Source organism: Durio zibethinus, chromosome 6 (genome assembly GCF_047325235.1).
Source record: "Durio zibethinus cultivar Kanyao isolate XHJ-2024 chromosome 6, ASM4732523v1, whole genome shotgun sequence".
Classification (NCBI taxonomy): Eukaryota; Viridiplantae; Streptophyta; class Magnoliopsida; order Malvales; family Malvaceae; genus Durio; species Durio zibethinus.
The window spans coordinates 1,551,588-2,105,740 of NC_143167.1; the positions used below are offsets into that span (position 1 = coordinate 1,551,588).

General features: G+C 33.0%; 77 protein-coding genes, 4 non-coding genes and 13 pseudogenes across 147 annotated transcripts in view; 45 read left to right on the top strand and 49 right to left on the bottom strand.

Moving 5' to 3' along the window:
- Positions 1–4,707: 4,707 nt before the first annotated feature.
- On the bottom strand, positions 4,708–7,191 carry LOC111285163 (L-type lectin-domain containing receptor kinase I.8-like). Its single transcript, XM_022874451.2, has one exon. The coding sequence runs from the start codon at positions 7,136–7,138 to the stop codon at positions 5,108–5,110; it is 2,031 nt and encodes a 676-aa protein (XP_022730186.1). The 5' UTR covers positions 7,139–7,191; the 3' UTR covers positions 4,708–5,107.
- A 1,035-nt stretch (positions 7,192–8,226) lies between these two features.
- On the bottom strand, positions 8,227–10,173 carry LOC111286633 (low-temperature-induced protein). Its single transcript, XM_022876703.2, has 4 exons — positions 10,039–10,173; positions 9,620–9,886; positions 8,829–9,440; positions 8,227–8,512 (listed from the first exon to the last, which is right to left on the bottom strand). Exons 1-4 carry the CDS (start codon positions 10,115–10,117, stop codon positions 8,469–8,471), a joined length of 1,002 nt encoding a protein of 333 aa, XP_022732438.1. The 5' UTR covers positions 10,118–10,173; the 3' UTR covers positions 8,227–8,468.
- Positions 10,174–11,710: 1,537 nt separating this feature from the next.
- Positions 11,711–18,648, top strand: LOC111286631 (protein TOC75-3, chloroplastic-like; annotated as a pseudogene). The gene is made up of 8 exons (XR_016342657.1): positions 11,711–12,373; positions 14,619–15,099; positions 15,712–15,933; positions 16,050–16,157; positions 16,279–16,470; positions 16,558–16,806; positions 17,228–17,482; positions 17,716–18,648. The product of XR_016342657.1 is annotated as a protein TOC75-3, chloroplastic-like (transcript).
- On the bottom strand, positions 18,450–21,356 carry LOC111286636 (Chaperone DnaJ-domain superfamily protein). 2 transcript variants are annotated; one of them, XM_022876709.2, is made up of 5 exons: positions 21,012–21,356; positions 20,035–20,203; positions 19,581–19,613; positions 19,332–19,426; positions 18,450–19,158 (listed from the first exon to the last, which is right to left on the bottom strand). In XM_022876709.2, the coding sequence occupies exons 1-5, from the start codon at positions 21,354–21,356 to the stop codon at positions 18,949–18,951; spliced, it is 852 nt and encodes a 283-aa protein (XP_022732444.1). In that variant the 3' UTR covers positions 18,450–18,948. The 2 variants fall into 2 exon arrangements, with proteins under 2 accessions (XP_022732444.1, XP_022732445.1); XM_022876710.2 differs by lacking the exon at positions 19,581–19,613.
- A 288-nt stretch (positions 21,357–21,644) lies between these two features.
- LOC111286632 (pentatricopeptide repeat-containing protein At2g03880, mitochondrial pseudogene) lies at positions 21,645–24,949 on the top strand (annotated as a pseudogene). The gene has a single exon (XR_016342656.1). The product of XR_016342656.1 is annotated as a pentatricopeptide repeat-containing protein At2g03880, mitochondrial pseudogene (transcript).
- Positions 22,825–27,838, bottom strand: LOC111286634 (transcription factor BOA-like). 4 transcript variants are annotated; one of them, XM_022876704.2, is made up of 2 exons: positions 26,765–27,838; positions 22,825–25,715 (listed from the first exon to the last, which is right to left on the bottom strand). In XM_022876704.2, exon 1 carries the CDS (start codon positions 27,836–27,838, stop codon positions 26,783–26,785), a length of 1,056 nt encoding a protein of 351 aa, XP_022732439.1. In that variant the 3' UTR covers positions 22,825–25,715; positions 26,765–26,782. The 4 variants fall into 4 exon arrangements, with proteins under 4 accessions (XP_022732439.1, XP_022732440.1, XP_022732441.1 ...); XM_022876705.2 differs by having other exon boundaries at positions 22,825–25,772; XM_022876706.2 differs by having other exon boundaries at positions 25,269–25,642.
- Positions 27,839–29,520: 1,682 nt separating this feature from the next.
- On the top strand, positions 29,521–31,240 carry LOC111286637 (uncharacterized). The gene is made up of 2 exons (XM_022876711.2): positions 29,521–30,099; positions 30,218–31,240. The coding sequence occupies exons 1-2, from the start codon at positions 29,743–29,745 to the stop codon at positions 30,380–30,382; spliced, it is 522 nt and encodes a 173-aa protein (XP_022732446.1). The 5' UTR covers positions 29,521–29,742; the 3' UTR covers positions 30,383–31,240.
- A 290-nt stretch (positions 31,241–31,530) lies between these two features.
- Positions 31,531–38,924, bottom strand: LOC111286630 (pumilio homolog 2-like). Its single transcript, XM_022876697.2, has 9 exons — positions 37,741–38,924; positions 35,024–36,570; positions 34,807–34,948; positions 34,609–34,716; positions 33,941–34,153; positions 33,730–33,840; positions 33,282–33,476; positions 32,632–32,806; positions 31,531–32,008 (listed from the first exon to the last, which is right to left on the bottom strand). Exons 1-9 carry the CDS (start codon positions 38,398–38,400, stop codon positions 31,971–31,973), a joined length of 3,189 nt encoding a protein of 1,062 aa, XP_022732432.1. The 5' UTR covers positions 38,401–38,924; the 3' UTR covers positions 31,531–31,970.
- Positions 38,925–46,168: 7,244 nt separating this feature from the next.
- LOC111286303 (E3 ubiquitin-protein ligase RDUF2 pseudogene) lies at positions 46,169–47,482 on the top strand (annotated as a pseudogene). The gene has a single exon (XR_016342658.1). The product of XR_016342658.1 is annotated as an E3 ubiquitin-protein ligase RDUF2 pseudogene (transcript).
- Positions 47,483–50,209: 2,727 nt separating this feature from the next.
- LOC111284744 (E3 ubiquitin-protein ligase SDIR1-like) lies at positions 50,210–54,436 on the top strand. 9 transcript variants are annotated; one of them, XM_022873630.2, is made up of 10 exons: positions 50,214–50,378; positions 50,495–50,561; positions 51,461–51,680; positions 51,794–51,848; positions 51,974–52,029; positions 52,122–52,350; positions 52,487–52,601; positions 52,747–52,795; positions 53,123–53,248; positions 54,082–54,436. In XM_022873630.2, the coding sequence occupies exons 3-10, from the start codon at positions 51,603–51,605 to the stop codon at positions 54,205–54,207; spliced, it is 834 nt and encodes a 277-aa protein (XP_022729365.1). In that variant the 5' UTR covers positions 50,214–50,378; positions 50,495–50,561; positions 51,461–51,602; the 3' UTR covers positions 54,208–54,436. The 9 variants fall into 9 exon arrangements, with proteins under 9 accessions (XP_089617863.1, XP_022729365.1, XP_022729373.1 ...); XM_022873634.2 differs by having other exon boundaries at positions 50,229–50,378; positions 51,520–51,680; XM_089761736.1 differs by having other exon boundaries at positions 50,237–50,378; positions 51,977–52,029.
- A 1,646-nt stretch (positions 54,437–56,082) lies between these two features.
- On the top strand, positions 56,083–58,658 carry LAC2 (laccase 2). The gene is made up of 6 exons (XM_022873628.2): positions 56,083–56,415; positions 56,514–56,665; positions 56,776–57,020; positions 57,105–57,233; positions 57,329–58,297; positions 58,389–58,658. The coding sequence occupies exons 1-6, from the start codon at positions 56,215–56,217 to the stop codon at positions 58,517–58,519; spliced, it is 1,827 nt and encodes a 608-aa protein (XP_022729363.2). The 5' UTR covers positions 56,083–56,214; the 3' UTR covers positions 58,520–58,658.
- A 2,769-nt stretch (positions 58,659–61,427) lies between these two features.
- LOC111286241 (small polypeptide DEVIL 9) lies at positions 61,428–62,430 on the bottom strand. The gene has a single exon (XM_022876115.2). The coding sequence runs from the start codon at positions 62,187–62,189 to the stop codon at positions 61,866–61,868; it is 324 nt and encodes a 107-aa protein (XP_022731850.2). The 5' UTR covers positions 62,190–62,430; the 3' UTR covers positions 61,428–61,865.
- A 2,873-nt stretch (positions 62,431–65,303) lies between these two features.
- LOC149518327 (uncharacterized) lies at positions 65,304–69,133 on the bottom strand. The gene is made up of 2 exons (XM_089763303.1): positions 68,113–69,133; positions 65,304–68,004 (listed from the first exon to the last, which is right to left on the bottom strand). The coding sequence occupies exons 1-2, from the start codon at positions 68,423–68,425 to the stop codon at positions 67,994–67,996; spliced, it is 324 nt and encodes a 107-aa protein (XP_089619429.1). The 5' UTR covers positions 68,426–69,133; the 3' UTR covers positions 65,304–67,993.
- Positions 69,134–87,151: 18,018 nt separating this feature from the next.
- LOC111285473 (abscisic acid 8'-hydroxylase 2) lies at positions 87,152–91,856 on the top strand. The gene is made up of 8 exons (XM_022874950.2): positions 87,152–87,546; positions 87,765–88,083; positions 88,197–88,346; positions 88,435–88,683; positions 88,821–88,910; positions 89,062–89,247; positions 89,774–89,892; positions 91,473–91,856. The coding sequence occupies exons 1-8, from the start codon at positions 87,272–87,274 to the stop codon at positions 91,576–91,578; spliced, it is 1,494 nt and encodes a 497-aa protein (XP_022730685.1). The 5' UTR covers positions 87,152–87,271; the 3' UTR covers positions 91,579–91,856.
- Positions 91,857–95,093: 3,237 nt separating this feature from the next.
- LOC111285326 (uncharacterized) lies at positions 95,094–96,518 on the bottom strand. The gene has a single exon (XM_022874719.2). It carries the CDS (start codon positions 96,432–96,434, stop codon positions 95,256–95,258), a length of 1,179 nt encoding a protein of 392 aa, XP_022730454.2. The 5' UTR covers positions 96,435–96,518; the 3' UTR covers positions 95,094–95,255.
- A 1,341-nt stretch (positions 96,519–97,859) lies between these two features.
- Positions 97,860–103,236, top strand: LOC111285969 (ATP-dependent zinc metalloprotease FTSH 3, mitochondrial-like). The gene is given in 9 exon segments (XM_022875700.2): positions 97,860–98,050; positions 98,139–98,376; positions 98,703–98,774; positions 99,284–99,414; positions 100,357–100,833; positions 101,011–101,778; positions 102,113–102,340; positions 102,570–102,974; positions 102,976–103,236. Coding segments are annotated over 9 exon segments (2,463 nt in total). The 5' UTR covers positions 97,860–97,999; the 3' UTR covers positions 103,069–103,236.
- A 2,319-nt stretch (positions 103,237–105,555) lies between these two features.
- LOC111286094 (uncharacterized protein C24B11.05-like) lies at positions 105,556–107,789 on the top strand. Of its 2 annotated transcripts, none has more exons than XM_022875891.2 (8): positions 105,556–105,706; positions 106,139–106,205; positions 106,300–106,365; positions 106,452–106,549; positions 106,645–106,770; positions 106,861–107,148; positions 107,321–107,386; positions 107,504–107,789. In XM_022875891.2, the coding sequence occupies exons 2-8, from the start codon at positions 106,145–106,147 to the stop codon at positions 107,660–107,662; spliced, it is 864 nt and encodes a 287-aa protein (XP_022731626.1). In that variant the 5' UTR covers positions 105,556–105,706; positions 106,139–106,144; the 3' UTR covers positions 107,663–107,789. The 2 variants fall into 2 exon arrangements, with proteins under 2 accessions (XP_022731626.1, XP_089617867.1); XM_089761741.1 differs by having other exon boundaries at positions 105,589–105,706; positions 106,328–106,365.
- A 542-nt stretch (positions 107,790–108,331) lies between these two features.
- LOC111286093 (uncharacterized protein C24B11.05-like) lies at positions 108,332–110,349 on the top strand. 2 transcript variants are annotated; one of them, XM_022875887.2, is made up of 8 exons: positions 108,332–108,707; positions 108,838–108,903; positions 109,001–109,095; positions 109,191–109,228; positions 109,314–109,401; positions 109,485–109,769; positions 109,870–109,938; positions 110,068–110,349. In XM_022875887.2, the coding sequence occupies exons 1-8, from the start codon at positions 108,647–108,649 to the stop codon at positions 110,221–110,223; spliced, it is 858 nt and encodes a 285-aa protein (XP_022731622.2). In that variant the 5' UTR covers positions 108,332–108,646; the 3' UTR covers positions 110,224–110,349. The 2 variants fall into 2 exon arrangements, with proteins under 2 accessions (XP_022731622.2, XP_022731625.2); XM_022875890.2 differs by having other exon boundaries at positions 108,335–108,707; positions 109,873–109,938.
- Positions 110,350–110,798: 449 nt separating this feature from the next.
- LOC111285360 (uncharacterized) lies at positions 110,799–112,957 on the top strand. The gene is made up of 5 exons (XM_022874776.2): positions 110,799–111,019; positions 111,341–111,429; positions 111,976–112,057; positions 112,160–112,224; positions 112,558–112,957. The coding sequence occupies exons 1-5, from the start codon at positions 110,978–110,980 to the stop codon at positions 112,802–112,804; spliced, it is 525 nt and encodes a 174-aa protein (XP_022730511.1). The 5' UTR covers positions 110,799–110,977; the 3' UTR covers positions 112,805–112,957.
- A 256-nt stretch (positions 112,958–113,213) lies between these two features.
- Positions 113,214–115,952, bottom strand: LOC111285359 (scarecrow-like protein 30 pseudogene; annotated as a pseudogene). Its single transcript, XR_016342659.1, has one exon. The product of XR_016342659.1 is annotated as a scarecrow-like protein 30 pseudogene (transcript).
- Positions 115,953–120,504: 4,552 nt separating this feature from the next.
- On the bottom strand, positions 120,505–123,472 carry LOC111286366 (scarecrow-like protein 14 pseudogene; annotated as a pseudogene). Its single transcript, XR_016342660.1, has one exon. The product of XR_016342660.1 is annotated as a scarecrow-like protein 14 pseudogene (transcript).
- Positions 123,473–127,298: 3,826 nt separating this feature from the next.
- LOC111285059 (scarecrow-like protein 30) lies at positions 127,299–130,142 on the bottom strand. Of its 3 annotated transcripts, XM_089763305.1 has the most exons (4): positions 129,953–130,142; positions 129,736–129,851; positions 127,983–129,544; positions 127,299–127,829 (listed from the first exon to the last, which is right to left on the bottom strand). In XM_089763305.1, exons 3-4 carry the CDS (start codon positions 129,513–129,515, stop codon positions 127,530–127,532), a joined length of 1,833 nt encoding a protein of 610 aa, XP_089619431.1. In that variant the 5' UTR covers positions 129,516–129,544; positions 129,736–129,851; positions 129,953–130,142; the 3' UTR covers positions 127,299–127,529. The 3 variants fall into 3 exon arrangements, with proteins under 3 accessions (XP_089619431.1, XP_089619430.1, XP_022730018.1); XM_089763304.1 differs by having other exon boundaries at positions 127,299–129,544; XM_022874283.2 differs by having other exon boundaries at positions 127,299–129,544; positions 129,736–130,142.
- A 2,608-nt stretch (positions 130,143–132,750) lies between these two features.
- LOC111285058 (scarecrow-like protein 14 pseudogene) lies at positions 132,751–137,011 on the bottom strand (annotated as a pseudogene). 7 transcript variants are annotated; one of them, XR_016342664.1, is made up of 4 exons: positions 136,845–137,011; positions 133,965–136,438; positions 133,363–133,718; positions 132,751–133,186 (listed from the first exon to the last, which is right to left on the bottom strand). The product of XR_016342664.1 is annotated as a scarecrow-like protein 14 pseudogene, transcript variant X4 (transcript). The 7 variants fall into 7 exon arrangements; XR_016342663.1 differs by having other exon boundaries at positions 132,751–133,205; XR_016342662.1 differs by having other exon boundaries at positions 132,751–133,210.
- A 2,942-nt stretch (positions 137,012–139,953) lies between these two features.
- LOC111285213 (scarecrow-like protein 33) lies at positions 139,954–143,043 on the bottom strand. The gene has a single exon (XM_022874532.2). It carries the CDS (start codon positions 142,732–142,734, stop codon positions 140,362–140,364), a length of 2,373 nt encoding a protein of 790 aa, XP_022730267.2. The 5' UTR covers positions 142,735–143,043; the 3' UTR covers positions 139,954–140,361.
- A 5,542-nt stretch (positions 143,044–148,585) lies between these two features.
- Positions 148,586–154,989, bottom strand: LOC111284831 (telomere repeat-binding protein 5-like). Of its 4 annotated transcripts, none has more exons than XM_022873834.2 (10): positions 154,808–154,989; positions 153,117–153,301; positions 152,144–153,005; positions 151,821–152,027; positions 151,661–151,723; positions 151,477–151,556; positions 150,879–151,120; positions 150,103–150,420; positions 149,719–149,782; positions 148,586–149,044 (listed from the first exon to the last, which is right to left on the bottom strand). In XM_022873834.2, exons 2-10 carry the CDS (start codon positions 153,195–153,197, stop codon positions 148,811–148,813), a joined length of 2,151 nt encoding a protein of 716 aa, XP_022729569.2. In that variant the 5' UTR covers positions 153,198–153,301; positions 154,808–154,989; the 3' UTR covers positions 148,586–148,810. The 4 variants fall into 4 exon arrangements, with proteins under 4 accessions (XP_022729569.2, XP_022729568.2, XP_022729573.2 ...); XM_022873833.2 differs by having other exon boundaries at positions 154,700–154,989; XM_022873838.2 differs by having other exon boundaries at positions 148,586–149,101; positions 154,700–154,989.
- Positions 154,990–162,144: 7,155 nt separating this feature from the next.
- ORP3C (OSBP(oxysterol binding protein)-related protein 3C) lies at positions 162,145–167,675 on the bottom strand. Its single transcript, XM_022876802.2, has 10 exons — positions 167,369–167,675; positions 165,923–166,016; positions 165,481–165,597; positions 165,335–165,407; positions 165,138–165,256; positions 164,783–164,904; positions 164,487–164,663; positions 163,898–164,042; positions 163,283–163,461; positions 162,145–162,599 (listed from the first exon to the last, which is right to left on the bottom strand). The coding sequence occupies exons 1-10, from the start codon at positions 167,464–167,466 to the stop codon at positions 162,353–162,355; spliced, it is 1,371 nt and encodes a 456-aa protein (XP_022732537.2). The 5' UTR covers positions 167,467–167,675; the 3' UTR covers positions 162,145–162,352.
- Positions 167,676–167,907: 232 nt separating this feature from the next.
- LOC111286683 (uncharacterized) lies at positions 167,908–170,016 on the top strand. The gene is made up of 4 exons (XM_022876806.2): positions 167,908–168,226; positions 168,487–168,590; positions 169,533–169,662; positions 169,773–170,016. Exons 1-4 carry the CDS (start codon positions 168,110–168,112, stop codon positions 169,809–169,811), a joined length of 390 nt encoding a protein of 129 aa, XP_022732541.1. The 5' UTR covers positions 167,908–168,109; the 3' UTR covers positions 169,812–170,016.
- A 453-nt stretch (positions 170,017–170,469) lies between these two features.
- On the bottom strand, positions 170,470–173,475 carry LOC111286682 (PGR5-like A protein). Of its 4 annotated transcripts, none has more exons than XR_016342668.1 (7): positions 172,897–173,475; positions 172,746–172,808; positions 172,562–172,648; positions 171,908–172,145; positions 171,577–171,650; positions 171,108–171,376; positions 170,470–170,853 (listed from the first exon to the last, which is right to left on the bottom strand). XR_016342668.1 is itself a non-coding variant. In XM_022876804.2 (7 exons), the coding sequence occupies exons 1-7, from the start codon at positions 173,113–173,115 to the stop codon at positions 170,794–170,796; spliced, it is 840 nt and encodes a 279-aa protein (XP_022732539.2). In that variant the 5' UTR covers positions 173,116–173,475; the 3' UTR covers positions 170,470–170,793. The 4 variants fall into 4 exon arrangements, 2 of the variants coding, with proteins under 2 accessions (XP_022732539.2, XP_022732540.2); XM_022876804.2 differs by having other exon boundaries at positions 171,278–171,376; XR_016342669.1 differs by having other exon boundaries at positions 170,714–170,853; positions 171,149–171,376.
- Positions 173,476–175,090: 1,615 nt separating this feature from the next.
- On the bottom strand, positions 175,091–177,582 carry LOC111285245 (putative xyloglucan galactosyltransferase GT12). Its single transcript, XM_022874575.2, has one exon. The coding sequence runs from the start codon at positions 177,359–177,361 to the stop codon at positions 175,322–175,324; it is 2,040 nt and encodes a 679-aa protein (XP_022730310.2). The 5' UTR covers positions 177,362–177,582; the 3' UTR covers positions 175,091–175,321.
- A 792-nt stretch (positions 177,583–178,374) lies between these two features.
- LOC111285246 (RHOMBOID-like protein 1) lies at positions 178,375–182,348 on the top strand. The gene is made up of 6 exons (XM_022874578.2): positions 178,375–179,113; positions 179,906–180,069; positions 180,548–180,711; positions 180,798–181,057; positions 181,411–181,537; positions 182,082–182,348. The coding sequence occupies exons 1-6, from the start codon at positions 178,710–178,712 to the stop codon at positions 182,202–182,204; spliced, it is 1,242 nt and encodes a 413-aa protein (XP_022730313.1). The 5' UTR covers positions 178,375–178,709; the 3' UTR covers positions 182,205–182,348.
- A 9,993-nt stretch (positions 182,349–192,341) lies between these two features.
- Positions 192,342–194,579, top strand: LOC111285860 (expansin-A4-like). The gene is made up of 3 exons (XM_022875494.2): positions 192,342–192,583; positions 192,865–193,183; positions 193,806–194,579. Exons 1-3 carry the CDS (start codon positions 192,436–192,438, stop codon positions 194,113–194,115), a joined length of 777 nt encoding a protein of 258 aa, XP_022731229.1. The 5' UTR covers positions 192,342–192,435; the 3' UTR covers positions 194,116–194,579.
- Positions 194,580–196,055: 1,476 nt separating this feature from the next.
- On the bottom strand, positions 196,056–201,311 carry LOC111285996 (factor of DNA methylation 4-like; annotated as a pseudogene). The gene is made up of 9 exons (XR_016342569.1): positions 201,229–201,311; positions 200,889–201,033; positions 200,015–200,066; positions 199,199–199,387; positions 198,930–199,111; positions 198,539–198,607; positions 198,146–198,436; positions 197,403–197,611; positions 196,056–197,064 (listed from the first exon to the last, which is right to left on the bottom strand). The product of XR_016342569.1 is annotated as a factor of DNA methylation 4-like (transcript).
- Positions 201,312–201,402: 91 nt separating this feature from the next.
- LOC111286690 (flowering-promoting factor 1 pseudogene) lies at positions 201,403–202,113 on the top strand (annotated as a pseudogene).
- Positions 202,114–206,341: 4,228 nt separating this feature from the next.
- Positions 206,342–209,042, top strand: LOC111286704 (serine/threonine-protein kinase PCRK1-like). Of its 2 annotated transcripts, none has more exons than XM_022876842.2 (4): positions 206,342–207,099; positions 207,377–207,643; positions 207,820–207,942; positions 208,149–209,042. In XM_022876842.2, the coding sequence occupies exons 1-4, from the start codon at positions 206,683–206,685 to the stop codon at positions 208,713–208,715; spliced, it is 1,374 nt and encodes a 457-aa protein (XP_022732577.2). In that variant the 5' UTR covers positions 206,342–206,682; the 3' UTR covers positions 208,716–209,042. The 2 variants fall into 2 exon arrangements, with proteins under 2 accessions (XP_022732577.2, XP_089617871.1); XM_089761745.1 differs by having other exon boundaries at positions 206,347–207,099; positions 207,370–207,643.
- A 932-nt stretch (positions 209,043–209,974) lies between these two features.
- LOC111286705 (putative serine/threonine-protein kinase PBL9) lies at positions 209,975–214,149 on the bottom strand. Its single transcript, XM_089761746.1, has 7 exons — positions 213,373–214,149; positions 213,011–213,089; positions 211,849–212,174; positions 211,404–211,539; positions 211,166–211,308; positions 210,926–211,049; positions 209,975–210,727 (listed from the first exon to the last, which is right to left on the bottom strand). Exons 2-7 carry the CDS (start codon positions 213,057–213,059, stop codon positions 210,291–210,293), a joined length of 1,215 nt encoding a protein of 404 aa, XP_089617872.1. The 5' UTR covers positions 213,060–213,089; positions 213,373–214,149; the 3' UTR covers positions 209,975–210,290.
- Positions 214,150–216,488: 2,339 nt separating this feature from the next.
- LOC111284214 (triosephosphate isomerase, cytosolic-like) lies at positions 216,489–218,793 on the bottom strand. Its single transcript, XM_089761749.1, has 9 exons — positions 218,681–218,793; positions 218,450–218,525; positions 218,249–218,367; positions 218,058–218,141; positions 217,825–217,957; positions 217,517–217,611; positions 217,162–217,240; positions 216,759–216,841; positions 216,489–216,637 (listed from the first exon to the last, which is right to left on the bottom strand). Exons 1-9 carry the CDS (start codon positions 218,717–218,719, stop codon positions 216,590–216,592), a joined length of 756 nt encoding a protein of 251 aa, XP_089617875.1. The 5' UTR covers positions 218,720–218,793; the 3' UTR covers positions 216,489–216,589.
- A 408-nt stretch (positions 218,794–219,201) lies between these two features.
- On the bottom strand, positions 219,202–221,705 carry MBD5 (methyl-CPG-binding domain protein 5). Of its 2 annotated transcripts, XM_089761747.1 has the most exons (4): positions 221,330–221,705; positions 220,391–220,516; positions 220,023–220,284; positions 219,202–219,608 (listed from the first exon to the last, which is right to left on the bottom strand). In XM_089761747.1, exons 1-3 carry the CDS (start codon positions 221,627–221,629, stop codon positions 220,051–220,053), a joined length of 660 nt encoding a protein of 219 aa, XP_089617873.1. In that variant the 5' UTR covers positions 221,630–221,705; the 3' UTR covers positions 219,202–219,608; positions 220,023–220,050. The 2 variants fall into 2 exon arrangements, with proteins under 2 accessions (XP_089617873.1, XP_022732210.2); XM_022876475.2 differs by lacking the exon at positions 219,202–219,608 and having other exon boundaries at positions 219,685–220,284; positions 221,330–221,703.
- A 2,759-nt stretch (positions 221,706–224,464) lies between these two features.
- LOC111286141 (Glycosyl hydrolase superfamily protein) lies at positions 224,465–227,147 on the top strand. The gene is made up of 3 exons (XM_022875960.2): positions 224,465–225,836; positions 226,351–226,642; positions 226,738–227,147. Exons 1-3 carry the CDS (start codon positions 224,781–224,783, stop codon positions 226,893–226,895), a joined length of 1,506 nt encoding a protein of 501 aa, XP_022731695.2. The 5' UTR covers positions 224,465–224,780; the 3' UTR covers positions 226,896–227,147.
- An 897-nt stretch (positions 227,148–228,044) lies between these two features.
- On the top strand, positions 228,045–230,581 carry CXIP4 (CAX interacting protein 4). 3 transcript variants are annotated; one of them, XM_022873226.2, is made up of 3 exons: positions 228,045–228,157; positions 228,274–229,335; positions 230,339–230,581. In XM_022873226.2, the coding sequence occupies exon 2, from the start codon at positions 228,360–228,362 to the stop codon at positions 229,314–229,316; it is 957 nt and encodes a 318-aa protein (XP_022728961.2). In that variant the 5' UTR covers positions 228,045–228,157; positions 228,274–228,359; the 3' UTR covers positions 229,317–229,335; positions 230,339–230,581. The 3 variants fall into 3 exon arrangements, with proteins under 3 accessions (XP_022728961.2, XP_022728960.2, XP_089617878.1); XM_022873225.2 differs by having other exon boundaries at positions 230,354–230,581; XM_089761752.1 differs by having other exon boundaries at positions 229,991–230,434.
- Positions 230,582–231,057: 476 nt separating this feature from the next.
- LOC111284544 (mitochondrial import inner membrane translocase subunit TIM9-like) lies at positions 231,058–232,694 on the bottom strand. 2 transcript variants are annotated; one of them, XM_022873229.2, is made up of 3 exons: positions 232,287–232,694; positions 231,991–232,107; positions 231,058–231,500 (listed from the first exon to the last, which is right to left on the bottom strand). In XM_022873229.2, exons 2-3 carry the CDS (start codon positions 232,059–232,061, stop codon positions 231,314–231,316), a joined length of 258 nt encoding a protein of 85 aa, XP_022728964.1. In that variant the 5' UTR covers positions 232,062–232,107; positions 232,287–232,694; the 3' UTR covers positions 231,058–231,313. The 2 variants fall into 2 exon arrangements, with proteins under 2 accessions (XP_022728964.1, XP_022728962.1); XM_022873227.2 differs by lacking the exon at positions 231,991–232,107 and having other exon boundaries at positions 232,287–232,497.
- Positions 232,695–232,913: 219 nt separating this feature from the next.
- LOC111284543 (outer envelope pore protein 16, chloroplastic-like) lies at positions 232,914–235,086 on the top strand (annotated as a pseudogene). Its single transcript, XR_016342670.1, has 6 exons — positions 232,914–233,707; positions 233,795–233,846; positions 234,077–234,108; positions 234,397–234,430; positions 234,560–234,627; positions 234,800–235,086. The product of XR_016342670.1 is annotated as an outer envelope pore protein 16, chloroplastic-like (transcript).
- Positions 235,087–235,342: 256 nt separating this feature from the next.
- On the bottom strand, positions 235,343–237,977 carry LOC111284540 (Tetratricopeptide repeat (TPR)-like superfamily protein). The gene is made up of 2 exons (XM_022873224.2): positions 237,216–237,977; positions 235,343–236,725 (listed from the first exon to the last, which is right to left on the bottom strand). The coding sequence occupies exons 1-2, from the start codon at positions 237,522–237,524 to the stop codon at positions 235,475–235,477; spliced, it is 1,560 nt and encodes a 519-aa protein (XP_022728959.2). The 5' UTR covers positions 237,525–237,977; the 3' UTR covers positions 235,343–235,474.
- Positions 237,978–238,216: 239 nt separating this feature from the next.
- ATOBGM (GTP-binding protein Obg/CgtA) lies at positions 238,217–243,230 on the bottom strand. 3 transcript variants are annotated; one of them, XM_022875490.2, is made up of 5 exons: positions 242,934–243,230; positions 242,144–242,385; positions 241,269–241,354; positions 239,402–241,109; positions 238,217–239,084 (listed from the first exon to the last, which is right to left on the bottom strand). In XM_022875490.2, the coding sequence occupies exons 2-5, from the start codon at positions 242,301–242,303 to the stop codon at positions 238,429–238,431; spliced, it is 2,610 nt and encodes an 869-aa protein (XP_022731225.1). In that variant the 5' UTR covers positions 242,304–242,385; positions 242,934–243,230; the 3' UTR covers positions 238,217–238,428. The 3 variants fall into 3 exon arrangements, with proteins under 3 accessions (XP_022731225.1, XP_089617876.1, XP_022731226.1); XM_089761750.1 differs by having other exon boundaries at positions 242,594–243,130; XM_022875491.2 differs by having other exon boundaries at positions 242,948–243,118.
- Positions 243,231–248,441: 5,211 nt separating this feature from the next.
- Positions 248,442–250,305, top strand: LOC111285893 (fasciclin-like arabinogalactan protein 4). Its single transcript, XM_022875544.2, has one exon. It carries the CDS (start codon positions 248,822–248,824, stop codon positions 250,112–250,114), a length of 1,293 nt encoding a protein of 430 aa, XP_022731279.2. The 5' UTR covers positions 248,442–248,821; the 3' UTR covers positions 250,115–250,305.
- Positions 250,306–259,247: 8,942 nt separating this feature from the next.
- Positions 259,248–263,044, top strand: LOC111286678 (putative protein phosphatase 2C 23). Its single transcript, XM_022876799.2, has 4 exons — positions 259,248–261,214; positions 261,315–261,428; positions 262,286–262,550; positions 262,678–263,044. Exons 1-4 carry the CDS (start codon positions 259,508–259,510, stop codon positions 262,791–262,793), a joined length of 2,202 nt encoding a protein of 733 aa, XP_022732534.1. The 5' UTR covers positions 259,248–259,507; the 3' UTR covers positions 262,794–263,044.
- Positions 263,045–266,584: 3,540 nt separating this feature from the next.
- Positions 266,585–268,311, top strand: LOC111286680 (uncharacterized). Its single transcript, XM_022876800.2, has 4 exons — positions 266,585–266,986; positions 267,145–267,267; positions 267,364–267,525; positions 267,602–268,311. The coding sequence occupies exons 1-4, from the start codon at positions 266,847–266,849 to the stop codon at positions 268,197–268,199; spliced, it is 1,023 nt and encodes a 340-aa protein (XP_022732535.2). The 5' UTR covers positions 266,585–266,846; the 3' UTR covers positions 268,200–268,311.
- Positions 268,312–268,426: 115 nt separating this feature from the next.
- On the bottom strand, positions 268,427–274,135 carry LOC111286677 (U-box domain-containing protein 33-like). Its single transcript, XM_022876798.2, has 7 exons — positions 273,763–274,135; positions 273,149–273,267; positions 272,752–272,861; positions 271,837–272,413; positions 270,855–271,406; positions 269,817–270,539; positions 268,427–269,112 (listed from the first exon to the last, which is right to left on the bottom strand). The coding sequence occupies exons 1-7, from the start codon at positions 274,049–274,051 to the stop codon at positions 268,930–268,932; spliced, it is 2,553 nt and encodes an 850-aa protein (XP_022732533.2). The 5' UTR covers positions 274,052–274,135; the 3' UTR covers positions 268,427–268,929.
- Positions 274,136–275,721: 1,586 nt separating this feature from the next.
- On the bottom strand, positions 275,722–278,473 carry LOC111285188 (actin-like). The gene is made up of 5 exons (XM_022874485.2): positions 278,298–278,473; positions 277,685–277,757; positions 277,176–277,569; positions 276,220–276,833; positions 275,722–275,902 (listed from the first exon to the last, which is right to left on the bottom strand). Exons 2-5 carry the CDS (start codon positions 277,742–277,744, stop codon positions 275,837–275,839), a joined length of 1,134 nt encoding a protein of 377 aa, XP_022730220.1. The 5' UTR covers positions 277,745–277,757; positions 278,298–278,473; the 3' UTR covers positions 275,722–275,836.
- A 5,779-nt stretch (positions 278,474–284,252) lies between these two features.
- On the top strand, positions 284,253–285,573 carry LOC111286084 (cyclin-dependent protein kinase inhibitor SMR10-like). Its single transcript, XM_022875872.2, has one exon. It carries the CDS (start codon positions 284,857–284,859, stop codon positions 285,397–285,399), a length of 543 nt encoding a protein of 180 aa, XP_022731607.1. The 5' UTR covers positions 284,253–284,856; the 3' UTR covers positions 285,400–285,573.
- Positions 285,574–288,695: 3,122 nt separating this feature from the next.
- On the top strand, positions 288,696–291,456 carry LOC111285655 (uncharacterized). The gene is made up of 3 exons (XM_022875208.2): positions 288,696–289,018; positions 289,298–289,447; positions 290,812–291,456. Exons 1-3 carry the CDS (start codon positions 289,007–289,009, stop codon positions 291,289–291,291), a joined length of 642 nt encoding a protein of 213 aa, XP_022730943.1. The 5' UTR covers positions 288,696–289,006; the 3' UTR covers positions 291,292–291,456.
- Positions 291,457–294,352: 2,896 nt separating this feature from the next.
- Positions 294,353–298,117, bottom strand: LOC111286192 (putative E3 ubiquitin-protein ligase XBAT31). Its single transcript, XM_022876030.2, has 8 exons — positions 297,786–298,117; positions 297,581–297,640; positions 297,421–297,492; positions 297,206–297,327; positions 296,935–297,075; positions 296,732–296,839; positions 296,141–296,408; positions 294,353–295,371 (listed from the first exon to the last, which is right to left on the bottom strand). Exons 1-8 carry the CDS (start codon positions 297,963–297,965, stop codon positions 294,976–294,978), a joined length of 1,347 nt encoding a protein of 448 aa, XP_022731765.1. The 5' UTR covers positions 297,966–298,117; the 3' UTR covers positions 294,353–294,975.
- Positions 298,118–307,492: 9,375 nt separating this feature from the next.
- Positions 307,493–308,280, top strand: LOC111285112 (18.1 kDa class I heat shock protein-like). Its single transcript, XM_022874366.2, has one exon. It carries the CDS (start codon positions 307,607–307,609, stop codon positions 308,084–308,086), a length of 480 nt encoding a protein of 159 aa, XP_022730101.2. The 5' UTR covers positions 307,493–307,606; the 3' UTR covers positions 308,087–308,280.
- A 765-nt stretch (positions 308,281–309,045) lies between these two features.
- On the bottom strand, positions 309,046–313,190 carry LOC111286060 (uncharacterized). 2 transcript variants are annotated; one of them, XM_089761754.1, is made up of 12 exons: positions 313,016–313,190; positions 312,734–312,907; positions 312,515–312,649; positions 312,085–312,151; positions 311,861–311,957; positions 311,439–311,535; positions 311,185–311,268; positions 310,895–310,935; positions 310,730–310,795; positions 310,557–310,616; positions 310,363–310,414; positions 309,046–310,275 (listed from the first exon to the last, which is right to left on the bottom strand). In XM_089761754.1, the coding sequence occupies exons 1-12, from the start codon at positions 313,020–313,022 to the stop codon at positions 310,190–310,192; spliced, it is 966 nt and encodes a 321-aa protein (XP_089617880.1). In that variant the 5' UTR covers positions 313,023–313,190; the 3' UTR covers positions 309,046–310,189. The 2 variants fall into 2 exon arrangements, with proteins under 2 accessions (XP_089617880.1, XP_089617881.1); XM_089761755.1 differs by having other exon boundaries at positions 310,275–310,414; positions 310,734–310,795.
- A 5,493-nt stretch (positions 313,191–318,683) lies between these two features.
- LOC111285438 (U-box domain-containing protein 13-like) lies at positions 318,684–324,002 on the top strand. Its single transcript, XM_022874899.2, has 4 exons — positions 318,684–319,089; positions 321,113–321,229; positions 321,640–322,095; positions 322,528–324,002. The coding sequence occupies exons 1-4, from the start codon at positions 318,820–318,822 to the stop codon at positions 323,686–323,688; spliced, it is 2,004 nt and encodes a 667-aa protein (XP_022730634.2). The 5' UTR covers positions 318,684–318,819; the 3' UTR covers positions 323,689–324,002.
- A 3,165-nt stretch (positions 324,003–327,167) lies between these two features.
- Positions 327,168–329,003, bottom strand: LOC111285415 (dof zinc finger protein DOF2.2-like). 2 transcript variants are annotated; one of them, XM_022874864.2, is made up of 2 exons: positions 328,679–329,003; positions 327,168–328,509 (listed from the first exon to the last, which is right to left on the bottom strand). In XM_022874864.2, the coding sequence occupies exons 1-2, from the start codon at positions 328,727–328,729 to the stop codon at positions 327,607–327,609; spliced, it is 954 nt and encodes a 317-aa protein (XP_022730599.1). In that variant the 5' UTR covers positions 328,730–329,003; the 3' UTR covers positions 327,168–327,606. The 2 variants fall into 2 exon arrangements, with proteins under 2 accessions (XP_022730599.1, XP_022730598.1); XM_022874863.2 differs by having other exon boundaries at positions 327,168–328,512; positions 328,679–329,002.
- An 8,469-nt stretch (positions 329,004–337,472) lies between these two features.
- Positions 337,473–339,361, bottom strand: LOC111286532 (uncharacterized). Its single transcript, XM_022876547.2, has 3 exons — positions 339,194–339,361; positions 338,024–338,209; positions 337,473–337,783 (listed from the first exon to the last, which is right to left on the bottom strand). Exons 2-3 carry the CDS (start codon positions 338,192–338,194, stop codon positions 337,712–337,714), a joined length of 243 nt encoding a protein of 80 aa, XP_022732282.1. The 5' UTR covers positions 338,195–338,209; positions 339,194–339,361; the 3' UTR covers positions 337,473–337,711.
- A 2,231-nt stretch (positions 339,362–341,592) lies between these two features.
- LOC111286464 (uncharacterized) lies at positions 341,593–343,873 on the bottom strand. The gene is made up of 2 exons (XM_022876444.2): positions 343,361–343,873; positions 341,593–343,044 (listed from the first exon to the last, which is right to left on the bottom strand). The coding sequence occupies exon 2, from the start codon at positions 342,965–342,967 to the stop codon at positions 342,047–342,049; it is 921 nt and encodes a 306-aa protein (XP_022732179.1). The 5' UTR covers positions 342,968–343,044; positions 343,361–343,873; the 3' UTR covers positions 341,593–342,046.
- A 3,099-nt stretch (positions 343,874–346,972) lies between these two features.
- On the top strand, positions 346,973–351,072 carry LOC111284215 (WUSCHEL-related homeobox 2-like). The gene is made up of 2 exons (XM_089761760.1): positions 346,973–349,058; positions 349,623–351,072. The coding sequence occupies exons 1-2, from the start codon at positions 348,740–348,742 to the stop codon at positions 350,072–350,074; spliced, it is 771 nt and encodes a 256-aa protein (XP_089617886.1). The 5' UTR covers positions 346,973–348,739; the 3' UTR covers positions 350,075–351,072.
- Positions 351,073–351,260: 188 nt separating this feature from the next.
- Positions 351,261–353,707, top strand: LOC111286594 (uncharacterized). 3 transcript variants are annotated; one of them, XM_089761758.1, is made up of 4 exons: positions 351,274–351,373; positions 351,578–351,667; positions 351,793–353,367; positions 353,485–353,707. In XM_089761758.1, the coding sequence occupies exon 3, from the start codon at positions 351,815–351,817 to the stop codon at positions 353,321–353,323; it is 1,509 nt and encodes a 502-aa protein (XP_089617884.1). In that variant the 5' UTR covers positions 351,274–351,373; positions 351,578–351,667; positions 351,793–351,814; the 3' UTR covers positions 353,324–353,367; positions 353,485–353,707. The 3 variants fall into 3 exon arrangements, with proteins under 3 accessions (XP_089617883.1, XP_089617884.1, XP_022732370.2); XM_089761757.1 differs by having other exon boundaries at positions 351,261–351,373; positions 351,460–353,367; XM_022876635.2 differs by lacking the exon at positions 351,578–351,667 and having other exon boundaries at positions 351,294–351,373.
- A 156-nt stretch (positions 353,708–353,863) lies between these two features.
- On the bottom strand, positions 353,864–356,353 carry LOC111286593 (heat shock cognate 70 kDa protein 2-like). Its single transcript, XM_022876631.2, has 2 exons — positions 356,051–356,353; positions 353,864–355,768 (listed from the first exon to the last, which is right to left on the bottom strand). The coding sequence occupies exons 1-2, from the start codon at positions 356,262–356,264 to the stop codon at positions 354,030–354,032; spliced, it is 1,953 nt and encodes a 650-aa protein (XP_022732366.1). The 5' UTR covers positions 356,265–356,353; the 3' UTR covers positions 353,864–354,029.
- A 1,916-nt stretch (positions 356,354–358,269) lies between these two features.
- On the top strand, positions 358,270–363,567 carry LOC111285601 (inner membrane protein PPF-1, chloroplastic-like; annotated as a pseudogene). The gene is made up of 11 exons (XR_016342671.1): positions 358,270–359,025; positions 359,126–359,236; positions 359,346–359,420; positions 359,511–359,571; positions 359,910–359,983; positions 360,089–360,193; positions 360,678–360,785; positions 360,879–360,982; positions 361,684–361,833; positions 361,919–362,042; positions 363,049–363,567. The product of XR_016342671.1 is annotated as an inner membrane protein PPF-1, chloroplastic-like (transcript).
- A 4,906-nt stretch (positions 363,568–368,473) lies between these two features.
- On the top strand, positions 368,474–369,683 carry LOC111285319 (osmotin-like protein). The gene has a single exon (XM_022874697.2). It carries the CDS (start codon positions 368,705–368,707, stop codon positions 369,464–369,466), a length of 762 nt encoding a protein of 253 aa, XP_022730432.2. The 5' UTR covers positions 368,474–368,704; the 3' UTR covers positions 369,467–369,683.
- A 3,894-nt stretch (positions 369,684–373,577) lies between these two features.
- Positions 373,578–377,224, top strand: LOC111285751 (ubiquitin-conjugating enzyme E2 13). The gene is made up of 6 exons (XM_022875343.2): positions 373,578–373,735; positions 373,842–373,944; positions 374,771–374,868; positions 374,946–375,046; positions 376,136–376,213; positions 376,749–377,224. Exons 1-6 carry the CDS (start codon positions 373,693–373,695, stop codon positions 376,824–376,826), a joined length of 501 nt encoding a protein of 166 aa, XP_022731078.1. The 5' UTR covers positions 373,578–373,692; the 3' UTR covers positions 376,827–377,224.
- A 39-nt stretch (positions 377,225–377,263) lies between these two features.
- On the bottom strand, positions 377,264–378,659 carry DSI-1VOC (dessication-induced 1VOC superfamily protein). Its single transcript, XM_022875937.2, has 3 exons — positions 378,369–378,659; positions 378,107–378,269; positions 377,264–377,870 (listed from the first exon to the last, which is right to left on the bottom strand). The coding sequence occupies exons 1-3, from the start codon at positions 378,491–378,493 to the stop codon at positions 377,730–377,732; spliced, it is 429 nt and encodes a 142-aa protein (XP_022731672.2). The 5' UTR covers positions 378,494–378,659; the 3' UTR covers positions 377,264–377,729.
- A 1,603-nt stretch (positions 378,660–380,262) lies between these two features.
- Positions 380,263–384,091, top strand: LOC111285550 (sec14 cytosolic factor-like). Of its 5 annotated transcripts, none has more exons than XM_022875051.2 (7): positions 380,265–380,442; positions 380,517–380,957; positions 381,081–381,235; positions 381,902–381,991; positions 382,444–382,700; positions 383,305–383,546; positions 383,648–384,091. In XM_022875051.2, the coding sequence occupies exons 2-7, from the start codon at positions 380,661–380,663 to the stop codon at positions 384,038–384,040; spliced, it is 1,434 nt and encodes a 477-aa protein (XP_022730786.1). In that variant the 5' UTR covers positions 380,265–380,442; positions 380,517–380,660; the 3' UTR covers positions 384,041–384,091. The 5 variants fall into 5 exon arrangements, with proteins under 5 accessions (XP_089617891.1, XP_022730786.1, XP_089617889.1 ...); XM_089761763.1 differs by having other exon boundaries at positions 380,269–380,442; positions 383,326–383,546; XM_089761761.1 differs by having other exon boundaries at positions 380,270–380,442; positions 383,666–384,091.
- A 5,407-nt stretch (positions 384,092–389,498) lies between these two features.
- LOC149518328 (uncharacterized) lies at positions 389,499–393,866 on the top strand (annotated as a pseudogene). Its single transcript, XR_016343303.1, has 3 exons — positions 389,499–390,335; positions 391,630–391,797; positions 391,931–393,866. The product of XR_016343303.1 is annotated as an uncharacterized LOC149518328 (transcript).
- An 852-nt stretch (positions 393,867–394,718) lies between these two features.
- Positions 394,719–394,790, bottom strand: TRNAH-GUG (transfer RNA histidin (anticodon GUG)). The gene has a single exon. It is a non-coding gene; the product is annotated as a tRNA-His (tRNA).
- A 1,482-nt stretch (positions 394,791–396,272) lies between these two features.
- Positions 396,273–401,170, top strand: LOC111284669 (UDP-glucuronic acid decarboxylase 6-like). 5 transcript variants are annotated; one of them, XM_022873500.2, is made up of 13 exons: positions 396,273–396,352; positions 396,859–396,995; positions 397,960–398,046; positions 398,183–398,270; positions 398,862–398,953; positions 399,031–399,095; positions 399,176–399,264; positions 399,576–399,653; positions 399,732–399,825; positions 400,073–400,139; positions 400,236–400,299; positions 400,421–400,461; positions 400,721–401,170. In XM_022873500.2, the coding sequence occupies exons 2-13, from the start codon at positions 396,906–396,908 to the stop codon at positions 400,904–400,906; spliced, it is 1,041 nt and encodes a 346-aa protein (XP_022729235.2). In that variant the 5' UTR covers positions 396,273–396,352; positions 396,859–396,905; the 3' UTR covers positions 400,907–401,170. The 5 variants fall into 5 exon arrangements, with proteins under 5 accessions (XP_022729235.2, XP_089617892.1, XP_022729237.2 ...); XM_089761766.1 differs by lacking the exon at positions 400,721–401,170 and adding an exon at positions 400,545–400,674; XM_022873502.2 differs by having other exon boundaries at positions 396,278–396,352; positions 396,876–396,995.
- A 2,195-nt stretch (positions 401,171–403,365) lies between these two features.
- Positions 403,366–403,755, bottom strand: LOC111284671 (ATP synthase small subunit 6-A, mitochondrial-like). Its single transcript, XM_022873504.2, has 2 exons — positions 403,514–403,755; positions 403,366–403,412 (listed from the first exon to the last, which is right to left on the bottom strand). Exons 1-2 carry the CDS (start codon positions 403,632–403,634, stop codon positions 403,366–403,368), a joined length of 168 nt encoding a protein of 55 aa, XP_022729239.1. The 5' UTR covers positions 403,635–403,755.
- Positions 403,756–407,150: 3,395 nt separating this feature from the next.
- On the top strand, positions 407,151–411,531 carry LOC111284835 (ACT domain-containing protein ACR9-like). 2 transcript variants are annotated; one of them, XM_089761768.1, is made up of 7 exons: positions 407,151–407,312; positions 407,694–408,249; positions 408,477–408,695; positions 408,789–408,894; positions 409,562–409,913; positions 410,495–410,779; positions 411,108–411,531. In XM_089761768.1, exons 2-7 carry the CDS (start codon positions 408,096–408,098, stop codon positions 411,252–411,254), a joined length of 1,263 nt encoding a protein of 420 aa, XP_089617894.1. In that variant the 5' UTR covers positions 407,151–407,312; positions 407,694–408,095; the 3' UTR covers positions 411,255–411,531. The 2 variants fall into 2 exon arrangements, with proteins under 2 accessions (XP_089617894.1, XP_022729579.1); XM_022873844.2 differs by lacking the exon at positions 407,151–407,312 and having other exon boundaries at positions 407,637–408,249.
- Positions 411,532–412,362: 831 nt separating this feature from the next.
- Positions 412,363–417,070, top strand: LOC111284836 (uncharacterized). 2 transcript variants are annotated; one of them, XM_022873845.2, is made up of 11 exons: positions 412,363–413,002; positions 413,371–413,455; positions 413,680–413,876; positions 414,669–414,751; positions 414,932–414,977; positions 415,072–415,128; positions 415,321–415,375; positions 415,461–415,561; positions 415,687–415,750; positions 415,825–415,958; positions 416,664–417,070. In XM_022873845.2, exons 1-11 carry the CDS (start codon positions 412,916–412,918, stop codon positions 416,835–416,837), a joined length of 1,083 nt encoding a protein of 360 aa, XP_022729580.1. In that variant the 5' UTR covers positions 412,363–412,915; the 3' UTR covers positions 416,838–417,070. The 2 variants fall into 2 exon arrangements, with proteins under 2 accessions (XP_022729580.1, XP_022729581.1); XM_022873846.2 differs by lacking the exon at positions 415,072–415,128 and having other exon boundaries at positions 412,384–413,002.
- Positions 417,071–419,510: 2,440 nt separating this feature from the next.
- On the bottom strand, positions 419,511–421,846 carry LOC111284837 (THO complex subunit 4A-like). Its single transcript, XM_022873847.2, has 5 exons — positions 421,515–421,846; positions 421,252–421,398; positions 420,873–420,941; positions 420,599–420,780; positions 419,511–419,890 (listed from the first exon to the last, which is right to left on the bottom strand). The coding sequence occupies exons 1-5, from the start codon at positions 421,674–421,676 to the stop codon at positions 419,725–419,727; spliced, it is 726 nt and encodes a 241-aa protein (XP_022729582.1). The 5' UTR covers positions 421,677–421,846; the 3' UTR covers positions 419,511–419,724.
- An 89-nt stretch (positions 421,847–421,935) lies between these two features.
- Positions 421,936–422,009, top strand: TRNAV-AAC (transfer RNA valine (anticodon AAC)). The gene has a single exon. It is a non-coding gene; the product is annotated as a tRNA-Val (tRNA).
- Positions 422,010–422,429: 420 nt separating this feature from the next.
- On the bottom strand, positions 422,430–422,501 carry TRNAC-GCA (transfer RNA cysteine (anticodon GCA)). The gene has a single exon. It is a non-coding gene; the product is annotated as a tRNA-Cys (tRNA).
- A 332-nt stretch (positions 422,502–422,833) lies between these two features.
- On the bottom strand, positions 422,834–423,448 carry LOC149518329 (uncharacterized). The gene has a single exon (XM_089761769.1). It carries the CDS (start codon positions 423,330–423,332, stop codon positions 422,973–422,975), a length of 360 nt encoding a protein of 119 aa, XP_089617895.1. The 5' UTR covers positions 423,333–423,448; the 3' UTR covers positions 422,834–422,972.
- Positions 423,449–423,900: 452 nt separating this feature from the next.
- LOC111285239 (cytochrome P450 714C2-like) lies at positions 423,901–427,153 on the bottom strand. Its single transcript, XM_089761771.1, has 3 exons — positions 426,668–427,153; positions 425,026–425,646; positions 423,901–424,901 (listed from the first exon to the last, which is right to left on the bottom strand). Exons 2-3 carry the CDS (start codon positions 425,265–425,267, stop codon positions 424,556–424,558), a joined length of 588 nt encoding a protein of 195 aa, XP_089617897.1. The 5' UTR covers positions 425,268–425,646; positions 426,668–427,153; the 3' UTR covers positions 423,901–424,555.
- Positions 427,154–427,295: 142 nt separating this feature from the next.
- On the bottom strand, positions 427,296–428,064 carry LOC111285233 (histone H2B-like). The gene has a single exon (XM_022874562.2). It carries the CDS (start codon positions 427,981–427,983, stop codon positions 427,528–427,530), a length of 456 nt encoding a protein of 151 aa, XP_022730297.1. The 5' UTR covers positions 427,984–428,064; the 3' UTR covers positions 427,296–427,527.
- On the top strand, positions 427,982–429,888 carry LOC149518330 (pentatricopeptide repeat-containing protein At3g09650, chloroplastic-like). The gene is made up of 4 exons (XM_089761536.1): positions 427,982–428,039; positions 429,244–429,309; positions 429,425–429,622; positions 429,692–429,888. The coding sequence occupies exons 1-4, from the start codon at positions 427,982–427,984 to the stop codon at positions 429,886–429,888; spliced, it is 519 nt and encodes a 172-aa protein (XP_089617662.1).
- A 1,151-nt stretch (positions 429,889–431,039) lies between these two features.
- On the bottom strand, positions 431,040–433,179 carry LOC111285236 (actin-depolymerizing factor 2). The gene is made up of 3 exons (XM_022874566.2): positions 432,987–433,179; positions 431,557–431,822; positions 431,040–431,454 (listed from the first exon to the last, which is right to left on the bottom strand). The coding sequence occupies exons 1-3, from the start codon at positions 432,987–432,989 to the stop codon at positions 431,304–431,306; spliced, it is 420 nt and encodes a 139-aa protein (XP_022730301.1). The 5' UTR covers positions 432,990–433,179; the 3' UTR covers positions 431,040–431,303.
- Positions 433,180–445,681: 12,502 nt separating this feature from the next.
- On the top strand, positions 445,682–446,496 carry LOC111285234 (histone H2A). The gene is made up of 2 exons (XM_022874564.2): positions 445,682–445,964; positions 446,049–446,496. Exons 1-2 carry the CDS (start codon positions 445,755–445,757, stop codon positions 446,289–446,291), a joined length of 453 nt encoding a protein of 150 aa, XP_022730299.1. The 5' UTR covers positions 445,682–445,754; the 3' UTR covers positions 446,292–446,496.
- Positions 446,497–448,921: 2,425 nt separating this feature from the next.
- Positions 448,922–449,314, bottom strand: LOC149518331 (putative RING-H2 finger protein ATL19). Its single transcript, XM_089761537.1, has 2 exons — positions 449,153–449,314; positions 448,922–449,110 (listed from the first exon to the last, which is right to left on the bottom strand). The coding sequence occupies exons 1-2, from the start codon at positions 449,312–449,314 to the stop codon at positions 448,922–448,924; spliced, it is 351 nt and encodes a 116-aa protein (XP_089617663.1).
- A 2,921-nt stretch (positions 449,315–452,235) lies between these two features.
- Positions 452,236–452,950, bottom strand: LOC111285235 (putative histone H2B.1). Its single transcript, XM_022874565.2, has one exon. The coding sequence runs from the start codon at positions 452,859–452,861 to the stop codon at positions 452,415–452,417; it is 447 nt and encodes a 148-aa protein (XP_022730300.1). The 5' UTR covers positions 452,862–452,950; the 3' UTR covers positions 452,236–452,414.
- A 352-nt stretch (positions 452,951–453,302) lies between these two features.
- Positions 453,303–455,049, top strand: LOC111285237 (small ribosomal subunit protein uS8z/uS8w). 2 transcript variants are annotated; one of them, XM_022874567.2, is made up of 4 exons: positions 453,303–453,450; positions 454,047–454,197; positions 454,299–454,459; positions 454,762–455,049. In XM_022874567.2, exons 2-4 carry the CDS (start codon positions 454,065–454,067, stop codon positions 454,858–454,860), a joined length of 393 nt encoding a protein of 130 aa, XP_022730302.1. In that variant the 5' UTR covers positions 453,303–453,450; positions 454,047–454,064; the 3' UTR covers positions 454,861–455,049. The 2 variants fall into 2 exon arrangements, with proteins under 2 accessions (XP_022730302.1, XP_022730303.1); XM_022874568.2 differs by having other exon boundaries at positions 453,316–453,450; positions 454,050–454,197.
- Positions 455,050–456,980: 1,931 nt separating this feature from the next.
- LOC111284207 (ras-related protein RABE1c-like) lies at positions 456,981–460,851 on the top strand (annotated as a pseudogene). Its single transcript, XR_016342672.1, has 11 exons — positions 456,981–457,179; positions 457,495–457,574; positions 458,176–458,248; positions 458,339–458,438; positions 458,519–458,575; positions 458,715–458,773; positions 459,440–459,505; positions 459,718–459,815; positions 460,164–460,226; positions 460,305–460,394; positions 460,517–460,851. The product of XR_016342672.1 is annotated as a ras-related protein RABE1c-like (transcript).
- A 356-nt stretch (positions 460,852–461,207) lies between these two features.
- On the bottom strand, positions 461,208–464,552 carry LOC111284206 (uncharacterized). Of its 2 annotated transcripts, none has more exons than XM_022872930.2 (6): positions 464,436–464,552; positions 464,171–464,301; positions 462,086–463,156; positions 461,938–462,003; positions 461,659–461,857; positions 461,208–461,546 (listed from the first exon to the last, which is right to left on the bottom strand). In XM_022872930.2, exons 2-6 carry the CDS (start codon positions 464,171–464,173, stop codon positions 461,482–461,484), a joined length of 1,404 nt encoding a protein of 467 aa, XP_022728665.1. In that variant the 5' UTR covers positions 464,174–464,301; positions 464,436–464,552; the 3' UTR covers positions 461,208–461,481. The 2 variants fall into 2 exon arrangements, with proteins under 2 accessions (XP_022728665.1, XP_022728669.1); XM_022872934.2 differs by having other exon boundaries at positions 462,086–463,184.
- A 6,065-nt stretch (positions 464,553–470,617) lies between these two features.
- Positions 470,618–471,477, bottom strand: LOC111285164 (zinc finger protein ZAT12-like). Its single transcript, XM_022874452.2, has one exon. The coding sequence runs from the start codon at positions 471,351–471,353 to the stop codon at positions 470,862–470,864; it is 492 nt and encodes a 163-aa protein (XP_022730187.2). The 5' UTR covers positions 471,354–471,477; the 3' UTR covers positions 470,618–470,861.
- A 25,709-nt stretch (positions 471,478–497,186) lies between these two features.
- Positions 497,187–500,445, top strand: LOC111284217 (methyl-CpG-binding domain-containing protein 7). Of its 2 annotated transcripts, XM_089761773.1 has the most exons (7): positions 497,187–497,697; positions 498,182–498,304; positions 498,412–498,525; positions 498,865–498,960; positions 499,054–499,152; positions 499,245–499,477; positions 499,785–500,445. In XM_089761773.1, the coding sequence occupies exons 1-6, from the start codon at positions 497,488–497,490 to the stop codon at positions 499,461–499,463; spliced, it is 861 nt and encodes a 286-aa protein (XP_089617899.1). In that variant the 5' UTR covers positions 497,187–497,487; the 3' UTR covers positions 499,464–499,477; positions 499,785–500,445. The 2 variants fall into 2 exon arrangements, with proteins under 2 accessions (XP_089617899.1, XP_022728675.2); XM_022872940.2 differs by lacking the exon at positions 499,054–499,152.
- TRNAY-GUA (transfer RNA tyrosine (anticodon GUA)) lies at positions 500,074–500,167 on the top strand. The gene is made up of 2 exons: positions 500,074–500,110; positions 500,132–500,167. It is a non-coding gene; the product is annotated as a tRNA-Tyr (tRNA).
- A 7,324-nt stretch (positions 500,446–507,769) lies between the features above and the next one.
- Positions 507,770–511,173, bottom strand: LOC111285310 (protein SOSEKI 5). Its single transcript, XM_022874684.2, has 5 exons — positions 511,158–511,173; positions 510,781–511,051; positions 510,259–510,328; positions 509,282–510,166; positions 507,770–508,341 (listed from the first exon to the last, which is right to left on the bottom strand). Exons 2-5 carry the CDS (start codon positions 511,028–511,030, stop codon positions 508,170–508,172), a joined length of 1,377 nt encoding a protein of 458 aa, XP_022730419.2. The 5' UTR covers positions 511,031–511,051; positions 511,158–511,173; the 3' UTR covers positions 507,770–508,169.
- A 10,179-nt stretch (positions 511,174–521,352) lies between these two features.
- Positions 521,353–522,867, top strand: LOC111285651 (transcription factor MYB59-like). 2 transcript variants are annotated; one of them, XM_089763306.1, is made up of 3 exons: positions 521,353–521,716; positions 521,815–521,944; positions 522,071–522,867. In XM_089763306.1, the coding sequence occupies exons 1-3, from the start codon at positions 521,521–521,523 to the stop codon at positions 522,582–522,584; spliced, it is 840 nt and encodes a 279-aa protein (XP_089619432.1). In that variant the 5' UTR covers positions 521,353–521,520; the 3' UTR covers positions 522,585–522,867. The 2 variants fall into 2 exon arrangements, with proteins under 2 accessions (XP_089619432.1, XP_089619433.1); XM_089763307.1 differs by having other exon boundaries at positions 521,627–521,747.
- Positions 522,868–529,180: 6,313 nt separating this feature from the next.
- On the bottom strand, positions 529,181–530,472 carry LOC111285064 (aquaporin TIP1-2-like). Its single transcript, XM_022874292.2, has 3 exons — positions 530,259–530,472; positions 529,825–530,075; positions 529,181–529,719 (listed from the first exon to the last, which is right to left on the bottom strand). The coding sequence occupies exons 1-3, from the start codon at positions 530,389–530,391 to the stop codon at positions 529,345–529,347; spliced, it is 759 nt and encodes a 252-aa protein (XP_022730027.1). The 5' UTR covers positions 530,392–530,472; the 3' UTR covers positions 529,181–529,344.
- Positions 530,473–543,617: 13,145 nt separating this feature from the next.
- LOC111285556 (uncharacterized) lies at positions 543,618–545,872 on the top strand (annotated as a pseudogene). The gene is made up of 2 exons (XR_016342673.1): positions 543,618–543,785; positions 544,783–545,872. The product of XR_016342673.1 is annotated as an uncharacterized LOC111285556 (transcript).
- A 3,219-nt stretch (positions 545,873–549,091) lies between these two features.
- Positions 549,092–551,197, bottom strand: LOC111284983 (large ribosomal subunit protein uL23-like). 2 transcript variants are annotated; one of them, XM_022874168.2, is made up of 4 exons: positions 551,088–551,197; positions 550,911–550,955; positions 549,768–550,125; positions 549,092–549,292 (listed from the first exon to the last, which is right to left on the bottom strand). In XM_022874168.2, exons 2-4 carry the CDS (start codon positions 550,921–550,923, stop codon positions 549,208–549,210), a joined length of 456 nt encoding a protein of 151 aa, XP_022729903.2. In that variant the 5' UTR covers positions 550,924–550,955; positions 551,088–551,197; the 3' UTR covers positions 549,092–549,207. The 2 variants fall into 2 exon arrangements, with proteins under 2 accessions (XP_022729903.2, XP_089617901.1); XM_089761775.1 differs by having other exon boundaries at positions 550,911–550,961; positions 551,088–551,188.
- Positions 551,198–551,508: 311 nt separating this feature from the next.
- Positions 551,509–554,153, bottom strand: part of LOC111285528 (monofunctional riboflavin biosynthesis protein RIBA 3, chloroplastic) — a 3,053-nt gene continuing 408 nt past the window's right edge. The window contains exons 2-7 of the mRNA XM_022875012.2: positions 553,991–554,153; positions 553,589–553,810; positions 553,159–553,484; positions 552,608–552,737; positions 552,209–552,505; positions 551,509–551,955 (exon numbers count right to left, since the gene is read on the bottom strand). The exon at positions 553,991–554,153 is cut by the window's right edge and continues 162 nt beyond it. Of these exons, the coding sequence (XP_022730747.2) occupies positions 551,689–551,955; positions 552,209–552,505; positions 552,608–552,737; positions 553,159–553,484; positions 553,589–553,810; positions 553,991–554,153 (1,405 nt within the window). The 3' untranslated portion in view covers positions 551,509–551,688. The remainder of the gene's footprint in view (positions 551,956–552,208; positions 552,506–552,607; positions 552,738–553,158; positions 553,485–553,588; positions 553,811–553,990) is intronic.

A 554,153-nucleotide genomic window follows, 5' to 3' on the forward strand; every position in this document is an offset into this window, starting at 1 on the left:
TAGAAAAGGAATTGGCAGAAACAAAATTTTCTTCATATGATCTAGGGAGTGACACAGCACAATCTGTAGATGTTGTGTGTTCAATTGTCATTATATTAGCACCATCCAGTTGTATCTCAGGAAAGGTAGAATTTTCATCCAAATATTGTACCATCTGCCTCGTGCTAGGCCTATTTGCTGCTATAGCTTTCCATAATTCAAGAACCCAATCAGCCAAAATTGACTCTTCTGGCTCTAGTTGTGGCTCTAGAGGCTTCCTTCCACATGCTATTTCAAGCATAAAGGTCCCAAAGCCAAACACATCAGTGCTGGTAGTGGCCTTCCCGGTTCCAACCAGCTCTGGTGCAATGTATCCCAGAGTCCCAGCCAAATCTTTATTTTAATTAATTATTTTTAATTAAAAAACTTTACAATTTTATTTAAAAAATTTCAGCCAAATCTTACTTAAGCAAATGTTGAATAAGCAATGACTTTAATTTCAAGAGTCAAGAAACAGAATTTGTGAAATAACGCTGAAACTGACGATAAATTGACCTATACTTTGGCTATTAGGTCGCATTAAAAAAAAAAAAGACAGGCATCATCTTGCCCCTTTCCTAGCATGCCTTCCCCAGATGGATATGCCCCTCGGGGGATGATTCTATCCTCGCAAAACCCATGGTCAAAATCATGCTTAGCCTCTGATCATTCCTTCGACACAGGGACATGCCCCTTGGGGAAGGGTTATATTCACCTAAAACCCAAGGTCAAACTGGTTTCATTCATGATTTGCCTGCCCTCTATATGGCTAAAAAGTTTATATTGATTAATTGTTCTGTTGGTCATGTGATTTCTAAATTACTTTTTTAAATTATTTTCTGAGAGTGATTGTGCAATGATATGCTTAATTACTTGGCTTTGAAGTTTCCTTTGTCAAGTTTTAGTCTGTCGCACTCCTGATGGTAAGATAAACAAACATAGAGCTTCACCCTTTTTTTGGTCCGTAAAAACAGAATTTAATGACCAATCAAACAGATGCCGTATTCCCAACGTTTGAAAAATTCCTAAGACCAAAACTCCAATAATCGGCAAGCAACACACATGCAATTTCTTCAAGCGTGACTATTGAGATAAAAACATATTGCCATTGTTAAAAAACTGGAATGCACTTGGTCTGCCATTGACTCTCGGAAGTCTCCTTATCCGCGGAACACGGATTTTATTTTCAATTTTCATTTTTTTTTTTTTGGGGGGGGGGGGGGGGTGGTGTGTTTAGAAAAAGAGAACTTCATAAATCATAAGTAGTTTTAAGTAATAGTCTGCAATTGCAAGCCAAAAGGCCCAAAACCTCTGTTACAGATAAGATAATTGAGGCCACTGCATATTATTGAGCCTTATCGGAAATTTGGACCTTGAAAAGGGCATTGGAGAGTGGCAGAACCAAATCTAACCACTTTTTATTTCTTTAATTTACAAGTGATAAAACCCATTTCCTTTATTTTCTAGTCTTTCAACTTACCTGACCCATATATGTTTCAAAAGTTTAAAATCATGGCAGCCAATAAATCCTCACCACATTTACATTATTATACAAAGCTGGAGTCGTCACATAATCTGTTTTTTTTTTTTTTCCAAAATACTATAATCTTTTAAATCATGAATGAAAAAGTTTATGAAAAACCAAAAAGATATAATCAGAGAGTGATGCCCTTAGCAATCGTTGTCTATACAGGGGCGGCTTGTCATGACTTCTTTGTTTTTCTGTTTTCTTTCTAAAGCTTTGGTATAATATGCATGATATTCTTGGAGCATTAGCCGGTGATTACGTGAAAATTTACATTCAATTTAAGAGATATTATTTGTTTTGATTTGAAAATCTTATAATTTTATCTTATAAAAAATATTTCATAAATTTGAAGTTAAATATATACTTATATAACATAATAAATCCTCATAATCTTTTAATATGGGATTGAAGTATCGTAAACTCTCTTATTAAAGTTTCATATTCCCATCAAACCCAACACAAAACACATAGATTAACCAAATCATATCAAATGTTGGCAAGCCCAATACAAAACACACAAAGATCACAGAATCACATTAGACATTAAAATTTTTAAGTTTGCTTTCACCACATAGCACTTAAATCTCACAGGATTCTTGTGGTGATTTTCATGATGTAATACTTAGTTCCCATTGAATTACACCAAACATTGAGTAAACTCAACACAAAACACATAAATCTATCGAATCATATCAAACAGTAAACACGTTGGAATTCTTGAAGTGACTTTCACTATATAACACTTAACTTTCATAAGATTTTAGAAATAATTCACACGGTGTAACACTTAGTTCTCACTGAATCACACGAAACGTCAAGTAAGCACAATACAAAGCATATACAAATCACATGATTACATCAAACGTTGGGATATAGACCACATGATCACATCAAGCGTTGAAATTCTTGAGATAACTCTCACTGTGTAGCACTTAGTTCTTGTAAAATTCTAAAAATGTCTCTCACGGTATAGTGTAATATTTAGTTTTCGTCCGACTGGTAACATATTTGATACTATTTGTGAAGATCCAACTCAACCTAAAAGGTATTATCCATTTTAACTTAAAAATCTCGTGTTTTTATCTCACAAAAAATATTTGCCTCATAAATTTAAGATTAAACCTCAATTTATATATCATAATAGTTCTAAAATATTTTAATATGAGATTCAAACATCACATATTAACCTATGCCAGCAAAATATGTGCCTCAACATAAAAAACTGCTTCACTCTGTCTTGAATCTACGTTGTTTTTCATATGGATTAGTAAATTATGGAAAGAATTAAAAAAAAAAAAAAAGAAGAGAAGTTTATTCTAGAAAAGGAGAATCTGGGAGATTTCATTGTTAGGAGCAAATGTTTTCTTGAATTGGAGTTAGAAGGACAAAATTGAGCGGCCGGCATTGGCCATTGTGTCAAGCATTTTTTTTTTCTTTGTTTTTTTCTAGCCATCTGGATGTTGACAAATTTAGCCATTGTTTAAACCTTTTCTTGTATGTCAACAAAGACTCTCAAATTGGTTGCAGTAGGCAGTCTGCAGCCTTGATTGGCACATGCAAGTTCGCATTTTTGTTGATTGGATTTGACATTCCAAATTTTGCGATGTCCGTTCCAAATTTCCAATGCTCATGCATAATTGGCATATGAAATTAATGAATCTAACAATTACTTTAACATGTTGAAACGGAAGACATCCCTAGGTACATCCTCACCATTTTTTTGAAGGAAAAACAAGAGTAAAGATTGACTATTGGGATTATTTTTGTTGGTTGAGTGGATAAGATTTGAATATTTTATTTATAAGGTTTAGGTTTGAATTTCAATGTCAGTAGTTAATTTTTATAAATTATTCATAAATTTAATATAAATCTTCTTTGAGACCTACAATCTGTTGATCCTAAAATGATAAAGCCTCTTTTCAACTTAAACTTTTTTACGCACCAAAAAAAATTGACTATTGATGTCTCTAGCAGGTAGATTATCCTATACTTAACACAGCCAAAACAAATAGATTTCTTTTTTTTTTTTACATAAATTGTCAGAATTTGAATTTTAATTACTGAAATTAAGAGTTCAATATTCATTTGTTTATATTAAACTTGTTTTCCCATGCAACAATAAACAGCTTATTTTGATTTGATATTAAGCACAAACTATATCAGAAATATCAATTTGTTCAGCAAGTGTTTTTTTCCTAGTTGCTTAGCCAAAGTGATTATAAAAAGTTTCCACCGACCAAAAAGCAGAGTATTATGGTTTAATGCAACATTTCACTTTTGCATTTTATTGACTTCAGCATTCATTCAGGTTATTAATAATTAAATTCCAACTCCAACAACAAAGTCAAATTATTAGAAGAAAAAAATATACATGCATTGTCCCCATGCCATACTTGCCATTTCCATTTATCCTTAGATCATGCGTCCATTGACTCAACAGAAAGCTAACGTTTATGCTTTCATTAATTATAGCATACAGGGCAAGAAGCAACCTCTTTTACTTGAAGTCACCTCCAATTTAACTGTGCAAAACTTCAACGAAGGATAATTGGGATCATCATGGAATTGACATCAAGCTTTATTGTAGGCCTTCAAGATGTGAACTTGGGAGGAAGAAATGCATTCTTCAAATTGAAAGCCAGTGACCTTTGAGAAATGACCAAAAGATGATTGTAAATCAATCCAGCCAGATGAAATGTTTTAGGCTGGGGAAAGAAGAAAGCATATGTAGGTAATATGGCACTGATAATAAAGTCGCAACTCTGACATATTAACCAAAATCATGACTCACATTGAAGACTTTTTGTGGTCGGAATGGAAAATGGGGAAAAGGGCAATGAGAAAAAAAATGAGGGAGGCTTCGTCAGCCATGACTAGGAACATTTTATCTCTACTTTATTTGGACGGAAAGAAACAGCAGTATGCAAATCAACCAGTCTAGTTTTGTTCTTGCTATTATTCTTTACTAGCATAAATTTTTTATTTAACAAGAAATCTTGCATAATTTATTTAATTGAAAGATCTTCAGCATATTTTTCACTTGTACCATGACATAATTGGTTTAAATTAAAACACTAGAATATGCTCATAAAATGTCCGATTGCAACATTTAAGCAATAAAAAAATTTAATGTTATGGCTGTCAGTATTAAATCTCTGCTGTTTCATAACCTTCTTGAAAAGGAAGAATTTTAATGATGGTGAATTATCACAGTAACCTCTATACTTTGTATTCTACTGGCTTGTTTCCACAGGCTAACATTTAATTACAATATGCAAGCTACTCAAAGCTCCATAATTAACTGGACTTGCAGCCAATTATTTCTTAAACGCAGCTTTGGCTAAGAATAAAAGATGTACTAAATGGATAGATTGACATTGACCTCCTATATTTTAACTAGAACTATATATATAGCATAATATTGGCTGAAAGAAGCTTATATAACCTGTAGCAAATTATACAAATCAATCTTCATGCTTCCATTGCTGGTGTTCACCTTGCTAACTTGCATTTAAGTGGTATTGTACTTGTTGAATTATGAAGACGAGAGATGCTTTTGATTCAACGACCAGTGCTGAGGATAGATATAGAGCTAGAAAAGGAATTGGCAGAACCAGAATTTTCTTCGTATGATGTAGGAAGTGACACAGCACAATCTGTATATGCTCTGTGTTCAATTGTCATTGTGTTAGCACATTCCAGTGGCATCTCAGGCAAGGTAAAATTTCCATCCAAATATTGTACCACCTGCCTCGTGGTGGGCCTATTTGCTGCTATCGGGTTTGTACAAAGAAGACCTAGTTTCAAAACCAACTCCATTTCCTCTGCCACAAAACTACCTTCCAATCTAGCATCGCTTGCATCAAGAATAGCTCCTGCTTTCCACAATTCAAGAACCCAATCAGCCAAAATTGTCTCTTCAGGCTCTAGTTGTGGCTCTAGAGGCTTCCTTCCACATGCTATTTCAAGCATAAAGGTCCCAAAGCCAAACACATCGGTGCAGGTAGTGGCCTTCCCGGTTCTAGCCAGCTCTGGTGCAATGTATCCCAGAGTCCCAACCACACGAGTGGTTTGAGGATTTGTTCCATGATCATATAATTTTGCAAGACCAAAGTCTGCTAACCTTCCATTAAAGTTAGCATCTAACAGAATATTGCTAGCTTTTACATCTCTGTGTAGAACAACTTGCTCCCACTCTTCATGAAGGTAAAGCAGTGCAGATGCTACTCCTTTAAGAATTCGAAATCGTTGAGCCCAATTAAGGTTTGGCTTTGAATTGCTAAATAGGAACTTGTCTAGACTTCCATTTGGCATATAGTCATAGACCAACAAAAGTTCTCCTTTTCGCCGGCAGTAGCCTAGGAGCTGCACCAAGTTCCTATGCCTTAGCCTTCCCATGCTGGCAATTTCGGCAACAAACTCCTTCATCCCTTGTTTCGAATCATGGGAAATTCTCTTGACCGCAACCTGTTCGTTAGAAGAAGGTAATACTCCTTTGTAAACACTTCCAAAACCCCCACTTCCAAGCATCTCTTTTTCTTTAAAACCTTTTGTTGCTTTATAGAGATCCTTGTAAGAGAACCTTTGGGGACCATATTCTTTTTCCCAGTCTTCACGTATTTCTTCATATTTCTTCCTCCGTATAACATATGCACCACCAGAGATTGTTACAAGCAAAGCAATCACTGTTATTGAAGGGACAATAATTCTTAAATCTGCTTTCGACTTTGAATTTCTCGGAGGAGGAAGTGAAGGAAGCTTTGAGTAGTCTAGGCTTTGTGCTTTCCCAGTTTTACTGAAGCTCCAGCCGAGTATATAGTGGTTACCAGCTAATTCACCAGTTGATGAAGAGAAACCAACATACATAGAATCCAAGAGATAAGTAGAAAGATCAATGCTCCTTGATAAAAGAGGCCGGCTAGGCTTGTTGCTTCTAATCGGAGCTAGTGTTACATTGAGCAGCTTCTCAACTTCCTCATAATCTATCCACAGCTGCATTGGATTTCCACTAAAGAAGTCCAAGCTTTTATTTTCCCCTTCATCTTCTGCAAAGTATGTTGCTGGAGCTGATTCCAAGGATGTCAAGCTATTTACATCAACGCCAACATGGCTGCCATTGATATCTGCAAATTCAGGGCTTTGAACTGTGTCTAGCTCTATAGCAAAGACATGGTTTGAAAAAAGGCCATTGCTTGAAGAATTAAAAAGTCCAAAATACTGGCTTGCTACAGCCCCTGGCAGCTCCATGTTGGGTGAGATAGTGAATGCAATACCATGGCCACTAGAATGGATCGTTTCTGGAACCATGGCAAATACAAAGTTGGTTGAAAATGATAGGGAATCAGAGCGGTCGGATGAAGATTTGTTGAACTTGAGAGGAAATGGGAAGAAAGCACGGCCAATTTGTCTCTTTGAAGTGTTGGTTAGCTCTAATAGACCATTGGGTTGGATCTTAGCAATCCCATTTAGATGCAGATTGGTTCCATTAAAGCCATTGAAGATGAACTGGTTTTCCTCTTGGGATAAGGCAAACTGTTTTAAAAACATGAAAAATGTTATCAGAATATGGAGTGATTTGAGAACTGTAGCCATTGAGAGAAGAAAGAAAAATAGAGAAGATGTTTATTGCTTCTTTACTTGTATCAAGAACCTTGATGTGAGTTCTTTCTCATCAATTGCATATATTTCAAAAGGATACAGCTTAATCTCTTCAAGCTTTCCCATATGTGGTCCAAAGTTTGACGTCAAAATAGAACTACACATTTACTTGCCAACTCATTGCTTGATACACATGGGAAAGGGCTGCGACTCAGCAGCCTACATAGACAGATAGGCCGCTTTGAAAATGCTAGAGGCATTCTACTCTAAGGAATTTAAAAGTAAAATCAAAACAGGACAAGGAAGACCAGGAAAAAAACCATCTATAGAAAGAACAATACCTTTTTTTTTTTTTTTTTTTCTTTTGTTGGAATAATTGAAACAACAATAATACCTTTTGGTCAATGCATAAATCTGATTTCTTTTTTTAGTCTTTTTTTTTTTTTTAATTTCTGAGCCATGTAGATTCAGATACTTGTATCAACTTATGAAATTTTGTCAAATTTAACCCAACATTATTCTACGAAATGTTGTGGGAAGGTTTTTGTTTTCCCTGCAAATTAAGGGCAGCAAATGACAATTTTTCGTTTCCATAGATGACCGCAAAACAAGATTTTTGATTGATGGAACATGGTGCCAGACTTTTCCCATTTCTTTTGCTTTTATTATGAACCAACTTTTAGAAAAAGAGGCCTCAGCATGAAATGGACTGACTGGCTTTGATATGGAATCTTATCAGATTCATGACACCAATGAAAGTCCAGAACAGTGCGACGGAATCACAGCTGAATATTGAGCTAGGCATACGTAGTTTTTGACATTCAATTCAATTGTAGTATTATTTTCTTAAGACAGGCGGCTCGAACAGATAAGTCATATGTCCTCATTTTTACCACAGACCAAAAATCAGACGTAGCAGTTCTGCAGGTGAGGATTCTTGGATACAAACTTTGAACATTTGTAGGGTCGTTTACAATTAATGGTGTTGATGCTTCATGTTGAATACAAAACATAAAATTAGATTCTTGAAACTATTTACTGGAAACACGGTCCAGAAATCCGTCAAGCCATCAGGGGGTTAATTTTATTTTTTTTGGATAAATGAAAGAATTTTTTATTTACCAAAAAAGAAAACAGGCGAACCTGCTACAAGGTTACACAATGAAACTGTTCCAAAATCTCAAAGTAATTTTAGAATTACATTTTGAAGATATTCTCACTGATTCTCGAAGCGGAGCAAACATTCTTATTGACTGAATCACAAGAGAATCTGGTGGCGTTTGTAAGCCGCATCCTGATAGGCTCTCCAATATGGTTAACCATTTCAGTTGGTTTGGAGTATTCTTCCACTATTGTCTTCCTTCAGAACTGCAAGACAAAAAAAATAGAGAGGAGTGATTGATATCCTGAGTAAGGATCGACTTAAGTTACCAGATGACAAAAATGAGGACTACTAGACCGCCATAACAGGACAGAACTGAAAACTTACCATAAAATTAATCATTTTTGAAAGAGCATCTAGGTTCTAGAAAGAAATTACGGCACTATATATTATGATCTAATTTGGATTTCATAATCCTGAGGCAGTAAGAATTCAGGATCCATTTATTAAATTTTGATTCCTCTAATACTAAAATCAAGTATGCAAGTATACCCATTGTGCGAATATGAAAAATAGGTGTACCAGTTTGAGCATTGGTAGAAACGGGAATTTGTGGAAATGAGTTTGTATCTGATTGCTTGATTGTAGATTGGGTCGGCTCCTCTCTCCAGAGCAAAGAATTTACAGCACCTTTCACTTTATCTAGCACACCCACATCACCAGGAGTTCTCCTTGGGCTTATTGCATTAGATATTACCTGAGAAAGTGCTTTCTCATCTTCCCCTGGCTCAAATTTGTTCATTATATACGCTTTCACTGAAACCCCTTTATCCCATTTGTTCTCTCTGGGGCTGAGTTTGCTATCAGTTTTTAGCAAATGCTTGTCAGTTTCTTGAGTAGCATACATGCCAGCTTCATGAGTAGCATGCTTCTCAGTTTCTGAACCTGTTGGGGCTGAGACAAAGAGTCCTTGAGTCATTGAAGTAATATTCCGGGTTGCATCTGTTCCCGTGGCATTAGCTGGTGCAGGTTTCTTGGCCTTGGTTTCAGCTAATGTAGGTTCCTTTTTTCCTTGTTCAGAAACAGGTTTAACACTGCTTGCCAAAACATGCTTCTCTGAGATTACAGGAACTGCCCTTGGATTCTGCCTTGCATTCTCCTTATATCCCTCAGGTGCCAGCTCCGATTCATACACTGAAAATAATATGTCAGTATGTCACAAGCCAGAGCATTTCACTAAATGTAAGAGGAAGGCAGCTGAAAAGGCATAAGCAAAATTGAGTCAAAACTTTGGAGGCTTAAAAGGTTATAATAGCACTGATGAGATTCATATAAATGCGTTTTAAGCATTGTAAAAAGATTTATAATATTACTTGGAGCACCGAGATATTCAGGATCTTCATCTTCGTAGTCCTCATCTTCCAATCTAACACCCCATGAAGGCGTGGAGTTATCTCCTTCACTATGCTTCTTTTTTATTAGACTATGTCTCCATCTTCGAGCCTTATCCTTGACTTTGGCAATGACAGTTAACTTTTTGGAATGGTACTGGACGTCTTCAGTATCATGGACCTCGTGGCTCCTTGCATATGTGGTTGATGAAGCGTGCGAACGTGGTGACCAGGTTTGAGCTTCCCCAACTGTAATAGAAAGTTATTTAAAACGAAAGTAAATATGATAGAAAATATAATCTTTATTTGCTTTGACTCCAACGAATTGCTAAAGAAATCACTTGTTGAACAGAAATAGTATTCTGAAGATCTTTGGCATGCACTTGAAATTTTTGGATTACCTCGAAGATGTTCAACAGTTGGATTGGTAGTACTTCTAGGATTATCGCCATATTGATGCATGGGATCAAGTTGAGCCATATTCTCCAATTGCAGACTGATCAGGATCTTGAATTTGGTATTGCTTCCGATCTTGAAAGTCTTTCAAAATTAGTGTTGCATTTTAGATTCAATCAAAGAGAGACATTTAAGAGGAAAGAACATTCTTCCGGCATTACTCTCCGGTGTTTTTGCCTGGTCAGTAAACAATTGCCACATAATTTGGTGAAGAACTGAGATGCTTGTGGGCACAAGTGTTACACATGGCAACAAAATAAGGGTAAAATGGCTTTGCTTCCTTTCCTAAAATAGCAATTTGACTAAGCAAGAATCAACTTTCTACCTCTTCTTTAGCCTCTTGTCTAATGGGACTGGAATTTGACAAGAACCATTGCATTCATGTCATGCTTCTACTAACTCCAAGGATGATGCAGTTCCATGCACACTCTCTATGTATTTGAGATTGGAGATGAAAAGAATGATATTTTGGGAAACACAACCTTTTAGATCAGACAGGCTAATATTTTCCAATGTGAATGTAATTTATGCAAATGAATTGTAAGTTATAATATGAGAAATTATTTTAAACCAGCACAAGTTGAAGATAAATTGATCATCAATCTTCATTTTCCCAGTTCTTAACAATTTTATAAACTGTTCAACCGCAAGTTCCGGGGAATTAACATGAACATAACCAGAAATTAAAGTATTCCAACCAATCACATTTCTATCAGGTATTCCATCAAACAGTTTTTGAGCACTAAACATTCCACTGTTTTCACCATACATATCAATAAGAGCGCCTTGAATATAAAGATTTGAAGCGAAACCCATTTTGATAACCGTTGACTGAAGCTGAATGCCGGTATTAAGAGAAGCTGATTTCCCACAAAAAGATATGATTTTGCTGAGAGTCAGAGGGCTTGAGAAAGACCCATGCTGGTGGAACTGACAGAAATGCTCCAAATCAAGTAAATTTAATTGGTTTTCTTTGTAATTGAAGATTTGGGTTTGGCAAGAGAGTGAATTGGGTTGTGGGTTACAAGCATTTTGTATCTTTAACAAGCCGAAAAGGTTGGCTGTGAGAATTTGAGAAATGAACAGAGCAGGCGAGAAAGAAGAGGAAGTTAAACTCGTTGTCACACTGTGATACCTCTTCTGCTTCAAAAGAATTGTTCGTGTTCCGTACATGCTTTTTGTTCGAGGTAAATTGTCGTAGTAAATAACGAAATCCCCATTTTGTGTTATATTTAATGGAAAAATCCCCATACTTTATTACTGTTACTATCAAATCAAGCTAAACAAATTTACCAATATAATTCACTAATTTTCACATAATACTTGCTCCATCCCAACAAATCTCCGAGTAAAAAGAGGGGAAAAAAAAGACCCGGGCGTGTTCCTGACAACTGGAAAGATTGTACATGTGCCAATCTCAAACTGTCAGAAGCGCTCAAGCATGGTTCATGATGGCTACACAACAAGTTCACAACTTGAAACTGAATAGTGAACACCCTCTCCTGTCTGGCCACTTAGGTTCACTCTGATAAACGCTCTTTACTTCAGTCACTCTCATAAAGCTCAATTTCTGAACGCAAATAAGTATCAGTGTCCCCTTATCCCCTGCCCAAACCCACCAGAAAAAATGCATTCTTTCGCTGCCCCATCCCGCATTCTTGCCTCTTCCAGCAATCTCTCCTCTCCCAGACGCCGGCAACTGCCACCTTCTTCGTCCTCTTCCTCACGATCTTCCTCGCGCTCCACCACCATCAAATGCCACCATCCTTCTCAAAACCCTAAACCCCAAAAGCCCACTTCGTTCCTCCATTCCCTCTCCAAGCCCCTTATGCTTGCCTCTGCTTCTGCCGCCACTCTTCTCATCCGCATCGCCCCCATTTCCACCCTTGTCCCTGGAGGCGGTGGAAACAACTTTGGTGGCGGCGGAGGTGGTTCCAGCGGCGGTGATGGAAGCAGTGGCAACTTCTGGGAAAAGCTCTTTTCGCCTTCGCCGGCAATTGTGGACGATAACAACCAAACCCAAGAATGGGATTCTCTTGGATTGCCAGCCAACATAGTGCTTCAACTCAACAAGCTGAGTGGGTTCAAAAAGTACAAGCTTTCAGATATTTTATTCTTCGACCGACAGGAACGGACCACAGTAGGAACTGAAGATTCATTCCTTGAAATGGTTTCGTTGAGACCAGGAGGATCTACACAAAAACCCAGTTACAAAAAGAGCTTGAAACTTTAGCCACCCGTGGAATGTTTGAGAAAGTTGAAATGGAAGGCAAAACTCTGATACCTCGGCCCAAATAATAATTAACCTAGACTAAGTCTATCAGTTTATTAAATTATTATTTAGTAAAACAAAAAATTTGAAGTATTAGATAAAAAAAAACTTCATAAAACAGAAAAGAAATAAAAATTTTTTTCTTTATTTTTTTTAGAATTAGAGAATATAAAAAATTAAGTTGAAGATTCACAATCAGAGATTATAATCAAGTTAATCCCTTAAAAGTGATTACATATCTTCTTTTTATTTAAAAAAATATGAAATTGATTGCTATTATTTGGAGTTGAAGTTTTGAGAGTAAAACAAAAAAAAATCATAAAATCTTTCATTAATCTTCATGATTTATTTGGATAAATTACTGTGCTTTATTTATTTCATGTTCTTAAGATTTATTGATGATTATTGAATGGAGTTTGAAGCCTGAAAGTAAAGATTTGAGTTTTTAAAGATTGAAGGAGAAATTCTATTTTTGGATAAAATGTTGTGATTTGTAATAATGAATTAAAATAAAATTTTGTATTAATAGATAAATTATTGCTGTGATTATTATATATCATTGGAAAGCATGTTGAATCTAGTTTCTAATGAAACAAACGAAAGTTAAATCCGAGTTTTTTATGAAGAGTTGTCTAATTTTAACTTAAAGATATACAGGTTGTAAGACAGCAACATCAGGGTTGAATTACGAAATTCTTCTTAATTTGTATAGAAGGATTTACAGATTAAGCCATATATGTTTGGAAAGCTTATTAAGTCTATTTTCCAATGAAACAAGCAGAATTGAATTTGGAGTTTCCTGTAAATAAATATATAATTTTTATTAGAAGGTATACAGGCTGTTTGGCAGTAGTATATGACGTGGATTTCAAAAATTGTTATAATTAATCTACAAGGAATTACGAGGTTTGCCATATATAGTTAGAAAGCTTATCAAGTCTAGTTTCTAATGCATTAAAGAGATCATAATTCCGATTTGGATATATTGAGATATGACTGTTTTAATGAAAAGAGGCCAAGCTGTCAGTATTAATTAGTTAAGTTAACCCTTTTATGTAACTAAGTTGATTTTTGTATAAATGGTCTCAAAAAGGGTTGATTAAATTCTGATCTGTTGAAATGATCTTGGATAGGCCATTAATTATTTTGAAGAAAAAACTAAGTGGTGGAATCGAATTGAGGTAAGTAGAATCTCACACACTTTACCTATTTTTGAATCTATGTATATATGTATGTTTCTAAATGAATAAATGTTTTATTTCTTTATTTTCGATATATAAAAATAGGATCAAGCATATAATTATTTTGTGTTTTCGTTATGTAAATGATGGATCATGCTTATGAATGAAATGAGAAAATGATTTATGTTTAAAGAATGATTTTGTGATAGTTACGTTTTTATATCTCTGGGAAGTGGGATCATCGACACCAGAACTAGTTCTATAACCCTGACTAGCGAGTAATAGTAGTTAGCAAAGACATGATCATACGACCCTGGCTAATGGGTAATAGTAGTTAGCATAAGGCATTGGCTAACGGGTTATAATAGTTAGCAATGATCATGAGGATGAAATTGTCGATACGATTAATGTCATAGGTTATAACAGTGATCGTAGCTAATGATAAACTAATGATAATGATGATTTATGATGATGATGATTTACGATGATTTTTAATGATGATCTATGATTTGGTTTAATTATGATATTTGAATGATAGCATATTTTGTAATGATTTATGAAGTGACATATTTTGACATTGATTTATGAATTTATGAAATATTTAACAAAACGATGATCTTGAAATGTTTTGATATTATGATTTGATGAATGTTTTGAATGATTTATATGATGTGTAAGAAAACGATGCTTGATCTGGTAAGATGTGTGAGCCTATACTTATTGAGCTGTGGTTTGCTCATTCCCTTTTTACTTTTTCTTTACAGATGACTAAGTGATAAGTTTGGTTAGTCTTGTGTGAAGCTAGAAGATGAAATGGGTAAGATTACTTAATCGTCGGAGAATATGTTAGCCAATGAGATTTTAAGAGGCAGTTTTGTATTTTATATAGTTTGTATTTAGATATATGAAGATGTATCATCAGTTGAATTAAATATATGAATTTTATTTTGTAAATTATTTTATTGAAGAATTTTAAAATATTTAAGAAAAAAGTCTTCGTATTACTTTAAAAATTTTTTTAAAATAATATAATCGTATTACGTATTGATCTCGAGATGTGACAAAAATTAACCGAGATGAAACTTTGGGATTTGATCATTTCTTTTACGGAAAGTACTTGGCAATTAGGTGTATAAATGTGGGCTGATGGCTCAATCCAAGCCTATTGAAAGGGACCTGATATGACAGATAAGGAGAAATTTGAGTACTATAGGAACCAAGAGATGGATTATAAGCGGAGGATTGATAGAGCTAGGCCTTGTTTGTTGCCAATGCAAGTACATAGTGAAGTGTTAAATATGTTGGAGAAACAAGGGACAGTGAGTGCTAGGTCGTTGCAGAAGATAAGGGATTGGGTTCAGAAATGGTACCATGATGAAGGGTATGCTTGTGCTCAGGTTGTCAACTTTGGGAACTTGAATACTAGTGAAGTGGTTTGTGAGGTTGTGGAAGGGGATATTACACAGCTTGTGATTCAGTTCCAAGATAAGCTTGGAAATATTGTAGAGGGGAATACCAAGCTTCCTGTTGTCAGGAGAGAGTTGCCTAGACAGGTAGAAGGTTGATGACTGCTTCTTGGTTTTTATTTTCTATTTTTCTATTTAGAATGTCTATGGTGATTTTTGAGCTACTGAGAGACTAACTAACAACCATATTGTGCATTCTGATATTTGATGTTATGGTGTTTGATCGTCAATGCTAGTTAGGGTAGGATTTGATCTTTGGTTCAATCATCAAATTCTTGAAGCATATATTTGATGATTCCTACAGTCAGAAATAGTTGTAAACAATCAGATAAGTTAACTTGATAGTTAGCAGAACATGAAATAGCAGATCTAGTGTAGAAGAGACAAAAAATAAACTATTGGGTGAATATCAAGTAAAGCACTGACTTTGCTGCTTTTGAATCTTACAAACCATAGATTTGCTGATAAGATATATGACTTCATCTCAACCAGTAATGATTGATCTTTGTTGATCGAAATGTTTGGTTTCATACTCCAATGGATGACTGATTGTTAGTTTATACCTTAGTTATAGAGTTGCTAACTATGCCTATTTATTCAGTTTCTCAAATATTGTATTTTTGGTTTTTGATTCAAGTATCTAGTTTCAGTCTTGATGGTGATTAATTGTAGATTTATATCTGTGCTTTTGATTTACAGCTTCGACAAGGCAATGTTTTTAATATTGAAGCTGGGAAACAAGCCTTGAAGAACATAAACTCACTAGCTTTGTTTCCAAATATCAAAGTGAACCCACAACCCGATGAGAAGAATGAGGGAGGCATCATTGTTGAGATAAGGCTTAAAGAGCTGGATCAAAAATCAGCTGAAGTCAGCATGGAGTGGAGTATTGTACCTGGACATGGGGGGCGTCCCACATTGGTATGTAAATCTAGTTATATATTTATACTCTGCGATTCTGCTTATAGATAATAAGAGATCATGGCTTAAACTTAAAACTTATATTGTTTGCATATTGTGCTATGTTTTCTGTTCAGGCTTCATTCCAACCTGGTGGAACTGTCTCTTTTGAGCACCGAAATCTCAAAGGGCTTAAAAGATCCATTCTTGGTTCATTGACCACCAGTAACTTTTTTAATCCTCAGGTAGTTTTCCTAAATAAGCATGTTAGTCCCCCTCTCTCTCATGGTTCATCCAATGAATATTTTCACTAGTGATTAGTGTAAAATTTTCATCCTAAGATATTCCTGTTATTCTTTTCTTCAGGATGACCTTGCTTTCAAGTTCGAATATGTGCATCCATATTTAGATGGTGTTTATAATCCACGCAACCGAACTCTTCACACAAGCTGCTTCAACAGCCGGAAACTGAGCCCAGTTTCCACTGGTGGGCCAGGAGTTGTTGAAGTTCCACCAATATGGGTTGACCGAGCTGGTGTTAAAGCTAACATTACTGAGGTAATCTGCTATATTTAGAAAGTTCCTGAAGTGATTTTTGGATTTTATGTACCGTGGAATCAATTGTGATCGATATGATTCTGGCAGAATTTCACCCGTCAAAGTAAATTCACTTATGGACTTGTGATGGAAGAGATAACAATGCCTGATGAAAGCAGTCATATCTCTCCAAATGGTCAAAGAGTGCTGCCAAGTGGAGGCATCAGTGCAGATGGACCTCCAACCACTCTCAGTGGTACTGGTGTTGATCGAACGGCATTTCTACAGGCAAATATCACACGTGATAATACCAAGTTTGTAAATGGAGCTATAGTTGGTGAGAGGAATGTGTTCCAGGTTAGCCCATATATTTACATTGTGAATCCTTTGACTGAACCAGGGTAGTCTGTCTTTGCTGGTACCGTTCAATATCATTAATGAGGTGAAAACATCGACAGTGTAATGAGCCTTAATATATCAGATTTATTCTAATTTAGATAACAAAGCCATTCTCATTATCTTTTTTAACCATTGTAAATGTGTCAGATCTAGAATAATATCCTCATTATGCTGGCTGTTGGATATTGAAATTCCTTGTTTTGTACATTGTTGAAATAATTCAAATGGATAAGTTTAAGCTTACTCACAAGTGGTCCTATTACTTACTGTAAACCACGTCCTACCTTTAGTTACAGAGTGGTTTATTCATAATCTACTTTTGAATTTGCTTAAAATATTGTTTCCTAGCTAATTGCTGGCATTTATTTACTCAATGCAGGTGGACCAAGGACTTGGCATTGGCAGCAAGTTTCCATTCTTTAACCAACACCAACTAACAATTACACGATTTCTCCAACTAAAGCAAGTGGAAGAAGGTGCTGGCAAACCCCCACCACCTGTTCTAGTCCTTCATGGCCATTATGGAGGTTGTGTGGGCGACCTTCCAAGTTATGATGCTTTTACTCTTGGGGGCCCCTATTCTGTGAGAGGTTATAACATGGGTGAGTTAGGTGCAGCCAGAAACATTCTTGAGGTAAGAATGATTTGAGATACCTGATTTCTTTCCTAATCTTTTGTTTATCTTTTAATGTCATCATTTATGTTGTATTTCATGTTAAAGTGGAAGCTAATAAAGAGGATTCTGATACTAAAAATGCTGTACGAGAATTAATTAACTATAAATTGAATATAATAAGTGCGTGCTTGTGTTTGCGTACATGAAATGACTAAATTTATCTGAAATCCCTTTTATGATGTTACCTGCAGCTTGGAGCCGAGGTTAGAATACCTGTGAGAAATACATATGTTTATGCATTTGCAGAGCATGGGAATGATCTAGGGAGTTCAAAGGATGTAAAGGGGAACCCGACAGAGGTCTACAGGCGAATGGGCCATGGTTCATCAGATGGTGTTGGTGTGAAGCTAGGTCTAGTGAGAGCCGAGTATGCTGTTGACCATAACACTGGAACTAGTGCAGTTTTCTTCCGATTTGGAGAAAGATACTGAAATGTGATTTAGTGTCAAATTTTTTGCTTAATACAGGGTGGCCATTTTGGTTTCTAGTTACTGTTAGAGTTCTTGATCTTACAGATCTTTTGAGATGCATGGAACTAGGTATACTTCTTAATCGGCTTTCTTGTTTCGAATAATTTTTTTACTCTTGTGCTCTATATTTCTATCCTGTTCTGTACAAAGTGACGGATTGCTAGGAAATTATTGGTTCTTGATTATACGTTCTGTACTTCTCAAAGCCCCCTTTTTGCCTGCTATATATCTTCCTAAAGCAAACTCATGAATATTTGTCCTGCCGTGGCATGTTTGCACAATCAAACTCTTATTTATTTATTGCAAGCAAGAATTTAAGCATCAATTTGGGTTGAAACTAAGATTAGCATCCCAGCATTCTTTATGGATGAACATACCAAAATATTTATCCGATGGGTTTTGCAGGAAGTAAACAATTAAGGTTACTCATTTGATAAGCAAAAGGAGAGAGAATATGGGAGGGAAATTAGGCGACTCCAAAGGCCTAATTTGCTTTCAGATTATTAATCAATAAAAAAAATGTATTTGCTTTCAGATTACAATAGGTACAAACCCAACATACAATAACGGTCAACCACTATGTTGCTATCAGCTACCACTTTACCAAGAAAAAGAAGAAAAAAAAAAGGGGGGGGGGGGGGGGCGGGGAGGAAACGATTTCAAGAAAAGAAGTGGTAACAGTCAGGGAAAAGGCCTGTTTTTTACAATTACTGCAATTAGCAAGTAGCAATCTTTCAATGCTGACTAAAGTAGAAGTACCTTTCCCTTTCTCTGAGCTTCTAAATTGGTAATGAAAACATCGACAGTGTAATGAAAACATCGACAGGGGGGAGGAAACGATTTGAAGAAAAGATGGATATTGCATGTGAACTTCGGATAATTCACTTCCCTGCATGGTAAGCTCACAGAATGGTTGGTCTGTGTCAGGGCAAAATATAAAGCTGCATTTCCATGTTATAAACCTAGTTCCTTTTTCAACTTAGCAAGAGTAGCTTCTATCTCATCAATGTTATCCTCAATGCTGCTACCCTTGTTAGCTTCATTTTGAAAACTGCTTCCTGTTTTCTCTGAAGTACTGAAGTCATCTCTATTTTTTGCTTCAACTTCTTCATCAGCTATATTGAGCTCTTTCTCCAGAAATTCCACAAACTCCTCTCCAATAGCCTGCGCCAAGGTTGAATTCAACTACTTAAGCAAGGCTGTTTATTCTTGATATTAATTAGAGGATCATAGAAGCATGAATTGGTAATCCACATGATTTATCATAAACCAAGCTTGAATTAGTATAATTATGCTCTCCATATATATTGAATCTGCCAAAGACAAAAACATCATACCGCTAATTCCTCCCACAAGCTTTTTGGTTTTTCTTGTGAAGACAAACTTGATTCCCAATTCCGAAATTCTTCTTGAAGGTCTCTAAAGAAGTCCTCTGCAACACAAATCAAAACATGAGCGATAAACAGAAGTTCAATATTACTTGCCATTTAGAGGAAAAAGATAACAGATGCCAGACAAGATTTAGAAATGATGCAAGTTTATCTTATCCTCATAATATCAAGTCTCAATAGAGAGTACAAATCTACCTAGCGTAATTTGAACATCCCTCAAAAAATTACCTGCAGCATAAAGTGTTAAGTATAAGAATAACAAAAACAAACCTAAATCCTAGAAAATTAGAAGAAAACATATAAATTTTTTAGTATCCTTTTGTAGGTAGTTAGATAGTTTTCCCAAAGAGAGATGGTCAGAAAGACAGTTTAAAAGAGTTGAAGGATGACATGGGCAATTATAATAATGTACACAATGCATGGCATGGACCACAAACCTCTGTCAAACGGTCGAGAACATACTGATACGATGATCTTTTAACTAAATAAAATAAAACAAAAAAGGAAAACTTATTCTAAAGGAAATACAAACACTTTAGTGGCTATAAGGGAAGCATCTAGATTAACATGTGTAAACATTGAACATATAATGAATATAACTCTTTATGACTCAGAATAATTAATTTGCATTTTTTAGGCTTATTGTTACCAAATCCATAGAATTCTTCATCTTGGACATTCGTGCTCTGACTTCGTTGAGTTCCAGAGTACGAAAAATCAGATGTGCGGTTGCCATAGTTGTATCTTCTCCGAGATTCAGAGTTCAGCAATATATTATATGCATGCTTAATCCTCATAAATTTCTCCTGTGCATTTGCCTGCATACCAGAATTACTTAATATAACAAAGCCACAAACATAAAACCAAAGCAATAAAGATTAGAAAGGCAAACAAGAAAGGGCGCAGACTTAAAGTATGGAAAATCAATTTAAACAATGTGCATGGATGCTCTCAATTTTCTTAACCACGAACACAGCTAGCTAAACACTTGCAACATTGCTTTCAAGCACTTAAATAGTCTTAACCATAAGACATGCTGTTTGGCAAAGCCAATATCTTCCCAAAGCTAAGGATTTTCTTGTTCCCTGGAGACAGCAATTGTTTTATGTGTTAAATCTGAAACCCTGCACTAAGGGATCTCTCACATTCGCGTGTTCCAAATTAGAATAAGAGATGAATAATAGGAAGACAAAGGACGTGTTAAGAAGATTGTTAAACAACTGTGATGAGAATATAGAAGCTTGAGAAACATAATACATGACATGCAGTCTTGCTATGACATCCTTTCTTCCATTAGGAAATCTTTTACCCCAAAGGAAGAAGGGAGGATAACAATCAAATGATAGTAGAAGATCTTATCAAACTCTAAGCGGAACCCAGCTACAGAAACAGATCTCCAATGATTTCTTCAATATTGCAAACATGTAAGCAAATAACTCAATAAACCTTCCCCAAAATTCACTTCATCCCTCCCTCTCCACCACCTAATACTAGGCAGGACAGAAACCACCATTTAGTGGGTGCGTGCAAGGGACAACAGGGTCAAGCCGTTCACCAAATTGTTGCAAAGTTAAAAACTCATTAATAAAAAAAGCGATAATGGATATTTTATAGTCACAGAATTACCTCTTTGTTGACATCAGGGTGATACTTCAGAGCAAGTTTCCTATAAGCCCTTTTAATTTCATCAGGTGTCGCAGAAGGAGAAACACCCAAAACTTCATAAGGAGACTCTCTCCAACTCGCTCTCAAAAGGGTAACACCATTTCTCTTCTTGTAATACCTGAATACAACTGGTGCAAATGGTCTTGAGGCAAAACCAAAGCCAAAACCACCTCTTTGGCAATATCTGAATCTGGGAATTGATAAATTTGTTTGCTTTTGAAGAATAAGGAACGATGTTGAAGAGAAATGAGGGATAAAGAGAAGGGTATCGGGTGTTAAAGAACGAACAAATCCATGCATATTCATGAATTACCCTCTTCTATAGTATCTCTGATGTTCATAAAAATTGGATTTTTGGATGTAAAAACTCTTGCTTTGGCTCTGAAATTGGGGTTGTAGGGGAAATTGTGGTGGAAGATGGATTATGTGAAGGTGGGCCACGGCTTGTGGTGATAATATCAACGGTTCAAAACCGTGGCCAGCTTAGAGAGTAACAAATAAAACCCTAAATACCAAAATACCCCATTTATCCATATTTTTTGTCCTAAAAATAAAGTCTGGTTCTTGTATTTACCAGACACAAATTTGCCGGCCATGGCTTCAATTTCGGATATTGGTTTGTACAAGTACAAGGCCTTCTTTTTGTCCTTTGCTTGGTCTGGGAAAGATCAGGCTTTTCTTCAAAGATGTAGCATTCCAGTAACGCGGGTGTCTAGTGAACAAATTTTGTTCAAGAATGAATGCTTGGTATTTGATCAAATGCCTAAAAGAATTGGTGCGTCAACATATAATCATGAAACTAGAATGGTAGAAAATGGTGATTTAGCAAGATATGTGTTGGAGATTAGTCATTTGATTAGTGTTTTAAAGTTTTGTGGTGGTGAAGGATGTTTAGAACTTGGAAGAAGTTACCATGCTTTGATAGCAAAGACTGGACTTGATGGGGATGAGTTTGTGGGTACTAGCCTTATTGATATGTATGCTAAATGTGGAGATTTGGATAGTGCTGTTTTGATATTTAATCAGATGCCTCGTTTAGACGTTGCTTCCTGTAATTGTTTGATTTCTGGTTATGCTAGCTGTGGATTATTTGATGAAACCTTTAGGTTCTTCATGAAGTATGATAGCTTTGGTAACATACCTAATCCTTATACATACTCAACTATGTTAGCAAGTTGTGGTACCCTTTCAGCTATCGAAGAAGGAAAACAGCTTCATGCGCAAGTTGTGAAGATGCAGTATTTACCGGAAACAGCTGTGAGTAATGCACTTTTGACAATGTATAGCAAGTGTGGGGTTATGGAGGATGCTGAAACAGTGTTTAAATGTCTTCCACGAAGGAACATCATTTCATGGACTGCTATTATTAATGGATTATACCGGCATGAGGACTTTGACAAAGCTATGAGGCTGTTCTCCTTGATGAGAGAGAGTGGGATTGAACCAAATGAATACACATTTACAATTGCTCTTGCATCTTGTGGAAGTATGAAGAATCTTGATAATAGTCATTTGCTTCATGCTTTAGTTATTAAGAAGGGGATGGCTTTGGGTGAATTTGTAGGGACGGCAATTATAGATATGTACTCTGAGCTTGGAGAAATGGATGATGCTGAAAAACAGCTCAAGGTGATGGGAATTTTGGCCTCTAAGGTATCATGGAATGCACTAACCAAAGGGTTTGTTCAGAATGAGAAAGCCAATGAGGCTTTGGATGCTTTTGGTGAAATGGTAAGAAAAGATGCTGCATGTGATGAGTTTACATTTTCCATCATTCTGAAAGCTTGTGCTTCCTTGCCATCATTCACAAGTTGCCAGCAGATACATGCTCGGATAGTGAAAGCTAACTTTGACTCAAACACGCATGTGGGTAGCTCATTGTTAGAAGCTTATACTAAATGTGGAAGTATAGAAGATGCCGAGCGAGTTTTCAGTCGGATTTCAGCACCAGATGTTGTATCATGGAACTCACTGATCAAAGCTTACTCGCAGAATGGCAATCCAGGAAGGGCTATATCACTGTTTAGGAGGATGATTGACAAAGGATTTAGACCAACTGTTTCTACTCTCCTTGCTGTTCTTTCTGCATGTAGCCACTCCGGCGAAATCCAAGAAGGCCAAGAAATATTTCAATCAATGGTAAGAGAATTTGGTATCTTACCAGAAGAAGCACATTATAGTTGCATGGTGGACTTACTGGGAAGATCTGGACAACTGGACAAAGCACTAGATTTCATAAACAACTTGCCCGTCAAACCTACGGCTTCAATATGGAAACCTCTACTTGCTGCTTGCCGGTGCCACAAAAATCTCCAAATGGCTGAATTTGTTGCAAAGCACATACTAGCTATGGACCCAAATGATGCAACAGTGTATGTTACGCTCTCAAATATGTATGCTGAAGCAGGACAACTGGTCAATGCAGAAAACCAGAGAAATCTGATGAAACTAAAGGAGGTTACAAAAGAACCAGGATGTAGTTGGATAGAAGTGAACAGTAAGATACACAAATTCTTTTCGCGTGATAGAACACACCCCGAATCCGCAAAAATATACAACAAGTTGAAGCAAGTAATGATGCAAATAACAGGCAAGGCATATACTACTAATGCAAATCAACTGCAGCAGAAGGAAGATTCTTGTTTATTCCACAGTGAAAAACTTGCAGTTTGCTTTGGCCTTATAAGCTTGCCAGCAGGAAAGCCAGTCAGAATTTTCAAGAACCTCAGAGTTTGCACTGATTGTCATATGTTTATGAAGTATGCATCTTTGATTACAGACAGAATTATAGTATTAAGTGACAATTATAGGTTTCATCACTTTAACAAAGGTTGTTGTTCATGTGGAGATTACTGGTAATGTAAACTTTCTGAGAGCATTGGCATTGCTTCATTGCCTGCTCAGTTGCTCCTACTTCAGTTCATCCAAGTCAAAGGGCTATTATCAAGATCAAACGGCTCATATCAATCAGAGTTTGCATACCTCGTGGTGGGTCGCACTTAACATCTAAGTAAGCATAATCAATGTCTAAGATTTGTCTGGTCATTCTAAGTTTAGTTTTGAGATAATACTACCCAAGTGGGGCACCTAATGAAACTAATGAAGATGAAGAAGAAAAGGAAGCTGAGAAAATTTCTAGGATGCAGTTGGATAGAAGGTTCCTGAATGATTCATAAGCATTGATTTAGTAGAAAGTCTTGTATTTGCGCTGACAGTGATTGGTATTCCTCATGCTCTGTATTATGGTTTTCTCAAGCTCAATTGGGCGGCTCCCTTAATACTTGTTTGGCTTTGGGAATTGGATTTACAGCCCAGTCTTGCCTTGCATTCTCATGAAAGGATGATTGGAAGCTACATTTTGGTTTGAAAAATCCAAAGTGCTATGATTTGAGTTGCTCTTCATTGGAATCTACCCTGTACATACTGCAACCAGCTGCTACATTTACTTGAAAAAGCTTGATATTGCCAAAAGCTAAGAACTTCTGGATGAAGTTCGAAGATTCTCAAAACTCCCCCACAGCCCCACCAAAAAAAAAGGAAACATAAAGTTATTCGGCTTAATGAATCCATCATCCAGACGATTGGAGGGGACCATACCACGTTATATGCCAGAAACTGTTAGGGCCACGGCATAGGAATGTTGATCGGAAGATGATGCAAAGACAATCCAGTGGAACTTTTCGGAGAGGCACTAGCTGAAAAGGTCAAAAGACCAACAAAAATTGAACAGATGGTAGCCTTGCTGCATATAGTTCTGATTTCGAGGCTCTCAAATTGAGAAATTTTTTAGCTCCTTTGTGTCAAAACTTACATTCCACATGTAATTGTAACTATATTACTTGGGCATACAATTTTGCTTGAGCATTAAAAGGAATCCAGATCCCTAACATTCACCTTCACATGTGAGGCCAGAAACAAAATATTCCATAATTCCTTGTTTTGTGGTTGACGAAGCTGACGTTCAATGACCTTACAAATATTTGGATAAGCGCTCAGATGCCCATACCGTGGAATAAAGTGCGAGAAATCTCAAACCAACAAAATTACACAAGACAATAGAATAAAGAACCCCAGATCGATTTGTTAATTTCTTCCCTGATAACCTCAAGCTTTCCAATGATTGGGAACTTGGCGAGCTACCATTGCCCTTATCTAAAGGTCAATTTTCTGACGTGGCAGTTCTGCTGATGAGTTATATCCAATAACAAGCAAGATTAATGATGCGTGATGGACCTTTGCTTAGCGTTTTTATTCACTTTTGTTCCGTGGCCAAAAAAGACAGTTTAATATATTCAATAATACACAAGTTAATGGCAATTACCAATTCAATAACAATAATGTAGTTTCTGGGACTTGCCTAATCTAAGGTAGAGGATGAGTGAACAGCTAGAGTACTTGCTGCACCAATCAGGTAATAAGCTAGCTAGAAGATGTAATATATACGTAGAAAACTTGTCCACTATTTCAGTAGATCAAGAAAGCAATCCACCGAGAGGTTTGTTCTTATCTCTTTGCCATGTTCATTCAAGTCTCATTCATATCTGGAATACTCCATCGAAATATGGTTAAATACTTCATACGCAACCATCTGTCTGTCAAAAACCATGAGAATCCAGCTATTTCAGAGAGTCAAGTGAACACCAAGTTGATCAAAAATTTATGAATCTACAAAAGAATAATAATCCATGATTGATATAGTAATGCAAAGATGTAATTGAAATTCTGAAAACAGAAGAAGGAAATCAAAATCAGCAAACATTAAAAAAATATTAAATCAAAGCTCTCTAAACAGTCTTAGAAACAGTCTTTCTAAGATACAAGGAAAGATTATGGTTTTACCACCAGCATAATCAATAGGAACCTGAAGCAAAACCACTTCAACTAAAGGTTACGAACCAGTCCGGCTACATTAACTAATACCGTGACTGCAAAGAATGGGGGAAAAAAGAGAAGGAAAGAGGGAAGCAAATGTATGTGAAAAGAAGAAAATAGATAAGATTGATTTTGCAATTCAAAAGGTAAATGAAGCAGACGGTTGTGTTCAAAGGTACATATATAAGGATAAATAAATATAGAAACAACATGTGAGAAATATATAATCACTCAAAGCTGCATAAAGTTAGAAGCCAATAGCTCAAACATAGTGCTGAGGCACGTACAAGCCCCAATAGACATAGGGGGTAAAACTACCACGATAACCATTTATTCATTTTCTGAAAATAAATTGCTTACCAAGTCATAGTCTAGACAATCAGTTAAGTAATTCTGTGTGCAAAGAAGGCATCAATCATAATCAAGTAAACATGCTACAGTAACCTAAAAACAATAATGATTCCTCTTCTTCTAGATGAGTACAAATACGAAATTATTGCCTCTTAATCCTGTTTAAATCATATTGTCACATCCATTTCTGCTAATAACAAAATAATCTAAGATCAATCGCTTTCCATTCCATTCTAAACCCCAAAAACACCCAAGCAAGTTCAGAACCAACAGTATTATATACCACTGTTTATCTCAAGATTACTGAACTTGGAAGAACCAATTTTTTCAAGCAAATTAGCATGCTACAATTCAATTTTCAACAAAAGGAAGTTCCTTTGATAACAAAAATTCAAACTTTTCAACAAAAACCAGATTATAACTAACAGTCAACCAATCAATAAAGCTGAAAATTCATATTATAAAAATGATAAAGAAAGTAAACAACTGACCTTTGTACAAAAATCCAGCTAATTTAACTTATCGTTGGGAGCCATATGGTGGGGATACGACACTACTGAAGTATATTTATTCCCACCAGACCAATCTGTCTGCTGCATCATCCCATACGAATTCGCTTCATACCCATTCTGGTGATGATGATGATGATACCCTACTTGATGCATCCCCACATGTCCATACATCGGCATCGGTACCGGCATCATCGGTGCCCCATAAGGCATCGGGATAGCCGTCCCCACATGCCCATTGCCATTCGCACTACCACCACCAACACCACTTCCTCCACCGCCGCTTCCACCCTCATGGAGACTCTGCGGTACTGGCGTTGATGCAAACAGCTGATCGGAAGCCGATGGGCCTTCGTTGCTTAAGCCTTGCATTCTTTTCAAGTAAAGCCGATATTTTTGCAAATGACTAGCGACGTTCTCACGGGTCAAGCCTTCGACGTTCATTAAGTGCATGATCGTTTTGGGAACCGCGTTTTTGATCCCTAAATGGGCCACCACATCGACGAATCTCTTATGCAGTTGCGGTGTCCACACTAAACGCGGTCGTTTCAATGTCCTCGCAGATGGATCGTCCGAATTCTCCGTTGTCCTAACTGCTGAATCCGCTTCCTCTGCAATATCCATCCTCTTCGTCTTCTTCGGTTCGGATCCGGAGCCCGACCCCGAACCGTCCCCTTCCGGTTCAACTACCATCGGGTCATTAAAAGAACAGAAATTGTTATTAGTGTTATTGCTGTTGTTATTGTTATTGGTGGTGGAGGAGTGGGCTCCGGTGGAGCGGAGGGAGGAGATGGTATTGTGAGAAGCGAGGTTAACATCAAAAGCGCTCCGACGAGGCTCCGGCGAGATGCTAAAAGCAGAGGCCAGTTCCGGTGGGATTAAGGATTGAGATAACGGAGTTAAATCATCGCAATTAGGTAATCCCATCTCCCATTCGAGAACTCTTTCGTCAACATCATCATCGTCGTCAATAACGGTGGCAGCAGCGGTTGCGGTGACTTCTTTATCGTCTCCGCCTTTAGTTTCAAATTCACTCACCTTCGCTTCTTCTCCCATATTTAATCTTTTCGGCCTTCAAATTAGGGATTTTTTTATTTTTTGAAAGATTTTTCGGAGATTGCTGTTTGGATCGGAAAGAAAGAGTAAGAATTGAAGAGATTTTCTGATATTTGCGTGAAAATCTGGGGGCCGTTTGGAGGAAAGGAAAACGAAATTCGCTTTCTTTTTTTTGAGAGAAAAGAAGGGAAAAAAGAAGAGAAAAAAGTGCAATATCTGATTCCAGATCGGTCTAGCAGTAGTGCCAACGTGGACGACTTAGCCAGATATTTTTGATCCGCCAAATATCTCTGGCTCCGAAATATCAAAATCAGGATTTCTCCAATTAGGTTTTGCCACGTACGTGATTTGTGGGTCGTACGGATGGAACCTGTCGTGTTGGATAGTCGGTGACGGTGGATTTTATTACCGAAATGGACATGGTTGTGTTGGAAGAGAGGGGGCCAAGTAAGCAAAGCACGTGCACTTTTGAGGGTGTTTTTGGAAACATGGGGATTGCAATTTTTAGGACGGTTTTGCCCATTGGTCCTTTTATTAAGCCGACCGACCAATAAGAAAAGAGAATGTTGGTGAACAGCAGGGAGGAGAGACGTGGACGAATAAGGGTTGGACATCGTGGAAGATCGTAGAACGTTGGATGGGAAAGTATGAACGATCAATGGTGGATGATCATATGAGTGGAGCCTTGGCTTACCCACTTCTGAGACCAATATTTAGTATTTAAGAACACATGAAAAAGACCAAAGTGGATGCTACTATACATATATTATCTTCCTTCCATTCATTCAAGGAAATGCTAAAAACTTTAAAATATATATATATTTTTTGCATGAAACATTAAATTTTTATTTTTTTTTAAATATTTACAATTTACACACACATTGACATAATGTCTTTTGATTTCAATTTATTATGGATTTTATTAATAGAGTGTTTTAAAAATATTTTTAAAATTAATTAATTATAATACTAGATTAATATGTTAATTATTAATGTTTTGAAAGAAAATATTATTCTATGTGATAATTTTAAAACGTGTATTTAAAACATTGGTTACAAAATTTATTAATTATTTAATAATGTTGTTGATGTAACTTTTGATCAAATAGAAAAGAAGTTTGTTAGAAGTTAAAAATGGTGAATGTTAGGTATGATATGTCTCAAAGAAAAAAAATCGAAGACATCTAAATAATATTTAAAAATATATTTTGATGTTTAAATTAGTAAAATATATTAAATAAAAAAATAAAAAAAAGAGCTGGAGAATAATAAAGACAAAAAAAATTTGTCATGATTTTTCTACTTTCTTAACTTGATTTTACTTTTTTATATTTTATAAATGATAATATAATTAATTGAATTGTAAATGTTAAACTTATTGAGATACACTGCTAAGGTAATTATTGAGTTATATAACAAACTATAATTTTTAAAAAGAACTTATATTTAATACCTTAATTGGATGCAATATGATATATTATTTAATCAAAGATTGGGTTTTTAGTCATGCTTAAATAAATTGTAAGGCTATCCACTTGCACTCAATTAAATATTTTTAAATTTGTCCCATCAAGACAATAAAATGGAAACATCTCAATTGAAGACTGTAGGTAAAAGAAAGTCAATTAGTCACATAAAACAGGAAGAAATCCAAGACTCCAACTGGGCTATTTAGAATCCAACTGCTCTGACCAACAGCCAATGCCATCGGATTTAGCCCAATTGGATAGCCAGAAAATCCCATGACCCAAGAGCCAACTTTCTTCACCATAAACTAAAATACTGCCATTTTATCTTTAACCCGGCGCCACTGGCAGCTTCGGCCACGGTTGAAGAGAGCGAGCTAGGAAGAAGAAAGTGTTGGTGGTGGTGGTGGCTGGCTGCAACCTAGTTGCTCATCAACTATGGCTACCAACATACCCATATCTCTACCGAGCCTACAGCCTTCCCCTTCCTTTTCCAAGTCAAGATCTCACTTTTCTCAAAACTCCCATAACTCATCTCTAGCCTTCGGCTCTCTCTCCTTATCAACATCAAGAAAAGCCATCCATTTCCGCCTTCCATTTGAGTTAAATCATCAGAATAAAAGCAACAAACTTTGGATAACGTTTGCTACTCCTGAAGAGGTTCTGCCATCAGATTCCACCCCACTTGACAATTCCGAGCAGATTGTGTCCACTACTGGTGACGAGGGTGTGGCAATAATTATACAAGTTCTACTCTTTGTTGCCTTTGTTGCTCTAATTATTCTCACCATTGGGGTAACATTACTTCTCAAAAAATTGCTACTTTTTTCTTCCTTTTTCCTAAATTGACTTAAATTTGTGATTTTGAACTATGGGTTGTCTCTGAATTGGAGTGCTTTGAATTGGGTTCCAGGTTATATACATAGGGGTGCAAGATTTCTTAGAGAAGAGGGAGAGAGAGAAGTTTGAAAAAGAAGAGGCTTCCAACGAGAAGAAAGGAAAGAAGAAGAAGAAGGTTAAAACCAGAGATGGGCCTAGGGGATTTGGTCAAAAGATTGATGAAGATGATGATGTTTGATGTTGGTTAGAGAGCAAAATCTTCCTTGCAAGCTCATTTTCATTGTGACTGCAAAATTTTGCTTTTATTTTATGGAGGACCTGGTGTAGGCAAATTCTTTTTTTTTGTCAGTAATCCACTAAAAATCTTGTCCACTGCTTCTGCTTTTCATGTAACAAATGTAGCATCTACAGCTTTCTAAATTAAATTCCATTGAAGGATTTATGTGGGGAAGAAGCATTTTGGAATGACTAAACTACTCCCAGATTCCCAAACGATCTTTTAGTCAGAAAAAGTCGAGAATTCCAAAATGACAGTAAAATGTTTAACGGAAACTAATGCTGATAATAAGAATATGTTCATCTCAATTTAAAGAGTAAAAAATTTTTCCCTCAAAGATTTCTGTCTCCACCTCTTTGTTCTTATCAAGTTCATAGTCTCCTTGATGCAATTCCCAGAACCGAATGAATAATTAGCTCCTCAATTGCACCATGATCAATATTTTTTCCTGAGCTTGAAATTTGTGTTCCACTACCTTTAAAAACGACCAGGTTTTGCAGCTGCTTCAAAGGCAAATGTTGCTTGCACTAATGGCACAGCTTCTAGACAGTACTCGCTCAATTTAGTTACTGCATTTTGATTTATGTCTGCCATTGTCGAAGCATCTTTAAGACATTTGTAGGAACTTTCATTGGCTTAAGCAAACTGGTATCGAATAATCGTCTTGGATACAGATCTGCACTTTTTATACAAAGGGCGGAAGGAAGAACAAGTTTTTCCTTGGGCACTTTTCATGTCCAAAAATTATAGTATCAAACCAGTTCAAAACCAGTAATGCTACTTTTTACTTCTTTGAAAGTTCTTGCCAAGCAAATACCTGTTACCAGAAGCTAAGGCTAAAAATTAACTTGCTTCAAAGTCATGGTTATACCAGAAAGATCAAGTTTAAACATTTTCTCAAAACTTGAATGTAAAGAGGTTTAAAAAATCCTTGTATCAAGTATAATTCAAGGCAAGCCAAAATTTAACCATTCTTTATCACATAATAAATGATATAACAGCCTTGACCATCTAATTGTTTATCATTTGGAAGGAAATCATCTGATGAAAGAAAATGAAACCATCAAATAAACCATTAAACCAACAAAGATAGATAGACATAAAGAGGCTGATAGCAAAAGAAAACTGGCATTTAGGGGGAAAAGGGAAAATGTCATTAAACATACATTGAGAAGAAAAAAATCCGGCCTCACCTAAAAATCAACAGCTCTCCACATGCCAACATTTGTACAGTCGCGTTATCATATAAACTACCTCACCATTTTAAATTTTTACACCCTTGGAAACTTGTATAATCATTTATCTCCTCTGCAGGGGCATGAGTTGTATTGAACAGCTGAACCTCAGCTTTTGCTCAATTCTATGTATAAACCTTAAGCTACACAATGTACAGTTTTCGATACAAGCAACAACTTTATTTCCATACAGCTCCTACCTGTCTAAAAAGATAGGTAGAACCATAGCTCTAGATACGGGGAAGAAAGGAAGAGGGGAACCTAAGCTCACATAGCTTCTGTTAGCTGTACAAACACATTCTTTCCTACACCAACTAAGCAGGGTGTGGAGACTGAGCAGCAATTCTCCTCTCTGAAAAGAATGCAAAATCAAATTCAACATATGGAAAACTTACTATGATAATAAGGATCGAATTCAAATAGATAACAAAGAACAGTAGCACTATCGTTTAACATCCACTAATAGGTGGAGCCATATGCCTGCTTTAGCTTAAACTCCTATGGTTTCATGATCATAATTATTAACTAACAGCACATTCTCAGATCATCAAATGTCCTTAAAAAGGTTTTCTTAAATAAAAAACTGAATTGCAGCTTGAGAAAAAACAAATAATAAGCAACTAAAATTTTGATTCTGTTTATAAATACTTGTCAGAGAGTGTCAGGATATTGCCTTTCATTTTTTTTTTTTTCAGTAGGCATCAATGCAACAACAGATATGCTGTTATGAGCCGGTTAGTTCACTTTCTAAAACACACAATCCAATGTAGACGCAAAGTTCAGGGGAAATTACAAAGACTTTGCCTAGATAAGCGAATCTATTGCTAATGCAGAAAGTTTAGGTTTGGCAGTGCCCAAGGAGCTTTAAAGGCAACTTCAGCGAAAGAGACTTGAAAACATTTAAAAGTGATGCTATACTCCTTAGGACTTATAAATATAAACTAATAAGCAACCATTAAAGACAAGAATCAGTACCCCCAGCAGCAACAAGTTTCTCTACACGAGCAACAATATGTTTTCCATAAGTGTACTTCTTCAATGCATTTAAATGGACCTTAATTCGAGAAAGGATCAACTCGCGTTGCTGGTCATCACAAGTCTCTAGTACTTTCTGTACAACATAGTTCGCAAACTGATCCTTCATCATTGCCTGGGATGGACTGTCAGATGTCAGTAAAAATGAAATGGATGACATGAAATTCTACAAAAACTATTTCTAGAGACAATTAACAAAAGCTAAATCCTCAATACCGTGCAGTCAATTTTAAGAAGACTATTCAGTTCACAGTCACACTCATAATAACCTGAGACACCAGTGTGGTCTGATATGCAAAAGTCTAGAGTTTTCATAAACTTAGCAGCATTCCCAACTGCATGAAAGTTTATCTCTCAAGCAACATACAAACCCAGATTACAATATGAATGTGTGCATAGTTCTCAACAAGGAAGATTACCATACTCAGCCAAACCAGGCACAAATAAAGATGGTCATGGATCATGGCTTTTCTTCAATGATTTACAAACCAGGTGAAGTTATTTTGGACATTTTTTTCCAAACACGATGACATTAAATCAGAAAGTATTTCAATTCAAAGTTAAAAATCAGCACAAAAAATTGGACAAACCTGAAGAGGCTCATTCTCATCGTTAGAACCAAGCATTTCATTCACCAATAATTGTCGTTCAGTGGCACCACCAAAAGTTAAGCACTTCTCAACAACATTAGAGGCAAACTTCTGCTGACTCATCTGGACAATCTTTCCAGCTAACTCCTTAATTATAACCGAGCGCTCATGAGGCTTTCCACGCTCCAATACGTGCTGTTAAGTGAATGAAATAGGTCAGTTCATGCGTCTGAGTGGTACAAGAAATACCATGGAGATGCCTAATGATAAAAAGAAACACATTTCAAAGCTACACTGTAAAAAGAAAACAAATACCACAAAAACTTAGAACAGTATATTAATAGACATAAAGGCAGAAGAGTGAAGACCCTCTAGCAGATTTGGTTAATTACTTTTGCCCCAACAGATCCTACATACAAACTATAAGTTCCAGAAAAGAATGACAAACCTGGACCACATAATTGCCATACTGATCTTGGGCCAACATGCTAACAGATCCTAAAATCTCGTCCATAACCTTACTCTGGGTTTTTGAGTCCTTGCAGTGCTCCAGTATTCTCTGCAGTGTTAAAATAAAAATCAATACAGAATGCATAGCTCATTCTTAACATAGAACAGCTCCAAAGCTCAAAATAAAAGCACAAAGACAAGTTCTGAACCTGTATCACTCGGCACCCATATGGATGAGTGGAAAGGGTCACAACTTGATCAAAAAAAGTTGTAACTATAAATTGAATGTTTTCCTCAGGAACACATTCAATACACTTCTGGATGACATGGTTGCCATTCTGATCACGTACACAACGCAAAACACTACCATCAAGCTCCTGAACCATTTTAATCTTCTGATCCAGATCAACAACCTCTATGACCTTGAATGTTAAACAAAGCATATACATAATTGTCAGAATGCTGGACAGTATTCTTCGGATAACATTCGAATAGCACGAGTGCTTTTGGGAAATCTATATAAAAGCCAAGACAAGGCAATGACAAGTTAAGCACTATTACCATGATTGAAGCATACATAGCACATATTTACAAAATAAACATATACAAAGACTTGTACAGTTTTATTTGAGATGGAAAATATAACTCGACCACATTAATGACACTTTTTCACTTAATCAATTACAAATTTGTGTTGATCTCATTAAAAAGAAACTCATATGTTGTAAAGGAACTGCAAAATAATTATGAGGAATAGTTTGATAAATGAAAAGAATAAGCAGAAGTTGTTCAACATGCAACTTAATGATTATGAGCAAACCAAACAGAAGAAAAACAACAAATAAAGTCTAGAAGAATAGCAACAATCTTCGAATACCTTCTGGATCACCCGACAACCATACATTTGAAGACTAAGTGTTAAAACATGACCAAAAAGCTTGCCAGCAAGTTCTCTTCTCTGTGCTGGAAGTCCATGCTCAAAAAACTGTAAGAATATACAGATTTTACTTGGTAAATACAATAAATCATAAATGATACAACTAAGCAGATGTGCAACAGATTAAGAAGCATATACCTTTTGAATGACATAATTACCAAACACATCAGTCATCAAAGCAAGAGCTTGAGGCATGATTTCCTCATAAACCATATTTTTCTCTTCAGTTGTAGCTGTTTCAAGTTTTTGCTGAATAAATCGGCTGCCATACTGATCCGCGCTGCTCATAAAAAACATAGAAATGTCAGGGTAACAGCATGACAACATAAAACTTGATTTTAAGATAAGAGCATGCCTGAACTCAACAACATGACCAGCAATTTCTGAAAGTTCAAAGCACTTTGTTTTATTGCTCTTAAACTCTTCAAGTAGGGAGGAGGCAAAGCTTTCATCCATGTTACATCCTGCATCCAAATGCCAGGGTCCCATGACACCCCCAGCTAGATTCCTCATCCCAGAAGGGAAATGCATATTCAAGTCAGTGTGTCTGATAGGACTACCGGATCCAACTGGAGAGTTTGGAATAACAGGACTTGCTAAGGGGCTTCCGGGATATGACATGACAGGTCCAAAGGTGGGATTTCCATAAAAACCATGTGAACTACCAGATTTAGCACCCAATGGAACACCAAACTGAGATTTCTGAGGTGATAGCATAGCTCCTAGATAAGCTTTTTGTAGTTCAAGTAAGTTCATATATGAATTACCTAGGAAGTTCCTATCCACAGAGGGATCATTAAGTGCTGCAAGCTGCACTGCAGCATAATCAGATGTCCTCAGATACTGAAGATACATAGGATCAACAAAAGGTGCCTGCAAAGCATTCCCAGCTATTTGGCTTCCGACTCTACTAAGATTATGTGACTCAGATGCAGCATTTGAAATGTTTTGTCCAGAACCCAAACCTCCCCCAAGCACTCTAGAGTCCATTCCAGGGACTGCTATAGATGATACAGCAGCAAAATTTTCAAACAATGGTGGCAGATTACTAGTTCCAATTTGGCTAGCCATCATAGAGGCCAAAGCAGGATTTAAGGAGTAACCACTTAACCCATAGTTTGAAAATGATGAATTTGCATCATCACCAAGCTGATAATAAGCAGGTAAGCTGCCTCCACCATTAAGAGTGGAAGTAGGTGATCCTTTCAAGTAAGAAATGTTTGAGGAGACAGTAGACTTCTGAAGCTCAGCTTGCCTATCAGAAAGCAAGGATGGGTTTTTCAGGTCTGATCTGCCCCCAATACTCTTAGCTGAAGACATATGTAAGCCGGATTCAGATTTCTTCAAGTACACCTGCTTTTTGATATGATTCTGACCATCTTGCAGACCAAACAAATAATTCTGGTGATTTTTAACATCTTGTTCAATCTGTGATGGTAACTGGTTATCTTCATCAATCACGCCATTTGATGACAGGTTCATGCCTGATAAAGCAGCTACCAGATCTGCAGACTCATTGACACCAGATGTGACACCAGCAAATGTGCCTGGACTATTTATGCTTCTCTTCTCTGAGTTACCAACTCTGCCTCCTCCAATTGGTGGCAGGCAAGGACTAGGAGCCCTAGCAACGAGTTGGGGATCAGGAGTTGTACTCCTAGACAAGGAAGCGCCTACAACAGCAGCATAAGTGTATGAAGAAGGTGGCCCAATATTATGGACTGCGGATGGTCCTTGAACACTTGCACTTGACCTTAAAGCATCTGCAGAAGTCAGTTCATGGCGCAAAGGAGCGAGCTCAGATTCAGCAGAACCTACATTATCAAAGTTCTCATCAAAAGTATTACGACTAGCAGGACGAGATGGTATCCTTGTGACCGGAGCAGAGTGTCCCAAATCATCCTGCAAAGATACTAAACATTAAAGCATTGCAATAACAACAACAACAACAACAAAAAAAGCAAAGTTCCATAAGTTTTTCATAAATGAACTAGACAAACTTAGAGTGATAGATAGTTACATAGAAAGTTAAGGGAATAGGAAAAACTAAAAAATTTAAATGTGAAAGATTTTTAAGTTGTACCTTGAAACCTATGGTATACTGTAAAAAGCTAGATATGGATGGGCCAGAACACAAATTGATCACAAATATGCCTACTAAGTTTAACACAATGCACTATCACTACCTTAAGAATCGCAAGAAAGGCAAATAATTATATTAGTATTTAGTCATGCATATGATCATTTTTTTAGTACAAGCAAAGTACAAATCTTGGGACAACTCAAAGATGGATGCTAACCATAAACTTCAAAAGAATTGACCCATGAAACTATAAGAGCAACCACATTGACTATTGAAAGCCAGATATGTTTAAAGAAGGTATGCTAATGAGAATATAACTGCCACTTTTGTGAGCTTTAGAGAGTACAGAAAATTAAAAAGGATGCTGTTATTATGGTTTCTGTGGCCCAATTTACATGCTCGTGGAATAGACTTGACTGACTGATTACTTTCCTTCTTCATTATTCTTGTTCAAGCAGTAGACAAACTATCACCAATTCAAGATGCCTTGAAGTCAATTACCACCAAGTCACATTTCCAATGAAATTAATCAAGCCCATACAATAGCATAAATGGGCAAACTGATTATCAGCAAAAGATAAACAAAGTAATTTTCAACAGCATTTAAAATTTGTGAAATGAAAGTAAAGCTACAAATTTGCCTGACTCAGAGACACACGGCAAAAGGCTAGATTTTTTATCAATAATGGAATTTCCTTATATATATGCCACTTATTACACGCCAAGGACAAGCCAGAAAACTGCACTTATAAGTCTCCAAAACATGCGTCACAAAGTAGATTTTCAATCGACAGCATGTACTCTAAGAATATGGAGCATGCTACATGTCAAAACATAAAAATTAAGGGAAAAAAGTCACTACAAATAATCTATAAGCGAGAATCCTTGGATAAACAAACTATTATCAGCAACAAAAGGCAAAGACTGTCACCAACCCATGACAGAACAAGTGGAATTTATGACTATGTTTAACTACAATTTGTTATCACCTGAAAAATTTCAGCGAAGCTTTTCTGTTTGCTTCTAAGTCCTATACCAGACAAACCAATCAGTCCATCACCGCCCCAGTCCGCTGAGCTATGCACTTTCTCTGCTTCCACGTCATTCTCTTGTTTCCTGGAATCAAACCCTGGTGGCATTGAAAACAACGACCTACTGCTACCATTATCAGCCCTATTCATTTTCCTCCTATCTCCAATCCCACCTACTGAACTCCCTCCCTTCAACCTCTGTGCAAACTTCCAATCCTCCTTGGAAAGCAAAGGAGGTGGGAGCCTCGGATTGAGATTCACATTTGAGTAGTAGTATGAATGATAAGCTGGATCAGACCTAAGCTCTTCCTCAGATGCAAACCCATTTCCATTTTTAGCTCCAAAAAAAGCTGAAATAGCGGTAGCCCCACTACCACCACCAGTAGCAGCAGCAGTAGCAGCTCCACCCCCAAACAACCCGCCAACTGCACTCAGTGAACCCTCCACGGTAGGAGGTGCAGAGCCACTTCTATACAAGTTTAGCTCGTGTTCCAGATCATCAGCGTCTTGCCTACTAGGCTGTTCACGGAGCAATAACCCTATCTCTTTCTCCAAATCATCCCCAAATGATCCTTCACTACTTCCTATCATTGGTCTCCTACCCAATTCAGATAACATTCTTAAAACCCTAATCGATCATTACCCTTTATCAAAACTCCCAAAAATGATCAGTGCCCAAAACCAATAATCAGATACTAAACCCGAAAAACCAAAACTTTTCTACACTAATACACCTAAAACCCACATTTACAAATTTCAAAGATGCTAACTTTAAGCTACCAAAAGGGTCAAAGACCAAAACTTTAATCACCCTAAACTCATAAACATCAAAAACCCATTTCCCCAAGATTATCAGAACTAAGAAAACAAAATTAAAAAGTACCCAAATTTAAATACTCTTCATGTTTTACTATAATAAAATTAACCAACAAAAACTAGATAAGAGCACCATGTTTTCCAAGTAAAACCAGGAACAACAAAAATAAAAATAGAGCTACATCTAAAGTAGAGTAGCTTGGAAAGGAGAAAGCTTTATTTTTTAAGCTGAGATCAAAGAAGAGAGTAAAAAGAAATTCAGTGATATAAACGGCTGAGATCAAATCCGGCGGCGATTGTTTCTTACAAGAACCCTTTTAGGGTTTTGATACATTTCAGGAGGTTGGGATTAAATACAGTTAGAGAGTGAAAAGAGAAAAGAGCAAAAAAAAAAAAAGACATTTTTTGGGGTTTGGTTATTTAATTTTACTTAGTTACTAATTCTTTTGGGAAATTAATGAGATTATTGATTTTATATTTCATAAAAATCAGGGGTAATTGACCAAGTGACAACAGACCGATGCAGGGAAAAGAATTTAACTAATGACGTTTGTTTACCTCGTGTTTCTGGAAACTGTAACTGACAGTGACAGGTTGTTTTCGGGCATTGCTTCAGTAAAACAAGGTAAGTGGAGTACAGGTAAATCTAGTTAAATATCTGAACTACCCCTTCTGTTACTCCTGTGTTCACATTTTTTTTTTTTCTTACCTTAACTCCTTTAGATTTTTACACTGGATCATCTCCCAATCTTTGCTTTGTTTTCTTGTGTTGTTTTTGGACATGGCAAATACAGTTAAACTCTTTAGTTATGGAAGTTTTTGCAGTTCAAAACACTTTCAGACTTCGATGCAATTGTTTTCTTTTGTTAGTTGCAACTCTTTTATGTACATTGCAATCGAATCATAATTTCCTTCAATTTTTTATCTGAAAACTTGTCTTCATTGATCTAATTTTTTATGTATAGATTGAAAGTGTCATCTATGCATGACTTGTTAAAAAAAATTAATAAGTATTGAAAATAATATTTTAAGACCTATTTCGATATCCAAATTAATAAGATATATTTGAAGAAAGGAAGAAACTAAATATACAAAAAAAAAAACATGAGAAAATAAAAAAATAAAAAATAAAGTAATGAGTATGTCACTAATTTAATTTGATTCTACTTTTTAAACCTAAAAAATGTTGATGTAAATAATTGAACTATCATATGTAAAATTCGTTAATTTAGCAGTCAAAGCCTGTTATTAATACGGCCACTAAGGAATACCAAATTGTAGTTACTAATATATGTTTATTTTTTTGAGTTGGTTAAAAATTAGGAACCCTACAACTACCAAATTGAGAGTTAAAACAAGCTGTTGGTTTATTCTTGAATGTTGAGAGAGTGACTTTGTTTGCATTGGAACCGTTTCTTTTTTTCCTCTATATGTAGTAAGGGGGGGACATGAAGCATGGCATTAAGCAGCAGGTAGATGGGATTTGTTTGCCTGGACAATTGATAGGTCATTTTCAAAAGAAGATGGCAATAAGTTGCAATATGCAATGGATGGAAAAGGTGATGTCGGGCTCCCAAAAGAGGCTCTTTACTATATAAAAAATGTACAACAATTGGATCATTTGTTTTTTAGCTTCTTTTGAGTGTTGCCCAGAACAAACAGAGCCTTCATCTGCCAAGTTTTCCATAAAAAATTTTCATGTTCTTCTTCATTCCTTACTGTTTATTTAAAAATAAAAATAATTCCTGGCAGTTTCACACTCTCACTGTCCACCTAAAGTTAGGACAGTCCAGCTCTTATCTTTGTTTTAGCCACAGAAATTAATAAAAAAATTTGTTTAAACTAATTGCATTCAGGGAGTTTCTGGCAACACTGCCAAATTTCCTGGCCCGTTAACATGGGGAGCCTACTGTTCATCCTAGAGCTAATTTTCTTGCCCTCCAGGATAAGGCAACTCAAGAACCTAAAGCCCTGCATAAAATTTCTATCTGATCCCAAATTGGTCACCATTCCTAAGTTCAATTTGCTTGATGAATTGACAACATGACCAAATGGAAAACAAAGCCTTCCAAAACCCGTCATTTATTATTCTTCTCGCAGGCAACAAGTATGGGGACAAGACTACAGAGGAACTCTATTTAAGGAAACTGGTGAACCATTAATCAAATTAAACTAATTTATAATATTTTATCATATATTAAAATTCAAAAAGTAAAATCATAAATGCATCAAATTAACGTGAAAAATGCATCAATTAAATTATCCAAAAAAGACTTAGGCAATCCATAAAAGTTTCTGAGCACAATTGGTTGTGAGTTAGCTTAAAAATTATGTCCCATTCAGAAAGCAAATCTAGTTTAGCTCATAAATGAAAAGTGTAGAGAGGAAAATATAGTAAAGAGATTTTTCATGTGCCCATTTATCAATTACCCCACCCACCACCCATCTGATTTTAATGGAAATTGCTAAGCACGTGAAGGGTACAGTTTAATTTAGATTATCTCTTACACTAATCTGACAAAACCTTAACAATCAACTTCCAACACGTGCACGGTCCTGATCTCAGCACGTAAATAACGTTTTTTTCAATTTCTAGGATTAAGGATAATTTTTTATACAAATGATATAATAGTTTGAAAATAAAAGCAATAGAGAAATATTGTGTTTTGAATTTTAAATTTATTGAATGTTAATTATATGAATTAATTGCATTATTTGATAAATCATTTGGTTGAATATGAATAATAATGATAAATGTATGGTTTTGGATTTGTAAAATTTATGGGTAAGGTTGATAATGGATGGTTAAACACGATTCGAATTCAATTTAATTTTTTTTAATATTATATAATACTATAAAATTTTAAAATTCAATTCGAATTTGAATCGAATTTTTATTCAATTCGAATTGAGTCGAACTGAATCAAATTTTATTAATTTAGTTCGATTCAATTTATCAATTTTATATTTTTAATTTATTTTAATTTTTATTTATTATTTTAATATATTAAGTTGATTTTGACATAAAATTATTATTTTTGTTTTATAAAATTTTAAAAAATATATAAGAATTAAAAATATATAATTTAATTCGATTTAATTTTTTATAATTTTTTACTTTTTATTTGAAATTCGATGTAAATTTAATATATACATTTAACATTTAAATATAATCTAAATTAAATAAAAAAAAATTCAAAACGAATCGAACATTACAATTTCGAATCAATTTTCAAAAGTTAAATTTCTTGATTTTATTTTCTATTTTTGGGTACATTGTATGTTTTTTATATGAAAACTTGTTTTCAATTTCATACTTATGACTAAGATGTATGTGGTCCTTTAATTAATCAACTCGTTAGCCAAAACTTTTGAGTCTTCACTTAAAGCTTGTTTTCAAACCATGAGCTCCACTTAAAATTCATTATACTTGACTAAATCTTTGAATTGATTTTTGATGATTTTCTATGCATAAAGTGCACCATTTTATACTGTTTGATAAGAAGGAAATTTTATTTATTTTATTTTTTCAAAATATTATTTTTTTTATAAAAATTAATTCGTTCAAGGATAATATGATTTATAAATTATATCTATATCAAGATAAAATAAAAATGTTTTAAATGATTGAAGCTTGCTCAAGTAATTAGTCAATTACTAATAAAATTTACTAGAATTTTCAATTTTTTAATATAAAGGAAACCTCATCCCAAATCACGTTATAATATTCTTTTTTTTTTTTTTGTCAAGTGATAGAATTTAGAATAATGAGCAAGGCCCCAGAGAGTTACATGTATTGGTTAGGCCCAACACAATTAATCAAGAAATCAAACTTTTGATTGGATTAATTGGGCCGACCATTGTGGTTGGTTGGCTAAGCATGCGCATAGCCAGTCCCCACTAGTATAGATTGCTTAAAGGAAAATATATAATTAAAAATTTTGGGTTTATGCACAAAATAAATAAATAAATAAATGATATGAAACAGCATTTTAATCATGTGTTAGCTATGATGATAATCAGCATAAATGACACCAAAAAAATACTGTTTCTTTTTACTCGATTAATTGGTTTAGTTGTTTTTTGTTATTTGTTTTGTTTTTAGTTAATTTTTTATTATATTAAAAGAATCAATCAAATTAGCTTTAATTATTGATTATTTAATTCTTGTTTGTTGTTCATTTCACAAGAATATACTCTTTTTTTTTTTTTTTGTTGCCAATGTCTTATGAAATGTTGAAAGCTACTACTTTTACTTGGAAAAAGTGAAAGGAGAAAGAAGCGGGGGATTTGAAAGATGCCACAAATTTATCTAGACAAGCAAGGAGAGGAGGTCAAAATTCTTTTTCTTTTTTTTGCATTAAAATTCTCGTAAATTTAGATTTAATAATTTATGTTTTTATATTATATAAAATATTAATAATTTATATATTTGTATAATATTTTAATAAAAATTATATCATAATTCATATCAACATAAAAATATAAAATATATATTTTTTGGATTTATCAAATTCATATATGATTTTTGTTAAAATTTTAAATCATGTTATTTTTTTATATTATTTTCGTGTTATATTATTATATCATATTTTAAATGATCAAATCATTTAAATTTATTAATTAAATATGACCATTAATTTTTACATAGTACATATATTTTTAAGATCACATGTATTTACTAATTTTCAAACTATAATTAAAATGGTAACTTGTAATTTCAAAAATTGAAGACATTAAAACTTAAAAGAGAGACTGTAGCAAGCTTCAATAATAATTATTATTTGACTGAGTAATTGATCAATTTTCAAAGTCAAGAAAATCTCCTATCAAAAGTTTAAGTAAGATGAGAAGTAATGAATTTTTTTAAATTTCAAAACATATTGTAAAATTGTGTCAAATTTTTTTTGAAGTGGGATTTGAGAAATATTCATGAAAATTATAAAAATATAAAAAATTTCCACTTTCAAGTTCATTGTAAAAATATAAAAAATATAAATTATATAAAGTTTATGCACGAAAATAATATTTTTATTTTAATTATGGTAAACAATATTTATTAACCTAACTTCCTTATATAAAAAGACAAAGGATTGTAAATGTATTTTAATAATAACAAAAATATTAACATACCTTGACTTAAACTACTGTTTATATCTATTAAAATGTAAAAAAAAAAAACCTAAAATATTGATTGATAAATATTATTCTACTTTAATTTCATTTGTGGTGAATTAGAATGTAATTGAGCACACTAAAGATCCCCCAAAAAGGAACCTCAAAGTGAAGTCTCGAATCATTAATATAGCAATTGCAAATAAAATGTTTGTTTGTACTTTTAAGGCGTGCACTATGACAAAGAAAAAGCCGAAGCCAAAGCCCAACATTTCTTTTTTCATCTTTTGATCTGTCACCCAAAATCTGAGTGTAAACAACAGTGACTATGCTACTCTATATACTTTTTGTTTCATAGGCCATGGCATCTTCCTCCTTTTGGTGGACACTTTTTTTTTTTTTTTTAATTTTGGTTTCAAACAGGTAGGGGTTCCTAGATTCTAAATTTCTGATGCTATTATACTTATAAATTAGAGTTAAATTTGGTAATGTGGGAAAGTTATGTATCATTTTAGCATAGTGCCATATAATTTGGTGTCAAAAGGATCCTTCAATATGAGAAGAAAAGATTTCTATTGCTCTACCAAATGGATTCTCATGTAAATTAATATGAGCAAGATTTTTTTTTTGTAACATATGACTATCTTTTTCTTGTTACTTTGAATTTGATTATCAAAAATATTGCATTTCGAAAATAAAATTATGAAACTTAAATATATTAAATTGATGTAAAAAATAAAATTTTAAATTTATTTGAAAAAATAATTAAAACATAAACAAAATCTATGAATACTTGTAACGGATGGATACAAAAAATATATCTATAAATAGTGATTAAAAGTTAATTGAAAAGCAAAGTAATCAGATGCAAGTTTTAAGTTTTGTTCAGGGCTAAATTTTATTTTATTTTTTGTCAATTAACATATGCAAGTGAATGTGTCACAGATCGAGATTTAAGCTCTAAATCCGCGCGGTTTCAAGATCCGGGCATTCACCCATCCGACTTCTCAGATCAGTCTTCCTGTCACGGTTCACATCCTTGTGAGGTATTATCCGCTCTGGTCCCTCTGACCTCACGATTTTATCCTACAAAAGGCGTCTTACAAGGTAGAGGTGGTGTGAACCCTTATATCATAGTGACCCTCCTATTATGTTCGATGTGAGATTCAGGACTCTTCTTTAAGTCCGTGACGTTCCGCACCTAACTTCGTGACGCCCTCGTCATGGAGGCTGGCCACCCTGCCTATCTCCCTCGAGGCGCTTGGCATAGATTGAACTATTTAAGGCTGGCTCTGATATCACTTGTCACGGGTCGAGACTTAAACTCCGAACCCGCGCGGCTCGGGACCCGGGCATTCACCCATTCGACGTTCCAGATCAGTCTTCCTGTCACGGTTCACACCTTTGTAAGGTATTGTCTACTCTGGCCCCCTTGACCTCACAATTTTGTTCTACAAAAAGTGTCTCATAAGGCAGAGGTGATGTGAACCCTTATATACCCAGTGACCCTCCTATTATGTTTGATATGAGATTCAAGACTTTTTCTTAAGTTTGTGACAAATACACATTGCTTGACCCTTCCAATTGGACTGTATTGAAAATGAGAGAGACTGAGTTTTTTTTTTTTTGGCCAACAACAATAGACCTAAATTAACAATTTTTAAAATCTCAAATATGTTAAAATGGACCTTGCAATGGTATTAAGAAGAAAGGAGTTTGGATAATCTTTTGAGTCATAATTTAGGCTAAGTTTGATTTATAAATTATAAATAATTTTATATTTATGATTTATTTTATTAATTAATAAATCATAAAATGTTGTTTTTTATCATATATTAAATTTAATAAAAAAATATAAATAAAGTGTTTATGAATGATTGATGAAACATTTTATTTGTTTATATTTTTTAATATGAATGAATATAAATAAATATTATTATATTTATAATTTAATAAATTTATTTAATAATATTTTTAAATTTAATTAAACCTATGCATTGAATAATTTCCAACAATATTTTATCTTACACCCTAACTATGCCAAAACTTAGAGTTGAAGTAAGATCACATAATAAGACGTTGTTGTGGGACTATTTTTTACTAGCATAGGACGAGTGTGGGTCCATTTCACTCGCCAACACGGAACAAGACACTCTTTGCCTCGTTTTAAAGAATCTTCCTAGTAGCTCCGTCCAGCTCCCATCCGCGCACGAACACGTCACACGCGCCTTTCATTTCTTGCCAACTGTTTGAATTTCAAACTCGGCGTCCCCGCATTTTAACAGTTTCGCTCTTTTCACCTCAATTTTTAACTTAACCTTACTCCCTACTTCACTGGTCAATCCCAAACGCCGTTAATTTTCTCTTTTTATCCACCTCCAAATCGCCACGTGTACTCGATAATCTTACGGCGTTTAAACTTTAAGGTGGGCTCGTTTCGATTTAAAAGCAAGTGAAGCTCCTTTCAGTCCCTAAAAGCTTTGATTTTTTCCTTTCTTTTGTCTTTGCCATTTTTCTGGATCTGGAATTCTCGCCGGTCAAGCATGTCTTCAACGTCGTCGTATTGGTGTTACAGTTGCACTCGTCTGGTTCGCGTCCTGGCTTTAGACAACGGTACCAACGACACTGTTGCATGCCCGTATTGTGACGGAGGTTTTATCGAGGAGATCGAATCATCGGATAATCACAACCGTCAATTTCCGGCTATGTACATGATCACCAGCAACGGTAATAACCGTCAAAATCGGAATCGGACACGAAACCTCCTTTTTCGTCGAAATCGTCGTTCCGTTGACCGACCAAACATCAATCCAATCATTGTCCTACGTGGCACCACCGACGACGAGAACAGCACTAATGGAAACCACAATAGCGGATTTGAATTCTTCTATGACAATAGATCCGGTTCGGGTTTAAGGGCCATGCCGGCTTCGATGTCCGAATCTCTAATGGGCTTGGGTTTTGATCGGTTATTAGAACAACTTTCTCAGATCGAGATAACCGGACTGGGGCAACCAGAGAACTCGCCGGCTTCGAAGTCAGCGATCGAATCAATGCCGACGATTCAAATAGCGACGACCCATGTTTGTTCGGAAACTTACTGTGCTGTTTGCAAAGAGCCTTTTGAGCTGGGGACCAAAGCGAGGGAGATGCCATGTAAGCATATTTACCATCAAGATTGTATCATCCCATGGCTTGCGCTTCGAAACTCGTGCCCCGTTTGCCGCCACGAAATGCCGTCGGATCTCAGCGAGTCAACCGACGACGCTTCGGAGACGGTGGGGTTGAGTATATGGAGGTTACCTGGTGGCGTTTTTGCGGTGGGTAGGTTTAGAGGAGAAAGGGAATTGCCCGTGGTTTATACGGAGATGGATGGTGGGTTTGGGGAATCAGACTCGGGTTCGGGTCATGGAGCTCCGAGGAGAGTTGCGTGGGTTGAGGTTAGGAGAAGAGAGAATGGGTTCAGGCGAGTTGTTAGAAATGTGATGTCGTTTTTGAGGAGTCTGAGGTCTCAGTCTCATCGTGGAAGGGAAGAATCTGGCGGTTTGACCAGAAATGGTTCAACATCTATGCTTGGTAGGTTTACTAGAAGTAGAAGCAGAAGCTCAAGGTCGGTTTTGGAATGAGATTTTTTGGGGGGTAATTATAAAAAAATAAGGAAATTTTTTTCACTTTTTTTTGGGTTTTCAATTTATGAAAAAAAAAATTTGTTCTTTGATTATTGTAAATAGCACTTAAATGGCAAGAATTCGAATTTTAGATATACCAATATTCAAGTTGCAATTTCATCTGTTATTTGATGATTATATAGGCAGAAGAAAGGAATGGAGCTAAAAGAATCTGAACAATTTTGGGCTTGTTTGATGAAATGCAGAAACCATTTTGGGTGTCAACCCGGTTTTGAGATTTAAGGGAATGGAGGATAATGGTTTTTTTTTTTTTAATTATAGGAAATTACCTAGTCACATGCTTCCTTAAAGATGTTGGAAGCTGAAAGTTCAAGTAGAAATTTCCATGGAGAAAGTATTTTGATTTCAATGCTTCATCTTAAATTCTAAGCTAAACAAAACATCAAAAGCTGTGGCTTAGTAGCAGTAGTAAAGTCTTGGAGAATGGTTTCGGTATTGGAATGGTTACTGATTTGAGTAATCAATTTCTTTATCAATATTATTTTTTGATGGATTTTTAGTTAAAGATCGTGGTATTACAACACTTTTTTTGGAAGGAGTGCATGTGATCTCGAGTCTTGACATTAGCAAGGTAAGCTCTGTGTTCTGCAAGCAAATTCATGTAGAAATACTTGTTAATTTAAGGGTTTTTTTTTTAATAGGAGGCTTTGGTTTTGAAATAAACAAAAATGTTACGGATATAAAAAATTTGAATTTTAAATTTATTAAATATTATTTTTTAAAGATGATTACATGAATAATTTAAATTTGATTTCAGGTCTTTTTGATTGAATTGTAGTAGGGATTTCACCATGCTGTAATTGCAATTTATAAGTAAACTTTTACACTATATGTATAAATATATATATATATATATATTTTTTTTTTGGTAAGAACTTTTACATTATATTTGAATTAAGAGGAAGGAAAGTAAAGAAAAATAAAATAAAAGAAAATAATGAAAATAGAAATATCTTTTTTTTTTTGTTTGAATAAATTTTTAATTTAAAGGAAATAAAAAAGATGTAAACTCAATAATTTTTTATTTTTCTTGTAATCTTCACTTTTTTAATACTTCAAATTGGGAAAAAAAGCTAAGAAAAAGAAAGTCAAAAAAATTTTATTTTTATAAAAAAACTATTTTATTTATATTTTTATTATGATACTAATTTGATCATATAACTGATATTTTTTATAAAAATATATTTTTTATGAGTATTTTATATAATATCATAGTTTATAAATATTTTATAATTTTTCAAGTTTTAATAACAAAATAAGTCAAATTATTATTAAAATAAATTAAAAAATTAAATTAAACATAAAATTAAGAGTAAATCAATAATTAGCTAATAAATATTACTATATTAAATATGTTAAATTTTGTTTAGAAATATTTATTTATACAAATTGGGTAGTATAAAGATATATTTGTACAAGTTAGGTAGTATAAAGATATATTTGTATATAATTTTTTATAAGAAAAAGGTTATAATTGAAAAAAAAATTATAATGAATTATTTTATTTTATTTTCATTATTTATCCAAATAATGATTGTTAAAATTATTATTTTTTATTAATTTTAATTATCCAAACAAAAAATACATATATTATTTTTTTCTTTAAAATTTTTGTTATTTATATGTAGCCAAATATAACAATAAGTCTAATCGTAAAATGACATATATGGCATTATGAGAATTCTCTTACCATGCATGAAAATGAAGCCTTAATTTCTAAGATAAAGTTACTAAATTTGAATTATAACGATATAGGTTTGCATTTATTGTTTAATTTGAAATTAATAAAATTTTATAGGTGTAAAAGAAAATTGTACAAGATTACTTAGGTTACAAAGCAATTTAAGAAAATATGAATACCTGGCCACTCCTACTGCATCTTTGGGATGAGGCTGATAAAATGTAGGGAAAAACACGTGACATTGTCAATGAATTTCCTGAAACGTAAAGCTGTATTTAACAACTTCCAGGCCATATCCCCAAATGGACAGCTCACAGCTGGGACTCGGCAAAGTTTTTAACTGCAGCATGTTCAAACCAAAGCTTAGGTTTGGAAATATAGGAAGTAAAGATAAGGAGAAAGAAGAGACTCCACCGACCAAAACATGGCAACAAAACTGATGTGCTCTTGTGTGTGGTTAACCATTAATGTTGTAAAACTACTGCCACTTCCAAACTACTCTAATTTATTGATGAACTGTTAACATCTCATTAATGGCTTAAATGTTGTCAAACAATCAACATCAATCATAAGTTTAAATATTTAAATAATACTTTAAAATAAAAAAAATACGAATTTAATTTCAGATATATTAAATATTATTTTTTAAAAATAATTATATAAATTAATTGAATTAAATTAAAAATTTGCTTTACATTTGAGTTTATGTTTTTCTCTAAGTATAATAGAGATTTAAAGAAAAAAATATAATTATATGTTATTTTTTAATTTGATTAAAATAATTTATTAGCTGTAAATTTTTTTAAAAAATAACATTTTAATTATTATTTTTAATGGAAGAGCATTTATTGAATAAAAAACAAGTTTTTGTTTTTAATATTGCAAGAAAAGAATGAGATGCTGACTTGGTAATGATGACTGCTCACACCACAAATCCGATGGGGCACAAATGCAAGATCCAACGACAGATATTAAGTCATCCACGCAGAAAATAACACGTGGCAGGGCTTAGATCAGACATATCCACGTGTCAATCTCTAGTGCTTGCTCTTCATCAGACTAAAAACACTAAAAACTAGAAAGAAAAAAAAAAAGAAAAAAAAATAGCTATCAACGGTTAAGTTTCGGACAAAGAAAGAGATAAAGAGAGCGCAATCGCAACAGCTAAGAGAGAGAGAGAGAGAGAGAGAACTTTCTTGAAATTTTCTTTTAATTTCCTTTTAATTTCTCTCAAATTGCTCATTTTATGCAAGCAAAGTGACGGGCGTTTGATCGATTGATCTTCATTTTTCTGGGTAAGTATTTTTAGAGAATTTTTTCTTTGTTTCTTTGCATTCAATTCTGTTTGTTTGCCGAGAAAACGGAGGAAAACTGAGACTTTCTTTTGTTTTTCCGTGCGATTTCTCATCAGCCAATCAAGACCTGGAAAGTCGACTTATTTCTTTTTTCTCGTGAGATTTTGATTCATACAGGGCAATGTAGGGTTTTATCATCTTTTAAATTCTAGTATTCGTTTTGCTTGATTGTACGCTTGATTCTGTCTTTGCATGTGATTTTTTTAAAAAATAGTGTTGAAATAATTAAACAAAGGAAGGAATTTAAATCATAAACATTTAATCTTTTGCTTCTGATTATGTGTAAAGTATAGCTTAATTAGAACAATATAGTATTAACTATACTTTTAGAGGGTGGGGCTTTAAAGACAATATTAAATTACTAAAATAATGATAAATTGAAAATGTAAATGGCATTGCAATTCACAAACAAGACATCGTGGTGTTAAGCTTTAAACCAATTGTCTATTGGATTTCGTTAGTGGGTCAAGTTTGTCAAGCTTTAATGACATTTGAATGTTTCATGCTTTGAATCAGTAAATTGGTTGGTTGGGTCTTGATTGTTTTCATCTGTAGTGGGATTACTGTGACTCTTTCCACTGAATTTTATGATTTTTTTTTCCATTTTCCCATGTTTGATTCCAGTTCCTTTTAAGGTGCTTTCTCTTTGGAGTTTGGAGTAGCTTTAACATTTTTGTAGTCATGGTTGGCATTAACAACATTGAGATATTTGGTTTTGTATTGACCACTTTAGCGCTTACAGCATATTGATAGATGGGTACATTCTGTAACCATATGTAGAAAAAAATTATTTCTAAGGCTCAGGCGAAAGCATTATCTTAAAAATCATCAACATGTCAGTGTAGAATAACATATTTTGATTGTGAATAACCATTAACCAGCCACAGATGGGACTGGTGGATAAAACATTGAATATGTGAGGGAAAGTGTTTTTAGCTTAATACTAGACTCAGCGATCCTTAAATTTTGAGTAAATTTCGAGTAAATTTCTATTTAATAAAGCATGGCTCCCTCGCTGTCAGTGCTTTGTTTGATTGAAATGACTTGTGATAGTGATTCACAGTCATTTGAGGTATCATAGGATTTGAAGGTTTCAAGAGAAGAAGTTGTTTGCATACCATCTGCCACCTTTTAGACAAGTGGAATTTCTGCATTTTTGCAACAATGAGCTTTGTTTTCCGAGGGACTAGAGGAGATATTGAGAGTGGGTTTTCAGGATTTATTCCTGAACGTCCTGCTGTGGTATGTTCGCTTATCCATGTCTATACATTTGACCTGTTGGATAGCCAGATTGTCTTATACTGTATACTGGGGGTTGATCTATCATCATGCCTTTTTTTTTTTTTTTTTTCCAGCGTATACATGCAGCTCGACCAGTTAATTCCAATTCACTCGCCTTTCTTGTTACAGGTAATGTTTCTAGTTCCACATTTTTTCTACTTTTCTTCTATTGCATTTGTTAATTTTTGTCAATAATCATTCCTTATTGTATCTTTAACTTGCTTTTCTATCTATTCTTACCTGTTTGTTTTCAGCAGTTCTTTTGCTGTTCATGATTTTAAACTCTCACCAAATGTCGCCAAACTTTCTGGTATGTACTCAATACACATTCGCTGGGACTATGCTGGTCTATCTGTTAATACATGACTATCATGGAGGTATCCTCTGTGTCTGTGCATGCAGCTTTGGCTAGTAGTGGGTGTCTTTTTAATGGCTACAAGCCTGAGGATGTATGCAACTTGTCAACAACTTCAAGCTCAGGCCCGAGCTCATGCTGCAGCAGCTAGTGGTTTACTTGGTCACACTGAGTTGCGTTTGCGCATGCCACCATCAATCGCTTTTGCTACAAGAGGACGCTTACAAGGACTAAGGCTCCAACTTGCCCTTCTTGACCGAGAATTTGATGACTTAGGTATGGTGCTTTTTCAAAATTCAGTCATAAGATTCCATGGTTTGGTTTAACATGCATTGACAGATATGCAATGAGAGTTTTACTTGTTTTTAGTTTGATTTTATGAAGATTAATACTTCTTTTCTTTCTGCTCCAGATTATGACACTCTGAGAGCATTGGATTCCGATAACACTCCCACAACTCATTCAATGAGTGAGGAAGAGATAAATGCCTTACCCGTGCACAATTACAAGGTCCCTGGCCCAGAGAGGTATGCATACATACTTCTGTTTAGGTAGTAGGGATTTTACCACTTATAACTTGCTTTGGTTGTGAACAAGCAAGCAGAGCTTTCTTTTTTTTTTTTTACCAAATTCGTAGTTGCATCAATTGATCTTCCTTGTTATTTCTAACAGTGCTGGATCATCACTGCAGCAGGCATCATCTTCATCAGCCCCAGTTGAGGTATCAGTTAGTAATTTTAATTTTAGTGTTTTATAATCAAATAGAAAATAATGGTGATTGCAGACCACTTTCAAGCAATTCCTTCTGCAGTTGATCATGCTATTTTCAAGTTGTAATAATTCTTTCATGAAGCTTTATATGTTTTAAAGAAGATATTGGTAACATAACAAGTCATTGAGTACATCTCATCTTCAAAGTTGACATAATCAGAGAGCGCATTAAAGTTTTGAAGACAAATTTTTCTGTCTCTGCATCTTTCTGAATCATTTCATATGACTGTTTCATGGATGGTTTTTGTAGTCTAAGTCACAAATATATATGTTGCAGCCAAAGCAAGATTCTAGGAAGGCTGATGGGAGTATGAAGGCTTCAGAAGATGAACTAACTTGTACTATTTGTTTGGATCAAGTTAACAGGGGGGAGCTTGTTCGGAGCTTACCATGTTTGCATCAGGTTCTATTTTTACAGTCTACTCATGTTTTCCTCTAATGATTTTATGGTGTTCTGTTAATTTATCATACTGTTTTCTGTTCCCCCTATTTCTTCTATCTTCATCTTCCATTTGAAATGAATTGCGGTAACCAACATCTCACATCAATAGTTTAGTATTGAGTGTTTTTAGTAAATTGGAGCCTATGACCTGACAACAATTTAAGCTAGCGCTTTTTTTGAAATAGGCGCAAGGCTTTACAAGCCTCTGAATTTGTAAATGAAGAGTGATTATATGTTGTTGAACATCAAATGCTAGAAATTTTGTATGATATGCAACTTTTCCATCTCTTAGTAGTGTAACGGTATAAGTGTTTCCTCCAACCTTTCCATTTGAACTGCTTTCCTTATTAGTTTCTCATGCTATCTTCATAAACATTTTAAACTGCAAAATTATTACTAATTTCGTTCAATTTTTTTCTAATGGGTGTGACTCAGAAAATATGCTTATTCTTAAAATTTTCACTTACAAGCAGCTGTGAATTCCTGATTTGTTGAAAGAATAGAACGTCTTATCTTCCTATCTCAAATGAATGACCTTTTACTATTATCATTCTAAAGTCTGTGGTTGACTTTTCTTTTTCATTATTTTGCCAAACATTTCTGAATTCTTGATGAATCTTGATTCTTGTTTGTGTACTGACATCCTCGTGCTCTTGTGCTTAATCCTTCGTTGCGATGCTAATAAAATCCTAAATCCAAACCTCTTGTATTATACCAAATTGTAAATGGTGGTGATCTTGATGCCATTTGTATTATATGATATCTGATATATTAAAAACATTCTCCTCTTGCAGTTTCATGCCAGCTGTATTGATCCGTGGCTGCGGCAACAGGGCACGTGTCCTGTATGTAAGTTCACGATGGGTTCAGGATGGCAGGAAAACAGGGAGAGTGAGTCAGATGATTCAGACATGGTTTAACTTGACTCCCCAAGTGATGCAATCTGTATATGCATTAAAGTTTATCCAACATGTTTTTAGTTACATACAAATAACGTTTTCTGGGTGTGTCTTTTAAATATCCTCTAGGATCGGTCTGTTACCTATTTTGGGCTTCATGAAAGAAAATGAGGGTCTATGTTGATCATGCTTAGCCCTGTAACTAAAAAATTCCACCATGATCTAATCTAATATACTTTGTGTGAGTTCATCAGTTCCTTTTGGATAGATTTGTAGCTTTATTTTCCTTTTTGATTCCATCCAACACAGATCTTTATTCTACTTCTATGTGAATTCCCTTCTCCTATCTTAGTGCAGGAATTCTGGTTATGTTGGTGGAAGATCTATCTAGCCCATTATCTCACCACATATGACATATTCTTATGGCAATTCCATTGACAAACATAAGGACAGAATTCTTCAATGTACAAAATCTAGGACGTTACCATTTTGGGACAGTTTATTAACATATTGGATAAAAGTGAGAGCCGCAATAATTGCAAAAACAGAATATTATTCTGAAGGATTGGTCATAAGTAACCTAACAATTCTACTTCAAGTTTCCTGCTACTTAAAATGTCTCAAAACTATGCATATTCCTATCACCTTTCAATCCCTAAAGTTTTCTATGTTTTTATCAATGCTGGAAAAACTAGACTAGAAAAGGGAACATGCACATGCTCTGGAGCAAGTAGAGCTACAACTACAAACGGTATCCTAGAAGAATTGCAGTTGGTGCAACCAAAGTATGATTAATAAAACTATTTTCACTAAACCCTTTTAGCCATAGACCGAATAGACTCTAACTAAATCTGGTTTTCCCTTGATGATTAAGCTTTGAGTGATTGGTTTGGTTTACAATAAGAACTAGCTAGGCAGACACCCCTAATCATTTCTATTGTTGCTTGGAAGGAAGGTGGGTCAAAAGTCCTTCTCTTCGCCTAGCTTTCAGACTCCTCCAGGGGTTTCTATTTGGTTGAGAAAGCTATCATCATCAACCAAATTTGCATGTTCCAATGAGTCTTTCATGAAAATGATCATCATCATGAACTTAAATTTCAATTCACTGGTTGATTGGCTAGCTATTGGAAGATGCTAACTCTTTTGATTTGTCTTGATTACCAAGATTTAACGGTTAGACTAGACCTCCAAATATAGCTAGCAGTAGCATGATAATGGATGGCATATATCATATATAAAGATGTATTTATTCTCATGGTCATATATATTTGGTCAAAGAGACAAGGGTCAAATGCACATTGGTTGGGATGTTTATTTCACTGTTTTCTTAAACAGTAATAAAACATATGAAGTAACATGATTATCCTTGAATATCTCTTTCAATGGCTCCGTTAATCTTAATAAATAATTTTCTTTTATTATCCCTAAAGCAATTTTTTTTTTTTATAGAAAAGAAATTGGATTGACATTTCAAATTTAGATATGTTGAATGTCTCTATTTAAAGATACTACATGGATCAACTCTATTAAACTTTGGATTCCTCTAAAGCAAATTTTGAAAGTTTGAAATCAGATTAGAAAAGGTGAAGGATGGCAGGACAAGACTGATCTTTGGGGACAAATTTTTGTTATGGAAATATTAATTTCTTGTAGTTTTACTTGTTTTCTTTATATGCATGTAATTTATGTTGGTTTTTGAGAAAGTGGTATGATGAAAGAATCTTCTTTTGTTCTCTCCCCATTGAAACAATTTCTTGAAATCTCTCTAGGAAAAAGGTACCACCAATTAGCCGTATTAAGGTTAGGAATGGTGAACATTTGTGTATCAAGATAAGTTTGAGGGGAATAACAAGGACAAAAGATTAATTAATTGACTTTAATGATACTCCACAGTGAAGAATTGGGCCAAGGTTTGGTAATTCTTTGCTTTCTCAAACCTGTAACATTTCATTACCTAATCAACCAAACATGGACACATGACAGTTCGCTCTGTCTCTATATAAACATACATATCCCTACAGGGCTTTTATGAATCACTCCAACTTCAAAGACTTAACCAATATTCTGTTTCCTACTTGTTTTAACTTGTCCAACAAAAACATGGGTACTTCAGCTCTTTTATCACCAGCAGTTCTGATGACCTTCCTTGCTGCTGTTGTCTGTCTCGTGGCCTATCCTGAGGTTGTCACTGCAAAGGAAGCAGGCATCACTAGGCACTACAAGTTCAACGTATGGATTGCATTGTTTACTTTAGATAACTTGTGAAGTGATGAAAGTAATACAGTCCTGATCAAGAACTCATCTACATTATTAATTTTCTTTTGCAGATAAAGCTGAAAAATATCACCCGATTGTGCCGTACTAAGAGCATTGTCACAGTTAATGGGGAGTTCCCTGGACCTCGTGTTATTGCCAGAGAGGGCGACCGCTTAGTCATTAAAGTAGTTAACCATGTTTCTAACAATATCAGCATTCACTGGTAAGAAGCCATTGGATTTCTTCGAGTAATAAGTGTTCTGTAAAATCGTATATGTTTTGATTTCCATGGTTATAACCCTTTTGAGAATGGCAAACTAATGTTGTCTACAGGCATGGAATTAGACAGCTTCGGAGTGGATGGGCAGATGGGCCTTCATATATAACACAATGCCCTATTCAAACTGGCCAATCTTATGTTTACAACTTCACCATTACTGGCCAAAGAGGAACTCTCTTCTGGCATGCTCACATTTCATGGCTTAGAGCAACTCTTTATGGACCACTTATCATCCTCCCTAAGAGCAATGAATCTTACCCCTTTGTCAAACCCTATAAAGAAGTCCCAATCTTGTTTGGTAATGTTATGCAAATCACCAAAATTTTCTCCATTATGCAAATTCTGATGTTCTTTGATACTGACTTTGCTTGTCAAACTACAGGAGAGTGGTTTAACGCTGATCCAGAGGCAGTCATCAATCAGTCTCTTCAGACAGGAGGTGGGCCAAATGTTTCTGATGCCTACACCCTTAATGGGCTTCCAGGCCCATTGTACAATTGTTCTGCCAAAGGTATGTCTCCCTTTTTGGTCATAAATTCTATGGCTCATTAAATTCACAGCAAAATCTAATTATACTGGATTTTGATTATGCATGTAATTTTACAGATACATATAAGCTGAAGGTAAAGCCTGGAAAGACATATCTTCTACGGCTGATCAATGCTGCACTCAATGATGAGCTTTTCTTCAGTATTGCAAATCACACTTTCACTGTTGTGGAAGCTGATGCAGCATATGTCAAGCCTTTTGTTACCAATATATTGGTGATAGCACCTGGACAAACCACCAATGTTCTCCTGAAAACCAAATCTCAAGCTCCTAATGCCACTTTTTTCATGTTAGCCAGACCATATTTCACTGGTATGGGTACCTTTGACAATACCACTGTAGCCGGTATTCTTGAATATCAAACACCTTCAAATTCTTCACCTTCCACCAGTTTGAAAAACCGTCCACTTCTTAAACCAGGCTTGCCTGCGATCAATGCTACCAATTTTGTTGCCAATTTTTCCAGCAAATTACGAAGTTTAGCCACCGCCAAGTTCCCTGCCAATGTCCCACAAAAAGTAGACAAAAAGTTTTTCTTCACAATTGGTCTTGGAAGCAATCCCTGCCCCAAAAATCAAACCTGTCAGGGACCTAATGGCACAAAATTTGCAGCTTCTATGAACAATTTCTCTTTTGCTCTCCCAAGAACTGCACTTCTGCAGTCCTACTTCTTTTCTCAATCTAGTGGGGTTTACACTGCTGATTTTCCAGCCTTCCCTCTTCATCCATTCAATTACACAGGTACTCCACCTAACAACACACGTGTAAGTAATGGCACTAAAGTTGTGGTGATACCATTCAATACAAGTGTGGAAGTAGTCCTCCAGGACACCAGTATCCTGGGTGCTGAGAGCCATCCTCTCCATCTCCATGGCTATAACTTCTATGTTGTTGGCCAGGGTTTTGGCAACTTTGATCCTAACAATGACCCTTCCAAGTTCAACCTGGTTGATCCTGTTGAAAGAAACACTGTTGGTGTGCCCTCTGGTGGTTGGGTTGCAATCCGTTTTCAAGCAGACAATCCTGGTGACAATTGAGATTATGCAATTTATTTTGAAAATATAGTATGAATATTCCTTTTACTGATATATATTTTTTTCATTAATTAATGATTCAGGAGTTTGGCTGATGCATTGTCACTTTGATATTCATCTGAGCTGGGGCTTAAGAATGGCATGGATAGTCTTGGATGGAAAGCTCCCTAACCAGAAGTTGCTTCCTCCACCGTCTGATCTTCCTCAGTGTTGACCTTTATCCCTTACTGGAACATGAAGCATGCCGCACATAACCTTAATTTCTCCATTTTTGTTCCCATTTTTGGGATGGTTTTCTTGTAACTTAAATAATGTCTGTGAGAAGCCTAAGCCAACATTGGCATCGATTGAACATGGTTCTTTGCTTGTTTACTCTGCTTGTCTCGGAGATCTTACTAGAGTCCTTCACCAAGAAAATGGTGGAGGAGGTTTTGTACTTGTACCACAGCCACAGTTCTTGTTGGAACAATAATAATTCAAATTTGATCTAATTAATCTCTCTTTAAATTGAAAATTTTATGAAAATACTAACTACTACTCCTATATCCTTTGTTTTATCATGAATTGTTCATTATCCTTGTCACTTAAGCAAATTTATAAGCACATTAATACAAATCTAATATATATATATAGTTTATTTTTTGTTTTTGAACATAAACATTGATCAAAATATCTATTGAAATTAATTACCCCGCTCAAAATAATTCAGGTCACAAAAGTAATGCACTTATTAATTATGATAACTTGAAACAAATTCAATATAACCTTTTAAGATTAATAAAAAAAATAAAATTTTAAAAAATAATGAAAAATTATAACTCTAAAATTTCTTTTTAAGATTTGGAAATGCAATAATAATAATAATATAAGCAAACCAAAAATTGCACCTTACCTTTGTATTCAAGGTAAGAATTTAGTGGTTGGTACCATAGCTTTAAAAAAATCATATTTAAATATTCCTCTAAAATATTCTATTTTTAAGGGGACTATTAATAGACATTAATTTATTTACTATCGGTTGAGATGAAGAAGTGAAACGGAACAAAAAAATTGGCAAAAAGGTTGCCATTGCAATGAAAATGGGACAGATTAGAGATTGATGGACTACTAGGTGGCGTAGGATGTAACTTGTTTGTTTGGTGCTTCTTGACCGACCACTGATCAAATAGGAAAGTGATCATCATCTTAATTTCATTACTAAGAATGATAGAACTTGGAAATTTTGGACTGTCATAATGGTTTATGTGACAGTAACTTATGATTCTGTATCTAATAAGACATGATTCTTTTGTTGATTTTGATGATGTTGATCATAATGTTTGAATCCAGACTTGAGGCAAAAGTTGATGTGTTGCCAACTGGCTATCCAAAAAAGAGCAGCGGTGGAATTATTAGTCCTTTATCCCTTCTTTTTTTGTGGACAAGAACATGCCAATTTTCACATCTTGTTCTTCTCCAAAATTTGAAGCTTTCTAACCTCATCTCAGGAATAATATATGGTGAAGTAGCTATTTTCTTATATTCCCATCACTTACATTCAGTCCTTGATTCCAATCGCCCTGCTTTGATGCTTGTTTTTCAGAATGCTGCCATAAGATTTGGTGTTCCTGCAAGTGGGAAAATTGAGCCTTACTACTGATTTCTTGTATTTCATCCTGCAGAAATACCTTACTAATTCCTTGAATTTTCTTAGACATAAGGATTCCAAGCAAATCCCATTGCCGGATTACTGTTGATCCTGCTGTACCCTACCTTACTTAGAAGGTATTTGGTCATAATGTATGCAACATGCAATTTCTTATTTTCTTACTAAATTAATGTATTTTGGTTTAGATAGAGAGGGTTTAATTCATTTCTTGACTTTAGATAATTTTGTTTTGGTTGGTAAAACTATGCCCATAATTGAAAGAATTTGGAATTTGTTAATTCTGTATTTGCATAGTTACATAGATCATAGTTAAAATCTTTGGTTTATTGAAAGGATTTGAGCCTTTTAAATTGGTTGAAATCTTGTTGATCATCACAGTCACTTATACTAGTCCTCTCCCTCGTAATCTTAACAGATAAAAGGCTCAGAAGTTCAAAGTACTGAAGTTAAATGACATATTACTGTCAGTTGCTTCCAACTCTGTCTATGGAGGTTCATTTACAGTAATAACTTTTGTTTTGAGCCCAGGTAGTTATAAAGACAGCCATATATACAAAATGCTGGCTCCAGTACTAATTGCTGAACCAGTGTATTTGTATTACTGAAAATGAAGTTGCTGCAACAGTGCAGGGAAGTCAAAAACAAGAGGAAAAATATTATACTATGTTATCAGACAAACATTGCCCTAGACGGACAAGGTGGAATGAGAAAATGGTTTGCCAATTTCCATGTGAAATTAAGCTTTGAGGAGCTTCATCCATTCATCTTGCTATTTCCATACTGTAATTAGAACTTGAACACAACTTACAAAATTTATCTGTCAATAATTGTACTGAGATCCCTTTGTTTTGAAAGTAATAACAGAGTTGTTAAAACGTAGACTGTCAAGATATTTGAGCTAAAATGCTACTATTTGGTGAAGGCTGGAACTGACTGATGCTAATTGACTATGGTACATGTACCTCAGACACAATTCTTGGTTTAAGTGTGTTTTGAGTTTAAAATGATTTTTCCTTGTATTTTGTTTCCTCGCACATGGAAAACTTTGCAGTCAGGATGTACTACTCCTTCCAATGAAGTGTTGAAGAAATGTTTTTCACTGATTCTCATGTTTGTCATTCATCATTTACTGCTATCCCAAGTAGAAGTTCTTAGCATTAGCTTGGGCTGAAAAGAAAGATCTTACTAGGTAAGTTTTAGCACATCAGAAAACAGTTTCAGGGCTGACTTGTTGAGTTGAAAGATGAAAAAATTAAGATAAGTGGGGGAGAAGTGAAAGGGAAAGAGGCAGACCTTATTTATGGAATAATAATCCAAGTTTTGCCTTCCACTGTTAACAGAAAATTCATTTCCTACCACTTTTTCTAAAATGGGAAAAGGGTGGCTTTCATTCCCAATGAAGATCCAAAAGCCAATGATGTCATATTATTATATTGGCAGCTGCAACAGCTGAAAGGAATCTCTCTGTCATCAATAAATACACAAAAAAGAAGAAAATAGGAACAAAATAACGAACCAAAAGCCACTCTAAAAGGAAAATCAAATTTAAGAGGACCTCCTATTTTGAGATCTGCTTTGATTAATATATCAAGGGGAAAACAAAAAGAAATCACAGGGTGGAAAGGGAGGAAGAAAAAGGGGTCTTTGACAGAAACCTATTTGTTAATATAGTCTTTTCTTACAACTATAAAACTTGTTGCTCTCTCATTTATAATTACAAACTGAACTGAACTAATTAAAAATGAAGGTAAGCAAGAAAAAGTCTGTGACATTTATATGTTCTTGATCCAATGGATATGAAATCCATGAGTTCAAGACAAACAAAATCCAAGAACCATCCTGCACAAACAAGTGGAGAAATGAACCTTAATTCCCTGATGATCTATATATGGTCATCTCCATCTTTTTTCCCTCAAGAATCTCCATGCTTATGCCAGCAAACAAGCATGGCAACACAGCGCCTCATAATGTAAAATCTTGCCTTCTGTTCCTTGGCCAAGCTACTACATTTACGCGAAATGGATGAGCTCTTTTGCGAAAAGCTTCGTGGTAACGGACATTTAGATGATGAAGAAGAAGAAGTAGAACATGGGTTCTTCTGTGAAGAACTCCTAAGAAGAGGAGACTTGGAAGAAATGCTCTTCGTTGAAAAACTCCTTGTAAGAGAAAACTTTGAAGAACTTGAACAATGGATACCTGAAGCTTCCTTCTTTGATATTTTCCACTTCTCATCCATGGAATAAGCTTGGAAGCTGCAACACTAGCAATAATAGATAGACAGTTCTCAGAGCTTGATCTCTTCACTTAACCTGATAACCTCTTTGTCTGCGCGTGCAAGAGATGAACATAGAAAATTAAAGAGAAGTTTAGAAGGAGATGTGACTGAGAAGGATTCTCAGGGTTGTAGACAATAGTGGGGCTATATGTTTCTTATATATAGAGAGAAGTAGGACCTCATGTTAATTTGATTTGATCAATAGTTATTTAGCCTTTAAAATGTCAATTTCTATACTCTCCTTAGGACTAATGGCAGATTTTTAAAATCTTTGGTACTTCTCTCTTAGACCTTAGGACTGATTTGTATGGTTATTATGTGAGTTTTGCATGTTATACTTACCGTTGTTGCTGTCGTGGCAAGATACCATTGGTCAGTTGTCTGAAGATTTTGGAGGTCCTCATTCTTTCTGATATATAAGATTTTGCCTGATTTTTGAATCTCCTCACTCTTGGAGATCCATCATTTATTTTTGTATACACCATTGCCGTACAGGGCTCCATAATAATGTCAGTATTTTAAGTTTATACCACAAAAAACACACACATGAGAGTGATAGAGAAAGGAAAAAGGGAAGGGAAGGGGGGGTCATGGTGTTGTTAGCTGGTTCTTGTGATATGGATTGTGTCCGTTGTTCTACAAAAAGACAGGGTTAGGTTTAAAAATTCAAATAATTTTTGCAGTTTGATGAATGGAACACACACTTATCACAGTGACATTCTGCTACTTGATGGAGTCCCACAAACCATAAATGGGGCCGTTTGGTCTTCTCTCCACAACTTCATGTTTGAGGTCACATTTCAAAACATATATCTTCCCTTCTGATAGTTGCAGCACATCCTTCCAAGCTACACCGATCACATTTTTATGCCATTGCCAAAAATTACTCTCTTCAACAAGTTTTCCTAGGAGACCCCATAATTATTATGTCCTTGCTGCTTTTATGGTTCACTGTCTAAATTATTTACTTGTGAAGGATGTAAAATGAATTCTAACTCTACAAATTCTCAATTGAATTGAAATCTGTAAGCAGAACAATTACTGTAGTGAAGCAGAGAATCTCTTGCAACCTAACTTTTCTGTTCTGATTTCATAGTATGATCTAATAGATATGGTCATTCTCCATCCAAAATGTTGGGTAAAGCAAAGAGGCTTTATCCCTTCATTTTTATTTCCCTAATGTGTAGGCATGATTACAAGAGGATGTCAATCCATGAACACAGTCTGTTAATTTTAGTGTAAAATATTGCTTCATTTTCATTTCATGGCTTCAAAGCAAAATATTGTTTTTCTTCTTTCCTCCAAAAAGCATATAAATTTGCACCCGAACATTTGACTCATTTGGTTGATGCATGATCTCTTGCTCAAAAAATAAGGTTCGAAATCCTTCTTTTCCAGAAAAAAAATCTAGTTCTCACACTTTTTTCCTTTCATAGGATTCTTCCATCGGTTTGGATCAATAGATATTTTAATGTAAAATGGTTCTGTATTACGTCTGATAAATATGTCATACTGATCCTCCATCAATGATAAAAACTTTATGTTTTTTCAACTTGAAATCTTGATCAGAAACACTAGTTATTTGTAGCTTTCACTGTACTATAGGATTATAATAGCTAAATTAAAAGCATAAAATTATCTATGGGAATTAGGATTCACATGCACATGCAACCCTTTGGATCAACAAACAGAAGCTTGAAATTTTCACATAAAAAATTATTATTCCTTCAATAGACAAACACAGCTTCATATTAAAATATTTCACCAGGGTGCCCTGCTGAACTCACCATGTGATGAAATTGATTTGTGCAATAATGCATCTTCTGTTATGGGGCAACCTACAAGGATTTTCAATTGATTTCTGCACTTTACTATTTATGATAATTATATTGTATAACGCTATATAGTTTGAGATAAAAGGGATTTAAATTTTGCTTGCTTAAGTCTCATTCTTTTCAGATTTAATTTAAACTTGACATTGTTTTCAGTGTAATAAATGGGGAATCTGAAGAACAACATATTTTGTTGATGAGACAAGTTGACTAGTCAATGTTTTTACAATGCAGATATATGTAATAAGGTCTTTGGTTTCACATGTTCTCAAACCTATGTTGGTTTATGATATCTTTCTCTTTTAAGATAAGAAAACTTCAGACATTTTAGTGGAAAATTAGATGTTTTAAGGGAAAGAATAAAGAGAATGCTTTCGTTTTGTTCTAAACCTTATTATAGCCTTAAGATCTAAGAACATTTGATTAACGGATAAATAACTTCAGAAATTGTTTTTATTTAAAAAATAGAGAAAATGTATCTAATTTCTTTGAATTATCTAAACACAAACTTACTTCAAGATTTTTGTAATTTATAAAGGAAAATGTAATTAGTGCTTATGATACTTGTTAAGATGATATTTTTTAAAAAAAATTGTTATTAATTTTTTTTTTTTGAATTTTGTGAAAAATGAAAAATCTAAAGTAATAATTTAATTCTATTACTACACTCTAAAGAGGCAAAGATCCTATAACTTGGGTTTTTCCTTCTCTTTGCTTTACCTTTCCTTTTTTCAATAAGGAACTTAATTATATTTATAGGAAAAACAGAAACTGTAGATTTGATTGGTCAAACATATTGGAAGGATGGGTCAAAATCAATCACATGGTGTGTTGTGGCTGCAATAGAAAGCATCTTCTATACCTTCTTTTTTAGGGTTTAGCGAAGTTTTTTCTTTTTTTTTTGTTTCTTTAATGTCTTAATGATCATGTGGGCTTGAGAATATCAGCAATTGGGAGTCCCACATGGAAACATGTTAGCTGCACAAGCATGGGCAGAAGAAAGTCTGGTATTACCCTTCAGAAAATTTTTATTTATCTTTTAAAGGAAAAAGAAAAACATAATGGGGCCCCTTCGTACCACAACTTGAATTAAAAACAGGTCAAACGTCAAAGAAATTTATGTCCATAGCCTCCATTGATATAAATCCATGAAAATTCAGAGAAAGAGACTTTTCACATTTTCACATTGTTTGTTCACTGTCTATTTTCATTACCTAAAAATATTAATTGAAACACCATGATCCTGCTGACTTTAGATTTTGTCCATTTGTTCTTATTACTATTCTTGTTGACTGCACTTTTGCAAGCATTAGACATATAAATTACAGGGAAATTCAGGTCTGAGAATGACAATTCATTTTTGTTTCCTTTTGAAATTTGTTGAAACTTACATGGTAGTATGAATTTACCTCAGAATCAATCCAGCTCTAGAGCAGAAGGTTGGGTTCCAGAAATAATTGTTTGGGAGTTTAAGTCCACAATGTTAATGGTTTTGGGCCAAAATTTCATCCAATATAAAAATGCCATTCCGGATAAACTGGTCAGAAACACTACTTAATATTTCATGCAGTGCCAATTCCACACATAAAGGAATTGATAGTATAAAACTTTTCTAACTTCACCAATGTCTTGCTGCTTGCCAACTGGATTTTGCTTTCCAATAATCTCCTGGATGACTCTTGACAGACCTGGAAATATATACGTGTGCTTATACTAGCTAGGTAGTGAAAACATAGAAAGGAATGTGGGTGAATCATATCAGAACCATGATTCTGATTGATTCATGGTATCTCTGCAAACTTCCTTATAATTTGCCATAAGCTAGAGAATGAATTAGATGTACTGTCTTATGTGAAAGCCTTCTAGCTAGTTCTAGCAGGCCAGTACAATGTACTATATATTATTCTTAGAACCTTAATTTTACTAAATAGCTGAAATCTGAACCAACAACATGACGATTATCACATTTCAAGTTGTTCCAATTGACTGAACTATGAGATTAGCATGCATGTTAAAAGCTCACAGTTATATTAGCACTTAGAAGTGCATTTGCATGAGTGTATATATATGCATGCATATCATGTCTCTTATTAAGTAAAGTGACTTATGAGTACTGTATTTTGATCTCCTCTTCAGCTTGTTTTAATATTTCTTTTTGATGATTAGATTTGGTCCTATGGGGAGAGAAGATATAGATGTTTCATGTGGTGTCAAAATTTATATATAATATCTTCTTAACTACTATTTACATGATAAGAAAAGGAAAATTCGTATTTGCAAATTGTTTGCTTTTTTTTTCTCATAATGTTTAATGTGGCATGTTTCTAGACGAGGTTAGGCTATCAGCAATATTATTTGACTTGACTGTCAGCATTGACTGTCAGCAACACCAAGATGCCTGTTGCCTGTTGGTTCAACCTACACATTCAGCTAATAGGGTCAGCTTTCTCTATCAAGAAGGCTTATGAATAAAAACAATTGCTATATTACATCTTCAACATGGGCCCCTTCTGCAAATTGCAAGCATATTTAGAAACTTTTATCAATGCTAGCTTATATCCACACACTTACCTGTCATACAATGAGGACTGGATATCCGCCATTTACCTGCTGCCGTCAAGCTAGAAACAACATTTAGAGATCACTGACTGCTCACAGGATAGAAACCTTAACTGAAAAACCAAACATGCAGAAAACTAAAAGCTAGAAAAACCAGTGAATCTAATGCTAAAACACATAGGATTGAATTAATTGAGCTTTCCATAACATGCATAAATAAAAAAGCATTTGTTCAAATTAATTATCCAAGTACTCTTTGTTGCCAAATAATATTGTTCATTCTCCCCTTATACTCACTGTAACTTTTCAAGATAGAATAGAGAATTCCTGTTTCCTGCTTTAATTTGTTGTTTAAAACAAAAGTCATCATCAACATTGCAGTAGGAAGCTGAAATATTTCCAGGTTCTAGCTACAAAAGTGGTTACACACACATATAATATATATATACACACAGCACACACATATATATGCTTAATTTGCAAAAACCAGCTAAGTAATATTTCAGCCTCTTGCTATGATTAGAAATCGTATTATATATCCTTATTGATGTTTATTTGCATGAAGATATATATAACTAGGCAGCAGCAATATATTGACATTTTCAGATGATACCAACCTTCCAAGAGAGCTTATGACAGACTAGCTATATCCACTTTGTGGAAGCAAGAATTTTATTTTATGATAAAATAGATTCAATACATAGTTATTATATATAGGATTCCAGACGAGAGAATTAGTTAAAGTTATATTATATATAGGATTCCAGATCAGAGAATCAGTCAAAATTATACTGCAGAGAATAAGAGCTGATACAGGTTTTCAACTTCAACATAAATTCTTGAATTTGTTAACTGAAAAGGTAGAATTTCTAAGTTTTCAGTTTCAAAGTAATCTACAAATGCATTCTTGTATATGAAGTAAAATTAAAAACTTCATACTGAAATATATATACCAACCTGAGGAAGGATATTCCTTAGAAAAAACCACAAGAGGACCCAAAAACTTTTTCATGCACTAGAATTTTAACATTCCTGAAGCGAAAAGTTGCAATAGATTGCAGCTGGCTAAAAGCAAAAATGGGTTTGTCAAGATCTTCAAGTTGGTGACATTCCTGGCTCTTCATATATTAAAAAACCCCTCCTGCACAGAGTCTTCATGTTGTGGAATGTCCTGAACGTTTCAGCTGTCTAAGGTCGGGGATATCCATCTTTTAACATTAAAATATATATATTTTCCCAATTTATTTTATAAAGTAAATAGTTAACTTCTTCTTAAAACTAAAATTAAAAAAAAAAAAAAAAACCCTGATTGGCATAAGAATTAAGAGGGTAGCTTCAGTCGACTAAGGGCTCTCCCTGTCAGCACCAGCCAGCTTAGAAGTCACCTGTTTTAGCAAAATCCAATAAGCAACCAATCCAATATTAAAGAGAATCAAGGGCATGATTAGAATCAGTCAAAAGATGATAAATGTTAAAGAGAAATTATATATTACCTTTAGCATTTTTTTTTCTTCCAAATGGCATCTGTAACAGGATTTTCACCTTGATCAAACTGGGAATAATCTCCAATCCCTTTATTTGATATAGAAAAGTGAGAGTAGCCAATATGTTTGTTGATGCAGCATCATCAAGATTCCCATTTGAAAGGAAACTTTCGAGGAAAGGAAGTGATTTGGGTACCACTAATCCACTATACCACCACCTGGCCTCCAAAGAAGCCCTTACTAGAGTTTGTGAATCTTGATGATGCCGCATCTGCAAACACTGACTGATACTGGTCTTGATGAGTTGATGAGATCTCCCCATGCAAAATGCAAATAAATGGAGATAAAACCCTAACCCTTTAAAGCAGAAAACAATCACCTAGTAAAAGCAGTGCCACTGATGAAAACCAAGCAAGGAAACAGGTAAGGCAAACTACAAAACCCACCCCAACAAATCATAATTATATGCAACTGCATAATCAAGAAAGGCACACCCAAAGGTAAAATTAAGAATAAAGAAAAAAAAAGGAAGAAAAAAGAGGAAAGAAGGAAAAGTATAACCTAGCCATCTAGGCTAGGTTGACTACATATCAAATCTAATCACAAAATCCTTAGACTTCCATTGAACAAAAGAAACTAGCTAGAAAAGAAATGATGCTGATCTAGCGTAATAATAACAATACCACCATCAAAGTATAGCAAGGAAATATATATACATAACAAAAACCCTGAGCCTGAAACGAGTTGTGAGAAAGTCATGGGAAGAAGAAGGTATATATAGAAAGAGGAAAGTGAGGGATTATTGGTTGAAGTAAGTGAGAGATAGGCAGGAATAGAGTTCTATGAAATCAGGTTGCTTTATCCACTGTAATCTTTTTGTACCAGAATAACAATCCTTGGATGAAGGGAGTTCACACCTATCCCACTTACAAATACAGGTGTCCAATGGAGAACTGTTTTTGTTAAGATCTAGTGATCTACGAAAAGATAATGATAATAAATTAAGCATTAATGAGAGAATAAAATAATGATTGATGATTCCATGTGCACAAATTAAAGCCCAACACTCTGCTCTTTATGCCCTCATATTAATCCTTTCATGTGGATTGTTATGAGGGGAATTACTTTGTCAGGGATCCCAAGTCCCATATTTCAAAGGGCTGCCTTCGCTGGGGCCGGGATTCTTGCGTACTTCAGCCAATACCTAGCTAGCTTTCTATATTGCATCCACCCACACGCTAAAATTAAGTGAGCGTTTGAATGAAAGATTTTAAGGAAAGATTTTATTTATAGAGAAATTTTTAAAATTTTAAACAGAATAATTTTATTTAGTAAAATAAAAAGAAAATTTTCTTTCAAATTCCACCACTTTAGGTAACTTTTGTTTTTAAATTTGAATGAAAAATTTTAAGTAACTTTTGTTTTCTTTCATTTAATTACAAAAACTCATTATAATTTTTTTTTAATTTTTCATGTTATTAATAATACCTATAAACTTTTTATAAATATAATGACATCTATATTTCATACTTTTTTTATTTCTATCTAATAATATCATTACTTATATATTATAATTATTTTTATCTCATCAAATTCTAATATTTAAAATTTCATAACAACACAATTACAAATTCTGTTATTTTGAATTGATGCATTTCAAAATGTTAACATTCTCAAATTTTTTAAAATTTCAAAAATTTTCATCTAAATGTATGCTAAAAGTTTAGGCACACCTAAAACTTTTTACCTTTTTTTTTTAATATTTGAGACTATTAGAATTTTGTTACTTAATAACTCAAGATTATGAATTTATATGAAATTAAAAGTTCATAACCAATTTGGACACTTTGTCTCCACAAGTTTAGAGAATTTTCAAATTGATCATAATTTGATGCAATTATAAAAATCAAAGTAAAGAGTACGGATTCAAATTATAAACTATTTTTTAAGCAAAATATATGTACTAGAAGTTGAGAATGGATTGGGAGGACCACTTGCCATATCTCACTTTAGTGGTATCATAATCGATGGATAAAATCATAATGATCGTTGCCCACTTTTTGGTTGCTAATTATGTGATTTGTTCATGGTTTTGGCTCTGCTGTCTATCATCTGATGGCAGCATAATATTATAACTAATTGTTTTTCTCAGCTTCAAAACTCCATTGTATGATACAAGAGAACATGGGCCAATGATTGGAAATTAAACATGGCAATTTAAGGTACACAAATAAAAAATAAATAAAAATGACATGACTTAAAATTTAAAAAAATATATTTAATATATTGACACGAATTATAATATGATCATTTTAAAAAATATGTCACGAATCGTTATTTTTGTTACAGATGATGACAGATAGTTTTTGAAACCATTAAAAAATAAATTATTCATATGTGAATGAAAATCATATGAAATAGAGTATTACTATACTCATGTCATGTTTAACTGTCTCATCCCAACCTTAATTTCAAGGCTGCTAACAAGAATATGACAGAAAGGGCATCAAGTCTGAAAAAGTTAAACTCTGATTAATGTTTGCATTCCTTAATCAGGGGGCAAGTGGCATACCATAAGTCATAACATTTGTTTAATTTAGTACTAATCTCTCTCTAATAATGATTGTAATTAGCAGTTAATTTGACAGCACAACGTGTGCTCTACGTGTAAAGGCGACGAGACAATGCAAAGTGACTTGCTTTTTATAATTTGAGTTATAAAGATTATTTTTAATATTTTTGTAGAATATTCTTCTTTAAACTAATCAGTTTAGACGGCGTAATGTGAGGGAATTAAAGTTAAACATGTTTTGATTGGCCAAAAAAAAAAGTTAGACATGTTTTTATAGACTTCGTTTTTTTAATGTCCTAAAATGATTTCTTAATTATTTTTAAATTTATATTAGATAATATTAAACATAAAAAATCGAAACTTTTTTTTAATATGACAAAATTTTATATAATTACCTTTAAAAAATGAAATTTAATAAATTTTTAAATTCAAATTATAATAATTCAATAATTTTTTTTATCTTTATATTACGAATTTATTTTTCGTAAAAATGAAAAAAAATAGAACCAAAGAGTACATGTGCTTTTGAGATTAGGTGACATATATATTTAGAAACAAATACTATATTATATTTAATAGTGGGATGACCGCTTCGATGAAAAAAAAAAAGAATTAGTGACGCACTTGATTCTGCTGTGGGACTTAAAAATAATGTTAAATTAGTTGCGCCGTTTAGGGGAATCATAAACCAATCTTAAATCTTCAAAATAATGATAAACAAGTTAATATCTCAACAGCATATGGTATAACCTGGTATTTTTTAAAGATGTCTTGAAATCGCACTACAAGATAGAACATATGCGACTGAATATTTTCGTCGGGAAAAGTGCATTAATACTGACAGAATTGATGAAAAAAGATTGTATCTCTGCCATGACATTCTAGATTAATTACTGATGGAATTTATTAATGGAAATGATTTTGACAGAAGAAAATAGACAACATAGTTCTTCTTATGCTTAATTTTTCAAAGAAAATTTCCCTCGAAAATCATCTGGTTGCAAAGTTTTTCGATGGAAATTTCGATGACTTCCTATGGTAATTTGGTCATGAAATTTTCAATGAAAAAAAGGGTTTTTGTTAATTTTAAATAAAAGTACAAACGGACTTGCCACGTCAAAAATTTCGTGAGTAATAATCTTTTTGAAGAAATTTTATCGGTAAAACTTTGTTGTGCAAAAAAAAAAAAATGAAAGTTCTATATTGCTGAATATTTTTATGGATTTTTATTAATGTTGACGGAATTTTGTCATTTCCGATCAAATATATTATAAAATTTGAACAAAATTTTACGGCCAAAATAATTTTTTGACGAAATTAATTCTGCTTCGATAATAATGTCTTCGACAATTTTCTAAAAAATTAATTAAATTTAATATATATAAAAATTGACTACCAAATAATTTTAAGTATTATGGATGAATATTTTCACCATAAAAGTACTCGCATTATCCTTTATTTTACGAAAATTTGTCACAAATTTCAGTTTTCGACATAAAAAAAAAAACAATTATTTTCAAAGAAAACTTTTGTCAAAAAGAGACTCTCCTGTTATGCCACGTAGTCCGAGATTCGAGGGTTCCACCATATATTGTCTTAATAGCGAGGGAAACATCTTTGAAACCATGATTTACATTCAAATTTCACTAAGTACAATATAAATTTGTTGTATTTATTAAAACTCTTTAATTAGCCTTAATTTATAATTATGCTTTACTATTAAATCTGATGAGTTATGTATTTATATAATATAAAATATTAAAATTTATATATTTATATTATATTTTATACAAAAATTATATATCATATAAATATAAAAATATAAAATATAATTTTTTAATTTTATTAAATATATAATAATTATTAAAATTTTAAATTATATTATTTTCATGTTTCATATCTATATTCTATCGTATCGAATCTTATATTTGTATCATATTTTTGTACTAATTTATATTTATTTTTCGTCAGGTGTCATTTGCAAAATCCAAGTTAATGGATCAAACAAGAACTATTTGGCCCTTTTGAAATGTATCAACAAATTGGGTTATAAACGGGCTTGTATGATCAAATCAATCCAAAAACAAAGCCCAATTATAAATAAGTTTTTGCTTAGGAAAGCAATTCGACAGTTTTGAATATAAAAATAAAAGCAAACTAAAATAGATTTGATAGATATAGATGTTAGATTACATCGAAGAAGTTAGAGAGGTTACGAAATGAATATTTTTGGTTTTGTTAATCAACAAAAACGAACAAAACAAAAGTACTCTCCCATTAACAAAAGCTAGTACTTAGCTTATTAAGCGCAGACTTGCCTTCTAGTTCCCATTGAGAAAAGCATCTCAAGATCAGGCGATTGAAAATACCCGTTCTTCGGCGGATCCCTTCTTTTCCCAAACGAAAACGGTTTCTTCTTCAGCGCGGGCGGCGGACACGCTTTCGCAGCCGGTATCCGACACTCCCGACGTGTCGGGGTCGACCAACCTTCTTGCTCTTCTTGCATCACTGTCACAAAGGACGCATTCACGTCCTCGTACGACACCGTTTTTCCCTGCTTTAAAAATGGTGGCTTTAAGAATTCGAAGCGAATTTAAAGGTAGCTTTGTACGTGGAATATGTTGGGTGGTTCTGGAAGTAGCCAGTGGGGTGATTTTGTGGACGTGATGGTTACAAATAAGAGGGTGGGGAATCTACGTGTCACGTAATGGTGGCACTTTGTCTACGTGGAAAGGCACGTGGCGCGTTCTCGAGAAGGGTCTAGTTGCTGTAGTTTAAAACATGGCGCCAAACCTTGGTCGGTTCAAGCGCGGGAGCTTCTACGTACCACTAGTTTGAAATCACTTGAACATTTTCTTTATTGAAATGTTAAATTTGAATATTGGCCACAAGTTATTTTCTAAAGTATATATTATTTTGTTCTTTTTTTGTTTTTAATTTGATTTTTTTTTTTAAGTCGGTAGAGATAAAGAATAGGACTGGTGTCAGGTTGGATCCCACGAGCTAATATTAGATGCTTTCCGAATGAATTTGGGTCCTGTAGTGCAATTTCTTTGGAATATCTAAAGATTTAATTCACAATAAAATGCAAACATCTAGCTTAAAAAGCTGTCAATTCGCTTTAAATCTTGCTTTTCTTCAAATTAAAAAAAAATTATTTTGAAATTAATTTTTAAATTTTAATCTAATCATAAGTTTTGACTATAATTTTTAATCTTAACATCAATAAAAAAAATTAAGCATTTTCTTGATTTAATGTATCAATGAATCGACTTGTATTTTTGGTAGGCACAGATTCAAGTTGTTAAGTAAGGCCTTAGGCTTCGGTGCTTTCAGGCCAAGGGTTCAAAATTATAGTCCAGCTTCCTTGTCCTACCGTCTTGAAAAGACGGTACGCTACGCTGCTGGATAGTAAAAGTAACATATATTGTCATATTTACTTTATAATAAGAATTATAGCTTTAATGATATTATCCATTTCTTACAGCACAATCGGATTTTTGCATCTATGTCTGGAATCAAAAGCATCCAATGTGTTTATTTTTATATGCATAAGAAAAAAAATTTTTTTTTCTAGAGATAAACATGGAGCTCTCATATGCTTAACATTTTTTATAAAGGCCCATGTTTCCTTTTAGACTCGACATGTTTACAATTTACAAAAAAATGGATATTTGCATACCCATTTATTTATATCCAATTTTTCACTCCATGCAAATATTTGTCTTTACAACAAAGTAACTAATAAAAAAGCAAACAAAATACCTACAACTTGAAGAACAAAACAAAGGTGTGAACCTGATCATCCACAAAAGTCATAAGTAAAACAAAATAAAAATCTTATTAACAAAGTGAAACCATTAACATAATAGAACAAAACTTAAAACATGTAGAAAAAAGAAAAAAAAAAAAGAATTCCACATATTTCCATAAAAAGAAAGAAGAATTTAATTGATTAATAATTATAAATAAGAAAAACATATTTATTGATGTGCAAAAAGCTCAATAACTCTAATTAACAATAACATCGAAAATTTTAAAAAATCAAGAAATAAATGAAAAATTAAAGCAATTTCATATCGCGAATTATAAGCTATTTGAAAGATCTAACTTTTAGGAACTTCACTAAAAACCAAAAACAAAAACAAAAATAAAAATATACCTAAATTACATATCGTTCATAAAATCAAAAAAAAAAAAAAAGAAATTATCTTATGATAAAGAAAAAAATAAAAATTTACCCTTAAAAGAATGCGTACAATATTACAAACAAAATTTCTAAGTTCTTGAAACCTGTAATAAAAAAAAAGACAAAAAATTTTTATTACAAACCACACATTACAATAAAAAATTATAAACAAATTGAAATAAACAAATTTCTAGAGGCTTGAGAAAATGGATAAAGGTTTTATAAAGGGAGAAAAATCAAATGGCATAATAGAAAAGAAAAAAGAGAAAAAAAAAAAGATGGAAGGGTTATCTACAACTAACAGCAGCTATGAGTTGAAAATAAAAGTTACGTCTAAGTTCTAAGTTTTATGAAAAAATAATAAGGTGAACAAAAGTTAGGTTTTTTCTCCTATTTTCTCTTTTCTTTTATTTCTATCTATTATTTTCTTGTTCTGTCGAAGCTTTTAAGCAAATATCTATTCTTTTCTTTCGTTGAAGTTTTTAAACAACATTCTAAGTAAAATTATTTGATTTGTTAACATTTACTTAAGTAAAAAAATAAAATACAAAAATCTATATTCATAATTCATAGCCCAACTATTAATACCTATAGACTAAATATTCAATTTTGGATTAAACATTTGCGGAATTGCTTAATTCAAGATTAAATATTTTAATTTGTACAAATAAAAATTAAATATTATCGAATATTTACAATTAAGAATAAAATTGAATGAAAATATGTGTGTGTAAAATACGCATCGTTAACTCTGATAAAAATAATAATTAAATGAAAAAAAGGTCATGTGTCACTTTTTTAGTGGTTAAGTATTACTTTAAATAAAAAAAATTAAAAATAGTCCTAAAATTGAGATTTATTTTTTAGAAAAAAAATAAAAAAATCATTTCATTCTTTTTAATTATTTTAAATACAATTTAAAAATAAAAAGTAAGAAAAAATTCAAAGTTTTGGTTTTTTTACACTAATTAAATTTGCAATTACTCAATATTAATCTGTACAAAAAAAAAATCACCAATCCATATTATAATACCCATGAAATTCAAAAACCCACGACTAAGCCAAGAATTTTTTGTTTGATTTCAAAAACCAAAATATTTTACCTACTGTTGAAACTAAGAAATTTTTGTTTGTTTGATTTCAAAAACCTAAATCCTTTCCTTACTGTTGGAACCAATAAATTTTTGTTTGTTTTCAAACATTCAAATCCTTTCCCTGTTGTTGGGTGTCATAACATATCAATCCGTAGGTCTACTATTAAACATAAACTTAAGGAAATCGTCATCAATATTTTTTATTTATGTGAGATTGATCACTTAATTGAATTTATCTCATTTTAAAGACGAGTTTCAAACTTAATTCAAGTATCTTTAAAAGGTAGATTTTGGTTTTCAAAACCAGATTTTAGGTTCGAAAGTGCAATTACGCATAAAAAAAATTATAGCAATCTTATTATGTCCATCCGAGTAATGGTACTAATTTGATTTCAAATTATCCAAGCTTTAATCATATTTATAATTTACCAAAATATTTAATATTGAAAATTGATCTTAAAATTACTCTAATAGTTTGGTAGTAATTTAAGATAATTCTCTCATCTCAGGAGTATTCATAGAAATTAGTTTTCGACTTTGAAAAGATTCTATCATCAGATTTATTAAATTATTTTATTTAAAAAAATATCAATAAAAGCCTCCAATAATTTGATAAAATTTACTTTGATATAGATCTTCCAATAGTTTATTGAGATTTTATTATAAAATTATTTTTAGAAAATGCATTAAATCTTTTGATAGTTTATTATTATTTAATTTCAGATACAAATCTTCTAATAGTTTAGTATGATCAAAACAAAATATTTTATAAATTTCTTTTGTTAAAAAATTTAATTTATAATATTCTCTAATAATTTGGTAGAGTTTATAAAAATTTTAATACACAAAAAATCCTCTAATAATTTGATAGGATTCATAAACTTAATTTAGAAATATTTTTGTCATGTTTTATAAACAAATAAATAAAATAAAAGCATTAAAAAATTATAATATAAATTATTTAATTTAAGGTAATGAGTAAAATAATAATAATAATAATAATAATAATAATAATAATAATAATAATAATAATAATAAAGATAAAAAAATCTAAAAAAATAACAATAAGTAAAATAAAATAAAAATGAAAACAAAAAATGAGGTGGAAAAAAAAAAAAATTACCTGTGAAATGGGTCGAATCCAAAGGCAAACAGACATGCAAGTTATGTGTGAGTTAATAGGTCAAAGGAATTTTCCAAAACGGTGCCGTTTTGGCTATGCTATAAGCAAAAAATCATTTGTTTTCTTTCAGACTTATCTTGGCCCTCTATCTCTCTAAAAAATGCTTCTGTCTCTTTTTAAAACAACCATCGGAAGCTTTAACCGACCAAAATGAACCTAGTTTTCTATGTCAAAAAATTTACCTGGTTCAAAAACTTCAAACCTTTCCAGAAATCTTTTAGAACCTAGATCTCGGCCATCTTAAAGCCTTCCAAATGCCATGTGCCCCGTCAGAAACTTCAAAACCTCATCGAAAAATTCATAAAAAATCCTAAAAAACCTAGTTTTTCCTCAAAAATTCAAATTAAAAAAAAATTCAAAGTTTTTCTAAATCTTTCTATATTCCTTAAAAAAAATCAAATGATATCAGAAACTTCCAAAAAGAAAAAAAAATTTGAATTTTCCAAAAAATTTCACCAAAAACTTCCACTAAAAACTTTAATCTACCATAAAATCTCAAAACCAAAACTGTTTCCCAAGAATTAAAACCTAGAAAAAAAATCACCAAATCCATCTTGAAATCCTAAAAGAACCTATTTAAACAACACCAATCCATAAAATCCATAACGAATCCGAAGCCTTTGAATTTTTTTTTTTTTCAAAAACCACATAATTGGAACCTAGCCTTTCACTTAGAAAATCTCCACCATCTAATTGACTTTCCCCGATGTGTGTTTTCTGTTTGTTTTTTTTTTTAGGGATTTAATCCCTTTGAATCTGAAAAATCAATCAAAAATTATGTTAAATGTGATTTGATTTAATTTAATTTTAATGTAAATTGATTATGAAATTAAATCTCAAAAATTTCTCAAAATCATTTTCATCGGATTTCATTGAAACTTTCTCTTTTTTTATCTTTTTTTTTTTTACCTTTTTTGAGAAAAAAAGTAAAAAAGTAAAATTAAACTAAAAACTGAGTTAAAAATAAATTTTTTTCAATTAGGCCTGAAGCTTCCCAATTGAGCCCAATTTATTACTGAAGCCTATGTTTGATTCCAAAAAAATTCTCAGATAAAATGAGGTGTCTATATCGATTATTCTGATTTCAAAAACCCATTTCCCATATTTTTGTTTTTGAACACCTTTAGATCACAAATTGATTTTCTCAACTGCAGGTTTCTCGCTTATGTGTTTCACCATATTTTGTTCCCTTTCAAACAAAAGGCTATACCAACATCTTTATTGTACTTTCCCTCAAAGTCTTCAAGGAGTTACCTGAGAAAAAAGGTTGATGGTGAAGCCAAGTTTTGACTTCTTTTTATAATGTACAGACAAGTGCTCTAAAAGCAACGAGGCCAAATCAGAACTAATTCTACCACCAACAAGATTAAATACGAAAAATCCTTACAATCTAGCGTGGTTTTCATCCAATTTTCTTAGCCCTCTGTATAACAATCCACCTGTTGTATCCCTATGCAAGAACACAACAATGGGAGGCTTTATAGACAAACAAAAGTTGAAGGGACTAAAGCTAGGATAAAGAAATCTGAAAAGAAAGAAGAAAACAAATTTGTTTTATTCTTGTGAAATTAATGTTTTTTATAATTTTATTATTTTTTTGAGTTTTGGTATAAATCAGTGTCAGTATAAAACTAAACCACGTGTACGAGACATGTACAAAATTTCATCCAAATTTATCTTTAGTTGTAAATGTTTAATAAAATTTAATCATTATTCATACAAATTAAAATATTAATCATGAATTGAGCAATCAGACAAATGTTTAATATTAAATTGAACATTTAGCCAAACTCATATAACATAAATGAAGATTTGAAAATCCAATTAAGCATCAAAACTTCTTAATCATTTAATTAATAAAATAATAATAATAATAATAATAATAATAATAATTATTATTATTATTATTATTATTATTATTATCATAATAAATAACTAACTAATTGCTTTCAAATGTAAAATAAATAATTAAGAGGTTCTATTCTATATATAGTATAGATTTGGAAAAAAAGTTCTGGGGGTCTGATTGAGGCTTGACAATAAAATTATTAGAAAAGTAAAAAGGGAAATGTAATGTTCATGATTTATCATTGAGATTTCTTGATGATAAGTTACTTTCATTTAACTTGTAAAATCTAAAATGATATGATCGATGCTTGCATGGCATGGCATGGCATGGCATGATTAATTAGATAGTTTGATTAGGTTTGTCCACAGTCAACTCCCTTTCATCCTAAAACGAACAAAGAGAAATATCATTCAACTTGGGATTTTTTTTTTTTTGTGTTGGCTACATCAAGAAATTGGGTTAAAAAGAGAACAACAATGATATAAATGTAAACTTTATTTAAATTATATTTTATTAACGGTTTTAATATTTGTTTATATATATATATATATTAGTGGAGAAGGATAAACTTATATCAATATAAAATTAAAAAATTTAATACTTTTTTTAATTATTGATTTCAATAGATTTAAGTGAAAAAAATTAAGCTCTTTTTTTACTTATCTCTCTTATCCCTTAAATTTATTGAAATTAATGATTAACAAAATATAAAAATTTTTATTTTTACATTGATGTAAATTGATCGCTCCTTTATATATATATATATATATATATTAATATCTCATATATATATATATATGTATATGAGGTATCAAAAATTGTTTTACATTTTTTAATACTTTACATTTACATTTTTATAACTTTATATATAATTAATATTTTACAAATAGATTGTTAGATTTAACAATTCATTCAATATTTTTATCATTTCGATCGAAAATAATATATTTTTAAATATATATTAACCATTGAAATGTTATTATTATCAAACAAATTGTTAAATATTTTTCAACTTCATTTAAAATTTGATACACATAATCTTCATTAATAAGTATAAAATTTAATGATTGAATTTATAAAATAAATATCATATGAAACAATATAAAAAAATATAAAATTGTGTAAGTAAATCATTTCTCATATATATATATATTTATATATATGGAAAGGAATAAACTTATATAAAAAAATTTTATACTTTTTTTATAACAATTGATTTAAATAGCTCTAAGAGATTATATTGATTCATTTTTTTTCTTTTTTATAATACTTTCTCATCCCTTTGATCTATTTAAATTAGTGGTTAGAAAAAATATATAAAACTTTTAAATTTTTATTGGTATAAATTGATCCTTTCATATATACATATATATATATATATACATACACACACATACATATATATATATATATATATATAAAATAGAATAATGGGAGGCTTAGTAGAGAAACAAGAATTGAAAGGAGAAAAATCTAAAGTTAAGACAAAAAAAATATGGAAAGAAAGAAGAAAAAAATTTTATTTTATTCTCATGAAACTAATGTTTTTTATTTTTTTGAGTTTTGGGTATAAATCAATATTAGTATAAAATTAAACCACGCGGAAAACGTGCGCACAAATTTCTGTCCAAATTTATCTTTAGTTGTAAATGTTTGATAATATTTAATTTTTATTTACACAAATTAAAATATTTAATTTTAAAATAAGCAATGAAACGAATATTTAATTTTAAATTGAACGTTTAGCCAAACTCATGTAATATAAATAAAGATTTAAAAATCTGATTAACCATCAAAACTTCTTATTCATTTCATTAATAATAATAATAATAATAATAATAATAATTATTATTATTATTATTATTAAAGATAACCAACTAATTGCTGTCAAATGTCAAATAAATAATTAAGGGGTTTTGGAAAAAGGGTTCTGGGGGTTTGATCGAGACTGGACAATAAAATTATTAGAAAAGAAAAAGGGGAAATGTAATGTTCATAATTTATCATTGAGATTTCATGATGATAAGTTACTTTCATTTAACTTGTAAAATCTAAAATGATATGATTGATGCTTGCATGGCATGGCATGGCATGATTAATTAGATAGTTCGATTAAGTTTGTCCACAGTCAACTCCCTTTCATCCTTAAAAGATCAAAGAGAAATATCGTTCAACTTGGGATTTTTTTTGTTCCTTTTATTTGTGTTGGCATTTTCTCCCGTTTCTTTGGAGAAATGTGGGTAAGCTGCCATAATTTGGATGAAAGACTTTGGTTTATGAAATGAGGAAGAAAATGTTTTATAGACGAACAAGAAAAAGTCTTTAAAATAATCAAATTATAAGTGCAAACTTCACAAGAGAAGAAATATATATCTACGCAAATTCATATTCCACAAACATATATATTTTATTTAAAGTAGTTAATTTGTCATTGGACAAAGAGTACAATTTGGCTAACGAGCCGAATTTGAAATTACGAACGATGCAATTAAAAACCATCGGTAGTTTTCAATGAAAATTGCTTCCGGACAATAAAAATGAAAGATCGGAATCTGTTCATGGAAGGGATAATCGTGCACTTGTTCATCCAGCGATGGTCAATGTTCAAGCAGCTGGTAGGTATAAAGTAACCATCCATCAAGTTATCCAATCAGTTGATCGATCGAAAATGAGACGAAAAACAGTGTCTTATTAATCCTTTTCAATCAAAAGTTCAATGCATTGGCCTGATTGGTTACTTTGGTCCAACCGTTAATTTCCACAACTTAATTTTATCGATCCTATGAAAGGTGATAAATAATAACAACAATCGATATCATCGAATTGTGACAGGTAATTTTCTTATGTTCTACGGAGGGGAGATTTTCACACATTTTTATCAATGAAACATGCTTGGTGGTAGGAAAAATGTACCATTCATCAAGAAAATTCAATTGGCTGTTAATCAGTTTCACCAAAGGGTCATCTCGAATGAGCCAAAAAGGATATCCAAATTAATTTTCGGGGACTTAATTGTACCAATATTAAAGACTTTCACTGAATTGTCAATTGGCGTTATGGGATTATTGAGATTGCCATAGCTAAGAAATAATGTGAAACTGGCAATGGTCCCATTGCATCTCTTGTCCATTTCTACACTTCTTTACTCAGATGTCTATAAAATATCTGCATTGTATTAAGAATTATTTGCCAAAATATCTTTGCCCCTAGCTCCGTTCACTTGTGTCTCTAATTTGTATTTTGGAAGCTTATACTTGCAATAAATTAAAACACAAAGATAGGATTGCATCTATAAAATATGCAAAATCTCCACGTGAAAATTGAATTGGAGTAACTTTTAATTAAGGATGTAAATTAATAGAATGCTTGATGAATAATTTATAAATAGGTTTAATTTTTATTTATTTATTAAGTTTAATAAATAATTATGAATAATATTTAAATATTTATTAATTAAATGAATAAATCACGAATATAACAAAATTTATTTATATTCAATTCATTTATTTAATGATTTATAAAAAATAAAGCATTTGACGAATAATTTGTGAATAATATTTATTCTTATTTTTTTTATTAAACTTGATAAACGAATACAAATAATATTTTAATATTTTTTTATTAAAAAGTTACAATTATAATATAATTAATTCACATCCCATTGATGTACACCCAAAACTTCTTCCAACGGTGCTTTAGCTTTTGGAGTCGTTTAGTTTGTAAATTTTTAGATTTTGAGAAATAAAATAATTTTTAAAAAAATAATATTGAAAGAGAATATATAATTCTTGAATTTTATTGATACGAGAAATGTAAAATTTTTAAATTTGATTTATAGTATCATAAGATTATCTAATAAAAATTTTTATTATATTTTTTGATGACACGTAAATAATACATGACATTCATGTAATGTTATATGAGAATAACATATTTTCGTTGAAATTAAAAAATTTTAAAAAATATTTTTGTTTTTATATTTTTAATAAACATAATTTTACAATCATAATTGCTATCCTTATTATCCTTATAGAGAGAATATGCATATCGACCTTTGTGATAAGATCGACGTGGGGTTAGAATGAGGTGGTAAACCCCTTTTCGGCAGTTTCAAGGGGCAGAACCCTAAGAATAAATTATATAAATAATAATATTAAATAATTATATTTTAGATTGAGCTAATACAAAGGATAACATAATTACTGCAAGTACCAAAATCCAGATTGAGCTAATACAGCAGTAACAGAATTAAAAATAGATTTTAGAATTTACTTTTTATTTGTTTATTTATTTTATATTAAATATATAATCTAAATATTATTGTATTATAATTTATATTTATATATATAATTGGATATATATTTTATTTAATTATATAATTTTATTAAAATTTATTATTTTTATATTAAATTATTGTATCCGTTTAAAATTATCAAATTTAATTAATAGACGAGAGCACTTAGCTTGAGGAAGCAGAGCAAGGGCAGGTGCACCCACGTGAAGTGGTTGGTCAGGCACCAGGAGCGTGTGGGGTACCCTTTGTCCCTGCCCCTTACTCTCACGTGCTTTTCATTTCTTAATGATATTATTTTCCTTTTCTCTCAATTTTTTTATACACGTTATAAAATCCCTGAAATGATAATTGGAATCTTTCATTGTTATCATATTATATGTGAATTTATCTTTTAATTTTACATATATTTCATGGCAACTTTTAGTGTATTGATGTAAATTACTACGTTTTTAAGGTACTTTATATTATTGCAAAAACATTGGTCATGATGAGTCATGGCCCTTTCAAAATTAATTTTCTTGCATTCGTAATTTGGACGTAAGTCAGTATTGTCCTTTTTCGTACCATTAATGTTTTGAATACGACAATGAATACACACATTGAGAATAATTTCAATATGAAATATCGTGAGATATATAAGTAATTGATAATGTCAACATTTATGATTATGACTATGTGATATGTTAATAAAATATTAAATTTATTTTTTTCATTTATCTTTAAAATTAGATGAATTTGAATATTAAAAAAATTCTTAAAAATAATAATTTTGGTGATCAACTTTTGTCGTATCAAGTTAAGAATGAAAAAAAAAATAAAAAAATAAAAAATTCAAAATCATAATATTTGATTTGAATTAAATTTTTTATTTGATTCGAATTAAAATTAGATATTAAATTTAAATTAAATTTTCAATCAATACTTCAAAAATTTTAAAAAAAAAAAACACTCAAAGAAAGCCACACTTTCATGTCTTGAAAACCTTGGAAGAATACTCCCATGCCAATTTCCCACCACTTGAAAAACGTGATAGCTTCTACAAACAAAGTTAAATTCAGACTGAAGTTTGTGAAGGAGTTTCAGTTTCAGGCACCACTTGAAAAACTTGGCAGCTGCTAAGACCAATATCCCCAAGCAGCAAGCAGAGGCAGCCACCCATTTCGTGCCACTGAAGCCTTTTCAAACACCACCAGCCATGCGTATGAGTCACACCTATATTCCAAAAGTTTATGGTACCAAAATTTAATACCTTAACATTTTTTCTGGGGGCAAAGTTTGGGAAAAAAAGAAAGCTTAAAATTAGGTGCGATAATTTTGTGTATATTTTTATATTTATTTTATATTAAATATATATAAAATATGAAAGTATATTATAATCTGTGTTAATATATTAAACAAAATACATTTTTCAATTTTTGTTAAAAAAATTTATATCACTTTTATATTTTTTTTTAAAAATTATTAAATATATTAACAATATAATTTTTAAATTTCACAAACGAAATTAAAAAGAATTCACATATCTCTTTGGATATTTAAAAAATAATAATAAAAAAATGAAACATGTGTTAAATGAAAAAATTTACTAATAATATATAAAATGCTAACTCATTTTTTATATTATTTTCATATTTTATTTAAAATAATTAAATTTGTATTAAATCTTTGGATTTTAGTGGAAACTAGCTTTTGATCAGTGCTATGCATGGGATTTGCATTCTTTCATAATAATTTTTTAATTAATTAAATTTTCATTATTATTTTGTATTTAAGAAAAAATATTTTGTTGTCAAATATAAATGATTATTGATATTTTAATCAATGACATGTTAAGTTTTAAAAGCTTAACTATAAGAAAAAACTTTAAAAAACTTTTTATACTCTAAAAAGAAAAATAATAACAATAATAGAAAATTTAAACTAATAAGAACAAACCAAAAATATTTTGGTATTGAGCATGAAACTTTCAAAAATATAATTTCATTACGAACATTTAAATTAAAATATAAACAAAGCCACATAGTAGGTAAAATTATCATATATTTTAAAAATAAATATAATTAATTCAATAAAATTTAATTAAATAAATTAATTTAAGAACATGTAAAAAAATTAGACTATATACGTTCTTTCTATATGTTTTCTAAACTTTGCCTAATTGCTTCAAATAACAAAATTGAAGAGAGATTCTGTCCAAGAAGTGGGGCCTTGAAACTTTCTTTAACTTGCCTGACAAACCACGGACTTGGAGAGTGGGACTCAGAGTGCATATAGCACAGGGTGATAATTCGAATTTAATGAAATTAATCGATCAAATTAGTTTAAATCAATGGTTAGTTATTGAATTAATTTTAATTGATTAATAAAATAATTTGAAAAAAAAATTAATTTTTGATTAATTCGATTTACAAATAAAAAATTAAATTAACTAAAATTTTAATAAAATATAACATAATTCAAATATAAAATAAAAAATATATGAAATAAATCACTTAATTTTATAATTTGTTAGAATTTTTAACATAATATTTAAATATTTAAATATTTTATTAAATAATGTTATTTAATTTATTTAAAATATAAAAATTTAAAATTTAACATATAATTTAATATAAATATATTTATTATTTAATTAATTTTTAAAATTCATAAATTCAATTGGATTAACAAAAATAAAATAAAATAATTTAATTCAAAATTAATCAAATTTATCGAATCAAATACTATTAACCTGCATTGAGCTAAGATGATTACACGTGTCAGGCCCAAGTCCCGTCGGCTCCGGCCTCTTCAACTGCTATTCTCTCATTTTGCCCAACCCTTAGCCTTAGGTTTGGGCCAAGCTGTGACGGTTTTTGGGTTCCTTTACGTGGTTTTCAATAACTACGCTTTTCACGTTGTTAAAGTTTCTTTTATTTCATTTACGTAGTGAATTTAATAATTTAAAATATGATATAAAAATAATATAAATAAAAATATTAAAATAATATAATTTAAAATTTTAATAAAATTTATATATATTTAATAAAATTAAAAAATATATTTTATATTTTCATATAAATATGAATTATAATATATAATTTTTATATAAAATATATTATAAATATATGAATTATTAATATTTTATATAATATAAATATAAATTATCAGATTTATTTGTGAGTAGTTAAAAAATAAAAATATTTTATTACATTTAATATTTTTTTAGGTGATTGTATTATTTTTTTAAAAATCTGATAAGAATTTTTATTTTTAATATATATATATGTGAATTGAATATAATCTTATTAAACTTAATTTAATTTTTTTTAAATTTTTTATTATATAAATTAAAATTAATAGGTGGGATTGAGATTTATTTTTTTAATTTGAGCCACATTTAAAAAAAAATTTAAAATTTAAAATTTTGAATCAAATCGAATTTAAATAAATATATAAATTATTAATATCAAATATGAGTTTAGTCAAAACTTAATACCTATAAACATTTTTACTTATAGCATGTAAGCAAAATTTTATGCGGATTAAATGATTTATTATTTCCAATATCTTTCTTTAGGTTTGCACGAATTTTTGAATCAACTGATACATTTGGAGTTTACTTAATAAAAATATTATTATTGAGATTTACATTCCTAAATCTGTTCAATTATAGGATTATCCGACTCCCCTGTAAAAGGGGTCACCCAAAGAATAAACTGAAGGGTCATGATCAGAAAAATACAGTATAAGGTAGGACAGCCCCGAGGAAGAAAACAAAAAGAAAACAAAAGATAAAATGAAAGAGCCAATGCAAGGGTGTTCCCAGAAATGTGGTGACGTCTGTCAAAGAAGCCCCCACCTAGGCAAGACCCTCCCACCCCTTCAACGATATATAAATCCCAGCAGCTCTCCCCCTACTCATCATCCCCCCTGCCCCTCCTCTATTCATAGTCAAGTTGGCCTCTGCCAGCTCTCTCTTTGATTCTCTTTCATACTTCTGCCACCATGCAACTACTTTTCTTCTCATTGCCAGCACCACCACCACCTCAGACTTTTCTTGCAACTGTCCATGATTGTCAGGTTCCCTTTCTGACTACACCAGTTCTGTTCTTTTCTTTTTTCTTGTTGTTGGTGGTGATGCTATTGTTGCCTATCCACCAATGGCGACACCCTGAGGACAAACGTCTGCCACCTGGTTCCATGGGTTGGCCTTATATTGGAGAGACTCTCAAGCTTTACACTGAGAATCCCAATTCTTTCTTTGCCAACCGGCAAAAAAGGTATACATAAAAAAAAATGTGAAATGAAACAGCTGGTCCTGAAAAGCTAGCTAGAGATTGAGACAAGCAAATGATAGAAATTTTAACTAATATTCTCATACTGTGTGTTGAAAACAAATACAGAAAGAAAGAATTTCAATTTCCTTTGCTTCATTTTGTCTAAATTTCTTTTATCAGTTTAGCCAATTTTGTTGTTCTTGATTCTTTATTTATTACAGGTATGGAGATATATTCAAAACTCACATATTGGGATGCCCCTGTGTAATGATTTCAAGCCCTGAGGCAGCAAGGATTGTTCTGGTGACACAAGCTCATCTTTTTAAGCCTACTTATCCACCAAGCAAAGAGAAGATGATAGGACCTGAGGCTATATTCTTTCATCAAGGTGCCTACCATTCCAGGCTTAAGAAGTTGGTCCAGGCCAATTTTTTACCCTCTGCAATTAGAGGGTCAGTTTCAGAGATTGAGCAGATTGTTTTGAAATTTCTACCAACTTGGGAGAATACAACTATTAACACTTTGCAAGAAATGAAGAGAGTATGTCGGTTGTTATAACAACTATTTTTATCTTTTACTGCATGATGACTAGTCTCTGCACATCAATCGAGAATCTTAAAGAAAGTTTTTGTTCTTATTTTTGGCATGTTTAGTATGCTTTTGATGTGGCAATGATTTCTGCCTTCGGCCACAAACAAGACTCGGAAATGAAAGGAATCAAGCAACTCTATCAATGCCTGGAGAAGGGTTACAATTCTATGCCTCTAGATCTTCCAGGAACTCCTTTCCATAAAGCAATGAAGGTATTTAATTTCATTCTTCTTCCCTGAGAGTCATTCAGGTTTGACACTTCTTCACAATAATGAGTTCATCTTGTCTGTTTTAAAAAAGGCCAGGAAGCTCCTGAATGAGACTCTGAGAAGATTGATACAAGATAGAAGACAAAATGAGAAACAAGGAGGAGGATTGCTGGGAGTTATGTTGGGGGACAAAAACCAGAAGGTTGAACAACTGACTGATTCTCAGATTGCTGATAATATAATTGGAGTGATCTTTGCTGCTCATGACACCACTGCAAGCGTCTTAACATGGGTTTTAAAGTACTTGCATGACAATGGAGATTTACTAGAAGCTGTCACAGTAAATTTTCCCTCTCCTTGATGATCTTGACTGAGGAGCTTTTGGTTTCGTTTCACTACCAAAAGATTTTAAAAAAGAAGACAATCAAATCCTGTTCTTTATCCTATATTTTATTGATTCTCAATCATATTTTTCAGAGAGAACAAGAAGGTATTCAACGCAAAATAATTGAAGCAAATCGCAGGCTTACGTGGGATGATACAAGGCACATGCCATTTACTACCAGGGTACCTTATCAATTTGACAAGTTTCATTCTCTTCTCTTTTACTGTTAATATGTTAACAATTACAGTACCAGACAATTTTTTTTTTTCAACAAAAAAACACATAGGAATATATATTTTAATGCAGAGATCTTAAATATAAAGTGGATTTCAGGTGATTCAGGAGACATTAAGAACAGCAAGTATACTCTCATTTACGTTCAGAGAAGCAGTGCAAGATGTTGAGTTTGAAGGCTATTATATCCCCAAAGGTTGGAAGGTTCTTCCTCTCTTCAGAACCATTCATCATTGTGCAGATTTCTTCCCTCAACCCGAAAAATTTGACCCTTCAAGATTCGAGGTGAGGCCTTGCACTACTTTATCACATATAGATATATTATTAATATATAAATGGATCGATTAACTTTTTGGATCTTGGCGAATCATATAAGATTGTTAATAGTATAGTACAAGTTCGCAAGTCTATATACATATATATGTATAGTAACGATATATTTGGAGTCACTGGTCAAGATTCTTGAAGTGCGTCATGGACCATCCAGTTTTGACAGAAATATAAGGTTATCAATGGTTTATCTGATGCTGGTCTCTTTTTCATTTGTTTACTGTGAATCTTCCCTCTACTCAAACCGATCTGTTGATGAAACTTTTCAAGTATCAGACCACGTGAGCTGATTTTGTAGGGTAGTAACAGTGCAGTTTGAGTCTGAACTTTCTTTGGAAGTATCAAAAGAGATTTTAGCAAAATTTTAGCTTAGTCCTTTTGGGTGTAGGATATTCAGTAAGGAGAAAAGGAAAAAAAAAAAGACAATAATGAAGAATTTATTACTTTTATCCTATATTAATGTTGTTTTTGTGTGTTGCAGGTTCCACCAAGACCCAACACGTTTATGCCATTTGGCAATGGAGTTCACTCTTGTCCAGGCAGTGAACTGGCTAAGCTTGAGATGTTGGTGCTCCTCCACCATCTCACCACCAGCTACAGGTAATTCCCTCTTCTCCTGTCTTGTTGTTCAAAATCAATTGTAGTGCATGTATGTAAAGACTTAACATGCATTAATTTTGGTATATTTCAATAATCATTCATTTTGTTTTGAAAACGCAAGATAAAAATAAAGCCACGTACATTGGTAAAAAAAAGATTTTGTTTAAAGTTTTTTTGTCTGCTCGTAGTTGACTAAATGGGTACTTACTGAAAGTGGTCCTCTAGGCGTTCCTTAGGCTGCGGAAGTGGTCCTAATTAGTACTGACACTGCCATTCATGGCAATTTGGCTTAGTCCTTTTGGGGCATCAAAAGCTTCAACTTTTTCAATTTTTCAGCTTGGGATGGAACATAATTAAGGATTCAGCTATAAAACGTGCCCTTTCATGCACTGAAAAGATTTTCAATTGAATTCTCAAATGGATTCTAAATCAGTGGTGGGTATTTTCAGAGGTTCTGGACAACGATAAATTTATCCTTCCATTGCATCTATCCTTACACGTGGCTTCCATGCTCAATATTCTCTGACCCTTCTCCATGAAAGACAATACCAAACCTTTGAAAAACTGTTTAGACATTGTGATTATCCAATTTCGGTTGTCTATGTGTCATACTTAGGCCATGTATGCAAACAATTTGGATTGGATAATTGTGATAGTCTGATAGACACATCTACTAGTTTTAGAATTCTAGAAAGTTTAATGCAGATACTGAGAACTAGAATGACAAAACAAATTTCCTTTGTCGACAATCTGGTGTACAAGAGTGGGACCCTGTATTAATCATGAACTATTACAAGCTAGAATGGGACTCGTCCATGTCTTTGAGACATAGATTTTAAAAATTGTCCTTCCAAAAACTACTATAGGCAGTCTACATCAGGGATTCAAAATCAGTGATTCCTGTTCGTCCTTCCTCGTATCTGTAATCTGATGAACAAATGAAAAACAGGCATATTGAAGTTAATGTTCTGATTCTGACCCTTCCATGCAACCAAATTACACCTCCACTTTCCTCCTAGCAAGCTGACGGATTTAGCCAGCTGTGAAGTCTCCATTAAATGGCTATAAGGCATCTAGGTCTTTATGCTATTAGGAACAGTACACAGAGGCAGAATGTGATGATGTGTCATTGATGAAGGGGCAGGCAGCGCTCTCATTTGAAACCACAGCTTTGCTCTGCAAGTTTTACGCCACATCATTGCTTAGTAATTTGTCATCTTTTAAGATTATTCACAGCATTTGACCTGGCCCACAGTGTCCAGGCTGGTGGCTCAGTTGTTCATAACTTTGCTCCGAATGCAAAATGTCAGAGTTGTGAGTGACTAATCAAAGTTGCATTCATGACATGTCCATTACATGTTTATTTTCAAATGATTATTATCTGCTAAACTTGAATTATAAATCAGTTTTCACTGAAATCTGCATGGGGATAAATGTCAATAGTTAGCAAGTTTGAAGTTCAAGAAATGTTCCCATCAATTTTGCTTTGAATATCTTTTCTTTTGACAAATAAAGAGACCTTCATGCCATTTTCATTGGAAATTTTGCTACTCTTAAAACCTTCCAATGTTTGGCTGCAGGTGGCAAGTTGTAGGAGATGAGGATGGAATCCAGTATGGTCCCTTTCCTGTGCCAAAACGGGGCTTACCTGTAAAGGTCACCCCGATAAAAATAAAGGCAGCATGAACAATAGGATTTCTGGATTTGGACTCAATGATGATTGAAACTTTGTTCACCGGGGCCAAAAGCAAGCTAAACCCATTAAGCTTTTCTTCTTTCTTTCTTTCTTGTTTTCCCTCCTTTTTGGTTGTTAAATTTGTCTTTGTGAATCTTTTCTAATAGCTTAAAAGCTTTCTTGAGGTAGGGTTTGTTCGGGGTAAAGCAAATGTATTGTGTATAAAAACAAAAACAATAAGCAAAATACAAGGAAAAAAAAAACTGTATTTGCATTTGTGCGTTTGAAAGCAAGTTTGTTTTTGAGGATCAAATCTGTGTGGTTTGGAATGCGGATAAAGTAGCTATCATATTCCCCAGATTTTTTTTCTCCATCATTCTCTTCTTTGCCTGGTGCATAAAGAGCCCAAAGAAGGTTTTGGCCCATAGAAAGTTACCATCAAGAATCAGGCTGCCTATCACGTGGCAGTAAAGCGTAGTGCACGCCAGGATCCCACGTCAGGCAGCGTTTCAGCACGAGTTTTGTATTATACGTGGGTCACTGAACCTGTCCATTCGGAGTTGTGTGCTGAGGAAAATTGCAAGGTGAAACTTGGAAACGAAATGAGATTTTGAAAGGTTATTCAACATGGTCCAGTTCTTCCTTATCAGGTTGCGTGATCTTTCATTACAAGGCACTAACCATGACTTTTAACAAATTTCTTCATCTACAGCATGTTTATAGTTAACAAGTTCCTCATTTGCAAAATTTGTCCCATCAAAACGTGAAATGAAAACAGAAGCTGATATTCTTAACTAATACCCTTGAGGTCGATATCATCTGTCTTGAGTTTTGACTATCCTATTGTCCACTAGTAACTAGTGGTTGATCCTTCAAGCAGTTTTCTCTGCCCTGCAAACATGGTGTTAGTCTCATCTCAATTGCTGGTTCAAGCATTCATATTTGTTATCATCTCTATAAAGGAAGAATGAACAAGGCTTGTAGCCAGTCCCAACTTAGGTTAGGATTCTTAAAGTACTTAAGAGGACCAGTATGGTTTATAGTTCCACCACCATCAGGGCAAATTGCAACAGATATGAGCAGATCTGACAGCCCTCCATCTGAGGGACAGGTCCCCCCATCAATAAAATACAAATGGAACATATTTTAATCTATCTGCGGATTTGGCTACTATATAATAGAGTATTAAACTCAAACAACATTTTGAACACCCCCTAAAAGGGTTGAAATAAAATACAGAGGCAGAGGGGTACCCTCGAAAATGCTCATCATTTGAGCCCTTCCGAAGTTTTAGCAAATCATAGTCATTATGTAGAACTCATATTCATGTAGCTAAGATACAGATAATAGAACAAAATCTTCTTCCCACAATAACCAGAATGGTGGTCAACATCTGCAGCATAAAATGACACCTACTAATAGGAACTTGTAAAAATCACATCAACATCTCAACCACCACTGACTTCTCTTTCACTTAAATCAGAATGTTACCGCAGAAACTCGATTTTCATTTGTAAAATGTGGTAAATGCATGCAAATGAAGTTTAAGAATCCATTCAAAGCAGAACTGCAACAAACCTATTTTACAAGGCAAAGCACATTCAGCACATTATGCCAGGCTGCAATTTACAAACTCTCAAAAGATATTAAGGACAAGAAAAGCAAGAAGAAAGAGAACCTAGGAATCCCTATCTGAAAATTTTGATAGAGATAAGAAGCCAAAAGAGGACCAATTACTATTATCTTCAAGAGCATGAAATGCAAAAAACATGAAAGGACACAAAAGAAAGTGGGTTGGCTTGATCATTTGCAGAAGAAAGAACCTCTTAAGTATCTATAAAGTAGAAATTATTGCAATGATCTTGTGTTTGCCTATGTATGTGGGAAAACATGTGGCGCAAAACAGGGATAAGCTGATGTATTTCACATCTTGATGAGTTGGCTAGCATGCTAGTATGAGGTGGCTTGCACATTTTCTGAGCTTTTTCTATGTCTGGATATTGAGTCCCAAAGTGTCAGTCTGCAGACCTCATCAATCATTGGAATGTTGGTCACTGGTTGCTAACATAGAGGGGGATCTAAGCAAAGTTAGTTCACAATGCAATTCTTTGCCTTTAATAGTTTCTGTTTAACAAAAGGCAACCACATCTCACTTTGATGCAAAAATGGCCTGGTTTGGTCATTTGAGGATTACAAAGGAATAGCTTTTTCACCATTTTTGTTTACCCTATATGCATTAATTTGCTTATTTCTATGGAAAGATAAAGATGGGTTAAGTTTAAAGCTCTTACTTGACTTCAAACATGATCTGAAAACAATGTTCTTGCAAGGCAAGAAGAGTAAACCAATGCCAATCTAGTCAACATTCATGGAAAGGCAGCATCATTGCCCATTGTCAAACATAGAAAGATCAAATTTATTTCGAATTTCACTGTGGTTAGAAACTTTTTTCCTTGTGTTCATAAACTGGAAAGGAAAAGACGGATCTAAATTGATGATATTTGGGGATGAGTGCATATTAGTTGAACTTGAACTTGTAGAATGTAGTTTTCCTTTACTGTTATCACAGCACTAATACCCAGCACTTATACACAGAGACATCCTAGACCCAGGCACTAAAAGTACACATCTAATCATTCCAGTACCCATAGTGTAACATTCAGGAGGCTACATTTGTATACAGTCTGATTTCATATCTCAATATAATTACTTTTATGGATCTTTACGGCCATAAGCAAGCAGAAAGAAAAGTAAGTAACTCATATGAATTAGCAGTGATACAAAGCAAACAACTTAATGTGAACCTATCCTACCTTAGTGGTACCTTTACCTCACAAGAATATCATCATTGTTATTTTGATCTTTCCGTGTGTTTCTAGTTGCCACTTATCAATGATAGCATCTTTATTCCAGTTGTGTTCATTGTTCAAAATTGTGGTAGGGTAGTGATAGCTTAGGCCTTATCTGTCAATACTTCAATGCTTCATAAATTAAAGCACCTTTCAGTAATTTTAAACTTGTCACTTTAATAATAGGAGAGTAGATCATGTTCCTGTAATTATAAAGTTGTAAAGTTTAGCTCCTCTAGTTCTATGCCTAAATGGACAGTGGGTTTAGATATCCTCCAATGATCATTCCCTACTCTTCCTAAAATATGAATAAGCCCAATCAAACATGTGCATTGCTCTAATTCCTACATCCACAGGACCCAGCCATAGCCCAAATCCTTGGTTAGGGATATACATGTGTGGTGTTGGCTTCCTTCTTAAGCACCAATCTAGAGATCACTTCAGTGTGCACAACTTAATTCCACATAATGAACTTACAAAGACTACCAAAATTCATTGAAAATTTTAGATAGAAATAAGATATTAAGGTCATGAGGCCCAATCAGATTTCTCCAGAATGAATATTGAATCAGAGAGCTGGCAACCTTGGCAAAAGTGAGGAAGCATTTTCCAGCAATGATCGTAATCAATATGAACAATCAATTTATTCAAGACTTAAGTTAAAAAAACGCATATGATTCAATGAACAAAGAGAGCTTCAAGCAATATGAAAATCAATGAAAAAATGACACAAGATTTCAGTAAAAAGCACCGTCTAGCACTTTCCTAATTCCAAAGCTCAAATAGTCTAAACAATTTCATTACACTGCATAATTAACAACTGCAAAACCTGTTTGCCGCTAGTACAGGAAAGGTATGAATTTGTACCTAACTTTACTCGCATACACTGAATAATCCTCTCCAAAAGTCTCTACCATTAAAACCTCCTCCAATTTTGCTTTCTGCTCATAATACATCAAACAAACTGCCAAAACAAACAGCGAGCTAAGAGGTGCTCTCAGTGCAATACAATAAGTTGCAAACAAAAGCATAGTTGATGCATATATTGGATGTCGAACCCATCTGTATGGGCCAAATTGTACAACAACAGTTGGCACTACTACCTTCTCTGAATACTTTGCTAGATACAACGTTGAATTATATTGCATCAACAAAGCTGCCACAATCAATATCCAAACTCCAACATTGCTCCAACCTCCTGGGATTTGATGCAGCGCCGGCGCTTCAAATGCAGCAAGCCAGTGCCCAACCATGACCCCAACAGAGAACAAAAGGCGATACCATTTGGGTGGGTTCACATCCCACTTTGGGTCATGTGGACGAGCATAATAATCTCCATACAGTCGTTTTCTTACACTAACATTGAAGAAAAAGAAATAATGGTATACAAAGAAGAGGATAAAGGGCCAACCTTCAAGATAGCCATTGAAATAAGCCGGCGGTACTAAAGTTAGCCAAGTGAACAATGAAGTAACAATAGCAAGTTGCTCTACAATGCTGGCTTCACCAATCGAATGCTTTCGAAAACAATATAAACCATAAAAAGCAAGGGCTATAGCCACAAACCATGGCCAGAACACCCAACTCCAGCTAGAATACATCCAAAAGAAAGGGTTGAAGACCAAATTTGCAGTCCATTTAGTAACTGCAATTGCAATGGAAACTATACCAGCCCATTTGACAATTTTTATAGGCGTTAACTCAGAAAGACTTGTTTTGAGTGAGTCAAAAGAGAGGTTTTTGAAGGGTTTAGGAAATGGGTTTTGAGAATCTGAGCTATGAGCGTTGGAAAATGAGCATGTGAGTGTAGACAAAAAGTGGGTTCTTGTTTTCTTAAGTGGTAATGGTGAAAGACTGAAACTGGACGGGTTTTGGACGGCTTTGAGGCTCTGTTGAGAATAAAAACCCTTGCTTTGGAAACGTTTGTTGAAATGCCCGCAAGAAACTATTTGGTTGCCTTTCAAACTGAAGCCGAAGAGGGTTGTTCTTGAGTGCAGTAGCACCGAGACACTTTCCATGGATTGTTTTGAACAAGAAAGCTGCAAAATTATTACGGAAATCTACGGTAAAACATTTGTTGTTTTCTTCAATGTTAAAATGGGGAAATCCATTTTCATTAAGCTTCTGAACCCATGGATAATTCGCAGATTGGTAGCCGGCAAGATGGATTCTCGGCCCAATTACTAACTTGGGAGAAAATAGGCCCATAACTCTTCATAATGGCCCAATTTGTTCTCCTTGGTATACCAAATAAATTTGAGCTATTATAAATATTTGATAATTTTATTTTATTTTTAAAATTTTAAGAAAATAGGCCCATAGCTCTTCACAATGGCCCAATTTGTTCTCCTTGGTATATCAAATAAATTTGAGCTACTATAAATATTTGATAATTTTATTTTATTTTTTTAATTTTAATCTATCCCTAAATTTTTCATCCTTAAATTTATTTAGATGAAAATGATATTATGCACATAAATTTTTTTCGAATTTACAATCTTCATATGTCAAATATTATGGTAACTGATTCAAAGATCAGTCAACATAAATATTAATAATTTATCCAAGAAAGATTTATTAGTAATATTTAGTATTGAATATTCCTTTTTTATTTTTTCACAATTTTAGCTTTTAAAGTGGTCAATTGATAATTATGTCAAATTTTCAATTGTATTTGAATTTTTTTTCTTTTTTAAAGTATAAAAAAGCTACAGTTAATTTCACATAAAGGGATACTAATCTAAATATAAAAATGTTTTTCTATATACATAAACTTTTTTTCATAAAAATTGAATTTTTAAATTAGTTTTTAAGGAGTTTAAATTTAATTTAATTAATTTATATAATCATTTTTAAAATGTAATATTTAATTTCAATATTTGTAATTTTTTTATTTTCTTAAATTATGATTTTCATGTAAAAAAACTTGATCTGAATCTTTAGTTTAATTTGTTTATTTAATCAGTATTAAAACATAGTATCAAACAAATTTATAGTTTAAAATTTCATCATTTGTTTTTTTTTTTTGCAGATTGTAGTTTTTTTTAAAAAATTAATTCTTATTTAGATTGAATTAGTACTTGTTTTGAACTAATCAAACAATTTGGCAAAAAAAAAATCAAATGAAAAAAAAAGGTCAATTAAAGCTTTGTTACTGTATAAGACTTTTCAACTAAATTAGACAAAAAAAAAAAAAAAAAAGGTAATAACATTAAAGTTGCCATATATAGACATAAATTTTATGTTTCAACTGTCAAAGTCTAAAACCTGAATCGCCACGGCCAGTTTTGCTGGCTATTTGTTAGTGTCTTGTCTCCCAAGAAAATCTAACCACACCAATCAAATTTCCTAATATATCTCAGCCCAAACATTCCCACTATATATCATCTCCCTTTCCCAACTCTCAAAAGGGACAAACCCTTTCTTCTGGTCCAGGTTAAAATCCCACCAAGACCCTAATAACGTTATTTAGTAGATTGTTTCATTGCTTAAATCTCTGTTTTTTTTAATAATTTTTTTAATAATAATCTGATTTATTTTACCATAAAAAATACTTTGATTTTTGTTCCTTAAACCATAAAAAATGATTTTTTTTAAGCTAGGCCGATCATATTCTCGTTCTTCTCATTCAAGAGTAAGTTTTTATTTTTCCTAATGGATTTTCTCATTTCAATTTCTTATTTTTCAAGCTTAACTTTTTTTTTTTTTACTTTTTTAAATAGAATTTGTTGTGTCGTGGCGGTGGGGGTGGCTGTGCCGGAGGGAGGTCGCCAAGCTTGCCACGTTCGACCGGAAACGTAGATGGACTAATTGGGGATTTAGGGTTTTTGAGAGGTTATTTAACGTCAATAGGATCTGGAAAGGGTTTTACTTCGAAGACCTATTTGTCAGATTTAAATGTCGTTCTTGCTAACCCTAGAATCCATCGCTTTTTCTCAAGTGAAGCTCCAAAGAAGAGGAGTAAGCCAAATATCTCTTTTTTTTATTTTCAATTTTCTGGGTAATTAATTGGTTAATAAGTGTTGATGGGTTTACACATTTGTTAGTTTTTATTAAAAAATTGATTTTTTTTTTTTTTTGGTTTAATAAAGTGAGGTGAGTGAATGGAATAAATTTTAGGTGGTAAGCAAATTTAGGGTTTTGCATTTTGGGGCTTTTTACATTGATTTAGCATGGTAAAGATTGATGAGTTAATGAAGAAATAGGGTTTAGCATTTTGGATATTTGCATTGCTTTGGACTTCTAGTTTTAACTGTTTGTTCTTGTCTTTTGATGGTTATTTGCAGATTATGAGAATTTTTACCCTAAGGAAAAGAAGGAAATTCCAAAGCAAAATGACCAAAAATCTGACTCCAAAGGTGAGAACATAACCCCCTCCCCCTCTATTTTCATTTTATAAATCTTATTTACCATTCAAATTTTCAATGTTAGACTGGAAAAATCAAGTTGTGAAGTTGTTGCAAAGATATACTGGTTTTAAATTCATTTTCAAAGAGAAAAATGTCATTGATATATATTCCGATTGCAACACTTAGGATTGTGGAAGGTGAACTGTGGTGCCATTTTCTTAAAAGCTATAGGTGATTGTAGAGTTGTCTTCAAAACTTTAGTTTTCTATGTGGTCTTTCCTTTTTACAATCGTGTGATGTCAGAAGCTGTAATATAGAATTTTGAAATGATCTCTTCTAAGATGATTCTCTTTGCCCTGCAGGTTTTACCTTGTTGAGGTTGCTTATTAAAGTATAGCTGTCGGATTACCTCTTTTTTGTTTTCTTGCTCTTTCTCTGTATATGAGTATTGTCTATGATTGCCTGCAAGATAGCTTATAATGAATTTTAACAGTTTTGTACTTTTCCCCCTATTTCAGAGGATTCCAACACAGATGATCAATGGAATTTTCAGGATACTTTCCTGAAGGCTTTTCAAAATTTGATTATCCCTTTGTTAGTACTTGCATTGCTTCTCTCTATGTCTCCCTGGACTGTCGAGCAGCAACAAGTAAGCTGTCCCCAAATTATTTCAGCTTGTTGATTCTCTGCATATTAAAGTAGGTTAATTTTTACTTTGATGCAATGCTGATCTTTCCAATGCTATAAGACTTCATATTTTGAGGTTAGAAGAAAAAAGACTGTAATAGAATATTGAGTCATATATCCAACTGTTACAAGCATCTGGTAAAAAGCTTCTTTGTTTTCTTTGTATTTGCTTTGGAACTTTTTGGCTGCATTTAAGCATTTTCCTCCTCTTTACAGATGATTAATGAATTCAGTTTATTGAACTCTTATTTTAAAGCATATCCATCTATATTTGATTTTGAATTCTGGATTCTGGAATTGGGTATCAAGTGAATAAAAGTTTGTACCTACTCAAGGCTAAGTTGAACGTCACCTGCATGAATTAACTCAATACTGGGATTGGGATGTGGAACCTTTTCAAGTTTAATGATTGAGCTTATCGGACTGAACTTATTCAACTTATGTAAGCTGCATCATATGGCTGATTTTTTTTTTTTATTGCATTTCTAGAGCAATCAAAAAGCTTTGTTAGGAAGATAACTCCTTTTCTAACCTATTTGTGTTAAAGCTACATTTTTGTGTATAGTCTCTACAACTACTTGAGTGGCTATAAATTCATCATGCCTGTATTGGAGCTGTGTTCAACTTTTATGAAAGTGGAGCTGAATGTTTGATTGGTTTGCACCCATTTTTGGTGGATCAATTGTAGACTTTTCATTCTTGCATGACATGTCCTTTGGATGATTGTTACCTTAAGAACCTTTTAAATGGACCATTCTGAGTTAATCATGTCATGTAGTATATATAATCACTGGCTGGTTTGGAAAATTTATGCATTCTTCCACGTTAATTTGGTATTTAAATATAAACAAAGTTCATTTATTTCTAAGCTTTTGCTCCTATGCTGTGGAACTCTTTCTTACAGATTACTTTCCAAGAGTTCAGAAACAAGCTTCTGGAACCAGGTTTAGTTGACCACATAGTTGTTTCTAACAAGTCAGTTGCAAAAGTGTATGTGAGGAGCACACCACAAAATCAAACAAGTGATGATGTTGTCCAAGGTCCTGCTAATGGTACTTCTGTCAGAGGACATGGAGGTGAATACAAATACTTCTTCACTATTGGAAGTGTTTCTTTTGAGGAAAAGTTGGAAGAAGCCCAAGCAGCATTAGGGATTGATCCGCATGATTATGTTCCTGTGACATATGCCTCTGATATGAATTGGTACCAGGAGTTGATGAGGTTTGCACCAACATTATTACTTCTTGGAACCCTCATATATATGGGCCGGAGAATGCAAAGTGGATTGGGTGTTGGCGGCGGTGGTGGTAAGGGTGTCCGTGGAATTTTCAACATAGGAAAAGCCCATGTAACCAAAGTGGATAAAAATTCGAAGAATAAGGTTAGTTGTCTGTATCTTATCCTGGTGCTTAAAAAGAAAAACCTGAATCTGAAAATTTCATGTTTTATTTATCTTTTATTACCTAAACTTATGGACCTGCTTTTGCTTGGTGTTTCTAGAATATGTGAAGGTACTCAGGTGTTATTTTCCTCTCTTTTCTGTTTCTGGTCAATCCAGGTCTATTTCAAAGATGTTGCTGGCTGTGATGAGGCAAAGCAAGAGATCATGGAGTTTGTCCACTTTCTTAAGAGCCCGAAGAAATATGAGGAACTAGGAGCTAAAATTCCAAAAGGTGCTCTTTTGGTGGGTCCTCCAGGTACAGGAAAGACCCTCCTAGCAAAAGCAACTGCTGGTGAGTCAGGTGTGCCTTTTCTATCAATATCAGGTTCTGATTTCATGGAGATGTTTGTTGGTGTCGGACCGTCCAGAGTGAGGAACTTATTCCAAGAAGCAAGGCAGTGTGCTCCTAGTATAATATTTATTGATGAGATTGATGCAATTGGTCGAGCAAGAGGCCGTGGAGGTTTCTCAGGTTCTAATGATGAGCGTGAAAGTACGCTTAATCAATTGCTAGTTGAAATGGATGGATTTGGAACCACTTCGGGAGTAGTTGTGCTGGCTGGTACTAATAGGCCTGATATTTTAGACAAAGCTCTATTGAGGCCAGGGCGATTTGATCGTCAGATTTCAATAGACAAACCTGATATTAAAGGTCGTGAACAGATATTTCAGATCTACTTGAGAAAGATAAAGCTCGATCATGAGCCATCGCATTACTCTCAAAGACTTGCAGCTCTCACTCCTGGCTTTGCTGGAGCAGACATTGCAAATGTTTGTAATGAAGCTGCTCTAATTGCTGCAAGGAGTGAAGGGGCACAGGTTACAATGGAACATTTTGAGGCTGCTATAGACAGGATCATTGGTGGTCTGGAGAAAAAGAACAAGGTAATTATCTCTTGTCTATGTGATTGTTTTAATGGTCGCTTTTCTGTGCTTGTGTAGTTCTTTTTCTATTGATGGCAGTAAGATATCTATTATCCTTGAGAAGATTGAAATAAAGTCTTCTTTATGTTCAGTTTTGTTCCTTAATAGTGGGAATACAACATGTGACTTCTTCCAGTTAAACATTTCCTTTATATCAGTCATTAATATGAGATGGTGATTATTGCATTGCATATTATGTCCAGAGAGATGATAAATAACTTTACATCATTATTTTATGTCTCTTTTTTCTTTTTCTATTCACCTTAATAACCAGATTCTTCTTGGTTTCAAGCAGGTAATAAGTAAACTCGAACGGAAGACTGTTGCTTATCATGAATCAGGTCATGCTGTAGCTGGCTGGTTCTTGGAACATGCTGAACCCCTCTTGAAAGTGACAATTGTACCTCGGGGTACAGCGGCACTTGGATTTGCCCAGTACGTTCCAAATGAAAACCTTCTTATGACAAAGGAGCAGCTTTTTGATATGACATGCATGACCCTTGGTGGTCGAGCAGCAGAACAGGTAAATTTCATATTTCATGTGACTATGGGTAGGTGCAATATCTCCAAGAATTCTTGGAAATAGTTACTTGAATGATCCCTTGTTGGTTTTTGTGTTGTTATTTACTCACCCAATATTCTATCATCGAGGCACAAACTGGAAATTGATTATAAAACATGGAAACTGAAAATTAAATCTATTTCTTCATATATGATGTGTATATATTGAAACTTTTTTTTTCATGATTCAGGTTTTGTTGGGAAATATATCAACAGGAGCGCAAAATGACTTGGAAAAGGTGACAAAAATTACCTATGCCCAGGTGGCAGTTTATGGTTTTAGTGACAAGGTAGGTCTCCTCTCTTTCCCTCAAAGGGATGATGGGTTTGAGATGTCCAAGCCCTATAGCAATAAAATGGGGGATATCATAGATGGTGAAGTGCGAGAATGGGTAGCCAATGCATATGAAAAAACTGTGCAACTTATAGAGGAACATAAAGAGCAAGTAGCTGAGATTGCTGAATTGTTGCTCGAGAAAGAAATTCTTCATCAAGATGATCTGGTTCGAGTTTTGGGCGAAAGACCATTTAAATCGAGTGAGCTTACAAACTATGACAGATTTAAGCAAGGTTTTGTAGAGGAAGATAGCAAGAGCATGCACACCTGAGGGTGGAACTGTGGAAGATGATGAATCTGCACCTCTGGATCCTCAGGTTGTCCCGACTTATCGGAATGTACATTTGACTTAATAAATTATTTTTTTTATTGTCCTTGCACAGCAGTGGCGGTGCCACATGAGATCCAGAGGGGGCCATGGCTCCCCCAAGAATTTTGAAAGTTATTTGCATATACAGGATGGTATGTGATTTTTTTTTTTTAATATTTTTAAAATAAATAAATGGTAACTTAAAATATAATCACTTTCTATTATTTTTATTTATAACTTTTTAACTCATTGAATCTTAAAAAAAAAAAAAAGAAGTATCACAATTTTTTTTAAGGTTTAACATTTAAAATTTGTCTTATTTAAAAATAAAAAATTTATGTGAATAATGAGAAGGATTAATTTATTTAGTGTAAAATTAAAAAAATTTTATACTTTTTGAACCATTGATTTTAGTAGATTTTAGAGATAAAAAGGATAAGTAAAAATAAAAAAGTTTAATCTTATTATTTAGATTTATTAAAATTAATATTAAAAAGTGTAAAATGTTTTTGTGTAAGTTGATTCACCACCCATGAATAATAGTTTTCAAATTTTATATTTTTGTAAGCTGTTAGGATTTTTTTATGTAAAATGATTTACTCTTTTTTTTTTATAGTATCAATAAATAGGCTAAACACTTGATTTAATTATGTTTGTCGAAGAATTATGTACTAATTATTAAGTTAAATACTTGAATATAAATAAATTAAATACTTTAATAATAAAAGATAAAATAACAAAATATATAAATTATTAAATAAAATTTGTGAAATTCACAACTAAAAACGAGTTATACGAAGATCATAAATGAAAATCAAAATTAATACTCATATTATAATTTAAGAGTTTTGATTAGACTATTTATCTGAAAATTTTAAAAACTTTAAGTTATAATATATTGATCTATATATTAAATTCTATTAATGTATCTATTTTAACCTTTAAATTTTTTTATATTATTTTTATTAGAAACTTCCAATATTTCATGAAAAGCTATATCTAATTAATTTATATTATAAAAAATACTTAACATTAATTGAAAAGTTGGTTTATCTAATTATTTTGAATTGATTAAAAAAAATAATAAAGACAAATAACATGAATTGATAAAAATAGACTTCTAATTAAATATTTACTTTCATAATAAATTTATTCTTAATTTTATAAATAAAACATATTTATAATATAATATGTATACTCAGATATGTACTTGACCCCCTCTTAATAAAAATCTTAACTTCCGCCGCTGATCATCATCAGCAACAATGTATCATTTGTACATTGTTAAAGGTGGCAAATGGAATACTCTTGTCATGGAAATACTGCTAAATAGGGTCTCTCTCAATGTCCGTGGCGTCAAGATAATTTGTTTTATTCTTCAGTACCTAATGGCATCAAAAGGTGATACGTGTAAATTTTCATGAAAAGAAAGAACATTAAAAAAAAGAAATAGTGTTATCTGATGCTATTTCAATTCATTAGTCAGAAATATGATTTAAGCAATGATTCCCCTTTTTTTTTTTTTAACTTTTTTTATTTATGAAATGATGCAAAGACTAAAGCGTCATAGCAGCCCTGGTCTTATTCATTTGTCCATGTTCACGGTAGAAACTAGATCAAGTGTCAAAGTCACATTTTCATTAATTTATTGACCACCAATCAATAGCTACCCGGAATTCTAAATGTAGCTTTAACTATTTTGGTCATAGCTCATGTATCCATAAATTAAATTAAGAAAATGATGGAAGGAATATTTTATTAATTACATAAGTCATAACCACTTCCTGCTATTTTTTTAAGTATGCCTCAATTATTAGGTGATACTTATTTTATGGGTGAGAAACGGATTTGTTATGAATGTAATAGTATTTTAAAAATAATAAAATAAGTTGTATATATTAAAATTTAAATCTCATATATGGGAGATGTTAACATCAATCAAGAACCTCTTTTTTAATATCATTATTAGGAATAAGCTTATTATGAATGAAAACATTTTTCAGTCAAAATTATTTAAAGAAAAGCACATTAAGGTTTTGATGTATTGATGGAATTGAAGTGTTGAATTGTTTTACTGCATAACATTCTGCTTTCGTTGTTAAGTTAGGTACTAACAATGGAAATGCCAATCGGTTTCCTTGCAAAATTCAGTGAGAATTACTCCAAGGTTTACAATTCTTGGCAAATTTTGTCTCAAAGGAAAATAGTTTCTCAGTTTATAAGAAAGAATCATGACATAATTATACCCAATACTTGAAAGAGGAACTCCTGTTTTCTGTCAAAAGTTGAGGGATTGTGGTAGCAGGGAAATTGTTGTATTTGTACCTAACGCTTAGAAAAACTAAAGAATCTTGAACGGCTTTTTCTAACCGTCCTCGTGCTCAAATTTGTCCTGGAAGGTCAAAAAGGTGTTGGCAGTCATTAGTCACACACTCGTTTTCATACTTTAGGACCCAATCAAACGCCAGGATTCATATGACTTTCCTATCTCTTTCCTCAACGATACTTCTATTTCCATGGCTTCCCTTTCCCTATATAATCTATCATCCCTACCCTTGTCATGTGTCTTTGTCTTATAGCTTGATCCTTCTTACTTTTTATTCTCCTTGCCAATTGTTCTAGGCTTATTTGCTTTTCATTACGTTCAGCTGTCATCAAGTTCAGGCTCTTTAGTTCTTAAGGTTGGTATATGGTTCTTTTTTGCTGGTAAAATCTCTGATGAGTTTGGTTGAGGTCATTCTGTTAGGATGTGAATATCTATTCCTAGGTTATGGGAGGGCTGGGGTTTTTGTTACCTGTAACTTTTAATCTTTAAGGTTTCCATGGAAATATTTTGCGGTGGAAGGTAGTGATTGCAGCCAGCTGCTGCAGCAAACTCTCTTGTGAAATATCTAGGCAGATACATTTAAATGAAGGGCAAATTGAATTTTGCCTTTGCAGCAGCCGAAGAATTTTCTTTTCCTCTTTCTACCTCCCATTTTCTCCCTGTTGAATAAAGCTATCTGAGAAAATGCTATTTCACAATACTATGCTTTTGATGCTGATAGAGTAGCCTATGTTGGTGAGATAACAAAAAAATCAGTTCTAACATTAACAATTTTCTCATTTTTCAGTTCAAAATGGAGTATGAAAACCAGTATCAGCATGTTCCAGCAGCAAAATACGAGTGGCTTCTCTTTGGTAAGTCTTTCTGCAGTATCAGATCCTTGGAATTTCTCAAAACTAGAAAGCACTGAAATATGTTATTAACATCTCTGAATATATCGACTTTCAGATGTGGATGATACCCTTTATCCTCTCAGTTCTGGTTTATCCAAGGCATGCACCAATAATATTGAAGGTACTGCAAATGGGATATCTTTTTATCTTTTCCCCTTCTCTCTTCAATAGACATATCATATATTCTTTCTGCATTCCATTATGCAGAATTTATGATTCAAAAGCTTGGAATAGAAGGAAACAAAGTCTCAGAGATTAATCGTGTCCTATACAAGAATTATGGGACATCAATGGCTGGTCTCAGGGTAAGGTCTTATTCTTCTTCAGTTGATTATAATTTATAAAGGTTCCAAAACTATGATGACTGTATATTAATTTTATTTTGTTTCTTCACATGCAGGCTGTCGGCTACAATTTTGACTATGATGAGTACCACAGTTTTGTTCATGGGAGATTACCTTATGAGAACCTGAAACCTGATCCTGTTTTGAGGAGTCTTCTGCTTAGCTTGCCAATTCGCAAAGTTGTAAGTTTTTTCTGTCCTGAAACAAGGCCAATACGCAATGTGATCACCATTCACGATTGAAAATTTTTTTTCCCTCTCCTTCTGAAACAGATATTCTCAAATGGGGATAAGGTCCATGTGGCTAAAGTTCTAAGGAAACTTGGCTTGGAGGATTGCTTTGAAAGAGTTATAAGCTTTGAGACCCTTAATCCCACTAACGGAAGCAACACTTCAGATGATGAACACAGCTTCCAGTTGAGAGGCTTAAGTACTGAAATTCTTGATGCCACCAATTTCCCTTGCCAATCAGCACTTCCAGAGACTCCAATTATCTGCAAACCATTTGAAAATGCATTTGGACAAGCCTTCAAGATAGCTAACATCAACCCTCAAAAAACAGTAAGATAATCAAATCTTTTCCAGTCACTTTACAATAATCAGCTGCTACATATTTAGCTTTCATCTATGGTCTTTAGGATTATGAAACAAGATTCTGATGATCATTTATATACCCAGTGCCTGTAATATTTTCTTTGTTCGAATTCTAACAACTCTTTCTTGCTTGTGGCAGCTCTTCTTTGACGATAGCATCCGCAACATACAAACAGGAAAACAAATAGGTCTCCACACTGTGTTGGTAAGTTGATATAATTCACATATTTTAAAACATGTATAGAGAAAATTGCAGGGAAGACTTGTATTTGTGATTCTTGCAGATCTGAGGATTTGATTTTTTTGTTCATATCCAATGTAGGTGGGCACTTCCCATAGAACAAATGGAGCAGATTATGCATTAGAGAGCATACACAACATTAGGGAAGCACTGCCAGAGCTGTGGGAATCAGATACTAAGAAATCAGAAGGCATCAGGTATTCTGGAAAGGTTGCAATCCGGACATCAGTGATGGCCTAGCTGATGATCACTCAAACCCAGCTGCTGCCTCGACAACAAAATGTCAAAACCGAAATTTCATTATGTAGAATTTGTATCTTTCACCATAATCATCATTAATAAAAAGAAATCTTTATTTCTTGATTCAGTGTCAGCAATTTGGACATACATATCTCACTCGATAATGTTTATGACAACAATATTATTATAAGGAGATTTCATTCATAATTTTAACTTTAATTTACATGTTAAATGCAATTCAACAAACATAATACGAAAATCCAATATAAATATTTGACTGAAACCTTCCATTATAACTCTGAAAATCTCCCCTCCGCTTGAGAAAAAAGCAATCCAAAGAAGAATGCTCATAGGTGATTTATGTGGCTAACCGTGTTCGGTAATTCCACACGTGTCGCCATCAACGCATCTTTAGTTCGACCTTATTAGGACGCGTCGAAGTCCTCAACTTGTCGTGTTTTTTCATTGGACCACGTCAGCTCCCTACTTTTGTCAGTTCCTTCTGGACCGTTACTTCTCTTCTCTCTTCTCAGTTTCTTTCTCCAAACGCTCCTTCAAACAATTTTACCTCTATTTGATGCCTTCTTAACCACCATTCTCTCTATCCTTTTCTTCTCTCTTTCTCTCTCTTTTTCTTACAGTGTTGGTTACTTCTGATCTGGTATTGTTGGATTCCTTACATGTTTTCTTCTTCATTTTGTACCTTTATTTTTGTTTTTGAGTTTTGGGTTTGTTTGATACTACATTTGTTATTTCATGTCGGTTAAGATTTCTTTTTTTTTTTTTTTTTCTCTTGGGTTAGTGTTTTCGTTTGATGTTTCAATGCGTTCTGTCTCTGGATATTTAAGACAACAATGAAATCTTTACCGGAATTTGAGTTCTGTTTCATTAATTGAAATTTCTTTTTATCTTTGTTTTTTTATTATACTTGAACTGATAGAAGATTCGATAGTTTTCTTAGCATAACTTTTTTGAAGATAGAAAATGGAATATGAAGGCCAGATCAACCAGGCCATTGACCCAAAATACGAATGTCTCTTATTTGGTAAATTTCCTATCTTTCTTTAATGAATATACATCTCTTAATATATAAAAAAATGTGAACTTTTTAAAGCTAACCATTGTAATTTTTTCTTTTTTCTTTTTGGTGCAAAACATTTTTAAAAAACTTATAGATCTAGATGACACTCTTTATCCTCTGACTTCTGGTTTGTCAGGGGAAGTTACCAAGAACATTCAAGGTATTGTTACTGTTTCCCTTGTAGGGTCCCCATTATTTTGACAAATTGTTAGTTTCCTCGTGAAATTCATTACCTTTTTTTTTTCTCGGATACCTAGAATATATGATTAAGAAGCTTGGAATAGAGGAAAAAGTTCCTGAATTATGTGTATCACTGTACAAGTATTATGGCACAACAATGGCTGGTTTAAAGGTGAAATCCATCATAACATTCTTTTGAGTATGATTCTCCTTTGAGAATGTTTAAACAATAGAAAGATGACAGGGATTTTCCTTTTTTATCTCCAGGCTATTGGCTACAACTTTGAATATGATGATTTTCATAGGTACTGATTTTTCTCCTATTCATGTTTTATCTGTTGATGATTTTATATATATGATATACGTTTCTAACTTATTCATGTATTTCAGTTTTGTTCATGGGAGATTGCCCTATACAATGCTAAAACCTGACCTTGTTTTAAGGAATCTCTTGCTTAGCCTGCCTGTTCGAAAAGTTGTAAGATCCTAGTTCTTCTTATGAATTGCCATTTGTGATCATTTAGAGCCACTCTTGTGACTATGTTCTGGGCTTGTTTACAGATTTTCACGAATGCAGATAAGAACCATACCGCCAGGGTGCTTAACAGGTTGGGCTTGGAGGACTGCTTTGAACGGATTATATGCTTTGAGACTCTGAATCCCACAAACAAAAACAACACTTCTGCTGATGGCTTCATCTCAAACATTGCAATTTTTGACATCAGTAACTACAGTGCTTGTCCTGATTCTGAGCTTGAACTTCCAAGTTCTCCCGTTGTCTGCAAACCATTTGAAAAAGCATTTGAACAAGCTTTTGAGATTGCCAACATCAACCCCCAGAAAACGGTAAATTAATCAATCCTTTTACTTTTCAGACTATGCATTGAGTCTCTGAACTTTCGGATGATTTTCATAACTCCTGTGGATGTTATAATGTCTTTTTTAGCAGTTGTTCTTCGATGACAGCATCCGCAATCTACAGAGTGGTAAAAATATGGGCCTTCACACCGTGTGGGTAAGCTACTAAATATCGAATTCAAAAAAAAAATAAATTGCTGCCTGGTGATTTTTTCCTTTTGGTTTTGCCATTCCTTCATTGGTTTGAGAATGTTTTACTCACTAGTTTCCCATGATACGCATATAGGTGGGAACTTCTCACGGAACTGACGACGTGGATTATGCATTAGAGAGCATTCACTATATCAGGGAAGCATTGCCAGAGCTCTGGGAGGCAGATGAGAAGGCTGAAGACATCAGTTATTCTGGGAAGGTTTCTGTCGAGACAACAGTTAGAGCATAGCTCGTTGACCTTAAATCTTTGTATTTGTTGGACATTCACCCACTCTTTTTGTAACATGTCACAAAGTTGATCTTAGAAATAACATTATAATATCTTATTTAATAAAATTGGTCTTTTCTATGGAAATTATACCATTTATTATTGTTAATATCTGATTAATCTGGTTTACTTTTAAAAGCATCAAGGAGCAAAACAAAGGCACTAACGTGATAGAACACATGTTAGGGCAAAAAGACATCTCTTGTACCCTTCACATTTTAACCCTTCAGGCTTCAAGTGCCCTATGGCCACACCAAAATTTGAATCAATCTGAACATAATTGGTTAAATATATACAAGCAAAACCCTAAAAAAGTTTTTGGACCCTTTTAGGCAAGGGCCTAAGCATCAGCCCACAAAAATGGGCTATTTGAAATATCAAAGAAATATGGACCACAGACAGTAATTTGCCCATTGCAAGGGTAGGGCTTAGTCGGCCTCACTTTGGACTTTATGTAAATTGGGCCCATTTGGGCTGTAACTTAAAGTTTGTATTAGTCAGCCCATAAAAGAGCAATTGGCGGCCCCAAATTACAAAACAGAACACAAACAAAATTGTGTTCCCCTAATCCATCGTTTTCCCTCTTTCAAAAGAGAAAAGACTGAATCTTTCTCTCTTTGCAACAATACAAGAGAGAAAATAACCACACAAGTGATTCAGTTATTTGTAATTCAAGGTTCTTTATTCGATATTGGAGGAAAGCTTGGGGGCTAAAATGTCGAAGCGAGAACTCTCCAATACTTTGAGGGGCTTGAAGGTAAACTTACTGAACAAAAGCTTATTCTCTCTTATTAGTTGTGTTTTATGCTTGAATTATTCTGTACCAACTTGAGATTTGCGTTGATTTTTGCTTTAATTTGTCTGGGTATTTATTATTTTGTTGATTTTCCATTGAATTTGTAATTTTTTGGTTATATAGATTCTTCAGTTCTTTGTATGACTATTGAGATTTGAACTAGGCTTTGTGTTAATTCATGTGGGTTTCTTTTGTTTTGTTGATTTACTTTTTCAAGTTGACAAAATATTGAATCTTTAACTTATATGAGTTTTTTTTCTATTTTATTTAATGCTATAATAGTTCATGCAAAGGGCAGCTCAGAGAGAGGAGAAAGTTGAGAAAGAAGAGGAGGTTAAACCTGAAGAGAGTAGTACTATTACTAGAAAATGGTACGAAAATTTCCACCTCTTTTCTGAATTATTTTAAATCTGTGAACTGTATTAAACATTCTTCTTTCTTCAGTGCTTGTTTAGATTTAGTTATGATATGGAGGTTATTCCGCATCCAATATGATTGTTTGATTTCACTCATGAGGACAAAGATGTGGCTAGGCTATACTTTATTTGATCCTTGAACTTATACTTAAAGGTGGTAGAGAAAGAACACCGGTATGCCTTTTGTTTCCTGGGAGTTGAAAATTCTTGCAATGCTGATCATTGAAATAGAGCAATGGGGCTTTGGGATATTGTTTAGCATTCAAAGAATAATGTAAGGGTTAGGAGATTATTTCCAATTGCTGCCTTCAGTGTCTAGTGATCAATCTTGATTCCCCTCAGTCTGCAGAAAGCAGAATTTTGTGTGTGTAGAATTAAAGGAGGGATCCTCAGTAAATAAATTTGCTAGGATGTAACTACCTGTGAGATCTGGTCATTTGCTTCTGAATCTTTCCCAATTTTGATTTGTTTAATCCTTATTGTCTGTTTGCATGCATTCAGTATGGTCATTATGGAAGGGGATCCCCATCCAGGAGCAATTGTTGGACGGATGTCATTTCAGAGTTTCAATCCTTCTATTGATGTGAGTATAAAGGTCAAGTGACCTAAGAAATTTTCCCAATGACTATTCACCTTCTGTGATTCTCGTGGCTTCAGCCCTCATATGAAAGCCTTGTATTGGTAGAAACTGAATGAAGAAGTATCAAATGTGTCGCGGCTGGATGCCTCTGGTGGAAGAATGTTGTCTGGGTGAGTTTTTTTTTTTTTTTTTTTTTAATTTTCACAGATCTTGTGTTAATTTTCTGGTAATTTCCTGAAAGTTTTTGAAAATAATTATGTTGTTTGTGTTGGAATTATAAAATAGTCTTAAGAAATGAAAGATTTAATCAAATTGGTTTACTCCTGAAAGGAAAATCCAACATTTAATATTAGTAGGGGGCCTGCACCGGAAGAAATATGGGAATGTTTAGATGGAAATGCTAGTCACATGTCGCTTTAGTTCAGTGGTAGGGTAAGTTGAATTGAGCACATGTATGCACAAGATACATTTTTTTAATCTTTTTTGTCCTTGAATTGCGACAGTGAAAATAGATCTGCATCTGAAGCAGCTGACCTCCCAAAAGTCGGTACAGATAAATATGAAGGTAATGGAGACCTTAAGAGGAAACAGTCTGACATAGTTTCTGAACCTGAGTATCCAAATAAATCACCCAAAAATGGTCATGGAGTTCAATCGTCACCGAGCAGCAGTAAAGCCTCCTCCAAAAAGCAGTCAAAGCGTGAGAAGCTGGACTGGAATGTTCTCAGGCCACCAAAGTCTAATAGGTGATGATAATTAGGAAATTGTGTTCACCACTGTGAGGCCATTAATATTTCTTTTCAGGTTCCTTAAATTGAATATGTAACTTTGTTGTCATATTATCGAAGCTCAGCTTTCTTAACTTTCAAATTTGTTCATTTAACGTAAGTTACTCTTTCTGTACTTGCATCTTGATTCCCCTTACTATTGTTGCACCCTTGACTTGGCCTCTGTCCCGAGTATATATCTGATTTATGGGTAATGATCACAAACAGTAATGCTAATGTCACGGAAGGTTACAGTGAGAAATGACATGGTTTCCTCAATATTGCAAAATTTTGTTCCAGGGACCTTTCGGAATGCTTTATTTGAAAGTTGAAACACTGCTTCTAGCCAATCCCCGGGAGGACACTTCTCCCCTGCGTCCAAACAAGGGAAATGAAAAAAGAAAGCAAAGCATTTGTTATCTACAAGCTTGTTGTGATTGCAATTGATATCATTTTAAAGCACGTTGGAGCTAATGACTAATGAGCTCTTTTAACATACATCACATGCAACCTTTACTTCTAGGACTAGGAATTTGATATTTTACAACTACACCAAATAATGTAAGTAATAGGCCAAAAGAAACTAATCTGCGATCATCACAGTTAATTCCTGACAGGTTTCCAACATGAAAGGGCATAAATAACTCTCCCCTTCCATCCCTGCAGCATCCAGCGGCCATCCACATCTACAGCAAAATCCCTATGATAACTAGATTGGACCATATTCATCACTTTCTTCAAGTGCTCCTGATCCAATGAGACCTGCTTGAACCCTGCCCTCAGTATCCTAGCCTGCCATTGTTTATACGCCTCTGGCCTTTCTACCCTCTCACTACCCTCGCATGCAACAACATTCATAATGTCCTTCCCAAGTACTTCCTTCTCAAACATCATCCTTTGTGGATCTTCCCGGGAAACATTAGCTTCAAATATATCGAACTGAGCAGAGAAATGAAAGAGTGCCTCCCGGAACCTTGTGACGAAAAAGGGAGCGTTGTATGTCCCGTTTGCGGTCACAAGGATGAATAATTCTGGGTTGATGCTTCTGATCAATTTCAGTACAGTGTCCCTTGCACTGGTTGGCGCCACTGTGTCATCTGGGAGGTTCTTTAGCCGATGCATGCAGTTAACAACCACCGCTTCATCTTCTTTAATCTTTAGTTCCTGAAGTTGGATGGTTTCCCATTTCTTTGCTATCACGTTGTACTCAAATGGGACATTGAATCTCTCACAATACCTTTTCAAGCGACGTCCCGTCTCCTCCACCCTTTCTGCAGGCCGGAAACCAGGTTGCGGAAACTCAATTCCGGTAATCCGAAGCTTGGGAGGTCCACCAGCCCTTGCTGAGAGACGCTGGATGAGGCAAGGCCATTGAAACCCATAGCAAATGCCAAAATCAACGATGTGGAGCGTGGTTGCCTTTTCTGCCACTTCCATTATCTTTTTATTTGCATAGAAATTTGACATTTTCTTAAAGGGGCAAGCTAAAACATAAACTCTGTAAGCTTTTAGGATTTCAGCAGCCGAGGTCCGATTGCTTAGCAGAGTTGAATACGATGGTGCCCCCATGCCAGCCAAACGTGTCTTAAGGGCATTAGCAAAGTAATGTGCCAATCTTTGGGTTCCATCTCCAGAAGCAGAAGAGTGCCGACTTATCTGTTTCAGCAGCACATTGGCAGTCCTTTGGTCATTGTTGGCCACAGCTTGTGCGCATTGAATAAGGAAACTCCACAAATCCACCACTTCACTTTTCTTGCCGTTTTTCTTCCTGCGTGTTGTTCGACCATTAACAGACCCTTTTAGAAGCCCATTCTGCTGCGAGTTCCCGTTAAGAGAACCTATCGTAGAGTCCTCATTTTCACCTTTGCAAAGCAGTACCTCGTCGAACATCTCTGACTGCTCTGAATCTTCAAGAGAAAGCGCAGATTGTTTGTTGCTTCTACCTTCTTCCAAATAATCACCATCCTCACGCTGATAACTTTTTCTTCCCCTTGACCTTGATGGTGATTGATACCTTACATCAGGAACAGAAAGCCTTGATAGCTGGTTGCTTTCTGGAGCCAGAAGCACCTTATCATCATTGAGAGGGGACGTACCAGCTTTCCCGACGTCTCTTCCGAAGTGTCTAAAAGGTTCTATCGTGGTCTCTATTTGTAAATCAGGAAATAAAGAAGTTCTTTCAAGAGAATCGATAAGAGAGGTTTGAATGTAAGAGGAGTTGAATTCATCTGGACTATATATCCTACTCGGTTCGGCCGAGTTGGTAGCTGTTGTATAGCTGTCACTGCTACCAATACTTCTGCTGTGGGTAAGATTATCATCTGGGTTATAATAATTTTTACCCGTACATGCAGAGATAGAATCGGCTGAAAGTGGATACTCGTGGCCAAGGACTTCATAAAACGACTTTTCAGCAGCTTGGAGAGCTAAGCAATCCTGCAACATGCAGGTCTTTTCCTCCAGGTCTTCTTCCATTAGCATCTCATTGATGTACTTGAGCATTTCATTGGCAAAAGGAACATTGTCAAGGGGATGTCCGTCTGAACTCATGCCTGATGATGAAGCTGAATCAACAGGAGACTCTGGACTTGTAGGAATGGAAGGTGGACTTGGAACAATTTGCTCAGGACTCTCTATAAACCCCTTAGCAAGGATGTGATTTGAATGCACTGGCACTGAGACATGATCAAATTTCAACCCATACATGGAACTAGGAAAATCTTTGAAAAGGGTATCCATCGCAAGTTAGAAACTTACCTGATATAAAAAGACCTGACTGAAATAGGATTGAAATAAACCTAAAAACTGACCTACCCTCTTATTGATTGCCAAGAATCTTGAGGAAAACTAGAAGAGAAAATGAATATTTCAAGATAGGAAAGAATCTAATTGGCTGAACAAGGATTGAAGAGATATAAATGAAAGAATTGAAAGAACTAAAACTGAAGAGAAAAGTGGTCAAAGAGTATAGCAGAGAACCTCGATAATTCCATAGTTTGTAGAAACAACACCGAGGACGCTCTTCACATATAAAGATTAAGCTATTAAGCTTTTTGAGTGAACCTTCTAGGAAAGTACAGTAATGACAGAGCAAGCCGCCAACTTGTACTCACCGTTTAAGACAGATTTAACAGACACTGGAGTCAAGGGCGAAACCTATCATTAATGGACTGTTTTGGGAGACAGGCCGAAAGGCCTTATCAACGAAATTACTTGACGCGCAAGAGATTTGACCCTGCTTTCAGTCAAGTGGGAACGCAAAGTTGTCTTAGCATCGTGAACGTGGGGATTGGTGGGATGCGTTGTCCCATGACAATGACCCAATTTATTGAAAATCAACGAAATTTCTTTATGTGACGAAGCTCAAGTCATTTTTTGAAAATCTTCCGTGATACTAAACCTAACTGTTGGCCTCTGATATTTTCTCTCAAAATTATTTATCTTCAGCTACCTAATACCTGAAGCCACCGTTTTCCTGTCTTTATTTGTTTTGGAATCTCGGGTAGGGCTCCATTACAATTCTATATTTGGCAGAGGATTTTCTCTTAACACTAGTACATTGTTGGGTGTCCTACCCATTGAATGTGTTCATCAAGATAATAAAACAACATAATATTGTCACGAACATGAACATATGTATATGCATTAATTCAGCTATAAATCACTTTATAAGTAAACTCAAGTTGTTGCAACTGCTTCTGTTCCATGCATTTAGCCAATTCAAGATTTAAATTGCCTCAACAATGTAGTAGTATAGCCTCTTGTCAACTTTACTGATCTTATCAAACTTTAACAACAAGGTTTTATGATAAGAATGGAGACACAGTGGCTGATTTACAACGAGGTTTGCTTAAAAGAGCAACCTATCGTGAATTAGAATAGATTCTTCTTGCTCAAGTACTCCAAAAAGGCTAGATTCATTCCTATCTCTAAGCTTTTTACCTTACCATGTAATTGCTAGTTGTTATCTAATTTTGCTTGATGCTTAACATTGATAAGATGAGTACATGGTTAATGACTAATAATAAAGTTAGAAATAATCATTGACCTCTTTTACGTTTTAACTATATTTGATGTTACATTCGATATGTAATTTAATCATATCACTTTCAAGTGAGATCTTAAAATATTATGAATTTTTTTTTTAATCATTATAAAAATTTTCAATTAATTGATGATAAATCTTCATATATCTAAATGTAAATTAATAAAAATACAAAATTATTTTAAAGATTTCATTTGTCAATAATTTCTCTAATAATTAAGTAATCTTTTTAATTTGATCTTTTAGCTTTTTACAATATTAGATAAACTCATCACTTACTCGTCTGTAAAGAGAAAATAAAAAGGAAATAAGTAAACCATAGCTTAGTCAGTATAAACTCATATACCTTATTAGATCAAGTATCTTTTTTATACATATATAAATCATTAAAAAATATCATTTAAATTATGCTTCTAAATCCTTTAAGTAAGCATTCAAATGATTGATATCATATCAAAATATATCATTTCATCAATTATAAATCATAAATTATGATCAAATTAATACTTTATACAAATCATGAATCAATTTTCAAAATCATAAATTCATCATCATAAATCATCTTTATCATTAGTTCATTATCAACTACGATTACTACTATAACCTGTGACAAGGATTGTATCAACAATTTCATCATCATAATTATTGTTAACTATTATAACCAGTTAGCTAATACCTTATTCTACTACTATAACTTATTAGCCATGGTCGTAAAACTAATTTTGGTGTTGATGATCCCACTTATAAAAATTTATTCGTAACTATTATAAAATTATTCTTTAAGCATAAATTAATTTCTCATTTCATTTATAAGTATGATCCCTCATTTATATAGCAAAACACAAAATAAACAAATGTTTGGTCTTATTTTCATATATCGAAAATAAAAAAATAAACTTTGAATCATTAAAAGTATACACATATACATAAGTTCAAAAACAAGAAAAATGTGAGAGATACTTAACTATTTTCTATTCCAACTTTTTTTTTTTCAAAATAATTAATAGTCTTTTCAAGGTCATTTTAACATATAAAAAATTATTTAATCTTTTTAGAGATTATTTATACTAAAACAACTAAATTATATAAGAGTTAACACAACTAATTAATGTTAGCAGCTTGAGCTCCTTTAACTAAAATGGTCATATCTTAAGATATACAACTCAAAATTAAGATATTTTTAATGAGTTATTAAAAAATAAACTCGATAAGATTTCTAACTATATATGGTCCACCTCTTAATTTTTTGTATATTAATTGTAATAATTTTTGCAATCCACATCATATACTGCTCCTAGATAATATGTATGTCTTCTAATAAAATTTAAATATTTATTTATAAGAGACTCAAAATTTAGTTATGCTTTTTTTGTGAAAAGTAGACTCTACAAGCTTTCTAAATGTATATGGCTCAATTTGTAATTCATTGCATAAAAATTAAGAGAATTTTCATAATTCCTTCATATTATATATCCTTAAATAAAAATTAAATAACTATTCATAAAAAAACTCAAAATCGATTTTCATTTGTTTCGTTGGAAAGTATATTTAACAAACTTTCCAACAATACATAATATTTATAGTAATATTTTATTTCTTAATATTTTATCTCTTAATACAAAATTTTATTTAATCCACTGTTATAGATAATAATATCTTATCTAAAAATAACATTTCTCTTCGAATTTTTAAAATCCAAATCCTCACTTTTAGCCTTTAAAATCTACTCAATAATTATAATTAAATCTTAATAACATAAAGAAAATTAGGTCAAATAGTTTATCCAAATAGATCATGAAAATTAATAAAAGATTTCATAATTTTTTTTGTTTTTCTTTCATAAGATTAAACTACAAATAATAACAAATAACATGATATTTTTTTTAAATTAAAAAAAAAGGTGCATAATCACATTTAGGAGATTAATTCGATTACTGCCAGTAATTTTGAATCCTTAACTTAATTTTTCAAGCTTTCTAACCCCAACAAAGATGAGAAAGATAAGAAAGATGAGCTCTCATTTTATTTTTTGTTTCACATTAAATAAAAATAACTAAATTTTCTTTTATAAAATATTTTAATCTTTTTTTATTAATTAATTTTTTAATTAAATTTATAAGCTTTGATAATAATCTAATTCAATTATTATTTGACATGGCTATTAAATTCAATGAAAGAGGCTTAGTAATTTGAACAAAAGTTACATGAAATATCTTAAGTGAAGTTTGTAAAATTTTTTTTAGAAATTATTTAATAAAAACTTTAATAAAAAATCAAAATCAATAAATTGATAGAATTTGATGTGAAAACAATAATATATAAAAAATTTATAAAAAATATTATTTATAATTTAAATTTGATTGATATTTATTCAATGATAAAAATTTTATCAATATTTTTATAAAAAATATTTATCTAAAAATATATATAAATTTATTAAATTTTTTTAAAATTTTAAATACTTAATTTATGTAACAAAATTTTTTAATTTATTAATTTTAATTTTAATTTAATTATTTCTAATAAAAAATATTCATCAATTTCATATAAACAATTTCCTTTAAATTTTTCCCTAGTAATTCCAGATTAATCTGCTTTGAATCAAAGTTGAAAATTTGAAAAAATGCAATTTCCAAGGCCAATTCAATGAATCTGATTCACTTTCTTTGCACCCAATTTATACACGTATATAAACCAAAACAACTCTGCATTGGACTGTAGTGTGATTAATGTTTGTTTATAGCCTCCAAGCAAGGAAACGGTAGCTCCATGGATATGATTTGACAGGTTGGTTTAGATCAAAGCTCAAAAAACCGAACAGACCAACAAGAATCTTAATCCAGTTTTTAAATTCAAATAATTTAATCTATCAAAATATAAAGCACCATGTAAGAGATTTGTTGAAATATTGGCCAGATTCATCCCATCCCACCTGAAAGGGGACTTTCTCTTGCATTACCATAATTTCTTATTATTATATAATAATATAAATGGAAACCCCACTACTTTATTCCTAATACTTAATGTAGAAATTTCTTTGAACTATGTACCATAGATTAAGTACGAATGAATATTAAAGGTGTGAAAAGGAGCTATTCTCATTTACCATGGGGAAATAAATAGTTTATTTTCCCTACTTTTCTTAGGAAGAAAACTGTTGCAGCTCTCGGGTTTGAGTGCTTATCTGATAAGTGGATTCTAGAATGGTGCAATTCATGGTTGTGGCTGAGACAAGGTGTGAATGGAGTTCAAAGTTCTAACTTTTCTAACTAAAATGATAAAAAAAAAAAGCCTTCAGTTTCTATATTTTGCTTGAAAATTAGCAAGATTCTAGAGTCTCTTTGTGAAGCATATTGTGAATTGAAATTTAGTGGCCCATTTGCCAGGCTGGATTTATCAGATTTTCTTGACTGGAGGCATTTTGGTCATAGCCTCGTTGGTCATCATTGGCATAAATTAGCTTGTATGTTAAAAAAACAGACTAGAAATGAAGTTGTAACCGACGTTTTCATTTGCTTGCTAGGAATAAGGGCCAGGAAAGCGCCATTTTTGCTCCTTCTTTGAATGTAGATTTTCTTAAGCGGTTTGGACCATTTTTCTGGGAACTGTTTTTACTGAAGAAATGAAGGCGATTGAAGTGAAAGAAAACTTTTCAAATTAAATTATATTGAAGTAATCTGAACTTCTTTTAATCAAACAGATTCGGCCTGGAGAAATATAGGCTCCATGGAGATTGCTATATTATCGCTCAAGCTATTTTCAGTTATGTGAATTATAAGGGGCTAGTTTCTGGGCTTGGTTTCCAGGATTTCTAGAGAAACCTGACATATCTCAAGATTGAGGCATTCCATGTTCTTTTGTTGCCAAGAAACAATTCTTTGGGTTTTTCCTTAATAGGCCATATTACTTTCATGGCATAGATTTCCTTGGTAATACAGAAATGTTCATCTACTATTAACATTAGAAGGAAAAGAATCAACATATTAAGAGCAGAGCAGAGAAATGCTTTGCTTTGACATATTTAGATTAGCAAAAAATATGATCAGCAAGAGCTTGGCCTAGCTCATTTGTCATGTTACTTATTAGAAATATGAGACCTCTGTCACTCCTGGACAGGCTTCCAGCAAGAAAGAGCATGAATTACTCTCCCCTTCCAACCCTGAAGCATCCACTGGCCATCAACTTCAATAGAAAAATCCTTATGGTAGTTTGATTTCACCACTGTCCTTGCCCCATTCAATATCTTTTGGTCTAAAGGAAGTTGCCTGAACCCAGCATTCTGGTTCCTGAACTGCCATTGCTTGTATGTTTCTGGTCTGTCAATTCTCTCCGGCCCCTCAAATGCAATAACATTCATAGCATGCCTTCCAAACATTTCTCTTTCAAGCAGCAATCTATCTGGATCTTCACGAGGCACGTTAGCCTCCAGGATGTCAAACATTGCTGAGTAATGGTACAATGCCTCTCGAAATCGCGAGATAAAGAATGGGACATTGTAACTACCGTTAACAACTCCATGGATGAAAAGATCTGGGTTAATTCTGTTGATCAACTTTAAAACAATGTTCCTTGGACTGTTTAATACCAATGAGTCGTCAGGCAGATTCTTTAGCCTGTACATACAGTTAGCAACAATAAACTCATCTCTTTCAATCTTTAGATCCTCAACTCGGACGGATTCCCATCTCTTTGCTATGGCATTGTACTCAAATGGGACATTAACATTCTCACAACACCTTCTTAAACGACGACCTGTTGCTTCAATTCCTTCTGCAGGTCGGAACCCTGGTTGGGGAAAATCAATTCCCGTAATGCGAATCTTAGGTGGCCCACCAGGCCTTGCTGAGAGACGATGAATAAGGCAGGGCCATTGAAAACCATAAGCAATGCCAAAATCGATAACGTGGACTGTTGTTGCCTGCTCTACTAGCTTCCTGATGTTTCGAGTTGAAAACAAATTTGATATTCTCTTGAAAGGGCATGCTGTAACATATAAAGTGTAGGCTTTTAGGACATCAGCAGCCAATGTGCCATTACTTGGAATTGGCGCATACAAAGGTGTCCTGGTGCCATTTAAGCGTAACTCTAGCCCGTTGGCAAAGTAATGAGCCAACCTCTCAGTTCCATCACCAAAAGGAGAAGAGTGTTGCCTAATCTTGCCTAGTAGCTCAGTTGCAGCTTTTTGGTCGTAGGTGGCCACAGCTTGGGCGCATTGAGTTAAGAGACTCCACAAATCTACCACTTCCTTTTCGTTTCCTTGTTTCTTTGCTCGGGTTTTTCTACTCTTATCTTGTTTCACCAGATGGTTATCTTGCAACTTCCAGTTAGTTCTATTTTGCGATGCTTCATAAAGAGGACATGAAAAGGGCACACCATTCCCAACCTTAACAAGGAAAAACTCATCGAATATGTGTTCATCAGACGAGTCTTCAACAGTAATTGCAAAATTCTTGTTGTTCCTCCTTCCTTCCGGGGAATCCTCAAATTCACGTGGATGATTTTTCCTTCCCATGTGCTTCCACGCTTCTTGCTCTGCTTCCCTCTCTGTCATCCCATTCTCTTGATCTGGTATCTTAAATATGTGACTCTCTACAGGCTCAGAAGGCTGTATCTCACCACATAAACGAGGTGAAAATGGGGTAAGTTCAGTAGAGTAAATACTAGAACTTTGCATCATCGAGGAATCAAAGCCATATTGGTAAAAATTCCAACTTGATTCCACCAAATTGTTAGCAGCAGCCTGGCTAACATTGTCATTAGCTGTACTACTATAGAGATTGGGATCATATGGGTACTCGCTATAAACATCAACATTCTGATTGAAATGATCAGGTGAAGGGGGATGTTTCTGAGCTAGAACATCATAGAAAGATTTCTCTGCAGCTTGGAGAGCTAAACAGTCCTGCAACATGCAGGGTCTGCCCTCTTCATCTTCTTCCATAAGCACATTATTTATGTAGTTCAACACAGCATAGGAAAAGTCAACGTTCTCACTACCGCATTGAGAATCTCCATCTAAGTTCGAACCTGAAGACAATGATGCTACATGGACAGGACGGTTTGATTTGTCTGGACCTTGACCCACAAATATTTTACTAGAATTGGATCCAATAACATGATTTTGAGAATTGGCCATGTTGAATTCAAATCGATTCAAGGAATGAGAAAAGTTTGGAGAAGGTTATCCATTGCATACGGGAAAACCTATATGAAAAAACCCAAATTGAAATTTGCAACTTCTAGCAAAGAAGCTTCAAAAGAGATAAGCGAAAAGTATGGAACCCTAGACATGAATCTTTTGTTAATAGAAGTTATACCCTTTCATGAAACGAAGTAAGAAATGGCAAAAGACTCATTCTTGAATACTGGCAATTACAGAGAAAGAAAGTTTGAGAGTAGATCAAAAGGACGAGAGTAAATAATTTAAGGTAAAAAATTAAAGCTACCTTACAGGAACTATAGGCCGTTGCTGAGAAAGCAAAAGCATGGAAAGACTTAAGACAGATGCCAGGGCCCTGATTTTCTACAGAAAAAATGTTGAAACCTTATTTGAAAGTCCAAGGTGAGACCAATTCAACGGCCGCCTGGCAGCGACAAGCTGGAGTTATTTTAGTAGAATCATTTTATAGCAAATCCAAAGCATAACAGGTTCGGGTTTTAAATGCTTTGATTCACCTAACAACTCTAAAAAATGGTATTTAACAATTATAAAGTGTTATTTAGATTAAAATATGATACTTATAATTTTTTATTTTATTTTTAAATTACAAAATCTTTATTTAAAAAATATCAGAAGATTGCATTAGATCATTACTCATTATATTAACCCATCATTAAGCTGCACAAATACAAGATTCGTTGAAGCAAAATTATATATACTTTGATAAAAACAATGCTAGTTTAATCGAACTTGAAAAAGCTAGCCGCCACCTTTTTGTCTCTTACATATTGTATGGTATACACTTTAAATATTCGGTCCTTTTTTTTTTATTATTATTTTGAATAAATATTCAACCCCTTTTACTTAGTTGAATAATGTATATATATATATATATATTCATTTAATTAGCACTGATCTTTCCTATGCACGTGTGAAGTTTATTGTTAAATAATATTGCATTAATTAAATATAATTTCCTTTTAAGATAATATAAAATAGATAAGTAAAAACTAATCAATAATTAATTTCTAAAAAATTTATCATTTAAGGAAATTTTACTTAGTAGGGACTTCAATATTAATAACAAACTAATAAAAGAGTTTATCAATATTTTAATTAAATAAAATATATAATCATTAAAGTAAAATAATTAGTTAAATAAGTTGTCAAGTGTTTATATGTTGTTTCCTATTTGTATTTTTAAAATTCGTTTTTTATTTATGGATAATATTCTTTTCGTGTCATTTTATTTGTTCATCCTTTTTTTTTTTTTTTGATATCTCAAATTTATGTTTTATTTCTTTTAATATCTAAAATTTTTAACTTTTTATATTTTAACTTTTTTTTTTTACATTAAAAAAATTATAGAATTTTAATTTTATAAAAAAATTAAATTTCAATATTAAATACATTAAAATAATTTTTTTTAAAATTCCCTTAAAAATTAATAATATTCATATAATTTAAGACAGAAAGAATATATAAATATAGATACAGATATATGATATAAGTTTTTTTTTTTAAGAAAATGTATAATATGAATTGTAAATCTCATTGATTTGACGTCACATGCATGGTTACCATTGATAATGTTCCATATATATAGAAATTAATTATATAGTATATAAAATTTGATTAAGTAATTTTACGTGTGATTAAATGATCCGGTTGTAATTAAGTTTAATAGGTTGATGGGAACATAATAATTAAACTAGCATCGCTTTCATTTCATTTTCAACTAGAAGCAGGAGTTACATTCAGTGAAAATTATTGAAGGACAAAAAACGTGTAATAAATTAACTTTGAAGAGTTACTAATTTCATTGTCTTGAATCATTTTGTAGTAAATTCAAAGCGTAAAAATTTGAAGTTTTAATTCTGTTGATTCACTTAATGACGTACAGTATAACGACTGTGTCGTTTGTTTAGCAGTGTCACATGTTAAGCAATGGTTTTTCTTGTTCTCATTTTTTTTCAAAAAAATAATAAATATTTTTTAAAATTATAAAAAATATATTTTATTTAGGGGCCACGTGTCAAGTAATGGTTGGCCTTTTTGCTTTTTGGTTTTTTTCTTTTTTTAAAAAAACTTTTTCCTTTAAAAAAAATAAATATTTTTTAAGTTATAAAAATATGAGTTTTGTTTTAATACAATACATAATATGAGTTTTAAATCTCATTGATTTGACCTCACATGCATGGTTACCACCGATAGTGTTCGTAATTAAATAATAATAATAATAATATAAAATTTGATTATATTACCTTAGATTAAATGATCCGTTTGTAATTAATTTTAATAAGTTCATGGAGACATAATAATTAAACTAGTATTGATTTCATTTATTTTCAACTATAAAACAGTAATTCAATGTTGCTGCTTGCTTGCACATGGGTTTTTTTTATTATTATTATTTTTGTGGTGGTAGAGAAATGGTTTAAAAGAATCTATTAAAAATGGTTTAAAAGAAGAAATGATGTGGATAGCATATCTTTTTTTTTATTAAACATGTTTGATATTAAATAGCCACCAAAAAAGAAAATTAGTGACAACAAGATTATTGTTTTTGACAAGGTGTGGGGTTGGGTTGGCTGCTCCACCGTTTCAAAAAGGGGAACCTCCATTTGAAACTATATATAAATATAATTCAATAAACTTTAATAATTAATACGTATTAACCAATAGGTTGAAAAAGAGTTTGTCATCTTTAATTGTGGACCACATTCACCAGTAGATCCATCGCACCTGAGACTAAACCTTTTGCATTATTGCATCATTTTTATTAACCTTAAATATTGGCTTTTGCACGTTGACGTTCCAATTTCAAGTCTTCAAGTGTACGTAATCACGAGGAAAAGACCTATCACTGTTAAAGATAAAAATGGTAAAATTTTTCTTCAAATTTCAATATTTTTTATTTATTTTTAGTTGACATTTTTTTGTAAAAATTTTCTACCACGCGTGCAAATCAATGTCAAAAAATAAAAATATAGCTAAACTAGCTAATTAAGCCTACGTTTGAATACAATTACACTTTCAATGAAGTACAATTAAATTTAAATATTAATTTTAATTAAATCCATTTAACATAAATTTTTTACTATAAATTTTTTTAATCATAATTATAATAATTTTTTAATTATAATTACAATAATTATTATTATTATTTTTAATTTTAGCGAAATTAATTTTATTATACTTTCAAATTACCCCTAAATGTAATAATGTGAACAAGCTCTGAGAATTCATGTTCTTGCTTGTACTTTTCATGCACTCACGAGGAAACGTAAGCTGTAGAAGTCCAAACTCTCCCAGTAAATAAGGTAGACGTTGGAAAAATTTAGAAGATTTTTTTTTGTTTTTCCAATTGGAGAATTCAAGTTTTTGATAGATATTTTCTTATTACTTCTTAAAGGATCAATATTTATGTTAAAATCATGATTTTTTTTTTTATCAAAACATCTGACTTTCAATTTTAATAATTAAAATTAAAAATTCAATACTATATCTTAAGACCAAATACTGTTAACCTGAAACCTTGATTTAACTAAACCATATTGACAATTTATCACATACAGCGGCTAGAAAATGACCAGAAAAAATGGCAGGGCTCTGGAATATTCAACTATTTAAATGCAGGCGGCCGCCATGGCACTAATTACAAAGAATTACGAAGAAGAATAACTCAATTAAGAAAAAGCATATATGCAGATATAAGATCGTATTATTCTATTCACACCATAATTTGCAAAAAGACTTTGTCAATTTCTTCTTTTAACCATGTCTCGTCACGGAGAAAATTGTGTATATCTTAACGTCTAAACATTGAAAGTTGCCAACATGATTTGGTATGATGACACGTACACTTGAAAAACATTTGAGGAGAACGGAGTACTTTGCGTATTGTTATTTAAAGTTATGGATTTATGCTTATATTTGTATTTTTTTTCTTATAATTATTAGTTGTTAATTTAAATTTTTATAATTTAATTTAATTTTATATTTATTTGAGATATTTGTTTGAATTTTTTATATGAAAATAATTTTAATACAAAATCATTATAATTATATATGTTTTTTTTATATGTACGAATTTGATAGTTTTTCTTTAAATCTTATCAATATTAATTATATCTATAATTGATATTTATTTATACTCAAATAATAATAATAATAATAATAATAATAATAATAATAATAGCTAATTCGCAGCAAAGTGCGAAACTCATTCATTTCCTTTAGAGAATATGTTCGGTAAGAAATATTAATTACTGATAATACAAATAAGAACATAAACATTGTATATATAATCGTTTATAACTTCACATTTACTAGGTTAATCGCAACTTATTCATAGAATTCTACTTGTACATCACCATTCCGAAAGCCGACAAATAAGACACCTGAAAGAGCAAGAATCAATTGCAATTGTGCAATTGATAGATTTGCTCAAGCTATAGCTAGAACTAATTATAACAGGGAAATAGATACACAAAGTGTTCCTTAAGGCTTCTTGGCAGGCCTCCAAAAGGAAAGAGCAAAGAGAATTCGGCCCTTCCATCCCTGTAGCATCCAATTCTTGTCCTCATCCACCAAAAAATCCTTGTGGTAACGCAATTTCACGTGAGCCTTTGCGTTCTTCAGCATGTCCTGGTTCAATGGAAGCTGCAACAACCCAGCTCTCAGGTGACGGACCTGCCACTGCTTGTATGTCTCTGGTCTCTCAACCCTTTCTGATCCTTCGCATGCAACCACATTCAAGATTTCCTTCCGATATATATTTTCCTCCAGTGCCACTCTCTCCTGATCATATTCAGAGGGTACAATCTCTTCAAGCATATCAAACATTGTAGAGAAGTAGTAGAGTGCCTCCCGGAAACGTGAAACAAAGAAGGGGGCATTGTAGGAACCATTAACAATGCCATGAATGAAAATATCAGGGTTAAGTTTCCTTACCAGGTTCAGAACAGTATCTCTGGGACTGCTCAAATCGGCTGTCTCATCTAATAGATGCCTTAGCCTGTATAAGCAGTTAACTACAATCACCTCATTTCTGCCAATCTTTAAGTCCTCCAATTGGATACTTTCCCATTTTTTTGTTACGGCGTTGTACTCGAAAGGGATATTGAAATGCTGACAGCAATTTGCTAAGAAATGTCCGGTTTCCTCAACTCTTGCTGCTGACTCCAATCCCACCTGAGGAAGGTCTATTCCTGTGACGCGAAGCATAGGGGGGTTACCAGGCCTTGTTGACAGACGCTGAATAAGTGATTTCCATTGTAAACCATAGGGAACGCCAAAATGAATGATGTGGATCCTAGTTGCTTTCTTGGCTAGTTTCATAATCATCTCGGTGGCCAAGAAATTTGATACCTTCATGAAAGGACAAGATGAAAGTAGCAATTTGCATGCTTCTATATTTGCAGTGGGAATTCTGCTTGATACAAGAGCTGCATATTCCTCACTTCCGCTGCCAGCCAAGCGTGCTTCAAGCGCTTTGGTAAAGTAATGGGCCTTTCTTTGTGATGCATTGCCAAAAGGTGAAGAATGATTCTTAATCTGCATCAGGAAATCATTTGCATTCCTGAAATCATTGCCTCCTACGGCTTCAGCACACTGAATCAGTAGAGTTCTCAAATCGACCAGTTTTCTTTTATTAACACTTCTACTCCTTTGTTTTGTTCCAGCTCCTTTTTCTTTTGGTTTTCCACAGATATTCATTATCTTCGCTGCAGGTTCATTTTGCCAGCCTATATCAGCAGTTAAAGTAGCAGAAACATCATTTATAAACATTTCAGGTTGCTCAAAGTGTTCAGGATAAACAAGTCTCCCATGCTCACGACCAATTTCTCCCTTACCACGACTTTGGTGATCAACCTCCCTTCTTTTGCAAAACGAGTAATCCATTTTATCACTGTTCTCCCTCTCAGTTGCCACTGACCGAGTTTCTTCCTCAGAACTCATATGATCACCATATGCAATCAATTTCTGACTTTCCTTTACCCCACCCTCTATAAATTGCAAATTAGGCAGACTCTTATCAAAAATGTCCGGAGCTAGAAAATCTGGAACTAAAGATTTATTCACCGGAAAAAGTACCCGTGCATCAGCCTCACTAAAGAAGCTCTCAGGGCTGAATGATTGTAAAGTAGGCTGCGGATAGTCCTGAGGGGCATTTTCAACTACTTGTGGATATAGCATGCAACTAAATTCGCCCCTGGCAAAATCACAGATAAAGTCGGACTGGACCAAGTTGTAAGCAGAAGCACTAGGACAGGGAAGAGTCGTTGAGAGTGGATATTTATCAGCAAGAATATCAATGAAAGAACTTTCAGCGGTCCGTAAAGTGGAATCTTCTAACAGGGAGGTTTTCTCCACTGCATCTTCTGTTAAAATCGGAGTGAAGAATACAGCATTGGGGAAGTAACTCTGTTCTGCTGGATCTCCCACAGTTGAGTATGATGATGGATTCATTACTGGAGTAGCCATCTATCTGGAATCAGCTGTTGAGAGGAATTCTGTGATCATATAGTCAAAAGAATTATCACAAAACTAGCTATACAATATATCTAAGTAGTGATCAATTCAAACTTTTATCTACAAGATTCATTCATATATTTTAGTTACTTAATCTACCATCGAGAAAAGTCCTGAAAAACAAGCAAATAAATGAAAATAGTCATCAGAATAATTGGATAACACAACGTACGTTTTATAGAAAAAAAAATTCAAGTGCTTAGATACAGGTTGAAGAATTGATTAGTCCAAAGTTATGGAGCAGTATAACTCTGAGCTTTTTCCTCTTCCTGCATCTTGTCACCAGCCCTGAAAAACCGAAGAAGACCAGATATATGTTAGCAATACTATGATGAGGAACACCGAAGCAAAAAATTGATAAATTTTCTGCTGAATATAGTTTTGTTTACATTGAATAAGTTTACTAAGAATGAAGAGAGCTGATCCTCAGGTTGGAGGAATTTGAGAAGTGATGGTGCTTAAACGGTGAGAATGCACCCTTCGCAAGCGACATTTAACTTCCTTGTTTTATATTGACTTGCCATCTTCTCAGGTGCATGCGCAAGTAATACTCTGTATTTTACCAAACTAGAAAACAATATTTACTCTCAAACATGAAATATTGACCTCTGTTTTTTTTTTTTCTTAAATTTATTAGTAATAATTTTATTGTGTAAAAGATTAAAATAAATAGATTGAAATTAGAAAATTTAGAAAAATTTCACCAACCAAAATTCAACTTTGTATTTGACTCCATATATCAACTATGTACTAATTAATTAGTAATCCAATTTAATCAAAATGCATACTCCCTCCATCTCAAAATATTTATAATGTATTAATTTTTATCAAATTTAAGAAAATAGTTTTAATTTTAATGTATTTAATATTATAGTTTAATTTTTTTAAAAAAAATTAAAGTTTTATGATTTTAATATCGAAAATTTTAAAAAAATTAAAATATAATTTTAGGACATCTCAAAAAAAAATGGACCAAAAAAAGGGAGTATTAAAGTGAGGTTTGATAGGAGGAGATATCTTTAAAATTGATAATAAATAGATTAACTGTTAAAATATGTTTATGTTTATCAAAATATGTCAAATTTTTAGTTTCTATAAGCAATTTTCTATTTTTAATTATTTTATACAAAATAATTTATATAACTGTTAAAATAATAAAAACACCGATTACTTTGAAATATACTCTTTAAAACTGGTTCTTATCTTGTAATTTAACCAATTAAGCCAATTTATCACGTCATTAATAATTATCTCTTTACATAATATTATAAATTATAAAAACTAACATATATGTGCGTGTGAAAACTCGATTTTTAATTAATAATAATTTCAGCCGTGCACAACAGTAGATGGCGGGCTAATCATTGTTGAAACCCCAATTTTAGGGTCGGAACGGCCGAAAAAAAAAAAACCAAATTTAGCTTATTTGCACGTGTCAACCCAACGTTGGTCATGCACCGTACAGCGATCCGTAATGGAGAGAGAAACTCATTGATTTAATTAATTAGTTTGTTTTGACCGACAAGTCAAATAGCCCATTATTAATGACTATGTCAAGCAACATTAACGTGATTCACCATGTGCCAAACCAATGTACCAAATTATTAAGATCAAGCCTTTTCCACATTTTTGTTTCATTGCCTTGGATTTCAATTTCAATGGTTTTTGTTTTTTTCATAGGAAACTACGAGAAGGGTTTTAGACTTTGAAATTTTAATTTATTGAATATTATTTTGTATGAATTATTACATAAAACTTTAAATTCAATTCCAATGATTTTTTTTAACAAAATTTTTAGGAATAACGTTCAATCGACCACAATTTTTTTTTTTTTTTTTGCAAAATTATGTTGAAGATGAGCCAAATCACATGGCAATAAGTTTTGGTTCACTTGTGTTTCTTTAGAAGGGAAAATTTCTCCTTTAAAATAATATATATACATTATTAATTATGATTATTTTTATTAAAATTAATATTTAAAAATTATATATTAAAAAAAATTTATGCGTGTTATATTTATTTGAACCAAATAAATAATAAAATAAAGATATCAAAATTAAAAAATATATATTTCGTTTATAAATTATTTTGAACTCATAATCTTCATATATTAACTTCAATAATATATTAAATTATTTAAGAGATAGATATATATCATTAGTTTATTCAACCAAATTCTAAAAATGGATATCGTGATTTGTGGTTAAAAAATCTGATGATGTTTTTTTCTGACTACCAATGGCAGATTAACCGACATGCCTACCAGCACTGACTAAGGGTTGAAACAAATTCAGTCAATGTGGAGAAAGAAGAGGGCAAAAACTCTCTAGTCAAGGCATTTATTTTCGTAACACTGTAAAGGTTTTCTCGTGTTAAATCATGACTGAGATTTTGATTTTTTTTTTTTTTCACTTGAAAAAAGAGAAGAAAATTAAGTTTGTGATAGGAAGGATCTATCTAATAATTTTTCGATAAAAATGAGTTTTTCTTGCATTAATTGATGGTTATTTGATTTCTTGAATTATGGGATGCTGCCATCATCCCTAATCATCATCAGCTTGAATTTGTTTAGGATGATCTGTAAAATGTTATGTTACCACCCACTTAATTACTAATTCCTATATCTCTCATCTGGAAGCAATAATAATAGTACTTTCGTGGTTTGTTTTATTTGAGATTTTTGTGTACTTAAAATTAACAATTAATAAAATTCAAAAAGTTTAATGTAATTAATTTATATTGTCATCTTTAAAAATTATAAATATATCTAAAATTCAAATTTTAGATTTTTTTTTAAAATTAAAAAAATATTTAAAATTAAATCTATTCGTCACCGATAGAATTACAAAATTTATGAAAATCATAGGAAGATACTATTGATTGTATAATTCAACCATCAAGTTAAAGAAAAGAAAAAGAAACAGTAAGAGAATGTACGCTGAATTGCATATGAAGAATTTCCTTCAAAAGTTATAGTTAGTTTTGGATTGAACCTTAAAGAGTGATAATAAGAACAAGAAAAAAAAACACTTCATTTTAAGAAATTGTATAAGTACATAATCAATGAGAATTTTGTGTTTTTCATGCTATTTCTTCAAAAGAGACTGCTATTTGGCAAAATGTGGAATTGAAAAGTTAAGGACTTAGTAGTGCCAGTTAAGGACTTAGACACTAGGTCTGAACAAAAGAAAAGAAAAATGAAAAATCTTGTTATACATTGATGCAGATATTTTCTGTTCATATTATCTTCTTCAAACAGGGCTTCAAATGAAAAGTGTGTTCAATCTTATTTTTCATATGATTTTTAACTCAATGGCATTGAAAATGTGATTTCACAAACTCAATGACATGAAACAAGTTCCTAAACAAATGTGTTTGAATTAGCAGGCTATCCCTTGCTTTTGTCCTTTGGCAATTGAATCTTCAATTCTTCTTTCATAATAAGGAAAAAAAGTTGGATCCTCACTTTCCCTCCATGGGCTCACAATCTTCCTCGGTCAGACTTAAAGGTGGAACTAGGAAGTTTGATGGTTGGCAGCACTCAACAAAACTGATTTTCTCTCTCCATGAATCATTAAGTAACAGAATCAGTAAGTACTGTTTTTACTGTCAAGCAGCTCCTCCTGAATCACAAAACAACGCCTTTGCTTCCGATCACCGCCATAAAAGGGGAAACAACAGAATTATAGAACAGTCAATTCACACGTAGATAAAGTAGTAAAAGAGGTTTCTACAAAATTTAAATTTCATAGGCTAATATTGAACAAATGCAGTACATCAAACTCATGGAAATATTTACAGGCAAAAAGCTGAGATGAAACCCCCCCAAGCCACCAACACTGAGAGGGAAAATAACCAGGAAAGGAAGAACATGATTTGATTATACAACTTCTGGATATGAAAGCCAGCAGACATTTAGTTAGTACAGTCTCTAAAAAACAAGATCGTAGATTTCTCCAAAGCTTTATTCAGTAGATAGTTTGCCCCGTAATTCCAACTCCAAAATGATACTACACAGCGTTATCACTAACTCTCAAATCACTAGATGAGCCAAGTTGAAGTTAATGTACATGATCTTGTAAACAGTGCATACAACTAGAATCCTCTAACTCCAAAAGATTCTTCAGAGAGAAGGCAAGCGTAGCCATATCTAATCTGCGTAAATAAAAGGAGCAAAAGTCAGCTCCTTAATTAAGTGCCGAGGCTGATTAACAAAAGAACTGACACCTAACATACTGCATTAACACCTCTAATATATAATCCTGCGGCAAGCATGTATATAAATGATATGTTTGTGAGCACATGCACAATTTACGAACTTGTGTGTGTGTACATGCGTGTTAAGAAAGAGTGAAAAAGAGAAAAGGAGAGAGACAAAACGAACTTGCGAGGAAGTGTTACCTTTGCCCATATTCTAAAGTTATCCTGCCTGTCTTTCCTGAAAGAATATCTTGGTCATGTTCTCAGTTCCACCAATATTCCAGTCAAGACTCCTATGCAGGTATCCAACAAGAGGAAGCATAAAGAATCCTGCCCTTCCATCCCTGCAACATCCAGTGGTTGTCTTCATCAATTACAAAATCTTTGTGGTACCAAGCCGTCAACTTATCCCTAAGTTTCTTCATCAGTTCCTGGTCCAATGGAAGTGGCTTAAACCCTGCCCTTATCATCCGAATCTGCCATTGCTTGTATGTCTCTGGCCTCTGACCCCTTGCCGAGCCCTCACATGCTACAACATTCACTGCTTCCTGCCCATAAAACTCCCTCTCAAACATCGACCTTGCTGGATCTTCACGAGATAATGTATTTTCAAACATATCAAATATTGCAGAAAGATGGAATAAAGCCTCCCTGAACCTTGTAAAAAAGAAGGGAGCATTGTAAGATCCATTAACTATGGAGTGAACAAAAATATCGGGGTTCATTTTCCTGATCAATTTTAACACAGCATTCCTAGGACAGTCCACTTCAGCTGTCTCATCAAGTAGATTCTCAAACCGGAAAAGAGAATTCACAGCAAGCATCTCATTGCTATTAATCTTGATATCATCTATTTGGATGGTTTCCCAGTTTTGAGCTGCTATAGGTTTGTACTCAAATGGAACATTAAAGCGCTCGCAATACTTTGCCAAGCGACGACCAGTCTCCTCGATTCTTTCTGCTGGACGGAAGCCTCGTTGGGGAATTTCTATTCCAGTAACACGAAGCTTAGGAGGCCCACCAGGTACCTTTGAGAGATGCTGGATAAGAATGGGCCATTGAAAACCATACAGGATACCAAAATCAACAATATGAAGGGCACTTGCTTTCTCAGACATGTGGTAAATCATTTTGTTTGCGAAGAAAATTGCTAGCTTCTTAAATGGGCAAGCACAAAGGTAACGTTTGTAGGCTTTCAAGATATCAGCAGCTGTTGTCTTTTTGGAAGCTAAAGAAGCATAAAAATTGTGAATTACAGCTCCACTGCCATCCAAGCGTGCCTCAAGGCCATTTCCAAAGAAATAGGCCAACCTCTGAGTTCCATCACCAAGAGGGGACGAGTGCTCTTTAATTTGCTTTAGCAGTTCACCAGCAGTCCTACGATCATCAGCAGAAACAGCCTGTGCACAGAGAATTAGAAGATTCCGCAAATCCACTGTTTCTTTCTTCTTCCCCTGTTTTTTAGAACGAGTTTTTGCAATGCTGGATCCATTTGATTGTTCTTTTTGCTGCAAGGTTTTGGTCTCTCCATGCTTTACAATTTCATCGATACAACACAAAGGTTTTGCTTCATTATAAAGTAACACCTTATCAAACATATCTGACAATTCACTCTCTTCTGTATAAGTTGCCGATTGCTTGTTACTCCTCCCTTCTTCCAATTCCCTATCATCCCGTTCATGATTCTTCCTACCCGCCAACCCATCAGGCGAATTCTCCCTCTCATCCTTCTCCACCTTGACTACAACTTTTGGAACCTTACCCTTTTGCCCCATGGGAAATGTGTTGCTCTCTAGGTCAATAATTAATTGATCACTAGTAGGGAGGAATTTACTGGCTTCCTCAAACCCTCTCTGGAACTGCAAGACAGATTCCTTATCACTGAAGATGTTCTGAGCTAGAAGCTCGCTCACAGAAGATTCCATCACCCCCTTACCTATGTTACTCAAGCTATTAGTTGAGTTGACAGGAAATTGTGAACTGGGCTGTTGCGAAGTGGGCTGGAAATAGTAGTCACCAGAAAGAGGAGCCTGTAACAAGGAAGGAGCAGGCTCTCCAACTTCACCAACCCCCTGATGATCAATATAATTACCAGTCCCATTACTGGTGGTAATACTAGTACTAGAATGGTCATTACTACCATAATCACTACTAGTACCACAAAGATTACTATCAGGACTCTCCGTATTCTGACTGAGAAAAGGTTGGGTTTGATTAGTTGGAGGATATTGTTCACCCAGGACTTCATATAATGATTTCTCTGCGTCTTCAAGAGCCAAATAATCGCTAAGCATAAAAGGCTTATCATCCATGTTCTCTTCCATAAGCATCTGACTTATGTACTTGAGAACTGGATCCGTAGAGTCACTGTCATCGGAAGGTGAGGAAGACTCCCCCTCTGGACTCCAGCCTGTGGATGCAGAAAACGAGCTCCCATGCGAACTTACAGTAATGGACGGAACAAAAATACCCGGGTCCGGATCAGGATGTATAACAGGAAGATTCATATTCATAAAGCTAAGATCTGGAGAGGGGGCATTAAACTCAAATCCATTTGTGATATTTGGGTACTGACCAGTATTGAGTTGAAATGTGTCATCTTCAACTCTATAACCGTTTATATAATCAGAGAATTCAGTGAATTTTGGATCCATGGCCATCTAAAAAACCCAATCCTACATCACAAAAAAGAAAGTCAAACCCTGAAAAAACCCATCTCCAATTTATAATAGCAAGACAAGAGGAAGCTCAATTTGCCTATCCCACTAAGAAAAACCATACTACAGACCAAAAGAACATGGAATTTGATAACATGACAGATAAGATATGCATCAAAGGAGCAAACTTTATGGTGATCTCTGGACTACACCCTTTGAAGATTCAAACTTTCTGATATCTAAACAAATAAGATCACAAAAAGACCACAGAAAAGGGAACACATAACAAAGAAGCATAAACAAATGAATCATACAAAAGGGATGCAAATACCAGAGAAAGACCCAATTCAACTAAAGTGAAAAACTTGAAGGGTAAATTAGTGAAATGAAGAAGAGAAGCAGTAAGAAACAAGACTTAACATACCTTTAAGAGTGAGAGAGAACCTAAGAGGAAGTAAGAGGAAAGAATAGATGCAGGGCTGGACCTGGTCTGTTACATAGAATAGAAGAAAAGGGTGAGCCTGAGCCCTGAGACTTGAACAGAAGAAAGAAAGGCACTTTCTAGCAAGGGGATGAAGCTCTGAATTGCACGAGAGGAATTAAGACAAATACTACCAATTATCAAACAATTCAGGAAAGACTTTCGGAGTGTTGGCCCCGTTATTTCAGCGGCTATTGCCATTGGTTAGTCAACATGGTATCCGTAGCATGCGTCTTTCCTTTTTCGTTTTGTTACACCGTACCTATACCTTTCTTAGTAAATCCAATCCAAGTAATTGCTGTAAAACATTTGTTAATTTTCTGACAGAACTACCAGAATATTATATCACTGTTTAATGTTCATGAATAATTTGAAAATTATCCAAATTTGAGACAGTTTCCATTTATGTATATTGAAAATTAAAGATATTAAATCTTGCTTTAAAACTATTGCAACAAATTTCAGTATTAAAAAAGGAATTATGCACTTTGAATTTCATTCTAATGAAAGCATGTTTATAATCTTAAAATATTATTAATTTCAAATTCACATAGAAAAATTTCCAAGTAAACCACCAACACCATAAATAATTGTTGTCTTTTTTCGTGCATAATTTGACTGGAAAGCGTGTAGTGGATTAGGTTATCGAATTCCATTTTGATGCCTATGTATAAATATGATTCTGGGGTCCCTCTCCTCCCTGTCTGACATTGAAGTTGAACTAACAACTGAACAAGAAGCAGCAGCATGTCAAGTTGCAATAGAGGCCAAAATCATACGCATTGAGCCTTCGAGTAGCTCACATGTACAGATTGGGTTTGTCCGGTTTTTTGTTTCTTTTTTTTTTTTGTTCTTTTTCTTCTTGTCACCTTGCCAATCAATATGTAAACTAGTTTTATCCAGATGAAAACATGGAAATGGCAAGTGATTTATCACTCAAAATTTGCTCTAATTTTTTAGCTTTGTATTGCACAAATTAAATACTCAAGTAACATTCCATCATATATCAAGTCAGAATAGTAAGAGTAAGATTTTTATTGCAAAGAAAATTCTAGTCAGAATAGTCTAACAGCCAAAAGCCACCGCTGACCCGAAATTCCAACTGCTCCGATTTCAGTACATAGCTTGGAAATCAAGGCTTCTTTTGTTTGTCTCTCTCTTTGGAACAATTTTCAGCAGTCAAAGCCTCTCTTTTTTTTTTTTTTTTGGTATGTCTAGTGAGAAACAAGAATCCCCAACATAGGATCTGAGATCAGACAAAAAATAATGTTAGAGATAATGTTAATTATATTAATTAAGTGTTAAATCTTTTACGGTTCATGTGAATCCTGACGCCTGATGGAATGGATGGTCTCAAAGCTTTACTTATATTATTATGTATTAATACTACTTTTCAAGTTTTCAACGTCTGTGAACTCATACATCTACCAAACCCATTCTGAAGAACATATAAATTAGCTTCACCATCAAATTGTCATTGGATTTTGTCAAACCTCTATTTATTCACTGTCTGTCATGCAACGTACTATAATTGTTTTCAGTTCATTTTATATTATAAAAATAAAAATAAAATATACTAATCAAATGAAACCTAAAAATTAAAAAAAAAAATATTTGCTACTAATTAAATTAAAATTATAATTTGCTGTATAGTTTAAGTGACCATAGTACCATAAACAACTGAAAATAAACAAGGACACCATTCATAATATTTAACTGTAAAATATTACTACAACTTATTGTTCAATATATAACCATGATTCTTTTTACTTTTTTTTTTATAATTCCTTTATATGATTTAGTATATTTAGATCACTTAAAAAACAAGATAGTATAAAAATAGAATATCCCATTATAACTGTGAGAGTTGGAGGGGTCACATCAATGCCTATGATTATACTATATACTATATAAGTATATTAATTAACTTAACCTAAAAGATTTCTTGTTCATAGCTCAAAAATGGAATCTAATACTACTTTTTGTCATCAAAGCTCATGATCATGTTTCCATGATTTTCTCTTCTCTTTTCTCTGTCTTTCTCTTGGATTTCAAATATTGCTTGAATTAAAGTTTCAGACCCCTGTTTTCTGTGTTTAAATGTTCTTAAGAACTCATGACAATTGACAATGGAGAGAATTTGGTTGGTCCTCATTGGCCATAGAATAATTTTTGTGTGGTCAATCTCCCAATCCAAATCCTGCTTAATGGGTAGAATAGCAAAGGAAAACCAATTTGCTTGGTCCTGATTCAACCTCCCAACCCAATTCTAATATTCTATGTTGTTTATAATTCATTGACAGAGGCAGAAAGCAGCCAAGCTTTTAAAAAAGAGTTAGACATATCCTTCTAGGTAACCTTTCCACTTCAAAATCTTAATTCCTCAAAACAAATTCATTTTGATGTACTAACCAAGTATTCTTATCTTCAAGTCTTTCTTTTTAACTTCTAATGACTTTCAAAGGATGCCTTCTTTGATGGATTAGTACATAAAATATTGCATTAAAATATGTGCCACTGGCCCCATTTTTCCTACTGATACATTGAACATTTCCATAGCCGATTAAATTATTCACCACCATGTCCATCAATTCTATGCTTTTATTGGCTTATGTCTCGCACCAGGAGAGTAAATGCTCCATCTATTCAACTTTTTGTTTGGTTGGACTTGGTTGCCTTTGCTTGAAGCCGACTCCGGCGGAAACTGTGAAATGAATTTCCATTAGTTGAGGACTTGTCATAAAAAAATTTGGAAAAAAAATAGTGGTAAGCTAAGTTGGTCAGAGTAAATGAGAAGATTACTCCTGGTAAATGCAGTTTGTCAAAGTTGTGTTGTTCTTTGGTTAACCTTTTTCTCATTTGGATTATCCAAATATCTCAACCTCAAATTTTGTAGACTAATGGGGCCACCGCCTGGTTTTTTTTATCTATGTTGTAGAAAAATTTCTCCAACATGTTGAAATGTAAATGGCATAGTCAGGGTAAGACGATCCCCAAAAGATGAAAAGAAAGTATGTTGGCAGCAGCAGCCAATGCCACAAATTCAATGTCGTAAGACTATGAACAAAGGCCATGGATTGTGGATAAAAATAGTACACTACATCATCTATGAAGTTACACTAACTACATTAGGGTAAAAGACTAGGTCCAAGGCGCCGAAGGGCCCATGTACAAAGCTATGTAGCATATGACACAATCAAATATATGCTCTTATATTAAGGAGCCATTCAAGGAATTGTCATTGTGCAGAATATTACTTCAACTCGGCTTGATCAAATACAAGCCACTGCCAGGTCATGATGAAACTCCAGCATGAATTACTCCCATGTCACAAATGGTAACTAATGCAAACCCCGGCTCCTTAACCTTCGTTCATTCTGAGGTAAAAACAAAACTTCTGCCGGGCCATTGCAGAACCACCATCCTAAAGATCGATGTCAATTCCTGGGTTTTACGATGATCACACTAAGCTTGGCCCTAAACTGGAAAGACTTCCATTAATTGATCTGTTTAAGTAGTTTGAGTCCGAAGCAGGTATCCACGCAGAAGATGCATAGATAATTCGACCCTTCCATCCCTGCAACATCCACTGGCCATCCACATCCACCATAAAATCGCTGTGGTAGCGCTCCTTTACCCTATCTCTCACTTTCTTCATGAGTTCAGGGTCTAATGGAAGCTGCGTAAACCCAGCCCTCATGTTACGAACCTGCCACTGCTTGTATGACTCAGGTCTCTCTACTCTTTCTGTGCCTTCGCAGGCCACAGTATTCATGATTTCCCGCCCATAATACTTTTGTTCAAGCATCGACCTCATATGATCTTCACGAGGGACAACCGTTTCACACATATCAAATAGGGCTGAGAAATGGAAGAGTGCCTCACGGAACCGTGTGACAAAAAAGGGGGCATTATGGGACCCATTAATAATGCTATGAACAAAAATATCTGGATTTATCTTCCGAATCAAGTTCAGAACAGTATCCCTTGGACTGTTCAACACTACCGTCTCATCTAATAGGTTCCTAAACCGAAACAGACAATTCACAGCAACAACCTCATTGGAATTAATCTTGAGGTCCACAGTTCCGATTGTCTCCCATTTCTGCGCAATAGCATTGTACTCAAATGGAACATTGTAACGCTCACAATACCTTGCCAAGCGATGCCCAGTCTCCTGGACTCCTTTAGCAGGCCGGAAGCCACGTTGGGGAAATTCTATTCCTGTAAGGCGTAATTTTGGAGGACCACCGGGTCTGTTTGCAAGGCGATGGATTAAAGCAGGCCACTGAAAACCGTAAAAAATACCAAAGTCTATAATATGAAGTGTTGCTGCTTTCTCTGCTACCTCCAAAATATTGTTGTTGGCAAAAAAAATTGCCATCTTCACGAATGGACAGGTTGAAATATAAACTTGGTAAGCTTTTAACATATCAGCAGCTGACGTTCTTTTAGCACCCAGAGAGGTATAAATCTGAGTTCCAGTGCCAGCCATGCGTGCTTCAAGGGCATCAACAAAGCTATGTGCTAATCTCTGAGACCCATCACCAACGGGCGAAGAATGCTGCCTAATTTGCTTTATCAGTTCCTTAGCAGTCACGATGTCATCAGACGAGATAGCTTGTGCACATAAAATCAGAAGAGTCCTTAAATCCACTACTTTCTTCCTACCCTGTTTCTTGCCACGAGCCTTCCCACTACTGGCTCCATTTGTTTGCTCATTCTGCTGCAATGTCTTGCTGTGTCCATTCTGCAAAGTCTTGTCAGCATTACAAGCGGAAGACTGCCCTTTTCTCCCAGAACAAATCAACACCTTATCAAACATGTCTGATAGCTCAATCTCATCCCCAAAAACTGCCGATTGTTTGTAATTCCTCTCCTCTTCTATATCTTCATCTTCTCGCACATGATTCTTCTTTCCTGTCAACCGAGGCGGTGAGTACTCCTTCCCATCACTCTCCACTTTGACTGCCATCTTCGGAGCCTTCTGCTTCAACTCTGAAGTCCATCCATTGCTCCCAAAATCAATAGTCAGCTGTTTACCTTTGGGTAGGAACTTACTAGCTTCTTCAACCCCCCTCTTGAACTGCAATGCCAATTCACTCTGACTAAAATAGTTTGGAATTGAAAGCTTACTCATAGAAGAGCCCACCAATCCATTCCCATTATTAGCACTAGCATTTTGAAAACGAGCTGAAGACTGAGAACCAGTATTCACAGTAGACTGAAAAACAAAGTTTTCAGGAATACTTGTTTGCAACAAAGACGGTTTATTGTTGTTTTCCCCAAAATCACCATTCCACCAAGAATCAATTGAATTGCTAGTACAGGAACTAGAACCAGTATAAGTGCTATGATCACTGGAAGCACCAAAAGAACAGTTATCAGGGCTGTCAACACTTCGATCACTACAAGGACGGGCTTGATTTCGTGGGGGATAGCTCTCACCAAGAACTTCATAAAGAGATTTCTCCGCCGCTTGAAGAGCCAACGAATCATGGAACATACAGGGCTTCTCTTCCATGTCCTCTTCCAAAAGCACCTGACTTATGTACTTGAGAACGGTGTCGGAGAAGTCACTGTCATCAGAAGGAGAGAAAGAATCTCCCTCTTTGTCTATGCTCAAAAATGACGGAGAAGTGCTAGAATTATCCAAACCTAGAGAAGGTAAAAACGGGACACCTATAGAGCTGAAATCTAAAAATTGGTCATTTGATCCCACCCCATTAGAAATTTTAAATTTTGAGTATCCATTTGAATTAGGCAAAATAAACCCATTATCAAACTTGAAACCATTAGTTGAATTAAGGAACCCATTGAACTGTGAACCCATAATTTTAATTTACTTTATTATTTTACAGGCCAAACTTACAACCTAATCACAGACCATAGAATTCAACACAAAAACAGGTTTTCTCTGTAATCTTTATTAAGAATTGACAGACATGGAACAACCCATATAGAAAAAGCTGTCAAATTTGGAGGCTGACAATTAAAAAGCCAAATCTTTTCCCAACCCAGCATAACTAAACCTACACAAAGATTCTAGAAACTAAGCAACAAGAAACCTTGGAGAAAAGAAAAAAATACAAAACCATCTAAATTTCAAACAGAAAACTAAAAATTAGTTCGTACCTGAGAGCACGAGAGGACATAGAGAACAACCTAGGATCTAGAGCTGGTGCAATCAAGCGGAAGAAAAAAAAAGGCGTTTATAAAATCGAAGAACTGAAGAAAAGAAAGTCCTTCTCAATACAGGTCATTGCATCTTGAAAGTTCACGGGAATAAAAAAACAAAAATGCTTTTTTTTTTGTTTTTGTTTTTTTTTGTTTTTAATAAATAAATCGGATTTGTGTGGAAATACTAGGCCGCAAGTGGAAATGTCACCGCACCGGCCACAAACTTGGTGTAGATGGTGGCTTTTTATTGGGGCTGATTGCGATTGATTTGAAATCGGGTGTTATCCGATGGAAGGTTTTCTCAGTGTCATACAGACAAATCTGCACTGTTCCCTCTCCTCCAAAGTCAACAACGTGGGACATAGTTTCACACGGAGCGGCTTTTACACGAGTTTAACACCAAGCAGCTTTTACATAGCTGGCTTGAACGTGAAAGCGATGCCTGTCCCGATGATATGAATCTGGGCAATTTGGGTCAAAGTCCACATGGGAAGTGAAACCAATCAAACATCAAAGTTAAACCATGTTACGGGAGCGTTAACGAGTCAAGTCTTATAAGTTATAACCTTATTAGAGTTCGACTTGAACAACACCCACAACTCAGTTCACTCATTGTTGAGTTAGCTCAACATTCTCAAGCATCTATCAATCGTTACAACGAAAGTTAACTCTATGGCTTAATATGCTGACATGAAAGTTTGGAGTAAGTTTGAGGTGATTGTAAAGTACTTTAGATATTATAATTTAAAATTCGGATTGAGGGGAGAGTTCTTTTTTTTTTTTTTTAATTAAAGTTGTTAGAGTTTTGATTTTTCATCATTGAAATTAAAGTTTAGTATTTTATCAAATCACATGGTTGTTGGAGAGTTTTTTTAGGTATAGAGATACGTAAATTAAGTTATTTATTTTGATAAACTTTAATTTAATAATGAATTTATTTATTTAATTTTGAATTTTAATTTGTGGGGTTTTTAGTTGAGTTATACATATTGAATTTATGAAGGGATTTGACAAATGTAATAAAATTTTCCTTTATGCCTATAATTTTTAGATATTGAAATTATTATTTTCAGGATGGTAAACAATTTATAGTGATACATATAATAAAAAAAAAAAATAATTATAATGTTAGTCTAAAAATTACATCTAAATTATATAAGTCATCAAGTGAAACGTAAGCTTTTTATGTTATTGTATTAAGTTCGAGTTTGAAATTATTATGTATTGTATTGATTTGAGTTGAATAGTTTATATTTTTTATTGGATTTTACTTTAAAAAAAAATCCTTGAATTTCTTCTCAAAATAAGTACATATCATTTTTAAATATAAATTTCATGTATAAAAAATATAATTAAATTTAAAATTTAATTTAATTGATTTATAAAATTATTCTCAAGAAATGATAACTATCAAATTTAGAATTAAAATTCAACACTTAGAATCTCTTTCTCTGTATCGATAAAACTTTTTTAATTTACATATTTTTTAACTATTGATTTTAATAAATTTAAGGGATGACATTAAACTTTTTTCTTTTTTTTTTACTTGTCCCTCTTATCTTTTGAATCTATTAAAATCAAATATTAAAAATATATATAAAACTTTTTAAATTTTACACTATATAAGATGATCCTTGTTAGTGTGTATATATATATATATATATATATATATATATATATATAAAAGAATACCACCACATTTGATTGTTTGGTATTTAAATTAAATTTTGAAATGTAGAAATTTATACCTTACCACAAAGTCTAAACATATAATTTGTATAATTTGGTCTCACGTGTGGTGTAGTAAAACAAAAACAAAAAAAAATTTGCCATTTCAACCGATGTAATCTTTAATTAGATTTAGTCAAGTTTACCTTGGAAAGTTTCAAATGTCATTCTTACTTGGGTGTATGTTAACTATTAACTAAGTCGTAGTTTTCACTTAATTCATGGGCTTTCTACTTACTCTTATTATGCTCCTATTTTTCTATTTAGACTTTCTTCAATCTTTAATATAATTTTTTTTTTCATTTCATTACTTGGACTTGTTTATATGCTGACTATGTTTATGTATATATGATATGCAATAGTTCACATATGATTTTTTTTTTTTACAACTTTTTATTATATAACAACCTGCAAAATAAATTATATGCTAAATCAAAATTCTAAGTCACATATTTTATTTTTGGTTAACCCTTCTAACATGAAATCATGGACTTTAGTTTATCCACATGATTTGGTTTGCTTCTTTCTTTCAATCAAATTGAAAATAGTAGGGTTGGTAGGTTCTTTTCATGGCTTTTTCAAATTCTTTTTAGATATAAAAAATACCAACAGTTTTCAAGAAGTCAACAGGTGAAAATCATTAACAAATACAATCCCCAGATAAAATTGCATCCAGAAAGACCACTTCAAAAAAAAAAAGATTAAATAAATAGAGAAACTAATCCAGAAGACCATTTTTGCTCGATGATTGGTGAGCTCATTACTTTCTATACGTGAGCACCGAGCTCATTATTTTCTTAGCATTCTCTGCTTTGAGCATTTGACCCAATTTGTTTAACTATGATCTTGCTTGTTTATAGCCCTTAACTTATTTGATTATTTCGTTGATCCTTTCTATCCTTATCAGGTCAGGATCGAAGCAAAGCAACAGCTTTATTTAAAAAAAAAAACACGCTGTTTTGTTAGCAATAGCAGAAGAAAAAGTTGGCAAGACGTGGTTTGTCAGAGAAAGGGTATTGAATTCGAGAACAACAAAGAAAGCTTTCAAGATACGTATAACGTTGAGAGATGTATTCACATAGTCTAGAATGCTACAAAATGTGCCTGGTTTGGTAGTGGTTCAACCTCCAACTACACCAACCTTCATCTTTTGTTGGTTTGACTGAGACTGAAACCAGCCCTAATTGAACCAAAGAGTAAGTTATAAGAACCTATATCCATTGCATGTGCCTCTCATCCAAGGGTGGTCCCTCAGTCAACCTTTTCTTTGTTTTCTTTGCCCCATACATTCCTCCTTTACCTTAGATTTTTCAACAAGCTGAGCTTGCATGCTGTTGAAACAAACAAAGGGAAGGCTAACCCGAAGGTAAAGTCACTGAAAGAAACAGAAGGAAAACACTTTTTTAGTGGGCATTTCATAATTGACGATGCATGCATAGGGTTAGACTTGACAATCCACGTCTCAAATTTATATGAATATATCAAATGCAAAATATATTTTTTAAATTAAATTGCATTCATTTCGTAGAATTTTTTATATCATTTTCGTATGATTATTATATCGTATTTAAAATTATAGTTTAATTCAAGTAACAAATATTTCCTTGTAAAGGGTGTCACGATCAGCCTGTTTTCCTAGGAATTACCTCACAACTTAAATTTCTTAATCCCATTTTCTTCCTCCAATTTATTGGTTTGAATTGAATTCTTCTGGTTCCCTTTTGTGTTCACATTTACCAGTGAAAGCTAAATTAATTATAGTTTAATAAAGAGAGTTTGAGTCTTTGCTCATGTTAATTACGTATGCTTCAATCCTTACAGCTGAAATTATTGAAAAAGAAGCTAAACCAGCAATCGTGTGACATGTTTTTAGGTTTTTTTCTTTTCTTCAATCATTTATGTTTCTTTGGTGCACGCTTGAAATTTTACACGTATTGTTTATGTTCATAGTTGAAGAATATTGTGTTCTCTTCTCGCAAGTCATTTCAAAGTTAGAATTTTTGGGTGACAGAAAAAAAAAAAAAAAGAAAGAGATTTGTTCGTTTAGAAATTTTTAGTTGACAATTTCGATTTCTTCTTTGGACTGTTTCCCTCGTTTCTCAGTCCACGCGTTGTGCGGTCCCTCCCTTCCCACATCGAAAGACACATCATGACATATGCACTCGAAGCAAAACATGCACCAATACCACGCGACACGCTCGCCTGTCGAATAGGACACATGGGAAATTGATCGATCCTGAAATGTTTGGGCTGAGTTATGGATTCTTGGGCATGGGAAACGATGTTGGATGTGTTATAGTTCTAATGGGCTAATTATTATGTCCTTGAGTTAATGAGTTTGCAAGCTTTTGGGCTTCTCTTGGTTTTCATAATGGACTTTTGATAACTAAACTAACACTTTGCTTGTTATTTTTAAACTTGAAAGATTTTGCTGAGCAGAAATCATAGACAGCTGAGCTTGGAAGTTGTCTTAAGCCCAAAATTCTAGAATTTTGTTAGCACAAAAATATAAGTAGACGTGATAATTTATGTATCTATATTATATTTTACATAAAAATTATATATTATAGTTTGTGTTTATATAAAAATAAAAAATATATTTTTTAATTTTATTAAATTTATTTATAAATTTTTATTTAAATTTTAAATCGTATTATTTTTATATTTATCGTATTATATTTAAAATTATCACGTTTAAGTAAAAGTTAGGCTCTCATCTAAGTTTTTAGTGTCACATCCAGTCAATGCAATGAATTACATTTTTTTTTTCTTTTATCAAATCTAATTCATGAATAACTCAACAATCAAAATCTTTGTTCATAAAAATTGCTTGAGTTTATATAGATTAAATATTTCATTTGTAAAATTTAAATTTTATTTTTAATATTAATTTCTTTTAATCAATTTTACATGCCTTTTTTTTTTATCTATAATGAATATGGAATTCGATATAATTTGTTTAATTAATAAAATTGCTAATGAATTTGATTAATGATAATTAATTCAACTAATTTCCCCATCCAACTACTCTTGCTTAATCATGTGTGGAAGGAAATTGATCCACAAATAAGCAATGGGACAATTTACTTTGAAAATCCCATCTCTCTCTCTCTTTCTTTCTTTCTTGTCAAAGCTAATACTGAAGTGAAAACTTGAAAACTTGTACTCCCTTTTTATTCAGTCCACAAATGTTTTTGCTCAAAACATATCCTTAAACATTTTCTAGGCTATCATTCTTCACTTTTTTATGATCAGACATTCAGATTGAGGAAACAAAAAATGTCAAGAAAAGAAAGACAACCCATTTTATTTCAGCCACAAGAGTAGAAACCCCTTCATTTATTTATCTGCCGCCATTTTTTTTTTTCAAACTCAGATAATGCATGTATAACTTTTTGTGAAAGAGACAGAGAGTGACATAGCAAGTGTTGGCACAAGCCATCAATAAGAGAAAGGATGCATGACAATGCCAGAAAGGAACATTAATGACCTAAACCAAACAAACGAGATAGTGTACCTCCACGTAATTTAGATACCAAAAGAACGAATAATTTTAATTCTATTTTCTTTTTTCAACTTGGGTTTTCTCTAATTTTTTTTTTAATAAAAAGAAAAGAAAAAAAAATTCCGGATGGGCTTTTCTTATTTGAAAATATTGAGTAAATAACCTCCCATTGATAAATTGTAGTAGTAATGCAAGACTCAAGTACAACAGATTTAGAAAATTCAAGAGTTGGAATTTCAGCAGTACATTACAAAAATTAAGGGAAAAAAAGTTCTATGTGAATTAAATTCAGTTAGCAAGCTCTTATTCCATCAACAACCATTTACATGGGGGCCAAGCCTCTCTTTTGCAAGAGAAGAATCACGGCTAGAGCAGATCACCTAATATAACATAGATTTCTTAGTACTAATATTTCTTCCTTGTCATAACTTTTTTACATAATCACAATAAAAATACATGAAAAAAATAATTAGACAATACTTCCCTAAACCCATCATCAACCTAAGTTTTTTTCATCAACATCACATGTGCTACTCTTTCTTATTGTGGAGTTATAAATGTGAAGGCAGCTCTCTGGCTGCTGCTGCGGCTTCAGTTGCTGCTTGGCTTGCTGCTGGGACCAGTAGGCATGCGCGGTTAGAACCCTGTCTAAGAGCTCCTGAGGCACCGGCTCTCCCCGCCTTTGCTGAGGGGATATTCTTGCCGTGTGCACTAGTGTTTTCCACTTATCCTGCGTGATCCCAAAATACAATACCATCACAACCACGTGATAATGCTTCTAATCTACCTATCAAGGAGACAACAAACAATAACTCATGCTGTTTGTTTCCCTATTCCCTATCATACAAAAGCAGCAGAAAGATCCAACTAGCCATATTATTATTATCATACAAATGTATTAAGCTAAAACCTAAAGGAAAAAAGTGGCATATGGTCACTTGGTAAAAGGGATAAACAAATATATTGGGGGGAGAAACCGTGCCAGGTTAGGATTCAAAAGATTCCATGTGGGATAGTCGCTGTTTTACAGATAAACCTACAAAGTTGACAAAAGCTTGTAAAGACCACCTAATTATTTACCTTTAGTACAAGCAACTATGTGCCTGAAACAGATTAAACTATGTGCCCTGGTGGGTCCCAGACATAAAGTGGACCTTTTGAATTTTAAAACAAGGGGTTTAAACTAAAAGGGTTAGGAAACAAACAAATAACCGTATAAAAGGAATGAAAAATATGATATACAAGAATTCAATTACAATGACAGAGAAGCAGATTTATCAACAGATCAAGTAGAACTTTTAGAGATTAATCCAAAATCTAAAATATGAGAGAGAGAGAGAGAGAAAAGAACATAAGAAACTGTTTTGCACTGGCTATATGAAAAGCAGGACAGTTTTTACTTACCTTCAAATCCACATAAGTGCGATGCTTTGCATTATCAAAAGCTCTTAATTTAACATCACGCCACCTGCAGATTAATAAATCCATTAAAACCCTGACCATCACAGCATAAGGGATGCCTGGTATAACCACACAATTAGGCCAGCCGTTTCTAAGTTACATCCAGCACACTCCCGCATGTAAAGGATAGGAGCGAGTGGCAAAGAAAACAGCATTCTAAGTATCTTCTGAGCACACACTTTCCCTAGTGCAGCTACTGGGGCTAGGATTCATGTAAAATTCTGATTGGTTATCATGCTGAATCAATTGAAAGCAAAGAAGCAAATTTCAAAGATTCTGCCATAGCTCAAGAGCTCCTCATGGTTTCTTCATTAGGTTCAAACATACCTTCCAGTTCCAAGTTTCTCAACAGCCTGAACCAGGGCTTCAACTTCAGCAACAGAGAATGGTCGACGAATTCTTCGCTGCACAACTTCAGATCGCTTGGATTTCCTATTAGCTGGAACCACAGCTAGTGCCTCCACACTCATTGCTGGTACAGGTACCAGGGCTTTAGAATCAGTTGTGCTTTTGTCAAATGACATGTCAGTAGGTGAGGGTGCAGAATCATGATCGCTTTCAACAAAGTTGCCCAAATTAGGCATGTGAGGCTCAGTTGAGGGATCACAAGTAACCCGATTAACTAAACCAGGATTTGCTGGATACCTGGCAACAAAAAGTATTAAATCATAAACTGAAACTGCATAATAACCAAACCACTCTTATTTGATCCGATGGCCAAGAGTGTTTGAGAGAGATATGCAAAAGAATCTTGAATAGTAAAAAGTAAAACCCAAGTATTGTTAAGAACATGAAGCATGGGATGCTATCACGCAACATTTCCCGACTAACAAGCTTCATGCATCTAATCCATGCAGCCTCATGAACAAGAATACTGTTACCAAAAAATAAGTTAGCCTCTTCTTCAAGGCTGCATTTAGGAGAACAAAGTAAATTCTAGAAGATCACAATTTCCCTTTTCCCGAAAAAGAGAAACCAACTAGTGAGAGATGACCATTCTTCTTTTTTCTGTGTTTAACTCTAGAAAACAACAAAATGAGACCATATTTTAAGCCATCACATACATGTAAATATCTACTAAACTTGAAAAGTATTTTTATTACCTAGCTAGAGGTAGAGGTGTGTCACAGGGATGCATTAAGGGAGAACCTCCAGGGCATGACAATGGGGAAGTTTGTGAAGGGTTAGGCTCCAGGCTAAAACCCAGAGCATCGATCTGGTTGTCACGAGAAATTCCAGTCTGCAGCAGAGTCTTGTTGTCATCCCTAACCTTCTTTCCTTGAAGAAGTACACCAACGCGCAATCCGCCTCCAAGTAGCGCTGTTACTGCCTCCATAACAGTCCTCTACAGATCAATTTCACATCATTAGAAGGAATGCTAAGACCAAGAAAGCCAGTAGATGAGACCAGTCACTGGAATTACAATTAAAAAGAGATACCATCCAAGTATCCATCATGGGCTGAAGTAAGATAGTGCTCCCAGAGAGACATAAACACACATGCTCAGAGTGAAACAAATAGAACAGACATAATTATTCAAAGTCCAAATGTAGCAAACACAGTAAGAGAAATCCAACATAGTTCCATTAGCCAGAATACAGAAAATTAAAAGCCAAAAATATCTGTAAGCATTCTGTTGTCAAGTAACTGAACAGCAGCCAAACATTTTACCACAATTATCAGAATCATAGATCATTATACCTTCAATGAACCAACAGTTGCAGATTCTGGAATTTCAATAAACAATTCTGGCACCCTGAAAGATTTGATCCTAAGCTTCACTGAGTAAAAGGAAAGACATCTTGATGTAAGAAGCTCATTGAATGTCAGACACCAATCAAGTGAAAAGAGTACATATGAATCACTACATCAAAAGTTCTCATACCGTGAGAATCCCTGGAGTGGAATGATTTGCATTGTTCTGCTAGTGAAGATGATTCTCCAGTGCCTGCATAAAGATTTAGAATCAGTAAGCCAAATACTGCTGTCAGCAATAAACACCAAGAAAGGAATATAATGTTAGAGATCAAAAATACACAAATCACCTCCATGCATCTTTGGATATGCACTGGAAGCATTTCCATTGATGTTTTTCTCAGGTGAATCAGACATGCCCTCACTGCTGGTTCCTCTGTCCAAATTTGATGCTGAGATATAGTGTAAAAACTTCCTTTTTTTGAAAGGGTAATTCCTTTCAGATCTTGAGCGTTTGTATGTGCTCCTATCGCAGTAACCAGACTTCAAATTCTCATCTGAAGGATCAACATATCCATTTAATTAAAAATTACACAGTTGCCAATATCCTATTTGATGATATCAGACAATTTACTCAAAGTTGCAATGATTTCAACTACAAGAAGCCACATACCAGAATTGTAATATGTCACATCCTTCAATCTCGGAGCTACTTTCCTGTATTTAGAAGCCAGTATCTTCCTTATTCTTCGGTCTCCAATGCGAGGTGTGGGCCTAAATGGTTTTCTTATAGGGCTAGGGTGAGTACACCCTGAAGATTTTTCGTCATCATCTCTACTAACTACATTTACATCATCCCGATTTGCGGGAAAATAACTAAGGGGATTTTGGTTCCCAAATGAACGTGCCTTACCGCTACTATCTGAACTGACTAGAGCAGGAGGTTTACCATCCAAGACCACTGGATCCTCTAAGAGGCATGTATCAGCTGCTTCTCCAATTGAAACCTTATCAGTTATATCCAGCTCCTCATCTTTCAACCCTTTATTTTCAGACTCTGGTTTAATACAACCACCAGATGTCTCACACACAAAGGGACCTGTCTCTACCTTACAAGGAAAACTTCCCATTTCATTCTTGATTTTGCCATTCATCAACTTCCAAGCATCAAATCTTTCTGAGCAATCAGAAGTTGTTATGACAGAGGAAAATCCAAAATGGGCATTATTTTGAAGGCTTGGTGATTCCCTAGAACTATAGTTTGGGTCATTAGTTTGTGAAACAAGTTCGGAAACAAAGAAGTCCCTATCAGTGCTGTCTTGATTGCAAGTTTCTAGCTTCAATAACTGATTTCCATCCCGCCTTTCCTCTTTAACATTATTTTTCTCAACTGCAGACTGATCTTCAGCATTTAATTTATTACTAGAAGCAGGAGTACTTTCTTTATCTAGTAATAACTTTCCAGCTACAGTGGCCAGTAAGTCAAATGCACTTATTTGGTTGTCTTCGACTCTCTTTCTAAATGGAACCCTTTTCTATAAAAAGAAGTAACAGTAGTCATTTAAAATAGATCAGTGTTTTTGCAAACAGAACAGGAAAGAGAGAGGTAAATATGAAATACAATACATCACACTAAAATATATTACCCTGGCTGATCTGGTTGCTCGCGGAGTGGCAGGCACCTGATAGCCATTGAATCCATAATCTAACCTCTTCTGCAACACCATATCTCAAAGATCCCACTACAAAGAACACATCATATGCAATTCACCAGCATTCTTGAATCAATTTCCAAGAAATTCGAATATTACGTTTCGACTAAGCTTAGAACCTGATAAGATATGAATAAGAGAGTTAATCTAAATGACATATTGAATGTATACTCAATAATAAAAATTACTACCATTTAAGTACAATTTAAGAATTAAATTGAATGACAAAAAATGAAATTCAAGGCATGACAAAAAAATCAAAGAACAGAAAACTTTCCTTCCATAAGAAAGTGATAGAACTTAATAGAAACTCATGGCAAAATAAAATTCGTATGCCACTGCAAAACAAAGGGCCTCTAACCAATAAAAAGTAATTACAGATTAAAACATTTATATACCAGAAGCCACTACATTTGGATCCACAGCCAGTCAGCCGCAACAATTAAAATCGCTAACTGTGCTTAGGATTTTAAGCTTTCAGGCCTCCAAACTCCATTCATTCACTAAAGAACAAATTAAAAAAAAAAAAAAAAAAAGAAAATAACCTACAGAGACATTCTCACAATTGACGGTAAACCCAGAAGCCAAGGGCACTGACTCAATCCTGTAATTATAACCTCAACAGATCAACATGATCTGATGAGAAATGGAAAGCCCATGCCACCATCAACCCTCCCTCTCCATTAAAACTAAGGGGCTTTATGTGAAACTTTTTAGATTTCAAAAATAAAAACCCAAACACATGCTTATGCATCAAACAACAGATGCATAAAACCATAAATTTGCCTACTGAAAGAAACCTTGAAAGGAAGAGAACTGATGGAAATATTAAAAAACCAAAAAAAAGTTTTTTTTTTTTTTCAATTCTCCGTTCAAAACATCAAAATTTTCCAAATTCCAAACACAGAAATTGAGAAGAAATTAAAGAAAAATTAGCAAATTAAACACAAAAGGAAAACCCTTAAACCACAACAAAACCCTGACAAAGAGGATTCAATCCCAAATAACCATTTCAGGCATCAATCCGAGAAATTCTGAGTAATTTAGACAATTTTGCTTTTAAGAAGATCTAAAACCCTGAACAAAAAGATCCCAAAAAATTATAAATAATTGATAAAAATAAAGAATCTTTAATCGTCTCTTCGGATTTTCCAATAAATTGTCTCCAAAATCCCAGATCGAATACGTTATACCCCAAATTATCGACAAACAGAAGAACTCAACGTTGGAAAATGACAAAATTTAAGAATTTTCAAATGAAAACTGAAAACAGAAAAAAACAAAGTACAGACATTTGATTGCTTAAAAGTTGTAAGCTTAAAAAGATTAAAACTTTGCGGTCATTTAACAACTTTTTCCTCGAATTACGACCCAAAATCGAAGTTGTTTCCACTTTCTCACCATTTCTCGGCAACCAAACACAAAAAACCCCACCTTAACCCAAAAAAACCCATGAAAAAGATCAAAACTTTCCGAGAATTCGCAAAGGAAAATCAACAAAAAATCGATCTTCTCACCTCTAAACAATGAAAATTTCCGTCAAAGCACGAAATTAGCAGCCAAACGTAAGATCGGAAAAAAGAACTACCAATTTGAAAATTCTCTACCCGGAAAAAAAAGAATACCTTCTTCCATGTTCTATCCCATATTTTCCCGAGAAAATAAAAAGGAAATCTTCGCTACGTTTTTCAAATAAAAGCCATTTGCGATTTTCTGTCAAAATTCTTAATTTCTTTTTCCTCTACAAAAAGAAAATATAATTTCTTTTCTTTTTTCTCTGATCGCCAAAACCCTCTGAAAACCACCCAACTTTGCTTAAACCCCAGTTCTTTTATCATTGACCCATGTTACCGGACCTATCGGTAGTTACCATAAACTTACCGGTTATGACCGGTATAAAGGAACGCAACCTAAAGACCGGTTCTTCCTTATCGGGTGACCCACCAGTAGTTTCAGTCCTCTCGGATCTTGACACGTGGAGGAAACTTCAATCCTGCGGCTACGTTACAGTTGAAGGATCGAGAAAAACGTTGGGTCACAAAGAGGGTGATTTATATTTTATTTCCTTTTGGATCGGGGTTTTAATAATTGTTGTTGGTAAGCCATTGACACATCCACTTAGATTTTGTTTCTTAATAAAGTTAAAATATTTTAATTATAAAAAAATTGAAATCTTTTGGTTCAAACTTACCACTCATCAAATTTTGTTATAATAATTTTAAATTCTAATACAAAAATATATATATGAATTTTTATATAAAAATTTTATCAAAAGAATTTGATATCGAAAGTGATGAAATCCAAAATTATTCATGAAAAAATCAATAATCCAATTTAAAATAACAAAAAAAAATATTTCTAGGAATATTCGTTTTTTCTTTATCAGATTCTTGTGGAGATAGTGTTTTTTGTTATTACAACAAATATTCTATAACAAAAAAGTTAGAAATTAAAACTAAAAAAATCAATTTTATTTATTTATTTTTCCCTTCATCGGACGGCAAGGATCCTTTAATCAGATCTAAAAGGACAAATTCGTCATTTGACAGAAACCATACGGTGGAAGCGTATTGGATTAGTGATCCCGATAAGAATGTTACGTACCATTTTTTCCTTTGTGGCTGTATTTTTTTAAAACAAAAATACTAGTGCCACGTGGGAAAAAGAACAATCATCCTACGTGGCAAAAGGAAGGCAGCCATTGGTCGCTTTTTGGTCCGTGTTATCGCCAACGTTGTGGCTGTCGCTTTTTCTGCAATATTTTGAAACTGAAATGGCCACCCTTGGGACTTTGACGGCGATATGGGAATCTCTGTTATACTTAACGTTGACGGCGTGGTAACGTGGTGAATCTGGAGCCAAGATGGGGAAACGGCCGTTAAATTCGAGGATAAGGGTGTGGGGTTTGTGGCGGGTCCTACAAGAGTGGTGGGCCCCAGATAAAAATTTTTGTCTGGAATAGTCAAAGTTTTCGGAGAGAAAGATTGGTTGGCACGTGGTGAGCGTGCGAGAAGACCGGTTAATTAGAGAATGTGATTAATTAGAGAATGTAATTTCTCTTATTACAGTATGGGGATTAATCAGTACACGTGGCGAGCTAAGAGTGGGTAAGCATACGGAACTTCTATTCATCCGGCGTCAGTTTAGAAAGAGGTAGTTACGTGCACTTGGCGAAGAATGGCAGACACAGAGTTGGTTAAGCATCAAATGCGGATATACCTACACACAATCTGGACCGTCCATCTCACATCCAATAAAATAAAGTCAATTTAATTTGTAAATTAGTACATGATGATCGAATTAAATGTATTGTTTGTATTATTCAAACCATTAAAATAAAATTTTGCTTTTTATTTATTGAGCTATGATCGGAGACAATCGAGTAGGTGTAACAAATTAAACTAAAATTATTTTTTATTAAATTTGAAATTTAATTTAATAAATTAATACAATTATTTTTAAAATATATTATTTAATTAATTTTAAAATTTAACACGTGCAATTATTTATTATATTTTTTATATTACAACTTTTTTTATACCAAAAAAATATTTTTCATATTTATTTAAATTAATTAATGTCTTTCGACAAATTATAAAATTTTGTTAATGAATGGTTTAAAAGTATCTTTTAAAATTAGTAAAAATATTACTCATAGTAATATCTTTATATTTAAATTTAATAGTTGATAATCAATCAAATAAATTCCAATACATTAGTATGAACATAATAATCTAAACTAGAGATTCTAAGATATTCGTTAACAAATTTTATAAACTAATTAAAAGCAATGTTTGAAATGGAATACTTATAAATTAATTAAATAGGAAATGTCACTTAATGCACATTCATGTTTTATCCACAAAATCCAACCCCAATATGTGAGAGACATAGTACCATGAAATCTTGATGTTGAAAAATATAAGATTTGTATCATCCACTTATCCCCAAAAAAAAAAAGAGATCGGTATGTTCTAAATTTTCCCAAATAACTCAAGAAATCTTTGTTTTGGACCAAACAATTTGTTAGATAAAATTCCATAACCATCAAATGAGAAAGAAAGCATCATCAACTTCCAAATGTGGCAAAGAATTTCATAGTATTTATTAAATAATTTATAGCCAGCCCTCAAAGAGGAATCCCAGGTGTAAATTTTACTTTGATTAAATCAAGAATTAAAAATTTGTTTACTTCTAATTAATTTATCAAATTATTGAAGAAGACTTTGATGTATCAACAACAAATGAACTACTATTAATCTTTGGTCTGTGATGGTTCAACTAAAACTCTAACACCCAAAGTTTTTGAGTATCTAGGTTGGTCTTTAATTTTTAAGAAAAATAAGTTTGAATTTTATCAAATTAGATAAAAAAAAAGAATTCGAGTTTTAATTTAATTAATTTATATAATTATTTTTAATAGATAATATTTAATAAATTTTAAATTCAAATTTTATATAGAAATGAAAAGGAACGAATTTGAAAATTTATTGTAATTTAATTTGTAGAGCCAATTATGTGAATAATGTGATGGTAAATTATATGGCTAAGATAGTCTACAGTTTACTGAAACAAGGAATGGTGGGGTCGTCATTACAAGACAAGAAATTGGTGTCAATTGCTGTTTTTGAAGTTGCGGCTAATTTGTTTGAAATTTGAATGGTAACGATTGTGAGGTGGTTTCTTGTAACAGCATTAATGCCAATGGGTAAGGACGACAAAAGTACAAAGCCAGCCAACAATAGTGGAACTGAATCTTCCATAATTGCATAAGCTTATGATGGGATGTTCGAATTTTCTACCCTTTCTAAATTAGAATAAGTGCAATTTTTGTTGTTTAGAAACAAATTATTATAAGTAGATAAATAATAGTATTATCAGTAAAAAAAAGTCGTAATTTTAAAATAAAAAAATTATAAATATTAAGATTTAAATTTTAAATTTGTTAAATGATAATTTAAAATAATTATATGAATTAAATTAGTTTATAAGATATTAAATTTATAATTTTATTATTTCAATAAGTAAAATTTAATTTTGATAAATTTAATATTAAAAAATTTATTATCAGTAAATAGGCAAGTATTTTTTTTAAGAAAAATTCGAAGGTAAATAAATTGTTTAATTTTTTAAGTTAAAGTAAGATGTACCGTACCTGATAATTTAAGATATGTAATTATAAGTCGTGCATTCGAGATGATCCTAAAAAAATGATTACCGACAAAACTTGAACTCAAGATCTCTTCGTTGATGAAAATAACTTTAACCGATTGAATCAAACATTTGTTAATAATATACAAGTAATTTATGATCGATAGTTTTACTTAAAAAGTAAAATTATATTAATTGTTTTGACTTAAATAATTTTAAGTTGGAATTAATATTTTCAATTCTATGTTTAAACATGTCATATAAAAATGAAGAAAATTATGGTAAGTCTAAACTGTGGTAGGGAATAGTTTTGTCAGTATATGTGAAGAATGCTTTATAAATTCCAACCATTTTTTATTAGAAAAAAAAAAAAAAAAGAGCAACAGTAAATTTGATCCCTGTAGTCATCGAACTCTTGGGAAGCTTTTTGGATAATGACATCTGTATTTAGTTGAATCACATGATTAAATCAAAACCATCCATTATTCATGTGACAAATGCCATGATCGGTTAAAAAAAAAAAACACAAGATTATGAGTTCCACTTGGACCAGCTCATTTTCTTGAGCACAAAAAGAACCAGACATGCATTTGGATGGTGTCCCATCTCACGTGTGCCCTGTTACTAAAGTTTCCTCACTCCATTTTTCTTGTATAATCTTTTTTTTTTCTATTGTATATATTTTTGAATGAATGACCTACCTATAAATTTTTTTAGATAATTTCATAATTATGTTGATTTTGATTCAACTGGTTGCCTAAACAAGGGATTTTGGAGTTAAAAATGGCTGAGAGTTAAAGTGAAAAATGGCAAATGCCAATGCTTGTTTTTGCATTGGAAGCCATAAGCCATAGCTGGACCATGGGATATGAGAGAGACAGGTCGAGAAATTAGGTTGGCTTAAGGCAAAATGTTACTACAAAGAAAAAAAAGCGGCTCCCAAAAAAGCTGGAAAAAGGCGGGATTCTTTGGTTGTTTTATTCAAGAAACCTCTCTCCGGCCTGATTAATGCGTGACCCTTTCAAGTTACTGGAAGTCTGGAATTTTCAAACACTTGATTTAAATGACAAAAAAAAAAAAAAATCCTTGGAAAATCCCATTTGCCAGTTGCCACCTCGTTTGCTCAGTCAAAACCAAAGCCAGGCAAGCAGAGACAGAAGGTAGGGTGGAGAATTTTGGATGTGAGGTCCATTCTGCACCACATTTTGTTTATTCTTCTTTTTGATATTGTGAATCACATGTTGTTAATCTTATGACATTAACAAGTAATGATGTTTTACTTATTTGATTTGCTGACTGTGAGATTCTGAATTTTAAATTCAAATATTTGCTGTTTCCTTTTTTATTTATAGATTACGACTACTCTTGTAAAAAAGACCATTTCAAAAGTTTTGTTACTGTCTTTAAATGGAGGCAGATTGAATGGCAAGTTATAGAAGAAAAGTTGCTTAAATGTAAATATATAAAAGATTTAAGAGAGCAAAAGGGCATCATTCTGTTACTAAAAAGGGGGGGGGGGGGGGGGGTTAGGGGAAAGGGAGGAGTTTGGAGTTGAAGGAACTGTTGAGATTTCTTGACGTAAAAGCAATGACCAAAGCTCATCCAGTAATGTCAACGAAAATGGTGTGAGGTTGGATGAGAAAATTGTTTTCTGTTCCGTTGCACCTTTCAACATAGACTTTCCAACTTAGACAGAAAAAAAAAATAAAAAGGAAAGAAAAACAACAAGGAAAACCATATATATATATATAATCAGATTTGTTGAAATTATATGATTAGTAAAGACTCTCATAAATTGAATAATAATAGTTAGGGTTAAAAAAAAAAAAAAAAGTGAATATTGGTCATCCTAGCTTAGCTAGGTGGATGTGAAAATCGTTATGAATTGATTGGATAATTATGGTTAGATTTTTTTATTTGAGATTTTTAGAATTTAAAAATTAATTATTGAAAATAAAATTTTAATATTTTATCAATAGATCATATAATTATTAATTGATCAAATTTATTTATTAATTTAAATAATATCTCTCTTAATAAATAAATAAATAAAAGGTGACTACTTTAGCTTTAAATTTGGGTTTTTGTACGACTTATTAATTTTTTTTTGGCTTATAAGCCAAACTCTTTCTTTTTGCTATTTGGTTGAAGAAAAGTTTCCTTCTCAATATTGGCAAGAAAGGAGAGCGAATCTCCAAAATTCTAAGCAAGTTGCGAATTTGTAACGGTAATGAACAGAACAAAAAGAACGGTGAGGTGATTAATTAAGGGTTGAACACTTACATAAATACAGAATGGTAATATCCCTTGAATCATCATTGCTCTTTGGAAGCTAATGATCATAAAATTTTCGTAATTAAGTTTAAGGGTTTTTTTTTTTTTAACAAAAAATAATTATATGTATTAAATTTTAAATTTTAAATTTATAGTATTATTTTTAAAAAAATATTTGTATAAATATGAATTAAACCTCAAGTTCATTGAGCTTTGATCTTAAAGATCTTACTACAGGACTTACTACTTTAAGAAGGAAATTACGCTCGAATCTGAACGATCCTCCAAGCGCCGAAGACAACATGCCGCAGAGCCAAATGCTCCCTAGCACCGAGAAAGCCAATTTTTAAGTGTGTGAGTTTGTGTACGTGTTTTCTTTCCACTTGATTTAAAAAAAAAAAGAAAAAGAAAGCTAACTTGTGACAAATTGAGAGCCTCTTCAGTTCAAATTCTGATCATGATTAACGAGTCATAACCTGATTGGATCTAATCTAAATCTAATCCTGTCGTTGAATCATTGCACGTTCATGCATCGGCGACATCATGTTAAAACATGGGGACATCGACTTTGTCTTTATCACTAATCCGGTGCAAAAACAATATAAAATCTTTTAAACTTCATTTTTCTTACGTAACAATTATAAAAGAAGCATAGCTGTAAAGCTGACTCTTGCAAGTGATTGGCTTTACATAATTTTTTTGTTGTGATTGATGAACTGTAAGTGAGCTGCTCCCAAACAAGACCTTCCTGCCCCATAGAAAATCTTTTCCTAGTACGATGCAACCTTCGCCCTGATTTATAGTGGCTATAGGCGATTTATGCTACCCAAGTTTTGGAGACATAAAGCCCCTTCTTTGCCATGAAAAAAGGGGCAAAATGTTGCCTCCAATTATAAGCAGCAGGCCGCTGGTCCTCAAGTATATTGCCATGGAACACTTCAAACTACATGAAACATTTTTATCCTTCATAGGTTGTAGAGACAATTAAGTGATTTCTCTAAGACACATTTCAATGGTAGCAGTTTTTGGGTGTGGTGTTGGGGTTGAAGGCAGCATATCTTGCATATTGATTCGACCTCAAGATGGTACAAAGTACCGACACTATATGAATTCACAGCAATATTCAAAGGTAATACTCGCATGCTCTTGTAATACAAGCACTTCACAGCTAACTTATGAGTTCAGAATCAAACCTTGGATAATGGCAAATTACCGCATGCAGTTGGTTTATACATGGTTTAGCTGCATTATCGAAAACAAGTATGAAGAGCAAAGTTGTAGCAACTGGTAATTACTAAAGAAATCACAATATCATAGACTAGGAATTGTAAATACTTCAAAATGGCATCTGGTAGCAATACCAACAGTTCTTTTTTTGTTCCACCACATATAAATACGTACAGAAATGTAAATCAGTGATATTGCCATGAAATATTGAAAGCAGTTTGCCGAACATGACCTAGGAAAGTAGAACCTAGCATATCCTTTCCGTCCATCTATTCTGATGCTAGTCATGTGCTGTCATCCGCTATGGTCATGAAAAAAAAGTTTCTTGTGAAATTTGGAAGAAAAGTGATGAAAAGAGTTCTGAAACAGTTACAAATTTCCCCAGGGATGATTACAATAAGATTATGGAATGGGATACAACGCACACATACCAACAACATATTGCTTCAACATATCAAACCAAAAGGTTATATCAACTAACTGCAAAATCCAAAAGGTATACATTAAAATACCAATACCTATTCGGTAGATAAATTACCATACTGCCATGGGTTGAATTCAATTGATGTAATGTCAACCTCATTGATGCTGTCTGAGCTGTCTACAGTAGCTCGATGCTCATTGTATTTACCGTTGTAGTGATAGATTTCTAAGTCACCCCAAGGTGTTGCTGTGACTTCATCTGTCAAATCAAACCATCTAGGGGTAAACTGATCGCCCTTGGCCTCTCGTGTCCTCTTTTCAGCTCTCTGTCTCTCTTCCAAACTGAAAAAATGAGCAAAAGCTTCAAATTAAATATCTTGCAATTGTAAGGAAGAATTAATATTCTGAAACCAAGAGGTAAGTAAACATTCCAAATATGTAACTCACTGATCTTTATCATTTGTTTTTAATTTAACTGCACAAGAAAATTAACAGATGGGGCTGAAGGGAAAATAAAAAATGATGCTTAAAATCTTCCATTGAATTCTCTGTTTTCTTTTCTTCCCGGTCAAGGTACAAAGAAAGCACGTTCCTATTGAAGAGCCCCCACTAATTTTCCTGTTCTATGAACAGTTGTGGAGTAATGGTAATCAAGATGGAGAGCTTATCTTACAAAATTTTCAAAACTACAATCCTCAAGGAAGTTTATGCATCTGTTGATCAATGTATTGACATCAAAAGCATACCTGCTAGAATTGATGCATCACCATAGTGGTTTGTATTTTAAATGGCATTGACCAGATGAGATCAGATAAGGATAATGCATGGTTAGATATTAAGAACTGGTTGCTGGCATTCTTTATATCATGCATGACAGAGACATGTATTGATTGCTAAAGATCCCTCAATTCATTTCAGTTGTTCACAGCTTCATTTTGACTTTTGGGATGCGTGCAAACAATTTTTAGCAAGTATCTTTGTTATGTGTGTGTGTGTGTGTGTATGTGTGTCTGAGAGAGAGAGACCTGCTCTTCTCAGCACCAGCCTTGGATAAATCACCCTTCTCAAGTGCAAATCTATCAGGTCGCAAACGGGAGTCTGATGCTAACAATTTCTTAGGAGCAGTGTCAAAGCTGTTTATTTTATGAGCAAAATATGTGTACTGAAACTTGTCGTTTTCTGGAGCATCAGCAACATGCCAAACCTGCGGACCAAAAAAAATACAGAAGTCATAAATAGGATTAAGTTCATTAGTCACAAGTCAAAAGCTTGTTCATGAGCTCAGATATAAACTAAAAATTATCAAATAGAAGCACAAACAGAAGGGTTGCATTTTATATTTCTAACATTTAGGTGAAAGCAAGAAAAGTAAAAGGCTTTGACAAAATAAAATGAAAGCCAACCAAGCATTAAACATGAAATGCATAAAGAAATATCTCAACCACATATGCAACTGATAAGAAGGCTAGCCACCACCTTACTCGTAGATATTTACGTTATGAGGAAAATTAAAACCTGATGCCATAACCAATAAGTGGCTAGGAGAAAAAAAAAAGCATCCATTCCACATTATAAAGAAGAAGTTAACTAAAGCAGTTGGTTACTATTGTATGATAAGGGAAAATGTTCAAAGAAAGAACCTCTTTCAATTCTGTGCCCTGAAGAGGTTCCCCTTCCATGTCACATGGCTGATAGCTCATTGACTCATTCCACTTCCCTGTCATCAATATTTTTGGTTCCTCAGCAGCATTATAAACATAACCATCCACTTCATAGCGACCAGCTCTGCAATCAAATAATGCCGTAAATCAGTCACCAGTTTGCCACCAAGCACTAGCCAGTTGCAACTGATGTAACAATAAGCATATTACAAACACAAAGAGAGACATGAAACAAATTTTAAGAAGAAAGGGACTGATTAAAGTACATAAAACATATGTATCTAATTGGCATGAATTGCTCCATTAAATTAGTTTAGATACAGTTCTGTGCACACAAAAGCCTCAGAGACAGAGAGAACAAGCCTGGATGACAAAATGGGAACACAATGTGATGCAAGTCAAACCTTCAAATCAAATACCATCTCAGAGCACTCATTTTAAAGAATTCCACATAGGAATGCTATTACCTTAAATTCCATATGAAGGTACACCACATAGAAATGACAGAAAAAGAAATGCTTAAATTATGCTTAAAAAATAAGATGTCAGAACAAGGTACGGAGAATACCCAAACCAGCCACATGGTTGAAAATACAGAACAACTTTGTCCCCAGTAGTCAAATTTGTCATGATCATCTCTCCTGGTGAATCAACCCAAGTTCGTCCAAAAATCAGATTGTTAACCTTGGTGGGAGGAGGCACCAAATCTAAAACCACACCATCTCTTTTAAGCATAACACGTGTTCTGCAAAGAATAACCCACATGAATATGACCTTCAAACAGAAATTAACCATATCTATAACCGAGAAACAAGAAGACAAAGGGGGAATAACATAGTTTACAGTACACAACAAGAGTATTACCTTCCAACAGGATAAACATCAAGAGAATTCCCCAAAAATTTAGTCTTTAACTTTGATGTGACGTCATAAGTAAAATGTTCATTTTCTGCATGCCCAGCACTCATTGGAGGATGATGACTGACCTGAAATGATAATATAATTCAAAACAAAAGAAAATAACAAATAAAGTTAAGAGAACATACATTTCATGAGTTAAAGTTGATAAAACTAAACATACATGATCCTAGAATTGTTTTCAGAACATGAAAGAGAGTGGAGAGGAAGGCATAGAAATTGATAGGCACCAAGTAGCACGCACATACATATAAGAATGAAAGAGAAAATGCTTAAAATAATCAAATAACTTGAAACTCACCTGCTCAGAAATGAATGAAATCCCTCCATGATTAACCATCTCATATGTTTCCCCAAGAATAGGATTAAAAGGTTTCCATGTACGTTGGTAGGCATAGTACACAGATATAGCCCATGATGCTGTACAGGATCATGAATTTCATTAATTACAAAATTAAAACTAGAACGTGCCTCATAAAATAAACAAAGCATACTCACCTGCATACACCAGCTGGAGATAGGGATCCTCACATTCATCTGCTTGGTCCAACAAGTAGGAGTATTCCATTAACTGCAAAAAGGCGTAGTGAATTCACATATTGAAAAAGAAAAATGCTAACAAACCTCGTCTAACTAAGGCAAACCTCTGCCATTTTCTGAAGCATAGTCATTGGTTCAAATATGAGGACAGGAAGTGTCACCATTGATGTAACATCCGAACCTATATATTTGTGCATCATCTTCCAGTGGCTTTCTCGTTCCTAACAATAAAAATAATAAAAAGAAGAGTAGTCAAAACATCAACCTATAAAACGAGTAAAAATAAAGTGATTAAAGAATGTGTCTTTATCTCCATAGCCCAAAAGAAGAGAAAAAGCTACAAGTACAAAGATCTATTTCTTTCCATCTTCAAATATTAATTTTCAAATACAACCTCAGTTTAATACTCAAAGAAACATTAAAAAAAAAGAGCAATTCAACCATTGTTAAAAATTCCCAGAGATAGAGAGAGCAACGCAAAAAGAGCATCTGTTCAACCGACCTATAAAACAAAGATCTAAATAACATGGTTATAAAGATGTATACCTCCTGCTTCCACCTTCCTCTCTGTGCTTCCTCCTCGGCATCTTCTTTTCCACCCTCTGGATTTATGACTTCTACTCCTTCATAACCAAGTAACCTGAAAGCCATAGGAAGAAGAAAAAAATACGATGCCTCCTTTATAACAGACGAATAAGAAAGCTTGATTAGGATGGAAACTAAAAAATAAATGGAGTCAAAGCATACCAATTATTTCCATAATTCACAATGAAAAGTGGCAAGCAAATGTAGCAAGCAAGATGTTTATAAAGTTAGACACCAAAATCAAACAAATAGTCTGATCACCTTTCTCAAGAAGTGCATAAAAGAACACTTTAGGATTAACCTATAATATGAAGTTTGCAAATATGAGAGGCTGTAAATTACTAACTTAAACTCTTACACTCACAGAAACTAACAAGATTTATTCAATCAACAATCTTTAAACAGACACCAAGAAGTTCTAGATTAGTGAGAACTAGAGCAATATTCTGGCAATTTGCCGAAACACCATCCAAGGTGTCTAAGCAGTTATGAGCCACCAATTCCACGAACAACCTTTAAGCATTCTGTTGGAAAGGCTACACTAAGAAAGGGGGAAAACGGTAAAAGCAAGACACAAACCAACTGAGTTTTGTCATATAGCACGATGCCTGGAAAGGAGAACAGAACTGCAATGCACACCTTTTACAGACAAAATTTCAGAAGAAGAAACCTATAAAATTAATAGATATTCACAGCATTAATCATGAAACATACCAATCTAGACACCCATTAAACAAACCTAGCCATCAAATCCTTCAAGTTGACAGTATATTATGTTTGATATGTAAGGAAAGCACTAGCGTTCTTGTTTAGAACGAAACGATAATATAACCAAATGACTTCAGTACATGGAAGTAGACTCAACTTATTTAATCAATTAAATTGACCTGAATTGCATTGTCTGGAACAAGAAAAAATGATTTCATTAACCATTGCATTGCATTGCATTGGATCTAAGTAAGAAAGGTGTCAAAGAAGAATCTTTATTTTATTTTTTTAAAAAATCATTTAAGTTCTGAAGCGTAAAATAAAAGATCATAATTTCAAATTGAATTTGGAACTTTAAGCATTCAATGAACTAATCTATAATCAAATTTAAACAACATCATCATTAACCACAAAACCCCCGGCAATCTTTTTCCTCTTTATCAACCTAAAATGAACAACTAACTATTTCAAGATGATGAAAATAACCAATAAAAAATGTCAAATCAGTTAAAGTAACAGATCATTAAAATAAAAGCAAGAAAATTTCAAAAATTTAAAGAAATAATCGTATAATTCGAACCGTAAACTAAACGATTTAGCTTCCCGAGGTAATGCTTAATTGAACAATCTAATCAAATTCAAGAAACAAATAATGCAAAGAAAAAAAAACGACGTCGTAAGCAGGAAAAGAAAACTCACCCGTTGACAGATCTGTGCATAGCATTGCCAAACATAGATAAACCTGAGCTCATCGCTGCGAAAAATCCTTTACTTTGATTCTTCTTCGGACTTGCCATTTTTTTAATTTCTTTTGTAATTTGTTCAAGAATTCAAGTTAAAAGCTCAATTGAATGTTTGTTTATTCAGAAAATGGAAGGAAAGTGGGGAAAAGAGGAAGGGGCATTTGGATTTTGAGAATGGAAAAATATTGAAGAGTTAAGAAGAAGAAGAAGAGGAGGGTGAATCTGTAATTTTAGTAAAACAGCGAGGATAAGAGGTGGAATTCGTTGGCGGAACCTTTTTTATTGGGTTATGTAGTAAAATCTCACGCTCTTCGTGAAGAACGTGGCGAATCCAACGACAAGATATATTTGAATTTTGGCGATTGCTCTTCACGTGTCGTGAATGGCAGGACCACAATCTAGAAAATTGGGCTGGACTTGGCCCATATAAACTTATAATATTTTTTAAATAATAATTATTTTAAAAATACATATTCTTCTTCAGACATCCGATCCAATTCCACTGGCTTTTAGATCTACATCAAAACATTTCGAAATTTTTTTAATATTTTCCCTCCCCCATTCAAAACCCTAATTCAACTTTAACCTCAAAATTAATAAAAATTCTCTCTTTTGCTTATTACTTTCAATTAAATCATAGAATTTATAACTTCTTTTTTTGTGAAAATAATTTTCAAAAATTCAATCAGAATTTACTATGAAAGAAGTGAAATCAGTTAAATTGAATGCGCAGCAACATCAGCAACACGAAAACGGTCACTTTTTTCCGTTCAAATTCGCCAAGATATTAGATCCAGAAGCTTCTTGGGACAAGGTAAATCTTTTTCTTTTTGTTTTTAATCGTTAATTTTGTTGGTTTTATTTGAAAATTTTACTATTAATTACAGTGAAATAGTAACTGTAACTTTAATTATGCTCTTAATTGAGCTTTTTCAGTTCTAGAAGCAGTTGAATTATATGGGTTCTTTTTTCCTGTTAAATGGGATTTAAATAGGATGATCATGAGTGGTACTGAATTGGGTACATTGAAAAAGAAGAATTTTGATGATGGGATTTGGTTGATTTTTGGAGCAGGATCAATTAGGAGATGTATTGCATTGGATTCGACAAGTTGTAGCTCTTTTCTGTGGTTTATTATGGGGTGCAATCCCTGTCGTTGGAGGCATTTGGATCTTCGTGTAAGTTATCAGATTCATGTTGCATGCATTTGTAAATTGCAGTGTTTTGGATTGGTATTGGATTGTTGAATCTGGCCCAAGTTTGGTGAGTTCACTAGTTTCTCAGATGACATATTGTGATGTTAGCTGTCAGGTATGTTTTTGTGATGGTTTCTCGGTAATTGTAAATAGGAGTAGGGCTTTTGGAATTTATACTGGTGTAATTGGATGGAACTATTGATGTTGACATACGGTGTTTTAGTTTGATAAAATCGTAGATTCATTGACGGTTAATCACCAATAGTTCTTAGCGATTGAGTTGTTTGTAAATAAGGATTCTAACATTATCTTAAGCTATCAGCCCGGCAGGGATAATTTGATTTTAAATTTAACTATACCGGAGTGTGTTTTAGTATATAATTGTTGGGTTCCTGCAACAGCATTTAATCTCTAAATGTGGTGGCACATTTTGCTACATGGATGGCACCTTTATCCAGTGGAGTTCCTTTATAAATCTCTGCTTTTTTAACTTAAAGCTGCACATGTCCATATACATTTGTGTACCCTGGTTCTTTTTGATGTACTTTACCTAGGTTGTATTGACAATTTAGAATTTACTAAGCATTACTGTTGTTTTGGAATTGATTAGTTAAATAGATAAGATTTCAACTTGCATTTATTTAGCATGAAATGTGCATGTCATCGTCCCATTTCTCTGAAAGGACTATTGATGTTGTCTTGATGGAGCCAACATGAAACATCACTGTCTTTTTTCAAGATTTCTGTATATCCATGTTGAGGGATTTATGCTGCCAACTTCCCCTACATTGTGTGTCTTGATTTCCACCTACTATTTGTGAAGAATTCATTCAATAAGCAAATAAGAGTAGTGTATCTGTTTTTGTTATTATTTTTCTTTGCTAAACTTTTAGTTAATGGTTTGGCATTGATTTTTGTTTGCAGTTTTCTGGTTGTATCCACTGGGATTATATATGGTTATTACGCAATGATCCTAAAGATTGATGAAGAAAATTTTGGTGGTCATGCAGCCCTTCTTCAAGAAGGGCTTTTTGCTTCAATAACTCTCTTTCTGGTACTTAAATAACATTTCATTATTTCTTTCATGTTCAAATGTCAGCATTGCCTACGGAAAGGGAGCTTTTCCCATGTTTACAGCTAACAAAACCCTCATTTTCTGTTCAGTTGGCATGGATTCTGGTATACAGCTTGGCCCACTTTTGATATGCGATGTATCATCAATTTGGCTGCCCTCTGTTTCTAAGTCCCATTTCAAGGATTTGACTCCGTTAGATGAGGAACCATTCAATATTGCCGAAAACAATGAGAAACTTTCTTACTTGAGAAATGCCAATAGCTATAGCTTTTTATGTTTCATTGTACAACATTCTGATTTTGCAAATCATGAAGCTAGTTTTTGATCAAGGTATATACATGCATGATTTCAATGTTAACTTCATAAATAACCCACAGAATGTAGCAGTTTGTCGTGCAAGTACCTGATGCTAAACAAAACACTGTTTTTCTTGCTTCAAATTTCTTCTTGCCAGTGATCTTTCTGGTTGATATCATATCAAGGCTAAGTTAGTGTGGTGTTTTTCAGCTGGATATTATCTGTTTTCTATTTTATTTTTCTCGAAGAGGGTGTATTTCAGATTTCTGGTTCTTAGTTCAAATAATCAGATTCAGTCCTTAACAACCTTAATTATTGAAAAAAAAAAAAACCTGGAAAATTTTGGAGGTTCTTTATATTTTACAATGCGGCTGATAGAAGGGCCTAAGCCTCCCCACTTGGGAGCCAAAAATATCACTACCCATATCAAGTCAATTGCACAAACGAGGACAATGATCTAAGCAGACTCATTTTTGCATGACGATAACATTCTCCAGCAACAGAAGATTACTATTACTTTTTGAAAGGAAGATGCTCGAGTCTTTAGTTATAACAAAAACTTTAACAATTATTCTCCAACAACAACAGAAATAACTTTACGAGTCTCATCAGTTAAATTCAACGGTATAACAAGTCCAGCACTCCACCATTTAGCTGTAACAAAAAACCTTCTGCTGAGATCCTTTTATTTTATCCCTCAAAACAGATCGAAAAATAAAGAGGAAAGAATGATTGCTTCTTTTAACAGTTACGGAGTGGTGTAGGCTACTATGCTTTGCAGATGGCTCACATCAACCTCCGACTTCTGCCTCTTCATGAGACGAGGTATACGCGGCCATATACCCATCTTCTCCCTAGTCTCGAAACAGATTGCTGCACAAAAACAATCATCAACCATGTCAATAAAAAACCTATGAATATGCCCTAGAAAATAACTGAGTAGTTTTCCCCTATTTCCTATTGCTTGTTATACAGAAATTATGGTACAAAAACTTATGAAGGCACAAAAAAAAAATTGTATGCTGATTCAAGTTATTTAAACAATAAAAAGACTAGGAAACATTGAATTTAACCCGGGGAAACTAAAAAAACTGATGATAGTAAAGCATATTCAATGAAGGCATTACTTGGCAAACCATCAGACACCTAGAATGAAATGGTAGCTCACACTTATTGTCTTCATTTCTTGCTAAAGCTTGACTACCTTCTTAGGACCTCATTTAAACGAGTTTGAAAAAAAAAGGAACATGATTAGAAAATATTATCCAGGTATAAAAATATAAGCAGACTACATTACCTCAACCTTGGCACGAAATTCTAGAGCGCATTCACAGACATGACACTCTGCTCTATAGGGGGAGTCATTGAATTTATCTGATTTGACAAATGCAAATACCTACAGGCAAATGCTAAAATCAGTTAAGACTGACTGGAAGCCTTCTGAGTTAAATTTCAGGCAATGCTAAATATATGGTTATGTTTGTAGGAGAAGATCTAATATCTAGTTCTAAAGATGAGTTGAAGAGATAAGAAGGATATAACCCTTCTGAGTTCTGAGACATAAAACAAGTGCAAGAAACAATTTCTAGGACTCACCTCCTCCCCACAATTTGGGCATGCCCCCTTCAGAGCTACCAAGTCATTTCTCCACAGTCTTTGAAGCACCCGAACTGGAGAAAGTGTGATTTAGTCAACAGAACAAAATTATTTTTAGAAAAAATGATAAAAACAAGCAAATGATGATCTATTTTTCAGCTTTTTTTTTTATGATTTAAAGATTTAGCCAACAACTCAAATTCATTTGAAATTACTCAACATTACAAGTCAATATGCTGGATCAAAGACATTTTTTAAAAGATTTTATAATACGGTTTGTTGTGCGAGTAGTCGAAAGCAAGATAAATAACTGCTTTATTAGAAGTCATACCAGCAGCCGATGCAAGTGAATATCCAACCACTGACCCAATACCGATGAAGAGAATGCCATTAACAGTAGCAAGAAACTCAAAATTGGATGCTTGGCTGCCATAGGAAATATCTGAGCTGAATGGATCTTGGTTCGATAGATTAGTGGTGTAAATGATAGGTACAAGACACAATGTACAGCCAAGTGCAAAAATCAAGATCCATATGCTTGCCAACACCAAAACTTGAGACAAATCTTCCTGCCCTACATCCAGAACAACTCAATATTCAATCAAAGAAAATACAAATAAAAAAGAAAACCTACCACCATTACCCAAAACAACATAACCATACAATGTATCAAAAATCAAACTATGGAAAATATCTAGCATACAGAGAAAGTATCATATAAGACCTTACAACCATATCAGCTATAAGCTGAAAAAATCAGGGTGTAAATCATTCAAATTGATGATGTGCATCTCAGCATAAATGGGTTTTACTTTTTACTTTGATTAGGTTGAAGAGTCATATATGCTAACATGATTACTACTAATTCTCAATAACAAGTCGAATCCGGATTTCTTAAACCTCCTAATGGATAAAGCATTGAACAGAACTTAAAAACCAAACAACAATGATACAAAAACAAATATATGATTCTAAACAGAATTACCTCTGCATCAGCATAAGTAGAATGTCGCCTAATACTGCAACGAGGGTACTTAACAACGGATTTCGAACCATACCAACGTAGTTTTAACTGTATAAAAAAGAACCCATTCGCTATATATCAGTAAAAATTACATTAAAAAAAGCATTAATTCAAAAAGATTAAAAATATAAATGAAGTTGGTTACCTCGACTCTATCAAACATGTCATCAACTATCAAAGGCTCCCCACTGTAATAAGCATCCCGTGCCTAATCATTTCCAAGGACAAAAATTTTAATTAATTGGACTAAAATTGCTTAGTTGTTAAAATTAGAGAAAGTAATAAAAGTTTCTTACTTGGCGATAGAGAGCTTCTAAGGTTTCTTGACTGGCGGTTTCGATAGGGCCAACGAATATGCAAGAAGGACCCTCCTCCTTGGCGGTGGGGAAGCCCTGTGTCTTGGCCGAGAAACCCGAGACCCGAACCGAAAACGGAGGTTTGGTCCGGGATAAGGGTAGCTTTACGACGGTGGACCCGATCACGTGAGGTCTAATGGAATGGCACGTGCCGGCCATGAAACCGCCCCCAAAAAAAAGGTTGCTGCTATTTACAAACGCCGTTGTGAACCGAGCATGTGTGGAAATTGCTGGAAATGATTTTGTGGCCACTAAAAGGTAAGAACAATTCAATGATTTTTTAATTTGAGGGTTTGTGTTTATATATGTTGACGGTGGATTTAAGGTTGTGATTCGTTTTTGGGCGCGTAAATATCTGATTGGTTTGTTCTGATCTTCTGGCTGATATTTCCTCTTTGGTGATTGTTTCTGGCCCACTGGTTTTAGGTTCGGCCGAAAGAAAAAGACACGGTATGTCAGCTGGAGTCGAACGCCGATCTATTGTCATTCAAGCAATAGCTGGTACAGCATAGCCACATTAAATTTTATTTATTTTTATCATATTTTATATAAAAATTATATATTATAATTTATATCGTTATAAAAATATAAAATATAACTTTTTAATTTTATTAAATTTATATATAATAATAATAATTATTTTAAATCATATTATTTTTTATTTTATTTTAATATTATATTATATTATATATTTTAAATTATTAAATTAAATAAATAAATACCTTAATCTTTGCACTACTATCGCTTATTTATTGTTACATGAAGATAATTCCTTACATATAAAATAAATTTATGGTGATATTTGGTATAGAATGATTACTCAAATAATCACGGTGATATTTAGTATGAGATGATTACTCAAATAATCATGGTAATACATATATGATAATTAAATTATCTTATTTAGTAATCATTTAATAATTTTACGTAACGATGATTTTGAATCATTGAGAGTGATTAAATTATTATTTTTGAGAGTGATTTAATTTTTATCCAAAAGGTGAGAAATTTTTTTTAATGAAATGATATATAAAATTAATAATAATCAATATTATTAATTTAATATGTTAATTAGAAACTTACTTCTATTTAAAATTAATTATTATTATTTTATATTATAATTTTTATATTTTTAAATTAATATTTATTAGAATAAATTTTAAAATATTTCGTGATTTTTTTATTTTTTAAAATTTATTTATAATATACTTTTTAAATTTTAATATATTAGTTTTATTTTTTAATTCAAATATTTTTTATATAATTTATACTATAAAAGTAGTTTACTATCAATAAATATATTTTTAATTTAACAATTTTATTTTATTTATTATGAAATAAATAAAATATTACTAATATTTATATATAATTTATTATTTTTAAATAACATTAAAATCATTAACTTGTATAAATATTATAATATGAATTTATATTTGATGAACTGTTAGTATATAGATTTTATATACGATTAGTGAATAAAATGATATCATCTTATTAGTGAAGTGAATTAGACGATACCACCTCATTAATGAGTAAGTTTTTTAAGAAATATTAATTTTTGTATATTTATTTTAAAGACTGCTATTTGTTCATTAATGAGATAATATTATCTGATTTACTGATAGTATATAAAATTTATACACTGATAATGTATCAATATAAACTCATTATACTAAATGCTACCTACAAGTTCCATTTTTTTTCATGTATAACTATTATAAGATACCTAATTATTTTGGTATTTTTAAATAAAATAATATTTAATTTTTAATAAACCAATCACAATGATCTCTAATTACTAAAAATTAATAATTCTTAATCAAAAAAAAAATCTAGATCACAATTGGTAAGATTATTTTGATAATTAAATTATCATGATGATCTTGAAAACAATACCACACGCTAACTACAAGTTCTTTTATTTTTTTTCATAAGAGAAGGATGATTCTTCCTCCTGTCGCTTTCTCCCCGAATTTACCTCCCCATTGAACAAGATTTATATTGATGAGATTACCCTTAACGTGTAAATTTAAAAATGTTGTTACTTGTTATACGAATACACGATCATACATCAATGAAAGAGAACCTATTGAAAAGGAGTCACTACTCATTGAACAACACCAACCAGACAAAATGAAAGGACTGGACCTCATATATAACAATGATCTTCAACAAGTACATTTTCTAAATTGGTATTACTATTTACAATAATTAAAAAAAAATTCCTGTTTGTTTCTTCCTATAGTTTCTTTTTGCGAGTACTGACATTCACGAGTTAGATTAGAAGGAAAAGTTGGATCACATTCATGGACCCCTCCACCTGTTTCCCCAATGTAAATACTTTCAAGATTCATCTTCAGCACATTCACGTGCCACGTTTTCCGAGTTTGCTTGAGAAGAAAGGATCCCATTCATGGATTCCTAGTTTCCCAAATGTAAAATACTTCCAAGACTCTTCTTCATCGAATTCAGAATTCACTTGTTTCCCATCTCTCATTTGGTTTCTCACTGTCTCAACTCTGTCAATAACTCCCTTTACTGTGAGATCAAATGCATCTTCAGTTGTCTCCAATCTTGATGAGGGATCTGAATATATCACCTTTGGAATCAGCTTTATGATCTCCTCCCTCATAGCTACTCTTTTTTCTCTTGGGATTCTTTGCAATATTCTTTCAATATTGGCATTCCCAGATTTCACCTCATTTGCCGGTATCAGCACAGAATATTTAGTGTAATCCTTGGGGAAATGCCATATATATTGAACATAAGCTGAACCCGGATGGAAGAAAACTGGAATGCAACCGGCCAAAATTGAATCAAATATTGACCTCCTAGTGTAGGAATCTCCTGGAGGTTGTAAACAGAACACAGAACTTTGAAACAACTTCATCAAATAAATCGGATTGTGGCACTTCTGGCTTTTATTACATTCAAGGAACCTACATTTCCTTCTTGAAGCTAGGCACTGATCGATAATTTCATCGCGGATAGACTCACGCAAGTTAGGCCTTCGTGCACCTGCAAAAGAGAACAAGTATCGCCTTTTCAGTCTTCTCATTCTGTTCTGCCATTGAAACACATCATCATCTCTTGAAGGATGAAAATATGTAGGATATGGTATCGCGAAGTCATTGTAGTTCCAGGGACTTGACTCAATTACTAACATGGTCATGTTCCTTGATTCAGCAAAATTCAGAAGCTCATTCCCCCAATCAGACTCATTTTTGGGGTCTCTCCTGAAATCCCAATTAATTCTTCCTGCAACCAAGAAATGGTCTCTACCCCACATCTTTTTCCATTCAGGTCTAGATGCAAGCCACTTGACAAGATTAACTGCGTCATAGTCTCTCATAAACCCATCAGGATCCCAAAGGTAGCGACCAACATCAAGGCCAGCATAATAAGGAACATAGATTGCTGAAGCTACCGATGGATCCTTGGTTAAGCACTTGTATTGCTTCATTCTGTTGTGGAAAATGACTTCCAATAAGAATTGGTTTGTAGCAAACCAGCCTGTTCTTGAAAAAAGCTTTTCATTACTTGGAAGAGGGGCACCTAGGCCAAGGTTTGATGCGCACTCACACATATCTGTCCAGAAACTAAGAGTCCCGCAGTTGTCCAGTAAGTCTTGGTTAAATTTCTTGGGGAGATTATGAATATATATGTACCGCCCTGAACAGGAAGTAGAACCAGATCGAGCTCTTAGCACATTTTGTCTTCTTGGTTCCACAACAACCTTCTCTATTCTTTTCTCCATGACAGGATCAGATGAATCAACAGATTTATTCCTGTTTCTTCTCCTGGGACGATTGGCCCTGTCCCTTCTGCTCTTGACAATGGGAAATGAGTCAACAGTTCGATCCTCAGCATTCTCTTCCCTTTGTAGTTGGGAAACATTTTCAGTTCCTTTTTGTTTGGCCACTGCTTCCTTTCTTTTTCCTTTCATGGAAGATAGATCAATAGGTTTATCCTCATCCCTGGTATTAACCTCCTCCTTACTTAATTCATCTTCATTTTCTGTGCCAGAAATTGTCTCAACAGATTGAGTTTCATTATCTTCAGACATTAACGAAGCAATTACCTGATCAATTTCATCCCCATCATTATTGGCCTCTTCCACATTATCTCCGACATTAATATCTTTAACATCAGAAGAAGAATCTCCTGTTTCTTCTCTAACAACATCATGGAAAGACTCAGATGAATCTAGAAAACCCGTATGATGGTTACCTAAGAAACTATCTCCTTTCTTGCTAAATGTTATAGATGAAGAATACAAGTAAAACAATGTGAACCACAAAAGAAAAGAGATCAAAACAATGTACCAGGATTGGGTTCGGCAGCGGCATTTTCCATTCATTGGTTTCTCCATTAACGCTTCACTGCTCATGGTTATATGATTCATGCAGAAACGTTTAGAATTAACCAAACGAAGAGATCGTGAACATGGACAAAAAATGAAGGGTGGTAGGGTAAAAGAAACTGGAAAGTCATGCAACGTTTGCTTGCAAAGCAATGAAGGAATTTTTTATAGGGAAAATGAGAGAGAATTGAATATGTTTGAACCATTCAAGATTTGTTGGTGCATTGAACTAAACGTTATTAAAGATAATTTTCTATAAAAAGAAAATTAGTTAGCTTTATTCTCAGTGTGACTTAATTAAAGGAGATCAACCTTCACAGTAAGAAAATTGAGGACCGATTTGCTACCGTTGGATCAAATTATTTCCAAACGAGATGATTTGTCTTATAAGATCATTGATCAATCCTATTATTGTTTACATAATTTTTTAATTTATTTTTTGAATAACATTATTATTCAATCGATTACATAATCATTTTTTTATTTTTATGGACTATATCTCGTCAAAATTGTCAATTTTTTATTAAACTAATTCACTAATCATTTATTTTGATTCCTCTCCAATTCTTAACTCCTAAAGCACATAGCCTTTTATTCTTTTTATTTTTTGTGACTCCTCTTTCCCTATCTCCCAAGATCACAAAATCAACACAAAGATCTTCTAATCCAAGATCAACTCCAGTTGATCAATTCAACTTCATCATCATTCCCCAAGGAAACAACACAAAACAAACAAAAAAGAATTAAACAAAAAAGAAAAGAAAAGGGGGGTTTCATTTGAGTGTTTCAGGGGAATTTAGAACTTGAGATTTGAAGGACAGGAAGGCTAGGATATGGGATGGGGGCACGTTGAGCAGTGGTGGCCTTTGGAGTAGCAAGGATTGATTTTTTTCCTGGTTTTTAGCAATGGGTTTCAATTATTAAAAATTTTAATAATTTAGTGAGCATTAAAAAAAGGATTTATATAGTTTGGTGACTGTTGGTGTATTTTACCACAAAAGAAAAGAAAAAATATCACATGAAAACTTAAAAAGCCTAGGCCTAACAAACTGTATAGTTCCCAAACCAGTAAAAGGGAGGATTTGTCTGAACTCTCAAACACGGAGAAGGAAGAGAAGAGAGAGTCGGTGTAATATCAGAATACCAAGCGAGCCTTGAAAAAAAAAAAGGAAACAGATTCATTCACTCTCCAAAATACTAAAACGATATTGATTTGTTTCCACATTTGGAAGCCCCCTATAAGTTTTTTTCTCGTCATTGGTTCATCCCTTAACTAAAAACCAAACACAAGTATCCCAAAAGCGTGAAAAAGAATCCCCATACGTATATTCTTTGGCTCTGATGGTTTTTTGAGTGCAAAAAAGGTTTTTTTTTGGGTTTTTAGATTGGGATGGATTCTGGGATTGAAATTAAGGTGACGAATCCAAGTAAAGGAGACAATGTGGGGAATCCGGTGGGACCAGGTCATGCCACGTCAGCATCATCATCATCACCACCACCACCACCACCACAGCCATCCACGTCATCGCCGCTGCCTGATGGACGGCGGAGGCGGCAGCAGGAGCGGAGGCAGAGGCAGAGGCAAGGACAAGGGTTGATTGATTTTATGCCGTTTAAAAAGTGGGTGCCCTGGATGGTTCCAGGCTTTGTTTTGGCTAATGTAGTCCTTTTTGCAATAACCATGTTCATTAATGATTGCCCCAAGAACTCGGTTTCTTGTGTGGCAGGGTTCTTGGGAAGGTTCTCTTTTCAGCCTATGAAAGAAAACCCTCTCCTTGGCCCTTCTTCTTCTACGTAAGTCTCCCTCTCTCTCTCTCTCTCTCTCTGTGCATAAATATATCTTCTTTTATGATGTCTTTTAGAAAAATATAAGCTTTATAGGAGATCTTTGGGATCTTCTTTTTATAGAAATTTTGGATTGGTAAAGATTGCTGCCATATTTACTTTCTGTTTTGTTTTTTCTTATTTTGGGGCGTAGGGTTGTGTAAAATTTTTCATCTTTTATGATGTTTCTGCATTGCTTATATGTTGGTATTAAGGTTGATAACTTAGAAGATGAAATCATTGTCATAAGGTGGAACATGTAAAGTTAACTCACGCAAAAGCAGCTGTAGGGAAATTTCTGACATTTATTGTGCTGGAATGATCATTTATTTAGTATCTAGAGATTGAATTTGGGAAATTTAAAGTAGTAAGTGAACAAATTTGAAATTTGGATTGCCTAATATGGCTGTCAATTCCACAAATAAGCATAGCTTGATTATATGGATTGATATCTGAAATATGTGGTCATTCATGATTTATTATAGTCCACTTTTAGAAAGAAATTTAAGGTCAGTTATTACGATTTCTGCTTTAGATGTCTTGTTAGAAGATTATATAATAACTAAAAATTCTTAGGATGATCTCTTTTTCTCTGTATCCTGAAGCTGGTGAGTATGCTTTTCTGAAAAATGGTTTTCATAATCATCTCTACATTTGGCTTATTTACTATTTTAGCTAGGAAAATATATTTGTATGGTATTGTTATGGTTGCTAAATACAAGTTCATGGCTGACCTTTCCTGATATGTTTTTGTTTCTTCAGATTAGAGAAAATGGGTGCTCTAGACGTGTCAAAAGTTGTCCATAGACATCAGGCATGGCGCCTGATTTCTTGTATATGGTTGCATGCAGGGGTTTTCCACATACTTGCCAATATGTTGAGTCTTGTATTCATCGGTATTCAGCTTGAGCAGGAATTTGGGTTTGGTATGCATCTTATTCCCAGCTTAAACTTTGTTACCTTTGATGACATCAACCTGTATGGGCATTTACTGCTTACCTTTGATATGCTCAGACAAGTGCTATGGATAGCACTTAGAGGTGCTTAATTTAAGCACAGTAGCACAAAGCCTGTCTGAGATGTAGTGCTTTCTTAAGGTCTTTTGATCTTCGTTGGAACATGTACACCATTAACTATAGCATAAATTATTATGCTGCTGTTTTGCATTCTGGGATAGTCTTGACCTGCAGAGCATTACTGCCACAATGACTTAGAAACTTTCTAAGTGCCCTTTCCTTTTCTTGAAATCAGCATTCTTCTAGGATAATAGGTAGAGAAGGATGGAAGTTGGGAAATAACATCCAAACTTGTTTTTGGAAATGCTTCCAATTTACCAACTGAAAATTTGTTTTACTAGTTTAAAGTAATTTAATCCTAAATTCCTCTTTGGGTATCTTTCTGCAGTGAGAATTGGGTTGCTTTATCTAATTGCTGGTTTTGGTGGGAGTTTGATGTCATCCCTTTTTGTTCAGACCGGTATATCGGTTGGTGCCTCTGGTGCACTTTTTGGTTTACTAGGAAGTATGCTTTCAGAACTCATCACAAATTGGACCCTATATGCAAATAAGGCACGTAAGATTGCACTGATATTTCATTCTTCAGAGTCTGTTACATCTGTGAGCAAATCCTTACAGTTTCAGTTTTCTATGTGCAGTTGGCAGCACTGTTGACTCTCATTTTGATTATTGTAATAAATCTAGCAATGGGAATCCTCCCACACGTGGATAACTTTGCTCATATGGGGGGATTTCTTTCTGGGTTTCTTCTTGGATTTGTGTTTCTGATCCGTCCCCAGTTTGGATATGTTAGTGAGAAACATGTTCCACGAGGATACATTGTAGCTTCTCGTAAACCTAAACACAAGCCATACCAGTATGTCCTCTGGATTATCTCTCTGATACTGTTGATTGTTGGGTAAGTACCTGGAGTCCTTTTCTTGAATTCATGAAACTTTGTGTATGATATATAAAAGCACGCATCTTGCTTGTCGAAATAGGCTATTGCCTTTGGAATGCATATGAATGACATTTAAACAGATTCTTCTCCCATGCTACTTGATTTCTGTGACCATTCATTTGTTCTGAACAATAATTACATGCATAACATAACCCATGTTTTTATGTATGAACAACTGGGAGTTTAATATACTGTTGCTGACGTACAATGATTGAGGGAAGACATCATTAATTGTCATGACTCATGAGTTAATGTGAATATGGTATAGTCTGACATGTTATCTTAACACAAATTTCATTATTTTTTTCTAGACTCACTGTTGGCCTAGTCCTTCTCCTTCGGGGCGTTAATTTGAATGATCACTGTTCTTGGTGTCATTATATGAGTTGCGTCCCTACCTCATTGTGGAGCTGCAAATCACAGCAAGTGTACTGTGAGGTGAGTGCTGATACTCCGTCTGTTTACTTATGCATTATCAGTTTAGTTTCTTAATCTTTGTTCATTCTCAACAAAAATTAAAGCATCCCATATCTCAATCTATTCTTATAAACGGTCTTTCTTGAGATTTTTTATCATAAAAATATTTTTTTCTGATGCATGCTGAATCTCCACATTCATGTTTAGCTGCCCTATTTAAAGTGAAAATACTTCCAAAAACATCACTTAACCGGTGCTCTCACGGCACTCATTAGTATTTGCTTTGTAATAAACATTTCTATGATGGCTTGTGAACAAAATGTATAACAAAAATTTTGGAGTATTACACAGCTCTCTTTCACCAATCTAACCTTTTCTTTTTATGAAGGTACTTGTCACCTATTACTTAGTTTAACTAATATTTTCTTGTTCACGATGACTCTGCATATTGCTGGAAAATGTGGACAACTAATATCTTCCATGGTTCCCTATATTCGTAGTTTATATAATTTGCTCACAAGTTGAAAAGTACACGTTATTCATTTATTCACTAATATTATTGCAGTCAATCCAATATGGGAATCAACTGAACTTAACTTGCATAAGCAATGGGAAAAGCAACATCTATACATTATCAGGTGAAAACTCTTCCCTCGTTCAGCGGCTATGTTCTAAGCTCTGCAGTTGACATACAAGCATGCATGGAGCAAGATTTATTTTTAGAAACATTTAAATTTCATTGCAGTTGTTAATTTTGAATTCGTTACATGTTCATTTTAAATATATCATATGAAAATATTTTTCCAATGATAAGTTTTCTTCTTAGAGTACTCATTAATTGTATCATTTATCAATGATCACTCATATTAGTCCCGTACATGAAACTTGCAGTGTGATTGAAACACAAAAACTAGCCTAAGAGATAAAATGGTTAAACTATTTGCCAAAACACACAATTCCTTAAGGAATTCCAAAGTTTAATTCTTTGGAGTTGGAATTTTTTACTATATTTTTGTTTTACCTTTCTTCTACCTTCTCACCTTTTTTTCTAAATCTTTTTTGCCCTTGCCTTATTTTTGTTTCGTGTGAATTCTATGGAGTCTAGAGTTTTGAACCACCTTGGTACAATACAAGTTTCAGGATGAAAATTTGGGCTGGATCCTGAAATTTTGATTGGGATTGTAATGACTTTTTAGCTGTCTTGTGGTTATTCATCAACAAGATCTGTTGAACTTGGACTGATTTGGTTTGGCCTATTGGAGTTTATGGTATATTTAGTCTTTGGGACCAAAAGCCCACAATCCTGGATCCCCCTCTCCTGGTATTCTATTTACAAAAATGGGTTTTCAATTTCATGCCCATTTTTTACATTAAAAAATGAAGAATTTGGAGAAAATATTTTTGGTTTTTTTTTTTAATAGGGAAAAGTTGTACTAATTGAATTTGCTAGGGAAGCTTTATTTGTACCTTTTTTTTTAATAATTTCTAAAATTGCATTCATTTACTCCCATTACCTATAGGGTGGCAATTGCATTTATGTATAGCATTAGTTAGGATCTGATGGTGAAGTGAAGCTTTTAATGAAGGATTTCGCAACAAGAAAATGGATGTGCCAAGGGCTTTGAATAGCCTCATCTTTCATAAATCAGTAGCAGTTGAGAAGAATAAATTGCTTTATATATCCAATCCACAATATTCTAATTCAAAACTATTTCAAATATTTTTTTATGGTTAAGAGCTTATTAACTTAGGGTTTAATCATAAAACGCAACTTCCAATACTCTCCCGAACGAAGCCTTAGTCTATAAAACATAAATAAATAGACTATGTTAATAAAGAAAATTATATGCATCATTACTTGGACAAGATAGATAAATAAGTTGTTACTCTGCCTATTCATTTGAAGTTATGGTTAATTCTAGAACTTGTTTATGGCTTTTTGTTCAATTTTCTAGCTTAAGTTGTTATTATCCTTTCATTAATCAATTTATCTTTTTTAATTATTTTAATCAAATTATAAGGATTTGGTCACAGAAATTTTATCAGCTTGTAGCTTATCACTTTATTTAAAAAAAAAAAAACAGCAATAGTATAAAAGCTCCTGTTTCTAATAGGGAGATTAAACTTGGTTTAACAGTTACTCTAGTAACATCAACATATTTAAAATTTAAATCTTAATATTTATAATTTTTTTTATTCTTAAATTTCGACTTTCTTTGTTAAAAAAAAAAAAACCCAAAGCTCCTCTTTGCGTTGGTTGTAACTTGATAAATTCTTAATAAAGAAAAAAAGTCATACAATAGTTATCTTTATATTTGTTAAAGTGATATTATTTTATATTTGTTAAGTATTATGTTTTCTATGATTTTATATTAAAGTTGAGTCTGTTCACTTATAATCAATTAATTTTAAGTTAACTGTTTAATATAATATTAAAATTAAAATTTTTTTAATTATTCTTTTCAAATTTATCACGTATTAAATTTCTTTCATTTTTAGTTATACATAATGAGAGTTTATTAAAATGATGTTATACCACATTTGTTAAATATATAATTTTTTCTATTTATATATACAAATTAGACTCCTCCGTTTACTATCAAGTTGAATGTTCCTTTTTAAAATTGTTACGTGGTAAATTTTTATCATCTTTATTTACACGTGATAAGGTTTATTAAAATAATATTATTTTACATATATTAAATATTTAATTTTTTATAATTTTATATTAAAATTTATTTTTTCACTTATCACTAATTAATTTTAAATTAAATACTTAACAATATTATCTTGAATGTCACAAATTTACTTCTATATTTGTTAATGCTAGAATCAGAATCCAATGCTTATAGTTCCATTATGTACTGAATATTCTCCTAAGTAGTAAATAAGAAGAGAATGTGTAGATGAACATGAACTAGTGGCCAAAAATGCACCAAGTTCCCGTGTGGCCTTCTCTCCTTTAACACACGTATCTTCAATGTAACCACATATATACCCACTACCCGTTGTTCCAAATCCGACAAGGACATGTAAAAGACAGTCCCCTTAAATTTTGCACATGAACAATTCAACACGGTTCAAGCTTCCAGACGACTCAGAAGTACGATATGGCATTAAGTTTCTACCAAAAAAAAAAAGAGTACAATTTTATGTTTCTACTTGGTAGCTAGTTTGGCATTTGGCAAAGAAAAGGAATATGTGGCCATGATTTACTCCTAACTTATCCAAATGAAAAGGGACTATCAGGTTCTGATGCCAATGAAATTAGATAGAAAATCATGGTGGCTTGGAACATTATTGTTTATCTCCCCCATTATTGTTACCTTCCTTTCCTATCTAGCTATCATCCTCTCTCTTTCATTCCCTTTCATTCCCTACATTATCATTTCCCTTTTTGCTTTAGATAGCGAGGAGATCTTTGGCTTTTTTGAATATTAGGAGAGGTAGTTAAGTTAGTTGTTAGGGTAGTTGGTCTTTAAAAATAAAAAAATATATATATATTTTTTACAATCATAAAAAAATAATTTTTTTATGAATTTGTTAAATTTCGTATGCAATAAAATAATATATTGAATAAAATTCATAAACCTCTTTGTCACTTAAAATAATAAAAATATTGCAAAGAATCACAAAATTTGTACTTGTAAAGAAAAAGGAAAGGAATTGTGTAAGTGATAATATATGCATGGGGAAGTTAAATAGGAACAAAGAAAAGATCATAGACATGATGCCATTTTTGCTTGCTTGAGAAACATTAAGAGCTTTATTATTTATTCCCAGAGAGATTGCGTAAAGCTGAAAACTATCCCCTCAAGACATGCAGAGTTTCATTAAAATAGAATGCATGATTTTGGGGCAAAAAAAAAAAAAAATGGTCCCTATATCCAACCAACGGTTTGACAAAGACCAGGCAGGACTCTTAATGAGCCTGATCCTTTACATGCCAGCTTTGGGAAACACTTATTGCGCATGATCATTTTTGGTTTTAAAATTACAACCATTGGCAGTTGCTTCTAGTTTTTCAAGCAATTGAGTTTTTTGAAAGAAAATTTATGACATAATTCCATTGTTTCGGAACACAAATCAGATTAAGAACATGATGTTTACGTTGTCCCTGACATAATCAATGTGTTTAGAGATTTAAAATCTAATTGGCAACACAAGAAAGTTGATTAATCATAGTGCTTAAGTTGGCTTTAATAAGAGAAATGATATTTGGAACATGTTCCATGTGAACATAGAGTAAAGGCAAGGTCTGAATTTCCAAAAAGAAGATGACACCTTGCAGCTATTGCATGTGTGGTTGCAGTGACTAGTCATCGAGACTGGAGCAACAGCCAAAAGTTTAACAGGGAGCTCAATTCTTGTCCCTTCAATCATGTTATGGTCCTCTCTGAATAGAAGGACACCATTTATTATTTCCCAATTTGACCCATTTCATTGTTTCCCTTGATCCCAAATCTTCCATGCAATTTTATTTCAGAAAAAAAAAAAAAAAAAGTCATTCGGATGTCCCATATTTGACAAATCTTTAACATGTTTGCTTAATATCAAAGACTTGCAATGAACGTATAATAAAGTGTTTTTTAAATTGACAGACGTGTGAATCTATCTTATTCTTTTATGAACACAAAAAAAAAGTTGAAAACGGGTCAAATTATATTTTCCATGATAGACTTACACAATCCATTTTTAAGCTATATCATACATCCATAGCTGATAAGGCTGTCAGTAAGGGTGAGTAATTGATCAAAAATTTTTAAATAATCAATTATAAGATCAAAATTGATTTAATTTGATCGATTTGATTAAACAATTAAATTTATATTTTTTTATTATAAATAATTATTTAATCACAAATTAAATTCAAATATCATTCAATTTAAATTATTGAAAAATTTAATAATTTTAATAATATTTTAAAAGAAAAAATAAATAAAAATACTCATTTTAATTTTTTTATCTTTACTTTTTAAAAAATTAATTAATCTGATTAATTCAGTTATTAATTTTAAAAATAAAAAATCAATTTAATTAATTAATTTAATCAATTTAAAAAATCGATTGTAACCAAAATCGAATAAATAAAATCAAATTAATCAAATTTACTCAAATTTCAATATATTTAATCACTTCAAACCGACTTTTGTTCGGATCCCCTGTTATGTAGTCAAACCGGCTTTAAAAAGCCGTGTGTCCCAGTCCATTTTTAATCCAAGAAGTGCAAAACTTTGCTCCATAAGAAAATCGGTCTCTGAGGCTGGCATTTGCTGCCCAAGTCCTCAACATTTGTATAATGCGGTCTTTTGCCTCATCAATGCACCCACTTACATATCTACGTACGCTTGTTAGCTGTACCCGGATTCACAGAATGTTCAACCCTCAAATTTTCTTACTGACTTCTAATGTTAACTCATCAAATTTACCATGGAAAGTTACCTTCCAATTCATCTCATTTAGCTAAAAAAAAAAATTAGTAAGTATGTCCTTGTTCTTTTTTGTTAACGATCGTCTCAAGAATACTTGTTAAAGTATGATTATGTTTATACTTACATTAAATGTAATAATTGATTGATAATTTATTAATTATATATATATTGAATGAAAATATCATTGTTGATACTAATTTTAAGGAATATTATCGTTATGGGCAGATTTAGGAGACATAAAAGGGCCATGGCTCTCCCAAAAAATTTCGATAATATTATAGTATAAAATTCGATCCCTTCTTATCTTGGTTCATTTTTTCAGTCTCTTCGACTGTTATGATATTCTTAATAGACTTATGGATACAACTTTGAGTCTTGAGACGTACCCTATTATTCTTAGTTTTTTTTTTTTTTTTGGGTGGAAAATTTCTATTGGGAATTAATGGGGGTTACATCGGGTGGGTCATGGTAGTCAAAATTAGACAAAAGAGATGATGCATCAAGGGTTTATTTTTACATGGGAAGATCACATGGAGTGAAAGGAGGATAGACAAGGATAGACAAGCTCAGCTGCTACAAGTAAGAATCCTAAATCCCCAATAACTTTACGCCCTTTCCCTTCTTCCTTATCTGATTTTTCTCATATATGTGTGACAAAGCATGTGAAATTACCCCCTTCAAATATCCTTTTCAAGCTATCTTCTAAGGAATTGATCAAATAGGTTCCATGTGATCATACATTATATAATATATTAATATTGGCTATGATAAACATGAATCTTCCTCTAATATATACGAATATCCATGTATTGTCCAAGTATAAAATTACAAAACTTCAATAAATTAAAGGATATCAATAGTTGAAATAGTGATTGATGTTCATATATGCATTATTTGTTGATAGAATATTGAACTTTTAATTTTAGTGGTCGTAAAATTGTTTGACAATTTCGATAAAAAAAATTATTTTTCAAAAGTTCTGAAAATGGAACGCTGAAAATTATGTATATATGCTTTTAAAGTGTTGTTGAATGTTGAATATAGAATTCCATTCTAAAGGGAATTTGAGCTGTTGACATCTATCTTTAATTAATACATGAATATGAGTAAGCAACAATAAACCAAAGGGGATGAAAAGGACATTTTGCAAGTAATGCAAATGAATTGCAATTGGCAACTGGCAATGTCACTAACCCAAGACCAAGGGCACCCCCAATTTCCAGCTGCCAAGGCTAAACTTCTGAGGCATCCACATGACCAAAAGAACATGCAATTTTACCTCATATCTAAGATAAAGCTAGCTGGTTGGTTGTGGAATGAGAAGAGATAACTCCATAATTAATAGAATTCAAAGTCATCAATGTGGAAATGGAAATCAAAGTCAGCTAAGTGGCATGTTTTCTAATATTATGAATTCCCACATAAACAATTCATGGTGTTAGTTAAAACAGTTTGGACCCATACATGACCTAAAACTTTAATATTTTCCCACTACTCAATACAAAGTGGCAACCCACCCCATAAGTCTTATCTTTTTCTTCTCATCACCTTTATTAATTAGTTTAATCTCTATGGTTGAGACATAAATTTCAAATACTTAGGTAGAAATACAATTGCTAAGATGTTTTACAATGTATATTACTATTTATGCCAAAAAATTAATTAATTAATTAGTAAATAAGGGGGCATGTAAGATGAAATTGTAACATGTAAGAAAAAAATTATATTAAACAGTTATTTTACATTAATATATATATATTTTTCATTCAAATCATGATACATAATTTCATTAATAGAAGAAATCAACCATTTATAAGATATGATTTCATAAGCTAATAATTGTGACATTTTTATTAATTTCTGTTGTTAATTAATTAGACTTTTGAAATTGTTTATTATAATTTATAAGCACAATAATACAAGTCAAGTCAAAATCCTTGATTTTCCAAATAATATTCAGATAAAAGAGCTTTAGGGCATCCAAAATGAAGATATTGGTGTGTTTTTAGCTCCATGGGGTTTGTTGTCCCTCAAATAATGAAACACTAATACACAAAATATATAATTACAAAAACTAACAACAAAAACAGAGTAATAGTTAATTAATTAACAAGTTAATCGTATCTTACATTGGAGATAAGAACAAGAGGAAATGGGTTTGGAAGCATATGATGTAAAATGCTTTACATTGGTAATTGACAAATAGAAAGATTATCAAAGAATAAAGAGGGTAATTAAATTAGTAAGCCGCACCAAATATTTTTTATAATCATTTGACTTAATTAAGACAAATGAATAAGTTCTTTAGCAAAAAAAAAAATTTACTTTTTTTTTTAAATTGTGTTTTAAATGAAAAAATATAAGGAAAAAAGAGATGGATAATTTTTTTAAAAGTAGAATGGTGAGTAATTACTTTGTGTTTAGTGAAAAACATAAATATTTTTTTATTTTGTTGAGTTTTTATGTATATTTTTAAAATTAATTGATATTACAAGTCAAAATTATGGTCCAAAATAACAAATTTTATAAAAAAAATCTATAATTTGAGTGCCCTAATAAACTTTTTTTACCCAAAAAGAAGTGGCAGTCAATAAAGAATCTCAAGTGCAATTGCTTTTTCTTTTTTCTTTTTTTTTGTTTTATCCTTTTTTTTTTTTTTTTGCATTTTGACTTTGGTGAAAGCAAATGAATCAAGAAAAAATGATTAGCAATCACATGGGAGGGGAACTGTGCGAGTGGGAAGCACGCTCTAGCGGACGCAATGATGAATCCCAATGTCCGGCGTGGTCCCCTGCAGCTGTTAGCATCAATTCCATCAATATTTTCCGTATATTACGTGGACAAATATGATTGATCCACGTAAATAACGTAGATCTTAAAAATGGGATGTTTTTGTGGCATGCACATGGTTAGAGAGAAAATAGTAAGATTCATGGGATGTTGTCATGTTTTACGATAAATGACAAATGGGCCGCCTCACCTCTTGAACGGTAAACTTCACGCGTCCCTCACTTTTCACCCAAATTCGCCTCCCATTGTTTTTGCATGCCACCAACCCTTTTTCTACTTTATTTTACTCTAAAATTTTCTTTATTGATTTTTTTTTTTAAGTTGAAAATGGAAGTTTATTTTTGCCTTTTTTTGTAATTTTTCAAAAGAAATTCACAATCCTTTTTCTCATCGGCAACTTGTGATTAGGTCAAAAAGAATATGCCTGGACTTTAATATTTTTAAATTCCCACTTTTTTTTGGATAAAAAAGATTTTTATTATTATTTGAATTTTAAATGATTTATCAATATTATTATTTTATTTATCATTATGGTTTAATTAATACTTTTTTCATCGTCTCATTTTGCTTATATTTATTTAACTTTCACAAAATTAAAAATTTTTTTGACTCCAATGTATAAAAAAAATGTGTAGCGAATTGAGTAGAGTCAAGCTTTTTAATTATATTTCGCATAATAAAACATACCAAAATAATTAACATTTGCCATTTAAACAAAATAGAGTTGAAATTTGATCATACTTTGACTATAATTACTTTGATGCATATGCATACCAACTTTGAAAGATGTAAGCCTCTTTATATTATTTTTAGCTTACAAATCTTAAATATTGATCAATTGAGTTTGTTCATTGATCTAAACTTGAATGTTCAAAAAGCATTACCTTAATCTTCTCAAAACATTCAAGTAAAGTTAAATCGTCAACCTATAGATTAGTAATAACATATTTTCTTCAATTATTCTTTAAATTAAACCATAGTCAAACTTTCACGTATAAATAATAAAATAAAATATTTCATTCAAATAGTTTGATCGATTCAATTTATGCTTAACTTAATTTTTTTTTATTGAAATCCAACTTTTAAACATTGTCAAAGATTCACTTAAAATTTTAATAAAAAGACAAATCTTTCATTCAATTTGCTTATATCAATTCAAATTATGCCCAACTTAATCTTTTTGACAAATACAACTTGTAAATATATTTTTGCAAAAAGTAATGATTAAAGGTATTTTCGTTTCATGCCTTTGTAACCTAATAAAGTAAATGAATTGACACAGCTCGTAGCTCAACGCGCATGTTGATTAAAATATAACAATAAAAATTAATTAAAAAAATTAAAGTTAATGAAAAAAAGACATGGCGTGGAGAGTAGAAATCAAGTGTGGGCGCGAGTGGCTTGAGATTGGGTGAAGGTGCCCCCACTTACAGTTAAAGGCTAGCGGTTTATATGGCCCGATGATTGCGGGATTCAGTGGGTCCCAGTCTCCCCACGTTGGATGCTTTTGCTTGGCTTTGGTAAGTAGTGTCTTCTGGTTGGCTTAGATTTTTGCTTCCCTCCATTAGGATCTGATTGGGTTTTAGCTTTGATCCTTGTCATACCCAAACAATCTTTTGTGGGTCCTATCTTGTCATCAAATCACAGCCGTTGATCTGGCTTCTTTTTATTTTTGCAATATAAGCACAGGCACATATATTTTCAAGCTTGTATAAATTTTTTTTTAAACTATATTTAAATGAAATTTTAATTTATACATTTAAGATTTTATTCTTAAAAGATTTATCAAATTTAATTCAAAAATTATATTTATCCTTAATTTGTACTCTACATGAAGCTTCTTGCTTTACAAAATTTTCTTATTTGCTAAAAATTAATGATGCAAATTAACCCTAAAAGCTCGTATAAAGAAGTGATGTTTGCTCCTTAAACGAGATAATCGTTTCATAATTTTCTTTTAGGTTTAATATAAATAAAGGAATTAAAAAAACAAGATTAAAAAAATTAATTTATTTTTCTTCCCAGAAATTGCCCTTGGACTTATCGGATTGCTTTTTTGATGTCACGTAACCTCAGCGTGAGACGCAGTGGCATTCCGGGGGTAGTAAAGTCAGCTCATGTTAAAAAAAAAGTGAGAGCGTTATTTACTTGGTTTTTATTTATTTATTTATTTCCTGTTTTTAGATTTTTTTTTTAAGTACGACAAATCACGTGATTCCACCTACCAACACGCAATTTACAGCCGGGCAAAAATAATATAATAATACAAAGAATTTAATAATAAAAGACAATTTTAAGTATATTTAAAATGGCAACAATATTTTTTTTTAATACTAATAAGTACATAAAATCTTTTATTTAGGAGTTGAGTTTGAATTTTTTTAAAACAAAATAACTTTCAACATGGTGATTATTAAAAGGAACGCTTACAATAAGTTTCAAAAAAATATATTGTATTTTTTTGGTAGAAAAAGAGTTTGGTTTCTCACAAAAGCAACATTAATGATGATTTGTTTGAATTTTCCGAATAGTGGGCCTCTATCCGTCCATAGACCTTCCTCTTTAAATGCCCCCTCCCTCCCTCCCTCCCTCCCTCCCTTGCCCTTAACTCTCACCCCCCACCTGCCCTTTCTCTTTCTCTTTCTCCTTTTTGGAAAAATAGAGTTGATTTAGTAGTTTGAGAAGGAAAAAAGAAAAATGGCTGTGGTGAGTGTGGTATGCGTTGTGCTGTTTATCTCCTCAATGTGGATGGCTGAAGCTAGAATTCCAGGAGTTTACTCTGGTGGAGCATGGCAAAGTGCCCATGCTACCTTCTATGGAGGTGCTGATGCTTCTGGCACCATGGGTATGTCTCAACTTCTTCTCTTTCACAGTTATTTCTGACTGTCCAACTACATTATTCCTTTGGACGACATTTTGGCTTTCATGTATCACAAATCCTCCCTAGTGCTACCAATAAAGGGCAACTTTTTACCCTGCATTAATGGAAAAGCTATGAAATTTCCCTCATTATCAAAAACCCAACTCTTCATTTCACATTTAACACTTAAAATTAACCACCAACTCAGCTACATTACCTTCACTTCCCCACTAATTATCTTCTTTTTTCTTTAATAATTGTTGCAGGAGGAGCTTGTGGGTATGGAAACTTATACAGCCAAGGGTATGGAGTTAACACGGCAGCGTTGAGCACAGCATTGTTCAACAATGGCTTGAGCTGCGGTGCTTGCTTTGAGATCAAGTGTGCAAGTGATCCAAAGTGGTGCCATTCAGGAAGCCCTTCCATCTTCATCACAGCAACCAACTTCTGCCCACCAAACTATGCTCTTCCAAACGACAATGGCGGTTGGTGCAACCCTCCTCGCCCTCACTTCGACCTTGCCATGCCCATGTTCCTCAAGATTGCAGAGTACCATGCCGGCATTGTTCCCGTTTCCTACCGCCGGTATGTGCTCTGTTTCCCTCTGTTCCCTTCTCTGCTTTATTAAAAATGTTGTTTTCATTACCTTTTAAGAGTCAAATCAACTAAAGCACGTATTTTATACGGTAGAAACAAGAAAATTACTTTTAATCAATAATTATGCTTTAAAATGTGGTGATAACTTCTTTCTTGTGTAGGCAGTTCATTTATTTTGTTTTATAAGGGGGTTTGGTGCTTTGATTTGAGCATTATATCCGTTAATTTCATTTTTAAATACGATTATATGAACTAATTTAATTAAATTTCGGATTATAATTCTATTGTTTATTTCATTTGTTAGTAAATTAATCTAGAAGCATAGTGTTAGATGTGGGTAATAATTCTGATGCAAATGGTTCGAATCTGTTGAGGTCTGTGTCAGAGGATTTACTATCTTTGGTCATTTCAGATTTACCAAAATACCCATCAAAACCCAAACTGACAGGACAGCACGGTCCCCAAAGTACTGTTTTTTTCCAGCCTTACTTCCTGTTTTGTTGACCAGATCTTTGTTCCACTTCAACACCAGCAATCACGCTCCGCGGTTTCATGCTAGCATTGTTCTTAAAGGAATAAATGACATTATGGTTGTGATATAATTACGCAGGGTGCCATGCCGGAAGAGGGGAGGGATCAGGTTCACAATCAACGGTTTCCGTTACTTCAACTTGGTTTTGATCTCCAACGTGGCGGGTGCAGGGGATATCGTGAAGGTTAGCGTGAAAGGACCAAGGACTGGTTGGATGAGCATGAGCCGAAACTGGGGTCAGAACTGGCAGTCAAACGCTGTTCTGGTTGGTCAGTCACTCTCATTCAGGGTCACAGGGAGTGACAGACGCACTTCCACCTCTTGGAACATCGTCCCCGCCCATTGGCAGTTCGGTCAAACATTCACTGGAAAGAATTTCAGAGTTTGATGATTCCACGTGAGAGGAAAAAAGAAAAGAAAAAGAAATTATTAACCCCATAAGTTAAAAAAAAAAAAGAAAAAGTAAGCGGTTAAAAACAATTGAAGTTTCCCGCCATAATCCATCTCCATTTTTACCCTTGATGGCGCCAACATTTATTTTTAGGGTGATGTTTCTTTTTGACCAATTGGGTTGATTTTTCTTTTTGGTTCTGACTTTTGGATTGGTGGGTTTGTTTTGTTGTGTGAAGTAGTAGTAATAATAGTAATAGTTCTCTTTTGTTTTAGGGTTAAGAGAGAAGGAGAAAGTGTTGGGGAAGGGCTGAGGCGGCTGAAAAAAAATATAGCCCGCAGCCTAAGTAATAAAATTTTGTGTTACTAGCTTATACATTTTGATTATATATATATATATGGGAAGTGTATTGTAGTAACTTTATAGTTGAATTAAAATATATATATTTGGTTTGTTTCTTATGTTTCCTAATACTATCTTTCTATCAAGAATAACCTTTCCATATGTATATCATAACTTCAAATTTTTAACGAGTTATTGGTAAAGCGATGAACTATTACCTTTTGATCAAGGAAAAAGAAATTTTTCATCATGCTTGATGTTAGCACGCTTTCTTTGAATGCCCTATATATCTATGCAATTGAGAATTCAATGTTAAGAGCCATCTATCTGAATTAAGGGTAACAATCCAGATGCTGGTCAGCCCTCATTTTCACCTAAAGGTATAATGTAAAGCTAATGGCTTGAAAGTACGAGTATCATGGCTTCAGTTTCTGCTGTTGTTGTTTTCTCTGATTTTACTGGTGAAAGTATAGATAAGAAACAAAATCAACTATTTGGGATATGGGAATGTTCCGAGGTTGCGAGATTTTCAGTGTTTATCCAAATGAAGCTTCCCTCTTTTTAACCTGTTGGGGCAGCAAACAGTGGGGTTTTACAAAATTTTATCCTCCTTAGAATGGAAGTAAAAGGTAATGTATTTTTGGATAGAATTATAAAGCATTGATATTGTTCTCTCTTACCAACTCCTGCCACTTAGTGGGGGGTGGGGCGGAAATTTCCTGTTCGTTTCCAAAAGCAATGGAATCTTACTTTTTGAAATTGTGATTTTTATTCGCACAATGTTGTTTCAATTAGTTTTCTTTTTCGTTACACGAAATTACTATCTAATTATTTTTTAATTAAAAGAAAAAATTAAAAAATTAAAATAAAAGTTTTCCTTCCAAATTGATATCTTGAATTTGAAGACTTCACAGAATCATCAGCATCAAAATTAAAACAAACCATGACCACGTCACTTCATTTCGCACCGACATCTATAAAAATATATTTGATAATTTAAAATATTATATAATAATATTATATAAAAATAATATTAAAAATTTAAAAGATAACAGAATTTAAAATTTTAATAAAAATCATAAATTTAATAAAGAAATAAAAATATATTTTTTAATTTTATATTTATATAAATTATGATACATAATTTTTATATAAAAAATAATATAAACATATAAATTATTAATATTTATCAATAAATGATTGATTTAATCGAATAAAATCGTTTTTTTCGACGAAAAAGCTTTTGGTTCAAATTTTGCTGATGATTATTTTTTGAGGTCATTTTAAATGTATAATTTACTTTAATATGAAAAATTAAACAGTTTATTTACTTTTACATTCTCTTAAAAAAAAATATATATATATATATATTAATATTTTATATGTTATAAAAACACGGATTATCACGCATATATAAAGCTCACTCCTATGAGTTTTGTCTGATATTTGAAACTTTACATACACGATCAGACAGCTTTGTTTGTACGCACCAGAGGATTTCAACGAAACAAAATCAATTTTTTTTTACCAGCAAACCTTGTTCAATGAAGATCCTAACTAATTAGGCCTGTTCGCAAACTTCTTTGTTAGGAAGGGGTCACTATCCTCTCGTTGTATGATCCAATATCATGTTCAGATCTCATTGGAATCTAAAACTATCCGTTAAAAAGAGTAAGATTTTTTTTGGACTTACTGAAGGAATGAAACCAAAAAAAAAAAAAACCTTTATTTCTTTCAAGCAGTATAAAGGAAAATTACAAGTAACAAAATGTTGGCCAATAATTCCGTAATCCGTATTCGGAGGTCACATCAGAAGAAGGTCCAATGCATTTACCAAATTTGCTTGAGCACATGGGCTGTGGGCCTTTTGGCCTATACACATGTGAGTTTGGTGGAACTTGTTCTTTCTCTCTTTTTTTGTTGGTTATGTGAGGGAGAAATATCTTTGGATTCCTATTCTATTTAACCTTAAAAAGGAAAAAGCAAGGGTAGGGGCCTTGGACTCCTTTGTTCTTATTTCCTTTCTTCTGGTTTGGCCCTGGCTAGCTGGCTGGCTGGTTGGTGGGCTCCCTTGCTATAAATTCGTTTCACATTAGAGGAAGAGTTTAATAATCCTTCCTTTAATGATTTCTGCTATGATATGGTAACATGGGTATTGAATAAAGATAAAGTAAAATCATGTCAAATGAAGAATAGGAATAGAGCAACTGGAAACTGACTAAGTATTGGGCCACACTCATTTTTAACCCATGGATTGGACTACCAAGATTCACCAGCATGCTAATTTCAATCAAGTCAGATCAGCCTAAGATTATGCTGAAATTGTGGAAGAATTACAGCGTGAACGCATTCTCTTTCACTGTGAATGAAATTATGTAGAAATATTTAGTGTCTCCTTCGCTTATGCAGTTTCCATTGCTTCAGCAAATGCTCAACTCCCTCTGTTATTTTTGCCTTCCTCCCTCCATTGAAATTCCATAGTTCTGGTACTATGTACCTACCACTTGGATTGTGCTCATTCATCTCTGCCAAGGCGGTGTATACTTCATCACCAAGCTCAGTCTTAATGGCAATCAATTTTTCATCTTCCTCATCAAGTATTTCCTGTAAAATCACATTTTGCATGAATACTTCACAGTCAATGGGGAAAGGGTGTAAAAAGGAAGCCACATAATTTTAGCATTAGAAGGATAAAAGTATACCACAGGAGCAAGGCAACTAGGCAAGTTAAATAGTAGGGAACTGGAGCAAGATAGAGAATGGACTAAACATTGGAAGGCAAGAGCAATGAACTGACCATTTCTATGTTGTTACACCTTGAACAGACATGAGAACAAGATAAGCAGATAAAGATAGTGAAGCAACATTGCTTAGAGGGGAAATATGAATTATTACAAAGCACGTGTATGCCAACAGAAGATTTGGCTAATAGACACATATACCTTAGCATTTCCTTCCTTGTCTGTGAGTATCTTAAAAGGATGCCAGCTAGGATCTCGAAGGTGCTCCTGCCACAGTGAACATAGCTCTGCTGCTTTCTCATCAGCTTCTACAGCTGAGTATTTGTTCTCGGTTGCAGTCTGGAAGGGTTTAATGTCCAACTCTCCCATTCTCTTGACACTAATAGAAGCACGGGTACGGGTGGAAGCATCTTTCAAACTCTGTGAAACAAGGAAATTAGTCTCTCCAAATCTTATCAACATTATACATAGACGTTATTCAGATTACAAGCATGAAAAAAAAAAAAACATGTTTTAATCATTACAAATGAAATTGGGGAAAATAATGGAAACTACATAAATCTCTTGCGAAATCACAGACAAGATATATATATATTGAGAAGCGACTTCTAAATGTCCTATCTTCTTCTAATTGGATGCATGGCAAGTTGATACATGTAAGTTCTCCATCTAATTGGATGTACATCCACCATTTATTGAGTAAGCAATGCATATGGACAGCCTTACTTTAAACTAATGCAGCCCCTGCAAGCACTCGTCGTTTTTTCTATAACAGAATTAGCAGATTTTTTTTTGTAGCTTGTTGGTGTCTTCTTATAATTGATCATGATGAACTAGCCCAACACACAACTGATCCAATATCTTACACATACTATACTGATCAGACATGAGAAACAAAAGAGTGTTATAGATCCAGAGAAAAGAAAAGGGGGAATATAAGAGACACTTAGTGATTAGCTCCTTTCGAGCACCCTGTAATTCATCATTGATTTTGCGTTCCTTGACAATAAGAGCTTGATTAAGCTCCTCCACGCCGTCCAGTTCTTCTTCCTTCTCTTTTAGTTCTTCTTGCATTGCCGCCATCTTTCTCTTCATTTCCATATCTTCATCCCCTTCTATGTGCTGCATTATTGTAAACCTCCTTTCAAACGCTGTATCTCCAGCTCCAGTGCTTGTTTAGCATCAAGTCGCTTTTTTAGCTCAATGATTTTTCTATGAAGTTTCTCTTTTTCCCTCTGACATTGGAGGTAAATAAGAAATAAATGAAAAGTTTCTAGAATTTGTAGATAGTTTACCACTATTTTAGATAGTACTAAATAGGAGGAAAGGAAATATACTTTCTGCTCTTCTGCCAGTTTTAACATACTTTCATCTGCCTTCTTTTGCTCCAAGGTTGCCTTCTCATTCTGCAAAGGACTAAAGGGGATGCTAGAATAATAATACATATTTTGATCACTAATATCCTAATGTAAACACTCTTAATATATCTGTTATACTAAATAAAGGGTGCGTAAGGTACTGGCTCTTGGTATTTTAAGTCAAAAGCACATTCAATAAAAATATATTCAGATATAAAGGAACATGATATGTTCGCTAAATTATTTGTTTTTTTTTATCCTACTCAAGCTGTGCATGTAAATCAGCTCACCATGAACAAATCATGGTTTAAGCTAAAATTGCAAATACGAAATTTTAAGGAACAAAAAAACGCAATGCAGCATTACTTACCATGATCTTCTCATGCCGAAGTTTTCTTGTCTCAGCCTCATTTTGAGCCTTGCGTTGGAAAAATTCCTTCTCACGCTGCTCTGATAATCTTTTCTGTTTATATAGATGCTGTGGGAAATTCTCGGGATCTAAAGAAATCTTCTTAAAATAATCATGAGCATTCTGCTGCATCTTTTTAGTCTCTACACTTTATATATCATAAGCCATTAGAAACTAGAATTTCATTAGTTTAATTTAAATCCATTTCAGAAATTAAGATTGTAGCAAACCTTCATTATAGGCTTTGATCATCTCATCCTTCTGCGCCATCAATATACTAATCGATTGACTCACCTCATTATATTTGTTCTGCATTTCCTTAAGGCATAGGCTCTTGGTCTCCAAGGAGTTGCTTAGGGTTGTCAACCAAGGATTCAAATAACGGTCTGATAGCGGTGTCGCAACCGCTATTTTGCGGTCTATTTTTGGAGTGTTTTTAACTTAAAAAAAAAGTAATTATAAATATTAAGATCGTATTTAATATAAGATTATAATAAAATAAAATAATATTATATTATAAATAAAATAAAATAAAATTATTTTATCTTATATTTGATATATATAAAATTTAAAATAAAATAATTTATTTATTAATCAAATTTATTTTTTAAAAATTTATATAATTTAAATTATTAATATAATTTTTAAGAGTATAATAAGATATATAAATTTAATCTAAAAAATTAAAAATAATTTTTTTACTTTAAAAAAATTAAATCATCTTATACTAAAACAATGATAATTTTTTTTATAATTATATTTTTTAAATATAAATCAAGTATAATATAAATGATTATTATTTTATTTTATACATCAAACATAATTTAAAAATTTTATACCTAACAGTAAAATACAATTGCATCCCAAAAATCAACCAAAAATTATTGAAATTTTATTTGGATGTCAAGAATAGGGCACAATTTGATTTTCCTTTTCGTTTGGTCATTGACCATTTTTTGTCCTAGAGCTTTAACCCTAATACTTTACTCTCTGAATTAACATGCCTTAAATACAAGTAAATTGTGCGCAACAAAAGGCCCATTCACCTTTGGGCTTAACTAGAGAAATCCAATACGACAATATATATTTTGAATGACCCTAAAAGAAAAAGGGCAAAAAAAAAAAAAAAAAGAGTGGTTACATACAAGTAAGCTTCTTTCTCATTACTTAACCCTCGACCACACTGCTTCATCGATCATAAAAGGGTGAGTTTGTGGCTTAAGTGAAGAATAAGATAGATTGCTGTTTTATTCATTAATTAAATATATACAAATTTCAAACCTGGATGGAACATTTTCAATTGTTTTTTAAATTAAAGATGATCCGAAAATAAGAAAATGAGTTGCAAGCATTTAAATTTGAATTTTAAATCTATTAAATATTATTTAAAATTATATGAACCATCTAAATTATATTTTAATTAATATTATCAATTGTGCTTCCTTTCGTCAAATTTCGTATGAAGACAGAATATATGCACGTTAATTTGGATAATTAGAAAAAGACAGCATATATACATTCTGATATACTACTATATATGAGCAGACATTATTTTCTTCCAACGATCAAGTTGCAAGAGTGTGGACAAAACATTTAAACAAACAAAGAAACAAGTGCAAAAACATATCGTTGGTAGTTGGTACATCGATCTCCAAGTGATTGATCTTCCATTTTTAGTCTAAGAAATTAGGAATTTGATCCAATCACCCTTCCTCAAGTACCCCGACATGGGCATACCTCTACTATATTACAGCATCAAACTTATCCAAGAACAAAAGCATGCATGCATGCATGCATTAGCAACAACATGTTCAATGTGCAGGACCAAGACCAAAAGAAAAACAAAACCCGATAGGGCGAGAGCGGCTACTTGGCACACTAGGGTGTTTCACCAAAATGGGAATAGTGGGTTACCATTACCTTGGTTCGCCATGAAAGTGACTCATCCTCTCGGGTCCTTTGACGATCAAATGCCGCAACCGTGATTTTGGGGTTGTGGGGGAGGAATAATCGCACACCTTCTTGGCCCAGTATAAAAATATTCGCCCACTGCCCTCGAAGCCATCTGCCCTTTTTTCAATTTTTATACGAGGAAAGAATCATGAGGACAGACAGCTATTTGTACAAACTTGCAAATTTGATCCAATTCATTGTTTCAATATTGTATAAATTTAAGAATACGAGTCCAAATATTAGGAATTTTTTTTTATTTTTTATCTTTAGTAACTATATATATTGAGTAAATTTTCTAAGATAGTACCTTTTTTGAATTGCTTTTTGTACGGTTAATAGTGTTGAATTGTTAATATTGAAAGTCAATATAGCACTACAATAAAGAACCATTGTTTACACTTGTTGTCCATTGTGTCCTATAAATGTGGCACCACCTTTCACGACCTAGTACTGCAACCATTAGCTACCCATCTCTCGCTAAGTTGTCTCTCCGAGTGTGCGAGGCGTACAATGTCCGGTGTGTGGATATTTGACAAGAATGGTGTGGCTCGCTTGATATCCAATCCAACCAGAGAATCCTTTGAGGAAAAGCATCCAACTTATCCAGGTACATCTACCGCACCAGGGGCTCGACCTCGGCTCCTAGTCTACCTCCCAACCAACCAAGTGATCCGCTCCTACTCCGAACTCGAGCAGCGTCTGGCTGAGATTGGTTGGACTCGCTACAACAACTCCAGCCAACCAGACCTTCTCCAATTCCACAAATCAGAAAACTCAGCTCACCTCATTTCCCTCCCAAAGAATTTCGCCAACCTCAGGTCCTTACATATGTACGACATTGTCGTCAAGAACCGCTCTTTCTTTGAAGTACGTGACCCCTCAGTGACATGACATTGTGATTGGTCCACGACATCAAAGTTCAAACGCAAAGTATACAGAAACATCGATGTTTGGTTATTCAACAGACCCCATAGCCTGGACAAAGTGATTTGTGCAGCGAAATAGTTAAAGAATAGCCGACTGCTAGAATCCATCTGTAAGAGATTCCTAGTTACGTTTAAGGATAAAAAGAAAAAGAAAAAGTAGAAAAAGAGGGATGTTGGTTCTTTCTTAACTGTTTTAGTATGCTGAATCTAGTGCCATGTGCCTCAAGGTATATATGATCTCTAGATAATAGGTCCGATTCCAATGAGATGAGAACTTTGAACAAATTAAAAAGTTGTTCATGTTAAGTGGTTTGAACGACTGATGCTTGGTTCTAGTTTTGCGTAATGTTGTTGTTTGTTCAAACTTTCTTTGATCTGATTCCTTCTGCTTTCTCATTTCGATTTGCCTTCTGTTTTTCTAATTTTCTTTTTGTGTAACAAAGCTCACTTTTCTCTGTGTGCATATATGGTTTTTGTTTGATATTGCATGCATGTGAATGTGATGGGTACTGCACTACTGCTGTGATTAATTAGTATCTTTAATTACTGATTCAGTCCCTGTAACTCTATACGACTGAGATCAATGGTCTAACAGTATAACTGGTCAACGCTCGACAGTACTCAAGAATGATCAATTATATATATATATAGCAGATGTAATTAGGTCTCCAAATTTTCCTTCTAAAGTAACTTTTTGTGCAAATTAATAGGATGACAATCGCAGTTTATGATTAATTTGTTCATGAACAACTAGACCTAAAATTAATGGGTTTCGATCCCTGTTGGATCCTCTTGTTAAAAAATTGCATAAGAATGAGAGAAATTAATCAAAATCTTTCTTGTTTGGAATCAGGGAAGGAAGCTTTTCCAATTGATTTATTGACAGCTAGCTAGTAGATAAAGAGAGTCTAAAAGCTGAGCTTTCATTGCAGATCCTGTAATATATAGTGATCTCCTTACTGCTCGAAACAGGTCACGTGCTTGTACTATGTACCACCCAGAGATCAGATAACTATTGCGGCTCTAGACGAATAGGTCAATGTAGATTTTCAGGGTGAGGGGGGCAGGGGGGGTCATATCTTCCTGGACTGCTATCCAACTTTGAATGTTCACGAGCCAGCTAAGGGTAAAACAATTATTCATCTTCAATTTAATGTTGTCATGATGCAAGAAGGCCTCAGGCATGGCAATTTGGTTAACTGGTAACAGGGTAAAACCAAAGGATAGTTCATTCTCTATTCATGATTAGAAGAAACTTCATTTGGAGGAAAATAATTACAAAAAAGAAAAACTTACGTGCATTTATACCTTTACCTTACCAAAAAAGGAAAAAAAAATGGAGGAAAAAATGGGTTTCGAGCATTATATTTTGTTGGATATTTAAACCTCTGCGGACCATTCTCCATCACAGGATTTGGCCAAAGGGGTGATGGAAACAATGAAACTGTTATCATTAATTCAAAACTTAATCATCTCCAACAACGTTCAATTCCAGATAATTAACTGTATATTGCTTTGGCCAAAGGTGTTATTAATTCGGAACCAAAACTTGAGAATTGGTCAGAGACTCAAAGGGCAGTCAAACAAAGCGCCAGTGTGGTAGACCTCAGGTAAAAAAAAAAAATGATTGCATCCAGAAGAGGGAATACGATCAAAAGAGGGTTGAAAAATGTGAACAGTACACAGCAACTTTTGATTTGACATAACAATCGGCTCATGAAGTTTTCAGAGTGCTGTGGCTGCTGCAACGTCGTACATATATGTGATAACTAATATATTTATAAATATTAGGCAATCCTCTTTCTTTCTATCTCTGTCTTTGTCAACCTTGACCTGTGAAGCTAGAGGCTATAATTTCAGAGCTGAACTGCTCATGCATGCTGCAAACAGGAGCTCCCAATCTTCTTCCTACTATGCCTCTACGTTCAGATTCTGTTTGTTACTCTTTGTCCTTTTTTTTTTGAACCTCCCCTCGCCGTGATGAGCACCCTTTGGGCCTTTATCATCATTGCAATTAACATGCAGTCTCACCGATCCGTGGCACACGCTTTCGCATGATGCATGTTGTTTCAAATTGCAATGAACAAGGTTGGTTCAAGCTAGCCTTCTAGGATGTAAAGGGCTTCCATTATACACAGCTCAAGAGCCAATTTCAGTGATTCCCTTTCCTTGGAGCAGTTGTCGGCTAATTTCAACTACCAAATGTTTATTGACTTAATTAATTAAAATTCATCATTTTTAATAAAAGAAGTTTGAATTTAAATTTTAATAATAATAATTTATTAAAATTATCTTGAACATATAATTTATAATAATTTATTTTAAATCATCGAATATCACATTTTTTATTTTGATATGAGAATTAAATAATTTATTCATTCTTAATTTTTTTTATAAAAATAAAAAAAATTCCAAATACATGGTCTGAGAACTGTTTAATTTATAAATCACATGGTTCATGGTCTTTGTTTTGTTAAGGTGAATTTCACTATCCATTAATATAAGCAGAAACCACATAATAAACATTGAAATGGATTGACATCTTTGAGGATTATGGTATTTTAAAACCCAAGTAGTCATAATAATAATTATGATAGTGTTATTATTATAATAATAATTAGAATTGATGAATTTGGATGGAACTTTTTTTGTGGAGCACAACACATTTTCATGGTAAATCTGAAGAAATGAGCTTTGCTTGTTTCCGAGGGAAGACCGAATAATTTTTGCTTTAAATGTGGGTCCCATTGCACACATTATTGTTGCTTACGGAGTTGTTTTCCATTCTAATCATTTTCACAAATCTCAATCAAGTGTGACTCACAGGCCCAAAAAAAATTTTTTTTTAATTTTTTTATTTGAGAAAGAAGAATTTCAAGCCTAATTTTTTAAACATATATATTTGTCGTTAAATCAATTGAATGAATATTTATAATTAAATTGATAAAAAAAATGAATAATAAAAATTTTTAATTCAAAAATAAGTTAGAAAATAACAAATATTGTGATTATAAAGAACTAGTCATTGAATTGAAAAAAAAAAATTTTTTTGTTCAAATAAGGACAAACGTCAATACAAAAAAAAAGGGAAGATGGTGAGATTAGAATCAACGCTCACATATTTTTTTTTAAATCTTTTAATTACTAAATTAAGAGGTAAAAAATAAAAAAAAAATTATATCATTTTTTCTTTTTGTGCTCCCTATAAAACAAAACTTAATGGAAACATATTTAATGAAATGATGTGGCATACTCTTTATATATATATATATATATATATATATTGAAGTGAGTCAATTTTGGATGTTACGGCAGCTTTTATTATCATTGGAGTAGGGACGAATAAGTCAAATTTTGGTGGAATATCGAGTCAAGATAATTTTTTTATTATTAAAAAGAGAAAATTAAATTAAAGGAACTTCTTTTAAAAAAATAAAAAAGTGTTAATGTATGATTTAGCTTTTAAAACTATATAATTTTTCATGATTTAATATGTATCAAAATATCACTATTAAATATCCAAATTTTATTTTTATTAAACATTTTATCTCACACGTTAATTCTATTAATGAAAAGTTAACATTATAAAAAATAATCAATAATATTTTGACACGTGAGCACATTTTTATTAATCAATATTATTTATTAATGTATTATTGTATTAATAATATATTATCTATTCATATAATATTATTTATTAAAATATTGTAATATAATATTATTTATTTATGAATATAATATTATTTATTAGTAAATTTATACTTAAAAGTATTGATAAATAATTTTACTTATAAATAATTTTTTTTTAAAATATCTTTTTTTATTTTATAAGATAATTTTTAGAAACATGATCTTATTTTTCATTGATTTGTAAATTATTTTTTGTTGATCAATTAAATTTTTATCAAATAAATACTTAAAAATATAAAAATAACTTTTTAAAAATAATTTTGCGTGAAACAAACAAGCTTTAGCATATCAAGATTTTAATGGATTATTTTTTTTCTTTTTTCAGAGGAAGGCGTAACCTTAATTAAAAGGAAAGAAAATATTTTGACTCAAAATTAAAATTTGTATATTTTCATAAGATCTCTTTAATCATTAAATCAAGAGATAAAAGGATAAATTTTGACGGATTTGACCTCTTATATTTTGATAATTATAATTAGTAAAAATTTATGAAATAAGTGAACACTATTTTAACTTTCAATCTCTAAATGCTAATAGGTTGTTTGTTTAATGACACTGAAATCAAATTTATAATTGAGAGTTTTGAATTTAAAATCGAATCATAAATCAAAAGATTTGAACAAAATCTTGATGTTTGAAAAAAAAAAAAAAACTAATAATTGTTTGTGCTATAATTTTTGTAATAACAAAAACACAAATACAAGTGTACAACAAAGGGAAAAAAGATTATTTAATAAAAAAAATATAATCCATTTCCAAGTCCGACAACAACACTATAAAATTCCAATCAAACCCCTTCAACTAACCAACCTCAATGGGACCTTTCCCTTTCGTCCTGTCCGATTCTTACAGTTCTCAGCATCTCTCCTCCCCACCCTCTCTGCCATCGCCCTCGTGATCTCTTCCCTTTTTTTTAAAAATTATTCTATGGCAAAACGACAACTTCCTTAACAAGGCTCCCAAACCAAGCCAAAAGTTTCAAACTTTAACATTAAAAAACAAGCTAAGAAAGAAAAAAATGATTTTTTATTAACAAATCTGAGTTAGTTATCTACTCGTCTCCTCCCGCTCCTCCCATTTGACCCCAAAGGCTTTATTTTTTTTTTCTTCTCTCTGCTTTTTGAAACTCTGCGTTTCGTATAGTTATGAAGTGTTTTCATTTTACTAACGGGGACAGGCGAAGTGGGGGAGACGATGGCGGCGCCGCCGTTTCGAGGGCGTCATCAAAGGTGACTTGGACGAGGTCGTTAAGCGTGGCATCAAGCATTTTCGACACGCATCGTTCCGAGTTCGACTCCGAGTCGACTAGGGACTTTGCCTCAGACTACTCGGCGGTGAGTTTCTGCGAGTTTCTGACTCAGCGTCGAGCTAACGATCTGCGGGTGTTCACATTCGCGGAGCTGAAATCTGCTACCCGCGGCTTCAGTAGAGCTCTTTTGATTGGTGAAGGAGGGTTCGGGTGCGTTTACCGAGGTGTTGTTAAGGTTCCCGATGAAACTAACGACGGTCGTGATTTAAAGTTGGATGTCGCCATCAAACAGCTCAATCGTCACGGTTTCCAGGCATAGTCCCTTTTCCCCTCTGATTTTCCTACTTTACGTCTTTTTACCTATCTGTTTGACAAGTTTAACGTTTTTGATGTATAGTAATTGTACTGATGAGAAGTTTAATCTTACTTTTGATCTGTATAATGTTGTAGTACTGATTCAGGAATGGCAAATCATTAAAATTTGTAATAACGTTAGAAAAAGTTGGATTATGAAATTATGAATCATAGTTGTATTTGTTTGTAATTAAGACCTTACGGGATTTGGATGCTTTTGGTTTGCTAGTATTCAGGGGCATAAGGAATGGATCAATGAAGTGAACTTTTTGGGTGTAGTTAAGCACCCGAATCTTGTAAGTTTGGTGGGATATTGTGCGGAGGATGATGAGAGAGGGATTCAGAGACTTCTGGTCTATGAGCTTATGCGTAACAAAAGCTTGGAGGATCACCTCTTGGCTCGGATGCCATTGCCGTTGCCATTGCCTTGGGTGACAAGATTCAAAATTGCTCAAGACGCCGCCCGGGGCTTGGCTTACCTGCATGAAGAAATGGATTTTCAGGTATACTGTTTTGAAGACAAAAATGAAACCATTTTCGTGCATATATCATCTGCATTAGTTTGATAATGCCTGTTTTTACTTGAAATTTTGCTTTTCTATTCTTTCTATTTTTACTGTTAACTATGCGAATTCAGTGCTTCTCTTCATGATTTTGATGTACTTTATAATTTGTGCAGCTAATATTTCGAGATTTTAAAACATCAAATATTCTACTAGATGAGGACTTTAATGCAAAGCTCTCAGACTTTGGATTGGCGAGGCAAGGACCTGCTGAAGGATTTGGCCATGTTTCAACAGCAGTAAGTTAATCACCTTTGTCTAAGCCATTCAAGCATAATGTTATTTTGGGGTGTCATGATATAGATTTAATAGCTTATACCTTGGAAATTTAGTTATTGCAATAGTAAACTATCAGGCTGAGATGTCTTTTAAGTGGGATACATGGAATCTAGCTGTTACTAACAAATCATTGTTTCCCTTTTGCTGTTTCAAAAATCTTTATAAGGTTGTGGGCACAGTAGGATATGCTGCCCCTGAGTATGTGCAAACTGGCAAGCTAACTGCTAAGAGTGATGTTTGGAGCTTTGGGGTGGTTCTATATGAGCTCATCACAGGAAGGCGAGCACTGGAAAGAAATCTACCTCGTAGTGAGCAGAAGCTCCTGGAATGGGTGAGACCTTATGTGTCAGATTCAAAGAAATTTCACCTTATTGTAGATCCCCGCCTTGAAGGGCAATATTGCATCAAATCAGCTCAGAAACTAGCTTCCCTAGCAAACAAATGTCTAATGAAAAACCCAAAGTCCCGCCCTAAAATGAGTGAAGTAGTTGAGATGCTAGGTAATATTATTAGTGAGACTTCATCTCAAGATGAAGGTGTGTCTGAATCTGTCAATGAAACTGAAGATGTAAAGGAAGAAAGTGCAGTAGAGACTGAGTTCGAGTCTACTAAGCAAGGGCACAATTACCTGAAGAAGGTTTTTGATTTCAGAGAGATAATTAGCTTAAGAAACAGATCGGTTGGGAAGTTGGATTGGAGAAACTGGACACCTGGGCTGGTGAAGACTTGGTAACGAGCTTTCAGCTTGTGACCAGGAAAGAAATAGATATGTCCCTCGCACTGGTCAATGAATGCATTTCCTTAATCAAATACATAGCATGAATATAGATACGTTTCAGTTCTTGAACATTTGGAGGAGAATTTCTTTCTCTCCAATTCATTTTTGTTCAAAAGTAGTTGTAAATATAGTTTGCAAGGAAAGCTGCATCTGTGGTTAATGCAAGCTATTCCTTCACGGTGTGAAGCATTAAGTACATGTTTTATATTTTCTTTACCCACGATATGTATTTTTTTCCAGTGGCCATTGATGGCCATCTATTTTAATTGGTTTCCAGCTCCATTTCTAGTTTCCTCCCAAGGGTTCCTGAGGTTGTTGATTGACTTGGATGGGGTATTTCTGGAGGACGGAAATGGGGAAAATGCCTTGCCTTCTGCATCATCGTTGTGAAGAAGGTGATATTGTACATGAATATCTCTCCTACATTTGCTTGAATTGATAAGACCATTAAGTCCAACAAAATACCTAAAACGACTAACAGTCTTAACTTACAAGCCAATTGAATGCCAATCTTGTCCGCTGAATTAAAATATCCAACCACTCCATTTTTGACTGGGTTTTCGGGCACAGCGGCAAGTAGGGCTGTGTCGGTTGCAAATGGAATTGTCCTTTCGGTAACAATCTAAGCCCTCCGTACCCAAGGAATTTTCTCTGAAGAAATAGATGATCAAGAGAGAATTTGATTATTCCGGGACTCTGATTTGAATATTACACAGTACAGATAGACAAAACACCTGGAGAATGAAGCAGATTCTTCGTGATTGTATCTCCTCCCATACTCCAGCATCTTCTGTTAGCCTTTCTCTGCTCTGATGCCGGGTCTAGAACGTGGATTCTTTGAAGTAAGCCGTCAACTTTAGTGCTGCTGACATTTTTTATAGACTTTATATCGGAAAGATGTGGAAGCCTGAAAACGCCCCTACTTTAATGGTGAAAAGATGAAAAGACTCTTTGGACTAAAACCCATTTCTAGTTTATCCATGTCCTAAGCTTCACCTTCCATTCCAGAAAAAGGGATCTTATATATATATACACACACACATCCTTTTTTGGACTACTTTTGAGCTTGCGGTCCCAATTGACATATCTACCATTCAAATAGGTTCCAGCCAAATCATGCAGCCTCTACCATTCAAATTCTCAGTTGTCATCCTCAAAAGACAATCAACACATCAAAAACCAGTGCATGTAAAGGAAAATTTGACAGATTCACCTGAAAAAAAATTAAAACAATATGATGATAAAACTCACTGTACTAGCTGGAAAAGCAAGACCTGACTGTGGTCATAGAAAAGCAATTACACCCTTTACTACAAACACTGTAATCTCAAAAGAAATACAGCATTGCGCACATTCCCCTTGTGGGTCTGAACTTGTCGCGAAGATTGGTTTTAAGTACATTAGCTAAAACAAGAACTATACAGTCGCAGAGCATAAAAAAGTGAATGCCTGAGTTCCAGAGATTGTTATGAAGCCACCTGAATATAGTTAGAAGGAAAGCAGCTTTTGTCGTGTGCCTTTGTTCCATTCTCAGGCATAAAGAAGGGAAGCGGATGGCCGAGGGTATGCAACAGTACTCCTTCCATCACTAGCTTCACCAGAACTTCGCCTACCTATCCGGGGTGTGCTGCTATTATTGTTCTGATTGCTTCCAGATTCACTGGAATCCTGGAGCTGCTCCAATGCTGTTACAACCTCATTCATGCTTGGTCTGAATTTGGCATCTGTGGACAGGCATCGCAAAGCAAGGGTAGCAGCCTTATAGGCTCCTTCCATTGAATACTGGCCTTCAAGGCGGTTATCTAGGATGCGGTACATTTTACGTTTGTTGGCCAGGCAAGGTTTGGCCCATTCCACCAGATTACGTTCTCCAGACGGTCGATTCTTGTCAACAGCTCTACGGCCAGTTAACATCTCTAGCAGCACAACTCCAAAACTATAGACATCACTCCTGGCAGTTAGATGACCTACAGTTGGAGAAAAAGTGGAATAATTACAAGTAGAAAATTACATCCACTACAACCTGTGTTGCCCAGATATATATGCAATGAGTAAACGAATAAATAACAGAAGCACCACAAAAGTCTTGACTCCAAAGGTCTAAAGTTGACGAAAGTGAGTCAAGCAAACTAAATGGAGCACTTCAAAATTATGTCAATAAGTACCTGTGGCTAGATACTCTGGAGCAGCATATCCATAGGTCCCAATGACCCTGGTAGAAACATGGCTCTTATCACCTGTTGGCCCATCTTTGGCCAACCCAAAATCAGAAAGCTTTGCATTGTAGTTCTTTAATGACATCACAAGAAAAAGATTCTCCGACAAGTCAGTGAAAGTTTCTCAGAAATTATCAAATTAAACAATGTAAAGAAGTGCAAAGAATGATGGCTTAACAAGTCACATACTGAATCAAGCAAGATGTTGGAAGTCTTGAAGTCTCGATATATCACTTTTGTTTCAGCACTGTGAAGAAAGGCAAGCCCCTTTGCAGCATCAAGAGCAACCTTCAAGCGAAGGCTCCAAGAAAGAGGCTGGAAATAAGAACCTCCTGGTACAGATAATTTAAATGTTACAGTTAACAAAAAATGGCATTTAAACAAAATTGTGTTCAATGAAACCAAGTGGCAGGCAGAAAGAACTTACTCCTGAATAAATGATTCTCCAAAGTCCCACGAGGCATGAATTCATACACCAACAGACGGTGTTCATCCTCCAAGCAATATCCAATCAATTTCACAAGGTGAGGATGATAAAGCTGTCCCAGATAATTCACCTCTGCCTATAAGATTGAACAAAGACCGTGAGTGAATCTCTACACTTTGATCTTGAAACATCATTTAAAAATTTTTAACCATAAGGAAGGCCAAAATGATAAAAATAAATCAGTCAGCTTCCCAAATAAACATCTTAAGCAACCAAGTTCAATCCCAGAATATATTGAGTAAACTTCAAAAAATTGGCTGTCAACACAACCATAATTTAAACTTTAAGCTTAATATTTCCTCCACCTAATAAATGTGATTATGAAATGCAAAACCATTTGTATGCTCCATACGTAAGAAGAATGATGAGGTCAACATGGACTCACCAACCACTCTTTGTGACCTTGGAATCCTTCCTGGTTAAGCCTTTTCACAGCAATAACTATGCCAGCTCCAGGCTTGGCAGCAGTAAATGAATTTTCATCAATCCACCCCTTAAACACCGAGCCAAAACCACCTTCTCCTAGCAAACTATCCGGACGAAAATTCCTTGTAGCCATTTTGAGATCAGCAAAACTGAAACTTTTCAGATTAGGGGACTGTAAGATCTCAACCTCACTCCGAGGTGTCATAGGGGCTGAAAATGATGAGCCTTTGCTGCTTGTACTGCTCGTATCTTTCCCATCGCTGCTAACATACTTTGAACTTAGCCCTGTATGCATGAAGATGTAATGCATGCATTAATTAATTGACATATTCCATTTTAGAATTACGATTCCTGGTGCCCCATCAAATTCAATCTTCTAATATTTCAATTCAAACAAAAATGTTACAAGAACCAAAATTATGTAACCAGGAAAGATTTTCACTATCGCCCTATGCTCACAAATAACAAATTTTAATTAACCGCATTTCAAACTAGAGAATATAGCTCCAAGGCGAATTAACTATATATTTAACAACAATCCACAATGGCGACATTCTCAGGATCCCAAAGCAAGCCAGACAAAGACAAAATAGCTGCTTGGTTGGGAAGAAGACTAACAGAGAAGCAAGGGTGAGATAGAAATAAGTGAAAGTTTGTAAGATTTTTATTCAGTTTCAATGATGACAAAATAAATCAAAGCCAACCTCTACCCAATGATTAGAAAAGACATAAAGTCACATAATATCAGTTTGGTTGTTTATTGAGGTAATAGTGCCAAACAGAGGGGTGGGGGATTCAGCCTTCATTCTCATCTTTTGCACACCAGAAAGAAATCCAAAGGCAATTATGGAAATTTTTACTGTATCCTAAAGTTTTCTAATTTGCAGCTTGAAAGTTCAACCAAACCAGAATACCCCCACTCCCAACACCTCGATAAACCTAGAAAGGAACCCAAATGGGAAACAAACAAAAAAGGAAACCCACCAAGAGAATGGAAAGGAAAACACCAAGTACTTATAAGACAATCTGAAGTCCAGAGCAACTAAAAGAAAATCAACTAAATATGAGTATGATGCACAAGAAAAGAGAAAAATAAAAGGCTGTTTAGAAAATCCAGGTACCTGTGTTACTGGGGCTCTCATTAATTCTGGTACTTAAGCAAATCCCCATCAAATCAAACCACCCTCTTCCCCTCTTCTTCTGTAGATCATAAAACACAAACAAAAATGAATCTTTTGCTTATAAAAAACCAGAATTCAACAATAAAAAGAGACAGATCTACGTTTTAAAACCAAACCTTGTCCTGTCTATCAAATAAACCATCCCAAACCGACCACTTTTCATTACAACATCAAGTTGTTGTATTTAAAAGTTGAAACCAAAAACTGAAGCACTCCAAAGAAAATGAAAAAGAAGATAAAGAAAACTAGAAAAGAACACTCAAAAAGCTTAACAACCAAAAAAGAAGAGAAAAACAGCCCACCTTTGTTCTCTGTAAACCAACCCAACCCAACACAGAATCAGAGTAACCTCAGCAGAAAGGACGTAAGGACCTAAAAGAAAAAGGTTTCGAGAGAGAGGAGTTGACCAGGTTGTACCAATAGCTTGAATGTTTCTTGATTAGTAATGGCAACCGGCCAACTAGTAAGTGAATAATGATGATGGTCGCAAAAGAAGAGAGACAGAAAGAGATAGACTTTTAGAGGAAGGTGGGAAGAATTGCATTAATGGCGGGCTGGTGTACCCACCTTTTAAGCCTAGCGTTTTATAGTTCTCTCTCTCTCTATCTCTTTAACTGTTAAGAGTCAAGTCATAGAAGATAAGCCTTGCACAGCATCTTCATATTTTATCAGCCGTTGGATTCTTTTATGATGGTGGCTTAGCTTCTCTCCAAAAGCTTTCTTTCATAGCTGGCTTTTTCTATCCGTGTAACTTTCAACGAATGACAGTGTCAAGTACATAATCTATTGAAAAATGACGGAAAAAATGCTTTTTTTTGCTTTAATGGATAATAATGGTCCTTTCAGGGGCAATTAGCCAAGGCCCTACATTTTCAAGTTGGAATTTTGGCTTTTGATTTTTAGACCGCCCATGGCCATGAATCTTGATGGAAGGAGCAAAGCAGTTTTCCATGGCTCCCATGGATCAGGAGGTAGGGGTACACTTTTGTATTCCATGGTATATAGGTTGATTCCTGGAAACTCCAGGGAAACCATTATATCTACTTCTTCTCTTTATTACTACAACTTAAATGATGAACACTTCAGATAGTGACTTAACAGCTTTACTTGCCTGGAAAGTTCAGAGCTTTGGATACTTTTAATTGTGACAAAATTGAAAGATTTTGTTTTGCCCTATTGTTTGAATATTCATAACTTGGGAAACAGACAACAGGTTGAGACAAAACCTTAAATTTCATTTGATGTTGTGATTCCTGCAAGTAATAGTACTAGAAAACTTCACATTTTCCCAACTTGAATGATTAAGGATAACTGTTTCTTTTATCCATTAAGGTTCATCTTTATAAAATATTATGCCAATCAAAATTTTAAAGTATTAAATTCATGTAAAAAAAGCGGCTTTAAAAATCGATCAATGAAGAAATTAAATATATGACAAAAGCCAAAAGAAAGACAAAATGAGGGGCTGATGGCTTCCTTTTTCGGGGACTTTGCAAATGTTGGAAACCAAACATGTCCGTGATACGCACCTAACCAAACAGCTTTCACAGTTCGATTTAAGCCCAATTTGCACCCCGAACGGAATGACGTATGATCTTTTGTATTGCTTGCATTAGCGCCCAAATCAAAGCAGATCAAAACCGTCCGATTTCATCACCATAATCATTGGATCCCTTTTTGTTACGGACCCAGGAATCTTAGCTATGACGTATTCAGAGTATTTTGACCTTTTGATCCTACGTGCGACCCTTTCAACGTCACAGTCCACATGTACTGGCCCCCATGCATGCTTAGCAAGTCTCGGTTTCCAAGGGGCTTTACTCTTTAGCTGCTGAGTCGCGAGCCAGTTCCATGGACAGCTTCCAGAAACTTGGTTTAGCGATTAGGAATTAGGAGTTAAAAATTAAAAGCTTTTTTTTTTTTTGACATTTTGGAAATTTTTTTATTTATATATCATTGTTTAAAAATTAAGGAGAATTTTTTAGTTCATTAATATATAATTTTTAAGTGGAGTTTATTAAAAAATTTTGGCCAATATAATTTAAGGATTGAAAACCCACTTTAAATAATTAACCTTTTTTAAAAAATTATTAACTTCTTATTACTTGATCAAAATTATAATTAACATATTAATAATGAGTAATCTAGTGCAAAAAAAAAGTGGGGGAGTTGAGGCAAATGTCAAATAGGTGACAATTTTGTCGGCTATCGAACAAACAAACGAGATTGGCGCCTTGACGGGGCACTTGGCAAAGGTGCTTAAAAGCCTAAAATGAACTACTACTCTATATTCCATGTGAATATGATTATTTTACTTGGTTTTGTTTTTAAACTCTGAAATTTATGATTAAAAAATAAATTAAAATCAAATCAACTAACCCATTTTAATGGAAAAGCATAAGAGTTGGAAGAATTGGCGACAATCTTTTGACATAATGAACAAAAAGAAATCAAACAACTTTAATCCTCGGCCCACTGGAGGTATTAAGTCTAAAAGGCTGATTTCATTGACAAAAGTAGTTCATTTAGTTTATATGTTTAAATCAAGACATCCCACCAACTACTTGCAGTAGGGCAGAGGATCAGCAATATATTTGGTGGTGGACGAAGAAGAGCGGTTAATTAATGGTATAATTACTTGATTTATTTTGCAGATAATGAAGACTTGACCACTTAATCAGTGATTGGGTAACTCTTTTTACGTACTAATAATATAATTATGTCAAAATCAGAGGAATTTTACAGCATCTGACCAGGCATATACTTACTATATTTGTAGATTTGAGACCATGATATGAAAGCACCCCGAGGAATTTTTCTTTGGACCATTACTATATTAGTAAACCTATTTAAGGATGGAATTATCAATCAAACCCCACCCCCAACATGCACCCAAGAAAATTTGAACAAAAAATTAAAATTTAAAAAAAACCTTGGTAAGCACGTTTAGATTTTGAATTGAATTTTGAAATAAAATTAAAATTCAAACTTAACTCGATACAAATAAAATTATAATTAAAATATTATAATTATATAAATAAATATATGTAAATTTTTATTTTTATATTTTTTAATTTTTTATTATATAAATTAACTTTAACAAGTAAACTTGAAGTTTATTTGTTAAAAATTTGAATTTGATTTGAAAAAATTTTGAAATTTAAAATATTGAACTAGATCAAATATGCTATTAATACCAAACATAAATCTAACTTAAACAAATATATATATATATATATATATATATATATATATATATATATATATAGCCCGGCTCAACCCAAGAACACCTCAAATTTCTGATTTATTCATATTTCTAAACTCGTTTATGATAAAAACATGAAGCAGTAATCGAAATGTGAAGATAAATCCATTGGAAGTCCAAATTGAGGATCTATGCCTCAAAACGACAAAAACAAATTTAAATTTGGCTTATTACACTCAGAAAAATCTGACACCAGGTTCTAAAGAAAGATCACAACTACAAAATTAAGTTTCCCAGAAGGCTGTTCCTGAACTTCAGTTCTTTTTCACGGTGGCAGACTTGATGATATCAACGGACTCAGGCTGATTGAGGAAAAGTAAAAACAAAAGGTGAAAGTTAAACTAAGCGGTACACAAGCTGAAGACGAGGCATCAAATGAATGAATCAACCGTGGCACATGGAAAAAGAAAGAAAATTGCTAACCTTCAGAGAAGCTCCACCGACCAAAAAGCCATCCACATCTGGTTGTGCAGCCAATTCCTTGCAGTTTGCTCCATTTACAGAACCTACATTTAATTGGCAACGGATGCCAGGCCTCATTTAGCAATACTCTACCTAGGATTGAAAGTTGAAACTGAAAGTTTTCAGATAGGTCAAGCAAAGTTATAGTTTAATTGTTTAGAATGGCATACTTGGATAGAAGAATCCAATATGAATAGTTAAATCTATTTAGTTCAGACGGGATGGATGCATCCGGATTCTAGACTTTCGGAGCAGCCGCTACCAACCACAGGTCAACCACATGTTTACATGCTAACAAAGATTATGTTAAATTTTCTTAAAAGCACTTGAATAGGATCAATAGTAAAGGAATAAAGAAAAATACCTCCATATATAATTCTAGTCGATGCAGCAACTTCAGCACCAACATTGTCATGAAGCCATTTCCTCAACTCACAATGAACCTGGAACATACAATCACGTATTTGTAAGTAAAATAAAAGAGGATATGATTTCTGTAGGGACAAGTTAAAAGCAACAGCTTAGACACAAACACAAGCTAAAAGCAACAGCTTAGACACAAACACAAGCTTGGATGCATGATTTTGAAATTCACAAGGACAAATTGCCCTAAAACAGTTATATCATAGCAGTCAACATTCATGGGAGGACAAAGCTATTAAAATACATGAAATGCAATATCAAATGACAAATGATATATGCATAAAACTCAAACTTACTTCCTGAGCCTGAGCGGGGGTTGCAACCTTCCCTGTACCAATGGCCCAAACAGGTTCATAAGCCAAAACAACATTATCCCAATCTGGTACTTTATCTGCAAAAAACCAATAACAGTTAAACAAGGCACACCAAAAAAGAAAAAAAAAGCAAAACTCCATTCCAATGTGGTTCAATAAATACCTATAGAGACCACAAGTAAACAATCATAAACTTTAAACACGGAAAACATTGAACCTATGGTAAGTTGGTAACATACATCTGAAAAACAAATAATTGCTTTGGTTTTTTATATTTTAAAAGAAAATACCAGCAATTGCTTTGGTTTGTGCAGCAACGACAGTCATGGTAGAGCCTGATTCTCGCTGTTCAAGAGTCTCTCCAATGCAAGCAATCACTTTCAGGCCCTGAGGAAGTGCGTACGCTACTTTGTCTCCAACAAACTGCAGAGACATGCATTCAGAATAGACAACAACAACAACAACAACAAAAACAGGACCTCAAATTCGTCAACAATAACAGGAGCCTAATCGTATTACTTACTTCATTGGACTCATTCAAGAGAGCCCTTCTTTCAGAGTGACCAATAATAACCCATGGAATGCCCAGATTAACAAGCATTCGGCACTGTTCAAAGAGAAGAACAGGAAGTTAACCGCCAATAAGCAGACGATATCAATCAGATCCAAATTGAGAGCTGTGAAAACAAAGCAGGTGATAAAACCATACCTAACTTCTCCAGTAAAAGCACCACCTTTGCGAACCCAACAGTTCTGAGCAGCAACATGGAAATCAAACCGCAACAGACTTTTCACAAGCGTAAGAAACACAAAAGGAGGGCTCACAACAACCTCTGCCACAACATAAACCTTAACTTGGTAAATCTTCAAAGTAAATTTAAATTTTGGACCCAAAAAAAAAAAAAAAAAACTAACCCACAACATCCTCAGAAGGAACTTCAGCTTCATTCAATGTGGTAACAATCTTCTTTACCTCCTCAGTTGTCCCATTCTGCAAGAATCTTAAACCTCAAAATCATTTGGGTTAATATAATTTATTTATAAATATATGTTACAATTACCGATCAGCTAAATATTTTTACAAAATAAAATGATTAAAAAACATATATCACTGCAAAAACATAGATCGGTTGATTTTGACCATACGCATTTCCAGTTGCCGCCGACGAAGAATTTGCGAGCCATGAAAAAAATATTTTTTTTTTGTGATGAAAAGGAGAATAAGGAGACAAACAAGAAATCCAAAGCTTAAAGAGCTCACTATAATAAGAGTTTGACGAAATAACTGCGGGCCGTCACCGTGGTTTCTATACTGCGGATATGTGAGTGGAGCGAAAGTTTTGATGTAATCATTAAAATGCCATTTTTATTATTTTAATAATTTTGTAATTACAATTCCTATTTTCTTCTCGTAAACTTTTTTTTTTCTATAAATGAGAAAGTTGTATGAAATCATAGAAATTTGGCAATTGAAAATTTTTCCAAATTACCCACAGACAGTGTGATAAACATCTAAAGCACAGCAATGAGCATTTTAATATTAATTAGGAACACTAATGAGTTGCTCATTACTTTAATGACATTAAAATCGACTTCAAGATAGAGGATTTAAAGTTTGAATTTTAATCATAATCCAGAAGACAAAAATTATCAATTAGCCACCAATATTTAATAACAATCGACAATAGCATTTTAAGGTAAGAATTTTACAAGTTTTTAGCAGTAAAAATATAAATAGAATCTATGGTACAGAAACAATTAATAGTAATACACAGGAAATTAGTTGCTGCTGTTTGCCAAGAGAACAATCCTGAAAAAAAAAAATAATAATAATAATAAGTGATTATGGGGCTAATTCTTCCAAAGGGCGAAGCAGGCTTCAGCTATCATCATACCACGAACTCGTGGTGGGCTACAATTTGCAATCCCACAGTAGGCCCAAAATGAATAGGCATGCCCTCTAAGAGAAGATCCTTTTTACTGTCTCTAATTTGTTGGATGAAAATCGAATAACTATCAAATCTTCGAAAACTGCACCCAACTTGGCTCAACGGCATTTGATTTCAGTGATCAACTTGTTTTCCGCAGTCAATGAAACAATAGGAGATGCACATTTTATTTGTAATGAGAAATGCATTGCTGAAACAAGATGAACTAATCCATGAGAAACCCAACAGCAGGCTCTGCATTTCATTTTCTAAAAATTGAAGCAAAACCTATCTCTTCTTGAGTTTTGAAACAACAAGGCTATTTTGAAAGGAACATCTAGTTTATAGGTTACATATGACCAGAGGAAAGAGAACAAAAAATGAATACATGGGTGTATAACAAACCCATAACTAGAAAGGTCCTAACTCTTGTTGGTCCTGGCTGTCGTGTGCAATTAATCCCATCAAAGATGAAAAGACATGAGTGATTAGAGGTTAAACAATTGGAGATGAAAAAAAGGCCTATTGCTGGTCAGAATGAAACATGCGTTTAAGGATACAGTGAATCTAATAAGATGTAGAATGTCTTCAAAACATTGCTTGACCACTTTTGCTGGCTGTTAGCGATGTAAATGCAGCAGCCCAATCTCGTGTGGTAGATTCAGGCACTTGCTCATCTCCAAGGAATGGAGTCCAGGAATCCGCAGAGGCATTCATCAACAACCAATCAACTTTTTCCGGCACATTAATAAAATCAAAGTTCAAAGGCTTCGGTTTTTTATCAGACTTCTTCTGTTTGTTGCCAGAAGTGATCCCTGTAGACTGCATAACACAATTCAAGCATTCACCAAAAGCAAGGTAGTAAGAAGTAGAGAATTGGATAAATATTCAGCATCTCCAATCAGCAAGGCTTTTATTTCTGACTTACAACTTCTTCACTGCTAGGAGTCTCTGTTCCTTTCTTCCTTTTAGAAGGGGGTATTCCAGTTTCAAGATAGTAAAGCACTTCTTTCTTCGATCTGAATTTCCTGCCCGAGGATGGATCAACATAATACTGCACAAGAAATGTTATCATGTATGCTTATACTTCATATTATCACTGCATTGCCAATTATCTCCTCGCATATTACCAAAAAAAATTATCACCTTATATAAAAATACAACAAGACTGTCTCAATTAAATTTTAATACATCCTACAAGCACAAGAAACGTATTAAAGATGCAACAAAATAAATTGATCTCAACTCAAATGCACCATAAATGAAATGAAAATTTCGACCATGTAACATTCTCCCAAGTCAAATCCATTTTTTAGGAACCAACTTAACTTATACTTTACATTCATTCCCCAGATTTTGTAATGCTTCTCGTTTCGGTGATGGGACAAAGACAAAAACTCTTATATGTGTGTTTATGCAAATAACAACTTTTAGGCTCTCAATCAGGAGGAACAACATTTCTGTCATTCAATTGAATTTCAATAAATTTCTTTCAAAATAAATGCTTCCACACCCCATGACTACCTTAAGAATTCAAAGGATCTATAACCCTAAGATCCAATTCTGATACAAGGAGTATGCATATAAGCTGAGAGGGGAGTGCGTTACAACTAATCTAACATTTAATTTTCCTAGGCTTGAGAATAGAAACAAGGAACAAGAAACTTGAACTTGTTGTTAATCAAACCAAAGAACCCAGCAAAATAAGGATATAATTTTTAATCTACCAAATGAAAAAGACAATCATACTCAACTTGATATCAGATCATCTTCGAAACCCAAAGAGAAAATTTAAAAAAATTTTAATCAATATACTAAGATTAAACTTGACAGAAGAAAAAAGGATTCTGTAAGAGCTGAGATTAACCCTATCAACCAATCCAGCTGTTGCACCGGAGCTCCGAACCCTATCTTCGATCAACCATCCAGCTGGCAACCAAGTCTCCGGAGCCACCACGCGCCGCTTCGCCCTGGGCTCTGCCGAGGACGAAGAGTTGTCCAGGCCTCGTCCCGGCGTCTCCGGTTGGGCACCATTAGGAATCGAACCATTGGGAGATTTTGACGGCTGATATGATTGGTTTTGGCCGTTGACGTCGATGAAGGCTCCGGGTTTGAGAAGCGGATCGGAAGGCAAATCGGCTGTGGAGGGCTGAACCGGGTTTGACATTCGAGTAGATGGAAGAGCTGGAGTACCTTTTGCTTTCGGAAAGAACGGGGAGAAAGGGTAAGTATAACAAATGAAACGCCACGCCAGTGGATTTCCATTTCTGATATAACGGCGTGACACTATTACAGTTAAACTTGATGCAATGTCAGTAGCTTAGCATAGTGTTACTAAAGTTCCCGTTAAACTTAACAAAACCTTCCATCTGAAATTTTTGGAGCAAACTGTAAACGGTGACCCAACTAGCATTTCAATTAGTGGTAAAAACTAAAATGAAGTGTAGCTTTAATCACGTGGAATGGATGAGTGATAATTTTATTTTTATATTATTAATTTATTAAAAAATATTAATACAGATTAAAAAGTATAAGATTTTTAATGTAATAAAAATATTTAATTTTAAATTTGAGAATGTGGAATATGATTTATGTATTATTTAATGAAAAAATATTTCATATATTGAGTAATAAGTGAAATAAATATGTATTTAATTTATCAATAAATTAATCATTATTTTTAAGTTTCATTCATGAGTTTTGTTAGTAAATTATCTAACAACATTTATTTAATATATATTTTAGTAAAAATTATCATTCAAAACTTTAATTAATTTAGTAATAGATTATCAAATATCTAATAAAATAATTCTTCTAAGTATTTTAATAAAAGTTTTTTTATAAAAATAAAAAATAATTTATTAGTTAGTGCATAAATTAGCATACTTATTCAGAAAGCAACAGTTTTTAAAATAAAAATATGTTTTTACATAGACATTGAAAAGTATTAGGAGCTTGTAAAAACAAAATTATAAAATTAATTAATATATAAATTATTGAAATAAGTTATAATCAAATAAGTGATTAGTTTAATTTGTTAAAACTCGTTTTTATTGAAGAAAATGTCATAGGTTTGAGTTTTATTGGTTGTCATTTGTTGAGGTTATTTTGAATGCATGACTTGTAACTATTTGTCTTATGTTATCAGATACGACATATCTTACATTGACCTGAGGGATTAAACAATTTATCTACTCTCGTATTTTTCTTACAAAAAAAAAGGAATAAGTTACAAAATAAACAAAAAAATTATGTAATTCATTTCATTTATAAGCTTAAAATTTTAGGATAATTTTTGTTGGATGACATGTATATATATAAAGTAACTCTTCAATTTAGGATTAAGATTGTTATTAAGCAAAATCTCGCTGAATATGTTGATTAAAACCGTCCTTAAATGAAGTTCAATTATTACTTAAAGTTTTATTTGGATGTCTAATAGCTTCTAATGAGGTGTGATTGATTAAGGCACTTTAACACGCTAGCCATGCATTTAGCACATCATTTAAATAATGATTGGATGTTTATAAATTCAATTGAAGTTTCATTTAGTTCATGATACTTCATATTTCATAAGAAATTGTGCTTTTTCACCATGCATTTTCCCCCCATGATGTCATTACCCTTTTTTTTTTTTTTCAGTTTTGTTTTTGGATTAAAATGAATTGCTTGATATATCCTGCCACTTTTATGGTTTTGATTTGGCCATTTTCATTATTTATTTAGTTTTCATATATTTTTATTTTATTTTTTTATTTAAAAATTTTCAAATTAATTTACTAAATTAATAATATAAAAGAAAATATAAATAATCAAATATATAATCAAATTATTTATAAAATAAAATAATTAAATAAATAGAAAAACAGGTACATAATTAATTAAATATAAAACAAAATATGAGACCTTAAATAATTAAATAAAAATTTTGTTGAATTTTATTTTATTATTAATTTGTAAGAAAATTATTATTTGATATAAAAATAATTTTATTAAATTTTAATTATTTGTTAATACTAAATATATTATAAAATTATTATATATAATATTTAAACTAATATATTTAATAACTATTTTTTATTTTTATTATATTTAATATTTTTATTATATTTAATCTCATTATTATTATATTTATATCAACACATATTTTATTATTAATTTTAATAATTTTATTATTACAATAATTAATGTTGTCATTATCATTGTTTTAAATTTTATCATAATCAATTTATTTGTCAATCCAAATAAAGACTTTCCATCGATCATTGTTTTAATTAATCTTGTCATTATCATTATTATCATGGTATTTATATCATTGCTGGCTTCACTAATATATTATGAATAGGAATCATTGAGATAATTTAAAAACTGTTCTTAGATCACTAATATTATATTCTCCTAAATAATGGCATAATTTTTGCCAAATTTTCTTAAAAAAAAAGAAAAAAGAAAAAGCTTTGCAATGTTTCACAGATGCAGGATATTCCGTACATGAGGATATAGAAACGAAGCAACTCACCATCTACATCGGGCAACCGGTTCTACATGTCATGTATTAAGTAGAGGAAGGTGCCTTGGTATTATACAAACCTTTGTATCAGCTGATGCAATCTTTACTTATGGATGAACGAAGCATTACTATTAAAAAAAAAAAAAAAAACAAAATTGGGAAGGTTAAAATAATAAAAAATTCATAAATTTTATTATATTTCTTAGATAAAGTTTTATATTTTATTATATTTAAATAAAATTTTTATTTTAATTTTACACTCTAACAAATTTTTAAGTTTGAATTTCTATTCAAAATAAAATTTTATTTTTAATTTATATTTAAATAATTCTTTAATATAAATTATTTTTTTATTCAAAGTAAAAATATATTTAAATACCATAAAAAATATTAATAAAATAATAAAATTCAAAAGCTCTTTTAACATTTTAATCATATGGACCACCGAATTTATACCCCTAACCTCAATAACAAATCTTGTTTATTAAGCAATAAACTTTATTTAATCCAATCTGGCAAGTTTGGTACATCAAAAATAATAGTATTAAAATTAACAATCAAACAGCAAGGAGACGTGTCACTGTTTTAGTAGTCTCATAGTCTCCATTTCAATAAAAAAATATATATAACACATGAAACGCGTTCAGAGCACTATCAACAAATCAAAGAGGGCACAATCGTCTGTTTAAGCATATATAAAATTGGCCCCACACACCCATGTACATCAATATCATGAATCACGCAACAATCGTATCTTGCTCTCCTCTACACTCAATCACTGTCTCTCTGTCGTCTCAGAGCAAAGAAAATGGCAATCCTCTCTGCAGCTAAGCTCTTCTTCTTCTTCTTCCTCTTTACTTGCCACGTCACCATTTTCTACTCCAGTGTAACCGCCGCCTACACCATCGGCGTCAACTATGGAACCGTCGCAGACAACCTCCCATCTCCACCGCAAGTAGCAAACTTCCTCAAAACCAAAACAAAAATCGACCGTGTCAAGATATTCGACGCGAATCCCGACATCCTCAAAGCCTTCGCCAACACGGGCATTTCTGTTACCGTTACGGTCGGAAACGGCGACATCCCTTCACTAGCTAAACTCCCCGGGGCCAAAGATTGGATCGCCAATAAAATATTGCCACATCACCCGCAAACGATCATTAGATACATCGCCGTTGGTAATGAAATCCTGGCCACGTCAGATAAGTCCCTCATTGCTCACCTTTTACCCGCCATGAAAGCTCTCCGATCGGCTCTCGATTTGGCTAACGCTTCAAGCATCAAAGTATCGACGCCGCATTCCCTCGGGATCTTGTCCGCGTCAGAGCCGCCGAGTACGGGTAAGTTCCGCAAAGGGTATGACAAGCTCATTTTCGCGCCGATTTTGGAGTTCCACCAGCAAACAAAATCGCCTTTCATGGTAAATCCATACCCGTACTTTGGCTTCAAGCCTCAAACGCTAAACTACGCTTTGTTTAAACCAAACGCTGGCGTTTTTGACGCGGCTACAGGGATGAACTACACCAACATGTTCGATGCGCAACTGGACGCGGTTTATTCTGCTATGAAACGGGTCGGGTATGGGGACGTGGATATTGTGGTGGCTGAAACCGGGTGGCCTTCTGCAGGTGATCCGGGTCAACCCGGTGTGAGCTTAGAAAGTGCGTTGTCGTTCAATGGGAACCTCGTGAAGCATGTGAACTCCGGTAAAGGGACTCCTTTGATGCCGAACCGGACTTTCGAGACATACATTTTCGCTTTGTTTAACGAGAACCTGAAGCAGTCCATTTCAGAACAGAATTTCGGGTTGTTTAAACCCGATTTGAGTCGGGTTTACAATGTGGGCATTCTCCGTAATGAACAGGTAATTTCCTTGATTTTTGCTTCATTGGTTTTGGATCCAGCTTCTAAACCATCCGCGTTAGATTATGGAAGGGCGCTTTCTTTTTTTTCCCGTAAAACTCTGCTTATTGTTTGATTTTGTGAGCTTGATGTTGCGTTAATCCTTGTTATTACCATGGGACAGGTAATTGGTTTGTTTGTTTGATCTCCATTAACGTTAGTGTCAGTACAGTGTTGGAATTTTATATTTGTGGGTTCAGACAACACGTGATTGCGTAGCCGACTTTGATCGAATACAACCGTACACGGCTTAGCTGTTCTTTTGACCGAGCTACCCTCACTTTAATGTCGTACTTTCCTCTTACTTAATCCTTTTAATCGTTTGCTTTCAAGGATATTTCTGTTACAAAATAAAAATCTCCCGCGCTTTCTTGTTTGTCTGAAAAAGGTATCGTAATTGTAGTAACAATAATTTTTTAATTCCGTACATTTTAATCAAGCTAGTAGGACCGTCTGATTTCCCTTTTGTGATGCAGGGGCTAGGTCCCACCTCTCCTCCACCAACTGCCACAGCGCCATCAGCTGGTTCAGGGAAGTGGTGCGTGCCTAAATCGGACGCCAGCGATGCGTCATTGCAAGCGAACATCGATTACGTGTGTAGCACTGGAGTGAACTGTCAGCCCATCCAAGCAGGTGGGGCCTGCTTTAACCCCAATGATGTGATGTCACATGCATCGTACGCAATGAATGCATACTATCAAGCCAATGGTCGGCATGACTTCAATTGTGATTTCAATCGTACGGGAGTCATCACCTCCACTGATCCAAGCAAGTTCCCTCCCTTCTTTTAACTCCATAAAAACTTGGAAATAAACCAAAATATCGTGGCAACTAATAAATTTTTGTATGGGTGGCACTGTCAGGTCACGAGGCTTGTAATTATTCCAATGGTCAAGCGTCAGGGTTAAAATTGGAAAATTCGAAGGCAGCAGATTCGATGAGATTTTTCACCGTTTGGCAGATGATATCTTTAGCTTATTGTACCATTTTTCTGCAACTGCCTAAAAGACTTTTGGAGTAAGTAGGGGACCAGCGGCTATCTGCTTTCTGTTCCACTGGTTCTTTAAATGGCTTTGATTGCGGACCAAATCCTAAAGAACGTGATCATCTGATCGGTGTAAAAAGAAGTTGATTCATGATTGTATTAACGTAGTGGTATGTTTTTGTATCATCTCGAGTTCGCAATTTAGACTTGGCAAAGGGATTAATTAGTTTAATCTTTGTTTATGTCCCTTTTTGGTAACAATTACATATATTTGAACAGATTTCAACATGGAATTTTCCTTTCGATTATTGGGTTGGGTTCAGTTAATTAGTTGGGTCGATGTCCAACGCAGTGGTTGGTTCCAAATTGTGGACAGAAACACGACAAAGCGGGCAATGCATGGCCTTGATCAGCCACTGATCTATGCAAAATTTAAGGAATAGATGTTGGAACTTGGAAAGAACCTTACACTGATCCCCATCTTTGAACTCTTCCAAGCACATAATAGCAGATGAGTCGGTGCAGTTTGATTTACCTTATTGATTCTTGTAGATAATAATGGTCCCAGCCAAGATTGGCATTGAAGCCTTCTGCTTCTCTGCTGGTGGCTGTCTTTGGCCTCAGGCACCGCCGCACTGGATTACTAGTAAAAAGAGTTTAAGATTATTAATTAAAACATAGTAAAAGGAGGAAAATGATTTCATCCGTTGTTTTTAAACTTTACGAATGGGATTATTAAGATGATAAATAATATATTTTAAAAATTAAAAAAATTAATTAAAAATAGACATGTGTCAATATATTAATTATACTTGTGAAATTAATAAATTACACAATCAATATATCAAATACTAATTTGCAAAAAAAAAAAAAGAAATATTTTCAAAGCAAACCACGCCTTGAGCATTTTTTTTGTGTTTGTTGGAGGTCCAATGGATCCAATGATTAATGTCTATAATCAAACTTACAAAATATTAAAGTCAGACTTGGGCTTGACCCAGATACGGGAATGTCCAACCAAGGCTCAAGGGAGAGAATTGATTGTTGAAAATCCGAAGAATCCGACGTCGTTATGTTATAAAGATGCTAACCACAATTCTTACGCGCTTTCCCTTTTCGATTCTTACCCCACCGACCTTTTTGGGCCGTTTTAACCATAAATATAAACTGATAGACATAAACTTCAGAAAATCAAAATTTCAAAATCCCCATTCCAAAATCCTATCTTTCCCCGGTCTCTCATCTCTCTCTCACCCGTTGTATTGGCTCTTCGATTTTCATTGTCAATTAAAAGTCAGGTAAATCCCCAATTACCTTTTCGGTTTTACTTTGCTAACAAACCCTAGATTCATGTCCAGTTTTCCAATTTTAATTTATAACCCTAACTTTTCTCGTTTTCTGCTGTTTTTCTCAGATTTTTGAAGCAAATCGAAGTTCAATTCCCCAATCCAACAATAAAAACCTTAAACCGCCAAACTTGGGATCATCAATTGCTACAAGATGCCGGCCACCGCAGGGAGGGTTCGAATGCCCGCGAACAACCGGGTGCACAGTAGCGCTGCCCTACAAACTCACGGAATTTGGCAAAGTGCTATTGGATACGACCCGTATGCGCCCAATAAAGATGAGTCAAAAAATTCATCGAATCAGATGACTGCTGCTGCTGAACCCGAAGGTGAAAATGCATACGCTAGTTTTCAAGGGCTTTTAGCGCTTGCCCGAATCACGGGTTCGAATGCTGATGAGGCTCGTGGAGCTTGTAAAAAATGTGGGCGTGTTGGGCACCTTACTTTTCAGTGTAAGAATTTCGTGAGTTTGAAGGAGAGTAAAGAGAAAGACCCTGAAGCGATTCAAGCCGCGGTTTTGACTGGATTGGATAAGTTAAAGGGAGGGAAATTGAACGGGAAGAAGGAGGTTGAGAGTGAGGAGAGTGAGGAAGAGGAGAGTGAGAGTTCGGATTCTGATGCGGATTCGGAGATTGAGAGGATTATTGCTGAAAGAAATGGGAAGAAGTCATCAAAGAAGAAGAAGAAGAGTTATGGGGATGATAGATCGGATTCAGATAACGGAGAAAGAAAGAAGAGAGGGAGGTCGAAGAAAAGGAGTGGTAGGAAGAGAGGAAGTAGTGATTCGGATGATGAGAAAGAAAGTAGGAGGAAGAGGAGGGAAGAGAAGAGGAGGAAGAGGGATGAATCTTCTGATGAGGATGATGATCATCGTCGTCATAGGAAAAGAAAGAGTAGGAAGGAGAAGAGGAGAAGGAGAAGTCATAGGTATTCTGATGATTCTGAATCATCGGATGTGTCTGATGATTCTGGTAAACGGCATAGGAAGAAAAGCCAGAGGTACAAATCCCCATCTGATTCTGATGTTAGTGGTTCGGATGATTCTCGGATTGGAAGGGGTGCAAAGCGATCTCAGAAGAGGAGCTGGAAACGCCATCATGAAGATGATTAGTAGAGGTTTGTGAGCAAAGGTAATGCTTATTCATCAATCTCTTTCTTTAAGGTAGTCTATGATCATATTTTGTTCTTTGTCTGAGCAAGCTTCAGATAGTTTTGTCTGCTATTTCGCTTTCACTAAATAAGATTCTATAGTTAATTTTTGTAACGTGCACTGTCAACTCACTTTTATTTAGATTGGCTGAGACTTTTAAAAAAAAAAAAAAAAAATCTTGAAAGTGATTTTATACATGGTAAAAGTCATATTAAAAATGGTCGATCTTATGAAGGACTACATAATGGTATTTCAGTGCTATGGTTTCATAGAAGATTATTAATTCAGTGGCGGGCCTTTTGCATGAATGATATAACTCTTGCACACCAATCTTGCTTTGGTTCTATTCCTTGGAACATTTAAGAAGTGTATGTTAACAAATTAGTAAATAAAAGAGATGAAGAAAACAGAGTGTTTGGTCGAGGCTTAGCTACATTAACTGATATAAAACGTGAATGTGGAATTTCATTTTTGAAGATCTACAAGTCAGCATGCATGAGCCTTAGAAGAAGTTGAAAGGGTTGGATTTACTTATTTTCTTCATATCTTCATCCAACAACCTCCTAACCTGTATTTGTCTGACACCTCGTCTTTCTCATCTCTAGATCCTTCAGAGCTTTCTTCCTCATCTCTAGATCCTTCAGAGCTTTCTCTCTCTATATGTTGCATCTAGTTTTCGTTAGTTTTCTGCTATCCTCTGCTTGGAAGCTTTTCTTGGATCACACAATCTATGGAAGCGCCACCACTACCTTACTCGGGAAATGAAATTTTTGCGGAAAAATTTATAGTTCAACATCTTGTTTCTTGTTTTGCATGTTAAATCCTATGAAGTGGTTTTCTTGCCAGATAAGATGAATGCTTGAAGAATGTTTAATCGCATCAGTTTTTTGGTACTTGATTTATTCTGCTATGAGTTACATTTAAAAAAAAAATCTGAGATAGGTGCCATTTTTGAAAGGCATCCCACAGCTTATATTCTGCAGTTGTCATTTTTGCAGGGATCTAAAAGGGTGGATATGATGTTTGTGCCAGGAGTTGTTAATGTCTTGGAGGAGGAGAATGTTTAAGTTATTTGTTATTGTGTGTAAGATTGCAAACATCTTTAGTTGCCCAGTGAATAAAGCTGACATGTTTTATCTCTTACTTAGGGCATCAGGTAATGTAAGATTGTTATGTGCAATTGCTTGTTCTTTAAAGAAGTTGCCATGAGAAGTGGCTAATGACTATTCTTGTGTCTTTTGCTTATGCCCGCCGCCCCCCCCCCCCCCCATTTTTTCTTTTCTGACCTTTTTGGTGAATGATTAGTCAAACACTCTTTCATCTTTGTGGAGCAGTTGCATAGAGTTTTAAGGCAGCTTGAAACATAAACTAGAATTCAATCATAACTTCCTGAAAAGAATGAACATTGCACAATGGATATAGTGTTTAAATAAATAAAGATAGTAGGTGACCGGTGATCTTGGGGCAACTGTTTATAAAGAAGATCTAAATCATTGGGACGAAACTTCTCAAGCAAATCCTTGGCTTTGTGTTTGTGAGTTTTGCAAAGAATCTATATTTGATGAACTGTCGGTAAAACTCTATACTTGATGAACTGTCAAACTCTATATTTTATTAATTCCACTCCAACAGCTCAAAGGAATCCAACAAGGATGAAATATTAATCCGCATAGAAATCATGTATTGAAAAAGACAGTTGTACTGGGAAATAAAGTCATTCACTTTTTGCTCATTAACTATCAAGGTGAATGAACCATCGTGCATGACATGTATCTATTCAACAGTATTTAATTCCTCAATCGGAAATCAACAACAAATTCTTTCAAGAGCAACAATCGTTAACCCCCTGCAATATCTTGCCTTTCATCTGTCGAGGGCAAACCGTATTTATCCAAAAAGAAAATTCTACATGTTAAGCAAAAACTTTTTAAGGCCCATTTATGGTTGTTTATTACGCTTTAATCTTGTGTTGCTGCCTGCGAGTTAAGTTCTGCAAACCTCAGGCCTACACGCATAGAATGCTTCAAGAACTTCTCTGCACACCGCATGACACAGGTCTCCTCTTGCTTCTGCAAAGTCTTGCGAGTAAAGTTGTCCACACAATCATTGAAGCATCTCTCCACAAGTGAATTGTACATTCTCAGACTGGACATCAAATTAAAGGATATAATTAGATCAATAGACACCTCCCTAGAAGCAAGGTAACAGGTAGAATCAAAAGCATCAATTAACCAGATAAGGGTTTCTTTTGGTTGGCTAAGGGGAACTGGTCTCGCACTTCAACCATAGGAAAAGAAGTTTACAAAGCCCTTCAAATCATGGTGAAGATTAGTACATGGTAATAAGTAGATTGTATAAACCTCCAACCTCTACCCCCCCCCCCCTCTTTTGATTTCTTCTCTGGTGCTGTAGAAAAGCAACTGAAATAAAATTGGAAAACTTCATCTTTACGCAAGGAAAAAGCTAAAGTAAGTTGACTCAAAAACAAGATGAAGGGCCAGTGGTAACGAGAAACAGGAAAGATCAATTAGGGGTAGCTATGTGTGTCAACCAACATACCCAGTCCTTCCTAGGAAACCAAATATAATGACAAGCTGGCAAAATGCAAGCTAAAGCATCATTAAAAGGGGCTTACAATATAGAAATGTAGTTCCCTAAACATCCAGAGGCGACATAAAAATGCTGCACTGGTTTTAAGGAGAACATCTCTTTAGCTTCTCATCAAACACAGAGCAATAAAACCCCGATGTACCTGCATTGTCTACAATCTGAGAAGCTAACCCATAAACAAAAGAAAAAAGGACCCAAGAATCATAAACCCCAAATAAGCTGAACCCATTTCCTAACAAATTCAGAAATCTCATTTGCACCAATTTTCGGATTCAGGAAACGGATAGGAAAGGCAATAAACGAATTTGAAGGGGGTAAAACCTGTCACGTAGCTGTAGGTGGTCGATCATGGCAGACATTCGGATCTTATCTTCTTCAGGGAGACCCTCGAGCCCTGCCAACATGTTCTTGTCCATACTGGATCTTGTCTTTCCCAATCGAATTTCTTTTTAGCGTTCTTTTTGTTCTTTTGAGTAGGGTTTATCGAGAGGGCTTAACTTTCCGTTCTTTAAAGTAAGAGAGAAACCCTCGGAATATGTGGACTAGAACGGCGTCGTTCCAGCGCTTAATGGGCCGTAATTTGAAACTTCACTTGTGCTCTGGGCCGCGTTGTTCATGGTGAATCAGGTCCGATACGGATATTCTCACGCCTTTTCATAGTAACTGTATAACTGTTGCCCCCTTGCCTGCCACTCTGTCTTGAATCTCTTGAAGAAAGAAATAGAAGTCATTGGATTCAGGAACCTGATGGTGAGTTTTCCGTGAAATTTCTTTTCTGTAACCATTATTTTAAATGGATGGTTTTCTTTTTCATTTTTGTTCTTTACTTGATTGATTTTTTCAAGAAAGAACTCTATTTCTTTTGTCTCAGAAAACCATGGCTGGAGAATTTGGAACTGGTGCTGTTCTTTCTGAAGTTGCTGGTGAAGAGTTGAGCTGAAGGTATTTTCTTTTTTTTCTTATTCGTTCATATTAAAGCATTCTTTACTAGATTGAAAAGAAAAGGCGTCAATAAATTTAGCCCTTAAGCACAACTTCCCAGCCATTCCTTGGCATAAACATTGGTGGAGGTAGCACAGGCCAAGCCCATCTACGTGACATGGTCCTGCCCAACTCTCACCATTCTAGCACCATGTTTCCTTAGCCTACCTCTCTCAATTTGCTGGTTTTGGAAAGAAACTGATGAATTCTACTACTACTACTGCTAGAAGTTCCTCAATTCAGGAATTTTCATGGAATTCACCATGAAGTCTGCATCACTATCGGTGATACGGTGATAGAATATTTTTATATTCATTCATATATAAATTACAATAGGGTTCAAAAACATTCTTATTAATGAATTCGTTGCATACATAATATGCATACATATGGATATGTATACAAGAAGCATATCCAATCCAGCTAGGGAGCTTGGAATCAGTCAAATGGAAATAAAAAAATCTCAGGCGGATGTTACGGGTTCGTAATTTTTTGTTAATGGCATTTTGGGATACGCATCCAAGCAACGATCTTTATTCGTTTTCTTAGTAGCCCATCAAGCAAAGTAATTAGAAGATAAAATGCATGCATTGTGAAGAAAAGAGTGAAAATAGAGTTTCTTAATTTGTTTTAAAGAAGAAGAGGACATGGCATCAAGCAGGTTTTCGGGTTCACTGTCAGCTCCAAATGTTGATGTTTCAATAGACACGGGCATTCCTTTTGTCAATCACACTTTAGATGGTTTCTTGAAGATTGGAACTGTAATTTATTTTTCATTTTTTAAAAACTTTTTCTAGGGTTTTTCCATCATATAAAATCATATTACACTGCCATGGCTTCTTTTTCAGGTTGCAGCTACAAGGGCAGTTGCAGAGGATACGTTCAAAGCCATCAACAGAGGTTATATTTACTTTTTCATTTTTTGTTCGCTGGACCCAAATTCAGTTTGAGTAATTAAGTGTTATGCTTGTTTTGGTATCAAGTTCTTGAGATTTGGCTACTACGTCCGGTCATTTGTTCCTGGCCAGCCCCAGGGCCCAGACTAAAAGATTGCTAGATTCTTGAAATTTCAACTTAGTCGTTATATTGATTAAGATCATATCTAAATATGGTCGCTGCCATGTTTGCAGGAAGGGTATCAAGCCACTCTTTGGTGAACTCAGTAAGTATTTCTTTTAGGTGCTTTCTATTCAAGAAAGTATGGTTCCTTTTCTGTTCTTAGCTAAAATTGTAAGGATGCATGCATAGGATCGCCATTTGTTGATTGCTTTCCCCTTTTAACTGAGAGCCTTCTAGTTGTCATTGTCTTATCAACTACGGCATAAGTAAGAAGATTATATCTCCAGGATATAGTGAGAAATGGTAATAGTTTTTGTTATACAAGTTGTAGCTGCACATGAATTTGACACAATATTCTTTTCCCTCTCTTGGGTAAATGTTGTTATTGCAGCTCAAGAGGATGTGTAGAGTGGGTGCTTATTGGGGTAAGTATGTAGCCAGTTCCTGTACAGACATAGTAGTTCTATGAGATTTTGAAGGTTGTTTGGATAATTATTGTTGCATTCTTTATTGCAAAATTAAAGAAGATCTGTAAATTTCTTTGTTGCATATAGGAACTGTAGCCAGAGTATATGTGGGAATGGAATATGGAGTAGGGAGAATCCGAGGCATAAGAGACTGGGTATGTTCACTAGACTTTGCACTAAATTATCTAAAACTTCACCGTAAATGGGAAAACATTGCTGCTATTAAAAAGATTCAAATTCCATTTTGATCATAACCTTGATATATTAGAGATTTAGCATGAAGTTCGCTTCCATTCTTTTTGGATATGCTGGCACATTGTGTCGCAGAAGAATGCCATGATTGGGGGTGCCATTACAGGGGCCATTGTCTCTGCGGCTGGCAACAATAACAAAGACAAGATGTGGCGGATACCCTCACTGGAGGTGCCATTGCAACTGCCTCAGTGTTCCTTTATTATCTCACGTTAACGGATCAAACTGGATTTCTTTATCTTGTTGCATATCAGAGTATTCGTATGTAGTGTGATCCCTTTTTTCATTTCCTTCGTGAATTTATCTGGTTGTAAGAGAAAAGGATGCAACCATTAAATAACAGGATATTATTTGTTTCTTCATCATTGTTTTCATTTCAGCTAAATACCTCATTGTCTGCATGCCACTGGGCTGCCAGTGAAACAAAAGATAACTTACCCGAGGAACATACAAATTTTTTCTCCTTAACGTATATTTTCTTATCTAGCTTACCTATGTCCAGATTTTGAGGCAGAGGAAGAGGTTGAATTGAGCACATTTAGTTTGCATGTTCATAATAATTTAAGTTTAATAAGATCAATGATCTTGCTAATAAGCAGAAGAAGTTTGTCAAGAATATACTTTTAACATCAATTTATTTTCCACAATCACATAATAATTTGACCAAATATACAAAACATTCCCTCTCTTGTGAAGAATCAATGGAAAAGAATAAATGCAATTAACAAATCACAACGATAAGGCTTACAGTCATCTTTGAAGCTGTTCACAAAGTTTCAGTAGGCTATAGGTTTCAGCATCGGGCCTAGACCCTCCAAGAATCATCCTTTTCAAAAGATTAGGATCGTAGATTTTGGCCTTCACATAAGCCTTTATCAAAGTATTGTACACGAAGGTATACCGGGTATACCTGGCTTTTCTAAGCTCTTCAAACAATTTCTCAGCATTCTTCACATCACCTTTTTCAGCAAAAATCTCAATCATCGAAAAGGTGGTCTCCAACCATGGTGTTGAGTACCTGACTTTGTTGCTTGTTGTCAAATTCATACCCATGTCTAGAGTTTTCAAGCATTCCTCCACAAGTCCTGCTTTTAAGCACCCCAGAGCAAGTTGTCGAAAGGTAATGGAATTTGGTTTGCATCCATTCGTCCTCATTTCTCTGAAAACCTCAGTTGCTTTGCTGAGAAGCCCATGTTTGCAATATACAGATATCATTGAATTGAACTGTTCAGTTGATTTTAACACTTTCATTGACTTCATTTGTAACCAAAGCTCTTCAGCTTGATTTAGCTGTCCTATCCTACCATATGCTTCAATTGCCAGAATATAACTTTTAGACCGAACATGGGGGAACTCTTGCACAGTGCCCCAAGTCCTCTCTAGTTGCTTCTGCTTCCCCAAATACCCATACAATATAATTAGGACATCCAGTGTCGACCAGTTATTCCCTTTCATAACTTCCTCCACAGCCTCAACATAAGCTTCAGCCGCAGTGTATAGCCTTGCCACCGCATGTGCAGTAGCTAGCATGCAGTAAGATACCTCATTTGGCTCAACTTCTACTTGCTTCATATCATTGAAAACCTTTACCAACCCTTCAATATTATGCTCATTTGCCTCCATTTTCATGAGAATATTGTAGGTGGAGACATGTTGCACCACCTTATCTGCCTTCATTTGATTTAGAATTTTTGGAATGGTCTTCCTGCGTGCTGGAGATGAATGGAGGATTATCAGACGATTGAAAACCAAGTGTGATATAGGGTGTCTCAATTCCCTCATTTTCTTCATGCACTCAAGTGAAAGCCTTATCAGGCCTTTATCCAAGCACGCAATCACAAGATTATTGTAGAGCAACTCTTTCTGATACTCTTGAGGGACACAACTAAATAGTTTTTCACCTTGTGATACGCCATGGAGTTTAGTTGTAAATTCCAACAGGTAAGAGTAGTCTAATTCTTTCGGCCTGTATGGTCTCTCTCTAATCACCCATTCCATCACCTATCAGAAGTAATAAAATATTCAGAGTAAGATCCACCTACCCTAACGCGGCCTTGTCATACCAAGATCACAAGTACAAATGCAAATTCAAAAGGTTCACAAATTCCCATCTTGGCTCCAAAGCTAACAGATTTCTATACATATACATTTATGGGTATGTTGATCAATTGCTCAACTAATGAAATCTATTCTTTTTCCTGCCATAGATAATGTTTCAGCGTTCTAGCATAGTAGGACTCAAACATAGACAAAATAACAACTCAAAATTGTATATTTAAGTTCTTCAGCATTTGGGATTTCTTAATGCAAACAAAAATAAAAATATATCCAAGCAACTGAGCTTATTATAACCCTTTGGCATATTTCAGATTGAGCTTCTTCTTTATTTTGAAAAAAAAAAAATCTTTCTTTTGTCAGTTATTCTTAGCAATCAGACAAGAAACTATAAAAACCCCAAAGTTTTAGACTAATTTCTGAGAAAGAAATTTACCTCGAGAGCTCTTTTATTCAATTTAAGTTTCCTCAAACGATTAATGGCGTGAAAAATATCACCTCTATGAACAGGAAACCCATCAGCCATCCAGCTTTGTAATGCTGACCCAACTGTTTCTCCTTTAGGGAGCCTCTCAATTCTCCAAGATAAGCACTTGGGTTCTTCTTGTTTGGACTCTGAAGTTTGTCCTTGAAGGTTATCAGCTGTTTGGGAAGAAAGAAACTTGAGAGATAAGGCAGTAATATCAAGTGTTCGATGTATTGCTTGAAAGAGCCGACGGCGCTGTAGGAGAACCAGTGTTTGCATGCTTCTCTGCTCCAAGTTTCCCAATAAAAAATGGGGTTTTGTGGCATGGTAATCATTGGGCTCCAAGATAGGCCCATTTTCCGAGACTGAAACACCAGACCTCAGCTAGTTTTTTTATATGGCATATTTCAGTGGAATTGGGTGTGTTTCGGGCTCGTTACTTAGATCACTAGGCTTTGACTTAATTTTGTTTTATCTATTTTATTGACATAGAGTAACAATTTAGTTTAGATCAAAATTAAGTTTTAATCATTTTGGATTTAGGGTCATTACAATTTTGAATTAAGACAAATTTCGAGTTATATCAAGTTAAATTCATTATATCTTTTATATAGATTTAGGTTGAGTTTAAAGTAGACTAGATCATATGTTTGTCTTAGATTACTTTTTCCATGCCGTAGGCCTTAGCATTTAACACATTTATACATTCAAATAAGGATAGAATAAACCATTTCATACACTGTAAGATGCATTCCTTAGTGAACTCAAAGAAAGTTGGTTGACAAAGAAGAATAATTATGAGAAAAATCATTTGAATTTCTTCGCTAGGATTACCATTCAATTTTTTTTTTTTTTGACAAAAAGGTTGCAATTTTAAATAAAAAAATAAAAATATTGAAATTTAAATTTCAGATAATTGTTATAAGCTATGAAACAGTGACAATCATGCTGATAGTGGCTTCTACAAAAAATATGAAACATTAATTATATAAAAATTAAAAAAAAAAAAACAAAGTTTTATGTACAAGGCTGGCCAATTCAAGGGTATATATCCGACAATTATGAAATCTTGTTCATTCATGAACATGGGTTTCATCAAGAACCCACAGTTAATGAATGGCGAAATTCATGTATTTTTGAACCCGGATTTGAGGAAGCAATTTATTTGGCCTGAACTAGTGTCTCACAAACAAAGAACTTCATCTAAAAGCTCATCAAAAATTAAATCTTCTAGCTCAAGTGCCACAAATTCTGATTCGGCTTGAAGGTTCAACCAAGCATCTTTGGCCAAATCTCGAGCTACAATATCATCCAATGACTGGTCAGATTCTGGTTGGGAGGCAAGGTTCCTGCTGACTTTTGTCCACACCTCTTGAAGAACATTGTCGCCCTTGAGCACTGGACTAATACGACAGTTAAAGGAGAAGGGCTTTGGAAAATATATAGGTGATTTTTCACTGATCTCAAGAAGTGCCTCATTAACTAGATCAAAAACAAGCTGGTGATCACAGTTGCTTCCAACTTCCTCAACGGAGTATTCCGGTTCATCATGCAAGAAAGTCTCCAATTCCTTGAACAAAGAAGGGTTCAATGGTTGGTCTGGTGAGTACCATGTCTGGAGGCAGTCATTTTGTATGAAGCCTGAGAGCTCAAGAACATCTCTAACATAATTGTAGCAAGGGTCATCCTCTTTATCTGATTCAAAGAACAGGAAGCGACTGCTGATTTCAACGGTTTCATATTCAACACTTTGGCGGCTTATTGTGCGCCTGTGATCTTTTAAGAAGGTAAAAGACTCTGCTTCATTTTGAGGAAGGTTTGGACGATTCAATCCTAGACCTGATAAAAGTTGAGCCAAAAGTATTAGCAGCCACTCCAACAATATATAAAAAAAAAAAAAAATTATTATATATGGAAAGGAAATAACTTGCATACATCAGGACAAGTAATTTGCATAGATCATCAAGTTTAAGCATGCTTTTCAAGACTACATTCCTAAAGCAAATTACATTTGCTCCAAAGAAATAAAAATGTTTTAATTATGTATCGGAGAAAATAGTTGAATCTAACGATTTTGAGAAGTACCCATATTTTCTATTAAGCAAGAAATGCAATCTCCATTGTGCAAGTTCATATTGTAAGGTAGACATATTTACCTTCTGAGATTGAACATTCTGCCCCGCTGGTTATGTCTTTTAAATCAGAAGTTGGTTGTGCAAGTTCTCTGCTTGGATTGACTGCAAAGACAGTCTCCTGCTCTTGGTGAGGACTGCTTTTCTCCATTGCCAGCTCAATTATATCTTCATCGAAGCCACATGGTTTAGCAATTTCTTCACTATTTCTATCCACTAATAAACCAGTTGGACTGTGGTTATTTCCTTCTGTCATTTTTTTCTGCAATTCAGCCTCTATAACAGCTTCTACTAGTTCAAATTTATCTATATCTTCAGGAAAACTAATTGATTTTGGATCATTATGTGCATCACTTTCCTTGTTTGCATCATAATTTAGGATACTCCTAATAGGCATCTCTGAAGAAAGAGCATCACGAGACACCTCATGTAGAAGGGAGCAAAAGGACTCAAGATCGGATAGAGAGGAAATCCTTCTGAAAAATTTCGGAGCACGTCCTCTTGATGAAACTTTGTCTTCTGTGGGCAATTTTAAGCTCTTAGAGTGATGCAAATCAGCTTCTTTGCTTACACTATGCTGCAACAATTGAGTATATCTATCTAGTGACTCATCTATAGACTTTGTTCTTCTTATCCTCTTGCGTCTACCATTGCTGGTATCAGGATCAGAAGCATCGGTGTGATGAGCATGATTGAAATTGTTTGTTCTATCCTGCTCCATAGTTGTCTTTTCCAAGCTTCCGGACATCTCTCCCTCATTTGTGGTTATTGTATCTCTTGAAGAAACCTGGAGGGTGTGTCCATCCACCATTGTGTGGTTAATACTCTTTCTTCTTTCCTTGAGGGCCTGCTTTATTCTCTTCTTAATATCTTTGAGACGATTCATAACTAAATGATTCCACCTTTGGGAATCATATCCCTGGGATGAAGAGCTAGCTTCTTCTGTTATGATTCTCCTAAAACCATCATCAGTTCTCAAAGCCCTTGACTTGGATAATTGAGAAGCAGCGAGTGCTTTTTCTCCTTTTCTGAAAGACCAAACTTCCTTCTGCTTGTGCTCAAGTGTACCAGACCTAAGATATCCAGTGCGAGGTGAATCAGGTAATGGAAATGACCCTGATTTGGTTAATTTTGCTGTCTTCGGAGTTTGCTTCCCAGGAAAATGCTGTGAAATACCAACCTCAGGATCCTGAAGAATATCTAGGAATAAATGTTGGTTTATCTTAAATATCTCCAAAACATCCATGCCCTCCTTTACCTGATTGTATGAAACTTCTTCGTTGTTCTTCTTAGACATTGGCTTCTGATTTGTTAAGGTTCTGGTTCCCTTTCCTTTATCAAACTTATTCTGGATACTAGCATGCTTTCCAGAATTCTCTTTATGTTCTAACTCCAAGTGGCTGTCTGTATTCACTCTTTCAGAGATATCAGGCTTCTTACTCCTTGTAACTTGTTTCCTCAGGGTCTCTGGCGGAGAGGAAGTCGAGCTCGCATCAGAGTTGTCAGCTTTCTTGCGGATGAGAATAATTGGATTCATCCAACCTAGACCAAAACCTGAAGGTTCCAGATGATGGGTTGAACCATCTTGCTGCGACTGTGGTCTTGCAGAAAAGCCCGAAATCCAATGTTTATGGTTCTCTTCCTTAGGCTTTTCTTTACCAGTTAACCCCTTCGTGGAGGCTTTACCAGAGCTTTTGTTGGTTGAGCCTGTTTTTCTTGTTTGCTGTTGAACCTGTTAAATTAGGCAAGTCAATTAATATTCTGTTGCATGCAAAAGAAACATTTCCGTTGCATGATTAAACAACTAGAACTTAATATTTGGCTGTTGAGTGTTGATCATCATATATAATACTACTATATATGAAACACTAAGAATTTTATGTCAACTTACTTGGATGTGACCCGCCTCACCATCTAATAATCCTTGGGTTCCAACAGGTTCACGTTCCATAGAAATAGTTTGTGGATTTGCACAGCCTGCAATTAAGAAAAAAATATGCTGCTGAGCATTAAGAAATTGCAATGAGTCGCTTAGACGGACTGTCCAACAATATATGGGTACTAAGATCTGCTTAGATCAAGTTGGCAAGGGAAAATCAGATTTCTTAAGACAAGATCCGAATGTAAATGCATATTATATTATTACTGCAATCAAGCCCAGATCGAACCATACAAATCAAGCATTTTGCAGCTTTATAGAAAAAATTTTGCTGCTTGGGGTGTTAGAGGATACAAACTTTTGCAGCCTTCTAACTTTGATGCTATGGACTATATATTGGATAAACTAGCACCAAGGCTATAACTTTTAACAGGGGATGCATCAGAATACTTTTTAATTGCAGTTTAGTAACAAAAGCATCCAACACTGTTATATCTTTCACCTAACTGCATCAAAACAATACATTCTGTAATATTGGAAACAATTTTATGTTAATCAATCCTACACTGGTTTTAAAGTTGCAGGGGCTGAGAAAAATTATTTGACACTTTTAGCAATAAAACCTTAAAAATGAAAAAAAAAAAAAAATTGATTTATGCCATGTGAAAGCATGGTGTAGGGAGTAGGGTGTTATTACAACAATATATAGGGTGTCAATATCAGCAGCAAAGACATAAGATTAAATTAGTAGCTCTAACATTATTTTCTGAACCATACATAGGAAAAATGGTCATGCCCCCAAAAAAATTATTTTTTTATTTAAAGTTTTTTTACACATCTCAATATAGAATTAAGAGAGAGAGAGAGAGAGGCTGAGATTTGCTTACATCTGGTGTGTCTTCCTCTGTTGTACTTTCTGTGTGGGAGCATCTTTTTGACATTATACCAATGATGGTTGTCAAGAACGTTAAATATGCCACCCATGCAACCTGGATGATATCTCTCTAATTCAACATCATCAAAATGTTCATGAAACTCCCTTCCCATGTTGAACACGAAAACAAATTTGATTCCTTAAAGCCTGAATCCTCTGGAGTAATACTTGATTTCAACTAGTAGGCCAACTCTCCTGTAAAACATGATATAACAGAAGAATACAAGAACTTAGTATTTCCTATAGTTGCAGATTGTTTCTTCTGCCTGAACTATTGATCAGCAGAGAGGACTCATTCATGTTTGAAAAGTTTGTGAAAAATTGAAAATTTTTAACTAGTTTTTTGTCCTGGGGGAAACATCATCAATTATTTTTTGTGAACTTCAAGAAACCAGGTAGATACCTTTTGATCATTTCAAAGTGAATGAGTCCTGAAATAAATTTCTAGAAGAGAAGATCAACAAGAAAGGGTCAACTTCGTTAAAGAAGTTCAAGGTGATCAGCTTCAAAACAGAAAAAGGAGAAAAGCTTGCAGATTTGGTAGCTTTGGAATCTGTTTTTTTTTTTCCATATTGATACCTTTTAATCAAATTTGAAACATCCGAAAAATTTATTAAGCAATGAAAAACAGCTCTTTTCGACAAAATTGGTTATGCATCACAACAGCAATAACATAAATAACAGAGTAAAAAGGCAGAGAGAGAAACAGAGGAAGCAAGTAACTGAGAAAAACGCATTAAAACCTTGAAAAGCATACTTGAAACACACAAGGGCTTTGAAGCAACGAAGAAAGTGAAAGAGACGAGAGAAAAACCAACTAAATATTAAAAAATCTATGGGAAAACTAGTTTTCTAAATAAAGATATGAACCCAGAAGACACGCTTTCTTCGTAGACAATGCTGAAGGTCGTTAGTCCTTGCTCAAATTCTAAGAAGACCAAAAATGGAAGAAAAACTAGTAGACGCCAAAGTTGGTTACATAAAGGCTCACTTTGCCTTCCAAGACTGGTCCATGGTTTTGGTTTTTGGCAGAGACGACTAGTCCAAATCCAAATGGCAAAAAGAGTCACATTTATGAAGTAAGCGATGGGCTAAAATTTGCTGACCAACCATATTAATTAATAATATTAAAATCAGAACTGTAGATATAATGTTAAATTCCCACTTTCTGCAGATTACCTACTCTTTTTTTCCTATCCAAAGCTACTATATTCCCATTCACCAGCTATTAGTAGGAAGAAAAAAAAAAGGGGCCGGGCATGGAGACTGGAGGTTAGGCTGTTGTGGGAAATGAAGTTGATGTCAGGCTTCTGGTTTCAATGCCCACATTCTCCTGAACAAAAACAACTGATGACCAAAATCTGACATGCACTCTTTGTCTTGTCTCTCCCTTTCAGTTTAATCTGAGAAATCCTTTCCAAAGACCAACAACAGATTGAGCTTTTAGGTAAAGAATCCAATTCAGGAGACATGTATCATTTCTTTTCTCCACAAACCTTTTTCTGCCCTCAAATGTTTTACTTAATTTTTGGTAGAAAACATGCATATGCATGATGTTTTAGTGGTTGAGAATTCAACAGGGAGGGAATCAACTGAGAGTATAAGATCCTTAAGAATGAATAAGATACTAATTAATGTCAACTTATTAGAGGCTAGAATCAGTAGCGAGAATATGTCATTGGAAGATATTTTATGAAATATATAGTAATTTGAACAAGTTACATATGTAGATTCTTACTTAATTTCAATTGAGTCTCCTTCAGCAGCTGGTTGTACTGAAGTTAGGAATTGGGTGGTAGGGAGCTTTCTAGGTGAGAAAAGGACTATGTTTCATAACCTTTCATTTGCAATGATTCAAACCTTTTTCTTTGATTCTAGAAAAGAGGATTTAATAAAATAATGAAAGTATCAACTCAATTAGCCTCTTAATTTTTAGAGGATAAACTCCTTAATATTTTAACATACAAGTACAGGGTTCTGTTTATTTTAGTAAAAGATAAATTTTGGGTTCCTTTACGGTTTTTTCAAGTTTTTAGATAAAAAAAAATATTAAATGGCATTTAAATTTAATCGCTTAATAACTATACATAAAACTTATTAAAATATATATACTATAGGTACAATCGATCCCTAAATTAAGATATTAATAGTATTATTATGGTGACGTAATGAATTTTAATTTTAATAATTATGATTTAATTTTCAATAGTTTTAAATATAAAAATATAAAAAAAATAATACTATTGGAATATTTGAAAGTTTAAGGCTTCTAGAGATTATGGAGAGAAATTAATTATTAGTAACATATTTTAAAGAAATTGACATTAATATTATATTTTTCATTAATTTACTTCGACCAGACATTCATTTGATCTGTCAATTTTAATTAGTATCGTCTACTAGGCTACTTGTTTCACCACAAATCCATAAACATAATTACATTTTTGGTCATAAAATATCAGAGGCATGGGTCCAAGCTGACCACAAATATATGGCCTGCAAAGAAATGATGCAAGCATATTGTCCTGATGCTTGCAATAATTTTCTTACAGCCGCCAATGTTATACCTTTTAGCTATAAACTTGGTCAGGTAGAATTACAAAATCTAGTCGAGGATTAATGCATAAAATAGCTGGTTTTTCATCTTTTCTTATGGCAGTATCACGTTATCTTAAGACATTGACAAAACTTTTAAACTGTTTTTGTCAATATTTCATGAATTTACCTTTGAAGACAGTGAGGATAAGTACAAACTGTTCTTATTATTACATGACTTGTTCAAAGCTTTTGATTTTGATCAGATTAGATATATGTATTTAAAATGAAGGTTAATGTAAACGCGTGTTATTTGTACGTTGGTCAGTCAGTCAAGCAAGAATAATTCAATTATTTAAAAAAATAATAAAAAAATATTTTTTTATTTATATATAAGATTTTTAAATATTTAAAAATTATTTTAAATTTTGATTAATTCAAAATTAAATCGAATCAAATTTTATAAAGAGATAAATTCTCTCAAATATAAATTTTAAAATCAAAATTTTATTTAAAAAAATTAAATTTTTATCACTTGAATTAATAAATATTAATAAAAAAAATATTTATTATAAAGTAGAAATATGTAGCTTGTTTTATTGAGATCACGTCAACTAAATGTCATACTTATAGTCTAGCTTTGCTTAAAGATAAAAGGTTAGATCAAAGTTTTATAAAAGTTATTTAATTAAAAGCCTTTAAAAATGGAAAGTTGTAATGTTAATTAATTAATTAATTCGAATTTTAAATCAATTAATTTATATAATTATTTTAAAAAATTATATTTAACAAATTTAAAATTTAAAAATCAATATTTATAATTTTTTATTTTAAATTACGTTTTCCATTGCATAAAAAATCGACTAATTGTCAAAGAAGTGCAGCGGAATTATCAACTTTAGAACCTCAAAATTTGACCTAAGAAAATGACTGAAAATCAAGGGTTTCAAATTAAAATAATCCCTTTTCCAAACTGAAATTTCTGGGAATGTTGATGTCCACCAACTTAACTTAAGCTTTGATTGAAACGTTGGCATGGTTTGTTTACTCCAAGTTTTCAGAGCATTTCAAAGTGTGGACTGAATCAATCAAGGGCTTCAATTCAGGAGAGTGTGTTTCATGGGCACTCCAGCCATCCATGCCCGTTGTAGAAGCATTCCGATTACGTGGAAACTGCAGACAAAGCCGAATTTTCCAAGGTCAATTAGAACCTGGGACTTGACTTCAGGAAATGTGTTTTGTGGTTGGAAAATTGAAGAGCTACAGATGTCAGAGACATCATCGTAGAAAATGTGGTGTAATAATATTTTCATATTATAAATTCAATACTAAAATTTTTAATATTTAATTTTTTTAACATTGAATTTTTAATTTATCAAATAACACCTTACTCCATTTTTTATTAGAAAAAAATTGAAGAACTTTGTCGTTATCTATTTTTTATTATTATTCTATTACAAATCATTTTCATGTAACTTAAATTTTAATACTATAAAATATACTTATTTTTTTAGGATTTAAACCCTGAACTGTTAGCAAAAATTATACTTATTTTAACAATTTTAAAATTTTTTAAGTTAAATATTAAATGGGAGTTTGGTTTATGAAATTTTAGATTTTAAAAAAAAAATGTAATCTCTAAAAAAATGTGATATCCATTTTTTTTTTCAAGATATTTCATATTTAAATTCATTTATTTGGTTAGGAAGAATCCACTTATATTAATTATTATATAATTATTATACTTTCTTTGATATATATGATGGTAATTTTTTATTTTATTTTATTATTAATAAATATTCAAATGATAAATAGTGAATTTAGCAATAAAAAAAGATAAATATTTTATTTGATTACTATTTTTATTTATAAAATATTATTAATTGAGGTATTTGACACTTTTTTGAAAAACAAAAATTGATAGAAAAAATTATTAAAAAAAATCAACTAATGCGTTTGTCACTTTTTTAATATCATGAAAAAATTTTAAAATATTTCTTTAATTTATTTATAAAATGATCATTTAAAATGTTTTTGTATAAAAACGCTAAAAAATGTATTAAATAATCATTTTATTTTTTTATATTATGAATCATTTAATAATTATTATTTAATTTTAATATTTATTTATAAAAATATTAATCGTAAATTTTAAAATATAAAAAAATTATTTAATACATTTTTTGTACAAAAACACCTTAAATGATCTTTTTATCTTTTTATAAAATAGTTATTTAAAGCATTTTCTATATATAAACACCTTAATTATAATATAAAAAAATATTTTTTTGTACAAAAATCTATAACTAAGTTTCAGTTATTTTCAAACATATTTTTTTAAAAGATAACGACTATTTCATCATTTTTTATTTATGTCAATTTTAAAAATAAGATAATTTTCTCTTGAAATCTTAAAATACCATAAGGTGAGGTGAGAATCTGATTCTGGTACTTTAGATACTATTGAAATATGATATTTTCTTTCGTAATTGAATTACTTTAAATCAAATGTAAAAATCAAATATCCACCATAAAAAATTTAGGAAAAAATTTGTAAATTCTCTTGAACCAATTGCACTTTAAAGGGATAAGTTCCAAATTTATAAGGATACTAATGTATGTGGTTCAATTTTACCGTTAATCTTTTTATTGGTACAATTTTATCAATATAATTTTGAAATAAGTTTACCATCAAACTTCAAATTTTAAAACAATTAAACATTAAAAGCTATTTTACAGTTTCAAAAGTAATTGTAAAAGTAATATGACAGGAAAAAAAAAAAAAGCAAACCATAAACTTAAATTTAAAATTATTATTTTTATTTCCTTCTTTTATAATGATTTTTTATTATTACAATGTCATAATCTAAATTTTTTATTTTATTTGTTCTTATTTCCTCATGGCATTTTTATTTCATATAATTTTTTAAAATTATAGAACAATTTCTAACATAATTTTATAATTAATATTCGTTAATTTTTATAAAAATTGTATAATAATAAATTTGCTTCAAGCTTAAAATGTATAGCGATAAAACTACACCATTTGAAATATTGGTGATATATGTGACCAATTCATACAAGTGATACAGTATACATAATTGGGCAGCCATTGGCATAGCCCAAATGATACAGCAATAACTGGATCATACAGCAAAAATGGCTCAACTTTAAAGGTCTGCAGGCCCATATAAATCTCCAAGCATCAACAAATTGCTTTTAATAAGCCCACTGTATGTAACTATATCGGATAGAAGTTCAGGTGTGTTCAGGACTGATGTTTTGTGCTATAAATTTATTACTCACATTTACTTGAGGAAATCATACCCTCATTTTTTATTTGAGACAGAGAAAATGGAGGGGAGATATTTGAAGCCGTTGAGGGAATTTCAATTTCCCCATTTGAGATTTGAAGGAAATGATTTTCTCATTTATTTATTTTTTAATGTCAATAAAGTTACTTTTATTTAAATATTTAATTATCATTCCCTTCTAATTAAACATTATTTAAACAAAAAAAAAGGATTTATACTTGCATTGATAATGGGTAATTGCTGAAAACTATAGACTAAAAAAAAGACTAGACTAGGGTCAAGATTCTCAAGGGCCAATAGGGTAAAAAATTTATTTTATATATATTTGGAAATTAAAGTGATAATAATTACAGTTAAAGTAATATTAACATAATCAAAGAGTCTATCTCAAGTTATTACAAAGATCAACCTTTGATTAGGACATTAAACTTGAACTCTTGTTTTAATTTGCATTTATGTTAAAATGACTTTAACAAAACCCGTCTTCCACAGCACTAACAGCACGTGTATGCACTCACATCAGAGCTGCGAGTGAGGAAAAGCTTTAAAAAAAAAAATGTGTAGATTTGTATAGAAATCCAAATCACCGTCATCATAATCATTATGATCTCTACGTCCATTATCCCCACATAATTAAATCATACTCTCTTTCTCACTCACTCGCTCACCCCCCTACTCTCCATTCTCCAACTGCACTGTTCAAACAATCAAAGCCTCTCTCACTCCATTCTTTTTCCTTCACTCTTAAAAACTCTGCAAGGGACAGAGAAGAGACCAAAGACATGGCAATTTCATTCTCTATTTCTCATATTACCCTTCTAACATTCTTTTATTTACTCATCCTATCCTCCTCCTCCTCTTCCTCCACCACCACTGCTCTTAACATAACCTCCATCCTCTCCTCCTTCCAAAACCTAACCTCCTTTTCCTCCCTCCTCTGCTCCACGTCAGTTGCCTCTGACCTCACGCGACGTGACCCGATTACTTTGCTCGCCGTCCCAAACTCATACCTGTCCATTTCTCCTTCCTCAGACCTCACGCGCCGCCTCCCACCGTCCTCACTCGGTGACATTCTCCGCTACCACATCCTCCTACAATACTTCTCTTGGACCGACCTCCTCAAGATCCCTCCTTCAGGCGTCCTCGTAACCACACTTCTCCAAACAACAGGCAGAGCCCATTCCAACTTCGGCGCCGTTAACATCACTCGTAACCCTTTAACTAACTCCATCACAATCCAATCGCCCGCCCCTTACTCCCCGTCAAACGCTACCGTTTTATCCTTGATCAAAACCCTTCCTTACAACATCACTATCCTGGCTGTTAATATTCTCCTTGTTCCCTATGACTTCAATCTAATGGCTTCTGATACGCGTCCTCCCCTCGGCCTCAACATTACCAAAACCCTAATCGATGGCCACAATTTCAACGTCGCTGCTTCAATGTTATTCGCTTCCGGCGTTGTTGATGAATTCGAAGCCGATGAAGGCGGTGCGGGGATCACTCTCTTTGTCCCCACCGACGTTGCTTTCGGCGATCTGCCGGGCAACGTACAACTGCAGTCGCTTCCAGCTGATAAGAAATCTGTGGTTCTAAAATTCCACGTGCTTCATTCTTATTACCCTCTGGGTTCACTGGAGTCGATCGTGAACCCAGTTCAACCCACATTAGCGACCGAAGATAACGGTGCTGGTAGCTTCACTCTCAACATTTCCAGAGTTAATGGATCTCTTGCTATTGATACGGGAATCGTTCAAGCATCGGTTACCCAAACGGTTTTCGATCAAAATCCCGTTGCCATTTTCGGGGTTTCCAAGGTTTTGTTGCCTAGAGAGATTTTTGGGAAAGTTTCGGCCGGGATAACGACGAAGCCAGGGAATGGGGTGGCGGTGGCAACGGTTCAGCCACCGGAAACATCTCCATCACCGGTGAATGCACCTGGGTCAAGTGATCCAGCTTCAAATCTTTCATCACCGTCGGGGTTTCATGAAGAAATAAAATCGGACTCTGAGAGATATCAACTGCAGAGCTGCATTGTTGCTCTTTGTTGTATAGGATTCTATGTAGTGCTATGAGCTTGATCCTTGAAACTTGTTTTTTTACTCTAAATTACAGATTTTTTTTTTTTTTGGGTTTTTTCTTTTACACAGTGTATTGAATAAATGGCTACAAAAGAAGCCACTTTTTTTCCTTACTGAAAATTAAGAGAGAGAGTTGTATGTCTTAATAATAATAATTTATATTAAAAAGGCATCATTTTTTCTTCCCTTTCCTTGGTATAATATGTAAAGCTTTTAATATTGGTAATATATATCCTGCTTTGAATAAATAAAGTGAATAATTAATAGAATTTTCAAGAACATTCGTGCTTGATCTCTGTCGATATTCTATGTACATATTTTTTGTTATCTCCCGCATAAAAAGTCCGGGTTTTTGAAATTCAATCAGAGTTAAAAAAGGAAAGTTTTGGGTTGAATCCTCCAAATTCAAGACCCATATTTTATTTCTTTTTTATGTTTAGCCTTTTTGTTTTTCCAAAAAAACCCGACTTCTCATCAGAGCTTTCTGGACCACAAGTTTTCCCCAACTTTTTTTGTCTAAAAGAATGGTTTTTTTTTGGATCCTTGGAAAGAGGTACTAGTAGAAGCTGAGTTGGGGGCATTTTAGTAAAAAGAGAAATGCATGCATTCTACAAGAAAACTGCAGAGAGACTGAGAAAGAGAATCCAACATATTTGGACTGTAATGGCGTTTTGCTAGATTTTTTTCTTTTGTTAAGTCATTGCATTGCTGTAAGGGCAATAGTAAAGAAAGCAAGGAAAGTGAATGACAGTAGGCAGGGTGGGGGACTCTGGTCTGGTCTCATCATTTTCTACGGTTGAGATACGAGATTGAGTTCAAGAGAAGGCGTGTTTTGCCTTCGGATGTTTGTTTAGATCAGTGTGAAGAAAACAAGACAGAGTACGATCGAGATCGAGGGTGACAGAGTACTTATTTGATTCCAAGTAAGATGCGGCGCGAGGGCACTTGTCTGATGGTTGTTGCACTTTGAGTGTCTATGTTAGGATTCAAAGGGTTGATGGGTCCGGTTGGAGAACTTTTGGACACTACCTTTGGCAAGGGAAACCCCACAAGAGTAGAAAATTTTCTGATTCGATGATCAAAGCACCCTTTTCTTCGTTTCTTTCTTTTCTTTTCCCTTTCATGGTCAAGATTTGTTATCCAAATTCTAAGCTTGAATCTAGTTCTAAATATAAACAGGTCATTGGAGCCATTTCTCATACTCAAACAGACATACCAAACACCCATTGGTATTTAACTAAAAAGGAGCCCAATCTTAGTTGATCCTTTTCTTTATGTAGGCCCAACAAACTAAGAGCCAAACCAAGTCATGCCTTCTTGGGTCTTCTTCTCGAGCCTACATGATTCCCAATTTACGATTACAACTCAATAGGCTACATTGGGGGGAGCCCATATAATCAATTTGGGTTTAACCAACATTTCACTCCCATCTATGAGGAAAGAGTGAAGCCCAGGGGCTGTCTTTGTGCCTACTTTGAACATCTCCTCAAGTCGACGTGTGTTCTTTTCTTGGAAACCTGTCACCGACACACCACCAAGAAACCATAAGAGATATGGTCAATTGAATATGAACTTGAGAGTTGTGCTGTAACTGAACTGTTGTTTGAATTGTGAGTGTATGAAATGGTCATAAGCAAGAAACTTTTGGGTCAATTAAAACGAAATTCAAGATGTTGGTATTTTACTAGTAATTTATTTATGGTATTATATACTTTCTAAAAGTTTGAGTAAACCGGAACCAAAATGTCAAAGCAATTGAGTTAGTTGGAAATTCAGCAATATTGACAGGATCAAAGCGCAGGGAACAATACAGTGATTGCAATCAGGAAAATCCTATTCCCTTTGAATATTGATCGGCAAACAGTAAGTCAAGACCTCCCCATCTGCCTGCCTTGTGCAAGCATACATAAGACAAGATGTTACCCCATGGGCGCGTCTGGTTGAGTTAGAGGTGTCCAAATGAGTGGCCAACATGAGGTTCGACATGGCTCACCATCGTATCAGCACGACACGATACATGCAGTGCATAGATTAATATAGAAATCACATAAATCCTTGTAATTGGATTTTTTTTCCCTTAGTTCTTTTGGAGTTTTGGCTTCATTTTCTTATCAAATCTTTATTTTATTTTTTTAACAAGTCGATCCTGCATCCCACTGCACACAAACCCCATCAATAGCCATGATGGTCGACACCCATCCCCGCACCATTCAAAATGATAATCGATCATTTGTTATCCGCTCTCCCAATGATGACCCATCGTGCCATACGACATACCCTGGCCCTTAAGTTCTATGGGTCGTGCCGTATTTTTTATCGTGATGGGCTAGCTTGTCACACTACAGTTTAGTAAGAGCCACCATAACGTGCCGGGTCAACCCAATCTGCTTATTTTGTCAGCTCTACATTGAGTTGAGAGGCTAAATATAGCCGGAGAAAGACAAGATGTCACTTGAATGGTGGCGTGCGTGTCTTTAAGATCTTTAATAAACAGCGAAATTGGGGCCCAAATTGACAATTAAAATTGGTACTTGAGATTTTGCCATCTTAAAAGTTAAAATTATACCTAACACATTTTTTAAGATTTTTGTTTATTAGTCCTGTTAAATAGGGCTTCGAAAAAGAAAAACAAAAAAAAAAGTCAAATTTGGGTAAAACAAAATAAAAACTAATAAAAAATATTGACTGAATAGGTCTATTATCATAATCGCAAGTAATTTTATTTTTTATTTGAGGGAAGAAGAAACCAAACTTATTTTTTTAATAAAAAAATCGTACATCAACACCTAAATCAGATGTTAAGATATATTTTCACATTATCTTATGGCATTTTTTATTGAGACTCTCACAATTAAAATGAAGAAGATAAGTTAATACTATAAGATTATATTTGGAGTATAGGATAAAAAATAAGATAAAATAATAATTATTTTATATCATGTTTAATTTGTAAATAAAAAAATATTATTGTAAGAATAATTAATTATATTTTTGGCATAAAATGGTTTAATTCTCTTAAAATAAAAAAAGATTATTTTTAATATATATAATTGAATTTATAAATCTTATTATATTTTTAAAAATTATATCAATAATTTAAATTATATAAATTTTAAAAAAATATAATTTTAACTAATAAATAAAATTACTCTATTTTAATTTTTACACACATCAAATATAAAATAAAATAATATTATTTAATTTAATCTAATTTATAATATTATTTCATCTTATCTTTATCTTATCCAATTTAAAATCTATTGTAGAAGGGCCGGAAGATGTGAGGAAGAGACTGAGCAATGGGAAATATATGAAATAAAAACCAATCTTGTTGTCGAAGATGGCAAATATAAGGAGAGGATGAGGATGTGGGATGGCATCAGAATGCAGACAATTTCAATAGTGATTTCCCCAATTTACTAGTGCAGATTGGTGGTGGTGATCCTGATAGCTCCTGACAATGACCATGGTGGTTCCAATTCCATTCCCAGTCAAACTCTCCGGATTGTGTTTGCTCAATGGCTAGCATTCTCCCTTTAAAATATATTTCTTTGAAGTCTTCACAAATTTCACATCCTTGCAATTGAAGTTTCCTTGACATTTACAACTTCAACATTCTCTCTGTTGTTTGAACCAAATTTCTGTATTATTCCGTGTTTGAATTCTCCTTTTGCTTGTCGAATATGAAAGCACAAGCAGTAATCAAACTTACAAAGTCCGAAAGAGAGGTTAACAATTTTTTCCCCCAAGTTTATTCTTCTGATGACTTAAGATAATTTCTTTCACATTTCATTATCAGCCATTGACAATAACACACCATTCAAAGCTACACTGAGGTTTGAATTAATGATATTTTACTGTATTCTACAACAGGAACTTGGGTTTTTTATGTTGTTGAGTGGAGTTGAAATTAAACCATTGATCACACAAAAACAGGATTGAGACAAGACAGATTAAGGATAAGAATATCAGATTAAACCCAAATGAATTAAACCTATGACTTTATGGGTGTTATTTCAAATGTTTGATTAGGTATCAAACAGGCTTTTAGGAAGAGCATATGTTCCTTTGTTCCAGGAAAGGTGATTTATAAGTAGATTTTGGAACTTAGGATTTAGGGCATTCAAAAATGGCTTAGCTAGGACAAGAAATTCAATTTTCCTCCATTCTTTTAAGACAAGTGATTCAGAATTTAGGGTTTAGGTAAACAGAAACAAGATGAATCTGCCATAACCCCAAAAAAATGTGAATGAAAGAAATTGAGTAGGCCAAAAAAGAAGAAGAAGAAGAAGAGGAAAAGAATGGTTTAGCTGAAGTGGACAGCAGTATGAGTCAACACACATGCAATGATGCCAGCAAAGCCAAAAGGTCCACCAGGGTAATAAAACAAGACCCACTAATCACTAAACTCCAGAGCTGAGCTTGATTTGAAAACACCCACCACATATGTAAGAATTTAAGACTAAACAATTAAGCTATATCAAATGTTGCTTCTTTCCTAATACTATACATTAATTATTATATCTATTTAAAGTCAAAATTTTAGGCACCCAAAACAACATTGATATGTATTATTTGTTTATTCTCCAGCTTGATGAGCCAATGTATCAGGCCACTATTTTTCTTCTAGAGCTGTTTAAAGTTGAGAAAATGTGTTCTAAAAGAATACGGTTGATGAATTAGTCATTATTCATGATTGAACCATTAGAAGTTTCTTGGAATTTAATAATATATATATTTAATGTAATTGATCAAGGAAGGTTTTAGTCCAAGATTTAGATTCCCTTTTTGCCTCCTAACCATTGCACTCGAATATTTGAATTAATTGATTTATCCTAAGCTTAAAGAATATAGTTTCATTCTTTCTTTTTCTAAATTAAAAATAAAAAATAATTTCATTTTTTCTATCAAATAATTTCTTTTACCACTTTCCCCATTGCATGTAATATTGTATTATATTAACTAATTTAAAACAATTAGTTACCCTCTTCCAATCTCTCTTTTTTTTTTTTTTTTTTTTTGAAACTCTTAGCACGAGAATATCTAATTTCAATTTAATCTGTTTTTTTTAGTTTAAAATAAGTCGTATTTATAAGTAAATAAAAGAGTTATAAGTATCTAGACTTGCTAAATGTTATCTTTTAAAAATAATATTTTAAGTTTCAAATAAAAAAAAAAACTTAATTTCACTAATTAAATTCGAATACAACATTTAGATACTAAACTATAATAATTTATACTGAAAATTATTTAAGGACCAATGAAGTTTATATATTTTTGGGTGTAAATTTGCATCATCTTCATCTTCTCGGGAGAGGGTAAAGAAAAGGGGTAAAGTTTGTGTTGATGATCGAATTAAATTTGTCTTCAACACAATGATTGAGTAAGGCACTAATGAAGAGCAATGTAACAGTAAGTTAAAGAGTGAAAGTTATACCAAAAGGTGATGGAATGATATCCAAAACTAAATGGATTTTATTTTTCCATCGATAAAGCAACCCACCTTGAAGATTCATTTGAAAACTAAATTAAAAGTACCAAGATATAGTTTTTATGAATATTTAGATATATATTTTAATAATTAAAAAAATAAAACATGCGAAAATCTCTTAATTTCACTTAAAAAATATTTACTGTTAGTATACAAAAAACGAATTCTATTTTTATTGGGTTACATCTTAGGATGAAAAGAAAAAAAAAAATGTTCATTTGATAGTTTATAATTAGATAAATAGAATTCAATTTTTTTTCTTGAAGAAAATAAAATTGAACTGAAGTATGGTTTCTTTCTCTTTTGACAACAAATTCTTGGAAGAAAAATGCAAATTGCATGAATTGAACCTATGGCCATCTATTTTATAGAAAAATATGAGAAACAGCTAGAAATAAGTTAAAGATACAAACTTGGTCAGACTGAAGAGCTGAGATTAATGGGTAATAATAAGATAATGAATTTAATTAATTCATAAGAAATCAAAAGTGGATCAAATTGTATATTTGATAATGCTTTGACTTATTTGATTACATGCAGTAGAAATATTCAATAAATTAGGTGCCAAAAACAAGGCTAAAAATATAATATAATATAATATAAGCTTTTTTTTTTTTATATGTAATTCTTTAATTTTGTTAAATGAAGTTAAAAGATTGTCACATATTTAATATTTTTTTAATATACTTTAAGAGATATATATATATATATTTTGTACTTTTTTTTATAAAACACCAGTTAATTTTAATACTAAAAAAAAACTCAAAATTTAAATGTAAATAAAAACCCTAAATACTGAAGTTCATTTTAAAGTACTAAACAGTATTTCTAAGTTAAAATTTGGATAAAAGGGTACTTAAAAAATATCTCACCATGAATTCAAATCAATTAAAATTTTGTTTTGCAAAACCATTACATGATTTATTGATAGAATGATAAGCTCTTAATTTTAATTATCAAAATTCAAAGACAGCCTCAAATATATAATAAATAAATAAATAAATAAAACTTTGCTAATTTGAATGCATTGACCATAATTAAATATACTAGCAATTAATTAACATTTTCAAGAAAGTTTAAGATTTCAACTACTTCAAGATTTGAATCTTTTGATATGTGTGAATCATATACAAATAATCTATTTAATTGATAAATGAAGTAGAGTAAAAATATTTTAACATTAGCTAAAACAAAATACACATATCTAAATAAAAGTTTTGGAACAAATAAAATAAGGTTAAATGAGGTGTTAAAAGAAGTTGTGGAGTGGGTCAAGCAATTGGGTTATGGAGATGGTGGCTTAGCATTTTGCAAGGTTTACTCCACTTGCAAATATTGAATGATGATAGCTTTGAATTTTTGGGTGTGGGATATTATAATGGAAGTGGAACTCATGCTTTTCCCATTGTTGGATTGATCAACAATAACCTAGGTTTCTTTTTAAACTTTTAATTTATTTATTTTTTATCTTACAAAGATGAAAAGAGAGATATAGATTTTAAAAAGTTAGGTAAGAGAAAATTATTTTATTTTACTATTATAATATATTGTAAGTCTCAGTAATAGTTTATACTAAATTATTTATTTATAAAAATTATTAATAATAAAATTTGAATTTAAATTATATAAACAAATTATTCAATCCTTATTAATTTAACTGAATTCATTGGCAAGGAAGATATAAATTGGGTTAGTCTCCATCCAACTTTCTTGTGATGGTGTTGGCCTCTATCAATTATTATTTACTTAAAAATCATTTAACCCCCATCTCATGGCACATAGATTTTTAGATGCTAAGTGTCTGGTAGCCCAATTATGATATGTATTTTTTTTTTAAATACAAAAGCTAGTTATGAAATAAGGATTTATTTTTCTTTTTTGATAGAAAAAAGTTTAGGTTAAGGACATTAATCAAAGAAAGCTCCTTCATTTATTTATTTTCCATGGTTAAATTGGGAATGAGAAATTGTATAAAGAACTTTTCTTAAACTAAAATTCTAACTTCCTTTACTAATTTCAACAAGTTTTTATAGATATTCTTTAATCGGATATTTAACAAATTCTATAATTTTTTTATTTTCTAAAGCAATTATAGAAAAATAAAATAGTTTATTGGCCAAAAAAAATTTATAAATGAAAAAATTATTTAATTTTTGCAAATTTCTTTTAAAAGGATTGCACAAACAACATATAATTGCAATGAGTGATAGTAAAAAAAATAAAGTGTAGTGAATTAAAACAAATAAAGGATTAATAATACGAGATTAATAAAATTTATTAATAATGAATATTAAAATGATACATATATTTTAAAATTATTAAAAAAATTAATAAAAATAAGATTGCAATAGTCATTTAACTTCATTTGATAGGAAAAATTTTTTTCATTTGTAAATTTAAGAAATTACATTATTAATATATAAAAAACAGAGGGAATAATTTCTGATTAAATAGATTATAAGAGAGCAAGTTGAGTTGAACGAATATATAAATAAATAAAACGCAGCACAAAAAGTCCAAAAAGTGAAGCTGAGACGCGGATTGTCCTCGGGGAGCCTGGCGTTGACAAAAGAAGCCACCGGCCGTCAATACTGAGCGGCCAGGTGTCAGTCAACTTGCTTAATCAATCCTCTCCGCTTGATCCAACGGTGATGGTGGCACGCTTTTTCAGGCATATTTAAGGAGTGTTTTTTCTTGTGGGTGGCTCTGACTTTTCGAACAGTACCAGAATTTATGACCTTTTTCATTTTTTCACCCCCCCTTCCGACCAAAACTCCTCCCCCAATCTCTCCTTTGGCGCGTGGGTAACACTTTAATCTCAAATTCTCATTTTATTAGAATTTGTTTCGAATTTTTTCATTTACCAAAAATCATGGATGTGCTTGAAAATGGAATTTAACTTTAAAATTTCACCTATAATTATATACCAATTGGATTTTTGGTCATAATCATAAAGATTTTAGTTTTTTAACGAAAAAGATCACAAAATAATCCTTGAAAAGAAAAATAATGCATTTTTTAAAAATTTAAATTAGTTAAATATTTTTTTAAAAAATAATTTCATAAATCAACTAAATTAAACCTAAATTTTTTTTGATTATGTTCAGTTTTGATAGATGCATTGTCTATATCTTTACAAATCTTATTTAATTGTTTAATTTTTTAGGAATTTAATTATGAATTAAGATATTATTTTGAAAATTTTAAATAAGAAATATTTTTTTAATTCAAAAATAAGAATTTCATACAAAAACTACAAAACAAAATCCATTAAGCTTTCTTCCAAAAAGCTTTACAAAATTTGTATGAAAGGGAAATGTTAAGGGAGCAAATCTTCTACTTTGTTGTTTTTTCTTGGAAAATGTTTGACTCATTAATACCAGTCTACTTTCTCCCCCCTTTTTCCTTGCCCTTTCAAAAGAGTTTTTAACAAATTCCCAAACTGGAAAATAACAAAAGCCATTTAATTTGGTCAAAAACTATCAGTCTCAAAGAAGGAAGGCATCAAAATTCAAAGCCTTCTAAAATTGTCCAAGAGCGTGCCATCCACGCTCTCAAAATGTAAACTCAATTGAAAATTGGAATAACCCCCAACTAAAACACCATTAATCTAAGCTTTCAAAACCCCCAAACCCCAGAATTGAGTTTACTTGAACGCCTTTCTTAGTCAACGCCCCACCACTCACTCGCCCAAAGTATTAAAATTTGAAAGAAAAAAAAAAGCATAAAACGTTAATAAAAATGGAACCCAAAAACGAGTTTTTTTTCTTCATTTTGAAAAGCCTCCCCTTCCCGTTCTCAAAAGTCAATGCCCCCGCCATCATACTCTTCTTCTTCTCTGTCTGAAAATTAAAAAGAGAAAAAGAAAGATAAGCTCTTTCCATTTTTTTTGGGTTATGGGTAACGGTATCGGCAAGTTAAGCGTGTGTTTCACCGGCGGCGGTGGATATGGCGGGGAAGAAGCGCGACGGAGAAAGGAAATCGCCATGTTACTATCGGATCCTCTCGACGAAGGGCTAGGTCACTCATTCTGCTACGTTAGACCCGACCCAAGCCGACTCTCTTCGTCCAAGGTTCATTCTGAAGAATCCACCACGACTTTCCGTACGATATCCGGAGCATCCGTTAGCGCCAACACGTATACGCGGCTTTCGACGGCGCTGGTGGACCCTTACGTCAGTTACAACAACAGCTGCTTCGATCGAGCTGCGGCTTTCGAGAGCACGACATCGTTTTCCTCAATCCCGCTGCAACCGATTCCGAAGAATTTAATTAACTCTTCGGGTCCGATGTCGGGGAGCCTTGTTCCTGGTTCGGGTCCTTTAGAAAGAGGGTTCATGTCGGGTCCGATTGAGAGAGGGTTCATGTCGGGACCCCTTGATAATATTAATAATAATTATAATCGCGGGTTGTTTTCGGGTCCACTCGATAAAGGCTTTTCCGATCAGTTTCAAAGAAGCTTTTCCCATGGAGCTTTTGCTTTTAAACCCAGATCGAAAAAAGGTTCTTTAATTCGGGTCCTCCAAAGAGCAATCTCAAAAACCGTTTCTCGCGGCCAAAATTCCATGGTGGCTCCAATTAAAGGTGTCATTTCGGTTAAAGAACCAGAATGGGTAATCGGGTCCAATAAGAACCCGATTCATAATCACAATGAGAATTTGACGGTCAGTAGTTTGAATCTGAGCAGTGAAGGTAGTTTAGACGATGATGAGTCAATGGAAAGTCAAAATCTTCAATGGGCACAGGGGAAAGCAGGAGAGGATCGTGTACACGTCGTCGTTTCCGAGGAACATGGATGGGTTTTTGTTGGGATTTATGATGGATTCAACGGCCCTGATGCTCCTGATTTTTTGTTATCAAATCTTTACTCCAATGTTCATAAAGAACTCAAGGGTTTGTTATGGGAAGATGGGTTTGAACAAGCCACTGCAACTTCCCCTGAAGAAGAAAAACAGAGCAGGGAACCGGAATCGGATAGGGGTTGCTCCGATGATGCTTGTTCCCGTTGTTTAGAGCAAGAGAATTATCCCTGTGAGAAAGAAGATGTTGATTTCGATTCGAATTCAAGTTCAAAAATGAAAAAGGGAAGGAATTTGAAGAGGAGGTATAGAAGCGCGGCAAAGAGGTGGGAGGAGAATCAAATGAGGTGGAAGTGTGAATGGGATAGGGAAAGATTAGAACTTGATAGGAAATTAAAGGAACAGTTGAATAGAAATAAGTCTGATGGATCAAGATCGACGATAAATCATGGTGATGTTTTGAAAGCTCTGTCTCAGGCTTTAAAGAGAACAGAGGAGTCTTATTTGGATATTGCTGATAAGATGTTGATGGAGAATCCGGAGTTGGCTCTGATGGGTTCTTGTGTGCTTGTTATGTTGATGAAAGGTGAAGATGTTTATGTGATGAATGTTGGGGATAGTAGGGCAGTTTTAGCGCAAAAGGCAGAGCCTGATTATCGGTTGGGGAAGGTTAGACAGGATTTGGAGAGGATTAATGAAGAAACATTGCATGATCTTGAAGGTTTTGATGGATATAGATCTAGTGCAATTCCTGATTTAACTGCTTTTCAGCTCAGTGTGGATCATAGCACCAGTGTTGAAGAGGTAAAATCTCATACACCAATCTTTTTGTACAAAAGGAAATGATTTCGATATCTTTTTTTCATCATTGATGGATTTAGATTGATGTCTTATTTCATTTCAGGAAGTTCAAAGAATAATAAATGAACATCCGGATGATGCTTATGCGGTGATGAATGACCGGGTTAAAGGTTCTTTGAAGGTCACTCGAGCTTTTGGGGCTGGTTTTCTCAAACAGGTAACTGTTTGTCTAAGTTTTTTGAACTACTTTAAAGGTGAATATGCTCAATTAGGTTGGTGTTTGAGAAATGAAATTTTTGGGAAAACTTTGAGAAAAAACTCTCTCCACTGTTTTTGCGGCATAAAGGTTTGCCGTTTAAAATGAATACTGTCCATAATTGGCCAAGTTAAAGTTGATTCTTGGAGCATTATTCTGAGAACAGCAATCACATGGGAAACATTAGTTACAGTCATAGTTGTGCAAATCCAAATCCATTGGCAACAAGTTTGCTTAATTCCTAGAGTTCATTCCGGTAAGCTTTTTAGGAATCAGTCTCCGGCAAAAAGAAACAGCAAAATGTGCAAATCAGTGGCGATGGCTGCTAAAATAAGACACATCGGACTGCTTGCAGTTCTATCTTTCTTGCACTCTCCTCTCAATACACACCAAATTGAAAATAAAAGGAGCAGATGAGATACTAGGAACTATTGTTACACTTAGGTAAAGTTAAAACTGCTAGTCCAAAGAACATGGCTTTTCAGAAGAGAATAGGCAAATGACACTGTAACAAGATGAATAGCTACATAGAAATAGATATTTTTCTTTCCTTTGCTGTGAAAAATCAATAAGTTTTGTGATCATTGCCTGATAAAGAGAGATCAATTAATCTGTTGAAATCCAACTATTTCAATTTTCAAGGGATGTGCTCCGGAAAGCACTGCCTTCTGCAAGGTGGTGGTTTGGTGGACCACAGAAACTTAGAGCAAATATTTGCTATGTGTTTGCATATGCCTTCAGAAATTTTGAGTGATTAGAGATGAAAGGTTTTGAATAAATTGTGTATCTGGCCCTCATTGTCTCTTTAACTTCTACAGCCTAAATGGAATAATGCACTACTAGAGATGTTCAGAATAGATTACAAAGGAACTTCTCCATACATCACTTGTGTACCATCTCTCCACCACCACAAATTAGGTCCCAAAGACAGATTTTTGGTATTATCTTCTGATGGTCTCTATCAATACTTGACAAACGAGGAGGCAGTGTCTGAGGTTGAACTTTTCATCACATTGCAACCTGAAGGAGATCCTGCCCAACATCTTGTTGAGGAAGTGCTGTTCCGAGCTGCAAAGAAAGCTGGTACTGTTCAAATATCAGGCTTACGAAATATTCCTTATTCTTTTCTTTTTCCTCTTCATCTTTGCTCCTCCTAATTCATTTTACTATGAATACTAAGTTTTAACATATTTGGTGTCGGTTATTTCAGGCATGGACTTTCACGAGTTACTTGAAATACCGCAGGGGGATAGACGGCGGTACCACGATGATGTTTCCGTCATAGTCATTTCTTTAGAGGGAAGGATATGGAGATCTTGTGGATAAGTAGTAAAAAACCAAAGACAGAAGATATAGAGAAATCTGCCAAAAAAAAGTTTGGGCATTTCCTTTTTGCTGTTTTTTTTCCTGGTCACCTTTGTAACATAGCAATTAAGCTCCTCAGTGGTCTGAGGAACTTAGCTGTGAAATGCACTGGGTGGTGAGGGGTGTAAAGGTGTAAAAGCTGGTTCATGTTGATTATAAACTGTCATAGAAATTGTAATTTTCTACTAATAAATGACATTCCTTTTTGTTCACCATTATCCCCACTATCACTTTCTGTTGTACTTTCTTTAAACGGTCCTATGGAGGTGGCAACACTAGTTCAGCATCTGCTGCACCTTTTGCTTCATTCTTTTACTAAACAATTCTATACTCGGATGGTGTAAAAAAATTGTGCTGGACAAAAATTCTTGCCTTTGAACTTGTTTTTGTAGCTTTTTCCCCCTTTTCAGGTCAACAAGGTTCCTTTTGTTGCTTAAAAGCTTGCAAGCTCATCATATAATATATAAATATGCTTTCATTTCTGCAGGCAATATTCCCCCCTGATTTAAAAACACATTTCTGTAGAATCTGGGAAAATACTGAGACTGATTTGTGCTACATCAAAGCCATCAATCTTCTGCTCAACCTCAAAAGCTCAAAACAGCTGATCAACTTTCTCTCTCTCTCTCTCTCTCTCTATATATATATATATATATATATATTATTTTGGTCTTCTTCAACCCAAATGGTTTAGCAACAAAAGGTGTTAAAACCTTTCCCATGCTGAGCTAAAATTGGTCACTTCAAATTAAAGGCTGGAGATCCTTATTTTTCAAAGTCAGCAGCAGAACCAGAAGGAAATTAATTAAACAGGTATTATTTCAAGCAGCAGCCAGTGTCAAGTGCTTTCCTTTTTTGCTCATTTATTGATTGAGCAGTTTCTCATCTAGGTGAAAGTCATCAATGAACCCACACCGACCCAAAGCACAACTACACACAACCCATTAAATGAAGTAAAATTTAAAGGGAGGCTATTGCTCTTGTCAACTGAAAAATTGATTAAAACCTTCTGAAGAACAAGAAGGAGAAATAAAAGAACCACCCCAGTAAGTGACTCTTTGGGATTTATGTCAATGGCTCACTCCTAGTAGCAAATCCATGGCCCAGGGATGAGGTGTATAGGACCCTACTTCACTAAAAATTTGCCCATTATTCTCATAACTGCTAACTACTTTGGAATTGAAAGTAAATGCAGTGTCGTTGGGGAGCTTGATGCATGCCTCTTCAGCCATAAAAGCCTGTCATTTTTTCATTAAATTTCTAACCAAAGATTTCAGTCCCTCTGCCGCTTATAAATTGTGGCCTATCCCAAGCGTTTCCTTCGCTGCTAGGCCAAGAATCTTGGGCTGTCGGCCGATTTAAACACTGTAGACTGATATGTGAATCTCATAATCCGAATCTATTCTTGGACAGTTTTTTTTGGATAAAGATGATTACTAAAGATCCAAAACAGAAATCCTGACAGCTTGTGGGTTGAGCCTGTATTTTTAAGTAGAATCAAATTCATGTTAGACTGCTCCATCAGACCTTGGGTTTTGTCTAAAAAACCTAGCCAGGCCAAGTTTGTAATTAGCTAGGCCCAATACGATGGATCGCTTTATATTATCTTTAGGCCTAGTTTAAGAGCAAAAAATTGCTATAAGTATAGAAATTTGTTAAGAAATAGTTGAAATTATCTAAAAATTATGACTAATGCAATTTGTTTTTTCTTCTTTTTTTTTTTTTTTTTTCAGATAATTGATTTGTTTTCTAACAAGAGGATAAACCTCTACATTGCATTAAAACCTATTAAAACCCTCTTTCCCTAAATAATTAAATAAGGCTGGTCAAACTCGATTTTACATCTATGTTTATTTCATTAATATTTTTTTTATAAAAAAAATCATAATTTAAGAATAAAAAAATGATAAATATTAAAATTTAAAATTTAAAATTATTAAATATCATTTATTAAAAATAATTATATAAATCAATTAAATTAAATTTTAAATTTAATATTTCATCAAGATTAGACTCCATTTACCTCAATAAATTTTGTTAAGGAATTCTAAATCACTTTACTTGTATGATATGAACAATTAGTCAAATGATACATAGAGACGACTCATTTGAGATTGTCTGTAATTCATTTTAATTTCCATCACAAGGTTCGACAAAAACACCATAGTCAACGATTTCAAGTTGAGATCTTGACTCAAGATTAATATATTGAGGTGATAGCGCTGACTGCTGCCAGTGCGGGCACACCTGATGGAAGGTATTGATCAAATAAAAGTAGCACTCGTGTCAGCCGATGTGGCGGTGGTGGTAGGGGATCTAGCAATCTTCAAAATGCCGACATTTTCAACATCTCCGACCCCCCCCCCCGCCCCTCCCCAAAAAAAAATCCTATGATTAAATGTCGTGGTTTGGGTGATTAGAATATAATTTCTCCCCGTCGGTATGCAGATGACATTTTCTTTAGCAATATCTTGGTACCTTCTTCAAATTTTAGATTAAGCTTTAAATTATTATTTTTAAAAATTTTTAATCTATTTTTAAATTTTTTAATATTAATTTAATAAAAAAATTTAACTCATAAAAAAATTTTAATTTATAATATTTAAATATCAATTTTAATTACGAAAAATAAGTCGGCATAAATTTATAATTATTAGATGATAATGAAACCTAATACACTAGCATAGAAAGCATCGGACAATGCCTTGAAAGTTGAAACACATCATCTGATGTTTGGGTTTGGTCCCAAAGTTGTAGCTAAGTCAAGTCCCAAACAACAAGTTGGAAATTAGGCAAATCTCATTTATTACAAGGAATATAAAAAGAAAAATGTCTAGGTCACACGTTATACTTGCATGGTAAAAATATGAAACTAATGTTGTTGGTCCGAGTGATTAAAAAATAATTTTTTAAAAATTAATCTTGATTTTAAGTTTAATAAATAAAAAAATAAATATTAAAAAAGTTTTTTTTTTTTAGATTTAATTCGATTTTGAATTAATTAAAATTTAAAATAATTATCAAGAGAGATTTCAAATAAAAAAATGAGAAAATTTCTTGAAAATTCTAAAAAAATTATAGTGTTTGCTAATAAATTTTACCTTAACATGTAGTTTGAATATGTGAAATATTGGTTTTGATATTGGACGTATTCATTGAAATTTTTTAAAAACATGGGATCTGGAACTCTTGTAAGTTCTAAGAACATGGGATTAGGAACTCTTGTAACTATTGATAATCCTTGAAATGAAAGGAAAATATTACTGTTATTCTATATGACTATATGCAACTAAGGAATTAAAATAAATATGCATATTTATTTTTTGTACATTGAGAATGACATTTTTTTAATTTTAAAAATAAAATAAAAAATATTATATGTTTTATTTTTTAATTATTTTATTTATTTATTATATTTTAAAAAGTATCTGTTACTTTTCTAAGCCTATTTGAAGAATTTAAAAGCTTTCCGGTCAGTGAATATGATAATTTTTCTCATATATATTATAGCCAAATTTACTACTTCCAGGTTACCTTCTTAGCTTCTCTCTCAACACCACCCTTGGCTTGTCTTGTCTCAAATAATAGGCTACTACAGTACTAATTTAGTCCCTGGAAATAGTAAAACCTACTTGTTCCTAGCAGCAATTACTTTTTCAAATTCAAAACCAAAGCACCCGCTACCCAACAGCAGGGAGATGTTGACTTTATCTGCATTGTTTTTTAATCCATTCTATGAAACTCCAAATCATACCGTGAACTTTACACAGCATTTTTTTTTTTGGGGCAACCAAGACATTTCAAATTCCACCTATTTCCATCACTGAAATCAGCTTTGAAATCTTCTCCTCATTTAAACCATCCATTGTAGAGGGGATAGATATTTGGTCTAGTTTCATCTACTTCATTGAATTTCATTATCCTGATGGTTAAATAAAGTCTACCCATATCTAAAATCTTGATCTAGATTACATTTCTTGATTCAACTTTTCCTAATCTTTATTACATTAGACCATGTCCACCTTAAGCAAGAATCCTAGCAGCAACATGGGTTCTCCTTTCTTCCATGAATTCAAGAAACAAGCTTCTTTCTTTCTCAAGGAGAAGATCAAAACAGCTCGGTTAGCTTTAACTGATGTCACTCCTGCTCAGCTGTAAGTTTGTTTTTCTTTCGCTTTCTTGTCTTTGATATGTCTATTAGGCCAGCCAACTGTAGACTGTAGTTTTCTTCTTCTTCCTTGTATCTTTAATCCAAGATTTAGTTTTGATCTGGTTGTGTTCTTCTTTTGGTTCCTTTCTTTGTTATCTGCAGATTGACTGAAGAAGCAACAAATGGGAATACATGGGCACCAGAGACACGGAACCTGGGTTCCATTTCAAGGGCTGCTTTTGAATTAGATGATTACTGGAGAATTGTAGAAATTTTACACACGAAGTTTGTATCTCTCTTGGTTTCTTTCTTTCTTTTTTTTCTTTTTTATGAGATTTTACTTGTGTGATATTCCATTTGATCTTTTTTTGTACAAATCAGATTAGCGAAATTCGAAAGAAAGAAATGGAGAATCTCTTACAATTCTCTGATAGTTCTTGAACATTTGTTGACTCATGGACCCGAGAGTACAGCAGAGGAGTTTCAGGATGATAAAGATGTTATTTTAAAAATGCAAAGCTTTCAATACGTAGACGAGAAAGGGTTTGTCTAAAACTTCATTTGTCATTTGTCATTTTGTGGATCTTTACTTAGGAGATTTAAAATTTTTTATGTGCAGATTCAATTGGGGGTTAGCAGTTAGAAAGAAATCAGACAGAATCCTGAAGCTGCTTGAGAAAGGACCTGTTTTGAAAGAAGAGAGAGACCGAGCTCGGAAGCTAACAAGAGGGATCCAAGGCTTTGGGAGTTTCAGCCAGAGGTCTTCTTCAACACAATGCATTTTACAGGAATCACCACATGTACCATATGGAAGAAGTAATTCTGACTATAACGATCATGAAAATCAGGAAAATCAACTCCCACCTACAAATGAAGGTGGTTCGGTACAAAAAGTTGATAAATCAGAGCGGACCAATGAGAATGCACCCTTTTCGGTTGGCAGGAAACAGGAGATTTTGGAGTCTTGGAGCAGTTTCAGTGAAGGACAAATGTTCCAGAAACCCGAGGTTCAAACAAGTTTGAAAGAAAACTTGGCTCCCATCAAGGAAGAATTTCATAACTGGAGTACCATTGGGGAGTCTAATCCTCTCATGGGCAGTGACAATGAACTGAAGGCAGCAATTCTGATAGATGATGATCACCCTTTCAACACCACTGAGAATCAAACTACTTCCTCAATGCTCCTTGCTAGAGATGGCATTCTCCAGGGATGTTGAGAGATTCTTTGGATTCTGAAGTTGTAAACTTATACTACAAGGTCTTACCTGTATTCCTACACCTGGTTGATTTTCAGTCAACTAAGTAGCTATGGTTTCTTGCTCTTCTTAAGCAGAAAATTGGTTTTCTTTTTTTTTTTTGGTTTTTGAGGAATAGAAATTTCAAATTTGTAAGTTTAATTCAACAATCAACTTCACAAAATGTCTGGAATAGCGTAGAGATAAAATGCACACAATCAGATACAAGGTTTCTGATTGTCCTTCAAAATACTAGTGACTTACAACATATGAACATATATGATTGATACATCTAAATCAGCATCCTTTCCTCCAATAATTTACAAAGCCATAAACAACCTCAAACTTTAATTTTTATAGTTATATTGATCATTGTACAAGGTAAAACAAATGAATTTTCTATCATTGATGACTGCACATTATAGTATACCAACACCCTGTGACTTCCAAGTGCTTGTCTGTCCATGCCAAACAAAGATTCTTAGAATCCGTTTCTTGCACACTATATGACACCCTCATTCTGATTTGGTCAATGCCTATGTTTTTGGTTGGGCTACTTGGGTACACAACCATGATGCATGAAGCCTAACTTGATGGCAAAGAAATCAGTGTGACCAATCCCCAATCGTTGCATAATCTACAATGGTGAAGCTAGGATGCTACTATATACACTTATAACATAGGCTACATGCATGCACGGAATAGAAAGAATTCAAGCTTTGCAAAGCCAGTCTTGAATTGCCTGACGTAATGCGTGGTTAGGAGTAAGATGCAAGTGACTCAATTTCAAATTGGTCATGGGTGAAGTTTCACGGCCATTTTCCAACCAGCCACGTATGGCTTCTCCTTCATATGTGAATCCATCTGCTGCCACTTGAGGGTCATGCATTATTTCCTGGAAAAAAGAACATATTACGTGTGAGATATATCGTATGGCAAAGTCATACCAATAAGATGTTAAGCAGCCTTGCACCTCAAATGTCAGAGTCCTGAACTAAAATTTGGCTCAAAGCAGCTTAGGCTGTAAAGAGTTTCAGTAGCACTTGTGATCCGGAAGTATCCCTAGAGCCTTTCCAGAGTTTCAAAAAGTTCAAGTTTCATAAACAATACTCTGCCTAATTACAACCTATCCACAAGCCCAAATCCTAGTTTGAAAGTAATGCTTCCAGATGTTTCATTTTTATGCAAGAGGTTATTTCTTTCTTTGTGCTGAAAGGTGTGTGAGTAATTATGTGTGCAGTACAGCACACACTTGGAGATGTCAAAAAACCACACAAGAAATTCCAATAAATTCTCTGGCCCAAAAAATTAAAATAAACTCTACGCTAGTTTAGGATAGGTAAAAGGTTAAAAAGAGTTGAGAGTGCTAAAAAACAAATTCATCACCTCTTAGAGGAATTATAAAAGGAATCCAACTAAATTGAAGATAGCTTAAGCTATTAACTAGGTTTCAAGCGAACTGTCAAAAGCAGCTCAAAACGACCTGATTAGGTCATTGGCAAATTAATTCATTTAAGTGACATTGTCATCAATGAGTATTGAAAGAGTCCTAAACTCCTATTATTTGATATTGTCATATATGAACTGGAAGACGCTCACCTGAAGGATCGGGCACAAAAAGAAAGATGGCACTGGCCGCTCCTCAGAGATATGCAACTGCCCCAGTTCCCTCACCAGAGATGGTCTTAGATCAGGCCGCTCCCTACCATACAACTCACAGCATTGCAGCCCTAGATCCACCAAACGCCTTGCCACAAACGTAGGCCATTCTCCAGCTGATGTATCCAGAATTGATGCTAATTTACCACATGACACAGCTTTCCGCACCTCACCTGCTAACCCAACTGGTGGCCTCCCAGTGAGTATCTGTAGAATGATCAACCCAAAGGCATAAATATCAGACTTGGGAGTCAGGACTCCAATCCTATGAAACTCTGGATCTGAATATGGAAAAGCACCCTTTGGCTCACTACTACGTCGGAAACTTGGGCAATATAGAGTATCCTCAGTTACCAGCCTTGAGATACCAAAATCACATATCTTGCAGCTTAATTCTGAATCAAGAAGAATGTTTTCAGGTTTCAAATCGCCATGGACAATTTTTTCAGGTTTGTTACAGTGCAAAAAGCAAAGAGCACTAGAGATTTCAGCTACTATCCGAGCTCGGGTCTCCCATGTCAGGGGAGAAACACTTGTTTTCTTGAAAAGCCGATCTTGGAGACTTCCTTTGGGTAAGTATTCGTATACTAGGGACCAGGCTTCAGGGCATACACCAAGCAAAGTCACCAGATGAGGATGTTGTAATTTGCTGAGAACTTGAGCCTGCTCCATAAATATACAAACATATTATTACACAGAAAATTACAACTGTAGACTAGTAGGGTATATATAATGAAAAATTAAAACTCAAAGACTAGTAGGCAGTCTTCTCACAGGCAGAAAATTTTGATAAATTTGGGTTACACCAAGGTGTAAACAACCCATGCGCATTTGTGGAAGAGAAGGAAATAAAGAATAATCAATTGCTGAAGCAGTGGCACAGAAGAAAATCAACACAAACTTGTTTCTATTGTGATAGGGAAAACAACTATACTGCTAGAGGAAGCTAGAGAGAGAGAGAGAGATAGAGATGGCAACCTCCTGCCGAAACTCTGATTGCCCTTGCATGTTATGTGGATACAGCTTTTTTATAGCAACAGTTCGACCCAGCATTTCCCCCTTGTAAACACAACCATGTCCTCCCATTCCAATTTTGAAGCTCTCAGAAAAATTGCATGTTGCAGCTTCGACATCTGCCAATGAAAATACAGCTAACTCAGGCAAATCTTCGACAAGCCCAATGAAACCATTACAAGTAGCAGCTCCAGCTTCCCCACGACTTCTCCAACGTTCTAACCAGCGAACAGCTTCCAGTTTTTGCTGTCTGATTCTCTGCTTTTCCTGTCGTAAAGTTGCAATGGATGCTTTGATAAGTTTCAATTCTCCATCAGCTTCATCATGCCTACAATTTGCTTCTTGAGCACGACTGTTTAGTAGAGCAACATTTCTCATGGTCTTCTGTAGCTCTCTTGTTACTTCTTCTTTTTCTTTTATGAGCTTTTCTTGTCCTTGCATGGTAGTTCTAAGGGCTTCCTCAGCTTGTTTTCTAAGTATAACTTCATGAACATGGGCAGATTCAAAATCTTTGAGCTGAAAAGAATCAGATCTCTAAACTTTTAGAAGAACACCCAACAAAATCCAAAAGTTTAACCTTACTTATATTACTTTCCTTATCATCATGTGTTCCAATTTAGAATCCCTAAAAACTCTGTAAGCAGATTTGCTAATATATTCAATCAAATTCATTTTATATCTTAACTAATACTTTTCATGAAAGCCAACAGAAAAAAGATTCAGAACATGCTAAGAAGCAGGGATGAAAAGGGTTGCATTTTCATTCCAAGTTCTCTTGCTTTCAGTATAAGTCTATTAATACCATAATATGAAACACCAACAATATGAAACAGCAATGAAATAAGAGAAATGCACTGCAAAAGATGCCATAAATCGCCCGCTTGATTGAAATAATGAACTGCAAGATACACAATCAAAGTCCCTTCAATGGAGTGTGGATACCTACCTTGTTGATAGCTTCAATAGCTTCTGATTCCAATTTTTGGCATTTCAGTGACTCTGCTAATGCTTCATTCCTTGATGCCTCAGCTTCCATACTTGCTTCTCTGAGCCGACTGCATAGACTTTCCTCCTCATACTTTGAATAAGAATCTAAAGACAATGTCATTTCAGAAGAAGCACTTTCGGAGCCAGAAGTACAACTTGGGCTAGAGAAAATCCGATAGTAGTGGGGGGAATATCTAGTGGCAAAACTAGATAATGTGGGTGTCAGGGACACATCCATATGATCTGGTTCACTCTCAGTCAATGGGGTAGTTCCGGCAAAGGTTATACTTTGAGCAGATTTAGAATGAAGATTTTCTGGGTGGACTAAAGAGTCAACCTTACTACGTGGCAGTGAGTTAGCCAGCATTTGTGCAGTAGTAGTGGCTTGAACAACTAATGGCAAAGAACCTGGGTCTTCAGAGGCTTCCCTTGTCCGCACAAGTTTCCCTTTGTTGATAAACCATATATCACAGAAGCAGGGAGCATTTCTAGCAACATAACTTGATTTGCTGGAGCTCTTTTTCATCATCCTGCAACTGAATTAAGCCAAGGGTGAAGATTATTCTTAAGCACACCACGGGAACAAAACCTAAGTGATCTATTATTTGCACCCAATGGGAGGAGAGATGAAATGATTGATAAACACTTGCGCTATCCCAAAAATAAATCTCCATACTAGACTTAGTGTACAATATGTTCTAAAGTCACTCATTCAAAAAAGGAAAAAAAAAAAAAAAAGAAGAAGAAGAAGAAGAAAGAAATGAAATGCAGAAGAAGTAAGAGTCTTGCACATTAAAAATAGAAAAGCAGACATAATTTGGAATATTTCAAAAATGGAAAGGTGAAAATTCAATTTTTGGACAGGAGTACTTACTTTTCTGGTGTGGCACCCATAACAAGGTTCCTAATACTGTGTCTCTTAACCAGTTCTAAAATTCCCTTATGAACCTGGTCAGCTTCAATGGTGATAATGCTTGTCTTCACCTGCAAAGTGAATTCTTTGAAAATGAGGCCACTAAATCATGGAACACAGCAAAGGTATCCGAATTTTCCTCATAAGATTAAACCTATAATCACTTAAAACTGACTGAAGAAAGAAGGTTCTGATAAAGCAAAAACATCCAAATTTCTTATGTCTAGAAAGTCTCGTCTCAATCATATTTGGCGGTTATGATATAATTCATACGCTACAGATTGTAGAATTCAATTTCCCTAATGAAGCCCAAAATTAAAAAACCTGCTGGCCTAGAAGAGAAACAGAGATACCATACCTTTAATTTTCTGCAAACACTCAAGTAATTTTCTAAACGCTTCTTCAATTCTTCCTTCTCCTCCCTTCTATAAGCAGAAACAACTTCATCATTGGCTTGACTTGCTGGTAGTTTCCCCACTGCCAAATTATGACAACCAACAATATATTATTAACAAAAACTTTACATGAAACAAGTAACTTATTAGACTGCTCGAGGAAAGAGATCTGAATACTGAATCCAACAAGTACCATGGATCACATTTAGTTTAACAACGAATACCCAGAAGTTAATAATAAATTTATTTAAGTTCAGCTCAAATTAGTCCATTTTACAAATACTTTAACAACTTCCTCATTGTCTTTGGGAACTCATTCCTTCTTCTTGGCATGATCTATTTTTATTTTTACTTTTCTTAATAATAATTAAAAAAAAAAAAAAACAGAAAGAAAACCCCAAAACATAATTGAAAAAACAAAACATTTCCCATTTGAAGATAACAATGATCTTCATCAAAGACACGCAAAAAAAAAAAAAACATAAAAAGCAGAGAAAACCCAACATTAACTAACTATTCCCAACAAAGTCATAGTATAAAACAAAATTGTATCCAGACAAATAGAGAGAGGTTTTACATAAAGTGGGGATCAGTGGAGAGGGCTGGTGAACGTGAAGCAAACAAATATCTTTACCACCAAACCGCCCCAATGTCCAACTTATCAAATTAACCGCTTTCTCGACCGACTTTCCCACTGCTACAAAAACTTTATCTTTTTCCCCAGCGCCAACTCCACCAGCTTCCTCTGCTATTTCCGACAACCGGGTACTCGCCGGACGGTCAACTTCACGACTGAAACTGAACCCTGAAATGGGTTCTCGCGTCGGGTCCTGGTGAGGCAGGTGGGCCGGGTTTAGGAGCTCCATTTAGTTTGGGAGAGAAGAGAAGTTCACTGGTTTTTTTTTTATCCTCAAAGGGGTCTTTTCATGACAATGTTTCGCAATTGAGATGAAAAGAAGTGAGATCTTTTTTCAATTTTATGGATGGAAATTGGAATTAAAAGATTCTTTTTTTCTGGGTTACAGTTTCTGCGAAAGGAGGCAGGAGGCTTGACTTTTCTGTTGACTCGATTAGAGAGAGAGAGAGAGAGAAGAGATTTGTCGGAGTAAGTAGAAAATTTATGTATTGAATTATTGAGATGAATGATCATCTGCAACTTTGAGAAAAAAATGGTTACTTTTTTTTTTTAATTTATAGATGTTTAAATTTGAATTTTAAATTTATAAAATTGAACTTTTAAATACCGTTGAGTGATTTAACTAAGCTAAATTATTGATTTTAAGCTAAGCCTCTTTGATTTGGTTACATAGGTTTTACCATGTGTTTTCTTCTTTTTTTTTTATTATTTTTGTTAAATAATATTAGGAAAAATTAAGAAAAATGTGTTTGTCTTAAACAATAGTAGGAGAAACTTTAAAAAATAAATTACCTTAAATAAATTTTAATTAACACAATCGATCTCAAATACTAACCAAAAAATAAACTTTAATTTTTACTCATATATCTTTTTTCTTTGTGTTTAAAACTTTATTTTTGAAATTTAGTTTAATTTGAACTTGAAGCTTATCATGAACAATATAAGACAGAAATCAAGATTACCTACCCTTACATAGATATAATTAAAAATTAATATGTTTTCACTAGTGAAGCAGGTTACTGGTGCAAAACTTTGTTAAAGAAAAATGAGCTGGCGTGAAAATGACAGCAGTTGCCAGAGAAAATAGGTTCAAAGCTTGGTTTTAGTCAAATAGGCACTGCCACTGACCAAATGTTTGTTTGGAAAATGTCGTTTTTGGTATTTTAGCACGCTTGTATCTTTCGTAGTCTTTTCTAATTTTTTCCTTTTTTTTTTTTTTTTTAAGTAAACACGTTTTAGATAAAAATGATGCCCTTATTGTTTAAGTGATTCATAACCCATTATTATTAAAGATATAAATAATATTTTAATACTTATAAATTATTTAAATTCAATTTAAATAAAATTTAAATTTGATTCGAATATTATATCAATCGAATTAAATTCGAATATTTTTATATTTGATTTAAATAGTTCATAAATTTAATTAATTTTTTATATTTTAATTATTTTAATTAATAAAATATTTTGAATTCGAATTTAAATTTTAACATAAATAATTAAATTTTTATTCAAATATAAAAATTAAAATTATTTTTACATGTTAATCGAATCTAAGAGTTTGAGTAATTCGATTTTTATTTTAAGTCAAGTTTGAATTAAAAAAAAAAAACTCGATCAAATTCGAATCAAGTTTCAAGCTTCGAATTTAAAATCAAATTCAAACTCGAGTTTGGTATTGATTTAAACTCGATTGATTATACCCTTAATTATTACTAGCAAGCCCTTTTAATTTATGAGAGATTTGAGGAAGCGTTTGGCAAATTAGCCGTGGGGGATTGCATTAAAAGCATACAACAATTGCGAATAAGAATGCAAATGAGTCTAAGTTATTCGTGAGTTAACGGTGCAAATAGTTCATTGCTTCGACAATATGAACATTTAAGAAAATATGAGAAATAGGGGGAAAAAATAAGAAAATTTAAGAGAAACAGCATAGATCAAAAACTTGCGAGCTGAAATTGGTTTGCCAAAAAACAAGACATTACTTTTACGCCTCCTGCATTCTGAAGAATTAGAAGCACTTCCTGTGCACAATAGATGGGCCAGATTCATCATACTCTGCCTTAGCAATCCACATCTGCATTCCAATTACAATGAATAAATGTCTTTAGTACAGTGTATGAAGCTTACTAGAGTGAAAATGAAAAGCAAGAAGGAAGATATATGAATACTGTTTAGTTCAGATGTTGAATTAAACAAACTATTTCTGGCAAAGTACCATTCATGAAGTAGAAGAAGCTAATGGAGAGAAAATACTAAAAATAGCAAAACATATGTCCCAAATGCCCTCCTCAACAATAAAAATAAAAAGCACTTTTATATGAATGGTAAAAGCATTTAGTCTGTTATATGAACAGCAACTACATGCATTCGGCATCACAAGTTAGATAATACCTGCTGGAAAGTACTAAGAGATGCCAAGATGGAGCCTCCAATCCAGACACTGTATTTCCTTTCAGGTGGAGCCACCACCTTAATTTTCATGCTGCTTGGGGCCAAGGCAGTGATTTCCTTGCTCATTCTGTCGGCAATTCCTGGGAACATGGTAGTTCCACCACTAAGAACAATGTTTCCATACAAATCCTTCCTGATATCTACGTCACACTTCATGATAGAATTGTATGTGGTTTCATGAATGCCAGAAGCTTCCATTCCAATCATCGAAGGCTGGAAAAGGACTTCTGGGCATCGGAAACGCTCAGCACCAATTGTGATCACCTGGCCATCAGGTAACTCATAGCTCTTCTCAATGGCAGAACTAGTTTTGGAAGTTTCGAGCTCTTGCTCGTAGTCAAGTGCAATATATGCCAGCTTCTCTTTCATGTCCCTCACAATTTCACGCTCAGCTGTAGTGGTGAATGAATAACCACGCTCAGTCAAGATTTTCATTAGGGCATCTGTAAGGTCACGACCTGCTAGGTCAAGACGGAGGATGGCATGCGGTAGGGCATAACCTTCATAAATGGGGACAGTATGGCTCACACCATCTCCAGAGTCCAGAACAATACCTACATAAAGTATCGTAGAGGACAGTTAATAGATGAAATATTGGCAGGGTACACATAAATTACAAAGATACTGATGTTAATTTCTAAGTATAAGTTATAGGTGTTGGATGACGAAGACTTTATAATCATTATGAAAATCACTATATGAACATAAAATCAATAGAAACAGGACAAGTGGAAGAAATAGGAACCAATTTGAGGTCACTTCACATTTTCCCCTAATTAATCTGCAAACAAAATCCTTCAGGATGCTAAGTATGTTTTGAACTAAAGAGCAAATTTGTGTTTGAGATTGTTCAACTCGAGTTTTATCCATGATATTGAGAGTAATCAATTGCTTACCAGTTGTGCGACCACTGGCATAAAGGGAGAGAACAGCCTGGATAGCAACATACATGGCAGGAGCATTGAAGGTCTCAAACATGATTTGGGTCATTTTCTCACGATTGGCTTTTGGGTTGAGAGGTGCCTCGGTGAGAAGAACTGGATGTTCTTCTGGAGCCACACGGAGTTCATTGTAGAAGGTGTGATGCCATATCTTTTCCATATCATCCCAGTTGCTAACAATACCATGTTCAATAGGGTATTTAAGAGTTAGAATACCTCGCTTGGACTGAGCCTCATCCCCAACATATGCATCTTTCTGACCCATGCCAACCATCACACCAGTGTGACGTGGACGACCCACAATGCTAGGGAACACGGCCCTTGGAGCATCATCTCCCGCAAATCCAGCCTAAATAGAGCAAAAGGCATCATTGAAAAATATCACACATAAATCTAAAACCAACAGCTTAGAACACCAGATCACTCATAAAAATATGAAAGACAAGAGTATCCTGATTCGATACCTTAACCATCCCAGTTCCATTATCACAAACAAGTGGTTGAATATCCTCACCATCTGCCATCTTGTATCACCAGCTGAAATAAAACATCAAAATTAGATCAACTTCACAACAATAAGGGAAGCAGTCCACAATGCAACAACCATGATTTGAGTCATTTATGAGCCAAGACATAACATCAAAGCATCCCCACATATGAAAAATAAAATTTGTGAGAAAATTCCTGGTCCACAAATAAATAATACAATGAATTAATTAGAGAACAGAATCCCTTTTGATTGATAAAAAAATTAGAAACACAAAAAGAAAAAAGCTAATTTATTGAACATGAGTGAAAATGAAACTATAAATCATCCAAGATCCAATCATTAGAAGGTAAAGAATCACAAATTATCCAGTGATTACAAACAAGAACCATTAAATCAATTGAAACAAGAACAGATACATACAATTCATACAAAATTATCAAAATGCCAAATCAAAATCAGATAAAAAAAACCAACAATATAAGTAATATTACATAATAAAACGGGAATCTTGAAATATCAATTTATTGTCTATTTTCTCTTTTTCCTCTATTTTCTCAGGAAACAAACAGAAGGGAAAGAGAAATCACCTGCGCAAAAGCAATTGCAAAAGGAAAACCAGAGAAAGATGATCCGGCTGCCCCGCCCTTTGGGTTCCAAGAGAGAATTTAAAAAAATAAATGGTAAGTGAATAATGATGAACTTTTTTAAATTCAAAACGCGAATGGAAAGCCTCTTGGTTGTTTTTAAAATTTTTACCGGGTCCTTCGGTTGTATGCTCGTTTCAAGGTTAAGGAGCGCTTCAACAGCGCCAAAAACCGGTAAAACCGGTTTCCCATCCATCTTAAATAATTTTCTTTGTATTCTATATATAATATGTCTTCGTTATTTCATTAATATTAACAAAAATAAGTCAGATTATAAACAAGATAGTAAAACTTTCCCTTTTTATTTTTTATAAGGATTTTCACTTTAAATTTTCAAGAAAAAAAGATTTAGAAACTTTATATATTAAATTTAAATTAAAACTTAATAAAAAAAATTACCAGTGATTTTGATTTTGAATTTTATTTGGATAAAAAGTTCGAGAAAAAACTTATTAAGTTTTTTTCTTTTGTTTTTTAAGTTATGGGTAGGTTTTGAATTTTTTTAATTTTTAAATAATTTCAATATCATTGAGATAACGACTCATTAATAATTTTTAATTATTTTGATTATTGTTGAAAAAAAAAGAAAATTTAAATTTTATAATTTTTTTTTTTTTTTTTACGCAAGGTTTTGAATGTGTAATATTGAGGCAATCAGGCAAATGCCTAACTAAATTAGTATAGTGTTTGAAAGTGGAGATAGTTGGTTGGTAAATCTATGCAAAGTAATTATGTAAATCTCAATAGTTCTCTACTGTATTGTGTTTTTCTTCTAGACAAAGTAATTATTTTAGGAGTAAGTCAATTAAAATTTATTTTACAATCATCCAATTTTAATCATGAATTATGTATGGTTCACATAATATTTTTGTGATTAAAAAACTAATGATAGCTAATCGAGTGAGTGTTTAGCATTGCTTATGAAAAAAAAAAAAATTATTGCAAAAGCATAAGACGCGTGTTTGACTTTTAAACTCGAAAATTTTTAACTTAGGGGAAAAGTTCATTTTAGCTTTTAAACAAATTTATAAATTTAAATTTCTCCAAAAAAAGTTCTAATGTTTAGAAACAAATATTTAATAAAATTTTTTTACGTTTTCATTTTACTTTTCAAAAATAAAAAACTTAAAAAAATTATAAATGAAATTAGGGATGGCAACGAATCAGATCCGGATGAATTTTCGCTCACCTCAAACTTGACCCGATTTTATACCCGTCAAATTCGAATCCGATCCGATCTAATTTTTTTATTTTTTTAATATTCGAACTCGAATTTGACCCGATATTTATATAAACAGTATCCGACCTAATATGATCTGATCTTAAATTAATAAAATATTATTTTTTAAATATAAATATTTAAATATATAATTATATAAATATATAAAATAAAAAATTAATTTAAAAATTATTTTTATATAATATCGGGTCAGGTTGAGTCTGGTTTGTCTAAAATCTAAACCTGACATTTTCTTAGCGTTACCCAATTCGACCCGAAATTCGATTTAAAAAAAAAAATCAATCCTATAAGATCGAATCGGATTGAAATTCGTTGGAGACGAATTGAGTTGTCCACCCTAAGTGGAATTGTATGATTTTACACTCATATTTTTATTTTGTCTAAATTTTTTATAGATTTTATTCATTTTTTAATTAACAAAAATAATTCTTTACTTAGTTTTTTTTTTTTACTTAAAAATGTTATGATTTAGTTTAATAAAATTATCTATTTCATTTTTTTATTTATTTAAAATATACAAAAATATTATCAAATAGTTTTTAATATTCCACATCACTTTTGCATTAAATTTGCCCAACATATTAATATCTCTTTAAAAACTTTTAAAACGAACAACTTAATGCTCCAACCGAGTCAACACCTACCTCTTTTTTGTCTTTTTTATTTGCATGGGCCCCGAGTTGTTTATTTGAAAAAAAAAAAAAAAAACTTTATATAAATCGAAGCACACTATTTGGTCTTATTAACAAAAAGCCCAGCCTACCAAGACTGAAAATTAGGTTTGGAGTTTACTTGCTCATTGGGTCCTAGCCCACTCAATGAGCAATGGACTTTAATCTACAATCAAAACCGCTTTGAAAATGAGTCCGAGTCTTCTTCCAAGCCACTAGACTCGCATCAACTGAAAATCACTGAGCCCTGTTTCTCTTGCCCCCACAAAATAGGGGAACACAGGGAAAAGAAAATTATAGCGCAAATTTTGCATGTTATAATCATCCCTTTGCTTCACCAAAAACGCTGCTTGACACTCGAAAACAAAACACCTTTAATATTAATATTTAACGATAATCGCGTAATTTATTGATATAATACTGATACAACATTATTTATATATTTAGATTCACTCGACATAATAATTTCTTTGAAAATATTTATATTTAATAAAATTTAATAAGTGCAATTCTTAATAAATTAAGTTATGGTCTAGAAAAGGAGGAAATAGGCTGCTATTCATATTATGAAATTTAGATAGTTGATATGATCATAATAACCCAATATGATCAGAATCATTAGTTAGGAAACCAATAAATTGATAAATTTTATGGACCATAAAAAAAAAAAAGAAAAAAAGGGAAAATGTAAGAATATTTTAAAGGTCCTACAAACATTATGTGAAATTTTGGCACATCTATTTCTTTTGTCTGAGCAGAAGAATGGATAGATCAATAAAAGCATCCCTTAAGGAGGTCTATGTGCGGGCCATAACTGTATGTTCATGGTTTAAAAATGACCCTAACTTAATTATTAGCTTATAAATGTCTAAATCTTTAATGTTCAAGTCTTATCTACAAAGAATGAGAAATCTCAATATCCAACTTAAAATAATAATAAACCTAAGATTTAACTTAGATGATTCACTCATCTCATTCTTACAAGGTTAGAGTTTCAATCCTCGGCACTTGCAAACTCTCATTCTTCAATTTCTCTAATTAAAACTATCATGAAGCAAATTAATGCTATAAAAAAATATAGTGATGCATGTAATATATATATATATATATATATTATTTGATATATTATAAATTTTTTAATTTTACAAACGAGATTAAAAGGGTGACAGATATTTATTTCTTTTTTAAATTAGCTTCTTTTTTAAATGTACACTAAATAACATATGTTATCATCTTAATTCAGGTTATAGAATTAAAAACTTAAATGTCAATATATTTAATAATTTCTCATATATATATATATATATGTAGTACCAAAAGAAGGACAAAAAAAATACTCAGAAGGAGTTAACTAGTTAATAAAGAGATGATCTATTCTTTTTTTATCAATCAAGGTACGGAGACGAAGGTTGAAGATACCTTTAATCGTATTATAAGAAAAAAAAAACTAATTAAAATATTTTAACCCAAAAAATTAAGATAATTATTTTTTTTGTCCACAAGATAGGAGATGGGATGGAGATGGTGAGATTCAAATTCTTACCTTATATGTCTTTTAAAACTTTTTAATTATTAGATCAAAAAGATGAAGAAAACTATTTTTAGTGTGTGAACAAATTTATTAATTTATAGTACTTTTTTTTTTAATGACTTGGTGATATTATCTCATGAAACAAAACCCTACCAACGCCGATCCAATGTTGAAAAAATACATGAATTAATGGCGGGAAAAAGGAAAAAAGAAAAAAAGAAGTAAAGAAATAAGAAGCAATGCATACGGAAAGCAGAAGAAAGGTAGAGGGGGGAAGTTCAAAAATGGTGGGGAGATGATTGTTAGAGATGGGGACATGATGATCGAAGATGGCAAGCAAAATCATTAAGCATGAACATGAGGTGCAATTATGTGCCATGAGAGTGTGTGTTTTTCACTTTTATATATATATATATATATATATATATATATTAATATATTATATTAATATTATATATATATAGCTAACATACCCCACTAATTATCATACCATTTTTATTTACTATTTCTTTTATATAATCAAACTACCATTTATAAACTACGTTATAAATTCTGTACCCATTTCCATGTTTTATATATATATATATATATAGTTTGGGTTTTTGCAGTTTGCTGTCCTGTAATTTGGTCTATTTTCATTTACCCCCTCATTTTTTTTACCGTTTATCAATGGACGTCAATTATATTGAAGTAACAGATGATAATTTGTTTGGAAAAATGAAGTGGTTTCTTCTAAATAAAGAGTAGAGGGGGTAAAATAAAAATTTGAGAAGGCACAACAAGTAATTATAGGTTAATTTCTAAAATATTTTTCCTGGTATATTGGAATTGTGTGTAAACCTTAAAGTCAAATGCAGGAGGGAAAACAAAAAAAAAAAAGGGATGCCCAAAATTTGGATTTCAAAGAAATATAGGGAATAATGAGAAAATCATGCCAAAAAAAAAAAAAAAAGGTGGGTGGGAGCCTTCCGCAGTTTGGAAGCCCTTTTCTATCTTTTTGTGATGGTGAAATCCATGCAATCCAATTGGGTCCCCCACTTCTCCCGTCGATTCATATCGTGATGTTATCATTTCAAGAATTTACACTACCGCTAATTAATTATTATACATTTTTTATTTTATCGCATTATATAGTACCCTGTCATTTGAAGAGATAATTTTTACTTTATTAATTGAGATGTTTTGATTTAAATTATAATTATTAAAATTAAAATTTTAATATTTTATTAACTAATCGTACTACTGTTAACATTTAAAAATATAATACTATAATATATTAATATAATTAACATTTAAAAATAGAATACTATAATATATTAATAATTAATTTTATTGCCAATATTGTTACAAAAGCAAATTAAATATTATGGTATGAAATGAATCTAATTAAGGCATATCCCTGTCCCGTCTCCCCGCAGTCTCCCCCATATCCAGCGCAGGAATCCTAAGCCGAAGCAAAAGCTTACCATGGGCATGAAAATGGCCTGCAGTGGGTCCCAAGTGGAAACATTCAGCATGACGGGCAGCTTTCTAATGCAAAATATATGGTGGAAATCTAGTGGAAACAAAAAGACTTGAATTAATTAATAGCATGATGGGATCTGGGGCATGGTTTTGGGGAATCAGTTCACATTGTTAGCCTTTTTGTCCAGCTTGTACCCATTTCTAATCTCTTAATTTAGCCAGATGTCAATAATATTTCTACATTGATATAGTTTTCTCAAACTTTATAATGCGTGACAAAATTATATAAGATTTTTCTTTTATTTTTAAGATTATAATTAAGATTCGAATTCAAAATTTTTAATTTTAGAGTCAATTTTATTATCATTGAGTTAATAGTTCATTGCTAATGTATAAGAAATTTTACATAAATAAAATTATCTAAAGAGAATTGTAATTTTGGCTTAATTTCTTCAATTTGTCAAACATGTATGTTGTAATTGGGATGAATCGTACATAATTAATCTCGTGCTCTTTGCTATATCTTATAATTATGGCTTCAATTATGATTAGTGATTAATATGTGAAGCCATTAAGAAAGCAAAGTAAAATCAAAGGCAATGATATTGTTAGAGAAATATTTCAGGTTTCGGTTGGCAATCATTTAGAACCCATTGATCCCTGGCAGCTTCCTTGGAAGAGATCCGAAAGCAGCAACAAATGTCAAGGAGTGGAGCTCATTAGCTCCAAACATGGCCTACACGGTTAAACCAGACACCCGACAATGTCTCCTTGCGGCCAATGTAAGCGACCCCATGAAGACATTTTCCTCATAAAAGCCACAAAACTTACAACAAAGACATGGGATTTCTTTTACTTTACTTAGAAAACAAACAAACAATAATGAGAAATAATGGAAAAATCTCGCGAGAAAATGATCCTGCTAGACCTATAATTATAAACCATAGTGATATCCCCTGTAGTAAACCACGTGCTTTGATGCATTAAAGTTCGCAGAGATCAGGAAAAAGCGATTGCTTAAACGAGATTTTATGTACTTAGTTAATATGGCTGAAGCTTTTTGCAAGAGTGAAAGAGACTTCACTCTCTCAAGAAAAAAGAAAGAGACCTAAGCTAGAAAGAGACTTTTTAGAAAGATAAGCCAAGAGTGAGTGAAAGAGAAATTTTTGTGTGGGTTTGTGTTTATATATGCTGTATTGGATCCTTCGCCAAAGTGGGTTTTCGAAGCCTCTCTCAGCTCCCTTTCTTTATCTCTCTCTTTCTATCCCTTTCTCATCAGAAACATCTTGCGAGCTAAATTCCAAAGAAAAGCTGAGAGAAAACAAATCAGTGAACAATCAAGAAAGATGGTGATGTGATTAATTAAACTCTTTGGCATTTTCTTTCCTTATATCATCAAGGTTCTTTCTTCTCTTCTAGGCTTTCATGTTCAGTTCTTGTCTTTTTCTTTGTTTGCTTGCATTAGCTGCTGATCGATTCGGATCTTTGTTCTTGTCCTTCACCACTTCTCGATCCTAGGTTAATTTCTCAGTGCTCAGTTTGAGACATTGGGTTCATTAATTCTTGAGTACTTTAGTATTTTATCTTAGTTTCTTCATGTACTCAAAATTAAAACCATTTTCATTCATGGGTGTGTCCAATTCTGAGATGTTTCTCTCTGAGAATAAAGATGTAAGCAGTACCATGGAATTCAGTTTCTTGGTTAGACCTCCTTTAGAATTCCAAGAAGATGATCAGTGTCAAATTGCAACTTTTCAAGATGTTGATGATGAGCCTCAACAGCAAAAAGAAGAGAGAGTACTACAAGAAGAAGACAAATGCACGTTGCTGATGGCTCCAGTGGAGTTAAAATTGCCATGTTCAGGAGAATTCAAGGTTCATGAAAATGGTGAAGAAGATGCAAAAAATGATGGGTTCAAGACTCCAACATCTTTGGATCACAAAATTCCTGTCATGCTCAAGTGTCCACCTGCACCAAAAAAACCAAAATCTCTCCCAATATCACCAAAACGAAAAGCGTTTCGCCCGAGAATCCTACTTGATTTTACAAAAGAGATTGAGTCTTTATTTCCTCCAGCTCTTCTTGCAGATCTAGGGAACAAGATTAAGAAAGTCAGACAAGGAAGTGACTTCAAATGATATGATATGTACAATGTATTTCTGTGAAGAATTAGAATCATGTTTGTCTTTTTATTATTATTATCTTCCTTTTTTGGTGTGGAAATTCCCACTTAAAAATTGCATTCTATCTAAATTAAGATAACAATACTGTTTCTCTCATCATCAATGCTATCTTCAGCTTTCGTTTTAACGTATTAGTATCTGTTTGTTCGTGTTCCTTTTTCCTGTTTTTGGTGTTTTGTCACATAACCCAGATCTAAAACCATAAAACGACTTTGCAAAAGATCAAAGCTGAAGTACAAATCATCATAGATTTGAGCATTGGATTCTTGATTTTGGCTGCACCCCACCAAGCAGCTAAAAGGTAGATAGACTTTGTCACTTTGGGTTCTCTATCTCAAAGTTTCTGAATCAAACGAAAATAGAGTCTTCTTTTTCTTTCCTTTCTGATGAGTATTGAGTGCTCAAAAAAATGGATTGCATTGACTTTGTTTGAGTTAAGAAAATGGGGTTGCCAATGCCATTGACTTTCCCAAGGAAAGCAAACATACTCCTTTGTTTTTACCAGTTGGTTGAGCAAACCCAAATAGGATATTCCTTCTGATGGCAGAAATTATCATGGCAGTAAATAGGAGAGGCCACAGGCCATATAAGCCAGATGCTATCTCTAAATTCAGGGTAGTTTTTGCTCCATCCACCACCACCTGCCTTTTGCAAAGTACGGGCCACTCTAGCTGTTTCCACTCACCCTTTTAAATTCAATGGATCTTTTTTTAATTGTTTTATCTTTAATTTATCTTTTCTTTTTTTTTACAGCATGAGATTTGAGATGGCATATCATATACAAGTCATAGCAGATGGTAAAGGAAATTTATCCAAATTTTAGTGTTCTTCAATGAAGGATTGGAATATTATTATTTGAAGGGTTAAGTGGTGGATTATTAAATAAAATAATACTATATATGGTGGTATGTTTTAAGTTTTTTCTTTATTTTTTTTAAAAAATTTACTCGCACATTAATTCTGCTTCAAACAACAAAAATTGTTCACGATTTAAGTTTGAATATACAGAAATAATTGTTAATGTATTCTATTGTGAAAAAAAAATTATCCCCTGTATTAACCATAACAAACCATAACAAAAGAAAAAGAGTAGTACTGTCTTGGATTTTAAACTATAATTATAAAATATAAATATATAAATAAAATTTTCATTAATAAGTGATTTTAACCATAGAATTTCACATCCTTAAATATTACAAAACCTTATTTTATATGAAATTAAGATATTTTATAATAAAAGCAAATCTTAATATGGCCCAAAGAACCAGTACCATAAAAAAAAGAATGAACCCATTCTGATAAATGTTAATCTTACAACATTCATACAAATGTTACAAATATATGTACATATATATTTTCCCCCCTAAAACATTAGATAGTGAATCCAGAGTGAAAATATATAACCAGCCAGGGTAGAATAATTTTCATCTTCCTCCAAGCGACCTGACAGTAGTTACACATGGATAGCATACAATAATGCTTGCTAGCTTTCTCATAGGGCTTTAATAACATGTGCTGCAGGATGCAATTCTTCTCAGATAATCTGTCAGAAAGTCTGTCCCCTTGTACAAATGTTTAGCTCTAATGAGAAAAAACTATAATTCGGCCCTGGAAATTGTCCAATGGCCCTAAAACTTAGCCCCCGTCATGCCTTTCAGAAAAGGGCATGAGCATCAGGCTGAGCTCATGTACAAGGGAATTACCCAAAGCTAGAGCAGTTTATTCTTTCAAATTCTAGCCCATGAGCTGAGCTCGTTCATGCTCCTAACAGTCAGCCAAGTTGTGGGTTTTGCCCAATGATAAAAGCCAGGGCTGATTTTGGGCCGGGTGGGTTGGACATTCCTCAACACTGTGTACCCAAAACAAAAAGCTTAACTCATCATAAAACCTGACAACTAAAATATAAATACTACAAAGCCCCTGCGCAACCAGCATCTACGTTGCATCATTCTGGTTAATCTGTCATTGCTCTAAATACACTTTCTTTCCTCCACAATCTTAATTTGCTTAACAGGTTTTAATTTGTTATCTTTCACGTTCCCCTCATTTTGGACTTGTTCAATTGCATCAGAAAGGAAATGTTTTTTTTTTTCCTCATTCAGTATAACTCTCTACATCTTGAAATAGGGATAGGCTCTTGTTGTTCTTAGTAGGAAGAATATATATTCTATCCATTCTGCAAGCTAATCTGGCAGAAGAATCGTACTCAAGTAACTTTTATGATGCAAAAAAGAGTTGTTCTATTCCAATTACTATGTCTTACATCTTTGCCAACTCAAATCACTTTCCAAGTGAAGAAAAAAAATAAACTAAAAGACACAGTAAAACTTTTGCTGTAAAGTTCCAGGTGGACCCTGGTATTGTCTGTTGCTACATCACAATTTCTGTTTTTAATTAGACCACCAGATTATGTGAATTGAATAATGAAGATATGGTTTCCTTTTGGGTCCTGACACAGAAGATACAGTGAAAATGGCAGTTGATTGGGTTCTTTGAGGCCCATATATTGTGGGCCCAACGTTAAAAGCTTGGGCTGACACCACTGTTTTGTGGACCATAGGAGAAGGTACATACTCGATTGAGATTTAGAAAATCAAGACTTCTTTCATATATGCTTGTTATTGCCATCCACCAGGGCAGAAGCTGTCGCCTTTCCTTCCATTTCCTTGGATCCTCCATGTCTCTCACCTCATCATGAAATTCTCAGATTACCATTTTACCCTAATATTTTTGTCTCAACTCTAATCACAATTTTTTGTTTTAAAATCGAGTTTTCCTTATTATTAATGGAAAATTTGTCAAGCAGATACATTTTGAAAAAAAAAAAATCATGAATTCAACAAATGAAGCTGATACTACCTTTAAGTTATTAAGATTAATTGTTACACTTTCATTCATGTGGAAGCATGCATGGCTACAAAATTGTAATTGATTGTTATTAAAGTGATGAATTGTTAAGTTTTAATGATTAGATTTAATCACTGACAATGTTAAATTAAAAAAATCAATGTTCTCTTGTTTCCTTTGCTTAAATTATAATTAACCTCGTCTATTAATAACTTTTCCCTGTTTTGTGATCACAAAGTTTCAAGTTTACAACATTTATCAATGGCAAACATTTTACAGTCTTTAAGAACATAGTTAAGTTCAAGTTGGGCATATAAGTAAATTTATGGGACAGCATCTGCACTTCTCGTGGACTATTTTTCTCAAAGCACATAATGATCTTGTTTTTCTTTTCTAGTCAACAAAACGAAGGAAAGCAAGCAAAGAAAAGAATGCTTCCGAATGATGAGACTCCTTGCTCATTTATTACCCTTTTTGACTATCTATCTTCATCTTGTTTTTACTCTGTCCTTTCACTTTCTCTTATGATATGTAACCCATATTGTTCTTCAAACTACTGTACATGTGAGCTTCTATAACTAGTTTTCTTTACCTGCTCAAGTTATTGGTAATCTGTAGTTTTTATATTTCATATCTAGTACTTGGAGGTGACTATCGTTTTTACTAAGATCAATCAAACGCAAACATCCAACTTCAAAAGTAATTTGACAGATACATGGCTCAACAGGTAATGCTTGTCTTCTCTCTTATTCCTTTCGGATATTCTCTCATGGGTTGTCTCTCAGAATTTTTTTAAATTTCTCTTATCTTATAATTGTGGGTCTTGTGTTTTCTTCTTATAATTTCTCTGATAAGGTGTCTAGTTCTTGTTTGTCACGTTGTTTTTGTTTCTCAGCACATTTATTATAAGTTCTTTTTTTTTTTTCCTTTCTTGTTCATTTTATCGACTGTGATGTTGATTGTTTGGAGGGTACTGAATCACATTTCTGATTTGATTTGATTTCAGGAAGAAGGCTGGCCCCTGGGATTGCAGCCCCTGAATGTGAGAATTGGGCTGGCTAGAAACCATGATCACTCGGGATCAATATCATTCAACACTATACTCACCGGTTCTCCAACTTCATCTACAGATTCCTCTTCAGATTTAGACACAGAGGTCAGTGACTGACTCAGAAGGAACTACAGAAATTTTGGTTAAAATTTTTTGCTTAGATTAGTACTTTTTTTTTCATTGGTCGTGTCTTGGCAGTTGTCTTAGGTTTTCTTCTAGGTTTTCATATCCACAGACCACTATCACTCATGATTGATTGTAGCCCTTTGGTTTTTTCTCAGTTGTTTTCTCCAAGCACAAATATGTTTGGTAGTTTTGAAATTTTACTGGAGAATTGTTTTTGTTGATTTTTCTTTTCTTCTTTAGAGTGTAGTGAATGTCTTGATGAACAGTCAATTTATACCCATTTTGCAAGAACATTGAGTACTGATATTAAATCATTTCTTCTTTTGAGGGGCAATAAGTATATATTAATGCAGCATTCAAACTCCCTTTTCTCCTACTCCATAGAATAAATATTCTGGTTTTTTTACCATGTTTGCTAGATAGTAGCTAGTAATTAAAAATAAAGACTCCTTTACAGCCCTGCTTTTGGGGTTAGCATCTTGAACCTGATTTGGTGCTTTCTAGCTGCCATAGTTCTATTAGTGGAGTGGTATTTGGTGCTTTCATTCAGAGTGAGGTCTCCAAGTGCTAGTAGCACTTAATAATTGCAACAACTGTAGCCAGCATGACCTCTGTATTGTGCTGATGCCGTAGATTACAAATAGTGATGTCATCACACTGAGCAATACTGATACTGGATCTTTCTACATCAGATGTCAGATGAAGGACATATTTGAGTAAAATGTGATAGTATATTTTTTTCAAACAAAATGAAAAATATGCTAGGGATTTCAACTTCCAGAATGTATTTAGCTTGTTGTTTTTAGTTCATGATATTATCATAATTTTCTGAAGAAAGGGCGCCATGTCTTATGGTATCGTCTTTGTCGACAGAATGGTACAAGTAGTTGCGTAAACCTTTGATCATAAGTTTTTATCCAATATAATTTTGCAGTAATAGTGTTAAAAATGTTACTTAAAGCAATAATTGGGGCCAAAATTTTCTCAGCATCTGTTAAGATTCAGTAAGATTCTTGAGCTCCATACTATTCCTGCTATTTTGTATGTGATACGATACTAAATTGTTTCAAAACATCATGAAGCAGCTAAATAAAGTTTCTAATTTTCACCATGTCTTTGATTTGGTTCTGGCCTAAAGGCACTTGGAGTGTGTGATAATTTTTCTCGCAATGACGATAGAAGAAATATTTTTGAGAAAGAATACTGTGAATAAAGCATCTTTACTTCTAGTGACTTCTGTAGTTGGATGTATTAGAAATTTGTACTTTTCATACTGATCTAAGCCTGTTCGCCCAAAATGCACCGATCTTTCGACTATTAACTCTTCCTTTGCTTGATTTCAGTCTACTGGGTCTTTTTTCCATGACAAGAGCATTACACTTGGGAGCCTAATTGGTGTTTCTAGCATATTGGAACTCTCAAAAAGATCTGTAAGAGGAAGGAAAGATGAAGAAACAAGAGAAAAAAGGAGCAAAAACAACAGGCCAAAAGTTTGGTTCTTTTCTTTATGCTCAAGGGATAATACTGATGCTGAGAATGTTAATGCAACCAATGCTCCATCACTTGGCCACTTCCTCGCGGTGGAAAGAAGAGCTGCCGTTGAATATAGAAGGAACCAGAATCCTGCTACTGTCTATGGCCCTGATGAGCTTGCCCTGGCTCAACCTAATTTAGAATCAAACTCCCTATTTGTTAATGGCTGCGTTGCCCCTCCTCGATCAAGTTCTTGTCATGGTCCAGATGCTGAGAATGGAAAGAATGATGGTAACAGTTATGGAGTTCCAGTGCTGCTTTCATGCGTGTGTGGACAACCCTCCATCTAAGCATGTCTTGCATCTAAATCTTTGGTCTCGTATTTTCTTATTAAATTTCGTATGCTTTAGAAGGAATAATCTTCTTTCCTTTGTGATTTCTTACTGATTTTTTTTCCTTTTCTTCAGTTTCAAATGAGAAATGGAATCACTCTTTCCCTGGTTGAGTTCCTTGAATCTTGGCATTGAAACATGTAGTAGCAGTTAATTACTTGGTAATGGTTATTTTAAGCAGGCAGGCCAACAGTATCCTTGGCTAGGGCCTAGCCCCAAGGCCCATATAATTCACTATAAATAAAAAAAATACAATAAAAAATAAAAATAATACGATTTAAAATTTTATAAAAATTAAAAAATATATTTCATATATAAAATATTAATAAAAATTATAATACGATAATTTTTATATTATATATATATTAAATTATACATACATAAAATTATTAGGTCTAAATACCAATCTTGATTAGTTTACTTAGAAAACCAAATATTTCAATCCTGACGTGCCCAAATAAAAAAAATTTTTTTCTTGAAAGCGTGTCGGTGAAAATTTTTTCCAGCCCCAAATACTGACTTCACCATAAAGCCAACCCATGATTAACGTAGGAAAATGAAATAGTCAAACAGTCAATTAGAAAAGAGATTAATTTGGCTTTTTCTAGATTTTTTTTAAATGATATTTTTACGCGTGATTTCATGTTTTCCAATCTCTAGAAAGCATGACAATCTCCCAAAATTCTTGTGAATTTCCAAACCCTCTTTTTTTTTATTAGGATTCAGATTACCAAAAAGTTTGACTTTTAATTTGATATCTAAATGTCCCACCGAAAATGACCCTTAGATATTTTCTCTAATGTTTGATATTTTAATAATATTAAGCGGTCAGTCCAAAAAACAACCTGATTTTGATAGAAAATTTCTGGTTCATCTTAGACTGCTTGTGGTTGTAATAGTAATTGCTTTATTAATAAAGTTGAGATGATTCATAATCCAACGAAAATTTTCATGGAAAAATAATTTAACAAAGGAAAAAAAAATGATAAAATTTTGCAAATTGCAAAGATACAGTGAATTATTTGAGCTATACTATGAGATTTTCACTGTTTCCTAATTGCAAACCATTAACAATAAATAAATATCAACATTTCTGAGTTTAATTACGAACTTTTGTTCTAAAATTTGTTTAATAAAGAAAGATTTCGAGATGAAAATATTTACTATTGACATGATATAATTATAAAATTGATTTAAAAATTTATGTGTGCAATGATATAATTATCAAATTAATAAAAAATTTATAATTTTTTATTATAATTTTATAATTATCTAATTATAATAAAAAATATAAATAAAAATTCATAATTTATAAATATAATTTTTATATAAAATTTGAATGGACTCAATATAAATTTAAATTATGATTAATTAATTCCATGACAACAATTGTAAATTGTATACATCCATAAAATAATAATTCAAAATTCAAAATCTTAAGATTAGGAGTAAATTGAAAGTGATTAAGTTACAAAGAAAATGAAAATGAATATACTATCAACAATAACGTGATGTATTAATAAACTATTAAATTTTAGTAATAATCTTAACTTTCATAAAACTTTTTGAAGGTGCTCGTTAATATCTTACTCATGGGTGTAAATAATATATTAGTACTCATAAATTATTCAGATTCGATTCGAATAAAATTTGAATTTGGTTCGATTATTATTAAGTTGAGTTCGAGTTCAAGTAATTCGACTCATTGATTGAGATGAGTTTAAATATTTTTATACTCAGTTCGAATAGCTCGCGAGTCTAATCAAATTTTTATATTTTAAATTTTTTATTATTTTAATTAATAAAATATCTCGAATTTAAGCACAAATAATCGAGCTATTGTCGAGTATAAGAATTGAGCTTATTTTTACATATTTTCAAACTTAATTAAGTGAATTCAAGTAGTTTGAATTCGATAACGAATCGAACTCAGACTAAAAAAATGAAATTCGAATCGAATATCGAACGGTAAATTAAGAGTCAAGCTCGAGCTTCTCACTGTATCAACTTGACTCGGTTCAATTATACTTCTAATCTTACCAACATAAATGCCACGCGTATGAAAAAGTACATTATGAATCATACGCGCAATAAAAATTAAATATAAAAATAAAGATTTTAAAAAAAGAAAGATAAATATCTATAATAAATTATTGAATAATGATTCAAATTGACTGTTCTTTGTTAAAAGAAACCAGGGATTAAACAATTACTAGCATTTTAAGATTTTCGGACTGTGAATTTTTTTACAATTTGAATCTTTATTAAGTCTATATTCTCCCGACAAATCACGTGATTAATGATTTTAAAAGTAAAATTTATTTTTAATAAAGAAAATAAGTTAAAAAAATATTAAATAACGGAACATTGAGATCAAAATACAAAAACGATAGTCACGAGTCAATGAAAATTAAGAAGCGAAAACAGGCAGTAGACAGAGTCAAAGCCGGACTGAAAGGGAAAACTCAGTCAAATAACGCGTGGACGTCAGGATTTAAAAAAAAAAAAGGGAATTCGCTGAGTGTAGCCATGGACATACCATTCCCATCACTATGCATCATCACTCACCATTCATAAGAAACCAGTTGGTACGTGGCACATGTCCTATATCTGTGCAACTTTACGTTACCAAAACAAATGAAAGAAACAACATATTTGTTACAACTTACATGTAAGAAGCCAAAAGACCAACCAAAATGGACCCTACTCTTGCTAAAAATAATAGGTGTCCCACCCAATTGATTTGTCTTTTCTTTCACTCATTGGCCGTACTAATCTATTTCTATCTACTTAAATTTTCACATGTCACCCTCGCTTTTCCTTATATTAAAATTCATTGATGGTATTTTATATTATGATTATTATATTTACTTGAAAAATAATAATTTTAATAAACAAAATATTATATAATTAATACTCCTACATCTTAATACGAAATAAATGTGATATAAAATTATAAATTCATACTTTAATTATGTATAAATTAATGCAATAAGTTAATTAGGAAATGGAGACATGATTACATGACAACCAACATCCAAATATGATTTCCTTATTTACACCTTATTAAGAAATTTGGTTCATACATTATACATAAATAGGAAAAAAAGAAAGAAAATATATATTGCATCTCAATCAACACTATTTTTTCAAAAGAGGATATGGGGCTTTGGTAGGGTCAAGACCCAACTCAAGACAATTATATCCTTTGACTCTTTCCAAGGGGGGTGCTTTAACAAATTTTTGGAGCAGCCATTGAGGAATCTTGAAATTTACCTCTTGCAAAAAGAAAAGAATTTCTTTTTTTTTTTTAATACTAATTCAGACATCTAACAGACCCCGAAGAAGACCAATGCTACTTCTCAATCTCAAGTAAACAAAGATTACAACAACATGACCCTACACAGCTATTATCAAACTTACCAACCCATACCTGCAACTCACTTCTTAGCTTATTTTCCGTCAAAATCTACATAGCAAATGGACCTCACCTCTACCTATGTATACCAAATGGGTCCAGCCCTAACCATGATTGCTTGATTTTTTTCTGCCCCTTGTTTTTTTCTTCCGTTGTGTGAAAGGAATGTCCTTGATCGACAGCTTGAAACTTTTACTGAGCAAGTGCAGCCGAAGTGCGCAGTTTCAAGGCTTATCAATCGATTCATTTTCTGCAGCAACCCTTCCCGAGCCACGGCCACCCATCTTGCTAAATGAACCAACTGCAGATAAGCTCTTGAAGCTGCTACTTCCCTCACTGAAATTCCTTGACTTTCTCAATTTTCTCAGCTTTGGGGAACTAACGTCGGTAATGTCATGATCAGCATCATCATAACTTTTGATCTTGGCAACCACCAATTGGACAATGGTGCTCCGGCAAAAGGGGCATACTGGGGGTGTTAGACTCGCAGTTGTGGGGTTTGGCTTGTTGTGGCAGCACAAGGCCAGTGTGCATTGTGCGCACATCTGGTGGCCACAGTCTTGAACTTCAATCGTGCATATCTGCTCAAAGCATATGCAGCATACTTCGGTATCGCTAGTCTGCATCAAACAATTCCCCAGGCAATATATCAGTTCCATTATTGCTAACTGTCAACCATTATAAATAGTTCATATACTAAAAGAAAATATGGCCCTTCACAATTTATTCACATATAGTAGCCAACTGCTAAACAGTATGGTCAATGCAAAAATGGATTATGGAGACTTAAATATAGGTTTTAGACCTTGCTAAAGTAAAAAAGTTTATGCTATAAATTTCTAGAGCATGAAACTCAAGACTTTGTTTCACATATCATATAGATCCTGCAACAGAACTAATATTGATTCCTGGACCACACTTGAAAACTAGGGTCAGGGGCGAGTCTATACATTTACTCACAAAGAAAGCCAGACTGCCATCAGAATTAAAACCATTGATGATGGTACTAGTTTAGTAGATAGGATATCAAGCAAAGACAAAATGGTTTAAGTTTATACACTAATTAGGTTTTAATAAACATTGAATAAAGACTCATGGTCCAAGTCTTGAGTAAAGATAAAGGAAAAAAGAACACTTTTAAGTTTGAATACTGTTGTTCAAATTAGATAATTCAGAGTTAAAGAAACTAACTTTGAACGGAAACCAAGTTAGTTAAGCTAAGGATAGAAATTGAACGTATGGCTCCGGGTCTGAAATATTCAACTACTGCCCCCAGGAATTTTCTCAACAATGGGATTTTAATTTTAGTGAACTGGATTTGGTTAATATTAAAAAAAGAAAAAAGAAAAAGCAAACAAAGTATTCTAAGGAAGGCATCTGGTATTGTACCTCGGAAATACTATCTAACCCAGAATCAGAACGTGAGGGTGAGGGTGAGGGTGATGGAAGTGAGAAAGCTGTTCCCTTCAGGATGTTCCTTTCCCTTTCCCTGTTTGCCTCCATTAAAGCCTGTTCTAATAGTGATTTTGCCTCCTCATTAAGCTCACTTATGAACTTTAAAGGTGCTGGCCAGACAAGAGGTTCTGCTGATGAAGGATTTAGCAGAGCTGCACAATCTCCATGTTTGTGCTTTAGAGCAACTACATATGGTATTCTCCTGTAACGGTTTGAACATAACAAAAGGAACCCTTAACAAAAGTAATTATAAGCCAAAAGAAAAATATATTTATAATGACAAATTTTACAGCCAAAATAACTAGACATTTTCACGCATGGTAAGAAAAAATGAGTGAATAAAGCATCAAGGCCTGGGAATAGACTCCTACCAGCTTACATAAGACCATATAGGACAAATAGATTGACTAGAATATTAACTCAAGAATCTCTTGAAAGGCTTTCATTTGAAACATCAAGAACAAAAGATCTTTGACAAGATAATAATTTAGACATCCATAGAAATATAATAAAATTAAACTATACCCAGATGCATCTCTTTGAAGACGATCTGCACCCCATGCCAACAATTTGCGGATGCAATCAAGAGATCCCCCTCTAGCAGCCAAATGAAGAGGAGTGCTTCCTGGACAACTGAAAAAAAAAACAAGTTTTCAATCATTTTATCCATCTGTAAAAGACTAAAACAAAAAATCAATTATGATCAATAACTTCAAAAGAAATATTACCCATATCCACCGGTTGAAGCACAAACAAGAGCACCATTGTCTAACAGGATATGTACGCATTCAGGCCGCCTTTGACGGGCTGCTAAGTGCAAGGGAGTGGCTCCCCTAGCGTCTCTTATATTCACAAACCGTGCATATCCCCTGATATCAAATCCCATCCAAAAATATAAGATTAACTAGAAACTGAGATCAATCACCAAAATTAATCCAAATAGATTATGAAAGAAAAAAAGAAATGTCAAACAAGCTTGAGAGAGAAAAGAAAACCCACCATGAAACAGCAACAGGGCTAGATTGAGCAGCAGAGAGGATGGCTTGAAGGCAGTCGGAGTGACCATAATAGGCTGCATAGTGCAAGCAAGTTCTTCCATGGAGGGAATCAAACTTTAAGATCTGAAAAGCATATATCAGGTCATTCAAATCAAATTATATTTCCAATACACATAATAAATAGATTAAATTGTAACTTTAACAAAAATGGCTCACATTTGCCCCAGCTTCAATGAGCTTCTTCACGCAGGAAATCTTCCCATGCATTGCAGCCAACATAAGTGGAGTCTAAAAACATTGAAAGGAAACAAAATCAAAACTAATTCAAGAAAATATATAACCAAAAAATTCAAAACTTTTAAAAATAAAAAATGACCTGCTTGTGACGATTCAGCGCATCCGGGTTCATGGATTTCTCCAAAAGCATACTCAAAATCTACCAAAAAAAAAAAACCATCTTGACATCAAGGGAATGAAACCAAATACGGATTCAACAACCCAAAACCAAGGTAAATGAAGTTAAAAAGAACAAAACTTAATCCAAAAAGTCATCTTCCAAAACCTCCACAGAGACAACCCACCTCGATCTTGCCATTAGCAGCAGCAATATGAAGAGCAGAGTGGCGGTCATAAACAGTTGTATGATGTAAAAGATGGGGTTCTGTTTTTAGAAAAACTTCCACAGTTTGAAAGTCTCCAACTTGAACTGCACTAAACAATCCATTCTCTTGACTCGCCCCACAACTCAGCCCCTGACCCATCTTTCAGGAGGACAAAAGGCTTTACACTTTCTTCAACCTTTCACCGCCGGTTGTCGGGGAGGGCCTCAGGTGTGGCGGTGGCCGTGGCCGGTGGTGTGGTTATGGGAGGCAAGCCTGCCCTCGTTCTCTCTCTCTCTCTCTCTCTCTCTCTCTCTCAACTTGCAAAAAGTTTACATTTAAGTAGTTGCCTTTCAAAAGCGAGTGACGAAAAAAATGAAAATTATTTTATTTTAATTTTTTAGTTTTTCCTTTTTAAGTGTGTCGGAGTTTGTAATGGGAGCTGCCCGTATCAATTTCCGGGCCGCGGTTCAGGTAGTTGTCAGATATTTGTTTTTCGGGGCAAATTAGATTCCTGTAAAAAATCCAAGGGGAAGATCTCAGCCGTTGATTAGTTCCATCAGTGGGCATTAGACGTACGATTGAAAAGGGTAAAATGGAGAGGATAAAGTAGTTAAACGAAAACAGGAAAATGTTCAGCCAATAAAATTGCAGCGTGCTAATTAGAGTTAAGGTAGTTTTACCTAAAATACCCTTTTTGTAATTTTTATTTTGACTTTTATTTGCTGTTACTTTGGTCCACCGGTCAAAACAGGCCTATCCTTTACCAAAGACATTGACATTGTCTTAAGACAAAAGATGCGGCGTCGCTTCACCCGCGGAAACATCTTTCTTTGTTTCACCTTTTCTATTATACCATCCCTTTCCCCTAATTGGCAAATTTACTTTATTAAAGAATCATATTGCTTTATTGGTCCTTTCTTTTTTTTTTCTTTTTTAGATAAGGAGGCAAACTTAAGTTTGTGCACGGAGATAACTCATACTTAATAATAAAAAATTATACTGTAGTTTATAAATAAAAATAACTTATTTTATCAAAATTTTAAAATAAATAATATCTTATATTTAACGTAATTCAATAATATTTCATCAATAATAATGATGTCAGTAAAAAATCAACTATTACTTATCGAACACATAATCCACATAATTGATTAGATGAGAAAAATAATTTCATTTAATAATCAATACTTTAATTATGATTTTATAAGTAAAAGCAACATTTTTCCTATTAATGCATTTTTTCTCAAAGCACAATATCTCACAACGGCTACAATTTAATAATTTTTTTCATCAAAGACTATTTGATCCATTGCATCGACGAAATTTACTATAAATGGCGAAAATTTTTCTCATCTTATAATCTTATTAATTTTTTAGTTTTATTTTTAAATTTTAAAATTCTTTATAGTTAGTGTATAATATCTCAAAAAAATTATTAGTTTTTGAAAAACTGAAGGAGAGTAAAATTTTAAAAAAAATTATATAGTACTTTCTATGAAAAAAAAAACTTCATTAGGTAATTTATATGTTTGTTATACATATAATATTTAACTATAATTCTATAAATGAAAAGGTTAACACTAAAATTTATGAAATTAATATGTTTGGTGAAATAGATATGTGACAAAAAAAATGTAAATTTGTTTATAGTAAATTAAAGTTTTAAACTCCATTAGCCACATGTGGTGAAAATGATGAGTTGCATCAACAGGCTTGAACAACTTGACTAGATTATAGATCATGATCTAAGTATTTTCTATATTTGAAATGGAATAACAATTCCTTTTTATTTTTAATGTTGTGTAAAGTCTAATTTCTTTAAAAGGAAAAAAACAATTATGTTCGTTCATGCATATTTGCATAATTTAAGCATTCTTTTCCACCTAAAAAGCAAAAGTGGTCTAAAGAAAACATTCCAAGGAATGGATTATTTTTTCCTTCCTTTTAATATTTCATATGAAAGAGTTGTAAAAGAACAAACAATGTCGTATCATATCAATGTCGGAAGTAACATAATTTAATTGTGTTTATAAGAGAGAAAATCCGATTCTAGTTATAATTAAAGCCATTTTCTTTAAACAAATATTTCTTGTAAGACTTCAACCTCTTTTAACCAACATTTGGATCCTTGGGGTGATGTCAAAGGTTAAGCAAAGTATTAATTATGGGTTGATCAAGCATTTGGGATTAATCTCAACCACACTTCTTAATTAATTAGCTCTTTAATATCTTAAAGACATCTTCTTTTCGTTATTGCTGAAGCAAAGTATTAATTATCGATTGATCAAGCATATATGATTGATCTCAACCACACTTCTTAATTAATTAACTCTTTTATATCACAAAGACATCTCTTTCTTTCCATTGTTTACGTTGGTTTATATTATCACCCAAAGGTGATATTTAATGAGAATCAAATTTTAACACTTATAATCTATAGACACAAATATTATGGATTGAGATATTATCATTCAGTAATTTATAAAATCTTGTCATAAATTGTGAATTTTATACAATATAAGGCTCTATTTGGTTTGAGAAAATGTTTTTTGTTTTTATTTTTATTTTATAAAAAATAATTTTAATTTTATATTTTTTGTTTTCTAAAAAATCTATTTGATAAACGAAAATAAAATTTATTTTCTAAAAATGAAAAAAATAAATAAAATAGTCAATGATATTATTATTAATGTCATCTAACTATAAAGATAATATATATTTATTAATTAATGACATTAAAAAGTGTTTAAATATGGTAACTTACAAAATATAAAGAAAAAAGTAACGTACATTCTTTGTGTTCATAATTGAAAACATTTTTTTTATTTTCATATTTCAACCCATTTTCATTCATATTTTTTATTTTTAAAAAAATGAAAATAAAAAATGATTTTGTTATCTGAAACCAAACACTACTTAAGATTTTGAGTTACAATATAGAAATAATAACATCGATCTGGTCTTGTTTTATATGCTATTCAAACATATTGACATTTATGCAAAACTTTAATCCATATATATTTAAGAAATTCTTTGATCTTGAAATGGATCTAAAATATAGTTTGACATTGTTTGTTTGTTCTCCGTGAAATGTAAAATAAAACCTAGAAACATAATTTTGTCCTATATCATTGGACAGGTACATAATTACAGCTTATTTTTTACCCATTATTTCAAATCTTAAACCAAAACGATATCCAATAATTTGTAATTCTTCAATGTCCTGATGCTGCACTGTGGAGCAGCCCTAGTTTTCCAAAAAGATTTTGTCTGGGCTTAGAGATATGGACGCAACTGCATGCATGGAACATGCTGAACTATCATCTGCACATGTTCTCACGACAAAACGATAACAAAAATGAGATAAACAGGAGTGCAAATTACAAGGTGAAGCAGGTAATGATATAATGAAGGAAAGAAAAGTTTAGTTCCCCGTGACCCTGTAAAAAATGTTCATTCAAAAACATCAAAGACATATAAATGGAAGTCGTCAAACCTTGTAACGTGCAATGTCTTGCCAATAAGGGTTAGTGTAAGTGATTAAGATTTAGAGTCTGAATGTAAAATATCCAATTTTAAATTTTTACGATTTTTTATTTGTATACTATATGTAAATTTAAAAAATGTTAAAGAATTCGTTAATTTTTTGTAAGTTAGCGGCTTGTCTTTACTTTGAAAATAGGACAATCTTCCCTTCTCTTAATTTTTTCGGATAAAAAAAAATTCTTCAATGCCTTTTCTTACAAGTAAGTTGTGGCTGGTTTACTTGAGATTTGAGAATCCTATAAATGCCAAGAACATAATAAATAAGTGCTCAACAACCTCTTAGCTTTTTTTTTTTTTTTTTTTTGGTTCCTTTAAATGTCAAGTGCCTTTTGAGAAGCCTCCAAAACGGTTTTGTCGGTTTTAAAATCACTTTGAAAATGTTGTATAATTTGTTGGCAACCTGTATTTTAATTAATGTTTAAGTTTTGACTTTTGTGGATGGAATTGATTGATGAATGAAGGGATGAGATCGAGAATCTAATAATTGCTTATTCAATTTTAAATTTATAAGTAATTCTTTGAACAAATTTAAAAAAAAGTAAAAGACATTTATATATAATTAAATTAATAAATAACATGGGTGATCAATTCTATATAACTAACTTGGCTTGATTTTGAAGGATACTAATCTGGCATGTAAGAATATTATATTTGAACAAACTTAAAAAAAGGAAAAGATATTTAATATATATATATATATATATATTATATAACAACATACATAAAAAAATTTATCATATAGACATTTCTATGGATAACTCTATTAAATGACATATAAAATAGTTTTTTAAAAAATAAGATAATTTTTTTTAATTATAAATTAGATAGTTTTAAATTTATTCAAATTATAATTGAAAATCAAATCAATTTAGAGATATATATTCTAAAATTAAAAATATGAAATATGGATTTTATTTTTTTAAGAAATAATTTTAGTTGTTTACCAAATAATTTTTATTTAAAAAATTATTGAATTATTAAAATCTTTCAAATATGTTTAAAAATTATAAAGATTAAGTTTATCCAAATATTTTAACAATCTTTTTTATCTTGATTTAAAAAATTATCTTTTTAAAAATTTTACGTAAGATATTAAAAATTCAAGTAATTTTATGTAAGATTTTAAGAATTAAAAAAAATTTCATCTTAAATCTTTAAATAATAAGATTATCAAAATGATTATATCTATTTGAACTCTAATTATCAAATTTATATTTCAAATAAATGCAAAAAATTTAATATTTTCTTTATCACTTATTATATCTATTTTAAATTTTAAAAAATATCTATTTAATCTTAATTGTCACTAAAAAATTATTTTATAAATTTAAGACTACAAATGTAATGGGTTATACATCAATTTTTTTACTTTTTCAATTTTTTTTTAAAGGTGCATTCTATTACTATTGCAATTTATTTATTTTTAATAAAATTTTCCTAAGATATATTTTATTGTTATTACAGTTTCATTCTTAAGAAAAATATTTTTTTTAATTTGTTTTTTTCACATATTTTCTAACATTTTTCATATTTTGTATAATAATTTAGTCAAGACTACTAAAGTGAAAGTGTGTTAATACTTCATTTATTATTTAATTTATCATTCAATAATATATATCTTTTTAAAAGAGATAATTTATTTTTATTTGATATAATTTTATAGGTGTATAAATATTATTGCAAACAAAAATATCAAAAGAAAATACATAAATTTTTTTACTATTTTCAGAAAATTTATTTTTTAATGACAAGTCAATATATATAAATTTTATATATGTTATGAGTTTTAAAGATTTGAATTTAATTTTGAAAATAAACTAATTTGTATATATATATATTTATATTAAATAAATAAAATTATTTGTATCGCATGAGTTATAATCTAGTTTATATATAATTAAATTAATAAATAATATGGGTGATCAATTCCATATAATTAACTTGGCTTGATTGTGAAGGATCCTAATCTGGCATCTAAGAATATTGGATGAGGAGGTGATATTATATTTGATAGGTAGGTTATGTATCACCAGAGAAAAAACAAGAGAATTTTTAATTTAATTTAATTATTTTATATAATTATTTTTAAAAATGATAATCAATCAATATTTGGTTCAAATTTTAACACCGATTTTTATTTTCATATTACGATATCGGTTACACAAAAAATAATAAAAAAATTATAAATGCATTTAAAATTAAGCAAATCTTTTTTTCACATTTTAATTAAAAGCATAAACCTTGATGAACTAAAAATCTTTTTTTTCCTTCATTTGTTATTCAATAATCACTGGAGACATTGTTATTTACTTGTTATTCAATCCTTCTAAGTGGAGAGTATTAATTTTAATTCATAGGATTAAATTTATATCTTTTATTTTACTCTTAAAAATTACATTAATGATTTAAATTGTATATATTTTGAGGAAAGATAATTTTGATCAATAAATAAATTATCATATTTTAATTTTTGCATATATCAAATACATGATAGTATGATATTATTTAATCTATTAATAATCATAATATTATTTTATCCCATCCTCTTATAATTTTATATACCAAACGCCCCTTAAATGTGAAAAACTTTTTTTAAAATAATATTTAAAGTAAGTATATGCATTAACTTAAATCAAGCTAAATGCTTAGTATAATTAAGGAAACAAAATGTCGGTGCCACCAATTTATAAAACATTTTATTACCATACCTAATGATGATAAATTAAATTGCATTATGAAGGATTTAGCCATTAGAGGGGACGACCAAAGACTAAGGCAAGCAAAGGCACATGCATGCTAGGTGAGGTGGGCAAAGGTCCATAAATTTGGAAAATTAAAAATATTAAACATCATTATGAAAGCATGCATCGATCATAAATTTGGGGGATGCCCCTTCAGTCTGCCGCTCACTACGCCAAAATTCACCAAAAACCCATGACAGAAATCATTAGGCAGATCATGGATCTTCCTCGGCTAGTGAAATGTCAATGGATTGATTGATCAATAGTTTTTTTTTTCTTGCATGATTTTATGGGAAAAAGACAGCCAATCACTTTCCTCTTATCATGGTGATTTTGATTCTAAAACTTTTTTTTTTTTACAAAAGAGAAAAAAGAATGTAAGGCTGAAGCTAATAGTCATGAAGCCTACTCCTTGATTATAGCTCAAGTGAACAAAAGTAGAAAAAAAGTAGTTAGGAATTATAGATCTAATGGAGCTTTTCTACCTATTTAACTGTTTTTACAATTTTTCCTTACAGTCTCTGAGAATGTTTGATGCATTCATGAAAAACAAATGCAACTGTCCATTTATTTCTTTTCAAGTTAAGATTGAAATAATTGTGCAAAAAAGCTTGAAGAGAAGAACCCAAAAGAAGTCATATTTTTTCACTGTTTTGGTGGGTTCCATAATTTGGAATCCCTATGATCATGCACTGATGATATATGTATATCCAAGATAGAAGTCTCAAAATGAGGACCCAAAGCTATCTTTTGGGACCTTGCAATTTCTCTCTTGACTCGACATCATCAACTGCAAATGTTTATGGCTATTCCCCAATAATATCAGTCAAAAGAATATGAATATGCTGTAGCTTATCTCTAAAGAACCAATGCTACCCCATCCCCCCATAACTAATGGTTCACAACTCACAGAGATTGCTTACTAGAACCATATACAGATCATTTGTATTCCATCTAGCTCGTTTATGCAGATCCATGATCATTTATGCTTCAAAAAATCACCAATGATTCCCTTTGCAAAAGTGCCTTTACCAAGTTCAACAGGATTTCTAGCTAGCTTAACCTACAATATTAGAAAATTTGACATTTTAGGATTTTAGAACCGCCAAAAGAATTCTTAGATTGTAACAACTTAGATTTCTTGAAATTATTCTTGTTTTTTATTTTGGGTGTGTGTGTACAAAGTTTGATGTTTGAAAGATGTGCTGGGCCTGAGAAGGATGATAGAGGGATGGTGACATTTTGCCTACCATCTGGGAAGATAAGACAAATACATTTAAATGATTTTTACATGTACAATCAAAGAAAATACCTAATACCAGTAGTAATTTACGGGTATATGTATTAGCCAAAGAGACCACTCAACTTAAACTTTGGGTAAAAAGTAATTTGATTAACGATTGAATATAGAAATTTCGGCCTACCGTATGGAACACATGTAACAGAGAAGGGAAACATGTCAAACTGCCAATGGCGGCTATCAAGCATGTCAAACTACCCATATGACTTTCCTGATAGAATCCTTTGGACGTAAATTTCTAAATAACTGCAGATTTTGCTTCAGGAACCTTTTTTTTTTGTTGATTTCAATGGATTCTTTCCACCTAAAAATCAATGATTCATCAGGGAGTCCATTGCCTGAGTGAATGGTTTCTTCCAGCAAGAGTTCCTTTTTCCCCATGTAGGAAAAAGACTAATGACAGAGATTGATTAATCTTTGATTATCAGCTTAGGAAAATCTAAGAGCATTATTAACAGATTTCAATAAATAAATACTGGGACATGATCCGCAACCTGTTGAAGATCCCATGTTGCTGCAACATATAAGCTTACAAGACAAGTTGCAAAGATTTTCGGGAATCTTTGGGCTAGATTCCATGTTCCTGTGGTTTAAGCTATTCAATTTCATTGGTTGAGAATATACTAAAGCCAAATTAACATGATCAAAGAGAAAGATGATTAGAGTGTCAAGTTGCAGCTTTTACAGGAAAACCATGAATTTGAAAACCAAGTCCAACAATTCAGAATATAAAAATTGAAGTAATTTTCTTGGTATCTATGACTTGTACGACACTGGATGGGCCAGCATAACCAACACCAGTGGGATCTTATACAGTTATAAGCATCAATCAAGAGGATTCCAAATTTGAAGAGCAAAGAATTTAGTTTTGTTGTTGTTTGGTCAGCTGAATCATGTTAAGAAGTTTGTTTCGTGAACGATTAAGCATCCTTTGGCTGAATTTTATTATTGATTTTCATTTGTTTCACAGTCACATTAGTGTTTTGGATTTGACTTTTAACATATTTTTCTTCTAACTTTTCCAAAATAGACGCTGTTGTTGGTGTTTTTTTTTTATTTTTAGAACGGCTTTACTTTGAAAAGACAGCAGCAACGAAAAGCATGGTTTTTGTTTTGTCTTAGGAAGCTGTGTAAACCTAATACTCTGATCGGAGAAAGGAGAAAAGAGACAGGTTGTTGGTTTACTGCTTTGGTGAAGAGCAATTTCCTTTTCTTTATTGAAAGGAAGGCAGGGAGGAGACCGATTGAAAGAAATTTCATTTTCTTCTTTGATGACTGAAGTATTGGGCTAATGGCTTTAAAGTGGAAAAAACTAGAATCAGTGAGTAGAGTTGAATGGGATTGAGGCCTAATATTCTAATCCAAAATTCTAACTTAAACTCTTTGAACCCAGCCTATTGGGTGCCTTTGGGCTGCTCTCTTCCCAATGTGTTTGGATTTTGAGCCACCCAACAACCCAGTAAGGTCCAAAAAGGAAAGAAAATTAAGAATTTAACTTGTAAGGAATTAGCATTTAATACATTATTATTTTAAAATTTTAATTACATAAGTAGAATTAAGATATTGACATGTATTTTATTTATTTTGTAATTAATTTTTTTATTTTTTTTCAATATAAGAGATATGTATGACTTTATTAATTTTTTTTGTGAAATCTAAAAACTTTATTTACGGTGGATAAAATAATTTATTAAAATGAATTATTTTTTATACACTATTAATGTAATCTTTTAATTTCATAAACATATCAAGAGATTAATATATATCTCATTTTTTAATTAATTTTTTTATATATTCTGTTAATTTTGTTTGTGAAATCTAAAAATTGCATTATCTCTACTTTTAATAGTACCCGATTTTCTACGTCAAAGTTTAACGAAGCTTGTAGAATATCATGGAAAAAGAATATAAATATATCCAATCATATCTATTAAAGAACATTTAATTCAAGGAATGAATAATACAATTGGAGAAAGGGCAACGAAGGTACCAGAACGCTCTTGCAACTACTAAACTACTATTATTTTCACTTGACATATCAAAACTAGAACCCTCTTTCACTTTGAATCACTTCTATATATAGCATTCTGATCACAACCAAATTCCATCGAGGAAATATACAATTGAAGCTTGAAAATCTTTCTTTGCTTACTCTGTAGACATTTCTTTACTTTTCTTTTTTGGTGTTAATCTTTGTTCATAGTTTTGCAGGCATGTCACTCATTCCTAGTCTTCTTGGTGGTCGCAGAACCAATGTCTTTGATCCATTTTCTCTTGATGTGTGGGATCCTTTTGATGGGTTCTTCAACTCTGCATTGTCGATCAGTGTGCCATCTTCAGCACATGAGACTTCAGCCTTTGCTAATGCAAGGATTGATTGGAAGGAAACACCAGGAGCTCACGTTTTCAAAGCTGACCTTCCGGGGCTGAAGAAAGAGGAGGTGAAAGTTGAGGTTGAAGAAGGGAGGATTCTTCAGATAAGTGGAGAGAGGAGCAAAGAGCAAGAAGAGAAGAATGACAAGTGGCATCGCATCGAGAGAAGCAGTGGGAAGTTCCTGAGGAGGTTTAGGTTGCCTGAGGATGCAAAGATGGATCAGATTAAGGCTAGCATGGAAAATGGTGTCTTAACCTTGACTGTCCCCAAGGAGGAGGAGAAGAAACCTGAGGTTAAGGCCATTGAGATTTCGGGCTAATCGACATGGTTTACACATTTTAAGTTTCAAGAGCCTCGATTATGGAACAATAAGCAAATGGTTTTAGTATTTGTTTGTGTGTGAAGTCTTCCAATGTCTTCCTTATGTTTTTTACTAAAAATTAAAAATAATGTAAAAGTGTGAGACAGTTTTTAACTTTTGAATAAATAAGTGCTTGTTGGAATCTGTTCAAACGAGTTTTCTTGTGATGTTATAGCTATCTACTTCTTAAATTTGTTTATACTTCCTACTTTTGCAGTGACACTAGTTTTACTCACCCTGCCCGCGGGGTGGTGACAGCAGAGAAATTAAGTACCGATCTTTCATCAGCTCTTTTTCTTGGCTTGTTGATCTATAGCCAGGGTGCTGGTACGAGCTTTTGCCAATGCAAGGGTTGATTGGAAAGAGACCCCGGAGGCACGTCTTTAGAGCTGACCTTCCAGGGCTGAAGAAAGAGAGATGAAAGTTACGGTCCAGGAAGGTAGGATACTTCAGATAAGCCGGGAGAGGAGCAAAGAGCAAGAAGAGAAGAATGACAAAGAGGCATCACGTTGAGAGGAGCAGTGGCAAGTTCATGAGGAGGTTCAGGTTGCCTGAAAATGCAAAGTTGGATCAGGTTAAGGCTAGCATGGAAAAGATTGATGCTTTGGTACTTTTGAAATACAGTACATATGAAGGAACAAATGTCTGGTTTTGTTTTTGTGTTGTTTTTGGGTTGGTAATGGCCTAATGGGTTAAATACAAACTGTGAAACCCTTGTCATTAAATCGAAATAATTGAGTATTTTATTGTCAATTTTACAGAATCATCTTTTTTTATATCATGGAAAAGAAAACACAGCCTATGAATGTTGCCAATTATACACCAGATTAGTTAAACTTAAGCTGGGCATATTCCACAGGATGTATAAAAATTATCAGTAATTTATGATTAAGTTCACTCGGAAAAAGAAGAAAAGGGAAAAGAAATACAAGAACATAGATTATGCTAAAACATCGAGACAAGGATTTGTTTGAATTAACTGTTCTGTGAACAAAACAAATACAATTACATAGATAATAGAAATGATACCTCAAGGAAAATGCTTCAGCTTCTGCATTGTTCATGTGATCAAAAGGGCAGCCTTGAACATTTAACTAAGCTAGGTCCTTCAGTTGGATAGACACCCAAGCATGTAGTCCATAGATTCATATCAAGCATCCATATCCTCTAATTGGGTGATGATTGTAACGTGTGAAATATGAAATGCAGGTAAATGCACGCCTCATGTAGAACCATTGGATATTGCAGCACCAATCTTAGCTGTTAAAGGGGAAAAGGTTGGGCGAGCTGACAATAATTTTGGGTTGATAGATAAACAGGATCAAGGTCATTTCCGGCTTAGTCATGGCCAGATTCAACCACAAAAATTTAAGCAAGGTATCACCAGATCTGACCACAACAAGCTATATCTGATAAGGCTATTGCCTGAACCGGCCACAAAAAGCCAGGCCATGGTCGGAGACTGCCTCTTCTGCCACAACAGGCCGAATATGACTATATGTCTTGGCCAACTTATCTTAAAAGGCCGTTTTGGCTGTTGATGATAACCGCCAATAGCCTAGCTATTGCAGGCAACTTCACCTTCACCTATTCACTCTCAAAAACTCAAAAAAGGAATGATAAAGGGTAAAATAGTAGTTCAAGTTTCCTCATTAATTACAAAAATCCTCATTTCCTCTGTTTTTTTGGCCAATATCCTCATTTCTTCTTTAATAACTATTCTCTCTCATGGTATAACTGTAATAATTTTCTCTCCATTCCCCCAATTTGTAAATATTCTTGTGATTGCTGGTTACCATTGCCGTTTCAGCTTTTTCCTATCAATGACCAAGATTAGAGTCACAATATCTAACAGCAATATAGGAGTCACACACCTAATTTTCCGCACACTATAATCATCACCCTCTAATTGATCTCTAAAGGTATGCGCTGCCAAACTAAATATCGAAACTTTGCACCCGCATACAAGGACCGTCCCCAAAGACAAAACTGCCGTGAAGCATGAGAGAGACAAAACAATTAAGGAATGCTCCAGGAGCAAGATGGACAGTAACACTTCTATTATTTCAACGTTAAGAACTCCTTGACATTTTGCAGGATTCCTTTATTATATGGATTTTTAAACCTCATCTCATGATAATTCTCTCCTGGATTTAACCAATTGAACTAAAATTAGAAGGAACAGTATAAAATATGGATATCTAAAGATAAGAATTGTTCTACAAATGTATCACCTGGTAAAGATGAAGCATTAAGTTGGAACTCTGGATACTTCTTCCAGTTCACCTATGGTAAATTAAAAATTAAATGAACAATAGAAATTTACTCTTATAATATATAGTGCAGATTAAACAAATGATTTTTAACAATGTGTACTTGGAAATATATCCAATTTTTTATTTTATCATTGGTCTAGCAGGGGACTTACCCACTCTTCGGTTCTGATATTGAAACATATGCAATAGACATGCCATATAAAAAACAGCCCCTGCGTGGACAGAAAAATCAGATGTGAATGTTTTAACAAAGAAATAAACATCCTTGGATACAACTATAGGATCAAAAAACAAGCACAATTTTCAAAGTCAAACCAATAAAAACCTGCCATAGCACTTGGAGAAGAGAAAATAGCAATGTGCTTCGTGCCATTATTGAAATGAAGTTAGTCTATACAAAGAACATCCAGAAAAAGGGGAAAAAAATCAATATATAAGCACTTATATATGATGGAAATAAATTGGATAAACCATTCAAGCAATGACTTACCTCCAATCTAATTTCTTCCAAAGCCGGAAATTTTGAGGCAACTGCAAATAAACATGCATTTAAGCAAATAAATAAGTAATAATTATAGTAAAGAAGGCAAAACAAATTCCAATATTTTACAAAGCATTGGAAGACCCAACAAGATTAGTCTCACACATTAAGGTAAAGCATCAGATCATCAAATAATTGCAACACAAGTTACAGATCCAAATGAATCACAGTGTTGTCTTGTAAATCATAATTTACAGCTAGTAGATTAACAATTCAAATACAATTAAGCTTATGCTTACACTGGGATGAGCAAACAACGTAAAAAGTTTCAGTAGTAATAAATCCAACAAGAAGAACCATAAAGAGGACATAATTCTTTTGACCTGCATGATAACATAAAAACATCATCAACCACTTACAAGCATAATATTAGTTCAGAAGAATCTCAGAACCAAAGTGTAATTTGCAAGGGAAGAAAAGATTAAGATGGTATCGACAAATCAAAGGACAAATATAAAAAAGACATTGGCAAACGCAAATTAATTTCTATTACCAATACAGTTTCCAAAAGCAGGGCAATGGTGGTCAAACCCCTGTACATGTGTCTTGCAGCTCTTACAGTATCTTACTCTCATTTGCAAAAGAGAACTCTGAGAGAGAAAGCATCAAAGCACAATTACACCAATAAAATTGCAAGGAAACAACACAAAGTGAAACCCATTAGAGACAATATTTTGAATAAGGTTGACGGGAAACTTTCATATTCTTAGAGTCACAGCTAGAATTCAATAGAGTGAAAATTGCACATTTGAAACAGACTTTACTTCAGGTTTTTACTTGGTGAATTCATCTTGAAACAGTTAAAAATTAGAGACACTTAACCAGTTACTTCAAGGTTTTTGCAGAAATGTGCATTTTACCAAGTTTATGCCAACTTGTAAACGTACATGAACAACAAAAATGTAACTAGACAACCTCATTGTGAGTTTGAACACCAAGAACAGAACTTTCATCAAGTTCATCTGAAGAAAAAGACTCATGTGCCACATAACCCGGATCCTTTAACATGATCCTGCCATTAAGTACAGCATAATTAGCATGTTTCATCAATAAACAACAAAACCTAACAGAACAGGCTTTCCATGTGACCAAGAACATTATAGATGTTGCAATATACAGAAAGAGCAAAGAAGAACAACCTACATAGACCAATGATGAGCATGATCATCTCTCCATTGAACATAATGTCCATAATACACGAAATTGCTGCAATTAAGGAAAAGAATGGGATTTTATAAAACAAGCTAATTGCAATAACTGCTCAAAACAAGTTAGTTTCTTGCATCACAAAACCTTTGTTTCATATAACAATATGATTTCCCCATTCCCATTTTGACATCAAATTATTGAAAATACATAGTAACCAATATTTTGTTAACTACTAATAGGACACAAATATCTTAGTGAGCTAAACTTCATTCAAATATTCAAATGATGAAAACAGATGCTAATCAATTAGGATTATACTTAACGCCAATAGAAATGTCATTTTTTCCCAAAAATGGGTAATGTACAAAAAGTTATCCTGCAATTATATTTAGCTTCAAAAATTAAAGGCAGCAAAGGTACCTTGTCGAACAATAGCAATATAAACACCCCATACAAAAAATATACAGCAGAAAACAAAAGCTGGTGCTGATGCATGGAATCCAAGAAGCCGCCTACACCACCCTCCAAATCCCACGACTACCAACAAAACTAAAGCTGCAAAGAAGAGAAACAGAGTTGTTAAACTACAGAAAATCAAGATTGGAATAGTTTCATATATGTTTTGAGGGAGAATAGGACCTGAGAGTATGAGTTGAATGAGTATCGGAGAGGCTGAGAAGAAGAGAGGAACTAAAAAGAGAGCAAATTGAGTGAGTAAAACGGAGATACATGAAATTGTGCCACGACCAATTAATTTTGACCAAGCTAACATCTTCCTTTGATCTTGATCATGTAGTTGCAGCAGCACCATCTCTTGAAACACGAGATTATTGTCTCAGTTTTCGGGAACCCAATTTCAGTTTTGATAAAAGAGAAAAAAAGGGGAAAACAATAGAAATTACTAGGAACAAGAGTCCAAACTTTTCATTTATGGGGTTTCTATGGCCGCAAGCCTGCAATGGAAACTAGCAGTCCATTTCCATATGCATTGATCCAACAACAGGGTCTCGGCCTAGGAGGCCGCAGCAACCCAAAAGATGAAGCCCTCTATCGTGACTGATGGTGGCTATTGAAAATTGTCCTGAAAGCAGCGTCCGCCGACTATAGTAGTTAAAATCCCATATATCTTAACAAACTGGCATAGTCAATAAGTTGTGAAATTTGAACCACAAACGTAATTTAGTCAAACCGAACCTGTTTTTTTTTAGCACATCAGCCCACCTTTATTTTCGTGCTTTTAAAACTAACATTCAACTCGTTGAAACTATCACTACATTTCATCCACAACATCATACAATGCATTTCCATGATACAAACAGGAAGTTCTTCATGTCCATTTATGATAATTACTTACATGAAGTTCTTCATTTCACACTAAAATTTATCTGAATCTTTTTTTAAGTATTGGTGCCTTGTTATTTTAAATTTTAAATTTAAATTTTTTTAATTTTTTATTAAAAAAATATTTTTATTATTCAATTTTATTTTATGATAATTTGAACAAACAAAAAGGATTGTCATTCTCTAATGATATAGGTTCCATTCACTATTTATACACAAATATCAGCTACTTGAAAATTTTTTAAAAATTATATTATTTTTTAAATCAATTAACGTATTATTAAAATTGATACTTCAAAAAATTTATATATATAATATCATCTTCAATAAGATATATAATTAGATAAAAAAAATTAAAAAGTAGATTAAAATTTAAAAAAATAAAAAATTCAAAAAAAAAAAACCTGAATAATTAATGTTTCATCCTTTTGATTTTTATTTTTTGTCTCCAATTGCTTTCATGCTTGATCTCTGCTGGTCATCCCTTAATTTAAAAAAACAATTGCCTTGCACGACTTATTCCTATAAAATACAAAGAAACATAAAACCTTCTTTTTTCTTTTCATGTTAGTATTATTCATGTCGTGTAAGAATTATGGAAAATTCAAGCAAACAATTGGACCAAATTTCAACTATGGCTGGCTGTTTGGGCTTTGATTAGTACGCCAAGAAATTCAATCCCCAAAAAATAAAAAAACCCCGACCTTAAATTAAAAAACCAAACAAAAAACAAAGGCAGACAAAATTGGATAGGCACAAGTTCACGTGTACGACAATTTTTTGCCCAATCAGCAAACAACAGGGTCACCACCTCAGCTGCTGTGCCGTAATGATTTCTCACCATGGGAAGGAAGTTTTCTGAGCTGTCCTTGCGGCGGGTCACGTGCACCTCCGTCACCTTCTCGGGCCCCACCATCCAGTGTGATGTGACCCACGCTGGAACCAACGGTGGATAATTCATAATTGAAAAAGATAAAAAATATTTGTTTCAGTAGAATTTTTCGTAGGATTCACTGGATCCTGGGATTCGAAATGAACGGCTTTGATTCGTTACCAACTCCAAAACCGGATCTTGCCACGTTGGATAAGACACAGCCACCATTGCCTCCACATAGACCATGTGCGGCAGTTTTTGTTTCCCAGTTGGGACCCACAACGAAAAGGACCCCACTTAAAGGGGCATGGACTTCTTTCTAAATTTTTATTGGCCATCAGCTACATGTGGATAAAGCGGCTCGGTTGTTAGAGCCGGACTGAGCTGAGCCGAATGAATGTCACTAGAATCAAATCACGAGTCACTGCCGCGTAAGTAAGAAGTAACGGTCTATCTTCATCCCACCACCACCCACTCCGCCACATGTGGACCGCATGCATGCCCTATTTAACAGGCCAGACTTGACTCTTGTCAAACGGCAAGGGAACCACCACGTGTAAGGACGTGATCGTCGAGGGTACCAGATCGTGCCATTGAATTAATTGACTAAATAATCATTTTAAAACTTATCGTTTATCAAAATAATTTTTTTGTAAGAAAAAAATTCAAAATAAATATATTATTCAATTATAAAGGTATATATTTGATAATTTAAGATAAATAATTATAAATTATATATTTAAAATAATTTAAATAAATAATTATTGATAATATTTAAATTTAAAATTTTTTTATTAAAAAAGATAAAATTTAATCGAATAAAATAGTATTGTTTATCAAAAGTATCATTCTATGATTCGGATTTTTTTTTTTTAATTATCCACTAAAAATTTTGACAAAAAATTCATGACTAAATTAATAGCACGAACGATTTTCATGTAATGTTTTCCATGTAAAAGAATTAAGGTCAAAATGTCAAATTTGCCACAATCAAATCTTATTTAGGTTCGTTAAACAGGGGACTCCGGTTCCACTTTTGGTCCTCTTACCTTCTGGTTCCGCTGCTCCATGCTTAAGTTTGATCAATCAGAATACAACACGTGGAGCATAGCATTGCTTAATGAAGAATATATGAGAAAGATATTTCAAGAACAGGACGATGAAGTACAAACTTTGGACACTTCAAACTTATTTTGATTTTCCTCTGTCTCTTAAACATTGTTTGCTGTAAAAATTTTTGGATAAGAAAAATATTTCTCTCTCACCAACGGTATGACAAAAATATCAATGTATCCTATAACTTTTTAAATTTAACCTATGTGGCATTCTGTAATTAATGGGAAAAAATAAGCCTAAAAATTTTACATTTACAGCTTTGAGGCCATTTCTTTTTACAATATGTTCTCTATTTTATACCCACTGAAAAACACAAAATTAGAGATAGTAATTTAATCTATTTTGGATGGGTTTCGTTTCGACTTAATTTTTTAAAGGTTATTTTTATTTTTAAAAATTAAATTTTAAGTCGAATAGAATAATAATAAAAAAAATTAAAATCAAAATTAATTTTTAGGTAAATCTACTTTAATCTAATCTGATATATATAAATAAATTATTTTTAATTAATTATTTAATTTTATATTTATATTTATATTTAAAAAATAATATTTTATTAATTTTATGTTAAATTTAATAATTACAATTTTATATAATATTATTTTAAATTAAATTAAATTAAATATTATGAATATAAAATCAAGTTAAATTTAAATCGAACAAAAATCTATTTCAATCATTGTCATTCGTGCACAAAACTTTAAAAAAGCAATAAACGTGAGTAAGTTGTTCCCTTCGAGATGTTCCTTTCTCTTTCCCTGTTTGTCTCCATTAAGGCCTGCTATAATAGTGATTTTGCCTCCTCATTAAGCTCACAAATGAACTTTAAAGGTGCCGGCCAGAACAAGAGGTCTGCTGATGAAGGGTTTAGCAGATTAGCTGCACATGGTCCGTGTTTGTGCTTTAGAGCAACTACATATGGTATTCTCCTATATGTGTTTGAACATGACAAAAGATTCATTTGAAACATCAAGAACAAAAGATCTTAATTTGATAAGATAATAACGATTTAGGCAAACAAGTTCTTCCATGAAGTGAATCAAACATTAAGATCTGAAAATCATATATCAGATCATTCAAATCAAATTATATTATATTTCCAATACTCATAATAAATGGGATAAATTGTAACTTTATTCCCGTCTTTCAAGAGAACAAAAGGCTTTAAACTTTCTTCAACCTTTCACCACCGGTTTGTGGCTGAGGCCTTCCGGTGGTGGTGGTGGTGGCGGGTGGTGGTCTGGCCTCTCTTAATTTAGCAAAAAGTTGACATTTAAGTAGTTAAATTTCAAAAGTGATTGAAGGGAAAAAGAAAGAAAGTTTTGAAACACAATGATTAATGGGAGCATAAGCCAACTTGACAAAATTGGAAAACAAACTTTTTAGACATACAAATATATCCATCACCATCAAATTCCCATTACTAGACAAAAGCAAAACTGTCCGTTGGAGACTTTATTTCTACGAGCAAGCGTCTGGCACTGTCCATCCTCAGAGATAATGCGGTAATGTGCCCATGTCCCCATCCTTCAATCCTTTTTTAAACACTTTCTTCCGCCATGATTGGATTTTTTTCAGCTTTTATTCCTTCTTGCATGCCCATCATTTGCAAAATTTTTCGATACTGGTTCTTCATCTTTATCTATGAGTGCTATTATATTTCATAATTAATAGATTTGATTGTTTGCATATTTATATCATATAAAATATTAAAATTTATTATTCAAATCGTATTTTATATGAAAATTATATATCATAATTTTTATTAATATAAAAATATTAAATATATTTTTTAAATTTTATTAAATACATATATAATTATTACTAAAATTTTAAATCGTATCATTTTTATATTTTATTTATATATTATATATCATGTCATTATCTCATATTTTAAATTATCAAATTTAGTAATTTATCTTTGCTTTATAAAAGATGAAATTGTAGTTAAATTTCTTGTTTTCATTTTTTTATATACTATATCCTCATATTGTATTTTAAATTATCAAATTTAATAATTAATCATTACTTTTTAAAAGTTAAAATTGTGGTTAAATTTTTTGTTTTCCTTCTTTTGTTAAAAGAATATCGAATTCGAAACAAAAATATTTATAGATCAAGTCGTACCAAATCCAATAAGTAAATTTATTCAAGATTTTTATCTAATATTTTCAATAAAATTCATTTAAATTAAATTAATTAGAAAGATGTTTGAGTTGTTTTAATGAATTGTTTTACATTGATTCGGTGAATACAAATTTTTAAATGTCCTCCTGATGTAAGATTTAAAAAGAAAATGTTGAACATGTCCAAATAGGATTTCTTACATAAGATTTTAGTTGTTAGTGATTTTTTTATCCTTTGCTTTTGAATTCTTAGCTGCATGTCTTTATTGTTTTATTGTTTTTTTTTTTTTTGTTTGGTTCAAAGTAAATCAACAACCTTTTTTGTCCACTTTCCCACAAGTTTGGACGCGACCAAACTTGTATGATAAGTATAATTACATTTATTTCTTTTAAAAGATTTTGATAAACCGATGTTTATAGGTATTAGTTAACATTTTTCATTTTTTCAATTTAATTTATTGAATCAACAATGTTAGACATTTAACTTATTTTTATTTAAGAATTTCAAGTGTATGATATACAGAAATTGCTTAAATTGTTTTTGGAAAATCAATTAGTAACAAACAAAATTAACACATTATAGTCTAATATCAAAACGTTCAATTTTTTTTATAAAAAAAATACAGTATAAAAATAAAAATTTACATATATATTATTTTTAATTTTTAATTTATTATATACATATTTTTAAAATTATAAAATTAACCTCAAAATCAATTTTAATTTGAAAAGATCATACACGTCCAAAATATAGGAGCGCATTGAATATTGTTGGGCACTAACAATATCAGATATGGGCCACGCAGTTCGGCCCTGAATTTTATTGGAAATAAATTAAAAAGATTTTCATAATCGAATTTATGCGCAAATTTAGACATGAAATTTTCAAATTTGTCTGGAAAAAAAAATGTTTAAACTCCATTTCACTGACTGCAAGACGAGTCATTAGCCGAGCCGAGCCAGACCTGGTACATAGAGTCTTGACAATAGATTTAAGCCGAGCCTAAACATCTAATTCTAATCGCTCTCCGCTCTCTCCACTTTGAATCCGGTCCGGTTCAGATAAGCCGAGTCAGTGAATTAAAAGGTCTAAGTTGTCTATAACTAAACTTTCTCATTCTCTTTCTCGTCTGTCAAAGTCGTCAGTCTTCTCTCTAATGGAGACGGGTTTTTCCTCACGTTAGCTTTCGAAGACTTAGCTCAATCTCTATTTGAATCAAAACCTTCAAGTTTTTAAACGCCTGCGTTTAACGAGATCTGGATTCAGAATGGAAGAAGATAAAGGAGCGCTGGTGCAGAGCTTGATCGATGCGGTGAACCAAATAGCTTCAATCGGCGACTACAGATGCCCGGTGAAGAAGGAGTATTGCAATCTTGCTAGGAGACTCAAGCTGTTGACGCCAATGTTTGAGGAGATTAGAGAAAGCAAAGAGCAAATCCCTGAAGAAACTGTTAAAGCTTTGGTCTCCTTGAAAGAATCTTTGGTTTCGGCTAAGGAGTTGCTCAGATTCGGCAGTGAAGGCAGTAAGATTTACCTGGTGTGTGAGTATTATTATTCGATTTTTTTTTGGATCTGTTTGGCTGCTGAGAAAATGGAGGAAAATTAGCTTGTGAAGTACTTGCAATAATCAGAATATTTCTTGCAATAACATTATCTAAAATCAATTGATAAAATATTATAAATGGAGCATTAAAATTCGAATACGATATTTAATGCTACATTTTCTTATTAATTCAAAAAGGAATTTGATGTAGTTCCTTTTTTTTTCTTTAATTAATACTATAGAAAAAAAAAAAGCACTCAGAACCTATTCAGTAAATATTTTAGCCACAATTTCATCCGGTTTTCTTTTTTATTTTTTTCAAATTCAAATAATTTTACGAGAAATTCTCATCATAAACATTTTCAAGCGTCATAGTCATCGATACATGCAAGGCTAAAGTAGGATCTCTAGTCCTTCATAGATTTTTCCTTAAAAGAAAAGGATATAACGTTGTTAATTGAATTTCAGGATTGTCCCTTTGTGTCTGGATTGTTGTCAAATCTGAATCCTTCATTTAATATAACTCTCTTGATCCACTTTTGTTTCCATTAGCTCCGACCATGATATATCAATTAGGGATTACCTTGTCTCTTGTTACGTTTTACGTGCTCAACTCTGCCTCTATTATTTTGATTATAATATAAGGTCTTGAAAATAACTGGTGTCATCATCATAATTGTATTGGAAGCCTGTGAAACTAAGGATAATGTTTTATAACCGGACAAGAACGAGTCTTTCATTCTGATTATGGAGATTTTGTTTCTGCATCAATAGTATGTAGAGTTCTGGTTGTTCTGTTTCTGGTATTTGATTTGGAGGTTCATTGCGGTGGTTAAAATTAGAGGGAGGGATGGAGAAATAGGAGGAGGAGGAGGACCAAAGAGATAGAAGCGGAGGGGAGAGGGGGGTGGTGGTTTGTAGTATCCCCAATGTATGGTTCCTAAGTTTCTGGCCTTGAAACTAATTTTCGGAGCATTCCTGCACAAGTAATTATACTTAATTGGGTTGTTATGTTCATTGGTTTCCTGTGGTTTTTCTTGGAATCATCGGTATATGGCTCAGTTTATGTTTCCCATTCTTACAAATGGAGGGAGAGAGAGATCTATTTCAATCGGGATCCCCAATATATGGCTTTTTATATTTGGTGCTTGTATTAATTCTTGTGTATTTCTATGTCAACAATCATATTGGTTTGTCACAGACATAGATTTAGTGTTTTATTGTTGAGGTTGACAAACAAGTGCACCATAACATTTCTCCTCATGCCCCTATTTTGAGATGGGCTTTTAAAAGGAGCATTCCAAGTGGCTGCAATCCGTGGATGGGGTCGATTTATGGTATGACTACTTTGCTGAGGCAAGGAATGGACATAGTTTCTTTTTCTTGGTTGTGAAGCCAAAGTTTCATGCTCTTTGTTATGCCAGACTCTGAAACAGATGCACCCGTTTTCTGTTGAAAACGACTGCCATAAATGGATATAAAGTTCTGAGGATCAAATTCATTCATTTATTTTGCTCAAGTTCGATACTAGAGCAATTTAATTTATCCCAAACTACTGCTTTCGTCTTCTTTTTCAAGCTTTATTGTGGCATATTGAATGCAATGATTTCACTCTTTGCTCATCCAATCTGTAATTTTATTACACTATGACTTTAGATTGTGGTTAAGTTTGACACTCATGTCTAGCAAGGAAATGATGGTATTAGAACTTCAATCTTTTAAAATGGCCAATGATATGTACTTTCTTTTTAATATTCTAATAATTGGTTACTCTCTAATTAGAGAGAGAAGCCATGAGTTTATAACCACCTGAGAAGGTGTTTATGTGATCTGTTTTTGAATCAACATCATGGTGTATTGTTAATTTTTGCTAGATTTATTTATTGCTAAAAGTAACTGTTTGAAAATCAAGTTCTACTTTAAGTGAAAATTTTTAACACAAATGAATAATATGTTGGTGAACTGGTTTGTCACCGCATTTGACTATCGACTGAAACTATTTTTTATCTGCATATAGGTTCTAGAGAGGGAGCAGATTATGCATAAATTTCGTGAAGTGACAGCTCAATTGGAACAAGCTTTGAGTGGAATTTCCTATGAGAATCTTGAAATATCAGATGAAGTAAAGGAACAGGTATAATCTATCAGTGGACATATGTTTGGAAGAATTACATAGTATATTATTTTCCTCTTGCTATTTCATATTTGGTCCTTTTCTGTGTATGACCTATAGATGATTACTTGAATCATAGTCATCTTAGACATGGAATAGAGTGCCCTCAAGACTCAAGTAATAATAGTAATCATGATTAATTGAGTTTTTCTGGAGTTGCTTATGATTTGAGAAACCAAAGATGGTATGGATAGAAATAAGCATGGAGAGACTCAAGGGGCGCAAATAGCAATCAAAACTAAATCTATTCAGCTCTTAACACAATTCAACTTTAGGTTTCTTTTAGGTTTTAGAGGCCAAAAGGAACTTTGGGTTACTTCATTGTATAATTTTTTTTAAAGGGATTACATGAATAATATTTCTATGTTTAGATGGAGCTTGTTCTAGCTCAGTTCAGGAGAGCTAAAGGAAGGGTTGATGCACCTGATGTTGAGCTGTACGAAGATCTATTATCGCTCTACAACAAGAGCAATGATGCAGCAGCAGATCCAGAAGTGCTAAGGAGATTGGCTGAGAAGTTACAATTGGTTGGGATAGCTGAACTTACACAAGAATCATTAGCTCTACATGAGATGGTTTCTGCCAGTGGTGGAGATCCTGGGGAAACATTTGAGAAGATGTCAAACTTATTAAAGAAAATCAAGGATTTTGTGCAGACAGAAAATCCTAACTTGCAGGCTCCTGCAAGGGAAAAGTATCTTCCTCCTAGTAGTAGTGGGCAAGCAACCACTGATGGAAATCGCAAGACTCCTGTTATACCAGATGATTTCCGCTGTCCAATATCCCTGGAGTTGATGAAGGATCCTGTCATTGTTTCAACAGGGCAGGTATATTTGTTGTAGATTTCCTGCTCATGATAACCAAGATTTTTTCTTTTGAATATTTTCAGTCTTGAAAACCACCTCTCTCCCCTTTAGTTATTTAAATGTCAAGAAATGTTCAATTTTGCATGATAAATTTGTTTGGTTATTGACCTAGCTTGTTGCATCATATTACATTGTCATGCCATTAATTTATTTGGCCAAAAGTTTGTTCTTGAAATGGTCCTAGTCATATACTAGTTCTCTATTTTTAATTGCTTGGAGTAACTAAACTTGAGGTTGTGACCCAAATCGGATGCTAACTAAAAGATTTGTATAAGAACCTTGTGTTTTGGAATACATGTTTTGGACAATTGCACATACATGCAGAGGCTGAAGTCTTGTTTACCATTATTTTCATGCTATAATTTTAACAGGTTTCATTACTCTCTTCTGTAGACTTATGAACGTTGTTGCATCGAGAAATGGCTGGAGCAAGGGCATGGAACATGTCCAAAAACACGACAGACCCTTAGTAGCCCTGCCCTTACGCCCAATTATGTATTGCGTAGTCTAATAGCTCAATGGTGTGAGGCAAATGGCATTGAACCACCCAAAAGACCCAGTAAAACCACATCTGCCTTCTCACCCACCGAACATACCAAGATTGAAATTCTCCTCCGTAAACTTGCATCTAGCAACCCTGAAGACCAAAGAACGGCTGCAGGCGAAATTCGTCTTCTTGCCAAACGCAATGCTGATAATCGTGTGGCCATTGCTGAAGCTGGGGCCATACCTCTCCTTATGAGCCTCCTTTCAACACCTGACTCACGCACCCAAGAACATGCTGTAACAGCACTTCTTAACCTTTCCATTTGTGAAGAAAACAAAGGAAGTATCATATCATCTGGAGCAGTTCCTGGTATAGTCCTGGTGCTTAAGAAGGGGAGCATGGAAGCTAGAGAGAATGCTGCAGCCACCCTTTTCAGCCTTTCAGTAGTGGATGAAAATAAGGTGACAATTGGTGCCTTAGGAGCAATCCCTCCACTGGTGACGCTGCTAAGTGAAGGCACACAAAGGGGCAAAAAGGATGCAGCAACAGCACTCTTCAATTTGTGCATTTACCAAGGGAACAAAGGAAAAGCAGTGAGAGCTGGAGTTGTGCCCACGTTAATGCGATTGTTGACAGAACCTGGAGGTGGAATGGTGGATGAGGCATTGGCCATACTTGCTATACTTGCTAGCCATCCTGAAGGGAAGTCTGCCATTGGAGCAGCAGATGCAGTGCCAGTTTTGGTAGATTTTATTGGAAATGGATCCCCAAGGAACAGAGAGAATGCAGCTGCAGTTTTGGTGCAACTTTGTGCTGGAGACCAACAACATTTAGCAGCGGCCCAGGAGCTAGGCGTGATGGGTCCTTTGGCGGACTTGGCACAAAATGGTACAGATAGGGGCAAGCGGAAGGCTACTCAATTGCTTGAGCGCATGAGTAGGTTTGTTGAGCAGCAAAAGCTGGCACAGGCGCAAGCTGAGGCCCAAGCACAGCAGTTCCAGCCTCAGCCTAAGCCTCAAACTCAGCTGCCGCGGCCACCCTCTGTGGCAGATCCTGTTGATAGCTGAGGTTCATTTTGCCAACTGTTTTTGTTCGTTTTGTCACCTTGTTTCTTTTAACGTATTAAAGGAGGCAGCTTTGCTACAAAAGAGGTGGAAGATCACCTGTCCAACCTATAAGTTATTCATTTGTTTGTATGCAAGAATATTTTATTTACAGACCCATCAAACTCCCCCTCCCACCCACCCAAAAAAAAAAAAAGGGAAAGGAAAAGGCTGATTTGTGCTTCACATGTATGCAAATTTGTACCATTATAACATATGTACGATTGTAATCATCCTCAGTTTTAATTCGAGAGAGATGTTTCTGTTTTCAAATCAAACTTGGTTTCCAAAGTCACTTGTGATCTCTGCTTGCTCAAGTACAACGTTGTGGACCTTGAACTTCAGTCTGTGTTTTATTTTTGCTACAAATGTAACTCATTTACTCTTAACAGCTATATTTTTTCAGACATTTTGATTTAGGTTCAGAATTATTTACATATATCAGAACGATTAATCAATCCTTTTATTATCTATAAAACTTGAAATTCTCAATAATCAAGCCAATTTTTTCTTGAATAAATAATTAAGCCACTTGATTAAGCTTTCAAATTGGTTAATAAACTGATGACTAATCACCATAGCTGCAATTTGTCAAGTGGCAATGTCGTACTAAGATTTTGGGATTTGGGACGGGTTTGGGCTGTTTTTGCGGAAAAGATTTGAGCCAGCTCATTTGGATGCTGGTTGATGTTGCCGTTGGAAACAACTTTTGCGTCGCTCTTCGAGAGGGCCTCCGCTTTGACACTTTTGCTAGCTATCTCCTTTGCAACTTGATTGGACCACCCTACCAAAAGCATATAAACCTATGGACCACCCTTCTTCGGCTGTTTGATGCCCCATAAGTCATAACTAAGCCTGTTTCGTAGATTTTCTAGTAATGAAATTCTTTTAATCATCTAGTGTAATTTCAAACAAATTCGAATTTAATTCAATTGATTAATAAAATTATTTTTAAAATATAATATTTAATAAATTTAAATTTTAAATTTTAATATTACAAATTTTCTATTATCTCAAGATTATGATTTCCCTTGTTAAAAAATTCATATTTAATCTATTGGTTATAATAATTTTTTATAACATAATTAAGGAACACGGATTTGAATTCTTATTTCTTCCTTATATATGCAGAAGGATAAATATAATATATAGGTATAAAATATCAAGATGGAAATAAAATCTTATGCATGCAAATAACGTATTGTGATTATTTTTGTAAAATTTGAAATTATAGGGTTTTTTTAATGATTTTTCTTTTAGTAGTTAATGGAAGAGATTTTAGTAATAAATAATTCTATACATTTTATTAAGTACTTACTTTATGGATTTGATTTAGGATCAACCTAACCACAATAAAAAATATTAATGTCAATAGTGAAGGCAAGATTAATTCATTTTTTGTTCGATTTTATTTGCTTTTTTGAAAAATTTAGTATTTGTAAATGATTAGTTTATATATATAAATTCAAAGTTAATGTGTCTAGCGGTTTATTTTGCTATTTGAATTTTATTTTAAGTTTTTTTTTTTACTTTTTATTAAAAAATAAAAAAATAATTAGCAAAAATATCAATCAAACGAAATTGGCATGAAACCTAAAAGAGTATCGAAATATATATAAAAAAAAAAAATCAGTCGTTTCTCATCAACCTAATTAGACATATTTTTTAAGTAATTTAAAGATTTCGACCAAACCCTATTGGTAGGGCAGGTTGCACATAGAAATTCTGCATTTGATTATTTTATATCTTATAAGTTTCAATTTCTTTTCTCTAATTATTTTTCTTCTACTGATCTGCTGCTTGATTTCCTTCCTCTCCCCCATCTACTTTCATTTCAAATCCCCATGCATTCTCTCCTGGCTGCTCTGCTCTATCTGGTACACAGCCAAGAAGTATAAACTAAAATGGAAATACATGCATGACCTACTGCAGGCTAGCCTTAAGTAATTAAACATCAAACTCACAGCTTAACAACGACAACTAGCTTTAGTACAAAAAAGTTGGGGCTGCTTCTATTTCCAAATTTCAAACTTGAATCTCTTTCCAATTTTTTCATTTCCCAATATTTCCACCCAAATGTGATCAGATGTTGGGTTCCCCACATTTTCGTCATCACAGAATTTCACTAACTGTTTTTTCACTTTCTAGGTTCTATCCCCAACTGACTATCATGAAGAGAGAGATTGTTTTATTATTGTTTTGGATTTGCTTTACTCATTGTTGCAAGGCAGTAGTCTTGATCCTTGCAAAAAGCAAATATCCCCCCTCTTTGATTCCTTTTCTTTTCTTTTGTTTGAGACAAAACCATCCCTACAGCTGAGTTTTTAATATTATATTATTTATTTTCTACTGTCTCATTATGAGTAGAAGATTTCGCACCTTTAATTTCTTTTCTTAAATCTGATCTTTCGTTTTCTGGGATCAAATTTGAAGCTTACCACACTGAAAAGATCTAAATAAGGAGAGAGACAGAAATGTTCAAAAGGTTTCACTTCTTTTGACCATCCCATATACTTGAGAAAACTTAAAGCATTTTACTACATCTTTCTTTCTATAAAAATTCTAGAATACTTCGCACACTTTGGTTTAAAATGGAATTGCATGGTTTTGAGTGGGATTTTTGGCGTTTTCTTGGATTCTTTGGCTTTAACTTTGAAAGTTCAACTCCAACACACCCAACGAAATTTGTAATATATATCACAACGATGCTTATAATTACAGAATCATTGAAGCTGTTGTTAAAAGATAAGGAAATTCTTACTCTGACTGGTGCATTATCTTAGATGCATGGCCTGCAGCTGTAGTTCAAGCTTTTCCACGTACATGTATATATAAAAGAATGGAAAAGCATCGGAGATGGAATCAAGATTGGATAATCAACAAGTGCAGATGCAATGAAACATCGATTTTTAAGTTTATAAACATGCTAGAGACACCATGGAGGAGATTATTATGGACTGTGCACAGTAAAATATTATAAGCTTCATAACTTCAAAATGATGGTGTAGGGAAATTCATGACTGAGAGAGAAAGAGATCGATTGTAGGCATTTACAATAAGTGCATGTTAATTTATTGTGTCTAGAGAGATTTCACTTGGTTCTCTTTGGCTGATGAGAAGACAAGATGCAGATGACTTCATCAACTTTTTATTCAGCTAGAATTCATAGAAGATTCTTTGAAAATCAGGAAAATACATATACACCAAAATTTAGCATTATTTTATGCAACTTACACAGCACAGTGTCAATCTCAGCCCTTTTTTTTTAGCCCATGAGACTACTCTCTAGTAGAATATTTTCTTGCTTATTCTTCTAATGAACTTTTTTTTTTTTTTTGGAAATGTGGGTGATATGATAATTTGCAGAAAGGACTCTTTCATTCTTCGTGGTGGTGATGCAACCTTGTACTAACAGTAGAAATGCAAGAATAGAAACAGACATGAGAAAGAAGTTACAATAAAGGATATTTCACAGAGAAAAATTAGCTGATTATGTCAGATAACAGATCCCATAACTTCACACACAACCGTAGAACAAATCTGTAAACAAGCCCATGCAAACAAAAAACCAAATCCATAGCTTAAGAAAACCCAAAAATATATAGTATGAAACAACATCAATTCTGCCAATCTTTGTTTAGTCTGCGATAGATGATGATGATGATGATTGATGAGACAAGTTCCTCACTGAACCTTGCAATTTCACCACCCATTATTTAGTTTTTGATGGAGCTTGTGAGGGAGTCAAGGTGATCAAAGGAACATTGCAACTTTATATATGTCTACTATCTGTCATTAAAGCTGTTGTGATAACTGGAATGAAGCAGCGGAAGCTTCAAGATCAGCTTTAAGCTGCTGTCTATCAAGAAAGATTAAAACTATCTATAAGAGATTATTAGTACTAGAAGAGTTGTGACCTGGTAAATCTGTCCAACTATTTCCTGATCCCCAGTACTGGTTATTCTCTGAAACACCCAACAGTGATCTTGATAGATTTAGCCCTTGGTTGTTTTCCATTTTCACTGGAGCTAGCTGAGAAACCCTAGAGCTTGAACTCAAGGAACGAAGAAGTTGGCTTTCTCCCACCATAGAAGATGATGCTTCAATACCCTCACTTTGAAATGGATATAAACCATTTATCGACTCAATGAGAGGGAACTGCTGATGAGGTCCTGATCCTGCAGATAAAATAGCACTGCTCATGCCTGAGTTAGTTCCTATCTGAAAACCCATATCAGCTTGCCCACTAGCGCCACTTGTTGCCCCTATCTGACCTTGAATTCCACCAAAGTTTAACCCAATATTTCCCAAACCATACTGAGAGAAATTTTGCAAAGAAGCCATGAAGGGTAAATAAGGTGTTTGATGTGGCAAATGAACAGTGATTTCAGAAGGAATAACAGCATTTGTTGAATTTGAACCAACTTGCTTCTCAGCAGAAGCAAGTGATTTTGAGCTGCTGCTTTTGTTTTTCTTGTTTCTTCGGCATCCTCCCCCTACTGGAACATTTCTAAGGGCACCTCCTCTGGTCCAATACCGCCGACACGTCTTGCAAAAGTGGCGAGGCTGTGAGAGGCTATAGTTATTGAAGTAGCAAAATTTGGTATTGGTGGAGTCACACCTTGGACATTTCAGGGCTGCCTCTGGTTGTGGAATCTTGGCTAGCCTGGTTCGATCAGCCATCGAACCAGGCCTAATGGAGCCAGTACCAGCTCCAACATGAGGAGGTGGAGGAAGAGGTGGAAGCTGAGGATTTTCACTACCAGTTCCTTGTTGATGATTATGCTGCTGCAAAATACATGTAATCCAACACAAAGTAAATATTTATAATTGTAAAGAAGAAAATATTTGGTATATTCAGGAAAATATCACAAAGGAATAGGAATATTTATCTTTTTAATTAGCTTTATTTTGGGTGTGGATAGAAATTGATGAAGAAAAAAGAAAACCATACCTGGTGCCAGTTGGGAGGATCTAAATAGACTGGAACAGATGAGAAAACCATGGTTAATCTTTTGTTATCTCTTTTTCTTTTATAAAGGTTGATGGGTTCTTTAGGAAAAATAAGGTGGAGAATCACACTAAGGGAATACCAGAGGCCAAGAAAGCAAAGAGAAAAGAGAATTAAAGAGTGGAGGGAGAAGGAAAGATGGGGGAAGGAGATGGCTTTTTTTTTCCCTTTCTTTTTTATTTTGCTCTTATTATTCTTTCATTCTTTCATGATCTGTCCATTTTGTTTTTATCATTTTTAGGGTTTTGAGTGGACGAAGTTTTTCTTCGCCTATAAGCTTTCTTTCTTCATGCTGTGGACTGTTTAATTTTAGTGCTCAAAAAGAGAGCTCATGCATGGCATAGAGAGAGAGAGAGAAAGAGTCTAGAATAGCACCATAGCAAGAAATTATCACCCCTTTACCATTATGGTGGGATCCCCTTAGGATTAATCAAAATATTCTTAATCAAAAGGAGCCTCTAGCCCGTAGCCCTCATTCATGACGTTTAATATATATATATATATATATATATATATATATATAAAGATGAGTATTTTTATGGCGTTCAATTATTCTATTTATTCTTTTTTTTATTTGATATTAACATAAATTAATTTTTATCATTAAAATTAAATTTTCATTATTTTAGCAAAAGATCATATTATCACTGTTAGCATAGCGTATTTATTTTAAACTATAAATATTACAAGTATGATCATGTTGTTATTCACAGTTGTATATTCTGTATTTCCCCTTGAACTTCTGCTTTTTCCTTGAAAACATGATAACTTTTTCATAAAGCCTTAAGTATATACTAATCTTTTCCTTTTGGACAGCGCTTATATATATATATATATATATATATATATATGTTTATTATTTAAGAATCAAACAATCACTCGTAACTACCAAGCCATTTGGTCTATTTTTCTCAGACCTCTTTATTATAAGCGGTAGGCGTGCACGCCTACGATCCTGAGATAAAATTGAGTCTTCAGGATCGAGATTACATTATTCTTCAGACTCCATTTAACAAAAGACAACTCTTAATTAAGAATAAACAGTAAATTAAGTGAGACTTCTTTAGTTCACTGTGGTATAATTGCCTCAGATAAACTTGAGAAAGTTGCATGTATACATGATTAGCTGTGTATGGTTTCATGATCATCCCTTAATCCAGTCTTCATTTTTCATGATCTTGTTTTGGGTTCTGTTGTTAATATGCAACAGCATGCATGCCTCATATATAAGCATATAAAAACTTAGATACCCTAAGTTTTCATAAAATGCAAACACATATAATTAATTTATTAGACTACGTTAGATAAACGCTTTTGCTTTTTGTTTTTTGTTATTTATCTTTAATTTTCTATTGAAATTTTATTTCTTTTTTTTTTCATTCATTTTTTGCAAAAAAAAAAAAAGAAAAATGAACAAAGAAAGTAAAAGTGTTTACCAAACCAAATGGAACCTTTTGGGAAAAAAAAAAAAAACAAAACAAAAGCAACCTTAAATAATTGGAAACATTGATAAATTATTTGGTTAAACTTTGCTAGTCTACATATTACTGTTTAATTCCTTTTCAGCTCTCTCTTGACTTTTATTATTATTATTTTTTTGGGGTTGGAGGTAGCTTGCCTTTTATTAATTAAACGTATCTGTTCATCACATCATTTTCTCAATTATATAGTGCTTTAAGATCTTTTCAAGTCAATTAAGCACATCTATGCCTTAACAAATTCAACCAAAAAAAAAAAAAATCATTTTCAATTTAAAAAAAAAAAGAAAAAAAAAAAGAAGACGTTGAGTTTATCCAATCTTCATCAACTTTTAAGCTGCATTAGAAAATCTTCTTGCTGTCTTTAAACTTTAATGCCTATAGACCATGAATGTTTTTCATGAGGCACAACAATTTGCATTTTGTCTTTCCTCTCTTTTCCCTTGTTATTCCTATACTCTTTTCTCTGTTGAATCCCCTTTTAATTGGATTGAGACAGCAAAGAGAGTACGTGGAAAGAAACCATGGAAATTACTTTGTTTGGTGAGAGGGCAGGAAAAAGATGAAACCATTACCCATGCATGTATGCCCTCTTCAATTAAGGAACCTGACTTCTATACTCAGAAAGGGTTATCCTTTAATATTCGATGAGGCCGATCTGTCACTATTAAATTTACCCTTCATTGATCCTACATGCATGATTGGTTTAACGTGTAATTAACACTGGCTCCTAACTCCTATGGTACTTTAATTTAATTTGTTGAACACTGCAAAGTATTTAATATTTTGGAGAAAAATTATTTTCATAATTTACATTTATTTTCCGGTTTAAAAGAGACGGGGATAGAAAATGAGTTGCAGATTTGCAAGTTTAGAAATTTGAATCTTAAACTTATTGATACTTAACATTTATTAGGGATATCTATACGAACAAATTCAATTAAGTTCTGAATTCATAATTAACATCTATTTGCTAATACATTTGTAAGAACTAGTAGGAGATATATGTCTATCAAATTTTGGAATAGTCAACTTTTTTTCTTGATAAAGTTCAAAATGGAAAGTCAAATTCAAAATAAAGAGATCTATTTTTTGGAAGAAATAAAGATCATATGATGATCAGTTGGACACTAATTATGTCTTAATTACAAATACCTTAAATGTTTTACAACACTTTTTATGAACATTCCTTCAAAATGATGTCTTACAGTAAATACAAATATAGCATATTGGCTTTGTTTTTTTTTGTTTTGAGATAGTAGCATATTGGCTTTATGAGCATGATAGGATGCTCCCTGATTATTAATAATTTAAATGAGAATGTCCAAGCCAAACCTTACTATAGCATATTATGTCATTAACTTTAACTTTAACTTTAGTGGCAATGTTTTGGATGCTTGATTTAGTTAAATATTCCAAAAACAAAGCTAATGGCATAAGAAGTCTCAACAATTAAGACTTATTTTACTGTCTAATTGAATTCCAAGATATTTAAATATTTTAAAATATATTTAATAATTTTAATTAAATAAAAATTATTTTTATTAATTTAATAATATTCCAAACTGAATTTAAATTTAAAAAATTATCTATGACCCGATCTAAATCAACCTAAATAAATAACTTGATCTGCGAACGAGTCTAATGAAAAGCTTGAAAATTTGAATTTAATTGTTAATATATACAAGGATGAAACTGGTGGAAAAGAAAAAAAAGAATAGTACTCACTACATAATCAGGGCTAATGGAGGAAAGTTGGTAAAGCATTTGACATCATTTCATGAGAAAAGTGATTAGGTAAAAAAAACGTTTAATTAATTAGGTTTGAGCCTTACTGTTATAAAAGGAAAGATAACAAAGAAAACTCTTCCTTTTCCTTTTCTTTTCCTCTTCCTTCGGGTGGGAAGAATGAGTAAAGACAGAAATAGTCTCAATCTCAATACAGTACGTAACTCTTTCCAACAAAAAGAAAAAGAGGCTGTGATAACTCCCTTTCTATTTCCCAAACCCACACTTCATCTGGATGAAGATTGAAGAGAAATCAACTCTATCATATTCTCCTTTATTCATTCTCTATTTTTTTTTTTTTTAGTTTTAAAATTTAAATTTTCATTTGACAACTTGATCACATGTAATTTCATAATTTACATTTTATGATTTGAATTCTTAAAAATTCAATCATCACCATGCGATAAATTTTTTTTTCATGATATCAAATGAATTCTTAATAAATTTCGAGTGAAAAAAAAAACAGCTAAAATTAAATTTTATTATATTTAAATAATGCTGTGACAAAGGGGAAAATCAAATCAATCTTTTTTTCTTCTTTATCTTGTGAGATGCTAATGGCCGGGATTCCGAAGCCACGTTAGCTAAAAAAGCGTAGGTCCCATTGAGTAATATACTTTTGTAATAAAAATCTACGGAATATATACGGTTGATTTGGACGGTGGAGTAAAACCCCTAATACCAACAACACCGCCACTATCTTCCCCTTAATACTCCTTCTGTATTGATTAATTAATTAATAGCCTTAAAGTATCTTTTAATAATTGTATTATAAAGTTTTGAATTATTGATCAATGTCAATATGTATTTCTTTTGAAGAGAAAGTAGACGTGGAAAGAATGTTTAGGGATGTTAATTTTATTCAAATTAAATGAGAAATTTGATTTTTTTATTCAAATTGAGATGAAAATGGATAGTAAATTTTAGAGATAGAGACAAGATGGATATAGTTTTAAATTTTTTATTGGATACGGACATGAGAATGGAGAGTATATCATTTGTTTTGTATTCGTATTTATATTTTATATATATTTTTATATATTTAGTATATAAATTTTTATTTCAAAACAATTAAAATTAATATATTTTATTTAAAAATACATTTAAAAAATTAAATAAATGTGTAAGATAAAAAAAAAAATTTTTTTTTTTAAAAGCTACTGTGTATGGAAATTATCCATACCTGTTAAAAATTTGTAAGAACTTTTAATTGAAATAAATTTAAAATACTCTTTAGATATGAGTATAGGACAGGAAATGAAAAATGCTTTATCCGTCTTATATTTCATTGACCTACCATTGATATTCTTAAAAATGTTAAATCGATGTTATCTTTTGAAATTTTAATTTATCTTTAATCCTTATATCTTCATTTGAAAACAAAATTAGGTGTATTCACTTCCGTCTTTTTAATACTGCAAAAGTAAAGATAAAATCATATTCTTATCACACATGCATGATTGAATATGAAGAAATTATGAATCATAAACTTGTAATAATTAATTTGAAAAAAAAATACATAAAGAAATTTACTTTTCCTAATTAAATGTCATACTCCATCAAGATTTAAATAATTAGGACTAAAATTGTGATATGAAAAAGGAACAAAAAAATTAAAATGAATAACTCTAAAGTGGATGATCTAAATTAGATTTTTTTTTTTTCTTGAAACTCATGGTTTAGTTAATTAATCATATGATTTAAAAGTGGAACAACTAACCAACAAGGACTGATCGATTAAAATATTAGTAATACACAAATATGAAAAAGGTAGTAATTAAGGCAAACATCTCAGATTCTCATTGCTCTATCCTCTGGTTCATGAGTGGGGTTATAGTTTATCTCCCACGTGCATGTAGTTTTGTATTTATTATTTTTATTGGTATTATTCAAAAAAAAATTTATACAAAAGAAATAATAATTTTAAAATAAAAGAAGAAGTTGTCGTCGTTAAAATTTGAATCTCAAATTCCATTCTTAAATTTGTTGAATATCACATTTTAAAAATGATTATATTAACTAATTAATTAGGGTAAATACCGGGTTCATTACTTCAATTTTTTTAGCTCTTTGCTTTGCATGCAAGATTGATATATGCATATATCTGCTTGCTTACCGGGCAGCAGATTTTTATCTCAAACGTGGAACTGGATGAGTTAGTTTCATTTATTTCAAACATTGAAAAGCTTACAAGAATTCGGGTTGGTGGCGCTGGAATCTAATTCCCTATCAAGTTTTGGACAGAGAACAACCTTTCGCTCATTTTCATGCCCAAAAGCTACCCCTCCTGTCTCCAGATTTCTAGTTGGAAAGGAACCAAATTTGCAGCCTTAACACATTCGTCTGTCCCCCTCCCCTAATTGCACAACATTTAAGCATAAAAGGAGAAGTGCAATTCCGCGTATACCCATATATATAAATATCTAATAAAACACATGAGATGATATCTGCATTATTCAAATCCACCCGTTTATAACAGTTGAAATATCTAAAACTTTCGACAGTTTTGGCCAACAGGGTTGGCTTAACGGTTAAGTTATATAGTTTGCCTCGTTTTGAGACCTAGACAAATGAAATTTTTTGAGACACACACTTTGTTGTTGTATGGGATTAGAGCAACGTATCTACTGCTTTACTGTATTAAAGAAATTTACTATAGGGTTTTTTTTTTTTGGTGCATTAAGTACTAGGGTTTTGCAGAAGGGAAAAGTATAGGTAACCTGCGGGCCAAGGGTGGTATGTCCCCACATGATGAAAGATAAACGATCCCATAATTTTTTTTTTTTTTCTTACAGGCTTGTATTTGTGTATGGATGTTACATTTGATGGAAAATGGTACAACACGAGGGGGTCAACTAGATGGGTCTTACATGGTATCCCACTCTGCAAAGACAGACAGAGTACCTTGTCTGCTGTTAAAGACCGAAATACATGTGGCTGCGCGTTAAATTTTGGATTTCGACCCTTCAAAAAAAAAAAAAGTTCACTGTAACCAAAACTTTGCCTCATAATTGCACATGCAACTCTGACAACAATAAGATGCCTGCATTCTTACTTTTAAGACGAGCAGGCATAATAACCAAGGGCAAGGCTTTGCAACCTTAGAGCTAGCAGAAGTCCCATAGGACCCAAACCAAAACCATCGAAAGAGAAGCTAAGCTACAGCTCTCATGTTCTGTCTGAATCTTATCATGATTCATCCACATCCTTGAGAAAGATCGTTTCTAGGCTTTTAGCTTTTGTTCTTTGAGGGGTTTTGGACACTATTATTAATGGATGATCAGTGATAAGGACTGGTCAAAGAAGAAGACTATAGATTATCCTTTGTCTTTTTTTGTTCTCTTTTAATAAGGTTAGGCGAGTGTCCAGTTTTGGCATAATCTAGTTGAGGTTTAAGCCTGTCATGTTAGGCAATAATTTCTCAGCAGAGTCAGCTCATAAGCATCAATAGCTGGTGACACATGCAGAAAAGACACTTCCAAACCTGTGTACTAATTTATTCCAGGATAATTCATGGCTAACATCAACCAGAAACGTGCTCATTTTTAAGTTCTTCCATCATTCCTTTGCCTTATCTTCGAGTCTAAATTTGAGTCCAAAATCTTAATGATCTCCCTTAGTGATTATATTGAGCTTTCTTCTAGCTAGTGCCCCGTCCTATCAACTATGTGATAGACATAGGATTGCCAATCAACCAGCCATGTTTGAGTAATTTAGCCCAAAACTAGCCCATAAAGCCCAATTTCTGCTGAAATTGAGTATACAATTTGAACTCCAATCTGATCAAGAAAAGAAAAGGGGGATGGGGGCGAAGGATGCTTTTTCCCCACATTAACATGAAAAGAAAAAGAAGTCCCAGCTTTTTGCTCTGTGCTTTTAATATTAATATTATCATCAATTACAATAATGTACTCGATGACGCAAGTACTTTTCCTGCTATTACTTTTTGGGGAGAATACGATCTTTTTCTTTTTCTTTTTTTTTAATTTTTGGCCTTTACCTCCACAACTGGCTCCTTTGAGAGATCAAACATTTTATTGAAACTTGTCAAAAATTAACCAATGAGGTTGATTGAATTGGTCATATTTTACTACTTCGTTCGTAAAATTTAGGTTCAAATTTCGTTACCAACACTCTTTTTTTATAGACAATTTACAATTTTAATATAAGTACTTTTTTCAAATTACAATCTATTTTGAACTTGACATGAAAAAATTTTTCATTATATTAAATTTTTGTGTCTCAAAAAAATTTAACAATTATAAAATTTTTCTTGATTTAAATCTAAATATTTTTTTAAAAAATTAAGTAGTTAACTATAAAAATTGGCCTGAGCCCTTTTTTAGAATTAATTCATTTTAATAATTTCTTTTATATTAATTGTGACAAATTTTTAAAACAACAGTCAATAATGCATTTAATTTTTTTCTTTGATTTTCGGAGGAGAAATTCTAACTTCAGTTTTTAATAATAAAAAAAAGCGCCAATTACTAAAACTTTTATATTATATTATAAACACTCATTTTAAAAGTACCATGGTTCAAGGGAAGAAGGACCCAACCTTGCCCAAAACTGTGATTTCTTCCGAAAAAGGTAAGAAACTGCTAACTAGGCTTTGTGTTACTATATACTTCATAAAATCCAATGTCTTAAGGAAGTCCAGCCCAAGATGTATATAAACAAACACAAGCTTTCTCTAATTTCACCGGTGGCAAAAATTCATGCCTCCCAAGAGCGAGGATACAAATCTGAAACACGCCAACAAAGCCCTAAATTCTAGAACCATGACAATGCATAATAGAAAGTTAGAAACGAAATATATAAATATATATATATTTAAATTTTTTAATCTCGACCCACAATTTCTATTTATTTAATTTATCTGAAAAAGAAAAATTCTCTAACAATTGGCATCAGAAACGAAATGTTAAACCAGCCTGAATACGAAAAACCACATCTCCACCGAAAACGGTCACGACATGAAAACATAAAAAGAACATTCTCGAAAATCCAAGCTCCATTAATTAACAGACTATGATTTCTCCTAATTCCTCATTCATCGTTATCTCAGAAACTCTATTTTTCCCGTCCTTTTTCCGTTTTCCTGTTTTTAACTTGAGTCTTCAGCGATTAGAGTTTTATAACGGCTGGCAGAGTGAGGGGCCGGCGATCAGGATCAATCTGGGGATACACTCTTTAATTGATGATTTCTTAATATGAAACTCTCTACTAACTCACACCAAGGATTTCTTTGTTTCCAATAACAGAGAGAAAACAGAGTAACACGGATTGTTCTACGCAAAGTACTGTACTGCTGCTCCTAACCCTGTTCTCCTTTCGTTTGTTCTACATGGCAGTTTGGTAAAATAAAAACAGAAAAGAAAGCTGATGGAACACAACATGATCATGTCAAACACTATTTGACATGAAAAGCAATATGCGAGATTGTTTTTCTATCTGTATCCATCATGTCTGTTAAGATTATTGATTGGTACTCCTCACAATGACAAGAATTAGTTTGAGCTACATAAAACTTATCAAGAATCTGTTTTCCAAAATTTCCACCAGCAACCTCAAAAAAATCCAATTAGCCAATGATACATCAATGTTCTCGAGCTAACAACCAATATACTTTTTCTTCTGCTAAACCACCGGAAGCGGTGAGAATGATGCATAAACTTGACACTCTTGTTTACAAAAAAAGCCCACACTACTTCCTTCCCCTGTTCAGCCTCTGCAGGTGGTAATTAATGCTGCCCCAGGGCTTTCTGTTCTTGGTAGACTACAAGAAAGTAAACCAAATGTTTACTTAAGTCATGATGAATTAGATAGGCTACAGAAGTGTAGTCAACATAACATGCTGAAGCAAAAGTACTTTTTTTTTTTTTGCTACTTGTTCTTAAAAGCATGTGAAAAAAAAAAAAGGAACGGAATAAGCACTCCGGAGGCAGCCAGGAACTGATGATGTAAAGTAATTGAGGAATTTGGGGGCATTACTTAAATTGAAGACATAATTACATACCTGAGCATCCATACAGGCACTCAAAAGTTCCTTCTGCCGAGTGCATTTTTCATCATTAAACTTGCTATGGGACAAGCAATTTAGGAATGTTATCATTTCTTTCATGCAAGGTTTTGTAAGAGTGCCAAATTTCTTTGGGTTTATATAAAGTCCACCAGCTTTCCGGCCCATTCTTTATGATTTAGTCTACATGCACAGAACAAAGACAATAAAATGTTACATCCACTTCCTTTTAGTTCAACCCTACGTCACATGAAGCCAGTTGACAGGAAAGTTGCAAAAGAATATATAACACTGGTAAAACATAAAATTCCTTGACAGTGGGATAAGCATGAGAGCAACAATGCACATATAGATAACAATTCTCAAAGCTTCAGATCCTGACAACAAGTTCATATACACATACATGTAATGCAATTATAGTTACAAGAATGCTTGGCATGTTACATAGCCAGTCCATAATAAAACTTATAACAAAGAGAGATTCACAAAGTCAACCCTTTCTAAGCAAAACAATTTCCCTTCAAACTCATGTAACCAATCACACAACTTGACATTGGCTTGGACAGCGAAGAATTCACATGAAAGCATAAATGCCTGCTCTGATAATGTAACAGAGTGTGATTTGACTAAAAACTTATCGAATACAAATCGTCTACAAGAAACAAATTATATAAAGCATTCTGAATTCATTTTGTTTAATCATAGTCAGTTGCATCCCTATTTCTGGAGATGGCAACCTCACCAGTTTGACATCCCTAGTTCTCCGTCTTTTATATGTGTGTATATGTCTTCTCTTTTATCTTTCCATTCGATATATGCGCGTATTCTAGAGCTTATATCCATAAGAATTAACTAGAGTCAAAAAAAAATAAACTTGAGGCAAATCCGATGAATCTGAAAGTAAAAAAAAAACCCAAAAACCCTAAATTTTAGATCCTTATACCAAACTACTGATTAAGCGAAGCAGAAGCACAATTATTCACAGATTCGTTAGAGCTTTATTGTAAACTAATGACAATAAAATCATAACCTAAAAAATTTTCACCAACTAAGAATGTTAATTTACAAACAGAAAAAGGGGAAAAAGTTGCTTTTCTTCAGAATCTCACAACGATCGCAGAACTGGATAGGTAAAAGAGTATTGAAAAGGAAAAGAGAGAATAGTACCTGATTTAGAATTCGCGAGGGATTGGGAAATTTCGTGCTTGGAAAATCTGGTTAGTCTTTGTGAGTGTAGCAGATGAAGATGACGATGAAGTAGGGAGTATAATGGAATCACTGCCTGTTAGGTTAGGCTTCATTTGGATTCAACTGAACCATTGAGTTGTGATGAGAGCCCACAATTGGACTGATGGGCAGTTTGGCAAACAAGGTCCAGTGCGTTTAAGCCTTTCTTAACAACACTGAGCCCACAGTGGAAATATTACACTTCCACTGCTGCTGTTTTCCTGTTTTACCCATGCTTTCAACTTTGTTTTTATCCTTTTTGCCCTTATGACTACATTGCCTTATAGCCTTTTTTTTTTTTCTTGTGTCTTTTCTATTATTTGTTTTTTGAATTATTTTATTTTTTGTTAAAATTTTTCAAATAACTTCATTATAATTATGTAACAACCCATTTATATAATTATATAATAAACTAATTAATAGATAATTAGCTAAAAATCATAAATAAATAACCAATTTTATTATCAAATAAATTACTAGTAAATGAAGAAAAACAAGCATCTTTATAAATAAGCAATTAATTTAAATAGATAATTATATAAATCATAAATTAAATAAATATTGCTTATTTATTTTAGGATTTGTTTTCTATTAAAAATATTAATTAAAAAATTAAAATCGATTCTTGTGTCAGAAAAATTTTTTTTTTTTTAGAGCTGAATTCAATCATATGCCAGTACAAAGTTCAGAGTAGAGTTCCATTCCATGACTTTAAGGGGCTATCCTCGTAGTCCTTATCTCGAAAGTACTTCGATAACCAGTAAAGTCCAAGAACTAGGAATCTTTTTATGAGAAAAAACAGTGATTTACCCAACAACTTTAAACCCCAAAAGATAAAAAAGGCTCTAGAATGAAGCTGTTGTTCAGAGAAAATCACGGATCATTATTCAATCTCAATTATGTTTTGACAGGCATTTATTTTCATGATTGAATAAGCCCAAACATCGCTTTAGCTTGTCCAAATAGATTCATATTTCATCTGTTGTATATTTTATTTCTTTTGCAAGGCAATCTTGTTAGCCGCCGCTTCAACAAAATACAGCTACCAGGTTAATCTACTACTCCTATATTTATTTTTAATAAGCTTGTTGGCCTACCTTTTATAAGTTAAGCTACTGTGTCAACAGTCGATATGTAGGCTGGTCAAGATCAATGCTTTATAAATTATTCCTATTTTGATCGACCAAGTAACAAGGGAATAGCAGGTTTTTTTTTTTTCCACCAAGGTTCCACAATAGGCTGGTCCTGGCCCTGGTCTTAGATTTTACAATTTTTAATCAATCAAGCAGGCATATGAGCCGGTGATAAAACCCGAAAAGAAAAGTGGTGCTGATTTGCTGAAGTGGGCAAATCCAGATTCCAAAAATCCTGAAGAACCACAAAAGAAAAGTATGAAGGAGCATATTTCCCCCCAAAAAACCTGTCTTCAACCAAAGTCATTCAGGGTTTTAATGGCATGAAGCCAACAAAAATTGACCTCCAACACTTGGACCACTTTTCCATGTCTGGGTCTCGGACATGAAACTGTATTTGGTCTCAAACCTAACATTTGAATTCCTTCAATCTCCCATTACCTGCCTCAACGTAACGGTTCATATCTTTTCTTTTTATCTCCAATTCAAAATTTCCGTACGTTGTAGCAGAAGATTTTATTACTTTTAGCAGGGAAATCTTTTTTAAGGATTCAAATTTTGAAAAAATAAAAATAAAAAAAATTGTTAGGGTTAAGTAAGAAAACAAAGGAGATGTCAAGGTGGGGGCAAAACTTTCGGCCGAATCGCGTGATAACAATGACATTTCTTGTTGTTTACGTAAAAGCTCACAACTAGCTATGCCTATCAAGTTTGGCACTTTTTGTTGATATTATACCTCCTCTGAAGGCAAATATTAAATGGCTTCTTTTGAATCTCAACCCCCATTTTTTTCTTCTTCCTTCCTTTCGGCTTGGGAGTTGGCCTTAATATTACATTACATAGTAAACTCAATTTCAGAGGAAGAAGTGATGAGAGGAAATATATATAGAATCATAATCTTGCTTTGACAACATTGGTGGGAAAGCTTTAGTTTATCAATCATGCGTGTGTTTGATAACTTTTGATTGACAAAAAAGATAACAAAAGGCGAATTTTCTCCAACAACTAGGATCAGGCAGGGAAAAGGAGGAAAAGTTTCTGCATAACTTTCAACTGTTTGAATTGGGGAAAAAAAAGAAGGATTAGCTGTACACCATTTCGACATTATTAGCGCGTAAACACATGCCTTAACAATGCTTAGAACCTTTAATCATGCTCACCTCTATCATTGCTAATGTATAATACATTTTGTATCTTGTACCAGGATTGGAAATATAACCTCAGAAGGACAACAATTATTTTAAGAAATGTAAAGAACAAAAGGAAAAAGCATTGTTAGCCCTTTCAGAACTAGTTTAAGCGAGGCTCAGGGGACATGGAGAATGGGCAAAAACCAGATTGCCCCCACAGGTCCCCCCACTTTGAACTAACCAACATCCCTAAACATCAATCTGTAGAATTTGTCAGTTTGCCTTAATTCAAGATGCCTTGCCTAGCTAACAAATTGTGGCAGATTGGTCATGGCCCTCTTAACAAAACAAGCCTACCATCCCCCTAAAAAGATTCCAACTCAACCCCCTAAAGAATGCAGAAAAAAAGATGTTTTTTTTCTGAAAACGTTTTAAATTAGTACATAAGTAACCATCTTGAGAAATTAATTGGTAGATGATGAAAAGAATAAATTAAAATTAAAAAAAAAAGAAACTCATCTAGCAGGAATCTAATACACACTGTCTTTCTTGTCTAATGGTCTGAATGTTGTAGGAGAAGAAGCCAATGGCAGTACCTGAGAAGAACTTGAAGGGTACTGTGGTAAATATTGGAAAGGTTCTCTGTTCTTACCAACAATGAATTTAAGGAAAGACCCTTCTGTATCTTCGGTTAAAATTGTTGTACTGTTAACCGCTTTAACACCAGAATCTTGAAGCGAACCACCATTTCTCTGTACCCTTTTCTCAGCTTCTAGCATCAATCGTCTTAAAAGCTTTTCTTCTGCATCCCTCAAGAACTTAAATTTCGGAGGAGGGGAAGATCGCACCTTATTTAACTCTGCATCTGTCGATGATTCAAAGAGAGGGTTGAATCCTTGGCGGTGATAAGAATCTAAGGGGTTCAAAGGAGGTGACTTCATGGGTGGAGAAGCCAAAGGACTAAGAAAAGGAGTGTCAACAGTTAGTATAAGATCACTCAAGCTCCTTGTTCTTGACCCTTTCCTGCTCCTATCTTCTGACTCCAAATCTTCCTTCGTTTCCTCCTTGATTGTGAACAGAAATCTCGGTGGACCTGCCAGATTGTGTAGTCTCATGAGCTCTGATTCCACTCCCTCTTCTCCAAAACCCTTTGGCAGTAAATCCTTGCTTGAGCCAAGTTCCAGGTCTGGCTCAACACCATTGGTATCTTGGTCTTTAACTAAATCTTGGTTGTTGTTGTTGGTAGCGGTGGCTGCATGCAAAGAGGCAGATTTCTTCCAGCAGAAGAGTTGAATAAGCTCCTTTGCATAGTTGCCGTAATCATCTTCAACTTCTGAAGTAGCAATTCTCTTCTTCCACCAAAGCAAATAGTAAAGCTCAGCAACAAGTGCCAATAGCAGACAACCAAAAACCAAACTTAAACCAATGCCTAATCCACTGAAAGATGTCATCTTTGCTTGGAAATTTACATCTCCTGAATATATCTAATCTTGGTTTTGCAAATTCCACAAGATTCTCTCTCTCAGCTCTGTACCAAAATGTAAAAAGTTGTAAGAAAAAAAAAAAGAAAAGACCTTTAACTCATGCCAGAACTTCCATATGTGGTACACAAACTAAAACAAAAGCCCATTTTCCTAAAGGAAACAACAATGGAATATTGAAGTAGCTAAAGAAAACATCGAACCCCAAAGACCCCAGATAACCTTCACTTTCACTGCAATTGAAAAGTTAAGATTCTTGTGGTAAAGCATTAGGGGCCATGTATATTTGCCGGAAACACACGCCATGAGGAATCTGAGGAAATGCCGAGGAAATTTCACTACAGATAAAAAAAAATAACTTACCTTATACGTCCAAAATTTCTCAGCAACAACGGAACACCACAAAAATAGTGTAGACAATAGCCAATGGAAACAAAAACCTTAGCTTGGAATAAAAAAATGAAGGGAAAATTATTTTGTAGAAGTTGAAAACTGAAGACAGAACAAAGAAGGGTGTGAGAGAGAGCAGCAAACTACATGATATGATAAAGGGTATTAGCAAATCTTTGTACGATCGTGCTGAAGTGCGTGGAGATGGCAATAGCTAGAAGAGCAGCTCACATGGGCAGTATAGGTTTTGAAAAGAAACTAATAGAAAAATGAAAAGATTGCCCCACGCGGTAGCCAGGCCTCCACGTAACCTTAACTGGATTACAAGACGGAGACAAAGTATACAGCCATCGTCCATTAAAATCTAGCTGTGGGTTTGGATGGAATACGTGAACAAAGGTGTGATCTACCATATTCTCTTATGTGAGCAACCTTTTGTTAAAGCCATAGTAGGAGAATCTTTCCTCTCTACCTTTTCCTTTGTTTTACACAAATTTATCAAATAAGATTACTATTTGAAGTTATATTTTTTTAATTATTTTAATATACAAATTTAAAACCTTCGTCTTTGAAATCAACTCTAACATTATTAAATTAAATATTCGTGATAATTTTCTTTAGACTTAGGTGAGAAGGAATTCCTTCAAATCCAATCATGTTATAACATCTGCTTGCTTTACCTCAATGTTGATTTAGTACTCCCTCCGGTTCAATTTGATTATCTTATATTGATCTTTACGGAGTTTAAAAGAAATTAATTTTAAATTAAGTTTTTATAAAATTAAATTTTTATGATTTTTAATATTAAAAAATATATAATATATAATAAAATTTTAAAATATAAAAAATAAAAATTTTATATGTTAAAAAAAGAGATTTAATTTTGAAACATCCATAAAAAAAAAAGACAAAAAATAGAATAGAAAGAGTAGAAAGTTATTTATATCTTCCCCTATTGATCTTTAGATACATTCCTCTTTGTCATAAAAAGTTTTAGCATGTGAAATCGTAGCATGGGTAGACTCTACCTATTGCAAATTAAGGCTATCCTTTTGCTGCTAAAACTTCCAATTTCAAACTCTTGAACTTTCACAATTGAAAGCGATTAATAAAAAAGGAAAAAAGAAAAGGTACCTTAAGAATTTTTGTTTTATTTCACATTGAATCGAGTAAGCCTGGTAATTTCAATCTTTGAAAGAGAAACAACATTCAATTGCAAGAACCGACTATTGAATTGGATTGCCTATGAAATGTCCCACATGCATTAACACGACGACATATGGTCATATCCCTGCAGCTTAAGGCATCAGTACTTTCAAATGTCCCACTGCATGCCCAGATCTACCCCCAAATAAATTGTCCATAAATACTGTATCTTCCCCTAACTTCTCAAGCTGGCTAACGATGATAATAATGTATTGTAATGGAAAACTCATAAAATCAAACTATTAAGACAGAATATAATAAGGAAAAGCATGCCGAAGTGAGAAATTAAAGTTAGAAAGTAACATAAAAAGGTACCAATTAATTCGAAATGCTGGCTTTTAATTTCTCTCTTTATTTATTTATTTATTTATTTATTCTCTTTTCACTTTTTTCTTGGTGGGCACAGGACCTCGGGAAGCCTGTAACCCAGTTGTCTAAGATTAAGACCCACCCGAAGGAGGATTGAGCCGAGCCGCGCTTGGTGCCAAAGTGAAATCATAAACATGGCCCATCTGGTTCGGAGATTGGAGTGCTGAGGGGACCCTTTTGAACATTGAAACCGATGGATCAATGAGAACCACCATAGGGTCTAATCATAACCGCTAATGATTCGGCTCATTTTCGAAACAATTCCACTGTGTTGGGCAAATACGGCAAAACGGCAAGTCTAACAAGGTCCCCTTGGTTTGGTACACTTAGCAATGGAACATTTAAATTCTGCCCAATATCAAGGACGAGTTGAATTGATTTTGAAAACAACTTCTACGGACCACTGGCTCGTAAACTCGAGTTTTTTTTATGCTGTTGATGCTGGATTTCGAGTTAGAAGGTCAGAATTTTAAAATTACAAGAAAAAAGTAATAATTAAAAGTAAAAATAAAATATTTTTACGTTTGCATTCTCACACTCAAATCAAATGTTATAATAAAAAAAGATAAAAAAAAATTATAATGTAAAAAAAAATGAGATTGGTAATGTAATATGTGAATAATTTTGTTTATAAACGAAAGATAAAAATAATGAGATAAAATAATAATATTATCGAATAATATAATGTTATATATGTTAAATTGATTTAAAAATAATCAAATCTCTTTAATTATCTGCTGATAATTTTTAATAAAAGAATAAACCAAATTAATTTCTGAACCAAAAAATACTCCAACATACCTCAATCTCCACTTTAAAAATGTCTTAATTCTCCCATTGAAGTAACTTGCAAGGAAAATGTTGAGAACTACCACATGCCCATTGCATAAAGGTAAAAGGACAGACTGTGTTTCCTTATCGATTTCCTTCCATTATCATTGATGAAGTTGCCAAAGCAAGAATGCTGCCTTGCTGGTTTAGTTGTAAAACGATAGATGGTGTTAACTTCCAATTTTCATTATTATAATGTAGTTGGCAAGTCGATTAAAAATGAAGTTTTAACTAGATCAAGTGGATAAGATTAAAAGGAAACCCTTCATTGGTTTATAGTTCAGCTCGACCTTGTCACAATCTTGAAAAAAAAACTATTACATTGATTTCATTCTAGTTTAAATGTTCTAATCATTTTAAGGAAGAACCAAGATATAATTAAATAAACTTTTGAACCTTGAGCTTAGTTTGTTAGATAAGTTTAAAATTTAACATTTGTGATTCCTTTTATCTTTAAACTGTTATTTTTGTATATAAAAAAATTATCTATGAATTTATATTCAATTAATTATTCCCATATTTTTGCCCCCAAGGGATTAGAAAAATAGTTTTCTGAAGTCTTGGACAATTTTGGACCTAAGTAGGGATCTTGGGCCTAAGTTCATGATCAATATTGAGCTTTGAAAGATGGATTCGGCTTTGGAGGTCGGACTAAGTACGGTGAAGTTGGGCTGGAAGCAAAACAGTAAATTCTTAAAAATAAAAATAAAATATACTATTCAGGTGAAAAAAATAAAAAAAATTAAAATTAATTTAAAATTATAACGATCAATTTGATTTTTTTTTATTTAACTCAAATTAAATTCAGATATTAAATATATATATTAATCTGAGATTAAGTTTCATATTGAAAAATAAAAAGTAAAAAATAAATAGAATCGAACTAAATTATATATATTTTAATTTTTATAAATATTTTAAAATTTTATAAAATAAAAATCATAATTTTATATTAAAATTTATTTAAAATATATTAAAATAATATAAAAAATTAATAAATTAAATCGAACCGAATCAATAAAATTCGATTCGATTCAAATTAAATAAAAATTCGTTTTAAATTAAATTATTATCACCTTTACTTAATCATTATTAGTATAACTCATTTAGTATTTATTTATTTTTTTCGGACGTCATACTATTAGCGGTATAAATTTAATTTAGAGCAAGATTGTGAGACTTTTTTTATTAATTACTCCTCGTAAGTTGTCCTTTTTATCATTATTTTGCTTAATTTTTACTGTGCCAACATAAGTCCTGTTTCTAAGTCACTGATCACAAACAGTCTAAACACCCAAATATAGTTTCATTTTCTTTCCTTCAACGGCCATCCATATCCATGTTTGGCTATATTTTACAACGCTTGCAGCCAAAAGTAAAACCAGGTTAAGGAAGCTTGTGTCTTTTGCTGACAAACTAGGTACAGAAAGGAAAAGAAGCGCTCAGATCCCCCATTTAAAGAGATAGAAATAAAGAGATGGCATAGCAATCTGCATCGAATTCCAAGCCAAGGAAAAAAAGAGCAGAGAATAGGGAGGAGGCGGTGGCGGTGGTGGTTGGTGGAGGTTGAGTTTCACGAGGCGGCAGCTTGTATAAAGGTGGCGGCAGCTAGCAGTAGCACTAGTAACAGCGCGTGAAAAAAAAGCATGCATAAGAGTCAGCAAATTAAAATCCCCTTTAAGTCGTGCATGAGCTACACCACCCTATCATCGGCTCTTTTGCTCCCTACTTGATTGACCGTGTGACTGCGCCCATTAATGGCGCGTTGACATCATTTCCCTCTTTTCACTCCTTTTGTTTTTCTCGCTAAACTTTCTTTCTGATCAAATGCTCCCTTCAGTTTAAGCACTCACCAATGACGTTTCATGGGTTCTAATTACTAATTAATTAGTCTTCAACTAAAGTAATCAAAGTTTTCAAATTTTAAAATGCATTATTTATTTCTTTAATGATTCACTTGTCGCTTAAATTTTACTAGCTGTTTCTTTCTGTATTCCCTAATTTAATCGGAACCCTTTTTATCTACTTCATGTTCAAACTTTTTTGTTTAATGCTAGATGAAATCATTCATTGAAAACCATGAAGATTAATCAAATAACTAATGCTTGAACATTTTGTGTTGATGAAGATTTTTATAAAGAAAAAGGCTCAACAATATGAATAGTTAAAACTTACAAGCCATAACCAAGGCAGCAAGCAAAGCGAAGCATATGCAACATGAACCAAAGGCAGAGCAGCTAAACCCCACAAAGCACAGTCACCTAAACCTAGACGATTCAACTTCATCTGCATGCACTCATCTGCTCAGTTCTTACTTCAATTCCCAAAGCTTAGCCCTTACCTACACCTTACAGCCCAACCGGCTGTCTTTTTCCTTTATTTGACGTTTCTACCCTTCCTTTTCTTCAATGGCGTATGTCCTGCGTTTTTCCTTCTCATCATCAGTTTTCTTTCATTCCCGAGATGCAACCATACAGCAACAACTGGTCAAATACTAACATTAAAAAACAGAGCAACGATCTTGGGACAATTTCGTCTTTGTAACTTCTTTTCGTTTTCTAACGAAGAAGACGACGAGAAACCAAAGCCTCCCTTCAGCCGCTACCCGCCATGTTTTCAGAGATTTTCAGCACAAAAAACAATACGCATGTCAATCTCTCTTTCTCTCTTCCATATTTTCCTGTTTGACCCCGTCTTTTCTCTATTTAAAAGAGTACAAAAACCATGCAAATTCCATGCCAATTGCCAAACGCTTTTTTCTCTCCATCTTTCAAGTCATTTTGTCTTGTTTCTTTTATCAAACTTAAAACCCTAGAAGAATCAATAAAATCTAAGAAAATCCATTCATTTGTTTCTCTCTGTCTTCCCAGGATTTGTTCTCCTCTTTTACATCAATCTTTACTCCTCAGAATCCATAACCTCTCTTGACTAAAAAGAAAAGAAAGTATGGAAGGTGGTAACACGGACATGGCCGGCTCTGGTGGAACTACAGGGAATTCAAGGTGGAATCCAACAAAGGAGCAAATAAGCATGCTTGAAAGTTTGTACAGGCAAGGGATAAGGACGCCAAGCGCAGACCAGATACAGCAGATAGCAAGTAGGCTCAAGGTTTATGGCACCATTGAAGGGAAAAATGTGTTCTATTGGTTTCAAAATCATAAGGCAAGGCAAAGGCAGAAACAGAAGCAAGAGAATATGGCTTATATCAATCGCTATCTTCATGGGACTCAACCCGTTTATCCTCCTCCACCTCCTGGCCCTAATGGTTCTTTTCGAAATCCATTTTTTGAGTATTCTTTTTTTTGGGCATATTTTATTTGTTCACCCTTTAACGTTTTACACTTTTTAAAGAAGATCAAAAGAAACTTTGTGTTTCTCCTATTTCTTTTGGGTTTCGTTATTTGTTTTTGTACATTATTTTATTCCAGATACATCTTCGTTCCAAGCTGTCTCTACATGCAGATGGGCTCGATATGTGTGTTAAAGGCTAAATTTAAAGTGTCCATCTCTCTCGCAATTTTATTAGATTGTTTTAGTATTGCTTGAAGCTACTTGGACTTGATTCTTTAATTTCATTCTTTCACTTCGACAGATGATTAGTACTTTCATACCCCTGTCCTTTGCGAACTGATTTGTAGTCTATTTTCATTTCCTGCCTTACAGTTTGTACCCCACAAACAGGTGGACAAAACAAGTGCAGTAAATCCAATTGGAAACATATTTTATATTCCCACATTTAATTTCCTTGTTTTCTCTGTTTTATCCAGGCTTATCCATTTTAACTGTTGTTCAATTAAACATCTAAATTTGGATTTTTTTTTTGTTGCAGGTGTTCGTGGTCCATATTTTTTACAACAAGGTGATCTAGGGTTTTACCCTCAGTGCTCCCACAAGGTTCTTATCCCTGGTGTAGTCAGGAGGAGAGGAAGGCCTGAGAAAATGGAGAAGGCAGGATTCTATGGAGGAGCTTCATATGATCTGGGTCACCAGCATTACAGCACCATGATGCCAGTCCCAGATACTGAAAACTATGAAGGAGTCCTCAACAATGGTAGCAACAGTAGTAATCATGAGACCTTGGCTCTCTTCCCTTTGCATCCAACCGGAGTTTCAGAAGGAAAGGCAACATTAATGTCTTCACTTGGTTCAACTACTTCAGCTGGAAATTCCACTACTCCCTCCAGCTCTTATGAGACTACTGCTGGTATTGACCAAGAAGGCTTTGGTCAACTTCACTTCTTTGATTTCTTATCTTGTCAAGGTTCTTCTGAAAGTGATTGAAAATATGATGGAGGCTAAGAACAACATATGAAGCTAGCTAGTAGAGTCTTTGAAATGTTTCTTTTTACCATTTTTTCCGCCTAATGAGTGGTGAGGAAGGGAAGTTTTTGTCCTTGTGGTATATCTGTTCTTATATTATGTCATTGACTTTTGTGTTTCCTTCTGCCCCAAGGTTCATTGTGGCGAGTATAAGTTGAGTTCTAAGATTAACGTTAAGATCAGAGTAGCCTAAGAATCAGCCTGAAATAGATCCAGCTTAAAGTGGTCTAAAATTCTGCCGAGTTTTTTGTTCTCTATGCTCCTTACAATCTTATTCATTCGGCCTTATGTTTCTGGGCTCTTTAACCTTTTGGACTTGGATCATTGTTAAAAAGCTTGGTCATCGTAATTCTCTGCCCCATCCCTGTATCCTACCTGAACGATTAAACCAACAGTCCAACAGTATTAACCTTTGAAGTCGAGAAAGGTCATTTGTTCTCCCAACAACCAAGCCACAAAGGAGAGACTTCAGCGGGGCCTATGGTTCTAACATTTGATCCTATCTAAACTAATAATTTTAGCATGAATTGACGATTGGCACCATTAATGCAGACTATATAGCTTACTATCCTACCATTCGAGGTATCTATAAATTTATGTGAACTTAAATGAAAACCTTTCTAAAAAGATTGAACTTTAACATATAAGAAAAACGAATTCCTCTTATTATCAATTGGATTAACCCTTGTAGATATGAAATGGATAAGACTTACTGCATATTTGGATAACTAATGGGGACCCAATTAGTGATATGGATGAACTTCAAGATCCACTGTCCCACACCCAAGATTGGCTAGGCTAGCCATGGAAATGTTTGGGCCTTAACTCCTTCGGCAATCCCTATATAAACGCCCACAGCATCCAAATCAGGCTCTTCCCATCCCGAAAGGGCCATGACCCGAAGACCCAAATAAATTAAATTCCAATCCTGGTTTTCTTCTCAAGTTATCTTCCTTCCGTCACCGTTTCATTCTGACCGTTCCTTGCACTTGTCACCTGTCATTTTCTTTCTGTTGTTTGTTTCCTACCAAAATTAAATGCCGTCACCGTCACTTCACGTCACACAAATGACCTCCAACACGCTGACGTTTAGTGTCTCAACAGGACCTAATAATCCCGAAATTAAACGGTATTTTAACGGTAGTCGTCATCTTTGTTGTTTCCTCTTCAATTTCTGTCTGCCCTAGACTCCTGGCTTGTCAGAGACGATATTTGGCTCTCTCTCTCTTGTGGGATTCTATACCAAAAAGACTCAAAAAGGTAAATCTCTCAATATCTCTTCTTGTCATATTCACTTCTTTGTTTTTCTTCTTCTGATTAATAGTACTATTTTTTACTCTTCATAGGATTCTCTCTAGGTAAGGCAAGAAAAAAGGTTTATTTTTTTAATGATATTCATGAATGAAAGTTCATTACTTTGTAATTCAGAAGTGATAGATGGTTGGGTTTCTTTGATTTTGTTAGTTTCACGAGCTTTGGCTTTGATTTGGTGAGATTCCAACTGTTTTTGGTGCTGAAACAAGAAAACTCTTTAGTGGATAAGGGAAGAAAAAGGTGATTCTTTTACGATATTCATCGATGAGTTGAAGTGAAAGATTATTGGGCTTTTTCCTTTTTTTTTGGTTTGATTTGTTAAGATTAAAATTTGTTCTTTGGACTAAAAGGGAATACTCTTATAGTGTCTAAGTAGGTCTTTAAAAGATGGGAGAAGATTTGCTCACAAGCTTGTCTATTGAAAATCACCACCCATCAACAGTTTTATCTATGGATTCAAGTTCAGTCTCTCATGAGGAATTAGATAGAGAGATGAACCGGTCAATTGCTCTTTCTAGACCACCTGATATTAATCTTATTCCTCTATCGGCTGAGCGTAGTCCTCCACAATCATGGAATTCTGATCCATTAGATATGTTAGATGTTACTCTTGGAACTCAAGTCAATGAGGCTGATACGTTGGTTACTGTGTCAAAAAGCGGGCGTAAATGTGCCAAGAGATTGGATAGTGTTTGGGGTGCTTGGCTTTTCTTTAGCTGTTATTTTAAGCCTGTGTTTAATGAGAAATCGAAAGTCAAGGTGACAAGGGACGGAAGTGGAGTTTCAGGGTTTGATAAGTCGGATCTTGACCTAGAGGTGTTTTTGGTACAGCATGATATGGAGAATATGTATATGTGGGTTTTTAAGGAGAGGCCTGAGAATGCATTGGGTAAGATGCAGTTGAGGAGTTACATGAATGGGCATTCGCGTCAAGGGGAGCGGCCTTTTCCATTTAGTGCTGATAAGGGCTTTGTTCGATCACATAGGATGCAGCGAAAGCATTATAGGGGTCTATCTAATCCTCAGTGTGTGCATGGAATTGAGGTTGTTCCGTCTCCCAATCTCAGTGGTCTTGATGAAGAAGAGCAAAAGAGGTGGATGGAACTTACTGGAAGGGATCTGAACTTCTCAGTCCCACCTGAAGCAAGTGAATTTTGTACCTGGAGGAACCTTACTAACACAGAATTTGAGCTTGATAGACCCCTTCCTCCTTTGAAAACTCACCCACAGCCTCTTCCAAAAAAGCTGCTTAATGGATCAGGTTTAAATTTGTCAACTCGGCCATCAAACCATGCAAACGGTAGTGTTATGGATCTCTCCCCTGTCATTAACAAGAGGAAGAAGGATTTGTTTCTAAATGGCAACGACGAAGACTGTTGTTTGCTCATTAATCAGCATAATGATAGGGTTAATGATACAGAGATGCACCCAATTGAACCACCTTGGTTGAATGAGTTTAGTGGAGTAATGAGAAATGTTTATGGTCCGGTTACAGCTGCAAAAACTATTTATGAGGATGAACAAGGATACCTAATTATCATCAGCTTGCCTTTTGCCGATCTTGAAAGGGTCAAAGTTACTTGGTGGAATAATCTGACGCATGGTGTTGTAAAGATATCATCTGTAAGCACAGCTTGCATGCCCTTTATTAAGAGAAATGATAGAACATTCAAGCTTACAGATCCATCTCCTGAGCATTGTCCACCGGGAGAGTTCATAAGGGAAATACCTCTACCAACCAGGATTCCGGATGATGCTAAGCTAGAAGCATATGGTGATGAAACAGGAACTGGTCTTGAAATCATAGTGCCAAAGCACCGAACAGGTCCAGAAGAACACGAGGTTCGCGTCTGCCTTCGTCCTCTCCTTGGACCAAATGAACTATTGCTGTCTTGACTTTCTGAGTGTGGCTTTCATTGGAGAATTGCAAAGATACTGTGGTAAATTTTCTATTATTTTGTGCCAAAGGAAATTCTTTAAGGAAATAAATTTACATATTCCTCCTCAACTGTTGTACTCATTTTGATCTTTATAATGTTTGTCATCTTGCATGATAGCGTCGATCAGGGACTCTTTCAAGCTTCAACGTCGAAATTCGGGTGTATGCCACCTTATCATACATGGATGGTGTATGGCAAGGTGAATGCAATCCCTCATTTCTCCTGTATCTTTTGCTTACTAATATTCTATCAACTGATTGCTCGTTGGCCTGATTTTCTAGCAGATGGATCTATACATATATCTTTAACTTACTGATTGATAGATAGACTTTGTATTTTACCTGCCATATTCTTGCATTATTTCTTTCTATCTCGACGAGCACGTTAGACCCTCGACTCTCAATTTTGCATCCAAGTAGAAAGGAATTAAAACGAAACAAATGAGAAGAAAATATCCAAGGAAAATGAAAACCAAGGATCAACAATGTACACGAAGGAAGCTGTGAAACAGGTCGCTTTAATATATAGTTTTAAACACAGGTGGCTAGTACGAGGAAACGAGAGCTATTACACACAGAAACAACATTTTAGAAAAGATGAAAAGGTTAAAAAAACAACAAAATCCATCTCATAACACCAGACACCTACAAATCACCTCCAGCTTAATCCACTTCTTCGATCTTGGGACCAGCACCGCTTCCACCACCGACGGAAGGACCATCCTCATCCATAGCTCCAGCACCCATATCACCACTAGCTCCCTGGTACATCTTGGCAATAATCGGGTTGCAAATGCTTTCCAGCTCCTTCATCTTGTCCTCAAACTCATCCACCTCAGCCAGCTGGTTTCCATCGAGCCATTGGATAGCTTGCTCAATCGCATCCTCGATCTTCTTCTTATCGGCAGCTGGAAGCTTGGAACTGATCTTCTCATCCTTGAGCGTGTTTCTCATGTTATAAGCATAATTCTCGAGAGCGTTCTTGGCCTCAACGTTCTTCTTGTGTTCCTCGTCCTCTGACTTGTATTTCTCCGCTTCTTGCACCATCTTCTCAATCTCTTCCTTAGATAGCCTACCCTTGTCATTAGTAATGGTGATCTTGTTCTTCTGTCCAGTGGTCTTATCCTCAGCGGAGACATTCAAAATACCATTGGCATCAATGTCGAAGCAGACATTGATTTGAGGAACACCACGAGGAGCTGGAGGAATACCAGAAAGCTCAAATTTCCCAAGCAAATTGTTATCCTTGGTTCTTGACCTCTCACCCTCGTAAACCTGAATCAAAACTCCAGGTTGGTTATCCGAGTAAGTAGAGAAATCTTGTTCCTTTTTGGTTGGGATAGTGGTATTCCTTGGAATCAACACGGTCATGACTCCACCAGCAGTTTCCAAACCAAGGGAAAGTGGGGTGACATCCAAAAGCAGCAAATCTTGAACCTTCTCATTACCCTCACCACTCAAAATTGCAGCTTGTACAGCAGCACCATAAGCAACAGCTTCATCGGGGTTAATGCTCTTGCAAAGCTCTTTACCATTGAAAAAGTCTTGCAACAATTGCTGAACTTTTGGAATCCTTGTAGATCCACCTACAAGAACCACATCATGAACTCTGCTTTTGTCCATCTTAGCATCCCTCAAACATTTCTCCACCGGCTCCATGCATTTCCTAAACAGATCCATATTCAACTCCTCAAATCGAGCTCGGGTAATTGTTGTGTAAAAATCAATCCCTTCATACAAAGAATCAATCTCAATTGTAGTTTGAGCAGTTGAGGACAATGTCCTCTTTGCTCTTTCACAGGCTGTTCTCAACCTTCTCAATGCTCTTGGGTTCCCGCTAATATCTTTCTTGTGTTTCCTCTTAAACTCCTGCACAAAATGATTCACCATTCTATTATCAAAATCTTCACCTCCCAAATGGGTATCTCCAGCTGTAGCCTTCACTTCGAAAATCCCCTCTTCTATTGTCAACAATGAGACATCAAAAGTACCCCCACCAAGGTCAAAAATAAGCACATTCTTTTCCCCTGCACTTCCCGCCTTCTTATCGAGCCCGTAGGCAATAGCTGCAGCCGTTGGCTCATTGATTATACGCATGACATTGAGGCCAGCAATGACACCAGCGTCTTTCGTGGCCTGACGCTGGGAGTCATTGAAGTAAGCCGGGACGGTGACGACGGCGTTTTTAATGGTGCACCCGAGATAAGCCTCAGCGATTTCCTTCATCTTCATCAGAACCATGGAGGAGATTTCTTCAGCGGCAAATTGCTTCTCTTCCCCCTTGTAGGTGACAACAATCATGGGCTTGTCTCCAGGCCCAGGAATGACCTTGAATGGCCACAGTTTCATGTCGCTTTGGACCGAAGGGTCGCTGAATCTTCTACCGATCAAACGCTTAGCATCTGGAAAATAATATAGCAATACCATCAAAACACGAGCACAAAATTTCTTTCTAAAAGAAAATAAGCATTAATCAATAAAACTTTAAGAAGAGAATTTCAGCTATATTAACGTTATTAATTAAAAATTAAAACCTTCAAATTTTAGATTTCCCTCTAGCATTGAACAAAATATGGCCAAAACGGTGTAAAATTGAACGATTGAAGCTAAATATGCAGCGAACGAGTAAAATTGAACGATATTTTAAAAGCTTGTTCAAAGTCTAAAGAGGGCTGAGGACTTACCGAAAACGGTATTGGTAGGATTCATTGCGACTTGATTCTTAGCCGCATCGCCAATCAAACGCTCGGTGTCGGTAAAAGCCACGTAAGACGGTGTGGTTCTGTTTCCCTGATCATTAGCTATGATCTCCACACGATCATGTTGCCAAACACCAACGCACGAGTAAGTCGTGCCGAGATCTATCCCAATCGCCGGACCTTCGCCTTTGCCAGCCATTGCAACTTAGAACAAAACACAAAATAGTAGTAGAAAAATAGCTTAGAAAATTGAAGAATTTGAGAGAGAAATTTTCCAGAGACTTTGATGAGAGCTAAGAAGAAATTTTGTTGTTTTATAACGCAAGTTTGATTTCTGGAAAGTTCTGGTCGTGTATTTTCAGCCGTTGGATCAAGAATTCTAGACGGTTCAAGATTTTTTCATTTTCCTTCTTCCGCTCCATTTGGAGGTGCCAAGCTTGTCTAGGGAGTTCCAGAGCTTTCAGTTTCGAAATCTAAAGTAACATGTGCGACACACGCTCCTGAGATATCATGCCCGTTTGAAAAGCAACGTCAAAACTTTATGGTACTGTTGGCGGGTAGGATTTTTCTGATTGGCTACTCGTACTGTTTGCCACGTTATTCACGATTGGGATTGGCTAATCCAAGTGGATTGTTTGGCCGTGTCAAATTTTGGAATCCTCCTTTGCTTAAGAAAAGCCTCTGATTAGTTTCCACTTTCCCAGGTTCTTTCCCTTTTTGGTTTTAATTTTATACGATACAAGTTTATTCTTGAGATTATTCCAAAAAAAAATTATTACACCTCAAATTAAAATAATTTAATTTTAAAGAGTAAAATAATTTCCAAACAATACAATTTATCTTAATAACTCGCAGTAAAACCAATGTTCAAGTTTTTTTGGCCAATCCTATGTTCAAGATTTAAGTCATTATTTCAATTATCCTTAATTGAATGTATGCGAAATATGTAAACTGGGTTAAATTTTTAATAATGAAAAATGTTAAATGATGATAAATTCTCTTTAACGTATTGTTTGAAAGTAATTCCACCAGTTTTTTTTTTTTACTATTTTGTAAAAAATAATATTTAAAGCAAACTTTTTGAACGATGATACATACATTTATTATTGAATAAATATTAAAATATAATTTTATAAAGTATTAATTTATATTATGATGGGTTTCTTAAATATTTTTACTTGAGATGAAGTTTCATTTAACTAAATAATAACTCACTTTATGTACCAAAATTAAAATAATAACTCATGTTTATTATTTCGCCCACGTGCTTTATTGTTTTCACTCGACCGTAAGTTATTGTTTTTATCATTACGAGATAAAAAGGTAAATATATATATATATATATATATTAATATAATGTAGTGTTTGATATTTTTTGTAAGATTATTATGATAATATAATTAATAAGATAATTTTATTATAAAAATAATATTTTTATTTGTGATTTAAAATTATTTTGTTTGGTTAATAATCATAAATATTTAGTAATTAAATGATATTGTATAGGATATTATTAACAATTAAATATTATTTTGTTTAAAAGTACGAAAATAATTATGTATATTATAATAATTATTTAAGTTAATGATTTAATATTATTTAAAAATAATAAATTATAAAATATTAGTAACATTTATTTATTTTGTAATAAAATAAAATAAAATAATTTAATAACTAAATATATTTATTGATAGTAAACTAATTTTATAATATAAATTATGTAAAAAATGTTTGAATTAAAAAATAAAATTAATCTATTAAATTCATATTAATTTTATAATAAAAGAAAAACAAAAAATATTATATTGTATATAAAATATAAAAAAACATAAATAATTTTTTTAATTATTACAATAAATATTAAATTTAAAATATAAAAATTTATAAAATAAATAATTATAATTTTAAGAAAAAATAAATTTTTAATTCATAAATTAAATCAATAATATTAATTATTTTTATTTTTATATATCATTTCACTTCAATAATAATAAATTTTTAACAATTTTAGATGAAAATTAAATTATTTTACAAAATATTGATCTAATTATTAATGATAATTTAAAAATCATCGTCACGTAAAACCATCAAATACTTATCCAACATATTAATTTAATCATCATATATAAAATCATTATAATTTTTAAAATAACTATACCATATCAAATATTATCTAAAAATGAAGTGATTAAATTACTAACATAACACTACCTAATAATTTAACTAATTAGATTTAAGTAAAAAAATTCCATTTTAATTTTTAAAAAAATCATTTTGAGTCAATTGTGATTTGATTTTGTACGGATAGACCAGTCCAATTTCTTAGAGAAGGCAAACACATAATATATTCCATTTTCTTTCCCATCCCAATTTGGGCAACCTGACGTGGACTAATCTTACTGGCTGAAAACATCCACCGTTAAGAAAGTCGCGCCCAGGATCTTTTGGAGGTTCATTTCATTTCAACGAACCACAAAATTTAGGATAATTAAAAAAATACTCTAATTCTCTACCGAAAACCTCATCTCCATTCCTCTCCCACTCATGACTCTCTGAAAAAAAAATATCTTCTCTTCAATTCCTCCCTTTCTTTCAGAGTCCTTACATCAAAGAAAAATCCATGGCGAGAACTTTGATTTCATTACAGCCGTTCATCGGCACTCCGCTTCCATCATCAACAATCTTTCGCCATGGTGGCCTCTACACGCTCCCTCACCGTAGACTCGCCTTGTCCACAGTCCGTCTCAGCTTCAACGAAATCCCTCCTATTCCCTCATTCTACTCTTCCGTCGATTTCCAACCATTTTTTACCAAAGTCGAGAGTCTTCTATACACTCTCGCCGACGCTGCTGTTGCGGCCGATCCGGCCGCCACAGCTGCCGGGTCTACCGACGTAACCGCACCAAAAAAATGGCGGCTGGTTCGGCTTCATATCCGATTCGATGGAATTCGTTCTAAAGGTAAAGCTTCTCTCGTACATATAAACACATAATCGAGAAATCAATCAAGTAATTAATTAACTAACTAATTATTTGTTGATTTGTTTTGGTTTTTTTTTAGGTGTTGAAAGATGGATTATCGGCGTTACACATGCCCTACGCGTATGGATTTGCGATTGTATTGCTTACGGTTATAGTTAAGATTGCTACATTTCCTTTGACAAAACAGGAAGTTCGAATTTGGTTTGACTTGAATTTAGAAAAAGAAAGTGTTTAAAATTTATCTGTGGTTTTGACTTTCTTGATTCGATAATTAACTGTTAGTTGACAATGGTTGTTAGGTGGAATCAACACTAGCTATGCAAAATCTTCAACCAAAAATAAAAGCTATCCAACAAAGATATGCCGGCAATCAGGTAATACTGAAGTTTGAATTTGAGTATTTAATTGTTTCTTGATTGGAATGGTTCGTTTTGATTTAATTGTTTTCTTTTGGTGTTATATAGGAAAGAATACAACTGGAAACTTCTCGCTTGTATAGGCAGGCTGGGGTTAATCCCTTGGCAGGTATCCTTTAGGTTGATCACGTGGGGTTCTGCTTTTTTTTGGTATTCCTTCAAATTTAACTTGTTTTGGAAGTTTGTTCTTTGCTTCTTTGGTATTTTAGCGTATTAAATCTGGTGAGAAAGAGTTTATGACGGTGGCGTGGCAGTTGATTTGAACTTAGATGTTAGTAGTATTATCATATTATGTTAAAAGAAAATGAATATGAATTGGTAACACAAAGGTATCTTGTGCCATTCTTTCTCTTTAGGCCTTTTGCGTCTCTTCATTTTCTGGAGGTCTTATGGCTGTTAGCTTCATGGGATGATGCTCATCAATATCTTATTTCTTCTTCTCTGCAGGTTGCTTCCCAACTTTAGCCACTATTCCAGTCTGGATAGGCCTGTATCAGGCTCTTTCAAATGTGGCTAATGAGGTAATAAAGTGGTTGACGTAGCATAGCATTTTGAGTGATGTGTGAAAACTGTTTTACATGTTAAAAAACTTTTATTGCTGATTGCTGCAAACTTTTTACTCAAAGGGACTGTTGACAGAAGGTTTCTTTTGGATCCCTTCTTTGGATGGGCCAACTACAATTGCTGTTCGACAAAGTGGGTCTGGAATTTCTTGGCTTATTCCATTTGTGGTAATAAACTTGCTTCCCAAACTTATAAGTTTTAAGGTTAACAATTCTCTTTGTTGTTTTCATAGATTTCAACATTTTAGGTTACCTTGCTTATTTATTGCATCTTATCGAACTTATTTGTGACAATTCTCTATTTTTTTCTGAAAAATCTATAGAGATGTTAAAGAGACTGTACTTGTTTTATTTATTTTAGCATTTTTGGCATTGATATATTTCTTAGGAGCAAGATCACTATTTGTTAAGATTGATTGATTAGGTTTACTTTATGGTTTGTAACACCTTCACCTTTGGTTGCCAGTAATCATATTAGCTACTAAACATGTGTAAAGATATGATTTAACCGCATTTTACCTAGCTGAGATTGGACTAGGAATAGCAAACTAGAGATTTCGGATATAGCTTTTGTTGATCAGGCGCGGAGACCATGTTATATCTTAAGTTCATTTATCTGGTATGGTTATTTAACATATAAGGTCTCATGCAGGATGGCCATCCACCATTGGGTTGGCATGACACTGCTGCATACGTTGTTTTACCTGCGCTTCTTGTTGTCTCTCAGTATGTTTCAATGGAGCTCATGAAGCCTTCCCAGGTAAGAAGAATGGACTTCGTTGCTGTGATTTCATTCCTATTTTATATATTAATTTGTTAAGTTGTTTGAAGCTTTCAAATTTTCTTTTGACAGATAGATGATCCAGCCCAAACGAACACACTTCTTGTTTTCAAGTTTCTTCCATTTATGATTGGTTACTTTTCATTATCTGTTCCATCAGGATTATCAATTTAGTGGTTGGTCTCTTTTAGCAGTTTTTTTGAAACGAATAGACTTAACATATGCACTTTGCTCTAAAATATAGTTTCTACTTGTGTTACAAATGTATACTGCACAAGATGGTTTTTGTATGGTTGTCATTCTGAAGCATGACTGGAGCACTCCATATTCTTGTTCTATCCTTCTTTTCCTTGATGATGTTGTATGTGTCATCCTAACTTGATTTTTCTTGTATTCACTGTTGTTAATAATGCCTTTTCAGGTTGGATGTGTATGCACTTGGAGTTTGTATGTCTTAGCATAATTTTCTAGGCTTCATTCTGGATTTGATTAACAATCGAATTTGTGCACATGGGAATAATTTTCTCATCTTCATTGCATTTGGTTCCTCCGGATTTACTTTTGAGCACCCACCACCATTACCATATCTCCAAATCTAACTTATATGATCATTTTTCACAACGTACTCCAAAATATACGTGAATTGGTATTCCTGTTCATGTTTTCCTATTAAATTATTATAGACATGTTGCTTGTTATATCTTCTAGGTTAACATGGTTACTAGAACACCATGACTTTTTTTTCCTTCTGCTAAGTGCTGAAACACCCAAACTTGCTGTTAAAAGTACACCTTATTATTAAGCTACATATAAGGGATATCAGTTTGTCTGTATGTCCAAAACATGTTCTATCAGTTTTTGACAGTGCCATTTTCAGGTTTACAAACAACGTCCTTAGCACTGCACAACAAGTGTGGTTATGCAAATTAGGCAGTGCAAAACCTTTTGTTGATGAGAGTGCAAGTGGAATTATTACTGCAGGATGTGCAAAACGAATGGCTGCTTAGCCAGCACAGCCTGGGGATAGGTCTGTGTGCAATTTCTTAAAAGTTGTACAAGTTTCTGTTTCTGCCTCAAATTTAGCTTGTTGAAAAATAAAAGGAAATTAACAGGTTCAGACAGTTAAAAGAAGAAGAGAAGAAGAAAGTAAGCAAAGCTCTGCCAGCAGAAGAGGTTCAGACTTTAGATTCTCCATTTGATTATGATGAGGAATCAGATGAAGAGACCAAGGGCAAGGTAAATTTCTAGTTCTAGTGACTATAGGTTACTTAGAACATTATAAGGTTGAGCCTCTGAACCATGTTTGGAATTTCTCATAGATTCAGTTCTTATGATAAATGTGAGGGGAAAAATAGAATCTCTCTTTCTATATTAAAAAAGAAACATGATTGTGAAGGGCATAGTTGATACTGGTCAAGTATTACATTTTCTTGAACTTGTCATATCTTTGATCGCTTTTGAGAAGATACTGATTGCATCTTAAGATTGACAGCCGTCAAACAGATTTTTCTTGTGGGACCTTGGATTATTCTTCGTTGCAAGTTGAATTGTATGAAGTCATTAGCAACCATAGTACTACCTTTTGCTGTCATGTGTGCTTCCTCTAAAATTTTCATTTAGGACAGCAATAAAGACAAATAATGACATTGAGAAAGCTAGTCATCTTTAGGCAGAATCAAAGTTAGTTTGCCATTGCATGTCTACAGCGGCATGATCATGACCACAAAGTTTTGGCTTTGTGGTGTCGGTAGGTGGGTTCCACTGCTATAAAATCCAACATTGATTGAAATTATGAACTAAAATCAAACACTTTCTTTTGTGTGTATGTGAGTGCAAGCATGGGTATGCTATTAAGATGGGGAGGATTAATTGGTCAAATGAGGGGTCATTAACTGCAAACACACCTTATTTGTCTTACGTGCTAAATTAATCTTCTTGCATATGACTGTGGTTAACTTTAAAGCAGTATTGGTCATTCTGTTGTTCTAAACTTGAAGAATAAATCTATCAATTGTAATAATCTATACAGGTATTAGGAGGTTTGACTGTTCTATGTAAAGACACATACGACTTTATTTTAGGTTTTCAGGTAGAAGGCAGGTATTTTGATGTGTAGGTATGATGTTGTTTTCTAATATTTCATGATTTGACGTTGTGCCAACTACAGCTGTTGGATTAATGCAAATTTGAACCTTATCCATCTCTATTAAAAAGGCGATAACTAATCCAAAGTTTCCAACAGGGTGATGAGGCTCTGGAAGAAGCATATGCTTCCAGTTCTAGCAAACAGGTTCCTAATATTTCTCGGCCAAGATGAAGCAAGAGATCTAAGCGGAAGCATGCTGTTTAAGAAGATTGTATACTGAATTGTTGTAGTTTATGGTGAGTCCTGTATATCTAAAGGAATTGTATTGTTTTTAATATAGTGGCCATTTTTATGCTGGCTCATTCATTTAAGATTTATTGCAAAATCATGAAAAACTGTATGATTAAAAAACTCTGGAACCACACTCCAAAAGCCTATACCATTTTCATACTTCAGTCATTGCTCAGGTTAAGAAATTTTGGTTCATCTGTGTAACCAATAACCTCATATTTTTATCTTGTGGCATGTTAAGCTAGCTGTTAAGCATTTCAAGCCTCTATCCTGGAAAAATTTGTAATCAAGTTGTAGCCTTGTAGGAAACTTGCAGTGGTAATAGTTGCACCTTCATTACTTCCTTTGATCTGATTTGAACTTCTGAATATATTGAGTTTATAATTTATTTCCTCGCACATGAATATTCATCAATTCTTTATTTAAATTGTTTCAGCCACTTGAGGAGACGTTTATTGACATTTTTACTTTCAGTCACATTCAAGTTTCAAGTTAAGCCTGCATATCCTTTCATGTGTGAAAGAGAGTACCGAGTGCTTCTTTCTGCAAACATGGGATAGTCTATCATAGTATTTGGGGTTTTGTCTCAGCTGCAATGAATAGAGGCATTGTTTTGCAGAACGTTGTTACTAGGAAATAGAATACCTTCTGACTTAAGAAAACCAAACATACCATCCCAGAACAAACTACCCTTTACTGGTGTGTAAGCCAGAGCTAACTCATTTAAAACGTTAATGGAGAATAGGAGCATAAAATAGTACACCAGTACTTGCTTTCTGACATGAATCTTAAAAGTAAAATTCAGTTTTGTACTAGTACAAAAGCCTACATTGAGACATCTGACCTCCTATCCAAATCGTGTTACCTCATTCTCTCTCCTATATATGCTGGCTGTTGTATCTGTTGTTTTATTGCCTAGATGGTGGGCAGTGATTTCCTGCTCGGTTGGGTCCAGATGAGAATTTATGAATCTTCGTCATTTCAACCTGTTTTTTCATCTTTTTACAGATGCAAGGAGTTTTTAGTCAATAGGTTTTTGTACTAGCTAAGATAAATACAATAGTTTTAAAGCCAAAGAGACTACTCAGTGCTTACTGAGGTAGGTAATGCATTTCTAGTATGTGACCTTGGTATGGAGCTTCTGGGTCTGAGCTGGAAATGAACTGTTGGCAAATGGAAAAAAAATAAATGCATTAGAACCTACAGCAATATGTGAAACCTGCTCCATTTAGTAGTATGAAATGCATTCAGTTGTAAGCAAGAGAGAGAGAGAAGATTGCCTGATTGAATAGCTTGAACATTGATTTGGGGACCCTGGGGCTGAGAAACTGCAAGCAGGAGCCATGCTAGTAGGAGGTAGATTAGAACTTGCCCTCTCATCTTATGCAGGTGGTGGTGGCATGTCCTGCATGCTCTGGTGTGTTGGGGGACTCTTACAAGCATGAAGGAGCATTTTTATCCGATACATTTTCTGTAATCATAGCAAAACTTGAAAATAAATGTAGGAATGTTTCTTAAAGGTGTTGGGGAAGAATCCTATGCCATTATATACTGGATTGATAAGATTGAGAAATCTGTGTTTCTCGTTATTGTGGATTGACTTCTTCTATGTTATCATTTCTCATTGATCATTGCATCCATGATAAATCTATATTTATTAGAACATAGTAGTGTTAATTTTTGTTGAGTGCTTCGAGCCTTGCTGTCAGCACGGGTATCGGGGCCTGCCAGTGCAAATTCAGCTCCTCAGTTGCTGTATGTCGCTATTTGAGCTATTTTACACCCTCCATTGTGCACTGAAAATTTTTGAAGACTTAGTGAAGCAGGTAAGCTCAGCAGCCTTTTGTTATTGATTCATGTTACTAGTTGAAAAGAAGAAAGGGTCTGGTTGGAATGAAGTTACTGTGTTCAAATTTCTCTTCCTAGTTATCAAAGGCAGCATAATTTTCTTCCGCATGAGATGCCCGATGGCTGCAAATGCTAGTGGATTGAGTTGCTGTGCCTAAACTTCAAATGCCTTTGGTCAGGCGCTTATGTTTGCATTCAAGTAGGTGAGTTTCATGCATTCTCGCATGATGCTTCCATTTTGGAAACTTAATTTTTCCTGCACCCACGTATGAACATTAATTTTTCATATATATATCCAGCGAATTCTATGTCTGGATCCCAAGTACTTGATTTTTTTTTCTTTTTATTTGAAAGAAAAAGAGTCAAGACTTAATTCTTCGTGTATAAAATAGAAAGATGACTTTCTATGACCTGAAACATATAATAAAGTTTTGGTGATGAAAGCTGGTAACTGATCGATTTGTATGGTTTATTATGAATTTCTTCATTAAAAGTCAAAATTGTATATGATGGACACTTGATTTGGATGCATTAATCAGAAAAATAATCAGATTAATCTGCAAAACCACTTTGCAAGTTTCTTTTTGGCACCCAACTCTTCAAATTTAAATTAGTTTAAATGTGCAGGTTTGGGCGTTATGGACAAAAAATATTTATGGTCTATTCAATCCGTGATATGATTATCTTTACTAATGTCTCGCATTATTGGATAATCGTGTTAAAATGATTTACCTCTCAAAATAATAAATAAAAAAGTTCGAATTGGTTATTAGTTCAGAATCCTAAATGTTGGTTAGATTTTTGGAAATTATAAATTCAAAAGGATTTCAGTGTGTAATATTTCTTTTAGATGAATTAAGTAAATATGAGTTGGAGGTTAAGGGGGCAGTAAAATTAAAAAAAAAAAAAGTGGACAAGCGCAAATGATTACGGATGCTTCAGGATCAGAAAACAGTGCAAATTTTATTAGCCCATGGTAACCTCTAGCTATTCAGGTCCAAATAGGCCTGTAATCTAATCATTGGGGCAGGCAAGTTTGTGATCCGCAAGAAAAGCTACTTTCAAGTTTCAAATCTAGCAAGTATTAATGGGCTTTTTTTTTTTTTTTTTTTTCTAACTTGATAAAGAAAATATTATATACATATAATAATTATATAAATTTCATACACATAGGATAATATAGAGTAAATTGAAAAGAAAAATCAAATTTGAGAAAATATATTTGTACCATTTTTGTGTATGTAACACTTCTCCGTTACTTCAAAAAATAATAATAATAATAATCTCCATTGATAATTCTAACACGGCAATTTTGCATAACTTAAAAAACACAATGAATCAATGGAACAAGCTAATCAAGCCTTATTTCTTAGTACTTATTGTAATTATCATTAAATGTTTATTCCTTTCACCTTTCCTCACAAAAAAAGTATTATTTATATTTGAAATAGCTTGGACTAATCCTTCTTTATAATTTTTTGTTTATTGCTATTATTTCTATACAATTCAATCCAAAAATTGCTCTAAGATGTTCAATGTAGCCTGTAGTTTTGGAGTTTCGGCTTGAGTTAGCGGTTGGCCCGCTTGAAATCTGTCTTTCCCTATCTGAGTCAGACTGTTTGTGACCTTTGTCTTTATCTGTGCCCCAGAGGGAAAAAAAAAAAGGTTTTAGAGTTGAGCTCCGTGCAACGTGCATCAAAACGCGACAATTAAACTGGAGAAATCCAAAACGAAATTCAAACCATGTTTTGTTTTGACAATATATTTTTTAAGTGATGTTTGGATAAATATTAATAAAAAATTTAAAAATAATATATATAATTTTTATTTGAATAATTAAAATTAATAACAAAATTTTAATAATTTTTATTTAAATAAAAAATAAAAAAATTATTCATTATAATAATTTTTTTAATTATAATATTTTATTACTTATAATTTTAAAACATTTTTAAATTATGATATATTTATTATCTTATTTAATCTCATAATTACTGTTATATCAATAATTTTTAATCAAGAAAAATAAAAATATATTTTATAAACATACATTGATGAATTTTTTTATTATTATTAAAATTTTAGCACATTATCATATTAGTAATATATTCATATAAAAACTATTACATATAAAAAATACAATCATATAAAAGTATTACATACTAATAATAATAATTATAATATTTATTAATTACTCACATATATTAATTATTATAATAAAAAAATTTTAAATTAATCTAACATTTCATAAATCTATAAAATATTTAACCATTCATCAAAATCAAATCATCAAAAAATTATAAAAAATTTTATATTTGAAGAGATATGTGAAATTTATTTGAAAAAAGAAATAACTTTAAAAAATTTACAAAATAATTATGATTTACTTAAATTATTTTGATTAAGTTTTTTACATTAATAAAAATATAGATATAATAATCTTTTTATAAAAAAAAATTAACTTTTTTTCACTAATTTTTTCTCCAAATTGAAGTATTAAAAAAATTAAAAATTATTTGATTTCCTCATTTTTTTAATTAAAAATTTATTCAAATTAAAAAACATTTTTTATTTCATTTACTTCCATTTGCTTAATTTTCTTTTCCTTTCATTCTCTTTCCTTCAATTGAAAGATACTGTTATGCAAACAAACCGACACGAATCTCGTACACGATGTCAATTGCCTTAAAGCTTATCATTTTAGCATGTTTTTGCCAATGTTTTTCTGCCTTTAACTTGTCCGTCCCACCTCGAACTCAATGCTAATAATACTGATCTCCTCTCTCTTCCCATTTCACATTATATGTATTCTTGAACCTTAAACGTAACTCTTTTGACTTCGGTGGGTCTTTGGACTGTTTGGATGAGCTTTTTCATTCTTTTTCTTTTTGGATGATTTTGATTACTGGCTTTCGGCAAACCCAAATCATAGTCATCATTTTGCATCCGTTAAATTTGTTTCTTCTTTTTCATCCAAGGCAAGATTTATGATTATCTCAATTGTCAAGATCTTAAAACGAAAAATGCTTTAATAGGCTTAACTTAATCTAAAAAATAATTTATAATAATTACGATTTGTATATTTATATCATATTTTATATAAAAATTATATATTATAATTTATATCGATATAAAAATATAAAATATAATTTTTTATTTTATTAAATTTATATATAATAATTATTATTATTATTTTAAATTATATTATATTTATATTTTATTTTTAAATTATACTTTTATCATATCATCATATTATTTTAAAGTATCAACCTAAATAAAATATAACAAAACAAAAATCCTCATAAATCCTAGTCACTTATGATTACATTGATTAAGCTTCTAATTATTTTAAACCATTCATACGACGCTGAAAGAGCTAACCATGCTGCCAGCTAGGTTTGGGCTCCTACAAAAAAGTCTCAAGTCTATCCTCTGGTGTCTGACCATTTTTGCAGGTTTCAGTCCTCTGCAACTGGCAATCATTAAAAAGAAAAGGTTAAAAAGCCTGACACCCACTGAAAACACCGAAAAAGTGATCTTCACCCAAAAACTAATTGACGGGCAGAAAGAGAGAAAGGGTATTTCAGTCTTTCTTTAATTATACTAGTCTTCTTCACTTCTATAAGAACCAAACCAGAAGTGGCGGAATCCCATCTCTTCCCTCACTCAAAAAATGGCTTCTCCTTTGTATTTTTCTTTGTTCTTTTTTGCTATCCTTTATCTCCTATGCACCTTTGCTAAAGCTACTCAGCCTGGTCTCTTCTTAACACTTGTTAACAACTGCCCTTTCACTATTTACCCTGCTATCCAACCCAACGCTGGCCACCCTGTCCTTGAACGAGGCGGCTTCGCCCTCGAAACCCTGACTCACCGTTCCTTCCCTGCACCCACTGTCCACTGGTCTGGTCGTATCTGGGCTCGAACCGGATGCACTCACTCCAATGGCCATTTCTACTGTGCCACAGGAGATTGTGGCCACCGCATAGAGTGCAATGGTCTCGGTGGCGCCACCCCTGTCACGCTGGCACAGTTCAGCCTCCACCATGGTGGCCACAAAGACCTCTCTTCCTACGAAGTCAGCCTTGTCGATGGTTTTAACCTCCCCATGACTGTGACCCCACACGAAGGCAAAGGCCTTTGCCCTGTCGTTGGCTGCAGGGTTAATCTGCTAGCCATATGTCCCGACAAGTTACAGCTTAGGTCGCCGCCCGGTCATGGTCCAGTTGTGGGTTGTAAGAGTGGATGCCAAGCCTTCGGCACTGACGAGCTTTGTTGTAGGAACCATTACAACAGTCCTCAAACGTGTAGAGCTTCTAGTTATTCAGACTTTTTCAAACACGCTTGTCCTGCCACGTTTACATATGCCTATGATAGGCCTTCGCTCATGCACGACTGTTCTTCCCCACGTGAGCTTAAGGTTATCTTCTGCCACTAGTGAAGACAATAAACTTTGATCGACTTTCTTGTTCCAGCTGAGTTCTTGAGACAGATTTTAAGCAAACAACTTAAGATGAGGAACTTCAGTTATGTTAATTTCTAGTATTATGTTATATTCTGGTGTATGTTTGTAAGTTGGGGTCGATGAATTAATGGTGTTGAACTGTAATTGTTGAGAATCTGTTTAAATGAAATGAAACGCGTGTTGTTTTTCATTTTTCTTTCCTTTTCTTTTGAACATAAAAAAAAAGAGAGTAGATTTTGATTTTCATTCAAAAGTAAAGATGAAATGCACTTTTCAATTCTGGAGCTTAGCATCAAGTCAAAAAAATGGCATATTCCCTTCCCTCTCTATTTTCTCTCTCTCATCTTCCCTAAATCTTCTTGATGCCTTAAAAGCATTGTCCTGAAAAAGACAAAACAAAAACTGAGTTCCATCATGAAAAAATTGTCCAAGATGATGGATGGCCATATAAATATTGGAGAGTAGTGTGGTTTGGCTATACTGTTTTTTGTTTTTTTTTACGGGAGGGACTCGAATCTCTACGGAGACAATGGAAACCGATCAAGGAGTACCAAGAAAAATGGTGCACCATGCATTTGATAAGACTTTTTTTTGGGCTCTTTTTTCAAAATTCCTTTCTTCTCTTTCATGCCTGTGTTAAAGCTCCTTCACGTGAAGTGTTTCCTTTCATACCGGCCAGCGCCACTGTCATAACTTTTTGCTTTGGGCACTCTCTCTCTTTCGTTTCATGGATTACAACTTGAAATTAATGTACTAATTCCAACCACAGTTATCCAGTTTTAATTTTCGTTTGAATTTCATCATATTTTTAATATAATGTGATTATATTTATTGTAACATCAATTAAATTTTATGTCAAATCAAAATAAAATTTTTATTATAAATTTTTTAATTATAGTTACAATATTTTTTATTATTCATTTTAATTTCACTATAATAAATCTTAATATTCATCCAAATTGAACCTTAGTTACAATTGTCAATTGAATGTACACACACACACAAAAGGATCCACTCACAACTTCCTTTAATCTATCTCAAAATTTTAAATTTATTCATTAATTATATATTATGTTTTATTTAGTAGCAAGAGATTTTTAAATTTCATTTAATATATATTTTTAATATATTTAAATAAATTTATTTATATTAAATATAATAAATTCATAAAAAAATATTTTTTTTATAATTTTATAACGGATTTAAACACAAACAACAAAAAATGAGATATATTTTTAATATATCATATTAGAGAGTATAAATATTTAAAACAAAAATAGTGGGTCAAATAGAATAATTCATTTATACGTTATTAATACAACCGATGAATTTTATGTTTTTATTAAAGTAATCATATATTTCAAATTTAAATTGATTAAAATACATAATTATATTTTTAATAAACATTTCAACCGTTAAATTATATTATGAAATAGAATGTATGATATCATATTGACTTAAAGATTTCAGTAAACCAAACTGTTGAATTTTTAAAATATATTTTTTTTACAAAAATTATAAAATAATATGAAACTAATAAAATTTTTATTAATATAATTTAATTAATCACTCATGTATATGTATATAAAATAAATTTAAATTTTAACTCAATTGATATTTTTAAAAAAATCTAATTACAAGTTTGAATTTTAAATTTAATATTTGAAACTTTATTTTTTTACCGTTAGATTGAATTCTTCTATGAAAAAAATATAATAATAATGGTGTCCCTCCCCCAAGCTCCACAACAGAACAAAAGTTGTTCGGAGGTGCTGGGATAACATTAGTTTGATGAGCTGAAAAACAGGGGGGCAAGGGCCAAGTGGCTGCTACTATTAAGCTTCCGTTTTGATCGTACCTGGTTCGGTTAATTAAAATCTCCAAGTCCACGCAACAAATCTTTAACTCACGTATCGAGAATCATCTGTCTTGTTTCTTTCTTTTGTTTATTTAATCCGTTTCTTCACAATAATTTACAACTACGTGAGATTCTTTCCAGTGTAGTGCAAATAAGAGAGAAAAAGAGCATCGTGAGATAAGCTTCAACCATCGGATCGATGCTTCACCATTGGACTTTTGCCCATTGTTCTCGCCACTCATTCGGCGCTAAATAAATAAATATATATAATATTATATGAAAATTACGCAGCTTTTTAAATTTCACAATCTTTGTTGGATGAACATATTATATTAAATTAAAAATTTTAAAAATATATGTTTTAAAAAAATTTGAAACTCAAAAAATTTATAAATTTTATTTTTAAAATTTGTTAATTATATTATTTTATTAAAAATAATAGTCAAAATTGAGTTAATTTGATCAACAAATTATTGAGACAATAATTTTGAGACGAATAAAGTATTATTATAATTAAAAAAAAATGCCACCGTCCAAACATAAAAAAAGAGAGAGCTGCTTCTTACGATTCCTCAACACTGTGTTATAAAAAAAATAAAAAGACCAAATCAACCCAAAAGAAAATTCATTTGACCGTTGTACCAAGAATTTGGTAATCAAATTGGATTGATCGTTTGACTTGATTATATAGAAGTTCAATTTAGATCCAATTTTTTTTTTTTATTTCATATTAACGGATATTAGATTATGGTAATTAAAATTAAAAATCAAATACAATTGATGATAATAAAATGGTCTGTGCACAAAAAACATGGTTCCTTGGCAGAAAACACCACTATAAATAAAATAGTGATTGTTGGTTAAACTTAATTCAAGTCTTAGAAAAAAGGTAACAAAGTGTTTGCATTGTTTGAGATTTTCAACTACTATGACTACTTATAAAATTTCATGTGCATGATATTACATATATACATTGAAAATAAATGTGTAAAGTTCAAGTTATATGTTTAAATTCAAAATTTTATTCAAATTTACTCAAATTAAAAAAAAAATTATTAAACTCATTAAAAAATTTGAAAAAAAAATAAGAGGTTAATTTAAAATATAAGTGAGATATTAGTTTCAACGTCCAACTCGAATCTTATTTAATCTAAATCATATATTTATATATTATATAGTTTTTAGATGATATTATAGTGTAAATATTAAAAATTATGTTAAATTATCCATATTTTATGATATTAACACTTAATAAATATAAAAGATTCAAGATTAAATAAAAAAACATGTTTTTATTAATTTAACTTTCAGTAATATGGATGAACCTAAGTAAAAGCTGAAGCCTAATTATTGTATTGAATTTGATTTGATTTTGACAAACACGTAAAATATTAATATTATATTTAAGTTTGATCCATTTTTGACCCATACATACTTTTTAAAATGCTTCAATTTCCTCTTTGTTTAAATGTCAATGTCTATAATATATATTTTAATTGGATGAAATGTTATGGACCCGATTATACCTTTTCACATTCACTTTATTTTTTTCTCTTCTTTTGCGTGATAAAAACATAAAAAAGGAAAAAAAATATTTAATATAGAAGAGGAAACATTCATTTACACTAATAAAAATATTTTTTAATATATATTAAGTGTATGAAAAATTTTATATTCACCTAATTTCTTTTTTTATCCATTTTAATTGCACATTTTTTACATTAATTTGATGCATATTTAAATTTGAAGAATTTTCAAATAAATCAGATTTGGTTGAAAAAAATAACTGCTCTTTTTACTAATGAGATTAACCTTCTCCAGTAAAAATGAAAAAAAAAAAAAAACTTAATAATAAAACTATAAGAATGTGTTTTGTATTTGACTAAATGATAAATGATTCCATTGAAGAATCGGATTCAATTTTCATCTTTTCAGTATAATAATAATTAAAAAAAAAAACACATAATTATCACAGATTCTAATCTTTTCTTCACTTTGATTAACCACTGTAACTGCGCGTAAATTTACCTTTGCCTGGCCAGTGGAACCCACAAAGAAAACTGAAATCACAACCGTTTAATCAGCGTTATGAAGGGAAAAGACCAGAATCATATCTTTTACGCCGACTCAAGACCAAGCTTTCTGACGTGGCAACTCGTAATTCGCTTAAAGATCCAAGTATAAACAAATCCTACCGTACGTAAACCTAGCTCTCTCTCTCTCTATCCATAAATTGAAGCAAAGTGTCGGCTTTTAATTTTCTCTTAATTTTCGTATCTCTCCCAATCCCAGAGCTTTTTTCAGCTCTCTCCCATTCTTTTCTGTATTATTTCGTGTTCATATGTCATCTCAAGCCAGCCTCCTCCTTCAAAAACAGCTCAAGGGTATTTTTTTTATTTGATCGATTTCAATTTTAATGATTCCGAATATGAATTTTTTTGGGGGTTTTGGCTCGATTTTGAACCGGGTTTTGATTGATCGGTTTTGCAGATCTTTGTAAGAATCCGGTTGATGGGTTCTCAGCCGGATTGGTTGATGAGAACAATATCTTTGAATGGAGTGTTACAATCATTGGACCACCTGATACTCTTTAGTAAGTGTCTTTTTTTTTCTTTTTTTGTAAAGTTTGTTTCATTGAAATTAATTGTTTCTTATAGATTCTTTGATTTGGGTTTTGTTTGATGACATTGGATCAGGAACTGAGGTTATGATTGATGCTTCATAGGACTCTGGGTTTTGAAATTAGATTGATTTAGCTGAATTATGAATGATGCCCGAGTTGATTTTAAGGTCTTCGATTGAATTCGAATGAGATCTTGGGTTCTAAATTAGATTAGCTTGATTGAGTTTTAGGTGATTGCGATGTTTGTAATATTTGATTTTGAGTTTTACCTAGTCTTGGTGTTGCCAATTGCCATTCTGTTAGTTTCCTTGAATTGGTTGCACAGCAATTGTAAGAAAACACATTGTTTGTTTTCAGCATATATAGGGAATGACTTTGGTTAGGGGTTATTGATAACTTCTGCCATTGAGTTTCACCATTAAAACAGGGTTATGTAGAATTGGTTCAATCGAGCATGATAAATGGTAGCTTCTTAGCTTCTATTTGGAGGTTTGTTGGTTCTGAGCAGCACAAATTGTTGTTCTTATTCTTTTGGAATTTGTTCAATTGGCATCAAGGTTTCAACAATGCTGTTTGTTTGCTGCTTGGATAAGTTCCTTCCTCTGCTTTGTAGGTTATGTTATTGTAACGTGTCTTACCTTCCTGTTGCTTATTCTCCATTTACTATTACTCTACTTGAGTAATCTTGAAGATTGAATTGAGTTCTACAGGAATTGTTTTTAGGGGGGGATATATCTTCAAAATTTTTATTATTTTTACTCATTATTTCTCTTTAACATTCGTATTATAATTTCAGTGAAGGGGGATTTTTCAATGCTATCATGAGCTTTCCACCAAATTATCCAAACAGCCCTCCAACAGTGAAATTTACTTCAGAGATTTGGCATCCTAATGGTATATCTTTGTTTGTTCTGATTCTTACACCCCTTTATGTAAAGCAAGAACTAATTCTGTCTCTATGTGTATTGCAGTTTATCCTGATGGGCGTGTTTGCATATCAATTCTTCATCCTCCGGGTGATGATCCAAACGGCTATGAGCTTGCAAGTGAGCGGTGGATGCCAGTCCATACAGTATGTTTATGAAGTGTCAATTATATTTTAATTGTCCTTTGTTTGTGCTGTTCAAGTGCTAATAACATCTGTAGTGCCATAGATATGAATTTACTCAAAGTTTAACTACTTGATTGCAAGCTAGTAATTTCTTTTATCAGACAATGACGAAGATGGGGAAGAACTATAATATTCCCTACAAGTCATAAGAGATATACATGTAATTAGAAACCAAAATTTTATATGAATCTTTATGCCACTAGTAAATCATTTATTCACGCTAAAATGAAGATTGAAGGGGATGTCTTTCATGGATCATTGAGTTGGATAAAATTAACCAATGTGATCAGAATATTTTATGACCATAAAATACCTCTTAATCTTGAACATAGTTACCAGGTTCTCTCCCACCCCCTGGAACCTTGAATTGGATCTTGCAATCAGGATCATGGTACTTTTTCTGTCCAGGATTCCTCGGTACACAGTCTGGATCCCAAAAATTGGTAGTCCTGATTTTCAAACCAAAGGGGAACCACACATGAAAATTCCAAAACAAGAATGGGGAGAAAATGGGAGAAGATTAAACAGAGAACAAGAGTACACATTCTGTAATTTTAGAAATAAATAGAGAAACGAGAGAAAAGACAAGAGGAGATAGGTAGAAAGATGGAGACATATAAGGAGAGAATAGAATAAAAAAAAAGTTAAAATTAGGGTTAAGGAAAAGAAAGCTGATTTTTTAAAGGCTTTGCAGTCTATTAGAATTTTAAATATTATTCATGCTTTTAAACTTAATTAGATATTTGCACACCCACTATGTGGGTGAAAGAGAAAAAAAATTGAAAGAAAAAAGAAGTTATGTAGAAGATTAATTGTGATTCCATTGCTTTATTAGGTGATTGGCAGGTAGACACTTAAATTTAATTTGGCATTGGATAAATGTGATAACTCAAGAAAAAAAAAACCTTAAGGAATGGATTCATCTTTAAAAAGGTGGAGGTATTATCAATTAAGAATTAATAGAAATAAGGATTATCCTTTTTCTTTTCCTTTTTTTTTTCCCTGACACTGAAATTGCATTAACAAAAGTGAATTCTTACCATATGGCAGGTTGAAAGTATTGTTTTGAGTATCATATCAATGCTTTCCAGCCCGAATGATGAATCTCCTGCGAATGTTGAAGCTGCAGTAAGTGATTTTTGATTGTGTCTTGATTCATATGTTCCTTTTTTGTGCAACTTAGGGTTTTTGCTTTATGGTTTCTTATTCCGTTAGTTGCCTTTCTACTTTTAGTTTGGCTAATTGAGTTCTACGGTTGCATGCAATGTTCCTACTGAATGTTTGATGTACTGACATAGTGTCCACCCTTCTATTAAGGGCCTTAGTGTTACAAAACTTCCTTAAAAAGGCTTATTGGATTCAGCTCGTGTTAGTTGATCGCTGATTAAAATTAGTATTCAGATTATATGGGGCTGTAATGCGCACTTGTTTCTTTACCTCAGTTAAATCCTATAGTAGTTGGTATCAATTATCAATCCATTGTGCTCTCTTACCACCTCTATGGTGATCAGAATTATTCTATCATAGTTTTTCATATGTGAATAATGAATTTGAAGTTGTTGGTTGACATTGGTATCTTGTTATGGTTGACGGTCCTAAGAATCAAAACCCTGCTTTTCTATTCGTGTTTCTAACCATTAATATTTCTCGTGTATATTTGCAGAAGGAATGGAGAGAGAGGAGAGATGAATTCAAGAGGAAGGTCAGCCGCTGCGTCAGACGGTCACAGGAAATGTTATGATGTGTTGCTGGCGCTTCTGCTCTACATGTGTACCCAGGGAATGCCTTTATTTGTTGTGTGGGGAGGTGCGGTTTGATCCACCGCAGTGTCCTTGTAGAATGCCATCCGAAGTTCTCACACTTTACCTTTTTTTTTTTTTTTTACTTTTCTTTTCTTGTGGTTGGAGTAATTGTAATAACACTCATGGAACGTTTTTCTGTATTCAAAAGAGTTTTGGTTAGTGTTTGTTGGCAACCGTTCTTGTTGAGTCCCTCTTATCTTAAAGGTCATTTGTCAGGTGACTCCTCTTTGGATGGATAATTTGTCTTCTCTTAGATACTTTGATTGATCTTATTAGTAGGTTTTACCATCTACATTTGGATCAATCTCCAAAACAATAGCATTTTATTTTCTCTTTATTTTTTGAGCCGTTTTATTCATTATTCTGCCCTAAAAATACCTCTGCCAGAGAACGTAGAAAGGAAACCAATAGTTTTGGATGGAATTGATGATTCAGATGAAACCCTATTCAAAAGAGCAGAGAACAAAAATAAGTCGCAGTTTCTCATGCCCAAGTTCATTTGGCAACGTGATCCGCTCTTTCCAATGAGCTGCAGCGGTGAGAGGACAAGCCGAACAAAACAACTTTATCCCATATTAACCCCGAAGAATAGAATGGAAAATGTAAGATTAGATATGAAATAATAATAATAGCAATTAAATATATATAAAATTGAAGTCAATATTTTTATGATTATATAATAATAATAATAGTAATGCTAACTATAATTTAAACTCAATAATATATAATTCACATATCCGGTCTCAGTACAAGACACAACAAACTTAGAGCATAAATTATGATTTAACAAAGGTTACAAACGTCCCTTCTGCAAAAAATGTTTTATTTAATTTTAGTTCCATTCAATCTTGTTTTGGTGGGTGAACATAGCTTCCCATTCTCACTGTCATGCCATCAATGTCACGCACATATCCCACCTTCTGTCCCCAATCCTGCCTGTGCTCTGGCTGGCTCACGGGCACCGCTCCATTCTCCACCGCCCGCTGTCCTCCAACCATAACAACAATTGAAGCTCAAGCAAACATCAAGTTTATACACACATACATATAACATTTCATCACATTTGTTCCTTGTAAGTAATTCATTTAAGACTCAATTATTATATATATACTCATCATCTCATTATAAGTAGATTCTCCTTTTTGGATCAGTTTGAAATTAATTCATTTGAAATGAGTGGGAAAAAGAACAATATGATAACATTGTTATTGTCACAAACCTTGAATGCAGCATCAACGTCTGAGTAAACCAAGCAGAGTTCCATTGGGGGTCGTTGGCGATCAGATTTTGGGACTTGGACTACACCGGTCAGGTCATCGGTCTCGTGTTGATGTTGTCGAGTGAAGGCAATAGTGGTGTGCCCACTCTCCAGCTCTCCCCATCTGTAATTTACCTCAAAACCCATTCATGAACCAAATAAGTCAAAGCCATTGGCACATTCACAATCACACGCAAATATTTTCAAGTATGTATGTGTATACCTGTGAGACTCGTCCAAGCGACGAACATTGTAACCAAAGGCTTTTGCGTAGAAATCTACGGATTTGGCTACATCCTTCACATAAACAATCGTGTAGCCAAACGCTGGCTTCAGATTAGACGCCATTGTTTTTCTTCCTTTGATCTAAAATCTGTTTTAGTAGGACCTTTTTTTGGCTTTCATTCAGGTTTTTATTCCTTCCCCCTTTTTTCAGATGATACGAAAGTTTTCACACGTGATGAGCGATTTGGCTACACGTTGACTGCATGCAAGTATTAGCTTCTTCAAAAGTAACACCTAGCAACAGTTATGAGTTTTTTACTCGGTCAACTCTAATTTCGTGGCCCTAAATTTACATCTCATATCAGTATATGATTTTAGAAAAATGCTAAAAATCTTATAGAAAATATTATATAATTTCTTTCATTAGTATTTATTTTTTAAATTAAATAAAAAATCATTTATAATAACAATAAGTATATATATATATATTATATTAAAAGAATCCCAAAGTCCTTTATTTGCTACGTACAAAATTACTATTTTATCCTTGGATGCATAACTTTTAGATAATAATTGGGTAAATGGGCTTTCCTTTTTGGGCTTACAGCTAGTGGCATTTCAGCCAATAAATTAAATCCAAATTACTTCAAGTCCTAGTCCAAAATCAATTCCAAATTATCCACCAATGAATTTTTTTTTTAATTTCTTTGAATTATATTTACTTATTTTTATTCTTTAATTAATTATTTTATTTTGATATTATATTAATTTATTAAATTATAACTTTAATAATCATGTTATAAAAAAATTAAAATATAAAATAAATTAATTATTTAAATTCCAATAATGAAAGTTTTATTAGAAATAATGACAATTTTCTAAAATAAAATTTAAAGTGATAAGAATTTTATTGAATTCACCAAAAGTCTTAAAAATTTTCAAAATTATAATAAAATAAATTCATGAATAATTTTTTAAAATAAAATTTTAAGGTTAGTAAATATTTACTAACGTTACCAAAATATTAAGAAGGTCTTAAAACTTTTAAATTGAAAATTAATGACATTCACAAAGAATAAAATAAATAAATAAATAAATAAAATTAAAATTAAAAAATTGATAAAAATAAAATATGATAAATAATTAAAATAAATAAAAATATATAAAATGAAAGATTTATTTGGTTTTACTCACAAAACCTCTCATATCTTTTAGGCATGTTAATATAGAATATAAAATAGAAATTAAAATTTTAAAATTTTAAAATTTAAAGAAATATATAATGATATTAAATAAAAAATTAAATTTATTAAATTGAATCGAGAATTGACATGGTATTTTGTAATATTTTTCAATAAATTATTTATAATAAATATATTTTTGAATAATTTAATTATAATAAATTTTACTTTTAATTTTCAATTAAAATTATTTAAAAAAGACTGCGACAAAGTACAAGCGCCGTTCTAACATCAATAACTAGCTTTGTTTTTAATGCATTTTCATTCTTTTAATTTACCATAGAAAATAAATTACTCCAAAATAAAATTGACAAAAAGTAGAGTAAATATTTTTGGACACGTGTTTCATTGTGTTAAATGGCTATTATAATTTGATTTAAGTAAATGTTATTGAGAATATAAATTTATGTCACAATTAAAATATTTGTAATTTATTATTATACATATAATATAATTAGTATCCATTCATCATAATCATAATATATAATATAATTATTACCGCTACTAACTTTGTCAACTAATGAACCGCTCCCCTTTCGACTACCAAAATTTTCTTTAGATAGTAACCGTACACGTGTCCTCCAATACAACTGTAATAATCACGTGCTGGGCCCCCGACGATTTCACTTCCTCTTCGTCTCCCTTCTCATTTTCCTTCCCCGATGGGCGATGGCGATAGCAATACGTAACTTTTCCACAATAAATAAGTAAAAAACACGACATTAAAGTGTCTTGTTCAAATTTGCCGAAAAAGACCAGAAAAAAGTGTTTGTTAGAATTTTCTTAGCTACAACGCTACCAAAAATATATAAAATTCATGGCGATTTTCAGGTAAGATCTTTTAAAAATCTTTTTTAGGCTATTTATTTGATAAATACCTGATCTCAAATCCTATCTGTTTGCAGGTTGAATCTTTGTTACTACAAAATTTAGTGAGATTTGAAGAGCTAGAGCTTACTCCTTTAATTTTGATCCAATTACTTGCCTTTATTAAATGAGAATGTGAAAAATATTTTCATAGGTTTCTCAGTTTTGTTTACTTATTTTCCATGGAAGAGAAAAAGGGTTATAAAGGAAATTTAGTAGTTTCGAGTCCTAAAGCATTTCCTAGGAGTAGTTACAGGCAAATAACTGCCTTGAGGAATCGTATAGATGTTAAGGATGCAGCAGGTCATGTAGCAATGTTTTTACTCAAAGTTGCTGCATTAGAAACGGTTAGAAGGTTCTCAAAGGCTAAGTGTCCCTTTTTATGGCGCGGTATTCAGGCTCTTCAAGTTGTATGCTATCCGCCCGTTAATCGTATTCAGAAATGGGCTCCCTTTAAGGGTTTGGTTAAAGGAATGCAGGTTTGTTCTTTTTAACAACTTTGTGAAAATTGCATTTTTAGTTAATTGCTAGATTGAATTATTTGTGATGAAGCGTTTTTTTAATAAATGATTGACGATTGTTATTTTTTTTAATTGTTCCAGATGTTTTCGAGGCCACTGTTGGTTCTTTCTATCGCGACAGCATTTTCTGATCAAGAAGAGTTTAATGGTCAAGCCTCGGATGTTAGTAGTGGTTCTCCAGTGAATCCAGAATCACATTCTGAGGAACTTTCTTTGCCGTCTGCCTTGGGTGCAAGGTACATCATGCATTGAAGTGTATAGGTTTTTTTCTTTTTGACCTTTTATGTTTTTATCTTGGCATGTCAAATTTTGATTGGAAACTGTATTTGCCCCACTGCAATCAAAGAGTGGAAATGGAGCTTCACTAATCTTAAAAAGACGTCTACTCATTATCTGATTTCAAGAGCTTTGGTTGACTTTGTAATAAACGGATGCTGCAGGATGAGAAGTTGGGTTTGACTGAAAGTAAAAGTGAACTTTATATCAGGAGATGCTCTATCTGGCCTATACATAAATCATGAAAATTTCCCAACCATAAAGAATTAATAGTAAAGCCATCAGTTGAAATTTGATCCAGATCTATCCACTGCAATTCTGATGGATTTTTCTGCTCACAGGATAGTCTTTCTGGTTTGCATATAGTCTAACACATCAAACAGAATTCATTACTAATTAGGTTGAATACGATTTGGCATGGCTTCTCTTTTAGATATTCTAGGTTTGCATGTTTCAAGTGATTTGATGTTCAAGTTGACTAGCAAATGACAACTCTACACTAATATATCTGTTTCTCTTTCTATGAATATATCTGTTACTCTTTCTATTAGGAACTTGAGGATGTCTTCAATAATGAGCTATGTTTACTAACCATTTCAACAATTCTGTGTAAATTGCTGAGTCAGTAATGAAGCTTCCCAAACTCCAGAGTGTGGAAGCTGGTTGGATCAACTCCACAAGGAGCTGGAAAATCAAGGAATTAGTTTACCAGAGAGGTGATTTAATGATTTCTGTTCATGGATGCATATATGGTATTCTTTTTTAAGGAAGAAATGATTGCACAATTTTCCCTTTTTAAATGGCTTACTGAAAAATGAAATTGGCCAATCAATTTACTATCATTCATGCATTCGAATTCCAGCACCCTATTTTGAAATGAGTTTTAAAATTCTTTCATTGCTAGAGTTAATAGCTCATCATCAGGTTGGTTGCCTCTCTGCTTTTATTCATGGCTTTAATAAATAAATAAGTACACTGTGTGGAGAATCTAATAATTGATGATGAACTCTAGTGTTTCTTCATCTCTCTCAAATTTCAGCATTCTTCTGGAAGTTTCAACTCTGCTTTTTTGGGATTTATTCATGCTTTTGGCATATGCATATTCATTTTTGAATTGCTTGGTATTTTTTTTTCTTGCAACAGACCATGACATTGTAGTTTTATGCAGAATCAATGATGAAGATCTCCATAGATTTTATGCAGCTGCAAATGGTGACTTTTTAGTTTTGCTATCATCAATTAAAAAGACAATCAGATGGAGGGAGACATATAGAATTCTTTCTCAAGAAGAGCTTGAGACATGGGCGAACATGGTATTTTGGCATGGATATGATGTCATGCATCGACCTTGCCTTATTGTAAGGCTTGGGCTAGCGTGCTCAAGCTTGCCATTTCATGATAGACCCCGTTTTGCTCAGGCAGTCGGTATGTCTATAGCCACTCTGATAGCACTGTTTAGCTTTTCATTTTGCTACCATTTGGAATTTAATGAAACTTTCTCTGTTATTCGTTTTAAATCTTTAGTTCCTTTGTTTAATATGAGTTGGAAGTAGAGTTTCTGGCAAAAGTGTCTTTTATAGAATTCTTTACCATCCAAAATAGTCAGCTAGAGTATCCAGCACAGAAATCAATGAAATGTTATGATTATCGCTGTCTATGTCCTACACCACTTCCAGCTCCCACCAAGATGGATGCTTTTTCATTCCCTTAACGGTGCTTTCTTGCCTTCTGATTTGCAGTGACTTCTTCATTAACTCACAATATTTTACATTTTTTTATCCAAATAGGATCTATTTTCTGAACGGTTATTTTATCTATCGAATTCAATTTATTTTTCTGTGGTCTAAGTATGCCAGAATCTAAAATCATTGTCTTTCACTAGTTATAAGAAACTCAAACTGAGAAAAAACATATCTTCATCATCACCATGGGTTAATTCTTGAAGTCACTCATCAATGTTTTGGCCTCAATTTTTTCTTTCTATCAATTTTTCATTTTAGTTGCTTCTCTGTATGATGTTATGATAAAGGCAAAATGGCTGTTGCTGCAGTATCTCAAGTAGAGCATGGAGTTATGCATTTAGTCAGTCCAGAAAATCCTGAAGTTACAGTTTTAGTAGACTGTGAAGGATTATCTCCTTTAAGAATTCCCATACAAATAATGAGATCTTGTTCTTCCCTCTTGCAAGACCACTACCCCAACCGTCTTGGCTGTCTGTTTGTAATACGGCTTCCTCCAGTTGTTCGTGTCATTGCTCAGACTTTTATTCAGGTTAATCTTAATTCTATGACTAAAATATGAATGTGTTACCTCTTTGCTTTCAAGGTTTTTTTTTGTTATACTGTTTGGCTTCAAATATGATGAGGATTTAGACCTGTGGCTTTCCTCAGGTTTTGAAACCAGTTACTCGGAAAAAGTTAAAAATTGGAGGAGAAATGTACCGCAAGGTTCTCTTGGAGAATCTTCAGACACTTCCATCATATCTTGGTGGAGATTGCAGGTGCTCAAAATGTTCAAATATTGGTATTCATGATGTGAAGCATCCACGCATGGACTGGATCAACAAGATACAGGCAAATGAAGATGCTAGCAACAGTGAGGATACAGCCACACCTAATGTAATTTGTCAGGATGATATTGACCATAGTGTGAGCTGTGACCAGGTATTGAGAACTGCCATAATTGGCCTGCTCATGTTGTGGGTTCTTATAGCCTTCATTGCAGGATTATACGATCCTGAAAGCCATTTCTTTCAATCTCAATAAGATGAAAGTGTCACCTTTTATTACATATCATCAAGGCATTTTCTTGTTTGAGGCTGTGCATTTTTATATTGTTTTTTTGTGTCCATTGTGTTTAAATCTTTTCTGCTGAAATTTGATGCTGTATTAGGAAAACTAAATTCTTTTGATCGTCCAGCTGAATATGCAGCTCTATGACGTTGTCCATATCAAAAAGTTCTATATAAGGTAAAGTTAATATGACATTCTCAATTCTCAATGTCAATTCTCTCTGCCATAATATGGTTACTGAATTTTATGGTCTCTTTCGCTAGCTATAATGTATTGACCATAGCATGGGAACAAATTAGCAGCAACCAAGCAACGGTGCTGAAAAAAATTAAATGGTATATATGAATCTGCCTGGTTAAAAACTATAAAGCATTAAAGCTGGTTCAACAGGAATAGGATTGAACATGAAGCTTTTGTCTTTGTAATGATACAGCTCATAAGCAACAAAGCACTGTATAAAAACAGATTTTTCATGGTGATGGATGGTGGGTTACTCCTGTGGCTAAATGCCATCCTTCCAAATTTCCAATGGTAGCAGCAGTGGTGGATTCTCATTATGATTCTACACTCTGGAACTGATAACATTTGAGATTATCCTCAATATTTGTTTCAATAAAGAAACAAAGTAATCCCCTCTTTACCAAGCCATACATACAAAAAATAAATGAAATTTTATCAACACATGCAAGTGGTGAAGACTCGTAGAGATAAATAGGCATACATAAAAGGGCAAACTCCGGTGCATTCGGTGCAGAGTTTTTCGTTTTGCAAGGATTTGGGTGAAGATTCATAATACAGTTTTTTTTTTTTTTTTTTGTAATTTTGCAGACAGGCTGTTTTTTAAAATTTATATGACATACGATGAATTTTAATCTAATCAAATTTAATCGTTGTGCTACATAACAGCACGTGCTATTTTGCAGCTCAATGAGCCTAATTCTTATCTATTGTTCGAAGATGTTTGCATTTGCTTAATTTTTTAAATAGATTTGCGTATAGAATTCGAGTATATATATGTAGTAAGTCGAATTTCTATCATGCTGTTGGCAGCATTATATGACAACAGGATCAAACCAATTGTCAGAAACTTTCCCAACTAGATTCAACAGTTGGATTGAATATAACATCATAGTTTGTTGATCTTTTTTGCGATTATGCGGCACTTTGGAACTTTCTTTACTCTGGTTTAGTGATTGCTGAGAAGATCGCTATGAAAAGACCTGCAAAACTCTGTTGCCCTTTTGAAATCGCTTAGTACAATAATTTTTATTTTATGGTTGAGCTGTGTGCCAACTTACTCAAATCGTTTTCGTCTGCTATAGCTTATAGCCTATATCTAGTCATTTTATTCGGTATGATTAGATTTTTCCCCCGACATATTTTCAGAAATGTGGCTATCGGATGGCGCAAATATGGATAGTGGAAGAAAATCTTCAGTTTTGGTGGCTGTTTAATAGGAAACAAACCCATCGAGAACACAATAAAACCATTATTATAGAAATTGAAATGCTTTCATATCAGTTTGGAAACATCCTATATAAACGATGAAGATGCTGAAACAATTCCATCCAATACTTGAATTATACAAGAAAAAATTATGGTTAATTACGCAGAGTTCAATCTTTGTGAGTAGCACTTTGAAAGGAAAATTTTGTAAATCAAAATTCATATATGAGTAATATTTAAAAACAAAATTTAAAATGTATCATATTAATATAAAAATATATTTTTAAAATCATTTGAAAAAATATTAGCTTAAACAAAGGGAGAGAATACTATTAACTATATTACAAAAGAACAATTAATCATTAATCAAGCTAAGTTCATCGGCTAAATTTTCTTCATAAGAAAGAACAAGACAACCCTAAAACCATATGAATTGAGCTACATTCAAGTGGCCAAACCCATAATTTCTAAAGCAAGAAGGAAGCGGCTCAACATTTTCCTTGTACCTGAACAATTTGACTGCTTTCAGCTGAACAATAAAAAAAAGTTTATGGCGAATGTTCAGCAGTTAATAATTGAGAAATGGTACGAGTCGTATAAAGTAGAAGTACGTTAAAGGTCTCCTAGTCAACAGGCCAGCCACCACGGCCCCACCACCATGTCGCTAGCTACTGGCTAATGCCTTTGAAATTGAAACTAAACTTTCTTTTTTTTTTGGCATTTCAATTTTGACACTTTCTCTCGACAGCATTGCTGCTTTCTTTTTGCATGCGACTCCTTGAATACGGTAGATAAATGATGGTGACTGGTAAGATTGTGAGGGAGCTTGAAATTTTGAGTTGGTGACTGTCGCTACTTGCCAGTGTACTAATTAACATCTAAATTTTAGGTAAAAATTCTGTTGCAGTAATGTTCTTCTTGTTGGCAACAATTCACAAGCTTGGAATGGCTTAGTGGATGTGGTGTGGGAATCAAACAGTTCTAGCAATTAACCCACCACTTAAAGTGCTGCTGCCTGTTCGATGAAAATGGCTCCATGCCTTGATAAAGAAAGACGAGTCGGATATTATTGCCTTTTCGTTCACTTTGGCATTGTCTTACTTCATACTGTTCCTTGAACCCTGTCCTTGGAAAAGAATTACCTGGAAGAAAATATAGGTTATAGGGTACTTCGATTTTAATTTGGTCCCTTGTTACCAAAGTTTTAATTATCCGAAAACGAAGAAAATGAATCAGAGAAGGAGCTTTGATTTTGAATGAAGAAGGAAACTGGTGCCAAGCTATTATCATTTGAAGAACCGGATCATCACAATCAATGAAAATTAGTTAACAACGACAATAAACTAAACAAGTCCTGAAAGGTTAACGATCTTCCCAGTTCCCTCGGCATTTTTCCTGCTGGAAAAATGGATGCAGCTGCGATACAAGTAAATGACAGAGTACCAAAAGTCCAAAACTAATATCAGTACCTGAGACCAGGTGCTATACTTCTTGAAGATCCTTATCCACCTACTCAGATTCATCTTCCTATATCTCTATCATTTGAGATGTGCTAAACCAATTAAACCATTTGAGATGTGAATGGAATGAAATGTGTACGTGTATAAAATACAAATTATAAAATTACGTAGATTACAGTATTATACATTATCTTTGAGAACTAATTTTCTGGTATATATACAACATTCTGACATTGGGTCCCACCATGACCATATACAGTGGCAGAAAAAGGACTACTATACTGATTCCGAAGAAATTAAAGCCTTTAAAACTTTAATGGCATCAGCCCACACAAAAAAAGAAAAAAGTCAGTGCATGGGAGGGTGCGATTAGTGTCTTCCAATATAAAACCATGAACACCCCAAGCTCGTGAGTTCAACTACGTAAGCAAACTAGGGCAAATCATGAAATCAGAACCAAGAAAAAAAATTTGGTCTTTTCAATTTGATTAATAAAAAAAAAAAAAGAAAATTTGGTGAGGGAATTGAAGTAGCATAGATAGAGTGGTTGGCCAAAAAACAAAAGACATATAGTGTACAAAGGGCAGCTTTGCTTGCTTTAACTAATTTAAAGCACTAATGACAATTTGATAAGAGGATTCAGCAATGCCCCCCAGTTGACCCTTCCCCCTCCTCAAGGAACACAACTTATAAAAATCAGCGACTCGAATAAGTTCAGTGGAAATCTAGAGAAACCCCACTTTAACTTTATTATTATATAACTAATCAATAATCTCATTTTCATTTCCTTTACGTCCTAGAATGTTTCTTTAGGTTTCTTGAACCCTTTTTTTCTCTCTCTTTTTCATTTGCTTGGGGTGATTTGGCTTGTCAGCTTTGGCAAAATCTGTTAGCTATACTTGGAAATGTATCAGGTTGTTCAACCAGCTCGTTAACAATGTGATTTAATGAAGATAATGTATCAGCCTGTGCTCGTCTAAATTTAGTTGAGTCCAAACTAGTATTCGATTCGATTAATGAAAAGTATTTGAATAGTTTGACTGCTTACGAATGATATTTGGCGTCTTGGGAGTTTAGGAATTAATTGTTTAGTTTCCTTATCCCATGTGGATATATATATATAGCCAAGATTTGCTCAAATCTAAGAATCAAACCACATTGTTTTTAAATAATCAACTTCAGTTGCTATAATCACAATGTACTCGTGCTTGAATAAAATATAAACAAACAAAGATAATTCTGAAAATCAGCTTCGATCATTTTTAGAATTTGCATAGAAACCAAGGATGGGATACGAAAATTTAATCTCTAATATTAGTTAAGTTTCCTGATTTTTTATGTGTGTTAAATTGAGGATAGAAATAATTAGCTAAAATTTGACTTTGCACAAAAGAATATGTAGCATAGGAGGAGAAACAATAACAGTTACTGAAATATAAAATTTAAATTTATTTTAATTTTAAAAAATAATTATATGAATTAAATTTTGGATTCATATTGATCAATTAATTAATTGAAAGCTTACATATTTTAGCCTTAAAATCTGTCCTAACATTTCATTACCTCTGCCTAGGGTTGACATCGGATTGGGTTCGGGGCGAGCAAAACTCGTCCCGAATCCGATCTGATTTTATGTGTTATTAAATTCGAACTCGATATTATCTGAATTTTTTTTTATTTTTTCATACCTGAACCCGAACTCGATCCGATATTATATAAATCGTATTCGACTTGATTCGATCAAAAATTAATAAAATATTATTTTTTAAAATATAAAATATTATTTTAAAAATATAAATATTTTAAAATATCATTATATAAATATATATATAAATAAAAAATTAAATAATTAATTAAAATATAATATCGGGTCAGATCGGGTTTGCCTAAAACCCGAACCCGACCCGATCCGAAATTAATAAAATATTATTTTTAAAATATAAATATTTTAAAATATCATTATATAAATATAAATATATATATAAATAAAAAAATTAAATAATTAATTAAAAAATAATTTTTTATATAATATTGGATGAGGTCAGATTTGTCTAAAACACAAATGCGACCCGACCCGAAACCCGAATTTCAAAAAAAAAAATTTTATCTTATAAAATCGGATCAAATTGAAATTTATTAAGTACGAATTAAATTATCAATCCTATCTCTACCGTTAAAGACACATGATTTCCTTCGAGGCCTCTCGACAAACTAATTTGGGAAAAGATCATTTAGGATAAGTGTGCAGCGATCTTGCTGACCAAATTAATCAAATTTTTAAGAATCAAAAAGCAAAATGTTTGACATGTTAATTTTTTTTCATTATTGTTGGTGGTAGGCATGCAAATAAACTATTTGAACACAGCATAAAACAAAAATTAAAGCAACCTCATCTTAAAATTTTCAAATTGCTTATGTTTGAACATCATGAGTCTGCTAACCCCCTGCCAACTCTATCATTAACAAAACCCATAATTTAGTAAATTAATAGTGAGTTAAAATCTTCAAATTCCAAATCGCTTTCATTTTGTTAATGAAAGTCTTTGTCAATTTGGCTCAAAGCTCAGCCAGCATTATATGGTACATAATCTAGTCATTCAACTTTTGAATGACTGTCAAGTAGTAAACACACGTGGGCCCCAATTGACCTTCTCAAATTTCCACAAGTAATCTCCACCCTTTACAAAAGCCTCCAAACACCTGCTCTCCAACCCCACCGTACCGAAGCATTCTCTAGCTCAACAAGCCAGATAAGCCGTATTCACATTGCTAAAACTAAGCTCTCTCGTTTCTTCTTTTCCGTCCAACTTTTCACAATGCCAATCGTACCCCAGCAACCGAACCGAGCCATAGTCATATGGCGCACCTCTGTAGCCTCAGCCTTCCGCACCGCCTTAGCCTGCACCATAATAGGCATCACCACCTTGTCTGGACCAGCTTCCCTCCAACGCCAGATAGCATTCCCATCATTTTCCTACGTAACCGTCATCCTCATTATGACAGATGCCACCTTGGGTGAAACGTTGCATGGGTGCTGGCTGGCTCTCTATGCCTCCGTCCAAAGCCTAGGACCTGCCGTGTTGAGCCTATGGTTGATAGGACCAGCCAAGCTTACGATTGGAACCACGGCTCTTGCTGTGGCTTTAGGAGGGCTAGTAGTGGTGTTGCCGGAGTCGAGTCATTTGATAGCCAAGCGAATAGCGTTGGGCCAAATCGTTATTGTTCATGTTGTCGGTTTCATTAGTGGTGGGCAAACCGAGCCTCTTATGCATCCGATGCATGTAGCGGCTAGCACTGCGGTTGGGGTGTTGGCTTGCGTTTTGGCCTCATTGCTTCCCTATCCAAGATTGGCTTGTTGCGAGGTTAGTGAACAAACAATATCTTAGTATCATTTCTATCTCTCTCTCTAATCCTTTGCATCTAAGAAAAGACAACAACTTTAACATAAGCTTGGAAGATTTCAGAACATAGAAGAGAATCTGATAGGATTTAGTATTTACTTCGTAGTTTTCAGCAACCGTTTACTAATATTTTTTTTAGGCGGTACCGCCGTACGTGCCTTTTGTATCTTAGGGGACGAAACAAAAGTTATACTATAGTATTTAATTAGGTCCTTTTTATTTTTAAGATAAATTTATAGAATTAGTATTTGATAAATTGTGTAAATTTTTAATTTTACAAGTGGTATTAAAAATTAATATATCTCTCATTTTTATTTTTAATTAATTTTTATTTTTAAAATATATTTTAAGGATTATATATTATCCTTTTAACTTCATTTATAGAGTCTAAAAATTTCATTAGTGTATTTAATAATTTCTTAAATTTATAAGATATAATATTTATATTACCAAGAAATTTTAGTGGAGTTTTTAGATTTTATAAACCATATTATTAAGATGATATATACTTTTTAAAATATATTTAAAAAATAAAAATAATTAAAAAAGTAAAACATATATTTATCTTGTAATCGATCTTATTTGTAAAATTAAAAAATTAATTTGATATTAATAAATATAAAAATGAACATCACGTATAAAATAATAATTTTTTTATAAAATTATAAATACAAAATAAATTATAATTATAATCAAATATTACATATATAACATATCACTAAATAATTAAGCAACAAACTAAAATATAACTAAACAATCACATTCATATATAATAAAACTTAAACCTAAAATTACATAATTCCAAAATTTCTCTCTTACCACCACTGAGCCAAAAGCACATTGTCTAGAACACTTGACTTTTAAATTAAATTGGATGTGTAAATCTAAATTATAAAGTCTTCTTAAATCAGTTTCTTGGGTCTTTCCGTCTTGGCCCCTAAAACCACACGTTTTATAAGGATGTATTGGGAAATATCCCTAAGGTTTAGACTTTTTAACTTAATTTTGGACGATTACAGAACATAAAAGAGAGAACCTAGTCAGGATTTAGTACATTAATGCCGTACCCAAAGTAAATCTTAAACCCATTACAAGCACTTGAAATAATGACGTTTGATCTCCATCTGTTAACATGGTGCAATAGTATTTTCTTGTCCTTTCTTTTTTTTAGGAAAAAAAATGAAATAGAAAATTACTCACAAAAAAAAGAATGAATAGTAGATTGATTTTGAGACAATTTTGTTATTATGTTTAGGCGAAGAAAAACTGCAAGCTTCTAGCGGAGAACGGTTCAGAGAGGCTAAAGCTCTTCGTGAAAGCGCTTTGTGCTGAAGAGAAAGCAGAGGCATCTGCTTCCATTTCTCAAGCCCAGCTATTGACCGTAGCCGCAACCAAACTTCTTCAAAGTATTAAGCGCTTCCAAGTAAGACTTGTCAATCTAAGTTTGACATTACTATTATAATGGATAGGCTTTCTTTTTTTTTTGGTGACTGTTGATATATTTCATGTGGCTAAAACGATGTTTAATTAATCATTTTCTGTTGTGTTGTGAATAGGGAAGCATGAAATGGGAGGAACAGCCATTCAAGTTTTTGAGACCCTATTATATGAACTCAGGCGAGAAATTGGAAGATATGGAGATAGCTTTAAGAGGAATGGAAATTGCTTTGGAGAGTAGTCCTTCATTTCCAGGGAGAATGTTGGATGCAGAGCTCAAAGATGGCCTGCTTTTAATGGAATACTACATTAGCTTAACCCTAAAACAGGCTAAAAGTTTCTTGCCTGGTGATTCCATAACTGTTCCGGAATCAAATGCTGAAGACATTATGAAGTTCCTCCAAACGATTCAAACAACCCCACCGACCCACCAAGATTTACCCTCTTTTTTCTTCTTGTTTTGCATGAAACTCCTTCATAGTAAATCCTTGCCCAAACCAACGACGACTAAAAATCCGGATCAGAAAAATGGGGGATCATCAGCCATTTCATCAAATCAAAATGGGTTCTCCTTCAAAGAGGTTTGGAGCAGCCGTGGCCTTGAGAGCAAAGCGGTCATGCCAGCTTTCAAGTTCTCACTTTCTTTAGGATTTGCAGTTCTATTTGGGTTGATATACAGTAAGCCCAATGGATTCTGGTCGGGACTCCCAGTTGCTATCAGCTTTGCCGCAGCAAGGGAGGCAACATTTAAAGTTGCAAACGTTAAAGCACAAGGAACAGTTTTGGGGACTGCGTATGGAGTTATCGGGTGCTTTCTTTTTGAAAGATTCCTGCCAATCAGGTTTTTGTCTCTTCTTCCTTGGTTCCTCTTTACAAGTTTCCTAAGGCAAAGCAAGATGTATGGTTAGGCTGGTGGAATATCCGCTCTCATTGGTGCCGTGCTGATATTGGGAAGGAAAAATTTCGGTGCGCCAAGTGAATTCGCCATAGCAAGAATCATTGAAACATCCATTGGGATATCTTGTTCAATTGCGACTGAGCTTGCTTTCCAACTTACAAGAGCTTCAACGTTGGCTAAAATTGAGCTCCCTAAAAGTTTGGAGATATTGCATGAATGTATTGGCTCGGTGTCTTTCGAAGTCAGCGAACCCAACCTCGTAGAGAATCTGAAGAAGTTGAAATTTCACGTAAATCAACTAGGAAAATTCATTGGAGAAGCTGAGGTGGAGCCCAATTTCTGGTCTTTGCCTTTTCATAGTGCTTGCTATAGTAAGCTTTTGGGGTCTTTGTCAAAAATGGTGGATCTCCTGCATTTTGGTGTTCATGCAATAGGACTCCTCGAACAAGAGTCACAAAAACTTGAAACTTATAATTGGAAGGAAAATGTAATTGAACTAGACGGTGACCTTAAACTCTTCAAGGAATCAATAGGCTCATTAATAAAATACCTTGAAAAGATATCCTCGATCAAATCACTTCCATTGATTGACAAGGAACTTGAAAAGAACAACATTTCTTATGATCTTGAGATAGGAATATCACCATGCCCGAATTTTTTGAGGGTTTCTGGTTCTGATGATGAAGATGAGATGGACAAAATTTTGAGTTCATTTCTTCAACATTCGAAAGAAGTTGTCGATGTAATCCAAGGCATTGAAAGTGAGAAGGAGATTAAGAGCCAGATGGTCTTAAGTTTGAGTGCCTTGGGTTACTGCATGAAAAGTTTAACAAGAGAAACCAGGCAGATCAAAGAGGGAATAAGGGAACTTGTTCAGTGGGAGAACCCTTCAAGCCATGTAAACTTGAATGAAATCTCATGTAAAATACGTGCTCTATACAATTAATAGCTCTACCACGAGAAGTAAATCATTTAATCCAAAAAAAAAATACCAATTTGTAAAACATCTTTCAAAAAAAAAAGTTATAACTTGTAGATTTATTGTAATATCAACTTTGTGAGTCAATGATGCATTTATATTTTTATATCTTTACCAATAATATATCATAAACTATCCATTAACGATTTGTCAAATATAAACTATAGTTTAAATTGCTATTGAAGCACTACAATCATAATATAAATAAACACAAATTAATTTCTCAAAACTAATTTTTTACGCAATTAATTTTGTCTAGCTCAAGAGATTTAGGGACGATAAGTAAAAAATAAAAATAAAAAAAGGATAATCTTGATTTCACTTCAAATTAATATTGTATCATTGGAAGGAAAAAAAAAAAAGAGAGAGAGAGAATGCCTCAATGTACTTGTCATTATAAATTACCTATGAAGAGTGGAAGGCACATGCATGACAAATTTAATATTCAAAATTTGAATGGTTGGTGGAGGTTTAAAGTTTAGTTGAATTATTTAATTCTTTTGATTCGCTTAACGTTTTTAGTATTCCAAAAAGTTGTTAAATGATCCTCAAGAAAATGGGCGGAAAGTGGTAAAGGATCACAGATGAATTTTCCAAGGCTACTCTAAATTCTAAAGCATGCACTAAACTAAGAACTAAGATTAATATATAACAATAAAACAAAATCAAACAGTTATTTAAGGATCTCATTGTCTCAGGGTGGTGGAAATTGATACATTTAACAATGAACATAATCCAAAACAGAAGAAAAAAAAAAAACCCTAAGATTAAGCTTTTAAAAGGCTTCTTCAAATTATTGCACCTATAAAAAATTACAGAGGCTTCTCTTCAGAAGATTCCCAAAGCCTGCCTTTTGGAGTGAGAAGCTTGATCAAACCCAAAACTACTTCGGCCTTCAAAAGGGCAAATCACCAATCAGGAAAGCAATCCATAATTGAAGACCCGATAGAATGGGGATGGGCTTAAAGGCAGACATATTAGAAAAGAAAAAAAAATATTCCAAATCTTTTAAAAGATAAAGGTGAACAACTGTGGCTGCTGGGATTCGAGCCCAGGTCTCCACGGCCACAACGTGGAATTCTTACCACTAAACTACAGCCACTTGATGACAGAAGTTTAGTTGGAAATAATTAAAACCACTCAACCACAAAAATGAAAAGCGGTAACGACCCAGATTCGCTGTGGTCACAACCTGCTTTTGAAGCTGCCTCTATTCACTATTTCAAAGAGAGATGGGGTATAAAGCTATCTTTGTAATCATTTTTAATATAATTTTAATAACTTTTGTAATAATTTTGATGAATTTTAATATAATTTTGATAATCTGAAAAGATACGGCAAATACGCTAAAAGAAGTTAAAAAAATTTTCATTTAAAAAAAAAGAAATTTTAAGTTTGGGCAATGCCAATCGAAGAAATTAGTAGTATAAAAAAATTTCATATATTTTGAACCTAAACTATGGGAAAAAAAAAAAGAAATTATAGGCCATTTTGAAATAAAAAACAAGTTTGTTTTTTATTTACCCAAGGATTTTGGAAGCTAAAGCAAACCAAGATTTTGGGTAATTAAAAGCAAGAAAAGGACCGAGTATCCAAACAAAAATCAAGAAAAGGACCAAAAACTAGCTGTAATTCTCAACCAACTAGAGGACGCACGTTAACTTTTAGTACACTTGGCAGCAACCAAAGCTAAGCTTACAACTTACAAGAGACAACACAAGTAGGGATGTAAAAAACGAATCGAGTCGAATAGTAAAAAGTTTGAGTTCGAATTCGATTCATAATTTGGAGTTCGATATTCAATTTAAATTTGATCGAATTTTATTTTTAAGCTTAAATTTGATTTGTAATCGAATTCGAGTTACTCGAGCTCGTTCGATTAAATTCGATTAATATATAAAAATAAACTCGATTCGTATACTCGATAAGAATTCGATTATTCATGCTCGAATTCGAACTCGAACTCGGACTCGAAATATTTTATTAATTAAAATAATAAAAATATATTTAAATAAAAAAACTCGATTAACCTCGCGAGCTACTCGAGTCAGATATAAGAATACTCGAATTCGGTTCTATCGATAAGTCGAGCTACTCGAGCTCAAGCTCGACTTGATAATAATCGAACCGAATTCGAATTTTTTTCAAATCAAACCCGAATAATTTACGAGTACTAATGTATCATTTACATTCTTAAACACAAGTAACTAATTATTTGTCTTCGTTCCTGATCACTTGCGTTTGAAGTTTTCGTTCTACCGAATTTAAATTCAATTGATTCAATTAAATTTTTTTAATTAATCGAAATTTTAAATTTTGAATTATTTAATTTTAAATAAATTAAATAAAATTATTTAACAAAATATTAAAATATTAAAATATATATTAAAATTTTTAATAAATTATAAAATTAAATTATTTTTTATATTTTATATTTAATTATGTTATATTTTAATTAAAATTATGATTAATTTGATTTTTTTAAAAAAAATTATTTTTATTTTATGAATCAAAATTAATTTAATAATCATTAATTAATCAAAATAAATCAATTCAATTAATTAATTGTGATAAAACCGAATTATAAATATCCAAATTGTCACTCCCACTCTCAAACGCAAAGCATCTGCCATTCCAAAGATTCTCTCATCCTCCCCCAAAACCGTAAGCCCCCCCAACCCCTCATTCAAAACCCCCTAGAGTTTGTTTAGGTAATTAAGATCGAATATTATAGTTGATTAAAATTTGAAGATTTTTCTTTTTTTTTTTTTTATATTACTTATTTGCGGTTTTAATTCTGTTTGGTGCGATCTGTATTTTTATTATTGTTATCGAGGACCTATCATCAAAAGCTCGCACTTTTCGTAATTTTGAAGGCTTTTGAATTTAACATTTTTTTTTATTTTTTTGGAAATCTATCTGCTGGATGAAGTTTTGGTTTTTAGAACATTTTTTGAGGCTATATATGAGGCTTTCTGATCCCAGTTTTTTTTTTTTTTTTCTTTTAAGTAAGAGATCAATCTCACTTCTGTTTTGTCTGATTGTTGTCTCAAATTCTTAAGCAGATCCTCTTCTTTCTATCTCTGATCTAAAATTCAATCTTTTTTTTTTCCAAATCCACAACCAATACTCTATCTTTCAGTTGCGCTATTTTTTTTTGTCTCAATCAGGCCATCTTCATTAGCAGATTTTGAAGTTAAGACGCGAGATCTGAGCAATGGCGGCAAATTCATCAAATGGGGAACAACAAACAACCTCAAAGCCACCACCGTTGCCATCTCCATTGCGTTTTTCTAAGTTTTTTCAGGTTTTTTCTTTTTTTTTTTTTGAGTTTTTATTTAATATTAAAATGTTTGTATCAGTTTATTTTCATTACCTTGTTATGCAGCTGTCTCTTTCTTTGTGCTAATTGATAGTAAGTGATTGTGATGTCTTCTGCATCTGGGTAGTTACTTTTCTGTGTGAATTATAACCTGTTAAAAAGTTACATTGAGCTTAGCCTTTGGTTATGCCTTAAGAAAAATGGTTTATTTAGAGTAATTTGAAGTGGGGCAGACTATTTACGATAGAATGGTCCGGCGGAACATGATATACTATCTCACAAAGTAGAGGAAATTTGTACTTTATATAACCGCCGGTGACAGTACTCTTAGCTTCATGGATCTCTCTGCATATGCACTCAGAGTGTACCAAAGTTGATCGAATCTGTTTAAGCGTGTGTTAACATGCTCATTTAGTAGTGAATCTGCTCATTGTTTCCTGATCTAGGAAATGTTCAAAGAAAAACGTTAGAGAAACGTGTTAGCAGGCCATGTTTGAAAAATGACAGCTTCTTCATTGATTTCTTGTTGTGTAATTTTCTGTCTTTTCAAAATAAATGCCAAGAGATAATTGAGAGCAATATAAGAATAAATAATTCTTAGAAAGGAATTCATCCAGATTCATTTGAAATCATTCTTAATATAATTTCCAGAGGAATCCCAATATTGTTTCCCCTCCTGAACAGCTAGCATCAGGTTCATAGATCCTTTATTATGGTTAAACATTCAGCTTAGATTTGTGAATACTGTCCAAGATCTCGATCTTTATTTCCTTGATGGATCAAGGATTGCAATATTCCTCCTCTCTCTGCTATCTTATTTCTATGTGTTCGGGCAATTTTCTGAACTCACCCCTACTTCTTTCATATTGTTGATCAGTCTGATTACATCTTTTTGCTTCATTTACATTTCATCTATATCTCTAATGTTATCTTTTACTGTTTACAACAGTCCAACATGAGGATTTTGGTTACTGGAGGAGCTGGTTTTATTGGTTCTCATTTAGTGGACAAATTGATGGAAAATGAGAAAAATGAGGTTTGTAGATTTTCTCATCATATCCAAGCTCTTATCCCTGTTTAGAAACGATTAGCAGAGTTGATGGTAGTCTTTTACCCTTGCACTAAGATTATTCTGTGCTATACCATTATGTGTCTAATACCTGCACACTCAGGTGATTGTTGTTGATAACTACTTCACTGGATCAAAGGACAATCTTAGAAAGTGGATTGATCATCCTAGATTTGAGCTTATTCGTCATGGTAAGTTCTTTTCATTTAGCCTGTTATTTTTTCATGGTCTCTGGATACAAAAGCTTTTCCTTTTATTGCCATAAAGGTCTAGTGGACGTATATTTACCATATTGCTTTTTCTTAATGTAAGATATATTCTTTCTAACCCTTGTTGCAGTCAATCAAAAGATTCAGGATGAGTCAAATGTAGTGTTGCTGCTTCATAGGTACCATGTTGGCTGTTGTATCCTGTTTTTTGAACTGTCCATGCTGTAAACTTGAACCAAACTGAAGGAGGTTTGGTGTGAAGACTGTTGCGATGATATTATTACTATACTAGGAAAGGCAATTTTGATAAATTTGGCATTTATATGAAACTTTCGAATCGTGATTTTCACTTTGCATCTAATGCAATTTACAGTGACATAAAATGCTTAAAATGGAAGTGGGTGGTGGGCACAAAAGTTTCATAATCAATAATCATATCATTAGTGGAAATATGAGATTGTATTTCCTTACAAAATCATTTCTGATGTTAAGATACAAAAGTACTACATTTTGTTATATTGGTTGATATAAGGTTTTTTCTGGTAATTGAATCTGACTTTTTCTTCTTTGCAGATGTTACTGAGCCATTGTTGGTTGAGGTTGATCAGATTTACCACCTTGCATGCCCAGCTTCTCCAATTTTCTACAAATACAATCCTGTGAAGGTGGGTGTTGATGTTTCTGCAGTGCTCTCTGAAATATTTGTGGCCGGTTCCTTAAGTTTTACTTTATATTTCCATAGACAATAAAGACAAATGTCATTGGCACACTGAACATGCTGGGACTTGCCAAGCGGGTGGGAGCAAGGTTAGGGAATGTGGTTCTTTATCAATTTATTTATGTTCCCATCTCCAATTGCTTTACTCAATTGAGATTTTGTGGAATAGGATCTTGCTCACATCAACTTCAGAGGTATATGGAGATCCCCTTATCCATCCCCAGCCTGAAACATACTGGGGTAATGTTAATCCCATTGGTAAGTTTCCTCAATTGAAGTTTGAACCATTTATGCATTGGTTGATATTATTAGACAGTTGTTGATTGAAACTTTCTTACCCGAAGAAGATAGAATACTTTCATTAGAAGATACATTCTTTCCATTATAATACTTCATTTATTTTCAAATCTGACAAACCTGTTTACCAATTGGTATATCTATGCTATTAGCCCATAATATGTAATGTAAAATTGAACCTAGGGATGCAATGAACAGAGAAGTGAGTTTGGTCGAATGTGCTTTGCTATGACAACATTACTCTGGCACTGAATGCCTTCTTTTTCTTATAGGGGTTCGGAGCTGCTACGATGAAGGGAAGCGTGTGGCTGAGACCCTAATGTTTGATTACCATAGGCAGCATGGGATAGGTAAAATTTCTTTGTTTGCCTAAATGAACTTCTATTATTATTATTAATTCATAACTGTTCTTTTATCCTTTACCATAGAGATACGCATTGCTAGAATCTTCAACACATATGGGCCACGCATGAACATTGATGATGGGCGTGTTGTCAGCAATTTCATAGCTCAAGCGCTTCGGTAAATATTGTGTTTTAACGTGCAGTATAGTTGTTAGCATACAATCTGCTTTTGTTTTTTTTTTCTTAGGTTTGTTGCCAGCAAGGCCATCATTCACTTATCAACAACTGATTTAGTCACTGAACAAGCAGACATTTGTTTCCTAAATTCTGTTACCTTTTAGTCAATTAGAAAAACAAATTTTCCCTCTTGTTTTTCCACTGAGGCAGTATTGTCTCTCATTTCACATCTCTTTTGCACTTTGTAGGGGTGAACCACTGACAGTTCAAAAACCTGGGACACAAACTCGGAGTTTCTGTTATGTCTCTGACATGGTATGCTACAGATGTAAAATTCTTTACTAGCTTTAATTCCTTTAGGTATCCCTCTATTGAAATAAATTAAATTATGACATTTGTAAAAATGTTTAGGTTGATGGCCTTATTTGTCTCATGGAGGGGGAGAACACTGGTCCAATCAATATTGGGAATCCAGGTTATCCCTCAAACTTTTATGTGAATGCATAGGAAATATATCCTAGGCTTTATGATTAGCTCTCAAGCTTATGGCCATTTTAATGCACTTATTGATTTAGATACTTTTTGTACTCATTTAGGTGAATTTACCATGCTCGAGCTTGCTGAGGCAGTTAAGGAGGTGAGATCCATATTTTCACTACTGTTTTCCCGATCTCAATTTATTTTAATCATCGTGAAGTTAGACCAGTCAGCCTCTTTCAGATGTTGTTTTGAATATTGGACTGTGAAAAGGAACGGTTCAAAGTTGTGAAGGCAAAGAGATGTGAAGAAGGAATGCATTAAATAAACAGGGGATACAATTTACTGGTAGTTTGCTTTTTTGAGTTTCAAAAGTTTTTAGCCTGACCTGGCTTCTGTTTAATGGTGCATCGTTTCAGCTTATTAATCCTGAGGTGGAGATAAAGATGGTGGAGAACACTCCGGATGATCCACGACAGAGAAAACCTGACATCACAAAGGCAAAGGAATTGCTAGGTTGGGAGCCGAAAGTCAAGCTGCGGGATGGCCTTCCACTCATGGAGGAGGATTTCCGATTGAGGCTAGGAGTCTCCAAAAAGAAGTGAAAATACTATTAATGAAATCATACAGAGTGAAATTTTCGATGGCAGATTCACTGCTTGTTATGGGAATATTTCTCATCTCCAGTTTAAGGTCTCCCACGCCTCATCTTGTTCCTTATTATATCACAGAAAATAAATCATAACCAAAGAATGTGAGAAATTATGCAACTATTTTAATTTTGGCAGCCCTTAAAGTGAACATAGATGGACTTGTTGCCGTGAATTTTGTTTGCTACAGCAATTAATAAAATATGATTATTATCTCCATCTTTCTACTTTCCCATCCTTTAGTTATTTACGTTGTACCATGCAATGTTAGGCCAGTTGATCATTTGATTTCCTCCCTCTCTCCAGGTTTCTTTCCCTTCCTATTCTTTCCATTATTCTGCACGTACCTTTACCTTTACCTTTTCGTTTTGTTTTCTTTTTCTTCTGGGTTTCCAAAGTTGTGGACTGGTTTTGGCAGACTTGGTTATATAGCGGACAGCAGAGTAAGGTAAAGCTTCAGCGACAAGTAGTGAGTGATAGGGTGTTGATAATATCATCCACCTGTATATTCAAACAAGAGACTCGGGCGATAAATCCTACACTGGAATATGGAATTTTTCTTAATTATCCTCGTAGAGTTTCATACATATACTCCTCTGAGGCTAATTATCATTTGATCATAGACTATGTTTCCAAAATGCAATTCCTTAGGCATAAACTACTTTTAGTCAACTGTGTCATACTCCTCCAGGCGAATAAAGCAACAAGAGAGTTTAAAATGAGGGATCAGTAATGTACAGTCAAACAAATCTAGCAAATTATTGGAGGACTTTTAAGCAAGCTGCGAATGGTTCCCTGAAGGAACACACCGCCAGAAACGGGTTTCCACGGAGAATCTTACACTTATTTAACAGCTTGCCAGACAAGCTCGGCATCCTTAACCATCATAAGTTCATAATGAACAACTGGCAAACAGCCGCACAAATTGTCATGTTTTCAATTGTCAAAATGATAAGTTGATAACCCAAAATCAATGGTACCAGACATAAAGACTAATTGTAAAAGTTTTTTAACATTATTCAAGACAAAACCATTAATTGATGACCTGAATCACAATTCACAACAAGAGTACGCAGAACTGATGAGTGATGTCTTATGTTATTTTTATTCATAAAAAAAAAAAAAAAAAAAGCAAGCCTCTCATAACAAGGAGTGCAACTGCCCGGGCTTTTGAAATCGGTTGATCACCTGCATACCAAAGAAAATAAAGAGAAATGTCATCCATTTATAAAACTTTTGAAATTAAAAGTTTATCTGCTGAGACATTATTTGCTACTTTAAATCACGATCAAATATCTATCATTTCAAGAGAGGGAAGATAGAACAAAAATATATTTGACAGGGATTAAAGAAAAACTCAAATATATCATTTTCAAACAGAAAAAAAAAATCTTAGCCCCAGGTGACAATGCTGCAACAATCCTTGAGAAATACCATCTTCAGATGAATAGTTCCATGAACATAGATGTGGTAATGTACTTTAATAAGATGATTAAAGTTTAGAACAACCTATACTAGTAGAAGGCAGTAATTAAGAAAGTTAAACAGACCATATCTCAAAACACCTAATCCAAGAAATCACAACTATAACAAATCCATATCAAGTAAAGGATTTAATATTGCAACTGAGTAAAATTGATTGGATAGTTTCTATGTATTTTATTAAACAAAAATAGAAGAAATTATAATGCACTCATTGATCATCTAGTGAGGTTATCTAAAGATACTAAATGACTATAACTCCAACTAAAATTCTTAATTTTCAAAGCATACCACTCAGTCCATGGATAAAAAATAACCAAATTTCTTATGATTTACTTTATATCACTTTTGAACTGATCATCACTGTCCTCTCAGATCAAATATCACTTCATTTACTTTGTTTTACTTCTCACCATCGTTTCTATCATCTTCTCGTATTGGCATTCAAACAGACTAAAATTTCATACCAACATGCTTAACTCAGGATTGCCTCATATCCCACAAGTCAATTCCTTCAACTCCTCTTAAAGTTCATAGAATTTTGTTTTCACAATTCTGTTTAGCTCAGCCAAAGAAGAAAACACTTCAATTATATACAAATTAAAGAAGGTTAAAACTTCAATTATATACACATGAAAGACTACAAGGATTACATATTTCATTGTTCCACACAAAATATATTAAAATCGAACTTGATCTGTTTGCTTCTTCGATCTTGAAACACTATTCTCTTAAAGAATGATACTAAAAATGGAAATTATTGAAATTAACAAAATTATATCAGTTGAAACATGATTCTCGGATCTATGTCACAAACAAAAAATTGTTTATTTTCTAAAATTTTTTAAAGGAACCAAACAGGCCTTTAATCCTTTTTTTAATCCAATTCCAAAAAAACATAAAAGAGTAGAAAATCGGAATCTAGGGTTTACTTACCTCTTGTGCTTCTGAACGAAGGGCGATTTCTTGGCATCTTCCTCTGCAAAAACGATTAATTAAAAAAGTGGATCGGTATATTTATACGTATATAAAGAGAGCATAAAATGACGTATTGTACGGATCGAAAGGAGATGGTGTTACCGGTAAGACCAAGGGAGAACTTGGTGATAACGGTTCCGGTTACAGCGAAGCCAACAAGGAAGGGCCAGGTGCGCTTGAACTCTCTCTTGAAGAACACGGGCCATGGATCGAACAACTTCATCTTCCTTCCGCTTGTTTTTTTCCTGTTCTTTTGATTCTTACTTTCTCGCGTTCTCTCTCTCTCTCTCTTTGCTTTGGTGGCTGTAAACAAGGAGGAGATCGGTTTTACGAGGAAATGTTTTTTTAGGTTTTATCGTGGCCGTTGGATGATCTGATAAGTTTGTGCGGGGACCGGCCTAGAGAAGCTGAGAAGGGTTGGGTGTGGGCTTTAGAGAGAGTATTTTATGGGCTTAGTTACACTGGGTCGAGTTGGTCTCTTTAATGGGCCCATGAGTTTGAACCTCTTGGGAGTCGGAATCGGAGTTTAAGTATACTCAATAGGAAAATTATCAATCGGCCGAAAACCTGGAAAATTATCTCATCTATGGTCATACATCAGTAAAATTTTTAAATTTCATCAATGGGTTAGTTGAGTGATTTAGGTATAGCACGGTATTGCCGTTGAAAAACGATTAGATTGATAAAAGTTGATTAAAAATTTTAAGTATTTAGTATTATTATAAAAAATATTATGAATAAATGAAATATAAAAAACATATATAAGAAAATCAAATATTGAAAATTAATATAATATAGATATTTTTTTTTTTATCTCAAACATATATTTTTCACTAAAAAAGTACTCATTTGTAGGGTAAGAAAAAAATCAAAAAATTTAAAAGTTGATTCAAAATTATAATATTTGATTTGGTTCGAATTGATTTTTTTTTTCAATTAGAATCGAATTTTAGATCAGAAAATGAAAAAAAAAAAAAAACTAAACCAAACAAAATTATATATATATTTTTAATTTTTATATATATTTGACATTTATAGAAAATCAAAATAATAATTTTATATCAAAATATATTTAAATATATTAAAATTTTATATTAAAATAATATATAAAAATTTAAAAATTTAAAAAATTTAAAAATCACTAAATCAAACTAAAACGATAAAATTGATTCAATTCAATTTAAATTTTAAATTTTAAAATTTTATAATATTATATAATATAAACAGATAAAATTTAATTTAATTTGAATCGTTCCATTATCACCTCTACTCATTTAAAAGTTTTTATCGTACTACCTAAAAATCACATTTAAGATTAAGAAAAAAAATCACATCTACTTTGTTACTTAACATTGAAGATGAATAAAAATAAATTTTTAATGATAAATTATTATTCAAAATTTATTTTTAATCTCAATCCTTAAGCGGGTTCTTAATAGTACACTTTTTTTTTTAAGTTATAACCATAACCAAACCAAATATTATATTCATATAATTAATTAAATAATTAATTATTATATCCTAATGAAATTATAATTACTAAATAATCAATTAACAAATTATAATGTAACTAATTAATCAAATTCATATATAATGAAAAATAAAATTATAATTATTAAATAATTAACTTATAATTACTAAATAATCGATTAAGATATTTTAAAATAATTCAAATTTAAGAGTGAAAAAGATAAAAATGTTTTGGAAAAAAAAATTAAATGTTCTAAAAAACGAAGAGATAAAAATACAAGTGTGTTGGACGTAGAGATAGAGAGAAGATATTAGCATGCCTTCTCTAATGTCAATATTTTTTGTTTTCTTTGTGTTTTTTTTTTTTAACGATTATGATGGGTCATAAATTTGACAATTTAAAATATCACATAATAATATAATATAGATATGATATAAAAAAATAAAAATAACATAATTAAAAATTTTAACAATAATTATATATAAATTTAACAAAATTAAAATTTTATATTTCATATTTTTATATTATAAATTATTATATATAGTTTTTATATAAAATAATAATACAAATAAACAAAATTTAATATTTTATACAATATAATATATAAATTATCAAATCTACTGACTATTTAGAGTAAATAATGCTTACTATAACATCAAAGATGAAGTTACATATGATTCTTTTCTTTTATAAAAAGAGAGATTCAAACTTGCTTTTTTGATAAAAAATATGATAAGCAAATTTTTTCATAAAATGTTAAATTTTGCAGGATATTCGATTGTTTATTTTATGATATTTAAATGTTTGACGTAAATTTTTAAATAAAAATTTTTAATTCGAACATTCGATTTTTTTTTCAAATGATATTTTGAATTATTTTATTTATTTTCAAACATAATTTTCTTTAACATAAATGTAAACTTTATGACTAAAAAAAAAAACATATATATTTGGTGGAACAGAGTTTCTAGTGATTCCCTCATTCATCTACGTTTGAAGACAATTTGGCACTTAAAAAGGAATGTAAGGCAAGAAGACGAAGAAGACAGAAAAAGTGAGATAGTGGAGAGAGCGTGCATCTTGGCAGTGTATTTGACCTGAATATTTAGTGTAGGTATCAATTACGGAAGCAATTCTTTTTGTTATAATCTTATAAATAGTTAATCATTGCAAACAATTAATTAGAGATTTATCATTTAAAAAAGTGAATTTTACATAATTTTTTATAAAATTTATACAATTTTAAATTATAATTAATTAATTACTCTATAACAATTATATATAATATGTTCCTCTCAATTATTAGGGTTATCCTTGCCTGAAGAGATGGTGCCTATTTTGATGAGCAAGAGGATGGTTTATTATTTGTGGGCTGAATGGGCAATGTGATTACTTGGGTCATCAACCTGTCGTAATTGTGAGTGCAATAGATATACATAAAAATTTTGTATAATTTACCGGTACTAATGTAGTTTATTATTTTTAATTTTTAATTTTTGATAATTTTAAATATAAAAATGTCATTCATATTTTGAACTGTGTTAAGTAAAAAAATAAAAAATCGACAAATTTAATTTTTCTTAGATAAAGATTTTTTTTTGAACTTTCCTAAATGAAGGTACTTTCTTTCTCTTGCTAAGGCCAGCAATCCCCATGATGTTCCTAGACACATGTATTTATGCATGGGTTCAACTTTCTTTCACATGTACTTTTTAAATATATCTATAATAAATTTTCTCATATTTAAAATTGAGGATTTATGTTTGGATGTCATAAAGTTTAAGCTGATAATGGATACTACTTTCAATAAAAGAACAATATTTTAGACTTTAAGAAAGATTGATTAGTATTAATAATTAGAGATATTCATCCCGTGAATTGAATTAATTTTAAACATATCACATGTCACAAAATTGATCTCAACCATCTAATCCTAATCCACGGTTCACACGCAATTCACTTCAAATTACATGGATAGATATTAATGTCGACGAATATCAGATCAATTCCAAGCCTCACAGTCCGTGCAGTGACATTTCAGTATTTCACGCCTAACAAAAGTCGATTAGCGTAGATCAACAGTACATACAAAACTACATTATTTTCATGAGGATCGATACTTTTAGCCGTCGATAAAAATGATCCTACGACTCACATTAGCCCCTGCCAAACTTTTCAAAACCCGAAACCCCAAATTCTTTCATCCATTAATAACTCGACAATTCCAATCGCTTCGCCATTCACAACTTTTTTCCTTTCTAATTCTTCACTTCAAAAAGTCTGCCTTCCAAGAAGATCAAAAGCTTTTGAAGAAAATGTCAGGAAGAGGGACGTGAGGGAAGGGGCTAGGAGAGGGAGGAGCCAAGAGGCACAGGAAGGTTTTAAGGGAGAACATCAGGGTCTTGATGAACAAGCCTGCCCTTGTATATGGTATACATTAGTTGTGACCAAAAAATTTATACTTGAATGCGCGCAAATAAATCGTTAACATATATGTATGAGTTTGTAATGGTTTAAATCAAACTGCACTATAACCTTTCCAATGTAGATAGCGTATGAATTTGTAAATAAAAGCTTAGAAGGAAAATGACATGTAAGTTTTAGATAATTAATGAGGTAAAAAGGCTCTTGAAATCAATCGATAATCAACTTTAAAATGCAGAATACTGTAGGAGTTAAAAAAAATGTTAGCATTAAATATGAAAAACATATATATTTACTTATTATGTATTATTGTTGTATTTTAAAATAATTGTGTATATATTAGATTCAATTTTCTGTCTTCGTGCCTTTGATTCCTTGTCAAAATAGGTAACATCAGCCTTGCCTGCCTGCGACGGTAACATTTTCACTGCTAGAAGATGCTACACCTGTTACAACCTGGTGCTTCGTTTCATCGGACAATCCCACCCATTTAACTACCATCACGTGTCATGGAGCCTCCCACTCTTTTGCTGACGTGGTGTCCGTTTCACTCTCCGATTTGACCAACCCAGCTAACTCCTTCGCTGACTGCCATCCACACCTTTATTTTTTTAATCCATTCTCCGTAGAAAAGGAAAATACATTCTCTCTCCAGATTTTAGATGAATTTGAAAAGACGAAAGAAAGCAAAGCTGGACCACCGGATATCGGCACGTTTCGACGAGAAGAGGCCCTTGAGCTGAGCAAATCGAGTTCTGGCATTTTCACCAGTAGTTTTCTATTGCCGATATGGGGGTGCCGAGCGACGACGCCGTCTTGATCCATAAAGGAAAGAAGCCAGGAGAGCCTCATCAAATAACGGTTAATTGTCCCGATAAGCATGGCCTGGCGTGCGATATTTGCCGTATAATTCTTGATTTCGGTCTTTACATCACCAAGGGAGGTGAATTCTTTGCTCCCTCTTTCATAATTTTTCGCATTCTCTTTCTATTTTTTCTGCAATTACTTTCTTCCTATTTGAAATTATAGGATTTGTGTGATTAGATTTGCATTGATTAAAATTATGAATGCTTTTTAATTAATTTACTTCTAGAACTTTTCTTTGACATAAACTGAAACCTGGAATTTCTAGATTACCTAGGTTTTAATGGTGAACATTTTTTATAATAGATGTTTCAACGGATGGAATATGGTGCTATATGGTGTTTTGGGTGGTTCCTCATTCGAGCTCACCTTTTGTAAGGTGGCCGAGTTTGAAGAACCGCCTTCAGTCCTTATGTCCATCTTGTTCTCTGACATTTTACTTGAATGATCAACCTTCGCACTCTGTGGCTTCTCCGGTTTACTTGTTGAAGTTCTTTCGCCTTGATCGGAAAGGATTGTTACATGGTAATCACGATTCCAATTAAATGTGCCTCAATTTATGTTAATGTGTGTGTTCTCATGCGTGTTGGTTCTAATGTGATTGGTATCTTGCTTTAGATGTCACACAGGTTCTCTGTGAGCTCGAGTTCACAATTCAAAAGGTGAAAGTTACAACAACCCCCGATGGCAGAGTCCTTGACCTGTTCTTTATAACTGATAACATGTAAGATTCTATTTTGAGATGTATGCAATGCTTTTTCTTTGGATAAATATTTGCCTATGTAATTGCTGTTTTCTTTTGCTTACAGGTCTCTTTTTTTTAATTATTTATGAGAAATTTCGGTTCTTTGTTTCTGTTTGATAGGTTGATATATCTTAGGCTCTAGCTCTTACACATCGTCCTGAAGCTATTTAACTTCTAATGAAAGTGAAATGAATGTCATGTCATGTAGCTTTTGGTTTTATTTGACTTTGATAATCTTGTTTTATCTTTCTATATGGCTTTGTTCTCTGCCTAGCTTATTTTTCTCTGTGTAATTAGTTTCTTAAATGCCTTATTCTATGTAGTATTTCTCTCTCTGTTGCCTCTTACTTGTCATGGAAAATAAAAACTATGTGAACTGAACACATGCGGTTCTTGATGCCTGTATTACTGCCTTTGACTTATAGGTTATTGATAATGTCTCTTCATTGAAAAGTGAAAATAACATGGTACATAATGCCTAATGATGATTGAGCTGTTATTTGTAGATTTGGGGGGTTTTGAACTTGTCAACCAGGTTTCTTTGGAAACCATGTAATTGTAGCAATTATAAGCATAACCGGTTGCTCAAAGGAATAAGTACTAAATGGTTTAGTTATTAATCTCAATTTTGTCACAACATTGTCAGGGAGCTTTTACACACCAAAGAACGACAGGATGACACATATAAACAATTAAATGCTGTGTTGGGTGAATCATGTATCAGTTGTGAACTCAAGTTGGCAGGTCCTGAGTATGAATGTCATCATGGTATCTCATCTCTTTCTCCTGCTGTAGCGGAGGAGTTATTTCGTTTTGAGCTATCAGATAAAGACACCCGTCAACAAGCTCTTAGCCCAGATATGATAAAATTGAAGAAAGCAAATGTTGTAGTAGACAATTCATTGAGGCCAGCTCATACATTGCTTCAAATACATTGTGCTGATCACAAAGGTCTTTTCTATGATGTGTTGAGAACTTTGAAAGACTGCAATATCAAGGTATTTTGCTTTCCGATAAAACTGTTAATTTTTTACTAGTATCTTATAAAATTAGTTGCTGTCGTATGATACTAAAGTCTGCCTGTTTGATTATGTTGCATGGTTCCTACATCTCTCAGATTGAAGATGTTTCCCTACCAAGTTCTTATTTTGCAATAATGACATGATTTGAGGTTATTTAACCTATACTTGTTTGGTAATTGTCCTTAGAACATTTCATTCCCCAAAATGAAGTGAACGACACAAATATTTTCTGATCAGAGAATGTGACTATTAGGTTTGATAACTGGTAATTCTATATATTTCCTTAGATTAGGTCGCCCAGGGCCAGAAAGTTGAAGGATCCCATTGAATCATTGTCATGCTATGTAGTGTCATCAAACAACTGATTCCAAAGGTTCTCCATTGGCTTGTCTTCTTGAGCCAGTGGATTGCCCCTTGTAGAATGAAGGTGCTCATGATTGAAACAAGTTTGATGTCTAACTGGTTGATTTGATGTATCTCCTCCTCCCTTCTTCCACTTTGAATTTTGCCTAAATTTCCACTTTGTTGATAAATGTTATTTGTTTCTATTTTCCCAGATAGCTTATGGACGGTTCTCACCAAATTCCAACGGCTATCGTGATTTAGACCTCTTTATTCAGCAAAAGGGTGGGAAAAAGATTGTGGATCCTGAGACGCAAAATGGGTTATGTTCTCGTCTGAAGGTTGAAATGCTTCACCCATTGCGTGTCATCATTTCAAACCAGGGGCCAGTTACTGAACTACTGGTTGCTAATCCAGTTGAGTTATCTGGAAAGGGAAGACCACGGGTTTTCTACGATGTTACACTAGCTCTAAAGGCTCTTGGGATTTGCATATTCTCGGTAAGAAATCATTGAATTAAAAGAAAGTCATTCGAAACCCATTAATAGATTGTAACTTGTCTGAGCTTGCAATAATATAACATAATGGAAGGAGAACAATGATGCAATGCTTGGTAGTTCAAACTAGAAGATTGAATTTATATTTCCATCGTTTAATACTAATATGGTAGCATGGATGGCTATTTTGAGCTAAAGATATTATAGCAAGAAGGCTAATGGTTAATTCACCATTTGTATCTGCAGATGCACTTCTTGTATCATTTTATCCTAGGCAGTAGCCAAATCATTGTTTTAACTACTTGTAACCATTTGCTTTCTTGGTTTGTAGGCTGAAATTGGAAGACATTCGAGTTCAGGTCTTGAATGGGAAGTCTATAGATTTCTTTTGGATGAGAACTGCAGATTCCAATTATCTAGTATGGTAGCTAGAAATCAGATTGTAGATAGAGTTAGAAGAATGCTAATGGGTTGGTAAGTGTAGTTTATCTTCTTTGTACCTGGATTATGTGTCCTACCATCACATAAAACTCTTTCCCCTGCTTTCACTTTGAGTTTTAATGATCTGTAGAGGTAGGGTCCTAACCTACCCAGGCTCCCGTGCTATGTGCTAACCCCCAATCATATCTTGATGCGTTTGGCTTGTATTTTCAAATAAACCTTCATTTAATAACCTATGTTGAGCACATGTCAGTTCAAATATGTGTGCTCTTTATTTGTTGTAGAGAGCGAAATAAATTTTCTGAGATTTACTATGGCGTAGACCATGCTCATCCAGTCCATTATCATGGCGCACTCGAATTTTCAGCTGTAAATTTGTAGGGAAATCAGATTGTGTTAGCTTTGTGAGATAAAGCTACGAACATTTGAGATATTGAACCATCAATTAAATATTAAAGTTGGTATCGTTATTAGATTACAAGTGCTGGGCATAAAGCAGACGCATTATGCACAGTTCTGACAGCCAATTTGTATCTGCACCCTTTCTACGTTATTATCATTGAAGAATAGAGTATTGTATTGTTGTTTAAGCATCAAGGGGCGCATAATTCTTGAAATTAAGTCACATGGCGTTATCATCAAGAAAGTTAATACTACTATATCACTTTCTTTCTCTTGGTATCGAAAATTTTTTTGCATTTGCTATTGTTAGGGATTGAACCTTAGTCTTTGTTATTATGGGTGCAGTATTCTATAAACAAATTACACAGTTGTTGGCTTGATATTGAATATTATAATCACTTTCTTTATTTTGCTAATCATGATTTTTTTTTAAGAATAAATGAACATTGTGTTTAAATGGTTTAAATTTAACTTTGATTCATAGTTATCACGGCATTACGATGAAACATCAAATCCAAAGGCATAAGATATCGCAAAACGACCGTCAGCTTTAGTTGTCTGTTATTTTTATTATTATTTTTTTTTCTAGAAAAGCTAGTACAAACATGTGAGAGCACGTGGGAAAGATGCATAAAAGCAACAGAAAAAAATTAAAAATTCACAAGGAACAAAATGGTTTAATCTAATTACAATTTAATGCACTTTGTGACAGGTATTTGTTGACCACCTTCACATTTTAAATAGGGTCAGTTTTTTTTGCAAGAGAAAAAAGAGGGTCCAATAGCAAAACATCGTTTCCAATCTAAACTGCGGGTGATCTGACAATATGCCGCTATTGCTTGCTCATCCTCCAAAAATGAAAACAGACACGTGGAAAATGTCAAAACGCGCATGAAAATCGTTTTCACCGCCGTCCCTTTCTCCCACCCGCGTTTTCCACAATAAGGCTCTCCGACGCCTTCCCAACCACGATGTTGCTTCTCTTCCACGCCAGATCGGCCTTCGCTTCCATTTCCCGTCCTTATTAAACAACTAATTAATAAATGACCGTTTAATTTATTATTAAATTAAATCCACTGCTTTTATAGTGTGGGTAAAAGTTTCAAAAGCTACTTTCATTCCTTGACGCTGAAGCTTTTGTCAGGAGAGAATAGACCAGGGACGGACAAAACTTTTTTGAGTTTGTCGATTGCTCTCTGTTTGGATCAAATTCAAATTCAAATTATAATTCTAAATTCCTCTCTCAAATGATATATTTTCTTTTTATTCTTCTCCTTTCAAGATCTTAGCGTAAAAATGCAGCAACAAGAAGCTTCTCCAAGACCTCAAAGCTCCGCTTACCTCAACGCGCTCTCACAGGAAATCGAGAAAAAGCTTCAGCGGGTTCGTTTTCTCTTATCTCTTTTTTCTTTTTTCCCTGTTTGTTTCTCGAGATAATGAAAGGAAAACCAAAACGATTTTAGTTTTAGAATTTTTTTTCTTTTTCAAATCAATCTTATCATAATTTCTTTTCTTTTCTTTTCTTTTTTTCTAAAAAAAGGAATATGTTAGGTTTAAGGTTAACATTTTATGTCATGATTGAATATTTTATATTTTTATTATATTTTATTTTTATTAACCTTTCATTTTTTATTATTTTCGTGAATAACTAGTTCAAAGTAATAAAATAATTTTTTTCTGATTAGTTTATTGCTTAATTTTTTCTGCTATTAGGACCTTTTTTATCGATGCTTATTCAAATTTGTTAATAGGCATTAGCATCTTCATCTCAGACACGCAACTTATTACAAGAATTATTCGCGGATATAGCTTTGGAAGTCGATGATCGAGCCAAAGGTTAGCTAAAGACTTTGTCAACTCTTTTTATTTGATTTTTTTGGCTTTTTTCACTATTAAATTACTTCAAATCAGTCTTAAAATAGTTAATGTTCAAATTCTCGTGCCTTTTTATTTGATTATAACGTTCGAATACTGTAATTTACTCACGATTGTAATATATTTGTTAGTTATGTAAGATTTTGAGGATTTCTCATATTGTTTTGTATTGAAATTGGAAACAGATATAATTCTTAGTAGAGAAGAAGATGCAATATCTCCTGCAGAGTACGGTATTAATGGTCGATTATGCTTTTATGATGTTCTTGCTGATTATTATGCTCGAGTGCCCGAGAGTGGAAAGCCTATCCTTCATTTGATTGTGCAACTGTGGAGCCAATCATTTGCATCTCACATTTTCACCCTTTTATTCCATAAATGGGTAAGCAAGCTCATGATTAGTTCGTAGTTCTTTTTCGTTTCATTATGGAACTCTTCTTTTGAGGTTTTTGGCTTGCTGCAGTTGTAGTATTCATTTTTGATGAGTTTTTCTCTAGATAAAATCATCTTCATATGAATCATTTCTAATCAAGGTACAAGGAAATGGAGTTCAGATTAGCTTTCCTGATTTTCCATCTTGATTGCTCAATGAATGGAACCCAAATTTCTTGAAGACTACTCTGCTTGTATGATGGTAGTTTAATGTCAATATAATTTATTGTTTGTTGCTGCTGTTTATTTTTGGTGCTATCAATTGTGTGGATGTTTGGTGGCCCTGCCTGGTAGTAATTTGGAGTTTTCCAAACTGGACAGAGTAAAAAAAAAAAAAAACAGAAGTGACAAGTTGGTTTTTTTGTCGTGAAAAATCTACATTAACTTGTACATAGTTTAGTTCTTACTGTTTTTCCCTACTTATACATAGTTCCTGGTCATAGTTCCTTGTTACAGTCTCTAAGTGCCATTGGGGATTTGATGTATTCCTAATATAGAACTGTAGATATTAAAGGTTCTTTGGATCAAAATAACTGCAAAAGACCTAGTTATGGCATCTTTGTATATATCGTATCCAACGGTGCTAGGTAGTAGATATTGATTGCTTCTGCTAGATATTCTAATTAAGATATCTTTGCTTAGAGACTGAACAAATGTTGTTTTAGTCTGTGAATGATCTTTTTGATTCTTTTTCCATGGAGTTCTTTACATTGACAGTAGATGCTTTGTGTTTTATCTGCAGTTATTTGAAGTTCAACCGGATAATGCAGATGTACTACTTCGTTATTCCTCTGCGCTTGTTCAGGGTGCAACAAATGTTTTCTGGTATGAAAAATTGGTAATGCTTGAGTGGGGATTTTGTTAGGTTGCCTAATGCCAATAGCTTTTGAAGTTGGATAACCGTATTGCCTATGATGGTCATGCTTGTTGAAAAAAGTAGCATAACTCATGCCCTGATAATGTTACAAGTCTTATAACTTCTATTAATTTTGTGCTTATATGCAGGATGGATATACAATCAAATACAAGGCGTTTCCAGTCTCTCTTTCAGGTACAACTTAAAAGAAACATACAGCCATTTGAAATGCATGTTTGTTTTTATTTTGGAGAATCCCTTTATTGGCACTTTTCTTATATTGACTCAGTATCTCCTTGACGAAGTTGCATTGGAGCTGACACGGTTAAATAAAATTCCAGTACAGGTCAGATATTTTTGTGTTATGTCGATTTTTACATGCCTGCATATTATCTAGCATGTGTAATCCTGCTCTCATGGTATATTTGAAAGAAGATAATGTCAAGTTCAGGATCTTTGTATAGTTACCCTTTTCTCATCAAGATTCCTTAGTGGCATTTATATTTGAAATACTGATTCTCGAATTTGTAATTCTCAGGTCCAGCGAGATCTTTACCTTTTACTTTCAAGGTTCATATTCTTTTACAACTCAGGTTGGATTTTTTTTGTTGGGACCTTGGTTTTGAATTACAGTTTGCATATATTGATATCCCTTTTATGATGTTTTATCCTGTGCAGTTGAAAAACTTGAAAGCTTCTTAAAGCAGTGTCCTGCTTTTCCAAATGCTTTCCTGATTGGTGGACCAGCAGATATACTTGTTATTGAACTATCCGACCAGGTAAATTTATATTTCCATGATTATATAGTATACGTACTAATGATCTTGTTTATTGTTACCACCTTAATGAAATGCTGTTGCAACAATCAGTATTATTCACATTTGGGAAAATTTTGTTTGGCCAGCTTCAAAAATTAAAGGTGGAGCCAGTCCTACTGCATTATCTTTCGCAGATTAAAGTTCTCCAGGGTATTACTCTCAACCTCTTCTAGGGTTAGGGGATATTCAACTACTCGTATATGACCAATGTTTAATTCCTATAGGCATGGAACTGAGAATGGCCACAAGTACAAGGTTGAAGACCTGTTTATATAGCTTTACCTCTCCTGGTGGTCCAATGTATCCTACAAGGGCTGTCCGTCATGCAGCTTGGGATGCCTTAGATTTCCTTTTTCCTGTGAGTACCCCTTTTAACTGCTCTTTCCAGTGACTACTCTTTATGAAAGAAGACAAAACAAGTATCTCTTTTCATTCTTCTGAAATAGAGTTTGTCAGGAGGGTGGGCCAGTGTATGAGCAGGATCTGAGGAAGGCTTCCATGACTTGAATGAATGACCTTCAGGTCACAAGGAAGCAACCTCATGATTTGGCAAGGCTCGCTCTCCGTGGACATAAATGAACTATAATAGCTCTTCATGTTGCATTTTGGGTTCTATAATGTGTTTATTAGATGCTGCTGACTTAGTTAACCCTAGATACTCTGCTACCTGATAGACGTTTGGGGCTGGTACTAATCCATTAATTTTTGCCTTTTTTCAATAGCAAAATCGAAAAGTAGAAAAAAATATAAATTGAAAACAAAAGACAAATATCAAAAAGTAAAAGTACCAATCAAACAGAGTATAGCAATTATTCAAGCTTAAAATTACGCCATATTAAGTTCCAATCAGTTGCATTTATGTTGGCATGTCGCTATGATTATTCATAATATAATCGTACTAAACATGCATGTAGATTAGAATGGATTGCTGTAAGTGAGGTACTTCTATCGAAAATATGGTGTTTCACATTTTTGTTAGTCATCTGCCTACTTAGCAAGTCTATGTTGAGTCAGTGATGCAAAGAAAACTCTTTTTGGGGTTTTGGTCATTATTATTTTGCAGGTTGGACGTTACCCTCGACATCTTATAAGCTTGTTCTTCAGACTGTTATATCCTTGGTACTGGCCATCTTCATGTTGGAACTTTGTAGTATCTTGCATAAAGGCTGTGTTCTATTCCCTGTTGATGTTGATCTTTTCTTGGTGGGGGAAGCATAGAGAGCCAAAAAGGGCCTAACCAGTGTGTCCAAATTTCAAAGAAGGTGCTATTAATTCTGCTTTGAATTTTATGTTTTGTGTTTACATGTATTATAGCAAGTATATGTTTTCTTTGAACACTTTTTTTTTCTTTGAGGCTAAACCTATCCACGTTTTGGGCGGCTCAACCGATCCATGGATGTGAGTTTTGAAGCCTGAACTTGATATGAATAATTTTTATTGTATAAAAAAATTGTTTTAATATTTTTTGAACTATAATTGAGCATAAACAAAAGATTTCGAAGACCAAGCGGATTTTTATTTTAAATAAGAAACCCTGTCCTGACCGCCAGGTAAGCCGAAATGCCTGTTTTAATGGGCTCTAAATTTTTATAACCAAAGCTAATATGGATCAAAGCTATTATTTTATTTATAAACGATAATATATTTTTGAAATGTGATTCGGAAATTTGTTTTTAAAAAATTTAATAGTAATGTAAAGCATTTTATTATCTTATGCATAATTTTAAGTCATCACCGTAGATCTCGGTTGGCAGGCCATCAACTAGCAGTAGAATACAGGATTGGCCTAAGCTTAGACCTATAATAGGCCAGAATACGTTAAGTAATAGGCAGTCCATATGCCCAGGTTTAGATCTCAAATATTAAGTGCCAACCTACCTGTAACCTATTCATGGGAGTACATTGGGTAGTCCAAGCTTAATTCACGAATATAGAGGCCCAACCACACAAAGCCAGCTTGCATATATATTAAACATGACCAAGACAATGCTCAAAATTATTTATTAATAAACAGTACTTGTCATTAATTTTCCATATCTTGGACACCTTATTATTTTATTAATAAACAATAGTGTGTCATTAAATTTCCATCTCAAGGCACGATACTTTAAAGCAGAGGTCACGTCCATATAAAAATCTCTTTCAATGAGGCTAATACAACCATCAACAATCAGTAGTCACTAACTATTTAAAAAGACAGACAAATTTCAGTTAATTACTAGTTCTAGTTATTGGGAAAAAAGGATAACTCTTCAAAATATACCCCTTGTAAAAATTAAGTTGAAGATGCAGAATTTTGTCTTCAACATACTTTACTAAAGGAAATTAAATTGAAATGAATGGATAACATACCTCAAAGTTTAAAATTATAATAATAATAATATAGTATGAAGAATCCATTCAACATCCCATCACATGGCTCAAAATTTGCACGCTTGATCTGACCAGGAGCCAGCTAGATTGAAAGACTAATCATTAACCAGAAGAACCCAAATCTCGAAAATGCCAAGGGGCAAATCAAAGATCGCAGCACAACCATCCTCCGCCTATGTTTCAAATCCATCCACTTAAATTAACTCCAAGAATAAACAGAACATTCTCTCGAGATATTAGCTAATGGGTGAGATGCATTTTTAACTTGGTAATAGAGAGAATTCCTTACTCATGCATGCGAACTAAAATGACCAGCATTCAATAATCATAAAAGGGAAAGTCAATCAAGAGCAACACAAACCAATAGATCAAGAACTACGCAAATCAGTAAAATAGGAAACCAGCACTCACCAACTTCATGGTCCAGATGTTGGGGCTAGCTTACAAAGTTATTATTCATATGGAGATGGCAACCATGAGAAGAACCAATAGTACAGCAAATTAGCATCTTTGCATATTGTTGATCTCTTACCCTAAAATTCAATTTCCTAAACTTGAATAGGAGAAACTAGTGATGCTTCATGTTGAAGTAAAGCCATTTGCTCCAAGAAATAGCATAGCAGCTCACGGAATGAAAAAAACATCATGCAAGTTGCCACCATTTTCAATCTTAGCTCTTGACCAACTATATATTCATGCCCTAACCAGTCACTAATGGTTTTAACACCATTCAAACTATTTGAGTTCCTCAATCACAATATCGAACCACACCTGATAGCCAGTGCTTTTCATGAAAACCTCTTTTGGGGGGTTAGGCAAGGATATTGCACTGAACCAATGCCTTTGCAAGCAAAGAGCTCAAGAGCAAATCTGCACATTCTGGCTGACCCCAAAAAAGAAAAGCAGGCATATGCTGAGACAGTGAGACTTCAATCACTTTCTATGGAATCTGAAGAAAGTGCAAACTTTCGAATCTTACTGTATTTAACAGATTCCTATAACCATTTCAACTTGAAAACAAGCTCCAGAGCAAGCTCCTATATGCCAACTGTACTAAGCCGTCAACAGTTTTTCTCTGACAAGAAATCAACTCATTGAACTGACAAGGAGAGATTCTACAATAATTGACTACAGTAAGCCACATCAGCAGCCCTGAAATATAATGGGGAAAGAATATTCTCTTGGCAATAATATAATAGAGTGAAGTAACTTAGCCACCCTAAAAGCCTAAATAGGAAAACCAATTGCATCAACAACAAGAAAAAGGACAAATTTCTGATCAGATAAAAAAATCCACATGAGAAAGAACATAAAGAAATCTACCTCCATTGCAGTCTCCCTGGTTTCACAATGCAGGAGCAACCAAAAGGCAATGCAGCTCTGGGCAATTGCAAGATTACTCCTCCCACAGCATGCAGCCAAAGTTTCATTTGCAAATGGAAAACCAAGAGAAAAAGTTCCGCTTTCGTTCCCGACTTGTGGGACGAGTCAGTTTCAATGGAACCAAAAGCATAATTGCAGATCACAAAATGATAGCTTTCCACTAACCCACATTCTTTATACCCAAGTCAAAGGAACAATCAACAGTAAAAGCCCAAACTCCATAAATCAAGATAGTAATAGTTCTCTTGATGACTAGTTCCTCTAAAGAGTATGATTTTGGTAGAGATACACAAAATAGTCGAGGATCAAGCACATAATGTCCACAGTAGAAAAGACTTAAAACCAACCAATAGAACATGAGAAATGCTTCAATTTGTCTGCATTGCTTCAGAATGATACTTCTCTAGATCAGCATCAAGATCTTCTGCAGAAACCTTTTCTCCACGGCCCTTCCCCCGTCCACGGCCTCTTCCAAAGCCACGACCACCAGTACCACCACGTTGCCTACCAAATCCTCCACCCCTGCCTTGGCCACTGTAAAATAACCATAACAATATTAGACTAGCGAGTCAAGTCTATCAGTAACCAAAAACTGTTGATTAACAAGAGAAAAGAATGATATGGAACACATATTCCACACAGACTCACTAACATAAATGTTGGTGTGGTACCAATTAGTTATACGGTAAAAGCTAACAAGTTCTCACAAATATGAATTGTTGAATGCCCCATTAAGTGATAATGTGATATCATATAATATATGTCTACATTTAAAAAAAAATGAAATACTGTATAGACATGAAAGAAGTGATAATCACTCTTATACACATAAAAAAAGAAATACATGGTAGATTTTAATTGACAGTGCTAACATCTCAAGAGTAAATACAAGATGCTTGTTAAATCATGTATCATAGTGAATGGTTAATGAATTTTTTAAAATGACCCTCAAAACCACACAATTCGATCATTTTCTCCAACTAGCATACTATTGTTACCAAAAACTAGAAATTTCAAAAAAATTGACAATTAATGAGAAATTTCAACCGAGAATTAATCCTAAGAAAAGAATCTTATGAAATTTAATGCAGCTTTAGAAATTTTCAGAAACTCAACATAACTGAAAAATATAGGCAAAACTATTTAGCCCTCTATAACATCTCAAAATCATCAGCATAACAAATAATAGAATCTAAACTATTTCAATAAAACAAGGGGTCACGAATAACTAATAAAGCATACCCTCTAGGGGCTCCATTTGAACTTGCAAAGGCACCATTAGGAGCTGAAGGTGCAGCAGGGGTAGCAACGTTTGTTCCCACGATCTCGATTTTCATCGGCTTCCCATCAAGCTGAACGTTGTTGTATCTCTTGACCGCAGCCATAGCATCTGTTCGCCGAGAGAAGACAACTTCTGCTGTTCCCTAAGAAAAAGATTTTTTTTTTTTTCTAAACTACAGCACGATACAAAGAATTTCATCGGAAGGAGCAGTTAATGCCAAACTCGATTAGATACCTTCGATCTACCGCTCCTGTCATAATGGACCGCAAATCGTTTCAGGTCACCAACCTCAGAAAATAACTCCTGTACATAAACACATTAACATTAGAAAGATACACCAAAGAAAACCCTAACAACAACACAATATGATCTCAACAGAAAATCACGAGACTTTTCTTAACCCAACTAATCTCAAGTTTATGAACATTTAAACAATTTTTTTAACTCCACCAAAAATCAAAACCGAAGGAGTTAACCCTGAGGAATCACATAAAAATTAATGGAGAACAAAAATTTCAAATCAACATCACCTATAAAGTAATAACAAACAGAAGAGAAAATCTTATATTAAAAATTAAATACGAAAATAGAGGAAAATTTTTTTAAAAAATACCTTGATGTCGTCGTTGGAAACACCATAATCTAAATTAGAGATGTATAGCTTCGTTCCGGTTTCTATTGCGGTGGCTCGACCTGCTTGACCTTGGAACGCCGCTCCCTTATCCGAATACATATCGTGCTGCCAAGTCGTCTCCGGCGCCTGAACCAAAAAAAAGAAGCACTTAATTGATAAAAAAATCGAATGAAAACGAAAAAAATAAATCTAATTATAAAACATACAAAAGTATTATCAGATCTAAACCCCTAGCTATTTACCTTAGCTGTGGTATACGGTGCTGAGCGGTTAGCTCCTCGATTAGGAAAGCGGCGAGCGGGTCCCGGTCCGGATCCACGGCCCCGGCCGCGGGAATTTCCGGATCCGGATTTACGGTTGCGCTTGATGAGGTCGTCTAGCGACATCTCTAAAGCACTTGACATTTTTTTAATATTATTTTGTTAGAACAAAGGAAAAAAACCCTAGAAAGAGGAATAGAGAGAGGAAAAAGGAGAGAGATCGAGGAAGGAGACTAGAGATAGGGTTTCCGCCAAAGAGAAGAACTAAAAAGAAGAGATTTGCATTAAAAAGGGTAGGAAAAAAAAAAGGCGACAAAGACCAGAATCGATAACTAACACGTATATTTCACGCGAAACGGTTATATTTTCCTTTTTATATCTGTATCAAAAAACCCTTCAGTAAGGTGTCGTGGTGTAGTTGGTTATCACGTCAGTCTAACACACTGAAGGTCTCCGGTTCGAGTCCGGGCGACGCCATCTGTTTTTATTCCTCTTTCTCCTTTGCATTTTTGACCATTTTCTAGCAAACGTTGTTTTTATATCCTTGTTCATACTGTACTTCAATTTTTTTTTTTCTTAATCTTATGGGACTGGAGGATATATGCCTCTTAGGAAAATCAATATTTGAGTTTTGGTTTTAATCTTGAAAGAAAATCCATCCCTTAAGCGCAAGACTCAAAATCCATATCATTTTAATTATAATAGTAAATGTGAATTTGATTTTCCACAAAGGAAAAAAGGAAATTTGGGAAATTGGCCTCCATAAGCTTATATCTGCAAGCTGTGAACGAGTTTGTTACTGCCATCGTATTTCAGAAAATCCTAACCTCAGTTAGGAGTTAGGACCACTTTTATTGATATTTTGGCTACCTAAGAAATGAAAAAAAATAAAACATAAGGGCCCAACCGGGTTCGAACCGGTGACCTATTGATCTGCAGTCAATTGCTCTACCACTGAGCTATAGACCCAATTGATTCTAAGGTTGCCTTCTTTGTTTATATTAATCTTAATAAAAAAAAAAAAGCAGCACAAGATCCACGTTTAACAATATTCAGGCGGATGATGCAAAGTAATAGAAAAACAAATGGAATTACTTAACCAAAAAAAAAAAAACATGTTTTACTCTGTTACCTGGAATTCATACATCCAAATTTCCAAAATAAAGGATTAAAATATCGGTATCTCCTCTTAATTCATTGCAAATATTAGGGATAATCTGACTCCAATCCCACGAAATGGGCACATAGCCATTCGATTCAAACCAGCAATGATAATCAAGGTATTCTTGAAAAAAGTTTAGGGAACGTGAGAAAGATGCAGCAAATGAAACAAAATATGATCCAGGAGTACAGAAACATCAACTGATCGTTATTAAGTACATGAATTTTGACATTTGTTCAGGACACAGAGAAACCTGTAAGAGAAGCAGCAAACATATATTAACCTGTCTCACTCTCCCACAAGCCCAGAGATCGAATCAAACAAGCAGAACCAGCAACAAGAAGACCTGCAAAGACGGTAGGCACAAAGAAATCCACCTTGGACCTCTTCACCATATAAGCAGGCAAGCAAACTTTGTCCCTTCGGAAGTCTAAAGGAATCCTGACAAGCCCTTCAGCCTTGAAGGAACGCGAGAACGATGATGATGGAGATACTGCTGATTCAAAGGCCATCTCTGGAGGAAATGATGCTATGCTTACCATTAACGTCAACAGAACTGTCCATGTTAGAGTATGGAATAATTGAGGCCATCGTGCCATGACTTGCCGGAATATTGAGTCGAGAGAAGGAAAGAACATGATGCTACTTTTAAACTAGGGAAAAAAAAAAAGCTATTTTGGAGATAAAATTTTTAATCTTTTGATGGTGTTGAAGGAGATGTGATCAGATGATAATTTTGTTCTCTTTTGCTATTGCAGTTTTTAAGACGCAGTAAACGGTCATGGGAACACGTTTAACAAATTTCCTCTCACAAGGTGAAACGACGTCGTACAACTTGGTCCTCATGTTGAAATTATCCTTTGAACGTTTATTTATTTGGTTTGCTTTAAATTTGATCGTCCTACAACTTGTTCCTCCTCTAAATTTGATTAGATGCCAACCCTCCTATAAAAAAATAATAAAAAACTGGAGACAAACCTTATTAGCATAGATATAAATGCAACTTTAACGACCCACAAAAACAATTAACAAGCTAAAATGTAAAGAGTCAAATGTTAGATTGTTTTGACTCTGGCATAAGCAGTTTTAAGTTGTAAAAATATCTTGACCACAAATTCTAATTAACAATATATATATACACACACATATATATACACAGATATATATATATATATATATATATGAGAGTGCTGCACTATAATCTGCTTTTCGATTATAATCAAGCATTGCTTCACTTGTGGTTTAAAACCAAAAATGCCAGATACAAATACAGCCCACTTTTGAGCAACTGTAACAATCATTAATTCTATGCACAGTCATTTACTTAGTCTAGTGGGGTAGTTATTTATTAACATCTTTAATAGGGACAGCACTCGTACCTTTTCAACAAGGAGATTTACTCCAAATTCAGGCTCTATCAGCAAAGCATACTGAGGAGGTGGCACTAGCTGTCTAAGATGATGAGACTTAAGTTAGACAGAATGATAGCAAATAACACCTGAAGCTCTGTCTTCGCAAGGCTCCGGCCAGGACACACTTGAGCCCCTATGCAAAGTGGTATGTAGGCTTCAGAAGATTTGCATGCTCTAGAAATGCCATTAGCAAACCTCTCAGGATTGAACTTTTCAACATCAGGTCCCTAAAATTTAGGATCAAAGTGCAACTCTAGCAACCATAACCAAATATTAAACCCTTTTGGAATTTCAATATTTCCAAGCTTCAAATTTTGCAAGGTTTGCCTTGAAACAAATACCATTATAGGGTAAAGTCGCAACAACTCTAGAACAACCATTCTTGACAGCACCAAATGAATGGAATTTGGGGTTAGAAGTCAGAACATCTCATGGTAATTGACAGGCCTTCAAATCATGCTATTACATACCGCTTTCATCTTGTGAAGCATCTCGAAATTTAGGATGCCATCCTTACTCACTTCTAAGACCTCAGTAGGTAAACGAGTCTGCCATTCAGAATGTGAGGCCAATAACATTAGACCCCATATGGCAGCAACAGGAGTAACTTCAGAGGCAGGGATGCAAATGTCCTTGCAGTTGTCTACTATGAACTGATCAGCTGTGGATGGCCCAAGATCAACACTCTGGGAACCTTCGATGATCACATGCAATAAGTCTTTAGAAGCAGATTCAGTGTGCTTTACTATATCCATAATTGTTGAATGAATCTCCTTCTCAAGCCTCCGAATCTCTCTGTTCTTTTCAGTGGGAAAAACAGAACGAGTTTGAGCATGGAAAGAGACGTTTGACCTCAAATTGCAATAGAAGCACCTAATACACACCAGGATGAAACAGAAATATAGCTCGAAGAGCATACCTGTAAAAAGGGATACCACTAAGTATAGTTGGTGTGCTCATAGCACTAATAAAAGCTAGAGATTTTGGAAATATCTCCATTCCCTTGTGCCATTCATCCCAAAAAACATTTGTACTAATATATGAAGCGAAGCTTCTGACATGGTCATCAACTCTGACATCTGCAATCCTACCATTGGCTTCCATTATGTTCCCCCGTGATTTCACCAGTTCCCCACCGGACTCTACCATCAGTTGTAGCATGTCCTGCAAGTTTCACAGAATTTCGTCCAAAAAACAAGCATAAAGAAGAGACTTCTTATCACCAGCTAAAGTGATCAATATCTTAAATAAACATATAGCCTCAACCTCTCAGAAGTTTTCACCACTTGACATGTACCCTGACCTTGTTCACAAAAAGATGGGGGCGATAGTTTTTCTCTGATGGGGTCAAATTGAGCCATTTGTGGTGGTAAGGCCCATGCCTGGCAAAGCTCTTCAACTTTTTCCAGGTAAGCAGGTTTCCCCATACCCATTGATGTGAAGCAGTTTTTCCCTTACAAAGTAAGTGTTGGCTACTTACAACTGTGACTGTTGTAATGATTCAATTGATTATAGATAGAGGGAATCTCAGAATTCAACTCTGAAGTAGCATTCCATACAAACGACAAGATTATAGAATGTCGACAACAAAGTAATTAATAAGAAATTTCTGTGGTGTTGATGCAATGACATAAACAAAAAAAATGATCAAATTAATTAAAGGCATTGTGGTTGTTCATCCAAAAAAAAAGGAAAAGGAGGTTAATGACTTCTAAGGATTTAATTTCGTAGGCATCTAAACTAATAGAAGTATATGAAAGTTAAAGGCACTGTAGTTGCATATCCAAAAGAAAATAGCATTCTAGTTGCTTGAACTATAAGGCATTTAGTTTATGGCATAAATTTAGCAATGTAAGATTAATTCTTCTTCATTATGAATCTGATAATATTAGAGAAACTCAATGCGGATTATCAACAAATAAGACAATATAATGAATTACTAGATCATATACTCTATAATATAAGATCAACTAAAAGAATTAAGAATGATAAGTTCATAGCAAAGAAAAAGATGATCATGATCTCAAATACAAAACAAGTAAAATTAAGCCAAAGGTGTCATTTAGTCTAGTTGAGACAATCTTTTCTGATCATTCAAAAGATTTATAATCAGAATTTATCTTTACTAAAGATAGAGAAAGTATGAAAGTAGAGAGAAATTAATTTACCTCTGGATCCTGATAGCTAACTTAGCTACTAAATATTAAAAACAAAAGTCAAATTCAAACAAATCATTTTTTTTTCTAAGAGCAGTTCATGACCAAATAGACAGACTAACAGAATCAACTACCCAGGAGGGAGAACCCTCCCAAATTAATTTGATAGCACCATGCCTCGGCACAAATGCACAATTAAGTGGGGACAAAATTGCATTATCAGAAAGCCAGTGATAAGGGTCGGAGGCAACAAACAACCTTTGTTTGGACATGTTAGTTGGGGGCGGCCTACTCAACTCTTCAGGCCTACAGGTCTAGTTTTTGAGGGCCGAAAAGAAATGAAAGAGACAACTATAATATGGTAATCAACAAACAAAAGAAAAAGAGGAAGAAAAGGACAAATACCAAATTTGTTCGTCCACTGCTTGAAATATGAAAAGAGATTCGTTAAGAGAAAACGAGTATTGGAACCTCGGAATTATGAACAACCAGCAGCCTGTTCCATGCCAGGATTTTCCTCAAAATAAAATAAGCTATGGAATCTTTAATCCCTTGCCTTCAAATAACCAGTACACAACTTTCAGCCTTCTCCTAGAAAAGGAAAATTACCATATGTTAAACGCTAGTAAAGAAATGGATAGAAATAATTTTTTCATTTCTATCCCCTTCTCAAGTTCTTCCTTGCACAAATACATAACCATGTTACTATAACTGAAAATGAGGGCAGGACACAACTCTCAAGGCCACTAAAGAAAGATGGAAGCTCAATTTGTTATTCAGGAAAATTGTTTGAAAAAAGGAAAAAGAATCAATTTTAAAAGAAAATACATGAAACATATACTAGAACGTAACATGGCGAGAAAGTAGTTTTGTTAATTAAACCAAACCCTTTCAAATAACTTAAATAGTAGCACAAACAGAAAACCACTTTGATTCATCATATGAAACCCTTCTATAGATTTCTTCAAAGCATCACAAAGAATGCATTTGAAACTATATCCTTTCATAGATTTCCATCATTCACTCAAAATAATTTATAGAACAAAAAGAAAAGCATTTTCATTCCAGCCATTTTAAATCCATCAGTACCATGTACTTACTTACATTCATCAAAGTTACATTAACCAGCAAAAGAAAAAGAAACCAAAAAAAAAAAAGGAAACTTCAACTAAAACTACCATAAACTCTCAACCTAGCATCCCAAATTCCATCAAATTCACAAAATCCCCACAAATACGGAAACCCCAACTTTTTCACACCCTAATTCAAGAGCTAGTAAACTTCGTCACCGCCTTAGTGCCTTCAGAGACGGCATGTTTGGCAAGCTCTCCAGGTAGTACAAGTCTAACAGCAGTCTGGATTTCCCTGGAAGTAATCGTGGGCTTCTTGTTATACCTTGCGAGTCTAGAAGCTTCTTGAGCAAGCTTCTCGAAGATATCGTTGATGAAACTGTTCATGATTCCCATAGCCTTGCTTGAGATCCCGATATCTGGGTGGACTTGCTTCAGGACCTTAAAGATGTAGATCTTGTAGGTCTCCACGCTCTTCTTGGCCCGCTTCTTCTTCTTGTCTCCAGCGGCTGCGCCTTCCTTCGGAAGCTTCTTGCCGGCCTTTGGCTTCTTCTCTGCTGGAGTTTTCTCGCCGACGGTGGTCTTTTTCTCCTCCGTTGGCTTTTCAACTGGTTTCTTCTCGGCTGGCTTTTTCTCTGCTTTTGGCGCCATGGAGAATTCCTTTTGTTTTTTGGTAAACAAAGAACGTTATGCTAAGGCAAGGTCGAGTAATGCTTTCTGAAGTTTGGTTCTGAATTGGGAGAAACGATGAGTTGGGGTTTGATATTTATCGAACGGAAAGAAACGATTTGATTGGACTGTTTGAAGAGACGCGGATCGATGACGTGTAGATTTACTACCGTTAGATTAGGGATTTGGATCGACGGCCTGGAAAGTTGCGTGAAGGATAGTTTAGGAGGGAAATAACGTGGAGACGTGGCATACGGTGATTGGTAGGCATTATGGGATTTGGATCGGTGAGCTAGGATTGAGCGCGGATTCAGATTTTGGACTTTCCAGACGGTTTGGCTGCCCGCCCAACGGAAAATCTATCATATCAAATCCCATTTTTATTTAAAAAAAATGTTTCTTTTTCGACTAGTAAATACGGTAATTCATATATTTATATATATAAAATATTAAAATTTATATATTTACGGCACATTTTGTATAAAAGTTATATATTTTAATTTATTTATATAAAAATATAAAATATAATTATTATTTTATTAAATTTATATATAATAATTATTATTATTTTAAAATTATATCATATTTTAAATTATTAAACATACTTAACAATCAAATATATCAAATAAAAGTACCAACTTTAACTAGTGTATGTCAAGTGGAAGATAATTGAAGATATTATTTAACTGCAATTAATGATGCATATTTAACATCACAATTACTATTTTACCTACGATGATTAAATTTTAAGATTCGAAACTTTATTCTTTTTTATACTTCCAATGTGTGTGCAAAAAGAATATATATTTATGTAATTGTATTCGGAAATTTATATAAATTTTTTTTTATTTTAAAAGAATATTACATGATTGATAGTAATAACAATTTTCATTCACGTTCTAACTTCATGATCGCTCATTCTTATTACGTGTGTATGAGAAAACGTGTAAACAGCTCGCGGTGTGTTATAATATATGCTATAAACACATTTTAACAGAGATGATCATAATATATGTCATTCTTGGTTGAAATCGGGTAAATGTGTTATTTGGTATTCAAAATATATTATTTAACAAATTGATACCTAATATAAAAAAATTTACAATTAAATACTCGAATTTTAATTTCATCAAACATTTTACTTCATTGACTAAAAACGTTAATCAAAATATAAATTAACTAATCAATAAGTAACACGTCGTTGTTCTAATTTAAAAATAAAAGTAACACTTGGTCTTTTAGAGGAGATGGATGATCAAGGATTGAACCCAGACAATGTGAGATACACAAGCATGATCGATGCAAATGGTAAAGCAGGAAATCTTAGGAAGGCCTTTGGGCTTTGGGATATTATGATTGGTGAAGGATGCATTCCAAATGTTGTGACATATACTTGCTCTTATAAATGTCTTATGTAAGGCAGGTTTCATGGATAAAGCTGAGCTTCTTTATAAAGAAATGCTGGTCGGTAATTTTGTTCCAAATCAGATAACATATGGTTGTTTCATTGATTATCTCACAAAGGAAGGAAATATGGAGAAAGCTGTAGAGCTTCACAATGCTATTGTTAAAGGGGTTTCAGCTAACCCGGTCACATATAATATGCTTATCCGTGGCTTTTGTAAGTTGGGTTGACTTAAGGAGGCCATGGAGCTTTTAGTTGGAATGACTGATAATGGTATTTTCCCAGATTGTATTGCTTATTCAACTATAATTTATGAGCACTGCAGAAGGGGTAGTTTACAGGAAGCTATCCAGTTGTGGGACTCTATGCTAAATCAGGTTATAAAGCCAAATACGCAGGCATATAATTTTTTGATATGTGGTTGTTGCATGGCTGGAGAACTGAAAAAGGCATTTGAATTGCGTGATGACATGCACAGATGAGGTGTTAAGCCAAATCAGGTTACACATTGTAGTCTTGTTCATGGATATGGAACGCATTTGAAGAATTCGTATATGAACATTGATGAGTAATATGCTTGAAAAACGTTTTTTATGATTCAACTTTTGACAGGAAACTGTACAGAGTTCCCAGACCTCTTTTTATGGGGTTGGCCATGACAGATAGCATTATTTCTCTAGCATTATTTCTCATCCAGAATGAATGATGGTTTAAGGTCAATTGTCTCACCCAGCAAATGACCAGTTCGTCCACTGCTGAACAGAAGACGGTATTCTCTGGATGATGTAACCTTGTAAAAATGGATCGTAACACACGGCTGAAGGATGCCCAAAAAGCTTACTAAAGCTTTACCATTCATTCAACAATAATAAAAAAAAAGCCTTACCATTAATTAGATCACATGTAAATCGAGGTAATAAGCACGACAAGGGCCTCACTTGCCTAGTTAGTATTAACTTCTTCGACCAGGGCAGTTAATGTGAAAGTGAATGACAGTGTCAGGGCCTTCAACTTTCCAAGTGCCACCTCGCAGAGAACCTGTTGGTTTTTATTTAGATTGGCTGTAGCCATCAGCATCCTGTTAAAGATGCAATCTATCTTCACCCAAATAATTAATGTGCATACTTGTTTGGTTTCATTACCATGATGAGAAAGGACAGACCACCTGAAAGCCCCGAGTAAATTCACAAGCTTGTCACTTACCACAACACGTGGTTACGCCATACAGGAGACTTAATTTGGATCACTTTGTCTATTGGCAGTAAGCTTTCATCGAGTCTGATGGCCACAGACAAAGCCTGATGCTTTGCTCCTCCAGTTTAAAAACTGGTTTAATTGCCTAACTGGATAAGAACATGAGTTATTGCTCTGGTCAAGCATCCATTAACTTCAATTTAAATGAAATTTAAAAGAACAAAACAGATTTTAGAAATCAGAAATGTTTCCACTACAAAGAAAATATGACCGAATGCATTTATATTTCATCCGCATTTCACATTAAATCCTCGGCAAACAAATAGAATCAAATAATGCAGGCCACCATTTTAATCCACATAAGCACCAGCGTGTCATGTGAGTAACCAAACATCCATTTTTATAGTTGCAAAAACAAACCCTCAAAAAGAGTGTATCATACCCCTGAAGAAGATAGACTTTTGTTTATTGACTCATCTGTAAGACAGTCATATATAACTTCCACGCATAACAAATCATAAGATATAAATGGAAAAACACTAAACTTGTTCTAGACAATGACTTCAATATAAAACTTGAATAACAAACCAAGATCATAATTTAGTCAGGTTGATACCGCCCCACACAACCTATTAACATTTCACTTAAAGCAAAAGCAGAATGCATTTGAATATCTCCAATTCTGCCTCTTGGAGTCTCCCATTTAGCTGGCACGGCTCCTTATAACATCAAGTCCCATTTCCGTGGGATCAGTTGCCTGCAGCTCTACTTGAATACCATCCAACTCTCTCTTGAACCTGTCCTTGGAGCTTGCATAAATCATCTTGCTTCTCACCCTTGATGTGTCAGGAGACCTTCATCAGAAGAACAAGAAACACAAACAGCAATGATCAAAATGCACTAAAGCTTGGGAATAATCGTAAAAACCACTAACAGTTTTAAGCATATAATAATACCATGCAATGAAGAAAATCCTGCTTTTCTGGCAGTTCTCAGCAGTCACAAAGTCAAAATCATATACAGCATATCGACACTCATCAGCAGGGAGGCTTGCAGTGAAATCCTCGTAGCTTTGAGTTGGCTCACCAACCTTTTCCACAACAACCTGCTTTTGTTTCTCCTCAATCTTGAATACTATGAAGCGGTAAGTCCTTTTAGCCTTTAACTCTAGAAATTTCAGCTTGCAGTCATCATGCACAGCCATCCCAGAAGCTGCGTTAGCCTGTAATAGAATGGACAGAATACATAAGCTTTCTTACAAAAATGACCCCTTCAAATTATATATGGCCAATTAATCCATCAGCTTTTCCTAAGCCATTTTCCCCTTGGCAAGCATTCCCAAGAAATGAAGTCATAAATAGGCTAATTAAAGAAATCCCATGTTTTTGAGTTCTATCCCATTTAGAAAAGAATAGAAAGACAGGTCAACGACTCAAAACATTACTACCATTCCCACACTCCTCAAAATGAAAGCCCAACTTCCTTAATCAACCCACAAAACTAACAATCCGGATCGACCACATTGATCCAATCCCACCTATTTTCCAGGGTTTTGATAATGAACCAAAGTTTGAAATCACCCAAAATTCTTACACATTTAACAGGCCTAAATGCCAAATTCCAATCTTAGAGTATTAACTAACTGGGGCCACTATGAGAGATGAACGCCAATGACTTTATTTGTGATAAATTCAAGCAACAACAACAATAATAAAAGTAGTTGAGAAGATATGTCACGGGTCATCAATAGGGCACCGCTTCTGCGGTGATGCATATCCGCCTGTGGGGGGCAAAAAAACTAAGGTATTTGAGAAAGTGTGAGTAAAACAATAAATCGAAATTCAAATACATCATCTATCCACAATGAACATTGGAAGAATCATCAACAAAATCCCATTTTGAAACAAAAGCCAAGGAAGATATACTGATTAAGAGGCGAATACTATACAATCAATAGTTAATTAAACATTATAATGCTTATTTATATTTGTATTCAAACATAAATTTTCAAAGGAATCAAAATGGCAGATCCATGGAAATTAACTAAAGCATTTTTTATCATACAAATTTAACAATCCAAAACGACAACAAGGCATGAAGAAAGAGATAAAAAAATAAATCAAAGCATGGAACGTTTAGTCTATCATCAAATCATCCATTGGATAAAAAGTTATAAAAATGCAAATCCAGCAATCAAATATTTTAAAATTTCAAAACTAAGTTAATCAACAGAAAACACAGAGATCTATGTTCAACATAAGTGATTAAACAGATCTACATTAATAAAAAATTTTAAAAATTTCTACAGTAAGTCAAAGAAGCATAGATCAAAGACCAAGACTTGAACTGAAAATCAACAAAAAAAAAAAAACGAAGAAAAACTCACCATGGCTTCTCTAGGTAGAACTTGCAGAGAGAAAATCTAGGGCAACAAAAATATCTAAAATGATGGAAGAGGGAATTTTGAGCTTTCTCAAGGAGACTGAGAGATAATAATAAAAGGATTCGCTTCCCTTTTCTTTTTTTTTTTTTCTTCTTTCCTTCGTGAAGTGAAATGTTTTATATTTTTGTTTTTTCTCTTTTTGGTGGCGCCACTCCGCTAAATATAATGATGGGGTCGTGCGAGACAACGAAGATAGAAAAGGTAGTCTGTCCAATGATAGTCTGACACGTAACTTAAAGTTGAAATGTCGGCTATGGCCCCAAGTTAGGTTGCTTTCGCGGTCGGTTTTCGACCGGGCTGCCACACATGAACAATGGACCGGTGTAGGCCCATGAAATTGTTGTGGTTATATGTGATGTGGAAAAAATTTGAAAATCAAGCCCAATTTTTGTTTAAAGTTGAAACAAAGCCCAATATACTAACGTTGGCAGAAGAAAGTTGAAACTTTAAAGTTTTTTATTTAATTATATTTTTACATTTTGTTAAAAAAAAAATACAACTATTTTTAGTTATTTTATGATACTTGATTTCTTTATTTATTTGAAACCTAATTTTTAAGTAAAAATATACAAGCATCTACCCTTTAACAAAATATTTGATTTTTTTAATGCAAAGTAAAAATTAATATGTAAGAAATGGAAAACCGCATAAGTATATTAATATTCATTTCATTCATTTTAAAATATAACGATAATGTCATATCAGCAAATCAATTACATGCCAACCAATAATTATGTCAACAATTAACTTTATTATTAATTCAACTAATAATAATAAATTGACATAGTAAGAGGTTTTTTTTTTCTGAAACAGATTATTTAATTTTCACAAATTATATTATAAAGATTAAATTTTAAATTTTAATTAAGTAGAGTGATTAATTGCATAATTTGACTTAAAATGATTCTTTTATTGAATTAACCCTTTGTAATCGAAGCAAACTATAAAGAAATACCAAGCCTTAAAGTATTAAACTGAAAATTTTTTATTCAAATTAACTTTGGTAATTGAAATAAGTCCACAATATTCTTTTTATTTTTCGAGATATAATGACAGATCAAAATATTGAATTAGAAATAATCAATCGAGAAATTTTGTGTTATGTTTGTTAAGAAATACCCAACCCCAATTTATGTCATTGGGAAGACCCTTTCTTCATTTTATTTGAAAACCTTAAGCAATTTTTTTTTCCCAACCCTAATCACCTCTAACCAGCCAATAAGCTTCATTGTCAGTCTATCTCTCGCCACGATTGCATTGTCGTGTACCTTCAACAACTTAATTTTAAATTTCTCTTTGATTTCTTCACTACAAGAAACTAGATAATTGGTGGCACTTTTTTAATGACGTTTTATTGAAAAAATGTCACAAAATTTCATGTTTTTTCAAATATAGTGGCATCTGTAATACAAACACCACTAAATCTATATTTAGTGACATTTATAAAATAAAACGTCACTAAATCTATATTTAGAGGAATTTATAAAATAAAATGCCGCTAATAATAAAAATTTGGTGACGTTTATAAAAAAAAAAAGCCACTAAATAATTTTTAAATTTTTAATAATGGTAAATGTAATTTTTTACAACTTTCTCCAATTCAAAATATTAAAATTTAGTAGCGTTTGTTTGTAGAAAATGCCTTTATTTGTTAGATTTATAGGTGTTTTGTCTATACAAACACCACTACATTTGTCCCCAAATTTAGTGAATTTCGAATCCCTAACTTCAAGCTTCAGTTTCATTATACTGTTTCTCTTTTCAGACTAACTACAATTTACTTTCCCTTTCCTTTAGCTTTTACTATTTTTTCAGCTTCATTCTACTATTTCATTTTCCAGCTTTTACTTTTCATTTCCTTTTTTTTTTTTTTTTTTGGTTTAAAATTTTTCTCTAAAGCCCATCTTATTCAAATACCCATTTGGAACCCATTATCCCCTTAATTTTTCCTATATTTTTTTTCTCTGTTCCTCTATCTGGGTTAGCAGTAGAGTTATCATTATAAGGGTCTTACAAGCCCTAAAAAAGACACTAGAGAATACATCTTTGAAAGCCCTTACGCCAATTGCTGTAACTCTTATGTTTTTCTCTTACATATGTTGCAAATGTAGGTCATCTTCTTGTAACAAGCAAGCTAGATTTTTTGGCATAACAATGTGATTACAGATACTAAATTGGTAAAAAGGTAAACTATGTGTAGTTAAATTTTTTTTTTGTTGTTTGCTGATGTATTTTGCACATTAAAAGGCTAAAACTAACACAGTACTAGTTTACCTATTGCCTCATTTGCATACCAATAGTGTTTTTTTTCTTAATTACCATTAAATAGTAGATAATCTGAGAGAATGGTTGAATAGGATGATGTTTGAGCCAGAGTAGAACTCAATGATAGGGCTAACTACTTGGAAGTCCTATGTGTTATGGTGGACTTTTCCTTTTCACCATACTTATCTTGGTTAAATATGTATAACTAAAGGTTTTTACCCTTAATGTTTCAGCATAACCAATGATTTTATCTTTCCATAACAAAAAGAGGTATCATTATCCTAGATCACTGGTTTTCTTCATTTGTAAGTATAATTTTTAGCTAGCAATTTTAGGTTTATCAATACATGAAGTTTCCCACAGTTAGATGAAAGTAGGCAGGAAATATGAAACTAAAATCCTAGCTCCCCAAGTCACTTTCCAAACAACTAACTATCTAAGCAGACGATATTCAAATAGCTAATTCATTCTATTGTCATTTTTCTTATGAAAACAACAAATTAATGTTGTCACAAACCCAACAAAAGAAAGTATAAAACCAACAAAGTCTCATTTTGCCTTGCTTTTCTCTTTTTTCTAAGAACTCATAAAAAACCCCTTAAAATATTGATGCAAGTTATTGCACAGCGTGAAGGGGATTTGAGACCTTATGATTGGGGTAAATGTGTGAGTATTGGAGTTTAAATTACTTAAGAAAAGTGTGGTACCTCACTTTTAGGCCAAATTTATTTGGACAACTGTTTTATTAGCTGTGGTTACTATCCAAATGGAATACCAGATAACTTAAATCAAGGTAAACTCAATATGTAAAGTGAAAATGAGATTGAAATGGGAAAATTTTTAATGTTTGATTTTATTACTGTGATTGAGGCATGCAAAACATGGCCTTGCTGTTATAAACTTGTTGGCTAAAACTCATCAATTGTGAGATTACTATTTAATAATTATCAATATATTTTTTGAATTGCACAATAGAATTAAAAGATTAATATTTTTATTTTTTAAAAAATAGGCATTATCAATATGACCTTGCCAATACTATGACTTTGTCAATCCTCTTATTAATAATTAATTTTGGATAAAATGAAAATTATTAGAATGATTTTTCAATTGTTTATTCTAATAATTATTAGAATGATCTATAAAATGGTAATATTTGTATTACGGATGTTTGATGTTTAAGTGGAGCTCTATAATTTTTTTTTTAGTTTTTGTTATTATAATAAATAAGCCCACTATAAATAACTTTATTTTAATTGATTTGTTGATGAATATATTTTGCTTAAACTTTTTTGTTACCTAAAATTTTCTCATCTCATCTTGGTATTTGTTTTGTTTGTTTTTTCAGATTATAATGTTTGATGAGACAACTTAAACTTGCTTGAAAAGATTTGTTATGCATCAAAACCATCAACAATAGAAGATAGAGAACCAAAAAAAGATAACTATAGTCATTTGTGAATACTATAAAGAAATTATTTGTTGCATACTTAATCTTCCTCTGTTACACTGTAGGTTTCTAGATGTATGAATATTCGATTAAAAATTGTATAAATTTTTTGTTGATGTTATCTCTATTTCTTTTTTGCATTGTTTAAGAAATATGATATCAACGCATAACACATAATAGGTTCATTTTTTTTTTTTGCATTGTAATAGGCTATCTCTGATATCATCTTGTTATTATTTTTGGTTTAATACTTAATATAATTAAGTATCTTACAATTCATTTTCATATAATTTAATTATATAAATTTGGTCTGATAATATAATAAGTACTAAATGGATAAGAGTTGGATACAAAACTCAAGATTAAGTCAAGAGTAATGAGATAGAGTGAAATTTTTTTTCTTTATTTTGCATTTGAAAATACAAGTGAAGATATTATGCCCATGTTTGAGGAGTGCTAATATCGATTGGTAAATATGTGAAGTTAGTTTAGAACATTTAATTTGTATTGGATTTATTTTGGGATATGTTAATTGGTATTTTCATGAAGAATATGTGCCGTTAGGGTCATTAACTAGAGTTTTTTCAACTTCGAGGGCTCTCAAACACCAACATAATCCTATTAGACAAGATGACATTGAAGGCATGTTATGAAATGCTTTCAACATTCATAACCGATATTTTCATAATCTATCTCCCAAAAATGATGGATTTAACGAGTCAAATATTGAATGAATGAATTTTGTGAACTGAAAAAGGTGTAGGTGACCAACAACATACTAAAAAAGTATCAAAATTTTATTGATTGCTTGAAGATATGAATGAAGAAGTTTATTATGGATCTAAGCATTCAAGGTTATCTTTCTGTGTGAGTCTTTTTTACTTAAAATGCTTATGTGAATGGACAAAAAACTTTTTAACTTTATTATTAGAGTTTATGAAAGAAATATTTTTTTTTACAAAAATCTCTGAATCTTGTAAGGATTTAAATAAGATGATCAAAGATTTGGGTCTTGGATGTGAGAAAATTCATAGTTGTCTTAATGATTGCATGTTGAATTGAGGTGATAGAAAAAATCAAGAATCTTATCATGTGTGTGATAATTCTCGTTTGTTGGACACAAATTTTAATGAAAAATTGAATTATGATGATGATGAAGTCTATATAAAAAAAAAAGCCTATAAAGGTTTTACGATATTTTTCATTAATACCAATACTTCAATGACTCTTCATGTCTTCCAAAATTATAGATTCTATGAGATGACATCATGAAAAGTAGATGGATAATGGATCATTAAGGCATCCTATTGATTTTTTGGTATGAAAATAATTTTATTATAGGTTTTCAGACTTTGCTTTTGATCCTCAAAATATTATGCTTGGACTAGCATTGATGGATTCAACCCGTTCAAAGTGATGAATGCTTATTACAATACTTAACCAGTTGTATTACTTTCGTACAATTAGCCACTATAGATTGCTATGAAACAACAGTAATTTATCTTATCTATGATAATTTATAAGAAGAAAAGTATAGATAATGATATAGACATATACTTATAACCTCTTATTAAAGAGTTAAAGTAATTAAAAAAATGAGTTGGGACCTATGATGCATAAAAAAAGATAGCTTTAATATGTGTGCTTTATTATGGACTATCAATGATTTTTTTGCTTATATGAATTTATCTTATTGAAGCATAAAAAGTCGTTATGCTTGTCCATGTTATGCTACGTAGACATGTTCAAAATGATTACCTAATGGTAGAAAGTTCAGTTATATGGCACATCATTGATGATTAGATGATAATTATCGATTTAGATTCTAAAAATATCTTTTTGATGAAACTAAAAAGTTGAGAAAAGTGCCCTTACCAATCAATGGGTCTAATATCTTATCAAAGTTAAAAGATATCAATTTCACTTATGAAAAATAACTTAATCAAGAAAAAGAGTGAGGGAGATCTTTGAAGATGTCCAACTTCTTATTACTCAAGTTGATGAAACTAATACTCAAGTTAGTGATATTAATGTTTAAAGTGATGAAAAAAAAGATGAAGAATATGGCACCAATAAGTCTAAGTTGTAAAAAAAAAGTATCTTTTTTTAGTTGCTTTATTAAGAATATAATTTATTATTTCATAACCTTGATATGATACACATAGAGAAGAATCAGGATAATTCTCAATATGAGTAAAAGATCAAATGATAACTTAAATAGTCGACTTTACCTAATTGATATGGGGATTCGTCATAACCTAAATTCAAAATTACTTTCCAATGGCAAATCTTGATTGCTTTCTGCTTGTTTTGGGATGTCTAACTTTAAGAAAGATAAGTTTTGCAAGGTTTGAAAAATATGAAAGTTTCGAATGGTTATACGTGAAATATATCAAAATATGTGAATCTGAAGAAGTGAAAACTTTTTTCATTGAAGTCATATGATTATCATATTTTGATATAAGACTTACTTTCTTTTACTTTATATTCATCAATGTTAAAGCGAGTTACTTCAGTGGTAATTGAATTGAGTAATATAGTTAAAGCTCTTTGTAAAAAAGTTAAAAATATGGAAGAGCTTGACAAACTTCTAAATCGAGTCACGATTACTTTATGCCATTTAAATAAGATTTTTTCTCTAAACTTTTTACTATTACGATGCATTTAGTTATCCACCTTTCATATGAAGAAAAAGTCGGTGGATAGATTTATTATCAATGGATATATCCTATCAAAATGTATTATTTTTTAATAGCTTGATTAGGTTGTTAGTGTCGATCATATCACTCTAGTTAAAAAGGTATATGGCAAATGTTTTATACTTTAGGTTTTAAGGAGATTAAAGTCTTATTGTCACAACAAACGTTATCAGAAAAGTTTTATTGCTAAAGAATATTTAGCAAAAAAGTGTATGACTTTTTGTTCTCATTATTTAGAAGATGTTGAAACGAGATTTAATACATCATCAAGAGATATTGGTATGCAGTATAGTAACTTTGCTTACACTTATCTTTTTTAAAATTTTAGACAACCAATAGTCAAAGCTAAAGTGGTGGAGTTAGATGATAAATCTTTGGCCCAAACACATCAATATGTTCTTTTCCATCATGACTTAATTGAATTATTTCGCACGTAAATTTTCCTGCGATAAAATAATTTATTGTATTTTCTTATTGTTAATACTTTATCTTAATGTATGTAATTAGTATAGAAATGATTTGAGAGCTTGTACATATTATCAACGATAAAACCCTAAAGAGCTTGATAAGTTGTTCACCGAAAACTTTCACGAATAGTTAAGAGCAATTGTAAGTAATGTCGTACTTTCCATTATGAGAATTCTACATAAAATGCTTAGGGTATAAATAAAATTAATAACATATATATATTTATTATACCTTTATAGGTTTAGAGTGAAAGGCTTGTTAGTAAAAAGGTAAAGTGTCTTTTACAATGATCGAACATGATTATGAAATGAAACAAATATTTCATCATTAATGGATTTAGATTTCACACTAAATCCCATAAAAGATTTAGAATAACATAAAATTTAGGAGTTGTTGTTACTTCATCAATTACTAGCTATGCTAATGCTAAGGACACAAACCTTTTAGAGGAAAATGTTGACTATTATGGCATGATTAATGACATCATTGAGTTAGATTCTTATGACAAGTGAAATGTTATCTTATTTTAGTGTGATTGGGTTGATATAAATAGTACGAGGGGTATTAAAAAAGATCAATTTGGATTTACAATTGTGAATTTCTCTTGATTAATTCATATCAGATAACAACTCATCGATGAACCTTATGTTTTTTCCTCTTAAGTTAAATAAGATTTTTTCCTTAAAGACTCTAGAAAATTGGGTTGGTTTATTGTTCTTTGTAACATACCTAGAGACTTATTTAATATGGGGTCAAATGCTAGAGATTATGTTGAACATAGAACTAAATGTTTTCCTTTTACTAAACCAAACTTGGATGAAAATATCTCCAGCACCTCTGCTCAGTGGGTTCGTAAATATGTTAATGAAGACATATATGAACCATGATGCATCAAATATATTTTGTAATTAGAGTGTTTAATAATGTAATATATGTTTATATGTAATTTATGTCGCATTCATTTTTGTATATTTATTGTATTGTAAATCATACATTACTTTTAATTGAATTAAATTGATATGTTCTTTATATATCATTGGTTATGATTTCTTAACTTCTCAATGTCTTTATATATGTTATTTACATATATTTTTTATATATTCACTTTTATGGTGCTGTTAAGTTACAATGCTGATGAATAGATTAAAAGGAATATATATAAGAGATATTAGTTCAAAATCGTCTATCGCACTTGTTGATATTGGCCAAAAACTAAATCTTTTGAAGGGGGATGTACCTATTATCAGTTCTAACCCTTCAATTGATACTAGATCCGACAATACATGAAGTCCAAGTTTAGATAGTATTCCCTCGTTGATTCTGCTTCTAATTTGAATGCAAGTATCATAAACCCCATATTTTGATTTCGATTATAATCATTAAAGTATTGGTAATTTACTAATTGATTTTTTATTTTTGTCGTTGATAACAATGGTAAACGAAGGACCAGAGGCCGAACAACTTTGAAGAAATTGTTTGCACTACCTCCTAATGAGTGTATTATAGTGTCTGTAAACTCTGATAAGTAATAATTGGTAAAGAGCCTCAACTATTAGTTGGATTTCTATGCATGATTACTCGTAATGGAATGACATTGCCTATTCATTATGAAACATGGCATAAAGCTCCAATAAAAGTTAAGGCTGATACTTTAAACTTTATTGAAGTATTAGTATAATTAATTACATATAAACATTAATTATTTTAAATTTAGTTTATTGATTATAACTTTTCTTTTTGTATTATTACAGTCAATATTTGTACTTGAAATACCAACTTCATTTGTGTTTAAGTCATTGAGAAATAAATGAAAGACTATAAGCGTAATTTGAAGAAAAAATATTTTGATCAAAATAGTATTATAGAGGCCACAATGAAAAACTACCTTGTAATGTGATTTGGTGGCAATATGAACAATTAATTAGAATTTGATTCTCAAGAAAAAGAAAAGTACTAATTTATAATTTATAATATTAGTTTTAATAATAAAGTGTTTTATAATTTTAATTGATAATATTTGTATTTTTATCATATACACAATTATTTTTTATGATAGGAAAGAGAAAATATTAGGGTTCATAGCAGAAAGCAACAAAAATATAGCCACATAAGTGAATCAAAAAGTTTTGCAAGAAAGCAAAAAGAAAAAGTAAATTTATGATATTAAACTTATTCGGATTAATGAACTTGGTTTCCATTACTAATATGTGTAAAAAAGTTACAATTTATATCTATTTAAGACTTTTGTACCATTAAAAAGCAAAAATATAAATTTACAATTATTGTTCTATTTTAACCGTTTTGATAGTTTCAATACATAATATTAAACTTGTCCGAATAATTAAACTTGATTTTCACAGTTGATATGTATGAAAAAGCTAACATTTACGCATGTTTAAGACTTTCTATGCCGTTAAAAAGTAAAATTACAAATTTGCTATTATTATTTTATTTTAACAGTTTGGATAGCTTCAATACATGATATTAAACTTGTCCAAATAATTGAACTTAGTTTTCACAGTTGATATGTGTGAAAAAGTTAATGTTTATGTCTGTTTAGGACTTTTTATGTCGTTGAAAGGTAAAAATATAAAATTACTATTATTGTTCTATTTTAACAGTTTTGATAGCTTCAATATATGATAATAAATTTGTCTGGATGATTGAACTTGGTTTTTATGGTTAATATGTGTGAAAAATTTGTCGTTTACATCTATTTAAAACTTTTTTTGTCGTTAAAAGATAAAAATACAAATTTGCTATTATTATTTTATTTTAACAGTTTAGATAGCTTCAATACATGATATTAAACTTATCCGAATAATTAAACTTGGTTTTCACAGTTGATATATGTGAAAAAATTAATGTTTAGTTTGTTTAGGACTTTTTACGTTGTTAAAAGGTAAAAATGCAAAATTGCTATTATTGTTTTATTTTAACAGTTTGGATAACTTCAATATATGATAATAAATTTATCCAAATTATTGAACTTGGTTTCTATAGTTGATAAGTATGAAAAAGTTACTTACGTCTATTTAGGACTTTTTTGTCGTTAAAAGGCAAAAATGCAAATTTGCTGTTATTATTTTGTTTTAACAGTTTGAATAGTTTCAATACATTATATTAAACTTGTCCAAATGATTGAAATTAATTTTCATGATTAATATGTATGAAAGGGCAAAATGTTGTTATTGTTTACATTTGTTTAAGACTTTTATGCTGTTAAAGGGCAAAAATATAATTTTACAGTTATATTTCTATTTTAACAATTTAGACATATTAAATACATAATATTAAAATTATTTGAATGTTTGAACTTGATTGACATGTTTGATATGTATGAATAAGTTGCAATTGATATGTATTTAACAATAACATATATTTTTATGTAAGAGATTGAGATAGGTGAAAATTGGACGTGTAAAATTTTTTCAATTAACTTACGTAAAAAAGATAAATCTTATCTGAATGTTGAAATACAAGAAATTATGATAATTTGTTAGATTTGTTTTATACAGAAAGTAAATATTTACTATTTTAAATATATTATGAATTAATTATTAACTTAATAATTTGATCTAATTAATTTACAAGAGAAAGCGAAAAAGAAAATGATGGTTGAGATTGAAGTAACATCTGATGGTTATGCCAATATGTAAGAATTTGAAAATTGAATTTTCAAATGAGTTACTGAAAAAAAAAGACATAGATAGATCTGAAGCCTTTGATTGGGTTTAACACCATATAGTTACTGTAGATGTAGCTCTCAGTAATTTACATTTTCAGTAAATCAATATTCGTGAGACATTTTCATATTGAGAGAGAGATTATAAATTATGCAACAACGTTTCCAACAAATAGAAGTAAAAAGAGAACACAAGTGTGCTAAAATTGAAGAACGTGCTATAATAGACCAAAAACATGCAAAATTTCAGCAATTGCATGATCAATTTGACATTTTTATGAATTTTGTGCAACAACAATTTTTAGAAACTAATCTAAATGGTCCACTAACTCATGTATTATATTTAGTAACTATTTACATTTTTTAATATAAAAATAGCTTATTATAAAGTGTTAAAACTTGTATTACTTTATTTAGTAGGTTATTGAGCACGCTACTGACCAAGATGAAAAAAATCCTTCATCAAATTACAGTATTTCAAATCTATGTAGTCATTAATAGCATATATTTTAAATTTTTTGTTAATGTACTAAAATAATTTGAATGTTATTGCATGTATTATTAAACTTTGTGTTACATACATATTTGAACAAATTATGTATTTATAATATTCAGTTTATGAATTTAAGTTTATTTTTATTTCTTTTAACATTTTTTATTTAATAATAATAATGAATATTAAAAGAAAATTTTTAAAAAAATAAAAAATTTAATTTAATAGCGCTTGTGTTTAAAAACACGGCTAAATACTGAATTTTAGCGACATTTGTCGTATAAAACGTTACTAAATTTTAACATTTAATGATATTTTTAAACACAAATGCTGCTAAATATAGCAATATTTTTTAATAAAAATGTCATTAATTTAACAATATTTGTTTATAAAAATACCGCTAATTTTAAGTGTTTTTAGAAAAACACTACAAATTTTCCCAATTCAAATATAATCGACACTTTCAATGTCATTTTTAGCAAATGCCACTATTATTTTAATGGCGTTTATAAGCGTAAAAAAAAAAAGTCACTAAAGATCTAATTTCTCATAGTGCTTGTAATTTATGTTTCACTTTGACTTAGAGTAGTCATGAACTTATTATGGATCATTATTGTTAGAAAAAACTTGATTATGTTTCAGTTGTTGCAGCTTGTCTTGTTTATTGCTTATATGTTGCTATAAAGTAAGAAACATTCTTTTTTTTTTAATGTATGTCAATCCATGCATCAAGGTTTTTGCCAATCTAGACTGAAACCATTTGAACCTAAAAAATTTATAGTCATGGTATAATAAGTTATATAATTACTTGACAATCATATTATTTTTCATTTATTTTATAGTATATTTTAAATATGTGTAATTGTATAAGGAAATAGCTTAACTCATATTAAGATTTTATCCGTTTTATGTAATTGTAAATAATGTTCATTAGGTATCTTAGAACAAACTTGTAAACTAAGTACCAGAATCTGTAACATTGAATCAAAAGCGTGCATGATATATTTTTGTCGATTTCTCTTGATAATGTATGGTTCTCTTAATCAAACGTTCCTTTAAAAGTTTGATTAATAATAAATAAAACAAATTATTTTGTGGTTATGCAACATTTTACTTAATTACTTAAGAATGAAAAAGTAATTGATTAAGTTAATTTGATTATTACAATTTTAAAACTAAATTAAAGGAATAAAACTTTGTTTAAACGAATAGATAAAAAAATATAACGTGTTATAACATATCAATCTATAATTAAATTAATTACATTTTAATTTAATCGATTATCAAATTAATGAATACTTTATACGGTACTTAGTAACACTGTCTTCTAAATCCCCAAATTAGGAAGCGGGAAACGAAAAATATTTGTAAATGGCGCCCAATTTATACCTCAATGAGATACAAAATTCAAATAAATCCAAACTCGTTCCACATTGGTTCATTCAAAACCACACGGATCGTACCCAAATAGTTTTTAATCGTCGATTAGTTCTCAATCTAACGGCTCTCATTCCCCTCTTGCTCCACTCCACATCTTACATTGCCACCGCTATAAAATACAGAAACATCCCATTGTCTTCTCAATCTTCTATCGTGAATTCCAATTAAGATCGACTTGTTTTAAAGCTAAGAAATTCATTGGTTCGAGGCAATGGATGCCGGAGCAAAAGTAAAGAAGGGTGCTGGAGGAAGAAAAGGCGGTGGCCCGAAGAAGAAGCCTGTTTCAAGGTCCGTCAAAGCAGGGCTTCAGTTCCCGGTTGGAAGGATCGGCCGTTACTTGAAGAAAGGAAGGTATTCGGAGCGGGTCGGAACCGGAGCTCCAGTTTACCTGGCTGCTGTTCTTGAGTACTTAGCCGCTGAGGTAACCGAGAGTTAAATTAATGGTGAACTTTATTTGCTTTTCTTTTTATTTCTCTTCATTTGGTGAATTTGGATATAATTTCAGGTTCTGGAATTGGCTGGAAACGCAGCACGCGACAACAAGAAAAACAGAATCATCCCAAGGCACGTGCTGCTTGCCGTGAGGAACGACGAAGAACTCGGGAAGCTTCTCGCCGGCGTCACCATCGCTCACGGTGGCGTTTTACCCAACATCAACCCTATTCTTTTGCCAAAGAAAACGGAAAAGGCCGCCTCCAAGGAACCCAAATCTCCATCAAAGGCTACTAAATCTCCTAAGAAAGCTTAGTTTAATTAAGAAACTTCGGTCGTTAGGCCTTCTTTCCTCTTAGTTGTATGTGATTTTGGGTTCTGTAGGATTTTGTTTATCAGTGTTGATGTGCAATGGAAAAGAAGTTTCAAGGAAAATTGAAGATATTGTTACTGTTAGAATCCCATTATCATGTAATTGATTTTAATGGAAATGAAACTACTTGTTTCTGTCCTTTACACAATATTTTAGTTCATTTGTTTCTCTGCTTACTATGATTTTTGCTTTGCATGAGATGCTTTGTTCATGTAATTTAAAATTAGTAGCATATTTTAGTTGTTGGGTTGCACGTAAAGAAAAGTGAACTAGTTTGAGTTGGTGAGATTCGATTTGTCATTTCCAAAGGATGTCGTTTCAAGCTTGTCCATAGTTTCTGTTTCTCCGTTAGGCTGTAAAAGTACAATCAGCTCCGGTGTCTATTTTTTCACTAGCGAAACTAATCGGCTTTAAAGAGTACCTGGTTACTTCTCCCAACGGTTTAGATTCGTTTTGTTTCGTCCAAATCTCTCGAAAGCTATTAAATTTATATTTTTTTATAATAATAAAAATATTTGTAGTTACGATTGATAAAAAAAATAATTATAATATATTTTATTAAAATTAATATTTGAATTTAATTAATATTAAAGTGAGTTTAACCATATTATATCGATGAAATCTAATCAACCTTAAAATATTGAAACAGTTGTGACTTGGTATTTTTGCAACTGGTTTTGTTTTTCGGTTACACTGGTAATAAGTTTAAGTTAGATTTTCAGACCACCTATTTGATTGAATGCATATGAAACTCTGTTTCTCAACATTTTAGTTTTTAAGTTTCGTTTTTATTACACGATCAGAAGCTCATGTTTCCTCCTACACGAATTATAGCTAGCTTGGCAAAACTGCTGTATATCACCTTGTTATATGGATTATTGAGTGCTTGTTTCAACTTCAATATGAATCTCATGAAAACTTCTGGAGGCAAATTGCTACTGTACTACTAATCTCACATTGACAGTAGTGACTGCTGAAAGAATCCGAAAAATATTGAACTAGGGGGTGAGCTGGAATGAGCACGAGAACAAGCAAGGATTCTTTGAAGAAAGTGTGTGTTTATTATCTTTGGCAAGAAATCTTCAGTTGAATTGCTTGCCATTGATCAGTTGTTCTCAACTGGCTCCCTGGTGTTTGCATATATAGGGTATGGTTTCCATCCCAATATAGCAGTTCGTTTCTGCACTCAGAATTTTGAATCAAAAGCAATTCAAGTGGCTTTATTTGGAATGCGATTCAGAATTTGAAAGGGAAACTAAAACCCTTACAGATAGAGTAGAAACCTTTTCTCCTGGATTACTCGGACGGTTGTTCCAAGTACAATCTGAAAATAAATTGTTTTACAAAGATACAGTAAATTTTATGGAAAAAAAAAAACAGAGGGATAAGACCCTGTATAGAATTTACGTATAATTTCTGGCCTAGCTTTGAGTAGCATCCTTTGGAATAACATCCGCCATTGCCTGGTCATCGAACACCCATTGAAGTTCTACTTCAAAGAACCGAACTTTGACACTATATCCCAAACACATGATTAATCAGAATTACAAAATTAATCTTAATTAAAAAATGAATGGAAAATCATAAAGGTAAGATACAGAACTTCAACCTATTGAAGCTGAAGGAGTAAAAAAAAAAAAAAAAAGTTTTCTTCAAGATTGGTCATTAAACACAAGTATTTGGGTGATTGAGTCATCCAAAAAGATTTTACGGATTCTCACCAACGATTGCCTTATACTATTTTGCCTAAGAAATTGAATAAAAATAGTAGTTAGACCAAAATATTTTTCAAATGTGCTTCTAATGCAAGAAATTTAGAATGATTCATTGGAAATCCTGAGGAATTTAAGAACTCCCAGAAGTTCAGTGCACTGAAAACTATTAATGTTCATAAAAAAATTCAGAGAAATAGAGAGAAGGATACTTCTAACTCTGAAACCATGCATGAATATATAGTTTTTAGTGGAAATTTACAACGTGGGTAGCGCATGAATGGCAGAGATAGAAACGAGACTTTGGAGTTAGATCAAATCCGGTGACCTTAGACTTGGAAGGCTGTGGCTCCTCTATCGGAATCTTGCTTGATGAATCAGCTGTAAAACATGATTGGTAGTCATCTTTACCTTATTTCTATTCATGAGAATTTATATAGTAGTTTAGATTAGATAATAAACTCTTCTAAACTCGGTTACTAATTATCTAGACTTACCTCTGTCTCTGTGTATCAATTGGTGAACGTTACCGATTTGCTTTTAAATCCTTTTTCATGGCAAAACAAACCACCAACTCCCTAACTCATCAACGTATTATCAATAGTATAAACCTAAATTCTAATACTGCTCTTATTTGCATGAATGCAATTGCTCAGCTTTTTAAATTGATAAAAATAGGGCAAAGTAAATTCGTCTTAATCTTACAATTAATTATAAAGCTTTTTAATTGAGAACAAAATTAAAGTTTATAGAATATAATCATGCATATATAAATGTTATAAACCCTATTGATAAAATAATACACTAAGACTTGGTTGGCCATGACTTGGTTAAGGCTCCAAGACTTTAAGAAAACAATATCTAAGCGATCGGATTGCTGGTGGCAGAACCACGACAAAGTGGGCGGCGCAGATACTTAACTAGCCACTGATCTATGCAGAGTTTATGGAAAAGATGTTGGCACTTATCAAAAACCCTACAGTCATCCTCGTCCTCGAACTCTTCCAAGCATATAGCACACTTGGTGCAGATTGATTTAATTTCTTCTTTCTTTTAGGTAACAGTGGAACAAGCCAAGATTTCTTCACGTACTGGAATATTGCTTGGTTGTCCGGTTTCAATATCTTGGGGTCGACCTAGACGACTTCGTCTCCGTTGGCTTATCTTGTGGTAACAAGAGAAAATTTCAATTGCTAATACAGTTGTTACCCTTACAGATACAAAAACGATGGCGCCAGTGGGTGAGACTGTCATGGTTTTAAAGAAATATTGACATATTGAGTCATGCAAGATGCTTAATCAAGGATTTTGATAAATTTTAATTACTCAAATAAAATCATTAATAACGGTGAATAGTAATTTGTGTTTTTTAAGTAATCTAATAGTACTTTAGTTCGTCAATTAAATTATTATAAAAAAATTTAAAATTCATAATGATGACTTTATTTAGATATCAAATTAAAGTTGTTCACAAGTTAGCTCAACCAAAAATCAAGTATACTTGTCAGTTCTAAATGCTAGGCTAGGACTTGGATTTGATCATCCATTTAATCTTAATGAACTATTAATTTCTCAACATCTCCTACATTTTTACTTCAATACAAATAAACAAAAAGGGCTAGATGGAATGTGTTTCAAAGGGTTTGGAGTAGACAAGATTTTTCACGAATTTAGCAAACATGCTGTCAAGCAAATACGACGTATAAATGGCCACTTTGAGAAAGTAGGACCAAATGTTTTGGCAGTATTATTGCTGCTAACATTTAACAACAGTTCAAGTAAGCTAAAATATGGACCTAAAACGTCATACCATTCTTTTCAACTCTTAACAAAAACTAAAAATGTATCCATGAGTGCCATTAGAATCCCCGTCACCTGAGCCAAAATTACCTGATGACTTCCAAGGAGATAATGGTGGCCGGCTGTAAACAAACAGAAGTCAGAAACTATTTTCTTAAAATTATACAAACCAAAGAGAAAAGAGAGAGAGTGAGAGTTGATACCCTGATCCTGATGATTGCAGTAAATGTACTGGATAAAAAAGAAGACATGAGAGTTTCAAAGGCCATTTCTATATCGGCATAGACCAGCTCGTGGCCATCCCAATGCAGCAGCTTGTCCCTACACAATTTTGACTCAAAATCAACATAAATGTATTATCTTTATTTGAACAATTCAAATTTGAAAAGTACTTACAAATTTATCAAGTTCAAATCTTCCAATCCTAAATATGAAATATGATGATTTCACATGCACCTGATGATTTCACTAGTTAATATACTAAAAAGATGTAAATTTTGATCTGCAAAATGCATTTTGCAGCCAATGCAATGCATCTCGATTATGTTACCATCAAATTCTGGGCCATGGATGAGGTTTACATTACTTATCAAACAAATGATTTATCATAAACGTAATGAACTAACAAAGCAAAAATGTTATATACTGTGAAATAATTACAGATTCTGGCAGATGAGTTTCCCAAGCACTCTATCCTGAAATGAAAATAGAGTTTGATTAATCTTTTGGAAACAGATAAAGAAAGAAAGAAAGGAAAAAAGTGTTACATTTTCAATGCAGTTTTCCTCAGACAGTAAGTGAGGCGACATAAGAAGAAACTAGTTTCTGCAGTTTGATCAAATCTATTCAGTTTTAGAGGGCATTACAATCTTGGTGAAGAAGATTGTTTCTTGAGTATGGAGAAACGGGCTTGATTGTTGGTTTTTTCTCTTAAGAATACGAAAGCTGTTATTTTTCAGTTATAACTACCAAGTGAAAGGATTAGCGGAAAAACTGGACAGAGCTCTGGGAGCAAATACAAAAGGCAAAGGAAAAAATATAGATTTGTTTTGGCATATTTTCTTTTTTCCGTTTTAAGTTGTCAAAATTTAACTTCAAATTGAGGTGTAATATTATTACTTTGCTCATTACTTATGCTAAATCAAAATTTCAGGAATGCAAATGAATGGAATCACGTGTGACATCTCTTATTGGATAAAACAATCTCCCAAAATACACATTTCATTACACAATTAAATACAATGATTACAATTTAATCATGTGCTCATATGTAGTGTCAATTTGTGGGCCGATGATATATCATCACATTGGTTTCTCTGTCATCAACCATGTCTTGCAAGTTGAAATGTATGCAAAGTAATTCAGGAAGGAAGGTTTGTAGTTTATTGGTAAGTTTTTCTTTTCTTTTTTCTCAAACACTGAATTATATTCCAAATAAAGCCACTACAAGGAAAATGGAAAGTTGGTTTTTAGTGAAAATGGTGGGTGCAAGAACTGGATGCTGTATTATAATGGAATGAGATTGGTTTATACTAACACATAACAACCATGGTTTTCTTTTTCATTTTTACTTTAGTTATTCTTAGGATTCTCCAAGTAGTCAGCATTCTAAATGTGAGATTAGTAGTGTAATTGCTGTCGTCTTTGGTAGTTTGCCTGAGATTCTGATTTAAAGGAAGGATATTATATTTACAGTAAACTTTTGTGGCATCGTGATGTGCTCTGAAAACCTGGAACTCATTTGACATTTCTAAAGTAAAGTTGCTCATTTTACCTGTCCAATTTTTAAAGCATCACAATGACAGAAAAGTTATAAACTGTATACGATAGAGAGGATCATATGACAAAACTAAACTAACTAAATAATCCCATTTGTCAAATTCTCAAACATACTGGATCAGGGTATACGATAACTTATGCCACAGTGAAACAACCTGCCTTAGTCATCCAGCCTTAGAAACATCACGGGAGGAGTATCGAGCCATAGCTGATTTCGTGAGCTTTACTCTAGGAATAAAATAAAAAAAAGTGCAAAACATCAAATGCTTTTCATCAATTGCAATTCTGACCAATGTTGCCGGATTCTAAGGCTTTTTCATTTAAAGTGTTGTGTTCACTTTCATCGTAGCTAGGTTATATAACTTCATACCACTTTAAATTGCTCTGTTCACTTTACTTCTAGGCTTCTGATTTGAAGCGCTCTGTTCGCAACAAAAATTCTTAAAATTTGCTCTTCAAGCTTGTCATCCAATAAATAAAATGTTTTTAACTCGGTTTTACTCGAGTCAAAGCTCACAAACCATTCATGTAAATGAAAAAAATCGTTATTCCAGACTTAGACAAGTTTAGAAGATCAAACATATGCTCTGACAATATGCGAAATTGAATTCAATTAGATTCATTGCTACCATCTACCATAAACACATCAGGATCGAGCAGATCCATTTGAAATACAGACCCAAACTTAAAATAGAGACACAGACATTTTAAAAAGAAAAAAACGCGATCTAATTTTAAAACCGCTAACCTAACTGCATAACCACAAATTCCCTTTTCAAGAAGAAGTAAACTTGGTCACGGCCTTAGTCCCTTCAGAAACGGCGTGCTTGGCAAGCTCACCAGGAAGTACAAGTCTAACAGCTGTCTGGATTTCCCTGGAAGTGATTGTGGGCTTCTTGTTGTACCTTGCGAGCCTAGAAGATTCTTGAGCGAGCTTCTCGAAGATATCGTTGATAAAACTGTTCATAATTCCCATAGCTTTGCTTGAGATCCCGATATCAGGGTGGACTTGTTTCAGCACCTTGAAGATGTAGATCTTGTAGGTCTCGGTACTCTTCTTAGTCCTCTTCTTCTTCTTGTCTCCAGCCGCTGCTCCCCCTTCCTTTGGAAGCTTTTTGCCAGCCTTTGGCTTCTTCTCCGCCGGAGCCTTCTCGGCTACCGTCGTCTTCTTCTCCTCCGCGGGCTTCTTCTCTGCTGGCTTTTTCTCAGCTTTTGGTGCCATTTTTTTAAGAAGGTTAGGTTTTGTTTGCCTGTCGGGGAAAAAGTTAAAAAAGACGAATTCTAGGCAAATTTGAGATGAGATGGTTGTAATGGGAAGTTAGGTGGTCATTATATAAACGGAAGTGGGAGTGGTTATTGGTTTGTTAAAGTTTCACAAGGATCGATGACGTGGTGAATTTGAACCGTTGGATTGAGTTTAGTCTTGGGTGTGAATTGACGGCAAAGATGGTTTGGATGTTTGGTATCCATTGTTTTTCTACGTGGATTACGGAGTTGGTCTTGTCTTGCACCGTTGGATTTTGGTTGCTGCCCTTTTAACACGGCCCATTATAAACTCTCATTGGGCCGACTAGGAAAGTGTTTAGTTGTTGGTCCTTTTCTGCATTGTTCTGTCACTCCAGCTGCTCCAGCAGCTCACTTTACAAGGTCCATATTAACCCCAAGGGGCGTTTTCGTAACTGCGAACTTAACTCGCTTCTTCACTCTTCCCACACCCATTATAAACCAAAAAGGCAAAGCCCTAGATTTGTTTCACTTGTATCTTCATTCTCCTCAAAGAACCCAGGCGCGGCCGCCATTTTTTCTGTCAGGTGAACACTCAATTTTCTCTCAAATTTTAGATCCAATTAGCTATTCAAACTTTTTCTTTTGTTATAAATTTTATCAACTTTTATTTTTTCAGTTCTTCCAAAGAAGTCAGATAGCAACTTTTATTTGTTGTTTTTGGTTCCTTTTTCTCATGCTGGATTTTAATTATCATAATTGACTAGGTTTAATTGCATTTATCTTTGTATTTTGTATGCCGTTGAATGTTTATTTTTTATATTCTGTATCCAAAGAAGAAACTGAAGGTTTTTGGGATTCTAGGCAAGTTAAGAATCAATTGTTTTTACACGTTCCAAAATGTCTGTTGCCGTTGACTTTTTTTCTCCTTTGCTTGCCTATGTTATAGCGTAAAATTTCTTAGAATAATTGTAATATTCGAAAAAAAGTTGGTTTTTTCATGTCTGTCTGAATGAGAGAGGGAGACAGAGGGCTATAACTGCGGGAAATTAGGGTTTTGCTAGAAGATAATGCAATTAACTTACAAGAATGATCTGTTTTGTTATCTTGTTAGTTTTTTTTTTTTTTTTTTTTCAAATGAAAACTATAAATGCTTAATTGTTATTCATTGTAAAATCTGCAGCAGCTTGGGTTTGGAAGGATGGTTAGAGTCAGCGTTTTGAATGATGCACTCAAGAGCATGTATAATGCAGAGAAGAGGGGAAAACGACAGGTCATGATTAGGCCTTCCTCAAAAGTGATCATCAAGTTCCTTTTGGTCATGCAGAAGCATGGTTTGCTGACTATACGCTCCACCCTTTTTAATTAAAAGTTTAATTTTTATCTATGGTAAGATGAAAATGCTGATACAATTAGTTCTCGATTGCCATTGCAGGTTACATCGGAGAGTTTGAGTATGTTGACGATCACAGAGCTGGCAAAATTGTGGTTGAACTGAATGGGAGGTTGAACAAGTGTGGGGTGATTAGTCCTCGTTTTGATGTTGGAGTCAAAGAGATCGAGGGTTGGACCGCTAGGCTACTTCCTTCAAGACAGGTTAGCTTAGAAACTTTTTGATGTTTATTCTGTGTATTATACTTTCGGAAGAATTACGATTTGCTAAGATTAAGAATTTTTTGTAAGAAGAAAGGAATGAAATATGTTTAAAGGTTAAAGGTTTAAACACACTTTGATTTATGCATCATTATCCTTTTTTTTTTTTTTGTTGAGTGGCATGTCTTGTATTCCTTCTCATAGTCCACTAGATAAGATTTTATGGTCGACATAAGCTTATGGAAGGTTTAATCAATTGAAATGAGAGTGCTATGTTATGCCATTTATGTGCTTTCTTATTGCAGTTTGGATATATTGTACTTACCACATCTGCTGGCATCATGGACCACGAAGAAGCAAGAAGAAAGAATGTTGGTGGAAAAGTACTTGGTTTCTTCTATTGAGACAAATTTCTGAGATTTTCATTTTTCATTTCTCTTCATGTAGAACTTGGTAGTTTTCCCTCAATCGATGTTGGTACAATTCTAATTTTTTATATTGAGGATTATATGTTTGAGATTATGAATTGTTGGTTTTCTATCGGCAATAGTTCTTTTGGCCTTTGTCATCAGACAGTTGAAAGAGTTTTTCAATTTTGGAAGTGTACTCTGCTTTTTTTTTTTAATCTCCTAATATAAGATTGGTCGCTACTTGTATCAGTGTATAGTATGAAAACTCTTCTGGGCTTACGGCTGAATGGCTTTTGGAACTTATCTGTAATTGGCTACTAAAAGATTGGGCAAGTGGAAAAAATATATCAAATAATTGATGTTATAGCTGTTTTTCAAGAGAAAACTTTCACAAATTTTCTAAAATAATAAAATAGCAAATTAGCGAGCAAGATCATGAGATTCGAACATCTTATCAAATATTTGATCTCCTTGGAAGTTTAATCCAATTAGATTTATAAGGAAAAAATAGAAAATATTGCCAAATAGACACATAAAACAACAAAAATTCCAGCAAAATGAGAGATGCAAACAAGCTATAATAATAATACCAGTTTCAACCATTAATGTTTCATTTTATAAGCTCAGGCATATGCTATAAAGAAAACAAGAAAATGTTTCTTTTGAACGTAGAAAACTAACTCAACTGTTAATCTGTTACCAATATGCTTGAGCTTTAATGATCCCATTCTAGATGAACTGCCAAAGGGTTTTTAGTTGCCCAAGTGATTAAACACCTGCTACCGTTCAACAATCATGTTTCATTTGTATGTTCATCCCAATCATCATCGTCACCGTTGATGTCGCCGTCGCTGTTGCAGTCTCCACCGAACGCCCTTGATACCATCATGTGGGAGAAATTGCAGCTGATACCTAGATGGAGGCCTCGGATGGTTTCTCAAAGAGAATTGAGTAAAAAGAAAAGTTCATATGCTTTAAGGGAAAATTTTCTGGTTTGGGAAAGAGAATCTTCCAAGCATATGCTATTATGCTTCAAGCATTAACTTTCTGGGCCATATATATATATATATATATATATATATATATATATATATATATAGTCTTTTTCTTTCAACTTTAGTTCGTTCTATTAGGATAAAAATGGGGGAATGTGGGGGTTGTAACAAACCAGAAAGCCTTCGGAATTTTCTATTGCATTATGCCATGTCATCCTGTTTTGGACTGTCTAGACTTTTTCTCTTGATACAACAGGGCATTTAAGGTCAGAGATTGAAAACAAAAAGACTCCGATGCTATTTGATTGGTCATATACCCAAAATTGAGTCATATTTATTTCAAGGTAAAGAAAAATATGACTCAAATAAAACTTTCATGATTTTGTGTGGAGGATTGGAATCTTCACATTTCACTGACAAGAAACATAAGAAGGTTGAGCAAGGTGAAAGTGTATTAACCCTTAATACATACAAGCAGAGATACAAGACAGATATTATTGAAGATATTCGTAAATTGTATAAAATCTTAAAATTTATATTTATATTATATTTTATATAAAAATATAAAATATATTTTTTAATTTATTAAATTTATATAAAATTATTTTTAAAATTTTAAATTACATTATTTTTATTTTTTTATATCACATTTTAAATTATCGCATCTCATCTTTTACACAAGTTGTTAATAAAGAACGTAGAAAGAGGGGGGGGGGGGAACTGGTCCAAACATCCAACAATTGTTTTTAGTAGCCCAACCCATTTTCCGGTTTTGGAAACGCCATCAACTGGACAGCTTGACTTAGTTCCCACTTTCGAATTTTTTGACCGTCCAACCGTTCTGTGATTAATTGATTGCAAATTCTTTTGTTATGTAATGGAACACTGAATCTATTGGTCTAATCTCTATGCCAATTGTTAATTCAACGCCTAGTGATGATTAGGATGCCAGCTCACTCCCCCATCTCTATTCCCTATGGCCCACATCAGACAACCCATCAATAAAGATGAGCCACGTGGAAATTGTAACAATGCACACGCATTTGCCACGTGTTATTATTTAATTGGTTAGAAAAAACTTGGCTTTTTTTCTTCAACCGCCTTGTAGGCTCATATCGCAAAGCGGTGAGAGAAAGCGACCAGAGAAAATCATCAAAAGAGATCTCTCTCCGTTGCTACTGGTGGATTTGCTAGCTCGCGTAGCGGATGACCAACGCACCTAAAAAAAAAGGTTGAAACAAAGTAGGAAAAAAAGAAGGGAAAGCGGACACTGCGCATTTTAGCAACCCATCGTCCTCGGAGAAGCTCTATTTTGCAGGTGATAATTTTCTTTTTCTTTTTTTTTTCTATTTCCTTCTTTTGTTTTTCATTTTTAATTAAAAATTGAAAAGAAATTAGTGTAATAAACCAGCTGAACAGATAAGAACTTGAAATTATTATTGCAATGGCCTTTAAGATTTGACTTTCTAGAGACCTCTTTTTTTTTTTTGAAAAATCTCTTTTAAAGTCTACGATCTTGAACTATTCTTGTTTATCTTTCGTTAATTTGTTTAATTACGTGCATTCAAATGTGGAAATGTGAGCTTTTGATTCTTTTTTTTTTTTTTTAACTTTTTATTATGTTTGTATGTAGGTTTTTAATGGCTGCTCCACCAACAAGAGCTAGAGCTGATCATGATTTCCTCATAAAGCTTCTATTGATCGGAGACAGCGGTTTGTTGATCTCTAAAACTATTTTTTTTCTTTCTTTTTCTTTCTCGTTTTCCTTATAACCAAACAGGTCTTGGAATTCCCCAATCATAATCACCTCGCTTAGATTTATTTTCCATTAATTTGCTCGAAATAATTTGTTATGCAAGGAGATTTAGTTCACGTTATAATATGTTCCATGTCCCTCGGTTTTGTTTCGCCAAATTTTTGGATGAGTTTCATTGGGACTAAGTTTTAAGGTTTGAGAGTCAAAGAATGTTGAAGAAGAATGGCCAAAAAGAAACGAAAAGAATGTTGAAGAAGTAAAATTTTTGAACATTTATTGGTTAAAACTGTTTTCTTTCGAATTTGCTGTATATAATTCGGTAGGAGTAGCAGTTAGCTCTATGTACTTTAATTTCTATAAATAATGGTTATTTGAAGTTTATGGTATGATGATTTCATAAATTTTTAATAAATCTGCTTAGATTTGGCCCCAAAATAAGTTTCTTTTATCATATTTTTTTTCTTTTGAAATTTAGATGCCTTCATAACTTTGATACTTTGATATGCATTCGAAGCTTGCTAGAATGACTTTAACTTTTTCTATTAGTTACATATGTAGGTGTGGGTAAGAGTTGCCTACTTTTATGGTTCTCAGATGGTTCCTTTACAACCAGTTTTATCACCACTATTGGGTGTGTAATTTCAATTGGAGTCCCTCTGTCTAGTTTATTTTATCTAGATGAAATTTCCTGACTTTCACAACTTGATTCTTCCATACACAGTATTGATTTTAAGCTAAGAACCATTGAGCTTGATGGTAAACGGATTAAGCTCCAAATTTGGGATACAGCTGGGCAGGAGCGGTTTCGGACAATTACAACTGGTGAGTGTTTTAGTTCTGATAATTCTATCATTTCAACCTTAAGGAACGAGACGGTGATGTTACTTCTTTCGTTGATGAGGAAAATGATATGGTGGGTGAACCATGACATTGCCATCATCTACCTTGGAGATTTCAGGTCTGAGATTGATTTAGCTGAAATTCTTCTATGTTTTTCCAAATTTGGGAGAAAAAAAATTGGATTACTTTTGTTGGAAGACATTTGCCCTATAACAAACCATGGAATGAAAAAGAAACCTTGTTTTTTGGGGTAGAAGGATAACTTTTGACTGTGATCGAGGATGGCTTAAAGGCAGTGATCTGCTGCAAAAATCAGGTAGCTGAATGTGTGAGGAGCAACTGATCTGTTTAAGAGGCCTAAAAGCAAGTTCAACCAAAGGTCTCAAACTACACATGCTATGGGACAAGATAAGGAACTGGCATTGATGCCTATTAACCATTGGATGTACCAGATTATCAAGTCAGTCGGTAACTGGAAATCATTGTGATCATACACAATGGGTAATGCCTCGTCTTATGACTGGGAAATCCCCTTGAACAATTCCATCATTAGCTAATGACTGCATTGACCTTTTGTTTATGAGTCTGCCATGTATGCTAATAACCACTGAAATCATTCTTAACTTCTTAGATCTGCTCTTAGATTAGCTGTCACTTTCTGGGTACTGTGCATTAGAGAGATTGCTACAAGGTTGTCTTATAAGCATGGCAAATTGTCGCTAGGCATCTTTAGGGTGTGATACAAAAGGATAAAGGCCTAAAACCTGGAATACAATACATTTTTGTCTGGTTGGTCTGGGCATATCTCTCAGGTCCTTTCAAAGTGTTAAATTGTCCTATAGAATAATGTTCTTACTAACTTGATAATTGGTAACCTAAATCTTCTTTGGGCTCTTTCTCTAACATTGAAATATATGTCACGTTTTGCATTCCTCCAAATGGTTTCTCTTGATGCAATTTTTTCCTCCAATCCTTTTAACAGCTTACTATCGTGGAGCCATGGGCATCTTGCTCGTCTATGATGTCACGGATGAATCATCCTTCAACAGTAAATCTTTTCTTCTCTTGCTCTCACTTAATAATTGATTATGAGTTTTTGTTATTTGACCTTACATTTAACTTGTTCTTCTCAATGTTGCTAAATTTGTTAGTCTTCTTTTTTTAATCAGTTAAAAATTAATTCTTTACATTGTTCATTTGGTTGTTATAGTACTTCATTTATTTGTTAAATCTCTCATAAAGAGGCTTCTTTCCTTGCAGATATTAGGAATTGGATTCGCAACATTGAACAGCATGCAGCAGATAATGTTAACAAGATATTGGTAGGGAACAAGGCAGACATGGATGAAAGCAAAAGGGTATGCTGCTTCCTTTAAGATTTTAGTAGATAATTTCTATGATTCTATGATCATGTAGATTGCTTTGAATGTTATCAGACTCTTAGCATGTTATCCAATTGCTCTGCTAATTGTGCTGTTGGATCTGTGCATTTTTGCTGAGAAAGGGAAGATCACTTTTGCTTAGTAGTCATTCCAAAAAGAAGTCTTTTTGCAAGTGGGGTATGGAGGGGATCTGCAACCTGTTAGTCACATTTATGATACAAAAGCACTAATATCAAACCCAACCTCTCTCCCCTTCTCTCCCTCTGCATTTTGTGGATGGATGCATCTATTTTCTGATCTTACTCTACATTTTTCTCTTTTAAGGCAGTGCCTACCTCCAAGGGACAAGCACTTGCTGATGAGTATGGAATCAAATTTTTTGAAACTGTAAGTAATGCTTGCTGATTGTGCTTGCTAGTTGAATTGGAGATGCTGTATACTAAGAAAAAGAGCTATGTCATGCAGAGTGCGAAGACAAATCTAAACGTGGAGTAAGTTTTCTTTTCAATAGCAAGGGACATAAAGCAAAGACTTGCCGACGACTCAAGGGCTGAGGTATTCTCATTGCTTGCCTTATCTTGAACAAAAGTACAAAACTTCTTGAAAAGAAATTTAGGCTCTTATAATTAGAAATAATACCTATTTTGTAATTATTGAAAAATTTTCTATCCTTGCAGCCTTCGACAATCAAGATCAATCAACCTGACCAGGCAGCTGGGGCTGGGCAAGCTGCTCAAAGATCGGCTTGCTGTGGTTCAACCTAAGGGAAAATCTAATTTGGTTCAATCCGGGGCACGTATTAAACTTCCATCAAAAAAGGGGAAAAGTGGCTTCTTCCCCCTCCCTCTCCCCCCCCCCCCCCCTCCCCAACACCTTTTCTCCTCTCCTCCATGTTGGAAGACGAATGTCTGACTGCCCGCAACACTAGGTTCATTTGTTGATGATGTAGGAAAAGAAAATAGAAGTGGTTTCTCTATATATTTACCGAAAACTCTCTTACCATTCTGTTTCAGTTATTCAAGGATTCGTCTATATACTAACCAATGATTTTTTCATGCCCATTTAGTTACCAATCGACGCCCAAACGTAACCATGTAAGGACAGCTTATAGGTAAGCAAGCGGATCTAACTTTAGCCAAACTGCGAAAAACGGTATTCATAAGCAACAGCCTTATCTTTCCAAATGTTATGTGGCTTTGCCAAAATCTATGCTCTGCGAAGATGAATTGAAAGGCGTGACAGAAGAATCACAAATATATGTCTTTCATCTTCCTTATTTCCCTTTTACAGGAGGCAGGATTACTAATTGTATAGTGTCTCGTATCTTAATCAGATGTAGATGCCAGACAACACACAGAACAAGTATCATCTTGTAAAAGCTGATATAATACATCCAATAACACCCTAATAAATGTAAAACCTAAGTACATGAGCAGCTGAGCACCCCTCGCATTCTTATGTACACTTGTCAACCCAGACGCCTCATCTCAATGGCCAAACATATACAATACGTTTGTCTTAAATTAGTTCACCCGCAGTACGTTATTTACTAAAAACCAAACACATATTTCTATCCACATGGTTCAGAAAAGTGATTGTTGCTCTATCTTACATTCCGACAAAGACCTGTTCAGAATTCATCTTATAGGTTTAGTTCTTCCTTCCCGTAAATGCGCTGAAGCTCACGAGTTGCCGCTTGAAATGATTCTGAAAAGGTGGGAAGTTAGAAGAGAATGAGTTATGCATCTGACCTTAAGACAGCAAAAATACAGGTCTTTCATACCTACACAGTCACACAACCTAAATCTAATCTAATTACCTTTCCAAATACGAAAGGACTTCTGATTAATTGGTGCACCAAACACAGTTTGAATTGTATCAAACAATAAGCTCTCAGGAGTGCTCCTCAATTCTTGTACTATCTGATAGATAGTCTTTCCATTCTCGAAGTAAATGTGATTGTTCGGATGTTTTGTTTTGCAACCAGCATGGCGCTCAAACTCATAAGCATTCAGCACCTAATGCACAATCATATAATTCATTGATGAGAAACTGAGATGTTTTCGCAAGCAAATTTAGAAACTAGAGGATGGCTTACCTTAGAAAAGTTACATGACTGACACCCGCAAAGATAGCCAGAACCTTTTATAACTCCACAAAGCTCCTTATTACATACAGGGATAAAACCATAAGGTAGAAAGCAATTGCAACTAAGGAAATAGACAAGAAAAGAATAATCCAGTTACCTCCCGCGACAAGGAAATGTACTTCACTGGTACACCATCAAGCATACCAGTCGATATCAAACTTCTGACATTTGAAGGGAAGCTGTTTGGAGCTTCTTTCTTTGATGATTTGAACTCTGGTTTAGTCCTTGAGGCAGATTCAGGTCTTAATTTAGCAGTCTGAGTAGCAATTGCAACTGTGCCAGCAGTTGATGCATCCAGCTGTTTTTCTGAAGCTACTTCCAATGTTGGATTGGAAGATTGACAGTATGATGGGTCAAAGCTACCAAGAGGCCTACCCACCGGGATAATCTCATGATCTTCATGAAAGTCACCAAAAGAAAGAATATTGGCATCCTCCTTAACATAAGTGTCGCCCATTGATATGGGAATTCCATCACCCTTACTATAGGGAGGAGTTGCTGTACTGACATGTGCATCATCCCTGTTATAGGTATGCCTCATTACTGCAACATTATCACACTCCTTATCATAGCTATGCCCCATTGAAATGAAACCACTTTCATTTTCCCTGTTATAAGCCACAATAGTAGACATGTCACTGTTATTTTCCCTACTAAAACTACGTTCCTTTGGATCATGCATACTGTTATCAGAGTCCTTAACTTGATTGACCTTAACTTTTCTAATTCCACCATAATTAAAACATGTTTCAGGATCTTCAATGGAAGGAGATATCGACAAACCAACAGATGCATCTTCAACAAAATGATCTTCTAAGCCTTTTTGTCTCATGTTATGGGCTTCTACAGGCGATATGTTCCTTTCACTGAAATTGACAGACCTTTCAGATTCAGACCCAAACAACCGATCAATAAATTGGCTAGGAACTGATTCAAAACTGGAAACATTTTCCCAAGGGGAAACATTTGAATTAGATATTCCAGAACTCTGTTTGTTGTTTGTAGCTTGTGTAGCTTGCTTCTTGTTGGGGAACAGCTGCGGTTCAGCATCAACAAACCAACTCTGCGACCTCTTGTGTTCAATTCTGGAAGGATTATCAAATGTTGTGTCACTATCAGATACATGCGCGGGACCCTTTGCCATCCAAAAACTTTTATTCTGAAAAGACTGCCAGAAACAATCACTCAGAAGTTGCCTGTTTGTAACACTTTAGTGATCCATTAACCAACAAAACATGGGGAAGAAAAAACTTTGATCTTTTTCACAATAATAAAAGAGTTGTATCTTAATCATTCTAAAAAGAAAGCAAAACTATTTTTACATAAAATCTATTGCATTCACCCTGATGGTATTGTGTTAAAAACCTCTCCAAACTTAGTCATCTGCAATAGGCAACACTAAGGATGTGTTTGATACACCAGATTATGATAGGATAGGATAAGATGATATTATGAATAGAATTAGATTAAATAATGTCATCCTATCTTGTGTTTGATGTGTGCAAGGATTAGGATAAGATAATTTATTTATTGGTCAAAATTATCCTTCCTCAAAGTTTATACAATTTAAATAATTGATGTAATTTTTAAGGGTATAATAGGACATGTAAGTTCAATTCCATGGATTAAAAATAATCTCTTTCACTTTGGGAGGATTGAATCATCTTATACCAAGAGAATATTAATCTTCCTCGTAATCTTATCCCTTTCTTTAGATATAAACAAAACATAATATAGGATGATTATCATTCTATCCTATCCATTATCCTATGCACTAAACATGACCTAAATGTACATTCCTTGAGACAGGTGTTTACAGCTAGCTAGTTTTATTCCAATTTTTGTAGAAGATACTTCCCTCAACTCTACTCCAGATTGCCAGTTTAACATTTTTAACCAGACCAGAACAGTTTCAATTATTTACAAAGACTTTTGGCAGTCCAAATATATAACTCAACTCAACTATTTCAACATTTCATAAATGGGACATTCATTTCTGTGTAACGAACATAGTTTTCATAAAAAAAAAAAAAAAAAAAAAAAACCATGTAAGCTAAACATGTGCATTTAAATAATTAAAAAAAACAATTCAAATAATAAACAAAATTTAACCAATAAAAATAAGAAAAAAAAATAATAACCATCCATGTTATTATAATAAAATAACTTAAAAAAGATATACCATTTCTTTCCAATTTCCCTCTACTTCAACTGGAGACAGAGCACTTCTCTTTTCTTCTTCTTCTTCTTCTTCTTTAACTCTCAATCAAAGCATGTAAACTCTGCTTATATAGGCCAAATTCAAAGCTTCCCCTGCAAATTTCCATTAAAAAAAAATTAACATCCATAAAATTTCGCCAGAAGCTCAGATAATGAAATGCTAAAAACCCTAAAAATTATTTCAAAGCAAAAACTTTTCTTTTCCTTTCATTTTCGACGATCGTTACCTTTCTTTACCACAGGAAAACCAGAGGTACCGGTTGACCGCCGCTCATTTTTATGATGAATTTACCGGCAAGCGGTACGAGCGAAAGAGAGTTAATTGTATTTTGGGATTGAGGAGCACCGGATCTTTGCTCGTGAAAAGAATTATCAAAATGTAAGCTACAACCTCTTGATCGCACGTCAAGGCTACTTTCATCTTTAACGTACACGTGTGAGTGGGTCATTGATCTTGACCGTCGATTGATTGTAACCGTCAACATTGTTAATTTCGTATCAAATAATATTTTCGTTTTTTCTGAAAACGATATTTATTAGTATTAATTGTTTTCATATTATTTTAAATTTTTTCATTAAGGATCCCTTTGGTGAAATTAAAAATAATAATGAAATTAAAATTAATGTATTTTGACTCAGACACAACAATAATAATAAATAAAAATATAATGAAAAGAGAAAAATAATCATTATAGATATTATATTATAATTTATATATAACAAAAAATTTAATATTTTTTTAACATTTATAATTTAATAATTAATTGAAATTTATTATAATATTTTTAGATCAATTAATAAATTTATTAAAATTAATACTATATTTACAATTAAATATATTAATAAAAAAGTATATTATATTAATAAATTATTTTTATGTGTGCTTTATATATTTTAATTTATAATTTTAATGTATGAAAAATTATTCTATTGAAAATATTAAGACAATTTTGTATATTTATAAGATGAGATCAATAAAACTAAGGGTAAAATTGGATTAACAATAAAGACATGGAGGTATAATTGTCCAATTAAGCTTCAGGTGAGCAGCCATACCTTTTCTCCTCCAGTGGAGATTTGAGCAGCAATGAAAAAATTTTGATGCAAACGCACCATGATTGTGTTACCCAAACAAATTATCAGTGAAGTTGCATACAAAAGGTGCGTAATCACGTTGAATTGCACCTTCGATTGTATTTAAATGCAGTCTTATTATAAATATATTTATAAATATATAAAAATTTATATATAACAATATTATTAACAATTTATAAAATAAATATATAATATATTTAAAAATTAAATAAATAAATTTAAAAATATAAAAATAATATTATCAATTTATTATAATATTTTAAATCATTAATCTAATTATATGATATTTAAATGAATTTTTTTAAGAAATTAAATATTTATAAGCTTTGATTTAAAAAGTTAAAATATAAAAAAATTTAAATTTTAAATATTATTTTATTTTTATTTAAATTAAAAATAATCATGTAATAATAAATAAATAATTAATTATAAAATATATTTTATATTCATGTACCAATCAAAATAAATTAATTCACCTAAACTAATAATATTAACCAAAATTAATAAAAATTAATTAATATTATCTAATATCAATTTTAATATAAAAATATTATATTTAAATATATTATTTTTTATATATTTGAAACGCACGGTCGAAAACATGGAATCTTTCACTTTCGTTTTTCAAGGGTTTCTTTAAGGAAATAGAATCTTGAACGGGCGGTCATAAGGTGGGGATTAAAAGGACAGACACGTGTCTAGTTTTGGATGGTTTAAATATGGGAAAGTCAGCTATCGTGGGCCAATAAGATGGTGACAGTTTGTGCTACATGATTTTGAAAGCTGCTGCTGGTTAAGAATCCATTAGCGAGGATTTGCAATCATGCGTGATAGTGTTTACGGGGAACCGACGGCGTGGATGGATCTCATTGGCTGGTTACTGCTAAGAGGAGTTCATCTAATTAGAAAACTGGGAAAATTCCAACCAACTTGAATTTTCTCTCCCACTTCCTCTTTTCCCCTCAAACGACAGAAGGTGATTTGCATAGCCATTTCAATATAAGGTAATTCCTCATAATTCATCTCTTAATCTTTTTAATTTGAAAACAAAAAATTTTTTTTGATTTAATTCTTTAAATTTGAATATCATTGAATAAAATATTTGAATGCAACTTGATTATAAAAATTTGAGTGCATTACTTATGTGAATAGTTTGTCAATTGGCTCTCTTTGGTAAATGCTTTTAAGTTTTGCTTTTTGCTATCTATTTGTAGTTTTACATTTTTTAATTCATTTTTTATTAAAAACAAAAAACAAAATATTTTTTAATAAAATGAATTACAAATAAAAAATAAATTACAAATACTTTTAAAATATTTTTTAATTCATTTTTTATTAAAAACAAAAAACAAAAAAACAAAAAGTAAAAATATCTACCAAACGAAACCTTAATTTTTATTTCGACATTATCTCTTTTTTTTTTGGGTTATATGCTTATTGTCGTAACGGTTTTGTATTCGCTGGACGAATTTGAAAACAAAAATAAAAGAATGAAAAACGAAATCGCCACCAATCTTTTTTGTTAGATGCAATTGGTCACCTATTAAAATTTATCATTGTAATAAGATTTTAAAATTAATTAAAATTTATTAAAAAGATAATTTAATTGTCTGTAAAATAATCTGGGTTTAGGAATCGATTATGCGTAGGGAAAGATTAGCATCCCCACGACGTCTATTTAAAAATGGTACACTTAATTATGTATTATCCTTTGATTTTGATTAAAAATAGTCTCATTCTTGGTGTTTGGAAATATAATTTTTTTTATTTTTTTTGGAAATTAGTTTGTTTGGTTTTATTTTAAAAAAAATTATTACTCAAATTTTATTCAAGAAAAATAAATTAGAACATTTTTTATTAAAATAATTCTAAAAATACTCCAGTACGTTGTTAATATTGAAATAATTCTTTCTCACCTAGAGATTTCTTAGGCATCGCTTCTCGAAATACCTAAAAATCTCATCTTTAGAGGTTCGAATTTACTTTTTGTAAAAATTATATCATGCATGCAATGCAAATAATAACATGATGCACACATTTTATTTTTTTATTTTTATAAATTTTTATAAATTTTATTATTTTTCTTATTTAAAATAAATGAAGAACAGAGGAATTTGTATTGAAGATTTTCTATAAATATTTCAATACACTGGTAATATTTAAGAAAAAATCTTCTCATTTAGGGATTTCTTAAAGCATCTCTATTCGGAATACTTTTGAAATCCCATCATAGGATAAAATTTCTTTTTTTCTCATTTTTTATTACCTATTTTTAATTTATTAGTTAATTTTATTATTATTATTTTATAAGAAAAAAATTTTAATACAATAAATTTTTTTTATACATATTCCAATACATTAGGAGTATTTTAAAAAAAATCTTATCACCTAAAGATTTCGTAGGTATCACTACTTGGAGTACCTTTGAATCTCATTATTGGACAAAATTTTCTTTTTTTCTTATTTTTTATTATTTTATAAGATTTATTATAAAATTAATATAATTATCAAAAAATTTTATTATATATTTTTTATTAATTATTATTATAAAACAACACAAATTTATTCTATTAAATTTAAACATTTTAACTTGCATAAACATTAAGAATAATAATTAAAATAACAAAAATAATATTAAAAAAATTCTAAAAATTTTTTTTTTACCCAGATCGATCAACGCGCCGTTTGGTCAGGCGGTTTAGTCGCGTTCAGTTGTTCGGTTTAGTAGTTCGATCGTGTTCAGCGATTCAATTGCGGTCCGGATTAGGTTCAGTGGTTCAGTTTCGGTTCAGTCAAACCTATCAGAGATTGATGGATAAGCAGGTCGAGGGTTGGGTGCGCAAACCCAGGGTCAGGTCACGGGTTGACACGCGAATCTTGGGTGCTTAAAATGACGTCGTTTTTGTTTTTATTGAAACGACATCGTTTTGGTTTTCACCGTTTATATAAAAAGTCCAAATTTTTTTTCAGTCATTCTCTTCTCCTAAAAAAAAAACTTTTTTTTTCCTTCAGCCAAACGTAAATGGTCGGTCGGTCACCGTCACCGTCATCGTCGTTGACGGTCGTCGTCGGTGGCCGAAAAAAATCAAAATAACCTAAAATATTCTTCTCAACCCCTTGAACACAGATCCAGCCTCCATTTCACTGAAAGTACCCTAAACAGTGTAGATCGACCTGAAAGTTTCGGTTAAACCCCTTTTTTTTATTCTTTTTTTTTTTCTGACAATGACTTTATTTTTTTCTTTGTGTAGGAACTCTCGGCGCTTGGTTCTTCGTTCTAGGGAACTGAGTTATTTTTTTGTGTTTTTTTGACAGAAATCGCTTTTTTATTTTTTGCAGGGTTATTTTTCTTTTTTTTTGTGTTCAACCAAGAGCTCTATTTATAAAGCTCCGACAATACCTTATGCTTGAGGGAGTGGCACAGGCCACGGCATGGGGGTGCAAACACGAGCCTGATGCCCCTTTTATTGTTTTGGTTTGATTCGACAGTGGTAAAGGCTTAGGCGAGGGTAGTGGTATGGGTGGTAGGGTATGATGATTAGAGGGGTGGGGGTAGAGCATGGTGGCAGTGGTGTCGGGGAAGGCACCATTGCCATTCCCCCTTTTTTTATTTTTTTATGTTTTTTTTGATATTTTATATTTTTTGTATTCTGTATTTTTATTTAATTTTTATTATTGTATTTAATAATAATATTATTATCTTATTTATTATTTAATAAAAATAATAAATTTGATCAAAGTCGGATAAATTTGATGTCTACACTCATCATTAACTTGAGTTACATAAGCTATTGCCTTCAATTTTTTATTATGGTTAAGGTTTAAAAAGAATAGGAAGTTCAATTTTTGAACATTGACTACAATCCTCTCTTCTCAAAATTAATAAAGAGTAAAAAAAAAAATCATAAAAAATTCATTCAGCCAATTTTTTTAGTTTGTTTTTTAGACAAAAGAAGCCAAGACATAATAATAAATTAGAAAAAAAAAATTGCAATAGCCGTATATCAATCCTCAATCTTGCTTTTTTTTTTTTCTAATTTTTGTTGATCATTTCATAATTTATACCTTGTTTTTGCAAATATGCATATTAATTCATTTGTTTATTTGAAAGCTTTGAGGTTACAACTCATTATATTTTCCTGAATGAGACCTCAATGTTTCTATTATTGTCTTCGATGTTAAGTTATGATTCAACTTAAGTCACCACCCAAAAGAAGAAAAAAAAAAAAAAAGGAAAAACTATATGATCCAAATTTAAGCTACAACCGGATAAGACCTGCATGGATGTCCTATATGCCGTCCTTTCTTTTTTTTTTTTTTAATTATTTTATTTTATTTTATACTTCTTTGATCTACATATAAACTGAAATTGGGTTTGAAGGCAATCCCTTGAATAAATAGTTTATATATTTATCATTTTATTTTTGTGAAATTTACAAAGTTTTTTTTTCATCAAAATCAATCCAATTAAAATTAAATTTGAAAATCAAAATCGATAAATTAAAATATTTTGTTATATATATAAATCAAGTATACAAATTTTAAAAATTATTAATTCTTTTTATTTTTTAAATAGTTATTTTTACTAAAAATTATGATAAATTGTCACTGTTCATTATGTATTAATTAAAATTTGAAAATATATATTCTATATTTTTAATAATTTTGTACATATTAATCATTAAATTTTATCGGTCTATAAGTTTTGATTTTTAAAATTAACTTTTATTTAATATTTTCAATAAAAAGTCGTTCAAGAAATTTTATCTCAATTTTTTAAAATTCTTTCATTCGCTTTAACGTTTGTTAATATGTTGAATAAAAAAGTACTTGAGGCTAATTAAAGCCGAATTAATAAATAATTACATAGTTAGTGTACTTACCTCAAGCAATGCAAGCTGTTAAGTCATGTGATGGATTCAGGACTTTTATTGTGTATTTACTTATAATATATATTTAAAAAATTAAAAATAAAATTATTAATTTTATTGAGAAAAAAGATGTTCATAAAAAAAAAATAGAAGTGTTTAGAAAACAATTTTCCTTTAAACTATTTTATTTTTCAATTTTTTAAAATATCCATAAACATCCACCTTTACTACTGAATCCGTTTCGTCACCATTGACCGTACATTAAGCCCTTCGCAAGAAGGAAAACAAACAAACAGGCCTTTATCCAATTCAAGATTACTTCTTTTTTTTGTTGGAAAAAAATTTTAAGAAAAAAATAACTATCTTGTTCTAAGTAGAAATTTTGGCAATTCATTTAAAGCAATTAATTATTGAAACTTGAAATTAACAACGTTATTAAGATATAAAATTAAAAAATATATATAAATAAATAGTAAAATGGAGGAATATATCGACTGATCAAGTTTCCAGAAAAAAATTGTACTCCTACTTACCTTACTAAAAAGAATCAAGAAATCAAATCCTGTCTGACGACAACATATGTTCATAACAAGAACAAATGTAAAGAAAAAGAATGCCTAAAAAATCCCCACAAAAAAGGGTAAACATGAACCCTATTTTTTTTACGACGATAACAATGAAAAGATCCTATATAAAACAATGAACAACAGGCGTCGGCGCCACCTTCCCCGGCTTCAACTCCAAATCAGCTCCCCAAGGCGTCAGGCTCAGATCCAGGCACAAACCACTTTCAGCACCACTCGACTTCTTCATCTCATGCAACAAATCCCGAGTCACCAACCCTTCATTTAAGGCAGCCCTATGTCTCCTCATGTGACCCCCAAGAGCTTGGCCGATGGCAAATTCCTGACCACAGATCGAACACTCATGGGTCTTTGGCTTCTTTGGTGAATCAGGGATCTCCGTAAGGTCTCCTCCTGTTAGCCTTGGCTTCTTGTGACTCGCCCTGTGGCCTCCAAGTGCTTGGAACGATGAAAATCTTTTGTTGCACGTCTTGCATGCAAAGACACGACCCTGGTAATGCTTCGATGGGTCGGTTTGGCCAACTTTGGATAGCAACATCAAACAATTTGCCATATCCATGGCCTCAATTTCTCCAACTTCCCTGCCTCTCTTCATTGTAATAATTTAAAGATTGTTTAAAAATCTGAAACTTTTATTGAAACCCTGAAAACTGGAAACTTTATGCTAAGGTTTTTTTTTTTTTTTTTTGGCCGCTGAAAATCTGAAAGGAAACTTAAAGAGAGGAATATGAGGGTTTGGCTCTATATAGGTAGGAGTTACCGAGTGTGGGCGCAGTTGGAACCTTGAAGGTGAAAATGACGGATTTGTCAAACGATTCTTGCGGGTTAAGGAAGCAAAGAATGTTGGGTAGTGCTGCAATTATGATGTTATTTTGAAGGGTGGAAATGGAATTTGACTTGGCCACCTTCGGCACGTCTGCGTCACCGCGTAGCTGAGCATACGTTAAGAAATAGTCGCTAGAGGCAACTAAAGAGGAGTCTTCCTACTTCTCTGACTAATTCTAGACACTTTTTGTACTGTTGTGAGTGTTATGCTTCTTACATCCCTTGCCACAACTTTTTGCCCGTGTCCTTTACATTCCATGTTTTTCCTAAATATTATAATTTCTCCATTACTCTACTTGGTGCTCAAGTTACTCGTTTTTGTGTTCAATTTGTATTTCTTTGGCCAATTTGTGGTTCACGTTAGCATCTTAATTAGCAAATGAAATTAATAGTAATATTTTAAAATATAAAAAATAGTCCATATAATAAGAGATGTCTATGAGTCAAGTTTACTTTTTAGTTTGAAAATCTTGCTCAAGGTTCAATTTATCTAATTAAAGTTATTGAACTTGAAATTATTTAAAATAATATTTATTAATATTAAATTAAATTTAAATAACAAATAATTTCTATTAGTATAATAATAATCCAAATTAGATTATAGTCAATGAAATTGAGCTTAAAATTTTCTATCCAAGTCTAAACTCAGACCTATAAATTTAATTGATAGTTTAACTCAAGAACAATAGCATACATAATATTAATTTTATTATAGAGCAACAAAATTTATTTTTTTGTTAGTATAATAATATATTAATAAATCACATGATTGTTGTTAAAAATAATTTAATAATAAAATTGTGTGTTCAACATTTTATTTATTTTTTTAATTTCTCATTTTCAACTAAAGTTCATGCAAACTTCTCTCTTTTCTTTTAATGTCCACAATAACAAGCTTAAAAGTATGTACTCGGTTAGTCGGTTCCATATTTTGGCGCAACACTTTCAAGGAAACAGCACCGCATCCACAGCGCGTGGGGGTGTTGAACCGACTCTTGTGAGTTGCATGAGAAAACGGCAAAGAATTAGCCAAGAAAAAAAACGGAAGCCAGCTTTGGCAAGAAACAAGATTTCATGGAAACGGAGAGAAAACGTGCAAAGAAAGTTGGCAACAAGAAGCAGTAGTGGTAGTCGTTAAAAGACTTGAAAAAGGTAGAAGAATACAATGAAGAGTCTTATCAGTAAATCAACGCGGTTCCAAATTAGATTAAAGGGGGCTTTCATAATTTCACACTTATTTTTTCCCCAGTCCTATTTTTTTTAATCTGGAATTTGGTCCCAACGATCGGCAATCACTTTCCTAGCTATTACCTCCCACTTGAATGTGGGTCCTTTCAAAACATATTACACTTAACAAATAGGATCAAGAAATTTCTTGTCGATTAAGTAGTAAAATAGTATAGCAAGTATGACGTATATTCCCAGGAGATTTCCTTGGTATTTATATTCTACTCGTTTCCTAATATTATAATTTTTTTCTATTTTTGTTAAGTTGCATAGAGCTTAATATCCTGACATTGATTATTTTACATAAAGTAAATACGCGTATTGTTTTAATTATATTTATGTTTAAAGGGTCTTTAGTTTAATAATTTATTTTCTCATTTGTAATTTCTTTTTTTTTAGTGAGAAATTATGCAACTACTGAATAATAGTATTAAAAAAATTTATGTGGTTCTTCTATACGTTTCCAATTGTCTATTTTTCATGGAAATTGGACAGCAGTTAAGAAATGTAACGAGTGTAAACATGAAACTTGCTGCTGAAAACCAATCAAAATAAAGATTTCTCTAAATGTATGAATGATTTTTTTTATGAATAAAATTTAAATTTAAAAATAAAAAATTTTAAATATTTAGATTTAAAAATTTTAATTTATTAGATGTTTAGTCCAAAAAATAATTATATGAACTAATTAAGATAAAACTTATATTCTAAATAATAAATTTCCACTCAACTGCTCATGTATCAGTTGAATACAAATAATTAGCTGTGATTATTTGAATAAAGACTACTTATATTTGATTTTGGAGAATTCCTTTGAATGTTATATATGGTAACGTATACACTATTATTATAATCACAAATCCCGAAACATAGAATTTTCTTTCCATGTTTTCTTAAATTTCACAAATTTTTTATATTAAAATTTTGGGTTCAAATTTTATCGATGATCACTTATTAAAATTATTTCAAATACATATAATTATTTGTTTTAAATTATCAAATATAACATATTTTATTTTGACATTAAAAACTAAACAAACTATCTACACCGAATATTTTTCTTACCAAAAAAGAAGTTTCAAACCACGTTATGTAATGTACATGTGACAAAATTATAAAAGCTTCTTACTCTAGAATCTTGTGCCATATTTTCAGGTACCTAAGATCAAAAGGTTGTTTAAGAATTTAGACATTAAATTTTCAATGATATCTTAAATTTCCACTCACCAAACGGTCTTTTATTTTAGTCGTGGATGATTCTTTGATCATAGTTTTCAGACTTTTAAATTACTATTATAATCAAATATTATATTATATAATTAATTAATTAATCAAATTATAAATTAATTAAAGAATTATAATAATATTGTCAGGTTGTTTGGTTCTTATTTTTCCGTTGCTTAAGACACGTTTGAGCATTTGTCATGTTTTCCTAAACAAATTGAGTTTGAACATATTGGAAATTTAATTACTCAATAATTAAGATTTGAAAATAATAATTAATTAAATCTTAATTTAGATAACATACAAACTGATTAGTTTCTTTCATATAAAATTTTTGCATTTTTTTTTTTGTCTTTTGTAATATGTTTATCTTTCGAACTTAAAATTTTTAATTTTAAAATCGATTCAAGCATCAATAAATTAATACCTTATTCACATCATTGGGGAATATTTGACTATTCTTAATTGATTTTAATGTTGGATCCATGGAAAAGAAAAACAGGTAGCAAAATTTATAGAAACAAAAAGTAAAATGTAACGAAAAGAATCGAAAGGTCTTTCTCAATCCACGTCAATAGCGAAATATTCAAATGGATTATTCTGAATTACTTTAGATAGACTATTTTATGAACAAGTCATAAAATTTGACAATCGGTTGATGATGGCAGAGGATAAGAACAAAATTAAGTACTACTTTTTACTTGGGGAAAGTGTCTGCTGGGCTGCTGGCTTTAACAAATCAAGATGAAAAATAAAATAAAATAAAAAATTTGAAGAAGAGGAATTTTCTTATATCTTTTAAAATGTAATATCCTTCCTTTAAATTCAGAATCTCAGGCAATCTACCAAAGACAACGGCAATTATACTACTATATAATCTCACGTAAAGAATATTGACCATTTATAGCAGTGATGGATCTTAACATATAACTTAGAGGGAGCTAAATGATAATATATATTTTATTTTATTTTTTTCTAAGATGTATTTTATCATACTTATTAATATATATAGAGGCAAACAATATACTAATAAAAACATGATAAAAACATCAAATTATAAAACAAAAATATTACTATGACAATGTTATACTTGTAATAATAATATGATTAATAATTAATGTTGAATTACTAATTACACATTTTTTTTAAAATTATTTTGACAATTTAAAAATAAAATAAAAAAGTATGAATAAATTAATCATTCAAAAAAACTAAATATACTTATAAAAAGGATGAAGATGAAATTTTGATACTAGAAGTTTGGTGTTTTCTGTTCTTTTGTAAATATTAAATGCTTAATTTAGAATTAAATATTTGGGTAGTTACTCAATTAAGGATTAAATGCTTTTTTTATATGATAAAAATTAAATATTATCGAATTGTAATAATGTAAGATTTTTTATGATAAAATTGAGAAAGTGTATTACAAATACCATCAACTCAAGTGAAACATTGAATTACTCGGCACACGTCATTTTTGCAGTGTGGCAAGTCAATTGTGTTTTTTTTTTTTTTTTATTGATGTGGCAATATTGTTGTTCACATATTCAAGATAATAAAATATCAGTTTAAATTATAATTTTAAAAAATTAGTTTAATTAATTAACTTCTAAAAAAAATTTATCTCCCCCAATCCTTTCCTCATGTTACCTTCTTTAGAAACTCTTCTAAAAGTCAATGACTTTCCTTCTTTTGCTTTGCTTGTTTTCCATAAAAAAATTGCAATAAAATTTCAATGTTTTTCTCATTTTTCTCCCTTTAAGTTTTCAAATAATAATAATAAAAAAAACTCAACAGCCCAAACGCTGCCAATTTCATTCATAGTAATTAGACTTGGAAAACCATAAAGGTTTAACCTTGAATTAGAATCACAAAGTTTTGAATCAACAAAGATTCTTTTCATCTTCTTTTGTGGCAAAGCTAAGGTTATATTGATTCAAGGTAAGATCATTTTTTTAATCAAAACCCTACAAATAGAAAAATTAGGAAAAGGGTTTTAGCTTTGGATTTTAGGCATTATCTATTGGAAAATCAAAGTTTTATGAGTGTTTGGTTGTGAAAAAAAATCTTGAATTTTGCATGGATTCTCTTTTAAAAGTCTGTAAAAAAAAGATAAAATGGTATTTCCAAGATGTTCGCTTGAAAATGGCTTCATTTACTCTATAAACTTCCACAATGCTTGTGGGTTTTGCTTTTTAGTTGAGCTTTTTAGGTTTCTTTTAACATTAGTTCTTTTTTGAAAGTAATTCTGGGTTTTGATTGTTTGTTGAATTATATCATTTTGATATTTTTTAAAGCAATAAAATAGAAAATAAAGAAAAAAAATATTTAAAATGTTTTTAAAACTCAAAGAAATTTTACTTCATTTTTATCTGCTAAGCTTAACAACACGTGCTTTTCATAGTCACAATTTCGTTTAAAAAAGTCTTATATTGTTATAAGTCGATAACGTTTAATCCTTATTTGTATAAATAAAATGTTTAGTCATGAATTGAGCAATCAAGTAACCGTTTACTCCTAAATTAAGCATTAAGTCATATGAAAAAGTAAACCATGGTTGTTATGTGTTAATATAAACTAATCGCACTCCTTTATAATATAACATCCAGTTCCTACACCCACCATTTTCACTCAAAACCAACTTTTCATTTTCCTTGTAATGGCTTTATTTGGAATATAATTCAATATTTGAGAAAAAAATAAAAGAAAAACTTACCAATAAATTATAAACCTGTTTTTTTGGATTACTTAATTTGCATACATTGTAACTTGCAATACATGGCTGATGACAGAGATATCAATGCAATGTTATATCATTGGCCTATCAAGCACATGATTAAATTGTAATGATTGTATTTAATTACATAATGAAATATGTATTTTGGGTGATCGTGTTATCCAATAAGAGATGTCTTGAAATTTTGACAGATGATTCCATTCATTTACATTCCTGAAATTTTGATTTAGCATAAGTAATGAGCAAAGTTATAATATTATACCTTAATTTAAAGTTAATTTTTGACAAATTATAAGGGAAAAAAGAAAATATCCCAAAATAAATTTATATTTTTTCCTTTGCTTTTTGTATTTTCTTACAAAGCTATATTTAGTTTTTTTTTTTTAAAGTTTATTCACTTATCAGTTATAACTGAAAAATAACAGTTTTTGTATTCTTAAGAGAAAAAACCTACAATCAATGTTCTTTACTCATTTCAAACAATCTTCTTCACTAAGATTGCAATGGTGAAGGCTCCAAACCTGATTAGATTTGATCAAATTGCTGAAATTAGTTTTTTTTTGTATCGTCACTGCAAAAACCACCTACTGTCTAAAGAGAACTGCATTTACAATGTAACATTTTCTTTCTTTCTTCATTTGTTTGCAAAAGAATAATATAACATTTTTTTTCTTTCTTCATTTGTTTGCAAAAGAATAATCTAACTCTATTTTCATTTGAGAATAAAGTGCTTGGGAAACTCATATGCCAGAATTCATAAATATTTCATTGTTTATAACATTTTTGCTTTGTTAGTTCCTTACATTTATGATAAATCATTTGTTTGATATGTAATGTAAACCTAGTGGATGGTGTAGACACCCAATTGGGTCCGGGCCCAGATCAATTGGGCCTGACCCAAATGGGTAAGGCCCATTTCAATCCTGTATATTTTTTTTCTTCTTTTGTATTTTATGTATTCTATTATTATTATTATTATTATTATTATTATGTATATCTTTATTTATTTATTTATTTTTATTCAGATTAGATTTATATGTATTTTATTTATACAGTTATATATTATTATTATTATTTTTTGTGTAATATATTTTTGGGTTTATCTTATTTTATTTGTTATTATTTTTTTTTAATCATCTGTTAATTCTATCTTCTTTTTCTCGAATTATCTGATATTATTTTTAATTTTTAATTTTTGATTTTCTTTTCTAATTATCTAGTCTTTTTTTTATTTTGATTTTGGAGGGCTGAGATTGAAGGCTGAAGAATCCCATTGGAAGTGGGAATTCAATCAGAAGAGTCCAGTGGGATTCAAAGATTGAATTCCCGTCCAAGGAGGAATTGGGATTGATCAGAAACTCCTGATCAATCCCTATATAAAGCACCTCCTGGAACAGTTCAAAAACACACAGAAAACAGTAAGCAAAGCTACTGATTTAAGAGAAAAGGAGGCGTATAGGAAGCTAGGAAAAGTTTAGGAGTGTTCTGGGAGTGAGAAAAAAATTTTTAGAAATTTTTGGCGAAAATTTTTTCTGGAAATTTCTGGGAAATTTCCAGATTCCGGCGAAAATTCCGGCGAAGTTTGAATTTTCTGGCGAAAATTCCGGCCAACATTGAAGTTTCCGGCGACCTGCCCAGTTTCTGGCGAAAAATCCCAGAAACCGGTGACTTTCCGGCCAACTTCCGGTGAAATTTCCAGATTCCGGCGAAAATTTCCAGAATCCGGCACCGGTGTTCTTCGGTTTCTAGAGAGAAGGGAGAGAAAAAGGAAGAAGAGAGAGAGAGGGGGAGGAGCGTTCTGTCGAAAAACGGAGGAAGGTGCCTTTTATACCCTCCTAAAACGACGTCGTTTTGGCCTTAAGTAACCCAGAGGATCCGCGCGTTTTGCCGCAACCCGACCCGACCCGGGCGTCGACCCGCTTTCTGACCCGCGCGTGCCAGCCCCCTCCGAGTCGAGCCGAGCCGAGCCAAGCCGCCAAGCCGCTCCCCCCGAGCCGTTTTCCTGCCTTGAGCCGAGCCGAGCCGAGCCCCGAGCCGAGCCGCTCCAGGTTTTTTTTTTTTTTTCTTTGAATTTTTTTATTTTATTTATTTCTTTGTTTATTTTAATTTTTATTTATTAGATTAGGTTTATGTAATATTCTTTTTATTTATTTTTTATTATTTTATTTTCTTTAAATAAAAATAAAAAAATTCCAAAAAAAATATATTTTTAGGGAAAAGTTGAAAGTATCAATTTTCCTTAGAAATAAATTTCCAAAAAATATTTTTGGGAAAAAGTTGAAAGTATCAATTTTCCTCAGAAATAAATTTCAAAAAAAACATTTTTAGGGAAAAGTTGAAAGTATCAATTTTCCTTAGAAATAAAATTCCAAAAACTATTTTTGGGGAAAAGTTGAAAGTATCAATTTTCCTTAGAAATAAATTTTCAAAAAAAGGGTTTTGAGGAAAAGTTGAAAGTATCAATTTTCCTTGAAAATCGAAATTTCCAAAAAAAATATTTTTGGGGAAAAGTTGAAAGTATCAATTTTCCTTAGAAATAAATTTTCAAAAAAAAGGGGGTTTTTGAGGAAAAGTTGAAAGTATCAATTTTCCTTGAAAATCGAAATTTTCAAAAAATATTTTTAGGAAAAAGTTGAAAGTATCAATTTTCCCTACAAAAAAAAATCATTCTTTCATTCCTTTCTATCTTAATTTTGATTTTGTTTTTTTTTTCTCTTTCTTTAAATAATCCAACGACGGAGCCTCTGTAAGTGAAACAGTAGTTTTTCTTGCATACTCTTGAGGTGAGGGAATTTTCTCAAATTTCTGCTAAAAGTATTAGAGTCAATTGAGAAAAGTTTCCAATAATTAATTACTTGGTAAAATTTTAAGGCTTTTGGATAACATAAATTCAAGCTGGTACCATCTTTTGATGGGCGTTGTGAGGGTGCTATAACCTTCCTCACACGTAACCGAACTCCCGAACCCTGTTCTGGTTAGCAGACCTGAACCTATTATTTTAGGGACCCTTAAGCTTAGGTGTTCCCTGAAAGGACAGATTCCTTAGGTGGCCAATCACACCTAGATAAAAAAGATTAGTGGCGACTCCCAAAAGTCAATGTCTAGCGATAGATCCCCGGATCTAGACGTTATGACAGCTTGGCGACTCCACTGGGGATCTTGAGAGTCAGGCCAGCAAATAATTTGTGTTATCCAAAAGCAAAATGGAATTGAACCTTGTTGTATATATATGTTGTTATTCATTCATGTTTTAGTTACCTTGTTAATTATGTCATTCATATGCATGTGCATAACATGAGCTCTATACCCGAGCTCCGTTCCTCTAGGAGGGAGTAAAGTACCTATTGCTTTCGTGCGGTCTAATGCCTCCGCAGTGGCTAGCGAAATACTCCCACTCAAATTGAACCTTTTCCGCTTGTAGCCTGTAATGGGTGAGGATTAGGGTACCTTACTAGTCTGTGATGGACAAGGATGTAAGGAACAATTTGAGGACCTTTAGACTCTGACCTTAAAACCGCATATAGTGAACCTTAAGAGTGCCTAACCCATAGATAGAGCCATCACTCTTCCCTGTTAGAATTGACCAAAAGCTAAGATCCATCATTTTACATTGTGTGATGTTTAAATTTATTTTGTTATTTATTCTTTTTCTGGGTATACTAACCTTTTTTTTTCTTTTGCATTGGTTCATGTGCATATCATAAAGTTGCATAAAGAATATTTGCCTGAAAAACGATCTTCAACAAATTTTTTTATGGATACCAATGAACGCCTAGTTTGTTCTTCATCAGTATTAGCACCCTGTGGGACACCTAACGAAGTAAGGGCCCTGTCAGAAAAGACCCAACTGAAGATGGGAGATTGCTTGCCAATTGGGTATGAGTCTACTTTGTCTCAAGAAACATCTATCCTCCTCAAACAGAATAATTTAGAAGATTTGGTTGATATCTGAAAGAAGATGAGTCCGTCAAGACAAGAGCAGTTTTGTCAGAAACATGGGCATATAGCACACCTTTTAGCAGTGGCTGTTGATGATCAACTAATTAGAGCTGCAACACAATTCTGGGATCCTGCATACAGGTGTTTCATCTTTAATGAAGCTGATATGACTCCCACCATAGAAGAATATTCGGTCTTGTTGGGTTTGCATCTCAAGACTCCTGACAAGATATATGTCAAAAAGCATAAGTCAGGATTTCGTAAAAGTCTGGCTCAACTCATGGGGATAGACAAGGAAGTTATGGATTCTCATACAAAGAAGAAACAGGAACAGGTTTGCCTACCTTGGAAGTTCTTTCATGAGTTTCTGATGCAACATGCCGGTGAAGAACGATGGTTAGACATATTTGCCTTGGCTATATACGGACTGGTAATCTTCCCAAAAATTTTGGGACATATTGAGATAGCAGTGATTGATTTCTTTGAGAGTGTGATCAATGGCTGTAATCCTTCAACGGTAATATTAGCAGAGACTATCAGATCTTTGAGTTATTGTCGTCGAAATGGAGGGCGCTTCATAGGATGCATACAGCTATTGTACGTATGGATGAAAAGCCATTTTGAACAAGGAAATGGGGCTTTCTCGAAGATTTATATCCGTAATCGCTTTTCGATCAAAGAGTTCTGTGAAAGTGGGTGGTCAAAGCAGAAGTCTAAACAAGAATGGATAACTTTCTTGCAAAAGTTGGAAGGTGCCAGAGTGAGATGGTTAGTCCCATGGATGAATCGAGAGCCTATGTTATACCAATGTGAAGATAGTACAGTGGTTCCACTTCTGGGTTTATGGGGAGTGACGAATTATGCACCGCTCTTAGTGAGGAGACAATTGGGGGGAGAACAGTTTATTCCTATGACTTATGGGCTTCATCAGTTAGATTTCTCTTATAGTGAGCCTAAAGCATTTCAGAGGATGAATGGGATGATCAAAGCATGGAAAAATCCCCGAAGAGTGAGTCCTGGACCATTCACTGATAAGGTCACCCCAGGGTATTTGGTTTGGAGAGCAAAGAGAAGACAAGAAATGGTATTCACTTATGAAATCCCTCAACAGCCAACAGAAGAAAAACTTGAAGAGACACCATCAGATTTAGAGCTGACAACAAAAGAATTTGAGTCTGAAAAGAGCCAGTTAAAGCAAGAGATTCAGAAACTTCAAGAAGAAAAAGCCCAGTGGAAAGGTAGAGCCGAAAGGTATGAAGTTGAAGTTCACAAGATTGCTAGAGAACGTGATACAGCTACTGAAGATCTAGCAAAGTTACACCAGGAGCATAAGAGGCTATGTGTGAGGGAAAGAGCCAAAGGGATAACCATTACCGAGCTGACTGAGGAAAATACAAGACTGAAGCAAGAGTATGCCGAATTGGAAGAAGAAAGTACCGAAGCACAGGCAGAACTTAACATGCTGAACAGTTATTTGAGCGGGCTAAGTCAAAGGTTGGAAGAACAAGGAGATCGTATCGCTGCATTGGTCAGAGAACATAGAGAATTATCATACCAAGTCTGGTGTGGTAAAAGAGAGAACCTAGGAAGGCAAAAATACATTGAGCACTTAACAACCCAGATCCATAAAGGGGTGTGTAAGGCAAGAGAGATGGTGGAAGAGGCAGAAGCATTAAGACAAGTAGTGGCCCCAGTAGGAGAACATGGACAGCGTCTGTTGAACTTCATAGAAGAAGCCAAAGCCCAGTATGAACAGATCAAACAATTTTATGGCTATAATTCTAGAGGGATAAACTCAATGTAGATCAAAGTTTTTTGGAATAAATTGAATACCGTTTTGAGGCAAATGTTCTTTGCATACATGCATTTCTCATTCATTACATTTCTCATTCATTACATTCTCATTCATTGCATTCTCAAAATAACCATGTGATGATCATGCCAATTTACTGATTCTAAGATATGGTACTCAAGGTTCCAGGATAGCTCCGTCTAGCAAAAATCCTACTCATCGATTCAACACCAGATTCAGAGTAAGGCAAATGGAGCAGGAAAATTCCCAAAGATTTGAAAAGATAGAGAAAGCCCAAGAGAAGATTGAGGGTGAGCTAAGCAAGATTCTGGAGGCTCTTAATAACATGAACAAAGGAAAAGGAGTTGAAGGAAGTACAAGCCAGCAAATTCCCCCATTACAAGAAATAGCTGACCCCCTGTACCCTCCAGGTTTTGGCCCACCTCAAGCTCAGTCTGCTCAAGAGGTCCCACCACAACACTTCGCATATCCAACATATCCTGGAATGCCATCGACTTTCAACCCCGGGCAGTATAATAGCTATATAAATCCTGTCTTCACTGAAAAGGCAGTAGAACCAATTCCTGATCTAGATGATTTAAAAGAGAAGGAGAAGGAAAAGATGAGAATAGAGGCTGAAGAAAGTTCCAAGATTAGCATGCTAGAGCAAAGGCTAAGGGCTGTGGAAGGATTTAGCTTCTATGGGTCAGTAGATGCCGCTGGGCTCTGCTTAGTTCCTGATGTGGTTATCCCCCATAAGTTCAAGGTACCAAAATTTGAAAAATATGATGGTACAAAGTGCCCCAAAACCCACATCACCATGTATTGCAGGAAGATGGCAGCTCATGCACAGGATGAGAAACTCTTGATGCATGTTTTCCAAGACAGTCTTACTGGCTCTGCGGCCAGATGGTATGTTCAACTGGACAGGACTCGCATTCGCTCTTGGAGCGATATGGCGCATGACTTTATCAGTCAATACCGACATATCATCGATTTGGCTCCAGATCGTTTGTCTTTACAGAATCTGGAGAAAAAGACAAACGAATCTTTTAAAGAGTATGCCCAGAAGTGGAGAGATATTGCTTCTCAGGTACAACCTCCTCTGACCGAGAAAGAAACTACAGTGCTATTTGTTAGCACTTTAAAACCTCCCTATTATGAAAAGATGATAGGGAATGCAACAAAGAATTTTGCCGATATGGTAATTTCGGGAGAAATCATTGAGAGTGCCATCAAGAATGGCAAGCTAGAAGGGAATGAAGCATCTAGCAAAAGAATCCCATAAGAAAAAAGAAACTGAAGCTCAGGCTGTGAGCTTTGATAGACAGCAACTTAGGGGTTATTCGCCCTACCCCCCACCAGAATATCTGCCCTATCACCCCACTGTAAATAACACTTCTTTTCACCCATACTAACCACCATACCCCCAAACCTATCAAACCTCTCATAGACCCCAAAACACCATGTACAGTTCTAACATTCAACCCACCCCAAAACCACAAATTCGCCCAACTAACGCTGCTGGTGGCTCGCGGGAGCAACGAACCACTCGTGAAAGACCTATTTTTGACCATATTCCCATGACCTATACGAAATTATACAAGGAGCTCTACAACAATCATTTGATTGCTCCAAGTAAATTAGAACCCCTCAAGCCACCTTACCCAAAGTGGTATGATCCCACCGCCCACTGTGACTACCATTATGGGATTGCTGGTCACTCCACCGAAAATTGCACTACCCTGAAATATAAAGTGCAACGGTTGATTAAGGATGGGATGATCTGCTTTGACACTGGAGGGATGACTGCACCAAATGTTAGTGGCAATCCTTTGCCAAATCATAATGTGAATGCTATAGGTGAAGAGCATGAGCGCCATGTGAAGAAATAAGTGGTAGATATTAAGACACCTCTCGATCAATTGTTTGATGTCTTACGAAAGGCAGACATGATGTAACTGGTAAGTCCACACAGCTATCATGGAGCATATATAGCTGGTACTAGTTGTAAGTATCATAGTGAGGCAAGAGGCCACTCCATTGAGACCTGTAAACAATTTCACCGAGAGGTGCAAAAACTCCTGAATTCACATCAGATAGAGGTCTACGAAGAAAAAGAAAGCTTGAAGAATGCTGAGGTGTGCATGAATGATAGGCCTGAAAAGCTGTTTCCCAAACCAGTGACAATTCGGTGTGGAAACAAACCAAAATCAGTCATAGACAAGCTCCTCCCTAGGCCGGTAACTTTTAAAGTCCCGACTCCTTTCCCATACAAAGATGATAAAGCTGTACCCTGGAGATATGGATGTGACGCTGTAGTGCAGGGGCAAAAAGAAGAGGTCTCCAAAGCCGATGCTTTTAACATTACTGGTGTAGGAGGCATTACTCGAAGTGGGAGATGTTACACCCCAGAAATGCTAGAGAAGGCTAGAAGAGAGAAGGCTAAAGAAGGAGAAAGATGAAATAATCCAGAGATAGAGCCTGAAGAAGATCAGCCAAAGCCAGTATCAGAAAGGGAGGTTTGTGAATTCCTGAAGCTGGTAAAACATAATGAATATTCAGTTGTGGAACAGTTGAATAAAATGCCAGCTCGAATTTCATTGTTATCACTGTTGCTGAATTCAGAGCCACATCGAAATGCCTTGCTGAAAGTGTTGAATCAGGCATACGTGGCACATAACGTGTCTGTCGAATATGTGAATCACTTGGCTGGAAACTTAGTCATGCCAAATCATATTTCATTCAGTGATGATGAGATTTCTTTGGAGGGAAAGAGAAATGCTAAGGCCTTGCATATCACAGTAAAGTGCCAGAGCCATATCATAGCTAAAGTCCTTATCGATAATGGTTCTGCCATCAATGTCATGCCTATGTCAACTTTGGTAAGGCTACCCATCGATTATTCTCATATGCGAGATAGTCAGATGATTGTGAGAGCCTTTGATGGAACCAGAAAAGAAGTCCTGGGGGATATTGAGATGCCCTTACAAATTGGGCCGTGCACCTTCAATATAAAATTTCAAGTGATGGATATCTCTCCATCCTACAGCTGTCTGTTAGGAAGGCCATGGATTCACATGGCAGGAGCTGTACCCTCTACTTTGCATCAGAAGATCAAATTCAATGTGAAAGGTCAATTAGTAGTGGTAGTTGGGGAGGAAGACATGCTAGTGACCCAACCATTGAACACTCCATATGTAGAGGCTGCCGAAGAAGCATTGGAATGCTCCTATCGATCTTTTGAATTGGTCAATACTGTAGGTGAAGGATTTCAAAGTCAGCCTTTTTCAAAGATAGTGGTGAGCCAAGTCATCAACAAAGGCTGGTGTCCAGGACTAGGGCTAGGCAAAAATTTACAGGGAATCAAAGAACCTCCAACAATAGCAGACAATAGCGACAGGGTGGGCCTAGGCTATGAGATGGCAGAGTGGGAAGTCAAAAGAAGGCCATCAAGAAAAATAGCTAGACTGATGTTTATCCCACACTTGTATGAAACCTTCAGACCTGGAGGATTCATGTACCCAGTTGCAAAAGAAAGTGTGGAAGACGATTTTGCCCAGTTAGCCATTAATGCTGTTGAAGATGAAATGGGAGCTAATCAAGAGGAGTGGGTTCGCCTTTGTCCACAAGACTATGAGCTGAACAATTGGAGTGCCATTGAAATGCCTCTGACTTTTGATTTTGATTCAATGTAATAGTAACATCTCAATAGCTTTTGCCCAAGGCTATGGGGTGATCTTTTTTGTTTGGGCCATTCATCATTTATTATTTTTAATAAAAATTAGGAAGTATGCATTTTCATTCATTTCTTCTTGTGTCTTCATTTTTTTTTTTCATCTCTCCAAGCACATCTTGCCAACATATCCCCATTTCATTCAATTGCAGGTCTTTAAATGAACATGAAGATAATCATGATAACAATCAAGAGGTTAGCTTTGAGAATTCAATCAATACTGATGAACTTGATAATGAAGAGAATTTTGAAGAATATGTTATGCCTCCGGACCTAATGAGGATGGTTGAACAAGAGAATAAGCCAATTGAGCCTCATCAGGAGGTAGTGGACTTAGTGAATCTAGGAGATGAAGAGAATAAGAAAGATGTCAGAATAGGTACTTCACTTACATCTGAAGATAGGCGACGGTTGGCAGATCTACTTCGTGAATTTGTAGATATATTCGCTTGGTCTTACCAGGATATGCCAGGACTGAGCACAGAGATAGTGGAGCACAGATTGCCCCTAAAGCCAGAATGTAAGCCAGTTCAGCAAAAACTGAGACGGATGAAGCCCGAAATGCTGCTAAAGATTAAAGAGGAAGTGAAGAAACAATTTGATGCAGGTTTTCTACAAGTGGCCAAGTATCCAGAATGGGTAGCCAATATAGTCCCAGTTCCTAAGAAAGATGGAAAAGTACGAATGTGTGTGGACTATCGGGACTTGAATAAGGCTAGCCCAAAGGATAACTTTCCTTTGCCTCATATTGACACACAGGTAGATAACACAGCTAAGCATTCAATTTTCTCCTTTATGGATGGTTTCTCAGGGTATAATCAGATAAAGATGGCTGCAGATGATATGGAAAAGACTACTTTTGTGACCATGTGGGGAACTTTCTGCTACAAAGTCATGCCTTTTGGGTTAAAGAATGCTGGGGCAACATATCAAAGGGCCATGGTAACACTCTTCCATGATATGATGCACAAAGAAATCGAAGTGTATGTAGATGATATGATTGCAAAGTCTTGTGGGGATGAAGATCATGTCACCAGCCTCAGAAAGTTATTTGAGAGGTTGAGAAAATTTCAGTTAAAATTAAACCCAGCCAAGTGCACCTTTGGGGTAAGGTCAGGGAAGTTGCTAGGTTTCGTGGTCAGTGAAAGAGGAATTGAAGTTGATCCCGGTAAGATACAGGCCATCCAGAATTTATCGCCTCTCAGCACACCAAGAGAAGTTCGAGGTTTTTTGGGGAGATTGAACTACATTTCTCGGTTTATCTCTCAGCTTACTTACAAATGTGATCCCATATTTAAGCTTCTCCGTAAGAATAATCCTGGGAAATGGAGCGAAGAATGTCAGGAGGCGTTTGATAAAATTAAGCAATATTTATCGAACCCTCCAGTGTTGGTGCCACCTGTTCCAGGGAAACCTTTAATCTTATACTTAACTGTATGTGAAAGTTCAATGGGATGTGTGCTGGGGCAGCAAGACGAAGCTAGCCGAAAGGAGATAGCTATTTACTACCTGAGTAAAAAGTTCACAGAATATGAATCCAAGTATTCTTCACTGGAGAAAATGTGTTGTGCATTAGCGTGGACTGCCAAAAGACTCAGACAGTATATGCTTTATCACACTACGTGGCTCATAGCAAAACTGGATCCCATTAAGTATATCTTCGAGAAGCCTTCTTTGTCTGAAAGAATTGCTAGATGGCAAGTAATGCTCTCGGAATATGATATTATATATATGAGCCAAAAAGCAATAAAAGGGAGCGCTATAGCAGAATTTCTTGCAGATCGTGCTACTGAAGAGTATGAGCCGATGAAGCTAGAATTTCCTGATGAAGACTTAATGACTATTTCTCAACTGGAGGAAGGGGGGCATGTAGAAAAATGTTGGAGAATGTACTTTGATGGAGCTGCTAATGCCTTGGGACATGGAATTGGGGCAATTCTGATTTCTCCAGAAGAACGATATTATCCTGTAACAGCGAGGTTAAATTTCAATTGCACAAATAACATCGCTGAGTATGAGGCATGTGTTATGGGTTTGCAAGCTGCTATAGAAAGAAGAGTAAAAGCACTGAAAGTGTTCGGAGACTCAGCTCTAGTTATATACCAGTTGAAACGAGAATGGGAGACGAGAGATTCAAAACTCGTTCCGTATCATAAGTATATTCTAGAGTTGACGAAACAATTTGAAGATGTCCAGTTCGATCACTTACCTCGAGAAGAAAATGTGATTGCTGATGCATTGGCTACTCTGGCTGCAATGATTCGAATTAATGATGACACCGACATTCAGCCCATCAAGTTAGATGTTAAGGATATACCAGCGTATTGTTCTAATGTAGAGGGGGAAGAAGATGGAAAACCCTGGTATTATGACATCTTACAATATGTCAAGGATCAGCAATATCCAGTTCATACAACAGAAAATGATAAAAGGGTCATCCGAAGATTGGCTATGAGCTTTTTCCTGGATGGGGATATCCTTTACAAAAGAAGCAAGGATCAAGTACTATTGAGGTGTGTAAATGAGACTGAAGCGAAAAAAATCATTGAAGAGGTGCATGATGGAATATGTGAGGCACATACTAGTGGACATATGATGGCAAGACAGATTATAAGAGCGGGATATTACTGGTTGACGATGGAGAATGATTGCATTGATTATGCTCGTAAATGCCATAAATGCCAGATATATGCTGATAAGATTCATGCTCCGCCATCTGCTTTACATGTTATGGCACCACCATGGCCATTTTCAATGTGGGGCATGGATGTCATTGGTCCAATCACCCCAAAGGCTTCTAACAGGCACAGATTCATTTTTGTGATGATAGATTACTTCACAAAATGGGTAGAAGCAGCTTCATATGCAAACGTGACACACTCCGTGGTTTGCAAGTTCATAAAAAAGGAGATTATCTGTAGATATGGACTTCCGGAGAAAATCATTTCAGATAATGCCAAGAATCTAAATAGCAAGATGATGCAAGAAATATGTGCTCAATATAAGATCAAACATCATAACTCGGCACCATACCGTCCAAAAATGAATGGGGCAGTTGAGGCAGCCAATAAGAACATAAAGAGGATTTTGGAAAAAATGACCGAGACTTACAAAGATTGGCATGAAAAGTTACCATTCGCATTGTATGCATACCGAACGTCAGTTCGCACCTCTACTGGGGCAACCCCGTTTTCTTTGGTTTATGGGATGGAAGCTGTACTACCAGTGGAAGTAGAGATACCCTCTTTGAGAGTTTTAAAAGAAGTTGAGTTAGAAGAAGCCGAATGGATTCGTGAACGTTATGAGCAGTTAAATTTCATAGAAGAGAAGAGATTGACTGCACTGTGCCATGGTCAGTTATACCAAAGAAGAATGATGAGGGCTCATGATAAGAAGACTCGGCCTCGTTGCTTTCGAGAAGGAGAGTTGGTTTTGAAAAGAATTCTCCCAATCCAGCACGATAGTAGAGGAAAATGGACTCCGAATTGGGAAGGGCCGTATGTGGTGAAACGGGCTTTTTCGGGTGGAGCATTGATACTGACTGAGATGGATGGAAACGATTTACCCCATCCTGTAAATTCTGATGCTGTGAAGAAATATTATGCTTGAAAAAAATACAAAAAAAATAAAAAAATAAAAAAATGAAAAAATGGAAAAAATGAAAAATGATGAAAAATGAAAAAAAATGGAAAAAATGGAAAAAAAGAAAAAAGTGAATGAAAAAGGAGGACTCAAGGCGAAAACCCAAAAAGGGCGGTTTGAGTCATAGGGGGTTGTCTAAGTTGAAAACCTGAAAAGGCAGCTTAGATAAGGAGGATACGGCATCGAATTTAAAAGTCTGCTGATATAGGGGCTAGCAAGTTCGGAAGAGTTCCAAGTTGTTAAATACATCAGAGGGTTGAGTTTTCAGAAAAGACTTTGAGAGGTGTTATCATGATTATCTGATTGTTCATTTTGGGCTTTGTCCCCATACCTATCCTTGTAATTCTTTTTTGACCAAAATTTGCCAATATTTTGCTAATAAGAGACATTCTATTCCATTCTTTGTGTCTTTTTTCTTATGACTGTTTCTCAACATTCAGATTCTTTTCTTCTTAATACCCCACCATTGAAGAAATGTGCAAATGCATTCTTACTTTTTGAATTTGAAATAATGATTGATGAATGAATAACAACAGGAAAGATTTTTACATTACATTGAATGAGTCAAGAGTGAAAAAGGCAGAATCGACATGTTCAGTTCCTAATTAGGAAATTGAATCTAGGAAGAGATTTCTTACAAGAAGAATGTGAGTGGAAGAGACAATTGAGAGCTACAACTGGTTCGATCTTAGAAGAGCAGTGCAATTGGATCCTTGAGGAATCAAAGGGCTTGACACCCAAGAAAAAAAGAGCTTGAGAAACTTGAGTACCATACATTGAACAGGAATTAATTGGCCAACATTTGCATGGCATGCATTGAAATTCATATGCATTGCACAGCATACACTACTTTCAAGAGAATATAGTGTACAAATTCAAGAAGCAAGGGTGTTCCAACATCCCACATGAAAAAGACAGATATGAAAAGACTTTGCAAGTTTGAGAAGAAACTTGTCAGGTAAGTTCCTAATCCTTGAAATAGGATGTCTCTTGGTATCAGGGTTGATTTATAAGACCTTTGGGCATAATCTCCTGAAATCCCTTCAAACACAACTTTCAACTCCTTCGGACATGATTGTCTAGGAGTATTTACTTTTCCAAGTTCGTTGCCTCTGTTTAGAGGAGCAATTTACTTTTCAAAAGTCGTGGTGCCTCTGTTTAGAGGAGCAATTTACTTTTCAAAAGTCGTGGTGCCTCTGTTTAGAGGAGCAATTTACTTTTTCAAAGTTCGTTGCCTCTGTTTAGAGGAGCAATTTATTTTTCAAAGTTCCGTTGCCTCTGTTTAGAGGAGCAATTTATTTTTCAAAGTCGTGGTGCCTCTGTTTAGAGGAGCAATTTATTTTTCCAAAGTCGTGGTGCCTCTGTTTAGAGGAGCAATTTATTTTTCAAAGTTTCGTTACCTCTGTTTAGAGGAGCAATTTATTTTTCCAAAGTCGTGGTACCTCTGTTGAGAGGAGCAATTTACTTTCCAAAGTCGTGGTGCCTCTGTTTAGAGGAGCAATTTATTTTTTCAAAGTCGTGATGCCTCTGTTGAGAGGAGCAATTTACTTTTCAAAGTCGTGGTGCCTCTGTTGAGAGGAGCAATTTATTTTTCCAAAGTCGTGGTGCCTCTGTTGAGAGGAGCAATTTACTTTCCAAAGTCCGTTGCCTCTGTTTAGAGGAGCAATTTACTTTCAAAAGTCGTTGAGTCTCTGTTTAGAGGAGCTTCGGCCAAAAAAAAAAACCAAAAAAATAAAAAACAAAAAATCAAAAAAATCAAAAAAAATCAAAAAAATCAAAACAAAAATAAAAAAAATCAAAAATAAAAATGTTGAGTTGAGTCTTGATTGGGTGTCTACGTCTTTGCGCAATTTCTGTTTCACAGAAAATGTGCAAAGAGGGGCAGCTGTAGACACCCAATTGGGTCCGGGCCCAGATCAATTGGGCCTGACCCAAATGGGTAAGGCCCATTTCAATCCTGTATATTTTTTTTCTTCTTTTGTATTTTATGTATTCTATTATTATTATTATTATTATTATTATTATTATTATGTATATCTTTATTTATTTATTTATTTTTATTCAGATTAGATTTATATGTATTTTATTTATACAGTTATATATTATTATTATTATTTTTTGTGTAATATATTTTTGGGTTTATCTTATTTTATTTGTTATTATTTTTTTTTAATCATCTGTTAATTCTATCTTCTTTTTCCCGAATTATCTGATATTATTTTTAATTTTTAATTTTTGATTTTCTTTTCTAATTATCTAGTCTTTTTTTTATTTTGATTTTGGAGGGCTGAGATTGAAGGCTGAAGAATCCCATTGGAAGTGGGAATTCAATCAGAAGAGTCCAGTGGGATTCAAAGATTGAATTCCCGTCCAAGGAGGAATTGGGATTGATCAGAAACTCCTGATCAATCCCTATATAAAGCACCTCCTGGAACAGTTCAAAAACACACAGAAAATAGTAAGCAAAGCTACTGATTTAAGAGAAAAGGAGGCGTATAGGAAGCTAGGAAAAGTTTAGGAGTGTTCTGGGAGTGAGAAAAAAATTTTTAGAAATTTTTGGCGAAAATTTTTTTTGGAAATTTCTGGGAAATTTCCAGATTCCGGCGAAAATTCCGGCGAAGTTTGAATTTTCTGGCGAAAATTCCGGCCAACATTGAAGTTTCCGGCGACCTGCCCAGTTTCCGACGAAAAATCCCAGAAACCGGTGACTTTCCGGCCAACTTCCGGTGAAATTTCCAGATTCCGGCGAAAATTTTCAGAATCCGGCACCGGTGTTCTTCGGTTTCTAGAGAGAAGGGAGAGAAAAAGGAAGAAGAGAGAGAGAAGGGGAGGAGCGTTCTGCCGAAAAACGGAGGAAGGTGCCTTTTATACCCTCTTAAAACGACGTCGTTTTGGCCTTAAGTAACCCAGAGGATCCGCGCGTTTTGCCGCAACCCGACCCGACCCGGGCGTCGACCCGCTTTCTGACCCGCGCGTGCCAGCCCCCTCCGAGTCGAGCCGAGCCGAGCCAAGCCGCCAAGCCGCTCCCCCCGAGCCGTTTTCCTGCCTTGAGCCGAGCCGAGCCGAGCCCCGAGCCGAGCCGCTCCAGGTTTTTTTTTTTTTTTTTCTTTGAATTTTTTTATTTTATTTATTTCTTTGTTTATTTTAATTTTTATTTATTAGATTAGGTTTATGTAATATTCTTTTTATTTATTTTTTATTATTTTATTTTCTTTAAATAAAAATAAAAAAATTCCAAAAAAAATATATTTTTAGGGAAAAGTTGAAAGTATCAATTTTCCTTAGAAATAAATTTCCAAAAAATATTTTTGGGAAAAAGTTGAAAGTATCAATTTTCCTCAGAAATAAATTTCAAAAAAAACATTTTTAGGGAAAAGTTGAAAGTATCAATTTTCCTTAGAAATAAAATTCCAAAAACTATTTTTGGGGAAAAGTTGAAAGTATCAATTTTCCTTAGAAATAAATTTTCAAAAAAAGGGTTTTTGAGGAAAAGTTGAAAGTATCAATTTTCCTTGAAAATCGAAATTTCCAAAAAAAATATTTTTGGGGAAAAGTTGAAAGTATCAATTTTCCTTAGAAATAAATTTTCAAAAAAAAGGGGGTTTTTGAGGAAAAGTTGAAAGTATCAATTTTCCTTGAAAATCGAAATTTTCAAAAAATATTTTTAGGAAAAAGTTGAAAGTATCAATTTTCCCTACAAAAAAAAATCATTCTTTCATTCCTTTCTATCTTAATTTTGATTTTGTTTTTTTTTTTCTCTTTCTTTAAATAATCCGACGACGGAGCCTCTGTAAGTGAAACAGTAGTTTTTCTTGCATACTCTTGAGGTGAGGAAATTTTCTCAATTTTCTGGTAAAAGTATTAGAGTCAATTGAGAAAAGTTTCCAATAATTAATTACTTGGTAAAATTTTAAGGCTTTTGGATAACACAAATTCAAGCTGGTACCATCTTTTGATGGGCGTTGTGAGGGTGCTATAACCTTCCTCACACGTAACCGAACTCCCGAACCCTGTTCTGGTTAGCAGACCTGAACCTATTATTTTAGGGACCCTTAAGCTTAGGTGTTCCCTGAAAGGACAGATTCCTTAGGTGGCCAATCACACCTAGATAAAAAAGATTGGTGGCGACTCCCAAAAGTCAATGTCTAGCGATAGATCCCCGGATCTAGACGTTATGACAGATGGCCCAAAATTTGATGGTAACAAAATACAGATGCATTGCATTGGCTGCAGAATGCATCTTGAGATCAAAATTGTAAGTTCTTTAGTTAATGTCCTAGAACTGACTGAATTAGTTGGTATCTTTAACAAAATTTAGATATTTTTAGCATATTAACTACTGAAATTATCAAGTCTATATGAATCATTTGGTTCGAGATCTAGGAATGGAATATTTATACTTGATATTTAAGTGCATTTCAAATTTGAATTGCTGAAATAAAGTTAGTACATTTATGTTGATTTTGGATCAAAATTGTCTAGGGACACTATATTGGGATGGCCACCAACAAAGATAATACCTTACATAAATGATAACTATTAAGAGTCTCACTATATTTAGGTAAAAACTCAAAGGTTATTTTGCTTAATATATTATCTTATTTTAAAACATTTTTTCATGAAAAACCTCATTTATAAAACATATGCATGGTTTGCATGTGTATAATAATATATAATGTACACATAATAATTAAATATGAATTACAAAATGCAAATGCATGATAATTCAAGAATGTATGTAATGATAAAGTAAAATGGCATGCAAATGCATGAAAGGGATTAATGGTTGATTTTGAGATTGGTTCGGGTTCTTAGAGTTTAGAGTGGGGTTAGATATTGGGGATTAAGGTTGGTTTAGGGTTTAGGGTTGGTTTGAGGTCTATGAGTGTATGTTGATAAAAAATTACCTTTGAAAATTCCATGTCTTCTTTTTTTATTATTATCTAGTACATTTTTTACAGCCATTAGGATTAAGGAATGAACTTTCTTTTTCTATTTTCTCTCTAATTTCATTAGTTTGTATAAGTTTAAGAAAATAGTTTTCGACTTTTGTGTGTTTACAACACATAGTTATTAGAGTGATGAAGCTGGTTGATGGTTGATAAGGCTTTATCGTGAAAGAAGTAGACAACAAGAAGAAAATGAAGTTGCATGGGCCGAGCAAAAGTCATGCATAGGTTGAGTGAGTTGCATGAAGTTGGCACGTGAAGGATAGAAATAACAGTTTTGTGACAACTGTCTTTTAGTTAGTCTGATAAAATGAGAGTCTAACTGGATGAATTGTATTGCTTCCTTATTATTAAAGTATGGAGGTATTATGGGCCTTACACTATTCTTGAAAGATTGGCAAAGTGGTTTGTAAATTACAATTACCGAATACTTCAAAACTAATCAAGACAATAACTTTCGGCAAAAAAATTAACAAATTAAATCTTAATAATCAAATTCAAATGAAAGTTCATCTTTTTATTCATGAATGTGGTCTTTTTAAAAACATATATATGAACCATTCAGTCATGTTCCATTCGATAAAAAGAAAGCTCGTGTAAAAATGTGATATAATGATTTGTAAAAGAAAGCTCGAAAACTTTTAAAGGAAATATCCAAAACCACTAATTTAGAGTTTGATTCTTTTTCTTGCAGTAAGAGTTAATAGGGCAATTAAGAAAGAATAGAATTGGATAATAATTTTCAAGGGTCTATTTTAAAAATTAAAATAATGAATTCAAAATCAAAGAAAAAAAAACACTAACTCAGAGACCTTACCTATAATTGATACTACAATCAAATGTGGTGCTATTGACAGAGAATAGCTACTGCTATCATTGACTTAAAAATGATATTATTGGCTGGAGTAAGGATCATTGAATTGAACTCAAGGTAGAAAGAGAAAGAAAATTTTAATAATGAAAGCTCAAAAAAATAGGAAAGAAAGGAAATAGGTAGTTATTGGGAATTTGAGATGGGTTTAGAAGAATGAGGATAAAGGCGCCTAGATTTGGAGATGAATTAGGAGAGTGAGAGTAAAAGAGACGAGATAAGGCTAAATGAGTACGAAGAGTGGTGTTTATGGTTTCTTTGGTATATATATTTAAGGATATAATTGTAATTTTTAATTAATATAATAAAAATATATATGAAAATAAAAAAAAACTCAATTAAGCTTATGAGTTGCTCGAATTGAGTATTATGATGCTTGAATTCAACTCAATCGACAAGTCGAATTATTTGAGTTTGAGCTTAACTTGATAATAATTTAGTTAAATCTGAATTTTTTTTTAATCAAACCCAAATAACTTGCGAGTGCAAATGCATTATTCACACCTAGAGGTGTAGGATCGTAGGTGGCATAACATTTACATTTTTTGTGGTTTAATCTGTTTGTTTATACTTGAAAACAACCCAAACTTGAAAACCAACCTGTTTTCTTTAACAAGAAAAAAATATACAACATGCTTTTGCACTTTTAAGCTGTTGACATTATTAATATTCAATCTTTCAATGTGTTGAATTTATTTATTTATTACTATTATAACAAAATGGAAAAGGAATAATATAACTTATTAAGGTTAAAAAAAATTATATGAAACAGTTACCACATATCAATATGTATCTTTTTTATTAAAACCACGTCTCATAATCATATTATTAAAAAAATTAATTATTCATTACATGTTACATGCATAAATCTATTGAAAGATAATCACCATTTAATTGTTATATGTGATATTTAATAAATACTCCTACCATGTCACATATACAGATTTATTGAAAGAAATAATTGACATTTAATTATAACATGTGATTTTTAATAAATACTCTTTTTATCTCATTTTCTCTGTCCATTTTTACTTTTTGAGGTGTTTCAAAATTATGTTTTATTTATTTTATATATATAATTCTTATTTTTTTATATTTTAAAATTATATTTTATGATTTTTTTGTTATTTTTTAACATTAAAAATCATGAAATTTTAATTTTATAAAAAATTTTTAATTTTAATATTAAATATATTAAGTTAACTATTTTTAAACTCTATAAAAATTAATACAAAACAAAAAAATAGAGACGAAGAGAGTAGTTAATTTTTTCTAATAACATGAGAACGTGATATAATTTTAATGCGAAAAACATATATTAACGTGAAGCAATGTTTTATACATTCCTTACTCTTAAAATTATTATCTATTTTGTTATGTATTAATAAAAATTTTAATTATAATAAAATAATCTTTATTATAAATTTAAATAACCACTTTAATAGACAAGTGAAATAAATATATCAATAAATTAATATAAAGTTATAGAAATTTAGACATATAATTACAAGTCATATCCTATGGATCTTTATAAGAAATAACAAAAAGGACGATTTCAACTGGCGTTTTCTTCGAGGTAAAAAGCATAAGGCGTAAACAGCGGGATCTCCAGAAGCTAGAGAAGATGACGGAGCAACTGCTCTAAAACTCGGCTGCAAAAGTAGCGGGAAGTAACCCGACCCGATCATTTCCCTTGAAACGAACCCATTTCATTGATCAAAGAGTCCGAACTCCGAAACCACCAACTGAGAAAAAGAACCTTGAAACATTTCTGAAAGAGCCATAAAATGAGGAGCAAATCGTCACAATCGAAGAAGACGCCACCTCCGGCGGCTAAAGAACGAGAGGCCCACGATGCCAGCACAATGCAAGTGCGGATTGTGGAGCCCAATCCGACCTCACCTGTATTCAAATCACCTATCAAGTTGCCACGTGGTTGGGTCGTGGAGGAAAGGCCACGTGTTAACTCTGCAGCCCATCCCGGCCGAGTTGACAGGGTTTTTTCCTCTTCCTCTTCCTCTGCATGCATGCATGCATTTGTTTTGAGGTGTTTATCTGAAAGTCTTTAATTTGGTTTTATTTGCAAAACTCAAATGTGATAAATACGTTGTATTTTTTGAAAAAAAAAAGGCCAAAATAAATATCGAAACCAGACTTTCAGCCCCAGCATTCTTCTTGTTTCCGCAAAATATTGAGTTATTTGTGCAAGCAAATGTGCAAATTTCACAAAAAGAAGGTAATTTCAGTGTAATCTAATGTTGATCTTTGCATTTCTATTCTATTAATTTGGATGAAGATTTGTGGAAATCAAAGAAAATATTTGGGCTAAAATCCACTTTACCATTTGCGAATCCTAGTCTCCATAACTTATAAATAAGGGAAAGTATGCAGTATGTTTCAGCTTTAAAATTTGTCAGCAAGTTCATGTCCTGTTTGTTAGAAGACTCAAGGTTTTGAGAAATTTCGTCTTATTTTTTGCAGTATTACTCTGAACCTGGGTCTGGACGGCAGTTTCGTTCCCTCATTTCTGTTCAAAATTATCTATGTGAAGGGATGGAATATACTCCTTCAACCCAGAGAGTGAAATTTGACAGTAAAAATTCTGTGAGTTCTAATTGCTGAATGTGATTTCATGTTTTTGTTACCATGAGGATTAGTTATTTTCTTGCTTGTTTTGATCTCAGCAACTGTGCTATTATTCTAATTTGCAGATGCAAATTGTGCCGCATGTATTCAAGAGTGCTACACCATTCAGGCTGCCTCCTGGTTGGATTGTTGAGGAAAAGCCCCGTAGCAATGTTAGATATGCTGGAGTCATTGACAGGGTACTCTTGCATGCTTGACTTTTACTTTTAAGTTTTTAGGCTTTTTTATAACACCAATAATATATACAGATATTCCTGAATGATCCATAGTCTTATGGTTTTGTTTAAGTGTGCATTCAGTTCTTGCTTTCTGTCAATGAGATGTCTTTTTGTGTCTTTTAATTTGATGACTTAAGATAAGGCGCTTCTTTACAGTAGCAGAGGTTAAAGAAATACTCTTATCAATCTACTTTTAACTGAGTCAAGAAGAGAAAGACTGATATCCTGTTTACTTGTCTAGAAGTTCATTAAATTTCGTTTTGCAACTGAGAAATTTTAGAAACGGTAATCTGTCTGCAGTATTACATTGAGCCGGAGACAGGAAAGCGATTTCGTTCCATCATAGCCGTTGAGAGATACCTTGCAGAGATGGAAGCAAGTGCAGCTGCTACCGAGGTACTAAAGGCAGATGATGCATCTGAGCTTTTAAACTGTTGACTTTTGTTAAGGATGAATTCGTGGTTTTAATTTATAGTGCTGCCCTTACAGAATCCCGGTTATGGGAAATACATTTCGGGTGGGGACCGTTCCCCACAAATTGTTTTGAAATACCCAGAAGATGCCAAAAGAACAACAACCACCCCTGGGGTATTGCAACCACGCAAACGTTCCATGTTGAGTTAGAGAAATAACTATTTTAAAATTAAAAATTTACCAGTTGTGAACCTTTTGTTTTTCAGCCATCAAGAACTTCTGGTTCTCGGAAGAAACAAAAATCTAGTGTAGAGGTTGATCCAATGCTTGATTATACCAGCCCTCCAGCAAAAGTAAGGTGGGTCCTTGGTGGACCTGGTGGACGTCTTTGGAACCCATTTATAGGTGAATCTGTGGTTCCAGAATTTGTAAAGCAATCGTGGTCTGAGACATTCATATCATCCATCCAGGACAAATTTTGTTGAGTGTGTCTTTGAAGGTTTTTTGGCTCTACTCTTTTCAAAACCATTTTACAATCTGAATGTATCTTTGATAATTTGTCCTCCCTTGCACTATCTCTGAAATTTTCTTAACGAGATACACATTAAAATGAAAAAAAAAAAATGATAATGGCATGATGGTTTTCTGCAGTGTTTCCGCTAATTGTTAAAATGCTAAGAGTTAATTGGCACTGACTTAACACAATCTAATTAATAATTGAATCATAATCTGATTTCTGAAGATTGTTATTACAAGATGCAAGCTTTATAATTTGATTGGCCTCTTGCTGTTCTTTGGTTCTGCAGGTGGTAGCCACTGGCGATAGAGAAACTCTAGTTAAAGAATGTGCAGCAGGAAGTTGGCAACTTGGCATGAGCTTCTAGTGATGTCAGGTCTAGTTTGAATCCTGTTGTAATCTCTACAATTAGTGTAGATAACTCTGAGCCGTGCTTACTTGGTCACTGTGAAAACTGCTTGTTTTTGTTGGCTATGGTCGTGACTGAATGGCTCCAGTGAACTTTTCCACCGTACGGAATAGGCCTCAACTCGAGTGATTTTCAACTGTCACGTAGTTTTTAGGACCTTTTCGCGGACCCGACCTTAGCTCAGTTGGTAGAGCGGAGGACTGTAGTGGGATTAAAACCAACAGACAATCCTTAGGTCGCTGGTTCGAATCCGGCAGGTCGGATATTTTTTGTTTCTGTTTTTTAAGACTGGGCTTCTGACAAGGCCCGTATTTATGTAATGCTAACGTAGCTAAGTTAGTAGTGCTTTTTTCTTACTTTCTTGGCCATTGCCAGTCGGATACTTACATTACCTGCTAAGTGGAGTTTAAAAACAGCTTCATTGGTGGTAATGAGCTGACTTTTTTCACTGATAAGTTTCCTTCATATTAAATGGTAAAATTGCCTTTTTGCTTTTGTTGATGGTGTAACTTAAATGGGAATGTGGGATTAAATTATACAGTAACAGATAGTAACTAATCTCGAATTAAAGAAGTGTGGAACTTTGGTTGTTCTGATCTGAGGTCTTTATTCAAAGCAAAATAATAAATGATCACTGAATGCCAATGGTTTATTCAATCAAAATAAAACTGCTAACAAATTCCAGGAGACGTTTCCATTAGAAGATTGAAAACACTCGGGAAGGTTGAAGGGAGGATGAATAAGGTGACAATATGTAAAGATTCTCACAATCCAAAGGAGATAGTTTTTGGTTTTCATCAGGAGGTTTCCATCAACATCTGCTTTTGAAAAATTGATTTCCTCAGTCATACGATCAAGTCCATCACATTTGCTGTTTTCCTGGAAGAACCTTCTTCCTGCTGCCACGGCAGCACTCAACTTTGTTAGGGACTAAAAGACGAACTGACAGCATTCTTAGTTTTACACTTTAAATCCACGACATACGGAGAAGGTGAGCTAGACTCCACGGATCAGTTATCATCAACACCATCTGATAAAGAGGGATTTACAGATACTCGAACACTTGGGAGAAACAGGACACAGTTTTCAATCACCTCTGGACATTGTATGAACTGTCGAAAACATCTAAATTTCTCCCATGCTGTCTCAATCATCACTTTACAATTTGGGAAGCTTCGAATAAAAATGCAATGCTTATTTTAACTTCTACAATTTTAAATCAAACAGAAGAAAACCAACTTCAATGAAATGATTGTCTTCGAAAGATCATATTTAAACCTTTTGTATGTGAAGAAACTACCAATCAGGAATCGAAAACGGAAAATAGTTGAGGTGGCAATTTCTCTGACAAGTAGAGAGAAAGTTTATCTCTCAGGTGTATACCCTTGATGTCAGCAGATCCACAAATGCGTTGGTGGTAACCTGAATCATGGTCACAAGACAGAGACACGTCATCCTGCACATCATCTTCCAAGTCAATAACAATGTTATGAAGCAAACAGCAAACCAGGATGATCCTTGGTAACTTATGTTTGTCAGGTCTCCACATCACCCCTTGGATAATCTTCCACATTTCCTTGAGCCTTGCCAAAGCCCTGTGTGCCACCAGCCGAGTTGCAGAATGCCTTTTATTAAAGTCAGCTCTTAGTTCTTGTAGTTCCTTCCCCTCGTAAGGAATAACAAGATAGGGTAATAAAGGATAGCCTAAATCCCCAATTATGTATTCCCTTATTTCTGATCCTTCAGAGAGCTCAAGTTTTTTCCTATTCAATCTCTCTCCTTTATCACACAGTTTATAGAAATTTGAACTCTGAAACACCAACCAGTCTTCAATTTTACCCGGCCACCCAGTGACAATGTCCCTGAACCTCATTTCAGGGTCCACAATTGCTTGCAAGACCATGCTGTGATTCTTCTCATGATCAAGCCACACTTTATTTGCAGGGTCTGATGAAGGCAAGCACATCATGACGTGAGTAGTGTCAATCACACCACAGCAATTAGGAAGACCTTGAATCTTTTCAAATTTGGACTTTATTTCTGTCATTTCTGCTTCAGTGGAAGGCCATTGCAGATGGTGAAGACCCCTTTCTTCCATGGACTCCACAAAGCGCCAAGTCAATTGTGAGACAGTTGAATGATGCAGCCCAAACAAATCACCAACCGTCACTAGTGATTCACCAGAGCTTAGCCTTCTCAAAGCTACAGCTACTTGATCTTCAAAAGACACAGGTTTACCATTTGAAAATGTAAAACGTCCTGGCTTAGCCGTCATATCTTCCTTCACAAGTGAACATATGTAGTTGAAAGTTTTTCTGGAAATTTTTAAAACAGATTTGAACTTATCCAGACCTTTAGATGGTGATTGGACACCTACAGACAGAATAAGCCAATAAGAAGAAAGCAGTATTTACACATGAAATATATAGGGTCGGTGTAGATGATCTGTGGGATTTCACTAGTAACTCTTAAACATTATTTCAACTATCAGGATTAGCTTATCAATGAACAAATGCAACTTGTTTGATCCCTTTTCGATGGACAAAATAATCATAGGAATGCAAAATATACGAATAGTTTTGCCAGTGAAAGTTAATGTCCGATTTATACACATGCATAAATAATTGTATTATATAGGGTAAAACATGCCCATTTAGAAACATTAAATATGCAAACATTGCACATAAAGCTGAAACATGACAGCTTCTGTTGAATCCAATTTGCATCAATTACTAGTTAGGGCTTGTAAAAACCAATAGGTGACCGAAAACAGCCGGTTCGAAATATTAACAGTGTACATTCTTGCTGGAAGTATGCACAGTTTTTAGTTGCTAGTACTAACCCAGAAGTTTCAATAGACATGATTAATGCATTCTGCCATTACTTATCATCATAAAGATAATTCACATCTTGTTGAGAGAGTAAAAGGAAGTTATGTTACAAAACTTAGAGTGGTCCTCATCATTTTATTTTATGGACCCAAGAAAAGAAGGCTCATGGAACAAGGGCAATGAACATGATATAACTCCTATGTGTTGCTCCTATAGTATCCTGAATTTGATCAGGAAACTCTTTAAGTAGGTTGAGGAGATCATAATAGCTTAATTTACAATTTCTTTACCAAGAAAAGCTTATTTTCTCCAAATCTGCCTCAAGCCCTTAACTTCTTAATCTATCCTAATTGACAAACCCTATAGTTATTAACAACACTATGTCATTATAATCTACAGAATTGTCAACTGTAGCTAAAATAAATGTTATGAAAAGATATCATTCTGCAAATAGCTTAAAGTGGGAGAAACAAAAAATTTCAACCTATCAAACATTCTGGTTAAGACATAAGATTATCAGCTATTTAATTTTTTAACATATTATAAGTAACTAACACTAATGTGGCCTTGGATGATGCATTGAATTTCAATATAACACGACAAGAATCACTAGATACACAGCAACAAAATACAAGATAAATCAGCAGTAAGGAAACAATCAAAGAAAACAATGGAAATAGAAATAAGGAATAAGAGGAATAACAATAGCAAGTATGCAGTATTCTGTTCCTTGGATTAGCAACTAATGGCGTAACCTACTGGCTATGAGATGACAAATCATCCTACTTCTTAAAACCAAAAGAACTTATCATATATTCAACAGCAACATTTTACTTAAATTAATTCAATCTAATGCATATGTTTCTACAGGAGTACTTATGTCCAAACTATCTGCTCCCAGTGGCAGTATTTGCTCTTACAGCCTTCTACAATTATTTCAAGGTTTTAACACTAGTAATTTCTCATCAAGAAGCGACATATTTTTGTCAGAACATAATAAGACTTAGTTTTGAGCAGTCAAAACCCTTGTTATCGAAGAAGATACTACAGGACATTGTGGATTTAAACTCCACAATGAAGAATATGAATCAAGAAACATGAAGGGAATATAGTTCCTGCCTAATAACCTGATGAATCACTAATTTGATCTACTTTATCAGTAACTTTTCATGTTCAATGGATTATAATTGCAGATTTACCTTCTCCTTAGCATTTTCAATCAACATATGATGACTGAAGAAATAAGAACTAGATACATGTGAAAGATAACATATTCATGAAAAGGAAACCCAATCATACCATTGATGGCATGTTTCTGGCAGAACAAAAGCAATATTCTAGAAGACCTACTGGACAACAACCATTAACATAAAGCAACAGGTCAAAATCTTTAAGATCAAAGGATGAAGAATAAGATAAATAAATCAAGAAAATGATGAGGAACAAGAATAAGAAAATGATCTTTTGTCTCACCTACATTGGCTAATACAACCAACTTACTAATGTATACTCAAGTTATCTGCAATTAGGTGCACCAAAAAAAAAAAAGTTATCTACATTAAGCCAATAACCAGCCTTTTATTTCCAAGTCCTCTTCGCACGAATAGAGTCCCATTAATTTTACACTTAAACCATTGCTCAAAGTAAATCAAATGACAACTTTAAACGTAAGATAAGAATCAGTTTTTCAACTGCATTAGCTATTTGAAAACAACTTAAGCATTCTGAGCTTCAAAAGATTTTCATATTCAGACAGAGCTAAGGCTGAGTTTCTTGTAAAGCATAGAGTAAATATAAGCAACAGCATTATCTAAACAGATAATCTTATTTCCTTGGATTTTACTGTGTGCCCACAATTTCTATATACATAATATTAAAAAGAATATTATCTTGTCCTCTTTTCCATTCAATAACATAAAAGAACGACTTGAAAGTCAGATTAGGGATCCTGCTTATGTGTTCCCAACTGCATTTTCTATGTATCAGTATATATAACTCGAATATGATGTAAATCGTAAAACCAGTCAAAATTTCCAAAATTGAACTCAACCCATGAACTGAAAATCTGTCAACTGCTAACAGAAATTTAAATATCTGCCGTGCCAGGAATGATCAACTAAAGCAAATATCTATACACCACAACCAAAAAGAGCAGTTCCAAATAAAGATAATAAAAACAGAACAAAAGTCAAGAGTCTGATATGGTGAACCAATAAAACTGTTAAAAAAATACCATTCATCCTCTTGGAAAGTTCATCCCACCAATCAACAGACCGTTCCTTCTCTGAAGAACCGGAACCAGAACCAGAAGCATTTTCTTCAGGTTTCTTCTCCATCTTCCGCCTTTTCTTTAACCCTCTTACAGGACCCATCAGCCCAAAAATAGACACCAATTGAATCCAAAAACAAAACCCACTAACTTCAACAAAACAAGAATTATAATAACTGTATTAGAATTCATCAAAAAGACTAAAACCCATTAATCATAAAACCATAATATTTATCATAAACCATGAGACAAAGAAAAATAAAAGGATCATGAAAGGAATAGTGACAACTAACATGCAATAACTATATGAAAGAAACACGGTAGCTTTGTGTTCAATGGTTTTCAAAGCATGCATAAAAGGAGAAACTTTGATGAAATAGGAAAGGAAAAGAACAGAGAAGCTATATAGTTTTTCATGTTTACCTGGTGAGAAATCAACAGGGAAGTAAAGAACTTTGAAAGTGTTTGTTTCAAGACAATGTGACACCAGAAACAAAAGACATGGGCATTGGAATTTGGTAGAGACAATCTTTTTTTCTTTATAACCACTACTAAAACATGTTCAGATTTTTCGTAGGAAGAAAAGAGAGGTTTTTGTTTTAAACTTTTGGAGAGATTCTCTCAAAATCGAGAGAAAAATTATGTAAACAAATTATTTTTACATGTCATGACTACATATCTATCTATATATATATATATATATATATATATATATATATATATATATATATATAAATATGGGATGACTAAAAGAATTGGAAGGCCAATTGGTAATTAGAATGACTAAAATGCCATCTGGTTTAATTGTGGTTAGTTTGGTCATTACGTATATGCTTAGCAAAATAAGTTTTTTTTTTTTTTTAATTTAATTTTAAATTTGTCATTAAAATAAAAAAAAGTTAATATTATCACACATTACCAATTTATACACAGAACAAGGTAATTTAACACACAAAGCAAGAAGTTATATATTTTTTTCCAATGTAAAGAAAGAAGTTTATTTGCTTACTATCATTCATCTTTTATCTAATAGCACGAAGCATGACAGTTTTGACAAATTTTGTTTGCTCTTTAATTTTTTTTTTTTTTTAGTTATGTTAGTTCCATGTTTCAAATTAAATAAAAAAAAATCAAGTACTATATCTCATATATGTATATAAAGCTCATATGTTTATTTTTCATTATTTTCTATTGAAATTCATATAGTATAACCTTTCGAAAAAAAGAAATTCATGTGGCATAGTGGGTAGAATTTGTACATTAATTAGGGATTTTAAGAAATCAAAATTTATGTTGAGACTAGATTGGTTTTTTATTTTTTATACAAAAATATCATAATTTAAAAATAAAAAATTATATAAATTAAATTTTGAGTAATCAAATTTTGATGCTTAGGGTTACGGACTTATGAAGATGTTTGCCTTGCTTGTGAGCAGCCTGATTTTCTAATTAACACAATCATGTTCACACCTCACACTTCGCACTTCGCACTTCACACTTCACACTTCACACTTCACACTTCACGTCAAATAAGGAAAGTTTGCCTATGGAAACAAAGCCCCTCTTAGGCCCTTTGGGCTGCATGAGGTTTTAAGTTATAAGCCTTGTAAAATACATTATAGAATTAGGCAAAATTTAGTACTACAAGTTGCTATTGATTTCGGCCTTTAAACAAGCCTGAACCTGGGGTTCTTCACTGTGAGAGGCGAGTCCGTAACCAACAGTAAACGCATAGCCAACACCCGGAATTTACTATGTCTCTACGTACATCACAATCCCTCAAACCACCAAAGCCCATCAAAACTGACTTGGTCAATGGTGACTCTGGATTTTCATTCTGTTAATGTGTCTCAATAGCCCAATATCCCGTCTTTGGTTTCCCTAATTCAGCGCTGGAATGTGATGGGTCAGATTTTTCCTTTCAATCTATTGCAGGCCAATCCATATGAGACTTTCATCATTCTGGCGACCGAATCTGAAATTCATGCGGGCAGTAGCTCGCAAAACCAATTTATGTTGCAGGTCACCTGTGTAGGAACCCAAAGGGGAACATTTATATTGATTGATTCATTAATTATCCTGGACAATGCAATGCAACTGAGTTGCTTACTGGTTAGCTAGCAGGGCTTTAGCATTGAAACTTGCTTCCTCTCTTGTTTGAGGGGAGCTTGCTTATCAATTTATTCCCTAAAAAGTAAGCAGCGACTGTAATTTCTATCCTCTTTTTCACATATTGGATAGTCTAATAAATCAATGGAATGGGATGGTACAGATCTACACATACACGCGCACACACCAGTTATAACTAGAGGTGATGTTTATTTGATGTGTAGTATTATTGGGGCAGAGGGCAATTGGCCATGGATTCTTCCTTTACGCACAACTTTGAGAGTACAAAACCATGGCTCGTTTTTCATTTATCTTTCACTATAAGCTGTCTCGATTTTTTTTTTCTCCGATTTGTAAAAGGGTATTGATCTGGAATCATCAAAACTGCAAGCTTTCAGGCTCGTTCACATGGACACTAGCTAAACAGATTGTTCAATACCAGATATTACGCCATCCAACTCTCTTAAAATATTGAATTGCAAGGACAGTGAACATTTAATGGCGAAGATCTGCCAAATGGTAGTGGAAATTTGCAAAGCAAATGTTGGAACTTTCATGGTGTACTTTCTTCAAGTTTCACATCTCCAATCTCCATGTCAGGCCAGCCATGAAGAAGACAACTTTCCCGCAATGGAGCCAAAGACCAAAGCAGATGATAATACCTAAGATGAAATTCCATTTCCCATGTCTCAAAGTCAAATCAACTTGAGTCAAAAAAGGACCTAAAACTACTAGATGTTAGTGCAAATACACCGAAATTAAGACAAATTGAACCCACTCAGTTACTCCCTCAAAAACCAAGGCACCATAAGTTGACCTTAGCTGAAAGCTCCAAACTGAAATGGACAAATTTACACGCTTCAACAAGAGAGCTTTACAAGATTCCCCAACCTTACTGCTCCTCTCATTGAGCGGGCTCACCTTGCCGTAGCTTGCAATACATTGCTGCATACTTTGCCTATAATATCTTTCCATTGTCATTCACTTCTCTCTGTTTGTTACAAAACTAAGAACTAGTACAATTCACATTGCTAAGTTCCAATGAACAATGATAATCTAGACATCATGCCTTTTGCTTCCCATTTGACTATTGCTTCCATTTTCACCACCACAGCTATCTGCGATTATGTTGCCTTCTTTCTTCGTTGACACAGTTTTCTGCTTCCTTGGTATGCACTTTGCACGCACTCCGTCTATCTCCTTTTCTTCCAACTGCAACTGCGAGCTCCTGATAATTAAAAATTTCCCAAATTAATCCAATGATAAAAGCAACAAGCAAAAACAAATCTCAAGGAAATCAACCATCTAACAGGAATTAATGTTTCGGCAGTTGTTTATCTAATAAGCTTAAAATCATAACAGACTTTGTTTTTTTTACTTGGTCCCTCCTTCAATCCTAGTACTAAAGTAGATTATTTATTTATTGGATAAGTTTCGTATAAATTTCATTACATTAAAACCCAACTAAGATTTTAATTCTGGGACCATGTCGGATTTGAATTCGGCGTATTAACGTGGAGGGCCAGCAATTAATATGATCTGTCATAAAAGGTCAGAAAGCTGATAGCAAAAAAGATGAGAAAAGAAGAGATATTGAAGACATGTACACCAAAAACCGATTATATCTGTGCAACAAAATGAATAGCTTTAGCTGGCGTTTCTGCCAAAACCCTGTACGAATCTTACATTCAATACCCAAAACATGCCAGCAGGACTGATTCAGAAATAGAATCAATAGTCTGACTTAAGATTCCAGGAAAGGCAAGGTAAGATCCACTTTATTGGCTTGCTTTCCAGGTAATTAACAGTTCATTTTTCAAGTAAAACTTCATAGCTATTTACTCATTGTATCATCATCAATGCTCCTTCACTTCACTCTTATCAGGCTTTAGTATTTGGTTTATGCCAAAATCAAGTGTTTGCTTGATAACCATTAAGGCTAACTTGTTAAAAATACGACCAAAGATCACAACTGTTTCCTTATTTCCTTAAATAAAAATAAAATAGTAATTACGAGCAAAAATTTATATTTAACAAAACAAAAACTTGTCTAATACTAGGCAATCCAAAACTATTAATCCAAATTGTGTCTAATCAGACAAAACTTAAAAGTAATTCATAGTTAAAATGCTTCAAAATAAATTTTGTGCATTAATTTTGGTAATTACCTATCAGCATTGTAAGAAGAAGATCTCTTCAAGGCAGGTAGATCCTCTTTCTTGGTCTCAATCAAGCTCCCACTAAAATATTCTTTATCTTCCAAGCTTACCCTTGAGAAGCTCCCGATTTCCCTCTCAATCCCTGCTTCTTTCCCGACCTGCTTACAATTCCCTGCTCCGCGTGGCAACCTTGATTTGTAGTGCCCAATCAACGAGAACCCTTCATCCCCCTCCGAGCTGGGGCCACAATCCTTAAACGAAATCGAACCGCATGATATCAACTGCATCAAAACGGACGACGCCTTCATTCTCCCACTTGGGCAACTCTCAGCAGTCCGATTCAAGTTATCTTCGTTATCACCACCATTGCACAATCTCAACCGTCCATCAGCTTTCATCAAGGATTCCAATGTCTCCGGACTCGAATCCGACGGTGGAGGTGAAATCTCTTCCACGCTCAGCTCCGTAGTCTGATTCTGCTCCAACTCTTGACTTTGACTCTGAGTTTGCAGCTCTTCAATATCCGCTTCCTTAACCACCGCCTGTTTTCTTCTTCTCCCCTTCTCATCAGTCTGAGTCGACGCATCAGCAGCGAGTCTCTGAGTTGACTCAGAGCTCGACTCAGCCTTGTAAACTTTGTATTCATGGAGATCAATGGAACTCCAAGACTGATTCCTCCGGCGTCTGATTGACGGAAAATCATGCTCGTTCTCTGACTTTTGAGACTCTTGCGGTTTTGGTAATCGAAAAGAAGAAGACGTTAGTTCGAGGGCTTGAGAGCTTATCGTGTGGTCGAGAATCTCGGATCCTTTGAGAACGTATTCTTGGCCGTGAGATGGATAAATGAAATCGTTCTCTGCTAAGTCGTGCCAAACGAAGCCGTTTTTGTAACTCCTGAGTTTCAACAATTAAAACAAACAATTAATATCGACTGTGAAGGGAAATGGTAATCTGATCAAACGGTTGGGAATGAGTGATAGTGTTACCGTTTGGAGGACCAAGAAAATAGACCAGCCATGCCTTTGCCTCGAAGGAGGTTTAGGCGGTTGATTACATCTGAAGAAAAAGTTAGAATATTAAATTAATAATCTGTTGGTTGCCGTGAAAAAATGTTAGGAATATAGGAAAACCCGGCGCTTTACTCAGCATCCAGACAAAGTGAAAAAAAAAAAAAAAGAGGAGAAAAAGGAAAGCTTTTCAAAGTTTAAGCTTATTCTTTTGTTTTTCCCGGAGAAAAGATCACTTTTTTTACATTTTTTTTCTTTAGGAGAAAACAGAAAGTTCCCTTTTTGTCAGCTGCAACAGATAGTTATAACCATTTGGCAGAAGGCATTTCTTGGAACGTGAAAGTAAATTCAAAATCTTGAAGTCCTCTTAATTTTCTTAGAAACCAAACAACAGAGATAGAAAAAGAAAAACGAAGCAAAGAAAGTTTTGCAAAATTTGATGTTCTTTTAGACAAAACTCAGAAAGAAAAGGAAGTGCATTTGGGGGTTTAATTATCTTACCTTTGAGATAGAGCCCATCATTAGAATAGAGAGGAACTTCCATGAAATGAGGGTGTTCCAGCTGACCATTTCTAGACAAATAGTAAACAACAGCAACTTTTCTTTCAGTATTGGAAGACTTGTTGTTGTTGTTGTTGTGAGGCATGGGTTCAATCCAGACTTTGTTTCTTTCTGGGCTTATTTCCCTCTCTTTCCACTTCCTTGATACAACCCCAAACTCTGTCGTTCTCCCTCTAGAACTGAGCGCCATTGCACTTTCTTTTCTCTCTATCTGAAAAACCCAACAACACAAACAACAAAAGAAAGAGAATGAGACATTACAAGGGAGAGAAAGTGGTAGTAAAGAGAGAGAAAGAGGGGAAAGAAAGTGATTTCACCTGATTAAGAGGGGAGGAAGTGAAGAAAGAAGAGATGGGCAATGTTTGGATTTTATAGGAAAGGGAAGAAAGTGTGAAATGGAGAAGAGCCGAGGGGGGGAAGTGGAGAGAGTTCAAAATGGGGATGCGACTGACAACAGCTAGGAAACAAATAAGGACTGTTTTTTATTTGCAGTTCTTGCAGTAGCATTGACAGTCAAATTCCTAGTTTATTTTATGAGTTTGCGTACGTTTTTATTTTATAGACGAGTTTATTTTATCAATGAATCAGATACCATTATCTTATGAGAAAAAAAAAATTTTAATTAATTTTTAAAATTTATTTTAAAGCTCATAAAATTTTATATTTACTGATATCATTTTATTTATTGAAAATATATAATATTTATATATTTAACATCATATATAAACTCTTCTTTCATCCCATATTATAGAAAGAATTAAAACGTAAATTGCAAAGCCAAACGGTACCGTTTTACCACACATTTTATTAAACTAATGTGCTCTTAGTCCTTTTTTTTTTTTTTTTGCCATAAATTTTTTTGTGTTTTTATTACAACTAGGCTGGAGATCTAATATCGACTCTATTATTGGTGCTCTTAAAATGCTACTTGCTATTTTTTAATTACTGCTAGTATTATTCTTTATTATTGCTTGCGAACACCCATGGATACATCTAATGGTGATTTCAAGTTTTTTGCATTTATCTTCTTCAACATTTTAAATTTTTTTAATAAAATTTAAAAAATTTACTTTCTTTACATCATATTATGCTTATGATGTATTTGTTTTATTCTTTTAATCATTGATATCATCAAATTAATTTATTTTTATTGTAATAATACAGAAACCAATAAAAATAAATAAATAAATCAATAATCAATAATCGATGGATAAAATTTAAGTACGTTAGATTTTTTATTTGAGATCTAAAAATACTAAAATCTTTTATTTTATCATTGAAATAATTCTTCATTGATTACTAACTTCCCATTTTATACCCACCCTAAATCCTCCATTTTGGCATGAATATTGAAATTATAGTGTTTAAAATTGATAAAATTTGAAATACGAAGTTTGTTTGAATTTAATAAATATGATAATATAAAATATGAGACGATGATAAATATAAAAATAATATAATTTAAAATTTTAATAAATATTATATTTAAATTAATAAAATTAAAAAATATGTTATATATTTTTATATAAATATAAATTATGATATATAAATTTCAAAAAAAAATATAATATAAACATAAATTATTAATATTTTGTGCTTAGCTTTGGCCAGGATTAAAGTAGTAAAGGTAAATTAAAACATTTGCTATCTCATGTCATTTTCAAGAATTTTGCATACCAGCTGGGAGTTGCTTGTGACAGTGAAAAAGACAGCAATATCCTTAAATTTGAACGATCCTTTCCATATTTTTGGGGACATGATCCACCAACTTCTCCATGACCCTCAAAAATCATCAATTCAATTTGTTTCAGACTGTCATTGGGGATTGGGCACTTCCGATCTCAATTTCAAAAAAAAATTCCCGAGAAAATTAAAAAGAAATTTTATTTTTGAAAAAAATTAAAAAGAAAAACATGAGTTGACTTGTCATTCCCACACCAACTTTGACTCTAAAAAGGCATGATTGCGTTGTTAAACGTCCTGTCATTTGATTTATTTTTAGGGAATTTAGAAAATTACGATAAAAGTTAAAAAAAAAAGAAAAGTTACGGTGGACCTATGTCTACGTGGCAAATCGAACCCGTGACAGATGAGAGGATGGCAGTATCTGGGAGATTAAAGATTTAGCTAATCAGATTGGTCAGACTGATCCTACGGTTGAGATCGAAAGGCGACAGTTTGATACGGTACTTTGTGATCTGCAACTAGATGTGACCAAATCTTTTTGTGATCTTAGGGGTTAGGATCAGATCGGACGGTGGAATTTTTGGTGAAGAAGTTTAAGTTCAATCAGAGGTGGGTCCAGTTGAGAATGGAGGGTACCGCTTCTATGTCTCACAAAGTGGCAGCGGGAAACAAGGTTTGGCCGTTTGGGAATTTAAAAGAAAAATGGGAAATAAATTAAAGAAAGGAAAATTGGTCGGTAGTCCAAAAAATAGGCAAAAAAGTCCAAAGTTCAAACTTATTCCTATGCAAAGGCATGTGGAATTTTTTATACATAGATATAGACATGCATTTGAGTCATGTGAGTACCCAATGTCAATTTTGCTACATGTTGTGTCGAAGACTCTGGTCGATAATACCCATGTAGAAAATTGGGGAATTTAACGTTTTTCATCAAAATCAGAGGTGACCCACGGACACGGTTTCTGTTTGAGTGTTTAGGGTAATGATTTCCATTATTTTAGATTAAGATTACATTTTGAATTTATGTCATTATTCGGATTGAAGTGATTTTGAATGTATCTGATAGAGTTTAGATTAATCAAATTATTTTTTAATTTTGTAAAAAAATATAATTATTTGATCTTGATGTTTAAATTGAGTGTTTGACATTAAAAAATACGTATAAATTATTATATTAAATATTTGAATTTATTAAAATAATAATTAGTCACACGAAAAAAAATCTAATGTTAGAACACGTCGTGTAACTTTGAGTTAAACGATTTCATTATTTCTATCGAAAGAAAATAAATTTTTTATCACATTTAAGGATGGAATTTTGCAAGAGAGAGAGAGAGCAAAAATGGTGTGCAAATTATAAATAGAAAGAAAATGGTTACGTCTTGGGCTCGGACGGATATGGCATGTTTAAGCAGCACAAGGATGAAAGGCATAACTTGGCATACCGCACGATGTGACTCATCATATCAGTGTTGAACGTGTATTAGGAAGGGAAACGAAATGTTTAACGTGTGATTTATAATATACAGGTGCAAAGGCATGTGTATTTGAATTTGCTAAACAAAATTTTTTGAAATCTCTACGGCCCATGGGAGGAACTCCAGTAGTACTGCAGCCTAAAGGAGAATCCCATTGCAAAAATTATCTGGTCCAACGGGCCCAAGTGGTTCATTTAAACAAAATTTTTTTCTCTCATTTCGTTTCCAGTCAATGGATTTGCCAGTGGGATCCAGATACACGCATTCAGGCTTCATCCTCCTTCAACAAACTTCTGACCGATATTTATAGGCATCATTGCGTTAATGTAACCATAGAATTTTGCATGAAACTCAAATAAAAAAAAAAAGGAAAAAATATAAATATATCCTATAAGAATTTGTCACTTTTTTAACTTTACTAGTGGAGTCTGCCAATGTATGAGATAAATTTCTATGCAGTATATCCTTAATGTAGCTGGTCAAACCCTTTATGCAAATTCAAGAATTTTAACTTCATTAATTTATTTTGATATTAAACTTTATGCTAGAAACGGATTATTTGGCTTGACGGTTTGTGTTTCTCTCTTTGTCTTATTAATTAGTGGTAAGAAAAATATCCTAAAAATTATTGTTAATAAGGCATTAATTTAGTGATACAAAGGATACTCTAAACTTTTATGTCATAGGTTTAATCTCATTGCATGTGGATTTAACTATTTAATTAAATTATAATTATAGGTGTAACTATTATTAGTAGTTTGGAAAAAGTAAAAAAAAAAAAGAAAATGAGTTTTAATAATTAGAGTTAAAGAAAATAAAAGTTGTCTAACAAATATATAATACGTGTTGATATTGATACTATCTTATTAAAAATCAAGAAATTTCGCAAATTTCATTAGCTTAAGTTGGAATTTGAAAAGGAAATTTGAGCCTTTTAAATTTTAAGAATTTTAAAATTTTTGCTAAATTTAATTTTTATTTTATTAAATAAGATTTTTTTTTTTAACAAATGAATTCCTTCCTTAAAATCACTGGTTTAAAGTTTAAACATACCCTTAAGAAAACAAAACAAGTAGCAATAAGATGCGGCGGTGAATGATCATAATATAGTGCACCATGGTTGGTGAGAGATGAGTTTAGATTTGCATTAATCTATAAATATTGTAAATAACAAACTCAAAATTAAATTGTATTATAAACTTTTTATTAGAAGTCTTGAATAAGTCAAATGGTTTCATACAATGAGAGTTGCTTGCATCCAATGGGAAAAATCTAAAACTGAAGATGAAGAAAAATTCAACAATATGATTTAGCTTTTGAAAGAAGCAAGGGCCAAGGAGAGCGCTCTAAGTAAGGGAGGTCTTCAACCACAACATTTTATCTAAGCAAATTGCATTACGTGATACAAACCAGAAGTTTGAGAACAGAAACAGCAACTAGATAAACCAAAGGGACCAAGTGCTATGGGCTAGTTCACACCAAGGAAGGGCAGCGGTGCACCTTTTTTATCGTGAATCCAAAGTTTAGGGCACAGGTTTTCAATAACTATAATGTCATCTTAAACATACAAGGGATTGATTCGGTTTGTGTGGAAACCAGATATTTTGAAAATTTTGAGATTTTAGAGATGATTTCGTGATAAAACTTTTAATTTTTATTTATTGATGATTATTTTAATATTATTTATGAAAATCAATTTTAATTTATAAATTATTATTTATTTTAAATTGAAAAACTTACGATTTTATTTCAAAAAAATTTATAAGTATAAATTTAAATTTTTACTTTTATATCATAATAAATTTTCAAAATATTTTGACATAAAATTAGGATATTACAATTTGTTAATTCTTAATTTGTTTCCGTAATTTTTTATTCGAAGTCTGCTAAAAGTAGGATACTTTCAAAATACGGCACACCTTGTTATTCTGATATAAAAAATAGGCAATTTATTTATAACAAAAATTTTCAGATAAAATCATTAAGGTAACTTAAAGAACTTCCGTAATTATCTGTACCATGCAACACTAAAGCTTTTCCATTTTCCAGAAGCATGGATTAGAGAAACTTAGCTTAATGGTAAAGCAAATCAAAGACCCCGTGCGAATCTGGCTAACATTTTTCTTTTACAAAAAGCTTTTCTTTTTTTTTAATTTGAAATGGAGGGAGGGTGTGATGGTGCGATTGGACCCAAGGGCACTGGGTCATACGATGTTGGACGTATGAAAGAGTAACCGATCTTTCTTAGCAGAAGAAGATTGGTTTCCACTGCAGGGGACCTTAATGGACAAGAAATTGGTTTCCACTGTAGCAATGCTTGCGTCACATTCCTGCCCTCTCATCAAAATGCTCTTTTTTTGTTTTTTCTTCACAGTTCCGTTCAAATCTTGAAACTATTGACGTACAGAAAGACAAATTTTCTATGATATTTGATTTTGTTTACATTATTCTGAAAATATGTCATGTTCATTGCAGACACTGTAGCAAATGAATGGTGTTGGGTCCCCTGTTTTCGATTTCAGTTCCATCTTATTGCGTGCAAGCTCTAGAATAGAATAGAATAGAATAGAATAGCAATTACATTTCATCAATAAACACACAACACCACCAGTCACCACCGAGCTTAAGCTGATGCAATACCCTTATCTCAATGTAAAACGATACTTTTATTTTTTATTGATTAGACATTTGCATTCATAGTGGTGCAAGTGTGATCCATATAAAGAACTAGCTAGACGGAAACCTATGTATAAGGTTTTGAGCTAACCATTGCTAAACTCAAGACTAGTGCTGAGTTCATGACGTTGCTTGCAGATGGCCAAATTTAATTTGTTGGTAGTGTCAGTGATCATTTAAAAAATTATAACAATTTATAGGTATATTTATTTATGAAAGATATTTTTTATTATAAATTTGATTTATAAATATTTATTTTTAAAGTAAAATTAAGTGAATTCGGATAGAAATTTTTTTAAAGTGTGATAAATAGTTTCATTAAATATTTTTGAAATAATAAAATATTTTTAAATTATTATCAATATATTAAAAAAAAATTTAAAAAATTTTAAAATTAAATTATTTGATAAAGTTTAAATATGTTTTAAAGTTTTGATAACTTAAAATCAGATTAGTATCATCTTTTGAATGAATGTTATGAGAGTACTATAATTTTTTTTATAAATAATCATATTCTTATATCTAAATTTTAATTTTGTGAATTAAAATATATTATTTAAAGAAATCTAAATTAATATTGAGACTTATTTTTGAATAAAATAGATTCTATTAGATGACAAATCATATCTTAACAAAAAAATTAGTAATGATTTCTTTAATTTATATCTAGTAGTAAATCTATAGATATGTACATTATGAGAAAAGTAATCTAATTCCCACAAAAAAAAATGAAAGATTTGATAAAGTAATATGTAAAATTAACAATAGTCAAAATTACACATTTAATATGCAATTAAAAACTTTTTTTATCAAAATTTATTGTAATTATTTTATATTATAAATTTTAAATTTTCAAATTAATATTAAATGTCATAAGTTCAAAAAATAATTTGTGTATTTTGTTAATTTATATATAGTAATCTTTTGATTTTTTAATAGATTAGTTTTATTTTTTAATTCAAATATTTTTTTACATAATTTATATTATAAAAATTAGTTTACTTATCAATAAATATATTTTAAATTAATTATTTAATTACATTTTATTATGAAGTAAATAAAATATTATTAATATTTAACAAATTATTATTTTTAAATAACAATTAAATCATTAATTTATATAGCTATTATATTATATATGCACGGTTATTTTGATATATTTAAATAAAATAATTTTTAATTTTTAATAATATCAAACATAATGATATTAAATTATTAAAAATTAATGAATTTAATCAAATAACATAATTTTAAATTATGAAAATTAAAATTATCTTGATAATTAAATTATCATAATAGCTTTAAAAATGATACGATCGGTTCACGGAGGGCTGCTGGTCATGCTCGTAAACGAAGAAAGAACGGATGGAGAAAGAGGAAGGGAAAAAAAAAATAGTGGGACTTTTTTTTGATATATTAGAGGTGTCCCGTGCAAGCAACATACGGAAAAACTAAGAATAATTTTTTAAGCCTGTCAACTAGAATATTATATCACTGCTGAACTTAGAAAATGCTAATCCCACTTTCATAATCTGATGACTCTCAGTAAAAGTTGAAAGTGGTCCACAAAAGCACCCAGTATTTTATTAATCATTCTATACTTTGCCTTTGACTGGTCACCAGTGTCAATATTCCCAAAAACAAAAGAGAAAAAATATATTTACGAGAGAGGATATTCTGCTTAGACTCAGGCACATAAAAAGTTTTTAGTTTAACATTCTAATTCGAGTGTTGTTGTGTAGAATCATCGTCAAGATCATGATTGGTTCTTCCTACTAATAGTAATCACTATCATTACCTAATTACTTATTCTATAATGTTAAAGCCAAATTCATTGGCAGCACTAGAGTGAACGCCACCATCCCAAAGAATGGGATTTTTTTTTTAAGAATGCCATCCCATCCTTCAGCACAATTCCAATTTCCACAATCCCATCCTTGAGAATAATATAGTTAATTTCTATTCTAAACCAAGCTAACCAATTACTATAACACAGTATGATCTAAGAATAAAAAATCTTATCGTTTGGCATTATCAATATTATCATTCCATTTTATCAGATGCCAAGCAGTTTTCACGTTGTATGCCATATCTTGGAAGTTAATTAAGTTCAAAGCACAAAAGACATACTAGTGAAGCACTTCAAGTATAACTATTTGAAATTCAGACAAATACAGGAACCAGGAATTGCTAACAAGTTAATTTTTATGATTGGATATGGCTGTCTGTGATTGAATAGAAGCCAACAACGAAAACAAACTGAATCTAACCCCCTTGCGGAGAAGAAAATGAAAGAAAAGAAAATTGTGATACGCAACTGTGAATATGACACACATTTTGTAACGTATCTTCTCCGACTTTTCACTTGATTTTCATAGAAAAAATATTCATGGGATCAAAGAGAAAGAGATTAGGGGGATATAAATTTTAAGTGGGGTGACCACAATTTTGGTGGTTTCCACCTCATATGATGGTTCAATTCTCTTTTTTTTTTTTAAATTTAGAGTTAGTCATGCTATCCTCACTCCACTTATGAGGGCCCTTAAAGCAAGGAACCACCAGGCCATTCAATTCGTTTTCATATTTCAATTTTTTTATTATTAGCTTTTTGCCATTCTGGAAACAGTTCTAACATCAAAACCACAAATGTTACATTGCTAGCATTAGCAGAGGCCGATGATGCCATATTCCCCTTTTAATATCCCTCTTTATCAACTTGCTCATAGTGATTTAACATATTGCTCCGACCTTTAGTAACTGTCAGTTAAGCTGTCAATCAAATTGAAAGCAAAAGTATACACCCAAAGTTCTGCATTCATTGGAGCTTTTAGTGAATAACCTACAGATGTAAAGCCACCCGTTTAAAGGCATATATCAACCTTTACAGCAGGTTATCAGCAGAAATGAAAGCAAACCATGTCAATTCATTGAACCCTGAAAGTTGCACTACAACTAGACACATGGCAACCATTCTCATTTCATAACAAACTTAAGTTTCATCAATTGCAACATATAAATTCAAGGATCACATTTGTTTCCACAGGATATCCTAAGGTCCTCTAGGTGTTCTTTTAAAACCTGATTCAGGCCATATATTTCTTGTACAAAGTTCCTACAATTTTAAGCATCAAAAGGTTAACTATAATCACTTAACTATCAGTATTCAAGTTCGAAATAATTGCAGAAATTGAAGTTTATCAGTAAACTCTTAACAATTTCAAGTCAGCAGAAATGAACTCTTAATTGTGCAAAATCAGCCATATCCAACAGCTTTGTTCAACTTTTGATGTTAATACAAAAATTTGTAGCAGTAATTTGAGAAGCATAAATGTCAGACCTCTACTTTTCCTCTTGAAAGTGTAGGCTCAGGAAGGTGAAAATCAACAAGAGGAAGGCTTCTCTAGTTCTCAGTACGGATCAGGTTTCAGCCAATGCAAGTTTACCCATGATTGCAAAAGTAGACGTAGAACAATTTGCTAAAAATGCGGTAAGTGCTGAAGCATAATTATGGTCTCCCAGAAGGTCAACTGATTGGCTATAATTGTCCCATCAAGAAACTTTATGACAAATATTAACAAAAACGTTCTGGTAAACTTTTGCAACCATCTTTATAATTGGCTAAACAGAACAAATTTCTATGTAACATGAATGAAATATAGGCTAAAGATTTGATTTTCTCAGTAACTTCAGGCAAATTCAAGTTACTATCATGCAGTGGCTATTTTTGGTGTGGTTTCTTCACAACAGCCTCAGTCCTGATATGATCAATGGAATTGATGTAAAATAGAACATCAAGATTCCATCCTTAGGCTGCTCGGGGTACTACAAAAGACCAAGTCTTTTTTCTGCCTTATGAAGTAGTACGTAATTTTTTTTTGCTTTATTTTGTACATGAATAACAAAATCAAGTACAATTTTGATCTAATAAGTATTTAACAATGGGTTTGTTAGAATAATATCTTATTCCACCTTCTTTAAAGAAAAAAGGTCACTTTTATGACACCTAAACAGTGCCTTCCTATTCGTTGCTTTTCAAGTTTTGTCCTATTCTTACCCTTTTTTTTACTTAGCTTCTGCATCTATGGCCTTTACTAAAGTCAGTGAGGGGACACTAACATCATTTCCTTGAATGGATGGGGGAAGAGGATCTAGGGACTTCCATTGCCTTATTCCCCCTTATCCAATCAATTACTCACTACTAAGTTCCTTTTTGATCACTCATTGTTTTCTTACAAAGTGATCACTGTCTGAGAATAAAAAAAAATGATTGTAGACGTCGAGATTCGAATTTAAGACTTATTGAATGGTGTGGTTGGATAAACTATTAAGCCTATCTGAGATTTGAGTCCCAAATCCGCTGAATGCCATTGGCACCTATCAGTTCCTTTCTTATAGTGTTTTCTTTGCAGTTCTGAAACTTTAGGTAACAAGAAGTGTACACCATTAAGTTTCCTATAATCATCTTACTTTTAGAACGACATGACGGAACATAATTACATGACCATATCTCCACTGTCAAATTTATATAAAGAATTACTAGAATTTTTTTACGACACAGACACTTTATTTGCTAAACTAATGATTTAGCAGCTCACATTGAAGCAACAAGATTAGAAAATTACAGCAACATATCAACCTATCACTTTGATTATTTGGTTATAGTGGCTCACATCAGATGCATAAGATTCCCGTCACAAATGAGCATGCGCGCATTACAGCAGGAAACTATTTTGATGCAATATCATCATTTTATTATATACTAGCAAAAGGCAGTCAGAGCCTCTTGACAATTACAACTAGGTTAATAGTATATATATGAGTCGTGGACGCCCAAGTCTCCATGAACCAGCAGCAATTAGTTGGACTTAAATACCATTTCCAGGAAGAATCAGAGAGACAGAGAAAAGGGGGAAAAATAAAAATGGTGCAAGATGAAATCCGAAAGGGTCCCTGGACAGAAAAGGAGGACATCCTTCTGGTTAACTTTGTGCACTTATTTGGAGATCGACGATGGGATTTTATAGCCAAAGTTTCAGGTTTGAAGGTGTGGAGGGAGACAAATGATAGGTACGATTATCTGGAAAATTGGTAGGCTCTGGAAGGAGCCTTCCTTTAACCCATGATTTTGTTGTAGGTTTGAACAGAACAGGAAAGAGTTGCAGGTTACGATGGGTTAATTACCTGCATCCTGGTCTCAAAAGGGGAAAGATGACTCCCCAAGAAGAGCGCCTTGTGCTGGAACTTCATGCCAAATGGGGAAACAGGTTTGAGAATATGCAACAATATCTCACTCTTTCTTTTTCCTTCTCTGTTTCCATTGAGAACCTGAAGATTGCTTCAGTTTTTTCTCTTCAAAATTTTTGGTTTCATGAGCATACAATCATATGCAGATGGTCAAGAATTGCTCGGAAATTACCAGGGCGTACTGACAACGAGATAAAGAACTATTGGAGAACTCATACGAGAAAAAAGGCTCAAGAAAAGAAACAGGCCACCTCACCATCATCATCATCTTCAAATTGTCATTCCTCATCATCAACTATTACTACAGTGGATTCCTTGCCCTTCTCAGGTACTGGAAAGGTAAGTTTTTATGACACTGGAGGTCCTGACATCGCAGCTTTGACAGGAAAAAACAGTCCAGAATTCATAGATGAAAAAGGATACCCCATGGATGACATATGGAAAGATATTGATATGTCTGAAGAATACACAATTAAAACTCTGTCTAATAACTACAGTGAAGAAGGTTGCAATTTTTCCTTTTCTTCAATAGCTTCTCCTTCATGGGAGTACTGCTGGGGCTCACTGTGGAAGATGAATGAAGAAGAGAGTAAGATGTTCCTCCCAACCACTCAATTTCTTTCTAGTTATGAATATGAGAGAGCATCTTTAACCGGCTAATTATAATTCATTTATTTGTTCATATGCAATACTACTACTATTTCTTAGGAAAACTCTAACCTGCATAACTGGGTTTTCTCTAAGCTTTCTGATAAATAGTTTTCTTTATCTCATCCTGCATATCACTGTAATCATCTCATTGTTGTAGTCTATGTTCCAGTGTTTTGTGTGATTTTAATCCTCAGAGTGGAAGAAAGAACCTTTATCAAAATCTCCCTTGAGGAGACCTTGTATGTTCATGGATGTATGTATAATACTCCTTTGAATTTTAAATTTTGAACCAGCTTGATGCGCTTTAAGACATGGGTTTTTCATGTTCTACACAATGATTTCACAGCAATTACCAAATTTGAAGGTTGAATCTCAAAACCTTTACTCAATGTTATTTGTCCTGCTATTGACATATTCAACTAACTAATGAAAACCCAATCTCTTTTTATGCAAAATAGCTTAATTTCCTTCCAAATTGATCTTGAATGAATGTGAGAATTAGTCTTCCACTGAAAAGCACAAATTTTCCTCCTCTATATTTTCTTCTTGTCTTCTCCCCAAAGACCAACATAGTACTTTTTCCCCCCTTTTTTTCTCAGAAATATTATGATCAGGTTTCACGAACACGCACTGAAGTTTAGGTGACCATTCTTGGAAGCAAGGGTGAAAAAAAAAATGAAGAAAACAAAAAAAATTTGAAATTGTAATGTTTAGTTTGGTTTACATTAGATTTTTTTTATTTGATATTAAATTCGGATATTAAATATATATATTAAGCTTTAATCGAATTTCAAATTGATAAGTGAAAAATAAAAAAAAAATAAATCGAGTCGAATTATATATATTTTATTAAATTTATATCAAAATTTATAAATCAAATCGAACTAATAAAATTCGATTCGATTTAAATTAAATTATATAAAAATTTAATTTAAATTTGAATCAAATTTTAAAAATTTATAATATTATATAATATAAAAAATTAAATCAAATATGATACGAGAGATAACAAAATCATTTGTGCGACTTCAATTTTATGTTTTAATTAGCTGTGATCCATTACAAGAAAAAAGATAGAACAAAACCATTCGTACAACTTCAATCATATATTTATGTTAGCAGTTATCCATTACAAGAAAAAGCAAAGGTAACATTAGTGATAGTGAATTAATTGGGGCAGATGTAGGCTACTTCCACGAATGTGAAGAGCTTATGCTTTTGTATGATGTGGTCCTGATTGTATTGTTATCTGCAATCTTCCTAATATCATAAACTAATTTAGTGGCTAGCCACTCAAATTAAATTATATGTCTACTTTTTCTAAATGTTTCGTATTTTACCTCCTTTATTGGATAAACCAAGCCACAAATTGTATCAATCGGTAGAAGTTAGAAACTGGACAAAAAATAATTAATATGGATGGCGTGCAATTTTAACTACGGCTGCCAATCATTTAACAAGTACTGCGCACTAGACCCAGATGAATCTTGATTCATGGCCACCCAGTCTCAGACAAAGTGGAATAAATCAATAAGATCACCCCAAGGGCTGGGGCTTTGACATTTCAAAAGATTCTATACCTAAAGTTTAGTTCAAATCTTTTAGCATCTTCTGATATATAGTCTGTGGAAATTATTACTATATGAAAAGAGGGGGTTGAAATTAGAAAGAGATGTCAAATTAACCTGTGATCCAGGGTGAAGATATGAAAGTATTCAATTTGCTTCTTTCTTTTTCTCTTTTTTTGATTCTCATGAAAAGAGAGATATGCTATGCTGGGAAGGTTGTGTCAAGGTTCTCATTGTCTAGACAAGCCGCTACATTTTACTTTGTTTCTCCATTATCCCAACTACGTACTTTAAAATTGACCAAAAACAATGTACAACTTGTTATCAACACTCCAGACTTTTAAGACAATTGCTTAACTATTTTTTGGCCAATAAAAGCTTAACATTGTATATCAGCATATTTCTCAAAAGACTTTTGGAAAGATACAGTGAATGAGCCACTTAAGACAAATATCTACAACTATTCTTATATTCTACTATTTCTTTTATCAGAACCCAGTTTTAGTATGCCGGTTTACCACCAAGGAGAAATGGTTTTAGGCACAATTTGGTCGATTACCAGTTGCTGCTTAGTGCCCTAAGAAAGGCAAATAGACAACAGACATAACAGTTCAATAGACTTGTTTTGCTTCCACTTTTGTCTTAAGAATCTTAGAAAAAAAAACAACTTGATCCTTTTCCAATCCTTAGTTTTTGATTCTCACTCCCAGCTTTGGCTATTGGCTAGGATCCATATTAGTTAAGCATGTTGCCATGGCCCATGGTGCATGTATATTAGCTTTCCTCTTTTTGAATTAGTGCCCAAAAACAAAGATCCCATTACTCTAGAGGCACACTCTTTTTCCTTTATGTAAAATTACCTAACACATTATCTTTTTTTCTTTTCCTTGTTGAACTCCAATCCAATTACTATTATGTGGAAATTCCATGTTTTCCCTAATATTCTTACAAGAAGAATTTTTTATCACTCTACTTAATCTTATTACTTGGATAGTTAAGGAGATCATTACGTCAATTAAAGAAAAACATGCAGCACCTAAAGATAGCAACAGATTGAGTCAAAATGAGTTTTTATTCACTTCAAATTCAATTCAACTTTATACACTTAATATTTGAATTCGATTCAATCCGATATTAAAATTTAATTTTTATACCTGAATCTAATCCGATCTATATATATAAAATTGTAATTGACCCAATTTGATCAAAATTAATAAAATATTATTTTTAAAATATAAATAATTAATTAATTAATTAAAAATATTTTTATTTATCAGATCATGTAAGGGTAAGTTTATCTAAAATTTGATCTCGATTTTTTTTTATTCTAAATCTAATCTAACCCGACCCAAAATTATACTAAAAACAACAAATTGATTCCATAAAATTGAATTAAAATATGATGAATTCGGATTGAATTATCAATCCTAATAGTATTGATTGTTAATCCTAATAGCACTTACCACTTAAAATGTAAAAATGAAAACTTGATCTGATTTAACTCAAAATTTGATTCAAAAAAATTAATTTTATAAAATCAAATCAGAATCAATAAATTCGGATTGAATTGTCAATCTTAATAACACCCACCATGTGTGATGTAAAAATTAGTGTGCGGTAAAAAAAATGATAAGCATTTCATAAATTATTAGTCTATAAAATTTATAGTTTTCATATAATATCACTCGGTAAATGCTAACCGTCGTATTAGTAAGATATTGAATTTTTAATTTTTATGTAATATATTTTTTAATTAATAAAAGTTATACATTAAATAGAAAATATTTTTAATATAATATTTTAAAATCAATCTCTCTCATTTTTTTTCTCCTTCCGTTTACTTTCAACTTATTTAAAGCTTTACATCATTTCTTGTTGTTACCTGTCAGGACAATTTCTCTGTTCAGAACTTTTGACCAATTTCTTGCCACTAACTCAGTCAATGGAGCTTATGCCTCTGCTGACTTAAACTGTCTGTTTTTTTTTTTTTTTTTTTACCTTAAATTTAATTACCCACTTTTTTTCCCGGTAAAATGAAGGAAAATGAACTTAAATTGTGAATTATGGTAGAGAAAATGCAGGATTTGTCAAATTTTTAATTTTCAAATTCTTACTTTTTCTCACTGACCTGGAGATTCATTAGTGTGGAGAACATGAGTTCAAATTATGGTTTGAATTTCTATCTCTTTTTTCTTTGAAGGTTGGTTACAAACTTGTGCATTCTGGGAAGTTGTACATGGAGCAATAGGTAATTTCTTTAGGGTTTAATACACTCAGCGGTATATAAATTTTTGGTGGAAATAGTGGTATAACTTTTTATTGTTTTTGGTTTCTAAAAATGCCATTATGGAATTATCAGGATTGTTCCAAGTGGAGTTTTTTTTTTTTTTTTATCCCTCTGATGCGTTGGGGCAGGAGAAAACATTTCCTGTTAGCAATCGACTGCCAGATTGATGAGGCTCTCATGTTTTACTATATAGTCGTTGTTTTCTGCTTTGACATTCAAAATTAGCAATTGGCTGTTGATGCACTGGCTTCCTAAGCACACAATACAATAAAAAGACGAGATCAACTTAGCTTTCTTTTATGGTGGTTTTGTTCAGGCAATGAAACAATGGTCAATAAATGCCTGTTTCTCAATTTGTTTTTCATCTAATTATAATAGTTCCGGGAGTTTCCTGCTGTCTTCATAACCTTTATTGCTTGGATCTCAAATGAGGCGAGTATATTTATTAATATATAATCTACTGGAATTTGGAACCCATATGCAATCTGTAACACGATGGGGTTTCAGATGAGCTTTTATATCTGCATGTATATGTACTAATTGTGGGAGAAATTGGGAAATTAAGTCATCACTGTCTTGCATCTTCATTTTGAAATGATTAAGTTGAGAGTAATTTACTGGATGATATAATGCACACTTTTGCCATCCACGTGTTGTTCTTAAGAGTTGAATAACAGAGATGAAGATAGTTAATGGTAGCAGACCATCTAAAAACAACTAAATTTAATCTAAACATTGACTGATCAAAGGAATTGCTACTTGTGCCTTGTCAGTGAAATCCTGGTTACTTCTTCTGACAGGCTGTCAACGCCTAAAAGTGGAAATCTTTGTAACTCTAAGATAGTTTTCATCCTACATGTGTTTTGATGTAATTAAGGTTTGCAGCGTGTTTGAATTGTTAATGCTTTTGCAAGTTTTATTTACGTACTGTAATATTGCAAGTTTTCTTTTTTCTCTGTGGTAGCTGCACTTGTTTGTGTTGCTGATTTTGTTCTTTTATAGCAAGACAATATACACATTTTGTGCATAATCTGTCCTGAACTATAGCAGCATGGTTTTGCATTCTGCGTTTTACATTCACATTTTACCCATTTTGTTCCTGGTTTTACTTCATGATTGTTTCAAAATTCAAAGTAAGCCATATAACACTAACATCGTATCTGCAGGTAATCCAGTATTCGCATTCTGCTTTGAATATCTTTGGCAGTTGTCCATCTTGGCTCACCTACCTCAGGTCTGATATTTTCCTTTCCAACTGAAATTCTATACCGACCAGCATTCTGTTAAATTTAAAAATTTTTACTACCTTCCAGATACACTTCATTCATTTTGGTGTATCTTATGGGACTTGCTCTTGATGAAAGTGAGTTAAATACTTTCATTCATTCATGTTCAGAACTGATAGATATCTTCTTACTTTATCCACCATCATCTTACTTTAATTGCTTTTCCATCTAATTTATCCTTTGATCACATCAACGCAGAGTGATTCTTGTAACAAGGATTTCCATTTATAAAGAAGAAGAACCTCTACGGGAATTTCTGTGCCAGTCTTCCCTTTAGCTATTATAATTTTCTCTCGGTTTGTACAGTGTTTTACATATGCAAACATGAGAATCCTTGGTTTTCCTTCATCTATGCATTTGGAATAGTTAATGCTTATGTTGTTGGGCCTGGGATACTGTGCCTTGCACCTCTTATGTAACCTGAGACAGGGCATGTGTTTGGCCAAGGTATTGGCAGTTTTTATTTGGGGTTTTAAAATCTTTCTTTGCTTGACTTAGCCTGTTCAAGACTCGCCGATTGCTGTTCCGAACTTAACTGTGAACTTTGGAAACAAGACAAGTTCTTTTTTGAAAAACATTACTCTGAAAGTAAAATGAATACTGTAAGCTTACACCGTATGTGAAGCTCATGCTCCAATTAGGGTTGGATAGGGTCATCACTGTCTTGGAACCGGCCATTATTTTGTTCAACTTTCTCTTCTCTGTTTCTCCCATGGATTCCTGTAAAAGAAGATTTGTTGAGTCTCCTTTTATCTACATTAATTCCAGATATATAATAGGTTGTGACAGGGATTCCCTTAATATGTCATGATTATTTCATTTCCTTTTCTTCACAGTACCTGCTAATTTTTCTCAAGTTTTCTATTATGTTTTTAATGATCACGTGATATGCTTTGAATCAGGTTTTTAGAGTTCAGAACTTTAGGTTTTTAGTGTTGCTGCTTCTTGTTTATCCCATGACATTTCTTCTCTACCAAAATGTATAATAGTTTTCCTTTTGTTGAATTGACGGCTTGTTCTAAGTTCTCTCTGATATGAAATTTCAATGCTCATAGTCATTTGAGCTCATAAACTACAGTATTACTTTGGCCCAGTCAAATACCACATCCACCAAGAGGTTTGCCATTCGCTCAGCCATTGCATCAGAAAGGGGACAAGAAAAAGGAGGAAACTACATTTTATGTTTTTAATTAATCATTAGAATAGTGTCCAGCACTAAACTTTTCTGGGGTAGAATATGTGTGTAGCAATGACAAATGAAGTAAACTACTCCTTCAGATTCTTTGAATTTTGAAATGCAAGCGGACATACATGTGGCTTAAAGTCCTAGGTATATTATAATGGTATTTGCACTATACTATTTTTTTTAAAATCTATCAAGTTGTTGAACCTAATACTGTTTTTATGATTTTAATAATCAAATTAAATGCATTTTTGGGCCCAAAATTTTGTCGATTGAGAGGAAGTGAACAATATCAAATGATTGGAAAAAAAAAAAAGTTCACAGGAATCAACAATTAACAAAGAGAGATACAAACAACACGGAAGAAGCACCCACAACAATGAAACCAAAATGACCCACCCAACTTTCAACCCTTGTTCACATGGAACTCAAAAGACAATAAATCTTAATAATCTGTAGCGGGAAGCTGCTCATATGTGGCTGGAGCGATGAAGAAGACCTCATAGACAATGGCTGCAATGGCAGACCCAATGAATGGACCGAGCCAGTAGACCCAGTGGCTGTCCCATGTCCAGCTGACCACAGCTGGCCCGAAGGAGACTGCAGGGTTCATGGATGCACCATCAAAGGCACCACCAGCCAAGATGTTGGCGCCCACAATGAAACCAATTGCAATGGGTGCAATGATCCCAATGTTACCTTTCTTTGGGTCAACTGCTGTGGCATAAACAGTGTAAACCAAACCAAAGGTCATCACGATCTCAAAAACTACTGCGTTCCATTCTCCAACCCCAGATGACAAGGAAAATGCAGACGTTGTCTGTATCATGTAAGCAAATTCAAAACAATTTTGGTTAAACATTGAAGTGAACTTAGTTCATTTTTCTATCTCAATTTTAGCTTTGATTGTTTGCTGCAGTCTTACCAATCCACCAGTTGAAAACTTAAGAAGCAAGCAAGCAACAACGGATCCGAGCAACTGAGCAATCCAGTACAAAATACTCCTGACCAAGGTAATGTGCCCTCCAACAAAGGCACCAAATGTGACCGCAGGGTTTACGTGCCCACCAGAGATGTTAGCACCGACTGAAACTGCCACAAACAGCGCGAAGGCATGAGCCAATGATGCAGCTACCAGGCCTGCCGGTGTTGATGAGCCATTGTCAGTGAGCTTGTCTGCCAAAGATACATACACCCTTCATGAGTCCATTAAAATAACAAAAACATATACAATGACAAACAAAAAGGAAACTGCAACTACTACTAACTTTAGGAAAGATATTAATTTCAATAAATCTTGTTTGGTTCTAACAATATATGTTGTTAATCAAGGGGGTCTGAGAAAATTAGGATACGTACTGAAAGCCATGCCCGAGCCTTCACCGGCAAAAACAAAAATGAGCATGGAAATAAACTCAGCTAGAGCTGCCTTGAGGGCATCAGCTTGGCCAGCCTCGGCTGGAGATCCTACTGCAATTCGAGAAATTGGCATTTTTTTTCCTACAAATGAGAATTAAGTTTTCCTTTGAGCTAGACAACTCAAAAAAAAAAAAAAAAAAAACCCACTACTCTTATCTCTCTTGCTTTCTTCACTGGTGGTTATATATAGGGGTCCAATGCAACGACTATGAACCGGACGAGCCGGTTTCAAACGGGTAAAGAAGCCAAATTTTCAACTAAAGAAGAAAAATGGGAAGAACCCTTTCGTGGCGGCCACCTGTCAGTGTCGGGAAAATATTGTGGGCGAGGGCCTCCAAATCTCTCCTATTATGCAAAGTGTATGTTTGATGTGGACTTGGATGGCCAATCAGAGCGTGGAGAATGTTGATCACCGACCAACAGTGGTCCCCCTCATGCTTGTCGTTGTTTTCGCTTGACCGACCATTGGATTGTTTATATTGAGGTGACGTGGACGGTGGTGGTTAGCTTTGCTGGCTTCATTGACATCCACTAATCAACATTAATTAAGTAGTAAATCCAAATTATTTATTCTGGTTTTTCTTATTGGTTTAGTGGTGACTACGTATAATTTTAGGTATTTGCTATATATATAGGCATATATACATGTAAAATGCGCTTTCATTTACTTAATTTGAAAGCTTCTTTGGCCAAAAAAATAAAAACATAATTTCGTAAATTTAAATTGTCATTATCATAAAATGATTGATACTTGATCAATAGTTATTTAGATAACTTGTAGAAGCTAACCCTATGCCATATTTTTTGATACCCTTTGCTGTTTTTGGTTAGTTTAGAAGAACGGGCAAAAATACAAAGATGCAAACGTTGATGAAAACATCAAGGATCACTTAGGAATGGAAATAATAAATTGCAAGAGGAAAACGATAATGAGAGAAAGCTATTGCATTAGAAAAGAATTAATCTTTGAATGGGCTATTGATTAGTGTTAATGAAGAGTTTTTAAAATTTTAAAATTTTAAATTCAAAATTTATTGTATATGAATTTGATTTATTTTCTATATGAAATTTATTTAATTATGTATTAATTTATTAATTGATTTATTTGTTTGATTTTAATTCAATAAATTTTTATGTAGATTTTTAATTACAGTTTTTATTTGTATTTGTAATTTCACCCAAAAAAATTAATCTTCAACATTGTCACATATGACATGACTAAATACAAGCTCTCTTTTTTGAGTGTTGATCCAATCATTTTAAATTTTAGTAAGAAACTAGAGATAAATTTTTTTTTAATCCACCAGGTAAAGGATAGGAGATAGTATGATGAGATTTAAAGTTTATTTTATATATTTTACAAAAGTTTTAATTATGAAATTAAAAAAAAATCTTAATTATTAGATCAAAAGGCTAAAAACAAAGTAGAAGACAAATTTCCTTTAACCTTCTCCCACTCCTTTCCTTCATTGTGATTAAATTATACAGTTGAAGAATCCGAGAATAGAGTTAAAGCTGTCACCCTAGCCTAGTGAAGTAGGCAAAAAGATTTGAAATTGGAGTCTCATTTCTCCACATTAAACCAATTTGTGGCTACCATTCAATCAGATTAAAATGTGTTATCATATCATGCTCCCATCACTCTTGGCCAAGCTTTGTCATATGACTTCACTCCATGATCTCTCAACTACAATCAAAGATTTTTCATTTCTCTCCCCCTTGTGAGTAGCTCGACCATTCTACATCAAGAGTGAGCCAACCAAAACAATCGAAAAAAAAAAAATTAAAGAAAATTTTTAAAAATTTTATTAAATATATTAACAGTAAATTTTTTTAATTTGTTTAATAGAATTAAAATAGTGATATATATCTTATAATATATATTAAAAAATATAAAAAATTTAATTAAAAAATATATATTATAATTTTAATTTCATTTATAAAATTAAAAATTTTTATTATTAATATATCAAATAATTTTTAATTTCTTATTAGAGGAATAACTTTCTCAAAATCTAAAAAGGGTTTTGCATTAGCAAGTTTTTAAAGGATTAGCAGCTTTTACGTGACAAAATGATAGTAACATGACAACATATGCTCTAAATAAAGTAGATTGCAATTTAAAAATAAAAAATATTATAAGTGTTAAAATTTAAATTTTAAATCTAAAAATATTATTTTTTAAATTGATTAATAAATCAATTGAATGAAATTTTAAATTCATTTATGCTCTAATTTTAATATTATTATTCCTCTGTTAATTAATCTAAACTTCTTTGTTAAATAGGATTAAATGAAAAAAAAAAAAAAAGGGCTCAAATGAGTTGTTAAAACTAATTGAAAATTAAATGGGTAGTGTGGAAAGGTGGCCTCCATGATTTCAATTGGAATAAATAATCATCTGTGGTTATCAAACCAATATTTTTCCTATCCTGAATCATATGATAATATGTTTAATAATATTAATTTAATTTTAAGAATTGGGATTATGGGTTGGCTTTATCTTGTCCAAGAATATTATTTGAGCAAGTGCTATTTTCTTTAAACCAATGTCTGACATTTCTTCTCTTCCCTTCATTTTTCTTGCATTTTTAATCTTATCTATGCCATATTTTAATATGGACGGCTCAAATGGCCGTCCCACAACTCTATTAAATCCACATCCTCTCCCTTTCGTTTTCACTAATTTTTTGTTCTTTATATCTTGGAAGAAGAATAAGATTATAGATATCGGCATTCTCGAGGATTAGATCAGTCTCAATCCAATGGGTAGGGAGTCGCCACTCCAATAAATTTATTTTGATTTAACGGTAAGAGATTTTTTAATTTCATTTCATACATTTTTATTTTAGATTAATTCAAATAAATTTATTAAATCGAATCTAACAATTTTATAAAAAAATTATCCTTTCAACGTAAAATGAAACCTGACAAATTCATAAAAAAATGATTTTTTAACCTAAAGTTAAAATCTTTCCAACTTTTCAAGCCCAAAGTCAAAAACTTCGGGGGAACCTTTGTAAACTGTCATCTGGGCTTGAAGATTACCATCTTGTTGGTTTATCATTATCCAATTCTTTCATGCCGAGTGAAGAGATTTCACCAAGGAAATGATTTGGCTTCTATATTCAGGTTCCAGCCCAGTCTAATTATCTCCAAATTAAGTATCTGGCAGCCCAAATTGGTATGACAAGTTTGGATGGCCAAATTAGCCCAAATTAGGTTGGAACAGGGACCATTTTTTTCTTTTGATGGCCACAAGGCCCAATTCAGCTTAACTTATCCCTTCCGATAAGAATCCCTTAAATAATCTAATTTTGGGTTCTTTCCCTTGAATCATACCTAACGTGTTCTTGTGACTAGTTTATGCTTTCTAAAAAATTTTCAACTCGTTTCTTTTGCTCCTTTCTATAATAGGATCTTCAATCCTTCTTTATTTCACATACACTAACTATGAAAGCAAAGTCAAAACCAAATTATAAAAAAATCTCCTTTTTACCACTTGTAAAAAAAGAAGAGTAAGGAAGCACTATAACTAAATCTGAAATTACTGAACTCCAAAGTATCCTTTACGGTACTGACTTATTTATTTGATTTAAGCTCTAGATTTCGTTAATTTCCTTTGTTTTTCCAATTTGCTCAAAATAGCTGTACTTTGAGTCCTGCGGCACATTCGGCTAAGCTGAGAACGCGTCTAAAATCATCATCATTGCAATAATTTTGTTGAAAGACATTATAGCCAGTTAATGACTACTGCTGACCAACAAAAAATTAGAAAAATCAACTTCGCAAAATTTTCCCAACCCATTCATCATTACATTCGGTGATTATTGATGCGTTCATAGTGTAAAATATTATAATTTATATAAAATATATATTATAATTTATATTAATATAAAATTTAAAATGTATATTTAGTTTTATAAAATCATATATAATTATCATTAAAATTTTAGATTACAATTTCGTACCTTTTTTATATATCATATTCCTATGATACTATTATATCTTATTTGAAATTATCAAATAATCCATCATTTATTTTCCCTGTTAACAACTCTCCTTCGCAATACTTTTTCATGATTATGACCCAAAATATCCTTTTTGTTTATCTTTATATAATAAATATATAATTTGATCTCTCTTTAACTTCTTTATATAGATCTCTCAGTCAAATCTACTGACCTTGCATGCCATACTAATCAATATTGTTCAACTTCACATTTTTCTGTCATTTTCATAATATGGAGTAATTTCTTTTGTTTAATCTAATTCTCTTTTGATATGATCTTAAAAACATATTTTCATATTAATTTAATTTATTAAAAACTTTATGCTTTATGTATTTTCATAAAAATCGAATTTTATTGGTGGATTCAAAATTTTTTTAAAGATATCTACCTATATAAAAAATTGACAATGAATTTATTAATTTTATCCATAAAAAAAAATTCAGATGATAATTTTAAGGATGTTCAGACGAAATTTGTTTAATTTGTTTAATTTTTAAAATTTATATGAACATCTTACCCATGCTTTTGAATTCACCTCTGTCGAATTCTAATTAAAAAAAAAAAAAAAACTCTTCTCCTTATCCACCGGAATGTCACGTTGAAGAAAAAAAAAATTAGGAGGCCTTCTTTATTTGTTTGCCGCCATGCAACTACTTTACCGATTGGATTGCCATTTCAAATTTAATGCAGATGATGGCGTGGCTCTCCGTTTTAATTGGTTTTCCTACAGCCAAAAGAGCATCATGAACTTGGTTCAAACTTTAGACTGGCTTTTGTTCTATATAATATATAATAAATTAAAGCAAAAAAAAAAAAAGGGAATGTTCTGATTGGAGATAGTCAGTCAAACCTTATAACCGACTTATTTTATGCTTAGTCAAATCTGCATTGAAATTGTAAAGTTCTTCGGTCGACCAAATTGGTTGTTTAAACAGGGAACTTAAATGGTCGAATCCTAAGATTTAAGTTCTGCAATAATGTTCTTATATATGCATAGAATACGACTTGCATCTTATCCTCATGATTTGCTTACCTGCGTTTGAAGTAACTAATTGTTATATTAAACAGTTCGAATTACTCTCAATTTGCAATATTCAAAAGGTTAAGAATTGCTATTTTAAGTAGGGTTAGGGATCGACTTAACTGGGATAAGTTTTCTAAAGGGGACACGACACACGAGCGATCTTAATCTTAGGGCTGCGGTAATTGTGGTTAAAAAAAAAACAACTTAAAATAAAGGAAAGGATTTGTAACGTTAATGATCAAAACTATTTTAATGTATCATGTTTGATTTAAATTATCATTTAATTGTGTTTTATGATATTAATTTTATTATAATTTTAAAAATTGTTATTTTAATTTATATTCATCTTTATAATATAATCAATAAGATTATCAACTTATCATATAAATAATAACATAAATTCTTTTTTTTTTAATTTAAAGATATTAAAATTAAAATTTTAACAATTTATTAACAGATCAATTGTCTTACATCTTAAAAATTTCTTAACCTCCATGTAAAAAACGTTTGACTTTATTTCTCAATGCTACACGTGAAGCACATGATTATCTAGCATAAATAGCGCCCGCAGTACAAGGGTTCGTAACTCTACCAAGCCTTTAAAAGCAGAAATACCAGTGTCAAAGTTAGCTGATTCGCCAATGGTAAACATTTGACAGATTTAAATAGATATGGCCCTCTCCTTGGAAGCTTTGAGAGGGCCTTGCTTTAAAAGTTTATAGTTCAATGGATGACGGTGCACGAGGTTGGTTGGATTCAAACGATAAAGAAAATTTGGGGATTTTTTCAAGTTTCTGCTTTCCGGTGTAAATTAACCCCACAGGATACGCACAAGGGTTTGCTGTTCCTATCATGGCAAATCGGGACTTGATGACTTTTGGAATCTTATGAAAGAAGAATGTCGATACAGCATACTAATTGACAAAAATATTGTAGCTTAATTCTGAGCTTTATTTTCTGATTTGGGTACTCTAAATAAATTTTTTTTTTAATCTTTGAAATTAAAAATCAAATATTTTATCAATAAATTACATAATTATTGATATACTTTACGATACAATAACAATACATGTTTTTTTTTTCCTGAATTACATAGGCACTTCTTGAAATTAATTTGTTCATCACATGACATTAAATTAAACTTTACTTAATTAATCAAGTTTTAATTAAGTCAAAATTGTTTTAATTGTACTCTTGGTATAATATAAATGCTCTTTTGAAAATTAAATTTCTTCCTCCAAAACTTTGAATTTTCCCTATATCCTCGTCAACACGGTATCCCTGTACAATCATCTTCTTGAACAGGAATGAAGGAGTTAGCATTTGACAGCAGCCGTTGCTACAACTAGTCATGTACTTGTATTTTAGTTTTCATGTTCTCATCATGACAACTGGAAATTAAATTTCTATGTCATGTACAAGGATTGCTTTAAGATTTTTTTATGAAAATATTTATTTATAATAGATAAATTTATCGATGAGTTTATCAAATGTTCATGATAAATTTTTAAAATGTTTAATAAAATTTTTTTATATCCATTAAAAATTTTTGAAAACGTCCAATAAATAATTTTTTAAAATTTTAAATTTTTTAATTCTAAGAGTGTCCACCAACATTCTATTTTGTACTTTGATCCGCCACCGGTCATATATGAAACTTTTCTCTTTGGAAAATTGGTGACCTTTGTTAGCAAACCTGAGGCACGTGCAACCTACCATTTTTAGCTAATATAAAAAATCACCAATGGCATGTGCCAAGGCCGCACGGTCCTGACGCCAAGTGTCGTGCAAGCGACGGCACAAGTAGACCGGTGCCGAACAGCCATGTGCGAAGTCCACAAAATGACAACACATTGCCTAGCACAGTCGTTTTTAAGAGCCCCACGCCACCACATTTTGATATGGTGGAAATGGGCCCTTTATATTCCTTTTTTTTTTTTTCTCTAATTTGGTTTCGTTTGGCTTGCAAGCAAGAGCCAAAAAGTGCTTTGAATAAAATAGATTCGATCGGAAAAGTAGAAAAGAGTTGAAAATATAAAATAATTTCTTAGTTGGGAAAAAGCTAACGGCATTGGCACCGATTGATAACGAAAAACTTGGGTTATTTTCTAAAAAATTCCTTTTGTTCGGTGATAAATGATACTGGTTGAAATTTTCGCGATTTTACATGATTTGGTCGACAGGTTAAGTCGTTACCCGTTAGGAAACTAAAGGAGACATGATATAATATAATAATATAGTAAAAGAGGGAGTTGGTCTCCACTTTCTTGGACCGTACGTTTCTTCATCTTAATCTATTCTAGTAATTGGGAATTAATTTACTGAGACAATTAGCATTTTTAATTTAGTAGCTAATATGTATAGGCCACTCTATGCCCCTTAATATGTGAAGTTTTTATTTCTTAGTGCATTGCACTTTTCCATATCTTATGGCTTTTGATTTTCCTATCTAAGTTTAACTCATTATATGCTAATTAAACTAATAGGCATGTGAATGAACTTTTTGTAAGATAAAATTATGAGGTCAATAAATCAAAACGAATAATATCTCATAAGTTAGTGTGGACCACGATATTTGATATCAAAACTAACTCTAAGGGTACTAACGATGTGTCACCGAAGACAATGAACTTCTGTTGGAATGAGAGAGGATATCATGGTCTTAGAGAAGAGTCATGAATTCCATATCGACTGTGTATTAGAGTTGATCTTAAGATATAATTATTCACATCCTTTCAACTTGTGAGATATTTTTTGTTGGATAAAATCGTGAGGTTAACGACCAAAATTGATAATATCTCACAAGTTAATGTGAACAGTAACAATTAAGCTGTTGAAAAATAAGATGAAATTTTAAACGTTTTTTTTTTTAATCTATAAAAGATATCGATGATTTAAAAATAAAAAAATTTAAAATTATCATTTAAATATTAATTTTATTAAATAATATTTTTTAAAAATAATTATATAAATAAATTAAATTGATGTTCGGATTCAAACTTTGTTATTCTTTATTCCTCGTAAACTAATCACTTACTAAAAAGGTAATAAAAAGATTGAAATGGTCAAGATTAAATCCAATAATGTAAGAAATATGCAATTTTAAGCACACTAACCTCTTTATTAGATAATTTGAATAAGATCAGTTGCTTTTTCCTTTTTTCCTTTTAACAAAAAAAGTCACAAATATTAACCTTCCTAGTGGAAATATACCATTAAGAAAAACATATAAAAGCAACTCAAACATCTCTACTTCAGTCCTTAATTTTTTTTTTCCTTAATCAATTGATTGATGTAAATAATGGAAGATATGCTTTCATTTACTTTTCTTTTTCCCTACTTTTATACACTATCGTTTAATCTCAAATTTAATATAATCTTAGGCTGTCTTTGAAAAGGTTGGGTAGAGTATAAAGGTATCCATTCTTGACTATTAATTAATGGATTCAACTAGAAGAAATTAATTGGTAATAAAGTTGAAGTATATGAAAGTTGAGTTATTCTTACTTGCTTTAACTTATTAAAGTTTTTTAGTTTTACTAACCCTAGTTAGAGGGTTATATCAGCAAGGGTCAACTCATAAACTCATGCAAGTGCGCAACCGATAAGGCAAAGGATTAAAGAATGAATTAAAGATAATCTCTCATACACTCTCACAAGTCACTAGATTCATTGTATCAAGGAAAGAACCTGACCTTTTTTTTTTTTTTTTTTAAATTCAGCATCTTTGTCTTAAACCAATGTATAATTTAAATTCAGCAGCTTTTGTCTGCTTCTTAAGAAAAAAAAAATCAAAAGTGAAAACCACAAAATAGATCATTAGAAATCAAAATATAATACTAGTAAAGAATCTAAGGTTTAGTCCGTTCTATTCGCACAGTCACTTTTAAGTAGTATTTTGAAATTTAAATTTTAATACATGTAATTTTTTTTTTAGATTATGGTTTCATTTATAAAAATTACTAATAAATTTATGAAAAGCTCTCTATTATTCTTATCATTACCCAATTGTACAAAGTTCAAGTGCATTTCTTTGAGATTAGCAGTTGGATTAAGGAATAAAACTTATTTTTATATATTAATCAAATAAATTTTTTATTTTATAAATAAAATTAAAAGATTATCACATATTTTATTTTTTTAGTTAATCTTTTAATATACATATGTGTTATACAATTAATTATGTTTATGGAATCCAAAAATTTCATTGATAATAGGTTAGATCATTTCTCGAAAAGGGCTTAAGGAACAGTGACATGATTAATAAAAAATGTGGCATCATTATTAAGGGATCTAATACTGTAATGGCTAGTGGTACGGGGGTACGATGGTTTTTTTCCCGCAAAGAGTTTTTTTATTATGAGATATTATTAAGATTGATTTGAATATTTAAATTTAAAATTTTTTTAATATAATACATGATTTATAAATTTATTAATTAATATAATATTTAAAAAATTATTTATTTATTATATATCATTATTTGAAATTAAACATATTAATTAATAAATTTATAATTTTTATATCACATTAAAAAAATTTTAAATTCAAATATTATATTAAATATTTCATTATAATTTAAAAACAATTCAAAAAATTAACCCATACTACAAATATACTATTAAGATGGCATGTGAAAGAGTGCGAAAACCGATTGCTGGGAATAAAGAAAGAACTTGTGGTTTTCTTCTAACATAATTCCTCATCCATGAACAGGGTTTTAATGGATTTGTTCTTAAATAAAATAAAAAAGAATGTATACAAAATTTAGGATTTGGTTTTTCATGAATTTTTATTGTTACGTAAAGATTTGTGCCGTGTGGCAATGGAATTCAAAATTAATTGATTACTCTTACCACTAAAAAATTTCTACCATTAATTTTAATTCATAAATTTATGATGAATTTCTCATTTATAAAATGAACTTTAGTAGGTCTAAATTCAAATTTTATTATTTATAATTTTTTTTATAAAAACTCATTAATTTATAACTAATTCAATGAACTTTTGCATGTATAAAATTAAAAAGAAAATAAAAATAAGAGCAAAATAAGCATGTTTACTTACTCATTATTGTCACTGATGACCTAAAAAGGTAAAAAGTTATTTTGTTTTAAAATTAAGGGTAATGTTAAGGTGTCAAATTAATTTCTCGATGACCTTAGCTAGAAAATATGAAGCCAATTCCATTTGTTTTCATGGCTTAGATGATATTTTTTGTTACATAAATTCATTTGAGTTGTAATTGTTTCGATTCTGGTTGTCGTTAAACATAGATGAAATATTTCATAAATTTTTTGCCACGTAAATTCATTTTTGTTAAACATAGATGAAATATTTTATGCATGAAAATAGTTAAAATCATATAAGAAATTAATCCTTTTTACAATAAAAAGATATCCTATGATTGAACTAATTTCAATGTGCAAACATTAAACATATTATTGTTAAGAAAACTTTAAGTGTCATTTGCCGGATTTGAAAATTAGTAACAATCTTAAAAAAATAATATACCCGAAATGAAAAATCATCAAATTCAACATAAAATAATATTTATGTATCATAGTTTTGAAGCATTAAAAAAGGGTAAATTAAATATTTTATTTTATTTTAAAATTCCCTCCCTTAAGCCAAAAATTGTTTAAAAATTAGAGTATATACAATCTAAGCATTTAAAAGTATTAAAATCAAAGTTATCTTTTAATTAATGGAAGCTATAAAACATCATTTACCATAGGTTAAAAAAACAAAATAACAAGAGTCAATTGGATATTAGCTCATATGATAAAGTTGTGGGTTTTTTAAATAGTCATGTATTTGTCAAATGAATTAAATAGATCGAGATTACATGATAAAAAAAATTAAAATTTAAAAAAAATAACAAAAAAGAAAAAAAAATCAATAGTGTCGATCACGTATTACTTTCATGAAACAAAGACAAAATCACGTGAAGTAGAAAATTAAAATGATTAAAAAATAGAAACAGCTCTTTATTGACTTATTCACATGTATAAAATGCTATACATAAGGAAAATCTTACTAGATTTTAAGTCACCATTAAGATATAATTAAGACAAAAACAAATTAAATAAAAAAATAATATTCACAAAAAACTATAAGAAAAAAAGGGAAAAGAGGGAATTTTGATTTAAAAAAGAGACAAGAGTACGGAAAGAATGGGGCGAGTTAAATAGAAAAAAAAAGGAAAATTTTTTTAATTAGATTTAAACTCGTGCAATGGACGTGTAATACTTATGTAAGTAACTCAAATTTATATATTCATAATTATGTAATTTCGAAATAACAAAATAAAATATAATAATTACTTTAAACATAACATAAACTTTAAACACTTAAAAATAGAATAAAATTAAAATTAAAATATCAAAATAAACATTCAATAACTTATATTGAAGTTTCACAAAAAACAATTACTTCATTTGTCTTATTTTCTTTATCCATTTTCTTGTTTGGGATATTCCAAAATTATGGTTTTTTTTTAACATAAAAAAATTTTACTTTTTATATTTTCAAATTATATTTTATCATTTTTTTTTTTAACTTTTTGACATTAAAAATCATAAAATTTTAATTTTATAAAAAATTTTTAAATTTTAATATTGAATATATTAAAGTCAAAAAATCTTTTTTAAATTATGTGAAAGTCAATATATGACAAATATTTTGGGATTTGTTCAATGAAATAAGTGGTAAATTTTACAAATTTGAAGAATTTGTTCTATTTAAAAGATTTTTAAAAGTTATAAACTAATACCCCTTACATCAATTAAAATTTCATTCACCGACAATTTAAAAAATAATTTTTTCATCTTCAATTGAAATTAAGACTTATTTAGTCAAATCTTAATCAACTATATTGTCTTAGGTTGATTCAGCTAACAATACAATATATCAAAATTCTTATGATTTGGCTCCCAATCTTCAAATTAATTAATCATTTTTTGCATTTGATTGTAAAATCTTATAAATCAATATAATCTTATCAAAAAACCTCTTAAAATAAGATAAAATTTTAAACCTCTGCTAATTAATATCTTGCAAAAGAAAAGAATTCTTTAATAACATTACATTCAACATTTATATATGTATAAAGAAAATATCACAATTTGCCTTTAAATTATAGATTAAAAAAATACTAAAATATATATGTTCATAAAATTGCTATTCTAAAAAAATTATTGTGCGTTTTTTTTTTTTTTTTTTATGAATTGGTGGTATATCAATATCACCTTTTAAAATATCTATCTATCCAAAGAGAAATTGAGTCAAGAATATTTATCTAAAAAAGAAATATAGAAAAATATAAAAATTTGAGTATAAGAGTTTCAATTATAGTTTTAGTATTTCCAAAATTTAAGGACATGTTAAATAAAATAAGAGATAAATTTTACAAAATTTTTCTATTCTAAAAATAAAATTTAACAATTGCAAAAAAAAAAAAAAAAGAAGAGTAAAGCCTCAATAAATTTACAAAAGAATAGCAAATAAGACTAAAAAATAAATTTCTTATAAGATAATAGAAATAAAATTACAATGAAATAAAGTTAGAGAATAGTCTAATTTGATTTGCTTTTTTTTTTTTTGAAAGAACATTTATATTTATATTGCTATCAAGAAATATAATCATAAATATATTAAAATTTTACTATTATTAACCATATAATGTAATAAGTAAAGACATAAAATTAATGAAAATTACATTCAAAATTATAAATTCTGAATTCTTATCTAATATGTTATCTTTTTTAAAAAAATATTTTTTTCCTAATTTAATGATTTCATTATTATTAACTCATTAATGACTTATTTCTTTTTCCTTATTTATTATATTAAATTTCATTTAATTTATAATAAGATATGAAAATATATTCATAAGTAACTGCTTTTATTTAGTTTCTTTTTTATTTGTATTATTGATTAAACTAATTGTAACTTATATAAAATATTGAATATTTAAAATGTAATAAATGCAATAATTTAGTCTAATTAATTATTTTTTAAATTATAAAAATGTTACTATAAAAGATAATACAAATATTTTAAATAAATAAAATATATTTATTAGAGAATATAAGATGATTTTTAAATTTTATTTATATTAAAAATTTTTTTATATATATTTATATAAGATATAAGATTGAAAAGTTTAGAGCTTTCTTAATATCTTTCATTTCCTTTGATGTGGACTTCTTGTTCTTTACCATGGTCTAAGGAAGAAAGAGAGAGAAAAGAACAGCCATCTCTTCTTTATTTGCCTTTGATTGGTCTATAATATAGACATTTTGTTAAGTCCCTCTTTCAGCATTTTTGGTTTTTCCATTTTTTTTTCTCTCTTTGCATTCACTGTTTTTTCTCGCTATAGGACCCCAGAAAATGGAAGAGTTGGGTTCCTTGTGGAATTACCAAGAGGTGGGTTTTTTTTTTATTTTCTCTTTTCTGTTTGTCTCACTGCTTTTCTTTCTTCACTTCACCTTTTCTGGGTCTTGTTTAGTTTTGGCACTTCAAGTTCACTTCTTTCTGTCTTTTTTTCCCCTTTTTAGCTATATTGGTGTTCGTTTTTATCAGTTTTTGTTCCATTCAATGGTATCATCTTAGTTCATTTCTTTCATATTTTCTTATTTATATTAGAAAACATTACCACAATCAAAAAAATTTTTAAACAGTGGTATTGTTGTATATGGTACATAAGTTTTTTCGTCATCTTTTTTGTTGGGGTGAAAATGGATTTTTGCTTCAATAAATGTCATATTGGAGAATTAGCTTCATTACTTTAGGCTAGAAATTTTCTATCAGCAAATTGTATGTGGCTCATTTTTTTTTTTTGGGTAAAATGTGTATTTGTTCTGTCCTGGTATGAGCAAAACATGCATTAATAGAAATTTTGAGTTACCACTAGTCGGTTTTGGTGGAAACTAGAGATATTTCATGGCATCAGGAAATGGGGTCCAATGTCTTTTTCTTTTATGGGGTTTCATGTTTTTGAAGGGTTTAATGGCGCATTATTCGAAATGAATCCTGGTTTGACTGAAAGACTTTGGGATCCACACGGGTAAAGCAGAGATAACACTGTTTCTCCCAACTTTGAACTGGTTGTTCATCCACTGGGCTTATCTGCTTTATGTTTGTCTCTTGGTACATATCTACTACAATGATTTTTTTAAAAGACTAGTTTTGGTCTACATGTCCCCACTGAAGCTACAGGGTTTGGTACAAGCAAATTTGCTGCAACAATAAATGATTCAATTTACTCTTTTTATCTTTTCCTTCTTTGTTATGTTGTCTTTAAACGATTTTCATGTGTGAAGATATTGCATGATGTATGCCTGTAAGCGAGTAACAGATTTTTTCATTTTCCTCTTTGTATTTGATGAAGTCTGAAAGTAACCCTCCTTTTCTGAATTAACAGGGTTTTGATGAACTGGAATTGAAGCTTCAATACACTACAATTGAGCTAGAGTCTGTCAAAATGGAAGCCAATGAGCAAATAAGGAAATACAGGGAGGAGATAAAGTGTTTGCTCAATCTCCTAAAGCTTGCATACCAACAAAGAGATGAAGCAAGAGATCAGTTGCGAAAACTACTTAACAAGTTAATGCCTTCGGGTCCAACTGAACTGCAACCAATCCTCCCTCATCCCCAATCTGAAAGTCCCCCTATGATTGCAGCAAAAGCAAACTCAAGCATAACTGAATCTAACAGTTTATCAGATACATATAACCACCGGCAGTCACATGGCTCTTCCCCAGTAGATTCCTTCTTTGATGCAGTCACTTCACCTGATTTTTCAAGCATTAAAATGGCTGATTCAGGTAGCACGGGGTTTGTGAATCAGCCCTTTGTTCAAGAGTATAATGGTTCTGTGTCAATTGGATTGGTCTCCTCGGGGGTGACCAACATTGATCCTGCTACAACTGTGATTGATAACCTTGCAAAAGGGAAAACTTTGCCTCAGAAAGGAAAGCTTTTGCAAGCTGTTATGGAAGCAGGTCCTCTTCTTCAGACACTTCTTGTTGCTGGGCCCCTTCCTCGATGGAGAAATCCTCCTCCTTTGCATTTCAAAGTCCCTCCTGTTTTAATCAAAGGTTGTGATTCTAAAACTGCTAACCAAAAACTAGCTGCCAAAACAAATAGGACCATTGTTCAAAAACTATTGAACTCATCATCATCATACCCTGAGATGTCTTGTGGCTCTCATCAAATGTGTTCAGCAGCTATGTTGAATTTTGCAAGTTCTGCTTCTGCTCCAGGGCTGAGCAACTCAAAGCTGTTGAGTTCAGGTGCTGGTGTTAACACTCAAATCACAGCAGGAAAACGCCAAAGGTTTCTATGAGTTGAAAGAAGCTTTGCTTCAGTTTTGTAAAGATTATATGAGAAGGGGTGGTGGTGTAATTAAATTTTATACGCTTTTCGGGGGTTTTAATTGAATGATATAGCATAGCTGTTCAACACTTTTAACTTTTGGATTATTCTTGTATATCCTGATTTTGAATTTCTTGTTCATTTCCTCCCCCTTTTGTTGCATCAAAACGTGAAAAATGATATAAAAGGATTTTTTTTCTTTCCACATATACCTCTTATACCAATTTTCTTTCGAATTAAAATAAAATTGAATTGGTTTCTTGCTTTCCATCTTTCCGTAGGCCTAGTCTTTCTTGAAAACATCTTTTGCCGCCACATGATACAAGCATTAATTGGATAGTTGAATTTCTAAATGCTATGTTAAAGTTCCTTCACCCCATCCCAGAGCTTAGCTCAACTAAACTATTATGGATTGATGCATGAAATGGTGAAAACCAGGCTAAAAAGGAGAAGTTTTGCCAGTATGAAAGGTGCAAATTCATTTAGGAGAGAATATTTAGCATTGGGATCATCTTCCTTGACCTCAAGATGTTCATGAGTTAACTACTCAACTGATAAAAAAATGGAAGAGCTACTGAACTTGGATGATAAATATGTCAAGGGGAAATGGAGTCTCGCTTGACCTCAAGATGTTCATGAGTTAACTAAAGGCCACAAATGAAACAAAGTAAGGTGATGGAAAATTGTGGTCTCATTGAAGAAGAGACTAATCGTTGCTGAAAATTAAAGAGGTTAGAATGGAAGGTGATTTATTGAAGCACCTTGTCTCCGGATGGTGGCTGAAGATTCTGATTGTTAGGCGGAGTAATGTAGACGCCTTTGCTTCTACCATTAACCCTTTCAGACTTCCATTGCAGCAAAAAAGGTCAATTTTCCACCTTGCGCATCTAGACGTATCTAGACTCAGTAGTCAGAAGTATATACAAGAAGGCTTTACTTCTAGATGACAGCAAATTTGATAATCTTCAAGCTTTACTTCTAGGCTTTACTCAGCGGTTAGAAGTATATACAAAAAGGCTTTGTTTTCCTAGAGGCTTTCTCAAGCAGGTTTCCAGGATAGCCCCAATAAATTCTTCAAGTTAGCTTCATTCAAAGCCCTTTTATTCAAAGCCAACTTCTAGATGACGGCAAATTTGATTATCTTTTTTCATAAAACCAGAGCAATGCACTGGAATCTACTGTTATACACTCTCTTCTAATCTCCCAATTCAAGAAGGAAAACAAAGAAGCACCACGGTTGTTGCTCACTGGTTGCTTGGGTGAGCTTGAAGGAGATAGCTAAGACATCTATCAAATTGCACACATGCTTTCCACGTTTCTTGCATTGACACTTGGTTTCAGTTACACTCAAGCAGCCGGCTTTGCAGGTCAAGTGTTTCTGATATAACAGTACGGCCAGAATGTTGTGTGTCTATGTTCACAATATTGGAGACCTTAAGGAGAGAAGTTTTTTGCAAGAAAGGTCAGCACATTACCCAAATGCTACGTTCTGAGGTCCTAAGAAATTCAGCACTTAGATATGAAAAAAAGGTAGGTCTATAAAAATTTTGAGTAGACAAAAACACATGGTAGAAGCTATCAGAAAGCTTACCTGGTAAAGATCATCAGAGTTGCACCAATGATTTAGAATTCGAATTTGACTTTCATGGGTTATAATTTATAAGAAAGAAAATAAGTAATATATTTTGGCATGGAATCAAGAAATTCTCCTACCCAGGGTCAATTTAAGCTGCCAGAGATGCAATGAATCAACTTAAGGGGATGAGTTGACAGCAAAATATGTAAAACCTTTAAGCCTCTCCTTTTCTTGCGAAAACTATGTTGAATTTTTGTAGCAATACAAACACAAGTGCGGTTGCTGTTGACCGTCTTGAATTTTTGTGGCAAGTCCGTATGTACGATGCAGATTCTGTGCAATCGAAGTATAAAACATAAAAAATTCAACATGGACCTTCTAAGTGCTAACCGATTATAAGAATGTTGCACCAGCCGGGGATCGAACCCAGGTCAGATATATATGTGAAAGATCTGACTTTAGAACCCTCTTTTTCGGTGCCCAACGTTCATTTGTTCGGTACTCGACTTGTTTCTAAGATGCAGAGCTCTTGTCATCAAAGTAATCGCAGTCCACTGTCGGAAAAGTTGCCACAAACGTTTGTCCTTCGAGTTTGCATTAGAAGGCAAAACGTAAAAGGTTCTGTATGACCTTCTAGACCAACACCCTGAAAAAGAAACTTGTTTCAAAAAGAATCTGCCCTAAATGTTTTCTTATTGGTGTCGTTGCAACCATAACACCTTCACTATGACTCCATTATTTGAAACCTTACCAATCACACCAGAATACAGATGAGGCAGCGATGGAAGCGCCGGTACTAGGATCATATCTATTGCAGTGCTTTTGCATAGATTACTGCTGGGGAATAAATTTCAAAACAAGTACAAAGGGCCATTACCCATCACCAGCTCCCAAAGAGATCAGTTTTTAGGCAATTGCAACATTTAGGCTCCGTTTGATTCACGAAAATAACTTTCAAAAAATTATTTTCGCATTTCCAAATGTTTACTTGATAAAAAATTAGTTAATCAATGAAAAATAATTTATTGATCAATGAAAAACAAAATTATTTTTTTAAAAATTTTCTTATAAATTTTTAAAAGTTTTTTTTTTTCGAATACGAGTATAATTATTTATTAATATTTTTAATCATAATTTTATTTATAAATAATATTATATGAATAAATAAAAATATTATAATATATTCATAAATAATATTACAAATAAATATATACTAATATATTAATATTAATAATTAATATTATAATATATTAATAAATAATATACTAATAAATATTATTAATTTAATTAATAAAATATTATAATAATATATGAATAAATAATATATTATTAATAAATAATGTACTATTAATATACTATATTAATAACTATTATTAATAAATAGTATTATAATATATTAATAATATAAAGAATAATAAATAATTTTATTTTAAGTATTTTTTATGTTCACGTAATATTTTAATATTAATAATTTTAATAATAATAATATATTTTAATGACAAATAACTTTTAATATTTTAATAATTATTTAATATTATCTGAAAAAAAAAAACAAAAATTTCCAAAAATAATCTAACGAACAAAAAATATTTTTTATTAAATCATCCGATCAACAGATTATCTCTTTCTATTTAGAAAATATAAACATTTTCCAAAAATTATTTTCCAAAACTCATTTTTTGTGAATGGAACCTCAAAAACAAACCTGAATACAGGTAAATAAAAAAAAAATTTATGTCTCAAGATAAACCGCAGAAGATTAACTGGAGGTAACGCAAGATTACAACGTTAAATGATAAAATTAAATCTTCCTGGCTCAAAGTCTCAATACAACTGTCCCATTCTTTGAAACAAAACAAAAAACAAATGCTCAAAACAACGCAGCGACCAACTAGCTTAGATAATTCCAATTTTGTTTGCCACGTCCAAGGCGTCATAATCGGGTGTCAACCTAACGTATGCCTTCTTTGTACCATCAGGCCTGGATCACGAGAAACATATCAATTAAGATGAATGTCCGGATACCATTGTAACCATATAAGAAGGGTAGGAGTGAGGAATATAAAGAGATGAAATGAATGGGTCATCAAGAAAACACAATTGAAAAATACAACAATAAGCAACCACATATACTGATGTAGAAAATTCAAAAACATTGTTATTTTGATGCAAGTGAAACATCAAATATGGTCTCAAGACATGTGGAAGAGGAATAAATAATTAGACATCCAGTAACAAGACTAACCAATGTATCATTCTTTCGAAGCTCCTCACATGAAGCTTTTTAATAACAAATGAGTTGTCCAATGAATGTGTAAAAACCTAGTCTACGCAAACTTATGCAGAAATGTTTAAATCAAAGATAGAACATCCTGAGCTATAAAATAAAAGCTAACGTAAATAGAAACCAGCTCATGGACATAATAATAGTTAAAAATGCATGAATAAAGTTTTACCTGATCAAGGTGTTCACTTTCTTGGCCTGAATATCATACATCTTCTTGACAGCATCCTTTATCTTCTTCTTGTCTGCACGAATGTCAACAATGAAAACCAAAGTGTTGTTGTCTTCAATCTTCTTCATAGCTGACTCAGTTGTGAGGGGAAACTTGAGAATCTGATAATGGTCAAGCTTGTTCCTTGGTGGAGCACTAATGCGTGGATACTTAGGGTTCCTATCCTTCTTCAAGGTCTTTGGCCGGTGGAATGTAACCTTTGTTCGGATCTTCTTGACCTTTTTCTTAAAGTTAGCTCCTGATTTCACTGCTTTGGCAGCCTTCAAGGCTTGTGCCTTAGGATCTGCCTTCTTCTCAACTACATAAAATACAACAATCAATATAATTAGTGATAAGAAGCCACAAATACCATCATTATAATAGGTTTTATTCTGACAGAAACTTAAGCCATGACATTCCAATGCCATTGCAAAAACCATATCCTACAGAAACCACTTAAATAAATTCCAATTAACCTCCTCTAATGACATATTCAAAGGAGGCAACAGGTACATGTCCAATCCGACCACATTCATACAGAGCTGAGCAAACTAAAAATACAAACAATAAACCATAATAACCCAAAGATACAATCCTACAAACTATACAACAACTAAGACAAGAATATATACTTTAAGCCTGAGAATCACCAAGTTCATAGCACTTCCAATGAAACAACTAAATCAAATATGGCGAAAAATTCCAATCCAAAATCCAAATTTCCAAAGCTATGAAATGAACAGTCATGTAAAAAGCCACAAGTAATCTAGTAATTGTATATCTCCTAATAAATCCAACAACAGACAAGATTTAAAGATAAAAGAAAAAAAGAAAACAAAACTAGAGTTGACAGTAGCAGAAAGTTTCAAAAAGCAATACAAGGACAACAATCTGTAAACAGCACAAATAAAGTAAAATTCTAAGATCATTCGATTTTCCTTTAAAGCAAAACAGTAAAAAAGAAAACCCATATGCGCATTGCATCTATCAACAACCAAACAGAGATCAAATAAACAAAACAAAACTAGAACAAGCATTACAAATAAAAAAGGAGTGAAAGAAAAGTTATTCAAAATCAGTTAAAACTTATCCAAATCCAAATACCTTTTGGAGCCATTGCTTGCCGCTGCCTGTAAAACCTTCTAAACCCTAAACCTAAAAAAACAAGGATTACAAAATATAAGGTTAAAATCTTTTTAAAAACCGAAATTACTTCGAAGAAGAAGAGAGAGATAGAAAGCGTAAGTGAGAAATGAGGGCGATGAAGAGACAAAAGCAGACCTGTCGATGGAGAAGCTGATGAGCCGTTCTAGGCTTTGCTGAGTAGAGATGAAGAGGAAATTAGGGTTTATATAGATAGGGTTTTCGAAATTACTTTAATGTCCAATGGGCTCTGACTAAGGGCCCACTTATCCAAATGAACGACTAAAATAACAGGCCTCGGTTCAGTTGTTATGGGCCGGATTAGGATCCAGGCCCATTTATTATGAATATTTTTCTTTTTATTGTTCTCTACTTTCTTTACACAAATCATATTCTAATAAATTTTAATTATTAATTTTTAAGTAAATTTTAATTAATTTATTTAAGGAAACATGAATTTATTTTGAATTAAAATGATTAGGATTTAAAATTTCTGGTTTTTATTATTAAAATGAATCAGAGATTTGATGAAAACATAAAAAATTCTGCAATCTAAGGGTGATAAAAAGAAAATCCATATAATAAACGAACATCTGCTGAAGCATGTCAGTTTCAATTGTTATCAATCGCCAACCTCGGTCAAATTCCATGTGTAAGCATAACAACAAAACTGCTCTATCCATTGGCTTTGAAAAATTCTGTCTATAATGATGTGTTTGAAGTGAATTGCTTGGAGTTATCAGTCTGCCGGCGGCTCCCCATCCGATGATTCTTTCTTATTTACAGTTGGTTTCATGAATCCAGCTAATGGTCCTTGGAGATCAGAACCATAAATATGACCCATCTTAGTACGTTTTGTTTCCAAGTACCTTTTGTTGTCCTCTGTAACGGGTGTCAAGACAGGCACTCTCCCAATAACAGCCAAGCCATAACCCTTCAGACCAGTGAACTTGGCTGGGTTGTTAGTCATCAGGCGCATGGTTTGAACGCCTATGTCTCTCAGAATCTGTTGTCATCAAAGTTGAAGTAGTTAAACATTGTTGTTTATGAATTACAAATGAAGTCAAATAGGATGAAGTACCAATAGGAACATTATAAAAATGGAATGATGCTGAAAATTATTTCAACATGGAAGGTTATGGAGGCCTAGGAAAAATGGTGGCTTTCTGATCCATTCTGCTGTCTATACACCGTTGAAAACCGATTCTTCTATTGTTAATTGAGGAGGAAGGGGGGAGAGAGGAATTTAGCTGACTGACCTGTGCACCAATACCATATTCACGAGCATCAACAGCTAAACCTAGTTCAATGTTGGCTTGAACTGTGTCATGGCCCTGATCTTGCAAATTATAGGCCCTTAGTTTATGACCAAGGCCAATCCCTCTTCCTTCGTGACCTCGAAGGTAAACCACGACTCCTCTACCAGTTTGCTCGATTAACTGCATTGCCAAGTCCAACTGGTTGCCACAATCACATCTTGCTGACCCAAAAATATCCCCTGTTAAACATTCTGAATGAACTCTTACAAGAATATCTTGTCCATTCCCTACGTCTCCCTATTTGGGGTTAGAAAAGAGAAATCAGCTTGGCAGATGTTTTGGACAGTTTAAAGTTACTAAAAAAACAACTGAATTTTCTTTTACATGGAGCAGTTTTACCTTAACAACTGCTATATGTTCTGTTCTATCTAACTTTGAGCGATAGCAGTAAGCCTGAAATAGACCCCATTTTGTAGGCAGAAGCGAAATAGCAGTTCTTTCAACTAACTTTTCCCTCTTTCTCCGGTACCTTTGAAATAACGGGCCACATTTAGTTCAACCAATCCTTAAGAATACAATAGCAAGACGACAGGCACAAAATTCCCGTAGATAAAACTTCAATTTAAATACACGGAGAAAAGCAAAGCAAAGGATAATTGACGAGCAGAAAGAATTGGCACTGGCAAATATATTGTACATTGAATATGTGAACAGTTTTTTTTTTTTTGGGTTAAATCATGATCTATATTTTTAGTTATTTATTTAAAATACAGTGTTTGAACTATTAAGTACAAACAGGAATGTCGGTTTTGGCAATGTTAGTGCATCAAGGGTGGATAAACAACAGCAAACTCTCAAGTAAATGCATGGAGAGAGCCTATGTAGTTGAAACTTGACAATGCAAGTCTAACACCTACACAGTGAAAACCAAGATATATTTGATAGCTCACCTGATCAGATCAGTTATTGAGACAACTGCAATTCTGTACTCCAAAGCTAACTTTCTTATAAAGGGCAAAGATGCTATAGAACCATCCTCTGGATTAACAACGGATGAAAGAACAGAAACTGGCCGCAAACCAGTAAGCATGATCAAATCTACAGAAGCCTCGGTATGACCAGCTCTTCTTAAAACCCCACCATTCCTATATTTGAGAGGAAATATATGACCTGGCCTTCTGAAGTCATCAGGTTTTGACTCTGGAGAAGACAGAGCAAGAACGGTCTTTGCCCTATCTGAAGCCGAAACTCCTGTTGATGTGCCGGTTTTTGCATCCTGACAAAAACAAATGAAGTTAACAGAACAGTTTGAATTAAACTATTGCAACAAGCTTCAAATAGCAGCAATACAGAAAGTCTTGCTATACGGAGAAAACATACCACTGTGATTGTGAAAGTTGGGGCAGAAGAATCTTCATCTTCACTTTCTGGTGACATTAGAGGAAGCTTCAGCCTTTCAAGATCCTCCTCTTTCATACCTACAGAAACAATGCCTGAACCATGCTTAATCATAAAAGCCATCTTCTCAGAAGTTGCATGAGAAGCTGCCATGATAAGGTTTCCTTCAACATCCTCATTTTCATCGTCTACAACAATCACAAACTAAGAAAATAATGCAGTGATTGTCAACACTAGTTCTGTTATACATAAAACAGTTTTATAAAACTTGCATCACAATAATCCATTCATTTTCACATAGAAGAATTTTAAAGCTAGCAACTAAATGATTACAAAAAAAAAAAAAATGCAAAAGGATTAAATAGAGTGACAGTGGCTCCTAACCTTTCCTTGGCGTATTGTATTCAAGGCCTGCTCAATCGAAGCAAATCCCTTGGAAGGGCAGTCTGGGTCACCCTCGGCGTCACTGACAAAAAAATCAATGGTTTCGGGGGTAATTTCAGCATCCAGTGTTCCAAATGTTGCTGAAGCTGATTCGCCAAGTGGT

Excerpts from the sequence above, each read along its gene's own strand:
- LOC111285860 (XM_022875494.2), top strand. The coding sequence starts at position 192,436 with ATGGCTGTGGTGAGTGTGGTATGCGTTGTGCTGTTTATCTCCTCAATG. Across the intron at positions 192,584-192,864 it reads TGATGCTTCTGGCACCATGG|GAGGAGCTTGTGGGTATGGA; the intron begins GTATGTCTCAAC and ends TAATTGTTGCAG. Across the intron at positions 193,184-193,805 it reads GTTCCCGTTTCCTACCGCCG|GGTGCCATGCCGGAAGAGGG; the intron begins GTATGTGCTCTG and ends ATAATTACGCAG.
- LAC2 (XM_022873628.2), top strand. The coding sequence starts at position 56,215 with ATGAATCACTCCAACTTCAAAGACTTAACCAATATTCTGTTTCCTACT. Across the intron at positions 56,666-56,775 it reads AACAATATCAGCATTCACTG|GCATGGAATTAGACAGCTTC; the intron begins GTAAGAAGCCAT and ends TGTTGTCTACAG. Across the intron at positions 57,021-57,104 it reads AGAAGTCCCAATCTTGTTTG|GAGAGTGGTTTAACGCTGAT; the intron begins GTAATGTTATGC and ends GTCAAACTACAG.
- LOC111285415 (XM_022874863.2), bottom strand. The coding sequence starts at position 328,729 with ATGGTTTTCTCATCTGTTCCAGTCTATTTAGATCCTCCCAACTGGCAC. Across the intron at positions 328,513-328,678 it reads ATCCTCCCAACTGGCACCAG|CAGCATAATCATCAACAAGG; the intron begins GTATGGTTTTCT and ends TGTATTTTGCAG.
- LOC111284540 (XM_022873224.2), bottom strand. The coding sequence starts at position 237,524 with ATGCAAACACTGGTTCTCCTACAGCGCCGTCGGCTCTTTCAAGCAATA. Across the intron at positions 236,726-237,215 it reads TGAATAAAAGAGCTCTCGAG|GTGATGGAATGGGTGATTAG; the intron begins GTAAATTTCTTT and ends TACTTCTGATAG.
- LOC111285751 (XM_022875343.2), top strand. The coding sequence starts at position 373,693 with ATGTCATCTCAAGCCAGCCTCCTCCTTCAAAAACAGCTCAAGG. Across the intron at positions 373,945-374,770 it reads GGACCACCTGATACTCTTTA|TGAAGGGGGATTTTTCAATG; the intron begins GTAAGTGTCTTT and ends TTATAATTTCAG. Across the intron at positions 375,047-376,135 it reads GGTGGATGCCAGTCCATACA|GTTGAAAGTATTGTTTTGAG; the intron begins GTATGTTTATGA and ends ACCATATGGCAG.
- LOC111284206 (XM_022872930.2), bottom strand. Across the intron at positions 462,004-462,085 it reads ACATTTCCTTGTCGCGGGAG|GAGCTTTGTGGAGTTATAAA; the intron begins GTAACTGGATTA and ends GTATGTAATAAG. Across the intron at positions 461,858-461,937 it reads AGTCATGTAACTTTTCTAAG|GTGCTGAATGCTTATGAGTT; the intron begins GTAAGCCATCCT and ends ATTGTGCATTAG.
- LOC111285059 (XM_089763304.1), bottom strand. The coding sequence starts at position 129,515 with ATGGCTACTCCAGTAATGAATCCATCATCATACTCAACTGTGGGAGAT.
- LOC111284215 (XM_089761760.1), top strand. The coding sequence starts at position 348,740 with ATGGAAGGTGGTAACACGGACATGGCCGGCTCTGGTGGAACTACAGGG. Across the intron at positions 349,059-349,622 it reads TCCACCTCCTGGCCCTAATG|GTGTTCGTGGTCCATATTTT; the intron begins GTTCTTTTCGAA and ends TTTTTGTTGCAG.
- LOC111286093 (XM_022875887.2), top strand. The coding sequence starts at position 108,647 with ATGGAATATGAAGGCCAGATCAACCAGGCCATTGACCCAAAATACGAA. Across the intron at positions 109,402-109,484 it reads GCCTGCCTGTTCGAAAAGTT|ATTTTCACGAATGCAGATAA; the intron begins GTAAGATCCTAG and ends GCTTGTTTACAG. Across the intron at positions 109,770-109,869 it reads ACATCAACCCCCAGAAAACG|CAGTTGTTCTTCGATGACAG; the intron begins GTAAATTAATCA and ends TGTCTTTTTTAG.
- LOC111285893 (XM_022875544.2), top strand. The coding sequence starts at position 248,822 with ATGGCAATTTCATTCTCTATTTCTCATATTACCCTTCTAACATTCTTT.
- LOC111286532 (XM_022876547.2), bottom strand. The coding sequence starts at position 338,194 with ATGGGCCGGAAAGCTGGTGGACTTTATATAAACCCAAAGAAATTTGGC. Across the intron at positions 337,784-338,023 it reads GTGCCTGTATGGATGCTCAG|TCTACCAAGAACAGAAAGCC; the intron begins GTATGTAATTAT and ends ACTTTCTTGTAG.
- ORP3C (XM_022876802.2), bottom strand. The coding sequence starts at position 167,466 with ATGGCAAGTCCGAAGAAGAATCAAAGTAAAGGATTTTTCGCAGCGATG. Across the intron at positions 165,408-165,480 it reads TGCTTCAGAAAATGGCAGAG|TTAATGGAATACTCCTACTT; the intron begins GTTTGCCTTAGT and ends GCCTTTTTGCAG. Across the intron at positions 164,043-164,486 it reads CAACCATGTGGCTGGTTTGG|AGCTGGTCGCTATGAAGTGG; the intron begins GTATTCTCCGTA and ends ATTTGATTGCAG.
- LOC111286593 (XM_022876631.2), bottom strand. The coding sequence starts at position 356,264 with ATGGCTGGCAAAGGCGAAGGTCCGGCGATTGGGATAGATCTCGGCACG. Across the intron at positions 355,769-356,050 it reads TCCTACCAATACCGTTTTCG|ATGCTAAGCGTTTGATCGGT; the intron begins GTAAGTCCTCAG and ends ATTATTTTCCAG.
- LOC111286636 (XM_022876709.2), bottom strand. The coding sequence starts at position 21,356 with ATGAATATGCATGGATTTGTTCGTTCTTTAACACCCGATACCCTTCTC. Across the intron at positions 19,614-20,034 it reads TGAAGAATTCTATGGATTTG|GTAATTTTTTGAGGGATGTT; the intron begins GTAACAATAAGC and ends TTTATGCTGCAG. Across the intron at positions 19,159-19,331 it reads GCTTGTGGGAGGAATTAGCG|GCTATTGGAGAGGAGTTTGT; the intron begins GTATGATGTTTT and ends ACCTTGGCGCAG.
- LOC111284983 (XM_022874168.2), bottom strand. Across the intron at positions 549,293-549,767 it reads AAAGTGAACACCTTGATCAG|GCCTGATGGTACAAAGAAGG; the intron begins GTAAAACTTTAT and ends CTCGTGATCCAG.
- LOC149518329 (XM_089761769.1), bottom strand. The coding sequence starts at position 423,332 with ATGTTCTTTCCTTCTCTCGACTCAATATTCCGGCAAGTCATGGCACGA.
- LOC111286141 (XM_022875960.2), top strand. The coding sequence starts at position 224,781 with ATGGCAATCCTCTCTGCAGCTAAGCTCTTCTTCTTCTTCTTCCTCTTT. Across the intron at positions 225,837-226,350 it reads GCATTCTCCGTAATGAACAG|GGGCTAGGTCCCACCTCTCC; the intron begins GTAATTTCCTTG and ends TTTGTGATGCAG. Across the intron at positions 226,643-226,737 it reads CATCACCTCCACTGATCCAA|GTCACGAGGCTTGTAATTAT; the intron begins GCAAGTTCCCTC and ends TGGCACTGTCAG.
- CXIP4 (XM_022873226.2), top strand. The coding sequence starts at position 228,360 with ATGCCGGCCACCGCAGGGAGGGTTCGAATGCCCGCGAACAACCGGGTG.
- LOC111285651 (XM_089763306.1), top strand. The coding sequence starts at position 521,521 with ATGAACCAGCAGCAATTAGTTGGACTTAAATACCATTTCCAGGAAGAA. Across the intron at positions 521,717-521,814 it reads TTTTATAGCCAAAGTTTCAG|GTTTGAACAGAACAGGAAAG; the intron begins GTTTGAAGGTGT and ends ATTTTGTTGTAG. Across the intron at positions 521,945-522,070 it reads CATGCCAAATGGGGAAACAG|ATGGTCAAGAATTGCTCGGA; the intron begins GTTTGAGAATAT and ends AATCATATGCAG.
- LOC111285233 (XM_022874562.2), bottom strand. The coding sequence starts at position 427,983 with ATGGCGCCAAAAGCAGAGAAAAAGCCAGCCGAGAAGAAACCAGTTGAA.
- LOC111285235 (XM_022874565.2), bottom strand. The coding sequence starts at position 452,861 with ATGGCACCAAAAGCTGAGAAAAAGCCAGCAGAGAAGAAGCCCGCGGAG.
- LOC111284837 (XM_022873847.2), bottom strand. The coding sequence starts at position 421,676 with ATGTCAAGTGCTTTAGAGATGTCGCTAGACGACCTCATCAAGCGCAAC. Across the intron at positions 421,399-421,514 it reads CACCGTATACCACAGCTAAG|GCGCCGGAGACGACTTGGCA; the intron begins GTAAATAGCTAG and ends TTTTTGGTTCAG. Across the intron at positions 419,891-420,598 it reads TCAAATGGAGCCCCTAGAGG|TGGCCAAGGCAGGGGTGGAG; the intron begins GTATGCTTTATT and ends GTTATTTTACAG.
- LOC149518331 (XM_089761537.1), bottom strand. The coding sequence starts at position 449,314 with ATGACAGTCTCACCCACTGGCGCCATCGTTTTTGTATCTGTAAGGGTA. Across the intron at positions 449,111-449,152 it reads GACAACCAAGCAATATTCCA|AAAGAAGAAATTAAATCAAT; the intron begins GTACGTGAAGAA and ends GTTACCTAAAAG.
- LOC111286705 (XM_089761746.1), bottom strand. The coding sequence starts at position 213,059 with ATGGGGATTTGCTTAAGTACCAGAATTAATGAGAGCCCCAGTAACACA. Across the intron at positions 211,540-211,848 it reads AAGGTCACAAAGAGTGGTTG|GCAGAGGTGAATTATCTGGG; the intron begins GTGAGTCCATGT and ends TCAATCTTATAG. Across the intron at positions 210,728-210,925 it reads TCCAGAGTATCTAGCCACAG|GTCATCTAACTGCCAGGAGT; the intron begins GTACTTATTGAC and ends CTCCAACTGTAG.
- LOC149518330 (XM_089761536.1), top strand. The coding sequence starts at position 427,982 with ATGGAGAATTCCTTTTGTTTTTTGGTAAACAAAGAACGTTATGCTAAG. Across the intron at positions 429,310-429,424 it reads AAGCATGATCGATGCAAATG|GTTTCATGGATAAAGCTGAG; the intron begins GTAAAGCAGGAA and ends TATGTAAGGCAG. Across the intron at positions 429,623-429,691 it reads TATGCTTATCCGTGGCTTTT|ATTGTATTGCTTATTCAACT; the intron begins GTAAGTTGGGTT and ends GTATTTTCCCAG.
- LOC111285245 (XM_022874575.2), bottom strand. The coding sequence starts at position 177,361 with ATGAATCATATAACCATGAGCAGTGAAGCGTTAATGGAGAAACCAATG.
- LOC111284836 (XM_022873845.2), top strand. The coding sequence starts at position 412,916 with ATGCAGCAACAAGAAGCTTCTCCAAGACCTCAAAGCTCCGCTTACCTC. Across the intron at positions 413,456-413,679 it reads AGTCGATGATCGAGCCAAAG|ATATAATTCTTAGTAGAGAA; the intron begins GTTAGCTAAAGA and ends AATTGGAAACAG. Across the intron at positions 414,752-414,931 it reads GGTGCAACAAATGTTTTCTG|GATGGATATACAATCAAATA; the intron begins GTATGAAAAATT and ends GCTTATATGCAG.
- LOC111285112 (XM_022874366.2), top strand. The coding sequence starts at position 307,607 with ATGTCACTCATTCCTAGTCTTCTTGGTGGTCGCAGAACCAATGTCTTT.
- LOC111285473 (XM_022874950.2), top strand. The coding sequence starts at position 87,272 with ATGCAACTACTTTTCTTCTCATTGCCAGCACCACCACCACCTCAGACT. Across the intron at positions 87,547-87,764 it reads TTTGCCAACCGGCAAAAAAG|GTATGGAGATATATTCAAAA; the intron begins GTATACATAAAA and ends TATTTATTACAG. Across the intron at positions 88,684-88,820 it reads ATTTACTAGAAGCTGTCACA|AGAGAACAAGAAGGTATTCA; the intron begins GTAAATTTTCCC and ends CATATTTTTCAG.
- LOC111285236 (XM_022874566.2), bottom strand. Across the intron at positions 431,455-431,556 it reads AGGATTTTCTTCATTGCATG|GTCTCCTGACACATCAAGGG; the intron begins GTATTATTATAT and ends CTTCTGATGAAG.
- LOC111286084 (XM_022875872.2), top strand. The coding sequence starts at position 284,857 with ATGTACTCAAAATTAAAACCATTTTCATTCATGGGTGTGTCCAATTCT.
- LOC111285188 (XM_022874485.2), bottom strand. The coding sequence starts at position 277,744 with ATGGCAGATGGTGAGGATATTCAACCACTTGTTTGTGATAATGGAACT. Across the intron at positions 277,570-277,684 it reads ATGGAACTGGGATGGTTAAG|GCTGGATTTGCGGGAGATGA; the intron begins GTATCGAATCAG and ends TGCTCTATTTAG. Across the intron at positions 276,834-277,175 it reads TGCCAGTGGTCGCACAACTG|GTATTGTTCTGGACTCTGGA; the intron begins GTAAGCAATTGA and ends TACTTTATGTAG.
- LOC111284831 (XM_022873834.2), bottom strand. The coding sequence starts at position 153,197 with ATGGTGTTGCAGAAGAGGTTAGATTATGGATTCAATGGCTATCAGGTG. Across the intron at positions 151,724-151,820 it reads ATATCCAAAGATGCATGGAG|GCACTGGAGAATCATCTTCA; the intron begins GTGATTTGTGTA and ends ATCTTTATGCAG. Across the intron at positions 151,121-151,476 it reads CAACTGTTGGTTCATTGAAG|AGGACTGTTATGGAGGCAGT; the intron begins GTATAATGATCT and ends ATTGATCTGTAG.
- MBD5 (XM_089761747.1), bottom strand. The coding sequence starts at position 221,629 with ATGTCAAACCCGGTTCAGCCCTCCACAGCCGATTTGCCTTCCGATCCG. Across the intron at positions 220,517-221,329 it reads CAGCTGGATTGGTTGATAGG|TATTATGTTGATCCATCCTC; the intron begins GTTAATCTCAGC and ends TTTCTTGTGCAG. Across the intron at positions 220,285-220,390 it reads CTCCTAGCAGTGAAGAAGTT|TCTACAGGGATCACTTCTGG; the intron begins GTAAGTCAGAAA and ends TGTGTTATGCAG.
- LOC111285438 (XM_022874899.2), top strand. The coding sequence starts at position 318,820 with ATGGAAGAAGATAAAGGAGCGCTGGTGCAGAGCTTGATCGATGCGGTG. Across the intron at positions 319,090-321,112 it reads AAGGCAGTAAGATTTACCTG|GTTCTAGAGAGGGAGCAGAT; the intron begins GTGTGTGAGTAT and ends ATCTGCATATAG. Across the intron at positions 322,096-322,527 it reads TCATTGTTTCAACAGGGCAG|ACTTATGAACGTTGTTGCAT; the intron begins GTATATTTGTTG and ends TCTCTTCTGTAG.
- LOC111286192 (XM_022876030.2), bottom strand. The coding sequence starts at position 297,965 with ATGGGTCAGGGGCTGAGTTGTGGGGCGAGTCAAGAGAATGGATTGTTT. Across the intron at positions 297,076-297,205 it reads AGCCCTGTTGCTGTTTCATG|GGGATATGCACGGTTTGTGA; the intron begins GTGGGTTTTCTT and ends ATTTGATATCAG. Across the intron at positions 296,840-296,934 it reads GCTTCAACCGGTGGATATGG|TTGTCCAGGAAGCACTCCTC; the intron begins GTAATATTTCTT and ends TTTTTTTTTCAG.
- LOC111285655 (XM_022875208.2), top strand. Across the intron at positions 289,448-290,811 it reads CTTCAGATTTAGACACAGAG|TCTACTGGGTCTTTTTTCCA; the intron begins GTCAGTGACTGA and ends GCTTGATTTCAG.
- ATOBGM (XM_022875490.2), bottom strand. The coding sequence starts at position 242,303 with ATGGGAAGGGAGTTTCATGAACATTTTGATGATGTTGAATTAGAGAGA. Across the intron at positions 241,355-242,143 it reads CAGAGGAAGACACACCAGAT|GCTGTGCAAATCCACAAACT; the intron begins GTAAGCAAATCT and ends TCTTAATTGCAG. Across the intron at positions 241,110-241,268 it reads GTGAGGCGGGTCACATCCAA|GTTCAACAGCAAACAAGAAA; the intron begins GTAAGTTGACAT and ends CTAATTTAACAG.
- LOC111285310 (XM_022874684.2), bottom strand. The coding sequence starts at position 511,030 with ATGGCGCTCAGTTCTAGAGGGAGAACGACAGAGTTTGGGGTTGTATCA. Across the intron at positions 510,329-510,780 it reads TGATGGGCTCTATCTCAAAG|ATGTAATCAACCGCCTAAAC; the intron begins GTAAGATAATTA and ends CTTTTTCTTCAG. Across the intron at positions 510,167-510,258 it reads TTTTCTTGGTCCTCCAAACG|GAGTTACAAAAACGGCTTCG; the intron begins GTAACACTATCA and ends GTTGAAACTCAG.
- LOC111286678 (XM_022876799.2), top strand. The coding sequence starts at position 259,508 with ATGGGTAACGGTATCGGCAAGTTAAGCGTGTGTTTCACCGGCGGCGGT. Across the intron at positions 261,429-262,285 it reads GGGCTGGTTTTCTCAAACAG|CCTAAATGGAATAATGCACT; the intron begins GTAACTGTTTGT and ends TAACTTCTACAG. Across the intron at positions 262,551-262,677 it reads CCGAGCTGCAAAGAAAGCTG|GCATGGACTTTCACGAGTTA; the intron begins GTACTGTTCAAA and ends CGGTTATTTCAG.
- LOC111285246 (XM_022874578.2), top strand. The coding sequence starts at position 178,710 with ATGGATTCTGGGATTGAAATTAAGGTGACGAATCCAAGTAAAGGAGAC. Across the intron at positions 179,114-179,905 it reads CTTGGCCCTTCTTCTTCTAC|ATTAGAGAAAATGGGTGCTC; the intron begins GTAAGTCTCCCT and ends TTGTTTCTTCAG. Across the intron at positions 181,538-182,081 it reads CACAGCAAGTGTACTGTGAG|TCAATCCAATATGGGAATCA; the intron begins GTGAGTGCTGAT and ends ATATTATTGCAG.
- LOC149518327 (XM_089763303.1), bottom strand. The coding sequence starts at position 68,425 with ATGGGGAGATCTCATCAACTCATCAAGACCAGTATCAGTCAGTGTTTG.
- LOC111285319 (XM_022874697.2), top strand. The coding sequence starts at position 368,705 with ATGGCTTCTCCTTTGTATTTTTCTTTGTTCTTTTTTGCTATCCTTTAT.
- LOC111285550 (XM_022875051.2), top strand. The coding sequence starts at position 380,661 with ATGGAAGAGAAAAAGGGTTATAAAGGAAATTTAGTAGTTTCGAGTCCT. Across the intron at positions 381,992-382,443 it reads GGAATTAGTTTACCAGAGAG|AATCAATGATGAAGATCTCC; the intron begins GTGATTTAATGA and ends AGTTTTATGCAG. Across the intron at positions 383,547-383,647 it reads TTGCTCAGACTTTTATTCAG|ACCTGTGGCTTTCCTCAGGT; the intron begins GTTAATCTTAAT and ends ATGAGGATTTAG.
- LOC111286594 (XM_089761757.1), top strand. The coding sequence starts at position 351,815 with ATGGGAGAAGATTTGCTCACAAGCTTGTCTATTGAAAATCACCACCCA.
- LOC111286094 (XM_022875891.2), top strand. The coding sequence starts at position 106,145 with ATGGAGTATGAAAACCAGTATCAGCATGTTCCAGCAGCAAAATACGAG. Across the intron at positions 106,206-106,299 it reads ATACGAGTGGCTTCTCTTTG|ATGTGGATGATACCCTTTAT; the intron begins GTAAGTCTTTCT and ends ATCGACTTTCAG. Across the intron at positions 107,387-107,503 it reads TAGGTCTCCACACTGTGTTG|GTGGGCACTTCCCATAGAAC; the intron begins GTAAGTTGATAT and ends TATCCAATGTAG.
- LOC111285164 (XM_022874452.2), bottom strand. The coding sequence starts at position 471,353 with ATGAAGAGAGGCAGGGAAGTTGGAGAAATTGAGGCCATGGATATGGCA.
- LOC111286680 (XM_022876800.2), top strand. The coding sequence starts at position 266,847 with ATGTCCACCTTAAGCAAGAATCCTAGCAGCAACATGGGTTCTCCTTTC. Across the intron at positions 266,987-267,144 it reads GATGTCACTCCTGCTCAGCT|ATTGACTGAAGAAGCAACAA; the intron begins GTAAGTTTGTTT and ends TGTTATCTGCAG. Across the intron at positions 267,526-267,601 it reads CAATACGTAGACGAGAAAGG|ATTCAATTGGGGGTTAGCAG; the intron begins GTTTGTCTAAAA and ends TTTTATGTGCAG.
- LOC111285326 (XM_022874719.2), bottom strand. The coding sequence starts at position 96,434 with ATGGAAAGTGTCTCGGTGCTACTGCACTCAAGAACAACCCTCTTCGGC.
- LOC111286677 (XM_022876798.2), bottom strand. The coding sequence starts at position 274,051 with ATGGAGCTCCTAAACCCGGCCCACCTGCCTCACCAGGACCCGACGCGA. Across the intron at positions 273,268-273,762 it reads TCCACTGATCCCCACTTTAT|TGGGGAAACTACCAGCAAGT; the intron begins GTAAAACCTCTC and ends ATAATTTGGCAG. Across the intron at positions 270,540-270,854 it reads AATCAGAGTTTCGGCAGGAG|GCTCAAGTTCTCAGCAAATT; the intron begins GTTGCCATCTCT and ends TTTATGGAGCAG.
- LOC111285239 (XM_089761771.1), bottom strand. The coding sequence starts at position 425,267 with ATGCTACAACTGATGGTAGAGTCCGGTGGGGAACTGGTGAAATCACGG. Across the intron at positions 424,902-425,025 it reads AGTGGTATCCCTTTTTACAG|AGAGATTCGGAGGCTTGAGA; the intron begins GTATGCTCTTCG and ends TGAAAAGAACAG.
- LOC111285360 (XM_022874776.2), top strand. The coding sequence starts at position 110,978 with ATGTCGAAGCGAGAACTCTCCAATACTTTGAGGGGCTTGAAG. Across the intron at positions 111,020-111,340 it reads ATACTTTGAGGGGCTTGAAG|TTCATGCAAAGGGCAGCTCA; the intron begins GTAAACTTACTG and ends ATGCTATAATAG. Across the intron at positions 112,225-112,557 it reads GGTGGAAGAATGTTGTCTGG|TGAAAATAGATCTGCATCTG; the intron begins GTGAGTTTTTTT and ends GAATTGCGACAG.
- LOC111286682 (XM_022876804.2), bottom strand. The coding sequence starts at position 173,115 with ATGGCCGGCACGTGCCATTCCATTAGACCTCACGTGATCGGGTCCACC. Across the intron at positions 172,809-172,896 it reads TAGAAGCTCTCTATCGCCAA|GCACGGGATGCTTATTACAG; the intron begins GTAAGAAACTTT and ends GGAAATGATTAG. Across the intron at positions 170,854-171,277 it reads AATTTCGTGCCAAGGTTGAG|CAATCTGTTTCGAGACTAGG; the intron begins GTAATGTAGTCT and ends GTTTTTGTGCAG.
- LOC111286633 (XM_022876703.2), bottom strand. The coding sequence starts at position 10,117 with ATGGCTCAACTTGATCCCATGCATCAATATGGCGATAATCCTAGAAGT. Across the intron at positions 9,887-10,038 it reads AACTGTTGAACATCTTCGAG|TTGGGGAAGCTCAAACCTGG; the intron begins GTAATCCAAAAA and ends TTTCTATTACAG. Across the intron at positions 9,441-9,619 it reads TGAATATCTCGGTGCTCCAA|TGTATGAATCGGAGCTGGCA; the intron begins GTAATATTATAA and ends TATTATTTTCAG.
- LOC111284544 (XM_022873227.2), bottom strand. The coding sequence starts at position 232,381 with ATGGACAAGAACATGTTGGCAGGGCTCGAGGGTCTCCCTGAAGAAGAT. Across the intron at positions 231,501-232,286 it reads CACCTACAGCTACGTGACAG|TCTGAGAATGTACAATTCAC; the intron begins GTTTTACCCCCT and ends TTTGATGTCCAG.
- LOC111284671 (XM_022873504.2), bottom strand. The coding sequence starts at position 403,634 with ATGAAGTTGTTCGATCCATGGCCCGTGTTCTTCAAGAGAGAGTTCAAG. Across the intron at positions 403,413-403,513 it reads GTTCTCCCTTGGTCTTACCG|AGGAAGATGCCAAGAAATCG; the intron begins GTAACACCATCT and ends TCGTTTTTGCAG.
- LOC111284744 (XM_022873630.2), top strand. The coding sequence starts at position 51,603 with ATGAGCTTTGTTTTCCGAGGGACTAGAGGAGATATTGAGAGTGGGTTT. Across the intron at positions 51,681-51,793 it reads TTCCTGAACGTCCTGCTGTG|CGTATACATGCAGCTCGACC; the intron begins GTATGTTCGCTT and ends TTTTTTTTCCAG. Across the intron at positions 52,030-52,121 it reads AAATGTCGCCAAACTTTCTG|CTTTGGCTAGTAGTGGGTGT; the intron begins GTATGTACTCAA and ends CTGTGCATGCAG.
- LOC111285213 (XM_022874532.2), bottom strand. The coding sequence starts at position 142,734 with ATGGGTTCACAGTTCAATGGGTTCCTTAATTCAACTAATGGTTTCAAG.
- LOC111286464 (XM_022876444.2), bottom strand. The coding sequence starts at position 342,967 with ATGACATCTTTCAGTGGATTAGGCATTGGTTTAAGTTTGGTTTTTGGT.
- LOC111285064 (XM_022874292.2), bottom strand. The coding sequence starts at position 530,391 with ATGCCAATTTCTCGAATTGCAGTAGGATCTCCAGCCGAGGCTGGCCAA. Across the intron at positions 530,076-530,258 it reads AGGCTCGGGCATGGCTTTCA|ACAAGCTCACTGACAATGGC; the intron begins GTACGTATCCTA and ends TATCTTTGGCAG. Across the intron at positions 529,720-529,824 it reads AGTTTTCAACTGGTGGATTG|ACAACGTCTGCATTTTCCTT; the intron begins GTAAGACTGCAG and ends TACATGATACAG.
- LOC111285237 (XM_022874567.2), top strand. The coding sequence starts at position 454,065 with ATGGTTAGAGTCAGCGTTTTGAATGATGCACTCAAGAGCATGTATAAT. Across the intron at positions 454,198-454,298 it reads TTTGGTCATGCAGAAGCATG|GTTACATCGGAGAGTTTGAG; the intron begins GTTTGCTGACTA and ends TTGCCATTGCAG. Across the intron at positions 454,460-454,761 it reads GGCTACTTCCTTCAAGACAG|TTTGGATATATTGTACTTAC; the intron begins GTTAGCTTAGAA and ends TTCTTATTGCAG.
- LOC111284835 (XM_089761768.1), top strand. The coding sequence starts at position 408,096 with ATGGGGGTGCCGAGCGACGACGCCGTCTTGATCCATAAAGGAAAGAAG. Across the intron at positions 408,895-409,561 it reads TTCTTTATAACTGATAACAT|GGAGCTTTTACACACCAAAG; the intron begins GTAAGATTCTAT and ends CAACATTGTCAG. Across the intron at positions 409,914-410,494 it reads TGAAAGACTGCAATATCAAG|ATAGCTTATGGACGGTTCTC; the intron begins GTATTTTGCTTT and ends CTATTTTCCCAG.
- LOC111286241 (XM_022876115.2), bottom strand. The coding sequence starts at position 62,189 with ATGGATGAGAAGTGGAAAATATCAAAGAAGGAAGCTTCAGGTATCCAT.
- LOC111286060 (XM_089761754.1), bottom strand. Across the intron at positions 312,650-312,733 it reads CATTCAACTCATACTCTCAG|CTTTAGTTTTGTTGGTAGTC; the intron begins GTCCTATTCTCC and ends TCTTCTTTGCAG. Across the intron at positions 311,536-311,860 it reads GTGTTCAAACTCACAATGAG|AGTTCTCTTTTGCAAATGAG; the intron begins GTTGTCTAGTTA and ends TTTCTCTCTCAG.
- LOC111284217 (XM_089761773.1), top strand. The coding sequence starts at position 497,488 with ATGAGGAGCAAATCGTCACAATCGAAGAAGACGCCACCTCCGGCGGCT. Across the intron at positions 498,305-498,411 it reads AATTTGACAGTAAAAATTCT|ATGCAAATTGTGCCGCATGT; the intron begins GTGAGTTCTAAT and ends TCTAATTTGCAG. Across the intron at positions 499,153-499,244 it reads GAACAACAACCACCCCTGGG|CCATCAAGAACTTCTGGTTC; the intron begins GTATTGCAACCA and ends TTTGTTTTTCAG.
- LOC111284669 (XM_022873500.2), top strand. The coding sequence starts at position 396,906 with ATGGCGGCAAATTCATCAAATGGGGAACAACAAACAACCTCAAAGCCA. Across the intron at positions 399,654-399,731 it reads CCATAGGCAGCATGGGATAG|AGATACGCATTGCTAGAATC; the intron begins GTAAAATTTCTT and ends CCTTTACCATAG. Across the intron at positions 400,300-400,420 it reads AATCAATATTGGGAATCCAG|GTGAATTTACCATGCTCGAG; the intron begins GTTATCCCTCAA and ends GTACTCATTTAG.
- DSI-1VOC (XM_022875937.2), bottom strand. The coding sequence starts at position 378,493 with ATGGCGTCTAATCTGAAGCCAGCGTTTGGCTACACGATTGTTTATGTG. Across the intron at positions 378,270-378,368 it reads CGCTTGGACGAGTCTCACAG|ATGGGGAGAGCTGGAGAGTG; the intron begins GTATACACATAC and ends GGTAAATTACAG. Across the intron at positions 377,871-378,106 it reads ACGTTGATGCTGCATTCAAG|CGGGCGGTGGAGAATGGAGC; the intron begins GTTTGTGACAAT and ends GTTGGAGGACAG.
- LOC111286683 (XM_022876806.2), top strand. The coding sequence starts at position 168,110 with ATGAAAGAAGTGAAATCAGTTAAATTGAATGCGCAGCAACATCAGCAA. Across the intron at positions 168,227-168,486 it reads CAGAAGCTTCTTGGGACAAG|GATCAATTAGGAGATGTATT; the intron begins GTAAATCTTTTT and ends TTTTTGGAGCAG. Across the intron at positions 169,663-169,772 it reads CTTCAATAACTCTCTTTCTG|TTGGCATGGATTCTGGTATA; the intron begins GTACTTAAATAA and ends TTTTCTGTTCAG.
- LOC111285163 (XM_022874451.2), bottom strand. The coding sequence starts at position 7,138 with ATGGCTACAGTTCTCAAATCACTCCATATTCTGATAACATTTTTCATG.
- LOC111284214 (XM_089761749.1), bottom strand. The coding sequence starts at position 218,719 with ATGGCTCGCAAATTCTTCGTCGGCGGCAACTGGAAATGC. Across the intron at positions 217,612-217,824 it reads ACAAACCAAAGCAATTGCTG|ATAAAGTACCAGATTGGGAT; the intron begins GTATTTTCTTTT and ends GGTTTTTTGCAG. Across the intron at positions 216,842-217,161 it reads GACTAGAATTATATATGGAG|GTTCTGTAAATGGAGCAAAC; the intron begins GTATTTTTCTTT and ends AATTAAATGTAG.
- LOC111286637 (XM_022876711.2), top strand. The coding sequence starts at position 29,743 with ATGGCTACCAACATACCCATATCTCTACCGAGCCTACAGCCTTCCCCT. Across the intron at positions 30,100-30,217 it reads TAATTATTCTCACCATTGGG|GTTATATACATAGGGGTGCA; the intron begins GTAACATTACTT and ends ATTGGGTTCCAG.
- LOC111286630 (XM_022876697.2), bottom strand. The coding sequence starts at position 38,400 with ATGTTATCTGAATTGGGTAGGAGACCAATGATAGGAAGTAGTGAAGGA. Across the intron at positions 34,949-35,023 it reads GGTCATGTTGTTGAGTTCAG|CGCGGATCAGTATGGCAGCC; the intron begins GCATGCTCTTAT and ends TTTTATGAGCAG. Across the intron at positions 33,841-33,940 it reads ATGGGTGCCGAGTGATACAG|AGAATACTGGAGCACTGCAA; the intron begins GTTCAGAACTTG and ends TTAACACTGCAG.
- LOC111286634 (XM_022876704.2), bottom strand. The coding sequence starts at position 27,838 with ATGGGAGAAGAAGCGAAGGTGAGTGAATTTGAAACTAAAGGCGGAGAC.
- LOC111286704 (XM_022876842.2), top strand. The coding sequence starts at position 206,683 with ATGAAGTGTTTTCATTTTACTAACGGGGACAGGCGAAGTGGGGGAGAC. Across the intron at positions 207,100-207,376 it reads TCAATCGTCACGGTTTCCAG|GGGCATAAGGAATGGATCAA; the intron begins GCATAGTCCCTT and ends GCTAGTATTCAG. Across the intron at positions 207,644-207,819 it reads ATGAAGAAATGGATTTTCAG|CTAATATTTCGAGATTTTAA; the intron begins GTATACTGTTTT and ends TAATTTGTGCAG.
- LOC111285234 (XM_022874564.2), top strand. The coding sequence starts at position 445,755 with ATGGATGCCGGAGCAAAAGTAAAGAAGGGTGCTGGAGGAAGAAAAGGC. Across the intron at positions 445,965-446,048 it reads TTGAGTACTTAGCCGCTGAG|GTTCTGGAATTGGCTGGAAA; the intron begins GTAACCGAGAGT and ends ATATAATTTCAG.